The 487,587-nt window shown below is 32.3% G+C and overlaps 1 protein-coding gene across 5 annotated transcripts; it reads right to left on the bottom strand.

Moving 5' to 3' along the window:
- Positions 1-3,453: 3,453 nt before the first annotated feature.
- On the bottom strand, positions 3,454-258,822 carry LOC147069231 (uncharacterized). Of its 5 annotated transcripts, none has more exons than XM_085951658.1 (13): positions 258,689-258,822; positions 228,566-229,063; positions 218,208-218,399; positions 70,470-70,631; positions 63,886-64,074; positions 57,989-58,139; positions 55,731-55,862; positions 35,262-35,429; positions 33,230-33,419; positions 21,686-21,837; positions 8,623-8,738; positions 8,127-8,294; positions 3,454-6,470 (listed from the first exon to the last, which is right to left on the bottom strand). In XM_085951658.1, exons 2-13 carry the CDS (start codon positions 228,894-228,896, stop codon positions 3,583-3,585), a joined length of 4,839 nt encoding a protein of 1,612 aa, XP_085807784.1. In that variant the 5' UTR covers positions 228,897-229,063; positions 258,689-258,822; the 3' UTR covers positions 3,454-3,582. The 5 variants fall into 5 exon arrangements, with proteins under 5 accessions (XP_085807784.1, XP_085807782.1, XP_085807781.1 ...); XM_085951656.1 differs by lacking the exon at positions 258,689-258,822 and adding an exon at positions 235,433-235,500 and having other exon boundaries at positions 228,566-229,513; XM_085951655.1 differs by lacking the exon at positions 258,689-258,822 and adding an exon at positions 235,433-235,500 and having other exon boundaries at positions 228,566-229,430.
- Positions 258,823-487,587: the final 228,765 nt, after the last annotated feature.

The raw sequence follows: 487,587 nt of genomic DNA, 5'->3' as shown, positions 1-487,587 counted from the left end.
TGAATAACAGTTATTTCATACATTCTTTATTAGGTATTAAAATAGTATTTTAGGCCTGTAAAATTAAATTATCATCAATCAAGATACTTTACAAGTCTTGTCTTTCTTCAGGTTACAGTCTGGAAGTTCCAGTGTCTAAACTTTCCAATGCTCTTATTTCAGCACCTATATACATCTTCTGTACTGCATTCCAGTCTTAACATCCAACATCTAGGTCTTTTTTTACTCCCAAGAAATGAAATGGGACAATTCAGCACAGCATATTGAATGCTAGGATAATTGCTTAACGAGAGGAAGGAACTTTCCGTCTACATTTTGATTCAAGTCATAATTAATCAATGTTTGTAGTGGCAAACATTTCGTCATCCAGTTGTACCAGTGTTCATTTGGCGCCATTCATTCGACGGTTCTGAATCTTTTTAGAATCTACAATTCTAGACCATTTAGAGAATGTGTATTATATTATAGCCCGCCGAAATGGTAACTATTCCGGAAGTCTATATAATAGTGCAGTACATACATTATTTTTTTAATATGCCATAATATTAATTACCTGATAATAATGAAACGCAATAGGTTAAAAGTAATGTCCTTTATTAGAGTTTGCATAATATCAATTAGCACCGTACAAAAGCTTAGATTCTACAACTTATTTTCTAATATTATACTAAAATTGACATGCAATTTAGCTCGTTTTCTATAATAATTATCAATTGTACGAAAATGTTCGATTACTATAGGTAACCGAAATTGATCATTCTATTGTGAAATAAAAAAATATATTGTTTGTTATATAGTAACGTGTCCGGAAACTTGTACACATGCAGTTCGTCGTATCACATTTCACCGTGAAATGTTGCATCGGAAATATATGGCCGTATATTAAAGACCGTCCAACCTCTTTGGGTCGTATATTGTACTGACATAAAATTCTCTTAACGGTTTACACTTTATAGAAAGCCAGCAGCAAACCAATTTTGAAAATAGTCGATATACTGGATTATTTTTGTAAGGTTTTCATTCTTGAATTATTCATGAATTTTGCTACAATCAGCTATGAAAATTGAATTAATATTCATATTGAATCTAATAAAATTGGAGACCGTATAGTATTACGTTCATTTCTTTCCGATGGAAATCTCATGGCGAACTGTGCCACGGTGAAACATTGTACATACAATTTACATGTAACAATATAATAATATTTATATACTATATCCATACTAGTATTTCGTTAATTTCGAAAACATGTTGAAAATATGATATTGATGGGTAGGCTTGAAAAGAATGCCTTTTTAATTAGATATAATATTTTGGCGTCAAAGGTGCAAAAAAGATTTATAATTCACATTTTTTTCAAATAAATTACAGTTGTTATAAAAATCAGATTAAAAAGAAGATTCAGGCTCTTTTTATAATAATTATATACTGTGGTCTTTTAAAAGCAGTTTTAGCTAATATTTTGTAAGATTTTTTTTTGGATTAAAAATAAATAAATGAACCTTAAATATTATAATATAAAACTTATTTTGGGCCACCTGGTAGTTTTCGGATTATTTGTGATTACCTGATACCTACTGAATTAGTCGAAATAGGCTTTAATATAATTTATGCATCCGTGTTAATGACAAGTTTCAGTAGCTTGTCGTATATATAATATTTTAGTTAATACACCTGAAAGTATACAACCTAACTGTTGCTATAACTCTCTTAGTCGTAGAAAATATATAATTTAAAAAAAAAACAAAGGATTTGTAAAAAAAATATTATTGATTACAAAGGCGATCGCCATCCGGTTAGCAGAATTTTATTGAAATTACTCAGTTAAACGAAGTTGTTAGAAATAATTCACATACATTATAAATGATACTAATACGATATGAAATAATAACAAGATAAAAAGAACTTTTTTAAATTTTCTGTTGAATCATATAAACTTGGCAATTATATGTATTAATAATTTAAGTCAAATAAGGCAATTGTCAATATATCATTTATTTCCATAGTAACGCACGTATATATTAATAATTAAGTTGCTAGGACGATCCCCTTAGCAACCAATAATAGTGGATTGGATTACGGATTTCTTCCGATTTAACTTTTTATACAAAACAGAATTAACTGAAAATGAATTAAATTCTACTTAAAGATGGCTAAAAGTATTAAAAGAATGCATTGGCATCGTGTTCTGATATATTCTAAAAGTTTTGAATGTCTAGCTAGTCGGGAAGTTAGTTAAAAATCTATTACAAGATTTGTACTGGATAAACAATCACCGGACAAACAAGAATACGAGCTAAGAAAAAACGTGGTAAAAAGACAGAGTACTGAGCCAGAAAAATTGAATTTATACAGATAAGAATGTTTCTGGGGTTTTCAAAATTATATATTTCCTATAATTATGAAGGATTAGTGTTTAGCAAACATGTTAAAATACGCGTTTTATATTATCATGTATATCTGAAAACGACATATTAATTGCTATATTACATTTCCGTCCTAATTATTATAAAATCTTACAATACATTTTTTTCCAATTCTCATTTTAAATTAACAAAATGTTGATTAATTGATAACTTACAGTACCTACGTGAGTTTGCGTATATTGTCACAATATGTATGTGCCTAAGTGTGCATTTATATATTATTAGAACCAATAATCTCTTATTGCAACCCATCAGTGACTAATCTTGTAAGAAGTTGAAATGCATAAAAAAATAAAATATTAAAATAATAAATGATAAGTTAATTACATTTTTTTGCTTGTAAAATTAAAAAAAATAACATTAGATGATCTTAAAATAAGAACGGCAATATTTTGTCATATAAAAATCAGGAGTACATGCAACGCGGGGAAGGTTTGGTTGTGGAACTAGCAGAGCCAGCTGTCTCGCAAGGTCTTGCAGATAGCCTAGCGTCCTAATGACATGGTAATATCCTTCCCACATAGTTTTATATACCCCTTTCCCACAACATTTTTCTGTGTGCACGCCTGGTGGAAATAATATTATTAACTTTGGTAATAGATAAATTTAAATGCCAACTACATATTATATTTAAGTTCCTTATTAATAACAAATTAAAATAACTCACACAGTGTAATGTTTATTCACCACAATCTAGTAAGAAATCATACCACCATTTGCGTAATATTGCATTATTTAAGGACGAATTTCACAATTATTCGACAATTGATATTTCTCTATATGAAATAGAATTCTTAGATTATTTAGAGGTAAGTTACCATGACGTCATACAAGACAAACTTGAAGATATAATCAATTTCATGATTTTTCTTGTTATCATTATAATATAACTTTATTATAATATGTCGGCAATGCATTAACAAATTCACTTAGTCAATTAATTGATGATGGAATCTTGAAAATTAAATCAATATACAATAGCAAGCACCTGCTATCATAAAGACAAGTCTTGTAGTACAGTCCCCAACATTCAATAAAATACAACACTGTATATGGATAACCATCCTGTGTGTACTTTATATAAAAAATGTCGTTTTTCAACAGTTAAAAATCACAAACAGTAATTCATGTCACATATTATTATCACTTATCCATTTTACTTCACCTTTTTTACAGTTCCCGTGCTGCTTTCTGTATCATTTGAAGATTCAGAAGTAGACAGATCTTTGTCTGATGAGTTATTCCCATATTTTTGACTGGGCATCAATTGTGGAATAGCACTGCTTTTTGTTGCAGTATTTTTAGTTTGAAGCTTATTCCCCTTTGTCTTTGGATTAATCGGATGAACTTTTGGTTGTTCTTTTTTAGAGCTTTTAGAGGACATTGTTGGAGTCTTTGGAATTTTTGAACTACTTCCACTTTTATTCATACTTGTATTAGACTTTTCTGATTTTGTTATCTTAGAAGGATCTATTGTCATTAAATCAGCAGATGTTTTTGCAGTTAAGTTTGAATTGCTGACATTTCTTGGCAAAGAGCTTGCTGCAACTTTAGAATTCTGTAAGCTCACATTTGCTTTTTCTAAATTCATTTTTATTCTCTTTAATTCATCTTCGGTTGGAGGTCCTTTTGTATCGGGTTTATACACTGGAATTTCGATTTTTAAATCTGTGGATCTCATTAAATTTGCAATAATTCCATCAGAAGGATTTGGTTTCAAAGGAGAGTTAGGTGGAATTTGCGTATCATTTTTATCAAAACTATTATCTCTGGCCAAAACCCTTGGAATATTTGTAGGCCTATTGGCGCTTGGTTTTCTGTTGATAATTGGTTTAATTATAATTTTTCCATCAGTTGTCTTTACTGGCGTAACTGAATTTGCAGATATAATAACTTTAGGCAGAGGTCTGATATGCTCACATGAAGACATGCTGCTATCCGTTTCATTACCTTGTTCACTATCTGTTGCATCGTGTATTGACTGTTCACTAATTCCTAAGTCAAGAATATTGACTTTATTTTTTGGCTTAGCAGCTATTTTGGCATAATAAGGAAATGAATCCTTGCAATAGTTTAATCTTGCACTGGGAAAAGTATGTGCTGCCATCTCAACATAAGTATCTGAAGGATTACGACTGTGATATTTGGAGTGTTTTCCAGAGTCAAACGATGACGACTCTGTTAAAGAAGGTTTTCTACCAAGAGTCGATGAACTTCTTGGAGGCGGTAAGGGTGGACCTCTCATATTTTTTCTTTGATCTGTTGGACTATTGGTTTCAGAGTTGGTAACAGAACTTTCTTCAGACGTCGGTAGAAAGAGTAGATGATTTTGAGGTGGCAATGATAGGCGCTTTTGTGCCATAATTGCCATGAAATCATCTGGTTTTGGATAATCCGGCAAAACTTTTGGATAATTTCGTCTTTTGATTGTCATCAAAGCTTCAGCCGGAGTCATTGTTTTCTTAGTCATTTCATCTCTCGAGGTTACATTAATATCATTTCTAAAAGCAACCGGAGGTTGTATTCCACTAAATGTATGAAATGAACCAGGTTGTTTTGGTGGAAGACCATAAGGAAGCATTTCACCGTAATTCATATCTTTTACAGGATCAGATGCTGAATGTTTATGAAAAATTTTAACAACTTCTGACGGTTTTCCTATAGGTTCAGCAACAGTAACCTTCAAATTTACAGTGCTCTTGAAAACGTTTTCTCTAAAATCTTCCAAAGATTCTTGCGATGTTCTCTTTATAAAGTCTTCCACAGTTTGAGACCTTCTCATTGGAGAATAACATTGTTCAATTCCATCATCATAAAAACAGTAGTCCAAAGATTTTGACAACTCTATAGGCTGTTGTTTTAAAACCGAACTACTTCTAGTTCCTGGGGTCGCATCAATGGCAACTGATACTTTCTGTGGCTTACTTTTTTTAGTCAAACTACCATCAGATCCACTCTTTTGTTGGCTCTGTTTACTTTTTGAAGATTTATTTGAAATACTTTTATTGCTTGGCTTTGAACTTTTTGCAGAATTGGTACCGTGCTTTGATAATTTTCTATCATCTGCTGGCGTGGTTGGTTTAACATTAAGTATTCTTATTTTATTTTCTTTTGCACCTACTGATACAGTAGAGTCTGTTGTTGCTCGCAATGAACCAGTCAATGAACCAATTTTACAGTTGGGTTTTGGTACATTTAGAGTATCTTCTTCAGTATGCATGAGCAAATGAACAACAGCTCCGTTACCTCTAGTTTCTTGTTTTACTTCTTCATTGTTTTTTCTTAAAAACATTGGAGAGCATTTTTGAACAATTTCATGAGCAATCCAGTCCCTGACTTTAGTATGAGCATCCAAAGTGCTACTACTCATTTGTCGTCTCAATTTAAATCTTTGTCCGAAACCTCCAGAGTCATCAGACTTTGGAGTTTTGGTTCCATCATAAGCATGATTTTTAACGGGTTCATAAACATCATCAGTCTTATTACTGGAAGTATTAAAAACACTAAACAGATTACAACCTTTACTAGGCTGCTGTCCGTCATATTTTCCAGTCTTCTCATACAAATTAACATCTTGATCTGGTAATTCACCATTGGCAAATCCATCACCCCGTTTAATCTCTCGTTCTCTAGCATTAAACTTATTTTTTTTACGATACCAAATAAACAACCCAATAGCGTTAAGTAATAATAACAGGACACCAATAGCTATTGCCAAATTCATGGTGAGAGTAGACTTTTCCGTGACCGGTTTTTCCATTGGTTGTTGAACGTCTGGAGTTGAAGCCACAACTGGAGTTGATTTTGATATAATATTCCACTTCTTCAATGGGCCATCCATGAGTCCTGGAATCATCGGCCTGATAGGTCTTTCCATCTTCTTTAACGCATTATACGGATCTTCTTGAGTAGGCTTAGGTTGAATCGGTGGTCTGGAATACGGATTATATCTGCCGTATTTATCAGAGTCTGGTACACTAGGAGGTCTATACTCAGGATATACTGGCGGTTTAGGTATTGATGGATTAGCCCAGGCTGGAGGAGCTGAAATATATCATATAAATATAATATAAACAACAGTTAAATTCATAATATTGTTTTTGTTTATTAACAAGAAATTTATTTAAAGTATTTCAGAGTAAAAATAAATCACCGGCTTGATCAACTAATTTTATATGGCGATATAGACTAAAAAATGAAAATCAATTGTCCCCAGGTTTTTTAGATTTTTTTTACATAAATATATTGTTAACAATAACAATATAACTATAACAACGAATCTTTTTTAATGATAAAATCCAGCTACCTTCACTAAATTTTATTATAATTCATTTTAAGCAAAGGATTCGGATATTAAAGATACTGATTAGTTATTTATTATTAATATTAGTTTTAAATTGTGCTTAAGTTAAGAAATCCAAAATTTTCTTTATCCATGTCTTGAAGTTCTTTCATGTAAATTTAGAATTATTATTTTGAATATTACGCTTACACTCAATATCAGAATCCCAATATTCGTGGGGTTACTACCAAAAGTTGGTAAGTCGATGATTTAGGTATTGTGTCGATATATTATTAGGATAATAATGTATGTTAGAAAAAATCAAGGTCATCTGATAATATATAGAACATGAACATAAAGCACAAAGAAATTAGCATTATGCCTGATTTTAGAGACCACTGGGTCTATTCTATACTTATCGAACACTAAATTGATAAATAGTATCAAACTTAGGGTAGGTTTGTATCAAAATGTTAGCACTTATTGTAACAATTACACGAAGCCGGTTTTTATTGTTGCAATAAGTGCGATATTTTAACAGCAGCAAGATAGGTGCTGTTAAAATATAGCACTTATTGCAACAATAAAAACCGGCTTCGTGTAATTGTTACAATAAGTGCTAATATTTTGATACAAACCTACCCTAAGTTTGATAATATTTTTCACTTTATCACTTTAGCGGTCGATAAGCATAGAATAGACCCACTGGTCAAGCTTTCAATTTTAAATTACTCCATAACATGACTTCGAGACTTAACAATATTTGGCAGTAACCTCATGAATCTTGCTTGCTGATTTTTTGTTAGATTCATGTATCAAATATTTGGTATTTTTCTAAATCAGTGTGCATGGTGGTACTCTAACCTTAAATTACATTTCAACTCCACGTATCCGGATTTTTTTTTTTTTTTTTTAGAATTATTAATAACCATGTCCTTGCTTTTTCGTACAAGGTGGTTGTTAGTAATTTTGAACAATCACAAACACCAAGGCTTTGAGAAAAATACATAAATGTTTTTTTTGTAATGACCGGGAATCGAACCCAGGAACTCTCGGGTGGAAGGCGAGCGCCTCACCAACTGCACCACGAGAGCCGCCTATCCAAGATCCAACGCTAAAAAGATAACAACACCCGTTAGATGCAGTTTGTAGGTATTTCAATTATGAAGTCATCATGATTGGGAGAGCAAAGTAATAAGATAACTTAGTATTTGGGTTGATGTAGATTTTCTATTTTATATGTTATTTGCTATATTTTATTCAGAGAACTTCAAACACTTCTTTTTTTCTATCGGGAACAAATGTAAAAGCGGTGCTCCTGGATACACGCGAGATTCTTGACAAAATACATATTAAGCAACAGCCAGTGCATATTGTGATAAATAACAGAAATTGTTGGAAAGAATTAGCAGTTTTACCTCCATAGTTCCTGTATGGCCTTGGTGTACTTTTAGTAGTCCTCGTCATGGGTCTGTCATATGTGACCATCGGGCTGACAGTAAAATTTTTCAACATTTGAGGAAGCTCTTCATTCCAATAGTTCATGTAGCGGTTCCGGTAATGATGACCAGTATAAGGTGGTATACCTGAAATTAAAATACCACGATGAGATTAGAAAAATATATTCATTTTTAACCACACCTTAAGAAAATGTCTTATATTATTACGTTATCTGTGCAAAGCTCCTAGAGTATGTCACTCTTTTTCCAGTAATGGGCAGTCGTTAATGACCTGCCACACTATTTGAAACGTGTTTCCCTTATATAGACAACAGTCATCGTCCCCCAGTTTTAATCTGTTTAAATTGGCTATCAGGGCTCCGTGGTTTGTTAAAATTGGTGAGTCAAAAAATAGCTAATGAAACTTTTAAAAATATAAAAAAGAGTTTCTTCAATATTGTTGCTTATGACTTACCCAAATGGAGAAATGATTGATTTTGCGTATTATAGTGTGGCCACTCGATGTCATACTTGTCCCAGTCTTTTGGTCCAAGATTGAGAAAAGCATTTTTTCTTGGTTTATTAGGATTTCTGTAAAGAAAAGGTACAATAATTATATCAACCATCATATAATAATTACAAGATAAAAAGAACTTTTTATACACAACGTTTTTAAATTTTCTGTTGAATCATATAAACTTGAATTGACTAGCTTAAACGATCAAAAAAAATTGTATTTGATAGAAATAATACTGAAATGTCATTTTGACACTCATATTGATTTCCATAGTAACGCACGTATATATTAATAATTTAGTTGTTAGGACCCTAGCAACCAATAATAGTGGATTAGATTACGGATTTCTTCCGAAATAACTTTTCATACAAAACAGAATTAACTGAAAATAAATTTAATTCTACTTAAAAATGGCTAAACGTATTTAAAAAAAAATGCATTGGCATCGTGTTTTGATATATTTTAAAAGTTTCAAATGTCTAGCTAGTCGGAAAGTTAGTTAAAAATCGATTGCTAGATTTTTACCGGACAAATAAGAATACGACCTAATAAAAACGTTGTAAAATAGGTTATGACTAGAAATATTATTGCATGCGACATAGTTCAAAATACACAGCATGAATGTCACTTGTGTTTAGTTCAAAAAGTCGCAGAGAGTCCATACTATTTTACAGCGCGCAAATCGCCTTACAAGCTAGTACTGCAGTACACATGTCATGATTGCCGCACGACTGCAGAGGGCCTGTCAGTATCAGATTACGATATACCAAAAACGACAATTAATGGCGATGATTAGAATGAAATGACATTACATGTTAAAAAAAAAGTCCTTACGTCCGCTAATATAAATAATTTTGTCAGATGAACAATAAATTGCGTTTCTTCGTTTTGACAGGAAGTCGCATCGAATCACTGTCGGGCTGTGTGCGCGAGTAAAACTTTTTACATTGTTATGAGGTTTGATTTATGGCTGTGTCGTAGTTGAGAAGACTTTATGTATGCGAAGCACCTTCTGAGTAAATTCAATATTTATTATTGCATGAGAATTTTTAGTCGACTATTCTGACGATGGGTTTATGGTTCGACACAGCTGACAAACAGTAATACTGTACTATATTATTTCTGTTTACATTGTTAAAAAATAGACAATAATATTTCATAATAGTCTAGGTGTCAAAGTTTTCATGAAAATTAAATTATTTTACTTTACACAAAACGTCCGCCTACATCATATCGTCACTGTTCTGGCAAAAGACACTAATTCGAAAAAATGACATATTGAGCTATTTATACCAAAATGTTATTTCAAACTTTACCGTCTTGAAACCTTCTTAATAAATAAACAGTCTTTATTTTAAAGTCATCCTTTTTACGATTACTTAATAAACTCACATGATAGACCATTTCAAAAATTTTAACAACTTCAAAGTCAATTTACTCAAAACTAGTATTCTCCAGTTAGTGTATTCTGCCAGAACAGAGACGATATAATAAATATACATATGTGAAAAAAATATTGGATATCCATGTGGCTAATTGAAAATATATTTCTTATGCAAATACTTGATATTTTCATTTATTTTAATTTAGTTAGGAATTTATTTCTTTAAAATATGCAATTTTTAGAATATTTGTATATTATCTAATCCGTCGAAATATAGAAAAATATTAAAAAAAACATATGAATATTAAATCAAATCGCATAAATACTATTTTTCATATTTCTACCAATATAGCTAGTAATAGGCTCTCGTGGTGCAGTGGGTAAGGCGCTGTCCTTCCACCCGAGAGTTCTCGGTTCGATTCCTGGTCATGACAAAAACATTTATGTGTTTTTCTCAAAGTCTGGGTGTTTGTGATTGTTCAAAATTACTAACAACCACCTTGTACGAAAAAGCAAGGACATGGTTATTAATAATTCTAAAAAAAAAAAAAAGCTAGTATTCGCAAGTCACTATGTATATCTGCAAGATATCTCATTCTATAACATCTTGTAGTATGTGTGCGCCTGCCTTTAATTCCGTTATGAAAAAAAAAAGATTTATTTTTATGAAAAACTTTCACTAATGTGTTTCGATATTTTATTATATTATATTCTTTTTAAAGTCAAGCTTCTAAGCGTAATGTGGCAAGCCATCAAACACACTCTCATAATAAAGCACCGACAATAAAACCACTCCGCCAAACGACAAAACCGAGATTTATTTTTTCCAATCAAAAGCCTACATCGGCGTCTCTTTATTTTGATTGCGAATCATTATCATTTATCATTCTCTCGGTTTGCAATGCATCACAACGCTCACTCATCCAATAACACCTACCCATCCAGGAACACTCAACATTATTGGTATTTGAACCAATATTTTAATATTAATAATTATGAATTTTATACTAGCAGAAATTCACAACTTTTAAAAATATTTCTGCTGGTCGTATATGCTCATATAAAACCCTTGCAAAGATAGACAAAAAAAGTAAAATATACAACTAAAACAGTATATCACAATTTATTAACATAATATTATTATAACTACTTATTTTAATTTATACTAGCTGACTATACTGTAGATGAGTGCAATATAATATACATTTGCCTTTATATTTGTGGAGTTACTGCCACAAGTTGGTAAGTATGGAAATCACATTATGGTGTATTTGCAATTTAAAGTTTAATATTCCCCCTAAAATAAGTCACAATGCTAATTTATGTTTAGTTTACATATGCATGCTCTATGGTCAATACTCTATAATATGATATTGGATGACTTTGTTTTTTTTTTTTTGGGCGGGAATTAATCGCACAATGCAATAATCAAAATTCACAAAAAAAAAATAACTTTAACATTTGGAAAATAGTTTTCACGTATATTAAATGATTTCAGAAATAAATAGATGAAATCACATAAAATAGTTTGTTTCACAAAACAAAAATCATAAATCACTCATTGTAAATATAAATCCACTCAATTTTGACAACTGCACACATTTGTAAAATTGTTTTCACCGATAAATAATATATCGCACAAAGAAAAGGTAGAAATTCACAAATGTCAAACTAATAGTTATTATAGCAATACAATTTTACTAGAAGGCAATCGCAAAAATGATGCTTAGGTGTCAATATAATTAATGTTTAACGCAGTAATATAAATATGTATATATATTATTTGATGTAAATCTACGACCAAATAACACCACCTAGGTATTTATACTTATCTTTTTCGGTTCATCGATATAAATTTTGGTAAATGTGGCGCAGATGCCGTCATGAGATTGTATAAGTATCTTTTTTGAACTAAACCTAATCTAACCTAACCTATTCTAACGTAACCTAACCTAATATAACTTAACTTAACCTAACCTAACCTAACCTGACCTGACCTAACCTAACCCAACCTAACCTAACCTAATGAAGGCCTCCGACTTCCTGACTAGCTCAGGCACTTGGAAGTGGAGGTTCATTAATGTGGAGGAACAGGCAGGAACCTCATGGACGTGGAGTAACCAAGAAGTCACGGGGCACAAAGTCAATTAAACACCAGATGAAATCTTCAGAACTCGTATTTTATTGTTATTAGAATATGTTTGGCCTTATGGCATTCCTTCATCAAGGATTATAGTCCAAAGGTATCATTCACATTGGTATCGAAAGTCCCAAAGTTTATAATAATTAAAAGAAACTCGATTTATTGTTATTATCCAAACACCACAATTAGTAAAAAAAAAAAAAAAGTCAAATCAATTAATATTCGAAGTTCACAGTTCGAAGTCTCAATAAACAAGAGTCAACTAATATCCGAAGTCACAAAAATAACCACTTTTATTACTGATTAATTAAAAATTAATTCGAATATTATTATTTAATTATTTTAAAATTAACTTGATTATTATTAACTAATTATTTAACATTAACTTAATTATTTCTAATTAGTTATGCAGACGAGATCGTGAGGGTCCCGGGGCAACAAGCCGTCGCTGAAGCGACTCCCGGAACCCGCAAAACAGACTGATTTTGGATTTAATAATCTTGCCTTTTTATCCGTTAGGGGTGGTAGTATTTCTTACCAATTCACCGATCACCGATACCGCCATATGCTACACATTTATATAAGGTTGACGGATGTCAATCTATCAACCAAACATATAGCGATATCGATGTACGTAATATGATTAATATTAATATTACTTTAATTACATTAATTCCTTAATTACTATATACCACTAACGCCCGTCTATACATCTTTATCCGACTAATCCATTGCCTATCTATATTACATTTACCCACTATATTACAATTTATATTACATATTAGCATTACAAACAAATCATATTTTACATTTAGTTTAATTTAATTATCCCCTTACCTAAGCATATATTTAATTATTATTTAATCTTATAACCTTATTACCTTATATTTACATGATCTGCGACCGACTTATCTACTCCACAGCTCACCTTGCGGAGTGCTAACACTCGACAAGGCAAACTGTGGGACTTCTACATACATTGAATATTGTTATGCTTTGTCGAGGGTCGTAATCATCTAACCGGTGGCACATTGACTACCAGGATCAGACCGAGCGGCTGGGAGGTAGGGGAAGCTGTTGTACCTTGGACAGGGTTGTACCTCGAACACATGCATGTTTTTGTATGTTGGCGCCATTTTATCTTAAAATTTACAATAGTAGTTTGAACACCTTCATCTTAGTGGATAATTAACGCTAGTTTCAGATGGCAAGCGGCACGCGTGTTTATGTGAAGTGAGTTTGAAAATTTTCGTTCGTAAAAGTAAGTTTTTTTCATTTTTTTTTTTTGTAAATATATGCCATACTATGTTTCTTGTGTGAATAAGTAATAGTGTAATTGAATTAAATTTCATATGTCCATAAGATTGGGTTATTATAGATTTTGTATTTCTTACCTAAAAAAACTATTAATTGTTTTTGTCATTTTGGCGTGGTGTTGTACCTTGGACATAAAAAATGCGTTGTACCTCGAACATGTCCAAGGTACAACGCGTTTGCCACCCATATTGTGTATGACTATGATTAGTATTGTTCATTCATTTAAACATTCAATTTAATTCAAACTATTGTTTAAACTTGTTCCAGGTGTTTACTTAATATGCCTCGTACGTATCAAGACAGGAATCAAGAGGGTTCGCCCGGATAACGAAAAAATACACAGTGCGATCCGTTTAATAAAATAACATAAATATACGCTGAACAGAGCTCCGAAACTAAACGGGTTACTCAGAAGCACAATAAGAAAGTATATTCATCATTTTGAAAATACTGAAAAGCCTGCACCCTTTATGAAAATCTTGCTTTAAAGAAAATTTTCAGTGAAGAAGAAGAACATAATATGTTGCTGCAATACATTACAGAAGCTGCATCTTTGCAGTATGCCTTCTATGATAAGACCTCACCCCAAAGCTGCCCCGCGGAAAAATAATCGCCAGGGGCGAGAAAAGGGTCGATCTCGTAGTCTGACTGATACACCGGAGAAATTAAGAATCGAGCATAAGAAGAAAACCAAGCTGGCGAATACTTAAAATATTATTCCATCGAAAAAAACTAATTATGTTCTTAAAAAAGTTTCTGCTGTTAAGAAAAGGCTATTAGTTAGTTTCGAATCTTCATCAGCAGAGTCATCGGCTGATAATTTTGCACTTCAAGACTCCAGCGATTCAGAAGGACCTCAAGAATTTCCAGATTAATTTTAATCTACACTGAATTTAGGATATCAAGTGGGGGATTTTGTAATTTTTCTTTATGAAAGAGAATAATTATTTTCTAGGAAAGATCCTAGAAATATGCAAGGATGGAGCCAAGATTAGCTCAATGCAAAAATCGCTAAAGGGTTGGAAATGGTCGGAGAACATCGACTCGAAGAATTATCCTTGAGGTGACGTAATCCAGAAAATTCTACTACCTGAAAAATGCCAATCTAAATTTACTTAATTTACTAAATTTTAAATCTACATTTATCAAGTTAAGGAAATGGTCAAGTATTAGGGTGATAAGGAAGAGATAATTGAGGTTTTAATATTAAATACGATTCATTTTATGTGTTATAATATCTACCCAATTCTAATTAAGATAATTATGGTGTATAATTAAGTATAACTGTTATGAAAAAATGTTCTTCTGTTCCATAAAATATATTTGTAAAAAGCTTATTTTCTTTTGTCGTAATAAACAAGCGAATACGAATTTAATAAACCTGTGTTTTTATTTAGCATAGGTACCTAAATGTCCCCTTATTAAGATTTTTAAATGTATGTCCAAGGTACAACCTTCATATGTTCGAGGTACAACACCCCTGTTGTACCTTGGACCTAAATCCACATTTTTTTATATGGCCTAAAATCACCATAAATATCAAGATATTTAATTTGATACATGTATCAAAGCATGCGCAACAGATGCTAAAATCAAACCAACTAAAGTTGGCAATTTTACCTATAACCAGTAATTTATGAAAAATCAAAAACAGAAAATAGGTCCGAGGTACAACAGGTTCCCCTACTACTCCTTATGAGAGCGCCCCCCACAGGGGCGGAAAATCATGTGTGTGTCACTAACCTAACCTAAGCTACCCCAACCTAATATTACCTAATATAATCTTAGTTTGTGATAATGAAGTAAGTATCTAAATCTATGAGCATTTTAAATTATTAACAATTATTGGATCGAAAAGCCTATGCGCCGACAGAAAAAGGTATTTATTATAATTGTCTACATGGAATAAACTGTTTTCTCATAAAAGCTCATGACGGCATCTGCGGCACAATTACCTAAGTTTTAATTAACGTCACTTTTTAAATAGGTATTTATAGTATTATTTGAATATGAAAGTAGGTACCTAATACATACTTATGTTTTGCCAAAATATTCTTTAAAATCATTAAACCTAATTTTCATTGTGTTTATATTCTTTTACGATTAATTGGGTTACAATAGTATATTGATACGTGAAGACTACTTTTTCCTTAGTGCAAATCGATCATTTGATTGTTGTAGTTGATTTGTGAATATCATCCATTTCTGATGTGACGAACATCTTTTTAAATGTTGTCAGCGCTTTGTGAAAACAGTCTATTCAATTGTGCGAATATATATTCCCCTTTTTTTCTAGCATACATTTTATAATAATTATATCTATGCATATGATAATCCGTTGTTGATTCTAAATAATTAAATTATTGACTTACCAACCTTTTCCGTAATTGCCTTGATTATCAAAGCAAATACGGGAATCAAAGTCTTTAATATAATTCTATAAATTAGAGATAATATATTTGTTGACATAATAACTATTTGAAAAGGTGCTATAACCATGGACATCCGATGTGCCAAAGATGGCTTTATTATCAATTTGAACATGAAGACGTTTATAAAAATACTCTCTTATGGTATTAATATAATTTTTATGTAGTCATAAATGTTGATTTGTAAGATAAGAAAAGGCAAGCCATTATAATGTCACATAATTATGATTTTCCTACAAGGCGTACAGATTATCTAGGCATTTTCGACATTCACACAGCACTCTGGAACACAACGTCATCTTACTATTAAAACCTCGTAAGTCTGTTTGAGAAGAATGTTAGGGGAACAAAAAACGTAATAAATACAATATTTCAAATATCTCTAATCGGTAAATCTGCTAACACTGGTTGTGAAATACGAGGTTTTAATTCTATGCTTGAAACCACAAGATCTACGAATTTTTAAAATTTGTCAATAGATGAACAGTATAAATACTAGTCTAGAGAACCGAGGTTTTGATATGATTTAAAAGGTTTTCTGATTTAAATTTTGTCGAAAAACTTAATTTTTCTATAATATTGGACTTACGAGGTCTTAATAGTAAGGTGAAAGTTAAATAATATTATTAATTATAAATGCGTCGTCGTCATAATATATTAGAATTTTTATTTAAAAATAAATTGTGGGGCCAATAATATCTCATTTACTTACATTATTTATCAAACCTCTCTAGTATATAATTATTATTATTTAGAAATAGATTAGGATAAAATAAATTGACGACTCCTGAATCAGTTTATGATGAACGTATGGCCAATACACAACTAGTTGCAAGCTATAAATCAACTATGTGAGCTATATACAATTGCAGATAGCTTCTATATAGCTAACATTTAACTCACCCCATCAATCCTTTGTCTGTTCAGCTGCGTCAGTAATATTTCAAAATAGCAATTGCATTTCTCTTACCAACTAATTCTGTTTTGTATAGATATCAATAAATGCCAGTCATTTTAATTACCTACTATGTACTGGTATTACAATCAAATTTAACTTCCTAGCAATAATTATAGTATGGTAATACAATAATGATAGTAGATGGAATATTAAATTTTGGCTGTGATACCTGGCATGAAATTTGAATAATAATTAGATCTTTTAATTGTCAATAAAACCACATATAATCATCATCTATACTTGTGGGTCTATTCTATACTTATCGAACACTAAATTGATAAATAGTATCAAACTTAGGGTAGGTTTGTATCAAAATATTAGCACTTATTGTAACAATTACACGAAGCCGGTTTTTATTGTTGCAATAAGTGCGATATTTTAACAGCAGCAAGATAGGTGCTGTTAAAATATAGCACTTATTGCAACAATAAAAACCGGCTTCGTGTAATTGTTACAATAAGTGCTAATATTTTGATACAAACCTACCCTAAGTTTGATAATATTTTTCACTTTATCACTTTAGCGGTCGATAAGCATAGAATAGACCCATTGATCAATATAATATTTATGTTTGTGGTAACATTATAATAATAATTAGAAATAAATTTATTTCAAATTTGGAATGCAATATTATATTAAACTACTGTAAGTTGACCTATTTCTAAGGTTATTCTAAATTTAAAATTGATATACAACATATCGTATCTGTTCTGGCAGAACACACTAACTGGAGAATACTAGTTTTGAGTAATTTGACTTTGAAGCTTTTCAAATGTTTGAAATGGTCCATCATGTGAGTTTATTAAGTAATCGTAAAAAGAATGACTTTAAAATAAAGACTGTTTATGTATTAAGAAGGTTTCCAGACGGTAAAGTTTGAAATAAGGAACATTTTGGTATAACTAACTCAATATGTATTTTTTTTCGAATTAGTGTCTTCTACCAGAACAGTGATGATATTATAGTACTGCATATATCAAAAGTTTTATGTTTTAAAATACTGTAATAAAAGTATAGCTCAGAAATCTGGTGCATGACGAAAACTATGCAAAGAACATTAGGCTTTTTTGGGTAGAGCGTGTAGCTCGGTATTTTCGGACACATCGTTGTACAGTAATCCACACATAATAGTACAGTTCATCAAATTGAGCTGCCTCAGATGGCTACGTAACATAAACAGGGTGGACAAATAAAATGAGATTCGGAAAGCCAGAAGGCAAAGGAAGATATGGCTGAGTTCATATAAGTTGGAGACATAGATTCGAGTTAAATTTAAAGATCTTTTGTATTGTTAACTGAAAGAAAACATCTTTGGATAGACCTGGAGGATAGAGTCAAAAAGGAAAAGAAAAAATAAGAAATAAATGTGTAACGTCATTTTTGTACGATCCCTAATAAAAAAAATATTATACTTATTTTACACTATCATAAACCAACTAACGACCATTCAACTGATTCTGTAATAGCTTTTGTATTCAGTTTCAATAAAGTGTTTGTGTAATTCTACTGTTTCATTTTGCAAGCCTTCTTAGATTATAACTTTAGAAACGTGAAACATTTTCATATTTTGTAAATTAAATCATACAATAACCTAAAAAATCGCTGTGTGTAATTATGTCCGCGCATTAGAAGTTATACTTCTTTGGAGTAACAAAACAAAAACAAAACTTGTGTTAACCTAGATTCTTCGACTAGCTCTTAATTATCTTGTTAAATTACAATTAAATTTCAATGAAAAGGGCCACTTATTGGAGTACCGTTGGTTTAATTCTATACAATTTAACTAATATTATTAAATTATATAATTATTTATCATTGTTTTTATTTTTAAAGTGACAACTGCCACTATGACGTTTAATCGATTGTTTACATAGGTAATTGCAAATGGCCGACAATAATAAATTTATTGCCTAAGGAACGGAACAATTCTACTATCAAACTTGCGCTTGTAAACAGTTGACTGATACGGAGCTAACTTCATACTGTTGCGCACTTTAGCAACGATTTGCGCACGCAGCTCTCAATTTCACTCTCTACCAAATTCCCCAAAAAAAGTAAGTATAACTTTTTGCGTTGATCTTTAAACCGCCCAAAAAATCTACAGTAAAAATTTAAATTCCTTACTTACATCTTGCCGTTTTGAATCCTTTGCTTCTACTATAATATAATATGTATGTAAGTATCAATGATACTAGTCAGAATTACAAGGGTGACATACTTTAATATATATGTTTCGTTGTCAAAACAAAACAATGAAGCGGAAGCAATTGTTAGCATGTCCTTAATCATAACTAGATCAGTGGGGTATATTATGATTTGTTTAATTGCGAAAATGTTTCTTGTAATGTATTAACTGTATTTGTATAAATAACATGGACAATCCATAAATCCTCACTTATCTCGAGTCCAGACACTCGACACAGTCAACTGTCATTCCACGGGTCCTGTCTCTCGGTTATAATAACATCTCGGTACATTGCCCGTCAGTTCTATAATATAGTCAATCTCATCAATACATCCGTATACGCGATTGTAACTCATTACTCTGTCATCTTTATCATTGTATTTATTTATTCTTGTATCGAAAAATAAACTCTCTCCTAGAAACCTTCAAGTAATTACGACTTTATCTTCATACTGCATTATCCCCAAATACATAATATAATATTACATTATTATGTATAAGTATTTAAAATTATTTTTAAGCTCTGACTCAGAATATTAGAACTAGAATATTCGTTATAATATTATTATGAAATACTATATTAATTACAAACAATTATATTGTGAGAAATAATAACGTGTTTTGGATATTAATTTCTATTAATAAAGCCCCTGCTGTTATTCCCACCAAAATAATTAATGTTGCACAATGAAATTTAATGCGTACTTTTAATTAACAAATGGAAAATATTTCCAGATGTTAAAATATAATATTATTTCCAAGAAGCAAGAATAGTAAATACGATATTATTTTTACCTACAATAATTTTAATTAAATATATTATATTATTGGTAGGTACATTAAAATTTATTCAGTTTTAAAGATGTCTGTCATAATAATATAATATATTAAAAATATTAAAGTCAAACTATATTTGCCTGATTTTTTTACTACTTGGCCACAACCAACTTTCCCTTTGTTTGTATTATAACATAATAAGTAATATTTTTTTTATTTGTAAGACATAGTTCTAGAAGTTCAAAATAAATATGTCTTTCAATTTGATATTTGAAAATACTTATTTTTGCTAACTTACTAACAACTCTAAAAATAAATTGATGAACCTGACATAATATAACGCTAGCAAGAATCGGATATGGTAACACTTTTACTCTATTACGTAAAGCTCTGTGTCTTTATCTGGAACTCCTGTGGGTCTATTCTATACTTATTGATCGATAAAGTGATAAATATTATCAAACTTAGGGTAGGTTTGTATCAAAGTATTAGCACTTATTGTAACAATTACAATAAGATGTTTGTAATTGTTACAATAAATGCTTAATTTTAACAGCACATCTCTTGCTGCTGTTAAAATTTAGCACTTATTGTAATTGTTACAATAAATGCTAATATTTTGATACAAACTCACCTTAAGTTTGATAATATTTATCACTTTATTACTTTAGAGGTCGATAAGTATATAATAGGCTCACTGGATGATTCTATTGTACGACAAAATCTTTTTGGCTACGTGTGAAAACTGTGAACTAACATGCTCCGCTCATTTTTACCAGGAATTCCATTATAAACTAACAAGCTCCTCCCATTTAGTAGACAGCAGCGCCTAGAAGCGTAGCCAAGAAGATGTTGTCGTACAATAGCTGAGTTCACAAATTCACAATACTTCTATGTGATTCTTTCATTTTATTTCTTGTGATTCATTTAGAGTTTTCACCACTAGCATAGAATAAGCTATTAGACTGGAAAGAGGGTTTTATCTGGCTATTATGCTATATATTAATATAAACATGAGCTACAACAGTAGAACCTCCATTATTCGGAATAATAATTATAACGAATATACTCCAAATAATGATAAATCCAGACAAACGAAAATACAATAATAAACCCATTTTGCCTCCTGAATATTTCCATTACATTAAAAAAAACATAGAGAATCTTTGATCTGGATAATCATGGTCTGCATAGTTGGTATGTTGTATTAAATCAATAAAAACTATTGTTTTTATCAAGTCAATTACTGATTTTATATTAGTTAATATATTATATTATTACAGCTAACTTATATAATATTTATTTAATTTTTAGCTAAAAAATGTTTAATCAAAATACAACGAAATATTTTAATGATCCCCGATCTGCTAAATACCGATAAAATGGTTTCACGGCAATGAAACTTATGTTTACGTAACAGTTTATTCTATCTCACTCCGACTCAATTCTTTATCGCTAAGAGCATATCCAGATAACGCGTGCCTCGCCGCGATACATCGCGTGTGTATGTGGACAGCTCAATGAGGTCACCTGTACCTCGACCGTGCGCGAAAAGTGACTCACTGCGATTACATGTGGACGGCTCAATGAGGTCACATGCACCTGGAATGCGCGCGAGTTTTTACGCGCGAGTCAAAACGCGCCATCTGCACAGGGTCTAAGCCGGTTTTTTCAGACTTCGCACTACTTTACCACTGTCATGGCTTGTTAAAGTGTTAAGAATAATAAATAAAAAACACATTTACAATTAAGCAACTCGGCTTATTACCTACATGTATGTTACATCGGATAATTAACTATGGATTTATAATAAAATAAATATAATTACCCAGTCCTCGCGAAGTTGGTAAAGAAGGTCATCATCACTTCGCTGAAGAGCTTCTCTTGGGGACTGTACTCTTCACGAAAATGGTTTTTGCTGGCTCCCAATGGTACGCCAAACATGTATGCCAATTCCTCGCCATGGACGCTTTTGCTGAGCTGAAACAATTAAAATAATATAATATTACTAGCTGATCCGGCAAACGTTGTTCTGCCATATAAATTATTTCTAGTGAATATTTTGGTTATTAAATAAAAAAATAACGAATGTATCGTAAGTGTGTGGGGATGGGATCTATGACAGAATGAGAAATAGAACGCTGTAGACGATGACCGCCGATAAAAACAAAAAAACATCAACCATTCATTTTCTCAATTCAAAATGAGTAATGATGTTCATAATGAATGAATTACCTGTGACAGAATCTCGTTGTTTAATGTTTATGCAATATCCGCCTTGTCCCTTCCAGAAAATTAGCGGATATTGGAGAGCGTCTTATGAATGGTGTGTGTCAGCGATGAACTCCAGATTATTGTTTCTTCTTTGAATCACGATTTCTCGCGTCGATGTGCGGTCGCCAACCATGATTCCAGCAATGTCGTCAACAACATGCGCATTGAATCGACACACGTGCTCTCCAGCTGGTGTTTTATCAGGATTGATGACAATAGCGTGATTGTCACTTTGCAATTTGTGCATGTGTGCTTTGAAGAATTTCAATAATTCATTGTGCTCATTCAACAGGGCGTGTAGTTCGCCAACGATGCGCCTGGCATTAGGCAAATTGAGGCTATTGTAGCCACAACGTGCATCCACATGATTGATGTCCTCACCGCCCATGAAGTAGATTTGTAAAAATTGATGTGGTTCGTTTGGCATTGGCAGCAATGAGCCTACTTTGTGGTATACTTGGCCGTTGATTTTGAACGTAGAATGGAATTGTTGACCATTTGCCGCAATATTGTGAACTATTTCTGTTACTCCGAACGAAGTCATTTGGAAGCATGGATTGAAAGTGCGAATGGACTTCAGGAACAGGTTTGAATCTGGAACCGTGCCGATGAGCAAGCCGTTCAATGGTTCTGGTGGTATCTCAATTTCTGGTAGTTGCACTTTTCCTGATGCGCAACACATCCCGGCTGACTCATGTTTGAATTTGAGCGCATGACAATGGGGACATTCTTTATCCATAGCACCAATCAGCACTTTCGGATGAGCGGAATATTCAATATCTGGCTCGTACTTGAATGCGTAACGAAGGAACAAAGCGGATGTAAATGTTCGATGTACTTGTTGGCGTTGTCGCTCATTTGCTCTGCGTGTGTTAACTACGAACCGGCGCGCTTGGCTCCGTTCCAATTGTCGTTGTTGATTTCGTTCAGCTCATGCCTCTTGTGATTGGGGTGCACGCAATTGCGACATGCTTACACGCACGTTTTTGTTATCTTGTTGGATTTGTTCGTCTGTTCTTTCTGCTCTACTATTTCGCATGTTTGTTGCTTTACACTTTTTGTTTGTTTGTTTGTAAAACACGCACATAAAAATAGATAAATTAAAATAAATCGTACAAAATTTTGCACGCACTGCGTTGTGATATGCCGAATGAAATGTCAAAATGACGCGACGCTTCTCTTGAATTCTTCTCGGACGTAGTACCATCTGTCATTCAACAACATAAATAATTTCGTTCTGTTTGAAATACAGACGACGATTAAATTTGTTCATACAAAAATAATAAAATCGCGATTAAAAAATGGGAGAGTGGGGGTAGGAGGGTGAAAATTTGGGGTTTCAGGTATTTTTTTATGCCAAATAATTAAAAAAATACAAAAAAAAATTGTCAAAAAAATAAAAGAAAATTTTTCTGGATAGAGATACCCTAATCACCTAGCGGTATGAAATATACTTGTTGACCTATTCTCATACCTAACAAATATATATAAAAAAATCATAAAAATCGGTCGAGCCATTTCGGAGGAGTTCGACCACAAACATCGTGACACGAGATTTTTATATATAAAGAGATTAAGGGGGGACACGCTCAGCGTAGGTCAAAATGGAGCTTTTATTCTTTTTTCAAAGCATGATCTTGGACATACCTTAAACGTTGTAGATAATCTATTTATATAATTTTGAAGCATTAATATCTTTTATATTTATTTTAAAAATTTGATGACTGCATAAAGTATTTTTATTACATAAAACAGTATTCTTTTAAACCTCTCGCTCTAATGTTTTAGAATATAGTCATATTTCAGTACATAACTGTGCACTGGTGTTAAGACTTTTTACATTTATTAATTTTTAATCGCATTTATGAACCATCAGTATAATTTATATCGACATTATTATAGTGAAATATTTACGATAAAAAATTATATTGATAATCTCTGTGATCCCAAATTTGACAAGAATTAGGCATTTTATTATTCAAAAAATAGGCAAGATTAACACATTTGAAGATAATTCTAAAGATATTCTGTATAAGCTACGTTTTTGACCATTTAAGTGTGATAAATATCCTACGAATAATGATTGCTTTATAATAATTATTGATCTAAGAATAAGGTAGTGTTTTTTTGAAATGCGCCATTTCTTTTGGTATTCCCCAGTAGTTAAGCTACAACATACGGCCGTAGCCATAAATTGACAAACTATAATTGAAGTAGGGAGTAAAATAATGTTAACGCGTGTGTTTGAGCTGAGCACGTTCACCCTTAAAATCTATTACAGTAAAAGTATTTCTTTTACCACATACAATGTCTACATACCGATTTGGATGCAGGTGGTATATATTGAATAAATTATTAAGCGATAAGCACTCTTCAAAATTGTACTAGGAGCTTCTCAAGAAGAACTTTTCGAAACCGTGGTGTTTTCAGCGCGCATCTTTAGTACTGTCAGACAACAAGATCTCGTCGATAACAGCAAGTCTTTTTAGTCGCATAGACGACTTCTCAGTGCTGTGCCTGTCATGGCGGCAACGCATGGTTTAAATAATGTATCAGCTCCTTTTTTAGATACGACTCCTTTTCTTCTTTGCAATAAAACAACAGTTTACTAATAATAATTCTTACATCCCTCTTAATCGTTAAAGACATATTTTTATTATAAAAAAATCGGTGTGTGTACTTATGTACGCGTGTTAGAAGTTATACTTCTTTGGCGAAACAAAGCAAAAAACTCATATTCTTATGTCCATTATGAATTAATAAAAAAATAATATTGGCGTGTTATTATGACTATATTCATTTTGGTCTCAATGGTATTTTATCGATAAAGGTACCGTCAGCAATTAGTATACGAATAAATAATATTATTGCAGAATGTACCTACTTTGGAAGAAAAAAATCTCAAAACCTGTGTTTGAAAAATTTAGCAAACCGCTATTTCGATCATTTTTACTTAAACAGATGACTGTAAAACTATTTTCGTCAACAATAATAATAATTTATTACAAATCAAAAGTAAAACATAAAATACTTAAGTCTTCAATTATTATAAACCGCTAATAAATAATTTGACATGGGATATGCTACAAATATTATCCTTAACTGTAAAAATATGTATTTTTGTATATGAACTGTCTAAACATTGTAAATTTACAACTTACCATTGTTTGAATTATTTACCAACTCAACATTCACAAAATTTGTTTATTTATTGATGTTTAATTTTACTCATAAATAATACTTACATAAATATACCCTCAAATCTTAATGAATAATCATAATAAAGATTGCAACATTATTTGGAACACCCGAACGTCACCGCGAAAAATAAATTAAGCTGCATCGCCGGGCAAAACTTTCGTCCCACGCCAAATTAATGCATTACATTTGCGCGCGTCATACACCAAAAATACACTTTGATCTGTTTTTCCAAAAGCCTTACCTTTACTTAGGCCTAAAGAAGTATAACTTCAAAAAAATCAAATTACGTTAATTGGTAGATCCGTACACCACGGAAAACGGATCACAATAGTGTGACCACTTGAAAAAGTACCTTCCCTTGGACGGATTAAATCCAAATTTAATTGTTTTTAGTCAAAGTCATTCACCGAAATACACAATATAATTGACCATAAACTCTAAAATGTCGACTTACCAACTTTTAGCAGTAACTTCACGATTAATACATACAATGTAGGTATAGTGTAAGATAAATCTTTGCTGTGAAAATATATCAACTATATTTTCATTACATTTTCTATCGGATAAATTTATTACGACTACCGTAACAAGATATTATCTGATTAATTTAGTAATCAAATAAATTTTGTTTGTTCAGTCGGGTCTCATAATATAAACTTGTTTATCCACTTTTGGTGTCTGCCTAACAATGTTTATTTATTTGGCGACTTGTCCTCCCTCTCATCTTTCTGTTTCAGACATTCATGATGGTTTGATTTCTGTTTACTGAACATATACAATCGATTCTCATTAAATGATATTTAGTACACATTTGTTATATTGTAATTTATGTACAATAGATTTCGAAATAAATTCTCACGACTAGCTATAAATAATTATTTCGTTGCCCTCTTCTCCCCTTTTTTGAAACATTTTTAATGTTTACCACTTAGAATCCACGTGGAATTTTTAGCATGGATACATGCTTTTGCTTTGACCTCCCGGGCAGATTCGTTACGAAAAATCGCACAGGCGTAACGGTCACAATTGTAGCGCGGCCGCTAGATACTACAAACGGCCGTGAGCCGCGCGACCCGAAATTTATTTTATGATAAATGTAGAGTTGTCACTTTATAACGTTGCGCTCCGTATCATATTTTATTAAATATATTGCCAATTTATTTATTACTACATATTGTAATACAAGTGAATATCATTTGATCTAATTTAATGCGAGGTAATCAGTCGAAGAGGCGTATCAGTTGTAACGTAATTTATTCCCGAACTTTGGAATAAAACGTTATTGAACACTGGCAATCTTTCGCTGGAGATTTTTTACATCGTTGACGTGGCAGTCTACGCGGAACAATTCTTAAGTTGGTATTTCCTGCGCGTGGCTCGCAATTTACGTGCGCGTCGCCGCAAACTTCAGTCTTTATCTGGATCTAGGCAAGTGCAGTCAAGTTTTTGTACGAGCGAGACGGTCTTCGGGCGACCGGCTACGAATGGCGGATGTTTTACCCGGTATTTATTGTATCACTTTTCTAGAAGATGAGATTCCTGTTTTTAACCTTTAATAACTCCCCACAGAAACTCTTGTGTTGTTGTGTTAGGCATGGCATTTGTTCGATTTCAATTTGTATTTCTCGTTGCTTTTGCTTCTTGTTTTAATTAAAGTCATAGTGTCCAATCTTGGAACGTACCTTAAACAATTTTATTATTTCATTATTTGCCCTGTTATGTCCCCCGTGTTTTGGTACACACAGTTGGAGGAATCAAGGCGAAGTGGCGCCCTTTCTAATTTACACTATAATTAATTGAACATTCTAAGGTGAAGTACTGGGAGCTTGAGGAACTATTTTGAATGGTATCCACGACCTTCAGATAAGTAGGTTTTATTTCTCACAGGGATGGGGATTCATATGCTATACCGCTGTTTGTTATATTTTTGAGCTAGTCCGGATGTGATAATGATACAGGTTGTACGCACTTTTAGTTGGTATAACCCGAATCGTTTACACAGTGCAGTAAAAAAGTGAAAAAAGGAAACCAACATTTCATCAATTTCATGGAGAAAACGTTCAGACTTCTGCTGATAACGAATTCAGCTCAACTATTCGTGGTGGGTGGTGCATCATATTGATCTTTGCTCGCCACATCGACAAAATTCATTCTAAAAATTACATAACTTATTTCAGCTATCATTAACCCATATTTACCATAACTTCTAACGATTATGTATAGCAAATACTTACGCATCAACAATACTTTTTGAGTTCATAAATTTTATACTCAGAAAAGTGCAATTGTTTGAATCCTTTGGGTTTGGTTACTTTGACAAATAAAATTTCTTTAAAATCTTGACAACCAGCATTCAGAGATTCAGTAGGCAAAGCATGTATCCATGTTTAATAATTTAAGCTGTCAGGTTTTAAGTAACCATCATCTCGACTGCTCCATGTAAGACGGAAGTAACTCCCTTTTTTTGGGTTTTTGAGTTAGGTGCACTTTCTTATGCAGAATTTTTTTCTCTATCTCCCTGTAAGACAGTGGTAACTCTAACGTAAATAGATTGTCTTTAAATTTAATTTAAAAATAGTCGTATGTCAAATACTAATATTATTTCCATGTGTTACAGATGTAAGTTGAATTACTGCCGTTTTCATGGGATATTATTTTTATGTACCGGCCGTAAGTCAGACATACGTCTATTTTCACCGGAAGCATTATGTCTATGGCGCAAAACTTGTTGATTGACATTTCTTGAAGTGCGTACGTATCACTGCAATAATCAAGTGAATATAATATTATACTATACGATATGACATCAAAATTATATCTAACAGAACAAAAATAATAATGGAAATGGTAAGCGGAGGATCTTTGCCCATAGTAGATACTAGTAAGTAGATTAGTAAATTAGTTATATATATAATAAATAAATATATATATATAATAGTTAGTTATTATGATTAGTTTTAATTTTGAAAGACAAGATACACCGTCGCCTATGATGCACCTTGATGAGAAGACAGGGATATTCTATGATGCTTCGGATGCTACTAATTTGGAAGAATTAGTACCAAACTCTGTATGAAAATACATACTTTTATAATTTGAAATATCCGATGGGATTCATGTACAAATACCTGACAGGTAATATAATAACTGTATATTACGTTTTACAGTGACCGGAAAATTTGCTTGATATCGAAAATGAAATGCATCCAGTAATACAATCATCTGGTATTCATAAAAGACAGGTGACACCTTGAGGAAAGATTGTTAGAAAAACGCATAAGAAATCCTGATAGTGGGCTGTCAATAAATCCAAAAAGAATCATAAGCGAGGTTTAGAAATATAAAACTTGAAAAGGTGAAGTTGCCAAGTTCATGGGAGCAGGTTGTAGGTTGAACTGTCGCCTTAAATGCATGACAGATGTATGTGATAAAGCACGAAAAACATATTTGAAGCTTTCTGGAAATTACCAGATCATGAAAAACAGTGGAATGTTATCACTCATACGTAAAATTTGTTGCGAAGTAGTAAATAAGAGCTTCCGGTGCCAATGATTCTAGACAAACCGTCTCACGATAATGTTTCCTAAAAATTATGAATGATGATTGTAATATTGCTGACATGCGTGTTTGTCAAAAGATGTTTATAGATACATTGGGAATCTCTGACAAAATGGTATCTACTGCGTGTAAAAAACTTGATGAAGGAGGTGCAATGTTAGCAGATATGCGAGAAAAACAATATTTAAAAGGGTAAATAAAATTTCTTCAGAGATCATAGAAACGGTTCGAGACCACGTACTACGTTTTTCAGTAGTCGAGTTTCATTATACCAGAAAATCGTCTAAAAAACTATACTTGGATAGCGACTTTTCCATTGCTAGAATGCATAGGCTCTATATAGAATGGCTGAAAGATGACAACATAAAACACCTGCCACTTTGCGTCAGTAATCAGGTGTTTTTATAAGTGAGTTCAACAATGAAACAACAGAAACCGAAGAAGGACCAGAGTGAGATATACGAGTATAAAGTTACAACAAAAAATGAAAAGGTAATTTAAAAAAATGCGTATGAAACTCATTTAACCAACAAAATGGAATTAAGAGCATTAAAAGGTGGTGACAAAGAGAAATTTGTAACCGACCAACATCTTTGTGTGGCTGTATTCAACCTGCAAAAAGTTCTGCAGACCCCGCAGTCAGATGTTAATAGTTTTTACTATAAGAGAAAATATGCAACATACAACTTTACTGTGTATGATATTGGGAAGAAGCAGGGCCATTGTTTTATTTGTGCATCAGTCAGAGGCAAAAAGGGGAGCAAATGAAATTGCAACATGCTTCTTAAAATTTATACGTGCCGCACATGAAACAGGCATAAAAACAATTATTTTATATTCTGATAACTGCGGGGGGCAAAATCGAAACCGCATTGTATTCGCTATGTTAGAATATGCAGCAAACACTCTAAAGATTGACATTACCCATCGCTTTTTAGAGAAAGGACATGAGGGGGACTCAACGCATGCAACAATAGAAAATGCAAGAAAACACAAAATTATATATGTCTTATTATATAAGAACGAAAACGCATTTATTTATTAGTTTAGGAGTTTGAAATCTTGTGTAAGCATAGAAAACATGCGTTATAACAAAATGCTATCAAAATCTCACTTTGTTAAAAGTGCAGTTAGCTGGTTTTGAGATTAAACAGTCGATATATCATTTTCAAAATCGTGTTTCCTATTATAAGACACCATACTTTTTTATACCTTGCCTTAAATCTGTCACAAATAAATTATAATTTCATATAATACTTATTTATAGGTACTGTATGTAAATGAACAAATTAAAATTTTTAATCTAACAATTATCCTTTAATAGAGTCATTGCAATCTAAATTTTATCCCTTGTATCGTTAGCAAGCGTTATTTTTCTGTGTATACAGTGGATAGGAGTGGAGTGGATAACGTGCCTTTTAGAAAATTGCATAATAATTAAATAAAAATTCACCCCGGAGATGAATAATTAATGCGTCAAAGAGTTACGAAAAAAAAATAACGCAACAACCCCCACACGATATTTTTATTATTAAAATTTATTAATTCTGTGGGGTAGGGGGCGCGTGAAACAATTTCCAGTTTACGCATAAAATAACACGAATTAGGGGTGCCACAGAAATTATGCGAAACACATGTTTCCACTTCCCTTTGATTAATATTCGCACATACAAGAACTCGTTTCACCTTTCGCATGAGAATTAGCATAATATTCACGATAACCATATATTACGGTTGAGTAAGGACATTTTTTTCATTTAAGGGTTGGTCGCATTATGTTTTGATTTCACGTGAGATTTTTTGAGAAGCTGTAAACCAAAGCAGAGAAAAAATCACCTTAAAATTAAATTCTTATATTATCCTAAAAACAAGGTTGTAATTAAGATTTTTTTCATTTAAATCCATTCAAATTTTTACCAGCAGGGTTGCCAACTTAAAGTTTTTCCTAAATATTTCAGATTAAATACCGTAAAATTGATCAAATGTGCCGTATTATTACAAAGCACTGTTATTCCATTTCTACGCAGTCCGGTATAAGGGCTTCTTTTATTTTGAAAAACGACTTGATTCTGAACAATTTCTAAAAACTAACCAGCACCATCTGCAAATTGTATTGTAACGTCAATGAAAAGAAATAAGTATGACTGACAAAGTTTATCTGGCTCTCACATCTAAGCCCGCCTTGTGCAAAAATCAAACCTTCTAGGAACATCGCTTTGGCGTTGCATATGAAGACCGTACACATATACCTAGCGACAGTCGCACGTAACCTCTCAAAACTAATATACATTTGGATGCGGCGACCGGCAAGCCGGTATAGGAATGATCAATTCGTTGATGTGTGTATGCGTTCTGGAGTCTTCTACTCGCAGCCCGGAACGCATGCGATTTGGTGATAGCAGCACTAGATTTTTTTTCAAACTAAAATGTCACATTCGACCAATCTGCGGAGCTCCATTTAGCAACGTGTGTTTTATGAATAACAATGACGTCACATCGACGTATTTGACACGTTGCAGACAAAACAAGTTTTGATGTACGAGTCGGTATAATGAGCACTATTTATGTCGGATATTAACAACCTACTTCTATCCTTCGTCACAGGTATACCCTCACTATACCTACATTTTGTGAATAACGATGACGTCACATCCACGTATTCGACATGTTGCAGACGAGACAAGTTTTGATGTACGAGCCGGCTTAGTGAGCACTATTTATGTTGGATTTTAACAGCCAACCTCTATCCTTCGTCACTGGTATACCCTCACTATACCTACACATAAAATGTCCGATATAATGTGAGTGAAAACAAATAAATCAACCGATTCTGTTTGCATGTCATAATTCACACAACTCTACTTCAAGAGGAAATGATATTCGCATTTTATTTATGAGAAAACTCAAAACTTTTGCATACTCCAATACATTTAGTTTTCAAATACTTGCCTGTTGGTAAAAAAGCTTCTTGCGCACCGGACGCCTCGGTTTTCTGAAAAGTTCATTTCTTAGCAACTCGAAAGTTTACAGCCTGTGTGTATAAGACAGAACTACATGCTACGTTCGATACGGACTCAAGTTTGCAATACCATCAAAAACAATAAATATATGCAGACATATTAAAATAAAGCTCACCCTACTTTTTACAATTAGTAAATAATATTATTTATTGATAAGTCATTCTTTATTTTAAAAATATACAATGTAATTCTTCAGATAAGTATTCAGTAGAAAATATTGATATGAGCCAGTAGCTAAATTGGTAAAAGTCTTATGATGCAGATAGTGATTGTTTTTAAAACATGTATACTAGTAAATAATTATAAAAAAAACGAATAGCAAAATTATACTATCCCTGTCGTCATTGATATTAAAAAATGTTTTATGCCTTCAGTAAGATTTCCTGATCGATAGGCCTCAAATACAAATTTCGCGAGTTATCTCGTCCGACTTAAAACTCAAATTATTAACCACTGTCGATTGATTTACATAATCTAAAAAATTAAACACGCAGTGACATCTGTTTGAATAATTAAATTTGTTATACTAAGCCACAAATTATCGATATTACAGCGATTTTAGTAGGTGAGAGCTTCGCTCTGCATTCAACGTGTGTCAATAAAAATCTGCGGCCTGTCAGATACTGCCATATCGTAAAGCATAGAAAATGTTAAAGCTAGTCGTCAATTTTAAAAATGGCTAATGGTGTACATAAACGAATTTTCGATCAATATTTGGATTAATTCTAGATTAAGTAACAAACGGAGCAGAATGTTATATTTTATGAATACAAGTCATGGTCCCCACATTCTGAAGCGAGCCCCTCTACATTTATTATCACTAAGGTTAAAAAATCCAGTATGACGTTCAACAGTAGCGTTTTCCAAATAGTGTTCAATGTAAAATTAATGTTATTCAGTGTATTTTTAGTAGTTTTGAATAAGTATGACATAGTACATGAATTATGAAGTTGTCGAGTATCAACACACAATAATCCAAAAATTTCATCACATAACCATAATATATCCAAAAATGTTAATAATGTTGAATTAAGCAAAATTTTATTTCTATTGAAGTAAATTTGTGATGTGCGTTCATCTCATTTATCCGGTCGACCCGCTACGCCGGGCCCCAAGGCTAGAGCCCTGTTAGTCCCCCCCTTGTAGGCCCAATGATTTAATCACGATAAAAAAGTACTTATATAGTCAAGATCATTAAAAAAATAATAAAAGGACAAATTGAGATAAGCGACTTGAAAACTAAGTTAAGTAAAGAAACCTTAAGTAAAGAAAAATAAATTTAAAAACATAATATTATTATGTAAATTAAACATATTTACCGCTGCATATTCCCCCGATTGCGAGTTGTGTCCGAATACGTAGAAAAAAGACTGGGGATTCGCCTTAGAGTGGAAGTTTGCTGTTTGGACGATTGGGGCTACGACTCTTGCGTCGCTCAGGATGTCCAGGATAGAGTCCCGATGAGAATCTGCCGCTGACCGTCCGAGATCTATCTCGAATGAGCTGTACCTGGGGAAAATAATTAATGTTAAGCTTCCAATTCTATTTTTTAGTAGTTATATCATATTCAGCATTCGCAGAAGATAAGTATTAGTTGTTCGTGATGATGGAGGAGGCGAAAAATTTATTTACTGTTTCAAATAACTACAAGGTTACAATCGAAGCAATATAATAAAAATAACGATATTTTGGTGCGATGTGTTTTTAACAGAAACTTGCAATCGAGTGAGATGTCCAATCGTTTTTGACCCTCTATTTATTGACCGGAGCACTATGAATTAGTATGTTAAAATTATTATGAAATCATAATATTAATTCGTAATGTTATGAAATTGCAGATCCGCTATCTCATAAAATTACGAAATCATATTATATTAAATATAGGTACTGACTGGATTGTACGGTAAAAAATGAATATTTAATAAATAATATTATAATTGAGATCAGAGTTACAGTAATCCAATGACAGCTACAGTTATAATATAATATTTCTTAAGGGTAGGTTTTCAAATTATTTATGTTCAATATATTCTTAAATCTTGTGAATTTTATTATGGATCGTTGAATTAAAGAATAGTTAATTAAATTATTAGCATTGCAAGTACGTTATATCTAAAACTTAGCGAGATCCCGACACCAGTAAGTAATAATTAAGGTAATAAATACTTTGAAATAGAATAGTCGACTGGTAAAATTAAAGCAATTTGTGAAACGCTTCAAAAATGCAAAAATTAATAATTAATTTCGTCCTCTTTGGAGAGGAAGCAATATAGCTTAGTTGGCAGCGCACATACGCGCAAATCCAGTGAACGCGCATTCGAGTCCCGCTGGGTGGTGCTTAATTTTTATTGAAAATGATTTTTTCTTGTAGTTATACATTTCTCTGAGGTATTTAAAAAAAATATTTGTTGGATAAAAAAATAGTTTACTATAATTTATGGCACCCCTAGAAAAATATCGCTACAATCCCAAATGTTATATTAGTAGAGTAAATCGTATTTGAAGTTTTCAACTTTCTTTATTTCTTTGTCTCAGCATCAATGAACACTTAACTGAACCAAACCACATGGATAGTAAATACAATATTAAGCTTTTTGAATATAATGATTTTACATTTTCAAACTAATATGGCAGTGTTGTTAATTTTTTTTTATATTTGAGATTCGTATAAATTATAATTCGTATAAATTTCACAATATTATACTAGCTAGAGATATGGCAGTCTTACATAATCATAAATACTGACCAGTGGGTTTATTCTATACTTATCGACCACTAAAGTGATAAAGTGATAAATATTAACACTTTATCATACCATGTATGATTGAGGTATTATAATTGTTACAATAAGTTAGCCGTCTAAAAAGTCCAAACTGTCTATCTCGCTCTAAAGTTAACAAAACCGAGAGAGATGCTGTTAAAACATAACACTATTTTACAGTATAGACCGTTTATTTACGGTGTATTGTAAAAATTACAACTAATTTATTGTAATTGTTACAATAAGTGGGTAATATTTTGATACGAACCTACCCTAGATAGCTGCCGTAGAGGCCGAAAAGCAGCTTGTGTATATAATAGACGCGCAGGTAGTTGATTTGGCATTCACAGCTATAAACCGGCATTTTTCGGTTTGTGGCGGTGTGGTTCTAGGGGTGCAATATAATGAACATAAAAATCGATGATCCCTTTATTTTTTGGATCCCTTTTAAAGTTAATTATTTAGTTAATGGGGCAAATCGTATTAAGTGAATTATGAAAATTATTGGAATAGCAGTGTTATTTATGAAAATGGAGAATCTATGTGTATTTAATTTGTATGAATGAATGTATATTCATAGTAAAACTTACTCCTTTAGAGTAGCAGCCAAAGCTAGGTCGGGCCGGTATTCAAATCTAGTCTGCGTGTAATGCCTCAGAAGAGAATCCCGTTCGCTTTCCAGCATTCCATGAGCCAGCGCCACAGCTCCGAGTAAATGGTAGCTCTCCAGCTCCGAGCATCCGTAGAGCAGCTCGTACCTGTAATCAATTGGCAATTAGATGATGCGGACCATTGGCTTAAGTGCATTGTGATAATTGGTTTGCGCCGACCAAGAGTCAGGTGTGATAATTAACGCTGCAGCACAGAACACAATATGTAATTGGATTATGTGAGGGAAACTAGTGAACTATTTTACTACTGATATGACTATATTACATAACTAGAATAAAATACCAGGTGGTAGTGCTACCTGTCGATATTCTTTATATTATAATACACTAATTTCTTAGGGAAATGTCAATTGTTGATATTTTAACACTTTCGCTGTGATTTATGAACTTTACTTCCATTTTTTTTTTATTTTGAAACAAGTATCTTCAATAGAAATTGACATTTTCAGATATATCATTTTCAAAATCGTGTTTCGTATATTTATTTATTTATTTAAAAAATAGACGTTGAGCACATAATAAATTATTAATTCAAAACTTTCACAACATGTTATTTAGAATAAAAAGTACAAGTAAATAAACTAGAGAGAAAACAAGGTAGAGAAAATAAATATTTTATAGCAAAAACTATAAAAGCAATAAAATAAAAACACAACAATAAATCAAAAAAAATATTCAAATTAAACAATAAAATAGAAGTAAAAAAACAGAATGCATAAAGCATCGCTAAAAATGTCTACATATCTAGGGAGTGCATTGACCAGCCGCACATCTCTCGCTATATTGGTGTCCGGTGAGCCTGACATGAGAAAACAGCTTTCACCAAAAATAGATCATGGCTGCGACCATGCATAATTGACGGGTACATAAAAATTCAAATTTTCCAGAATATCGGGATTGCAAACTTTACTATACCACGTGAGAGCATGGAAAAATGCTTTAAGAGCAGAAGATACAATACTACTTTATACCTTTTTATCAATCTGTCACAAAATTAATCATAATATCATTTTAATACTTTATATAATATACTTTTTTTTTAATTTTACCGAGGCTTTGACTGCGACTTGCTATCATATTGCCTCTTCTCATCTAAACGAGAATCCGCCGATCAGGTCCTCACTCCAATCTTGTTAAAGAACTACTTTACAATTTTGCTAAGCTCTTCCGTCTCACCCACCGCCAGTCCACCTTTCAATTCGTCGACATTCTCAAAGATATCCGCAATTTGCAGCTGTACTCTGTGTCGTTCATGTTTACGGCATTGTACTGCTATATGTACAGTGTCCTTCAAAACATCACATTCATCGCAGAGCTGCGAATCGCTTCTTCCCATGAGGACATTAAATCTTTCACCCATTCATTGTGTGACCTGTTCTTAGCCTCAAAAGAGACTCTGCAAACCAGGGTACCAAACGTGGGGATGGTATAATGGATTTAGTCCATTTTATAATATACTTAAAGAAGCCAATTAAATTTTTCTTCAATCACCGAGTATGACCACCTCTTATTATAATATAATCTTAACATAATATTAAAGTAGTGAACAAACTGTGGAAAATGTACGATATTATAATATTAAACAACTTGGTAGCTACATATTTTTGGTACTGCAATCCATAACAGCACACTATATAAACTAAGGGTAGGTTTTACGCTTTCCAATGTTACATATTATTTTATTTTCACTATCGCAGCAGGCCGCCGTATGTTTGGAAAATACGTAAACTTGTCTGAAATACGGACTTACGAATATGTTGAAAATTTATGACGTGGTGTTATTATATCCAGCACCAACAAATAAAGCATATTTCCATCCTGGAAAATCTGTAGTATTTTATATCGAGGAAAATATATGAATTTGCGTAGTTTTAGTGAAAAATAACATTAAGATATAATAAAAGACCTATACATTAAATAAAGTAAAAATAAAAAAGCTTTTTTATTTCTTACAAACAAAAAAGTAAATGACAGTGAATTGACTATATCGAATCTATAATAATATGTGTCGCTGAGTTTCAAAACCCGCTATAACATTTTTTCATTATGTTGAGAAAATCTACAAAAATTTTTTGAACTAAAAAGGTTTTTGAATGTTTCAGTAGTGTTATAGCGGAATTTGATAGACACATTGATTTTATTTCATAAATGACAATTAATCATAGCGGCTTTTAAAAGAGGCAAAATTTTCATGTAGAGATTTTAATAACGATTCCAACGATATATATATATATCTTAATTATTTCAAAAAAGTGTTATAACTGATTTAAAACTCAGCGACACATATAACCTATGATTATATCTATTATGTATATATATATCTATCTTTATATGATAACATGTATGTTCGGCTAACAAGGTGAGGGGGACTGCTGCCGGCCACGGTGCACGATTCACACCGACTTCACACAAATTTAAGTTTTTTATTGTATAAAACAGTGTATTCAGTTCTTGTAAATGCGCAAAAAGTGAATAAAACTAAGTGAACCAATACAAACATTGGAGACTTGAACCAAAATTAACTAAAAATCATAAAACGATGAAATAATGTAGTGAATAACAACACCAGAGTCTACCAGTATTCAATATTTTTTTAGCAGACTTGATTGTACATCGACGGACTAAAAAAGAAACCATACCTAAGAAATCAGTGCAAAAGTGAAATACACATATCAACAGTGAAATGTAGTAGAACATTAAAAACACAACATAAAAAGTGCTACATTAACAGTTTATAAATCAACATGGTATAAATAGGAAATATTAATTCAATAGAAAACCTCATAGTTAACTTTTAAAAAAGTGAAACTTTCACAGGCATGTTACAATGTACTCTGTTTCAACTGCGTTATGAAAAATAACACGTTTTCCGTTTCCGTTTATTAGGCTGTAACTAAAAAACTGCTAAACCAAGATTTATTAACTTTTTACAGATAATAATATTATAATAGATAGCTGCGTTGTTGGTTTTATTAAGTAGAATCCATGTAGTATCCCAAGAATGTAGAATATTCTCTTTAATGGCGATATCGAAGTAATTTCGATCAGAATAGAAACAACACAGCTATATGGTGGTGCCAATTGGGAGGGCAATACTTCTATTCAACAAAATTCCTTCAGATGTCAATATATCTACCTACGTGAGGATTAAGTATTATAGGTGTGTATTGTTTTATAAATTCTTAAAATATTGTCTATACTTAGCTCATTTGGTGTAATTCTATAATAATTATTTTATCTACTTTATAATTTTTGTATTTACTCTTTATACTCTTTTTCTAGTATTAAGGATATACTTCAGCTGGGGAACGGTCTAAAACGATCGTGACTACACGACGCGAAGATTCTGCAAATAGCGCGTCTAGAACAACACATAATTTGTCATAAAAAGTCAACATGCGTCGATTTAATAATGTTATGTTTATTGTTCTATTACTAATAATAATAATATATTCATTGAAATGTCTTCTTTTTCAAATAAATGGGTAACGTTTTTTAGTTATCTTAACACGATTTAAGAATTAATTCTCCCGTCACCATCACAAAACGAATTGACGTGTTCACAGCTCGACTTTCGCTTTCCGATTGCCAGCCAGTCCGAAATTTCGTCGCACCTATAGTTGAAAATTATTTGCCGTTTCACTGAAGTACCGTCTTAATACTATCAACTGAAGGTACTTGATGGCATTTGAATTTAAATTCCAATGAATTTATGTTTTGTACTGTTTCATTTCATTTACTCAAATGAAATAGTACAAAACTTAAATCCATTCTTTCTCTAGTGTTGCATATTTCTTTATTTTTAAATGTCATGTTATGAACGTTGTATATTTATATTTTTGTTATATTCACTAGGTATAAATAAATACATTTGGATTTTAATCTGAAAAGATGCCGAATGACGAATCCCGCGTCACAAAAATTTACTGTATTTTAATGTATAAAACTTAAGTCAATCAGAATTTAAATTCAAATTTCATGAAATCAGTCGAAAGACAACCAATGGACAGATGCCGTCATGAAGTCGTACCCAGGATGAACTAAACAACCACAAGGAAGCCGTAAAACTTCCGGATAAACGAACTCATATAGTTTAGTGGATGCTCGTGATAGCGAAGAACTAGGAACCAAGACGAGTGGAAAAAGCTAATGGACGCCTTTATTTAGCAGTTGATCGACCCTGGCCGATGATAATAACGATATTTTTAATGATAGTAAATAAAAATATATATCTATATTTCAAAATAATCATATTTGGTTAACTTGAAAGCTCTTTGTTATGAAAATACCTGTCTGAAAACATTGCTATTTTTTATGTTTCATTCGTGTATCGTGGAGCAAAAGGCACTAAAGGTGATTTTATATTAGAATCTAAATTCTATTATATTTTTGATAAATCTTTTCGCACTATTCTTTATCACTATTATTTATCAAAAGAAAAAAGATAAGCCTTAGGCCAAGGTTAATCTTAAAATGGTTCCACTTTAACGCGTAGCAAAAAATAAATAAATAAATAACCTGCGTAATGCTACGCCCACACGTTTTGTATTAGTTTGTCTATGCTGGTAATAATAATATCACCTATTTCTCCTTCATATATTATCATCTACCCTCTCTCTCATATATGTGTGAAAAGCGAATCTCGTTTCACACTTGAATAAACTTAAAGCAGCGTACAGAATGATACAAAGTTTTAATTCTGTTAATGTGAAATATAACGTGAAAGTTTTATTATGATTCAGTATGGTATTCTTTAATGTGTTTAATAACCTAACCCGATGTTTGTTTAAACCACTAACGTACAAAATAACATAATAACCTAATAATTATCGTATTTATTGATTTTCATCATCTGTACTCTTTTTCCTCAACGTTTCGGGCTCGCTGCAGAATTCTTCTTCTTTTCTTCTTTCGACCATGTCCGATCCTAATATCGTCACTGTTCTGGCAGAAGACACTTATTCAAAAAAATGACATGTTGAGTTAGTTATACCAAAATGTTCCTTATTTCAAACTTTACCGTCTGAAAACCTTTTTAATAAATAAACAGTCTTTATTTTAAAGTCATCCTTTTTACGATAACTTAATAAACTCACATGATAGACCATTTCAAACATTCTAACAATTTCAAAGTCAAATTACTCAAAACTAGCATTCTCCAGTTAGTGTGTTTTGCCAGAACAGAGACGATATGATCATATGGGCCTCCACAGAGACATATTTTTTTTTTTTTTCGAGAAATGGATGTCAGCTACTTGCTCAACCTATTAGGTCCATACCCTGACACACACAAATTGAAAAACAATATATGTACTTGCCAGACTCAGGATTCGAACCTGGGACCCACAGGGTTATAGTCCAACGCTTAAGCCGCGCGGCCACCGTGAGCGTTAAAGAATTCTACGAAGATAATAATTCGGTAGTCAGATGGCAGAAGGGCCCATCTGTATATTTCGAGAATGTTGAGGAGAGAAATAATAAGTTTTCAATTAAGTCTAACGAACAAAATATTTGAGTGATATATACACAATTTTACTATTATTAACCTGTTTGACTGTTGTTTGTTTAGTCTGAGAGAGAAAAAAAATGCATAATATTATCGTTTAAACTAATATATTCGATATTACAAGGCAAATGGGTTCTTTTGCTATCAAAATGTTTTTGAAAAATTACAAATGCCTCAATTTTTTAGTAGTAAATATAACAATTTTACCATTTTTATTATTATGGAAATGATTATTTAAATAAGATTTTTTTAAGATATAGTTTTTACAAAATTGTACCAATCTCATAGTATAAACATGGTCATGTCTTTTGACTTTGCCTTGTTTATCTGTACGTTGGTGTGAATCACACTCAAAATTCATGTATCTGGCTCAAAAAACTTGTGGCATTTGGTTTGTAATCCACTGACAGATGTACCCTTTTGCCACTTCAACAACGTTTGTATAAGAAATTAGAAAATTAATGCAGATGAGCCATTCTGCCATCTGACACCCAATTAATTATTTGTTGAATAAAAGAAATGGTTTATTATGTTTGTTAATTTAGTATTAAGTATATATTAATATTTTTTTAATATCTCAAACATTTTCAAACATCATGTACTGGTTATCGTATTCCATGTCAACGTGTGAATAGGATGAACCGAATTGTAAACAAACAAATAAATACATACACAGGAGAAAATAATGTGACTCAAATCACGCGTGTCAAGAGTAAGTTTGGCAAGATTTTAGTTTGATTACAAAAATATTTGTTTTTGTAGGAAAAAAAATAAGTCTCTATATTTATGTCACTATCTTTTCATGACTAAGCTTCTATCTTTAAAATAAACATAGATAATAATATATTATAATATATTTAATTCAGTATACAAAAAAGGTTGTCTCAGTAATTTCGAGATAAATTATTAATGTATTGTTGTTTTTATTTAATAAAACGCATTTTTTGTAGTACTTATTCCACTTTTAATCAATAGATTAGGACGGGTTTCGTCCGCCTCAGTGGGACATTTTCAATTTTCAAAGTTGAAAATGTCCCACTGAGGCGGACGAAACCTGTTCTAATCTATTGATTAAAACTGGAATAAGTACTACAAAAATACTTGCGTTTTATTAAATAAAAACAACAATACAATGCAGTTCCACCATGAATTGACAGAATTGAAAAGAAAATATTAATGTAATAAGGTAATATGACAATATTATTCAATACGGTTGATACCTACTTATATTTTGTAAATGTTCTATCGTTCAGTCAACAAACGCAATTAGACAGTTGAAGCCTCCCCCTCAGTTATGATCTATGTTACATTTTGGCATTTTTTAACTAAATAATATGCAACAATGATCCTCTTCACATTGTCTGTTTGTTTTGGCATATTGGTATTTGGCACAAACAACAAACTCAAGCATTCATCCTACACTAAACACTGCGACAGTGAGTACGTAAAGCTCTGTTCATATCCCTTCTTAGGTGATACTGCCTCCTAATATTAAATCTTATTATTTATAAGAATAATTACAAGATAAAAATAACTTTTTATATACAACGTTTTTAAATTATCTGTTGAACTATATAAACTTAACTTGACTAGCTTAAACGATTAAAAAAATTGTACTTGACATGTCATATTGATTTTCATAGTAACGCATGTATATATTAATAATTTAGTTGCTAGGACCCCAGACCCCTAGCAACCAATAATGGTGTCGAAATAACTTTTCATACAAAACAGAATTAACTGAAAATGAATTCAATTCTACTTAAAGATGGCTAAACGTATTTAAAAAAACGCATTGGCATCGTGTTCTGATATATTCTAAAAGTTTCAAATGTCTAGCTAGTCGGGAAGTTAGTTAAAAATCGATTGCAAAATTTGTACCGGACAAAGAACCACCGGACAAATAATAATACAAGCTAAGAAAAACGCTGTAATAATGAAAAGTGCGTACATTAAAATAAAATCAGATTAATCCATTTATTTTTTGTGCATATCTACTCTTTCAAACATATCGTCATTATTCTGGCAGAAGACACTAATTCGAAAAAATGACATATTGAATTAGTTATACCAAAATGTTCCTTATTTCAAACTTTACCTTCAGGAAACCTTCTTAATAAATAAACAATCTTTATTGTAAAGTCATATACCATTTCAAACATTTTAACAACTTCTAAGTCAAATTACTCAAAACTAGTATTATCCAGTAAGTATGTTCTGCCAGAACAGAGACGATAAATATTATAAAATGTGTTTTTTATTTTTTATTATTTCCATGTATTTTATTCAACGAATAATTCACAAAATTTTGAGAATGTAACATTCCATATATTAAACATACATAACTTGAAAACACCTCATATATACCCACTAGAACAGTGGTTCCCAAAGTTGACTGGGCTCCGACCCATCTAACAAAAATTTCCAATCTTGGGACCCACCTCTTAGCTGTCTTAGAGAAAAGAGGGCATACATATTGGTAATGCTCAGATTCACTAGTGGCGAGTCGTGGAACTACTTAATGGTGTCTTATTTGTTCTAATTGAACCTTAAGTGTTATCAATATGAATGAAAGACTGTTGAATTAATAAGAAACAACGTAAATGAAAAAAAAAATATTACTTAAACACCTACACCTGCAAGGTTTTTTTACAAAGTTATTTCAATGGGAAGGATGTATTTGTTTCTTATTTTTCTTCATTACAGTTTTAGCATCAACTTCAACTTTAGTTACTTTTAATCGCAGTGAGTTTGATATATCCAATTTATTTCGGTATTTAGTTTTAATGTTAACCATAGCCGAAAATCCGACCTCACATAGATATGAGGTAGTAAAGAGGATGAGGACTTTCATAGCTTCATCGAACATTCATTATTTTATTACAATATTTTCCGTAACTAAAGTTTATTTCAATTTTTAGGAATTATAAATAGCTGAATGAAATATCAAATTTATCACTTCCTATTTTTTTTAAATTTATGTATACAGTGGCGAGGGCCCACTCAATATTTGCTCGCGACCCACTGGTGGGTCGGGACCCATAGTTTGGGAAACCATGCACTAGAAAAATAAGCATTTCATATATTATGACCTAGGTATTAGTTTATTGTCGCAATTAGATAGGAGGCTCGTAGCATAATTTGTTAATGCACAGTGGCGCGATACCAGTGGTTATTGGTTCAAATTCCGTCAAGTATACTTCTACATACGGGTACGTATCTGAGGTGTTTTCAAGTTATGTATGTAAAATGTGTTTAATGTTAACGTGTAGATAATTAAATTAGCGTATTCAAAATTCGTGTAGTCACATCAAAATAAAGACAAAATAATGTAATACATCCATTGTACAATTAAATCTCTATGCTAAGTAAGTGAACACGTTACGTTTTTCTTTATTTATATAAGCACTCTCGCATATTGTTCTATTTGAATTCTCACAGAATAAAGGTAGACATGTACACAAAGCAGAGCTCATTACCTGAGCTTTTGTAGAACAAAGGCTCTATCTGGCAGTAGGTACTATACGATATCCCCAATGCATTAGCATAAACCTTTTCGCACATCCATCCCTGGAGGCCAGTCTTCGGCAACTAGTTGCTTGCGAAATGATATTATTACATTACAAATGCGCAATATCAGGGTTTCAATTTAAATTCCAGTTGATATCGAAACATATTCTATGTCAGTAACTATTTCTTTTATTCAACGAATAATTCAAAAGATTTAAGAATGTCCCATTCTTGATGAAACACATCACATACATGAAAGACACCACAAAAACTTTGAGATTTTATAAAATTACATAAAATATGAACATACATAATTTTGAAGACACTTTTTTTTTCTCCAATATTTCCACCAAATGAAAAGAGGAACTCTTCAGAATTTCTAAAGATATCATGGTTACTGTGGCAGAAGGTATAAATTATATTAACATAAACATTGATTAATATCAATATATAATTAACTATTTCCTTTATTCAACGAATAATTCACAAGATTTAAGAATGTACCATTCTGATTATTGAAAAAAAAATTTGAAAAGCACTTTCTGAGAAAATATATTATAACCAATAGAAAAAATCTTATTGAAAAAGGTAAGATACCCGGCAGGAATCGAACCTGCATCTCTTAGGTTTACGCCCCGTCTGCGCATTATCATCTAAGCTACGAGGTGACATACTAATTACGACAAATTGTGTCACCTAGTAGCATAGTGGACAATGCACATGGTTAAGTGTTTTTCAAAATTATGTATGTTCACATTCTATGTAATTTTATAAAATCTAAAAGTTTCTGTAATGTGTTTCATTAGGTTAGAGTTTAGAGGTTTTTTTTTTTAGAATTATTAATAACCATGTCTTTGCTTTTTCGTACAAGGTGGTTGTTAGTAATTTTAAACAATCACAAACACCCAGGCTTTGAGAAAAACAAATAAATGTTTTTGTCATGACCGGGATCAAACCCAGAACTTTCGGGTGGAAGGCCAGCGCCTTACCCACTGCACCACAAGAGCCGCCTAGAGCTTAGAGGTTAGACCAATGAGGGTCCTTCCAATGTGCCACCAAAACGCATTTAAAATATGGCGACAATAATAATTATTAGTGGCTGCTTATCAAAAAAATAAGGCAATCATTAGCCAACTCTAGATTCAAGACAACCTCTCTCTATATGTGAAATTATTTAACTAATTTAAATCCAATTACTTATTATATTTGCGTTTTGGCAGTATATAATAAAATTGATATGTTATATTATTTAATAAACAATATATTTAGTAGTAAGTAATAACAAAATAACATTAAATTCATTTTCAAAAAACATAAACGAGTATGATTTCTTAATACTGAATAATTACAAGATAAAAAGAACTTTTTTATATACAACGTTGAATCATGTAAACTTGACTTGACTAGCTTGTTATGTGCCATTCAAATTTGTACCGTTAGTTTGTCAACCAGCGGGTTCGACTGACTCAAACATGTTGCATCTTGTTAGTTTCTTAAGTTTTTTTGCATCATATTTATTGTTTCCTTCCTAGAAGTATTCCAGAATAAAAAACACTCTTCAGTCGGACGTCTCACAAGAAAGACGCATTGTGTACCTTGTAATATTCAACTTTGTATTAAAACTTCAGTAATAATAATTGTATGTGATTTTGTGTTATAAATCGGAATAAAAGAAAACGTTAAATATAATTAATAATATCTTTTAATAAAACCAACCCATAACATAAAATTGGTGTCAGGAAGTGTGGATAAAGCTAAATAACGTGAAATAAATTAACGGTGAATTCAAATTCTTTAAAAATAGCAAGAATCCTAAAAATAAAACACATAATAATATTACGTATAAACTAATTGTTTTTTTAAAGTACATCGTTGTGAAAAACGAACGGAAATTAAAAATCTAATTAATAATATAAAGTTGTATATTCTCCTAAATCTTCAAAATCATTAAATCAAGAGTCTTCAAATATCTTCAAATTCCTGAATTCGACGAATAATCTCCAATTCTTCAAACTCCAATCTCGAATTCGTCAAACTCAAATCTCGAATTCTTCAAGCTCCAACTCCAATTCTTCAAACTCCAATCTCGAATTCGTCAAACTCAAATCTCGAATTCTTCAAGCACCAACTCCAATTCTACAAGCTCCAACTTCAAATCTTCAAGCTCCAGCTTCATATTCTCAAGCTACAGCTTCATAATCTTCAAGCTACAGCTTCATATTCTTCAAGCGTCCATCAGATCTTCAAGTCTCCAAATCTTCAAATCTCCAATATCATCAAGACATAATCTCCGAGTGTCAAGTGCTTAGTGTATATAACAGTGACAGTGTAAAGTGTAGGTATTTATTCTCCACAACAGAACGGTAAATTAATTATTCATTCATTTATATGAAAATTATCAATAACTACAATAATACTATGTCTTCACTAAGCTTAGATACCCTGATGAAATTTATTTCAACCTTCGATGGAGAAAGGAAAAATCTATACCCATTTCTTAATGACTGTGATACGGCTTTTGAAATATGTCCGAATGAATTAAAACCCGTCCTGTTAAAATACATGATTCACTGCGTAGTAGGTAATGCCAAATATACAATTTCAAATTATAAATTTGAATCTTATGAAAATTTCAAATCTTTCCTAAACACTACTTACGGTGAAAATAAACATACGTCTCAATTAGAATTAGAACTCAGAAATTGCAAACAGAATTATAAAGAACCCATTATCAAATTTATTCAGCGTGTAGAGAATTGCAGAAATAACCTCATCAACGCAATTAGACTATTACATAAGGATGACGACGAGTTAAAAGGTCGCATTAAACAAATTGAGGATAGCGCTCTAAATACCTTCATGCTAGGAATCCATCCTCAAACGTCTATGGTAGTTCGATTGTCTAAGCCAACAACATTAACAGAAGCAGCAAACGTGGCTATAGACGAGGATAAGATTTTAAATGATTTCAAAGGTATGCACATAAACTATAAAAATAATAATCATAATCAGTCACATCATTTCAATTACAACAATCAAAATATAAATCAGTTCAAAACTTCAGTAAATAAAGTGTGCAGATATTGCAAAAAATCAGGACACTTAATCGAAGAGTGCAGAAAACGACAGTACAATAATCGTTTTAAAAATAATTCGAATCCTTCTCAGCTTCAAGCTAATCAAACAAATCAAAATGTTTCTTTCCATCAATCTCCGCAAAATTCGCAATATTCACAAAATTCTCAAAATTATCAACTCCCAGCACTCCAGGAGACCTGCCTCCTTCCGGTACGTGCGAAGCATTCAGGCAGAATATTTTCATTAGAACCAAATACATCGTATGTTGAATTTCCATATACAGAAAAAAAAAATCTAAAATTATTGATTGATACTGGCGCCGACATCTCATTAGTAAAAATAAGTTCCCTAGATGGAAACGAACTTGTTAATGAAACTGAACTCGTCACGCTCAAAGGTATTGATAACTCTCCGAATCCAGTAAAAACTATCGGAACAGTTAATTTAACATTTCCTTTAAAATATATGCAAATTCGTCATACTATTCACATTATTCCAAACCATGTCACTAATGTTCCTTTAGACGGATTACTAGGTCATGACTTTTTCGTCAATAATAATGCAAAGATTGACTACGAAACAAATACATTACATATTCACGATGAAATTATTCCTATATTCAATAAAATCATTTCTTGGTCTCGTAGGATATTACAGAAAATTTATTCCAGAGTTTTCAAAAATTTCTCAAAATCTTACTTGTTTATTAAAAAAGGATGTAATTTTCAAATGGACTAAGGTTCAAGATGATGCTTTCGAAACATTAAAAAATAAATTACTTACTGAACCAGTCTTACAATTTCCAGACTTCACGCAACCGTTTAACCTTACAACGGATGCTTCAAACTTTGCTATAGGGGCCGTATTATCACAAGGACCTATATCCAGAGATCTTCCTATAGCATATGCATCTCGTACACTAAATAGGGCTGAAACAAATTACTCTACGACTGAACGGGAGTTACTCGGGATCGTTTGGTCTTGTAAACACTTCAGACCCTATCTCTATGGCCGAAAATTTAAAATAATCACGGATCATCGTCCTCTCACATGGCTTTTTAATATTAAGGATCCCGGTTCTAGACTCATTAGATGGCGATTAAAATTAGAGGAATACGATTACGAAATCATTTATAAACCAGGTAAATTAAACTCTAATGCTGACGCTTTGTCCCGAATCGAAAATCAAAATACTGTTCTTGTAAATAACCCATCTACCAATAATCCTTCATATTCATACAATGACTTTCTCGAGAAACAAAATGAACATTTCAATGTCAACTTAAATGAAATCGACGAATCCCTTCTAAATCAAAAACAATCAATTGCGCACTGTATTTCAAATGATAAATCAATGTCCAAAGGGATAGCTTTAGAAATAAGTACAATCATTACCAATCATGATGAATTAGTTAGTACACATTCGAGAATAGGAGATGTACTCGAATCAAAATTTCGTAAAAATAATATTTACCACTTAATCACAAAACAAAATTTTTGGGAAAAACCAAACTATAATTCCGTTTTTCTGGCATTATCAAATTTAAAAAATATTCTTAAAAATAACAAAGAACTAAATATTTCATTTCCACGACTCGGTTGTGGTTTGGATAACCTCAATTGGGAAAAAATTAAAAAGATTATTCAATATGTTTTCAATAACTCAAATATAAATATCACTATTTGTCATAATACAATAATTAACCCTAATCACAATGAAATTCCACAAATACTTAAGGAATACCATGATTCTCCTTTAAGCGGACATTCAGGATATCACAGGACCTTGAACCGTATACGACTTAAATATCGATGGACTAATATGCAAAAGGATATTAAAATGTATATTAAACAATGTGAATCATGCCAAAAAAATAAAATATCCCGAAAAAACTTAAAACAGCCCATAGAAATTACTACCACCAGTCTAAAACCATTTGAACGTATTGCTTTAGATATAGTAGGTCCTCTACCTTTAACGGAAAGTGGAAACAAATATATATTAACCCTCCAAGACGATTTAACAAAATACTCTCAATGTTACCCAATCCCGAATCATGAAGCAGTAACCATTGCCAAGGAACTAACTTCAAAATTTATTTGTCAATATGGAATTCCAGATAAAATACTTACCGATCAAGGAAAGGATTTTACTTCAAATATTCTCAAGGAAGTAGCCAAACTTTTTAAAATCGAACAGATACAAACTAGCGCATATACGCCTACCAGTAATGGATCCCTAGAACGAAGTCACGCTACTTTAGCTGATTATCTAAAACATTATATCTCTCCGAATCAAACCGATTGGGATGAATGGCTTCCATTCTCCATGTTTAGTTATAACACTACTCCGCATACCGCCACAAAATTTACACCATTCGAATTAGTTTTTGGAAATCTACCAAGTTTGCCGACAGCTCTAAAAACATCTGAATTCAAGTACACATACGATTCATTTATCGATAATCTTAAACTTAAATTAACAAAATCACATGAAATAGCTAGAAACAATCTGATAAAAGGAAAAGAAAAAACTCAGATAAGGTATAACAAGGACAAAACATTAAGAACATTTGAAATCGGTGATAAAATATATTTAACCAATAACGCCTCTAAAATAAATAAATCAAAAAAATTATCTCCTAATTTCCAAGGACCTTACGAAATTGTCAAGATTAACAGTCCGTTAAATGTTACAATTAAGGTTCAGAATAAGTTAGTTAAGGTTCACACAAATAGAATTAAGCAAGCTAATTTAGATCCCTCACAATAAATAATCTCATTCAAAGGATTATGTTATTATTTACTTTATTATAATATGTACTAATATTAAGAATTTTATTGTTTTTCTAAATGTAAAAAAAAATATATATATACCTGTATGTAATATGACTTCAATTGTTCTAAATCTATTTGTCACACATCACAATCTATTGTTCACAACAAAATCTATTTTCGAAAACCAATGTATTAATATGATTATAATTTCTTTTAACCAAACTCATGGTAAAAATTGTGTACCATAAGTTTATTCTTTTGAAGGGAGGTGTTATGTGCCATTCAAATTTGTACCGTTAGTTTGTCAACCAGCGGGTTCGACTGACTCAAACATGTTGCATCTTGTTAGTTTCTTAAGTTTTTTTGCATCATATTTATTGTTTCCTTCCTAGAAGTATTCCAGAATAAAAAACACTCTTCAGTCGGACGTCTCACAAGAAAGACGCATTGTGTACCTTGTAATATTCAACTTTGTATTAAAACTTCAGTAATAATAATTGTATGTGACTTTGTGTTATAAATCGGAATAAAAGAAAACGTTAAATATAATTAATAATATCTTTTAATAAAACCAACCCATAACAAGCTTAAACGATCAAAAAAATTGTACTTACTGTCAAAATGACATTTCATATTGATTTCCTTAGTAACGCACGTATATATTAGTAATTTAGTTGCTAGGACCCCAGACCCCTAGCAACCAATAATAGTGGATTGGACTACGGATTTCTTCCGAAATAACTTTTCATATAAAACAGAAGTAACTGAAAATGAATTCAATTCTGCTTAAAGATGGTTAAAAGTATTAAAAGAATGCATTGGCATCGTGTTCTGATATATCCTAAAAGTTTCAAACGTCTAGCCAGTCGAGAAGTTAGTTAAAAATCGATTCCAAGATTTATACTGGACAAACAACCATCGGACAAACAAGAATGCGAGCTAATAAAAACGTTGTAAAATACCAGTGTTTTGGATTTTTGAAACCGGTATTTTAATATCAATAACTAATGGAATACCGGTATTGCATTCCCTAATTAAATGCATCCTCGTAATATGGTTGCATTGTGACGACGACAATCAAAAAATTTAAATGCTCTCTCAAAAAGCCAATCTTTGCAATTCAAAACTAGTTTCTGTTTTAAAAACTTTTATATACCTACCTGCAACTCGGTATAGCTATAACTTCTCACGTCAAATTAATTTATCAATGATCATAGAGTTAGTAAGCAATATTAAAATATATTATTTATAAAAGGTTGATGGCCAATGTCTGAGCAAAGCCAGACAAAACAAAGTAGTCCCACATATAGATGACACATTTTTCCGAAGACGAATTGGCCGATGTCACAGTCTAGACTTCGAAGCATTTGCAGTTTGATTGCATTTTTTTTTTCATTTTACTGTATTATTTGCATTCTTTACGAAAATAATAAATTATTCAGAGTAAACAAAAATACATGGTGTATTTATATTATTTTACATAATATGTGTGTTTAATAATAAAAAAATCGGTGTGCGTACTTATGTACGCGCGTTAGAAGTTATACTTCTTTAGCGTAACAAAACAAAAACAAAACTTGTGATAAACTAGATTCTTTGACTAGCACTTAATTATATTATTAAATTACACACTCAAGAAAAAGGACCACTTATTGGAACGCCGTTGGTATATTTCTATACACTTTAACTATTTCTTTTATTCAACGAATAATTCACAAGGTTTTAAGAATGTACCATTCTGATTATTGAACATACATAATTTTGAAAAATACTTTCTGAGAAAATATATTATAACCAATAGAAAAAATTCTTTTGAAAAAAGTAAGCCACCCCGGCAGGGAATCGAACCGTGCATCACCTGGGTATACGCCCCGTCCGTTGCATTTACCTCTATGCTACAAGGCAACGTACTAATTGTGACAAATTTTAACTATTGGCTAAAACTTAAAGACTGATTAGTCTTGATAATGGTGTTACAACCGAAATAGCTATCGATAAACCTTTTTAAAAACCTGTAGAATTTAATATTAAATATATTTTCATTTCTTGTATATTAGAGACGTATTTAGAGGTCAAAATTATTAAAACACCGAAATAACCATACAACTAAATTCAACAAGTATGTAAGGCTCTATGTTCTAAATTAGATTTAGCTTGATATAGTTCAAGCTGTCACAATGTATTATATATATTAAGCACTATGAATAAATAAAACACTAATCTGATAATACTAAAAGGTATTAAGTACTTATGTAACTCTCAAAGAAAATTATCAAGAGACTACCAAATAATAATAACATCAAAAGTTCCCCGCCGACAGCTTCAAAGAACGGCCTGTATGTAGAAATCGACTAAAATAACCAGAATTCAAAACGATGGGTTCAGTGGCGTACTTAGCATGTTTATAAACCATTACGGTATTAAAATAGGCACTTTTATTGTCCCTTTTACGAACGATTACGGTACGGAATAAAGCAATTGAGAAAACGTAAAAGTTAAACGACATTCAGAACAAAACAACAGACTGCAAATGCGAAATCTCATTAGGCATTGTAATTTTTACGACACAATAGATACAAAACAATTATATTAAAAAGTATAACTTTTTAGAGGGTTAATTTTATAAAGGTCCATCTTTACAATGTAGCAATCAATTTTATCGGATTGTAACACATTTTTTTTTTATATTTAAAAAATATAAAGAGCATACCCGGTGTTTTGTAAAAAGGGCGAATCAACCATTTTGGCAAAATCGAGATTTTAATGAAAATACAATATGTACCTACCCCACAGCTTTGTTGTGTAAAAACGGCGAATTTGTATCTCCACAGAAAAGTACTTAAAAACGATAATCGTAAGAGCGAATATCCATTTAGTATTACGAATAAAAAGCGAATGTGACATAATATTAGGCCTTTTAAAATATTATATAATAATGCCTATTATATTGACAGTATTTTTTCTAAACTTTATTATAAACTTGTTAGATATTTATAACCATCCACAGGTAATAAACAAATAAATGTCAAAAGTTAAAAATCCTCCTCCTGTAAAATAGCATTTTAGTTAATTCGCCCTTTTTTCAAAACACCGACGATACGTAAGTGAAACCGCAAATAATTTTCAACAATAGGTGGGATGAAATTCTGATCGCCGAGCGGCATTCGAGGTGGGAGCACGACGATTTTTTTTGTGATGGCGTCGTAAGAATTTATTCTTATATCGTGTAAAGATGACTAAAAAACGTTATGCCTGTACTCGTAATAGAAAACATGTCAATCAATACATTATTATTATTACTAATATAACAATAAACATAACACTAAATGGGCGCATGTTGGATTTTTATGACAAATTATGTTCCGTTCGGCACGCGTCATTAGCACAATCCGCGCGTAGCATAGTTACGATCTTCTTTTTAGACCATGCCTTAGCTGAGGTATAGCCTTAAGGGCCCAGGAGTCGCATAACAGTTGAAAATTAAGAATTTTGCGTATTAATGTGAGCTAAGTACCTATGAACACTTTTTTTTTTAAATTACTACGAATTGCATTTCGTATAATGATATAATTACTCGTATTTACATATTCCCATTCGTAGTTAAGATATTTTATTATAACGGTATAAGATGAGGTTATGTTCCTATATTTATTTCTGTACTTGACTGTCTTTTTTAGTGGCCAAGATTTTATATTTTGTGTAGCGTTGTTGTGTTATTATGTTGTTTACTATTTTGTGAGGGGTTTTCAAGACAATTTTGGGAATTGCAAAAAATATGTTACACCTGTAATAAAAACGGGCATTTTATTTATTTTTGATTAAAGTAATATTTACTAAGTATTATTCCTTGTATCTAAGACTATGCAATATATAATATCTAACACTCGATATTCACGATTTAATAAATGGTTTTGCGACACATTTTTATGATTGATTTATATACATAATATAAATAAAAACATTAATAGCAATCACAAATTATAAACATTAACCATTTTTTGTAAATTAAAAAATAGTCAGCCGTCGTTTTCCCAAATGATATCGTGAGGATGCCATCAAGTCTTAAAAACATGTTGTGGGGTATGGCCATTTTAAAGTTTGACTTCCTCTGTAAAATCAGCCTTAAGGGCCCACATGCACCCGTAGGTCAAAATGGAGCTTTTATGGTTTTTTCAGAGTATAATCCTTGATATTCCTTAAACATTGTAGATAATCTATTTCTATAATTTTGAAACCTTATTATCCTTTATATTTATTTTAAACATTTAATGACTGCATAAAGTATATTTATTACATAAAATAGTATTCTTTCAAACCTCTCGATCTAATGTTTTAGAATATAGTCATATTTCAGTACATCCATGTGCAGTGTTAAGATTTTTTAGATGTATTAATTTTTAAGGAATGTCCAGGATTATGCTCTGAAATTAGCATAAAATCTCCATTTTGACCTACGTGGCGCACGTGGGCCGTTAACTTAAGTCTAATTCAGTCCACATTATCTACGAATTATATACAAAAGTTATTTATTAAGAAAGACTATACTTACCAATTTTTGGCAGACAAGGTTTAACATAAGTACATATTTTTATAATTTACTGTGCCTTCCTATTGGAATCGAGGATAACAATTGTCGAATGTCATAAATCGCTGTAATCTTATTGTTTATGTATTTATTTTGGTAAAAGTTGGGTCACCTATGAATGTTATAATTATACAATTTACCCACTGTAATGGATCTAGTAATGTATGTATTCCATAGATGACAAAATACATTCAAAAATAGCATGTATTACATAATTATAATAATATAGTTACAAACTTTTGGTTTAACATTTTTTAATGAGAATGCTATATTATATTGACACTGAATTTCATATAAGTAATACTCAATTTTACAAACCTCTTGCTGTACAAATATTTGATAAAGATTCAAGAATTGAATATTTTAGTATCTAAGTGTTGACTTACAAACTTTTCCCTGATGAAAATCAGATAATATTACAAACTTTAATCGTAATAACGAAAAAGTACCTTCCCGTAGATGGACCAGGTCCAATTTTTTTTAAACATAGATATTTACCTGAATAGATCATTAACTCAATATACCTAAAATGTCATCTTATCAACTTTTGGCACCAATCCTACAATAGACATACTGTGAATATTGACAGTAAAACTTTAATTCTACAAACGTACAACTTTGGTACTAATGCTTTGAAAGATCATAATTTGTGTCATCAATAAAATAAACCTCTAAACGTAAAATTAAATATTTTATTCGGTATAATTTTGAAAGTTAATGGTATTTTTTTTTAATTATGTCACAGTACTGACAAACTGCGTATTAATTCTATCTGTCAGTGTTTACTTCATTTATTATACAAATTTATAAACTACTGGCAATTAACGAAGCGCCAGACTGAATGCTTAATCGTGTTTTGATATATTGTTAAATATTTACTCTACGCTAAAGTGAGGTAATTATGTTTAGATTATGTAAATAATGTACTTACTTGCTAAACAGATCTTTGTAAACTCCCATTACTTGGGCTGGCTCATTCGGAATCACAGATCCGTCTATTATGGGGCCGAAAGACGTCATGTATTCTGGAGCCGAGACTCGTACAGCCATTATCTCAGATAACCTGAAAAACATAAATCATGATAAAAATAGATATTCACTTTAAACTATATGTTAAAATATCCAAAGCAAATTAGGCTTATAGTCAGGTCGTCAGAAGGAGAGATGAGAAGTCGAGATTTGGTGGTTGCTCCGATGGATGGAGGAGCGAGTTTTATTTGCAGCGTAAACAGTCGGTATAAGAGTATGTTACAATACTTATGATACTGTTCCGAGGTCCGTTAGAACGAGATGTTGTGCGGAGCGATTCTTAGACTGAGATACTAACAGACCGGGTACTTATATTCGAGTAACATGTCCGATGAATTATGATCCACTTTTTATTAACGTACTCACTATCAAAATAATACTTTGAAAAGAATATTTAGGAAATAATTAATATAATTGAGTCAGCTACTATATGAAGTTTGCGTCATTGGATATAGTTGACTATGTGGAAAAAAGGATATCGCGGAAATAATCTGCAGTAAGCTAGTTACTGATTTTACAATAATTGGACACTCCGGGAAATGGATATTATTAGGGAATTTGTAATTTTGGCAATACATTTAATATCGCCGATCAATATGCTGACACAGATTGAGTTTTTTATCACCATATAGATTACTAATTGGCAATAATTGATGCCTTTGAGATGTGGTGTTGGCGCCGAATGCTTCGCATTTATTGGACGGAGCACAGGACAAACCAGTCAATCATCCAGAGACTGAAGATAAAAGAACGGCTCTCGACGATATGTCTGAGAAGAATTCTGCAGTTTTTTGGACATATTGTCAGGCGCGGAGGGACAACATGGAGAGACTGGTAGTTTTGGGTAGCCTCCAGGGAAGGCGAAGCAGAGGAAGAGCGTCTGCGCAATGGAGCGACCAAGTGAAAGAGCTGACTGGGGGCACCATCCATTCTGCTCTGAGAGAAGCGGAAGATCGAGAAGGATAGAAAGTCTTGGTCGCTCAAAGGATGGCGAAATTTAAATGTGGTCACGATCCTCAGCCATGAGTGCACGACCAAGAAGAGAAGATTACTAAATATTTTTTGAGCCTATCCATATGATGCTGTGTGCATAGTACCCGTGCCTTTATTCAACTAACTTTATCTTAGGAATGCTTGTAGTCTAAAATTTTGAAGAGATCTATATAATATAATATTTAGATGCATATCATTATTATCAAAAAATTAAGTAGAAAATATTAATAACTGAAGCGACTTTTTTAAACATAGTAGACATTATTTGAAAACACTGATAGAACCACAGAAAAAACCGTTTTGAAAAAACACGACACCCAGTAGGTTTCGAATCTGCGTCCCTCGGGATTTGCACCCATGTGAAACTTACTACTAAGCTATACGTGTCCGCGGTGGCCGCGCGGCTAAAGCGTTGGACTATCACGCCGTGGGTCTCAGGTTCGAATCCTGGGTATGGCAAGTACACATATTGTTTTTCAATTTGTGTGTGAGTCAGGGTATGGACCTAATAGGTTGAGCAAGTGGCTGAGATCCATTTCTCGTAAAAAACAAAATGTTAATACAAACCTCTACTCTGTGGAGGCCCATATGATCCTATTAGGATCGTATATGGTCGGAAAAAAAATACGTGTCCTATCTAATTGCGACGAAATTAACTAATGATTTATGCAATACTCGCTGAAGCGATTTCTAAATTGATTTATTCTACTGGTTATAATATATTTTTGTGTGTTAAATTAGGTGTTTTAAATTACGGGAGTATATTCTATAAAACAATGTTACATTCTTTCATCTTATGAATTATTTGTTGAATAAAGTTATTACCATAACAATTGGTATTAGTAATAGCAGGTTGGTCACGCACTTTGGGAGAACAAAACAATTCTCTCAATTGTTAAGATAATTATCAGGGGGGAGCATTGTAGTTGCACCGGGCTTATATAAGTCAGTAGGTATTTTTAGATGGTATTTGGGTCCAATTATTATCTTTGGAAACCTGTCTACTTGATTTAAATTAAACCCCTGACTCACAGCTCTTAGGGGATCTGACACTTCTCCAAAAAGGCAGTTAGATTAAAACCCAATAATTTAATTAAGAATACAAAGATTATATTTCTTAAAGATATTATATTTGCTTATCTTGAGAAAAAAGGTTTATCTTTTTACCGTTTTTTCCTCAAGCATTCCCCCAAGTCATCGGCGATTAGGGGGCAGTTTAAACTTTGAGCCGCTTGTATGGTGAACTGGATCGGATTAGAAGTTAACGACCAATCAGATAAGGCGCTACCTGACATCAAGATGGCTCTGTGGAAAAGTCCTGGAAATAAAAAGACCCTCATTATAATTCAAAAAATATATAATATTATGCACCAATGAAAGACAGTTGATTTTGTCAAAAGTATTTTTAACGCTAACTTTTGCGTAGGTAAGAGAATTAATTTTATTTCTTAAAAGTGTGAAAATAAAATTGATCTACTCGTTGAACGGTACTACCTAGTAGTTCCCTCTAAACCACACCTACCCCACACCATACTCGGTCACAATCAAGCGTATCACAAAGCTCTACATTTGGATTTCAATTTAATTTCAATTTATTTATTTTTTAACATATTATGGACATTACAAATTATAAGTTTAAGACGTTTACAACATGACATTTAGAAACAAAGAAATATAAAACAGTATTACATAAAAAAAGAGATAGATAGTATGTTATTAAACAGTAGAAATGTGTAAATACAAAACATGTATATTAGATAGATACAAGGAAGTACACCAGATAAGTTAAGCAGACCCTATTTTAAAACTTCATAAAACAACGTCGTCTACCTATGCTCATTCTCACGTAGGTGGAATATATCATCACCCGAAGCAATTTCGTTGAACATAGTTATCGCCCTCCCAATTGGCATTACCAGTGGCAGGTTGGTTCTGCACCTTGGGAGAATAAACAACTGATGGTCTATATTTGAATCATTACCGGTTGTTTACGCCTGGGATAGTCTCAGGAGCAGATGCTCAAGACTGAAGTCGCCACGCACTCAACTGTGTTAGGAAGGAACAAATATGTGTGTTTGCAATTGATAAAACCATCTCACAGTTAATCAGGAACCAGGGGCGGCAGGTTATATGAAAGTATGGTGAAGCAAACAAGTATGGAGAAAAAGTATGGTGAGGCGGGCTGGTAATCAAGTTGCGGCAAAATTTCCACGTTAACATTATATTATATGGGTGCGTTATAATGACCAAAGTGAATCTTTCGTGATGCCCTGATTTTTTTTTATCGCGTCACTATTTCTCGTAAGTTGTCGGATATTGTTGACCTGCTTCATTAAGTTGTATGAGAAAGCCAATTCCTTGCTCCTCTTTTTATTTAATACCTCTATGATCAGGACTAATAAAATTAGACTACTGGACAACGATAGAGGGAGACAAATATTCTATCTACGTCGCGCACTTCATCACAGAACTCAAACAGAGTTACCAAGGCGAAGCCTCAACAGAAGCCAACAGCAGCACACCAGATTCTACACCCGCCACGACCAAGCTCAGGAACCCACCATCTTCAACATATCACGACAGCCAACTCACCATCATCAACTACAAATCTTACATAAGGCGGAAAAAAACACCACAATCACCCAGCGACCTACCAGATAAACAACAGATACAACTCAGACCCGAACCACGCACAGACAATGAAACTCAAACAGAAGAGCCACTACTTGAAACCACAGACAACGAACACAGCACTGCCGACGCCACCGTTGCAGCGCCACTCACACAGATTCAGCCCAACGAGGAACACAGCAGTGACAATGAAACACAAACAGAAGAGATACCACCTGAAACCACAGAAAACGATCACAGCACTGCAGACGCCACCGCCGCAGCGCCCCTCACACAGATTCAGCCTAACGAGGACCAGAGCAGTGATGACGATGATAACTTATTTACACCAATAGGCTCACCAATCGTTTCACCGACCAGATCTCCACAAACCGAAGAGAAACCAGATAATGATGATACAGACAACCTAACATCCGAACCAGAAAAAACCAAGACCGAGCTAGAGATAAATATCGATCGACAATTACAAGAACTTTGCTAAGAAAAGTTCATAAGCGGATTCTCACGACAAATTATATCCAAAATAAAAGCAACCATGGAACTCCTGACAATAGCAAAGGATACCGGTGAAACAATGGCAACAAGATACCTCGAAGAATTCAAAGCAATCTATAAAAGCCACGACACCGTCACGAAAAGCCAAGACACTGACACGCCGACAGAACCGGACCCCAAAAAAGACGCCTCGACCAAACCGGACTCCGATGAGGGAACTACAGTACAAAAGAAGAAGAGGCCGAGACGAAAGAATCGACGCTAAGCGGAAGAAGAAAGAAGAATATGCCGAACTTATAACTTAAAATCTAAATTCAATTACAATGGAATTGTTGAGAATAATGGATCGTTTAGAGGATGTTAAATTATCAACATAGTTTTATATATGATTAACTTTATTATTATCAACTTCATGAATAATAATATACAGAGTAATAGATTACATTTTGTTATGCGACCGTTACAATAGACCTTCGAGTACACACTGTTGTCACGCCGGACACCCAAGTGAACATAGAATTCTAATTAGTATTAATTAGTATTTAGCATTGGCGGACAGCCAGTGCCATAGTTAAACGTATTAATAATATTCTTAAATTATTACTTATAATATTTAGTTATGTTATTATATTAGACGGCTATATATCAACAGGAATAACAACACTTGGAACCTTAAAGCAGCAACCACTCCCGGTCCTCATCAAGAACTGGGAAAAACAAAATAAAGTCACCACGTATAATCATCTCAACCTACAATCCAGATCACCTACTACAGATGGAGGGGATGACGCGTATGCCGATGAGCCCCACAACCAAATAGGAATACCCCAAGTCAAGGACTAATAATTTATATAATATCTCTCTAAGGCGGACGAAATCGGTCCAGATATAATTAATAAAAGTAGAAAGAGCACGATAAAAATTAGCGTTTTCTTAAATTAAATTAATAATATAATATGTAATATAATATGTATTTTTTTCGCTATCCAAGTAACATAATATTCATACAAATTTGTAAAATATCACCTTATATTATTATGTGGTGTCGACAAAGTTAATAGAAAGTCTAGTAAAACCCTTTATATCTCATTACTATCCGGAGACTTTCCACCACAAAATAAATAAAATAAATCAATCATTGTAAGAAGAAAACAATCTTTCTGGACGTTTGTTCCTTGAAAACCTTTTACGCGATAAAAAAATTCTTCTGCGGACATTGATCCCTTTTGTAATATCCTAACCTTCTGAATGTTTTATTCGAAACTTTCCGAGATTTTCCAAACGGGAAGATGTTATAAGTTAAATTGACATTTATTTTTCGGCCTTTGTGCGAAGTGACAACTTTACTTTCGGCTAAAAACTAAAGTTTTGCAAGCAGGTCCGTCGCTAGGAACAAAGACGCCCGTATGTGCTGACTAATTTATACACATGATATACGACTACAAAACCAGTGAAAAGGGTGATTGGGGAAACTTTAAAGTCCAAAATGCAATTATAAATTTTACATGACTGTTATAAATACAATCTTTTCTACATTTCCACAAAAAAACTACTACAGTATGATTACTTGTTAAATTGGTATATTATTATACATAAGATGTTTCTAAATTATGTATGTTCAATATAATTATAAAATATTACATTCTGAAATCCTGTAAAGTATTCATTGGATAAAAAAAAATAGTTCAATTAATTATTAGCAAGTTCAAGTAGTCAAGTACGTTATAAAAACAAAATATTTTGAGTGATCCGTGACGTCGGTTATATTAGGTTAGGTTGATTTAATATACATAATACAATAGCGAACATTATGAATGTAATTTGACAAGTATTTCATGTAAGAACTACTAGTTAAAATCGTCGTAATTAAGTAGAATGCCGGTTGCTTAATTGAAAAAGTACAAGCGGTTACAAATTCAAGTCCCTTCATGTATCGTATTTTTTTCTAAAAAAATGTTTATATAGTGGGTATATGCATGAGATGTTGATTTTAAGTACCTACATTTTATTGCGCTAAATATATAGCAAACAGATTTTGAAACTGTCATATTTTTTTGCAATATTTTTTCAAAATATTCTGCGATGTCTCGAGAAATAAATTCTCGAGAAATTGAAAAAATATCGTTAAGCTAAGTTTTTTTAAGAAAATTTTATATCTCAGATATATTGGCCAAAAGAGCAAAAGAGAAAAAGTTCTTGTTTTTGATTTGAATAGAATTTTCCCGGTAAAATAAAATCTTGTTCGGAAGAGCTAAATAAAACAAGGTATAGATTTTAATTGTGAATGCAGTTTTATTAGGAGAAATCGAGAAATTGAAAAACCAATCATGAATTCTTGAGACAACTAATAATCTTGATTTGGAGAAATGAATAAGTCAACAAATCACAACCTCTAGTGATTTACTCAAATTGGTCAGTGGTGCATTTTTATTCGTGCGATAATTCTCAGTTCGTCTATAATTATTATTATCCTGGCAGGTTTTGTTGCTAAATACTCTGGCCGAATCTCATTTTGGACGCTTTTTGTAATTGACGCTTATTGCACTCACTACTGAAGCGGCCCTGCATACGAATCTCACGACGCCTTTGAGAGAGAAAAAAATACATTTCTAAATTTTATAACTGACGGTCGATGTGACAAAGCAAGTCATTGAGCTGTTTGAGGAAGAAAAAAATCTTTCAAAGAATACGACATTTTATGTTCGGCGGACCGGTTAAAAACTTTTTAGAATTTGTTATTGGGTACTTTTGAAAAAAACAGTTTCATGTTTAAGAACATTTCAAAATCACTTTTCGAAATATTGGAATATAGTGAATTGTTAATTTAATTTACGTGGACATAAAATCAATAATTTAAGCCTCCCCCTCAGTAATGACCTACGTTACATTTTGGCAGTTTTGAACTAAATATGCAACAATGATAATATTGCCTCTGTTTTGGCATATTAATTTTTTGATCAAGCATCATTAAGTCACTTGTTTTTGATCCGTTATGTTGGCCTCCCTACAATAATGATATATTTATCTTAAAATGGAGGATAACACGAGAGTTTTTGTTAACCTGTGGATGCAAAAAGACTTCACAGAGAAAAAATCACATGGACAACAATTGGAAGAGGAATAAGAATAGGTGATCAAAGAATTCAGGAAAGGCCTTTTAATTATAAATAATTTCTTCTCAACAAAATAGTTTTATTCGATTATGTCAAAATGCTCAAATGTAACAAAGATTATTATTGAAGGAGAGGCTTGAATTATATAAGAAATACATACACACGCCTTATGCAACACACGTGGATTAGATAGTGTGTATTGTGGCGATTAGGAGATGGCTTTGAATTCCGTTACCTAGACACAATTTTAGATATTTTTTTAACAATTTGTATATAATTAATGTAATTAGCATTTAAATGAAATTGTAATCCTCCACAAATGAATTTAAAAACTTAAATTATTTAATATATTTCATAGATAATAATTGTGGTTTTAAATAATCAATATGAATGCTATCAAGAAGATTTTTAATTCTTTTAATTATTGTAAAAATAAACAAAAACGACAGTTTCCATTTTTGTAAAATGTTGGTAAGTTAATAAAAACGTCTTATTTCTCTCTTGTTAAATATAATTTTAAAAAAAGTGTTTAAACAAACAACATTTTAAAATACTTTTTCAGAAATTTCATCCACATTATATTATGAAAAATGAATTTTTTAATGTCTAGCTACAATTTTACTAAAATGGAAACTACCGTTTTGGCTTTAGAGCTCCTCAAATTGTATACAATGTATCAGTCTTACAAAGACTGAAAACTAACACGTATTTTTAAGAGCACTAAAATCAACCCCTAGCCATACTTACCATCTACGCCACCTTATTATAGTAATAATTATTATATTATATTTTAAAAAAAAATCAAAATATTATGTCCATTCTCACCATTCGCCACTGGAGAGACCATCAAGAAGTTGACGCAAGCAGCTCCAGTTCCATGACCAGCCAAGGTCACAGCACCGGGGTCTCCGTGGAATGTCGCGATGTTGTCTTTCACCCATTGCAGAGCTGCTATCTGGTCTAGAAGACCAAAGTTTCCGATTGTATGTTCGGATATACTGGGTTTCATAAAACCTATTGAAAGAAGAAACAAAATATTTCATTGTCTTAAAATCACAACAATAAATAAACACATTGTATTTTATGACATCGCACCAGGGCGAGTTGGATATTATTGCCTAAAAAACTAGTTATTAAATATACTTTTTTTATAAATCAGAGTAGGTATTCAAAGTTATCGTTATGACCAATACAGAGGTGTACCGCAGGATGTACGAAAAATCTAGATAATTTTAATTAAATATTCCTTTTATTCAACGAATAATTCACAAGATTTAAGAATTTACCATTCTAATTATTGAACATACATAATTTTGAAAAACACTTTTGAGAAAATATATTATAACCAATGACATTATTAATGGACGACGCACTCAATACAGTAGCTAGCAAGCAAATTTGAGCATTCGCATGTATAGGTAGACGTCACGCAATTTCATTATGCGATATCACGCATCGGGAATTTATAGCAATATGACCTTTATTGTAATGGCGTTAGAGCAGTGTTTCTAATGTCAATGTTCATTTGAGCGAACCCTTTCGAACCGAACCATTCAGCAGACCCAACAAAAAGCATCAGGAATTTAAAGCAATATCACCTTTATTGTAATGGCGTTAGAACATATTATGCCATTCGGCAGACCCGACAATAAAGTGAGTGTCATTTTCTTTTCCAGATGATTCGTCCATATTAATGTCATTGATTATAACCAATAGAAAAAATCTTTTCGAAAAAAGTAAGCTGCCCGTCTGGAATCGAAACAGCATATCTTGGGTTTACGCCCCGTCCGCGTATTATCCTATATGCTACGATGCGACATACTAATTGCGACAAATGGAAGAGCGCTGATGAGTAGGTATTAAAAGGCCAATAGTTAAAATTTGTCGCAATTAGTATGTCGCCTCGTAGCATAGAGGATAATGCGCGAACGGGGCGTAAGCCGAAGAGATACTTGTTCGATTTCAACTGGGTGGCTTACTTATTTCAAAAAGATTTTTACTATTGGTTATAATATATTTTCTCAGAAGTGTTTTTCAAAATTATGTATGTTAGATAATTTTAATTTCCCTTTCTTTTACAATACTAATAAATTTGGTCTATTCCAGTCATGCTACGAGTACCTTTGGCAACCGTATGAAATTGTCAATATTACAGTACATAAAATGGTGATAGGTATTTTGGCAACATAGATAAGTCATATAATTTTATCATAATTATTTTATTCATAATAATAATGATCGTGAGGCATGAAAATTGAATTATAATCGTTCGAGTATTTTTATACATTCTTAGAGCCTACACATCTACAAGAAGACTAATTTCACTGCTTATTTTCAAATCTTTTTTTATAATTAAGTATTTCTCTTTATCACATAATATATGTACTTTTAGATAATTTTTTTTCTTATTGAAATACGATGTTCTGTTTGCAATTTGCATTTATAATTTACAACAGATTAAGACGGTACTTCAGTGAAACGGCAAATAATTTTCAACTACAGGTGCGAAGAAATTTTGGACTCGCTGGCAATCGGAGAGCAAACGCGAGCTGTGAACACGTCAATTTGTTTTGTGATGGCGACGGGGGTATTAATTCATAAATCGTGTAAAGATGACTAAAAAACGTTACCCATTTACTTGAAAAAGAAAACATGTCAATGAATATGTTATTATTGTTACTAATAGAACAATGAACAAAACATTAAATGGACGCATGTTGGATTTATATGACACATTATATTTCGTTCGCCACGCGTCATTTGCACAATCCGCGCATCGCCTAGCCACGATATTTTTAGACCATGCCTCAACTGAGGTATAGCCTTAATGAAATCTGATGGATATATTTATCAATTGTTGGTGATTACTATTTACTGGATAATACTATCGATTTTAAAATAATATAATTTTATTTAGACGTAATATTGAAATATGAAGATGGCGAAATTCACATGAACTAAAATATTTGCAGTTTAATAGGTTGGTTAACATAAAGTAACAATATAGTTACGGGAGTGTTAAATGCATTGATGCACAGATGCACTTATACATTCGCATTCTTCCCTGGCTATTTTTTTCGTGTAATAATACATTTGAGATCCAAAATTACAAATTACAAGACGATGAAAATATGACCTTCCGTATAAGCTTTGTCGCACATTGAAAATCGTCACGTCTAAGATATTGTCATAAATTTAATTTGGGCTCAATATTGCAACTGTTTTCCATGCGCATAGGCGAGGCTTTTTTGGGACATCGCTCCTGTCTCCAGGCGTTCACAAAAGACGATGACTGAATGGAAACGTGATAATATGTCATCTGAATGATGCATGCTCATAAAATCAGGTGTACCACTTACGACTGTTTCACGGGAAGCCTCTGACTAACATGTTACAAGTCAGTTGTATTTCAACAACGTATATCTACCCACTGATGATGAGATTATAAGATATTTAGGGTGAATACCCTACCATCCAGCATGACTTGGCAGGAAACCATTAATTTATAACTACAATGTATCTTGCAACATAATATTGTTAAAATTACAAAACAAGCGATTTATGTGAGTCAATCAAATTTCAACAGAAAGCTAATTTAGCAAAATAATATAACAGTTCAATTTATCAATAATATCGCAAATTATTAAATAATGCTAGTAAGTTTACCATGATATGCACAAAAGTTCTATGTATGAAAATCAATCTTACACAATTATTAAAACTGCATAATTGTTCAAATTAAAATCAATTATTTATAATTTACGTAACGAATCATGCATTGCACGATAAACCTCACAAGCATGGTTATCAAAAATATTCAAGTATTTTATATTGTATCGAATCAATATAAAACACTCAGTAGAAGAAAGCAACATTTGATGGCTTAATTTGCAAATTTGCTAACTCCACTTTTGAAAACTTTTCAGGAGAGAGTAAAAACATGTTATTTTGTTACTTTTTAACATATTAAGAAAATTTAAAATGACAGATTGTTTATTTTATCAACACGGACATTACTGTCTCATAAAATTAAAAATATAACCATTCGTTTATTTTATATGGACGAATTTAGGAGTTACCAAAATTGCAGGTTAAAATTTTTTAAAAATAATTATGTTCAATGGAGTTATCAACTTTTATTCTTAAATTGTATTGTAATTTAAACAACATAATGTGTATTTTGAATAATATGTACTTAATTAATTACAAATAATAACTTAAAATAACCTATAGGTAAGTAACACATTAAAATCTTAAATTTTTTAAAGTTATTCATGGGATATTTTGAATACGCAATCTGTTACAAATTTAACAATATAACTTACAATTAACACAACATTAAAAATAATTAAATTAAACATTAATTATTTATTACAAGGGGTAATTTCACAAGTTATTCATGTGAAAGATTATCATAGAACTCGTGATTGTCCCCATGAATCGTCATTTTTAAGTCGTGTTACATGTCATTGAATTTTCTATTTTTAATTTTCAATTGTGTCATGTGTAAACAGGCCAAAGTATCAATAGGTTTTGATAGTATGTTGGTATTCCTCCTTTGGGGTAAAATTTTCCAGTTTATAGTATAATATCACCGCTGGATTTATATTGAAGGCCACGTATGTCAGTAACTTTAAATGATACAGAAAATTATTAGAAATAAAATAATGGTAATATCATTACAATATGACGTAATATTGAACACGTAAAGTATGATGGAAATATAACAATTCTAATGCACTATGTACCTTTGGATCACCTTTCTTTCCTGGTCTTATGGTTGTGTGATACTGTACTTCATCGAAAGTTTTGAAAAATGTGTGATTGTGATGACATGTTGGATGTTTTTTGCTGCTTTACAGATGTTGTAATATTCTGCAGGAAAAGATATATCTTTCTTTTTTAGTTGTCTTTCAATGCATGCGTGCATTGAATCGGCTTCCATTTGGGTGTGGACTACCTCTAGGTATTTCTGCTCTATGGTGATTCCATGCACCATCGCAATATTTAACAGAGCATTAGCCAGCACAGAATTCCGGTTTTGGTAGGTGCATCCAACCTCTATTTGGCATAAAATATTATCTACAATAAAACTTGATATGCTACTGGTGAACTCCTCTGCGTTGAGGCCACTTTTAGCCTCACTCCATAAATAGCAGTATCCTTCTTTGGATTTTAAATTGAAGAAACAAAAATTGTCTATGCATAATTTAGTTTTGTAATATAAACTTGAGACATTAGATTTAGAAGCAAAGAGAACGGACCGAAGGTCCATTGTAAGACATATTGTTTTGTTTCTTTTTCTTTATTTTTACCATTTCTTTTGTCTTATTTCTTCGCCGAGTGTAGCTGATGCTTATTATCCAACACATGGCCGACTTTGAAAGCTGCGCATTTTTCACAGATATCTTTCATAGGCTAGAATAGTTATAATGTTCTCTAAGTATTTATGGAAAGAACCGGTTGAAAACGCTTTTAAATTTTTTGTAACACACCAATCAATCTTATACAAATTAAAAAGTGCAGTTTTTGATGTCCTTTTGAATTTTATTTGAACGCAACGGAAAAAGAGTAACTCCTTTAGTTGATTTAGCAAGGATATTATCTAACACATATCTATAAAAAGCGTGTACATATTTATGGAAAACATGGTTTGTACTCAAAATTACAAGTTGAGAATGTTTTGTTTGTATTATCGACAAAAATAAACCACCTTTTAGATGATTTATTTGTAGAGTTGCTTACCAATGACACGCTTCTGATAGATCTGGATACAAAATGGCGGAGTTATACATTTTGCAGTATAGGTTTTGGAGCCCGATGGAGTTGACAAATTTTCTTGTAACGTTTTTTCTTTATATTTAAATAACTTGGAGTTGTCAAACTTATACAGGCGCAAATACAACAAAATGGCATCATTAAGTCATTTTCAGCAAAAAGTGGAGTTAGCAAATTTGCGAATTAAGCCATCGCATTGTCTTTCGGTCATCAAAGGTTAAGCCGTAAGGTTATCGTTTTGCTTCGCCCGATCAACTCGTAATTCGTCAGAACGCATACTCGTTATTTCACTAGTTAAATTATAATCTGTAAACTTACCTGTAATAATTAAATTGTTATTTATTTGGAAGGAGATAATAAAACCAAGGTTCATTTCATTCACGCACCAAATTCTGAGTTATTCATTTGAAAGTCCAACCAACCAATCCTGCCTATTCCCTATTCCATCTCACTTTTAAAGATATACCAATAACCCAAAAATTTATTTTCTTTATACATAGTTTTCATAATGATAAGTATGATTTATGCATAACGTAGGAGAAGTGGATAATAGAAAATAATTACAAGATAAAAAGAAATTTTTATACACATTGTTTTTAAATTTTCTGTTGAACCATATAAACTTGACTTGACTAGCTTAAACGATCAAACAAATTTGTACTTGATAGAAATAATACTGAAATGTCATTTTGAAATTTAATATTAATAATTTTGTTGTTAGGACTCTAGCAACCAATAATAGTGGATTGGATTACGGATTTCTTCCGAAATAACTTTTCATACAAAACAGAATTAATTGAAAATGAATTCAATTCTACTTAAAGATGGCTAAAAGTATTAAAAAATGCATTGGCGTCGTGTTCTGATATATTCTCAAAGTTTCAAATGTCTAGCTAGTCGGGAAGTTAGTTAAAAATCGATTGCAGATTTGTACTGGGTAAACAACTACCGGACAAATAAGAATTCGACCCAATAAAAACGTTGTAATAAACGTAAGCAAAAAAAATCTTTCAGCTACACAACATAAATCAAACCTCAGTCGACCCAATACCCAATAGTTGGTGATTTTATATAGTGTCCCATGATCTTAGAGTATAATATAATATAAAGAGAGTGGCTGATTTTCAGTAAAAATAATACGTGTTTTTCGCGTATAACGCACAGTACAACCTCAATTTTATTAATATTAACTTAACTATGAAACGTCATACTATCATGTTCCTTCTCAGTACGGCTACTAAATTTAAATAAAACAAAGTTAAACATATTTTCTACTAAAGTGACCAATGATAATTACCACTAACTTTTTATTTAACCCAAAAATAATAAATTTCAGCAACAGGTGCTCGCAGTTTTTAAATGAATGTAGTCAATCTTATCAATATTTACCGGCGACGTTTCAAAAAATATTTAATTCAGCCGTTACGTACATTGTGGATGTATTAATAAGCGTGCCAAATGCTTTCTCATTCGCACTTATGATTCGTTTTTATAAAGGCCTTTCCTAGGATAGTAAAAGATATTGCAATTTATTCTCCAATATTCGATAGCAGACGATAACAAAAGAAGAAGAATTATTAATTTATAAACAGGCTGAAATATAACATATATAGTTAAAACATATCACTTACCAAGTATTCCTAATCTGAAGTTCAGGGTCACAACGATGATTTTTCCATAAGCTGCCAAGACAGTCCCATCATATGGATTGCCTGAATTCCATTCAAATGATTCTCCATGTATGAAAATCATCACAGGATATTTCTTAACGCTCCCATGCGGTGAGTAACCATCTGTAACAATTAAAAACAAAAATTAATTTAAATTATTCCGCTAAAAACCATAAATATTAAAATCTAATCTAAATGCCTGCGCGAATGAAAAAATATAAAGATAAATATAAAAAAAAAAATTGATAATAATTTATAGAATACAGTGAGTATCCTTTGTAAAATATAATTCCTGGAAAACATTACCCAATTAAAACTTTTCAAACTTTTGTAATAATAAATTCATTATGCGGATTCGTTTAATCAGAGTAATAATTAAAACACACACAATAAATTTATTTATAGAACATCCTCGGCAGTATATCTGAATTATAAATATTTGATTTGACCTTTTTGTTAGACATTCTTTACTTAATAAATTGTATGTATGCGCCAGTGGTGGAACTATATATTACGCAAGAGGTACCTAGCCAGCAATAGTACAACGCAGATGTGCGCTTATGCTGACGACATAGTAATTACAAGCAGATCCAAACAGAGGATGATCGACCATGGTGGCACTATGAAAATAAAAGCAGAAAACGCTGGGTTGCAAATAAACCAGTCAAAAACTAAGTATATGGTCAGCACACGCGATCAGGTATCGCTGCAGAATATAGACATGGGATAGCATGCATATGAAGGGGTAGACAAGTTCACGTATCTCAGATCCAGCCTATATACCCAAAATAAGACAGCAGAGGAAATAAAAATCCGCCTTATCTCCGGGAATAAATGCTGGCATGCCTGCAAGCGACTGGTGGGGTCAAAATTCTAGGCCAAAGAAGTAAACTACTAATATATAAAACAATTATAAGACCAGTGGTCACTTATGGCTGTGAGAGTTGGTGTTTAACTCAAAACGAGGAAAATAAATTAGCTGTCTTCGAGCGGCGAACATATACATGGCGGGTGGAGATGGGGTAATTCAATTCAGGCCAAAGTGGATTCGCTGCCATGCTCTACGAGCTTGGACTTATTACCAAGCCAACATGTCCATGTGGCGGAGAACTACAGGATGCAAACCACTTCCTCTGGGAATGTCTGAGAGTGTGACCCAAAAAAAGGGATACTCAAGTCTATTAAACCAACTGTTGGGCCCATCGGGCCGTCCAACCTGGTCGCCACAAAGGCCAATTATATTGCTTTTACAAAAATTGCAGCGTCTTATTGCGGACGTGAAAATCTCTTCACATAGTTTTTTTATGTCCGTATTATTTAGATAGGTTTTTTCGTTTTCTTTTGTTAGTTCTCCAGCCCTTTCTCTCCTATGGTACTTTTTATTAACTTAAGTCAACCCAGTTAACTCAGTCAAAACTCATTTGGGAGCGTGGCAACCTCAGTTTTTGGTATCTATACCTTAGACATTACTAGGTGTAAAAAAATGCTGATACTTTAAAACCAGATGTAGGGCTCGTGATACGCTCAATTACGATCGAGTGTGGTGCAGGGTGGGTTGATTTGGAAGTGTCATTATTAATGTATTGTTTGTTTCTTGAAAAATTTTATTATTATCACAGATTAAGATAAAGTTTACATATTTTGTATTGGACTTTAATTTGGTAGAATATCATGGAAGTGATCTCGGACGAAGCGGATTTTTCAGCTTGTCATATTTTAAAACTTGCATTACCGGTGACCCAAATTAAATATTCTATTGATTTATGATAATAATTTTATGGAATAACGTATTATATTATGCAATTCTCGCTTCATAGTTAACTAAAACTAACTCTCGGAGGAAACTAAAAAGTAACCGAATGACCATCAAAGTTAACTTGATTAATATTTTTTGAAAAGTAATACTTATTTTATAGTTTGCAGAGAATTTAATCGGTTGTTAGCATTTCAATAATTAAGGTATCTATGTATAATAATATATAAACCTAACTGCAGTATTTATATAATGCGGTGGTCGCCATTACCATGGGAAAAATGAATATTCATTTCATTCTTAATAATATGTTTTAAAAAAATCGGTACAGTTCGGTTATGAGAAATACAGCGGAAAGCACATATTGAAAATACCCGATATACTGGATTATTTGTTAGGTTAACCTAACCAAACCTAACATAACCTAAACTTTTCCAAACTAACAATAACCTAACCAAACCTAACCTAACCTAACCTTACCTAACACAACCTAACCTAAACTAACCCAAACTAACAAATAATCCAGTATATCGGGTATTTTCAATATGTGTTTTCCGCTGTATTCCTCATAACCAACCTGTACCAAGAATTCTTTTCTTACAAATTTATTTATTGTAGCTAGCTAATTAAGTTATTAATTCGCCTGCGGCGCAATTTCTTTAAGCAATTAACATAGAAAAAATACACTAAAATGTAAAATAACACTATTACTCTAGAGTCTAGATCAAGACTATAATATGCACAAATAAAGTTAGGTAGCTATCAACTTTAGTTTTTATGGTACCTAGGTATAAGTGGGTTAGACTTTTATGCCAATGAGTATCAGAATTTTAAGTTACGCTACTATAATGTAGTATACAATATGTATAAGTATATAGTATGTGTTTTAATTAATATAGACTTTGTTGAACATCTAAGCTAAGTGATAAATTTTGCTGTTTGCAAATGGCATTTATATATTGTCGAACATAAAACTACAACCATCGATTTGCGGAATCGCTTCATTAAATGGCTAAGTATAGATTTAACGAGTCATTAGAAGGTAATCGCACCTGTAAAATGCTAGTGTACATCTTATACAATTTACAAATTATTCCATTGTATTAAAATTTTGTTAATACTAACTAAAATAAATAAGTTAAATATATCACATTTAAAATTTAACAATTGAAGGGTTGAGAGTCTATAGGATCTAAGTGCTAAAAAATTCTGTAACAAGGTTTTTACTTCAATAAAATCTATATGCCAAGCCTCATGTTATTCTGAATGGTCTAAGTTTTTAATTCTATTATTTTTGTCACACAAATATAAATAATATGGGCCGGTTCTATGTGCCCCTACATACCCCTCTACATAGAACGTTTCATTATTGTTCATATTGAAATATTTTATTCTTCCATTGTTTATTTTATCTTCAGAATTAAGTACCTATACAAACTTATTATATTATACTGATGTTATTCTATACCTTTGTAAAAATAAAAATGTAAGTTTTCATGTATGTATGGTTTTATTCTTTTATTTGTTATATTATCTCAGTTTCATATTTTTGGCACTTAGAGCCTATAGACTTTCAATCCTTCGATTATAAAAATACAAAGGAATTTCTATTTTTACAACATTTTTATTAGGTCGTATTCTAATTTGTCCGGTGGTTGTTTGTCCGGTACAAATCTTGCAATCGATTTTTAACTAACTTTCCGACTAGCTAGACATTTTAAACTTTTAGAATATATCATAACACGATGCCAATGCATTTTTAAACACTTTTAGCCATTTTAAGTAGAATTAAATTCATTTTCAGTTAATTCTGTTTTGTATGAAAAGTTATTTCAGAAGAAATCCGTAATCCAATGCACTATTATTGGTTGCTAGGGTCCTAACAACTAAATTATTAATATAAACGTGCGTTACTATGGAAATCTATATGCGTGTCAAAATGATATTTCAGTATTATTTTTATCAAATACATTTTTTTTATCGTTTAAGCTAGTTAAGTCAAGTTTATATGATTCAACAGAAAATTTAGTTCCTACTATAAAGTTATTTTTATCTTGTAATTATTATTATGGTTTAATTTTAATATTCATATCATAAAGATAACACAGTTGTTCTAGGAATCATGAATAACTTTCGTTTAAAAATTAATGTATAATTCATTTTATTACGTGAATTATTGTAATAATATTAACTTCTTAACTCACTTGGGTATAATAAAAATATGATCCTAAATGTCAATGCAGAGGCGACAAAGAAAATAAGAATCATATTGATTGACAATGTCCGTATTATGATGGGTAAAGACAAAGGCTCTTAGAAAATGTATAAGTCAAAATCATTAATTACTACGATATCTTGAAATGTTTATAGTTCATAATTAACTATTTCTTTTATTGAAACGAATAATTCACAAGATTTAAGAATATATCATTCTGATTATTGAACATTATATAATTTAGAAAAACACTTTCTGAGAGAGAATATTATATCCAATAGAAAAAATCTTTTTTTGAAAAAAGTAAGCCACCCGGCCGGGAATCGAACCCTGCATCTCCACGGGTAAACGCCCCAATCGTCGCATTTATCCAATATGCTACGGTGTGACATATTTCAAAAAAAGATTTTTTCTATTGGTATAATATACTCTCTCAGAAAGTGTTTTTCTAAATTATATAATGTTCAATAATCAGAATGATATATTCTTAAATCTTGTGAATTATCCGTTTGAATAAAAGAAATAGTTAATTATAAATTATTAGCAAGTGCAAGTAATTACTTCTAAAAAATATTAGAGAAATTCCACGACGTCGGTTAGTAATCAAAAGTATTAGTAAATAGTTACATACCTACTTTGATTTAATAAACAAAAATCGATTGCCAAAGTAGCTTAATTTCGAAGAGCGCCAATGAATAGGTATTAAAATGACCAATAGCTAAAATTTGTCGCTATAAGTATGTCACACCGTAGCATATTGGATAAATGCAACGATTGGGGCGTTTACCCGTGGAGATGCAGGGTTCGATTCCCGGCCGGGTGGTTTACTTTTTTCAAAAAAAGATTTTTTCTATTGGTTATAATATACTCTCTCAGAAAGTGTTTTTCTAAATTATATAATGTTTATAGTTCAGCCAAACAACATAGCATTATTACGTATCTTAACGTTTCTGAGACAATATAACCTGCAAGTACTAATTATTATAATAACAAATGTTCAAGTTAAGAGCGTACATAAGTGAAACGGCAAATAATTTTCAACTGTATGTGGAATGAAATTACGGCCGCGTTGCCATTCGGAGAGCGATAGTCGAGGTGACTGCACGTCGATTCGTTTTGTCATGGCGTCGGATGAAAATATTCTTAAATCGTGTAAAGATGACTAAAAAACTTTACGTATGTACTTAAAAAAGAAAACATATCAATGAATATACTATTATTATTATGAATATAATAATAAACATAACATAAAAAGGACGCATATTGAACTTTTATGACAAATTATACGAGTATTTCGTCCGGTTTGCGTAATTTGCACCCGCGACCCGCAATCCGCGCATCGCCTAGTCACAATCTTTTTAGACCATGCCTTAGCTAAGCTATAGCCTTAACATGTAATATCGTGGGGTAGCTACAAAAAGTTGATAAGTCGATAGTATAGGTACTTAGAGTTAACAACGGATCATGCTTCTTTTATTTTGTTTACTGTCAATTCATGGTGGAACTGCATTGTAATGTTGTTTTTATTTAATAAAACGCAATTTTTTTGTAGTACTTATTCCACTTTTAATCGATAGATTAGGACCGGTTTCGTCCGCCTCAGAGGGTCATTTTCAACTGAATACATTTTTTTAAAACAATATTTATCAAACAAAATCCAAAGCGATAGAAATAATATAACGGATAACGGACGGATAATTATTTATGTAACTATTGTTGTTGATCTTACTCCCTACTGCAGTTATCGTTTGTCAATTTATGGCTACGGCCGTATGTTGTAGCCCAACCACTGGGAAATGCCAATAGAAATTGCGTATTTTAAAAAAATACTACCTTATTCTTAGGTCAATAATTATTTTAAAACAATCATTATTCGTAAGATGTTTTATGAAATTTGAATGGTAAAAGAAATAGGTTATAATCAATATTTTTAAAATTATCTTGAAATGTGTTAATCGTGCCCATTTTTTGAATAATGCAATGCCCAATTCTTGTCAAATTTGGGATCACAGAGATTATCGATATAATTTTTATCGTAAATATTTCACTATAATATTGTCGACATAAGTTATACTGATAGTTTTATAAATGAATTTAAAAATTAATAAATGTAAAAAATATTAACACCACTGCACATTTATGTACTGAAATATGACTATATTACAAAATATTAGAGCAAGAGGTTTAAAATAATATTATTTTATGTAATAAAAATACTTTATGCAGTCATCAAATGTTTAAAATAAATATGAAGGAAAATAAGGCTTCCAAATAATATACATATTATATCTACAACGTTTAAAGAATGTCCAGGCTTATGCTCTGAAAATACCATAAAACCTCCATTTTGACCTATGTGGCACATGTGGGCCCTTAAGTAAAATACTCTAGAATGTAGATGAACCAAATTCAAATTTTGTAAAAATGGCTATCCGAGGATTTTTTTTCAATAACCTACTCTCAATGGGCATCCGTCGCCACTGCAATATAGATCAATATTAATACATTGTATTAAGATTGAAGAACCTTTTAGGTTAGAAAAATACAATAAATGAATATTATATTAGGTACACGATTGCTAAATTTGATATTATTATTACATAGCATAATATTTTGGTCAAGCCAAAATGGTATCTATAAAATGTTATTAAGTGGTTGCTCTTTTGGCTGGTATTAAACGAGGTATTACTCCCGGGTACTTACACTAGGAAATAAAATAAAACATTGAAACATTGTTTTTGTGGTAGATTTTATCAGGCAGAGAAAAATAAAATCCAGCAAACGGCATGTTTTACGTTTAGGCAGAGCCGGAATTGGTTTATATTCTAGCCCACTACAAAATGCACATTGTATAAGCCTGTGTTAATCAAATTAACATTATGTTAATTTTATTAGGTACTTATTTATTTTATTCGGTAATTTTAAAGCTCTTTTTTGTTTGAATATTTGTAATTAATTAATAAATGACTTAAAAATAATATTTTGAGAAGACTTTATTAGTTTCCAGTATTGTGACATGAAAATTATATCTATTAATTTAATTAGCTCCACAATAATCTGATGTATATCTAGGCCGCCTTAGAAAGAGGTTTCTTAATATATTTTTATTTATTACAAGAAATGGGTGTTTGTCACTTTGTTCGATCTATTAGGACCATACTCTGAACATACATTTTTTTTTAAATCGAATAATCATATTATCGCATTCTACAGATTTAATTGACACGAGAAAAAACACTTCAAGACATAGCTTATAATTAGTGTCTTTAAAATTATCTTCAAATGTGTTAATCTTTCCAATTTTTCGAATAATAAAATGCCTAATTCTTGTCAAATTTGGGATCACAGAGATTATCAATATAATTTTTTATCGTGAATATTTTACTAAAATTATCTCGTCATAAATTATACTAATGGTTTTATAAATGCGTTTAAAAATTAATAAATGTAAAAAATCTTAACACCACTGCACATGGATGTACTGAAATATGACTATATTCTAAAACATTAGAGCGAGAGGTGTAAAAGAATACTATTTTGTGTAATAAAAATACATTATGCAGCCAGCAAATGTTTAAAATAAATATAAAGGATAATAAGGCTTAAAAATTATGTAAATAGATTATCTACAACGTTTAAAGAATGTCCAGGATCATGGTTTGAAAATGCAATAAAAGCTCCATTTTGACCTACGCCGAGCATGTCCCCTCTTAAAATTTGTACTTGATAGAAATACTGAATAAATATACTAAAATGTCATATTGATTTCCATAGTAACGCACGAATATATTAATATTAGTAATTAAGTTGCTAGGACCCATTTAGCAACCACTAATAGTTTTACTTTTTACGGATTTCTTCCGAAATAACTTTTCATACAAAACAGAATTAACTAAAAATGAATTCAATTCTATTTAAAGATGGCTAAAAATATTAAAACAATGCATTGCCATCGTTTTCTTATATATTCTAAGAGTTTCACATGTCTAGCTAATCGGGAAGTTAGTTAAAAATCAATTGCAAGATTTGTACAGGATAAACAACCACCGGACAAATAAGAATACGAGCTAATAAAAACGTTGTAATTATTGTGTTCTGCCTTCTAAATTTAAAATCAACAGAATCAACAATCAATCATCAAGAACAAAATTAACAGAAATGAACCAGTGATTCGTTTTGAAAAATGGTTAGTAAATGTATTATTAGTCTTGGCCGTTGAGGAAGATTTTGTTTATTTTGGATAAAAAATTGTTTTAGTATTAAAATGAGTAAACTATTGAGCGCAATAAATCCTTAATTCTACTCTGTGCACGTGCACTAAAAGTGTACAAATACGTTGCAACGTTAAAAAAGGTAAATAAAAAGTAGGTACAGATTAACAACATGGCCATAAATAAAATATTTATTTATCTTCCGCAGTCTTTTGTAATAAAATTGTGATTTACCGTCCATTTAGGGTGTTATGGATATATCGGCGTGCTAAGCTAAATGTTATTTTTATATCGTGTGGATATTGGATATTCTTTTCTTGGAGCGACAATAATAGAATCTATGATACCTAGATCAATAAAGGTTATAGACATATTAATATTCTTCTACTTGTAATATATTAACGGAATAATTAAAGGAGAGTGTAGATAGATTCCTTTATGATTAAACTTAAGCTGGATTAAATAAAAAAGATTTTAATATTCATTTATAATTTATGATATCAAAAGCAGAAATTTTGATTCTTAAGAATATAAAAGAGGCTAAATTGTATATAAATGAAAAATTTATTAATTTAAATAATTTAGAAAATTTATACTATTCACCAAAGGTATTTGATGGAATTTGAATTATAATTTGAATTGATTTAAGTTTTGTACTTTATTATTTGGATGATTTTTGGGACACTTGAACATAGTGCCTGAAGATGCCGAATTACGAAACCTTAAAATAGAATAGCACAAAACATTAATTGATTAGAATTTAAATAAATTCACGCAAATCATACAATATTAAAATATTATATTAAATTTTAATAGAAAATGGTTTTTAAATAATGTTGATGATATTAATATGGTTTCCAAAAATAATCATTAAAACTAAGGTAATATTTGTATTATATAATTATTGCTGTAGTGAGTGAGAGGAAGGATCTAAGCTCTTTTTATAAGTACCTACTTAAGTACAGAATATAACAGTCTATATACTGAATATATAGAATGTCACATTATCAAATCTTATGTCTTATTCGTTGAATAAAAAACAATAGTTTACTATATTATTAGCAAGTCTAAGTACGTTATAAAAACTAAATAAGGGAGTGATCCGCGACTTCGAGTAGTAATCAGGAATTAATAAAATTGATATCTACTTTAATTTAATATACTAAAAGCGATAGCAAACATTATGACGCAATTCATGTAACAACTACTAGTTAAAATCGTCGTAATTAACTAAGATGCCGGTAGCTTAATTGGAAAAGCGTACTAGCGCGAATCTAGGAGATACCAGTTCAATTCCCGTCAGATGTCGTAATTTTTTCTAAAAAATGATTTTTTGTTGTGTGTATCCATGTTTTTAAATTATGTATATAATTTATGTCATTTAGATTTTAAAATATATAGGATTGTTTAAAAAAAGTATAAAAAACATATATTTAAACAAATTATTTTATTACAACGTTTTTATTAGCTCGTATTCTTATTTGTCCGGTGGTTGTTTATCCAGTACAAATTTTGCAATCGATTTTTAACTAACTTCCCGACTAGCTACACATTTGAAACTTTTAGAATATATCAGAACATGATGCCAATGCAGTATATTAATACTTTTAGCTATCTTTAAGTAGAATTGAATTCATTTTCGGTTAATTCTGTGTTGTATGAAAAGTTATTTCGGAAGAAATCCGTAATCCAATCCACTGTCATTGGTTGCTAAGTGGGTGGTTTTAGCAACTAAATTATTAATATATATTTGCGTTACTATGGAAATCAAAATGACATTTTAGTATTCTATATTTGTTTGCTTGTTTTTTATTAACTTCATTATCAAGTACAAATTTGAGCAAAACGTTGTATATAAAAAGTTCTTTTTATTTTGTTATTATTTTTATGTTTAGATAATAATATAAAAATTTATTGTAAATTAGCTACCTATTCATATGTATTATCTTCTCAATGAATTAATGAAACGAAATGAAAAACAAATCCATGCAAGTACGGTGTACGCAAAAGACACTGGTAAGTGTAACACCATTATAAAATGCACGGGCGATGCTGGAACGTTTATCGTTAATTTACCCCATCTCATCATTTCCTACCACCCTATACCTACTTCTGACACCAACTTTCCCGAAAAGGGTTGGCCATTATGTTATAACTTTACTGTTTAATAAAATTACTTTAAAAGTTTAAAGTTCATGATAATTTTAAACTTTAAACCTAAGACTGATCATTTGGCTGCAGGGATTTCATTGGAAACCACAAACAAATAGAAAATAAAGAACATAATAATTATTGCCTTTCTTGCGTATCTATTCTATTCACAAGACTGCTATTGGCAGCGTTCGTGGGTGGTTTTGTATTGAAGTATTAGCACGTATTGTAATAATTACAATAAGTGCTATGTTTTACGGTTATAACTCAGTTGAGACATGGTTTAAAAAGATCGTGGCTAGGCGATGCACCGATTGCGGGTCGCGGGTGCAAATGACGCATGCCAAACGAAATATAATTTGTCATATAAATCCAACATGCGTCCATTTAATGTTCCGTTTATTGCTCTATTAGTAACAATAATAATATATTCATTGACATGTTTTCTTTTTCAAGTAAATCGGTAATGTTTTTAGTCATCTTTACACGATTTAAGAATGAATACCTCCGTTGCCATCACGAAACAAATTGATGTAATCATACCTCAACGTTTGCTCTCCAAATGCCAGCGAGTCCAAAATTTCGTCGCGCCCATAGTTGAAAAATATTTGCCGTTTCACTGATGTATCGTCTTAACAGCACCTATCGTGTGTGTGCTAAATTTTAGAGCAAGATAGACAGTTTTGACTGTTTAGACGGTTGTAACACTTATTATAATACTTCGATACAAACATATCAAAAACTACCCTCGATAGCTGCCTATTTTACGTACAACTGTAGACAGCTGACGGGGTGCGTAATACACTTTTAACCTAAGACATAAAAACGATACTCGAGGTCTAAAGGGAAGCAACTAAAAAAAATTGAGTTAATAATACCATTCCATGTAGAAAGGCCTAAGCTTTATAAAACAATATATTTTTTTTTAAATCTTTTCAAAGGGTCAAAAAATCGAATAACTCTTTCTGGAACTAATCAATTATAAACGGGAAGGTGTGAGTTAATTATTTGTTAAGCTGTAAATTTTCATGTTGCATTGCCAAGTTCATTTTTAACTAAAAAAACACATTTACTTCAAAAACCAAGGTCTTTACATTGAAATGAGAGTTTGTTGTTGTTGAGAAAGTCGAAGTGAACTGGAACATGAAATGATCAAATGTAGACATAGTCATTTGAGTAAACTGGTAGCCCAGGTAAGTTGCCTATAGTAACCAAGATGATAACAACCCGCATTGGCAGTCAAACTAGTTGCGATTTGTATGTGATTACAAAATAGTTACTTGTCACACAGTATTTTCTTAATTAAGTATGGCGTCTTCATTCAAAAAAGTTTTAAAGTAAGAGAAAGGTCGTAAATAAACTTGAAAAATTTGGGTATATTATCATCAATAACCAATCTACATTAAATAAACTCTTTTTTTAGATTTAAAATATAAATTAAAATTTGAAGATTTAAGAATGCAGCATTCTAATTATTGAGCATACATAATTTTGAAAAAACTTCTGAGAAAAAGTTTTTAATTTAAAAGCCATTAGTTAAAATTAGGTATGGCTCCCTTAGCATAGTGGTCCATGCGCGTGGGCGCTGTACCCGTGAGATGCAGGCTCGATTCCTGCGGAGTGTCTTACTTTTTTCAAAAAGATTTTTTCTATTGGTGATACAATATTTTCTCAGAAATGTTTTCAAAATTATGTATACTTACGCGCAATTTTCATGGGAATTGCCGGTTACGCCTCCAGCATTTGGCATTCCCGAGTAAACTCCTTAACTCTCGTGAGACGCGCACTATTAAGCGGGCAGCGACTTGCGCTGATCTCGCTTACCAAAGCCTACCGCACAACTTCTACTGACGCGCTTGCCGTACTCGCGGGGGTGCTAACCCTCGATCTGCACATCCAAGTCAGGGGATCGATCACCCTCCTCTTGAGGGGGATCAGCACAATACTCGCCGGTGTCCATCTGACACCACCGCAGAGATCCGAGGACGTTCCTTACAGGAATACTGTAAGTGACATTGTGTACAAGACCGCATTTGCGGCATGGCAGGCGAGGTGGACCGCCTCCCCCAAGGGGCGGCACACTTACCGTTTTTTTCCAGACGTATTCTGCAGGCACCAAACTAGAAGACTCCAATCTTCGCACTGGATTAGCCAGTTCCTCACCGGCCATGGCAACTTCGCCTCCAGACTCCACGAGTTTGGCTTGATAGTAGATGAGCCGGGTTGTACCTGCGGGCATGACCACCAAGATGTTGAACACATCCTCTGGGATTGCCCGCTTATGGAATTCGAACGAGCGGAGCTGTTTGCCAGGGTCCGTCCTCACACGGGCCCAATTGGTCATGGAGATCTGGTAGCAACCGAGGCCAACTTTGCGGTATTTGAGAAATTTGCAGCGTCGTATGGGGAGCGGGATAGTCCCGACTCTTCCGTAGACTCATCCATTTCAATTCGTGACACTCAGTATGCGGGTACACAAAGCGCTTAACGTCAGCGAACAGCAGAGCCAGTCCAAAAACAAACATTTTCTTTCTTAACTTTCTTCTTTAAGCACTACGGTGCATGGTTGCAGCATCAGTCCCGTGCGGCTCCGTCTCGGGACGGAATGAGCACTTAAAATCATTTCTTTCAGATACGTTTAAAGCGTCATAGAAAGCGGCCGTGCATATCCACGGTTGTGCATATATGACGGGTGGTGGTGGGCACTTATATTTATCTTGGACCCCACATCTTAAAGCGGGTCCCCAGGCTAGGATCTTTGGCGGGCCCCCCTACTTATCGCTAAAGACAATGGCACTGTAACGTTCTGCAGTAGCGTTTTCCAAATGGAGTACGCGGTAAAATTAGTGTATATATTTAGTGTTTATTTTGTATATTTTAATACATTCATTTGATTTATGGAGTTGTCAAGTATCGATACACAATTATACAGTGTATCGTACAACCACATAATTTAAAGTATTAACATCGATGAAGGAAAATAGCGCCGCAGACGATTTCTTTTACTGTTAGCGAGAATTTGAGATACGTGTATCTGGTCGACTCGACACGCCGGGCCCTTCCTAAGCCCGGGCCCCCAGGCTAGAGCCCTGTCAGCCCCCCCTTTGTGGGTGCCATGTTTACTATAATTTATTAAATTTAGCAACAAAAATCGCCACAAATGAGAACCCGGCATTAGAATCTAACAGCTCTCACGATCCTTTCATCACTACCACATTAATTAAAGAAATATTATTTTAAATATAGTTGAGTTGGTGATATTCTTTGTGGTCAATTGACCGCAAAACATGCATACGTAATCGTTGATATTGCTATGAATCAAACTGAACATTTTCCGCGTACAAATGTATCCATGGGTTACTTAACAAGCTACACATGACAATTTCTTTCAACTCGACTTCATTAAGTCAGTGATTCAAATGTAAAACTGGTGGCCTGTTTGGGTACAGTCAGCCCTAGCAACCCATCCGCCCCGTATCCATACCTACTCTTCAGAAATTTTTGTCACGACCGGTCGCTCTGTATACAAACGTGACTGGAATGCTTAGGAGCAAGTTTGAATCAATCGCTTATCCGAGGCAAGAGATTTAGTACTGAAATTTGTTTTTTTCTGCCTTTATTTCGCTTTTTTCGCATCGGCGAGGAGTAGGTACGGTTTCGCCCGCCACGCCGTAGGAAGAGGCACCGTGATTTACGCTCCGAAATGTCGTTTAACGTTGCGATACATTTAAGTACGGACTATTACGCCATATCGGTTAAATTGGCAGCCATTTTGGGATGAACTCATAAAAATTGAGCTGTCCATAAGACAATTTTTTTATTATTAAAACGTTTTTATTAGCTCATATTCTTATTTTTCCGGTACAAATCTTGCAATCGATTTTTAACTAACTTCTCGACTAGCTAGACATTTTAAACTTTTAGAATATATCAAAACACGATGCCAATGCATTCTTTTAATACTTTTAGCCATCTTTAAGTAGAATTGAATTCATTTTCAGTTAATTCTGTTTTGTATAAAAAGTGATTTCGGAAGAAATCCGTAATCCAATCCACTATTATTGGTTGCTAAGTGGGTGGTCCTAGCAACGAAATTATTAATATATACCTACGTGCATTACTATGGAAATCAAAATAACATTTCAGTATTCAGTATTTCTATATTTGTTTGTTTTTTTATTTACGTCATAATTATCAAGTACACGTTTCAGCATATTGACCATAATAATTCAACAGAAAGTTTAAAAACGTTGTATATAAAAAGTTCTTTTTATCTTGTAATATTATTTTTATTAAATATTTGATACTTTCGCGGTTATTTGTTATCTGAATATTTTTTTAGACTTCAACCGCGTGTTCTTACTTCTTTCTCAACGTTTTGGACTTGTTGTAGAGATTTACTCAGATTCATCTGCAACGAAAAAACACGCATTGGTAGCCTATAATTCTATTACGATATTATCAATCATTGATTAAAATATAATTTAATAATAGAAATGTTAGCAAGCAAAAGTACCCACATATCATATTTTTTATACCTATACCTAGACTTGGGGAATTTTTGGGAAATTTCCCATTATCAAAGGTGTCCGACAAGGTGATACCATTTCACCTAAACTATTCACCGCTACTCTTGAAGACTTATTCAGGAAACTTGATTGGGAGAGAAAAGTTGTTCCAATTAATGGGGAGGACCTCAGTTACCTGCGCTTTGCAGATGATATTGTTATACTCTCACAAAACCCAAAAAACCTCCAAGGTAGAGTGCAAGAACTCGCGGATGTCAGTCAAACGGTCGGCCTAAAGATAAATGTCTCAAAGACAAAAGTGATGAGGAGCTATTTTTCGGACCCTGCGATTATCTGTATTAATGGCACCCAATTCGAGTAAGTCAGCAACTACGTCTATCTTGGACAGCAGGTGCTCATAGACGGAAGCATGAACGATGAAATTGCTCGAAGAACAAAGCTGGGATGGAGTCCTTTCGGACGTTTGAATCGTATCTTCAAGAGTGACCTACCATTATGTCTTAAGCGTAGGGTGTTCAACCAATGTGTGCTACCCGTGCTCACGTATGGCTGCAAGACGTGGATTCTCTACAAGAGAGATGTCCAAAGGCTAAGGATCGCACAGCGAGGCATGGAGAGGTGTATGTTGGGCATCACGCGAAAGGACCGTAAGAGAAACGAATAGGTTAGGAAGCAGACAGGAGTATGCGATGTAATAGACGTTGCCAAACACCTGAAATGGAGATGGGCGGGGTACAGTGCTCACCAAAAGGACGGCCGCTGGACAAATGTTGTCCAAAGGGGCACGAGACGGACATACTAAAAGCCGCTGAGTTGACGAGCTGGTAAAGTTTGGCGGAAATACGTGGCAGCGAAAGACACAGCACCGAGATAGTTGGAAGAAGCTTTGGGAGGCCTTCATCCAGCAGTGGATTGACCCCGGTTAATGATGATGATACCTAGACTTACCATAATTATGAAACTCTAAACCGGGACAAGAACGAGAGATTGGTCAAAGAAATAAATTTAACCACCAAAAATTGTTTTATTAAAGTATATACAGAAAGTGTGCTGCAGCATAAATTAAAATTATTTTATTTATTTATTGTACCAGTCGGCACTTTTCATGCATCATTTTTTTTAAATTTTCTCATAAAAAAGTTGCACGTGATGCCGAAGTGGCCAATTGAGTTATTCAAACTGTATATATGAACATATTTACAGTAATATAATAATAGTATATCACTGCCAATTTTGATACTGGATAGAGTAGGATAGGAGTAGGATAGAGAGGAGCAGTAGAGAAAGAAGATGTATAACATCTAAGTTATACGTATGCAGTTCATCGTGGGATACTTATTCGTGCGCCACAGTACGTGAAACATGAGTTCGTATAACATTTTATCAAATGGCGAGTTCTTCGTTGAACATTTTACCGTGGAATAAAATTGTACGTATATTACAAAATGCGGCAATAGTTTGCAAATAGTACTGTTCCAATTAGATTAACCTTAACTTAACCTAACCTAGTTCATCAGAATTACCACCGCCTTGCGCTACAAAGAATTTTCCACGGTTTTGCAAGGCGGTTTCATAGGTCCTGTCTAGGGATTCCAATCCCGGGATCCCGAGCTATTTTCGATACCTATGAATCCCGGGATTGATAAACATTATCCCGGGATTTCGGGATTGATTTCTTTATCAATATTTATGGAAAATAAAATAAAAGCGAAAATATAACAGAAAAAATACTTTTAATAAAAAATAACTACATTAGAAATAAACTGAGTTTGAATGAAGTTTGATTTATACCCATGTGTAGGTTGCCTACACATGTGTGTTTAAATCTCGCTAATCCATTCATTGAGTCTTTACTATCAGAAACAGCAATCTCCTATTAAATTCAGATTATTATTTATACTCGTATTACAATATTATTTACTCCATTAAACTTGTGTATTTCCAAGATTGAACGTATACAATATTAACAATAAATTTCTTAAATAGTATAAATTATACTAGATTTATTTTTGACCGATTTTATCAATGTTATTTGTAAATATAAAAATTTTATATTAACAATGGAAAAAATGCCAATCCCGGGACCAGTCCCGGGATCCCGGGATTGTCAAATTGTAATCCCGAAATCCCAAGATCAGAATTTTGGCTCGGGATTGGATTCCCTAGTCCTGTCCGAATTCAAATTAGCAATACCCGATGCGGGTAGAAGAATAGTTTTCAATAAGGCATATTCTCTCAGCCGGCACAATTTTCATTTGACTACCATCAAGTAGAGTAGTTTGCGTGCCAAAGTCCTTAAAGAAACCTCGATAGTAAATGCGAAGTATCCATAAAGGCATCTAGAAAAAAAACTAACCTAGTAAAGACATCTCCATATATTGTAGCATACGTACAAATAATAAACTCCACGGTGAAATGTTCAACGAAGAACTCGTCATTTGATTAAATGTTACACGAACTCATGTTTCACGTACTGCGGCGCACGAATAAGTATCCCACGATGAACTGCATACGTATAACTTACATGTTACCCTATTTATGGCCGAACTGTTTACGTTAAAATTTCCGGGTACGCATAAATAGTGCATATTCAACTTTCACGTAGGTATTCGTTTTTATTGAACTAAAACTACAATTTACAGATGGTGTTGGCTAGTTTTTAAAAATTTGTTAAACCCTGCCTTAACCAAACCATAATTGTCTTGGTATCTTTTGGGCGATACGACAAAAGTGTGCACACTTTTTCATTCATTCGTTGGATTAAGAAGACATATTACACATAATATATTGTTGGTTCATTTTTTACAACGTTTTTATTAGCTCGTATTCTTGTTTGTCCGGTAGTTGTTTGTCCAGTATAAATCTTGCAATCGATTTTTAACTGACTTCCAGACTAGCTAGATATTTGAAACTTTTAGAATATATCAGAACACGATGCCAATGCATTCTTTAAATACTTTTAGCCATGCTTAAGCAGAATAGAATTCATTTTCAGTTAATTCTGTTTTGTATGAAAAGTTATTTCAGAAAAATCCGTAAAAAGTAAAAGACCATTATTGGTTGCTAAGGGGGTGATCCTAGCAACTAAATTATTAATATATACGTGCGTTACTATGGAAATCAAAATGAAATGTCAAGATGACATTTCAGTATTCTATATTTTTTTTTTATCTTGTAATTTTAAATTCAGTAAGTCCTGCCCAAACGAAACTATAAAGATAAAAAATATTATTCTATCCATAAAATATCTAAAGTATTTTTTGACTATTTTCTGTTATGGCTTAGTTTTCACAGGGTTTAATTGAATCTTTAAAACTAACCTACACCATCTGTAAATAATTGTAGTATTATTTCAATGAAAACAAATAAGTATAACTGACAAGTCTAGTGTGCACTATTTATGTGCGGACCTTAACAGCGTATCTCCACCCTTCGCCACTGTTGGATAGTTATGGCTATACTTCTGCTGGGGCAAGTAACGCGCAAAACATAATTTGTCATAAAAAGTCAATATGCGTCAATTTAATGTTATGTTTATTGTTCTATTACTAATAATAATAATATATTCATGGACATGTTTTCTTTTTCAAGTAAATGGGTAACGTTTTTCATTGTCGTTTAACGTTGTCATCTTTACGCGATTTGGACATGCTTGAAAGAAGGTTAAGCAGGTAACATAATATTTCACAATACCTATACATAAATGAATATAGCTCACCCTTATAGGAATATATTACAGCCTAACAGTATATTGATAATGTAACGAGTAGGTCCTATATAATATTATTATTACATGTCTCTCAACATATTTACATCATGTTATATTAACCAATGAATAAATATTATTATTACTTACCCTAGTTTTGTCTATGGCAAAGACACATTATTATACGCTTTGACAGTAATTAATAAGGACAGTAAATATTCCTATATATTATTATAGTTACATACAATGAATAAATTATTATACTATTATGATTTAAACAAACGAAGTTGAGTAACTTTAATAGAAGTGGCATGAAAATTCTAATAGATTTAAAATTCAAAATCAAATTTAGAAACAAACAATAAATATTATTAAAATAGTACCTACTATATGAAAAATAAATAGATAAGTTATTAAACAGTAGAAAAGTGTAAATATAAAAAAAATAATTACAACATAAAAAGATCTTTTTATATTTATAACGTTTTTAATTTTTTTGTTGAATCATTATGCTCAAACATGTACTTGATATGAAGTAAATAAAAATTAATCAAACAAACAAAATAATACAGAATACTGAAATGTCATTTTCATATTTCATTTTGATTTCCATAGCAACGCACGTATATATTAATAATTTAGTTGCTAAGACCATCCCCTTAGCAACCAATAATAGTTTTTTACTTTTTACGGATTTTTCTGAAATAACTTTTCATACAAAATAGAATTAATTGTGGCTGAATTTAATTCTGCTTAAATATGGCCAAACGTATTAAAAGAATGTATTTCATGTTCTGATATATTCTAAAAGTTTCAAATTTCTAGCTAGTCGGGAAGTTTGTTAAAAATCGATTGCAAGATTTGTACCGGACAAAGAACCACCGGACATATAAGAATACGAGCTAATAAAAACGTTGCAATATAAATGAGATGCAACGAAGTACGCCGAATGAGCTGAACAGACCCTATTTTAAGAATTTATAAAATAACTTTCACCTATACTCGTCCTCCCTCACGTTGGTGGAATATATCACCATCCGAAGCGATTAGGTTGAACTGAGTTATTAGATTTAAGTTTTGTACTATTACATTTGAGTCGTTTTTGCAACCCGGGTTTCGCCTTTTGGCATCTTCAGACACTGTGCACTCACACCAAAAGATAAATACATACTGGCAAGGAACACAGTTTCTTCTAACTTATATAATAAATTAATACCTACAATAACGTAGGTAAATATTTTATCACCTACCTATCGAGTTAAGGATTACAAAAAAAAAATAAAAAACAAATTATGAATAGTTGAAGTGTTTGTAAAAAAACCCCATCATAATACAATCAATAGACGTATAGATAGTCAAAACCTTAATAATAGATTATTAGATAATAATGAATATAATGCTACAAAAATTCAAGAGGTGTAAAATCGTCAATACTAGGAAAACAATGGCAATGTATTGGGAATTTAATGGGGTTAACTACCGCCATCATTAGATTAATAAAGCCTGAGCATAACTTTTTGCACAAGCAACGAGTGGTCCACTTTTCAGCTGTCAAAATCAGATATCTGATTGCTTGACATATTGATTCGCCCTTTCTCGTTTCAAATTGAAATATAAAAATATTCTCAAATCAAATATATTAATAAATTATAAATAATATACATTCCAGTTATTCATCAGTTGACAAAGTCAGACTAGTCCTTCATACAAAAACTGGTGGTAATATCGATTTCCAAAAAATATGTAACATTTATTTTTGGATTACATTTGTAAAAGGTGTGTTAATGCTAGTGTATTATTTATCATGTAACGTATCTATTTAAATCAAACCATTCCCTGTGTGAACACGGCAGATGCGTCAGTATGAGCACTCTATTAAACAATGACAGGCAATGACAGTTCATACATAGACAACAACGGGAGGGGCGGAAAAAGTAGGAGCAGTCGTTGTGAATGTATCGGCTTTCTACTTGAGTCGGCAATGGGTTAACTCTAATGAGATATATTATCAATAATATCAGTCTTTAAAAAGTTGTATTGGTTCAACAAAAAATATTCTTACAAGTTACGAGGGTGGGTCAATAAGTCCTTAGAAAAGCCGACAGGTGGCGCGACTAGTACTGTAAGCGGTTTGTTTTCATGCAGCGGCACTACCGATTCAGTATGCTGCGAAGTTTCAATCAGATTGGTCGGGTTGTTGTGTGTTTCTCGTACATTAAAAAAAAAATTTGCTTGTGGAAAATGGAAAAATGGAAAATGGAGAAAATTGAGTTTAGAGCTGTTATTAAACATTTTAATATAAAAGGGTTAACAGCAAAGGAAATAAAAAATGAGTTGGATTTAGTTCACGGCATATCTGCTCCTTCACTTGCAACTATTTATAACTGGTTAAATGAATTTAAACGTGGTCGTACATCAACAAAGGATGAACCACGCTCAGGACGTCCTGTAGAGGTGACTACACCAGAAATGATCAATAAAATCCACGATATGGTGTTAAGTGACCAAAGATTAAAGTTGAGTGAGATAATTGAGGTTACAGGGATCTCAAAAGGTAGCGTCATTTCTATTTTACATGACAAATTGGGCATGAAAAATATTTCTGCAAGATGGGTGCCGCGTTTGCTCACAGTCGACAATAAACGCAATAGGGTGGTGGCCTCTAAAGCCCTGTTGTCGCTCATGCAACGCAATCCGGATGATTTTTTTCGTCGCTTTGTGACTGTAGATGAAACATGGATACACCACTATACTCCCGAGACGAAAGAACAGTCAAAGCAGTGGATTGCGAAGGCAAACCATGTCCAAAGAAGGCGAAAACCGTAAAATCAGCTAGTAAGGTTATGGCTACTGTATTTTGGGATGCACGTGAAATTATTTTCGTTGACTATTTGGAAAAAGGAAAAACAATAACAGGGGATTATTATGCATCTTTATTGGACCAGCTAAAAAACAAAATTGAAGAAAAACGGCCTCATTTAAACAGGAAAAAAATCCTCTTTCATCAGGACAATGCCCGTGTTCACACATGTTTACGATCAATGGCTAAAATTGATAAATTGAAGTTCGAATTGGTCGACCACCCACCGTATTCGCCAGATTTAGCCCCCAGTGACTTTTTCCTTTTCCCAAACTTAAAAAAATGGCTAAGTGGACAACGTTTTTTTTTCAAATGAAGAAGTCATCGATCGGACAAATGCTTATTTTGAGGACCTTCCGAAAACTTATTTTTCTGACGGTTTAAAAAAAATTGAGAAACGTCTAACCAAGTGTATTGAGCTCCAAGGAGATTATGTTGAGAAATAAAAAAAAAATACAAAAATAAAAACTGTTTTAATGCTTTTTTCTAAGGAATTATTGACCCACCCTCGTAGATGTATTCGTTGTCAGTGTGTATTTACCTTTTAGTGACTGCACATGGTGCATGAAGATACCAAAAAGCGAAACCCGGGTCGCAAAAAATTACTCAAATGAAATAGTACAAAACTTAAATCCATTAGAGTTTAAATTCAAATTCCACCAAGTACCCTCGATCGATAGTATTGATATTAGAAGTGACAAGAAAAATTTTATGTGTTATAGTAATTGAAAGCGATTTTAGAACCATGTTATGAATGAAATCAGTAACTACCTACATTAATAATATATTATTTTACTAGTAAATGGCTATTAATACCAATTATTATATTGAATGCATTAATCCTGTATCAAAACCTTGTAAACACCAGAATTAAGGATAAACATATAAGTATTATGAATATTATATTTATTTTGCAATCATATTTGTCACTTTGACACAAAATGATCGAAGTGACAGCGACACTTAACAGATGTCCTTCCTCATCCATAATATTTTTTTTTGTTAATTATTGATTGTGTTTATTACCTATGGTTACAATAGGTTACAGCATGGCCCCAACAGCCCCCCCCCCCCCTCCTCTCTCTATGGGGGCCGTGCGTTACAGCGCCCTCTACGTATCATAATTTTTTTGGATAACACACTAATTTCTCGGTACTCTAATCACTCAATATGCTATTACCAAACTGTCAAAGCATCTGTCAAACTATTATGAGAATATTAATTGTTTTCTTTCACGACCCGATTAAAATAAACGATTTCTGCGATTTTTCTTATTTAGAATTCGCGCTTATAGCTTATGTATGTTTGATTTCGTCTTTTTTCTGTCTCGTTCTCTGACGGATTAAAATATTATGTTTTCTCTCAATATGCGTTACAGATAATTCTAAACAATAATATATTATATAAGAGAATCTATATTATTATTATTAGTTTTGATGCTGATAAACTCTTGGTAAACTAAATATGAGAGACGCAATTTGTTTATGATTCGTCTACTTGTGAAGATAGTATAAAAGAAAAGTCATCTTGCCAGACCGGAAGTCTCACTTCACGCATAAAATTCGTATATTATTCAAAATCCTAAGTATCACCTACGATGGCCGCGTGGCTTGAGCGTCGGCCTATAGTATCGTGGATCCCAGGTTCGAATCCTAGGTCTGGCAAGTATACATATTGTATTTCAATTCGTGTTTCAGTCAGAGTATGGACCTAATAGGTTGAGCAAGTGGCTGACATCCATATCTCGTAAAAACAAAATCTGTTGATACAAATCTCCACTCTGTGGAGGCCCATAATATGATATTATTGGGATCGGACATGGTCGGAAAGTGTCGTAATAATAAAAATTATTTTCTGCTTATACCACCAAACTTCACCTACTGCATAGATTAAGTAAATATTGTGGTGCTTGTGATAGCATTATAAATGTCTTTTATCGCATTTTAGTGCAATTTTAAATGACAGGGCGTCACCTTGCCTAAAGCCATTCAGCGCTTTCAATAGTTCAGGTATATCCGACGAAAGTTAACGGGAAATTCGCTGGCGTTATTTTCATTTTTACAAGTTTAAAGCTAGACACCAGTTGCAAAATGATAATCAATAGCGGCTTCCAGAAAACAACAAATGATTATATATACCTAATATTAATTGTCTAATTCATAATTTATTATTAAGTATAAAATATTCATGCATTGATGTGCAATGCTTAAATTGAAAAGGTAAGTTATTATGAGACACATAAATACATAAAATACAAACTACAGAAAGCAAAGATATCATTTCAATATGCATTCCACTATGAGGGGGGTCCTGTAGCGGTTACATAGTCCTACACATAAGTCAAAATTAAGATCTTTATGATATAACTCTAATAAATTTAATATCAAAAGTGCCCTTATGTGATTCTTTAGTAACATACTACATCAATCCCACAAATCTACCGTTAGATGTACGATACAATTAGAGTTTCTTGAATCTTAATCTATGTTTATGTACCTATGGTTATTTTAATGATGAAAAAAATGTAAATTTGAATATTTTATAACATAGAGCTTTTAAATATATTTAATTTTTATTCGTTACGATTTTTGAATCCTATGAGTATATCTACACACAGGTATAGGCTATGTAGCTACATCGGATTAAACACGTATTATCGGCGTGCTTTAGTGTTAAAAGCTGATGATTTTAAGCTATTACTTTACCAACAGCTGCAACGGATTAAGTCTCAAATTACATTGATTATCGTAAATATGTAAATTTCTATCGATACGCAATTCGAAAAACCAAAAAAGCTCTTGTTTTATATATATACGCACCCCTAATTTTAAACTATTACAAGTCAAAAAACTGACATTTTGAGTTAATAATGCAGAAAGGTTGAAAATATCATTATTTATCTGGTCAAAGACTATCACAAGTCTAAATAAATTCTACGGAAATACAGGACAGAAAGAATAGTCTATCATTTTTATAAATAGTATTGTGTGATATTTAAAGACTATGCTATTTTGAGTTGTTATGGTCTTAAATTAGGATTCAAAATTTTAGCGAGTTTAAGACTATGACATCTTGAATTATCATAGGTCAGGAATGGACAAAGTAAATAAAACTTGTGTTGTGGTCACACTGTTGACTAGCCATTCTGACAATTGAACAGTAGTTTGTTGATAAATACAATAATAAATAAAACAAACAGTGATGGAATCATGGAAAAGGATCTCAGAGGAACACATGAAAACCATAAGAAAATTGATACCGAATTAAAACAATATTTTAGAGATCACATCAATTGCATTCCTAGGGTAGAATCCCACTTCCTGAGAGCTCAAACTTTCAACCATGTCCGATCTAATAAGATTATAATATGGGCCTCCACGGTGTGGTTTGTATTAACAGATTTTTGTTTTTTTTTTCGAGATATGGATGTCAGCCACTTGCTCAACCTATTAGGTCCATAATCTGACTCATACACAAATTGAAAAACCATATGTGTACTTGCCAGACCCAGGATTTGAACCTATGACCCACGACGCTTACACCAGACTAACTACCAGACAATTTATTGATGGCTCTTTAAATTTAGCAACACTATAGGCTATACAAAGGAAAGTGTCAACAAAATGATCGACATTTCGTGAAGTTATCTCAGTATTCTACGATCTTTAATACAGAATTTAATATTGGGCGCTTTCAGTCATAAAAAGATCAATGGTCAGCACAGCATAATATACAAATTTAAATGATACACAAAAAGCAAAACAATTAATTTCGTTCAATATCATATCCCAAATAAAGATAAAGTACGAGAGGAGAAAAAAATGACGTGATAAATGGAGCTATCCCTGATCCAGATAATATTATGATAGTTTCATGTTTCGATTTGCAAGCAGTTCTCTCATAACCCTGTGGTGAAGTCTCAAACTTCTATTACACCAGAAAACTTGCAACATATTTCACCATCTTTGATATTGCTGAGAAAAAGGGTTTTGTTGTATCTGGAACGAAATGACTGCTAAAAGAGGTTCTAATGAAATTGGTAGTTGTATTTACATACCATTACTTGAAAAAAAATCTAAATAAGAATGTGCATTTTTGGTCCTATAACTGTGCTAGACAGAATAAGAATAAATATTTAGTTGCGTTGTATTTATCATTGGAAACAGAAAATGTAAAGTCTATAAAGCAAAAATATTTGATGGGTCACACCCAAGATCAGTGGATTGCGATGCACTCACTCATTGAAAAAGAAAAAAAGAGAACGCTAAAAGTGCTCCAGTATTCATACCAGCTCAATATAGATACCCATTATCGCCATGGCTGAAAAGAATGGTGAACCTTATAGAGTTAATGCAATGGCAACTGATGATATATTTGACCTGAAATTGCTGTCCGATGAGCTGGAACAAAAGTATGTTATAACTACCGTAGGTACGAAGGTAACATGGCAAGCAATCAAAGTCATGCATTTGAAAAAAAAATCACCGTATAGTTTTTTCATTAAAACCAATTTTATTGATTCTTCCTACGAGGAAATTAATATAAGGCATCGCATGACGGGTCGTCCGGTTCACATGAATATGATAATTTTACAGAAAGCTTATAATGAGCCACCAGGAATAACCATGCAGAAAAGGCAAGATCTTTTAACTATATGCAAAAAAATTAATACCGATGACGTACCACAATTTTTACAATAATTTGAAAGTCGCTAGAAGTACTCAAGTGGCAAGAAATGACTTGGTTCACGAAGAGAGTGATGGAAATTACTCTGATTAATTCTAAATTATATAATAATTTTCATTACGTAATGTGCAAGAATCTTGAATAGGTAATCATAATCTTATACAATTATATATTTTAAAAATTCGGTAGGTATGTGATGGTTTACCTGTTCCAGTTATTTTATTTTGAAATAAAAATTTCAAATAACCATTTCGTTTATTATTTTACTTGATATGCATAATATATTGAAGAGATTTTATGTTGTTTCATATTAGTTTGTATTGTGTGCATGATGGGTTATTTCAAAATTTATCAAAATAGTCCAATTTTAGACTATGACATTTCAAAAAAACTACCAAAAATATGTGTTCTGTATAATTTTTCAATATAATAATAATTTCATACAAAAATATAAGCCCTGATACACATCGAGCAAGAAAATCAGTTTGGTACATACATTTTTAGATTTAGTTGAGAGGGTTTGAATCTTTGAATCCAATTATCTCAGAATGCTGTTTTTTGACTTGTCATACTTTAAAACTAGGGGTGCGATATATTAATTTTTTTGCGGGCGGTTTCGACGAGCATTGCTATGGGCGCATTTGGTTTGACGGTAATGTCTGGGCGGTTTTGTCCGGGTACCTTCGTGACCCTTTACCCGTAGTTTACGATATATATCTATAACTAACCATAACAATAAGTGAATTACCGATGTCTAAAAAAAGTAAACAATGAATTCAAAATATGTCATTCTCGGATTCTGCCCCCATTAGCAAAAAAGCAGCTATTTTCCATTTTATATAAAGTCACATTTTGAGATAATGAGACATTAACGTTTTTTCAACTTTTCTTAATAAATTTTTAAATAATGTGGATGGATCATTTGATATAATATGGTATAAGCAAAAACCAGTATATTTTCAATCGATGCTGTGTTTTTGATTATGAAACTCGTTATAATGTCTTTATGTTTAGAATAACTACCGTTATATAATGTTTGAGGCTTTCACGGTTGTTTTTTATCGTACTAGATTTTTGGGTTTCCACCGTGTGTCCTTCTTCCTTCTTTCATTTCTTAGTAATGGCCTCTACAACGAGCCCAAAACGTCGAGTAAAGAAGGAAAAAGGAAACACGGTGGAAACTCAAAAATCTACTACGATAATAACAACCGTTTTCGTGAAAAAAAAACGAAAAACAATATTATGTCGATTATTACACTGAAATAAATTTTATACCGCTTTCTACTGTATGTCAAATAGTTCATAATTTCACGTAGAGCATTATCTGTACACTAACTCAATTTGTGAATTTGTCGAAAACCTGCCTTTTTCCTTATGAGGGCAGTATTATTATAATAAGTACACACATTTTGCTATTACTTTTAGAAGTTTTACTAATACTTGAAAGAAAGTTATTGCTTACACTGAAATATTTGACTTAATCTTTATAAAACTCCGGTCAAAGCAAATCGTAGTCAATCTCTTTAAACAGTCTGTAAAATCACACCGTATGGCGTCGTAGAAAAACCGTAGAGGCATTTACATTTTTATAAAGCGTAGCACTTTGAACCGTAGCAGTCGTGACCACTACGACGGGTCACATGTGCCAGTTCTTTGCAAATACACGAGCCACCCCGCATACCTACACACAGCCTTCTATTCGTGTACATAAAAGGTATTCGGGATCTATTTTGAGATAAAATTTATCGACAGCTTAAAAGGTAGCACCTCATTTCTGAATATGATATTATGTATTCAAAATAACGATGTGAATAATAAATGGTGGTGTAAGGCGTTTTATAATACTGACCGCCAGAGGCTAGCCTTCTGAGTTTCATAAAGCGTATCTGGACTAAAATCCCTACATTCAGATCAAAGGTTTTCAATATTTTTCATTTTATTTACTATTTTAGATCCTAAGAAAACCATATAAGCCTCCACATAGTGGATGTTGTATTATGGCTATACTTAAGCTGAGGCATGGTCTAAAAAGATCGTGACTAGGTAATGCGCGGATTGTGCAAATGACGCGAGCCGAACGAAATATAATTTGTGAAAAAAATTGAACATGCGTCCTTTTAATGTTATGTTTATTAATATATTCGGAATAATAATAGTATATTCTTTGACATGTTTTCTTTTTTAAGTACATGCGGAACGTTTTTAGTCATCTTTACATGATTTAAGAATATATTCTTCCGACGCCATCACAAAACAAATTGACGTGCGAACAAGTCGACCCTCGCTCTCCGGCTGGCGACGACTGCCAAATTTGAAAACTATTGAAAATTATTTGCCGTTTCACTTACATATGTACGCTCTTAACACATTTTTGTCTTTATTGGCTCAATTTATTAGATCCACACTTTTGAATCCCAACACACACCGAAAAACAGCATGTAATTTTCCAGAAGACCCAGGATAAGTTTTTTTTTATTCAACTTATATGATTCACAAGATTAAAAATTAACCATTCTATATTATTGAATATAGGTAATTTTGAATTACCTCAGAAAGAATCTTGGATATTTTGTCTAATATGTATAGGTATAACATACATAATTTTGAAAACACGTTCTGAGAAAATATATTATAACCAATAGAAAAAATATTTTTGAAAAAAATAAGCCACCCCGGCAGGGAATCGAACCCTGCATCTCCCGGGTTTACGTCCCATCCGCGCATTACCTCTATGCTACGCAGCAACATACTAATTGCGACAAATTTTAACCATTGGCCACTTTTAGTACCCACTCATCAGCGCTCTTCTAAATCAAGCTACTTTGGCGATCGATTTTTGTTTATTAAATCAAAGTAGATACCTATTACTTCAATTACGTCGTGGACTAGTACTTTTTATGATGTAACTTACTTGAACTTACTAATAATTTTATAATGAACTATTTCTTTTATTCAACGAATAATTCACAAGATTTAAGGATGTACCGTTCTATTATTGAACATACATAATTTTGAAAAACACTGACTTACACAAGAAATAGTTAATTATAATAATATGTATATTTCTGGAGAATTTTTGAATTATATATGTTCAATAAGGAATGTTATATTCTTAAATCTTGTGAATTATTTGCTGAATAAAAATTGTCAAATAGCTCGTTAAAACGACAATTCAATTCAGTTTTGGAATAACTTCCAATGAAGTCTGATAGCTTTTTTGATCATGATAATATATGAAATTCATAACATGACCTGGTCGAGTGTAAGTTAATATTAACTAATATAAGACATTAATTAAGAACTAACTGGAGTCATTATGAAGGTTTCTATCAGCTTTTTTAGAGCGTTTCAGAAGAAATTGCTTCGACATTTTTATTTTAATGTACATAATTATTATCGTTTTGACAGTTTCTCAAACGAGTATTTTTCAACTAACTTTCTTCAAGGCATGCTCACCATTCATTCTGTTGAAGCTCGTATGTCATTTCTGCTCTTAAAGCATTTTTTCCTGCTATCACGTGGTATTTATAGTTTCCAATCCCGATATTCTGGAAAATTTTAATTTTTATGCACCCGTCAATTACATGCGTGGTCGCAGTCATGACCTATTTTGGGTGAAAGCTATTTCCTATGTCAGGCTCACCAGGCAACAATAGCCAGGGCTGTGCGGCTGGTCAATGCACTCCCTAGATATGTAGACATTTTTAGCGATGCATTATGTATTTTAATTTAAAATTTCTATTTCATTGTTTAATTTGTATTTTTTGTAAATTATTGTTGTTTTTTTATTTTATTTCTTTTCTATAAAATTATTTTTTGCTGTGTCTTTTTTCTCTACTAAGTTGATTTACCTGTACTTTTTATTCTAAATGTCATCTTGTGAAAGTCTTAAATTAATGAGTTGTTATGTGCTCAATGTGTCTTTTTTTAAATAAATAAATAAAAGTAAATAAAGTTTTTAGATGTTGGTATTTGCTTATGCTCATATTTTCACTATGTGATAAATTGACATTACTATTTTCATATTAATTGTTCGGGTCTATCAAACTGCTATTGATATAAAAATATTTGACTGAATTCATACAGTTTTTCATTAGTTTTTTTCGTTAATCGTGAGACTGCCATACGTGTTAACTGTAGACATTCCGACACCTTGCTGAACACACCATAGAAAACATGAATTTATTATCAGATACCATACATTACGATTTCTAAAAACGCAGGTTAACGTATATAATAAAATTTTGACTCAATGGAAGTCAACATCGGATAACATAACTTACACGAAATAAGTGAGTTTTATAAAGAGTTGTACTTAACATCGCTTACACCCAAGCAGCTCATATAATGTTATAATATAAATAACAATGTTTAGTTACATACATACATTTTTTACCACGTTTTTCTTAGCTCATATTCTTGTTTGTCCGGAGGTTGTTTATCCAGTATAAATCTTGTAATCGATTTTTAACTAACTTCCCGACTAGCTAGACATTTGAAACTTTTATAATATATCAGAACACGATTCCAATGGATTCTTTTAATACTTTTAGCCATCTTTAAGAAGAATTGAATTCATTTTCAGTTAATTCAGTTTTGTATGAAAAGTTATTTCGGAACAAATCCGTAATCCAATCCACCATTATTGGTTGCTAAGGCGGTGGTCCTAGTAACTAAATTATTAATATATACGTGCGTTACTATGGAAATCAAAATGACATTTCAGTATTCTATATTATTGTTTATTTGTTGCAAAATAGCAAACAAATGATTTGTTGACAATTGCCTTATTTGTCCTAAATTATTAATACATAGAATTGTCAAGTTTATGATTTAACATAACATTTAAAAACGTGGTATATAAAAAGTTCTTTTTATCTTGTTATTATTGTTATGTGTCCTTTCGTTTTGAAAACATGATAACTGCATTATATGCTACATTATATATTATGAAGAAAAATGATGCTGTAAGCTTCTCTCTCAAATTAGAAATACTTCAAGCACATCACGGATCAGCATTGATTATACATAACAAAATATATAAGCACTATTAATAACTGCTCGTTTTCTTTATATATGGTCATCAATTTTGTTGAGTGATGTCAATACTTGATTGTTGAAAATACTTTACGCTATTTATATAAGTAATATGCCAATTGATGAAGTATCGGGTTCTGTGACAGAACTGCATTTAAGTAGAAAAAAAATAATATTAAATTGATTTAAATATTTTTTTTAAATGTAGGTACATTTTTCCGACCATGTCCGATCCTTATAATATCATTTGGGCATAAGGTTTGTATTAACAGATCTTGTTTTTACAAGAAATTGATTTCAGCCACTTGCTCAGTCTATTAGTTTATCTGATACCTAATAGATACTCTGATATTAGATAACCTATTAGATAATCTATTAGATAATCTGAATTAGACACAAATTAAAAAACAATATGTGTACTTGCCAGACCCAGGATTCGTACCTGGGACCCACGACGCTATAGGCCACTTCTTAAGCCACGCGGCCATCGTGAGTGCACTGTACGTACGTCTGTATGTATGAACAGACAGAAAATGTCCAAAGATTTTGACGGATGAAAATATTTTATAATACAGGTACGATTATAACCACAGGATCAACAAAATTATTACTTAGGCCTTGTCCACATGGCGCGTGTCTCACTGTGAGTGCAAGTGGAGAACTCATTGAGGTCACCTGTACCCGTGACCCGTGTCACCCGTGACAGTTGTCACGGCGCGATTGTATGTGGACGGCTCAATGAAGTCACATGTACCTGTATTGCGCGCGAGTCAAAACGCGCAACATGGGCAAGAGCTTAGCTATTATTGGAAACACGTCAGAAACATATACGTGATGGTTTGAATACTAATATGTTATATCGGTAAATATATATTTCGATAAACCCGGTGTATTTGCGTCCAAAGTGAAAATAGCATAAGGGAGCTTTCGCGGGAAATTCTTTTGAATCGTAGTGCAAGCAACTACTCTGGGGCAGAGAGAGTGTGTGTGGTGCCTCGTTACATTCAGACGCATTAGCAACCTATAATAGTCATTTATTTTTTACGGATTTTTCTGAAATAACTTTCCATACAAAACAGAATTAACCGAAAATGAATTCAATTTTGCTTAAAGTTAGCTAAACATATTAAAAGAATACATTGGCATCGTGTTCTGACATATTCTAAAAGTTTTAAATATTTAGCTAGTCGGAAAGATTTTGTAATGGACAAACAACCACCGGACAAACAAAAATACGAGCTAATAAAAACGTTCTAAAATATTGATGCTGGGTGGATTTATTGCTCACATTTATTCATTAAGATTCCGGTCAATATGCTGTACCAATTCAGCCACCTACATCATGCCTTATTATCACGAAATTATTAAATAACCGTTTTAAAATAATATAATAATTTTATAATATAAAGGGCGGAGTTGCTTCATTTATGATATTGCACCTGCAGTTAGCTGTTTTGTGTAAGGAACGATAACACATTTATTTATAGGTTTTGGAATTTGAAAATGTGTGTGAGTATAGAAAACATGTTTGATAACAAAATGCCACAAAAATCTCATTTTTTGTCATAAGTACAGTTAGCTGGTTTGTAGATTAAGCAGTCGTAATGCTATTTTTTTTTAAATAATATTTTATGTAGTGTAATATTTTTATATCGAAGTACCTACGTAGTGTGTACCACTGAATGAGTAAATGCTTAAGTGAGAATTTATCTTTATTTTGAATTGACAAGTTTGAAACCATTATGCATCTTAATCCATCCCTGTTTGAGCCGAAACATCCGAAGTCTAAACATGATTCATCGATGTCGAATGAAAATGCAATAATTCAAAATACTGGCAGCCGTGAAACATAATAAATTCCATACAAAGGAAGCGAGAGCTTTTTCGAAATGTTTCTTCTAAACTCTGAGCAAAAAAGCTCGCAAGTGTACAGAGTGACAAACTCAAAAGCGCTCGAACGGGGACGATGACATTTTTTTTTGTAATTCGAGTGTCATTGTTTTAGTTATTTATTGTCATCAAATAAAAAGCGTAAGTGTATCATGAAAATCATGTCCCTTATATTATATTTTAAATAAGAATTGCCCTTATGGTCGAGAGGATTCAGAAGAAATTCTTGAGACTCCTTTACTTGAGGTTTTATGGATACTATCCATGGCTTTATCCAAATGACTTTCTCTTAGGTATGCCTACATACTGCAGTCTGTAATTTAAAAGAAATCTTTATTTGACTACGTATTTTTTTCTCTCTTATACAAGGTATAAATGAGAACTCTGCCATTCTGGGCAGTGTTGGCCTGTGTGTCCCTGATAACTGTCACTGTGTGTCCCTGGTAACTGTCTGGGCATCAGTTGCGTATACTCCCAAGGTGCACAACCAACCTGCCACTGGTAATACCAATAATTGGGTAGGCGATCACTATGTTCAATCAAATTACTTCTGGTTTTGATATATTCCACTTGCGTGAGGTGAGTTTATGTAGACGCTATTTTTTTAATTTTTAAAATAGGGTCTGCTTAGTAAACTCGGTGTACTTCTCTGAACCTCGATAGATGTATAATTGTATTTTCACTGCTTTTGTGTGTTTGTATTATGTTCTCTTTTTATATATTCATTGTTATCCCTTTTACTACTTTTCTTTTTCTTTTTTCTTTATAATAATGTTTCATGTCATGTTGTGAACGTCTTTAACTTATAATTTGTAATGTCCACAATATGTTGAAAAAAAATGATTGAGATTCTCTTGGAAATCTAATCCATATGAGTGGCTCTATGGCTCTATATAAGGTATTGGTGATCTTATGCGATTGAAAAAGAAGATATTATGCTAAAATTTTGTTGCAAACATATTTTGATACGAGAAAGCACTAAGATACGAAGAACCTTAAAGAAGAATGACTGTGGTATTGTCATTTCGTATTTTGCTTACAATATTCATTTATTGGATAAATAAATACCATTCAAATAACTTTATCATGCCTATTAAATGTCTGCCTGCTTCCAACTTGTAATAGATATGAATGAACATTGAATATGTATTGATAATAATCAATGTTTATGTTAATGTAATTTATACCTTCTGCCACAGTAGCTATGATATCTTTAGAAATTCTGAAGAGTTCCGCTTTTCATTTGGTGGAAATATCGGAAAATGATTATTGCAAATGGGCGCGATATCAATGAGATGTTTTTTGCGTGTGAATAAAAGCTCTTGTACACAGTGCAGTAGCGTAGAATTCATGGCTTATTCAATACTTAAATATTTATTTAATATATTTTTTCTGATAAAATACGGAAGCTATTATTACTAATATTAAGAATATTATTATTTTATCATAATTAAATAACACAAAAGATATTTTGATAATATAACATTTTTGCCTGAATGTCGCTTTCTATTGAAGGTTGGCAACTATCTTACAAATTTCCAACTGCAAGGACGTTGATTCACTTACGGAGGTTCCTAAAAGAATATTTTCTTCTACCTATGCTTCTGCTGCCCTCTACTTTACCCTATATTATGATACTGAATTATGATTCTCACTGAATACACAAAGTCATAGAGATACCCATTAAAAGAATCCTTTGTTTGTTTTATCTGAACACGACTGGAAACTACACATATTGAAATGATGGTAAGGTTGCTTCCTCATAACTTTACATTCCCTGCTCTGGGATGAAAATGATGTACGAGGGTGGGTCAATAATTCCTTAGAAAAAAGCATTAAAACAGTTTTTATTTTTGTATTTTTTTTTTAATTCTTAACATAATCTCCTTGGAGCTCAATACACTTGGTTAGACATTTCTCAATTTTTTTTAAACCGTCAGAAAAATAAGTTTTCGGAAGGTCCTCAAAATAAGCATTTGTCCGATCGATGACTTCTTCATTTGAAAAAAAACGTTGTCCACTTAGCCATTTTTTTAAGTTTGGGAAAAGGAAAAAGTCACTGGGGGTTAAATCTGGCGAATACGGTGGGTGGTCGATCAATTCGAACTTCAATTCTACAATTTTAGCCATTGATCGTAAACATGTGTGAACACGGGCATTGTCCTGATGAAAGAGGATTTTTTTCCTGTTTAAATGAGGCCGTTTTTCTTCAATTTCGTTTTTTAGCCAGTCCAATAAAGATGCATAATAATCCCCTGTTATTGTGTTTCCTTTTTCCAAATAGTCAACGAAAATAATTCCACGTGCATCCCAAAATACAGTAGCCATAACCTTACCAGCTGATTTCACGGTTTTCGCCTTCTTTGGACATGGTTCGCCTTTCGCAATCCACTGCTTTGACTGTTCTTTCGTCTCGGGAGTATAGTGGTGTATCCATGTTTCATCTACAGTCACAAAGCGACGAAAAAATTCATCCGGATTGCGTTGCATGAGCGACAACAGGGCTTTAGAGGCCACCACCCTATTGCGTTTATTGTCGACTGTGAGCAAACGCGGCACCCATCTTGCAAAAACTTTTTTCATGCCCAATTTGTCATGTAAAATAGAAATGACGCTACCTTCTGAGATCCCTGTAACCTCAATTATCTCACTCAACTTTAATCTTCGGTCACTTAACACCATATCGTGGATTTTATTGATCATTTCTGGTGTAGTCACCTCTACAGGACGTCCTGAGCGTGGTTCATCCTTTGTTGATGTACGACCACGTTTAAATTCATTTAACCAGTTATAAATAGTTGCAAGTGAAGGAGCAGATATGCCGTGAACTAAATCCAACTCATTTTTTATTTCCTTTGCTGTTAACCCTTTTATATTAAAATGTTTAATAACAGCTCTAAACTCAATTTTCTCCATTTTTGTAACCAAGCAATTTTTTTTTAAATGTACGAAAATAAAAAAACAACAACCCGACCAATCTGATTGAAACTTCGCAGCATACTGAATCGGTAGTGCCGCTGCATGAAAACAAACCGCTTACAGTACTAGTCGCGCCACCTGTCGGCTTTTCTAAGAACTTATTGACCCACCCTCGTATCTACCTGATAATTATATTCTAAAAATATATTTTTTTACATAAATGTTATCTATTTATTTTCTTAATAGGTAAATCTATTAAAAGGTACTAGTGAATATCATTTTATCTAATTTTATGCGAGGTAATTAGACAAAAGTTTAATGTTATAAAACGTCCTGTTGAGAGATAAAAGATAAAATTATGTAAGTACCGTTTATAATAATAATATTATTATTTAACGTTTTATTTATAGGCATAATAATAGATTTCTAGAATGAGAAAAGACAGAGCATCAATATGACATATTATTATAATATAATATGTATTTATTATCATGGTTACATGGGCTATATATTACAAAGACTACTGATTAAACCAGCTTCTATTATCATAAAATTAGGAACATGAGAGCATGTTGACAGTTTCAATTGTTAACTGTCTAGAATATTTTCGATAATAGAAAACATAGATTTCTGGAATGAGAAAAGGCAGAGTATCAATATGACATATTATTATAATATAATATATATAATGGCTCTCGTGGTGCAGTGGGTAATGCGCTGGTGTTTATCCCGAGAGTTCTGGGTTCGATTCCCGGTGAGGATACAATATTTATGTGTTTTTATCAAAGCCTGGGTGTTTGTGATTGTTAAAAATTACTAACAACTACCTTTTACGAAAAAGCAAGGACATGGTTATTAACAATTCTAAAAAAAATGAATATATATATAATATCATGGTTACATGGGCTATAGATTACAAAGACTACTGATAAAGCCGGCCTCTATTATCATGGAATTAGGAAAATGAACATGTTTATATTGTTAACTGTCTAAAATTTTCGATAATTAAAAACAGTAATTTACTATGCTATAATGCATTTCTGCAGAATTTAACTGTATGTAACTACCTACTTATTGTTTTATTTTAGAATGTATTATTCTTAAGACGATTTATAGTATAATATAAAGAAAAATATTCACTGTTTAATTTTATATGTAATTTGGTTAATGGTAGATTATTATTATTATTAAACTGGCGCTAGGGGCCGTTCAGGTCCATGGCCGACTGCACAACGTTTCTCCAGGCATCTCTGTCCAGCGCTCTCTCTTCCCAGTTGACTATCCCCAGCCTTTCCGCATCCCTTTGAATGTTGTCCGCCCATCTCCGTCGAGGGCGGCCAAGAGGTCGAGTGCCAGCTCTGCTGGTGTGCCTTTGTAAATCCTATAGAGAGTTCTGGATCTTTCAGATCGTACAACGTGGCCCGCCCATCTGAGCCTTCTTAACCTCAGAATATTAGTGATTCTAGGTTGGTATCGGTCGAAGAGCTCAGCGTTTGTGCGGATGCGCCACCGGTGGTTCTCATTGACGGGTCCAAGTATTCTCCGGAGGATTCTGTTTTCAAACACTTGGAGCGCCTTTTCTTGTTTTTCTGTTAAACCCCACGTTTCACATCCATACATGACGATTGGTTTGATGACCACGTTATACACCCGGAATTTTGTTTTGATGGACAGCATTTTGGACCTGAACAGACGACTCAGCGCGAAGTACGCTGCATTTCCACTTCTCAGTCGGTCAGAGAGCTCTAGGGACATTTCATTTTTAGAAGTAATGTTGGAGCCTAAGTACTTGAAGAGAGAGGTTCTCTCGAACGAGGAGCTTCTTATTCCAATGTTTCCAGTGGGTTCAATGCCTCTTGTCATTTTCAAATACTTGGTCTTTCCCACATTTACTCGTAGGTTCAACCTTTTCGCTGTGTCCTCCAGAGGAGTGAAAATATCTCTGACTTCTTCTTCAGATTCTCCGAGCACCACCAAATCATCTGCGTAGCCCAATATTTTATGGGACCCATTCAGGGTAACTCCACCTTCTGCTTTCAGAGCTTCTCTAACGGCTTTCTCTAAAGCTAAGTTGAACAGCATGGGTGATAAGGAGTCGCCTTGTTTTAGTCCTGCTGTCACCTCAAAAGATTCTGATATACTACCTTGCATATGAATTCTACTTCTGGATCCGTCCATGCATACTTTTATTATATTTATAAGTTTTGACGGTATTTCGAATTCTTTCAATATATTCCAGAGAGCTTCTCTATCAATAGAGTCATATGCGGTTTTAAAATCTACAAAGAGACAGTGTACATCTTGGGCGTATTCCCATTTCTTTTCAAAGATTTGGCGCAGTGTAAAGATTTGATCGGTAGTACTGCGGTTTCGTCTAAAGCCGCATTGGTAGTCACCAAGAATGTTTTCGGCATATGGCAGAATTCTTTCGAGAATAATGTTCGACAGAACTTTGTATGTAGTAGGAAGAAGAGAGATGCCACGGTAGTTTGCACAGTTGAGTTTGTCCCCTTTCTTGAAGATAGGACAGACCAGTGATTCTTTCCATTCTTCAGGAATCTTTTCTTCCTCCCATATTTGTTGCAGTAGCTCAAGCATGGCACTAAGAAAGGTTTCTCCTCCATGCTTGAGAAGCTCCGATGGAATATTATCGTTTCCTGCCGATTTGTTATTCTTTAAATAACTCAGTGCTCCCATCAACTCTGCCTTTTTTGGTGGCGGTATAAGAGGTTCTGCTGTCGCGATTTCTGGCGATTCCAAAGGTTCATCTGGTACAGAGCGTTGAAGTAAGTTTTCAAAATGGGACTTCCATATGTTTAGCTCTTGCTCTTTGTTTGCCACTATCTGACCCTGTTGATCTTTGATTTGTAGCGTGCTAGGTTGAAAGCCTCTTTTTTCAAAGCTCACTTTCGAGAAGAATGATCGAGTTTTATTTCGTTTTGCTTCTTCTTCCATCTGCTCAAAATTACTTTTGATGAAGCTTCGTTTGCACTTTCTCAGATGCTTTCGGACATTTTTGCACGTCTCGCTATATCGTTTCTGTGCTTCTTCGCTCTGCGTATTTTGCAGATAGAGCGCTCTTTCTGCTCTTCTCTCCTCCACCATTTGTCGGCAAGTATCGTCGTACCAAGGGCACTTTACTTTCTTGGGTGCCAGTCCTATCGAGACTTCAGCAGCTTTTACCATTCCTTCTTTTAGTCTCTTCCACCTCTCATCGATACTCCAGGCTTCTCCTTCGGTGAGTTTTCCGATTTGGTTTTGTAACTCTTTTCTGTAGCTATCTCTTCCGTTTGGAGTTGTCAGCTTTTCTATATGGTACTTCACTCTCGTCTTCGCATTTGCGTGGGCTGTCTTTTTAAGTTTTTCCCTAAAGGTTGCTATCGATAAGTTGTGGTCCGTATCACAGTCAGCGCCTCTGTAGCTTCGAATGTTTTCAATAGCTTTATGGTGTCGTTTATCAATTAGAAAATGGTCAATCTGGTTAAAGGTCTTCCTGTCCCTTGAATTCCAAGTCACTTTATGTATATTTTTACGAGGGAAAGTGGTACTTCGGGCGATTAAGTTTTTGGCGCTGCAGAAGAGAGCCACTTTTTTACCATTTTCGTTAGAATGATCATGTAGGCTCTCTTTTCCAATAAAGGGTCTGAATACAGCTTTCTTCCCTATTTTCGCATTGAAGTCACCTAGCACACATTTGATATCATGTCCCGGTAGCCTGTCAAAAGTCGCTTCAAGGAGATCATAGAAATTATCCTTTTCGGCCTCTTCTGAAGTCTCTGTCGGGGCATGTACATTCACAAGTGATATATTAAACCATCTTCCTTTGATTCTGAGCACACATATGCGCTCGTTTACGGGTTCAAAAGAAAGTATAGCATCTGCTACTTCTCTGGCGACCACAAAACCTGTTCCGAAAACATGTTTCCCCTCTGTGTTTCCGCTATAGTAGATAACATGCTGTCCGACTATAAGTTCTCCGCTATCCGGCCAACGGATTTCCTGGATAGCGGTAATTTGGACCTTATATTTTGACAGTTCTTCCACTAGGTTTTGAGCTGCGCCAGCTCGGTATAGGCTAAGTACGTTCCAAAATCCTATTTGTAGTCCATTTTTCGGTCCGGGTCGTCTTTAAGCGGTTGCCATATGTCCGAGGCATTGTGTAGTATTAGTAACCTTTGGTGATTTCACGGGAGAGAGTGGTTAACTCTCTGCCCAACCCCCAACCTGGAGGGCCAGGTCTGTTGGTCCGCGGGAGATATTTTATTTTTCTCCTACCCTTGATTAGGGCATTCTCCTATCCGCCACCTGGAGACGCGCTCTGTATTTAAAAAATTGAATTTATGTATGGTTGCTACGCTACTGTGTTGGCGGTCTATTCACTGTGCTTTTAATATCGATATTATATTTAAAAGTAAGCTTTTTCCAATTTTTGGCGGGGAATTTAAAAAGCGAAAAGCGTTATATATTTTTTCAATAAAAGAAATTTCGCCAGTAAAAACAATAATATTTACTTTAATAGATTTCTACGGTGGTCGAGTTTATTTTGTAAACGTGCGTATTTTTTTTAAGGATAGTACGGCCATTATCGCCGCTCGTGATTTCATTTCCGTCACAATACTCAATGACGCTTGAAGATAATTTTGTACACTTTTTTGCACAGCAGAAATGTCAATTGGTACTAAAATAGATTGTTTGGAAATGTATATTATCAGGTGGGTAGAAAAAAAATACAAAAAGAAAGTATACTTGAAATTTTAAATTTCATTTAATTGTTAAATTGCAAATTGAATTTTTCAAGTGAATCCATTTCACGCCTGTTAGGTACAGCAAATCGCAACAGCAAAAAATACTTCCTAGTGAACCAGTATTGAGGATTTAGGTTGTAACCCGATCATGTTCGATCCTAAAAGGATTATATGGACCTCCACAGAGTAGAGGTTTGTATTAACAGATTTTGTTTTTTTTTTACGAGAAATGGATGTCAGCCACTTGCTCAACCTATTAGACCCATACCCCGACACACACACAAATTAAAAAACAATGTGTGCTTGCCAGACCCAGGATTCGCACCTGAGACCCACAGCATTATAGTCCAACGCTTTAACCCGCGCGGCCACCTTGTTAGATTACATGTAAATTGTACATATTACATCTCACTGTATCACAATTCGCCGTAAGCTTTTTTTATAGAACCACGATGAAAAAATTCACATACCTAGTTCGTGGAGCATTGCAGAGAATAATGTTCAAATTTTATTAGATCCTAACATTACCTTACCTAACTTAACCTAACCTAACCTAACAAATTCAATTTCAATTTCAATTTTAATTTATTTTACATATTGTGGACATTACAAATTATAAGTTTAAGACGTTCACAACATGACATTTAGAAACAAATAAATATTATTAAAAAAGTATTATGTAATATTATAATTATGCAATATTAAGTTATTCTATAGTATAAATGTGTAAATACAAAAAATATGAAGTATATAGGTACAAGGAAGTACACCGGATGAGTTAAGCAGACCCTATTTTAAGAATTTATAAAATAACGTCCACCTATACTCATTCTCACGTAGATGGAATATATCAACATCCGAAGCAATTTGGTTGAACAGAGTTATTGCTCTACCAATTGGCATCACCAATGGCAGGTTAGTTCTGCTCCTCGGGAGAACAAACAACTGATGCTCCCGATTTCTAAGATAGCTATCAGGGACACACAAGTCAATATTACCAAGAATGGCAGAGTTCTCATTCACACCACGTATTAGTCGAAAAAAATACGTGGCCAAATATTGATATCTTCTAGCACTTAAACTACAGTATGTTAGCATACCTAAGAGAAAGTCAGTTGGATAAAGCCACGGATAGTATCCATATAACCTCAAATAAAGGAGTCTCAAAAATTTCTTTTGAACTCGCTCCACCATAAGGTCATATTTCAACTGATGCGGGGCCCAAACAATCGACCCACTCTCAAGCCGGCTTCTCACTAAGGAATTACAAAGAATTTTTAATACAGTAACATCCGAAAAGACCCGGGAAGCACGCAAGATGAAGCCCAACATTTGTAGCGCCTTTTTACAAATGATAGCTATATGACCACTAAATGACAGCTTACTGTCAAACGTAATGCCAAGATCCCTTACAGATGGTATTCGCGAAAGAACTCTGCCATTCATCGAATATTGGAAAAATAATACTCGCGAGGCTCTGGTAAATGATAAAATATTGCATTTTTCAATATTGAAGTCCAGTTTGTTACGCCTGCCCCAATCTAATATATTGTCTATATCAAGTTAGAGTTGACGACAATCGTCCAAGGTGACAACTTCCATGAAAAGTTTCAGGTCATCAGCGAACAACAAAAACAAAGCATTTTTAATGACCATTGCTATGTCATTTATAAAAATCGTAAACAGCAATGGCCCCAAGTTTGAGCCCTGAGGGACACCAGAAAATTTATTGAACATCTGTGACTGATAGACGCCATACGATTCCTAAAATAGCTCCCGAATAACTTCAGAAAACGATCGGACAATCCAATTAGTTGGAGTTTTTCCAACAGGATGTCGTGATCGACTCTGTCAAACGCTTTTGAGAAGTCATTGTAGGAACAGTCAACCTGATGGCCTCTATCTAGTGCTGACGACACATAATCTACAAATACCATCAGGTTAGTTTCCGTTGATCGGCCAACTCTAAATCCATGCTGCTCATTCATTATAAATGACTCAATTTTTGGATAAATCATGTTATGCATGATCATCTCAAGAACTTTTGCGGGTGCCGAGAGAACAGCCACCGGCCTGTAGTTCTCCGCTGATGACTCAGCACCACTCTTATGGATTGGAGTAACCTTTGACATCTTCCACAATTCGGAAAAGATACCCGTCTCCATCACAAGATTAAATATATATGAAAGCGGGCCTTTGACAAAGTCAATACACCCCTTTAAAAAAAATGTTGGGAGATTATCCGGCCCTAAAGATCGTGTGTTCTTTAGCTTTTTAATGAACCTAAACACAATAGCAACATCAATCGGAAGGATATCAATAGATTGGGCACCGCGTGATGGTTTTTTTGACGTTGAGGCAACATCCAGATTCGGACTACTACTTGCGTAGACAGACCTAAAGTGACCGGCAAATGCCTCTGCCACTCCAGATCCGGTCACCTCTTCGCCTTTCCAACTCATTGAATTGGCAAACCCACCATCCCTTCTTAAAGATTTAACATAGTCCCAAAACGATTTAGAATTTTCGCGGATGCAATTTTCTACCGTTTCTATATGCGCTCGATAGGCCAGTCGAACAGCTTGCCGCACTCTTGAGCGATAAAGACTAAACATTTCATAGTCTTGCTGAATATGCTTAGTCTTCCAAGTTCTATGAAAATAATGTTTGACCCTAATGTCCCCGACAATTTCCCGAGAAAACCACCTCGGGTATCGCCTTCCACCACGACATGGCAACTTTCTTGTAAAACACTGGTCAAAAATATTATAAATAATGTTGTAAAAGTGCTGTACCGCGTCATTTACGTCACAAATTTCATACAACTCACTCCAATCTACCTCACCCATTAATGAGTAAAGTAAATCGAAGTTTCCCCCTTCAAACTTCCACCCCCTCTGCAGATTTATTCTGTGTGAGGGAATGTTAGTCCTCTGAATGAGAGTTGGACGAAAATCGTGTAAAAAAGATAAAGTAGGGTGATATGCATCTTCTCGTACGATCGGTGATATACATCGCGAAATCGATATTTTAACGTTGCTAAAAATCCTGTCTAGAAACCCATTAGCAGAGTTAGGAACATCATTGTACTGGGAAAATCCAAAAACAGCACACAGAAATTCGAGTTCGCTCTTGACCCTTTCACTGCTGCGCGCTGAATTCAGGTTAAAATCTCCCATTACAATAATCCTTCTATCCCTAATTAAGATGTCGCTAGACAACATTTCCCCAACAAATAGTTTAAACATCTCCAATTCACTCGCTGGAGGAAAATACACGACACAAACATACGTGGTCACTCCGTTACAGGTTAGTTTTACCCAAAGGTCCTCATTAAGAGTCTCCAAAACATGAAAACGTTCGGCCCGTAACCCTTCCATATTTCTAATTCCCAAAAGACAGCCTCCACCCTGCCGGTGGCCTGTTCCAGAGTCTCGATCCCTTCTGAAGACCGTATACTCACTACCAAAATATTCATGACTGAAAACACTGTTATTGAGCCACGTTTCTGTTAATGCTATGACATCATAATCATCAACCAAAACGCCACTCGAAAACTCCACAGTTTTAGTTCTCAAGCCACGGACATTTTGGTAGTAGAAAAACAGATCATTAGAGCGGTTACTATTCCGAAGTCAGCTACTTGGTAACCTCGGGGTTTCCACATTTGCCACCCATTCCTTTATAAATGAGTGACGTGGCCAATTTTCAGCCTTCAGAACAGTATCAGTAACGTCAGAAGGGATACCCACCTTGAATGATGCGTAGTCCCCTCTTGATTTAATCCGTACTACTGTAAATTCAGCGGTACATAACTTTTTTAAATATGTCAGGAGATCATTGCTAGTAGTGTCTCGGTGAAACGGGTGAAAATCATAGTGTTTCATCACTGGCTTAACCCGTCCTTCGAGACTTCCACGTACGGTGACTCGGCGTTTCCGTGAAATGGTAGTTCATCCGTCGTCTGTTTTTGTTTTTGCTTCCATTGTATCGGCTATTTTCAACATTTATTTGCCGCTGGTTTCCTGTAAAGCCGGCAAGAACCGTGTTTTATTTAGATGTGAATTGAGATACAATTCACATCTTAATACTATATTACTATACATACTATATGACCCAAAGAGGTTGGAAGGTCTTTAATATACTACCATATATTTCCGATACAATATTTCACGGTGAAGTGTGATACGGCGAACTGCATACGTACAAAATTCCGGAGTCAGCTACCCGCTATATAAATTATGTTCATACATGTTGCGTACAATAATAATTATTATTTAAAATAAAAATAAAAAATTGTGCTTGTCTTATTGGGAACAATTAAATAATAATCAATTGTATGAAAAATTATTGGTGATAAATATTATTTTATTTATTTAATGCATTTATGGTTTTAAATTTATCTAATATTTTCAAACACAAAATTAATACGGTTCCCATTAACTTCTGACTTACTTATCTAGTTTTATCATTTTGTAGAGAAGGAAATGTTGAATCAATCTAAAAAACAGTGAAAATCAAGTTATCTAGTAGTAGTATGAGGTAACGATAATATATCATTGGTGAGGTACTTGAATTATGTGATTTATAAGGCTTCGTCTTAAAAATTCTTTGTAATTTCTTAGTTTGCTTTCTCAGCCAGCTACTCAGCTTCTCAGTTTGAGAGTTGATCGATTATTTGGGCCCCGTATCAGTTGAAATACGACCAGATGGTGAAGTGAATTCAAAAGAAAATTTTGAGACTCCTTTACTCATGCTGTACGGATACCAGTTGCGAAGGGTAGAGGTATACTGTTAAGATCCGACATAAATAGTGCACACTAAACTTTGTCAGTTTGTTTTCATTGAACTTACTAAGATTACAAATTGCAGATAGTATTGGTTAATTAAAAAAAAATTAAGTCATTATATTTAACATTATTCATAACAGTATTATGTACTGCTAAAATAAATATTATGCATACAGGCATATTTTCTTACTAACCCAGCTGGATTCGATGAGGTTTATTGCACACTGTTTACATTTCGCAAAACTGCGTATACACGCTGTTCTCTGACCGCTTAGTTTATCGAAACGACCTTTTGCCATTGTAGCGCCTTTATTTATAGCCCTGGGGTGCTATCTGTCAGTCTTTGGCCACATAAAGCTTGCAACTTGGTTGTTTTATCCAACTGAAAGACGTATTCTAAGGTATTCTTACAAGAGTGAAAGTGAGTCATTTGATTCGATTCGGACAAGTTCAATCGATATCCTAAAAGAACGTGAACATTTGATTTTTTTCTCCACCATACCTAGGGTTCCCATATGGTATCCTACACGAGGACATCTTGTTTTCCTTTTTCAATTTACATATTATTGTATTATCGTCCTATTGGCATACAATGCCATAAAATTGCATACAATATTTGAACAGAAAAAATGATTCTCTTTCCCGAAAATATTATAAATAACTTTAAAGAAAATACTATAAAATCACCCTTATGACAAAGTAGGGACAATTACAGTTTATGTATTAATATAATGAACATCTACGGTGGCCGCGGCTTAAGCGTTGGACTATAACGCCGTGGGTTTCAGGTTCGAATCCTGGGTCTAGTAAGTACACATATTGTTTTACAATTTGTGTCTGGCAGGGTATGGACCTAATAGGTTGAGCAAGTGGCTGACATCCATTTATTGTAAAAACAAACCTCTACTCAGTGGAGGCCCATATGATTCTATAAGGATTGTACATGGTTGAAAGAAAGAATAATAAACATCTTGCTTTGAGATACAGACCCATTTGAGAGAGAAAAAAACCATAATGACGCAGGTATACAAATTAACATAGTTTGTAAATAATTGACAATGACTCAATGCAGGGTAAGTTAATTTTTCAGTCACTCACGTGCAGTTATCCATTTATTACGAAAATATTTTTTTTGACGATTCTGGCAGACTTACCTTAAGGTCAGAATAAATTTTTGATGTCATATTATTATTCATGTGCTTCTGCCATTTAATAATATGTCCTATTATAATTATATTCTTCTTCTTATTGTGCCATCCCCTATCGGAAGTCGGCCACCATCAAGGCGATCTTATCTTTGTCGTCTGCTACCCGAAACAGTTCGGTGGAGCTGCACTCGTACCAATCACGGAGGTTCTTAAGCCACGAAATGCGGCGCCGTCCTCTGCTACGCTTCCCATTGATCTTTCCTTGAATAACGAGTTGGGGAATGCTGTATTTTTGTCCTCTCATAATGTAGACGAGGTATTGTAGTTTCCTGGTTTTGATACTACGTAGAACTTTCTCGGTCCTTCCCCATTCGATTGAGAAATTCAACATTTATCACCCGGTCAGTCCAAGGAATTTTGAGGATGCGTCTATACAGCCACATCTCGAAAGCTTCAAGTCTAATTATATAAATTATATAATTGTATAATTATATAAATATGATAAAACTAGGAACTATAATCATAAAAAAATAACAACGTCATGAATACTTTTTAAAGAAACTCTTTCCATAATTCATCGCAGAGGAAAAGGTAGATTGTCGTTTTTCATGTTTTCATCTGGTAACGTTAACCATAGGCAACGTTTGCGCCCATCATGCAGACGAATATTGTGATTTAATTGCTCCAATCAAAATTACTCTTCAACCTCTCAAGACTTTAGAGTGTGCATAATACGTGATTGTCTATCTAATTGTCAACTACATTTTGGTATCCCTGAGACTGGTTTTTATCTACAATATTGCCTGAAGATGCCAACCCGGGTCACTAAAAACGATACGATCAATACGAATAGTAATACTATGTAATTAGATAAAACATAATTTCATTTATTTTGTTTTTCCACAAGAACCTAAGGTGTGTTATGTTTTCAAATGTCCAGATACACGGACCAGCACAGGTCGACGAACAAAATGTTAATGGAATCAATTCATGTTTTATTTATCAATTGGCCGGCGAGGATTTTCTGCGACTAGTGTTTAACAATGTAAATATTACTATCGTCGGTGTTTTGTAAAAAGGGCGAATCAACCATTTTGGCGAAATCGAGATTTTAATGAAAATACTACATGTACCCCACTAGCTTTTTTGTGTAAAAACGGCAAATTTTTATCTTCACAGGAAAGTACTTAAAACGATAATCGACTAAAATTAAATTAATTAAAATTACGAAATAAAAAGCAAATGTGACATATTAGGCCTTTGTGACATAATAATACCTATTATAATGACAGTATTCTTTCTAAGCTTTATTATAAACTTGTTAGATATTTATAATCATCTACAGGTGAAAAACAAATAAATGTCAAAAGTTAAAAACCCTCCTCCTGTAAAGTAGCATTTTGGTTAATTCGCCCTTTTTACAAAACACCGACGATATATAGGACACCGCAGTGGCGAAGACTCCATACTAGGCGATTATTTGAAGCCTACCTTCTTAAGAAAAATATTTTTTGATTGCATATTGACTTATTTATATAATCACTTGATTATAAAAATATTCTATAAAATATTTTTTTTTGCCAACGAGAGATGCCGTATGTGTAGGAATGTATTACACAGACAATCTGCAAGGTTTTAAAAAATATACCACAGCGCGCCATCTGTCATGACGTAAGTAAAGGTCGGATTATGTTTCAAATAATTCTCAATTTTTTTCATTATATATGGACTTTCCGTCACGTAGCCATGCCCAGTCTATCGAATTGAATGAACTAAGGTAAGCTCCGATTGCAGAGCCTAAAACCGAAAAAAAATATTTTCTATGGTATCGAACACAGAACAGATAATAAATAGAATACCAATAGGCTATATTCAATACGCCGCATGGTGAAGCAGGCTTTTGAATGTGTGAGTGTCCTACGAAAATGAAGCACGCATTATGCACGTGCAATAGTGTGTGTAATACACCAACATTAAAGGAGCGTAAATGCATAAACCGAAAGCAGTTTTTAGTATTCGACGTTAAACGTATTCTAGACACATGAGTCGGTTACCTGCTATCGCCTTACCCATTGTGTATATTTTCAGTTCCCATTATTTCTGAGTTCCCTGATATCGAATATTAATAAATATAGACTGTTTTTAAAAATAAAAAGAACTTTTATATAATGATTTTTGATGTGTATAAATATGTTTTGAAAAAATACGTAAGTTAAACTGATCGCTTAATTTTATGTCGTCAGCGAGTTTTTGAAGTTTCATTAAATTAGCATGTCGTTGTCAATGGTGTGTGTTATTCATTAGTAGTAATAACGTAGTATCTTATTTCTCGTAAGTATATACCTGACAAGTGTGTTCTTTTTATCAGATCTCCACAGCCAAGCTCTTTATACAACGCATAAAACACCTTGTATTGTTTCTATAAAACGTATTGTATTGTAAACAATGCAATATTGCTTCAACTATAAATATATATGATGAAATAATTTTGAATTTGGACATAAGCTTTTACTATAATACCGTCATTAGAATCCAACACTAAACCTATTTTTTTATATAATATATTATATAATATTTAAATCTATAAAGTCATGAAATACGACAGCCAAAAAATAACTGATCATTTATTATTATTCTATAGCGGCCATTTTGGATATCTCATCCTATGGACTTCCAATAATAACCGAGATCCACCATTAATATTGTAAAGCCGATGGTGATGAATGAAGTTTTAATACATATATAAAAGTATTCCAATGCATAAGGCACTAGTATCTATACTATTTATAGTTATATTATAATATGTAATTTTCTGCGGGATTTTTCTGTGATTGTTTCATTGTTACTATAACACTACGTCTCTATAGTTCTTAACTATTGTATTTGGCCCTCCTAGCCTATTGCAAGGCTAAAACAAAAATAAACTAATAAGACTAACTACGTTGTGATTATGTGACTACTAAAATACGTCACATGATTTGAAAACCATTCCCATTGCATGCTGGGTGCATTTGTTATCACTTCTCTCTTCCCACTACGCTCAGCAGAGAAAGCATAAGCTCCAATAATGGTCCCAGTGCGGCCCTGTCTGTAACTCACTTCTGTTGCACGGTGCTGCTACGTTCTACAATCACATTATTCCGGTCCTCTTTAAATCTGCGCTGTAAATTTGAAAATACAAATAATGTACTGCATGTAGATGTAGCATTGTTATGTATTACTAATATTATATTATAATTCTGAAGAGGGTGCTACGCGCCACGTGGTTTTATGACGTCATTGTTGCACTGTATAATAATAATATAAAAAAAATACACGTAACGCTCAGTTTTAATTTCAAAAGGGTGTTCTGCAAGGCAACACTATTTCACCCAGACTATTAATTGCTGCTCTATCGACGATATCGGTCAATTCAGGGTACTTAACTGGAATAATAAAAAAATATTCTCATGAATGGGGAATAACTTTCACCTACACTCTGGATAATATGCAGTAGCTTGCAAATGAATATCGCGAAATATATTAATAAACGATTTTCTTATTTACCTCTAGGATGAAAATAATAATAGACTGCCATAGGTACTGACGAAAACGTGACCCACTGTCACGCCACAGTATATAGACATAGGGCAAGGTCGGCTTTCATCAGCGCGTAAATTGCTTTTGTAGCACCGCTGCAAGATATGGACCTTTGAGGTTTTGCCAAAAGGGTTCGGAGTATAGTACTCTCTGGAGACATCCGGAACACATTTCCCAGTCACATGAAGCGTTTCTTCGTGATTAAGCCACCGAGGGCTGTCGTGTCCTCTCACAAACTGGAGTGTTAGTAGCAGTTGAATCAGTGTACCAATAAACCGGCTTGCCTTGTCTACCGCACAGCTATAAATAAAACCTTGTAAGACCGCGCACATCTACCTGTCGCGCGTAACCACTAAAAACATATTATTATTTATTATATTTGGATGCGGCGACCGGCGAGCCGATATAGGAATGACCAATTCGTAGATATACGTATGCGTTCTAGTTGCGTCAACTCACTGCCTGAGATGCATGCAATTTGTCGATTCCAACAGTAGATGTGTTTTTCAAAATAAAAAGTCGCATTCGACACAATGTGCAGAGCTCCATTTGGCAACGTGTGTTTTGTGAATAATGATGACGTCACATCGACTTTGACACGTTGCAGACAAGATGAGATTTGATGCGCGAGCCGGCTAAGATTCGACATCAAGTCTCAATGCTCAAAACTCGAGACCTAACGGCATTAAGGTATAGACATCGTATTCCCCTTATACAACTTTCCCATCTAGAATAATGAGTGTGGATCCTCTACACGTCATGTATTTGTATAAAATTTGCATGTTGTTCCCTGTGACTTGTGGCAATGTATATATGTTGCAGTGGCGAATGGTGGAGGTAGGATGTTAAGGCCCGCCATACACAGTACACTGCAGACTTCAACATCCGTACGAATTTGTTTTCATTGAAATTAGTTGAAATTGGTTAGTTTTTAAAATTCAATTAAACCCTGCATAAAAACCATAATAGATAATAGTAAAAAAATACTCATCTATCCATAAAATATCAAAAACTGTGCAATTTAAACATAGTACATAACTTTGAATATTTTAAAGATAGAATAATATTTTTTTATCTATTAAAGTTTGGGTTAGACAGGGCTTAAAAATGAACCAATAATACATTATGTAACATGTATTTTTAATACAACGAAAACAAAATGAATGAAAAAGTGTGCACAATTTTGTCGTATCGCTAAAACTATTATGGTTTGGTTAGACATGGTTGAATTGATTTAAAAAAAATTACCAATACCATCTGTAAATTGTAGTCTAGTTCAATAAAAAGAAATACGTATGACGAACAAAGTTTAATGCGCACTATTTATGGCGGACTTTAACATCCTGATAACTCCTGATACATTTTATGAGTATAAATTATTTCATTATTATACGTCGGGAAATTTAAGCACAGTGATCATATCAAGGCCCCACCGCATTTCAAAGTTGCCTATTAAATTTAACGAGCGAAAATTTGATTTGACGTCTCTAGGTGGGTGGTGGAAGTAAATACGTTTGCAGAATTTGTTTAATTACTAGAATAATTTAAATTATCAAAATTATACAATATATTATATTAATAGGTTGACATAATAATAATCATCATCTGCCTCATTACTGAGGACGGTGCTAACTGAAATGACAAACAATAGAAATAATCTTCCTTCACCTGGAGCGATCCTACACTGATCTTGTTGATTCAGTCGCTTTCCTTATGACATTGCTTTGTGTGGATGGTATACGCCTTAGCGACTTCTTTCTGTTTTTGACACCAGTCCCTAGGTTTCTCGGGCTCTAGGCAGTTAGGGTATCTACGTTTTCCAATTGGGCAATTTTCTTATACAAATCCTATAGATGTATATTAAGTTGAATTCCGATAATACTGCCGACGGACTTTTCCTATTTTTAATCAAGGAATTTTAGCTTGATTACCTATATAATATTAGGATCTATTACAATTTTTGTTGAAATAACGTACCTGCACTTACTAATAATTTTTTGTTCAGTTTTTTAGTCAGTGAATAATTTTACAGGATTTAAAAATGCAGTAAGTATCGTTATTATACATAATTTTAAACAACTCAGAGACAACAATATAATAAAAAAAAAATATAATGTGTACTGAGTAGGACTCGAATCAGCATGCATCTGATTCTAGTCAACGAACTTTACTAATTAAACCATATGATACTGATCAATAATAATTACAAGATAAAAAGATTTTTTTATATACAACGTTTTTAAATTTCTGTTCAATTATTATGCTCAATATGTTCAAACTTGTACTTGATAACAATATGTATTAATTAAGGCGCTAAGTACCAAAAAAATAAAAACTGATATTTTTATAGAAAAATGTTCGACATACCAACGCCAATAACTTCAACTATAGTCTAAGTGCCTCAAGCAAGTCAAAAAAATACAGCAAAATAAATAAACCTGTCGACGTTGTAAGTCCGTTGGCGTGTTTTATTTATAATGGTGTAAGTAGCACTGCAGTGGTCAACGGCATTCAATATAAAATAGCTGACGATGGTGTGTTGACACTTTCGAGTTCTTAATACCTAAAATTATAGAAGCTGCTGTGATTGCTTCACACTGTAAAACTACATTTTTCAAAAGGTCTGCTTCATGAAATTTTATTGCACTGACTCGGTATTTTGTAACTACAGGCAATACTACTTTTTGGTACTCAGAGCCTTATTTAATACACGTATTCAAATATAGAATACTGTAATATCATTTTGATTGCCATAGTAACGCACGTATATATTAATAATTTAGTTGCTAGGACCATGTTATATCCCGGGACCTGGTGGCTAGCTCGGGATGTTGGTAGGACCCGGGATTCACAAAAAATTAAAACTAAATTGGTATTTTTCTCGAATTTTATTTGTGTGTGTCACTCTCCGAGTCATGAGTGCTGGATGTTCACCTCTTTAGCTCGCGGCCCAGACTGACTATATTTTTTTTATCGAGCAGTATTGCCATACTTCCCTCACATACCCCTTATTATTAATTAAATACAATAATTCTTACGTGCTAAGTACAAGTTGAATATTTTGACAGTTAATCAAGGAATAATGAACGTACGTACGCCCATTGTTGACTAGGAGGTCATGTGACATGGTTATACCTAATAATTAATTGTATCTATCGGGAGAGGCTCAATAATCATGGAATGACAACCACCCAATGACATATTAAATGGACAACTCACTTCATACCCGGCGCGCACGAAAAATTGTGCATGAAAGTCATTCACAGATGTATAGGTAGATGTCACGTGACCATATGACGTATCCGTTTCTATTATGCGATACAAGCTTCGAGAATTTATAGTAATATAACCTTTATTGTAATGGCGTATTAGTGGCATGACTCATTGCGTTAGAAACAGATTCTCGGTTACTTACGACTTCTCGGAGAGTAGACGCAAGTGAGCCCAGCACATCACAGGCGACTCTCCAATGGTTTCTGTCATTCAATTGCATTCATTAAAATGGCATTTTATAAATAATAAATAATACTAACACATGAAAAGTGATATCCCATCTTTCTTGGAGTGTTTAGTAGATTTTTTTTACAATTTTTAACTAGGCACATTGGCATTTTGTAACACAATAATAACGGTGGAGTCGAAACCTGACAGTCAGAAATTTTGTATGGGCAGACCCAGCGGTGTCGCCAGACCGCTTGCAAGCAGAATGTTCATTTGAGCGTAGGATACCGATATTAAAATATGAATTTCGCCATCCGGCAGACCCGACACAAAGTGAGTGTCATTTTATTTTCTAGATGATTTGTCCATATTAATGTCATTGCAACCACCCACTTAGCAACCAATAATAGTGGATTGGATTACGGATTTCTTCCGAAATAACTTTTCATACAAAATAGAATTAACTGAAAATGAATTCAATTCTACTTAAAGATGGCCAAAAGTATTAAAAGAATGCATTGCCATCGTGTTCTGATATATTCTAAAAGTTTCAAATATATAGCTAGTTGGGAAGTTAGTAAAAAATCGATCGCAAGATTTGTTCTGGATAAACAACTACTGGACAAATAAGAATACGAGCTAATAAAAACGTTGTAAAATTATCACTAAACATCACTTAGTTAGAGTAACGTTATATAATATTAAATAGGGAGTTGTTTTATTTCTTTAGATAAACCCTGAATTATAATATTATTGTACCTCTAAATTTACTTAATAATATCCTTTTATTATTACGTTCAACTGTGTAAAAACAATCACTATTTTTTTTACTTTGACGGTACCCAAATAATTTAAAGCCAAAGTGAAAAACAAAAAGGGTCTTATTGATGGGAAAATAAATTATATTCTCAGCGCACATTTTCCCGATTTTCCACGGTAAAAGGTATTCGATTGCAATTATTCAAAAACAATATTTTGATCAAAGTCATATCCGGCACGGGGCGCGTCTTTCAGGATATTGAAATTTAAAATGAATTTTCCGAAGTGAAAATAATATGTCATCCGGTATGATTTTTTTTGATCTTGGAACACGCACACTTGTCAGTGTTGAGTATATCGATGTTATGTTACCACATTATTAGCCATAACACATATTTAGTATAATAAATATGTCATTGTTTACATAATACGTTGACAGATCTCGCAAGCTGACATGACGCATACACCGACCTACCACCACCACGAAACATTTAACTTCTAATCTAAATACCAATGTTAAAATTTTGTCGTCTACACCCACAATGGCCGCGCGGCTGAAGCATCGACTTATATCATCGTGGGTCCCACGTTCAAATCCTGGGTCTGGCAAGTACACATATTGTTTTTCAATTTGTGTATGAGTCCGAGTATGGAACTAATAGGTTGAGCAAGTGGTTGAAACGTCTCGTAAACACAAAATCTGTTAATACAAACCTCCACCCTGTGGAGGCCCATATGATCTTATTAGGATCGAATATGGTCGAAGAAGAAAAAAAAAGAAATCAAAGAATAGTATTTGTTTGACTTAAAAAAATACCTCTGCAGACAGTCTCTATAGGTTGACAGGTGTACAAAACAATCATTTTGACATTTTGAGGGTGCGAAAAGTCACTGCGTCTCAAAGGTGAGCATGCCAATAGTACTTAATATATAATACAGCAACACTGCTCATCGCTATAATCAAAGCGCAAAATATCTAGGTATGGGTTATGTACCTGGGAAATAATATGTGTCAGTGGCGGGAGTGGTGAAGTGTGGTAAGGTTACTGGCGAAGGGTGGAGGTAGGCTATTAAGAACCGACATAAATAGTGCACACTAAACTTTGTCAGCCGTGCGTAATTGTTTTCACTGAACTTATACTTACAATTTATTATGTTTTATAGCTTTTAGTGTTGGTTAGTTTAAAAAAATATATTAAATTTAGCATTAACCAAGCCATACCAAATAGATAATAGTAAAAAATAGTTGTTTTGTTTAGAAAATATTTATAATTATGCCATTGAATCATACATAGTTTAAAATGTTTTGTAGATAAATAAGAATATTTTTTAACTCTTATAGTTTGGTTAGGCAGGGCTTACTGAATTAAAAAAAACTAATCAACACCATGTGTATTATAAATATTCCTAATTAAACAAAAACAAATAGATATGACTGAAAAAGTATGCACTATTTCTATCGGATCGCATATGGCATTCTCAAACTTTTATGGTTTGGTTAGGCAGGGTTTAATTGATTTTTAAAAACTAACCAGAACTATCTGTAAATAATTGTAGTTTTAGTTCAATAAAAACAACTACGTATGACTGACCAAGTTTAGTGTACACTATATTATATTATGTCGAATCTTAACTGCCTACCTCCACCCTTCGCCACTGGATAAGGTAGTAGATAGTTTGGGTACGAGTAGCAAACTCCGTAGTGAAATCTATCCGACCATCGCACTTAACGAAACATTGTTCAAATACCAAAATGTTCGTCGTTCCAGCCATGTAATATATTTCAACGTATCCGTAAATTTGTACGTAAACAGTTCACCGCAGGACACTTATTCGTGCACCGCAGTACGTATAACATGAGTTCGTGTAACATTTAATCAAATGACGAGTTCTTCGTTGAACATTCCACCGAGGAGTATATTTGTACGTATGCTACAACATGTGGAGATGTCTTTACTAGGTTAGGTTAGGTTAAGGTTAATCTAATTTGAACAGTACTATTTGCAAACTATCACCGCATTTTGTAAGATACGTACAAATGTATTCCACGGTGAAATGTTCAACGTAGAACTCGTCATTTGATAAAATATTATACGAACTCATGTTTCACCTACTGCGGCGCACGAATAAGTGTCCCACGATGAACTGCATACGTACAACTTACATGTAACCATATTTCAATGGCATTACTAGCATTTAAAATACCCACATGTATTTGTAATTGTGCAATTTTATATATTTTAAATTACGGCGAAAACAACGACAATTTTATTATATTAACAATTCCACAAAACGTCCAAAGAAATTTAAAAAAAATATATAATTTATTTTTAAATAAAATCCAAAATTTTGTCACACTACATCAGTTGCTCTTGTAAGCATTATTAGGCAGATAGCCATCTATCAAATTAATTTAACAAGTACCAATTTTAAGTTGTATTTGGTTTCAAAAGCTCTGAACCGCCTGAATGAATCGACGCAATGTATTGTGAGCTCTTACAAGTCTGTTTTGTACCCTTTTCTTATCCCCGAAGTTTTCTTTACGATAAAAAACCAAAACATCTGATCAACAATACACTACTTGCATGAAGGGATACAATGCGAGATAAGTCCCTTTGCGTCACAAAAGTCCAAAATAAATCGTTGAGTAGGTATCATCGACGAGTCCTTTCTATATTTTTTCTTCAAAGTGATTGATCCAAAACGATTTTATTTGAATGTAGTGAAATCTTGGCGAGGTATCTGCAATAGGTCTTAATATATCAATAGATAATAAATAAATGCTATGTCATCAAATGGTCTAAATTGTAAGTATATTTTGTTTGATTATCATGCGTATAACACATGACGTATATGACATGACTTCATATTAGGGAATAAATGTATCCTACGCAGGTAACCGAAAAGATAAGCAATTGATTGGCCAATGCGCCATAATACAAATAAATTATTAAAATGACTTAATTACAAATAACAATCATTATAACAAGAAAGTAGAAGAGAAAGTATGTGCTTATTTAGATGTTAAAGTAAAATTAATTTAATCTATTTAATACATCCGAACATGTGATATTGGCGGGAACATGAAAATTATTTTTTCTCAGTATATACGGATTGTAAATGAACCCACAAAGAAGTAAAAAGAAATGCTTTAAAAGAGCAATCACTCTTCGGGCGGACAAGGATTGCATTGGTTGCATACCCAGAAGAAAACTAGTCGGAAAATTCATTTTATTATCATAAGGAAAGAATCCATATGTCCTTAAGTAGAGAAATTTAAGAAATCTATTGTGGACTCGATCAAACTTAATTGCGTGAACGGACCTGTTAGGACTCCAAATAATGCTGGCATACTCAAGAATACTCAGCAAAAATGATACATATAATAATAGATAATGTACCTAGCACTTACGTTACTTTAACATTACCTCCGTTACCCAGCCTATTGAACTAGAAATATTTCAGTTAATTTGTACTTCGTCATCTTAGAAATTCGGTTATTTGTAGATTCATCAATAGTGTTATTATAAATAATCTGTATATTCATCATATATATCGATAATCTAATAAAAATGATATTATTTTCAAAACTGATGGCATTATCCAGTAAATACATATAATTGATAGATATCCGTCAGATTGCATTTACCTGTCATACGTTATAAATGCACATTTCAAACATAGCGTCGTATTCCATTACGAACAAAAGACATATATCTAAAAGTATATTATTATACAACAAAGGGAGACATATAATATATATGAAAGTAAGGGATGAGATCAGGGTAGTATTATCATTTGTACACTATAAAAATGTAATGAATGATCATTTTATAAATAAAACAAAAGAAATAAATAATAATGTTGCCAAAATAGGGATTTCTCTTTAACCTACCATAATATTGTCAATCTCATATGGTAACCTAAGATGTCATCATCGGAATGGAAAGAATTTATTAGCTTCGTAAAGGGAAGGTTAGGTCAAATGAATACGTGTATTAATTAAGGCTCTAAGTACCAAAAAGTAGTATTGCCTGTAGATACAAAATACCGAGTCATTGCAGTAAAATTTCATGAAGCAGACCTTTTGAAAAATGTGGTTTTACAGTGTGAAGCAATCACGGCAGCTTCTATAATTTTGGGTATTAGGAAGTCGCAAGTGTCAACAAATCATCGTCAGCCATTTTATATTGAATGAAGTTGACCACTGTAGTGCTATTTACACCATTATAAATAAAACTGGCCAACGGACTTACAACGTCAACAGGTTTAAATATTTTGCTGTATTTTTTTGACTTGCTTGAGGCACTTAGACCATAGCTGAAGTTATTGGCGTTAGTATGTAGAACACTTTTCTATAAAAATGTCAGTTTTTTTGTTTTTGGTACTTAGAGCCTTAATTAATACACGTATTCAAATTACAATCTTAGTTATAAAACGTTTAGATTGTTAAATATATAAATTGATGGTTGCCGGATATATCTGATAAGTTGAGGACAAAGTAAACTGTTCGTTATAACCAAAGACAAAGAAGGATTTGATGAATGCAACAGTTGTGTGATGCTTGTGTCAGTTTGGCGTTGCTATTATTTACTTTCAAGATGCTTGTGTATAATTTATTTATTCCGAAACTTGCCATAGTATTAACTTAATATAGAATAATTAAATGTCCTAACTCATTTCTGCATTAGTATATTATTTAGATTGAACACCAATTATCTTCACCAATACGAAAAACTAGCGATATTAGCAATGTTTTATTATAGTATTAAAACTTTTAAACCAGTTGAAGTTAATGTGTCTCTATGATCTGGAATAGATCCTTAAATCGCTTTACTCTGGTTTCATGTACTATATTAATTACACCCTTAAAATATATCCATAGAAAACTCAAATATCTTAGAATTAACAAAAAAAACATGGTTTTTAATAGTTCATTCCGAAAAGCACTATTATCACTAAATCGACGTAGATAGATGCACATAGATAATAGTATACTTTATTCTTTGTTCTTGGAACTAGCCATCCATTTGGTTACATGTAAATTGTACATAAAACAGTTCACCGTGGCACAGTTTGCCATGAGCTTTCTTATCGGAAAGAGATGACCGTAATTACTTAACAGTCTCCAATTTTATTATATTCAATATGAACATTAATTCAATTTTCATAGCTGGTTTTGGCAAAATTCATGAATTCAAGACTGAAAACCTAACCTAACCTAACAAATAATCTAGTATATAGGTTATTTAAAAATTTTGTTTGCGGCTGGCTTCCTGTAAAGTGTAAAAACCGACACGAACCGTGTTTTATTTAGACATGAATTTTATGTCAGTACTATACGACCCAATGAGGCTGGACGGTCTCTTATATTATTATAGGCGTCCATATATTTCCGATAAAATATTTCACGGTGAAATAATGTGATTCGGCGAACTGCATACGTACAAGTTTCCGGGCACGATCCATTTACCTTCAATTTGGCAGATAAATTTCCACATCTATAAATTTTATTCACACACCTAATTTATATGATTTAAATGGTGTAATAATTGTTAATAATATAAATAAAAGATAAGCTCTGTTTTAATATTATAATTCCAATATTTTATTATTTTTATCTGATGACCCCGACATCTTCTACCACATAAATGTCAGTTCAATTAATAAATCCCAATCCCTAAGTCACAAAACCACTAGAGTCATGAAAAATATTATATTATACACATAATATAAAATTGAAATGGGTAAAACAAAGATAATCTGTTCCTTGAGCGTGTTAAAGACACTTATGATGTGACCCTCGTTTTTAAACATGACATTTTCCTTTTACAATCAAAAGAAAGTTCTTATTTTGTAAACTGTATAACCCACTAAAAGGTATAGAAAGAATTAAATAATAAAGGAAAATAGAATATATTCCACACAGTAAAACTACCTACACGTAATAATTATTTTCAAAACACATTTTCATTTTGTATTTTTTTTAAATTTAATTAAAATACAAAGCATATTATTTGTTTATTCCTTCCAATTTTGAATATTTCTTCTTCTTATTGTGCCATGCTCTAGCGGAGGTCGGCCACCAACAAAGCAGAACAGTTCAGTGGAGCTCCACTCGTACCAATCACGGAGGTTCTTAAGCCACGAAATGCGGCGCCGTCCTCTGCTACGCTTACCATTGATCTTTACTTGAATGACAAGTTGGAGAATTTATCCTCTCATAATGTGGCCGAGGTACCGTAGTTTCCTGGTTTTAATACTACGTAGAACTTCTCGGTCCTTCCCAATTCGATTGAGAACTTCAACATTTGTCACCCGGTCAGTCTAAGTAATTTTGAGGGTGCGTCTATACAGTTACATCTCGAAAGCTTCAAGTTTCCGTGACATCTCTTGGTTTAGCGTCCATACTTCTATACCATAGGAAAGAATTGAGAGAAACATAATAATGTACCATACGCAGTCTCAGACCTTAGCTAAAAGGTCTCGATTGCTAAGGAGGCATCTCATTTTGAAAAAGGCACTCCTTGCGATCTTAATTCCATATTTAAAAAAGCTTAAAATAAAATTTTGAATGTTTTGAATTCTTTTTTTTTAAATTTGGTATTCTTTTGTTTGAATTTTACTAGTGTCAGAATTACTTTCATTTTGACATTTTGTATACATCGATAAAATTGTTTTCATATTGAAAAATGTAATTTAATGTATCTATATCAATTAATGAAGTAATCTCGTGTGATGCTGGATACATCAGCTAGTTTTCCTATAAAGTAACAGGTGTTTTGACTAATTTAAAGACATATTTACTATGTTTGTGCTATGTGGTAGAAAACATACGTTTTACCAGAACGCTAAAATGAGTTTTAGTTTTGACAATCCACAATAAAGTGTTGTGTTTTAAAATAAGGTTAGTACGTCATTTATTCTAGTACCTATAATATGAAATTATTGATATGTATATTATATTATTATACATCAGTGCCGAGGTGTGGAGGTCGGCTGTTTAGATTCGACATAAATAGTGCACACTAAACTTTACTCATGTAATACTTAAACGTTTTCATTGAACTAAGTATACAATTTGCAGATGGTGCTGATTAATTTAAAAAAATCAATTAAACCCTGCATAAACTAAACCATAATAGCTTAGGTATGCTATGGACGATCCGACAAAATAGTAGGTACACACTTTTTCAGTTTTATTTTTGTTTTAGTTGAATTAAGAGTGTCATAATTTATTAAAATACATTCCGTGATGTTTAGTTGTTTTAAATTCATTAAGCCCTGCTTTAACCAATCTATAATCAATAAAAAATATTCCTTTATCTATAAAATATTTCAAATTATGTATGGTTTAATTGCATAATTTTAGATTATTCATAGATAAACGAATATACTTTTACTATTATCGAATATGGCTTGGATTAGGCAGGGTTTAATTGAATTTTTAAAACTAACAAATAATCTAAACATTGTAAAATTGTGTCAATGAAAACAAATACGTTTGACTGACAAAGTTTAATGTGCACTAAGTATGTCAGATCTTAACAGCTTACCTCCATCCTTCACCACTGATATACCTATATACATAAATATAATATATTATTATATTATCATATTTTATATTAACAGATTTTTGTTTTTACGAGAAATATATGTTAGTCAAATGCTTTTCTTTTCCTTTTTCATGTCAATATTAGAGGTCTAAACACACATTGAAAAACAACATGTGAATTTTTGCCAGACCCGGGATTCGAACTCGGGACCGCGCCGCCAATCTTTCATATTAGGTAGTGTTAAATATTATGTAAATTTTTCTTCCAGTCTTCTGTGATTTCCATCTCAGTTTTGGATGCAAAAAAGTCAACCCTGATTGTCTTTGGAGATTATATTATGATAATCAGTTACCCTAATGGCCCGTTTTGCTTTCGTTTTCATACGTTTAAAGGCACAATATCCATGCAAAAAGCTTATTTCAACATCTTTGGTATGACTTTTTTTTATTTTTAGTGATGTAGTAGGTATGTATAATCTTTTATGTAGGTCTCGTCTCAGACTTAAGTAATTAATTATATGTAGGAGGCGAGTGCCTATTCATTTTATAATAAACTATCTTAATTTCGATAATATTTGACTATTAAAACAATTTTTCTCACCTAAAATGAGAAAAAAAAAATTTTAGCTCATCTATCGATTACCTACTCCACAAGATTTTCCCACTCACAAGACACCAGTGGCGAATGATGGAGGTAGGCTGTTAAGATCCGCCATAAAAAGTGCACACTAAAATTAGCCAGTCATACGTGTTCATTGAAATAAGAGTACAATAATAAAAATTCTTTACATATGGTGTTGATTTAAGCCCTCCGAAACCAAACCATAATAGATAATGGTCAAAAAATACTCACCTATCTATAAAATATCTAAAATAATTACTTATGCAAAGAAATCATACATAACTAATAATTATGAATGTATGCATATTTTGTAGATAGAATAATATTTTTCTCTATTATAGTTTAGTTTAGACAGGGCTTACCGAATTTAAAAAAATGAACCAACAATATGTGTAAATATTCTTAGTCCAAAGAAAACAAATAAGTATGAATAAAAAAGGGTCCACAATTTTTTCATATCGCCAAAAATATACTAAAACTAATATGGGTTTGGTTTAGGTAGGGTTTATTTGATTTTTAAAAACTAACCAATACCTTCTGTAAATGGTAGTCTATTTCAATGAGGACAAATATCTATAACTAACAAAGATTAATGTGCACTATTTATGACGGATCTTAACAGCCTACCTTCACCCTTCGCTACTGCAAGACACCCATTTTCAACAAGATTTATTATAGATAATCGTATAAATGAATTTTCGAAAACATGACATAAGAACTCTCTATGCTTGAAAAATAAATAATTTAAATGGAAAAGTTAACTCAAGAAAAAAATATTAAGTATAAATGTAAGTACTATTCTACTGAGAATGGGACAACTGGACGATGTACTGTCATAGCCACGTATACAGAACGTAGACGAGGAATTTTAATCAGTTTCTATCTACAACTTAGTAGTTTTTAAGAATTACACCTAAGGCTTTATATAAAATAAAAAACTCTTTTTTCGATGGAACTTAAACATATGCACGATTAAATAGTTATTTACGTGTGCATATTTAAATTCTCACTAATTATTCAATCATAAAATAAAAATTTTAATATAAATAATAATAATAATATTAAATATATTTTTTTATAGTACCTATAAGTACCTAAGGTATATGTAATTTCGAATTGCGTGGCGTCCAATTGTCCCGGCGCCAAATCATCCTAGACCCATTCTACTATACTAAGTTTTATTATGCATTTTTCGATGGACCAGTATTATAACATTAATCTAATAAACTGACGGTCACCCTGTTTTTCATATTAATCGCTTTTTGTAGGATGAAAATGCAAGTTTTTCCTTTATCACAAGCCGTAAAAACTTGAGATAGAAAATCCAATAAGCATCAATCATGAAATGTAATCTTTCCAAGGAAATTCTTAACAAAAGATATTTCGCAATTACGCTCGGTTTTCGTCTTATGTACGTACCCACTTACTAACTTTAAATTTGTTCCTCGAAAGCAGAAAAAACGAAAGCGCTTCTCTGAGTATTAAAAAAAGAAACTCTTGATAATGACCTTGTTAAACCAGGGCATTATTTGATTGATGTTTCAAACTATTTTATCCTCTGAAAGAATGAACAAAATAAATTAAGCCTTCTCCGGTTTGGCTCTAAAAAGTGTAAAATAAAACTTTTTTATTTTAAAACCAAGACTTAGGAAGTCTTTTGTATTGTTGAATTTATTTCAATGACTCTCCTTTGTAGTGCAAATTCTTTGAATCGTAAAAAAACGTACATTTTTTTTTTTAAAACAAAACCAGCACTTGATTTTAATAAAATAATTATTTTCCCTAGATTTACTAATTTAGTATAGGATTATGGACAGTGTCATCTATGAGAAAATACTTTAAACTTTATAGCAGAGAAGTCTACCAAAAAAGAATGTTTATTGAATAAAACACAATAAGCTTTAATTAAATTTTAATAGATGTCACTGCTCTTTAAAAAAAAAATGACATGAAAAATGGGCGTGAGACACGAAAAAATTACACAATATTTTTATACCTAACAAAATTATTAATAAATAAACAGACATCTTCACAAGGTTTTAATGCTTTTAATGCTAAATTACTTTTAATGCTAAAATTTAAGTATTTTTAGAAATCATTGTAATATTTCGTTGTAAATGTAAATTTTCATTACCTAGGTACCTATATTAAATATTTTACATTCATGATTTTTTACGGCATTGTGTGGGATGACTTCTTTGAAATAATGTAAAATTCGTATAAATCATTCTAATCTTCCATGCTCTCTCACTGTATTCTTTTTCAGAAAGAAGGAATAATGTACCTACATATTATTATTATGTGTCATTGTATATTTTAGATTCAAGATCTCGGTTATAGTGGGCGGTGGGTGGGTATCTTTGGTAGTATAAAAAAGTATATAGATTTTTTTATGTATTATTCCTAATGATTATACGATATTAATTATAATGTAAAGGATTTTATCGAAATGTAATACAGGCGACTTTCTTTTACGAAGACTATGCAATCAATCTGTTAGAAGATTTATAAGGGGGCCTCGAAACAGTTCACACCAGTCGCAACTAAGATCGAAATTGAGCCCATAATATTATAATCATTCATGCAGATACCTTTGGAATTCTACACACAAAAAAATAAACCATTATTTTATGATATCGTGATTATTATCGACACCACTGTCATTTTAAATATTAATTACTTTGCTTAAAGGTGTTTCATAAATTTTATTTATTATTTTGTCATCTCAAACATACATATATTCAGCGCTCGAAATGGAAAAGTTTACGAACCGGAGCTCACGACATTTTTCTGAAGAACAATACATAGTTGGCATAGTTAGAAGACATAGTTATCAATTTTTTTGTGTATTTCATAAAAATAAGTATGTTAAATTTTCTATTATATGGCCTATCCAGCTCAGACGGTCAAATTATTTTTTCCACGAGACGGAGCGATAATTTTACCGATTTCAGTAACAGGAACGGCGCTCCGGTGCGCTCCGGTCCATTTCGAGCCCTGTTTATAATATTATATTATTATAGTAAACTCACGTGAGGTATTTTCCGATATTTATAATATTTGTATGTAACCATTTCCATGTAGGTACCATATTATTTTAAAATAATTTTGTAATCATTAATGCTATAGCCCAAAAGCTAGGAAGTCATAATATACTAATAAGGGTTTTGAGTAAAGTTTATAGTTTGAAAAAAAATAATTGATTATACTCGTATTATTATTATTTATATTGATTTCGAAAAAAACGAGAAAACGCTTTGGCTGGCATGCAATCAACAGACTAAGTATTTGCATTCTAATAATTGTTTTAAGTTCTGCGTTATTTCATTTGAGAAATTTTTGCGACCCGGGTTCCGCCTTTCGGCATCTTCAGGCACTGTGCGCACTTACCAATGGTAAACATACACTCACGAAAATCCACATAAAATGTAAGTGTGCATTTACCATTGGTGAGTCACAAAAAAAGACTCAAATTAATGAAATAGGTAGTACAAAACTTAATTCAATTAGAATTTTATTTCAAATTCCACCAAGAACCGTCCATAGTATAAAGTAGATACATATTAATTATTATTGCACTTGAAAATTTGATCTTTGAAAACGATCTAAAATATAAAAATGTTTTATTTACAATATTGAAAAACTTTAAAGTTAGGAAAATTTTACACTAACTCTTGCATAAGTAAACCTACTAAAGATATTAATTGTGTATGCATTTACTTGGTAGAATTCCATTTTACAAGAAATGAAAATATAACCTACTATTAAATTCTACAGGTTTTTCCAAAAAAGGTTTGTCGAAAGCTATTTCGGTTTTAACACCATTATCAAGACTACTCAGATAGGCCGTTTGCCTTTGCTTAAATACTATACGTATAGATAGAGACAGAAAACATTTTCTTATTCGTTCAAACAATATTATGACTGTAAATGTATATGAAAATGTATTCTGTCTCTATTTATACGTATAGTATTTAAGCAAAGGCAAGCGGTCTATCTGAATAGTCTTGATAATGGTGTTACAACCGAAATAGCTATCGACAAACCTTTTTAAAAAACCTGTAGAATTTAGGATTAATTACATTTTCATTTATTGTCTACTAAAGATACTTAGAACACTTAACAAAGGACATAATTTCTTGTGAGTGTAATTGATTAGAGTGGAGTTAGCACGATATGTTTTAAATTCGGAGGCGGAGTTAACAATGTTTTGATTCAAATGGATTTAAATTTTACAAAACTTACATTAGAATTTTAATTCAAATTCCATGAAGTACCTTCGGTCGATAGTATTAATGTTTTAATTGTCGACCCCGACGATTTTTTATATATAGTTTTCTTATATTATACCTAATAGTTATAAAATATGTACAAACTGGCATTGCTAACTCAATTGAATCATAATATTATGTACCTACTATAGCCAGAAATTGTAATTTTCTAGCCTTACCAAAGGACATTATTATTATGTAGTTGTTTGTTGCCAGGCAACGAGATTCCACGCTAGGGAAACTGCACTATCTTTTACAAGCAATTTTCCATTGTAACGTTGTAAAGCCGTCTCGTTGCGTGTACCGGAAGCCTTCTTTACGAGATCCACTTCCTTTTTCACTTCACTTCCGGTGGCGTAGACCGTAGATCGCGGGGGCTGCGTAGACAACCGTTTGGGAAATCACAGCCTTTATCATTGTGTCATTTCCCCACATCACTTTTTACATTTACATTTTTAAAGAGACGCCGGAAATGTGACTTGATTCACCTTTTGATGCTGGGATAATCACTGCATTTTTTATTCGTGGGATAATGTATATATTATATAAACTACTCGTTTGAGGCACCCAATGTGTTTATAATATCTTCTCTGTTCTGGCAGAACATACTAACTGGAGAATACTAGTTTTGAGTAATTTGACTTTGAAGTTGTTAAAATGTTTGACATGGTCTATCATGTGAGTTTATTAAGTAATCGTAAAAAGGATGACTTTAAAATAAAGACTGTTTATTTATTAAGAAGGTTTCCAGACGGTAAAGTTTGAAATAAGGAACATTTTGGTATATCTAACTCAATTTGTAATTTTTTCGAATTAGTGTCTTCTGCCAGAACAGTGACGATATATTGTTTAGGTATTTCGAGTACATTGATAGGTACCTCGCCTTACGGGATAGTTTTCAAGGTGGAGGGGGATGATGGGCATGAGACAGATAGAAAGACACATGTTATTATTGAATTTATATTATACAAAGTGACTGCAAAGCACACGTTTATTGGGGCTTCAATTATTAGATTATATTATATATTACACATTTATAAACATCATTAGCATGAAATTTGATGGGAAAAAATATTTTTTTTCCAGTTAGGTACATGTTCAAATACGCGCGTTAACATGATCTTATACCTTACTTCATTTACCGTTTGTCAATTTATGTGCTACGGCCGTATGTTGAAGCTTAACCACTGGGGAATGCCAATAAAATGGCGTATTTCAAAAAAATACTACCTTATACTTAGGTTAATAATAATTATAAAGCAAACATTATTCGTAGAATGTTTATCACATTTGAATGGTCAAAGACATAGCTTATAATCAGTATCTTTAGAATTATCTTTAAATGTGTAAATCTTGCCTATTTTTTAAATAATAAAATGCCTAATTCTTGTCAAATTTGGGGTCACAGAGATTATCAATATAATTTTTTTATAGTAAATATTTCACTATAATAATGTCGACATAAATTTTACTAATGATTTTAAAAATTAATAAATATAAAAAATCTTGACACCACTGCACACGGATGTACTGAAATATGACTATATTCTAAAACATTAGAGCGAGAGGTTTAAAAGAATACTATTTTATGTAATAAAAAGTCATCAAATGTTTCAAATAATATATATAAAGGATAATAAGGCTTCACATTTGTAAAAATAGATTATCTACAAGGTTTAAGGAATGTCCAGGGTTATGCTCTGAAAATAGCATAAAACCTCTATTTTGACCTACGCTGAGCGTGTGGCCCGTTAATTGAAAATATTACGTAGGCCTACGCTGAGTGAGATAAAACGTTACAATAGGCGTAATATAAGAGCAGTCTGAAATAATTAAATTTGTTATAAATAATTCATGAGCAGGTACTACAAGGCATTTTGACGGAAGAAATGCTCAAGCTATTTGAATTGGTCACCAAAAAGACTAATTGTATCGCTCACGAGAAGATGTCTTCACATAGTTTATTCGTCAGTATAGTATAATTTTAGCTCTGTTTTGTATAAAAAAAATATGTTATTAATTAGACTCATTTATTTTTAATTAGTTCACCATGCTTCCATCTTCCACCAGTCTTAGTTATTTGCTCCTGAGACATTTTCATGCATTTAAAACGCCTGACGCTCCACATATAAATGTAGGACCTTGTGATTAGGGATTCCAATCCCGGGATCCTGAGCTATTTTCAATATCTATGAATCCCGGGATTGATAAACATGATTCCAAAACTTTCGGGATTGATTTTTTTTCAATTTTTATGGAAAATAAAATAAAAACGAAAATATTTTTAAATACAAATAACTACATTAGAAATAAACTGAGTTTGAATGAGGTTTGATTTATTATACCCATGTGTAAGTTTCCGATTAATTTTATTTTTTTTACATAAATTAATAAAAATGAGAAAGATTGGAAAAAAACAATGCTATTACACTATTAACAAACTAATTCCACCATGATCTCATACGTTTTACGGTAGTTTCATATTTGGCTGACTAATTAGATTTATTAAGTTTAAAGGCCATAAGTACTTTACTATTTTAAACAGCAATTTCATATTAAATTCACATTATTATTTATATTACAATAATATTTACTCCATTAAATTTATGTATTTCCAAGATTGAACGTATACAATATTAACAATAAATGTCTTAAAATAGTATAAATTATACTAGATTTATTTTTGACCGATTTCATCAATGTTATTTGTAAATATAAAAATTTTATATTAACAATGGAAAAAAAATGCCAATCCCGGGACCAGTCCCGGTATCTCGGGATTGTCAAATTGTAATCCCGAAATCCCGTGATCAGAATTTTGGCTCGGGATTGGATTCCCTAAATTAGACTCATTTGTTTTTTATTAGTTCACCGTGCTTCCATCTTCCACCAGTCTTAGGTATTTGCTCCTGAGACATTTCCATGCATTTAAAACGCCTAACGCTTCACATATAAATGTAGAACCTTGTGATACGCTCGATCGAGATCAAGTATGGTGTGGGGCAGATTGGTTACGTGGTTTCTGTTTGTGTTACCGGCATATTATTTTGAAGAACCAACTGGAAAGCTTCTATTATAGATAACAGTGGCGAAGGGTAGAGGTACGCTGTTACGATCGGCCATAAATAGTGCACGCTAAACGTTGTCAGTCATACGTATTGGTATTCATTGAACTAAGACTACAATTATTTTCAGATGATGTTGACTAGTTTTAAAATTCAATTAAACCGTGTCATAATAGATAATAGTCAAAAAATACTCGTTTATAAATAAAATATCTAAAATTTTGCCATTAAATCATACATGATTTTGAATATTTTATTGATAGAATATTTTTTTTATCTATTATAGTATGGTTTGGACAGGGCTTAATAAAAAAAACAGCCAACAACATAATATGTAGGTAGTTATGTATTTCTATTTCAACGAAAACCATTAAGTACGATTAAAAAAATGTGCACAATTTTATCGGATCGCCCAAAGTATATCAAAACTATTATTATTTGATTTAAGTAGTGTTTAATTGATTTTTAAAAACTAACCAACTCATCTGTAAATAATTGTAGTCTTACTTCAATAATAATTACAAGATAAAAAGAACTGTTCATATACAACGTTTTTAAATTTTCTGTTGAATCATATAAAAACTTGACTTGACTAGCTTAAACGATCAAAAAAATTTGTACTTGATAGAAATAATACTGAAATGTCATATTGATTTCCATAGTAACGCACGTATATATTAATAATTTAGTTGCTAGGATCCCAGACCCCTAGCAACCAATAATGGCGTCGAAATAACTTTTCATAGAAAACAGAATTAACTGAAAATGAATTCATTTCCACTTTAAGATGGCTAAAAGTATTGCACTGCGATGCATTGGCATCGTGTTCATTCTATCATTCTAATCATTCTAAAAGTTTCAAATGTCTAGCTAATCGGGAAGTTAGTTGAAAATCGATTGCAAGATTTGTATTGGACAAAGAACCACCGGACAAATAAGAATACGAGCTAAGAAAAATGTTGTAAAAACAAATACGTATGACTAACAAAGTTTAATGCGCAATATTTATGTCGGATCTTAACAGCTTACCTCAGCCCTTGGCCACTGATAGATAACGACATTATTATGATGATAATTAGTGAACGTTTTCAAAAAAAAAGAGAAAAATGACGAGGTGTTATCATTACCTACATGATTTATTTTTCGTAGTCCAATATTCTTATTTTATTTCAACTTGTATCGCCTTTAGAATGTGATATGTTATAATGTAGATACACGAAAGTACGTAAAAAGGAAACGGAAATAAGTCCATAAAACACCACTCTAAGATCAATGGATGTTATTATTAATACCGTATATTGGGCTTGTCGATTGCACCAAAATCAAAGCATACGAATTGATTACATTGACGCGGCGGCAGTACGACGTTGATTAGTACGTCCTCTTCTGATTGGTCATATACTAATAGGATATCCATGTAATTTTCGAGAAAGGGAGAGGAAACTTTTCCAAAAAGCAATCTGCCTCCTTCTCGCAAACCGGGCAGTTTCCGACCTTTTTAAGAAAGATGTATACATGTGTGCCCATAAAATTCTGATTGTATAGGACAGTGTTTCTCAGACGTTTGATAAATTTGACTGATTTTTTAAGCTGTAATAAAACATAGTCAATATTTTAATATATCATACGGTATATTGAACTATTCCAATTGTTTTTAATTACGTGAACGTAAAGTCGGGTGTAATCCCACGTCCGCTTTAAAATCATAATATCTTTTTTTTGTTACTTACTTATGTCGTTGTATTCAGTTAGTTACCTTAATCGTTAAACGCTCGGTAATGATATTAAAAGTAAGTAGGGGAAGGTTGCTGAAGGCGTACCTCCTAAGCTAAGGGAAACTCGCTATAATTTTGATCGTTTGGGAATAAAAACGCAATTCTTCACATTATTTCGTACTTTATTGTGTTTCTTATTCATTTCAGTTATAATATAAAAATAAAAATTGTTTACACACTTTTAATTGATTCTTAAAAAAGGTTCGTTCGGTATGACTTAGAAACCCGTAGCCTATACTGTACCGCATATAGCCTGAGTCGTTAAAAATAAACGTAAAAAAATCTCACTTACAATAAATAGTAATTTATATAGTTGTTTAATTTAATTAAACGTATAGGGTAAAAATACCCTACCATCTGCATGACTTGGCAGGAAACCATTAATTTATACCTATAATGTATCTTGCAACATAATATTGTTAAAATTGCAAATCATGCGATGTATGTGAATCAATCAAATTTCAACAAAGCTAATTTAGCAAAAATAATTCAATAATTATATTAATCAATTATTTATAATTTACAAAACGATTTATACTGATATACACAAAAATTGTTTATATGAAAATCAATCTTGCCTAATTATTAAAAACTGCTTAATTGTTCATATTAAAATCAATTATTTATAAACGAGCCATGCATTACACAACAAAGCATGATTATCAAAATATTCAAGTAGTGATAGCAGCATTTTCTATTGTATCGAATCGCTATAAAAATACTGATTACATGAAATCAATATGTCAGTCAGTTATCAAAGATTTAACCGTAAGGTTATCGTTCACTCGCCCGATCGATTTCGTAAATTCATCAGAACGCATACTCGTGATTTCACCCAGCTAAATTATAATCTGTGAACATATCTGTAATAATTAAATTGATATTTATTTGGAACGAGATAATAAAACCAGGGTTCATTTCATTCACGCACCAAATTCTGAGTTATTCATTCCGGAGTCAACCTACCATGCCTGTTCCTTATTCCATCTCACTTCCAATAAACGCATTTTTTGTAGTACTTATTCCACTTTTAATCAATACATCAGGACCGGTTTCGTCCGCCTCAGAGGGACATTTTTAACTGAATACATTTTTTTTAAAAACAATATTTATCAAACAAAATCCAAAGCGACAGAAATTATATAACAATAGGTACATATAAATTATCCGTCCAATAATACCTTTCCAATAACAAATTAATTAAAATTTAATGAGATTGCACATTATATTATATAATGTAATAAAAAACATAATGTAATTGAGAAATAATGTTTATTAATTGGATGTAGAAAAACACACCTTACACAGCCAGGTTTTTAATAATTCTTCTTCTTCGACCATGTCCGATCCTGATAGGATCATATGGGCCTCCACAAAGTGGAGGTTTGTATTGACAGATTTTTGTTTTTTACGAGAAATGGATGTCAGCCACATGCTCAACCTATTAGGTCCATACCCTGACACACACAAATTGAAAAACAATATGTGTACTTGCCAGACCCAGGATTCGAACCTGGGACCCACGGCTTTATGGTCCAACGCTTAAGCCGCGCGGCCACCGTGGGATAATATTATCATGTGGTTGCTTTATGCAGATCGAGAATGGCATATTCTTAAAATGCATTTATATGACATTTTTGTGTGACAGCAGCTTGGTTGCTTTATGCAAATCGAGAAAGTCATATTCTGCGATTTGTAAAATCTTTAAAACGCATTTATATGAGATTTTTGGATGACAACAGCTTGGCTGATTGTGCAGAACGTAAAACAAACGTTTGAGATTATGGAAATCACAATAACTCATATTTTTTCAAAATTGTGGCCTGGCTACTTTGTGTATAATTACGTTCAAATAATCATCAAAATAAACTCTTATCAATCTTGCAAACGATATACTCACACAGTTTTGTCGCATTTTCAACTCACACTTTGAAAGCTTAATTTCGAAGGTTTTTAATTGTTAAACCATAGAAAGACGATTCCAAAGCAATTACGTGCTCTACCAGCTCTTTCTCCATATTGTCAGTCAATTCCTTTGGCCTCCCAAACTTCGCCTATTTGTTTATGCCTAATTGATGATGCTGCAAAGCTGGTTTCGGGATTTTAAAATCTCTACCCGCCTTATTAAAGCACATTAAACCACTCCATATGTTCTAAAATTAGCGTCATATCATCTTTTTTTTCAGGATATCTATGCCTTCAATGGATCTCATCGCACATAGGCATTGAGGGCAATGAAAGGGCGAATGATCTGGCAAAGAAAGCTGGCCATTTAGGGGTACCATACCAGAAAACCTGGACTGGAATGAGGCTATAAAGAAAATGGGCCAAAGTATGTGGATAGATTTTCACTATAGGGCATCATTAGAAAAGGGGAAATGGAATAAGTCTATTCTACCATCACCACGAGAGGTGCCCTGGTTTGTAGTCTTCTTTGACAAGGAATGAGCTTAAGTTAATACTGAGGCTAATAACAGGGCACACCATGGGCAAAAGATTTGATGTCCTCATGGGAAGAAGCGAATCGCAACTCTGCGATGAATGTCATACTTTAGAGGACATTATACATATAGCACTACAATACCCTAAATATGAATTTCACAGAGTACAGCTGCGAATTGCGGATATCTATGAGAATGTCGACGAATTGAAGGGTGTCCTGGCGGTGGGTAAGATGGAAGGTCTAGGCAAAATTGTAAAGTTATTTAACAGAATAGGAGTGAGGACCTGATCGACGGATCCCCTTCTTGAAGAAAAGAGGCGATATGACAGCGAGTCGCAATCAAAGCCTCGGTAAAATCACAAAAAAAAAATCATTCTTTCACGTGTTGTAATAATTGACACTTATTTATATATTACGAGTACAACACTTATAAAACTATTATAAGCTCACGAATCAATCAAAAATATAACACTAAGAGAGGAAAAACACTTACCAAATGAATATATCTTTGAGAAACGTTTTAGTTGCGTATTTCTGGATTCAATTCAACATGAATAAATGTTTTGAAAAAACGTTTTTGAAACTCATTGTTCAAATTTTTTGTGTCGTCAGTGAGTTTTTGAAAATTCATTAAATTGGTGTTTCGTTGTGATTAGTGTGTACCTATTCATTCGTAGTAATATTGTATTAAGTATATCTGACAAGTGTGCTTTTTTTCTCAGATCTCCACAGCCTATCTCTTTCCAAAAGTTACCCTTTACCACTGCCCGGTATTTGTAAAAATTATCAATTTTAATTATTATGATTAATTGATTAATTGATGATTTTTTACCCATGAATGATGGTGGGGAGTGAAGAATTAGGTACAACACGGAACTAAACCGATTATACCAAGATTCAAAACTCTCAACCTTCACGGATACCGAAGAAGATCCTCGAAGGAAACCCAGGGGGGAAAAGGCCAGTGGGAAAGCCACGCACACGATGGGGTGATAACATTACAAAATATGCCAACCAGCTGCTAAAAATCAAGAACTGGAAAAGACGTGCGGAGGACCGTTCCGGCTAGAGGACGGCGGTGGAGGAGGCCAAGGCTCGACTTGAGCTGTAGCGCCATCGAAAAAGAAGAAAATATTTACAAAGGTCAACATAATAATTGTAAGTAGGTACCTACTTTAGGTTTCTATAAAACAATGTTATAAATAGAATTTAATAGTCATATTTATTGATAGGTACTACTTTTTTTCTATAATATGTTTTGACTAGGGATTCCAATCCCGGGATCCTGAGCCATTTTCGATACCTATGAGTCCCGGTATTGATAAACATAATCCCGAAACCTAAAAACGATAATAAAAAAAAAACGAAATTATAACAGAAAAAATACTTTTAATAACAAATAACTACATTAGAAATAAACTAAGTTTGAATAAAGTTTGATTTATACGCATGTGTAAGTTGCCGATTCAATTTATTTTTTCACATAAATTAATAAAAATTAAAAATATTGGAAAAAACAATGCTTCGCACTATTGACAAAGTAATTCCACCATGATCTCATACGTTTTACGGCAGTTTCATATTTGGCTGACTAATTAGATTTATGAAGCGGAAAGGGACCATAAGTACACCATGATATGCAGAGATTTGCAGAAACAGCAACCTCATATTAAATTCACATTATTATTTATTACAATATTATTTACTCCATTAAACTTATGTATTTCCAAGATTGAACGTATACAATATTAACAATAAATGTCTTAAATAGTATAAATTATACTAGATTTATTTTTGACCGATTTTATCAATATTATTTGCAAATAATATAAAAAAATTATACAATGGAAAAAATGCCAATCCCGGGATTGTCAAATTGTAATCCCGAAACCCCGGGATCAGAATTTTGGCTTGGGATTGGATTCCCTAGTTTTGACGAATACCCGTATTAATACCGATATTCAATAAGAAATACCGAAATACCAGTATTGATATATTCATTCGGTATTTTAATCCCTAATACCTAATACTATTATATGTGTTTTATTTATTTCTATGATACCAAATTTGAGAAAACAAGATGAGAACCGCTGGTCTAGGATAAGAGAAGTGGTCAAGCAAAGAGTAACACGAATAAATGGTTCGGAAAATTGATAAAAAGAAAGTCACCGACTTCTTTGTGACGCTTCTGTCATTTTTTCTCTATAGAAAAAAATGATAAAACTGTATCGTGTTACGAAAAGGGATATCTTCATTATGGTAAGTATTGCTGTTTATAGGAAAATCTCTTTGGTTTCCAGCACAATGGCCCATAAAAATAGCGGCTTCACCGGATACCATACAAAATTACCTACCTATCATATTATAATTTACGAAATATACAAAATTGAGTTTTAAATAAATTATGCTATTTTTCATCGCGTATTTTGTCGAGAAGATGTATATAATATTTTCTATTTTACAACGTTTTTATTAGCTCGTATTATTGTTTGTCCGGTGGTTGTTTGTCCAGTACAAATCTTTCAATCAATTTTTAACTAACTTCCCGACTAGCTAGACATTTGAAACTTTTAGAATATATCAGAACACGGTGCCAATGCATTTTTTAAATACTTTTAGCCATCTTTAAGTAGAATTGATTTAATTTTCAGTTAATTCTGTTTTGTATGAAAAGTTATTTTGGAAGAAATCCGTAAAAAGTAAAACTATTATTGGTTGCTAAGAGGGTCCTAGCAACCAAATTATTAATATTAATATATACGTGCGTTACTATGGAAATCAATATGATATTTCAGTATTATTTCCATCAAGTACACATTTTTTTGATCGTTTAGGTAAGCTAGTCAAGTCAAGTTTATATAGTTCAACAGAAAATTTAAAAACGTTGTGTATAAAAAGTTCTTTTTATCTTGTAATTATTTATTATTACAACGCTTTTCTTAGCTCGTATTCTTATTTATCCGGTGGTTGTTTGTCCGGCACAAATCTTGCAATCGATTTTTAACTAACTTCCCGACTAGCTAGACATTTTAAACTTTTAGAATATATCAGAACACAATGCTAATGAACTTTTTAATACTTTTAGCCATCTTTCAGTAGAATTGGATTCATTTTCAGTTAATTCTGTTTTGTATGAAAAGTTATTTCGACACCATTATTGGTTGCTAGGGGTCTAGGGTCTTAGCAACTAAATTAATAATTTGTGTGTGTGCGTTACTATGGAAATCAATATGAGACGTCAAGTACAAATTTTTTTGATCGATTAAGCTAGGCAAGTCAAGTCAACTTTATATGGTTCTACAGAAAATAAAAAACGTTGTACTTAGGTATATAAAAAGTTCTTTTTATCATGTAATTATTTCGTCACGTGTTTTGTCAAGAAACTGGATATCATATATTATTGTCTCTTCTTGGTAATTCTCTCATAACTGAGGATCGCGACTACCTTAAAATTTCGTCATCTTTTGAGCGACCAAGAGATCGTCTGCTTCTCTCAGGGCAGATCGAAGGCTGCCCACACTTGTTATCAGCTGGTACACGCTAAACAATATGTCAAAAAAATGCGTCTCAAAAATACTGTAGAGAGCCGTTTCTTTATCTGTAGTCGCTGGATGATTTACTGATTCGTCCTATGCTCTGTCCAAGAATAGTCCATAATTTTCGTGGTAATTGAAATTCCCCGATCGTTTCGTATTCGCAATCTGTGTGCAGCTTCCTATCTTTTCTTCACATCTTTCTTTACCACTGATGGTCGATGCCGTCATCGAAAAGTATGTAAATAATTAAATAAAACGCCTACTGTGGCCGAGCAGTCAGGCGTTAGGTACCGGGTTTGAATATCGAGTCTGGCAATAATTATTTGCATGTTGTATATTTGGATTCACAGTATGTAATAGGTTGAGCAAATGACTATAATCCATTTTCCATAAAACAAAAATCTCTTCGTGAGGTGGCCCAGATCCACATAGGACTGAAAAGCCAATTATTAAAAAAGTAGTTTAATATAGGTAATATGCAATATTATTTTCATCATACGTATCAAAAACTTACCCTTACTTTTTCTGAGAAAAAAATGTCAAAGTATTTTATTAAAACAAAATAAAACATTGCTTTATACGTATAACTTTAACATTATTATTTGTGATTTGTATCGACTTTGATGCCTTAGTTTCACAAAAGCAAGATCAAATGCCCCATTAGTTCTATGTCATCCTTCTTTTTTTAACTTTTAAATATTTAAAAAAAAATAATGAAGTTTATAAATTAAGCATAATTATTCATTAATTATTGTATTATATATTTTCATGTGCAGCTCAAGGCATAGTCTTTTTCAACCAATGTCGACTGACAGGATTTGTATTCTATAGAGAATATGATAATTAAGATAGAATACGAACATCATAGTCCGTTATGTGCATAAAATGGCTGCTCGAACTCAGTTATCGAGACCTGTTTTCTCCCAGACTTTTCATCAATCTTGAGGATCCATGCAGCTTAACCCGTCATAGGATTCATTTATCTATCCAGTGATATAATTTTTGTTTTGCTATACTTATTTTTTCAATGTAATAAGCATTTTGATGCAACACTTTTTCGGAATCATTATCGAGTAGTTGGTAATCAAAAATGCAATTTTACGCAAAAAGTATTCTCAAACAGTCTTAAGTAGGTATTCCAAATTCAGAGGCTATTGATAGAATAATTTGGTTCTGGCGAAGTCTGTGACAATCCAAGGGTCATGGAGCTGGTAACTTGGAGAGGCCAACTTCCAGCACTGGATTTATCCATTGATGTATATATTAATGAACATAACGTTAGCTAAATTTAGCGATTGCAATACCGGTATTTCAAAGCCGGTATCCCAGTATTTTTTGATACCGAAATACAGGTTTTAAAATCCGAAAATACCGATTACATCGGTATTGAAAGTGGAACCAATATGACTTTTTAATGAATATAAAAAGTATAACAGGACTCTATTTTTTGTCGGGTTACGCAATCTTTGGTTTACTTCCGTGGCTCTTCATTGTCCTTGGCGACCAGCAATGATACGTGCTATAAAATATTGATATTTTAATGAGATTTTTACAAATGTATATAATATGTATTAGATATTTTGTATAGGTTTTGTATACAACCCTACAACTTTCATGTTGTTGTCTATGGTCTTTACTAGACCGCAGACAATCACGCAACGAAAACTAGTTGTCTCTCGGCTTTCTTATGATGTAGTCGACACGTGCCACTGTTCCGTGTCTCTCATCATATCTAAATCTCTAAATCGCAAAACATAATGTAGAACTTTCAACTCAAACTAACATCAATATTATGATCGTCATATCTCAGTGCCGTGTTATCCGAACTTTATTGTCATAAAATAAGACCAAAATAATTACAAGATGAAAAGAACTTTTTATATACAACGTTTTTAAATTTTCTGTTGAATCATATAAACTTGACTTGACTAGCTTAAACGATCAAAAAAATTTGTACTTGATAGAAATAATACTGAAATGTCATTTTGACATGTCATATTTATTTTCATAGTAACGCACGCATATATTAATAATTTAGTTGCCAGGACCCCCTAGCAACCAATAATGGTATCGAAATAACTTTTCACACTAAACAGAATTAACTGAAAATGAATTAAATTCTACTTAAAGATGGCTAAAAGTAATAAAAAAATGCATTGGCATCGTGTTCTGATATATTCTCAAAGTTTCAAATGTCTAGCTAGTCGGGAAGTTAGTTAAAACGGATTGCAAGCAGGGAACTCAGAAATAATGGGAACTGAAATACATAACGGGTAAGGCGATAAGCACGTAACCGACTCGTGTAAGGAAGAATACGGGTTAAACTTACACACGTGTCAAGAATATGTTTTACGTCGAATACTGAAAACTGCTCTCAGTTTATGCATTTACGCTCATTTAATGTTGGTGTATTACACACACTATTGCACGTGCATGATGCGTGCTTCATTTTCGTAGGACACTCACACATTCAAAACCCTGCATCAAGATGCGGCGTATTGAATATAGCCTATCGGTATTCTATTAATTATCTGTTCTGTGATTGCAAGATTTGTACCGGACAAAGAACCACCGGACAAATAAGAATACGAGCTAAGAAAAACGTTGTAAAATACCGTGTATTATTCAACTGCCCAAACATAATATTATATCACAGACACTCAAGCAACCTTCAGAACTTACACTTATCATCGGGGGTAAGAATAACATAACAATTATCACCCCAATAGTATATGTTTTTTACAATTATTTTACGAATACCGGTATTCAATAGTAAATACCAAAATACCGGTATTGGCATTTTCATTCGGTATTGCAATCCCTAGCTTAATTACCTTGTTTTGTTTTCTTACGGCGAGAGTTTTAAAAATATTTCATTATTATTTTTTTAGTAAAAATGCTCTCATAAAGTTTAATATACTTTCGTTAATAAGGAAGCCCTTATCAAACCCGTTGCAAAACCGACGAGAATCAAGGAGATGGACTATAAAGCAGCCTCCCGACTAAGCCTCGCATTTTAATACGGGAAAATGTGTTTAAAAAGCTCCTGGAAATGCAATTCAAAGCCTTGCTAAGATTGAGCAAACTTCGCGCATAAAAGAAAGTCAAATTACTAGAGTACTTTCTTTAAAATTTCATTTTATCTTACGCCCCGCTAAAAACAAACAAATAAGGTATCTTGTAACACCATCCTACTTAAGTCTTACAAGGAAATCTTAGTAGTCACCTGGAAAAGTTTTTCCGGTCTTTCGAAAGCTCTTAATCAAAATCCACGGCGTATTCTTACATATAAATGAAGCGACAATGCGGCAATAATTATTCACCGTCTCCCGGAATAAATGTCTTAGTCAATAATGTAATATTATTCATTTAAAATTACAGTGTAATATGTAATATAATATAATAATATTTACATGCATCATATAAAAGAAAACTAACCATTGTTTATATTGCGTAAACACTACTTATGTAAAAATGTATAACTTAATATCCACAACTTAAATACCTGCAAAGCTTCGAAAGCTTTATTTCAATATATTGACTATATTTTTATTTCTGAATTAATGTACTTTTCTTGAATTGTAGATGGCATGGATCTCTTAAAATTTTCATTTTATTTACTTGCAACCTGGTTATTAGTAGATTAAACACAAACGTCTGATCCCAGCCTCCTTCAAGAACTTATTACATCTCCCCCTATCATCGACCGTTTCCGGAAATTTGTACGTATGCAGTTCGCCGTGTTGTACTTCACCGTGAAATGTTGTATCGGAAATGTATGGTCGTATAAACCCATTCACTGCGGACCTATTAATTAATATTTAATTACTCCATTTAAATAACATGCTAATTATATATAATGGCCACCTGATAGGCAACGCACCAGTTGCGTTGGTTGGACGCAGTGAATATACAATCTCTTTGAGTCGTATAGTACTGAGGTAAAATTCATGTCTAAATAAAACACGGATCTAGTCGCTTTACAGGAAGCCAACGGCAAATTTTTTTTGAAAATAGCCGCTATACTGGATTATTTGTTAGGTTAGGTTAGATTAGGCTAGATTAGTTTTTCATTCTTGAAAGAACATTATTGTGTGCAATGCTCTACGAACAACGCGTATTTTTTTCATCTCGGTGCTATATATTATGTACGGTCATCTCTTTCCGATAAGAAAGCTCACGGCAAACTGTGCTACGGTGAAATGTAATACACACAATTTACATGTTACCATCATCTGCAGGTATTTTTGCTATATGGCCCACCTATACAAGTCTACAAATTCTAACAAATGGAAATTGTAAAGTTCCCGGTTGCCAATATTAATTGATGGCAGGTACCTAAACTTTAAAATATTCATTGAAAAAAAAAGTTTTAAGTATACATTTAATATGATTGATACCTGAGTCTAAAGTGTAATCAATGGTCGATTATTCTTGAGTATCTTTGGTTTTTAATGTATTTACGAAACGTTTCTTACTTAAGAAGCGGTAAAGGAATTAAAAACTCTTGAAAAATTCCTAAACTTTGACACTTTGATTTTCTAATGATGATTGATTTGAATTAATTAATTAATTTGAATTAATAAATTAATTTACGTAAAATAACAGAAATATTCTGAACGTCATATTGCTTCTATAATATTATTAGCAAATAGTTTTAAATTATTATTTTAAAACTGACATAAAGTGATGTTTAATTAAATTCCATATTTACTGGAGATTATTCATGACTTTTTCTTATTAAAACGAAATAGAAATATAATATATACATACAAAGAAGAAAAGGACTGATCTATTTTTACAACGTTTTTATTGGCTCGTATTCTTATTGGTCCGGTGGTTGTTTGTCCAGTACAAATCTTGCAATCGATTTTTAACTATCTTCCCGACTAGCTAGACATTTGAAACTTTTAGAATATACCAAAACACGACGGGAATGCATTTTTTAATACTTTTAGCCATCTTTAAGCAGAATTTTGAATTCATTGTTAATGTTTCGGGAAAAAAATCGTTAAAAGTAATATTTACTAATGATTATTATTGGTTGCTAAGTGGGTCCTAGCAACTAAATTATTAATATATACGTGCTTTACTATGGAAATCAATATGAAATGTCAAAATGACAATTCAGTATTCTATATTTATTAATACATAGCATTGTCAAGTTTATTGTCAAGTTGACTGGTAGTTTTGGGTGGCCTCCAGGGAAGGCGAAGCAGAGGAAGAGCGACTGCGAGCTAGGGCGACCAAGTGAAAGAGCTGACTGGGGGGGGGGGGGAACCATCCATTCTGCCCTGAGAGAAGCGGAAGATCGAGAAGGATGGAAAGTCTTGGTCGCTCAAAGGATGGCGAAATTCAAATGTGGTCACGATCCTCAGCCATGAGTGCACGACCAAGAAGATATGATTCAACAGAAAATTTAAAAATTTGGTTTATAAAAAGTTCTTTTTATCTTATAATTATTTATAATATTAAAATTGTCAGATTTTTATGCACTCGCTTCTCTACATGCCAATCATCTCGTACTACTGATAAGCATCGGGTGTGAGCAAAGATATTGATAAAACCTTCTTCTATGGAGATGGAGCCAAAATGTATAAAATTGACGCAAAAAAGGTCCTATGGTTAACTGATTAATATGGTTACAGGTAATTTTGCATTGTAAGTTCATACACTACCGATGTGACATTTATATTCTAATTTGGAAAGCATAACGCCCGCTTAGTCCATGTATATATTGTTCCTACAAAGGGACTGAAATACCTAATGAGTGTGGAGAAACAGGCAAGCGATCTCAAGTATGGAAGAATATGGGATAAACTTGAACATGTTTTTATTCTGACAACTTACTGCTCTCGTTTTATGCACAGACGTTCATTAAATATTGGTGTATTTGAAGGTTACAACGCACACTATTAATTGCACGTCTATAAATAATGTGTGGTTCATTTTCATAATTTAATAGTATGTGACTAGTTTGGACTGTTTCGAGGCCCCCTTTTAAATCTTCTGACGAATCGATTGCGTCATCAGTACCAAAGAAACGCGCCGTTGGTCCGAGAAGACGGCAATTGAGATCAATGTATAACGAGGGACTATACACATACGGGAGCAAAATGACCACGTAGCATATGAAAATGCAAAGGCTGCGCAGGATCGGCCACGAGCATAGAATGACAGAGGAGATGGCAAGAGAATACTGGACTTCACCACAGAAGATTTAGGAATGCTTGGCCAAAGCAACTGGAGAGTGCCGGCCCTGGATTTTCAAAGATGGAGGAAGTTTTTGAAGGAAGCCATGACCCGCTAAGGGTTGTAGTGTCATAAATGATGATGGTGAGTATTTAGCAATCTTTATATTATAAAAAATAATGTTTGTTTGTCTGTCTGGTGAATTGTTGTGTGCACACCCGCGGAGGTTTCTGAATTAGAAAAATCATTTTCTTCTTCAATCTATCTTTTTTATTCGTTTGGTTCTGATACCGTTTATCCGATTGCAATGAAACTTTTGTCAGTTGTTGTGCGTACACCCGCAAAGATTTTTGAAATAGTACAATCATCTTCTTCTTCTATTCGTATACGTTCCTATACAAAATTTGGAAAATCCTTGCTTCTCACATGGACAGCTGTATGTGGCCTGCTCACTCGTTGGAAAATCTTCTGATTTATTCGTGTACGCACCAGACGGAAAAAGAAAAAATATTGTGAATCCAAAAGCACTTCCATAAACAGAACTAAAACACAAACACTTTCGTTCTTTGAGTGGCATTGCAACGCATGCCGGGTGCTCGCTAGCATTTAATAAATCATTCAATAGAACAATTCCCTAAATTGCAATATTATTCAGTAAATCAATAATAATCCTCTCCATATCTTATATCTTTATATTATCTTATATACTACGGAAAACGGTAGGAAATATTTTATTTTCTCAGTGCCTAATTTTAACGTGCGAAATTTTTCCACACGACCATAATAGGAAAGCGTGTTTTTCCTTTAGCGCAAGCCACACTTAGAAGGAAATCGCTTGTTTATTACTTAACCTGCTTGTAGCGCCTGATGGGAAATCTTGAGGCTTCGTTTGGGAACCGGAAATCTACTTTGTTTTTTTCCCCACCACGTGGGTTGGTTCCCATGGGGATTAAAAGGTGCGTTTTATGGGGTGCCGGCGAATTTTTCGCTAGCAGCAAAAGCCTAGTCTAGTTTTCCGTCCCCTTTTGTCGTTTTCTGTCGAGTTGATAATTTTGCGGCTTTTTTGTGGGTTGATTTTTCCCGTTGTTCGGTCTTGAAACATACCGTGTTTTATTAAACTTGTAATAATATAATAATCGCCATTTAATCACTCAGATATGTGCCTACTATGGTCAAGTGGATAATTTTTTGCTTTTTAATAAATATATTCATAATTTGAAAACATCTCAAGCATATACTCAATAGAAAAAATCATTTTGTAGAAAAAAATGCGACACCCGACGGGACTTGAACTTGAATCTACTGGATTCGCGCCAGTATGCTTTTCCAATTAAGCAACGGGAATATTATTGAATCACGACAATATTACAACTTACAACGGATCGAATTCTTTTGATTATAGGATTTTTAGTTATCTATTACGTTAGTACATCAGATCAGTACCTACCTAAAATTATGCGGGTTAAATTTATACGATTTATTTTAGTTTATATTGTGTCAAAATTAGACTGGTATATAAAGATAGTTTCAAATTGATAAAACTTATTTATAGAAAACACATATTTTATTTGTGTTCATTTTTCTGGCTACCTTTATTAAAATTTCTGAAATCATATTTCTTTTCCTCTAAATACAACACACTTCGGAAAAGCGGCTGTCAATTATTTTCGGTCACAACGTGTTCAATAACAGGAATGCCGGTTTTTCATTTGTGAAACGTAAAAAGCGTAAGATTTTCTTTTTGTCAGCAATTTTCCCCTGAATCGTTGCGTCATATACGCCAGCCTGCTAGCATTTGTACTCTCCTGAGAAATCACTGAGTTGTGCCGTTGCCTCATAGAAAATATTGTACTGAGTACCACCTACTCTCTAGCCACACTGTATCGACTGAAAAATATATAGACATCTTGTTTTATTTTCTAACAGTATATTCATGATACATTTATATACATATACACACACACACACATATATATTATAGATATATATCATCATCATTAGCCGAAGTCAATCCACTGCTGCAAGAAGGCCATCCCTAGCTCTCTCCACTCTTCTTTATCCACAGAACTTTATGAGTTCGTCAATCAAGTAGGTTTTAAGGCGTAACTGTGCGCGTTGTCCAATTATGCCCGTGCGGCTTATATGCCTACCTGTAGCGTCGTGGGTCCCAGGTTCTAATCCTCGGTCTGACACGTACACATTTTGTTTTTAAATTTGTGTATTAGTCAGAGTATGCACCTAACAATGACGAAAATCATGTTCAACCGCTTTGCGGGCCAAAAAGGGTAACCGGACAAAACAGAACAGTGACCAAACAGAACGTGACAAAATAGAACATGACTAAAAAGAACAGTGACAAAACAAAACAGCGAGGGAAAAAATGAAACAATAATTTTTGTGGAATCTATTTAGGTTGGGTTAGGTTAGGTCATTATTTCGTTTTACCTAGTCACCCAATCATTTTGAACATAATATTATATTGAAAATGAGATATCCTAACCTTGCCGGTAAAGTCCCGCTTATTTGGGGATTTCTAGCGATTAGGAATGCAGAAATTAGGTATATAATTTGATTTATTATGGCTTATTAAAAATCTATCAACATAATAGATATAGGACAATTTCAATATTAATTTAATATTTTTCCTGAAAAGTCATAGTTATATTTATCGTTGTTCTGTTTTGTCATTTTCTGTTTTGTCACTGTACTGTTTGTCATGGAACCAATATATTATAATAGTATGGAGGATTAATGCCTTAAGCTTTAAGCAATAATATAATATACCCATTTGAAACGACAGTGATTATCTAAATACATTTTTAAGTTATCTGGAATAACAGATGCAAGACGAAAGACGGGCAGAACGACAGAGTTTTAATTCGTAAAAAAGTTTCATGGGAACATAATAATTATTTGAGTCTAGCAAAACGATTGAATTTCCTGAAATTGAGAACTGAACTTTGCTCACTGCAGGAGGTAGGAGAGAACCAACGAATTGATAAAGTTTCAACAGTAAAGAAGGAAAAGCTCAAAGCTCCATATTATACTATGTTTCAATATAACTTATTCAACTCTACAATGTTCCACTTTTAAGATAAGGATAAGAAATTAAAGTGTTTAAATAATATAAGTACATTATGATGACGTGTTCTGAGAAAAATAATTATAAAATAAAATGAACTTTTAAATACCACGTTTTTAAATTTTCTGTTGAATCATATTATAAACTTGACAATTATATGTATTAATAATTTAGTACAAATAAGGCAATTGTCACCAAATCATTTTTTTGCTGTTTTGCAACAAAAAAATATAAAATACTGAAATGTCATTTTGATTTTCATAGTAACGCACGTATATATTAATAATTTATTTGCTAGGACCATCCCCTTAGCAACCAATAATAGCGGATTGGATTACGGATTTCTTCCGAAATAACTTTTCATTCAAAACAGAATTAACTGAAAATGAATTCAATTCTACTTAAAGATGACCAAAAGTATTAAAAGAATGCATTGGCATCATCGGCATTCTGATATATTCTAAAAGTTTAAAATGTCTAGCTAGTCGGGAAGTTAGTTAAAAGTCTATTCCAAGATTTGTACTGGATAAACAACCACCGGACAAACAAGCATACGAGCTAAGAAAAACGTGGTAAAAAGGTCGATACTTACATTATAATATATTATATTTGTATTGATTTATCTGTTTATCTTTAACGCACACACACATACATGCACACTATCTCTCTCTGATCCAGAGATATCGCATTGCACTGCATAGTAATAATGATGGTATTATGGCAAAATAAGCCCCGCATGGTAGTTTTCACGTACAACTGTACAACGGTGAAAAATACGTAAATATACCGGCTTTATCGAAATAAATACTTAACTACCTAATTATATAATTTATTGTTGGCTAAATACTACAAGAATGTGACGGATTATACTCCCACCTTTTCTAGTAATATTTTATTTATGTATCTCTAGTCTAGTGATTTCCAGTCTGCGTTCCGCATTACCTTGGGGCAAGATCTGTCAAGGGCCTCACGATAATTCGGAAAAGCTCACACAAAAGGTACAACACAAATACTTCATTGTAGTTATTAATATGCTAGAGTGAATTCTACTTGGGGATAGCTGTTATATACCTAGGTACTTATAAATTATTGTTTACCGACCCCAATGTCAATAACATACCGTGCCACGATACTTAAACTCTTCAACAGGGGAGTTGACCCGAAAGTTTTTACCTTCTATTTTGCAGCATGAGACGTTAAGGTACACAAGGGGTGCAAAATGTTTTGAGATGACTCAGGTAATTACAGGTCACGGAGTCAAAAGAGCATACCTGCACCGGTTTAAAACAACATCTGACGGCAAGAGTTCCCATGCGACGACGGAAGCGTTCAGGACATCCTACATTTACTCCTCGATTGTCCATTTTTTAGCAAGGAGCGGTACAACCTGAACTTTTTATTACAGAAGGCAGATGCGGACATTCGGGTACCTACCAGAGCGAACGAAGCTGGAAGAGATGTACTTTTTAATTTCTGTATTGATGTAATAAAAAGAATCAAAATAATAAATGATGACTATAATAATATGTAAAATGATAATCCATTCCTTTCAGATCCAGTGATTGCAGTCATATAAGTATATGCTCAGAATATTAGTGCTATGCGACATTTCTTTTACCACGGGCTATAAAATAGCAGTTCTCAGTTTCCAATGAATACGACAAAATATTCATCAGAATCACCACCATCTTGCGGTTCAAAGAATTTTCCAGGCTTATAGAATTTTTAATTAGGCATATTTCTCAGCCGGCACAATTTTCATTTGACTAGCATCAGTAGTTGCCAAAGTTCTAAAAAAACTCGAAAGTAAATGCGAGGTATCCATAAAGGCATCTAGGAAAAAACATACCGTTCCAGTAGGCAGTCTGTGCGTTGCGTAGGAGAGACATTCTACGAAAGTGGCAGATTGAGGAATCAATACAAATAATACAAGAGATTTTGCCTGTGGCGCTAATATACAGTCGATGTTTTGTCCTTTTTATTGTGCTATCCTCCAGCGGATATCGGCGACTAAAGGCTTCGGCAGAGCTGCACTTGTAACAATCATGGAGGTTCTTAAGCCACAAAATGCGGCATCACAGCATTTGTAGTAGGTAATGTATTAATTAGATAATATTTGAGATACTAAAAAGGTAAATAGAGGCATTTTGAGTCTCTTTTCTCTTTCCTCTCTTCTTTGGCATATTACCGCCAAATTTACAATAATTTTTCAACCTATCTATACCATAATAATTATGTGTCAGTCAAGTAGAAGTTCTGTGATATTTTTAAAAATATCACAATGGTTCCGCCAAGCAAAAAATATTTTGATTTACTGATCTAGTCAGTATGTTAGAGTTATAGTAGGTATACAAAAATATTTTATAAGTATTGATACAAAATGATATTTTTTTTTATCTAATCTTTTTTGAATAACTAGTTTCGTTATATTTAATCCATGTGACATAATTAACAGATATGTTGTTTATTGGAAGCGCTGGTAAGGGTGGTACTTTATTATTTAAGAAATTGAAAATTTCAGATAGACGTAAGTGTGAGAGAAGACAAAGTTCCTGCGAAATATTCTGAAAGAGGTATTGGTATTATCAAAAATACTTTGTTCTTGTTGGAAATAGCAAACATAATATGAAAATTATTCCTGGGAACATTGGATATTAATATAGCAATCGTAGAAGGAACAAATAATTATAATCAATAGACCAACTAAAATAAATTGACAGATTATCACAACAGATATCATCAGAATGACCCAAGTAATAACTATTATTAACTTCAAATTAAAATAATTTTAGCTACCTACGTAATATTGCAACAAATTAAAAATGAAAGCGTATGAAGTTGTGATTATATTGAGATGCACGTCTTGTACTGTCACGGCGTCAAATTTTTTAGTCTATGGTTTCGTCATTTTGCAGAACATTTTCATAAGTTCTAATACTTTAATACAAATAATTAATTACATGATAAAAAGAACTTTTTATATTATACCACTTTTTTAAATTTTCTGTTGAATCATATAAACTTGACAATTCTATGTATTAATAAATATAGAATACTGAAATGTCATTTTGACATTTCATATTGCTTTCCATAGTAACGCACGTATATATTAATAATTTAGTAGCTAGGACCCTCGTAGCAACCAATAATAGTGAGTATTAAAATAAATATTACTTTTAACGAATTTTTTCCGAAACATACTAAACAAAATTAACTGCAAATTAATTCAATTCTGCTTAATGATGGTCAAAAGTATTAAATAAATGCATTTTCGTCGTGTTCTGATATATTCTAAAAGTTTCAAATGTCTAGCTAGTCGGGAAGTTAGTTAAAAATCGTGGACATACAAGAAAAAATTTGTACGGGACAAACAAGAATACGAGCTAATAAAAACATGATAAAAATGAAAATCTACCCTCAATAGCTGACGACAGCGGCCGATACCAGTCTTGGGTATAGCATAGATGCGCCGGTCAATATAATAAATTGATAACATATAGATTAAACTAGACATTTTAAAATACTTCTATATTTCAAACACTGACTTACTTAGGTACTATATTAGATATATAAATTGTCTAATGAGTGAACTAATAGATAAATAAAAATCACGAGATAAATTATTTTATATTTTTAACAACAATCAATACATATTTATGCGATTGAATCCCATATAAATTATTTTTTAAATTATCTTCTTATTAAGTATTTTGAATAAATGTGCTCTAACGATGTAAGCACTAACAAAATAACTTGTAGATTTGTATGCGAGACGCCAGAAATTTTGAAATTACGAGAAAAAAAACTTTATATTGAAAAACCCGACGATTCACGCCAAAATAATCCTATACAACATGTGAAGCAAAACGCGGTGTGTTTTATTTTTTTAAACTTTCGAGAGATGCCATACTTATTATGGGAAATTATCCTAAAATTATGACAATTATACTATAAATGTCTTTGGGCATATTGAATATAATATTATTATTTGTGCTTATATAAATGATACTGTGTTGATAGTTTAAAGAGTTTACATCAACTGGTAGAAAAGGTTAATGAGGTCAGTAATTCTTATGGTTTAAAAATGAACCTCAAGAAAACAAAACTATTACTAGTATCAAAAATAGCGACACCAGACACCAACACAAATTTTGTCCTTTACAGTGAACCAATCGAACGTGTGACCCATTATAAATATTTAGGTACATGGGTCAATGAGAAATGGGACCAGTCTCAGGAAATAAAAACTAGAATTGAGATCGCAAGGAGCGCTTTTCTCAAAATGAGACCCCTCCTTAGCAATCGAGATCTTAACCTAGGTCTGAGACTGCGTATGGTACGTTGTTATGTTCTCTCAATTCTTTTCTATAGTATGGAAGTATGGACGCTAAACCAAGAGATGTCACGGAGACTTGAAGCTTTCAAGATGTGGCTGTATAGACGCATCCTCAAAATTCCTTGGACTGACCGGGTGACAAATGTTAAAGTTCTCAATCGAATGGGGAAGGACCGAGAAATTCTACGTAGTATCAAAACCAGAAAACTACAGTACCTCGGCCACATTATGAGAGGACAAAAATACGGCATTCCGCAACTTGTCATTCAAGGAAAGATCAATGGGAAGAGTAGCAGAGGACGGCGCCGCATTTCGTGGCTTAAGAACCTCCGTGATTGGTACGAGTGCAGCCCTGTTCCGGGTAGCAGACGACAAAGATAAGATCGCTTTGATGGTGGCACAATAAGAAGAAGATATAAATAAACGTCAATATGAAAATAAAAATTATTTTTCTTAAGAAGGTAGGCTTTAAATAATCGCCTAGTATGGAGTCTTCGCCACTGTAAATATATATTATATTTACCAGTGGCGAAGGGTGACATTTGGAAACGGGTTGGGTGTGGAGATCTGATAAAAAGAGCACACTTGTCAGGTATACTTACGAGAATATTACGATATTTACTACTAATGAATAGGTACATACTAGTAAATGACAACGACACACTAATTCAATGAAACTTCAAAAACTCATTGACGACATAAAAATGAGCGATGTGTTTAAATTACGTATTTTTCAAAACATGTATACTCATCAAAAATCATTAGATAACATTTATTTTTATTTATAAAAACAATCTATACTTACTTATTTATTAATATTCGAATAATCGCCGTTGAAATTATTTTTTTAATTATCTAATTATTAATGATTTTGGACAAAGTGCGGAGTCGTGACAACATTATTATGCGCGAATGTTTTAGGCTCTGCGATAGGAGCTTACCTTATTTCATACAAATCAGCAGACTTGCTGAGGTTACGTGACGTAAAGTCCATACGAAAAAAATTCAGAATTATTTCACACATCGGAGATTTATTAACGTCAAGACGTCGCGGCGTTTATTATTTATTTACGGCGCGCTGTGGTATATTTTTTAATACCTTTGCAGTTGTTTTATAAACTGTGTAATACTGTAATACATTCTTATATATACGACATCTCTCGTTGTCAAAATAAATTATTTTTATATCACATAAAATAATTATGTGATTAAGTATATAAATAATATGTCAATATGCAATTAAAAAATATTTTTCTTAAGAAGGTAGGCTTTAAATAATAGCCTAGAATGGAGTTTTCGCCACTGATATATACCTACTGTATTGTTATTTCTATTCAGTATTCGATGATAAACATCACGTCGCTATTTGAATTTCAAACACGAGTATCGACACTTCACCGCGTTTCAGTTTATTTCCTGTAATTATCCGTGAATTAACGACCCATCGTTACGGACTTGCAAAGTGTGACGGGGTACTCAGTCAAAATGTTGCCTATATAAATTAACGTACTCTGCTTATTTCTGCCCGAATCTGTTTTCTTAATTGGTTTTGGCGGCAGGCCAATAATCTTGCTTCAGTGGATATTTTGCCTCGGAGATGCTCCCAGCGTTGCGTTGTCAACAGAGATAGGTATTACCCCTGTACACATTACATGCATTGGCATAGTTAGAATGCTCCTTTCTTACTTTCAATCCGTATATTATAATAGGCACTGAATCGAATTCTATTCTATAGAGACAGTCTTTAAATATAATAATAATATTACTGCCGAAGGTTGGTGAGTCTCTAAATCATGTTATGGAGTAATTGTAATTTGGACATAGTTATGCAGAAAGTAGCCAGTCCACAAAAATTAAAAAAAAAATGATATGATATAGATCAGATGCGAGAAGGTTTTCTCTACGTTCTGCTGAAAATAGCCAAGCCGCAAAAAATAATCTTGAAATAAAATACTATTTAGAATTTTACATTTTACATACATTTTTAATATCATGTTGTTGCTAAATTGCCATTATCTCAGCTCGACATTATTGCTGATATATACTGCATAACTACATTATTTGAAGTTTGACATGCCATCTAAAATCAGGCGTAATGCTAATTTCCATGTGCTTTATGTGCATGTTATCGGATGACATTGATTTTTTTGTCTAGCATACATATTTTACAACGTTTTTATTAACACGTATTCTTGTTTGTCCGGTAGTTGTTTGTCCAGTACAAATCTTGCAATCGATTTTTAACTAACTTCCCGACTAACTAGATATTTGAAACTTATAGAATATATCAGAACACGATGCCAATGCATTCTTTAATACTTTTAGCCGTCTTTAATCAGAATTGAATTCATTTTCAGTTAATTCTGTTTTGTATGGAAAGTTATTTCAGAAAAATCCGTATAAAGTAAAAGACTATTATTGGTTGCTAAGGGGGTGGTCCTATTAACTTAATTATTAATATATACGTGCGTTACTATGGAAATCAAAATGAAATGTCAAAATGACATTTCAGTATTCTATACCTAATATTTGTTTGTTTGTTTGTTTCTTTTTATTTACTTCATATCAAGTACAAGTTTGAGCATATTGAGCATAATAATACAATAGAAAATTTAAAAACGTCGTATAATTATTATAAAAAGTTCTTTTTATCTTGTAGTTATTTTTATATGTGCACATAATCCGTTTTTAACTCTGAATACCTAAAATATCGACTTACCCACTTTGACAGCAACCCCACGTTACTTATACATAATGTAACTAACGCTAGTGATTAAATTAGTTATATTGCAGGTTCATAATAGGAAATAACACACGAGATAAATGAACTGAGATAAAAAAAACTACCGGATGAAGGTTTAGCTTACAGTAGTAGGACTATGTAGAAATAAATTATTACCTGTTTAATAGAGTAGATGGCAAATTAAAACAGCAGAGGGTAGTCTAGCAGGATTACCCCAAGTATTTATCAAATCTGAAGAACAAAATCTGTTAATACAAACCTCTACTCTGTGGAGGCCCATATGATCATATGAGGATCGGACATGGTCGAGGGATTTTTCAGAAACTTGCCCCCAGTATGTCAAAACAAATTATTATTGTTTTACTTCCGTTAACTACGATATATTTATGCGAAGCAGGATTTTCTTATCATGCTGCAACGAAGTCAAAGTCCAGGAATAGACTCGACGTCACAACAGATAATAAGAATCCAACTTTATATTATTCTAATATAACGACCCTAAATCATCGAAGGCATTAAGAACTTCATTAAGCAAGCAGCCTCGCCATAAATTAATATACGTAAAAGCCTCGCGAGGCAAATGCTAATTCAATCAGTACGCCTCCTCGCCCAAGCGTTGGCGCGACCGATCCAATCATTGTCGGTTTGTCGATGCTCAAAAGTGCTGCGCGCGGCTGCCTCACGTAACGTTAATTTTGTTGCGAGCTGCCTCGCGAGACTAGTACGCGACTATTCACTAATTATTTTTATTGTTTTTTTCTATTTTTTTTTACCACGTTTTTCTTAGCTCGTATTCTTGTTTGTCCGGTGGTTGTTTATGCAGTTCAAATCTTGGAATCGATTTTTAACTAACATACTGACTGCCTAGACATTTGCAACTTTTAGAATGTATCAGAACACGATGCCAATGCAATTTTTTAATACATTTAGCCATCTTTAAGTAGAATTGAATTCATTTTCAGTTAATTCTGTTTTTGATGAAAACTTATTTTGGAAGAAATTCGTAATCCAATGCACTATTATTGGTTGCTAAGGGGGTGGTCGCAGCAACTAAATTATTAATATATACGTGCGTTACTAAGGAAATCAAAATGAAATTTCAGTATTCTATATTTATTTGTTGCAAAATAGCAAAAAATGATTTGTTGACAATTGCCTTATTTGTCCTAAATTATTAATACAGAGAATTGTCAAGTTTATAATATGATTCAACTGAAAATTTAAAAACGTGGTATGTAAAAAGTTCTTTTTATCTTGTAATTATTAAAATTTAGTATAGATCATGCATTATTTACCTACCCTACAAAATAAACAAGGTGTTTTGTTAAAATTTCAGGATTTGTTCTGTCGCAGGAAAAATTTGGAAAACCAAGATAGTAGACGTTTCTTAGAAGCATTGATTGAAAAGCCATATTGGATTATAATGCCATTGAAACCATTATCAACTTAGCATTTTTATTGCCAGACTTTTTACTAATTATATACCTACTCATCAGTAAAGCGTTTTCCAATAGATAAATAAATTTAAATACTTACATGATATGTTATATTACACCTTCTGACATTATTTATCTCGGTGCATTTGTGTCGGTGATGAATGAATATGTCAAAAATAAAAATTTCTCATAATACAAGTAAATGTCATCGTTATATTTAAGTATATTACTTACAGTACTTACAGTAGGTACAGAATCCTCAAAGCAAATAACACACCCAAACAAATCACCGTGAACAGGCGTCGTTCTCGGCAATTTGTCCAGCCTTACTGTCTTACTCCGAACCAGTCTTGCAACAAGCTCACTGCTCTCTCGGGAGGAATCACCTTGTCAGTAACACCATGGTGTATTTACCCAGAAACAGTGTTTTCTTAAGCTATTGTTCTTGTCGGTATTCAAGAAAACTGTTTCGCTAAATGGAGCGTTATGAATATTAAATGATTTTTATTCGAGTTTGAAAAAAGGATCTAACACAAATCTTTTAGATATTATGCACATGAGAAGCAGTCTAATAGAATTCGTCTATTAGATAAACATAATAAAAGAGTTTTTAGTTATTTAATTGTTATGGACTTATGGCTATATTATAGCTTTAGGAATTTCATGCTTCTTTTATGAATACACTCAATAAAACTATTTTACAACGTTTTTCTTATCTCGTATTCTTATTTGTCCGGTGGTTCTTTGTCTGGTACAATTCTTGCAATCGATTTTTAACTAACTTCCCGACTAGCTATACATTTGAAACTTTTATAATATATCAGATCACAATGCCAATGCATTTTTTTCATACTTTTAGCAATCTTTAAGTAGAATTGAATTCATTTTCAGTTAATTCTGTTTCGTATGAAAAGTTATTTCGACACCATTATTCGTTGCTAGGGGTTTGGGGTCCTAGCAACTAAATTATTAATGTATACGTGCGTTACTATGAAAATCAATATGACATGTCAAAATCACATTTCAGTATTATTTCTATCAACTACAAATTTTTTGATCGTTTAAGCTAGTCAAGTCAAGTTTATATGATTCAACAGAAAATTTAAAAACGTTGTATATAAAAAGTTCTTTTTATCTTGTAATTATTTTACTTTGAACTTACCTTCATCAGAATCTGACTTACCTACTTTGACGTACATGTGAATATTAAGGTGACGCATCAGTGAAACGCCAAATAATTTCCAACTGTACGCGCGACGAAATTTTGTACTCGCTTCGCATTCATGGAGGGAACGTCGAGTCAGACATACGTCACTTTGCTGCGTGACAGCGACGGGCCAATTAATTCTAAAATCGTGTAAAGATGACTAAAAACGTTACCCATTTACTTTAAAAAGAAAACATGTCAATGAATATATTATTATTGTTACTAATAGAATAATAAACAGAACATAAAATGGACGTATGTTGGATTTATATGAGAAATAATATTTCGTTTGACAGGCGTCTTTTGCACCCGCGACCCGCAATCCGCACATCGCCTGGCAACGATCTTTTTAGACCGTGCCTCAACTAATGCATGGCCTTAATGAAATGAAGGATAATAATATATAACGTAGTAGTTATTTCATAATATATTATAAATAATTGCCAACCTCTGGTAGGGAATTGCAAAATAAGAAGTAAACGTATTCATGTCTTTAACAAATGTATTTTTTCCTAAGTTTTGATGATATAAACAGATACTACATTTATATTTTATAGAAAAGGTCTTTTATTTTAAATAAGAATACACTGAATACGATAAAAAGGATGATGACGTGAGATTATAATCGCGAGGTAATGATGAGATAGATATGATCAAGAGATTAAAAGTATAAGAATGCACTGAGAGACCTAATTCGAGTGGAATAACGAATGTACTGTGTCGAGTGAAGAGATCGTGACAATAGCAGTAACTACGTCTCGTAACGGACTCGATGAGTGGAGTGTGTATTCATAGATTGTTCTTCTTATTTATATTAATGCAGTACATATTATATTACTGTAATATATTATTATGGTAACTGTCAATCAAAACAAACACTACTGATCTAATTATGATTGAGGAGACGCTGATAATTTATTATTGCTAATGTTTTGTTTAATAACAAAACTTAGATATTAAATTTAAGTGTATCACTAAATTAATGCTGAGTAGCTGATTGCTACAAATAATATATAAAATCACAGTTCTGTGTAAGATGGCAATACCCAATATGTCCGTTTTTTGGCAAATTCAGTTATGTGATTTGACCATTATTTGAATTTCTTAAGATGGAAAACTATGATATGTCATGACGTGACTTATTTTGGCTTCCTACAGTTTTACACTTTTATCCCAGATAAAAATGCAATTTATGACATGTATGATAATATATCATATTTGGTCACCATTTTTGTAATTCTCAATTTGACAGAATACGATATGTCTCTAAGCCTGTACTCACTACCCTGTAAAGCTACCCAGAACGGAAGAGGCTCCAGAGATTAACGAGTTAGAAGATTTAGATCCAACCAGTGGTGATGTTTAATATAAAACAATTGTAAACTTCGTGTCTTACAATGTTCGCGTGATATACAATTTGATTTTGTTATTACAATAAAATTATATGTTTGTGAGAACATGCAGTTTGCTTTCTTTAAAAAACAAAACCTTAAAAAACAACTTTAAAATACAATAAACAACTATGTAATTTGATCAATTGCCATGACATATCATGTTTTGCCACCTATATTAGATGGTAAACTATGATGTTTCATGAAAGCCTGGAGATATTTGGAAAATTTCAGCATTTTTTTTATAGATACCTCAATAATTTAAAAACTATCCCTCTGTAAAAAACTATTACTATATACAGATTTAACAATAAAGTAAGGCTTTCAAAATTAAAACTCTGATTTTTCCGAGCCCGTTAAAGCTTAAAATTGCTCTCCTGAACAATTTAGAAAAAGGGACATATTGGAGATTGCCATCTTACTACAGAGTTATCAAGGAAACAATAGTCACCTTTAAGGGTAGATAAATAAATTATTATTACATATTCGCAAAAACCCTATACGTTCATTAGACAAATAAATAGTGAATAAAAAGAGGAAAGTTTATTGAGACATTTTTATTACACTGGCGTTATGTCTCTCAAACAATATTTTTCTTATATTTTAATGCCGAGATAAACATTTAATATCTTAAACCAAATATTTATAGTACAGCTACTCAAAATCTATTAAAATATAATATTGTTTACATGATCTATTCACGTTATATACACAGTGCTTAGTAGTTAAAGCTTTAAAACGTTTAAGAAAATATTTTTTTATGAATCGATACTTGAATGTAAGAAAGATATAATAAAATAACATATTAACGGTGTAATGAATGGTAGATAACTTAAGAACACTTTGCGGGGCAGGGGTCGAATGGTCAGTTTTGTTTCATAATATGTTGTAAGCTTAAATTCCATGGCTTGTTCAAATTAACTTTTCTTCAATTTTACCACGTTTTTCTTAGCTCGTATTCTTGTGTGTCCGGTGGTTGTCCAGTATAAATATTGCAATCGATTTTTAACTTACTTCCCGATAAGCTAGACATTTGAAACTTTTAGAATATATCAGAACATGATGCCAATACATTCTTTTAATACTTTTAGCCATCTTTAAGGAGAATTGAATTCATTTTCAGTTAATTTTGTTTTGTATGGAAATTTATTTCAGAAAAATCCGTAAAAAGTATAAGACTATAATTGATTGCTAAAGCGGTGGTCCTAGCAACGAAACTATTAAAATATACGTGCATTAATATGGAAATCAAAATGAAATGTCAAAATGACATTTCAGTATTCTATATTTTTGTTTGTTTGTTTTTGATTAACTTCATATCAAGTACAAGTTTGAACATATTGAGCATAATAATTCAACAGAAAATTTAAAAACGTTGTATATAAAAAGTTCTTTTTATTTTGTAATTATTTTTTATGTAAATTGATTAGGTGCCTTTAACATTATATTATTTCTCCTGTCTTCAACGGATACGGATACGTGTACAGGAAATAACTTTTAAAAAATCTAAAATACACATTCTCAATCACGACAGTATCTCAGCACAGCAATCAAAAACTTTGTCGCCTTGACGAAATCTACACTCAAAAGGTGATGTAGTTTAAATTTTCATTTATATAATGTTTGTGATATTATTTATGTTTTGTAAAATTCGTTGTAACCTCTTGCATACCTACTAGAGGTTGTGAACGAAAATTTCTCAGTAAATCATAATTTTTATTTTTATTTCGAGATTCTCATTCTTGAGAAATCGCACTTTAGATAGGTAAATAACCAACAGTGTAATGAATAAATTACTAAAAACCAAACCTAAAATTATAACTATGCATGCCTCAGGACAGTTTGACAGCTTAGTTACTACATATTTGATTGTCTCAAGACTTGATCTCGAAAAATCAACATGTAACCTCAAATTTATAAGAATAAAAATAGTCCAAAATTTTCGCATTTTTGATTAAAACCTATTAACGTGAAAATTTCCATAATATTTTTTTGATAAACTATAGACACACTAGTCCGACTGTGATCACGAAGCTGTTAACTTCAATGGTAGTTCTATTTATTGCTCATACTGCGAATTTTAATGAATGGCAACAATTTAAACGAAATATGCAATCGACGACCTTCATAATATTCAATTGCAAACAAGTTCCCGCATTGCATTCGAAAATAATCCATAATTAGCACTACAATCGTAATTCGCAACCGACGTAGAATAATAGGAATACATTATATATACACCTGTCAATTACTTACGTGATCGCAGCCATGACATATTCTGGATCAAAATTGTTTCATCGAGTCAAGCCTATCAGATACCATTAGCAAGGCGTGCAATAATAGTAAATGCACTCCCTAAAGACAGACGATGTACTTTGCATTTTGTTTTTGAAACTTTATTTTATTGTATAAAATTGTTTAGTTAAAATAGTAAATAGTAAAATTCCTGATAACCGAATAACCCAAAGTCATAACTCACATTTTTCAATTTTGTCATTTTTCAATTAAATATAGGTACCAAGTGATTCTAAAGGCATTGATCTATATAAAGAAATAATTACAGGATAAAAAGAACTTTTTTATATAAATTTTTTTTAAATTTTGTTAAACCATTTACAAACTTGACTTGACTAGCTTAAACGATCAAAAAAATTTGTACTTGACATGTCATATTGATTTCTATAGTAATGCACGTATATATTAATAATTAAGTCTAGCAACCAATAATGGCGTCGAAATATCTTTTCATAGAAAACAGAATTAACTAAAATGAATTCAATTCTACTTAAAGATGGCTAAAAGTATTAAAAGAATGCATTGGCATTGTGTTCTGATATATTCTAAAAATTTCAAATGTCTGCTAGTTGGGAAGTTAGTTACTACGAGCTAAGAAAAACGTTGTAAAATAGTTGGCTGTCAAAAGTCACTTGAAACCATGTGAAAATCTTTGATAAAGTTGACTGTTGGTGTCATAACTTTTCAATTTTAATGAATACTGTGAGGCATATAGGCCTTTCTAACCAATCGGGGTGTTCTATATCTTATATAGTGTGCTACGTGTCTGCTACGTTACTCAGGAGTATTCTTTTATTTAAAAAATAATGTCAATCGAATCAATCACTCATTAATATATCATGTCAATACTATTCTTCAAATGACATAAAACAGTCCAAATTAGTAAGTAAATAGTAAATAAAATTGACCAATAGTTAAAATTTTTCGCTAATAGTATGTCACGCCGTAGCATAATGGATAAATGCGATGGATGAGGCATAAACTCGGGAGATACAGGGTTTGATTCCCCGTCGGGGTGACTTACTTTTTTTCAAAAAGATTTTTTCTATTGGTTATAATATACTCTCTCAGAAAGTGTTCTTCAAAATTACATATTTTCAATAATCAGAATGATAATATTATATTCTTAAATCTTGTGAATTATTCGTTGAATAAAAGAAATAGTTAATTACATAAAACAGTGTTCTGGTGGTTTTTTGCGATTATGTCGAAACTCGATTTTTGAAATATGTGAGTAATGACTTTAGGCAACTCATTTTTAATAATGTAAATGTCATGTTTTGAACGTCCTAAAGTTTGATTTGTTATGTACACAATGTTTTCTTCAATTAAATTAATAAATATGGTTGTAATTTTCTTGATAATAATTACGAGATAAAAAGAACGTTTTATATACAACGTTTTTAAATTCTGTTGAACCATAATATATAAACTTGACTTGACTAGTTTAAACTATCAAAAAAATTTGTATTTGACATGTCATATTGATTTCCATAACAACGCACGTAATATATTAATAATTTTGTTGCTAGGACCCCAGACCCCTAGCAACCAATAATGGTGTCGAAATAACTTTTCATACAAAACAGAATTAACTGAAAATGAATTCAATTCTACTTAAAGATGGCTATTAGTATTAAAAAATGCATTGGCATCGTGTTCTGATATATTCTAAAAGTTTCCAATGTCTAGCTAGTCGGGAAGTTAGTTAAAAATTGATTGCAAGATTTGTACCGGACAAAGAATCACCGGACAAATAAGAATAAAGGCTAAGAAAAACGTGGTAAAAATCGGGGTGTTATTAATAAATATAAAGGCCAAGTGAGGGTAAAAATTCAAAACAGTTTTCTTATGCGGACTTCGGTATTCAAAACACGGTATAAAGATTAATATAATTCTAACTTTTGAGCCTGGTGTATGTAACGCTATATAGCGGCTGTTATTCGATTTAACTTTTCCCCAGCCCATACTTCTGGCTGGGGATTTCCCTTTGATCGTATGTTCTTTTTCATGCGAAGAATTTGCGGAAAAATACTTTTCATATGGGAATGCAAATGAAATGTGTATGAATTTGACATAAAAAAAACATACGTGAATTTTATTTTATTATTATTTATCACATTCCTAATAATATATTATTTAAAAGGGTGTTGACTTGTGTAGTATTTTTATGCTTTGCGGCAAATTTAATAAGTATTTAATTTGAATAAAATAAAATATGTTATAATAGAAAAGCAAAAATTAGTAATTTAGTATTTACACGTTTAAGTAGAACATCAACGTCTACAATGGCCGAGTAGCTAACGCTTCGACTTATAACACTGTAGGTTACAGGTGTTATTGAACGGCGGTATCAACTTTATATAAACACCTTTTATATTTAAACTGTCTTTATTACAAAGTAATATATATATAATAGATTATGTTTTGGACAATAACTTGTTAACAGTTTGGATTGATACAACACACATTAATATTACGCATTGCATTTTCAGACATTTAGTTTTATAAGGAAATTAGTTACCTATAAAACAATATCCATTAGAAAGAAGTTTGAAATAATGAGCGATAAAGATGTATTGTAATCCAGACGAATGTATTGATAAGAGCAATGGTGCGATAAAGCAAATATTTATCAAAAATGCATTCTCGGCTATCAGTGACGTCCCTAGATAAAATGCCGCCCCTGGGTAGCGCCAAACTGCCGCCTTATTTTTTTATAAGTACATTATTATTTTATATATATAAGCTCAAGGTGGCCGCGCGGCTTAAGCGTTGGACTATCACGCCGTGGGTCCCAGGCTCGAATCTTGGGTCTGGCAAGTACACATATTGTTTTTCAATTTGTGTGTGAGTCAGGGTATGGACCTAATAGGTTGAGCAAGTGGCTGACATCCATTTCTCGTAAAAAACAAAATCTGTTAATACAAACCTCTAATCTGTGGAGGCCCATATGATCCGATCATCGGACATGGTCGGAAGAAAAAAAATAAAAAAATATTGTATCACCTTTCATGAGTCCAATACCTATCTAAGAAATGTGTTGTATGACTTGTATGGTTACATTATTAACAAAATATCAGACTAATTATTTGCAAATCTGCACGTGTCGTTTTTGGTCACCAAGGATGTAGAAGGGCAACGGAAGTAAACTAGATATCGCGAATCCAACTAAACCAGTGAGTTAAATTTTTTAATGTAAAGATATTTTCGTTATTACATACTAAGTTTAGGTAGGTATTTCTATATATTCCAAATGATTTTTATCGAATTGCCGCCCTTCGAGTAACTGTCATCCACAAGCGACGCTCGATCTGCCTACCCCCACGGGACGTCACTGTTGGCCATTCGTTATGCATGCTTATAAATACTTAATAGAAATACAATATATGGTCAAAGATGCGGGGCTATAACACGGGTTCGAGTCTTGGGTCTGGAAAATTTAAATAATATTGTCTTTCAATTTGTGTATGGAGTCATAGCTTAGACCTAATAGGTTGAGCAAGTGGCTAACATCCATTCTTACAAAAAAAAAATCTTGTTAGTATCGGATATGGTAAAAAAAGCAGAACATCATCATTCCAAGGTCTCGCGTTGCTCTTTCCACTCTTATCAGTCCTTAGTTTTCTGTTGCCATGCACTTCCATTAATTAATTAAAAAGCTTTTGGTCACGGTTGCCTGGTAGATGTTAGTCACCTTTTAAGTTTTTTTTAACCTCATGTAATTGGAAAATCATAAAGGTGTGAATCAAGCGATTACAGGTTCAAGTCCCGTCAGGTGTCGTATTTTTTTCTTTCAAAGATTTTTTCTCGTGGGTATATACATGAGATGTTTTCAAATTATGTAAGTTTATTGTATTATATTTATTAACTAGAAGGGAATTTTTACGTGTTTTTTACTTGACCAAATTTAATGTTTATGTTAAAAAATTATAATTTATATAACGATAGTAACAGTGCAATTCCTAATATGTGTTTAATTAATTTATTACTACCATATTTATTTTCTTTACTGGGTTTACCAGCGACACAACAAACATATCTCTCTGATCACTATCATAATGTATGTCATTCAGCAAGATGGCGTCAGCCTTTGTGTTGACATGTATTTGACCCTGTTAAAAATAGAACTAACCAAATTAGTCTTGTACTAATTTTGGGTTACATGTAATTTGTACGTATGCAGTTCATCGTGGGACACTTATTCGTGTGCCGCAGTACGTGAAATATTAGTTCGTACCTATAACATTTTATCAAATAATGACAAAATGCGGCAATAATTTACAAATAGTACTGTTCCAATTAGATTAATCCTATACTAACCTAACCTAGTAAAGACATCTCATAAAATTTGCCACATGTTGTAGCATACGTACAGATATACTCCACGGTGAAATGTTCAACGAAGAACTTGTCATTTGATTAAATGTTACACGAAATCATGTTTCACTAAGTGTCCTGCGGTGAACTGTTTACGTACAAATTTCCGGATACGCTAATTTTGTACATAAATTCTATATTAATTTAATATAAGTACACATATTTTTAAACGATTTCTAGTCAAATGAGGTGAGCATTGCCACTAAATAAAATAAATGAAGTTAACCATTTTTTGAAAATTACCTCTAGATATACAATTTTCAATATTATAATATAGTTAATATTATCATATTTTAAGGGTAAACGTGGAAAAGTTTGTAACGTTTTATGTAGCATAAAAAACCGTTCAATTCCCCTAAGTCAGAGCATCAGTTGTATTATTATTTTTATCTAGCAGTACAAAACCGTCATTTATTATCAACATTGCTTACACAAAAGGTAACCCACTTGAGAAATTTAGCAAAAGTTCATAAAAGGAAGCCTGCGTCGAGCTTTTTCCCGCCTATCCCCTTGACTTTCTTTACATAACATCACTTGTGTTAATATTTCTCGTTTTCTATCTTAGTATGTCGCTTTAAAGGAGCTATGCAATGATTTTCTTTCACATTAGATCTGTGGCAATCATACCACTCAGCATTACAATTATGTGAACAAATTAAAATAAATAAAATTGTGTTTATTCGATAAAAATAAAATGTTAATAAATTAACTTGGAACATAATAATACTAATACTTCGAACTTTTAGTGACAATTAGACTTTTAGTGACTTTAGTGACAATTACATTAAATTCATTACATTTTTTTTAAAGATGAATGAAGGAATTGTAAACTGTATCATTATTTATTTGTATTTCCTCTCAATGGTGACCCCGACGTTTCTTCACAGTTTTACCATAGCGCTGTGAAACTATTTGACTTTAGATAGGTTTTTTAATGTAGATTTTTTAAATTCTCCAAAATACATAATAATTTACTTAGATGTTTGTACTTAGTGGTTACTTTGGGAAACCGCGATGGCTGAATGGTAACGTGGTGACATATTATTATAATATCATTGTGTGTTTCAGGTTCGAATTCAGGGTCTGGTAAATAAATAACATGTTTTCTTTAATGTGTCTTTGAGTATGAGTATTTGTACCCACAATATATAGATCCAATATGTTATTAAACTGGCCAACACTTATTAATTGTAAATACATACAATTTGTGAATAAAACCTTCACCCTACGGAGGCTCATATAATTTTCTTAGATAAAACATGGTAAAATTGAATACTTTTGTACCATTTTTAATAGTATGTATTTCATAAAATAGGTAATCAAATACGCTATATTAGATAATATACTATCGACCAAATGTACTTGATGGAATTTGAATTCTAATAGATTCAAGTTTTGTACTATTATTCCATTTGAGTTATTTTTTGCGACCCAGGTTTCGCCTTTTGGCATCTTCAGGCACTATGTGCACTGACCAAAAGGCAAATATACCCTGACAACGTATACAATTAATTCTAACTTATATAATAAACTAATACAATAAAGTAGGTAAAAATTTTATCACCCACCTATTATGTCAACAAATGTATTTAATTGAAGTGTTTCTAAAAAACCCCTATCATTAATAACACAATCAATAGACATCGTAAAACCCTAATAATAGATGATTAAATAATAATCAATAATACTACATTCAAGAGGTCTAAAATAGTCAATACTAGTATTTTAGTGAAGTTAACTATTCAGATATATTATATTATCAATGATATCAGTCTTTAAAAAGTTATATTGTGTTATTAAACAAAATAAACTTGGAATTTAATGCAGCTAACTAATGAGATATATCGATATTATCTATCTGTCTTTAAAAAATTATATTAGACCAATATTCTTACATGCTGCTTTTTTATAAGCTTCTTTTCAAAAATCAAGAAGAAAGAAACACGATTATGTATAAAAAGACACGTTATTTCTAAGTAAAAAAATATTATTTGCTGTAGACAAAAGGAAGTTGAAAAGTTTCGTGAATTTTTAAATGATGTCACGAGCTTGTGCGGATATGATGAAAATGCCAAGTAATATCTCAACCCCTTGCAGATACCGTTTCCAAAAAATGTCCCAAAATTGTGCGAACCTTCGTTCATTTGATTAAGCTCGTCCACCGGGAAATCTTTGTTTCGATTTTCTTTTCGCGGGGAGAAAACATCCTGTCTTAACTTTGGATAAACTTTGAGGAAAACTTTCAGAGCCTTTTTATTGCGTTCGATTTTACAACTGAATATTGTCACTACTTAGCTAATGGAATCTTAATGATATACCTATACATAGGACAGTTTTATTGATATCATGGTGCTATTGCAAAGATTTAAATGCATTTTTACTCAACGAACTTCATACTTGTGTTAATATTAATTCTGTTAAATGTATATCCCTATTGAAATGAACATTTTTATCAAATAAACTTTGTATTTATTTTATAAGTTCTAATTATTGTACATGAAATTTTATTTGAAATATGAGGCGTCTAATTACAAAAAGCGATAAGTCCACAATTCGATATTTGCGGGAAACAACGCTTTTATGTTTCAAGCTTCAATTATTTGTTTTAACGTAAGATTAGTTTTTCCGTTGTATTTTATGTAAAAATTAGAGCCAAATGGCAATTTGTTTCAGCCGATAAACTCTTAAATGTAATAAATATAGGCAAAATAAAATTATACCTAGCGCTACTTGTACCTCACTTTTTAATTTATTCCACATAACGCACATATTTCCATGAGACTGTCATGAGTTTACCGGATACTACAGCATGGAAGACGCCATTTCCAATATTGAACGTTCCCTCATTGGTTGACTTAAATACGCGCGAAATCAACCAAGCTTTAAATAATATGAAACACGGACTTGGCGCTTTTTGTAATAAATCGAGACTTAAAATATTTTTTTTCGTAGGGTTATGTCGCGTTTTGGAATTTATAGATCAATACATATTGTGTAAACCTATATAAAGAATACGTGCGTATTTTTTCTCGATTTTGACCAAATGTAGACTTATTAGACGCCTCATATTATGTATTATAAGTATTATCCGAGAACCATTTTAAACATCTCTACAGGTACGGTCTGTTATTCTAGCAAATCACTTAACCCCAAAATCAATTAAAGAAGTGATTATACGCTGGATCGTATACAGAGAGTTAATAATCCCGGGATGGGAGCTATATGGCGTGATGTTTTTTTTAATATGACCGTGAATGACCGCGTTAACTATTTTAGAGCGAGATGCAACAATTACCAGATTGAGAATTGGAATGCAGCTACTTTGAAAATTTACCAATAGATGTCAAAAAATATTGTTTAGTGGTATCGTAATATATTTTTTTGAATACGTCATACTTGATTCCATTTGGAATCAGGTAATACGCAGTGACGTGTTTTAAGCGTCAATTACATTGAGCTTCTTTACGAGCTGTTTGTTGGCGAATTTATAATCTGCCTGTAAAGTCGCCCTGTGTAATCATCGAAATGTTAGCTTATTCGATGATTACACTGGGCGACTTTACAGGCAGATTATAAATTCGCCAACAAACAGCTCGTAAAGAAGCTCAGTGTAATTGACGCATTACCAATAATTATTGTAGATAACTGCCTTGCATACGGAATTTCCCGGAGTGTTATCCGTGTTAGTTTGGATTAGGGAAAAAAACTGAAACCTGTTTCCGTATTGGTTGGGTCTAATGTGGTGGCCGTCATTCCTTAGTTTCCTACCTATCTCGTATCCTTATTTACTATTGTCTGAGATATTATAGTCTGATATAGTATGAGACGACCGTGATTGCTAATAACATTTAGTCACTCGAGTGACATCAAGAAAGCGGACGCGTGTGGGGTTTTTATAGCTTAGCCATCGTTAACCACAGAGTAACAAAAAACGCATATGTTTGACCTTCGTTGCGCTAAATCTGATACGGTTTGAGCAAACATCGCGTCTATCATCCAACCTGAACTTGGCAGTGCGTGAGTGCGTGAATCCCAAACCGGCTCCAGCGCACGCCAGCCCTTTCAACATAAAAGTTCAGTGTCTGGCATCCTGTGTAGACCCCCATTAGTTCCGTAATTCACCAACATTACCTTTAAATTACAGTCCACTGCTATAAGCGCCACCATATTATATAGCCCTGCTATAGCATTTTTTGTAATGCATCTGAATCAAATTCACTTCTTATCGCACCTAAAGAAAAAATAAAAGTAAATAACATTATAATATAATTATTTACTCACAAACTAACTTCTTCATTTTAAAGTGTTTTTTACCAGTCACTTTAACAAACCAGTAGGAAAACTGCACCATGTTCGGAGAATGTATAATATTTCTTTTTTAATACCATGCGTAAATATCCAGTTGTTATTTGTAACAATAATTTAAAATCACATAAACCTATCTCTCTGCTGTATGTGGGTTACCCACCGTGCACTGAATAAGCTATCTATTGTGCAGTCTAATCTATCGAACGTTCAATAGATAAGGTCACTTTATTTATAATTTTAAATCAATTATAATATCCATTTTGTGTCATTTTTTGAAGAGAATCTTGGAAAATTGTACATGAAAAGTACGATAATAACTACAAGATAAAAAGACCTTTTTATATACCTACCTACAACGTTTTTAAATTTTCTGTTGAATCATATAAACTTGACTTGATTAGATAAACGATCAAATTCCAAAGTAACGCACGTATATATAAATAATTTAGTTGCTAGGACTCCAGACCCCTAGCAACCAATAATAGTGTCGAAATAACTTTTCATACAAAGCAGAATTAACTGAAAATGAATTCAATTCTACTTAAATATGGCTAAAAGTATTAAAAAAATGCATTGGCATCGTGTTCTGATGTATTCTAAAAGTTTCAAATGTCTAACTATTTGGAAACTGAGTTAAAAATCGATTGAAAGACTTGTACCGGACAAAGAACCACCAGACAAATAAGAATACGAGCTAAGAAAAACGATGTAAAATGCATTAAATATAACATAATTCTTAGATCTTAGGTACCAAAAAAAGAAGTTATTTATTAAATAGATGTGATAGGGTCTCATATCCCCTCTGTACTTTGCTGAACTTACCGGTAGAAGGTTGCATGGAACGTTTGGCTTACCACTGTGGGAGTCATGGTGTGGTGTATGAAGAGGTAGCTACGATGGATAGCTTCGGTACAATTAATAGTATGTTACCTTAGTTATGTTACAATACTTATGATACTGTTCCGAGGTCCGAGTCTCAATAAATGAGATGTTGTGCGGAGCGATACAGGGACTGAGATACTAACAGAGCGTGAATTTGTATTCGAGTGACATTTCCAATGAATTATGATTCGCTATTATTCATTGACGTAGTTACAATCAAAATAATATCTTGAAAAGAATATTTATGATACAATTATTATAATTGAGTCAGCTACTCTATAAAGCCAAGTCTACACTCGGGACTTTCCGTATGTCTCACGAATTGAACACAGAGCATGCGTTGTCAGCCCTCAAATTGGTTTGAAAATGGCCGATATTTTGTGATGAAAGTACTAGCGCACTGCTATCCGACCGGCTTGGATCTCTGTTCAACACCCCAGCAGCTTCGTATTTTTTCGGTAAGATTCGGGTGGTTCGTGCAGATGCTTGTCAATAAATATATTGATTTTAGTCTATTGGTAGTCGATGTTAACCCATCGCGGCCTATTGGCGCCAATTTGGCGACGGTGTTACAGGATGCAGATATGATGAAAATCAAAAAATTTTAATCATATTGTTACAAGTTGAAATTACTTAATAATATATGTAGCTATCATTTTATGATGTTAGTTATATACAGTCCAAAATATTTTTCAACAAATAGGTATTTGATTTATAAAATTTATTTTTATTTAAATTTGTCAAAACAATGACCAATTCACTAGGTATGAGGTATTTGAGACAGTAAAAAACATAAAATGGCCCTCCATCTTCTAAATATCTTGAAGAGTATTATATTTAGCTCCAGTTTTAGTATATTTTCCTTTTATTATTTACTTCTATCATGGACTTTTTATCTATGTAATTTTGTATAAAAAAAGGCTAAAAAACCCAAAAAACTATATTTGACATGTTTTTTTCATTCCACTTATACACAAAGTTTACTTAAAATATATAAATACTAATAGAAAAATTCAAAACCTGTAAATATTTTAAAGATTTATTTGAATTGAATGAATAATACATGAGTTATATCAATTTTAGTAATCAGTGTACCTTTTTAAGTGATCCTGAAAAATTAATTCTGTCTGGAATGGGTGATCATATTGGATGCATATTAGTATTGAAATATTACGATTTTTTTGCAAAATGTTGACTGAAATGATGACAATGAATTTTATTGAGGAGTTTACGGCACATTGCGCATTATGGGATATAACCCATAAAGACTATACAAACAAACTGAAGCGCAGGTATATTATCTATGACTTTACGAAGTGAAAGCTGTGATGAACCTGTGTAAAACTAGAATTTGAAAGTTGAAGAGGAAGTGGGTGATGAAGTGACTAAATGTGGACTTAGCTTATTATGGAGGATATGGCTGAATTTTTGGAAAAATAGATATTGCGGAATTTATAATTGCAGTAAGCTATTTACTGAGTTTTCATTATTTGGACACTACGGGACATGGATATTAAGGAATTTATAATTGCGGTAAGTTATTTAATGTTTCCGAGCTATGTACTGACACGGATTGAGTTGTAGATATATTATAATGTACATAGATATATTATAAGAAAATATTATTACGAATCTTGAGTTTTTTGCAATTCAGTAATTATTTGAATACGTGTATTAATTAAAGCTCTAAGTACCAAAAAGTAGTATTGCCTGTGGTTACAAAATACTGAGTCATTGCAGTAAAATTGCATGAAGCAGACCTTTTGAAAAATGTGTTTTCACAGTGTGAAGCAATCTCGGCAGCTTCCATAATTTTAGGAATTAAGAACTCGCGAGTGTCAACACACTTTTGTCAGCCATTTTATATTGAATGCCGTTGATCACTGCAGTGATACTTACATCATTATAAATAAAACACGCCAACGGACTTACAACGTTGCCAGATTTAAATATTTTCCTGTATTTTTTTGACTTGCTTGAGGCACTTAGGCCATAGTTGACGTTATTGGCGTTGGTATGTAGAACATTTTTCTATAAAAATGTCAGTTTTTATTTTTTTGGTACTTAGCGCCTTAATTAATACACGTATTCACAACAAATTTTGTTGTGTGTATATAATTTTAATATATCAATAGAAAGTTAAGCATTCTTATGTGGCGCATTTCTGACTGAAACAACAACTTTAACAATATTTTTAACATCAATCTGCCGATATTATATCCGTGTTGGTTTTTCATCAATATAATGGAGTTCTTTTAGACACATAGACATCAGTCTAATCTATCTAATGTTATACTGTAGTACTAACTTTAAAAAAAGTTTACATATATAAAGTATGTATGAAGCAGTGTTGTAAAATTTTGATGACAGTTTGTTTTTTGACGAAGACTTTTATTTTTACTGAACACTCATTTTCAATTTATGTTCATTTTGATAAATTTAGATATTATAAATAAACATCGAAAATTTATATTATTTTTAATCGAAACTATGAAATGGTAAAAAAGGCGTCAATAATTATGACGGTGATGTATTTACGATTTTTTTTATTAGTGTGTACTTTTTCTGAGATCATAATTGATTCATTGCAAGGATTTATCTCTTAATATAGATCCTTTCAATATAATTCCTTAAAGGATTATAAATGGGCCTCTACAGAGTGGAGGTTTGTATTAACAAAATTTTGTTTTTACGAGAAATGGATTTTTGGCAATGCATTTTTTAAATACTTTTAGCCATCTTTAAGTAGAATTGAATTCATTTTCAGTTAATTCTGTTTTGTATGAAAAATTATTTCGACACCATTATTAGTTGCTAAGCGGATGGTCATAGCAACTAAATTATGAATATATACGTGCGTTACTATGGAAATCAATATGAATGTCAAAATGAGATTTCAGTATTATTTCTATCAAGTATAAATTTTTATGTTCGTTTAACCTAGTCAAGTCATGTTTATATGAATACGTGTATTAATTAAGGCACTAAGTACCAAAAACAAAAAAACTGACATTTTTATAGAAAAGTGTTCTACATACTAACGCCAATAACTTCAACTATGGTCTAAGTGCCTCAAGCAAGTCAAAAAAATACAGCAAAATATTTAAACTTGTCGATGTTGTAAGTTCGTTGGCCTGTTTTATTTATAATGGTGTAAATAGCACTACAGTGGTCAACCCCATTCAATATAAAATGGCTGACAATGGTGTGTTGATACTTGCGAGTTCTTAATACCTAAAATTATAGAAGCTGCCGTGATTGCTTCACACTGTAAAACCACATTTTTCAGAAGGTCTGCTTCATGAAATTTTACTGCAATGACTCGGTATTTTGTAACTACAGGCAATACTACTCTTTGGTACTTAGAGCCTTAATTAATACACGTATTCATATGATGATTATCTTGTAATTATTTGTTATGAGCGTGTTGCCAACAGTGTTTATATTGTACGTGTATCTTTCTTCGTTAGATAAAAATAATTGCATACGTATTATAAAAATAAAACCTTAATTCAGTTTATTATATTTTTTTTAGTATTTTCTTTTCTGATCCACCCTTTTTGTTCAGTCATAGATTTATTTAGTAAAATTTATAGGTGTACATTTTATAGCCGTTCCAGCAATGATATTTATTCGAAGTCGTAATACCGATGGTTAAATAATAATATATGCTCATAAAGTCATGCAAGGTAAAACATATTATGCTTGATCATAATCAGAAGGTACAGAATTGTCGTACACGCTACAGATTAATTCAAATGAAGTTAATATATTAAATTTATGCGAATTTAATTTTACGCACAGGGGAATAAATTGTGTTTAAATTTAAATATAAATCATATTTTATCGATTTAGCTTACGCTATCACTGTATAATATTTAGATTGAAGTGGAGTAATATTTTTACTTAGGAAATTATTGATCTAATTCAGTGGTTCTTAACCTGGGTTTGATCGAACCCCGTGGGTTCAGTGAGTCAGTCTCAGTGGTTCGGCGGAGGTCAAGACATACACCCGACGCATATGATTCGTGATCACGCAACATCGCTTGGCCTATCTGTGCTGAATACCTCGATGACATCATTGAAATTCAGCAGAGCAAGGTTCAACAGTAACTCTTCAGAACAACAACGCTCTCAATGTTTTGGTGTCAACAGATGGTAATGTACCTTGTTATTGCTAAGAAAGCTCTGGAGATTTTCATTCTGTTTGTTACAACATATCTTTGCAAGAAATCCTTTTCGAGGATGCTGGACATAAAAACGAAGAAAAGGAGCAGACTTTGTTGCAAATGACATGAGAGTGGCACTTGTCAAGGCGAAGCCGCGCATTGCTCAACTGGTCTCTGAAAAGCAACAGCAGAAGTCACACTGATTTGTAGTAAATATACATTATTATTTTTTTGTTTTTGTGTGAAAATCATATTTTAATGGCTTTGTTCTTTGAACACAGTGATGTTGATGCACTGTTCATTTTGTGCACTAGTAAAATATATACCTATGTTTTGAATTTGCAAAAAATCATATTTTATTATTTCAATTAAGAAGGGTTCGCTGAATGCGCATATGAAACTGGTGGGGATCAGTACCTCCAACAAGGTTACGAACCACTGATCTAATTGTATAATAAGTTTAGTCTTACAACGCAGTTTGATTTTACTTGATACAAAACAGGCAGCATGATTTTAATTTAAGAGCGTACATATAAGTGAAATGGCAAGTAATTTTCAACAGTACGTGGAACGAAATTTCGCAGTCGTCGCCAATCGGAGACTGAAAGTGGAGGTGTGAGCACGTCAATTTGTTTTATGATGGTGTCGGAGGAATATATTCTTAAATCGTGTAAAGTTGATTAAAAAACATTTCGCATGTATTTGAAAAAGAAAACATGTCAATGAATATACTATTATTATTACGAATATTATAATAAACATAACATTAAAAAGACGCATGTTGAATTATTATGACAAATTATATTTCGTTCAGCTCGCGTCATTTGCACAATCCGCCCACCGTTTAGTCACGATCTTTTTAGACCATGCTTCAGCTGAAGTATAGCTATTTTGCGCAGTTTTGAAACAATGTACGACAAAAAATCAACAGATACCACCCAGGTCACAGACAGTCAAAGATTAGGATGAGGTTTCCTATTAGCTTGTTTAAGAGCGTGTTCAGAAAAAAAATCTCCGACATCTTTATTTTAATGTAAAGTATATAATTATTTTCCTTTTGACAGTTTCTCAAACGAGTATTTTCCGACTAACTTTCTTCAAGGCATGCTCGCCTTCCATTATTTTGAAGCTCGTTAGTCACTTCTGCTCTTAAAGCATTTTCCCTTACTCTCACGTGGTATAGTTTCCAATCCCGATATTCTGGAAAATTTGAATTTTTATGCACCCGTCAATTACTTGCATGGTCTCAGCCATGATCTATTTTGGGTGAAAGCTGTTTCCTCTTGTCAGGCTCACCAGGTACCAATAGCGAGGGCTGTGCGGCTGGTCAATGCACTTCTTAGAGATGTAGACATTTTAGCGATGCATTGTGTATTCTTTTTTTATTGTGAAATTTGTATTTTTTTTGAATGATTGTTGTTTTTTATTTTATTTCTTTTCCATAAAATTATTTCTTGTTTTGTTTTTTTTCTCTACCTAGTTTTTCCTCTCGTTTATTTACTTGTATTTTTTATTCTAAATGTCACGTGAACGTGTTAAATTAATAATTTGTTATGTGCTTAAATAAATACAAAATAAATAATGTAAACTATGAGATTGTTATCGTTTGTAGTAAGATAATCAAACTCTTAGTCACCCTTATAAAGATTTAACTTAGGTAATAACTATGAATTTTTAAAATGCAATTAATTTGTTTGCTAAAAACGCCCAAGATAGCCGAGCGGTATAAGGGTCGGCTTATAGTGTCGTGGGTCCCAGGTTCGAATCCTGGCTCTGGAAAAAATACACATATTGTTTTTAATTTTTGTTTGAGTCAGAGTATGAATCTATTAATTGGGTATAGCAAGCTTAGTGGCTAACATCCATGCAAGGAGGCCCATATGATATTATTATGATCGATCAGATATGGGAAAAAATTCACCGTCTATGAATTCGTCGTATATTATGTGGATGAGCTTTTTCACTGGACTGTAATTATTTTTAAGGGAAGATGAGAAGGTCGGATCTAGGGATGAGGGCGATGGAACAGGATACCAGTAACTGACCTTTGTGATGATGTATGATTCCTCCGTGGTCTGGTTTCAACTTTCACTCGAGTATCGGTATTGTTATTTTAGGTCACCCGGTTCGTACATGCACGCACTTTGTGCCACAGTTTTATGGATTATATGTGAGGGTGTATGAATGATGATGATAGATTCTGAATGAGTCTGTATCTATCGAGTCAATCACTTAAGCGACGGAAATCTATTAGAAACCCGCACACGCCCGCTGTCGAGATGCAACTGAATGTTTTTTGTAACACCATCTCTCATCACCCGTCATTGCTTATTGATTGTCTGGTAACAATAACACTGGGGATTAGGAGGTGGGTGCGGAGATAAGGAGAGGAATGGAAACATAAATGCAATACGTTGATTCACTCTATTTTCTTGAATTGTAATCACAATTTATAGTTCTTCATCGCCCATTATAAAATAATCCTTAATTAAAAAATTACCATATGTAACGTAATAGCATATTCATCTGTATAGAAAAATCCATCAACGGATGAAAGCTTCTCTGAACTTACTCATAATCAAAGCTCCGTTAGAGTAATTACAAAGTAGGGGATTTAATTTCAACTCTCGTTTTACTTTGAATCGTCAAACAGTACGTACAACCCAGTAATTCAGGCTTATTTAACCATCAATGCTTAATCATATATATACTTTATATTACAATATTTTATTTTAAGGGGTATTTTGAGATATATGTGAGAAATATTAATAAATGTCAGGTCGGAAATTCCAATTTTGATATTTATCATTTACTACTGGCTACTTACCCACGATAGCAGAGTAGCTAACGCGTCGGTTTGTAATATTTTAGATCCCAGGTTCAAATCCTGGGTCTGGAATATACAGTTTTTTCTATTTTTTCAATTTATATATGAGTTGTTTCGAATTGCGACGAAGTTAACTAATGTTTTCACAATTCTTTCTGAAATTATTTATAAATTGACTAGTGGTTATATTTTATAATATCCCAGAAGTGTTTTAAAATTATGTTCACTCCCGTTGCCACGATGGTCTCGGAGTTTAGAAATGACCTTAAATCATAGATACCTCACTTATTATTATGTATATAAACGTCTACTTTTAGCTATCTGTAGATAAAATATTTAGGCATAAAAAGAAAAATATGTCGGTAGTTGAATTGAATGTCTTATATGTAAAATTAATCATTTTTCGAAAGTCTAATCAATATTTTGATAAGACAGTGACAGGGCTATCTAGAAAGATATATGTTAGAGAAACGCGCATAATAGTAATGTAAACATGAGACACTATTTTAAAATGTCATTTGTTAGTCAGAGATAGAAATTTATGTCTTTGTTCAACATAATTCTGTGAAGGATGCATTCAGCCGTAGCCTCTTACAATATATCGAACCTTGAATTATAAATGTTTCAAATGCATCTGACGATAAACGCCAAAGCAACCCTTAATGTAATGTTATAAGTGTTCATTTTAGCAAGTCAACTTCGCTTTATATGCCGTTTATTCCAAAATACTGACCGGAAAGGCTCAGTTTTATTGCGCCCGTAATAAAAATAAATTTACCCGGATTTTGAATACAAACCCTTATTGCCAGGTATGTAAGAATTACATCGGTTTGTGGGCCATTTGTATTTGAAAACTTCGAGCGACCTAAAAAAAACATACTATTATTTGGGTGCACAGCAGGCAGTCGAACGGTTAGATTTGTGCGTACTCCCATCATCTACACGTCGATTATCAAATTGACAAATATTTTTGAAAATATTTAATCATGCCGAGAAGATATTTAACAGAGGAAGAAATCAGGGTGGCTGCAGAGGAGTTTTGTGATGACTCTGATATTGAGTTTGAAGTGAACGACAATAATATTTCGGATAATGAAAATTTAATAGAAGTTTATAATATATAAGTATTAAATTGCGGTACCTATCATATTATACATATGTATAAAAGTAGATTTTTCTGGGGATACAATATTACATTAAATATATGTTTATGTATTTTATTATTGACTATAAAACCTCTTGTTATGAAATTATCTAAAAGTCGATGTGATATATCTATAGTCTAAGAGGTATAGACTTAATACGTGCATATAGGTTCAAGTAACGTAGTGATTTAATTTTTTTAATGTGTATTATTTCAACATAATAAACATAATATTAAAATATATTTAGTGGAAACTATACGATCGGAGTATTTTTGTTGTTTACTTATTCTTATGTAAGTATATTTTTAATGTGTTTTAAAATCCGATTTTTAATAAAACCTATTAACATGATACAATAAGATCACAATTTTTAAAATTATGTATACAGGGAATCGATATTGCAAAATTATAACTATTATTTTATGTGGTAAACGTGATAACGCAAGTCCATGCAGATGTTATGCTACCTAAAAACATCCCTCGTTCGCTTCGGATGAATTAGCCACCCCCACTCTCCGTGAAATGACAGCGTGTGTTGGTTGTTCCATTTAAAACAGATCGAGACATGCCGTGGTTTGGTTATGACGTACATTTATCGATGTTCGATTATTATACACGATTATAAGACAATTGCATGTGATATACACAGAATAACATGTTAAACGATGACTAAATAGTATTTAAAAACATACTTTACCTTTTGAAGCAATCAATTAGCTTTTAAAATGCCTTAAAATGCCAAATTTCCATCGGGACACTGAGTGGACGGCATGGGATCGGGCGTAATTTTTTTACCATGGTAAGGGAAAGGTTATGATCGATCAGATATGGGAAAAAATTCACCGTCTATGAATTCGTCGTATATTATGTGGATGAGCTTTTTCACTGGACTGTAATTATTTTTAAGGGAAGATGAGAAGGTCGGATCTAGGGATGAGGGCGATGGAACAGGATACCAGTAACTGACCTTTGTGATGATGTATGATTCCTCCGTGGTCTGGTTTCAACTTTCACTCGAGTATCGGTATTGTTATTTTAGGTCACCCGGTTCGTACATGCACGCACTTTGTGCCACAGTTTTATGGATTATATGTGAGGGTGTATGAATGATGATGATAGATTCTGAATGAGTCTGTATCTATCGAGTCAATCACTTAAGCGACGGAAATCTATTAGAAACCCGCACACGCCCGCTGTCGAGATGCAACTGAATGTTTTTTGTAACACCATCTCTCATCACCCGTCATTGCTTATTGATTGTCTGGTAACAATAACACTGGGGATTAGGAGGTGGGTGCGGAGATAAGGAGAGGAATGGAAACATAAATGCAATACGTTGATTCACTCTATTTTCTTGAATTGTAATCACAATTTATAGTTCTTCATCGCCCATTATAAAATAATCCTTAATTAAAAAATTACCATATGTAACGTAATAGCATATTCATCTGTATAGAAAAATCCATCAACGGATGAAAGCTTCTCTGAACTTACTCATAATCAAAGCTCCGTTAGAGTAATTACAAAGTAGGGGATTTAATTTCAACTCTCGTTTTACTTTGAATCGTCAAACAGTACGTACAACCCAGTAATTCAGGCTTATTTAACCATCAATGCTTAATCATATATATACTTTATATTACAATATTTTATTTTAAGGGGTATTTTGAGATATATGTGAGAAATATTAATAAATGTCAGGTCGGAAATTCCAATTTTGATATTTATCATTTACTACTGGCTACTTACCCACGATAGCAGAGTAGCTAACGCGTCGGTTTGTAATATTTTAGATCCCAGGTTCAAATCCTGGGTCTGGAATATACAGTTTTTTCTATTTTTTCAATTTATATATGAGTTGTTTCGAATTGCGACGAAGTTAACTAATGTTTTCACAATTCTTTCTGAAATTATTTATAAATTGACTAGTGGTTATATTTTATAATATCCCAGAAGTGTTTTAAAATTATGTATGTTCAATAAAAAAATGTTATATTCAAAAATCTTGTGAATTGTTCGCTGAATAAAAAAATAGTTTTAGTTATTACTTTAACAACAAATTGGCATTACTTATGACAGGGACGCTCACAATGGCCGAGCGGCTTACGCGTCCGCTTATAATGTCGTGGGTCCCAGATTCGAATTCTGGATCTGACAAAATAATACACATTGTGTTTCAATTAATGTTTGGAGTCAGAATATGAACCTCACAAGTGGTAAAAAAAATTGTACTTGATAGAAATAATATTGAAATGTCATATTGATTTCCATAGTAACGCACGTATATATTAATAATTTAGTTGGTAGGACCCCAGAAGTAACCAATAATGGTGTCGAAATAACTTTTCATACAAAACAGAAATAACTGAAAAAAAGTATTAAAAAAATGCATTGGCATCGTGTTATGATATATTCTAACATTTTAAAATGTCTAGCTAGTCGGGAAGTTAGTTAAAAATCGATTGCAAGATTTGTACTTGACAAATAAGAATACGACCTAAGAAAAACGTTGTAAAAAATACATGAGAAGTATAATATTTATGACAGCTACTTCTAGTCAGTTATTGATATCTCTCGTGGTGGAAATACTTTTACAATGCAATAATATTATAGGAAACATCAAATATTATACAGTATTATTTTCAGATATATATATATATTATACTTATAAACCATAAAAGTGAGGGTAGTATCACACGGAAACTATCACTAGAAGTATAATGTATATATAATTTATAATATATTATGTAGATTAACGCATCGAGTTGCCAAGCAGTCCGCGATATAAATCATACCCACGGACCGCTGTGCCTGTGCCAAGTTTTGTGACGACGGAAGTATCGTCACACTTTACTTGCACTATTGCAGATACAGCACTGAAAACTTTAGAGCATGTGAAACGTGCCTTATGGCTGTATGAAAGTTACGTTTTCTACTATGTAAGGCTAATGAATTTTAATGTTTTAATATAGTCTTTTGGCATCTAACTCCATTCCCTTCTTATTTAATGAAGATGCCCTAGTTTTCTAGTGCTAAAGACCATAGTTGTTTATAAATACATAATTATTATGTATTATAAAAAGTTGACAGCAATAAAAAAAATATTGTGCAGTTTTTAACAAATACTGGTATTAAATAATATGAAATAATAGTTTTGATGTTATTATCAGTGCTCGAAATAGAAAATCTTATGAACCGGAGCGCTGAATAATCATTCAAAAATATCAAATTATGTTAAATATTTTTCGGATATCATAAGGGCGATATGCGCAATAATCAGGGTTTCATTTATACTTGAAAGGACTCTGCGATAATACACATTACTCCCCCCCCCCAATACAACATTAAAATGTAGTTTTTTTTTTAATGGGTACCTACTTATTTTTGCAAAATCACTTATTTTTCGTCAATTTACCTTAGAATTGGGCTCTTATCTTCAAAATTCTAGAAGCTCGTACATTTGTGTATTCCTTCGCTGCAAGGTTCTTTTATGATTTCAAATTAATTTTCGGGTTCCGGAGACCTACTAATTTAAGGTCCTGGACCTGTAGCCTTTTTATCCCTTTTTTGTAAACACATTTGAAGTCCGAACAGCCTATATTATATTATTGACCTTGTAGGACTAACCATTAATAAATAATATATACATTTTTTCCCACGAATCAGTTCTTACAGCTTTAAAAACTACATACCTACATGCAATATTATCCTAATAACATGAAACGGAACACAATTTTCAAAGAAGTCACGAGCCGATAAGGCCCCCATAGACGGACAGTTCTCGTAGCAGTTTGAACATGGCACAGACAATAACTGTTCAATAACTGTACGTTAGTGGACACACCACAGATCAGTTTAACTACCCCATTTAAAATCTGTCGAACTGTCAACAGACGTGCCCATATACGTACAGTTATTGTCTGTGGCAGATCAAGTGTCAAAAACTATGGAGGTTATGTTCGCCGAGATCATACACAGGGGTACCATGTGTTAAATTAGTTTTAAGTAGGGTATACTTGAACGAACGATTGATCTACGAATATTTTTACTTTGTTAGATTTATTATGATTACAATTTATTGTTTGTGTAAATATATGTCCAGATTCTTTTATTTTGAATAAATTATTCATAGTATACTTATTGTTGTTTTAATAAAATTTAATTAAGATAAAATACATACGTATTGTTTTATTTAAATCAGGGTTATATACATTAAATTTGTGTAATATGTTTTATTCAATCACCAAAACAATTTACTTATTGGTTTTGAATAATATCTATTAATTTGGTACATATTATAACATTAACTTAATACTAAATTTACGTAAGTACATATTTCTTTTGTCTAGATTTATTTTACATCAAGTTTACATTTTATTTTTTTATTTACATTTAAGTAGTGGAAAATATTGTTTGCGGTACCTAGTTGACACCACAATATTCGTAATTATATAATATGAGTATCTCGCAAAAGAACTAACACGCAACAAAAATAATATACTTCTTACGAACGAACTATGACAGAACTGTCAAAATTTGCCGCCAAATCGCGCCAGCTACTCCTACTTTACGTTACCAGCATCTAACGTCAAACGAGAACTTTCGGCTAGTTGAAATTCCAACAGTTTTACAAAAACACGGGAGTGGGGGGTCGCTGGCAGTTTGAACATGGCACATATCTGAAAGGTCGAAAAGTGTCCGTCTATGGGCGCCGCAGATTATCTACCAAAGATAACTGTATAGTTATTAACTGGCATGTTCAACCTGTTACGAGAACTGTCCGTCTGTGGCCGGCAATACGGTATCTTTTAGAATTTCACGAACAGGAACGGCGCTCCGGTACGTTCCGGTCTATTTCGAGCCCTGGTTATTATTCGGTATCAAAATGTCTAGTGGAAGCCCATTATGATAATCTTAGAATCAAACATGGTGTAATGTGAAAAAAGATATATTTCTGAGGTGTTTTCGAATTAATATACGATTTCATACAATTATTCAAATTGTTGTAATACTGACGTGTGTACCTATTTGTTAAGTACAAACTAAATATTTTCTATAAGAACATACTGGAATAAGTTAGTTGTATAAATTACTTGGCCTTTTTCAAAACAAAGTATTTATGCAACGTTCCAAAGAGAACAAAAACAAATTGCCGAGAAAACATAAACATCATTTTTTATTGGAAAAGTGCTCACAGTGGGTACGTAAGTATTGCCCGGAATCGATTGGCTGAAAATCAACGGAGTACATTATTTGTTGGGCACATTTATAAACAACCCTCCAATTTAGAGGGTAGCTGCGCTAGAGGTAGCCGCCATATAGGAAGCATCCATAGATTGATGGTTTCAGGAAACGGATACTCAAAGTGTACATAAATACACGTTTTTTAAAAAATATTTTGTTTTAAGGGTGTTATATTTTTACGTTAAGGCCATGCATTAGTTGAGGCACGGTCTAAAAAGATTGTTGCTAGGCGATGTGCGGATTGCGGGTCGCGGGTGAAAATGACGCCTGTCAAACGAAATATTATTTCTCATATAAATCCAACATACGTCCATTTTATGTTCTGTTTATTATTCTATTAGTAACAATAATAATATATTCATTGACATGTTTTCTTTTTAAAGTAAATGGGTAACGTTTTTAGTCATCTTTACACGATTTTAGAATTAATTGGCCCGTCGCCATCACGCAGCAAAGTGACGTGTGTCTGACTCGCCGTTCTCTCAATGAATGAGAAGCGAGTACAACATTTCGTCGCGCGTACAGTTGAAAATTATTTGGCGTTTCACTGATGCGTCACCTTAATAATGTTTTTGAAATGACATAAATATAAACCTCTTTCAAACCTTACATTTATTGTAACGCATTATCAATTATGTATGCCAGTAAATATCTGAGGATCAGTTACTCAAGACTGAGGTCACCACGCACTGTGTGCTTTGACTGAGATTACATTACTTTAAGTTAACAGTAATTTAGTAATCATGAAAGAGAACAGCATGGAGAATAGATTAAAATTAGTAGTTACACATAAATAAACCGCAAATATAAAACTGCCAAGTCATTCAAGTGAAAAGTTCTTCACGTTTTCAGTATAAGACTGCATTTATGCCCATCAAAATATGGTCCAGTGGGTCCAAAAGCTGATTGGTCCGAATCAAACAGTTCTTCCGCAGATGTGGTTTGAATCCAGAGGTATTAAATAAAAGAGGGGCAAGGAATCAGCTTTATCATACAACAGAATGAAGCAGGCCAATTAATAGCCGACAACTTACAAGAAATAGCGACGCGATAAAAAAATGCTGGGCATCACAGAGGATTTACTTTGGCCTTTTCACCGTCATTATAGCGTACCCATATACGTGGAAGTTTTACCGCAACTTGACTACCAGCCTGCCTCTCGATACTTTTATAGGAACATGCCTGCTTCAGCATACTATCGTATAACCTGCCGCCCCTAGTTTGAATCGTATACTTCTCCGCCACATGAAGATGTTGATTAAGTAAATCCAAACTCATCTTACTAGGTTTCCATAATGTTCAGTCAAAAATTGAATGGTTTTGTTTTTAGAGTCAGTGCGGTTATCTCCAATTGCTTTTGTAAATTAGAAACAAATAAATGCCACACGTGACACAGTGCCATTTTATTCAATAGTTGTTGTTTATATTTGGGTGGTTCAAAATAATTATGGAACAAGTTCATCAAAATGGATCCTGAGATATTTGGACCTAAAGATAAAACTTCTTTTGTAAAATTCAGGAATGTTTTCACTATATATACTTACCATATTTGACAGTACATAGATCAAATAAAATAAATAGTCGAAATATAAAATATATTCAGGGTTATATTAGCGAATATCTTTTTATACAGCTGAAAAAACTGTCAAAATGTACATGATTCACATTTAATTTGATGTCTTATAAATACAAGTATTGCCATTTATGTGAAAAATAAATTGTTGAGCTACGATTGTGATATTAACAAAAAATATTAAAATCTGTTTTATCAAGCCACTGAAATAAAAAAAATCGATTTTTATGAAAATTGGACTTGATCCATAATTATTGTGAAACACCCATTTGTATGGTGTAGGTGACATTTCATTTATATTTATATTACTACTAAGAAATTCTAATGGATTTAAGTTTTGTACTATTCCATTTGAGGCATTTTTTACAATTAGGGTTTCGCCTTTCGGCATCTTCAGGCGTCGTGTACACTCACCAAAGGTAAACACACACTGACAATGAACACTCTTAACTCTAGCTTATATAATAAACCAATACAATAAAGTAGGTAAAAACTCCATTACCTACCTATCAAGTGAAAAGTCACAAAAATTCAACAAAAGTTAAGTAAAAGACCTAATTAGTAAAAACCCTATCTTATTAATAATAATACACTTGATAGCATATTATAATAAATCGTCAAAGCCTATTTATAAATCATTATTCTTTAAACAATAAAAATACTACACTCAAGAGGTGTAAATCTTCAATTCTAGGAACAATGGTCATATATTGGAAAATAATTAATGGAGTTAACTAATGAGATATTAGTCTTTAAAGTCATTAGTTAAACAACTAATACTCAATAATACTCTTACGCGGTATCTATTTTACAACGCATTTCTTAGTTCGTATTCTTATTTGTCCGGTACAAATCTTGCAATCGATTTTTAACTAACTTCCCGACCAGCTAGACATTTGAAACTTTTAGAATATATCAAAACACGATGCCAATGCATTCTTTTAATACTTTTAGCCATCTTTAAGTAGAATTGAATTCATTTTCAGTTAATTCTGTTTTGTATGAAAAGTTATTTCGACACCATTATTGGTTGCTAAGCGGATGGTCCTAGCAACAAAATTATTAATATATTGTGCGTTTCTCTGGAAATCAATATGAATGTTAAAATGACATTTGAGTATTAGTACAATTTTTTTGATCGTTTAAGCTAGTCAAGTCAGGTTTATATGTATCAACAGAAAATTTAAAAACGTTGTAGGTATATAAAAAGTTCTTTTTATCTTGTAATTATTTTTATAACGTTTTTTTTTTAATATACCTACAATATATTATAAACTCACCTAATAATTACTACTAAGACTTCTGCATTGGCTCTCATTGTCGGTTGAGTGTTGAAAAATAATATATTACAATATTATGTAGTTAGGTACCTATATTAAAAAAAATTAAAAGAAAAATTGTAAAAATAATCAGTGATTTTATGAGAATTTCTCATTCATAACTACATGTGTGCGTTTTTTTTCCAACTAAAAAAAACAAGGTGACCGTCGTACACAGTATACGATATTACTCATTCCACAAAAATATAACCAATTAAAAAAAAAGTGAAAATCGCCGTAAAGTTGAAGCACTCCCGAACGGCCATCCAGACATATAAGGACGCGAGACCATTTCCCGGCATGCGTCATTGGCGTCGCGAAATTACGACGTTCTATCCGGGAAATCACTTCCGCTTTCCCGGCGTCGAAACGAACGGAAAGCTCGCTTGATTGTCAGCGATACGATTTTCGAATTTGCGGCAAAACAATTCAGCCTTTGATGACTCGTTATTGTCCATCATTTTTTATTTTATTTATAAACCTGCATGACACTGAATTTTACGCCGATTTTTGTTTTCATAATATTTTTTCATGTTACGAAAAATATGACAGAATATATGTTTACCTACATAATTTAAATACTCAATCAAATTAAGGCGGTAAACAACTCATTAGGTACCTGTGTCAGTAGATTAATCGACGATATTAAATACTGTATCACAATGACAAAGTATTTTAATATCCATTTCCATAGTATCAAATTATATATGCCGTCAATAATAAATTCCCAGCTACTCGTATGTCCATTGACGCAAATGCCATTTAGTCGCTGACTCGATAAATATAATTATTTACTAAATTATATTGTTTAGATATTATTTTGATGTATAAATAACGAATAATAATTCATCGAAAATGTCACGCGAATCTAAGTACCTGCTCCATTACTATTTCAATATCCGTATCATCCCGCACAACATCTGATTGTACCGAGATTCGGACCTCGGAACATTATTTTAAATATTGTAACATTCTATTGTGCGCTACAAATAAAACTCGCTCCTGTATCCATCTTCGACTTCTTCATCATCATCCAAAACACCATGGCTACTACATTGGTAACTCACATCGAACCCCACAAAATTAAGATGCTTTAGCTATTATAATAATATTTTTATTAATTATTCAAGCCACGAAAATTAAACCTATCTAAAGCATGTCTTTTCGTTATTTTTGTGGAACTACATTGTATGTATCAGAATGAAAGACAATTTATAATATCACTTTCCCCTAATAATGGTATGAGTTGCGACCAAAGATGTTAAAAAAACCTTTTTAAAGAGATGGAGCCTAAATATATTAAACTGAAACTGGAAGAAAACTTTTAACTGGGACCTTACATATTTATAAACGGCAATATTACTGATTTAATTAAAAAAAAAAGGACATATTAAGTAACTACATAAGTAATGATATCGAATTGAACAAGATGCAGGAGTTTGCAAATGAAAGCGGCAATGTAGATATTGAAAAATAATGTTTTACAAAAAGCGATCCTCATCATTGGCTCTCAAATCGAGCAGGTCAAAAACTACGTCTATCTCAGACAACAAATGTCAATTAGTGGTATGTATGACAAGATTGCTTGCAAAACCAAACTGTCATGAAGTGAGTTCGGGTACTTGAATAAATTCTTTAAAAATGCTCTCCCTTGTGTCTTAAGCGTAAAGTTTTTCAACCAATGTGTGCTACCAGCACATGCATGAATTCTTATAAGGTATAAGAGAAATACATAAAATGTTGCTAGGTAACGTGACATAAAAGGTGCATGTTGGGTATAATATGGAAAGATCAAAAAATAAATCAATGAATAAGGAAGCAGACAATTATTAATCGTACGCGGAAGATAAACAGATGAACTGGCAATGGACCGGTCGACTGCTGGACAATTTTCGTCACAGAGTAGAACTCAAAGGGACACTAAACAGGGACCTACTAAAACTTGCTGGATAGCTAATGAACAAATACGTTTCAGTGGATGTGCATAGTAACGAAGAACTAAGGTCCGAGAAGAGTGGAAAAGTCTAGGAGAGGCCTAAATCCATCAGTGCATCTACCCCGACTGATGATTATATTGAATTGACAAACAAAAAAGCTAACCACTAAACCAAAACTATTTTTGAAGAAGTTTGATGTACTTGAAGAGCTTCCTTTTGACATTCTTAGAGCAACGTTTACATTCATTTATACTTACACTACATTTTCATTATATTATCATCTTCTGATAATGGCCTCTGCAACGAGCCCGAAACGTAAAAAAGGAAGAGGGACACACTGTGGAAACCCAAAAATCTACTACGATAAAAAAACAACCGTGAAAGCCTCAAACATTGTATACTTGAGGAGCCGTTAAGAGCGAACATAAGTGAAACGGCATATAATTTCCAACTGTTTGTGGAACGAAATTACGGCCGCGTTGCCATTCGGAGAGCGATAGTCGAGGTGTCTGCACGTCGATTTGTTTTGTCTTGGCGCCGGATGAAAATATTCTTAAATCGTGTAAAGATGGCTAAAAAACTTTACGTATGTACTTAAAAAAGAAAACATGTCAATGAATATACTATTATTATTACAAATATAATAGGTAATAAACATAACATAAAAAGGACGCATGTTGAATTTTTATGACAAATTATAATTCGTTCGGCTTGCGTCATTTGCATCCGCGACCCGCAATCCGCGCATCGCCTAGTCACGATCTTTTTAGACCATGCATCAGCTGAGGTATAGCCTTAACATAAGAAGTCCAGTTGAACACATTGGATTACGAGTGATACTGAAGATTAAGTACATCGGCAAAAATACACGGCTAAAGGTTTGAATCTTTTCTTACTCAGAGATATGTATGATTTGCTTCTAGGTATTACTAAAATTTTCATTAAATTATTTATTATTATTTTACTAATAATCATTGTAAAGTGTAATCATCCCAAATAAATGCTATTAATATTTTAAACAATTTAAACTTATTTAATATCCGGGAAGCTATTTCATTATTGTTAAAATCATGATTATCACGATCTTTGTACGCCTACTTATAAAGTTTATCGTACAATAAAATGACGATGATCCAAAGAATTATCGCTCCATTGTAAGTTGCCCCAAGGATTAAAATGCTCTTTTTCTTATTCCATTCAAGAAAAACAATTAGTCAAAGCCTCTCCGTTGTTTCAATGAACCGTGAACAATTAGGATTGATTTATTTTTAGTGAGATTTAATTTATTTCGAGAACTCCTTAACATTGACAAACAAATTAATTTCGCTTTATTTGTTTTCAATTTTAAACGAATTAAAATATCCTCTTTGTGATTAGGCAGGTACGTAATTTTATTATTTTTCATAATAAAATACCTCAAATATTTTCATAAGATACTCGAACAAGAGTATTCTTTTTCTCACAGTTAATAATTTCTTGAAGGAAATAAAAAATATTAATCAGAATACGACACCCTTCATATAGACAACCTCAATAACAAACATATTATTAGAAAATAACTTTCCTTTCCTTATTTTTCTTTTTTTATAAAATCAAGTTTTCGCTCGCTTTTTTAAAATAGTTTCACAACTCTGATATATTTAATATTATTTATTAGAATTTAACAAAAACAATTATTTATTCAAATTTTATTTAGCTTTAAATTTTTTTTAACACATAGTGAAAATTACAAATTATCAATTTAAGACGTTCACAACATGACATTCTGAAGAAAAGAAATAATAATAAAACAATATTATATATAAAAAAATAAATAGATCAGCATTAAACAGTAGAAAAGTGTAAATACAAAAAATGAAGGCATCCACCGAAAAGGGGTCTATAATATATGCAAAAACAAAATTGTTCAGGAGAGGAGAAAAACGTTTTATTCGATCGTGCGGACTTTTGGAGTATATCTGTGTTAATAATTATGTTCATGAAAATACTCTTTATCATTGGAATTTTTTTTTATTTTGGATAATAAAAATAATCATAATATAGAAGCCTCTTCTACGGTAAGAATTTTAGTGTTGCTAATATCTCAAAAAGTGTGGCAGTTAAAATAAAAAAACTATCCAATATCGTGAGCAATGCTATATAGTATATAGAACCATTTTAGTCAATAAAGTCACTTTTTCACATGATGTATTATATAGACCCCTTTTCGGGGGACGCCTTCAAATATAAAAATAGATAACAAATATATTCAAGAAAGTACACCGAATGATCAGCTCAGTCAGACCCCATTTTAAGAATTTATAAAACAATGCCCACCTATAATACTCATCTCACGCAGGTGGAATATGTCAATATCCGAAGTGATTTAGTTTGGGAGCTATTACCCTCTCAATTGGCATTACCAATGGCAGTTTAGTTCTGCATCTTGGGAGCACAAACAACAAATGCCCTCTATTCAGAGACACACAAGCCAATACCATCAAGAATGGCCGAGTTTCCATTTCTGTATACGTCAGAAAAATATGTAACCAACTAAAGTTCCCCTATCATATTAATTATCTTTATATGGATCATAAAATAGTTTTTTTTCAATCAAAAAAAGTATTACAAGATTTAGCAAAAGCTCTTTCAATTTTTATTATTGAAAAAAAATGCTTCAAATTTTTTACTTATTTTCTTTTTTCATGCACTGTTGACAGCCAGCTGCCTCACTAGACCTTGTTGGTCGCTTGGTCTATTTTATTATCTAATCTAATCTATTAGTCGTAAAACTACAAAGATTACAGAATAAATCATAACATAATTAATTTAGTATTTAACCAACCACCACTTTGATAGATAAGTACCAATGTAGCGTTTTCAGATAATATGGGAAAGATGCATTTATTTCTTTTTAAAATCACATGAACACCAATGCGCCGACTTTAATTTAAATAGTTTTTTTTAATAATAATAATCACAATAATTAATACGGTGTTGTGATTATCACTTATATAGATAGTAAATACATTATAATAAATTAATCTTCAAGCTGCTTCCACTTCTCTCGATCCTGTGCGTTGCGATGCCACGTACTTCCGCAGAACATTATCATTTCATCAATCCAGGTCTACATTGCGTACATTTTGAACCTCTTGGATACCACTGGATGACTAAATTTGTCCAACAATTGTATCTTCTTCAAGCTATGTGTCCAGCCCATCTTCATTTGAGGCTTGAACTCTATTACATCGCAAACCCTTGTCTGCTTCCGTATACACTCATTCCTCTTTGTGTCCTTTCGCGTTATGCCCAGCATGCACCTCTCCATACCACGTTGTGCTACTCTATGTTTCTGGATCTATCTTTTACTTTGGGTCCATGTTTCATACGCATATATGAATACGGGAAGCACGCACTGTTTGAACACTTTGCACTTTAGGCAGAGTGGAAGGTCACTTTTGAAGACATTATTCAGGTGGCCAAAAGCACTCCAGCCCTAGCTTTACTCTGCGAACAATTTCATCAAATATACATCCATCTATAGACACTTGTTGAAACCCAAGATATTTTAGAATAATTATCTAAGAGATAATATTATTAAGGTTTTAAATTACGAAACCGTTGAAATTACCAAATAAAAGTCTTTATACTTATAGTTATATAACACTATTTAAACAAATATTATGTGGTTCAGAAGAAAAATGAAGTTTGAGTCGATAACAACGTTGATAGCTTGATACCCTACAAAAAAAACTTGCGAGCGCTGTGAGGAAACTTCTGAAGAAAGAAAAACGGCGGAAAACCGGGAAGACTAGAGATGAATATAATATTTTCAATAATAAAGTCGTATTTTTTTTTTTTATTATTACCTAAATTTCGTTCATAAGTTATATTAAAACAAAGTTTTAAAAAGACTTTTGCTGTACTCTGTATATTACAGATACAAGATAACTTTAATAAGCATCTATTATTGTGGTCGACCCTAGGACTTGTCCAAGAAAAACTTTTCATAGCATAATATCTCATATTATGTACGTGAAGTTTTCTCAAAACTTTCGTCCAGATGCGGAGAAGAAATCTTTTAGCTTATAAGTCCTCGCGACTTGTAACCGAGATGAGTATCTTTTCTCTCTCGTATAGTTGTGTTAGGAAAGAAAACTTGATTATAGAGACAATTTTAAAATTTCTCGTGTAGACGTCTCTTTTACGCGAGCGCGATATGTGAACTATAATACTCTTACAAGAAATGTAATATTTCCTTCAAAGTAAGAATTCTGTTTAAAGAATAGAAAGTTTTTATTTTGAAATATAAATACTACGTTAGGTTCTCTTTATTTTATTAAACAAGCAGCCTCTTATTACGATCTGAGAATGGCTCGAGAGAACCTGGCTCGGCTACGTGCTGTGGAGACCTGAAGAGAAATTCAACCTGGCTTAACTATTCTTCAAGCATTCTTCTTCATTTTGGCATCCAAGAAGGCTGTTAATTACTATCTACAGAGTGTATAAGGCACTGAATGGTATGTACATGCTCTAAGGGGCGGAAATGGATAAATAAGAAAAAGAAGACAACTCTATGTTGGTTTTGGCTTACTCTAGTACTGCGGTTCTCAAACTGGGGTCCACGGTCTCCGTCCGTATTTCAAAAAAATACTACCTAATTCTTAGGTCAATATTTATTATAAAAAAACCATTATTCGTAGAATGTTTTATCAGATTTCAATGGTCAAAGACATAGCTTATAATCAGTATCTTTAAAATTATCTTTTAATGTGATAATCGTGACCATTTTTTCAATAATAAAATGCTTAATTCTTGTCAAATTTGGGATCACAGAGATTATAAATACAATTTTTTATCATAAATATTTCACTATATAATGTTAACATTAATTTTACTAATAGTTTTATAAATGCATTTAAAATTTAATAAATCTAAAAAATCTTAACGCCACTGCACATGGATGTACTAAAATATGACTATATTCTAAAACATTAGATCGAGAAGTTTAAAAAAATACTATTTTACGTAATAAAAATACTTTATGCAGTCATCAAATGTTTTAAAATAAATATAAAGGATAATAAGACTTCATAATTATTTAAATAGATTATCTACAACGTTTAAGGAATTTCCAGGCTTATGCTCTGAAAATACCACAAAAGCTCCATTTTTACCTACGTGGGGCATGATGGCCCTTAAAGCTGTAAGGTATTAACAAAACACCAATGTGCTCAATACAAATAATGCGCTTGTAGACATTAAACAATGAAAAATATATCTTTAAAGTGATGCATATGATGAAAATGACATAATAAATATAATTAACTATTTCTTTTATTCAACGAATAATTCACAAGATTTAAGAATGTACCATTCTGATTATTGAACATACATAATTTTGAAAAACACTTTTTGAGAAAATATATTATAATCTTTTTGAAAAAAGTCAGCCACCCCGGCAGGGAATCTTCTGGGTTTACACCCCGTCCGTCGCATTTACGTCTATGCTACGCAGTGACATACTAATTGCGACAAATTTCAACTATTGGCTTTTTTAATACCTACTCATCGGTAAGAGCCACCCCGGCAGGGAATTGTACCCTGCCGGGGTGGCTCACTTTTTTCGAAAAGATTTTTTCTATTGGTCATAATATATTTTCTCAGAAAGTGTTTTTCAAAATTATGTATGTTCATAATAAATATGTTGCGATTTTTAATATAGGACGCAACAAGATTATTTAAATTATTCTTAAGGGAATATTATAGGCATTATTTTAAAACCCTCAAAACAATAGAGCTTTTTCAATAAAATTTACATATTTTTTGTCATAATAATAATAATAATAATATGTAACTTAATATTTCCGAAGCTAATCAAAAAGACTACCCACCTAAATAAATAATTAGCTTATTTTGATATAAACATATTCAAACATGAAAAGTTATTTTTATACTCTATGGTACGAGTAGGTAATGATTTCATTCAAATATTATTTTCGTCTATACTTTGAAATTAATTAAGATAAGAATTAAGAAATTTCTTGGTATTTTCTTGTTAAGTCTAATTCTAGTTAAAAAGAAAAAAATATATATCCAGACAGGAAAGATTTCTTTTTAACTGAAGATAGTACTTATAAAAGTTGATTAAACCTGTAGGATTAATAGATTATGATTGGTTTTTAATGTTCTCTTAAGAAGGGGAGGATTTAAGTCTTAACAAGTGACAGCTTTACTGTTTTTTAATATTAAATTAATACAAATTTGGAACGAAATTAAACACAGAGCTTTCACTGCCAAATCGAATATCATTTAGCATTTCTACGAAGGAATGGCGAAACATCTAGAAATAGAAAGGTGTGAATATTATTTTAATGCTTGAGTTTTCGATGTTTTAGTAATGTAGAAATAATTTTGTTCTGCGAGACAACTAATAAAATGTGATTGACATCGTTAATAACGGGAAGATCACTGAACTGAAGTGTCTGAACAGAAAAAGACTCTTCTGTCTAGTTGTCACGTTTTTATAATTATTTGTAGGGATACATTCCTGCTAATCTAGGATCTGAGTGGTGTAGCAAAGAAAAAAAGAATTTATCTAACGCTAATAAAATTTCTTTTATTTTGTTAACTGTCAATTCATGGTGGAACTGCACTGTATTGTTATTTTAATTTAATAAAATGCAATTTGTTTGTAGTACTTATTCCACTTTTAATCAATAGGTTAGGACCGGTTTCGTCCGCCCCAGAGGGACATTTTCAACTGAATACATTTTTTTTAAAAACAATATTTATCAAACAAAATACAAGGCGACAGAAATAATATAACAGTAGGTACATAAATTATCCGTCTAATAATACCTTTCTAATAACAAATTAATTTAAAATTAATGAGGTTGGACATTAATATTTCATACTACATCAGGGGCGTTAAACAAATTATTTTAAAATATTAACAAAACACAAAATGTGAAACAATCAACTCTTACAATAAAATTAGTATCAACAGCTAATAAAATTGATCGATCAAGTGGAAGAAAGCTGTGAAGGCTCTCTAGTATCCCTTACCTAAAGGCAGAAAAGATAGACTGCTTCGAGGTATTTTGGAGTGGTAAATATCTTTATTAGTTGAGCCAATTATGATGGCCGTCATTCCTTATTTTCCCACCTACCTTAAATTCTTATTTATTATTGTCGAAACACAAGGCGACCACCATTCACGGTTAATCAGTCGACCGTAAGGGAGTTGCATTCAGTTACATCTAGACAGCCGTCGTTAATTACAGAGTGATTCAGTCAAAACGCATTCGATCTTCGTTGCGCTAAATCTGATACGGTTTTAGCAAACGTGGCGTCTATTATCCGTCCTGAACTTTTCAAGTGAAACCGTAATAATGACATTCCAAACCGTCAGTTTACCAGTGCGTGAGTGCGCCGCCAGCACGCGCCAGCCGTCTCAACATAAAAGGTCAGTATCTGGTATCCTGTCAAACACCACCCCCTAGATCCGTAATCCACCAACCATCATCTTTAATTTACAGTCCACTGCAAAAAACCCAACCATAAACCCTTTCAAACCGAATAAGTACCTATAAATTTTTAATTTGATGAATACAAGATGTAATTAGTTAGAATTTGAAACTGACAGCTAAATAAAAAAACGTTATTAAAGTGGGAAGATGAAGTAAATATTATTTTAAAAAAGCGACATCTCTATTGTTTTTTTTTATGTTCTATATTACATTTGTTTGCCAGAAATATATCTCCGAATTATTTATAATAGTCTTAGATCGCGTTACGTAAGCCACTTGTATCTTAGAATTTAATGTAGCTACCCACTTAAAAGTGTTAAGTTGATGTGTACTATGTATATGACCGTAATTTATTCTGAATTGCCAGATGGAATATTCAATGCCAGAATTTTATTCTGCATTAGGTCAGTCAGAAATATCTTACATTCCCTACGTGAAATTGCGTCAGCTAGTATTGGAATCATGGACAAGTAATTTTGGAAAATGGATAGATACTATAATACAACTAAGCGATAAGCGTGACACCTTGCGTGTGAATTAGAAAATACGTATTTACTTTAACATTATAAACCGGGATAAATGTCAATCAGGTCATTTCTTATGGATCCATAGTCAAATCGGGATGTATGTTAACACTTTCAGCCCGGCAGGTTTTTATAAATCTAGCCCTATTCCCGGACAAATTTGAGTGAAATTGATTTTTTATAGTATATGATGTAATCTTAGTTTATTGGGTTATTTATGAGAATATTTAAAAGAAACTTTCAAGAATAGTAGAAAATAGTTTAGTAATTTCGAAAAGTGTAATATTTTTGCCAACAACGTACTTTATGCAGAGAAACACCACACTCTTTACACGTGTACCGAGTTTCGCATCTCTTCTTCATCTTGGCACATTCCTAACATATCCTTGACGGGTATGCCTTCTTCTGTGTTGCTGGAATCGTCTGTAAGGAATGTCTAGATATATTTCCAGATAATCTGATAGGCGAATCCAGCATCACATTACGCCTCGGAGTTGGAAAATACAAGACATCGTTACCAGTGGACAGTAATAAAGTAACAACAGATTCGGGTCTCGTTAAACACTTATTTCTCTAATTGAGGCCCAAATTTATCATGTCGCTGGAATGAATAGATGATATTATCATCCTCACTATGTGCTTATTATAAAAGGAACCACTCCCTGAAGAATGGAAGATGGGTATTATAGTACCTATACTTAAAAAGGGGGATAAGACTAAATGTGAGAACTACAGAGGTATCACCCTCCTTAACACAGCGTACAAAGTTTTTTCCAGTATTCTATATGCAAGATTACTAAGGTATACTGAGAGTATCTTGGGAAAATACCAGTGCGGCTTTCACCCCAATCGATCCACCATTGATCATATTCACCTGATGTAGCAAACTATGGAAAAGGCGTATGAGTATAATATGATTTTGTATCATGTCTTCATCGACTTCAAACAAGCTTTTGACAGTATCAACAGAGAAAAAATGTTGCATGCACTAAAATTACTACGAATCACCTCAAAACTTGGAAGACTGATACATGTCTCCCTAACTGAGTCGAAGGCCGTCATAAACATACAAAATGAGCTAACGGACCATATTGTGATTGAGTCTCGTGTACGGCAGGGTGACGCACTCTCCACCATGATGTTCAACCTGGTTCTCGAGGCCATATCCCGTAAGGTTGACATAAGGGGTTGTGTTAACTCTAACATATCCCAGATGTGCGCCTATGCTGACGACATAGTCATAACTAGCCGATCCAAACAAAGACTGATCGACCATGCCACAACATTGAAAAGGGAAGCGGAAAAGCTTGGATTAGAAATAAATGCCTGCAAAACATAATACATGGTATCCACGAGAGAGCAGGGTCCACCTCGAAATATCTGTGTGGAGCAGCAGGTATGGGAAGAGGTTCAGAACCTAAACATACTCAATAAAACAACAGAAGAGGTGAACATACGACTCATAGCTGCTAATAAGTGCTTCTACGCCTGTAAGGGTCTACTGAGTTCGAAAATCCTAAGCAAGAATAGCAAACTGCTTATCTACAAAACAGTTATTCGACCAGTAGCTACCTATGGCTGTAAGACATGGTGTCTCATTTAAAAGGAAGAACATAAACTGGCCACATTCGAAAGAAAGATCCTCAGGAGAATTTTCGGGCCTACATTGGAAAATGGAAGTTACAAGATAAAAATGAACCACGAGTTAGAAGAGTTAATAAAACATGAAACGGTGGTGAAATTCTGTCGATCCCAAAGACTAAGGTGGGCTGGACACGTTGAGAGAATGCCTGAGCACAGGACGCCAAAAATCATGACCAAGTGGATCCCACAGTGGAAACGGTCTAGGGGCAGACCAAAGAAAAGGTGGGCTGACTGTATCGAAGAGGACTGGAGAAAGATGGGGAGGGCTGGAGACTGGAGAGGAGCAGCCAGGGAAAGGAGCGTGTGGAGGACAATTGTAAAGGAGGCCAAATCCCGCCCCGGGATGTAGTGCCGAGAAAGAAGAAGAAGAAGACTATGTGCTTATCTCTCCAAGAATGTAATGCCTAATAATTAGTCATTATGTACTGAATTGATACTTACGTGGTAGATTTCATTATAATAGTAATTTTAATACATTGTTTTTTATTTACTCTACAATGTAGATGTAAACTTATTAGTTCTCTATTAAAACTGTATTAACACCAAAATGATTACAGTGACGTCCCGTAGAAGTAGGTAGATTGAGCGTTGCTTGGGGGCGGGAGTTACTCGAAGGGTGGCAAATCGAGGAGAATTATTTTGGTGTATAATATAAAAATAGCTAAAAAAAAATTTTACGCGTTGTAGTTACAAAATAGCATAGTAAAAATGCTGTAAAAATAATAAATCTGTGTATTGCTGAATGGTACAAACCAAATTTGTCTGAAATATCAACCAAAATAAGACCTTAGCTATGGTGATTTGGGTAAATGTCTAACTTGTGTTATATTTTTTGGTTAAATTTAATTTTGTATGTTTTAGTGGTACCTACTTATATTTTTTGTTAGTAATGTATCCATACAACATATTTCTTAGATATTGGAATCATGAAAGGATGACAAAAAATACTGTATGAAAAATAGAGTAACATTTTAGCGCTGCTTAGGGGCGGTATTTTGTCTAGGGACGTCACTGAAAATGAATGCTGTAGGTATTCCGAAAACGTTACATGTTACATAATATTATTAAAAAAGAGTGACATATGTTGCAAAAATCTTCATTTTATCTAAATACACTTAATAAATAATACTGATATAATAAATTAATTCAATAATGTAGGTAACAACTTCACCACCTACCTATTAAGTCATAGATAACAATAAAACATTAAAACAATCAAATTATAAATAGTTACGTGTTTGTAAAAAATAAACCCGTACCTTATCACTAACAAAACACTCGATAAACGTATATAAATCGTCTAAACCTAATAATAGATCTAATGCAATTATGAACAATCGAGTTAATTGTATTCGTAGTTGTCAGCAGTGTTGCCATGTCTACTGAAATTTCAGTAGATCTACTGATATTTTTTGACAATATACTGAATTTTTGATTTTTTTTCGAAATTCAATAAATCTACTGATATTTGTGTTTCTCCGTAATTGTAAGTTTACTGATGATTATTTTATTACACACGACCTTTTTTGATGTGTTACACTTCTAAATTGACGAAGAAAGCATTGTAACTCTACCCAAGAATGCCATTTTACCTATTAATATCATCATTGTTAACAATAAATTAATATTATTAGTTATTTTTATTCTTATTAGTCTTAAATCATATCTAATATGCTACATTTTCCAAAATCTACTGATATTTTATGAAATCTACTAAATTTTTTTACACATTCTACTGAAATTAAAAATTTTGACTTGGCAACACTGGTTGTCAGTGTGTATTTGCCTTTTGGTGAGTGTACATAGTGACTGAAGATACTGACGAAACCCGTTTCGCAAATAACTAATCAAAGGGAATTGTACAAAACTTAAATACATTAGAATTTAACTTCAACTTCCATCAAGTACCTTCGGTCGATAGTATTAATATTATAGTATAAACACTCTTACATATAGGTATTTTACAACGTTTTTATTAGCTCGTATTCTAGTTTGTCCGGTGGTTGTTTGTCCAGTACAAATCTTGCAATCGATTTTTAACTAACTTCCCGACTAGCTAAACATTCGAAACTTTTAGAATATATCAGAACACGATGCCAATGCATTCTTTTAATACTTTTAGCCATCTTTAAGCAGAATTGAATTCATTTTCAGTTAATTATGTTTTGTATGGAAAGTTATTTCAGAAAAATCCGTAAAAAGTAAAAGATTATTATTGGTTGCTGTAATATATACGTGCGTTACTATGGAAATAAAACTGAAATGTCAAAATGATATTTCATTATTCTATATTAGTTTGTTTTTTATTTACTTTATATATAGTTCCAATTTGAGCATATTGAGCATAATAATTCAACAGAAACTTTAAAAACATTGTATACAAAAAGTTCTTTTTATCTTGTAATTATTATATACTAAAGAGTATATTATTATTCAATTCATATTAAAACTACGTCTTTTAATATAACATTATATAGATACAGCTACAAAATAAGCATCACACTTTGGTTTAATCTCAGCAACCAATAAAATTCTCTCATCTCACAATATTACCCTTTGACCTGAAATACAGAATCCCCGTTGAAAAGCGCACGTTCACGGGACTACTTGCTTCAACTTTCTCAATTACCGCTGTAATTTTCTATGTGTGGAAAATGCATTTTACGTTGCGGCACTGCACTTTTACAATACTGCAACAGCCCAAATAATATATTATTATAGCATGCTACTAACACTAAAGCACTTAAATATGGCACTAGAAGTGCTATAAAAATAAAAAAATAGTTATTACATATTCTAAGAAATCAACGCTGAGCCAAGTCGTTCGAAGAAATTCTTGAAAATTAACATTGATAATTATATATTATATAATATATTACAAAGTCCAAGTACCTACTCGTTATTGATCTGTAAAATATAAACCGTTGGTTGTGCCAATTATGGTGCCCCTCATTTCTATATTTCCCTCTTACCTCAAATCCCCAGTATCGTCGCAAAACCAGGCGCAACGCAGTTACGAATCAGTTAGTAGTCGACCGATTATTAATATAAAAACTTCAGCCATTAAGCACAATCACTGCTGATCTTTCAATTACATTTTAATTGCCACATTTAATTATTGAAATAACACGTTAATTATATCTAATGGCCAAGTACTCCAAACGCGCCAGTCGTGGTGTTAGCAGTAAATGAGTAATTAAGCGACCGTACGCTAACAAACACAACCTAAACCACCTTTGAACATCAAGTGCATTCTCGTATCTTATCACAACGAAAATTTTAGACCTTTCTGAAGCGCTTTACAAATTGCGTTAATTTTGGCAATCAGGTTTTTTCTTTTTCTTCTTTCCACCATGTCCCATCCTAATAGGATTGTATGGACCTCCACAGAGTGAAGATTTGTATTAACAGCTGATTTTCTTTTTACAAGAAATGGATGTCAGCCACTTGCTCAACCTATTAGGTCCATGCTCTGACTCATACACAAATTGAAAAACAATATGTATACTTGCCAGACCTAGGAATCGAACTTGAGACCCACGATGCTATAGGCCGACGCTTAGGCTACGCAGCCATCGTGGGTGTTTAAGTATTTAAAATCAAAGTATAAATTACCATAATTTCTAATCAGTGTCAGAATCTCTCCAAAATGTTGAATAAAACAATATAGTTTATGAAAGCTTTTTCGTTGCTTTGAGCTTTGTGACATGACTCGACTACCAATGCAATATCGTTTGTGTGATGAAATTTCGAAAACAGTCTACATTGAGCACCTATATTGTGGACTGTAAATTGTTTGGAAACAATGAAACTAGTATGTATAAGGTGAAATTTTAAGCCAGCTATTTAGATATAGTTATGTCACTGTAGTGTAATATTTATAGACCATCTACCTTGTACCGGTATTATGGCGAATAGTATCTACGTTTTTGCAAAAAAATACTATTTTACTGAGAGGAGACATACAAATATTGTAAGAAAAATTAATAAATCATATTACTTAAATTTTTAAAGGGTATTTTCCGATATATTATGTTTATAATATGTAACCATTCCAAATTCAAAACGCATTATTACAACGTTTTTATTAGGTTTTCCAGTACAAATCTTGCAATCGATTTTTAACCAACTTTCCGACTAGCTAGATATTTGAAACTTATAGAATATATCAGAACAAAATGCCAATGCATTCTTTTTATACGTTAAGCCATCTTCAAGCAGATTTAATTCATTTTCAGTTACTTTATTTAGTTTTGTATGGAAAGATATTTCGGAAAAAATTCGTAAAACGTAAAACACTATTTTTGGTTACTAAGGGGTCCTAGCAACTAAATTATTAATATATACGTGCGTTACTATGGAAATTAATATGAAATGTCAAAATGATATTTCAGAATTATATATTTATTCAGTATTTCTATCAAGTACAAAAAAGTATGTATTAATACATAGAATTGTCAAGTTTATATGATTCAACAGAAAATTTAAAAACGTGGTATATAAAAAACTCTTTTCATCTTGTAATTATTAACTACTCATTTTAAACAAGATAAAAAAACGAATACCGATTTCATCTTCTGTCACTAAACTTGCATACAAACTAAGTTAATATGACAACAATTAATTAATGTCTAATATCAGAAAATGACATTTTTTAACGTATTTTTGTTTGTTGATGACTTGGGTACACTGAGATTTTTTTAAATGCATTTTCTCTGTCTACTTATGATAATTTTTCATTCAATGATTATGATGTAAGAATTATTGCTTATTACTTTGGACGCGGAAGACGCACACGGCGCGTAATGACCAGGCGGCCGATCGATGTAATTAACGTGCATTTTAAAGAGGGCAATTAAAATCTCATTATATCGTCAGCAGCGAAGGGAATGGGACGAATTGGCACCGCGAACTGGCCTCCGCCGATTGGCCTCCGGTAATTGGCCGCCGGTACAATCGGACGCCGGCCCAATTGGACGCCGACCCAATTGGCCTCCGGGAGGATTGGACGCCGCACGGTTGAATTAAATGCGCAAAGGAATAGACGTACGTTACGATTTGTTGGAGTAAATAAGCAAGTCAGTTTAATATGCTTCTATCTTCTCAGTAGTTGTACCTCATACATTTTGCGCTTGACACATTTTTAATATAGATTGAGAATAATTATTATGCCTTATGATGTTTATTAAAAGAAAATAATTCTTCCCACGTTAAAACTTAAAGATGTGCATAATCAATTAATTTATTGTCTATACATGGGTACTTATTTATATTTACAACAAATATTTAAAATAATGTTATATGTTAGAATGAAAATAACATTATATTTCAGCGTTTTATCGATTTAATATTATAATCAAGCTTTAAAATGTATATTATTGTGCATAAATGCGTATTTTAAGATAGTATTAAACAATGACATTGGTATGAAATTACAAACAAAATATTAAGTAAGTTATCTGCTAAGTATAAATGTTTCAGTAGTTTGATTGATAAACTACTTAGGTACTGGGTGCCGGACGAAATCCCGAATGCTGAAATCCCGAAAGCCGAAATCCCGAACGCTGAAATCCCGAATGGCCGGAATCGCGAAGGCCGAAATCCCAAAAAATACAAACATCAATAATTGCGCAATTTTTGCGCCAAATTCCAAATCGTCCTAGACCCAGCAGCGAAAGCGTTATCTAACAAAATTGCATGTGGAGTGGGCAAAGTAAACAACATGCTTCACAGAAATTAAAATGCACTACATAAAGCAGCATAATATGCTATTATATCAATGTGATTAGATATATCTTCAGGTGTTAGTATTGTTAAGCAGAATTACTTGGGAGCCCTCAGAATATTCAGAATATTGATAATTTTTTACAACGTTTTTCATAGCTCGTATTCTTGTATGTCCGGTAGTTTTTTGTCCAGTAAAAATCTTGCAATCGATTTTTAACTAACTTTCCGACTAGCTAGACATGTGAAACTTTTAGAATATATTATCAAAACACGATGCCAATGCATTCCCTAAATACTTTTAGCCATATTTAAGCAGAATTGAATTCATTTTCAGTTAAATCTGTTTTGTATGGAAAGTTATTTCAGAAAAATCCGTAAAAAGTAAAAGACTATTATTGGTTGCTAAGGGGGTGGTTCTTGCAACTAAATTATTATTATATACATATGTTACTATGGAAATCAAAATGAAATGTCAAAATGACATTTCTGTATTCTATATTTTTGTTTGTTTTTTATTTATTTCATATCAAATGTAAGTTTGAGCAAATTGAACATAGTTATTCAACAGAAAATTTTAAAACGTTGTATATAAAAAGTTCTCTTTATCTTATAATTATTATTCAGTTTTTTGATCAGAATAGATTTAAGAATCTCCATCCAAAATAATGCGTATAAGTGGGCAAGTTAAACGTTATTAACTAACTAAAAAAATATTTTTAACAGACACCTACCCATGTAAATTATTTTTATATAATATTAAAAACAAACTTTAAATTTCCACTATAACATTTTTTATTTTTTATTAGCAAATAGCAAATGTCATATCACACCAAATTTATTTTGTTCCCATAGGGAGTTGTTCCGGACAACTTTTATATTAATAAATATTGTAGGCAACACTAAATATTTTTATAGCAATACTTTTAAGTTATGCTTGTTGGGTCACTACTGTGGTGTTCGTTGTGTGGGTTGAGGATGATGATAATGAAGTATACGATGTAGCAGGGTGAGATTTATTAGCAGCGTATCGGTACAATAGTATATTATACAATGATAGTACATATAATCTACTGATATAGTCACGAGCTAGGTACTTGGATTCGAGTGACATTTAGATAAATTATTCTTCGTTATTTATACAATAAAAAGTAATACATTAACATTAAATTCTGTTACATAATCATATTGGACTAATTATAGAGTCAGCGTTTTAACTCGAGAAACGAAATGAAATATCATTTATTTTTACAGTCGTAAGAAAATATGATACCATGAAAAATGATTATTCGGCTAATACACCGTAATGATATAATGTGCTGTGATATGATGTAATAATAAACCGTATTTAATATTGCCAACCAACTTGCTGATCTAGCTAAGATTTGTTTACTGAAAATTGATTCGCTGGGAATATATTAATGCAGAATAATTTGATACATTTAACAATAGATATCTGATCGCTATTATTCTGCAGCTACATTATGTTTGAATTAAAATTGAAAATTTTATTTTCCCAATCATAAATCAATAAACTTTACTATAAGTACGTTCGTTTTTCAATATAATTTAATTTCAAGCGCACTAATATCATCCTTAACCGAGTTAATCCTATCTTTTCTATGCTAAATTAAATTGGCCAATCTTGGACATCAGGAAATCCAGTATTTTTTTCATGCCAAAATAGCATCGTATCTAACTCCGCCTGGCATATTTTTGTCGACGAGATTTGGCGAAACTGATATCCAACCATCACTTAATGACGTATTTTAGTAGGGTGCCGGACAAAATTCCGAAGGCCAAAATCCCGAAGACCAAAATTCCGAATGCTGAAATCCCGAATGGCCGACTTAACACTTAACACTAAACTTTAAAAGATTGCGCAATTATTACTGTTTTTATTTAGGGATTCTGGCCATTCGGGATTTTGGTCATTCAGGATTTTAGAGTTCGGGATTTCGGCCTTCGGGACTTCGACCCAAACCCATTTTAGTACTATAAAAAATATTTATTCAATTATGAGTTGATACAAACTAAATCCTCTGAGAATGTACGAGAATTTTTTTAAAAAAGAAAAACGTACTCAAGTCAGACCAACCAGGTCGCCACAAAGATCATTTGTATTATTTAAAATGTTGACACTTTTTATTAGATGAAGTTTTTATAAACTTAGTTAAAGCACATGTGAGTGCGTGGCGACCAAAGTATGTGGTATCTGATCCTGAAATATTCCCAGGCCGAAACAACTACCGATGTTTCACACCAAACGTAGGGCCTCGTGTTATGCTCGATTAAGACCGAGTATGGTGCGAAGTGGCTTGGTTTCGTCCAATTAATTATACATATTATTGGTGACCGTGGTATTAAAACTGTGCGCGGCGGCGATAATCTAAATAGAACGTGTTGATCCACTACCACGATGATAGGTCCCATTGTACCCTTCAATGCTTCTTACATTTTTGTTTTGATAACCACTTGTCTTATCTCGCCGTATCAAGTGGTTTTAAGAGCATACTTCAAAGAAACGGCAAATAATTTTCAACTATTTGTGCGACAAAATTTCAGACTGGCTGCCATTTGGAGAGCGAAAGTCGAACTGTGAACACGTCAATTTATTTTGTGATGGCATCGGGGGAATTAATTCTTAAATCGTGTAAAAATGACAAAAAACGTTATCCATTCACTTGAAAAAGAAAACATGTCAATAAATATATTGTTATTATTACAAATAGAACAATAAACATAGCACTAAATGGACGCATATTGAACTTTTATGACAAAATATGTTTTGTTCTGCACGCGTCGTTTGCACATTCTTTGCGTCGCACAGTCACGATCGTTTTAGACCGTGTCCCAGCTGAAGTATAGCCAAAATAGGAAATATATAATTTTTAAAACCCCAGAAACATTCTTATCTGTATAAATTCAATTTCTCTGGCTCAGTAGGTACTCTATCGTTTTTAAGCTGATGGTGTTTATAATTTATGAGAATTATTCCTAATAACTACATTTATCTGAGTAATTTCAATAAAATTCTGCTGACCAAATGGCGATCGTTTTTGTGACCAATTAATTTTTTTTTCCAGATCCTTTAGTTTGTTTTAAAATTATATATTTTCTACGACTAAGAGAATTATAGCGTCAATTAGGTTAGATACTTTCAGGTGTATTAACCAAAATATTATGTAACGTTCCAAATGGTTTCGTATTATGAGCTTAATAATTAATGATGGAACTTTTTTTTAGATATTTCACTGGGTAATTCAAACATTTGTGTCAAGGAAAGATCAACTTTACTGTGAAACAAAACTACTGAAACACGTTCTAAAACAACGTGTTGAATTTGCGATATTCGGGATTCAAACCAGTGACCCACGTCACGGGACGATTATTACTGCCGACAACTTACTATCGTTGATTTAAAATCTCTCGAGTTGGATTCTGACTGGAATTTATTAAATTTCTCAGTTACATATTTTTTGGCCGACAGCTTAAAAGCCCCAGATATCAATTAACCTATCTCAAATTCTTGAGAAAACACAAGTTTATTTTATGACTTATGTTTTAGTATAAAATAAATAAATTTACCTTTAGTCCCAAACGCTGTAATATAACCAACCATCAATGTTTTTCAGAACCCTGAATCTACCATAAAATCTGAGAGTGATTTTCATCTTGGTGACTGCAATGATGAGTTTGGAAATGAGACTACAAGCTCACTCAATTATGAAGAGTCTCAACCCAGTTGCTCGTATTCGGAATGCATGCCGGTAAGACAAACTCTCACATGTAATTTTAATAAATTTATTTAAAACAGTTTTATTCGATTGATTCGATCTTGTATTTACTTATTTAAGCAAATGAATACCGGTCAGTAGAAAGGTGCTATATTGTGCCAAAAATCAAAATTGTTGTAAATTAACAAAAACAATTTCGAATTCACAAATTCAATAATTTGTATTTTTCAGGGTAGGTACATACAGTCAGAAAATTTTTAGACACAAGTGCGCGCGAGAGTAAAATGGTTGAAAACCACTACCCTATGGATCACTCTTTAAGGGATGATGTCATTGTTGACACGTAGAAAAAGCATGTATCATATTAGAACAAAGTATGAGAACAAAATAAAACAAGAACTCACCACTGTACGGAACGTAGACGTTTAAGTAGAGGCAATCTTCTGATTGGTTTCTTAAAAAAGGCATCAATCTTTTCAGGTAGTTATATCTGCCAGCGGAAATCGAAGCCTCTTTCTTGAGGTCTGGCAGCATTTGCGGGCATACTGGAGCGAAGTTGGTTGCGAATTGAAGTTTCGTCCAATGGGTGGCACTTCCTGTGAATAAAGCACACAATAATATTAAAAATACATATTTACTTACATTTATAAACCATATTCATAAAAAATACGACAATACTCGTAAAAAAGCCGTCGTTAAATATATATTTTTAAATCAGACATAACCTGTCAATGAGTATATTATAATATTTTTTATATAAAAGTGAAGCTAGAGTCAAATTTAACCAATCTGGGGTGAAAACTGCAATTAAATCAATTTTAGAAAGAATTTGATTTAATTTAAAAATAATAATTAGAATATAAAAAGAACTTTTTATATACAACGTTTTTAAATTTTCTGTTGAATCATATAAACTTGACTTGACTTGCTTAAACGATCAAAAAAATTTGTACTTGATAGAAATACTGATTAAACATAAAATATTGAAATGTCATTTTTACATTTCATATAAATTTCCATAGTAACGCATATATTATATATTAATAATAACGTATATATTAATAATTTAGTTACTAGGACCCCAGACCCCTAGTAACTAGTAATACTGTTTTACTTATTACGGATTTCTTCCGGAATAACTTTTCATACAAAACAGAATTTACTGAAAATCAACTCAATTCTACTTAAAGATGGCTAAAAGTATTAAAAAAATGCATTGTCATCGTGTTCTGATATATTATAAAAGTTTCAAATGTCTAACTAGTCGGGAAATTAGTTAAAATTCGATTGCAAGATTTGTACCGGATAAACAACCACCGAACAAACAAGAAGACGACATAATAAAAACGTTTAAAAATACTTATTCTACGATATAATAATAATGTGTGATAATTTAAAATCCGATTTATATTATTACATCGTATTTTATGAATATGTATATCCATTTATATTTATATACTGATTCATATCCCGTCGAGTTTTGTATTTTTTTTCAAATATGATTTTTTCAATGAAAATGAAAAATTGTTAACAAGTTCAAGTGGACGTTATAATTAAAATATTTGGCGAGAGCCGGGCGTCGGTTAGTAATTAAGGTAATTAATATTCTTTGTTTTTTTTCGACCATGTCCGATCGTATTAGGATCATATGGACCTCCACAGAGTAGAGGTTTGTATTAACAGATTTTGTTTTTTACGAGAAATGGATATCAGCCACTTGCTCAACCTATTAGGTCTATAGCCTGACTCACGCACAAATTGAAAAACAATATGTGTACTTGCCAGACCCAGGATTTGAACCTGGGACCCACCGCGCGATAGTCCAACGCTTAAACCGCGCTGCCACCGTGGATAATTCCTTGATTTAATACACAAAACCGATAGTCAATAATAACGCAATTTGATAAGCATTTTATGTTCGACCTATTAGTTTAAATGTCGTAATTAGATATGAGGCTCGTAGCATAATTGGTGAATGCACAGATTAGCGCGGCACTAATGGTTATACAGGTTCAAATCCCGTCGAATTTCGTATTTGTTTTTTAAATATATATTTTTCTAGTGGACATAATATTATAATATCTGAGGTGTTTTCAAATTATGTAGATAGGTATGTTGAATATTTAAATAATTATTATTTTATAAATTTTAAGGTATGATGAGGTGGTGGTAGACGAAGTATCATTGTTACTTGATTGTTGAGATGAGAGTTTATTGGTTGATACAAGAATACATTGAATACAATATAATAAGGATGATGACGTGAGATTATAATTGCGAAGTAATGATGTATTGATAATATCGATATGATCAAATCAAGAGATTAAAATTATAAGAATGCACTGAGAGACTTGATTCGAGTAGAATAATGGATGTACTATGTCGAGTGAAGAACTCGTGACAATAGCAGAACGTCACGCAATGGACTCGATGAGTTGAGTGTAGATTCATAAATTGTTCTTCTTATTTGTATTAATGCAGTACATTACATTATTACCTACTATATACCATACATATTATTTATTATTACCTACCATATTATCTTATTTGTATTAATGCAGTACATATTACATTATTACCTACTATATACCATACATATTATATTATTACCTACCATATTATCTTATTTGTATTAATGCAGTACATACTATATATAGTTATTGTCGTAATTCTCAATAAAGTACTGGTCTAGTTATGATTGAAGAAATGCTGATAATTGTTATTATTATTGCTAATGTTTTGTTTTAATAAAAACCTACATATAAAAGCGTGTCACTAATTTAATGCAGAGTAAAAATATAAACATTGGTTTTTATAGAAATAATATTTTGTATAACCTAATATTTGTTTTGAATCAGTAGGCACCTATATTATAGCCGGGATAAATTGATGAATGTTGTATTCAATAGTTTAAAACTTTTCGCTTATTGTTATTATTATACATGTGAATTGGATTCATCCTTTACGTGTCTAAAAAGTATCTTTTGACCATGCCCACCGCTTAGTTAGAGGATATGGACACCACATGATGCCTCTAAACACCCTCTTGCATCTTCACAAGTCATGCCAGAATCCTGTAGCTTTTCACGCCATTTGGCGGACTTTTAGAATGCCAGATTAAAGAATAGGCAAGCAAGGCTGAAATTATTCTCAGGAAAATGAGTAGTCAAGTAAAATGTCGTTTTTTCACTTTATGCCTGATGAGAGACTGCTTGGATCGCTCTCTTATCTCTTCGTTAATACTAACGTTTTACTACCACACACCCAGTAGCCGCCACAAATACCTGGTATTAAAGCTCAGTATTATACGGTGCTTTGAGCTTTCGTAAAGTGCCAAGACTCGTTACCGTAAAGCAATACCGTTATAATGCGAGCATTGAAATGAAAGTTTTAGGTATTCACTTAGAAACTGTCTCACATGCTTTGAGAAATTAATAGTCAAAAAGATGATCAAAATACAAAGCCACAGACATACAATTCAATTATTAGTATATATACATAGCAGTGGCAAAGGATGGAAGTAGGCTATTAATATCAGCCATAAATAGTGCACACTAAAGTTTGTCAGTCATAAGTATTTGTTTTCATTGAAATAAAGCTACAATTTTGTATGTTTTAATTGGTTAAATTTCAAAATTAATTTAACCCTCCGAAACCAAGGCATAATAAAAAAATTAATTTGAAGAGTCGCAAGGGGAGTCGAGAGTGTCCCGCTCCCCGTACGCTCTGGCGAATTTAGTAAAGGCCGCAAAATTGGCCTCGGTTGCCACCATGTCCGCTTGTCCTATTGGGCCCGAATGGAGTCGGACCCGGGCAAACAACTCTGCTCGTTCGGGGCCCATAAGTGAACAGCCCTACAGGACGTGCTCTGCGTCCTGCTAGTCGTATCCACATGAGCAACCCAACCCATGTCTTGCCAAACCAAACCCCTGCAGTTTGGCCGCAAAGTTTCCATGGCCATAGTTGTATTGACCCTTGTAGCCTTAGTTCAATAAAAGCCAATACGTATATGACTAACAAGGTTTAATGTCAATTATTTATGGAGGATCTTAGCAACTTAACTCTACCCATTGCTACTAGGGAATCCAATCCCGAGCCAAAATTCTGATCCCGAAATTGGCATTTTTTTCCATTGTTAATATAGAATTTTTATATTTACACATAGCATTGATAAAATCGGTCAAAAATAAATCTAGTATAATTTATAATATTTAAGACATTTATTGTTAATATTGTATATCTACGTTCAATCTTGGAAATACATAAGTTTAATGGAGTAAATAATATTAGATATGTATATATATATATAAATAATAATGTAAATTTAATACGAGATTGCTGTTTCTGATAGTAAAGACTTGACGAATGGATTAGCGAGATTTAAAATAGTAAAGCAAATAATCATGGCGTACTTATGGCCTTTCCGATTCATAAATCTAATTAGTCAGCCAAATATGAAACTGCCGTAAAACGTATGAGATCACGGTGGAATTACTTTGTTAAAAGTGCGAAGCATTGTTTTTTTCCAATCTTTCTAATTTTATTAATTTATGTGACAAAATAAAATGAATCGGCAACTTACATATGGGTATAAATCAAACTTCATTTAAACTCAGTTTATTTATAGTTTAGTTATTTGTTTCTGAAAGTATTTTTTCTGTTAGGTATATTTTCGTTTTTATTTTATTTTCCATAAAAATTGATAAAAAAGTCAATCCCAAAATCGTCGGGATTATGTTTACCAATCCCGGGATTCATAGGTAACGAAAATAGCTCGGGATCTCGTGATTGGAATCCCTAGTCCAAAGTATACCACAATTATTATGATATGGTTTAAGCACGGCTTAATTGATTTTTAAAAACTAACTAACACCATCTGTAAATAATTAATTGTAGGCTTAGTTCAATAAAAACCAATACGTATATGACTAACAAAGTTTAATATCCATTATTTATGGCGGATCTTAGCAGCTTAACTCTACCCATTCCTACTGATACAAAGACAGCCTTTATTTTTTTCGAAATCGTTTCGTAAGTTATAATTTATAATACAACTGCATAGTGCGATTTGATTTACGTACACTAATTAACATGAACGTAAACTATTGGAAGTATAATTAGAATATGTATGTAGATACGAAGTACATTGTCCCGTGCACTGTTGGCATACCTGCTGTGTACTCAACAAGAAAATTCCGGCGGCATGACGGTTATCGCGTTGTAAAATTCCAATAAATCCCATGTTTGCACGTTTCCCGCTGCGTTATTTTACGCAAATGAAAATAGTTGTCGGTTTTTGATAATCGAACTATTGTCGTTACTGAAATTGGCCTTTGTTTATTCTATCAACTAACGGTGAATGTGAAACCATTTGGTACTAGTGTATTGTTACGATATTCATTTAAGGGAGCATTGCATTTTACTGCAAAAAACAAAATAATTGAAACATTAAATCGAGAAAAACAAAATTTAAGGCGAACAAGAAGTGTTACAAAAGCGTCAATTACATTGAGCTACTTTACAAGCTGTTTGTTGGCGAATTTAAAATCGGGCCATTCAGCTACTGCGATTGTGATGATGACATACAAAACTTTCCATTCGCTGAGAAGTCAACAAGCTAGCGACTATTTTGACAGAACGTAGCTCGTTTTTTACCGGAAGGTCACTACTACGCTTTACTGCGCAGACGTAGTAGGCCCACACGCCGGCGTGTAGCGTGTAAAGTTGATCGGCTTTGAACTTTTCTCGGTAGATTGTTTACAATCTGGTTATTAGCTTGTTTGATGATGACACTAGGCAAATTTACAGGCAGATTGTAAATTCGCCAACAAGCAGCTCGTAAAGTAGCTCAATGTCATTGACGCTTTAGTCAATTAAACAAAAGCACTAATTTTTTCACCGTTTCCGGTGGCCATATTTGTTTTTATAGTGGCCATCTTGAAATATATCTAAACTACCAATATCTCGTTATAAGATTATTAAGAGCGTACATAAGTGAAACGGCAAATAATTTCCTACAGTATGTGGGACGTAATTTCGGCCGCGTTGCCAGTCGGAAAGCGATTGTCGACCTGATCGCACATCAATTTGTTTTGTGATGGCGTCAGAGGAATATATTCTTAAATCATGTAAAGATGACTAAAAATGTTCCGCATGTACTTGAAAAAGAAAACATGTCAATGAATATACTATTAGGTATTATTAGTAATATAACAATAAACATAACATTAAATGGATGCATTTTAGATTTTTATGACAAATTATATATCGTTCGGCACGCGTCATTTGCACAATCCGTGCATCGCTTAGTCACGATCTTTTTAGACCATGCCCCAACTGAAGTTGTGTAAATATTAATATTATTCTCTTGGTCAGGAAAAATAAAAAAGTTAATAATTAGTTTTGAAAATATTACATAGATAGGTATAATATATTAAATAAGTACATAATAGACTTTATTCATAATATTTATTCAACGAATAATTATTCACAAGATTTAAGAATGTAACATTCTAATTATTGAACATACGTAATATTGAAAAGAGTTTAGGTACACGCTATTTTATAAATTCATCAAATAGGATCTCCTTAGCAAACTCTGTGTGCTTTTTCATCTATATATGTACCTATATTTGTTTTTTTCACTACTTTAGTATGTTTATTCTTTTACTTTACTCTTTTTAAATTTTCGTTTTTATCCCTTTTATTACTTTTCTTTTTCTTTCTTCTATATAATAATCTTTCATGTCATGTTGTGAACGTTTTAAACTTATAATTTGTATTGTCCACAATATGTTAAAAAATAAATAAATTGAAATTAAATTGAAATACTTCTCTGTTAACTCAAGCTACACTAAACAATAAGACGTGTAAAAATGTAAACATTGATTGCAAGCTATTTTCAAAAACTATTCTACGTCTCCTACCATAAAAAGCTTCAAAATAAATGCCCAATAAAACTTTATAAAATTGATACCGAAATAAAATACACTCAGATGTTAAACATACCCCGTGTTTTCTGTATCATTTTGATTATAAAACATGAACACTTCTACTATCTTCACGAGTTCGTTCAAATTAATTACAGCGTCTAGTGTTTAATGATTTTTTTTATTACATATCTAAAGTGAATAGTAAATATTTATTTAATACGATTTTTTTTCATTTAACATGTGGTTTTTCGCTGATTTGGTAACTGCCTTTTTATTTTTGCAAATTTATCCTTCTATCTTTTCAATACATTTAGCATTTATTTGATGGTAATTTGTGATAGTTTATAATAATTACAAGATAAAAAGAACTTTCTATTTACAACGTTTTTAAATAATTTTCTGTTGAATTATTATGCTCAATATGCTCAAACTTGTACTTGATATGAAGTAAATAAAAAACAAACAAATATAGAATACTGAAATGTCATGTTGACATTTCATTTTAATTTCCATAGTAACGAACGTATATATTAATAATTTAGTTGCTAGGACCCACTTAGCAACCAATAATAGTCTTTTACTTTTTACGTATTTTCTGAAATAACTTTCCATACAAAACAGAATTAACTGAAAATGAATTCAATTCTGCTTAAAGATGGCTAAAAGTATTAAAAAAATGCATTGGCATCGTGGTCTGATATATTTTAAAAGTTTCAAATGTCTAGCTAGTCGGAAAGTTAATTAAAAATCGATTTCAAGATTTGTACTGGACAAACAACCACCGGACAAACAAGAATACAAGCTAATAAAAACGTTGTAAAATAATTTATGACTTTGTGTTCATCAAACGTCAGTGGCGAAGGGTTGAGGTAGGCTGTTAAGAGTCCGACATAAATCGTGCACACTAAAGTTTAGTAAAAGACTATTCATCTAATGACGCTTAATGCGGCGTTAAAAATCTGGTACTTATATTTTTTTTCACGTCATATCAAATGGCGAATGGAGATAATCGTGTTTGACTCCAGATCATTTCACCAGTCAATTCTTGACTGGACATGATGGCCTCGCTGGCAGGCTCTTTGAGCTTGGTCTTGTTCCCCGTTACATGTCCATGTAGCGGAGAAACACAGAATGCAAGCCACATATTCCGGGAATGTCCTAAAATGTGTACGGAAAGAGAAAAGCTGCCCAAGTCAGTTCAACCAGCTGTTTGACCCATCGGACCGTCCAGCTTGGTCGCAACGAAGGCCAATTTTATTGCATTTAGAAAATTTGAGGCGTCATACTGCCAATGTGAAGATCTCTTCACATAGAATGTTCGGCAGTTTTGCATTACCGAGCTTTTGTTATTTTAATATTGTCTCTACATGCTCATCTCTTCCATAGGTACTCTTATCTTAAAGTCATGTAAATTCAGTCAAAGTACATTTGAGTGCATGGCGAACTTAGTCTTGGGTAACTGCTCTGGAGACATTCGCAGTCATAAAAAATGATGCTTCACATCAAAACGTAGGGTCTCGTGATACGCCCGATTAAGACCAGGTGTGGTGCGGGGTGACCTTGGTTTCGTGATGCCATTAACTTCAATATAATATGACTACAATCTGTAGACTGTCTTTTTTTTAATTCAATTAAATCCTGCCTTATCCAAGCCATAGTAGATAACAGTCAAAACGTATGGTGAGGTGTTGGTGATGGAATATCGTTGTTGCTTGGTTGTTGAGATGAGAGTTTATTGGTTGATATAAGTATACACTAAGTACAATATTAATGATGATAACGTGAGATAATTCATTTTGTAGAGTAGGAAAGTATCGAAATATTAACAATAAACGTATTGTAAAAATTACAATAAGTTAGCCGTATGAACTGTCAATACTGTCTATATCACTCAAAAATTTATCACAGCCAAGGAAGGTGCTGATAAAACATAGCACTTATTGTGACAATTGCAACTAACTTATTGTAATTGTTACAATAAGTGTTAATACTTTTACACTCTAGATAGTGGCCGAAAGCAGTCTTGTGTATTATAGAATAGATGCGCTGATCTAGTTATGACTGAGGAAACGTTGACAATTATTATTACTAAGGTTTTGGTTTGAAAACAAAACCTACATGACGTATTAAAGTGTGTCACTAATTTAATGCAGAGTAGCATGATTGCTACAGATAGAAGAATAGTTTTATAGGTTATGGATTGGCATAGGCAGAGCTTAATGAATTTAAAAAAAACTAAACAACTATGTATGCTAAAATTTAATTTATCAGTAAATGAAATAATACACTACCAATAACGGGGCACATCAATTCCGTGCATGTTTATATACTGTGTTCGTCTGAAATTTCAAACACATTAATTGGTTCCGTACATACACTGTTTGTCATACATACACACACTGTCCGCTCGTCGAAATGAGCAAACGTCAATCATCTTGTATTGGCTTGACAAGCAATCCCGCCGATCGCTCATTCCGTTGCGTCACAAATTTATTCCTCGACGAGCTTTTTGCCAAAAATTTCCACGCTCGCATTAAAAATATATATTTATTTTGGAACACCTTGTAGATGTTAAGTTTCGTTGGGTCTATATGAAAATTGATAAAAGTGCATTGATAAAGTTTTCATAAAAATATTTTTGAAAATTAACATCTGTAGGTAATATTCAAACGTAGACAACTCCAAAAAAAGTTTTTTTTAACTGACAATGCTAGATCATTATCAAAGCTGCAGTGGTTTTCAAACCTCATGTTACTATGCCTTATATTTAGGTGATAAATCTTGGCCCTATTTTATATGTACAGAAATGTTGTAGTAATGAAGTATCAAACGTTAAACATTTCGCGCCCCCCTTTGAACTAGTACACGTTTAGAAACCGCTGCTTTTTAATGTAAAGAGTGATTAACATTATGTGATTTTCAGAATTTGCCAATTTTAAAATCAAATCGCTTAAAAACCATACTACATGTGGGACTAATTTTCAGTAGTAGATAAATCCAGCAGTTTTATTTTCAAACAACGTCAAATCCATTTTAACCAATCACCTCTCAGCAAAGGCAGAAGTCGTTTAGCTAAATGCCATACATTAATAATGCGATCAAAGAGACGATGTGTTGGTTTGGTTTTGTTGCTAGTAAACAAACTTTTTAGAAAGAAGTGATAACATAACATTTTCTCACTTTGTCAAAAACTGGACTAGACCAAGTTTGAAAATTACCTTCTGAATTAGCCCAGAAATGGTTTAGCAACTTACTCCTTATTCTCTAATTTGGAATTATAACAGAATCTTGAGCTTCAATATTATGTATACGGCATGTGAGCAATTTTTTTTTTAGAAATAAGTACTATGGAAAATGCAATCCACAGCGTAAGGTTAATCGTATCGGCAAGTAGTGTAAACTTAGAAGCATCTCACTCGATATCGACTAGACGCTGTAATATTTATTTATTGGCGGCTCTCGTGATGAATTGCGTAAGGCGCTGGCCTTCTATCCGAGAGTTCTGGGTTCGATTCCCGGTAAAGGTGAGCACAATATTTATGTGATTTTTTCAAAATCTGGGTGTTTATGATTGTTCAAAATTACTAACAATTACCTTGTACGAAAAAGAAAGGACATGGTTATTAATTCTAAAAAAAAATATTTATTTGTTTTCGTTTATTCATTTAATAACAACCTTCTACCATACTTATAAATAAATATTTTCTGTTAAACTATTACCTACCTAAAAATATATTTTTTGCATTTATTTTGAATATACTTATACTAAATATCGTATTAAACGCCAAATCATGACCAGAAGAAAACTATGAAAAAAAAAATATTCTTACCAGGTGGCATGAACCGGAATCCCCCAACCGGTGCTGATGCATATGGAATACCCAGAAATACTTCAACTCCACCAATTCCTCGTCCATCCCTTGGCTCCAGGATCAGACCTTTAACAGGGCCCTGCTTAAGCATGTACTCCCTTGTAAGTCTTCGACCGTTTTCGGCATCACTCGGATGCGCGGGAAACGACTCGTCGTGCAACTGCGCACTGCACTGGCTCGACACCAAAATAATACACAAGAGGGCCAAAAATACGCCTGCATCTCTTTTGACGTTTGACAGCGGGAACGACGCCATCTTGTTCGCGTGGAATGTGACATGTGCGGCCATTTTAAAATGCAACGTTCGAATTTAGAACCGATTTGTTTTTTCTAATGAAAAAGAACAGAAAGTATTCGATTTTTGAATTGATTTAAAAGAAGATCTTATATCGTTCTAAATTTGAATTTATACTGATTGTTTTTGAATTTATTAAACACATTTTATTTAGTATATTCCTAAGTAAAAGAAAAGATTTTTTAATTGTATAGAGTGTGCTATTATTATTTTTAATTGCATATTAATTTTATTTAAAAGCACTGTTTTCTTAAATTTGTATGCTTTATTTATTCGATAAATTTGCTCACACTCACGGCGCACATATTGAAAACATTTTTCATTTGAAATAAATGAAAAGTCGGTGAACGTTTATTTTACACTTGTTTCAAATTAATAAACAGTTCTTAGAAATATTTCCGCTTCGCAGAACAATTGTTTCATCACTCTCCATAGCTTTTTTTTAGAATTTGACATTCCGGACACACATTTTTATTCGCGGCGCGTTAAATATTTTATATCGTTGGCACTATTTTTAAACACTTCCATCTGGCGTTGAAAGAAACACTATTATATTAGTAAGCTTTTAATGAATCAATATTATTTTGTATAATGATATTCTTTGAATTATTCTACAATTTCAAAACTCACATTAAGCAAAAAATATTATAATTTATTTTAATTTTTCCTAGTTCTATAAACATTGAAGTTAATGGATCCACCAAACGACACGACACGACAATAATATATTTGGATGTAATTTTTTTATATCTGGGAATGTCTCAGGAGCAGTTACCCAAGACTAAATTTACATGACTTTAAGTTAACAGTACCCATATGAAAGAGATTGTTTGAGGTAAAATTTAAAATTGTAGTTAGTAACATAATAAGCTAATACAAAATTAAGAGTTTTTCACGTCGGCAATATTACGAAGCGAATTGTTTAAATGGAACAAAATTGGACGAAACGTTGGGTCCAACAGCTAGTTGAACTGTCTTGAGTAGGTAACTCTTTGTCTTCCATACACATTTTAGGATATTCCCAGAAAATGTGGTTTGCATCCTATATTTTTCCGCCACATGGACATTTTGATCGGGTAGCAAGATCACACTCATAGAGCTTTCCAGCAAATGCACGTATTCAGACAAGAATTAACTGGTGTAATTATCTGTATTCAAAGCGGTTATCTCCATTTGCCGTTTGATACTTGGAAAAAATATAGACGTGTGTGAAATATCTGGTTTTTTCTACCAATTCTTTAAGCTGCACTCAGTAGAACTAGACGGATATTCCGCATCTTCATGAAGAGCTTTTCACTATCAAAGCTCATTAAAAAGTTTCAAAAAGGCAAAGTTCAATACACAATACTGACGATTCTAGAATGCAGTACCTCTCATTTATGAGGAATATAATATAATATGTCCACAATAAATAATACCTTTTTCATTAAGCGACGACAACATTGAAAAAGATCAAAATCACATCGTAAATGGATGGTTTTAACAAATCGGCGACAACTGTCGAATTAATAATTTTTACAATGGAAAGAAATAGTCATTACTTGTCATTAGATTATTGTAACTAATTACTCGTAACACTCCTAAATAATGGTCAAAAAAAGTATGTAGTCTTGCAATAACGTCTGAAAAATATTATGAAGGTGACAAATTATGTTAGGTCCAGTGACAAAGGGTGGAAATAGGCTGTTGAGATCTGCCATAAATAGTACCTACACATTAAATTTTGTTAGTTATACGTATTTGTTTTCATCGAAATAATACTACAATTTATTTACAGATGTTGTTGGTTAGTTTTCAAAATTCAATTAAGTAAATCCTGCGAAAACCAAGCCATAATAAATAATAGTAAAAATACACATACTCGTCTATCTTTAACATATATAAAATTATGCAATTCAACCGTACATTACTTTGGATATTTTATAAATAGAATAAAATGTTTTACTTATTATAGATTGGCTTAGACTGGGCCTAATGAATCTGAATGATGAATAGGTACCTAAGTATGAATGAAAAAGTAAGCAAAATTTTGTCGTATCCCCCAAAATATACTAAAACGATAATGATTTAATTTAGGCAGGGTGTAATTGATTTTTAAAAAACTAACCAACACCATCTGTTAATTATTGTGGTCGTAGTTTAATAAAAACAAATATGTATGACTAACAAAGTTTAATGTGTACTGTATTTATGGCGGATCTTAGCAGCCTAACTCCAACTTTCACTACTGGCAGTGACGTCCCGTGGGGGTAGGTAGATTGAGCGTCGCTTGGGGGCGGCAGTTACACAAAGGGCAGCAAATCGAGGAGAATCATTGGGTATATATATAAACAACTGTACCTAAGCATAGTAATAACGAAAAAATTTCATTAACAAATTCAACTCACTGGTTGGACAATTACTATAAAAGTATTAATATGACTATAATTTTTGTCGAGTTTGCGATGTCTAGTTTACTTCCGTTGTCTTTGGACGTCACGTCCATAGTAAACAGCAATGACACGTGCAGATTTGCGAATTATATTTGAATTTGGTATATTATGTAGATAGTAAGTACATACTTACTTAGTTTTGTGTAAAATGTTTGCCAGTCACTCGCGAGTTTTGGAAGTTGTGTATTTTTAAATGTATTTGAAACCGTGGACTCGCAAAATTGTCTATTGAACCATAGATTGCATTTAAATTAAATTTAGCGGTATACCTATATCTTGTTAGTGGTGTATCCATACAATACATTTCTTAGATATTGTGTAAAAAAATGTGGCGACATTTTGGCGCTGCTTAGAGGCGACATTTTGTCTAGGGACGTCACTGACTACTGGTTAAGTATTGGGCATAAATATAACCTTAAAAAGGATGTTAACAGGGGAGGAAGAATTGCTTATCAGTGTGAACAATAAATTATTTTGGTAAAACAAAACCCTATTATTCGTTTAATAAGATTGTTTTATGCTGCATATTTTGCAATCCAGATCTTTTTTCATGTAATGTAGGTATAGTATTATTAGTTTTTGTACGTAATAATATTATGCAGTAAGAATATTTTTTTTAAAAATCTATTGTTCATAATATGTATATTTCTTTGTGACCTTAACAAAAGATCAATGGGATCAAAAATTCATATTATATTCGCTGTAAAAGCAAATCAAAGAAACTTTTGATTGACAGAAAAGATAATAAACATAAAATCGATGTATCTAGCAGTCTAAAACAGTTATTTAAATACTGCCAAACAATACGTCCATATTATATTATTGTACCCCATTTTAAAGTTGTTTATACTACGTAAACCGGTAGTCAAAGTTTATATTATTTAACATATCTATTGGTAAGCATTCATATGCAACAGAATTGAAACATGAAAAAATTCTTTAGCCTCAATTTAAATTCACATTACGAAACTGAGCCAATTGGTTGATCTAACAGAAAGATAATACATTTTAATGGATTAATATACCATTTGAGTCATTTTTGCGACCTGAGTTTCGCCTTTCGGCATCTTCAGTCACTATGTGCACTCATCAAAAGGCATGAATAGTTGAAGTGTTTGTAAAAAAACCCTAACTTATCACTAATAATACACTCGATAAATGTATAAATCGTCAACACCTAATAATAGATCAATAGTAATTTATTATAAACAATAAAAATACTACACTCAAGAGGTGCAAAATCGTCCATTCTGGGAACAATGGTAACGTATTGGGAATTGAATAAAGTTAACTAATTAGATATATCTATGAAATCAGTCTTTAAATAGTTATTAGTTAAACAATTAATATTATTCAATAATATTCTTTTCAAACACTTAACTATTCATAATATGTTTGTTATATTTTTTTATTGTGATCCTTTACTAAATAGGTAGGTACTTAGGTGATAAAGTTTTTACTTACTTCATTGTATTAATTTGTTATATAACTTAGATTTAACTGTGTGACTGTGTGACTGTAACTACAAGGTGTATTTGTCTTTTGGTGAGTGCACATAGTGCCTGAAGATGCCGAAAGGCGAAACCCGGGTCGCAAAAAACGACTCAAATAAAATAGTACACAACTGGTACAGTTCAATCATGAAGAAATCAGTATATCGGCTATTTTCAAAATGTGTTTTTCGCTGTATTCCTCATAACCGAACTGTACCAATTTATCATAATAATATGGCAATATTTCAGATTAAAATTCTCGAGAAAAAATAGGGTAGATTTATTGTCATTTTTGCACCTGCTCTGAGCACATAATATAAACATACTTTTAAACGATTGTCACCTGTTATTTGTTATCCAACGCACTAGACCGTTATATTGAATCAAATAAATATAAAAAATAACATCTGATTTTTGACAGGTATATAATTAGACTCATGAACACGATACGGTATCTACACCGCCGTGAGGCTAAAAAAACTGATCTATTTTCCGGGAATAAATTTATTATTCTAAGGCTGAAAATATAATAATATAATGAATACAATATCATTGTAGTTGAATCTTTGTTACCATGCTGAAGCTACAAGAGTAATTTTCACGCAGCACTGTTATTAGATAAAGACTTGAGACAGTTAAAGTAAAAATGTACAATCATGATGTGCAGGTCCACTGATTTGAAGATTTGACAGACATACACTATTATGATGAGGTTTCGTAGTTTTGCAACGAAACTAGATAATATACGGGACTATAACCAGCAGATTAGACCTTCATAATTTCTGTAAACTATAAAACATTGTAACTATCTAAAATTGTTTCTCTATAGCAGGCAGTGGCAAAGACTCCATACTAGACTCGAGATCTCGTGATTTTTATTTATCTATTAGTTCACTCATTAGACAATTTATATATCTGATATTGTACCTACCTAAGTCTCTGTTTTAAATATAGAAGTATTTTAAAATGTTTAGTTTTACGGGTTATATTATAAATTGTTATGGAACATAATATATACACAACAACGGATATTTTCAATATATACTTATAATAATATATTTTGAGCGTATGTTACGTTTATAAATGTTAAGAAAATACGTAATTAATTCAAACCAATTGCTTATTTTTATAAACTAATTATAACAAACCATTTAGGTTTTTGAAATTTCATCGATTTAGCGTACCTATTCATCAGTAATATTGGGTTATCTTTTTATTTCCCGTAAATATATCTGACAAGCGTGGTTACTCCCACAGCCTATATCTTTCAAAAAATTACCCTTCGCCACTGATAGCAGGCATTCTCTAACTTTAAATAGGCTATAATATACTATCCTGTATCAAAACTGAAAGCTATCTATAATACTACTCTACTATTATCATTCTTCAACTTGAATAAACTTTTATATTTAGTTGAGAACACCGATGAACACACAAAAATAAACAAGAACAAGCCAATTTCCCATCATCCTGAAAATTACATGTTTTTATATTATTATTTTGAACTTTTTTTTCACTGTCACTATGCCTTAATAATTATTTAAAGTCCTGAGATTCACATATTATTCTCTTTTTCTCACTCTTTATGCTGGCCGTGAGTCATACAATTTTAATAAACTGATACGAGGTCACGTGGTTTTTCTTGTGGTTCATTTTTGATAACGACTATCAGGTAAGCTGGTGAATGAATTAAGATTATTAATTGGTAATCCTTCCCTTTAAAAATATTAATGAAATCATGTTATAATACAAGAACTAAATGTTTGTTTAACATTTTTAGGACTCGATTTCTATACCGCGATCGACGTGTTAGAAATGAATAGTTGTAAGCAAATAATTCTAAACGATTCCAAATAAACATTATTCAAAGTAGAATCAATTGAAGATGTTATTTAAAGTAACTTTCACATTGTAAAGATTATACGTATCCGGAAATTTGTACGAAAACAGTTCACCTCAGGACACTTATTCGTGCGCCGCAGTACGTGAAACACGAGTTCGTGTAACATTATCAAATGACAAGTTCTTCGTTGAACATTTCACCATGGAGTATATTTGTACGTATGCTACAATATGTGGCAAATTTTATGAGATATCTTTACTAGGTAAGGTTAGGTTAGGGTTAATCAAATTGGAACAGTACTATTTGCAAACTATCGCGGCATTTTGTAAGATACGTACAAATGTATTCCACGTTGAAATGTTCAACGAAGATCTCGTCATTTGATAAAATGTTATACAAACTCATGTTTCGCGTACTGCGGCGCACGAATAAGTGTCCCACGATGAACTGCATACGTACAACTTACATTTAATCAAGATTATATACATCTCAACAAGAGAGCAGCTAGTAGCCTGTTACAAATCCAAGCAGTAAACAAAGATGACGTTGTATTTTTCAATTATAGCTATATTGTATGGGCTAACAACGTTATAAAAAATCTACAGATTTACGTCTTTGGCATTTTAAAGTCAATAAACTCCGTAAAAATAGGTGAACCTAAGTTGGTATTTACATAACAGAGGAATATTAAAAATAACTTCGATACAAGTAGTTTGCACTTTGATTATTCACAGATGTTCACTATAATACACTTGGACATACTTTTTTTTTAAAATTTCCACTGCGATTTTACCGAACTCTGTTGATTTTCGAACACTCCGCACAACACTGCGTGTAGAGTTTGACTTCTTTAAAAAAATGTCATCGTTCCCCATGCTAACTAACAGGCGCCGGTCGGGATTTATTAATAGAAGACGATCTGGACGCGTTCGGCTTCTCGCATTAAAATATCAAAAGAATTTAAAAAACTAACTGAGAAAAAGTCTTTTGCGGAGGAACACGTTTCCGTTAGGGATTCCAATCCCGGGAAAACTTTTGAATTCCGAATTATAATTTTTTTTTCTTGAATCAAATAACGTTTTTAAACACGAAATTTAACGTGAAGAGTGAATATATCCTTGATCTGTATGAAAGACAGTCATAATTTTTACTTAACAAACGGAATAAAAATCAAAAACAGCTGGTGGAATCAATTTAAAGACCGCGTACGATGCTGATTGCGCTCATCCTGTAATCGGATTAGTATTGTTTTTATTAAATTATCGATTTTTACAACTTTTTTCTTAGCTTGTATTCTTATTTGTATACGGTACAAATTTTTAACTAACTTCCTGACTAGCTAGACATTTGAAACTTTTAGAATATATATGAACACGTTGCCAATGCATTTTTTAAATACTTTTAGCCATCTTTCAGTAGAATTTAATTCATTTTCAGTTAATTCTGTTTTGTATAAAAAGTTATTTTGATACCATTATTGGTTGCTAGGGGGTCCTAGCAACAAAATTATTAATATATACGTGCGTTACTATGGAAATCAATATGAAATGACATTTCATTATTCAGTATTTCTATCAAGTACAATTTTTTTTGATCGTTTAAGCTAGTCAAGTCAAGTTTATATGATTTAACAGAAAATTTAAAAACGTTTTATATAAAAAGTTCTTTTTATCTTGTAATTATTTAATACAAAGAATAAGTAACCATTAGTATTAATAGAAGGCAATAATTATATTATTGTTATTTTAATTTAAGAAAATGTTTTTTATGAAGGAAGAAATTTGTATTCGATTTACGCTTTTTGAAAACTCAGTAAAATCTTGGTGAATTGTTTATAATATTATTATAATATATACTATCGGTGAACATAGTATTATATATTTTTAATTACTGTTAAAAACGATTATATTCTACCAATTTGTGTTGATGTACTTTTATAAATTTTAAATTTTTGAAAAATCATGTATTTTAAATTACAGACTGTACCTTATATTTATATAGTATAACTATATTGCCGGCTCACTAATTTGTGTTTTTTTTACATTTTAAACTCGTTATAAAGCCCATTCTCAAGAATATTGAAGTATACTGAACTCTAAGTGTATTAAAAAGATTTCCATTTAGTTGACAGCAAGGGTTTATGAGAGAAATACAAAGAATATAATAATTTACTGTCTCAGTAAAGTTATGACTAGGGAATCCAATCCCGAGCCAAAATCTTGATCCCGGGATTTTGGGATTACAATTTGACAATCCCGAGATTGGCATTTTTTCCCATAGTTAATATTATTTTTTTATATAATATACAAATAACATTGATATAATCGATCAAAAATAAATCTAGTATAGGTAATTATTTCTACTATTTATTTATTGTTAATATTGTGTACATTCAATCTTGTAAATACTTTCAATGGAGTCAATAATAATGTGAAAATAAAACAGTTTTATTTATTTATGAAAGAATAACAAATAAAATACAATTTCAATTAAAATAAAAAACATATTTAACAAGATTTAAGGGGGGACATGCTCGTCGAAGGTCAAAATAGAGTTTTTTATTTTTTATTTCTATATTCTATATTTCTATATTCTAAAACATTAGAGCGAGAGGTTTAAAAGAATACTATTTTATGTAACAAAAATACTTTATGCAGTCATCAAATGTTTAAAATAACTATAAAGGATAATAAGGCTTCAAAATTATATAAATAAATTATCTACAACGTTTAAAGAGTGTCCAGGATCATGGTTTGAAAATACGATAAAAACTCAATTTTGACCGACGACGAGCACGTGGGCCGTTAAGTAATTAAAACATTATTCTGAATAATATGCCCGAAGTAATCTCCAGAATAGCATTTTATGGTAGTGCGCAATGGTTTACTTTTTATTAAAAGAATACAGCTTAGGTGTAAATGGATGAAACGTCTAACTAAATGTTTCTTGATTCATTTATTCTATTTCTCAAATTCACTAAATGGATGTAACCTGCATCGTACATATTATGTGGAATTTTCATTTATGTTAAACTATTTAGGTATAAATCTAAACTATGTTCATTTATAAAATTTTGTTGAATCAATATTGTGTTTAGTGTTTACATAAATATTATATGAGATTGCTGTTTCTGATAGTAAAGCCTTAATGAATGGGTTACCGAGATTTAAAATAGTAAAACAAATCATGGCGTATGGCCTTTCCGCTTCATACATCTAATTAGTCAGCCAAATATGAAACTGCTCTAAAACGTATGAGATCATGGTGGAATTACTTTGTTAAAAGTGCGAAGCATTGTTTTTTTCCACTCTTTCTCATTTTTATTAATTTATATGAAAAAATAAAATTAATTGGCAACTTACACCGTATCCGGAAATTTGTACGTAAACAGTTCAACGTAGAACACTTATTCGTGTGCCGCAGTACGTGAAACATGAGTTCGTGCAACATTTAATCAAATGACGAGTTCTTCGTTGAACATTTCACCGTAGAATACATTTCACCGTGGAATACGTATTCTACAACATGTGGCGCTGGTTTGCTGTTCCAATTAGATTCAATACGAATTTTATGAGATGTCTTTATTGGTTTTAAATAATTTAATGTTGAAACTACATAAATATAATTACAATATGAAAGTATTTATAATTTAGTTACCTACTTATTTTCTTCCGTCTTTCCCATATACTCCGATGGTTTAAGTGTTATAATTTTACATGAATATTATATGTTACCGAAATAGCATTATTTACTTCAAAATTGTAAATAAAAAATATTATATTTCTTTACATTCGTAAAAGAAGTGGTTATGTCGGTATATCATTTTTTCCAGTACAAACGATGCTTTAATGCCTTTCAAAGTCATTAATTGATAATTTAAATAATAATATGCACTATAGTTTTTTTATGTTGTTTTTAATACAAGTAAAGTAGTAGTAGTATAGTCAATAACCACGTGATAAAGAATATGTTATTTACATTATGTAAGTATCATGATAGGTTTTATTTTGTTAACTTAACTGTCAATTCATGGTGGAACTGCATTGTTGTTGTTATATTATTTCTGTCGCTTTGGAATTTGCTTGATAAATATTGTTTTAAAAAAATGTATTCAGTTGAAAATGTCCCTCTGAGGCGGACGAAACCTGTCTTAATTAAAAGTGGAATAAGTACTACAAAAAATACGTTTTATTAAATTAAAACAACACTATCATAATATGCATTAAAGTTTCTAACATAAACGAAACGCGCATTCAATATTGGCAATATTTGAAGACACTAAACGGGCTTAGTATTTCTTGCGATGCTGGCTTCAAATTCTTGATCGATGGTGACTGGCTTTCGCATTTCTATCTTATTAATCTGTTCTGTGGTATGAACTATAGATATTTAAAATGGGCACTGTTCGGTTATACGGAATACAGAGGAAAACACATTTTTAAAATAGCCGATAAACTGGATTATTTGTTAGGTTAACCTAACCTAACCTGACCCAACCTAACCTAACCTAAACTAACCCAAATTAACAAATAATCCAGTATTTTCAAAATCTGTTTTCCGCTGTATTTCGTATAACCGAACAGTGCCAAAAAAATATATTAAGTAAGTACTTATATGAAAAATATTCTCTTAGGTATAAGTATAAATAAAACAAATCAAATGTTTCTCCTACACATAATTTTACGTGCGGACAGTGGACTAATTGAATTAAAACATATTGTAAGTAGGTATTATTGAAAATACAATACCTACTTTGATTTTAAAATGTTTTTACCTAAGTATATAGATAAATGCTGTTATTTAATTCATTTAGGATAATATCGATCTTTATATATGTAAAGTATGCAGTACCTACCATGTCCTAAATATAATTAAAAAATCAATAACTCATGTAGTGTTTTGAAATAAATCAATAATTACAAATCCATTGTATTTTGGTGGAATCTTCTGAGACTGCATTTCATAAAAATGACAAAAGACGACGTATCCAGATGGAATGATTTTGTATACAAATTAAGGTCAGTTTATTGTGTAGGTATGTCCTTTAACTTTCACGTGCTTCTATTATTGTGTGCACAAAAAATATTTGGCCACTGTAACATACCTAATATCCGGAGTTAGGGTTTATAAATAAATGTACCTACAGATATTTCACGGGCCCCCTACCTATCGCTAAAGATAAAGACAGTGTGATGCTCTTTTCCAAATAGTGTACGCGGTAAAATTAATGTGTATATTTAGTGTTTTTGTATATTTGAATTCATCTATTTGTCTTTTTTTACTATTCGAGAGAATTTGTGATGTGTTTAAATCACTTATCTGGTCGATTCGCCACGCCGGGCCCTTCCTGAGCCCGGGCCCCCAAGCTAGAGCCCTATCAGCCCTCCCTTTGTGGGAGCCATGTCCAGTGGTATCCAAGAAGTACAAAACGTCCGCAAGGTAGACCTAGAGGCCGCTGGATCGATGAAATGATCAAGTTCAGCAGGAGCAGCTTGAAGAGGCTTTCATCCAGCATTGGATAGATTCAGGCTTAGGGTTTAGGGTAGGTTTGTATGCTATATTTTAACAGCACCTATCTTGCTGCTGTTAAAATATAGCATTTATTGCAACAATTACAAACATCCTATTGTAATAATTGTTACAATAAGTGTTGGTCTCACGTTGGATTAAAACACACATTAAAAAAACAACATGTATTTTTTATCCAGTCACGGGATTGAACCCACTTTTTATATGGAACCGCTCTGCCAAGTCGGATACCATACCTGTATTATCAGGATATGCTAAAGTTACCTATGTAGTAGTACCTATCTATAAAGTTGCAAATATCAATCATATCCAAAATGAATTCAATAAATGCAGTCATCTATATAAGTAGGTATATTTATTTTTAAGTTCGTATTTTCAATAATATCCATTTATAAAAAGTTTCAAACCAACATTGTCCATAATATTATTTTAAATAATAATCAAGAAAAATAATAAGAACACACATTTTTTATAATACTTTAATAAAATTTCAACATATTTGGTAGTAAATTAAAATAAAACGCAATAAGCCACATTAGACACATTTTAAAAAACAACGTGTATTTTGGTACATCCGAGGGATCGAACCCACTCTTCATAAACGACCGCTCCCCCACCTCGGGCACAAATATTTAAAATTAAAGTTGGTACTACGTACTTATCTATAAAAATCAATAATATCCTAAATGAATCAAATAACAGCATTTATCTACATACCTATGTACCTATATACATTATTTTTTTTTAATTAAAGTAGGTAGGTATTGCCATCTTTGTATTTTCAATAATGCCTACTTAAAAAAGGTTTCAAATCGACGTGTGCACACGCAAAATTTATATGTATAAGAAACATTTGATCTGTTTTTACATACACATATAAATATACATATTAATACAATAAGAGAACATATTTCACGTATTTTTTTTATTTAAATGTTTTGGTAAGATTATAGGATTTTGAATAAAACATTTGAAACCATAATATTCTAATAATAAAGATAATCTCCTAATATAATATTTTACCAATTACCACCAATAAATATTTGTTGATAATTTATACCATTAAAGTGCAATATTACTTACTAATATACTAATACTAGCTAATACTAATATATTACACAGGGAATTATAAATATAATATTATTTATTAATCATATTTAAAAAAATATATCTATTTCGGTAACGGACAATACTAATGTCTAAATAAAACACTTAAAACAAAACCATCATAATACAAGGAACACACATTAGAAAATAGGTAGGTAAGTAGATTATGAATACAATCATATCATATAGGTATACTATTTATGTACCAATACCAATAAAGACATCTCATAAAATTCGTATTGAATCTAATTTGAACAGAAAACTAGCGCCACATGTTGTAGAATACGTATTCCATGGTGAAATGTATTCCACGGTGAAATGTTCAACGAAGAACTCGTCATTTGATAAAATGTTATACGAACTCATGTTTCACGTACTGCGGCGCACGAATAAGTGTCCCACGAAGAACTGCATACGTACAACTTACATGTAACCAACTTACACATGGGTAATAAATAAACTTCATTCACTCAGTTTATTTCTCCTGTAGTTATTTGTTATTAAAAGTATTTTTTCTGTTATACTCGTATTTTTGTTTATATTTTATTTTCCATAAAAATTGATAAAGAAATCAATCCCGAAAATTTCAGGATTATGTTTACCAATCCCGGGATTCATAGGCATCGAAAATAGTTCGGGATCCCGGGATTAGAATCCCTAGTTGTGACCAGAGATACAAAGAAAATTTTATAATAATTTATGTAGTATACCATGACGTGAAAATGATTATTAATCACTATTATTGTAACGCTAAAGATATTAAAAATATTTTTTAGTTTATTTAAAAAAACGTTATGTTTAATCCCGGATTTTTTGATCGACAGGATCGAAACGAAATCCCGGTATCCCGGAATTAGAAACCCTAGCATCATTATTATCATGCGCATCTTTCTTTGAAAGAATTCACGGTTGATGTGAGAGTAAATGATACATAGTTCCAATTCATCGAATGCTTTTTGCTCTGTGATCTAAAAAATGTTATTTTGAGTCATAATTCAGAAACGAGTGGCGGTGTCAAGCACCTATATTATTGCCTATTTTATTTTAAGACATAATTATACCCACTATTCGGCTTATTATAATATTATAATTATTATAGATATAAAATGTGCCTTATTTTTACAACGTTTTTATTAGCTCGCATTCTTGTTTGTCGAATACAAATCTTGCAATTGATTTTTAACTAACTTTCCGACTAGCTAGACATTTGAAACTTTTAGAATATATCAGAACAAGATGACAATGCATTCTTTTAATACTTTTAGCCATCTTTAAGCAGAATTGAATTCATTTTCAGTTAATTCTATTTTGTATGGAAAGTTATTTCAGTAAAATCCGTAAAAAGTAAAAGGCTATTATTGGTTGCTAAGTGGATCCTAGCAACTAAATAATTAATATATACGTGCGATAGTATGGAAATCAAAATGAAATGTCAAAATGACATTTCAGTATTCTATGTTTTTGTTTGTTTGTTTGTTTTTTATTTACTTCATATTATCAACTACAAGTTTGAGCATATTGAGTATAATACGAGTAGAAAAGGACGTCAATTGATTACAATTTTATGTCGGCGAGAGTCAAACAACTTTGATGGTTTTAAAACAAAGTGGTTTTTGTTAATAATAAATTTTATTCTACTTGAAAATGATTTCAATTCTGCTTAAAGATGGCTAAAAGTATTAAAAGAATGCATTTTCATCGTGTTTGATATATTCTAAAAGTTTTAAATGTCTAGTTAGTCAGGAAGTTAGTTAAAAATCGATTGCAAGATATGTACTGGACAAAAAACCACCGGACAAATAAGAATACAAGATAATAAAACGTTGTAATAAAAAATACAAACTCACTATTAATAATAGTTTATAACGAAAAATTCATGAAACTACAGCTTATCCAATTAACTATACTAAGTGTTGTACATGAACAAAGAAAATGCTTACGAGACGGCAAATCTCCTAATCTTAGTGTCGGGTCAAAACCGGGTAAAAAAAAAGACATTACGGCCATTTTGCGCTTCTTTGAATACCATTTCAGCTATTTTAGACCTTAGTAAGTACACATTAACAGATTAAGTTCAGTATTCTATGCCTTTATCTTTTACACACAGTTAGTACGTGCTATAGTGGAATTATTTGATACACATGGAATCGGCTAATAAAATGATAAAAAGAGATAATAATACTAATAAACTTCTTAACATAATAATTGAATACGTGTATTAATTAAAGCGCTAAGTACCAAAAAAATAAAAACTGACATTTTTATAGAAAAATGTTCTACATACCAACGCCAATAACTTCAACTATAGTCTAAGTGCCTCAAACAAGTCAAAAAATTACAGCAAAATAATTAAACCTGTCGACGTTGTAAGTCCGTTGGCGTGTTTTATTTATAATGGTGTAAGTAGCACTGTAGTGGTCAACGGCATTCAATATAAAATGGCTGACGATGGTGTGTTGACACTTGCGAATTCTTAATACCTAAAATTATAGAAGCTGCCGTGATTGCTTCACACTGTAAAACTACATTTTTCAAAAGGTCTGCTTCATGAAATTTTACTGCAATGACTCGGTATTTTGTAACTACAGGCAATACTACTTTTTGGTACTTAGAGCCTTATTTAATACACGTATTCAATGTTTTTGGTAGATAATTAATTATTTACTAAGATTATCATAATGATTCCTTGGATTCCTTAATGTTTTTGGATGCCACTGTGGTGGATACGGTTACATGTAAATTGTACGTAAAGCATTCCACCGTGGCACAGTTTGCCGTGAGCTTTCTCATTGTCTTACTGTCTCCAATTTTATTAGATTCAATATATGAACATTAATTCAATATTCATAGCCGATTTTGGTATCATTCATGAATAGTTCAAGAATGAAAACCTAACCTAACCTAACAAATAATAATCCAGTATATAGTATATGCTGCTAGCTGCCTGTAAAGTGTAAACCCTACACATAGTGCCTGAAGAAGCCAAAAGGCGAAACCTGGGTCGCAATAAACGACTCAAATAGAATAGAACAAAACATAAATCCATTAGAATTTAAATTAAAATTCCATCGAGTACCTTCGATCTTTTAATTAAGTATAACACTATTTCTGATATTTTTCCCCGTATTTTTATGATGTTTGCTATACTTGAGTCAATCAATACAAAAATATAGCCCGTGTTTCATTCGCATAGTGAGCTTTATCAAGGAAAATAATTATTTCATTTATTTAATGAACCAGCAGAACTCAATAGGTTAACCGTTATCCAGATGGTAATCTGAACGCGTGCTGTGTAAGAAGAAATATTTATTATTTTTTTCTGTACTTCCTTTTGTGAGCAAGGCAGACGAAGTGTTTCAAGCAAACTGCTTTAAACACATCAAGATTTTGATGTTTCAGAAGATTAATGACTTTCAACTCTGTCTTTGATTTTTTTTTGTACAAAATGAGGTAATGCAAACATCATTTATATTCTATTACTAAAATATTTTTTTATTATGATTTTACCGAGGCTTTGACTGCGACTTACTGTCATCGTCTTTTCTCTACACGAAGGGGATCCGCCGATCAGATCCTCAGGCACCCTTTCAATTCGTCGACATTCTCAAAGATATCTGCAATTCGCAGTTGTACTCTGTGTCGTTCATATTTAGGGCATTGTATCGCTATATGTACAATGTCCTCCAGATCATCACATTCTTCGTACCTAGAGCTGCGTTATCGCTATCGCTGCGACGATCGCTACTTTCCTTTAGGAAATAACATCTTTTACCTATTGTGTGTCAGAAGTCAGAAGTTAATGGAAAGTGTACTAATTTTGTGTTTGAAAATATTAGATTACCTACTTTAAAACCATAAATGTATTAAATAACTAAAATACTATATCTACAATATTTTTTCATACAATTGAACATTATTTAATTGTTTCCAGTCAGACAAGCAATATTTTCCGCTCTTATTTTAAATAATGATTAAAGCCTAGATTTATATTAATCGAGTAAAGTTTAAGCCTCATTTTCCCAATAATTACCAAATCAAAAGTATCTAGTTGTGGTATTGAGGTAACGATTTGTAAATTAGTAAAATATTTTTTTATAATATTAATACTATTGAACTAGGGCAGATACTTCTTGGTGGAATTTGAATTTAAATTCTAAATGATTTAAGTTTTGTACTATATTTTTTTTTATTTTGTGTGACCCTTGTTTCACCTTTCGGCATCTTCATGCACAATACGTACTTACCAATGGTAAATAAACACTGGTAATTTATACGGTTGATTCTCGCTTATATATTATGTAATAATAATTATTTGTATAATATAAGCAAGAATTAAACAGTATTTTATATTTAATATGTATTTACCATTTGTGAGTACGCATATTGCATAAAGAGATCGAAAGACGAAACTCAGGTCGCTAAAATGATAACCTATTATTAAAATAACTCGATAGTTTGTCTTTATTTTGTATACAATTTTTGTTGTGTTCAAAGAATCAAGGATTCTTGAGTTAATTTGCATAGGGTTTTTAAAACTAGGGATAATTTTATTATCTAAAGGGTGTAAGCGAGAGTTACAGGGGGTTAATGTCATATTAACATCCCATTAAACTATTTCTTTAGTCAGTGACGTCCCTAGACAAAATGCCGCCTCATTTTTTATGCAGTATTTTTATCATCCTTTCATGACCCCATTATTTAAGAAATGTGTTGTACCAACAAAATATATCACTAAATCCAATTCAAATGCCATCTCTACTTCAATAAATAATATTGCGAGTCCACGGTTACAGATACATTTAAAAATACACTTGACAAATGTCAAAATTTGCTAGTGACTTGCAAAAATATTTGGATCAATTAACGATTAGGTATGTTCCTATGTACCTATCTATAATCTAGTGCAAATCTGCACGGGTTATTGCTGGTCATCAAGGACGTGGCGTCCAAAGACAACGGAAGTGAACTAGACATCGCGTACCCGACAAAAAATACAGTCGTGTTAAACCTTTTATGTTAATTAATACATTTTGTTTCCAAAGAGTGAGTTGAATTTTTTAATGGAATGATATTTTCGTTATTAGGTACTAAGTTTAGGTACATATTTATATATAATATTCCTAAAGATTCTCCTCGATTTGCCGCCCTCCGAGTAAATGCCGCCCATAAGCAATGCTCAATCTGCCTACCCTCACGGGACGTCACTGCCTTTAGTGAATTTTTATAATCTATTTCGCCTAAAATTTGATACGAGTACCCATGTATTCAGCTCAATAACTATTGATTATGATGTATAATGTATTTTAAATTAATTTTCGGTCACTAATAATAGCAAAAAAACATAATATTTTATCAGTTTATAACAAATAATGTTCAATAATATCAGTTCGAAATAAAATGTTCGAGACTGTTTTTCATAATTAAAATTTTTCGATTAAATTCAGTCCACACGAGTAAGTGAACATTATACGCTGACAACGAAATAAATTCGGAAAAGTGTGAATTTCATATTATTAATATCAATTTATTGCTTGATAGTAATTATTATATCGTTAATTATTTTCGAATACAAAATCCATGTATATTAACTTTCAATTAAAATCAGTTGAATAATTTGAATAAACATTCATTTAAATACGTAATATATTTTTTATTTTAAAAAGCATTTTGATACCTCTCAGTTTCAAAGTACAAGTTAAAAATGTGCAGTTGTGAGTTAAGTATTTAAGTAAATAAGAGCCCGAATAACCGCTGCAAATAAATCGTACTTCTCACTGCTACCCATATTTAAATCCAGAAATTTCCACAGAAAAACTACGACCCGGCTCTATAAAACCATCATACGCACAGTCGTTGCATACAGGTGCAAGTTATGGATGCTAAATATAAAAGCAGTTGAAATGGTGGACTGCTTTGAGAAAAAGATCATGAGGCGGATATGCGGACCCATGAATGATGGTGGGGAGTGGAGAATTAGGTACAACACTGAACTATACCGCTTATACCAAGATTCAAAACTCTCCACCTTCATAAAACTCCAGAAGCTAAACTGGGCAGGCCATATCCAACGTATGCCTGAGTCACAGATACCGAAAAAGATCCTCAAAGGAAACCCAGGCTAGTGGGAAAGCCACGCACACGATGGGGTGATAACGTTACAAAAGATGCCAACCAGCTGCTAAATATCAGGTACTGGAAAAGACGTGCGAAGGACCGTACCGGCTGAAGGACGGCGGTGGATGAGGCCAGGGCTTGATTTGAGCTGTAGCACCATCGAAGAAGAAGAAGAGTTAAGTATTAGTAATTGCTTAGAAAATGTGAAAACCTCTGACAACTCTTATTATATTGGAAAAACATAAAATTATGTGTATATAAAATTAAACATAATATATTTTTAGACGATTCTACAATTTCATTAAAATCCACAAACATATATGTACATTAGAACAGCGATTTTCAAACTGAGAGGCGCTCCTTCCTGGGGAGCAGTAGGTCAGTGCTGAAGGAGGCGCGATCAAGATGATGAATTTGAATTGACAACTATTGAAATGAAAAAAAAATGTGATTTTTCACTGAAACAAAAATTTCAGAGTGAAACCTTAATATTTCAATTTTAATTGAATCGAAGTGAAGAATATAATACTTTGTCAAACAAAGCAATGCAAGTGACATCATATTTTTATGAATTGGATTTTTTGAATTAACTTCTTCTTCTTTGCCCATATCCGCCCCTTAACTGGAGCATATGGACACCACGCGGCGCCTCCAAGAATCCCTGTCGCTCGCCAGTCTTCTTGCTTCGTTCCAGGTCAAACCAGCATCCCGTAGCTCCGCCGTATACACTCTGTAGATTGTATTTAGCGGCCTTCCAGGACGCCGGAATCCGGTCGGCTTGAAGAACAGGCAAGCCAGGTTAAAGTTCTCTTCTGGCATCCGCAGCACGTGGCCGAGCCAGGTCCAACGTCGCCTCTTCACTTTCAGCGTGATGAGAGGCTGCTTGGTACGTTCTCTTATCTCCTCGTTGCTCCTAAAGTCATACCACCGCACACCCAGTATTCGTCGCAAACATCTGTTTTCGAAGCTCAGTATACGGTTGCTCTGAGCCTTCGTAAGGTGCCATGATTCGCTACCGTAAAGCAGCACCGTCAGAATGCAAGCGTCGAATAGGCGGCATTTGGTTTTGACCGAGTACAATCGTGAGTCCCAGACATTTCGCATCGAGTTGAATGTTGCTCCAGCCATTCCCATTCGGATAGCGAGCTCTTTCTGCAAAATGCCATCTCCCGTGATGTGTACCCCCAGGTACTTGAAGCTGTCGACGCTCTCGATGCTCTGTCCATCGCTAATCAGAGGGAAATCTGGATCAGGACAGGTGCTATTGCACAAGACGTTGGTTTTCTTCGCGTTGATTTTCAAACCAACGCGAGAGGAGTTGTTATGCAACCTGTCGATTGTCTCTTGAATGCCCTCGATTGACTTGTCGAATAGGACAGCATCATCGGCGTATTCCAGGTCGCATAGCTTCACCGTGGGGGTAACAGGTATGCCTCGGTCGGGTGGTATTGACTTCCGTAGTATGAAGTCAAAGAGAATGATAAAGAGAAACGGTGCAAGGACACAACCCTGTCTGACTCCGGTCGTGACCCCGAACCATTCCGTGACAGTGTCTCCAATTCTGACACAGCATTCGCTATTCTCGTGCAGGCTTTTGATTATGGCAATGATCTTGGGAGGGATCCCGTATGCTCCCAGTATCATCCAGAGGGAGGGGCGGTGCGGACTGTCGAAAGCCTTCTCATAATCCACAAAACAGCAGGCCATCGGACTGTTCAACTCATGGCTCTGCTGGAGAAGATATCGAAGGTTGTGGATTTGGTCTGCACACGCTCGACCAGGTAGAAACCCGGCTTGGTTTTTCCTGAGGACGTGCATTATTGGGTCCCTTATTTTCATCAAAATGATGTTTGCCAAAATCTTTCCCGGAACACTGAGTAGCGTAATGCCTCGGTAATTGTCGCAGCTTAGAGGGTCACCTTTTTTAAGAAGTGTGATGATTTCACCGTTCACCCAGTCCCTTGGGCAGCGCTCTTCTTCCCACACCTTTGTCATCAGATGAAACATAGGGTGCAGGATTGCGCTCAAGCTGTACTTGAGGAATTCAGGATGAATCCCGTCTCCCCCCGGTGCCTTTCCGTTCTTGAGCCTTTTCACAGCCGATTTTATCTCGGTGTGCGTGGGCGGGCAATCGGAAATGTCGGTCGCTCGGGGAATGTCCAAAAGTAAAGCTTCCGCAGATATGTCAAAGGGATCCAAGAGGGGTGGGCGGTTCAGCACTCCGCAGAAATGATTCTTCCAAATCTTCTTGACGCATTCTGCGTCAGACTCTATTGCTCCACTGGGACCACGAATGGCTCCGGGAGTCGGTGGTCGCCTGCCGCAGACTTCACGGGTGATTCGGAAGAGTTTCCTGGTGTCATTTCTGCTTGCTGCTTCCTCTGCCGCTTCAATTTGCCGGTTCATAAAATTGCGCTTGTCCAACCGCACGGATCGTTTGACTACCCTGTCTTGGGTCTGGTAGTCAGTCCGGCGGTCCTCGGTTCGGTCGAGGTCTCTCTCCTCGTCTCTCAGGGCTTTCAGCCTGGCTCGTTCACCAATTTCAACCCACGTTTCGTCAGACATCCACTTTGGCTGCTCACTCCTTCTGGTACCAAGGACGGTACGAGCCGACGACACAATCGCACTCTTTATGAGGCTCCAGTCCGCCTCAATGAGGTCGGATTCAGATTTGTGCCGCTCGTAGATACGATCTACACTATCTCGTACAGCAGTTTCGAAGTCGGTCCGAATTCTTCGGCGTCGGAGCTTCTCAACGTCAATTCGTTCGCACTTTGGAGGCCTCGCCTGGCGACTGAGTTTTACTCGGGTGTTTCCAATAAGTAACTCATGATCGCTATGGATATCGGCGCCTCTGTAAGTACGCACGTCGAGAAGTTCCTTTCCGTGCTTCAAGCTGTATAAGAAGTGGTCAATCTGCGTCCTCGTGCGTCCATCAGGAGACGTCCACGTATATTTGTGAATGTCTTTGTGGGGAAAAAACAGTGCCTCCGATTGCAAGCTCGTTCAGAGTGGCGAATTCTACGAGCCGCTCACCATTATCGTTGGGGTCACCGAGGCCGTGTCGTCCCATCGTCCCATCACCGTGGGGCCAAGCACCGGGTCTGCTCCTACTCTCGCATTATAATCCCCCATTACAATCACGCGGTCTCTTCGGGGGATGGCGGAGACTGCCGCGTGGAGAGAATCGTAAAAAGCATCCTTTGTCTGCGCGTCGGCATCCTCAGTGGGGGCGTAGCACTGAAAGACGGTCAAGGAGCTACCAGGCGTCTTGAAGGAGGCACGTATCAGTCTCTCCGAGATTGGTTCCCATTTCACGAGGCAACGGGCCGCTCTCTTTGACATCAACACTGCCACTCCCTGGCGATGGTATTGCTCCTGACCTGAGTAGACAATAGAGTAACCCTCAATCAACTTTCTCCCGGCTCCTTTCCAGCGCACTTCGCTCAGCCCTAGGATGTCCACACCATAGGTGTGCATGATGCGTGTGGCGTGCAGGTCCTTTCCGGGGGTACGCAGGGTGCGAACATTATATGTCCCAATGCGCATACTCGAGTTGTTAGAGAGGATTATTCTACCTGTTTCATTGTCCATTTCCATGCAAGGTCGTCGTTTTACAGAGCCGGTTGTCGTCCGAGGCTGCTGTGTAGGTGTTTTGTTAATCTGTTTCGTTTAAGGAGGCAAGGTGATTAGCCCAGCGCTCCCGAGGCCTGAGCCACGAGGGCCCTGAAGGTCGGCTCGACCAGGTTTTTCTGTCGGGGATTTCCTTCCCTTAGCCAGAAGGCCAGTTTTATGGCGCCGGTCACTCGCCCTTCGCCCCCTGCTGTTAGCTACAGTGTACGCTGCATTGCCCGGAGGTCGCCACGGGGAGGCCAGCAGATGGGACTTGCTGGCAGTTTGGCATTTCCCAACTTTTGCTATGAACACATCTACTGGCGTCAATGTGTCCACTTGGGGCCGACCAGCCGTGGACGTGTTAATACCTATCATTGTTTTAGGTATCACTTATGCAGTCACCATTCCGGATTAATGATTATTTATTTGGATTAACTGCAATTGATAAATGTTGTGCTAATAAACAAGAAAATCCGTTGCATTAAAAATTAATTTATTTAAAAATATATGCTGACTAGATAATGATTTTTTATTTACCACCTTTAAAATTCACGTTAATTACATCGATCGGCCGCCTGGTCATTACGCGCCAGGTGCGTATTAAGTATATTGTGTTATTATTATATTATAAGTATTATAGTAAAACCTTGTTATTATTCTGTAAATTACGTTTTTTTTTTCATTTTTCGTATTAATATATTTTTACCATTTAAAAATGTTTCTACTATTTTTTGAAAGAAAGGGGAGGCGCCAAGATTATTTTTTAAAGGGGGCGTAGTAACATGACGTTTAGAAACCACTGCATTAGAAGAATAAACCTGCCAAAAATCTTGTTTCTTAATTATCTCAGAACTATGCTTTTTAACTTGTTATTCTTTGTAACAGAGGTATTGATTTGATAATTTATTAGAATATTTAAAAAAATTAATTGAGTTTTATGGCTTTGCCAAAAATATTAATGTGTATTGGCACTGGGCGAACATTGGAGGGGCATTTGTAAACAATAATGTGAATATTAAAATAAATGTATGCTGCACAGTCATTTTTCATGTTTTTACTTTACAATAATCCATATGATACCAATGTCTTTGCCAGATGTATGTGTACTCTTCGCCAGTTCTCTACCCTCTTTTAGAGTACGAGGGAAGGTGAGCAAATACTATCATACAAATTTATATTAATTTTGGACATTAAGATAGGTTTCAATAGGAAATAGACTTAACGAATGATAAAAGATCTTCTTATTAACTTGTTGTTCATGGTTTAAGTACTGCTCCATATGAGAGCAATGAGCAATTGTGGTATGTGTTGGAACTTGCTATTTGGTAGTGAATTCTATATCATATAAAAAGTGGAATATCACAAAAATTATGACTAATTTGTAAATATAGTAGGTATGTAATAGTAGATACCTTTTCCATTTCGTTATGTAGGTACTTTATTCAATTGTTTTAAAAATCTTGTATAAAAAAGTTCATTAAAGCGCCAATCTGAGGCGAAAGATCTTGGTATAATTTTTGACTCTTCATTATATTTTCACTCGCATATAACTTCTATAGCTCGACGTGTAAGTAAACTTCTAAGATTCATCATGCGACAAGCCAAATCATGCATGTATCAAAATGTCATAAGATTCATAAGTTTAGTATACTCTACGTCTCGTTAGTGCATATTATTCTTGAATACGGGTTTAATATCTAAGTCCTAATGAAGTTTCTTACAAGGTTATTTTAGAGCGCGTCCTTTCGACTGCCTTTCTGCAAAGCATGCTTACTTTACACTCTCTTGAATCTCGTATGTAACTTCTGCTATTGAAACATTTTTGCCTGCTATCACGAGGGACGGCTTCTAATCCAGGTGACCTAAAGAATTTAAATTTATATGCGCCTGTCAATTATCTACGTCGTCGCAGCCATGACCTATTCTGGGTCAGAACTGTTTCCTCGAGTCAAGCCTATCAGACACCATTAGCGAGGTGTGCAAGATTAGTAAGTGCGCTCCCTAAAGACATATAAATTTTCAATGATGTACCTACTTTGCGCTTTGTTTTTGAAACTTTATTTTACCGTATAAAATTATTTATGTTTGTTTTATTATTTTCATCTTCTCTCTTGTGAGAGTAATAATTGTTATAATGTAAATCTCATATTGTGAACGTCTTGAATGTTCATTTGTTTTAAAAACCTTGTATATTATCGTCACTGTACAGGCTAATTGCCGTTACCCTCACTTTTCACCTAAGTGACATTTTGATGGTAATAGAATTATTGCATACTCTTACACGAATTGGCAAAGTATCATAAATCCCAAAAAAATATTTAATATCAAAATAATTCAAAACTATTTTTTAGCCATTAATTTTTGTAACTTGACAAAAAATATTCTAGCCAAATGTTGTAACCCTCTCTAAACGTAAGCCACAGTGTAGGTACAGAGTAAGCCACTCAATTTGTAATAAAATAATATATTATATTAAAAAATAAGTAAATCCAATGCCCACAGTTTTTTACACTTCCAGAACAAATGTAACATTTGAGGGTTATGACAATAATTGGCCTGTACAGTGACAATATAATGAATTTCAAATTTAGAATATAATTTTAAAAATAAAAACAAAAGTGTTCCATTATTATTCCATTATTCCAAAATATCCATTATTATTTTAGTTTTTTAAATTATAAAATCGATGTTGGACATTAAATAAAATATTCCGGATGTACATACTACTTAGTTTATACGAAAGACTTCTACATGTATTCATTAGTCACTTTCTGTATTAATAGAAGTCAATGTACGAAATAGATTTGTATTTCCAACAGTAGGAAACAAAACCCAATAAATTCTCAGTAGAAATTCTACTGTAGTTGTTATGTATTCGAATTGACAGTTCCTCTTGAGTGACAAAGCCAGGTGCGGATGATGTTTATAATAGAACAGTAAAGTACTGTTCGAAAGTGAAGGTCCGGGGACAAATACTGGCACATATTTATATTTTTATAATAATAATTTTATATCAGAAATGGAGTTTTCCTGTAGACTAAATAAATTATTATAAAAACCAGTTGCGAAAAGTGCCCGGTAGAAAGAAATTAGTGATACCTTATTAAAATTATTGAAATAAGTATAATAATAATTTAATTTTAATTTATTTAAGTAAGTTATTATTATTTTTAGTAATACCTACATCTCAAACTTCTCAAACCAAAGGTTGAAATATTTAAAAAGATAGCACTAGTGTTGATATCCGTATCAGATTGTAGTTATTTTTCTGGTATAGGTACCATAAGCTCGTCTATAATAGCCTCGTTCGCCTATACATTTTTTAATATTATTTATCGTATGAGCGTACTTTTTTAAATTTTAAAGACGTCAAGTAGGCTTTATTTTTCAGTGTAGATTTACAAATATGTATTATTTAGTTTTTTCCAACCATTTAATTAATAAATATTTAGACTAAGTACTTAAAAATTAAAACACATCATACTATTTATAATAAATAACATTATAAAAATTCTAATGGATTCAAGTTTTATTCTATTCCATTTTAGTCGATTTTCGCGGACCGAGTTTCGCCTTTCGGCATCTTCAAGCATTATTGGCCTCACCAAAAGGTACATCCAACACTGACAGCGAATATAGTTAATTCTAACTTATATATAAATTTATACAATAAAGTGGGTAAAAACTTTATCACCTACCTATTAGGTCAAGGATCATAATAAAAAATGTAACAAACAAGTTATGAAACCTTAGTTGAAGTGATTGTAAAAAAACCCCTCATCGATAAAATTCAACGAAAAGGATTGTGGAATTACTATTATATTATATTAATTATTCAAGATGTTCACATTTTCTCCCCATAATGGTATCAAACAATATTGTTATTGCGCTATTTAAATATTGTCTTCATAATGACGTGTTAATCTAGATAAAATACATACATTATTGAATGTATCCAATATACGAAACACTACTAATACACCGTACCAAATAATTTAGTTACCACTGATATACGCATTCAAACAGAAATACACTATAGGGTAACTTTGAAAGCTTTCAAAGTTCTTAATAAAAGCTTTCGCTTTCTTTTAAAACCGTATATTTTTTATTGAGCTTAAATACGTATTTTGGTCCGTTTTTATTATCGAGATCTTGTTTACACAAAAACAACGCATCGCAGACGGTATTTTATGCGGATTTAAAGTGTTATTGTTTTTCGGTTATTTTTTAATCATTATCTGTCAAAAAAAACGTACGATGAATTATTTCTACAAGTGCGTTGCCCTTATTGTTGTCATTTATTTATTGTATATTGTTTTTCGTGCGATGAATGTTTTTATTTATTAGCAGAATCAATTTTAATAGTAGTCAATCCAAATGCATTATCGTTCATTGACAAATGGATTCCATCATAGGGCTCACATCCTAAAGCGGGCCCCCAGGCCAGGATCATTGGCGGGCCCACCTACATATCGCTGAGGTTAAAGCCAGTATGGTGCTCTAATGTTAGCGAGAGTTATGATTTAAGTATATCAATCATCATATATGTGTCACATCAAATTGCAACGCACAATAGTAATAGTATTGAAATAGAGTAGCGCCGCGGGCGACTTATTTTCTATTAATAAAATAATGTGAAAAGTGCATTATTAAACTTAGCAAAAACTCAGTAAATAGATTTTTGTTTGCTTCAATATATCTGGTGCAGAAATCATTAAAAAGTAGAAACATGGCAAACTTATTTTTTTTTTTTGTAATTTTGATTTCCGAAGCTCTATTTTTTACGAATGCCTTCACTTGCCTTTTTAAATCAGTGAATACATTAGTATAATACAGCTGAATAATAGAACAGATTTAAGAATATACCACATTTAAACAAAAATACATAACTATAGAATATCAATAAAATCATTGTTACTCTAATATAGAATTCATCTAAAATATTTGACTAAGTAGAAAAAAATCTAATCTAATTATTGCTATAATACCAATCACATATAATTCACCCAGTAGGTAGCTATAAAAAAACAATTTATTCTTTACACGCTTAATACTTTGGACGCGGAAGACGCACACGGTGCGTAATGACCAGGCGGCCGATCGATGTAATTAACGTGCATTTTAAAGGGGGCAATTAAAATCTCATTATCTATTCAGCAGCGAAAGCGTTAAGTGAAAGTAGCTATTAGGACAGACGACGTTTAGCGTGCACTACTTATGTCAGATCTTAACAGCTCACCTCCACCCTTTGTCACTGGTATATTCTTAGATCGATGGAAATAAAAAACATGCAATTTAACCTCATCAAAAGATTTAAAAAAAAAATCTTTATTGAAAGATGACAAAATATTCATTTAAAGATTTATAATCTTTACTTACCTATTGTTTATCTTTAGTGTTAAATTTCTCGTCAAATGGGGTTTAATAAACTATCTTAAATCTATGGAAAAAAAATAATTCCTTTTTTTTATTTAAAAACAGATAATTTTATTAAAAATAGAACACCATTTTACTCTGAATCGTAGGTGGGTACCTTTATAATATTATTATGTATTTTTACTAAATTTAGACTTCTTTAGAGTTGTTTATGAAAATGTACATAATAATATAACAACATTTCTTATGTATAATTATTGTCTGGTGTAGATAATTAATAATACGCCTTCGGATGTAAGAAGTATAATATTATGGTTTAATAAACAAATTTATACGATTTCTTCATATAATTATATAACAAAAATAGATGTGTGGGTAGTTGTCTTTTGTTCTATTGTCTCGTAATTCCGTTATTTAAGGGTGAGATGTAATAATTTTCATTGTAAATATGTAATCAATATATTCTATCTAAAACCGTTAAAAAATATTCATTGAGAATCAAATTTTATTCATAAATCGTATTTTATAGGTATTCCACGTATTTCATTACTAGAAATTGTGGTTCGATAGGTATTGCATAATGAATCATAAAGATGTTTGAAAATGTTCGACGGTTTTTCGTATTTTACAACGTTTAATTAGCTCGTATTCTTGTTTGTCCAGTACAAATCTTGCAGTCGATTTTTAACTAACTTCCCGACTAACTAGACATTTAAAAAATTTAGAATATATCAGAACACCATGCCAATGCATTTTTTATTACTTTTAACTAAATTATTAATATATACGTGCGTTACTATGGGAATCAAAATGACATTTCAGTATTCTATATTTTGTTTCTTTGTTTGTTTTTTATTTACTTCATAATATCAAGTACAAGTTTGAGCACATTATGCTCAAACTTGTATTGAGCATACTAATTCAACAGAAAATTTAAAAACGTATATAAAAAGTTCTTTTTATCTTGTAATTATTTTAATTTATTTCTTGTATCTACTTAATAACATTTTTTTTAACCTTTAATGATAAAACGATCATACTAATAAAAATTGGATTTTCGATGAACGTAGATTATACGTAGTTTCTCTTCAATAATAATTGTAATTCAAAAAACATTTTAATATTTTTAGATACATATGAGTGTTGACTAAGTGTGCAAATATTAAATTACCCGTAAATATACAGTGTTACAGTTTAAAAATTTACACGTAGAGGCAATACTATCACTAGTGGTTACAAAACTATACAATAATAATAAGACGACTTTCTTTGTATTTCTATATTTATCAATGTTTTTATATTATAATTTTTAAATGAATAACTAATTGCTGATTTTTTGTAATTTTTATGTTATTATTTTAAATTAGGTACAGTATTGCCAAGGATTGCAATACCGAATGAAAATACTAATATCGGTATTCGTGAAATATATGGAAAAAACAGAAGTATCGACCAAATTACAGATATAAAAATCTCTTTGAAATATCAATATTTTATTGCAAAAATATATGGCATAATAAACCATTAAAACTGTTGAAGGTAGACTGTTAAGATCCAACATAAATAATGAATACTAAACTTTGTTAGTCAAACGTATTTGTTATAATTTTACTGCCTACAATTTTCAGATAGTTTTCGTTAGTTTTTAAAATTCAATTAAACCCTACGTATATCATGCCATCATAGATAATAGGCAAAAATATTCGTCTATCTATAAAATATCTAAAATTATGACATTCAAATTTTACATCATCAAAAATAGAAGAATAGTTTTTTATATATTGCGGTTTGATTTATACATAATATTATTGTATATTATTATACAAATAATTTCAATACCGAATATATCGGTATTGTTTGATTTTTAAAACCGGTATTTCTGTATTGAAAAATACTGTGATACTGGTTTTGAAGCACTTTTTGAGTATTGCCAACCATACTAAAATTATTAAAGAACAATAATTATACTGTTATTATTTTGATTCCAATAAAAATACTATAATTTTAAGTAAATAAAAAAACTACAATTTTGTGAGATTCAAGGCAAAAAATGTTTCTGTACTATATCTTATTCAGAAATACTATATTGTTTACGCTTTAGTAATATATTATTATAATATAGTCAGCGTGAAAAAAGATGTCAACACTGAATTTAGGTAGGTACCTAAATTATACACATTCACTTAAATTTAATGAAAACTACAGTATTATCACTTGCACAATATTTACAAAACTGAAATCCGGTAAGTAACGGAAGAGTCCACAACCAAAATATACTTTTGTTACTCCAAAAAAAGCCATCAAAGTCCGTTTGGAGAAATAAATAAAAAAATAAGATTAGTTTCAGAAATGTCCGCCAAAGTCGAGAGGGCGCTGCGCGACATAATTAGAGATGCGCGCCAAAAGAGACTGAACACAAAACTTTGGCTTCAAAACAAATATATGAGGAACACAACCTAGTTAGAGGAGAAAATTCAACGGGGAGTCTGAGTTGGAAACAGTTTTGTGACATTTTGTATTATTTAATTTAATAAAATCGTCGGAAAATTTGTGCATATTCTACAATTAGCCATATTATCACAGTTCACTGTTAATAATAATAATATTTCTTTATCATAAAAATTTAATACATGAGGATGTATTGGATGGCAATTAATTATTGTCATTAACAATGAAAACACTTATTGTTACAAAAATGGGTACTGTTCGGTTATCAGCAATACAGCGGAAAACAGATTTTGAAAATAGCCGATAAATTGGATTATTTGTTAGGTTAACCTAACCAAACCTAACCTAACTCAACCTAATCTAACCCAAACTAACCCAACCTAACAAATTTAATAATCCAGTATATCGGGTGTTTTCAAAATGTGTTTTCCGCTGTATTCCTGATAACCGAACAGTACCAAAAATGTAATTAATAAATTATCAATAGGTTTTCATTTTTAGTCTCATCTTTAATAAGTAGGTTGGTATCTAAATGTGATTAAAAAGTTGTTTTTTGATACGCTATGTAAATAATAATTGTGCCTTTTAAAATTAGTTAAGTAGTATAAAATATCTATATTATTATCTAATCTTTCCCAGGTGATAATGCTCTTTTAAAGCAGACGAAACCAGTACTGACCAATATTAAAAAGAGTACCCACTACATATTATGTTTTATTGCATGAGTATCCTTTATAGTTTTTATATAAAAGGTATGTAACAACAACGGAGTAGGTATATAATATTATAGTATTTTACTACGTGTGAATGTATGCTAGGCATTTAAAAAAATCTATGGAAATCACCAACTTAAGCCATGTTAGCATATAGATCGATGAGATTAAATAATTGACTCAATTATAATAGATAGGTATTACCTAAATATTCTTTTCAAGATATTGTTTGTGTCAAGATAGTGATTTTGTTTGTGAGTTCATTGATAAATAGTTGATCACAATTGATTGGAAATGCCACTCTATCAAAACTTCATGGTAAAAACTCATCTCAACGGATTGTTTTTCTATGTATTATATTATTCCCTCTCCTCTATCGTCACGAACAACTACTACCGTTTTTCATCTGCAACACCTATCCACTGCTTTGTGTCATCATCATCATCATCATCTTGAATCTATCGACTGCTTGATGAAGGCCTCTTCAAGCTGCTTCTACTGCTCTCAGTTCTGTGCATTGCGTTGCCACGTACTTCCGCAGAACTTTATCATGTCATCGATCCAGCGGCGTCTAGGTCTACCTTGCGGACGTTTTGTACTTCTTGGATACCACTGGATTACTTGATTTGTCCAACGATCGTCTTTTCTTTGAGCTATGTATCCAGCCAATCTCCATTTAAGGCTTTTAATAAACTCTATTACATCGCAATGTCTGCTTCCTTATACACACATTCCTCTCTGCTCCATAAGATTCAATGTTGCCTTCGAAAGCTTGATGGGAGGAGTGACTTCCAAACTTTTTACGCTTGTTTTTTTCTACACATTGTAGAATGATATTCGATATATCCTCCGCGTTGGATAGGGAAACAGTTTGTTCTCATAAAAGAAAGCCGATAGTGCATTTTTGAGAACATCTTGGAATTCAGTATTGTTCTGCAAGTATATGCGAACATTTGACTTCTTCTGCAGTTTGGATCTTTCTAATTTGACGTTTAATCTTATCTTACACTTCACTATCCGGTGATGGCTGCCGGTGTTAAACTGATTAATCACTTTACAGTTTAAAAATGTGTATTTTCTGTCAGTGAGGATGCAGTCCATTTTGCTGGTTCTTCCTGACGAGTTTCTCGTAGTATTAAAGAACTATTTCATATATTTAAATAACTTCTAGTAGTATTAAATTTAAAAAAAAATAGTTATTCAGGTATATAATTATATTTTCATAGTTAGTTGTGGAGAAACGCGCCGTCATAAAAACCGAAAACTAAATCTTAGCGTAGCGTAGACAGATTATAGGAGCACAACATACTTCGCCCGGGCAAAAATCAGACGTCGCTACATCTAACTATAACTTTCTACTTCAAACAAGATATATATTTTTTAATGAGACGTAAGTCGTATGTCAATATTATTTATGTTTAGCGTCTCCCAAAATAAATACTTACATACATGCTGTTGAGAGTGACAATACTGATCGATTTGTTGATAAAGAGCGTTTGAGTAAATTTAATATATTTAATTTCAATTTTTCCGATTGTGTGATTAGCCCTTCGCCTGGATCTGGTAGTGCATGGGGAAAAAGACACAGATATACGCAACATTTTTTTACTCTGGGGGATGCGGCGAAACGAATAAATCTGAAGATTAACATTGAGAATATATGAATATAGCAATACCGGTATTACGGTATTTCTTATAGACTACCGGTATTAAGACCGATATTTGTCAAAAAATATATTTTAACATTATTTTTGTGAGTGCTATTTTAATACCAAAAATACCGTTATTTTCGATTTTTGAAACCGGTATTTTGGTATCGATAAATAATTGAATACCAATTTTGAAATACCGGTAATGCAATCCCCAATTTGAAAAGACCAAGTAATTACAGGTGGCTAGGAAGAATAGACACATAAAACATTTTAGTGAGTAAATCGACATTTATTTTATTTTTGAAGCCGTCGCTTTTTTGAGTATCTACTTCAGAACGAACATCTTCTAAAAGAACTAAGTGAATCGAAAACTTGCAAGCAGACTGAAGAATGGAAATGTAGTGATATTATATGCACCGAAGAGTCTATTCAGGTCAAAGCTATCAAAAAATACAAAATTTTGAGTAAACCACGTGACTTCAAAACAAATGAAACCAAGAGCCTAACGAAGAAGCAAGCTATTGGAAAACAAATTTCTTCCATTTTTTAGCCGCGGAAATGATCCCATGACTCACTGTTTTATAGACGATTGCTCTACTAAGTCGCTATTTTAAGAGGAACTAGGCTCTTTATATTTTTAGCACATTGTATAATGTAAATTTAAAATGTTCATTTTTCTTTTTCTTTTGACCATTTTGAGTTTTGACTACTAAAATCATATGGGCATCCACAGATTAGAGTTTTGTTGTAATAGATTTTTGTTTTAACGAGAAATGGATGTTAGCTCTTTGCTCAACCTAGTAGGTCGATACTCTGACATCAAACACAATTTAAAAAACAATGTGTATTTATCAGACCCAGAATTTGAACCGGGGACCCATCTTGGGCGGTTATTAGGAAATTATAATTATTATTTATAATGATCACATTTTTTTTAATTTCGTAAAACTATCTTAATAAACCATTTAATTAAAATTAGAATTTATATTTAAATTTTCAAGTTTTTACTACTGCTTCTGGAAAAGTTAATATTCACAAGTACCTAAAATATTATAGTGGTATACCTAACGTGATTTCCGGTTTTAAATGAACCAATTATATTTTTAAGCTGTAAAGATTTCCTAAGATTTTAATATCTTTTTTATGCCATGAAAGTTTTAAATACGCATGTGTTACATCCGGTCACTGGATGAAATAATAAAACATCATTTTTCTTACAGGATAAAATAAGAAGAATTGAATATATTATGTTATTATATAATGATATTTTATGAATCTTTTTATTTATGAATATAATTACGATGTATCCTGATTAAAATTATATTACTTTTAAGTACTTAGGTATGTAAATATATTTTTTTAACTTAAGACCTTTTGTTTCTCTACGAGCTAAGAATAAAGAATCTTTCGATTTTGTTCCTCAAATAGATCTGCAGTTTTTGTTTGATATTTTTTTTTATGAAATCAATATTAATTTTAGATTACACTTTCCCAACCTTTTTCGAGTCATGACCCCTTTATAAAATTATAAATTGCAAACCAGTTTATTATGTTATATTGTTCAAATAAGTCACCAAAGATGTCACTTATAAACAAGAGTGTATCTATATTCGCCGTATTTCTATTCGACGTACTTCTATACGCTGATGTACAAAATATTATCGATTTAGGAATATAAAATTTACGTACCTACTCTAAACATTTAAGAAAACTACCATTCGTTTATAAACTCTCTTTGTAAATGAAAAATTTTTATAAGACGAAAATGCGTCTGAATGAGTGATACTTAGTATTCTTCAGTGTTTATTTTTGAAGTTATACTTCTTTTTGTGAGTTTAGGAAATCAGATCAGAGTGTATTTTTGGAGTGTGACATGTAACACATAGTTTACACCAAAAAAAACGCACTCGATTGGATTCGAACCACCGATTGTTCGGTTATCAGCCGAACGCACTACCTTTACGCCACAGTATGATACTGCAATCGTGACGATTATACAGTATAATAGTATAGTTAAGAATTGTTCCGTTGCTCAGGCAGCGAATTTATTATTGTCGGCTATTTGCAATTCCTTACGTAAACAAACGATTAAACGTCAGAGGACAGTTGGTACTTTAAAAATATAAAACAACGAGAAACCATTATATAATTTAGTAATATAAGTTAAAATGTATAGAAATAAACCAACGGCGTTTCAATAAGCGGTCCCTTTTCTTGTGTGTAATTTAAAAAAGATAATCAAGAGCTAGTTATAGAATCTAGTTTATCACAAGTTTTGTTTTTGTTTTGTTACGTCAAAAAAGTATAACTTCTAACGAGCGTACATAAGAACACACACAGATTTTTTCCATGTGCCAAGAAAGGTTGAGAAACACATGTCTATAATTTTTCCTGTAATAATCCTTAGAAAAAAATACACTTTGGTGTTTCATGTTACTAAGGAAAAATCATAGTTAACATTCTTATTCAAACGTAAGATATAAGAAAACGTGTTTATGAAAAGTGTCATCTACAGCTGGTGATGAAAAATAAAATCGTGTAGCAGGAATCCTCTCGAGTGATATGACGTACTTGGTTAGTTGTAAACATTGATAACGTGCCAAAAGTTTTAACTAAGTAGTTACAAGGAAGAAACTTAGCGTCACACTTGGATGTAGTATTGCAGCCATTTATATTTATGCAGTGGCTAGTAATTTAACCTACTTAATTAAAACTATGCATACGGTTAAATAAAAACATTTAATGTCTGTATTAGGTATAACGAACAAAAAAAAATACACTCTATTAGTCTATTATGTGGCTGAGAAAAAAATATTTGAACAGGCTTCTCTAACTCAGATATTATCAAATTTATTTTAACCCTCTGTCCCTTTTTATAAAAAAAATATATGCTCAACGCCCCCAGGAAAACTACCTTTTTAAACGAACAAAAATAAATATTCCTTGACAAATTTTCGCTCGTTTATATAAGTATCTATATTATTTTCCACATACTTAATCATTATATTATTAAAGAAAAAATATATCATCTTTGTTCTGGCAGAACACACTAACTGGAGAATACTAGTTTTGAGTAATTTGACTTTGAAGTTGTTAAAATGTTTGAAATAATGGTCTATCATGTGAGTTTATTAAGTAATTGTAAAAAGGATGACTTTAAAATAAAGACTGTTTATTTATTAAGTAGGTTACCAGTTGGTAGAGTTTGAAATAAGGAAAATTTTGGTGCTAACTCAATATGTCATTTTTGCGAATTAGTGTCTTCTGCCAGAACAGTGACGATATTATAAATTAAATACCAAATTGCTTAACTTTTAAAATTATTTATTGAAATAAACCATAAAATAATTTGTTATAAACACAGAATATTAAACGAATGCAACATGATTAAAATAAAAAATTACAAGATAAAAAGAACTTTTTATATACTTACCGCGTTGTACTTATTAATAAATACTTTTTTTGCACTCGATAGAAATACTGAATAAAATAAATATAGAATACTGAAATGTCGTTTTGACATTTCATATTGATTTCCATAGTTAACGCACGTATATATTAATAATTTATTTGCTAGGACTGGGCACACAAGAAAAAATGTGTACTGGAAAAACAAGAATACGAGCTAATAAAAACGTGGTAAAATTACAAATAACATTAAAAATAATCCCAAAGAGATTTTTTTTTATTCAACATTTGTCAATATTCGGCTATATTTAGCAGCACATATTCCTGCCGACACAATCGGCTTCGAGTATTGGTGTCACTTGCACTTATTTTGCATTGGAAAATATGTTAATTATTACGAAATTGACGTTATAAGTCCGTAACCTCCATCTTGAATTTTTTTTAAATATTTTTATTAATTTTGATTCTATAATGTGCATAGTTTTCCATTGAAAATATTTTATTAAAATATTAAATTCAGATTCGTTTATTAGTTAAATATAAATAAACCTAAGGTTGATTGCAATTTGCAAAGTCTTTTACATAATAGTCAACCGCCACCATTTTTTATAATAATTATGTGGGGTTGTTGCCAAAAGTTGGTAAGTCGATAATTTATATATTTAGACTTACACAACTTAAACAACGGATTATGTGTCCATATAAATATGTATCCTAGAAAAAAAAGCAAGGTCATCCGATATATAGAATATACATATAAAGCACAAATAAATTAGCATTTTGCCTGATTTTAGAGAGCATGTCAAACTTCGTATTATTGTCTATAATCTCCATAAATGATATCGAGACTTACCAATTTTTGGCAGTAACCGCACAATTATCTTACAACTAACTTAAAACTACGTTGATGAAATGTTATTTCTCTATTTGATTTTTTTAAATTACTTACTAATCTACTCGTAACTGTAAAATGAAAATATTTTATTGGCGGTTTTTTGTGTTTATTTCAAAATAGTGTAATATAGAGGTTACCGAAATTTCTACTACTTCTTTGAAACATTGCTCATAAAAAACCCTATTACTAGTGGGTCTACGATATATTGGGTTTTGCCTTCTTATAGATCTCAACGAGAGGAATCTGAATATGGTGATTACCCGATTTCGTCAAAAAGTCGAGTTATCAGGTTTTGTCATCAGTGAATACGTGTATTGAATAAAGCTCTAAGTACCAAAAAGTAGTATTGCCTGTAGTTACAAAATACCGAGTCATTGCAGTAAAATTTCATGAAGCAGACCTTTTGAAAAATGTAGTTTTAAAGTGTGAAGCAATCATGGCAGCTTCTATAATTTTAGGTATTAAGAACTCGCAAATGTCAACACACCATCGTCAGGTAATTTATATTGAATGCCGTTGACCACTGCAGTGCTACTTACACCATTATAAATAAAACACGCCAACGGACTTACAACGTCGACAAGTTTAATTATTTTGCTGTATTTTTTTGAGTTGCTTGAGGCACTTAGACTATAGTTGAAGTTATTGGCGTTGGTATGTAGAACATTTTTCTATAAAAATGACAGTTTTTTTTTTGGTACTCAGCGCCTTAATTAATACACGTATTCATTCTGAACACTGATATAATATTGTGAATTATTTTAAATTAAGAACCAAATTTAACGTAATTCCTGTATAAATTGACAGTTAATACTATACCTACTAGGGTTGATAAGATAGGTAAGCTCAGAATTTCCGTTTTATACCTATAGGCATAGTAGACTGTATTGTCATCATTCTGAGAATAGATTTGAATGATAGTAGACGGGTATTTACGAATAAATCTAAAAATAAATAGCCGATACTCAAACATCTCGTCACCGACGAATAATTTCCAGTGGCTATCGAGTGCATTTCCTGTATGGGTATCGCATTCAATAGAAATACTAGAGAAAACTTTCTTTAAAATTAAAATAAATATTATTAATATATATTATTTTAGATACTATAAAAGGCCATGGGCCCAATGACAGAAGTGTAGTAGTAGGTATATTAAATATTCAATGAAACGGTCACAAAAACACCCAGACCTCACGCGGGAATCAAACTCGGAGCCAGTGCGTTACGTACTGGACATGAGAGAAACTAATACACTACTTACTTAGTAATGGTTTATGTAGTTTTTATAACATTATTTTATGGAAAGAGTACCTACTTAACTATATAATTAGTACTTAACTGTTATTTCCTAATAAAATAATATAGCATTTTACAAGTATCCAATAACAAAATGGCATTTAAGAATAAAATATATGTAATATTTGTAGATGCCGTGTACAGTCAAGGAATCACCAGGCCTTATAAAATCAATACAGTGCTGCAACAACCAGCGTAAAGCTTTAAAAGCAGTATTGATGGTTTCCTATTAGCAAAGGTGACCGACAAGGCGACATAATCTTACCCAATTCAGGTGATCTGATTTGGAGAACAGGATGCAGGAGCTTGCAATTGAAAACCCCAGAGTAGATTAAAAGATAAATTAATGTCTCGAAGACAAAATTAATTGTAAAATGCTTTGCTGAACCAAAATTATTCATCCTCACCAATGCACTCAAATCAAGTGAGCAAACAATTCGTCAATAACTAACTAACTTGACAATAATGTCAATTAACGGTTTTATGTATGCCGTGATTGCTCGTTGAACCAAACTGGCATGGAGTAAATTTGGGCGCTTAAACAGTACCTTCAAAAGTGACCTGCTACGTCATATTGTGTCACGTAAAGTGTTCAGCTAATATGTGCTACCAGTGCTCACGTATGCGTGTGGAGCATGGTTTCTTAATGTAAGAGAAATCAAAAAAATGCTTGACATAAATGAATGAATAAAGAAGCAAAATAGAGTAGGCGGTGTGATAGAAGTCGCTAAACAGATGAAATAGTGGCAATGAGCTAAAATATCGCTGCGCGAGTGGATAACTACTGGACAAGTTCTGTCATACAGATACAGTGGTATTCGAGGGGCACTAAGCAAATCATCAGCTGAATACAAACTATCCTAAATCACATTTTTTTTAATATTTCACGTGTTATTTTAAGTGTTATTTGAAACAGTTTACTTACACTATTTATTACTTATATAAACAAATTTATACATACTTTTTTTCAACAGTTCTACTCATAATATTATGATGCATATATATGTTATATATAGAGTTGTGGGGTTCGATTTGAGTTACCACTGTGGAAGTCATTGACGTATCGTAGGTCATGGTGTTGAGGATGATGATGAAGAAGTCGAAGATGGATGCAGAAGCGTGTTTTATTTGCAGCGTAATGGTCGATACAATAGTATGTTCAATACTAAACTTAAGATACGGATCCGAAGTCCGCATCTTGTTACAATGAGATGTTGTGCGGGACAATACAGAGATTGAGATAGTAACAGACCGGAAACGTGTATTTGAGTGACATCTCCGATGAATTATTATTCGCTATTTATACAATCAACATAATATTCTTTTAATTGAAATAATCGAGTCAGCTATTATCTGGCGTTTGCGTAAATGGATGACTGACTAAGTGAAAAACGAATATGCGGAATTTATTATTGCGGTCAGCTCCTTACCGAGTTTGCTATAATTTGACACTACGAAAAATACATAATTAATTTGTCATTCTATATCTCTATACATTAAAATAAATATTGAAAGTAGGTACGTTGTTTGAATGAACTCCATTCTAAAATCGTTCATATGTGAGTTAGAATAGTTCAGCGTTCAGCTGACGAGTTATTATCGCGATAGTTTAAAAAAAACACTATTGCTGTAAGTAAATCCTGTTATTACAATGATACAGGGACTCTCTAGAACCCGCTGGATAGACGTACCCATAAAGTCCGGTGGACGTACGTGGCAGCGAAGAGCTAGGGATCAATAATAATGGAGGGAGTCAGGGGAGGTCTTCATTCAGAAATGGATCGACCTCGGATTATAACGGATTAAAAAAAGCTATATTTTGTACCTATAGTATCATGAGGCAAATAAAAAATTATTTCGGAATCTCAGACACACATTATTACAATAATGTATTATAAAATGAGTCGATAGCCAGAAATTCTAAAATAATGCCAGACAGAGACAAAACGCAGACTTGATTTTAATCCTTGGTAATATTCTATAGGTTCTGCTTACTAACTCGACACATGGGCGATCTATTCTTAGATTTAACTTATCTAACTAAGTATGCCGGTGTGTAGGAACTTAGGTGGAGAGTTTCAGATATATTTACATTACTGCAACCGCCAAGCATTCTCAAACTGAATTTAATTCATTTAACAATTTAAAGAAATAGAGTTATTAAACCTAATTCATCTATAACTGCTTTTATTTTGATTTATGGTCAATTATGGTGGAGGAAATAAAACTGTTAATTATTAAATTAATAAATTTCATTCACGTTAGGTACCTAGATATTGAATTTAATTTTAATTCAATGTTGTGATTATTTCAGAATGATCGAGGTTTTACTATCTGCCTTTAATACTGTAATAAAGTAGGTATTTTTTATTTAACAATATTAAATATTGTTTCTCAAATTTTGTGAATGTAGCATGCACATTATTGAACATACATAATTTGAAAATACTTTTAGAGACATAAATAAATACTTACTAGAAAAAAACTACTGGGAAAAAATCCGCGTTCACAGGATTCGCCCTAATATTCTCTGTCAACGAAGTTATGTATGTCCAATCTAATAACGACGAAATTAACTAGTAGTTTTTACGTTAAGCGCTTCACAAATTTCGTTAATTTTTCAGTCGGGTTTTATGTTTTTAAATCAATATATCAATTACCTTAAGTTACTAACAGGTGTCAGAATCTATCAAAAATTTTGTTGAACCGTACTTTTTTTTACTTTATAGTAATTTAATAATCATTTTGTATTCAACGAATTATTCTACAAGTACATTATAACTGAAATCTGGAAAGAAAGAAGAAGAGAGGCCCATCATAAGCATAGCGTGTCATGATGAGTATAATGCGAAGAATAAAAAACTGGAACAATTTATTGAATAATGGAACAAAGAATGTAGGTACTCGACAATTAATAATAAAACATAACCTAAAGAAGAGACGATTTATAGACACATTTAGCCATCTGAAGTAATGGTACCCTCGAAGTAGGAAACGTTCGGATAGTAGAGCTAGGTCTCGTTGAATCTACTACATAGTTTAGTTATGCGGAAGTACGTATTAGCGTAACAGACATGACAAAGAGGAGTGGTGAAATCAGCTTGGAGAGCCTTTCATCAGGCAGTGGATAGAGTCTAGCCACTTGCCAGCAGTGTCGAAAAAATCATTCTATGCAATTATTTAGAGCCTATCTTCTCAATTGCATATTAACTTAAATAATAATATATTGATTATCTTACATTCTAAAAAAAAATATATATTTGCCAACGATACCTGTCGTAGGTACATATTATATTAATTTAATATAATAAATTAACTGCTGAATAAACTGACATATTATATTCAACTCCTACTGACCCAATAATATTGGTACTAATACGTAGACATAATAAGACAAAGGCTTCAAGTAATTTGGTACATTTCACGCACACAACACATACAAACAATTACACACGTAAAGTAAAAATACACAAAACATACAAATACAAAAAAACACTCAATGTTAAAATCAGCGTCATTCTATCACTTGACCTGAGGCTTTTTCTTATTAAACTAACAGGCCTTTTTATAGTATATAACCATTCATTTCGGCGCACTGGATTCATCCCTTGGTCCCGACGACTAACCGGAGCGCCGTTCCGGTTCATGAAATACCTAATATTATCGCTCCGTCTTGCGGAAAAAAATCATTTGGCCATTTGAGCTAGATAGACCATATAACAAAAAATCTAACACAATTATTTTTATAAAAAAAAAATTAATAAATAAATAAGTTATATAACTACCTACATTAGTATTTTCAATTATAGAGCGCTCCGGTTCGTAAAATTTTCCATTTCAACCGCTGGTTCGAATGGCGGTTAAGGCGATTGGGCTTTACTTTTTTAATAAGTAGGTAGGTACCTATCTATTTTAGTGCATGTTGATTTTTTTGTATAATAAGTACTTACCTACCAATTATAAAAAGATAACATATAATATTTTTTTTATTCTTAAAAACTGCTTTCGTAATTCTTAAGAACTGTTTTCAGTTATCTACCACAGCCCTCCTACCACCTACCAGAATGGGAAGAACGGGTTGGGTATGATATTTAAAAAAAAAATGTTTTGCAATAATTTTCTGCGTGGCTAAAAAGCTTTCACTTGAAAAATTAGCAGAACTAAGAAACACTCTTATATATTTATTATGATGTCCGATATTATATGTTTTGTGGAATGTTTTGGTGACCACTGGTTACGTTACCTATCGGCCAAAGTTGACATACCACGCTGTTTACGCGTTCAATTTCTTTTAATTGAATTAGTTTGTTATTTCTGGCTCCAGCAACTAACCAAATCGCGCTGGCCGTTGAGGGCTATGTTTATGTACAGAGAATCACAGTTTATGTTAGTTGATGTAATATATTAAACCAACTGCACAATTATTCTTAATATTTCAATTATTAGTAGGTATTGTGAATAAATAATCACTGACAAATATTACCAGGTGACAGTACCACAAATGTCAATGTTTTTTCTGGACCCAATTATTTGTTGAATTAGCCTGTAAAGTTCTCTGACTTGACAAAGCATGCCATTGGTGAACACGTTCATTTATCAAACGGCGACGCGTAGCTGATTCTCCTTTTCTCTAACATAATGCTTCTATTTTTTTATTGATTGTGCATTATATTATTTAAGGTTATAGTAGGTTACAGTAGGTTACAGCACCCTTACTATATTATAATTACCCTTAAATCCCTTGAATAAAATACAAGTATACCTTCATGCTACTGTAAGCAATATATAGGACTGTTTTTTTGTGTCATTTATAACTAGCGGCCGTTTTATAAACTGTGCATTAGCAAACTGAAAACCTGTGGCTTCATTAAGGGGGATAGGCATGCTAGGAGAGAACCTAGCGGAAAAATATGAAGCTTGCAATTTGAGATTTTTTTGATATTTTACAATTTTAATTATATTAATTAATAAATATGTATATTATCTTATATAAGATTTTATATTTATTTTTTAATTTATAGATAAACTTACAATTGTGAAAAAATGTAATAAAATGTGAATTTTTTGCAGGGTCACATCTTATTATTACATTATATTTTATGGTCATATTTATTATTAAAATTTAGATTATTAAGTTTTCAATTTTTCGTCGTTTAGATTTTTTACTAATTCATCGTTTTAATATTTTTTATATTTATTTTAAGAAGTATCGATTTTTATAAAAATGTAAATGTGTATAACTTGAAATCCTTTTTATTTATATCAAATCGAGATTTAGTAATCGAGGCCTAGTTTGGAAATCGCTGCTGTAAGCTGTAAGCATCTATTAAACTATTGTGAGAGTAATATTTGTTTAATTTCACGATACGATTAAGATAAACTAATCACCCGATTTTTTCAAATTTAGAATTTGCATTTATACGTATATCTTAACATCTCGCTCTCTCTTACACATTTTAATATTATGTATTCTGTCATGCGTCACAGATATTTTAAGATATAGGTAAGTACATTTAATTTTGTATAAGGTAATAAGTACTAAAAATCATATTATTGTAGTTGAATGTGATTAGGTTTTTAAAACTTTTGTATAATAGCGACGACCTCAGAATTTATCTATGAACTATGCATTTTATTTAAACAACTTATAATATTTTAAAAATAACTTCATAAGTATGGCTGACAAAGATTAGTGTTCACTATTTATATCGAACCTTAACAGCCCATCTCCATCCCTCACTACTGATATTATGTTTGTTATTTACATGTAATAGGTATATAATGAGCTATAGATGTAATAGGTATATAATGAGCTAGACAGATAAAATTAGTCTGTTTTAAGTCATACACAAGTTAGTAGGTAACTACTGTTTTATTATGTACAATATTTATTGCCTCTATCTATTTTTGACACCATTATTATTGAAATTTCTTCGAAGTGATAGAATGTTAATGCGCGCATGCGCTCCATATGACACCTGTCAGGGCGAATTATCCCTCCCACATTATCCTATTTAGACATTCTATTGAAGATTAGTGCGTTATACTATACAGAAGTTTTCCATAGAAATCATAGACTGAACGAGATTAACTGAGCGATATCATGTACCTAGAACATTAAATATGGTTAAGCCTTCAGTAAATATAATAATAATACCACGCCCGACATAAAATGAGTCGCCTAGAGTCATAACTCACATTTTGCGATTTTGTCATTTTTGAGTTATAAAATAAAATAAAATATAAAAGCCTTTTTATTTCTTACAAACAAAAAAAGTAAATGACAAAGAATTGACTAGGTATAATCATTATGTATATATAACCTATGGTTATATCTATTATGATTGTATTATCTACTATCCATGATTGTATTATCTACTTATTATCTAGTTTATATAATATTACTTATTTTCTTTTTATATATTTTTGTAAATATATATTATATATTTATTAAAAAAAATATTTTGTATATAATACTAATAAATAATGTTTATATATTAAACAGTGCTATGTAACGTTTATATTAGCATATATTTTTGTATTTGTAACTTAAATAATATTTTTAATGCTAAGATACTAGTTTGTTTGGTTTATAAGAACCCCTCTTCGGGTGAAGGCCTCCTCCAAAGATATAAATCCCACTGGACTCTGTCATTGGCTACTTGTAGCCAAATTGGGCCCGCTGTTTTTGTGATGTCGTCTTGCCATCTCACATGGGGTCTTCCTCTGTAGCGTTTCCCTTTTGTTATATTGTAGGTAAATATTTAAAGCTTGGTTAGTGGGATAGATGCAAGGTTTGTTAGCGTGGTTGTATTTTTCTTTGGAGGGTTATGGTCGTGATCTTTTTTGAGTTATATATATATATAATATAGTGATTCTAAAGGCATTAATATTATTTATTATAAAGAAAAAATAGTTGGCTATCAAAAGTGACTTTAAGCCATGTACAAATCGTTGACAAAGTTGACTGCTGGTGTCATAACTCACATTATTATTTCAATAAATAATGTGAGATCTGTTATCATGACTTTTATAACCAATCAGGGAGCTCTATTTCTCATAGTGTGCTGTGTATCTGCAGCCTTATGAGTAATATATATTATATTTAAAATATATATATATAAATCGACTCACTGACTCTATAATATTCAAGGGGGTTCAATACTTTTCTTCTAATTACAAAAAACAGTGCTCTTGTAGTTTTTACTTTTTTTTTTTTATTGTAGCGATTATCTCAAAACTCGATTTTTTAAATAAGTGTTTGAGTTATGGCTCTAAGCGACTCAAGTATAACACATGCACCCTTATAACACTGTGACCATCACTGTTGGAATATACTGTGACAGGATTATTGAATTGTTATTACCTTGGTTACGATAGACAATTTAGTAAAATAAAATAAAAAAAACCCAAGAAAATCAATAATCCCAGCTTAACACATTCTACTCGTGGTGGGTGAATAGAAACGTGTCCGGAAACTTGCACGTATGCAGTTCGCCGTAACACACTTCACCGTGAAATGTTGTATCGAAAATATATGACCATAATATTATAGTCGTGTGTGAAATTAGACATTCAAGAAAACCTGCGTTCATGCTTAGATAGTCACAATAGAGCAAGAGGATAATTAATCTCTAGAATAACCTGTGCAAGGGTAAAAAATATAATTAAAAAAAAATGACGGGATTACTTTTATGGTGTTAACTGTCAAATCATTGAAGATGACGAAACTGGTACAAAAACTTAATTAAAAAGTGGGAAAAAAAATATTTAATTGCAAATAATTAATCAAATATTAACCGGATTAATGACTTATTATATAACTACTGTGACCAATTCTATGTCGAAATTACTTAAATCAATATTTGCGTCAATAATTACTACATTCCTAATTTAAAAACCATCTTATCTAAGAACGAGTATAACTTCATTTAGAAAGTAAAATTAAAAAACAAACCTCTATTGCACGAATAATATTAAAGTTAATGACTCCACCAAAGAACCACACCCGGTTTTAAACGAGCATATCACGGGTCCCTAGCAATGTTTACCAAAATGTGCGCGCACACATTTTTTCATCGCCCGCACAGTTCTCACACAAAAATATTGTAAAATTGTAAATTTACCCCCCCCCCCCCCCCGGGTGACACCAACCGTAGTTATGTAACTTCTCAGATGCGTTGATGATCCGCACACACAATAGAAAAATTAGAGGGAACGTTTGTCCTTACGTTTTGGTATTAAGCATGAATATTTTTTTATAATTTGGAATGTCTCAGGGGGTCTCTCTAAGCCGACCGGATTCCGGAATCCTGGAAGGCCGCTAAATACTATCTACAGAGTGTATACGGTGAAGCTACAGGATGCTGGTTTGATCTGGAATGAAGCAAGAAGACTGGCGAGCAACAGGGATTCTTGGAGGCGCCGCGTGGTGTCCATATGCCCCAATTAAGGGGCGGATATGGCCAAAGAAAGATGCATGACTATCAAAATCAAGCAGATAAATTGAGGTTTCTACGCCAAATAGCCAACATGCAGTGATTATAAGATTAAATATTTATATAATATATTATAGCTTTTATAAACTTAAGTTTTATAAGTAAGTATTTAATTAATACATAGATATGACAAACAGGATTGTTTTATTTTTCCACTGGCTGTTCTATTTCTTCATGTTCTATTTTCTCTGGTACCGTTTTCAAACTATACATCATCTTCATTAAAATGGTTTTTTACTTGAAAATACTTAAGGGGGGACATGCTCAGCGTACGTAAAAATGGAGCTTTTATGCTATTTTATGCTAAACACTCGCGTTAACATGATCTTACTCCCTACTTCATTTATCGTTTATTAATTTATGGCTACGGCCGTATGTTGTAGCTTAGCCACTGGTAAATGCCAATAGAAATGGCGTATTTCAAAAAAATACTACCTTATTCTTAGGTCAATAATTATTATAAAGCAAAAATTACTCGTAGAATGTTTATCACATTTGAATGGTCAAAGACATAGCTTATAATCAGTAGTATCTTTGAATGTGTTAATCTTGCCCATTTTTTGAATAATAAAATGCCTAATTCTTGTCAAATTCGGGATCACAGAGATTATTAATATAATTTTATATTGTAAATATTTCACAATAATAATGTCGACATAAATTTTACTAATGGTTTTATAAATGCTTTTAAAAATTAATAAATATAAAAAATCTTAACACCACTTTACATGAACGTACTGAAATATGACTATATTCTAAAACATTAGAGCGAGAGGTTTAAAAGAATACTATTCTATGTAATAAAAATACTTTTTAAAATAAATATAAAGGATAATAAGGCTTCAAAATTATGTAAATAGATTATCTACAACGTTTAAGGAATGTCCAGGATCATACTTTGAAAATAGCATAAAAACTCCATTTTGACGTACGCTGAGCATGTGGGCCGTTAAGTAATTACATCTCTGTTAACTTGATGTTTGTTAACCTAACATACACAGAGTTTCATCACTTATTTTTGGCGAACTGTGCTATGTTATACTATAGTATAAATACAATGTTATTTAATCAGATTATTGTTTGAAAATAAAGGGATAGGAAAGCTTACGCTAAATTTTGCTTTGCTGACATATACGTTTCTATCGATTCCCATTTACCCTACCTTTAGTAATGTGTACAATATTATATCGTCACTTAATTGGCATTATGTCTTTTGTAAAGAGATAATATAAGTGGTATTAATACGTATTATTAGAACAATATGAGAAGCAAATTGGAAACAATATTTATTCAAGATATAAGATCGCATTCTGAGATATTATTTACTTAAGTAGGTAATATTATTTTCAAACAAGCTTACATGGCGTATCCAAATGCTAATAAGATTATTAAAACTTAGCACAGATTGTGTTTTAATTCTCACATTGAATCTTATTTTTCTTTAAACAAATATATGTGATTGAGGTCACCATTTTGGCAGTTAAGTAGGTGAAGTTGATGACCGATGGAGGAGTGAAGAACTGAAGTCTTATATTGATTTTATAGATTGCGTGTTTATTTACAAGTTTGACAGTAGTGCAGTTCTATAGTGATACAATGGTACAATATTAACAGATATGTAAGTATTATTAATTGTAGATACAATGTGGCGTGAGCTTAAGAAGGGAAAAGATTGAGTGAGCTATTTGTTCGATTGTTCTAGCCTTTTTATTTAATCCAACACGGTTAAAATAAAAGTGCAAGTATCCTAAGCTTTTGGTAAGAAAAACATTTTTATACGCAAAAGTTATGGACAACATATTTTTGCCTTTATCACCAAGTCAGCATTATACAAAATTGCTGACGGCATGTGAATCAATAAATAAATAAATTATATTAATTTCAGAACTTTGTACATACGAATCTGTTAAGCCACATACTTCAAATTAAGACTATTATTTTCAAAGTTGGTAGTCTACATTTAAATAATTTTAATAATTAAATGAAATTAAACCAGAGGTTGATTACAAAGTCGTATATATTTCTCAGCCGCCATTTTTATACAAGTATTAGATACTTTAGCTTAATTTTATTAATTTATTAATTAATTTTTATCTAAATGTGATTGACAATTGCGAAATATTGAGGTTGCCAATGCCAACATTGAAAGGAACAGCATCACTTTTAAGTCATACTTGTTAAATTGTATTATACTCGTATTTTTTTGCACGTTTCACTCATCTTAAGATGACCATTAATAATTAATGTTCTCTTCTGAAGCCATGGATTGCTGTTTAGAATGGCGAATTTCCATGTTGATTTATTTAATGAGTGTTAGGATAAAATAAATTATCGGAATCATTATAAACTAATTGTCAAAAGAAATCAAAACTATATGGTTCAAGCGATGACATAAATATGGACGAAGCATCTAGAAAAAAAAGACACTCACTTTTTTGTCGGGTCTGCCGAATGGCATAATCTGTTCTAACGCCATTACAATAAAGATGATATTGCTATAAATTCCCGATGCTTTTTGTCGGGTCTGCCGAATGGTTCGGTTCAAACGGGTTCGCTCGAATGAAAATTGACACTAGAAACACTTGTCTAACGCCATTACAATAACGGTGATATTGCTATAAATTCCCAATGCGTGATATCGCATAATGGAAATTGCGTGACGTCTACCTATACATGTGTAAATGTCGCTATGCGCGAATTTACTTGCTAGCTACTGTATTGAGTGCGTTGTCCGTTAATAATGTCATTGGGTTCAAGCTAAGAATAAATCTAAAGTTTTAAGTTTTTGCCGGTATTATACATAATAATTAAGCTGCGTGAATGAGTGAAGAGAAAGAAACCAAGAAGTAGACTATGGTAGCTGTTTTTTTTTGTTGCTTTGGTTACATCGAGTTTTCTACGTCTCCTCCCTATCCACTTCACATTGTATCATACCAATGGTAGTAATATCGAAAGAAAAGTATCGATACTTTTCTGACGTCGCTAATCATACACCTTCCCCTCAGTATTGTCATGTAGCCATGACCTATTTAGTGTGAAAGCTGTTTCCTCATGTCAGGCTCACCAGGCACTAATAAATAAAGAGGGCTGTGCAGCTGGTCAATGCACTCCCTAGAGATGTAGACATTTTTAGCGATGCATTATGTATGTATTTTGTTTTTAGAATCCTATTTTATTGTTTAATTTGCATTTTTCTTCAATAATTGTTGTTTTTTTTTTACCATGAAGTTATTTTCTGCTTTGTTTTTTTCTTTACCAAGTTGATTTTTTTTCGACCATGCCCGATCCTAATAAGATCATATGGGCCTCCACAGAGTGGAGGTTTGTATAAACAGATTTTGTTTTTACGAGAAATGAATGTCAGCCACTTGCTCAACCTATTAGGTCCATATCCTGACTCACACACAAATTGGAAAACAATACGTGTACTCGCCAGACCCAAGATTCGAACCTGGGACCCACGGCGTTAAAGTCCAATGCCTAAGCCGCGCGGCCACCGAGGGTGTAGTAAGAGTGTAAGGTGAAACTAAGTGAAGTAAGGTTGTAAGTTGATTTACCTGTTCTTTTTATTATGAATGTCATGTTGTGAACGTTTTTAATTAATAATTTGTTATGTGCTCAATGTGTCTTTTTAAATAAATAAATAAATTTGGACGATTCCCAACAGCTCTTGTTAGAAATATTTTCAATATCTCAAAATATTAGTGAGGTATTTAAAATATTATAAAATATGTTTTAATATCAAAGTTCGTAGTGTAATAATGGCACACAGTATCCTATCCGATCATGTCACGTGAAAATTAGGCTCCCGAATAAATGATAATTAACAATACGCTACATTCGATTATAATTAAATCAAAGGTGTTAGATGTAATCTCCGCGGAGTAATGTTTCATCATTATTTACACTAGATGTCAATTTACTAATCCAATAAATACAACTTCGCGCATTTTCGTAATAATAATGAATGGGAATATTTTCAGCTTTTCATTGAATAATAATATATTGATACATTCGATCGAATATATGTACTATTCTATTTGAGTAGTTTTCTGCGACCCGGGTTTCGCCTTTCACATATTATTGAATATTATTATTTAACCAATAACTTTTAAAGACTGATGTCATAGATAGGTATAATATCTCATAAGTAGGGAGCGGATTTATATGCAACAAAAAACATGATTATATGCATGCACATATGTACTTAAAATCGTTAAAATATGCACTAAAACCAAAGAAATATGCAGTTAAGAATTTACATTTTTATGGAAAAAAATTGTAAATATCCACTTCATCCAATATTATTGATAAAAATCGAATAACAAATTAATAATCTCAATCAATATAATACAATAACAAAAAAAAACGCAAATAATCAATCACAATATTCAAAATAGTTTGTTTACAAGTACTTAATAATTGAATAAGAAATGCAATGTAAACTATACACAACTTTAAAAAAAAGAAAAACGATGTACCTACTTAACTATTCCTAAATACTATTATTTAAGTGCTGTTTTTTTGTCCGAAAAAAAGTTACAATATTTTTTTCAATATTGTGCTTCGGCACTATTTCCGCATATCTGTCAGTATTTTGTTTATATGCGGAAAACGACCTCTCAACGTCCACAGAGGTGATTGCGCAAAATTTAAATAAATGTGCCCGAGTTGACTTCACTTTTTCTGATAAATCCACAGCAAGTGCATCTAAACTGTCTACCTACCTATTTTAGTAATATTTAGATAAAATAATAAAAAAAAAACTAAAATTATGAATGCAAAAGCCCTAAAATATGCATTTATTTATGACATATGCACTAATGTCTCAAATATGCTCTAACGTCTCAAATATGCATTTATATGCACAATAAAATTTTATTTTTGGATTCTGCGTCTTTCACAACGGATTTCAGTGCAACATTCATAGCTCTGCATACACCCTAACAAAACATGCACTAGCATATAAATCCGGGCCCTACTCATAAGTTAACTCCATTAAGGCCCGTTTCAGACGGGACACCGGTGTCGCGCTCGATATAATATAGGAGGCCTTTGTATTATGTTTATGAACGCCCCAGAGCTAATGAGTCAACGCATAATTTCGCGTTATAAATTAGAACATAAAACTGGCTGCGGTAATAAAAACAAGTGTATCGGCGGCTTGAGAATGTAGCGGCCGACGGAAAAGTGTACCACACACGCGTTGACTCATTAGCTCCGGGGCGATCATAAACATAATACAAAGGCCCTTTTATTCGAATACAAAGGCCTCTTATATTATATCGAGCGCGACACCGGTGTCCCGTCTGAAACGGGCCTGATTCCCAATACGTTACCATTTATCCAGCATGGACGATTTTATACCCCTTGAGTATTTTTATTGTTTATTATTAGGTACTTATGATCTATTATTAGGTTTTGACGATGTATTATAATAATATTCATATCGAGTGTATTATTATTGATTAGGTACGGGGGTTGTTTACAAACACTTCAATTATTCATAATTTTATTTATTTATTATAATTTTTTATTGTGATCCTTTTACCTACTTTATTGTAAATTGATTTGTTATAATAATATAAGTTAGAGTAAATAGTATTCGTTGTCGAAAGGCGAAACCTGGGTCACAAAAAATTACTTAAATGGGATAGTACAAAACTTAAATCCATAAGAATAAATAATATGTATATTTACTTACTAATTTTTAGAATATTCTATAGTTTATGCATTGTCTCAGAGTCCGTGTAAATAATTACTGTAGTCATATAAATATGATCGTAATGTTAATACAATAATATCTAACAAGGGTGTGTATTTGATGGAATTTGAATTTAAATTATAATCGATTTAAGTTTTGTTCTACATATTTCATTTGAGTCGTTTTTTTGTGACCCGTCCATTGGAAATACATTGGATGCTTTAAAACAAAAAATCTAATAAGTATATTTCTGGGAGTTCCAATAATTAGTTAATTATTTTTAATTAACTATTTCTTTTATTCAACGAATAATTCACAAGATTTAAGAATATATCATTCTGATTATTGAACATATATAATTTGGAAAACACTTTCTGAGAGAGTATATTATAACCAATAGAAAAAATCTTTTTTTAAAAAAAGTAAGTCACCCCGACGGGGAATCGAACACCGTATCTCCCGGGTTTGTACCCCACCCGTCGCATTTAACCAATATGCTACGGCGTGATACGATACGGGGTTCGATTCCTCGTCGGGGTGACTTACTTTTTTCAAAAAAGATTTTTTCTATTCGTTATAAAATACTCTCTCAGAAAGTGTTTTTCTAAATTATATATGTTAATTATTTTTAGTTGTTATGATTGGTAAAACATTATAATACATATTATTCAGAATAATCTGATTGATCAAATTACATTATAATTTGACGATCAATAGGTAGGTACCTACCTTCATGGTCCCCACAAAGGGGGGGCTGGCAGGGCTCTAGCCTGGAGGTCCGGGCTCCGGAAGGGCCCGGCGTGGCGAGTTGACCAGATAAGTGAGATAAACACACATCACAAATCCTCTCTAATAGTAAAAAAAGTTTTCTCAAGCCAAAAAAAGTCAAGCGCTATTGTTCTTCAATATTGTTTTATTTAAAAATAAGCGGTTGTACGATTTAATTTTTAATTGTGTATCGATACTCGACAACTCCATAATTCAAATGAATGTATTAAAATACACAAAAAACACACTCAATATACACATTAATTTTATCGCGTAAGTACACCATTTATATTTAGCGATAGGTAGGAAGGCCCGCCAAAGATCCTATCCTGGGGGCCCGTTTCAGGATGTGGGGCCATGCCTTCCTTATATACTCATCCGAACGACACTCAATATTTTTTTCCGCTAATCGATGTCAAATGTCTGCTTCTGAAAATAAATTCTAACCTAGGGGCGGCAGGTTATATGTATATAATATATAAGTATGGTGAAGCAGGCAGGCTATATAAAAAAAAGTATGGTGAGGAAGGCTGGTAATCGTTTATTCGAAAATTAACGTTAACATTATTAATTATATGGGTACGTTATAATGACCAAACTAAATCCTCCGTGATGCCCTGCATTTTACAACGTTTTTCTTAGCTCGTATTCTTATTTGTCCGGTGGTTCTTCGTCCAAAACAAATCTTGCAATCGATCTTTAACTAACTTCCCGACTAGCTAGACATTTGAAACTTTTAGAATATATTATCAGAACAAGATGCCAATGCATTTTTTATACTTTTAGCCATCTTTAAATAGAATTGAATTCATTTTCAGTTAATTCTGTAAGAAATAAGACTTCCGTAATCCAATCCACTACTATTGGTTGCTAGGGGTCTGGGGTCCTAGCAACTAAATTATTAATATATACGTGCATTACTTTGGAAATCAATATGACATTTCAGTATTATTTCTATCAAGTACAATTTTTTTTTGATCGTTTAAGCTAGTCAAGTCAAGTTTATATGATTAAACAGAAAATTTAAAAACGTTGTAAATAAAAAGTTCTTTTTTATCTTGTAATTATTATTAATCGCGTCGCTATTTCTCGTAAGTTAAAGGCTATTGTTGGCCTGCTTCATTCAGTTGTATGAGAAAGCCGATTCTTTGCCCCTCTTTTTATTTAATACCTCTATGCTTCTAACCTTAATTTACCTTTGTCAATTTGACAACATGTACTTATCATAATGTACAAATAACACATCAATAATAATTACATAATATTAGTAACTCACTAGGCACTAGTATCTTGATACATTGACAGTAAGCATTGTTGATTATTATTATTCAGTAGATCTAATGTATTTATAGATATGTTACCTACAGATAATGATGACATGCATTTGTGGATATTAATTATTAGTGACTCTGACACTAACCAACAGTTGCATCTGAGAAGCATTGTTTATTGCAAGTCAACTGTCTGATGCAGCCCGCGCCTTGAATTAGGCAATCCGTTTGACTTGCGTGCAAGCCGAATCAATGAATTGTCAATTTAGGAGTAAGAAGGAGAAATTATCATGTTTATTAGATACTAAGCCATCTATGTTTTATTTAGAAAATTAATTATTAACACTAAATAAAAAAAAATATATTGTTACATTATATTGTAATATTGTTGTAATAGTATGAAATTATGCTGTCCATTGGAGAGCAGATTTTAAATTATTTCAGTTCAAAAATGAATGTAGGTATTTGACGTATAATAATATTATTAGGTATACATTTAAAGTGACAGTCAATTAGAACATTTCAAAATAATAATCACATCTGTACGATTTTATCTTTACGTTACCTACCTAAATTATTTAGACAATACATAAATTTTATGTCAATTTCAATAGAATTAATCGTATTGAAGTGACAATAATTTATTAAGAATTCGAAATTTAAATTTTCAGAATAAAACAAAACAAAATCATGCATAAAAATTAATGTCTTTGACAGTAGTTGACAGATATAATATAATACAAGTCGTTATTAGATTATTTACTAATATTATAAATTTGATTTAATTAATAGGGAAATGTAGATTATTCGGGTAAAACATATTGCTTGCTTGAAAATATATAGTAAGTACCTAGATAATACTATCTAAAAAGTTTTAAATCTCTGAAAAGGTAAAAGATTTATTTGCTCTGAAAGTCATATTATAAGATGCAATACTATTATCTATTGATAAACTTCTATTAATATAACAAAAAGATTGTCATCATCTATTAATTGAAGTGAAAGTTAACAAAATTCGTGTTTACGTGTGAATTACGTGCATTCTTCAAGATCGTTACTTACTTTAAGTAAGCTGGCGTTACCATTCAAGTCTATGACCGAAAGCACAACCGTTATACAGGTATCTATATCCCGAGCACTCCCCCTTTCTCCAGTAGGTCACACAGCCTCTCTATGCCCCTCTTGACGTTACCTGCTCATCTTCTCCAAGAGTAGCCCACTGGCCTAGTGCATACAGAGGATCCTTGATAAACTGTATGAAGAGCTCTAAATCCATTACATCTAACAACGTGACTGGCCCATCTTTTACCCACTGGGAGTCCTCGTGCCTTCAAAAAATTGACTACCTATATTGGAAGAGGCTTCGGTTGACAAGAATGTTACCATAATATGCTGGAGGAATTTATTACCTATATACGGTTTTAGCTTGAGAAAGAAGAATAGGTACTTTATTGATTAAATTATTAATTTTACGCCTACGATGATCGAGCAGTTACGCGTCTGGATTGTAATTAAATGGGTCCTGTGGGTCTATTCTATACTTATCGAACACTAAATTGATAAATAGTATCAAACTTAGGGTAGGTTTGTATCAAAATATTAGCACTTATTGTAACAATTACACGAAGCCGGTTTTTATTGTTGCAATAAGTGCGATATTTTAACAGCAGCAAGATAGGTGCTGTTAAAATATAGCACTTATTGCAACAATAAAAACCGGCTTCGTGTAATTGTTACAATAAGTGCTAATATTTTGATACAAACCTACCCTAAGTTTGATAATATTTTTCACTTTATCACTTTAGCGGTCGATAAGCATAGAATAGCTGGGTTCAAATCCCGAGTCTGGCAAATTCACATGTTTCGACCCAGAGTATGAATGAAACTAATAGGTTGAGCAAAACTGGCTTACATTAATTTCTCGTTAAAACAAAAATCTGTTAATTTTTTTTTTTTTTTTTAATTTAACTTTTTATTTTTATATAATAACTTTACAAATTATTAATTTAAGACGTTCACAACGAAATAGTATAAAGAGTAAAAAGGTACAAAAATTGAATGAAAATGAATGAAAAAACCGAATGAGCTAAGTAGATCCTATTTTAAGAATCCATAAAACATCACCCACCTGTACTCATCTTCACGTAGGTGAAATATATCAACATCCGAAGTCATTTAATTGAACATAGTTATTGGCATCACCAATGGCAGGTTAGTTCTTCATCTTGAGAGAACAAACAACTGATGCTCCCGATTTCTAGATAGTTTATCAGGGACACACAAATCAATACTACAAAGTATGACAAAACTGAGGCGGCTCTTGTGGTGTAGTGCGTTAAGGCGTTAGCCTTCCACGTGAGAGTTCTAGGTTCGATTCCCGGTGAGGGCACGATGTATGTGTTTTTCTCAAAGCCTGGCTGTTTGTGATTGTTTAAAATTACTAAGAAGCACCTTGCATGAATAAGCAACGACATGATTATTAATTTATAATTCTAAAAAAAATGGCAGCATTATCATTATCAATTATGTAGCCAAATACAGATATTATATTTTCTGCTATTTAGAGGCCATCCATAGACTAAAACCGTATGCGGCTTAGAACCGTGTGCCATACTGAACTTATGATTTCTCTTCATTAAAATATATTCTCACTAAGTGTATTGTATAAACGGACACGATCAGATGCTTATAATATATTTTGTGAAAATATATTTCCATGAACGGAAATCATAAGTTTTAGTATGGCACACGGTTCTAAGCCGCATACGGTTTCAGTCTATGAATGGCCTTTTAAACTACAACGCTTACTCTGTGATCTACTCAGGATCGAACATGGTAAAAAAAATACCTTTTCTTTTTTACAATAATAAAACTTTTTTCTGTTGGTATTTATAATTTCAGAAAACCTCGAATAAATTTATATTAAATCAGTAATTAAGTTAAGAGACTTACTAATAATTAAGCTTACCAATTAAGACTTAGGACATATTCTTTGAGTTTTTAAAATAAAAGAATATTCTTTCTAAAATATAACAATTTTTGTAGCCGTTGATAAGTTTGCATATTATTATGTCCAATATAAAAAAATTGAAGTTTAAAACTACAGAATAATTTGCGTTTTCAATTATATCGGAGGCAGGTATTATATCTTTGAACCCGAACAAAGTAGAAATTGGTACGAAAAAACGATAAAAATTTAACTGTTATACAGCGTCTATGAAAGTTATGACTGAATGGAATATATTATTAAACTTTTTCATATTAATAACGTCATAAGTACTAATTCCAAATAACTACTTACTATTCAACAGTAATGATATAATAGTTAAGTAGCTGCTAGGAACAACTATCTAATGCAAAACAAAATAGGTATGTGAGATTCTCTTTTTGCTAATGAAAAATAAAAATGCTAAAGTGGAAATTTTAATATTACTTACTGGCTGGGCCATTTATGTTCCCATTCCGCTCCTTATCTCGTCACCCACCTCCTAATCCCCAGTGTTATTGTCACCAGACAATCAATAAGCTATCACGGGTCATGAGAGACGGTGTTACAAAGAACATTCAGTTGCATCTCGATAGCGGGCGTGAGCGGGCTTCTAATAGCTTTTTGTCGCTTAAGTGATTGACTCAATAGATACAGACTCATTTAGAATCTATCATCATTCATACACCCTCACATATAATCCATAAAACTTTGTCACAAAGTGCGTAATTGTAACAACCGGGTGACCCAAAACATCAATACCGCGCAAGCAAAAGTTAAAACCAGACCACGGAGCCATCATACATCATTACAAAGGTCAGTGTCTGGCATTCTTTTCCATCGCCCCCACCCCTTGATCCGACCTCCTCATCTTCCCTCAAAATAATTACAGTCCACTTAAAAAGCTCGACCACTTACAACATACACAAGTGGAATAATAATATATAGTTAATTGTTAACAATTAATTTGTAAATAAATTAATACTATTACGCTTGCCAACTTCGCACGCATTTCTTTTACTTTGTTGGCAATTTCTATATCTATACTGGTAAAAAAACTGAATAAAAATATATTAAAAGTCGACAGAGAAAGTACATTTTAAAAATTATTCTGAGGGCATCCAAGTTATTTTGCAGAACCAATAATACCATCAGATGCCTGCAGGCAGGCCCAATCACTTTGATGTAATTGCATATTAAGCTGCTACAGTGCATTTGAATTTATTTGAGGTAGCTTGTTTCCTTCTCCACTACACATGCAATTTTATTAGATAAGCAATAATTCTTAGATCTAGCTAAACTTGGGAAAATATGAATAAAAATTTGACATTTTAGTAAAATATACTTACATTTTAAAAATTCTGAAGACACAAGCTATTTCGATAGGTTTTAACAGAAGTACGTTTTAAAAATGTCACTTTCTGACATTAGAGAGAACATTGTCATAATAAAAACATAATTTATATGCAAGTGATAGAATATGGCTCCTATATAGACAATCATTTTTTTAATCCTCTATAAAATGAGGAGTTAGTATGCAAGTAACCGTATTTGCGACCTTTTTTTATCTCTTTAAAGTCTTGTATAAAATTAGTGGACATCAAAATATAGCGTTTTGAATTTGGAATAGTTACAGATAAAAAAGAAACATTTTTTTTATTTAAGTATCGGGAAAACCTCTTTTAATAAAATACTAAGTATATTATTTGAAACATTTAATGATATGCTAGTACATAATATTGATTTATATCTCGTGCATGATCAACACTTCACATTAGGTATATACCTACATTTTTTTTTAAAAAACGTCATCTTCTTCTTCGATGGCGCTACAGCTCAAGTCGAGCCCTGGCCTCCTCCACCGCTGTCCTCCAGCCGGAACGGTCCTCCGCACGTCTTTTCCAGTTCATGATTTTTAGCAGCTGGTTGGCATCTTTTGTAATGATGTCACTCCATCGTGTGCGTTTTTAAAAACGTCATCTACATCTACATCTATATAAATAAACCATGAACTCACATGCTTCATTGTCTGAGTCACTACTCTTATATGTTGAGTTACCGTACAATATAAGCAACATATATTAGGTTATCTCAGTCAAATTATGCCAGCGAAAAGGTAACAAACTTTGTAATTAATCAACATAATTATATTCCTAACAAGATTACAGATGGCACCAGGTGTTAAACACCTTTGTTAATGATCCCTATGCACTTACTTGCGTGTAATTAGTATGTACCGAATATACATAATTTTGACTAACAAGATTTAGTTATGATTAATTTCTATTTATGCAAATGCATAGGTATTATAATAGTACATTCAATATTTAATATAATGATTATAATAGACAGTGATATCCCTAGGCAAAGTGTTGCCTACGAGCAGACTTAAAATACCGTCGCCTTCATTAATTTACTCTCAAGTTCTATAAGAAATTAGTATTAAGTGCCTTACCTGGATATCCTATGATTTTTTTCTACTAACATATCGGTACTTTCTAGCAAAGGGACCATATTAATATTATCAGCTTCATAAAAAACTGCTACTGCTTCCAAAATGTATAATAATCGTATTTGTTCTTTCATTATCCGCTTTTTGCAATTTTTGCCGCTAAGCAAGGAATGCCCTGCCTACCCCTACGGGATATCACTGATGATAGTTAAATGACTTCGTAATCAAGGAGTACAATGATGTATGATAGGTCAGAGCAACCGTATACTGAGTTTAGTAAACAGATGTTTGTTTGCGACGGATACTGGGTGTGTGGTGGGGTATGACTTTAGGAGTAACGAGGAGATAAGAGAATGCACCAAGCAGTCTCTCTTCACGCTGAGAGTGAAGAGGCGATATTGGACCTAGCTCGGCCACATGCTGCGGATGCCCGAAGAGAACCCCAATCTGGCTTACCTGTTCTTCAAGGAAGGCCACTAAATTTATCTATAGAGTGTATATATAATATTTAACGACGAAGCTACGGGATGCTGGTTTGATCTGGAACGATGCAAGAAAACTGGCGAGTGACAGGGATTGTTAGAGGCGACGCGTGGTGTCCATATGCTCAATCTAAGGTGTGGATATGGCCGAAGAAGACAATGCATATTTATATTATGGGTGCAGGTATTTAAAAATATATTATTTAAAACAAAACTCAATATATTTATGAAGACGGTACTTATTCATATTATTTTAAAATCATTAAGAACGGTTTTCTCTACTTAAAATGACATTGCCAACAGCACTTTATACATATAGATTGTTAAGTAATAATATTGAAATCCTGACCGTTATATTGTCAACAGGCAGTAACAATTGTAAAAATAAATAAAACGATTATGTCCACACGTATTATCCTTAATTCAATTTTAAAGAGCTAAAGCAATTCATAGTATTAGATCACAATGATAAGATTTGTACCACAAGCAAAATAAATAATCATACTAATTTATATTTTAACTGGTATGCTTTTATATTATACATACTAAGGAATGGAATGACTCGGCGCCGAACACCGTCGATTGGACGCCGCTGAGTGGGCGCCGCTGAGTAGACACAACTGAGTGGACGTCGCCAACTAGACGTCACCTGATTTGATAACTGGGAGACGGGATAACCAAAAGAGTTGGGTAGAAAAATACACATATTATTTACGTATGTTAAAATTATAATTATAGAGCCATCATTAACAGTTGGAGTCGATCCGCTGCTGTGTAAATGCCACCCCTAGCTCCCTACATTCTTATCGCTTCTTAGTTTTTCACTGCTATGTTCGTTCATCCATCGAAATTTATGACTTCGTATATCCAGCGTGATTTAGGGCGTCCTCGTGTATCTCCATCACATCGCGTACTCTTATCTGGTTTATTTTGTGATCTTTCCACTTTATGCTCGGCATGCACATTTTCTTACCACGTTTCGCTACTCGTAATATTTGGAATTCTCTCTCATTTACCATATCTAAGATTCAATCGCATACGTCAGCGTTGGTACCACACATTGGTTGAACAGTTTTTTTTTTTTTTTTAGAATTATTAATAACCATGTCCTTGCTTTTTCGTACAAGGTGGTTTGTTAGTAATTTTGAACAATCACAAACACCCAGGCTTTGAGAAAAACACATAAATGTTTTTGTCATGACCGGGAATCGAACCCAGAACTCTCGGGTGGAAGGCCAGCGCCTTACCCACTGCACCACGAGAGCCGCCTTAGGAACGCCTTGAACAGTTTACGCTTACGTCACAATTGGAGGTCACCTTTGAAGATACTATTCATAGTATTTACCTGTAATAAAGCGAAATATATTGTTCTTGCGAATACCCGCATCGGTCTGCTTTCACATTAAAATTTTACAGTGAAATTTAGTTATTTCGTATAATAATGTTTAATGTTGGTCGATATATTTAAAAAATCCTTAAAGTGACACAATATATTTCATAAATCTCATTATATCGACGGAAGAATCATTGCTCTCATGCATTTTTCCAAGTTATTTATGATTATATTAAATAAATACCACTGTAATAAAATATTAATGAAATGAATATTTATTTAGTGGCCTTCATTGGTTAATTCTCACGTTTTTCTTAGCTCGTATTCTTGTTTGTCCGGTGGTTGTTTATCCAGTACAAATCTTGCAATCGATTTTTAACTAACTTCCCGACTAGCTAGACATTTAAACTTTTAGAATATATCAGAACACGATGCCAATGCATTCTTTTAATACTTTTAGCCATCTTTAAGTAGAATTGAATTCATTTTCAGTTAATTCTGTTTTGTATGAAAAGTTATTTCGGAAGAAATCCGTTATCCAATCCACTATTATTGGTTGCTAAGGGGGTGGTCCTAGCAACTAAATATTAATATACATGTGCGTTACTATGGAAATCAAAATGACATTTCAGTATTCTATATTTGTTTGTTTGTTGTAAAATAGCAAAAAAATGATTTGTTGACAATTGCCTTATCTGTCCTAAATTATTAATACCTATATAATATAATTGTCAAGTTTATATGATTCAACAGAAAATTTAAAAACGTGGTATATAAAAAGTTCTTTTTATCTTGTAATTATTTTTAATTAATTTCATCTATTTAACTGAAATTTATTTATTAAATGATTCACATGTCGTCAGCAGTTTTGTATTATGCTGACTTGGTGAGAAGGAAAAAGACAAGTTGGTAATTACGTATAATTCTTTTGCATATAAAATTTACACATCAATCTACTTCTTACAAGTAAGCACTTCTTTCATCTCAGTAACATTATTAAAGTTTAATTATATTAACATATTTTTCCTACCAAAAGAATGGAATTTTCGTATAAGCATTTATTTTAACCATGTTGGGTTAAATACAAATCTAGAATGTCGCACTTCGTAAACTCACTCATCCATCGCTCAGCTACCTCAAATACACCGACAATTCTGTTGATAATACATACTCATGTTTAATTAATTAACTGCCAATTGAAAATGACTTACGATGAGTTAAATAAAACCTTAAATAGTAGCTTTAAGACTTAAGGTATAAGGAGTTTTATATATTATAATGTATCTTTTTAGGTTTCACGCCATTTCCGTGAGAGTTTCACACGGTCAGGCCTCTTTTACTTTACTTAAATTGTTTATTTTAAACTTAAATAGTTCTATAAAAGGGTCGCAGTGCTTCGGCCCTACCCTTTTCAATTGGACCGACGGTTAGAATTGCAAACATTGGTATCAGCATTTATTGAGAAAACACAGCGCTTCTGATTGCAAAAAACTATCTCGATATCACTTTATTTCGAAACCTTTTTTTTCCTCTATACTTTTTTCAATAGTTTATTTTATTTTTTAGATTTTTCAAACGTACAGATTAGCGAGCGAGTGGGGCGAGTTTTTAAATTAAAGCTCTGATTGAAAAATTATTCAATTTCGCAACCTTTTTCATAGATAACTTTTAAGGTATTAATATTATTCTAACATACTATTTCTAGAAACTAATGCAGACTAGTTTAGCGTGTTATGGAAAGATGGATGATGCGTTTTAGACAATTATAAAGTAGATAAAGTACGTTATAATATAGTATGAGAAATATTAACCCACAGTAAAAAAGCACAAATATTATATCGTGGTATGAAAAGGTATATGCTGGGCAGTGGCGAAGGGTGAACGTAGGTTGCTTAGATCTGACATAAATAGTGCACAATAAACTTTCTTAGTCATATGTATTAGTTTTTATTGAACTAAGACTACAATTTAATTTGGTTAGATTTTAAAAATCTATTAAATCCTACCTCAACGAAATCATAATATTTTTGGTATATTTTGGGCTATCCGACAAAATTGTGCACACTTTTTCATTCATACTTATTTGTTTTCATTGAATTAGAAAAACATATTACAAAATATTTTGTTGGTTATTTTTTTAAATTAATTAAGCCTAACCTGAACCAAACTACAAAAGATAAAAATAAATATATTATTATATCTATAAAATATCCAAATTTATGTATGGTTTAATGACATAATTAAAAATTATCAATCAATAAAATTTATGATTTAGTTTTCGCAGGGTTTAGTTGAATTTTAAATACTAACCAACACCATCTGTAAATGTATTGTATTCTTAGTTCAATAAAAACAAATATTATGTATGACTGAAAAAGTTTAATGTGCAATATTTATGGTGAACCTTAATAGCCTACCTCCACCCTTTGCCACTGATGCTGGGCAAAATGCGTAATGATAATAAACTGAATAATATCTCTATATATATAAAAATCTCGTGTCACGATGTTTGTGGTCGAACTCCTCCGAAATGGCTTGACCGATTTTTATGAATTTTTTTATGTATATTTGTTAGGTATGAGAATAGGTCAACAAGTATATTTCATACCGCTAGGTGATTAGGGTATCTCTATCCAGAAAATTTTTCTTTTATTTTTTTGACAATTTTTTTTTGTATTTTTTTATTATTTGGCATAAAAAATACCAATAACCTCAAATTTTTATTTTCCTACCCCCATCCTCCCATTTTTTAATCGCGATTTTATTATTTTTGTATGAACAAATTAACCGTCGTTCGTATTTCAAACATAACGAAATTATTTATGTTGTTGAATGACAGATGGCACTACGTCCGAGAAGAATTCAAGAGAAGCGTCGCGTCATTTTGACATTTCATTCGGCAAATCACAACGCAGTGCATGCAAAATTTTGTACGATTTATTTTAATTTATCTATTTTTATGTGCGTGTATTACAGTGCACAATGCCAGCAAGACGCAAGGGGGGCCATTTGGGCCGTGGAACGAATAAAGCAACAAACATGCAAAATAGTAGAGTAGAAAGAACAGACGAAAAAATCCAACAATATAACAAAAACGTGCGTGTAAGCATGTCGCAATTGCGTGCATCTTAATCACAAGAGGCACGAGCTGAACGAAATCAACAACGACAATTGGAACGGAGCCAAGCGCGCCGGTTCGTAGTTAACACGCAGAGCAAATGACCGACAACGCCAACTAGTACATCGAACATTTACATCCGCTTCGTTCCTTCGTCTCGCATTCGAGTACGAGCCAGATATTGAATATTCCGCTCATCCAAAAGTGCTGATTGGTGCTATGGACAAAGAATGTCCCGATTGTCATGCGCTCAAATTCAAACATGAGTCAGCCGGGATGTGTTGCGCATCAGGAAAAGTGCAACTACCAGAAATTGAGATACCACCAGAACCATTGAACAGCTTGCTCATTGTCACGGGTTCGGATTCAAACCTGTTCCTGAAGTCCATTCGCACATTCAATTCATGCTTCCAAATGACTTCGTCCGGAGCAACAGAAATAGTTCACAATACTGCGGCAAATGGTCAACAATTCCATTCTACGTTCAAAATCAAAGGTCAAGTATACCACAAAGTAGACTCATTGCTGCTAATGCCAAACGAACCACATACATTTTTACAAATCTACTTCATGGGCGCGGCGGTGAGGACATCAATCATGTGGATGCACGTTGCGGCTTCAATAGCCTCAATTCGCCTAATGCCAGGCGCATCGTCGGTGAACTGGACGCCCTGTTGAATGAGCACAATGAATTATTGAAATTCTTCAAAGCACACATGCACGAATTGCAAAGTGACAATCACGCTATTGTCATCAATCCTGATAAAACACCAGCTGGAGAGCACGTACGTCGATTCAATGCGACTGTTGTTGACGACATTGCTGGAATCATGGTTAGCGACCGCACATCGACGCGAGAAATCGTGATTCGAAGAAGAAACAATAATCTGGAGTTCATCACTGACACACACCGTTTATACGACGCTCTCCAATATCCGCTAATTTTCTGGAAGGGACAAGATGGATATTGCATAAACATTAAACAACGAGATCCTGTCACAGGTAATTCATTCATTATGAACATCATTACTCATTTTGAATTGAGAAAATGAATGGTTGATGTTTTTTTGTTTTTATCGGCGGTCATCGTCTACAGTGCTCTATTCCTCTTTCTGTCATAGATCCCATCCCCACACACTTACGATACATTCGTTACTTTTTATTTAACAACCAAAATATTCACTAGAAATAATTTATATGGCAGAACAACGTTTGCCTGGTCAGCTAGTATTATATATTATATGGATAACCGAACAGACATGGGTATGTGATCGAATAGTGTGCTAAAATTTTGAAATGGAAATAGATAGGACACAATATAAGATCACGTGCCATCTAAAAGTCAAGATTAATAATTGATTTCTTGGCTGAGGATTGTGACTATAATGAAGTTCAGTTTTGAAGCAGTGAAGAACTAAGGCCTCAAAACGATTCTAGGTTTTGGTTACGCGCGATTAAAACTTTGAATACATGCACTTTGAATTATTTTATTACTTATATAAAAATTGCTTTGTTTCTAGCTTACAGACTTGCTTTGGTAAGCAAGTAGAAGTATATTTAAATTAACTGTTCGCTCGCAGTTAATTTACAAATTGCTATTTGCGACATTTTATCTATGGATCGTAGTAATTAGTCATTTTAATTAGTCATTTTAATTTGTCATTTTGTGCATCAGATGTTTACCCCAATTACATTCTTTCAATGGGATAGTTATTTCTCAAAAATATTATATTATATATTTCATGATCTCGTAAACGGGATTAAAAACGAGTAAATAAAACCTTCAGTGAAGCGTTGCTTTGGCTGCCATGATATTTTTCAAAATCCGAGCGAGAGATGATAATATATTAAATATTAATAATATTATTGTTGATAATGTGGTACTATTTTTAAATACCCAACCATTATTATTATTTGATATTACACTGAGCGTTCGGGAGATTAATAACAACAATTTGAATTGAATAGATGTTAGGCTGAATAAACGATTTTTTGTTCACTCCTCTCAGTTACTTAGAAGAGTGGAATGAAATAGGGGAGGCATGTATCCATCAGTGAATCTACAGTAGATCTATAGTGGGCCCAATAACAATATGTCGTGTGGTACCAGGGAAAAATGTCCAGGCTTTCAAAAAAACCATATTATATTATGACATTCACAAAAAATCGATGATGGATCTTTTGGACTAGAAGCTAATAGCCTAGCTACCAATTTGGCTACAATATCAGCATTTTATATATTAGGGTACCAGTAGTGAAAGGTGACTTTTAAAAACAGGTAGGCTGTAGAGGAAGCACACTTGTTAGATGTATTTACGGGAAATAAGGAGATAATCCGACATAACTAGTGATGAATAGGTAGGTACACAAAAACCGATGAAATTTCAAAAGCTCACTGATGGCATAAAATTAAGCAATTGATTTGAATTATGTATTTTCTTAAATATAAACGCAAGATACGCTCAAAATATATTGAAAATATCCGTTGTTGTTAACCCGTAAACTAGACATTTTAAAATACTTCTATATTTAAAACACAACATAGATACAATATCAGATTTTAACTTACATAATTGGCTGAATAAATTGTCTTAGTCTATGAATAAATTAACTGACAAATACTAATCACGAGATAAATTATTTATTATTTTTAACAACAGTCAATATTTATATGTGATTATTTTTAGAAACTATTTTTTTAAATTATCTTATAAATTATTTTCAATAAATTTGCACTACGTAATATGTAAGCGTAAGCGCTCCTTAAATAGCTTACCAATTTATATGGGCCGCCGCAGACGTCTTGAAATTATGAGAAACAAACTTCATATAAAAAAAGTTTTCGATTCATGCGAACGTAATCCATACAATATGTAAAGCGAAACGAGATGTCGCTTATTTTTTTTAAACCTTCGAGACATGCCATAAATGGTGCTTATTGAAATAGTGGAAAGATCGTAAAATTAATATGACAATTATACGATAGATGTCGTTGGGCATATTGAATATATTATTATGTGATTATATTATTTAATATGTCAATATAAATATTTTTCTTAAGAAGATAGGCTTTAAATAATTGCCTAGTATGGAGTCTTCGCCAGTGTAGTGTACAGATTCCTTACTTTCATCTTTTATACGACACGTGGACCTTAAAGTATACCATACCTAACAAGGCTCCCACCACCACCAGCCTAAACTCCGATTAGAAGGCTTCCACTTATGGTCGGATTTGATGGTAAACTAGCCCTTGCCAAATTTACATTATAAATATTTTTAAAGCTCCATCATCTCAACAAATATATCAATAACATACATTTATATCAAGAAACCGTCCACGAAATATCTATTACCGTGTTATAATCGCTTATAACTTCTACAGCACTACGTGCAAGTAAGCTTCTAAGATTCATCATGTGACAAGCCAAACCATTCAAGAATCCAAATGTTATACGTACACTACATCGTTGCGTTCGTGCATAGTATTCTTGAATATGACTCGAATATCTGGTGTCCTTATGAGGTTTCCTACAAGATAATTTTAAAAATCGTCCAGAAGAAATTTCTTCTATGTAAGACATATATAACTATTTTCCTTCGATAATATTTTATCAAATGACTATTTTCCTATTGCTTTTCTACAATGCATACCTACTTTTTACTCTCTTGAATCTCGCAGGTCATTTCTGCTCTTGAGAAATTTTTGCCTGCTATCACGAGGGATGGTTTCCAATCCTGGCGTATGAAAAAATTCGCAATAGGTCGCAGCCATGACCTATTCTAGGATGTAATAAAAAGAATAAAAATAATAAATGGTGACACAGATTCAGTGACTGCAGTCATATAAGATAGGATAAGTATATGCTCAGAATATCAGTCCTATGCGACATTTCTTTTACCACGGGAAAAACTCGGCTACAAATCGCAGTCCTCAGTTCCCAATGAATACGACAAAATATTCATCAGAATCACCACTGCCTTGCGGCACAAAGAATTTTCCAGGGTTTTTGCAAGGCGGTTTCATAGGCCCTGGCCCAATTCAAATTAGCAATACCCGATGCGGGTGGAAGAATAGTTTTCAATAAGGCATATTCTCTCAGCCGGCACAATTTTCATTTGACTAGCATCAAGTAGAGTAATTTGCGTGCCGAAGTCCCGAAGCGAGGTATCCATAAATGCATCTAGAAAAAAAACTGTTTCCTCGAGTCAACCCTATCAGACATCATTAATGAGGGGTGAAAGACTACTAAATGCGCTCCATAATGTCAAAGACACTTTCAATGATGTACTTGGCATTCTATTTTTGAAACTTTATTTTATTGTATAAAATTGTCTTCTGTTTTCTTGTGAGAGTAATATTTGATATAACGTAAATCTCATGTTGTGAACGTCTTAAATTTTGATTTATTGTGTCCACAATGTTTTTTTTTCTTGAATAAATAAAGAAATAAGTAATTATTATACTCGTACTTACGGGAAATATCTGAAACAACTTTTTAAGCGGGAATGAAAAACGTTAGTAATTTTAGTTTATTTATATAATACTAGCTGAAGTACCCGGCTTCGCACAGGGTCGCTTCGTGGTTATATTTACCTTATATATTTAAAAAATAATAAGAGGTAATTATTTTTTTAATATTAAAATATCTGTGTAATACAATATGGCAATATGAAAATAATTCTAATAGGAGTAAAGGTCAAACATAAGGACACTAAATTAAAATCGAATCCAAAATATGAAAACGTTATTAATGTTATTAATATGTAGTAAAAAAAAAATCAAAATTGGATGGAACAAACAAACAACAAACTTTGTATTTTATATAATAATAATTTAGAAACCTTCGCGGGTGTGCGAACAACAACTGACAAAAGTTTCATCGCAATCGGATGAATGGTATAGGAACGCATACGAATAGTAGAAGAAGATGATTTTCTAAATCAGAAATCTTCATGGGCATGCGCATGACAACTCACCAAAGTTTCATTGCAATCGGATTAATGGTATAGGAACGCATACGAATAGAAGAAGAAGAAGATGGTTGTACTAATTCAAAAACCTTTGCGGGCGTGCGCACAACAACTGGTCAAAATTTCATCACAATCGGATGAATGGCATAAGAACGCATACAAATAGAAGAAGAAAAAGATGATTGTTCTAATTCAGAAACCTTTGCGAGCAAGGGAACAAAACTTAATCAAAATGTCATTGCAATCGGATGAATGGTATAGGAACGCATTCGAATAGAAGAAGAAGATGATGGTTTTACTAATTCAGAAACCTTTGCAGGCGTGCGCACGACAACTCACCAAAGTTTCATTGCAATCGGATGAATGGTATAGGAACGCATACGAATAGAAGAAGATGATTGTACTAATTCAGAAACCTTCGCGGGCTTGCGCACAACAACTGGTCAAATTTTCATCGCAATTGGATGAATGGTATAAGAACGCATACGAATAGAAGAAGATAGAATGAAGAAGAAGAAGAAGATGATGATTTTTCTAATTTAGAAACCTTCATGGATGTGCATACAACCACTTACCAAAATTTCATTGCAATTGGATGAATGGTATAGGAACCATACGAATAAAAGAAAATAGAATGAAGAAGAAGAAAAAGATGATGATTTTTCTAATTCAGAAACCTTCATGGGTGTGCATACAACCACTTACCAAAATTTCATTGCAATCGGATGAATGGTATAGGAACGCATACGGGACAGACAGACATTCATTCTTATATATTAGTATAGCCTATACTCTTCCCGCAAGTGCAAGCAATAAGTTTACAAAGTTTTATCGCAATCGGATGAACGGTATGGCTGCGCATTAAATACGAACAAACAAACACACAAATATTAATTTTTATATATTAGATTATATAAAATCACTACGACTTGATAGCTTATTAACAATCATTACATCTAACGACACTATGCTAAAAAGAACATAAGTAATTTCCTTATATTTTCCTTCTGAAACCGATAAACTTTCCCTGTCTTTGTTAATGATTGCCGCCGAGTGCTTTATTTGCCAAGCTTGGAAAGGCATTTATTTATTCCTAAACGCTTTTTACACCGCTAGTTTTACAGGGACTTAGTGTTTTTATACAACCCTTATGCCATTCAAGTTGAATTTATAACAGGGATTTGATTCGCAATTAATGGGAAGAATTATGTTCGTAGAAGGAAGGGTGTTTTATTGGCATGGCTTTCTGATACAGCCAGCTGGATTTTGGCAAATCAATGCTTAATTTGGACATTTACATAAAAAAACGTTTTTACTATAAATTAAGTACGTACCTACATGTAGACGAAATAAAACGTGTAATATAAAAAAATAGAACTTTTTATCCTACTGTAGACTATTTAATGGTGATTGATTAAATCATAGTTTCTCAAATATTTTTGAGCGTTTTTTAAAATGAAATATGAAAAAAAATATTATATATTATGTTTAATTTCCCAAACTATATTATATGTAGCTCTAAACAATTTTTTTCTTTTTTAAATTTTTATCAATATTTTGCTCATTTTCAACACAGCTCTCATAGTCCAGTGCGTAAGGCGCTTGTTTTTAATCCGCGGGCTCGAAGTTTGATTTTCATTGAGGTTACACTGTATTTTATGTGATTTTATCAAAGCCTGGGTTTTTAATTATTTCTCGTCTATTGCTTATTACAACGACTTCACTACACTATTGTGGTATTAAAACAGTAAATAATTATGTCCAGTTCATTCTTTCAAACTTTGCAGTCAAAAACTGTATAGTGACCTCAGTCTTGGATAACTGCTCCCATTCATGGTAGTAATTTGCGTAGTAACGAATGCATATGACTTAATTCACCTATTTGCACTACTCGATATGTCCGACTAATGTGTGTGCAGTGATAATTTATTCATCGTTTCGGAAGTAGTACCATTTCGTCGCTATAGGATTTGTTTCCCGAATAGACCAAATGTCAATTTTTCAGGAGACGAAAAACAAATTTCATTGTCGTATATTGAAATATCAGTAGATGTATCAATCATTCTTTCTACACTGTATGATTGCAACATTATCTAAGAATAGATTCCAAGAATAATATACTGGTATAAATCAGTAAATGCACAGAAAATGCGTTTTATTTACACGTACTCGTTGTGGATATTCGGGAAATTTTTAGCGCTCTCTCAGAATAATGGATATTCGGGACAAAACAAGGACGTTCGGGACTTAAGACCGTAGCGTATTGCTGCACGGCCCACGGATTACTGAGTGGTCAAAAAGTACGCACCTCAAGTGTTATATTTATTTACACGATAATTGATAATGATTACTTTTACTATTTAAATACCTAATGATCGTAATAACCCAAGTTCGTAGGTAATAATAACATACGGCATTCGCTTTTTTCGGTTTTTTTCGTAATAAGTAATAAAATAGTTTTTAATAATCTTTTTTTTTATTCAACGAATAATTCACAAGATTTAAGAATGTACCATTCTAATAATTGAACATACATAATTTTGAAAATCACTTCAGAAAAAATATATTATAACCAATAGAAAAAATCTTTTTGAAAAAAGTAAGACACAGGGCTCGAAATGGAACGGAACGCACCGGAGCGCCGTTCCGGCCCGTGAAATTTGTAAAAATATCGCTCCGTCTCGTGGAAAAAATATGTTGACCATCTGAGCTGGATAGGCCATAGAATAGAAAATCTAACACACTTATTTTTATAAAATACACATACGATTTGATGACTAAAATATCTTCAGCAAATTTGTCGAGCGCTCCGGTTCGTAAACTTTTCCATTTCGAGCGCTGGTAAGACACCCGGCAGGAATCGTCCCTGCATCTCCTGGGTTTACGACCCAGTCCACGAATTATCCACTATGCTACGAGGTGACATACTTATGACGACAAACTTTAACTATTGACCTTTTAATACCTGCTTACCAGTATTCTTCAAAATCAAGCGACTATCGGCGATCGGTTTTTGTTTATTAAATAAAAGTAGGTATCTACTACTTTAATTACTAACCGATGTCACGGATTTCTCCAATATTTTATGATGGTACTTACTCGTACTTGCTAACAATTTTATATTAATACTTTTTCTCCAAAAAAAAAAAAAAAAATCTATGTATATATATCTGTATATTATTATATCTATACATTTCTATAATTAACAATTAAACTTATTACAAACCACCAAATAAATATTATATATTTACTATTGGAATGACAACACAAAATAATAGCATCTATAAATTAGTTACCATTAGCTGCTAATATTAGGTAGGTACCAATATCCTAAGTATATAATATTCACCAAATAAATAGTTACTACATACATATTAAATTAAATTAACTATCAGCGCATTCAAAACTGAATAATAGCATCGCCTTTATTTTCATAGAAATACGTAGATTAAAAGTAAAATAAAGACAAACAATGTTTGATTAATAATAATTTGAAATAATAATTATTTTTCACGTCATAGTAGTTGCCGGGTCATACTGTAGAATTCATATAAACGTTGGGATTTTGTGTCATTTATCAAAACAAAATGCAGTTATTTAGGTTAAAATGCTCACTTCCATAACTTTACTATAAGTTCAGGGCGAACTGGTGATGTATCAGCTATAAATGATCTCTTCAAATTTGATGAATTCACTATTAAAACAATAGTAACTTTAAAAACAATATCAATAAGACGAAATTTGAAAGAGCACTCCGAACGGCCGAAAAATATGAAAGTGGGCGTGATTGTTTTAGAGCTGGACAGCGTGAATGTAGGAGCGAGATGCACGGCGTCAGCGCGGTTTGATTGGCTAAAAGTCATATTCGGGAAATAAAAACTCAGCCAGAGATTTATTTTGACCGAAATTAACTTGGATATTCAGGTACGAATAGTTGGACATTCGGGAGAACAACACGGAGTAATTGTAACTTAACATGGCGTATTCGGGTTTTTCAAAAAAATATCTCTGTTCCTAGATAAAAATATATTGTTTTTATAAATGATTTCGGTAGAGTTCGATAAAAGAAATTTAACTGCATTAAAATGTCGATTTCGACAAAAAGGGATATTCGGGAAATAAATCCTATAGCGACGATTTGACATGCATCCCCAAAACTAAGTCATATAATTTAAATTACCATAATGTATATTATTTAATATAATTTTATAATATAGTTAAGTCCCACAACTTATCTGTATCGCGGACAAAAATTGAATTACAATGACGCCATGATATTGAATGCGTCGTTCCACTGTCAGATTCTGTTCAGTTGCCAGTCTTGATTGGGTAGTTTTCGACTGTGGCTCCCCTATCAAGTCTACAAATAAATTTCTTTATTTAAAAAGACACGTTGAGCACATAAAAAAATTATTAATTCAAGACTTTCACAACAAGATATTTAGAATGAAAAGTACAGGTAAATTAACTTAGTAAATAGAAAAACAAAGCAAAAAATAATTTCATGGCGAAAGAAATGATATAAAAAAAAACAACAATAATTCAAGAAAAATACAATTTAAACAATAAAATAGAATTTTAAAAACCAAATACGAAATGCTTTTCTAAAAATGTCTACATCTCTAGGGAGTATCTGTATCATTTTTTCACTCTTTAGGGATATTGGATAAAAAAAATCTTACAATTTTCTTTTTCTTTAGTGGTTCAAGTATCAGCACGGTGTAATAAAAATATACTTATATAATTTGTCAAAAATACATCAAGCTTAATGGTGCTATCAAAGATGGGTTTTCGATAATCGGTTTATTCGATTTGGTTATTCAACGTGTCAATAGTGGTACATCCTGGAATCAGCCGAAAGGAAATTTTCAGGCTGTCACGCATAACGCGGGGGTGTAATTTAATGTAGGCTGGGGGTGTGGATGGGGTGGTGTATTGTCAACAAGAGGAAGAGGAAATGGACGCATATCCTGCATCCTGTCGGTCGTTTTGGATGTTTTTCGGCATCGGGATTATAGCCACCTTGAGCGAATGGCAAGTAGATAATGTTATAATCTCGAAACAAAACAAAATATTGTTTTTTTTTCAATAAATATATACCTTTGTATCACCTATTAATTGGACAACAATTTACTTTTTCATATGCGATATCGGTGTAGAATAGTAAACGGATGAAATAGTATATTATATTGTTTTTATTTGAATTATGTTTTATTCGAGACTTTATAATATACAATATATGAAAACGTAACAATATAGACCAATTGAAATAAAGCAGCCTTAGAATACGATCCTAAGGCTGCTCTAGCACACGTTGAATAAGGAATTTGAAAAACATCCCAGTTTTATTTTTAGAAAAATATCAGCACGAATAACTACTTGGATTAGTAGGTCAAACAAGTAGGATTTTCATTCTTTGTATTTAGCTGTCATGTTACAACGTTTTTATTTTGGTCGTATTCTTATTTGTCCGGTGGTTGTTTGTCCATTACAAATCTTGCAATCGATTTTAAACTAACTTCTCGACTATCTGGACATTTGAAACTTTGATAATATATCAGAACACGGTGCCAATGCAATTTTGAAATACTTTTAGCTAATTTTAAGTAGAATTAAATTCATTTTCAGTTAATTCCGTTTTGCATGAAAAGTTATTTCGGAAGAAATCCGTAATCCAATCCACTATTATTGGTTGCTAGGGTCCTAACAACTAAATATTAATATATACGTGCGTTACTATGGAAATCAATATGGGTGTCAAAATGACATTTCAGTATTATTTCTATCAAATACATTCTTTTTGATCGTTTAAGCTAGTCAAGTAAAGTTTATATGATTCAACAGAAAATTTTAAAACGTTGTATATAAAAAGTTCTTTATACGCTGTAATTATTACCAACTTAGCTCTACCGCATACACTATTTAAATAAAGTATTTAGCCGCTTTCCAGGACGCCGTAATTTGGTTGACTTGAAGAAAAGGCAAGTCAGGTTGAGGTTCTCATCTAGCATCCGCAGAAGGTAGCCGAGCTAGGTACAACGTCGTTTTTCACTCTCAGCGTGATGAGAGGCTGCTTGGTTCATTATATTATTTCCTCGTTTTGCAGAAAGTAATCAGTATCCGTCGAATACATCAGCTGTTTTAGAAGCTCAGTATGTGGATGGTTTGAACCTTCATAAGGTGCTATAATTCGCTACCGTAAAGTTGCACCGTCAGAATGCAAGCGGTAAATAGCATTTGGTTTTGACCGAGTAGGATCGTGGGTCCCAGATACTCTACATCGAGTTGAATGTTGCTTAAGCAATTTCCATTCTGATAGCGAGCTCACTCTGCAAAATGCCATCTCCCGTGATGCGTACCTACAGATATTTGTGCTATTGCACAAAACGTTGGTTTTCTTCGCGTTCATTTTTAAACTAACGCGAGGCGAGTTGTCATGCAACCTGAGTTGGACATCATCATCATTCTACAACGATGTTCACTTTTCACTCTCTTGAATTTCGTAGGTCACTTCTGCTCTTTAGACATTTGTGTCTTTTTCGTCGTCGATAGAATTTTTTTTTAATTTATATGCGCCTGTCAATTACTTACGTGGTCGCAGCAATAAATTATTCTGAGTCAGAAGTGTTTCCTCGAATCAAGCCTATCAGTACATCTATTCTATATACAAGACTACTTTTGGCCGCTACGGCAGCTATCTAGGGTAGGTATCGAAGTATTAGCACTTATTGTAACAATTGCAACTAACTTATTCTAATTGTTACAATCAGTGCTAATACTTCGATAGAAACATAGCCTAGATAGTTGCCGTAGCGGCTGAAAGCAATTTTGCGTGTAGAATAGATGCGCTGGCACCATTAGCGATAGGAACAAGACTAGGTAATGTGCTCCCTCAAGACATTGACTTTTTCAATGATGTACTTCTTCTCTATTGTGAGAGTAGTATTTATTATAATGTAAATCTCATGTTGTGAACGTCCTGAATTTTGATTTGTTATGTCCACAATGTTTTGTTTTCTAAATAAATAAATAGGTAAATTATAAAAAAAATTACACAAATATTAGTAAAATTAAAATAGTGGCTATGAAAGTGCAAAATAACTGTTTCAGGCAGGCTCAAATTGTGAAAAAAATCGTAATTAGTTTTGTATTAAATGTTTTATGAACGAATTTTCTGAAAATAAATACTATTGAAAGTATAGATGTTGAGCCTAAATAGCTATACCTTTCAGAGCCAATTCTCCTTATGAGTGTGCTCAATGTTTCTTTGTAACTTTATGATATTAATTATATTTGACTTTTGTTCTTATATTCCATCCCTTTAGGCGATTATACCTTAAAAAAAAAAACTAATACTATCCAATAATAATAATATTCGTAGACCAAAAGCTTCAAATAATAACAATAAGAACCAACAACCAGACGAAAGGCGGAAACTTTGATGAAAAAGCTTATCAAATGGTCTTTGTATTGCAGTGTAGGGGGCTAATAAATTTCCGGGAAAATCACACAAAACAAAATGATGGAAAATGTTGCGCCATAAACAGTTACGGATGGCTGTAGGTTGTTACTCGTCCCATTTTATTATATGTGTAATATGCTTTTTCGAAAAAGTTTAGCGCCCCTTTCCGAATTCATTTTTATTTACGACTAACGGTGCAGAAATGCTCTAATCAAAAACACACATAAAAAGTTTCGCGATCCCTTCTATTTCTACGTTTTTATTGTTTATACACGCATGTAATATGCATGTTACAACCGCCATTAAGACAGTAATTATTTATTACAGTTGCCTAGAGTCATAGATCACATTTTGCAATTTTGTCATTTTTTAGTTAAATATACCAAGTGATTCTAAAGGTATTAATATATATAAAGAAATAATTACAAGATAAAAAGAACTTCTTATATACAACGTTTTTAAATTTTCTGTTGAATTATTATGCTCAATATGCTCAAACTTGTACTTGATATGAATTAAATCAAAAACAAACAAATATAGAATACTGAAATCTCATTTTGACATTTGATTTTCATAGTAACGCACGTAGGTATATATTAATAATTTAGTTGCTAGGACCACCTCTTTAGCAACCAATAATAGTCTTTTACTTTTTACGGATTTTTCTGAAATAACTTTTCATACAAAACAGTATTAACTGAAAATAAATTCAATTCTTCTTAAAAAGATGGCTAAAAGTATTAAAAGAATGCATTGTTATCGTGTTCTGATATATTCTAAAAGTTTTAAATATCTAGCTAGTCGGGAAGTTAGTTGAAAATCGATTGCAAGATTTGTACTGGACAAACAATCACCGGACAAATAAGAATACGAGCTAATAAAAATGTTGTGAAATAGTCTATAAAAAGTCACTTTAAATAAATAAAAAATGAAAAAAAAATGTGAGTTCTGTCACCAAGGCCTTTCGAACCAATCAGGGAGTTATATTTCTCATAGTGTGCTGTGTCTGCAGCCTTAGGAGTATTATATATATTCAAAAAATATATAAAATTCACTAATTTATTAATATTCAATGGAGTTCAATACTTTTCTTCTAATTACAAAAAAACAGTGCTCTTTTTTGCGATTATCTCAAAACTCGGCTTTTGTAATAATATGTGAGTTATGACTCTAGGCAACTCATATATTATGCTTGACATGTAAAATGTACCTACTAATACATTTTTCCCGTATAAAATCCCGTATATTTTTTTACAATTTAGTTGTATCTATACATAAAAGCTCGTCATACATGTATGACGAGATTGTTCACAGAATCAAACTGGCATAGAGTGCATTCGGGCACTTGAATAGTATCTTCAAAAGTGACCTCCCATTGTGTCTTAAGCGTAAAGTGTGCAATCAATGTGTGCTACGAGTACCTGAAACATGGACTCTTAACGCATTGGAGATAATCGGCGCCAATTTGACGCCACTGTTGATCGAGCGATTCTGAACAATCGACACCGCTTGTTCTTGGTAAAAATATTTTATTTTTTTGTTTTAGATTTTCCTTAAACTCTATAAATTTACCTACATATTTAAAAAAGATGAGTTCAAATTGAAATTTTTCATTACATACAGAAGTTTTGAATAAAAATATTTAAATTAATCATATAATATAAAAGTAGTTGCACCGAATTTAAGCCGGCTGTTTGTCGTTGTTTTACTTTTTTGTCTATCTCCAATAATAGGTTAATGTGAGAGAAATCCAAACTCTCTATCGCACATCTAAGTATCTACGCAATTTTGAAAGCGCTTCAGAGAGTGTTGTAAAAACATTAGTTAACTTCGTCGCTGTTAGATAGGATACAATATATTATTAATATATTAATATAATATAGCTTAGTGGTCAGGGCACATGAGGGCGAATCCCGGGGGCGCAGGTTCAAATCCTGCTTGGTGTTTTTTTTAAATTTAATTTTAATGTATATTTCTCAGATGTGTTTTCAATAAATTATGCAAATTTTCCATACAATTTAGTTTTATTTTATAGGATGAGAAAATACTAGGAATAAACTAAATTAATAAATAATTAATTAACCTGCCACTGTTAATATCAATATTGGGATGGCGATAACTATGCTCAACCAAATTGCTTTGGGTGTTTATATATTCCACTTGCGTGAGGGTGAGTTTAAGTGGACGCTATTTTATAAATTATTCTTAAAATAGGGTCTCCTTAGCAAACTTGGTGTACTTATTTGAACTACTATAAATGTATTAATTATTAACAAGTTCGAGTAAGTTACAACATAAAATATTGGAGAGATCCTTTGTGTCGGTTAGTAATTAAAGTAGTAGGAACCCACTTTGATTTAATAAACAAAAACCGATTGGCAATAGTAGCTTGATTTGGAAGAGCTCTGATGAGCAGGTATTAACAGCCAATAGTTAAAATTTGTCGTAATTAGTATGTCACCTTGTAGTATAGTGGACAATGCTCACGGGGTGTAAGCCCAATAGATGCAGGTACGATTACTGCCGCGGAGCTTACTTTTTGAAAAATATTTTTTCTATTGGTTATATTTTCTCATAAGTCTTTTAATTCTTGTGACATATTTGTTGGATAAAAGAAATGTTTAATTGTATTTCCACTGATTTTGTATGTTTATATTATTATGTTTTCTTTTTATATTCATTTTATCGTTTTTATTACTTTTTTCTTCTTTATAATAATGTTTCATGTCGTGTTGTGAACGTTTTAAACTTATAATTTGTAAGTAATGTCTATAATATATAAAAAAAAAAAGAATTGAATTGAACATAAATTCTTAAATTTTTTCGATGTTTATACGGGACGTGGAACTTTAATGCTTACTGTTTAAAATATAACTACATTGATCACATAATAAATTAATTATATTGTAGCATATATTATCTCTGTTGTCGCAACTTCTTCTACCCCTTCCACGACCTCGATATTATTCTGTATTTATTTTATATAATACGAAAAAAATTCTCTCAGAGAGTTGAAGATAGTAGCGACTTGTTTCCTGTTGAAATGATAACATCACTTCGCCGTTCTGGATATAAAATAAATTCATCTGACTAATAAAGCTGGAAATATCGCCCGAAGTGAAACGACTGTTTTCGGTTCATATAACAAGATGGCCGGAACCTGTGCTTTATAGGGTGGCGATCCGTTTTTTTGTGTTTGGTGTGGTTGTAGTATTATTTTTATTTTGAAAGCTTTGCGGTCTTTTTTCATTATTACCATCTACGAAAAATGTGTCAAGATCTTTACTTACGTAAAAGGATACTATTTTCTCTTTTATTCACTCAGATAATTTAATATTTCAGAAAAAATACTCTACCACTTCAATAATTTATATAACAAACTGAGTCAAAAAAAAACTTAGTCCATGTCTGGTCTTAAGTTGGTGCAATATGGATTATATTATACGGTGCCTCTAAAGTTGTGATTGTATTATGCTGCACGTCGCGTACTATCACGTGACGTCACAATAGGCTGCCGCTACTGGAAAAAAGTGTGTAATGTCAGTTTTATTGGTGTTTATAATGTTATCAGACTGACGCTCTCATCCCGTAGTACATTTTGAACCTTTAAACGAACATTGTCAGTTAGTAAAATGAGAACAATGAGAATACCTCACGTTGTACCGCTCTGCATTGACACCTGCATGACTCAATAAACATTTTCTACATGCCTACTCATTTTTGCCTTGTCAAAATCGCGTTTTATTGTTTTTAGCGGTTAGCACTATTATATTTTCTATAATAATGTTATCTATTATCTATGGTCTGCAGGTTGCGTTCTGTTCAAAATAGTATATACCTAATGATGTTATATATTTGTAATAGGAATAGGAAACTAAAAATAGTAATAATTCATAGTGCAGCTTATTTGTAAAAAATAAAATATTTTTGAATTTGTTAAATTTCGCTCGAAAGTTAAATTATTAAGTTTTTTCTCCTTCCTTGCACAAATGGAGTTAGCCGGTTTGCAGATTAAGCAGTCGATATATCTGAAAATGTCAATTTCTATTGAATATACTTGTTTCAAATTAAAAAGATTAAAAAAATCGTAGTGAAAGTGTTAAAATATGACGTTTTGAATATAAATAATTAGTGTGTTATCTAAAATCTATAAAATTACATTTAAGAATGTTGACAGGTAGCACTATCACCTGGTGTTTTTATCTACCTCTTTATATAAATTTTCTTTATAATAATATAAGTATAAAAAGGAAACTAAAAAGAGTAATAATTCATAATGCAGTTTATTTGTGAAAAGGGGTATTTTAGGAATTATTAAATTCCGCTCGATAGTTACATAATTATAAAATTTTTAATTTGCCCAAATGGAGTTAGCTGGTTTGTAGATTAAGTAGTTGATTTAATTAATTATAAAAACTAATATAATTGCTGGTGGCGCTTTTCGCAGTGGACTGTATAATTTGAAGGATGATGAGTCCGGATCTAGGGGTGGGGGAGATTTAACTAAATACCAGAGACTGACCTTTGATGATTTTGATTATGGCTCCATTGTTTGGTTTCACTGTCACTTGCGCGATATTGTTTGTTTTGGGTCACCCTTTTCATGGCACTTAGCACATAGTTTTATGGATGATGTGTGAGGGTGGATAAATGATGAAGATCTGTATGATTGAAGAGGATGAGAGGTTCACCAAAGCCGTAACAGACTTAGTGCAACGAAAGTCTAACAGAATATTTTGAATAATTCGATAGTTTACGCAGCGCGGCAACACGCACTAAATTGTATCCTTGAGCTGACTCGAGCCGGTATCACGGCTTGGCAGGTATTCAGAAGTATCCGACGGTCACACTTATCAAGCTGACGAACTACTTCTGAATCAGTCTGTGTTTTTAATTGAATTACTAGCGACCGTTAGCTATCAGAAGCCCGCTCACGTCCGCTATGTGGATGTAACTGAATGTTCTTTGCAACACGGTCTTTCATGACCCGTAATAATTGCTAATTGATTGTCTGGTGACAATAGCACTGGGATTTGAGAGGCGTGGGAAGTAAAGATGGAATGCGAATATAAATGGCCCAACCAATTGTTAAGAAATATTTGAAAAAGATAATTTATAATATAGGTAATAAGTTAATAATGCATTATTTAAGAACACGGGTAAAAATAAAATTGGAATTTATATGCACCTATCCTGGATGGCAGATTTGATGCGGAGACGATACGGTGAACGGATCTTTCGAATGATATAGTAAGGTGGTATGGATCGGGTTAACCGTCCCAATATAGTGCGACCCTTTCGTAGAAAGTGATTGCAATCTCCGATACAGGAAAAAGCACTCAAACTCAACTGCACACCTATATTAAGCGTGCTCTATTTTCTGATCGATCTGATGAAGTCATTGAATTTTAAATTATTTCTTACGTGACCTTATTAAGGGCCCACATGCCGTATTAAAGTTGACATTTAGAAATTTTGGGTAGCTAAACACTAACCTAAACCTAAAACCTAAACAATATTATATTGATTTGCAAGATAGATGTATAATTGTGTTTATTATACCATGCTATCTTTCATCACATAAATACACAATTATTTATGATCACATAAATTATTTGTTAAGAAAGCTTTATATTTTTGTTGTCGTATTTTCTGGTGAAACACCCGTTTTGTAGTGCGTAAGACGCTGGTTTTTCATCCAGTAGCTCCGTGTTTGATTCCCAGTTTCGGACACAATATATTTATATGATTATCTTAAAGTCTGGGTGTTCTTCTGTTAAGGGGGGACATGCTCGTCGTAGGTCAAAATTGAGTTTTTATTGTATTTTCAAACCATGATCCTAGACACTCCTTAAACGTTGTAGATAATCTATTTATATAATTTTGAAGCCTTATTATCCTTTATAGTTATTTTAAACATTTGATGACTGCATAAAGTATTTTTGTTACATAAAATAGTATTCTTTTAAACCTCTCGCTCTAATGTTTTAGAATATAGTCATATTTCGGTACATAACAACTGTGCAGTGGTGTTAAGATTTTTTACATTTATTAATTTTTAAACGCATTTTTAAAACTATTAGTATAATTTATGACGAGATAATTTTTGTAAAATATTCACGATAAAAAATTATATTGATAATCTCTGTGATCCCAAATTTGACAAGAATTAGGCATTTTATTATTCAAAAAATCGGCAAGATTAACACATTTAAGGATAATTCTAAAGATACTTATTATAAGCTATGTCTTTGACCATTTAATTGTGATAAACATCTTATGAATAATGATTGCTTTATAATAATTATTGACCTAAGAATAAGGTAGTGTTTTTTTGAAATACGCCATTTCTTTTGGCATTCCCCCGTGGTTAAGCTACAACATACGGCCGTAGCCATAAATTGACAAACTATAATTAAAGTAAGGATTTATTGTTCTGTATTTTCTGAAATATTATTTTTAATAATATTATCTTAATCTCAATATCCATTCTTTCCCATTTAATAAAATATGTTTTTTTTTCCATTATACCATGAGAATAACTTCTGTGATGTGATAAAGAAAGAATATACGGTGACAGCCCAAAAATGAAATACAAGAGAAATAGATCATCTTCTTTTTCGATGGAACTACTATCCAAACCGAAACCTTGTTCCTTCAATTCTCAGACTTCATGACACGATTCTTCATCTACGACTATAGAAAAGAAATCAAAATATACGTAACGTGAAACCAATATTTTTATAATACTATTATTGTATTTATTTCAGAAAACAAAACATTATGGACATAACAAATCTAAATTCAGGACGTTCACAACATGAAATTTATATTATAACAAATATTACCCTCACAAGAGGGAGGAAATAAAAATAAAAAACATAAACACTTTTATACATTTTCAAAAAACAAAATGCACGGGACATATCTTTAGGGGGCGCATTTACTAGTCTTGTACTCCTCGCTAATGGTGCCTGATAGCTTTAACTCGAGGAAACAGTTCTGACCCGGAACAGGTCATGGCTGCGACAGAGTTGTTTAGTTTTTCTTATGAGTGAATTGTTTCTTTGGAGACCAAAATAGCATCTGTTGGCGAGTTTTATTCCGGCGATCTATTTGTGTTATTCGTATTTGTGATAAATGACCCAATATAAACAAAACATCCCACAGTTTCAAAATCATCGCCGCCAACTATAAGGCTGCTATTATCATTAATTTGTTGATGCACTTGTGTCCAACTGATATGATGTACTTTTTGTTAGATCCAGTACTAGTGCTATAGTCTGATTAGATCAGAGTGTGCTAGTATTTTAGTCGATTGCGAGTAATTTTGTCGTCATTAAAATTTTCTAAAATTACTCGGTCAACCCTCACTACCCGTTAAAATAAGCCACGAGACAAGTCTAAACATATTGTATTTAGTTAAAACTCGCAAAATGTCGCTAAATTACTGTCATTTCGTTGGAGCGAAGATACAACTTTAAATTTAGTGTCAGAATATTATTCAAATCTTGAGTTCTTTTCAATTTTAAAATTTCCACTTCATAAAAATAAACAAGCTCTTATTGCATCTCTCATATTGTTTCATTTTCTTTTCTCTAGCTAATTTCTTCCTCCGCTTTTTCTAATGTAGCCATTACACATAAATTTATCTCGTACTCGGTTCATCTCTGCCACTCACTAATAAAATAAATAATATACCATGTACGCAGTGACGGCTCGACGACTTTCTAGGTGGTGGGGTTTAAGCCATTAATTATTACATATACATACCTACCTAATTTTTCATTATACGTCATTATGTACTAAACTACGCATAATAATATGATTATAATAATGAGGAAATTAAAATTGAGGAAATAAGTATTTTTTCCAATAAATAATATGATTATCTGAGTCATTACGTCTTAATCACATCTAAAAAGCGTGCTTAAAAATAGTAACTTAATTAATAATAATTACTATTAATTATAAACTTACCATTATAAGTTCTGAACAACGGCATACAGCGAGCGTTTTTACTCACCAGGGGTCATTTCATTCGCTCCCCAGTATGCGTATACTAACGCTAATGCGGACGAGATGGGACTGAGTAACCCTAGGTCAGCGAAAAATAGACGCCATAGCTTTCTTAATTTGTACATAGGTGTCACCGTAAAATAGGGCGTATTAAACCTTATTATTTTTTTTAATACCGCGTAATCATCATTATGTTATTACATAATTTACAATCATTGCTTTATTTATTTGTATAATAATATTTCTATAAAATTGCAACGGTATTGATGGATAAAATAAATTAAATGAGTAGTTCATTAAATAATGTACCAATTTAGTAAGTATATTATGATAATAATAAAAATATCGGACATGATAACGATGTGGGGATGGTCTTCACGAAACCTGAAAGTAGAGCCTCTGTATATACGGACACTTTCAATTACCAAAACTTAAGTAAATCGCTCTAAAATACTAGTCTAATCTAAGCCAGTCCACGTTGTTAAGTAGTGGTAGTAATATGATTCTACGCCCACGGTGGCCGCGCGGCTTAAACGTTGGCCTATAGTGTCGTAGTATGGTCCCAGGTTCGAATCCTGAGTCTGGCAATTACACATATTGTTTTTATATTTATATATATTATTTATTGTATATGAGTCAGAGTATGGACCTAATAGGTTGAGCAAGTCCAAGTCAAGTGAAATCCATTTCTCGTAAAAACAAAAATATGTTAATACAAACCTCCACCCTGTGGAGGCCCATATGCTCCTATTAGGATCGGACATGGTTTAAAAAAATATGATTAATGGAAAAGTAGTTCTTTGAAAAAAAAAACTATATAAATACGAATTGGACTATTCAAAGATTTATGGACCCTAACTTAGGGTATATGACAGGAAAGAGCTTTATTGACCATATTATAAAGAAAGCGTCATTCAGCTTGATCTATAAAGTATACCAGTATAGTATCCCACTTGAAACTGCAAATTGTCTTAATATTTGAAATAGGTTAACTTATCGTTCCCTCTCATAGTCCCTCTTGACTTCTGAGGGACACTTTTATGATGGAATGACCCTCTTTCGGAGCCTTAAACCTGAGTGACTGCAAACTATGTAGGGTTATTGATTGTCTAAAATGTACCTAATTCGAGATTGATTCCAGATTTATAGATTCGTTATACTGACCTATTTTTTCACGAAAGAATTATAACCTTGTGTTATATTATAGATTCGATTATATTCAATATAAAAAAATAATATTTATAAAATATAAATATTGTCTTGATACGAATGGATGAAAACTTAAATTGTTGTATTTTAATGTCTGATTATATCTATTTTTGATGTGTTATGTATTTAATTGACAGAGATTAAATATTATTAGAAGTTGTAGTATTTACTAAAGTCATTGAACTGTTAAAACCTTCAATGTGACATAATAGAAAATTTTAAATAGGATGCAAATAAAATTTCTCTTAAGAAAAAAGGTAGACTATTTTTTATTCAATAGATCATCATCAGCCTGAATCTATCCACTGCTGGATGAAGGGCTCGTCAAGCTGCTTCGACTTCTCTCAGTCCTGTGCGTTGCGTTGCCACGTACTTCCGCAGAATTTCATTGATCTAGTGGCCTCTAGGTCTACCTTGCGGACGTTTTGTACTTCTTGGATACCATTAGATGACTAATTTTGTCCAACGATTCAATGGATAATTCAGAAAATTAATAATAATAAAATTGATGCCTTGATTTAAAACACAAAAACCGATCACCAAATATTAAAGCAATGTAGTAATAATTTCAATACCAAAACAGTACAAAGTTAATTTCATCATAATTAAATAGCACGCCTGTAGCTTAATTGGTAGAGCATAATTGCAAAAATCTAGTCAATACAGGTTAAAATTAGAGGTGGGAAAACTGGTCGATTTTGAAGACTAACTATACTTACTACCAGTATAAAAAAATACTTGGTACTCGTATCTAAACTTGTTCCAAAATACTTACTAGTATTTGAAATATCAGCTTTAATAGAATCGTTAAAAATACGTCGGCTTTTTGAAATGTCCCATTTTCGAGACAGGTACAGCTGGAACTGTGGCGCTAGTCACTCATCTTTCAGTAGTTATCCATTTATACAATCACGCATATAATTTGAATTCAGTTTATGTTTACAAATTACAATTATAACACTAAAAAATCGAGAAACTTGACGTGACGAAACCAGATAAACGCGTAGTCAGTTAGCGTTATCAGAACTCCGTTATTCCGGCTTGCGACTGACGTCAATTCGATGTAAATGTCTTACTCAACTAAAACTAAAATTAAAACCCGTCGCATACTAAACATACGCGAGTCGCGACGCCAAAGCGATGATTTCATACGTGGCAAGACTACGAACTAGCTAGCGGTCGGCGAGATCTCATACCATGCGTCGAACTCCTGGACTCGATAAAGTTTCATACTCAACTGAAACCAAAAACTCTGAAACCTAAAACCCTAAGGCGAACTCAAAAGTATCCTATAAAACGAACACGTGACCATTTCTGTCCTTCACTATACCAACTTTACAACAGAAGAGAAAGGGAGAACAATGACAGTTGAGTATAATATCACGGCTAGACATACGTGTATCATGATATCTCGCTCGCGCGCATTTAATATCAATAGCGCTGAATAGCGAGTCACGGCGCAGATATTATCGAATGCGTTCGAATTCGAACATCTAATACGTTTCAAGTTTCTTGAAACAAGTTTATTGGGCAACAAATACTTAGTATGGGTAGTTTCATCCGAAACTTAAGTACACAAACTTGTGACAGTATTGCCAACTCACCTCTAGTTCAAATGCCGTTGGGTTTTTTCAAAAAGATTTTGTAGGTAAGTATATACAACTGAGGTATTTTCAATTAAAAAGTATGCATTATTCTTCAACGCGTTGTTGTATTTAATGGATAGGTAATAGGAAGACCGTCATCATCGAGTATTTATAATAACCCCAATGTGATGACTACGTACATACTTTACTATGGTCTTAGTAATTGAGACATGTTACATTACATGTTTTAATATTTAATTATAGTTACATTTTAGCGGTATAGAAAATATTGAAGGTTTTAAAAATGGTCAGAAAATATTAAAAAAAACTGTGCTACCAAAATTGTGACACCATTATAAAGGGTATCATTTCTAAATCACTATAAATAATTTATAAAAATACTATAAAGTACAGCCTAAGTAATTTCCACATTGATGTTAGAAAATCCGACTTATAAAAGAATTTCGTGAAATATAATATTAATGTTTAGGTACCATTCTTTGGATGGTTTTAGTTGTTTTATAATAGCAGCCGAAAGAAATTATTGTTATAACTAATTGCGTTGTATGACATGGTATTATTTTAAATAACTTTTTTAGCCTTAACCTAATATTATGAAATTCGATATAATTTAATTTAAATTAGTTAATGACAGTTACTAGTTCAATATAAAAACGCTTTATTAAAATATGTTGGTTGTGCCATTTATATTCCCATTCCATTCCCTATCTCCTCACCCACCTCTTTATCCCCAGTGTTATTGTCACCAGACAATGTATGAGCAATTATGCGTCATGAGAGACCATGTGGCAAAGAGACATTCAATTGTATCTCGATAGCGAGCGTGAGCGGGCTTCTTATAGCTTTACGTCGCTTAAGTGATTGACTCAATAGCTACAGACTAATTTAAAATCTATCATCAATCATACACCCTCACAAATAATCCATAAAACTGTGTCATAACGTGCGTGAGTGTACGAACCGGGTGACCCAAAACAACAAAACCGCGCGAGCGAAAGTTGAAACCTGACCACGGAGCCATCAAACATCATCACAAAGGTCAGTGTCTGGCATTCTGTTCCATCGCCCCCACCCCTATATCCGACCTCCTCATCTTCCTTAATAATAATTACAGTCCACCATAATAACCAACCATTTATGTTTTATATCGTTAAATGAAAATAATTTTAAATTTACTGCGTTTAGTATCAGTTGATTTAACAATAAAAATATTAGATGTGAGTATCAATTAGATGCAATTGCAGTTACCACTCTTTTTTATTTTAATAAATTCTGTTTGTAAATACATTTCTATTACCCAAAAATCTAGTTTATTTTTCTTGTAAATTAGGGCAAAATATGAAAATAGTTGGAATGTTGTTAAATTTCATCGGCAGATATTATGTTATTTGAACAATAATTCACAAAGTGTAGTTATCTAATATTTATAATCATAATGGTAAATTTTATACAATATGTACCAAAAATATACAAGATATATGAATGTTAGATTCTCTTTTATAAAAATATTTAATTTTGAAAAACCTCAAACTCATTCTTACATAATCAACAAAAAACACAGTTGTCATTTTGATCTAGTGTATTATTGAACTTACTCACTTCTTTCACTCTGTGGCTGAGTGTTCATCTCTTAGATACTGATCCGTCTATGTATTATATAAATTCATTTTGATAACGTTATCCGATATGTTTCAAACTTCCGCCATTGTAGCAAGGTAGCGTGATTTGTAATAGTTTATTATCAAGGTAGGTTATTATTTAATTTATTTGACTTTGAATAAGAAATTAATAATTCATATATTTTTTTATTTTCAACAACTAGGTACTTTCCTTTCTTGACAGCGTGACATCATGTTATATTGACGAGTTTTTATATACCTAAAGTAGTTATAATATTTATGTATACCTCACTCTAAACTACAGTTTTATACTAACCATAGAACAGATAACAAATAGAATTCCGATAGGCTATATTCAGTACGCTACATTTTGATACAGAATTTTGAATATGTGAGTGTCCTACAAAAATGAATGCGTGTGTAATACACCATCATGTTGTCATGTTGTGAACGTCTTATACTTATAATTTGTAATGTCCACAATATGTAAAATAAATAAATTTAATTGAATTGAATTGAATCATTAAATGAGCTTCAATGGATAAACCGAGAGTAATTATCAATATTCGACGTATGACGTATTCTTGACACGTGTTTAAGTTTATCCCGGATTCTTCCTTACCCGCTACTCCTTACCTGTTAGGTATTTCAGCTCCTATTATTTCTGAGTTCTCTGGTTCTAATCAACTTTCTAAGTAAATATTCAATACTTTGCAGTTTATAGTATGAATCAATTTTTTGTGAATATTTTGTAGTAAAAATTCATGGAGATAGATGATGTAGTAACTAGTATTCTTGGATCATAAATGTTGGTAGGTACCAGACAATGTGACACAGAACATACCAGCAAAGCGCAATTCAACTCATGCAATAAAGTTTGATTTCAAATTATTGAAAACGATGTCTGGAAAATTTCACGATTCTATATTACACGATCGTACAAATAATGTGGCTAGACTTCAAATAGATGTCTGCAGATTTCTGTTCTAAAACAGAAGTTACATTGAAAATATGGTGACTTTTAGTACAAATTTTCAGCAATGATATTACGTTAACTATCTGGTTCTTCGAGTGCCTAATAAAAACGGAATATTTCAATGGTGATATAAAATTTTATTATTTTATCCTCTGGGAAATCCTATATTATGAATTACCTAAACGGAAGTGAATAGATTTTTCAAAATCAATATTTTATTATCTGAATAAAATGATACAAAAAACCATTATTTCCATTGATAAGCAGTATATAATGATTTGAGTTACTCCACCTCCATAAGTCGCTTATATACAGCTGCAATTCGTACACGGCCGCCTTCCATAACACTATACACGTGTCGGAATAAAAAGACTTTAGTGCCACACTTCCATGTCCCAAAACGGGACTGATGTAGCAATCAGTGACATGAATAATAATTATTACCCTCTGTGATACAGTGGGGCCTAGTCATATCGGGTCAGTGACCAAGGACTTTTTCGAGACCAAATCTACATTTTTCAAACAAATTGTTCACAGTAATGTAGTCCCTCAACATCCATATATCAGGGCCAGACTTAGCTGTAACTTTCTGTTCTGTATTATTATAGACTTTTACAATACTTCACTTGGGATTAGGGATTCCAATCCCGGGATCCCGAGCTATTTTCGGTACCTATGAATCCCGGGATTGATAAACATAATCCTGAAACTTTCGGGATTAATTGTTTATCATTTTTTGTGAAAAATAAAATAAAAACGAAAATATTACAGAAAAAAAACTTTTAATAACAGATAACCACATTAGAAATAAACTTAGTTTGATTTATATCCATGTGTAAGTTACCGATTCATTTTATTTTCTTCACATAAATTAATAAAAATGAGTAAGATTGGAAAAAACAGTGCTTAGCACTATTAACAAAGTAATTCTACCATGATCTCATACATTTTACGGCAGTTTCATATTTAGCTGACTAATTAGATTTATAAAGCGGAAAGGCCATACGTACACAATGATTTGCTTTACTATTTTAAATCTCGCTAACCCATTCATTAATTCTTTACTATCAGAAATAGTAATCTCATATTAAACTCACATTACATATTTATATTACAATATTATGTACTCCATTAAAGTTATGTATTTTCAAGATTGAACGTATACAATATTAACAATAATTAATGTCTTAAATAGTATAAATTATACTAGATTTATTTTTGACCGATTTTATCAATGTTATTTGTAAATATAAAATTTTTATATTAACAATGGAAAAAAATGCCAATCTCGGGACCAGTCCCGGGATTGTCAAATTGTAATCCCGAAATCCCGGGATCAGAATTTTGGCTCAGGATTGGATTTCCTACTTGGGATACATTTAATTAATTATTTGGCTTTTTAAAATGCTGCTTATTTCTCTCATGTTCATTACAACTCAACCAAATTTAGAGAACAAGTAGATTTAACTTTTTTCAAGTTCAGTGTTGCACATTGGGCATTAGCTGTACAAATAGAATGTTTCAATTTCCTAATATAATATGTTTGACACATTTGAGATAGCTTAAAAAGATCCATTCAAATAATCCCGTACTTGTTGGTCAATCACAGATTATTTAGCTGGAACTTAAAAAATACTACGTTTGAATATTATTTGACTCTAGCCACTTGTGGTCTCTTAGGACGTCAGCGTCCATCTGGTTTTATTGACTTTAAACTCTTTGATGCTGATGTGTTAATTCTTTCAATGTATCTCACCCAGCGAGGCCTACAGATCTGTAAGTATAAATTTCATAATTATTCTACCTCATCAAATACATTGCGCAGTATTTGTAAAGTCTTCTTCTTCTTGTGCTATCCACTGGCGAAGGTCAGCCACCATCAAGGCAATCTTATCTTTGTAGTCTGCTACCCGGAACAGTTCAGTGGACCTGCACTCGTACCAATCACGGAGGTTCTTAAGCCATAAAATGCAGCACCGTCCTCTGCTACGCTTCCCATTGATCTTTTCTTGAATGACAAGTTGGGGAATGCTGTATTTCTGTCCTTTCATAATGTGGCCGAGGTACTGTAGTTTCCTGGTTTTGATACTACGTAGAACTTCTCGGTCCTTCCCCATTTGATTGAGAATTTCAACATTAATTTGCCACCCGGTCAGTCCAAGGAATTTTGAGAATGCGTCTATACAGCCACATCTCGAAAGCTTCAAGTCTCCGTCACACCTCTTGTTTTAGCGTCCATACTTCCATACCATAGAAAACAATTGAGAGCATATAACAACGTATCATACACAGTCTCAGACCTAGGTGAAGATCTCGTTTGCTAAGGAGGCGTCTCATTTTGGGAAAGGCGCTCCTTGCGATCTCAATTCTAGTTTTTATTTCCTGAGACTGGTCCCATTTCTCATTGACCCATGTAGGTACCTAAATATTTATAATGGGTCACACGTTCAATTGGTTCGCTGTTAATGACAAAATTTGTGTTGGTTGTAAAGTAAATAATGTAAAATTGAGGTCCAAAATTATTGTGCTTTACGAATTTTGACATGTCCCACACATTCAATACTAGCTATTTATTATAATACAGCGTGTACCTCATCTGTGTATTGTTTCAAAGTTTACTTCTACACACACAACATTTCTTATGTTTACATATATCGATCAATAATATCGACAAAGCATATTAATGACACACAGCGCTGATTCCCTATTTGCTTAGGACTGTGTTGACAAGAAATACCAGTTGGTATATTCGTCGACAATATTGAAGAACAAATAACCCTCAGAAATAATATATTACACATATTATACGCGTACTGTTTTTATATGAACAATAATACTATAAAGACTGCCACATCATTTAACGTGTATTTATTTAATGAATATTCTTGCTACCTGAAACTAGTCCTAACGGGAGTAAATGTGGTGTGGAATGAGATCTGCTATTTGGTAGTGAAAAATAAAATCGGTACAATGGAAATTTAAAATTTGGTTTTAATATTAATATTAACATAAAAATGAAACAACATAATATTATGAGTACCAATCAATACCGGCAAGTTTTCCAGTCGATAGTAGTAGTATCTACTAACAAACGATGCAAAAGAGTGGTTTGAATCTTTGGTTACTTGACTGCATCAAAAGTTTTTCGTAAAAGACAATAGATGGCTGAAAATATTAGATTTATGACGGCCCAGAAAAAAACCGTAAATTTCCGGGTCCGGTATTAAAATGAATAAACATTATTCACGGAAATTTCCGGGTCCGGTATGATAAGGGAAATAAGTTTTAAAAATCGTAATAAGTCATTAATAAACAAATAATTACAAGATAAAAATAACTTTTCATATATCACGTTTATAAATTTTCTGTTGAATCATATAAACTTGACAATTATGTATTAATAATTTAGGACAAATAAGGCAATCGTCAACAAATCAGTTTTTTACTATTTTGCAACAAACAAACAAAATGATATAGAATACTGAAATGTCATTTTGATTTCCATAGTAACGCACTTATATATTAACAATTAAGTTGCTAGGACCACCCTCTTAGCAACCAATAATAGTGAATTGGTTTACGGATTTCTTCCAAAATAACTTTTCATACAAAACAGAATTAACTGAAAATGAATTCAATTCTACTTAAAGGTGGCTAAAAGTATTAAAAAAATACATTGGCATCGTATTCTGATATATTCTAAAAGTTTAAAATGTCTAGCTAGTCGGAAAGTTAGTTAAAAATCGATTGCAAGATTTGTACTGGATAAACAATCACCAGACAAACAAGAATACGAGTTAAGACAAACGTGGTAATAATAAAATACGTTTTAAAAATGACACAGTTTGTATGCAAGTAATAGAAGATTGAATAGGTATTCGTTTATTTTTTTAATCTGTCATTAAAATTAGTGGATAGTATGCAAGTGACAGTATTTTCAACCTTCTTTTGTCTTTTAAAATCTTGTATTAAATGAGTGGATATTGAAATAATGCATTTTGAATTTGGAACGGTTACATAAATTTTACTGTAAACATAATCGGAAAATACCCCTTACAAATTGAATAGATACGATGGGTGACAGAGTCGCAAAAGTCGCTCTGGAGAATCGAAATACTATTATCATTTTACTTACAGTTTCATTCATGAGTTACGTGGATTAATCTTAATCATTCCGCTTCAATCAAGCAATTCCGTATTTTCATGGATACGAATCTAACATAATTTAAAATGTGTTAAATTCAGTATTATTGAATGATATTATGTCATTAATATTTTTTGTTATTTGATTTCATTTTTTCATAAATATTTGCCTTTAATAGTTAAAAAAAACAGTCGTCATTGGCGGGATTCGAAATATGTTAGTTTACATCGATTGCAGTTGGAATTAATTCACATGATGTGTCATACATAGATCAACAGAGATGATTTATAAGATAGAATCGAAGGTCAGCGCAATAGACGAAAGATTTAAAGCCAAATTTGATAAAACGTATTGACAGTCTGGCCATAAAGGCATATTCTGCTCTTGAAACACTTTTGCCTGTTATCGCGAGGGATGGTTTCCAATCCTGGTGTCCTAATGAATTTGAATTTACAAGCGCCTGTCAATTACCTACGTGGTGGCAGCCGTGATTTATTCTGGATTGGAACCGTTTCCTCATGTCAAGCCTATCAGGCACCATTAGCGAGGGGTGCAAGACTATCGTATTGTATTCGAAATTTTATTTTTCCGTATAAAATTGTACTTAAGTACTATGTTTTTATTTTATTTATTATTATTATTATTTTAAATATTCTCTTCTTCTCCCTTGTGAGGGTGATATTTGTTATAATGTAAATCTCACGTTGTGTACGTCTTGAATTTAGATTAAATCTTATGTCCACAATGTTTTGTTTTCTAAAATAAAATAAATAAATTGAAACGTCTCTGAGCTTCCTCAAATATTACCAATTTTTAATGCGCGTTTCGTTTAAGTAACAAAAATAATTGATACAATAACACGCGTTTAAGTGCATCTTATATTTCTTTACAGTCGAAAATCATACATTCTTACAGCCTTACACAAAAAGAAACTCATTTCTCCCTGTTTTTGAATTTCTACGTTAGATTAAAAGATATTATAAGTAATCACACAAACAGTAAAATAAGTTGTTTCGAATCTTAGTTTTCTAATTATTCACGTACATACACATTTAAAATTAAATTAATATTGATTTAATTGCAGTAGGGTGTTGAAATTAATATTAATTACATATGTGGCTATCGGTTAGCAGTTGTATAATTGCGTAAAGTATTAATATTCTGTATTAAGTCTCTGGGGTTGTACTGTAAACTGAAATCCATATGTATGTATGTATCCTCACCCAACATGTTAAGACGACATTGGGCTAGACCACAAATACGGAAACTGCCTATAGCTAATTTCATTGCGATAAATGAAGCTTCTAAAACTGTATACTTTGTAATTAAATTATTACCCAATTAAAATACTTGAGAACTCATCCGTCAGCCCGTTTATATCGTATCGCAACGATAAAAAATACTTATTATCAAGAGATTTGGTCGCAATTCATAATACTTATTATAAAATGTGTTTATTATTCAGAATATATAATATATTTTTTGATTTGTTTTCGTGTATTACAAATGTGTATAGTTTCGGTCCCATTGTGCTCCTATTGCCGTATACTAAGCTTCCAAAACAGATGTTGGGTGTGCCTTTAGTGGTATGACTTTAGGAGCAACGAGGAGATAAGGGAACGCATCAAGCAGCCTTTAATTTTGCTAAGAGTGAAGAGACAACGTTGGACCTGGTTTGGCCACGTGCTGCGGATGCTAGAAGAGAACCTCAACCTAACTTGCCTGTTTTTCAAGCCGACCGGATTTCGGCGTCCTGGAAGGCCGCTAAATTAAGGGGTTGATATGGCAGAAGAAGAAGTGTTCCTATGTGTTACTATTGAAACCAGGGACGAAAAATCCATAATAGGCCATTATTTAAAGCCTACCACATAAAAAATATACTATAAATAGTCTAAATACATACTGTATGTATCTAATAGGTAAAAAAATACCAACCACGAACTGATATATATTTATTTACTAATAATTTTCTATTGGATTCACATGCACATAGATATAGTTATAGTGATAATAAACATGCAAACAAAAGCTTGCTATAATCCAAAGTGTGTTGATGGTGTTTGACCTTGAGACCTGGCTCACTGTCTTCTTTGATATATGAAATGGGTAAGGCTCATATGGTAAAGCCTATTTATGTTTACTCTTTGTTTATGTTATTTTACGCATACCAGGCAAACTCTCACTGGCTTAGCGGACAGAACATGCTGCTGGCGTAGCCGCAAGTTTCATTCCTAGTTTGACGTCACTTTTTTATTTTATAAAATATCTATTTTAGTGCACGTTACTTTTTAGGTATAATATATTTTATAAAACAGCAAAATATAATATTTTATGTTTAGTAAATTGTAAAATAAAATACGTCAGCTGAAATAAAATACCTGTATATATATATGGCTGTTCATACTTACGATGGCCGAGTGGTTACCACGTCGGCTTTTCATGTAGTCGGCTCCTGATTAGAATCCCGATATTTCATTTTCACATATTCACATATACTTGGACCCAGAGCATGGTCCTCAAATTATGTTGAGCAGGTAACTAATATCCATTGCTCGTAAAAAAATCTGTTAATATAACCTTCATTTTATGGAGTCCAATAATATGATCTTCTTAGTATCAAACAAAGTAAAAAAACAGTTTTTTGGTAATTCTTGTTACAGCCTACCGACATACCTTCAACAGGCATTTTTGCTACTGATTAAGCTCGTGTTATTCCTCGTAAAAATAGCGCTGTTTTGAAATTTTCATAATATCAAGATAAGAGCAAATCACGCCAAAATATATAAAATACAATGACCGTCAATAGTCTGGGTAGAAACTGTGAATTTAAAACACAGTGCTAGTTGATGTTTTTCCTCCAAATGTAATATGGTAAACTATTTTGTAGACATACATAATTTTGATAAACCCCTTCTAAGAAAATATATTAAAACCAATAGAAAAAATCTTTTTGAAAAAAGTAAGCCACCCTGGCAGGGAATCGAACCCTTCATCTCCTGGGTTTACGTCCCATCCGCGCATTACCTCTATGCTACGCAGTGACAATACTAATTGAGACAAATTTTAACTATTGGCCACTTGTAATACCCAATCATCAGCGCTCTACTAAATCAAGCTACTTTGGCGATCGATTTTTGTTTATTAAATCAAAGTAGATACTTATTACTTCAATTACTAACCGACGTCGTAAATTTCTCCAATATTTTTTATGATTCAACTTACTTGAACTTGCTAATAATTTATAATTAACTATTCCTTTTATTCAACGGATAATTCACAAGATTTAAGAATGTCCTATTCTAATTATTGAACATACATAATTTTGAAAAACACTTTATGAGAAAATATATGATAACCAATAGAAAAAATCTTTTTGAAAAAATATTTTGTATTATTGTTATTTAATTAGTTAATTATAATTGTTTCAGCTTCTCATTTCATTGAGAGTGAAAAGGTAATGTTGCAACGTGAATGCATCAGAAAAATAGCTTGCTATTCTTGTGCGTCCAAGAATGTGCACCGAGAGAAAAAATAAGTCGGTGGTCCAACCAGGTCTTCACTTAGTTTTTATATAAATATTGTCCGTATTTTTGTATATCGATTAACTAGACGCATTCTTTATGGTGGTTCACCATGGTTCTTTATATCATGAGCATTTTATTAGAAAGTCTCTGAAAAAACATTTAAAGCACACTTTAGTTTGTGTTGACGTCAGTCTTGTGTCTATATTCCTAGGCGTAAAAATTGTTAATTCACTACAAAACGAAGGATCTAATGATACGCTCGTTTAAGATCGAGTGTGATGCAGGACGGTTGGTTTTGAGGGGGTCTACGTTTGTGTTGCTTTTTCTTCGAGCCAACTGAATTCCGGTGCTCTGAAAACTAGATATGTACTATCTGAATAATATAATATGTGGAGAAGTTATGGGACGCCCACGAGCAAAAAGGATGTTTAAATAATTTTGATATTAATTTCGATAATAAGACGGCTATAATTGTTCTAAAAAAATGAGTCTTCACAGTTGCCTGTTTGCTGTACTAAAATAAGGGATAAGCTACCCCCTATGTGAAATCTTGCGGCATCCCCAAGAGGATATGTCCTATCTGACTGCGGTCGAGAATTTCCAAATTCAGTTAGACTCCAAACCTTACAGCAGTGATTTTTTCGAAGTATGCTTGATTTGATAGTGCGGTATATGACATTGTAAATAATATTGATTGCAGTTCGTATCACATTATGATACAAGCTTTTATTGATATGAGCTGATTTATTGGATACACAAATCGAAAAAATATTTTAATCATCATCTTTCTGGGCTGTGCCATATGTGCTATTTTTCGATCATATTGAATGTTGTACCAATTTTGAGGTAGCGAAAAAAATCCTCTACCTCAATAGAAATTGGTATATACCCCAAATATAATATTATATTGTTCATTAACTTTTTTTTATTTAACGAATAATTCATGAGATTTAATATTGTAACATTCTAATAATTATTGAACATACATAATTTTGAAAACCATTCTGGGAAAATATTATATTATAACCAATAGAATTTTTTTTTTGAAAAAGTAAGACACCCAGCAGGAATAGAACCTGCATCTCTTTGCACATAGACCACTATGCTATAAGCACCATACTTAATTACGACACACTTTAACTAATAGCTCTGAATACTCTCTGAAATGCTTTTCAAATTAAGTTACTATTGGCGATCGGCTTTTGTATTTTAAATCATAGTATGACGTATTACTTTAATCACTAACCGACGTCACAGATCACTCCAAGATTTTTTGTTGTTTGCTTATAATTTGTAAAAAAACTTTTTTTTAATTCATAAACAAAGAATTCACAAGATTTAAGAATTATTTATTTATGTATAGTAATTAGAATGATACATTCTTAAATCTTGTGAATTATTCTTCTTCTTCTTCTTCTTTGGCCGTATCCGCCCCTAAGCTGGAGCATATGGACACCACGCGGCGCCTCTAAGAATCCCTGTCGCTCGCCAGTCTTCTTGCTTCGTTCCAGGTCAAACCAGCATCCCGTAGCTCCGCCGTATACACTCTGCAGATTGTATTTAGCGGCCTTCCAGGTCGCCAGAATCCGGTCGGCTTGAAGAACAGGCAAGCCAAGTTAAAGTTCTCTTCTGGCATCCGCAGCACGTGGTCGAGGCAGGTCCAACGTCGCCTCTTCACTTTCAGCGTGATGAGAGGCTGCTTGGTACGTTCTCTTATCTCCTCGTTGCTCCTAAAGTCATACCACCGCACACCCAGTATTCGTCGCAAACATCTGTTTTCGAAGCTCAGTATACGGTTGCTCTGAGCCTTCGTAAGGTGCCATGATTCGCTACCGTAAAGCAGCACTGTCAGAATGCAAGCGTCGAATATGCAGCATTTGGTTTTGACCGAATTTTTCATTGAATAAAAAAAATATTAGCAAGTTCAAGTGAGTTACAACAAAAAATCTTGGAGTGACTCCTGCTGCGTGTCTTACTTTTTCAAAAACATTTTTTTCTATTGGATACATAATTTTGAAAACACTTCTGAGAAAATATATTATAACCGTTATAATATATTTTCTCAGAAGTGTTTTCAAAATTATGTATGTTCAATAATTAGAATATTACATTCTTAAATCTCGTGAATTTTTCGTTAAATAAAAAATAGTTAATTATAATATATTGGTTCATTATTGCACAAAGTTTAAAGTAATTACTGTTGACAAAAAAAGACACTTACGTTTAGCATCATCGCGTTGCAATATTTCGAGGTAATTTCTGCTAACGATTGTATTCTGCGTTGATATTGTACTAATCAGATGGATAGTCCACGTGAATTAATTTACTTGCTTGAAACCGAATGTATGAATGTACTTGCAAACAATATAATATATTGGAATATATTATATTATAATTAAATGGTAAATAGAATAAATAAATACTTTGTTTGCAACTAAATGATTGTGTAGAAACATTAGTAATATTTTGCACCTTTATTGTAATATGTCAAAAATTATCATTTTGTAGTTAGTAATGCAGTTTTATTCAAATTTTTTAATTATTTATTACATTACCGTGGTAACTCAAACAAAGTGTGAAATGTGATGTATATTTTGGTGCATTAGTGTATTATTCTAATTTGATATACTAAAGTGTTAAGCTTATACGAATTTCGTAAACTTTCCGCAATATTACAGATAGGTATAAATGATTCGTACCTTTAATACTTTGGACGCGGAAGACGCACCCAGCGCGTAATGGCCAGGCGGCCGATCGATGTAATTAACGTGCATTTTAAAGGTGCTAATTAAAAAATCATTATCTACTCAGCAGCGAATGAGTTAAGCGTTGATGTCTCAAAACTTTACTTTTTGAGTTAATACACTAAAGTACTTAAGGGGCGATTTATATTATATAGTCTAGTCTAGTATTTATAGTTGATTTTATCTGTTTGACGTCTTTTTTATATTGTGCTGTTTAGTTGCGGGGGTGCATAATATCATGTAAATATATAAAGTATTGTAAAATTTTATTATATTTCTCGCTCAATTAAAAGTTTATAAATAGGTAACTTCTAGAATATGAAAAATATATATTGTGTAACTTAAGTCTACTACCTACATACTGTTACCATTGTAATAATAAATCGATGACACGTGTGAATCGAAGTATTGTTGTAGTTGTGATCGATTGACCAAAGCAGATTCGTTTTGATTTTATTTAAAATTCTCGCGTTTTTACCAAGACGCAATTTCCTACATTGTTGACTATTACTATTGCAAACACGAACAGCTGGTATTATATTCACAATGTAACTTTTCCACGCTTGCTTTTTTCTCGGAGCGAAAGAATTTATTATCTCGACCCTCTTTAAATCATAAAAATATGCCTTTTCAAATATTAAATTAATTAATACGGAAATTAATGTGAGTTTGTTTGAAATCAAAGTGCCGGTTGTGTTAGTAAGTCCAACAGAATGTTAAGTCATTGGACGCTAAAGACGCACCTAGCGCGTAACGATCAGGTGGCCATTCAATATAATTGGTATTCTATTTAAATGTAGTAATTAAAAAGTAATTATCTAGTCAGTAGTCAATGTGTCAAGGCAGAGCAATTTGAAAAATTACAATCATCACAGAAGAGTGCGACATCAATTTTTAAGAGATGTCTTTTGGCTATTGATATATTGTGTTATTCTAATGCAGAATAATAATCGAGGGCACCACTAATGTCGTTAAATACTTGAAATTAGAATTTAAAAATTCTCAAAACATTATTTTATTAAATTATTTGTCATGTCTGAAGATATGACGCAAGATTCTATAAATTAGTATACATTTTAATTGTTAATAAGTTAGTATTACACCTGAAGAATATAATAATATACAATATATTGGTGGCGCTTTTTGCAGTGGACTGTATAATTTTAAGGGTATGGTGGATCAGGATGCCAGACACTGACCTTTAATGATGTTGATGATGGCTCCATGATCTGGTTGCACTGTCACTCGCGCGCTATTGTTTGTTTGGGTTACCCGGTGCGCGGCACTTGACAGTACACTGCTTATGGATGATAATATGTGAGGTTGGTGAATGATGATGATAGGTTGTATAATTGAAGGACCGTAAGGAAACCGTAACAGGCTTAGTGCAATGATGGTCAAACAGATATGTTTTGAGTTAACTTTTGAATCACTATGTATAACGCTGTGCGGCAACACGCGCCAGTTCGTTGTCTCTCTCTCTGACTGGCGGTTTTGAAGTAACTAAATGTTATTTGCATCACGATCTATCATGACCCGTGACTGCCGGTCACTTGCTCTTGTGACAATAATACTGGGGTTTGAGGGAGGTAGGAAGTAAGGATTAATGCATTTATAAATGGCCCAACCACATATTATTACTATAAATAATAACATAACAAACACACAATCTGAATATTATTATTGTCCCATCTTCTATGGACAAACCATGTGAGAAATATATCTTAATCTTGTAATCTCCTATTCAGCGGCACAAATAGTCGAAAACATCCGTATAGTTTCGATGTGAACACTGAAAAAGAATAAATTATTATTAAACTTCCGTCACGTGAACAAGGAAGATTTATTCTGGTTCATAGAACATGACAGTATTTCCTGCTATATTTATTTGTTTCCACAAGAATGTATACTTCCTAACGAACGTACTTCATAACAGTTGTCAATTTTTCAACACTTTTATCTTTTCAATTCGAGATTGTGTTCAGTTCCTGTCATTCCACAGAAAGTACTTTAAACCAAAGAATCATACTATATATTATAATATTGTATAAAAACCCACCATACAATCATCTAAAAAATGATATACCTTCAATAACGTTGTATCAAAGGAAAACTTAGTTAAATCTCCTCTTTTTTCTACTTTACCAAATAAAGGTTCAGTATTGTATCAAAGCTCTCAATATCTCTGTGTAACAGTATTATCTCTCTACATAAAACGTATTATCTATAAAAGATACCAATTATAGTATGTTTTTTATTTATAAATAAAAATGGAAACACTTCCGGTTTTGGTATTTATTCAGAGTTCAATAGATTTATTCAAACAGTACACGAAAACAGATTAACAAAATAAGATGACTCGCTCGACCAAATAACCAGATGAATTTGCCAAAGAAATAGTTCAGTTCAGGTAGGTATCATATTTGACAACTAGAAACCACACTTATATTACTAGAAACAAATTTCGATAGTGTAAGGCTCTTAGTTTCAAAATAAACTACCAGCTGTATAATCAAAAGGTCAGAACTGATCAGACTGAGCTGATTGGTTGTAAGAATGTGAGAGATACAAATTATGGAGTCAACATAGAGTTAGATCGTAATCAATTTATTATTAATTAATTGAGTTAGCATTTACTTGGTAGAATTCCATTTTTAAAGAAATGAAATATAATTTATATTAAATTCTACAGATTTTTTAGAAGGTTTCTCGATAGCTATTTCGGTTGTAACTAGTCTTCAAGACAAGACAAGTCTTGATAATGGTGTTACAACAGAAATAGCTATCGACAAACCTTTTAAAAAACCAGTAGAATTTAATATTAATTATATTTTCATTTATTTTTTTGTAATCAATTTACATAGCGCTTGCGGTGTCCAGTCAATGAGCAGCGTCATCTATGGGCCTCTTTTCGAAGTCGCGCTGCTACAAAATATAATAATATGTGAGTCGTTTAATATAAAGTAGGTAGCCGATGATTTAAAATATTGTCTTGTTTTGATTCCAACTTCACGATATATATACTTATATATATAAACAACATATTATTATTATATCCATAATACAATGTGCTTTTACCAGAGTAAACGATCGCTCACCTTATACGTGCGTATATTTAGAAGGAATAATATTGTTTGTTGTCCGGGATTAACGTTACCCGCGATTTCCGGAATTTAGCGGATCATGTCAAAACTTTCAGACAAACTAACAAAGTGAAATTTCTGATATGATGACGAGTGACGTCACTCAGTTTAAATTTGGCACGTAAAATTTGCGATGAAATCTTTCAAGAGATATCCCTCATTTTATAAGTCACTAATTTTAATGAATAATCGCCAGAAACTCATTTTCATGACGACACGACTGACAAATTGATATGTAGGTACTCCTAAATAATTCCCTTTTAACTTAAATACTACGCTACCAATTAATATGCATAAGAGTTTATTGTTAGTACCAATAAGTATTAATTATTGTGTTTATTTCTCTTTAGATGCTCCATGCATGGGATCTCCATAAAACCGTCGTCCGATATGACTGCTATCTACGTGACTATGACATGCCAACTAATATGGCATGTCCAGCGCTCGAAATGAATTTTTTTACGAATCGGACCGCTCAATAATTTTACGAAAATGTTAACATGGTCTAATTTCCTGTGTATTTTGATTGATTTGTATTGTTTTTTTTTTGTTATTTGACCTATCTAGGTTCGACGGTCAAATTATTTTTTTCACCAGACGGAGCAAACATTTTGAGACTTTATTGACTGGAACGGCGTTCCGGTGCGCTTTGGTCCTTTTCAAGCCCTGGTCGTTTATAATTTTACGTGTGTTAGATTTGATGTTATTTGCCCTATCTAGCTTAGACGATCAAATTATTTTTTTCACGAGACGGAGTAAACATTTTGAAGATTTTATTAACTGGAACAGCGTTCCGGTGTGCTCCAGTCCATTTCGAGCCCTGAGTCGCATGTTTTAACTAATATTATAAAAATGACGATGGGCTGTTGGATCTTTGGGTAGAAATATAATAACAATATTGACTTTACAAAATACTAAACAACAAAATATCACACGAATACTATACAAACTATGTAATTCTGATCAGTAAAAAAATTGGAGAAAAAGATGGAGGAACATAATTATCTAAATCTGTGATGTATCTAGCAATTATTTTAATACTACAAATTCGAATAATAAATTATTTTTTTGAAATACCTTATGAGGATAAGGAAGGGCATGGCTTGTAATAATAAAAAAAAGGTTGGCGGCTCTTGTGGTGCAGTGCGTAAGGCACTTGCCTTCCACCCGAGAGTTTTGGGTTCGATTCCCGGTCAGAATACAATATTACAAATTTTTGTGTTTTTCTCAAAGCCTGGGTGTTTGTGATTGTTCAAAATTACTAAAAACCTCCTTGTACGCAAAAGCAAGGACATGATTATTAATAATTCTAAAAAAAAGGTTGCGCAATGTTTAAGTTCCATTATTTCAAAAACTAAATTGAGGACATCCATTTTTATTATTACCATGACAAGTTGTAATCATGACTATAAAGAATATGGATATTTATGCGTCTATACGAGTGTGATAAAAAACTAAACATAGAAATCTTGAAGAAAATATTTTTATATTGTAGGGAAGATACATAATATTGTATTATAGAACACACGTGAAGTTAATGTAAAATATGTGTAGGTACTTATATAAAAATAATTACAAGATAAAAAGAACTTTTTATATACCACGTTTTTAAATTTTCTGTTGAATCATAATTTATAAACTTGACAATTCTATGTATTAATAAAAACTTTTTATTGTAATAGAAATACTGAATAAATATTATAGAATATTGAAATGTCATTTTGACATTTCATATTGGTTTCCATAGTAACGCACGAATATATTAATAATTAAGTTACAAGGACCCCCTTAGCAACCAATAATAGAGTTTTACTTTTTACGAATTTCTTCCGAAATAACTTTCCATACAAAACAGAATTAACTGAAAATGAATTCAATTCTGCTTAAAAATGGCTAAAAGTATTAAAAGAATGCATTGTCGTCGTGTTCTGGTTTATATTCTAAAAGTTTCAAATGTCTAGCTAGTCGGGAAGTTAGTTAAAAATCTTCAATCGTCCAATACAAATCTTGGACAAACAAAAAAAAAATGTACTGGACACACAAAAAAAAATCTGTACCGGAAAAACAAGAATACGAACTAATAAAAACGTGATAATAATATGTACACTTCGACACAATACAAAGTCATATTATATTTTTGTATTTGGTGTTTGGCCAAGTAAGTACAGTATAAACAGGCGTAAGGAAACTCCGAAGTTGTTTTAGATTATTGTAAAATCTTCAATTTAGAAGCTTTTTTTCTTCCTTAGTTTTCTCAGTTGAACTTTTGCATTCATTAAAAGTTTAAATTTTTCATCATACAAACTTTCAAGAAAGATTATTATGAACTCTCACGTCCTGATACGTGGTAGAATAAAAATATCACGATGCGAGCTTTTTCTTGCGTGTATATGGAGAGATTTTAAAACTATTCACACATTTATATATAAATACTAGGTACTGTTATATTACTTGTTTAATTATTTTACTCGCATAATATGTCAACCAAGAACTCAGGCTGAAGATGATCGCTAATTTTTTTGATGATTTTCACTCTAAAGCAGGGGTAGTCAACCTGGTCCCAACCGCCCACTAGTGGGCGTTCCAGGTTTCATGGTGGGCGGTAGGGATTTTAAGAAGATATTCATTATGATTATTTTCTTTATATATCACCATTACTGTAGAACCGGTGGACGGTTAGAATATTTTACTACTAACAGAGATACAAAAGTGGGCGGTAGGTATAAAAAGGTTGACTACCCCTGCTCTAAAGCGTAGCATTTAGACCTACACATATTATTTGAAGTCATAATAACAGGCTTGAAAAAGATAGCCGCTAGCCATTATATTATTATACAAAGTTATAATAAAAATTGAAATTTATCGTTTGACATTAAACGATATTGAATCTACTGCCACGGCTTAAGAGATAGATGCTTTACCTAGTGCACTAATTACGGAATAGATTAATAAATATAAATGTAAAAGCTATCACCATGGACTATACTTTAAAAGCAGGGTACGTTTATGGCGTCCAAGCCATAGAACTCAAATATAACAAGGTATGCCGACAACCCTGCATGAAATAAATTTACGTGACAAATTTTAATGCATATTATTATCATACATAGGTAATTATTTAAAATAACATATTATTTAAGACGTGTTTAAGTTTATCCTATATTTTCCAAACTCAACAGCGGTAGCCTGTTATTCGACACCCAGTAGGGTAAATTAGTTTCCATTATTTTTTTATTCCCTGGCTCTAATAAACTACAAAGTTTTAAAAAAATTTTTAACCTACTAATTTTCAATTCATATCGTTTTCATTATTGGCAAAAAATTAAATATGGAAAATTTGGATTAATTACTGAAAATAAGATTTTTTTTTATTTCAACACTTTTTAAATAATAAATATTCACTAAGATACTAAAAATGGTAGATTAAAAAGAATTATTCCCTGAAAAAAACTAAAAAGCCATTTTTTGTGAATATACATAACAGTGAGTAGGTATAATATTATAATATCGATAATTTTGTAATTTTGGATTTACTGCATTATTTTACATAGTGAAGGTTGTGTAAATATCTTTTCAATACACATTGTTTTCAAACCAGTCTATAGATTTATTTGAACTCAAATTAAATACATACTACACAATATATTAATTTACCTAACATAATATTATAAGTTATACCAAAATAAAATATAAAATATGTTATATATTTCTGACAAAGTAAAGATTTTTTTAAGTTTTGTGTATCGCTCAATTCAATCCTACTTCAATAATACCCGCTAAAACGCTGATATTTTTAATATTCTTATACGGTATTTAAATATTGTGGATTTTTCAAGAATCTAATATAAATATAATTTACTCATTTGGGGTGTGGTATTAGTAAATGATACACCACACTCCATGGACAGCCAGGCGTACAAAATGTCTGTAAACTGCAAGAGACGGGTTTTTCAATTGTTCAATCATATAGTAAGAATAGAACCGAGAAGATTGATTACTGCTTTTGTCAAATAAGGGAGCTCACGAGCACATCTACCATCTAGATGGAGCAGCATCACCATGGAAGCGAATGAATTCACAATGGCTGAAGAAATAAGATTAACACAGGTAAGAGATTATTCGAAACGTAATGTATGTAATTCGGTACTAACAGTGATGCCTATACTCGAACAACATCTTCTTGGCTACGTGTTAAAACTGTGAAATAAGAAGTTCCTCCCATTTAGTCGACAACAGCGCCTTCAGGCTTTTGCCTAAATCTTCTTGTTGGAAAGTCCTCCTCAGTTATCCTCAGTAATAAGACAGACGACATGTATAGAGATAGCAATACACAGAGTACTTTAAAGTTGGTAGATACACAAGAGTGCTAATGTGTCAATAAAATCTACTTATATTTAACGTAGTCTAACCATAACTAGGTTTGTCATGGACAGTGTTTAGTTAGACATTTAAAAATGCAGATGATTTCACCATTTATTTTAAAAATAATGAGAGTAATATAATAATAGACATTTATTAGTTGGTGGGTACTGTCATTTTGTGCAGATAGTAAAAATACAGCAGGGGCTCTAGGAGGTATGGGAAACTATTTTACATGAGGTTTGTAGAGTCCACATAGTTACAATATAGTGAGATTGTTGCCAAGAGTCTCAAAATCATGTTATGGAGTAATTACAATTTGAAGTTTAATGTGGCCTCTAAAATCAGGCACAAAGATAATTTCCTTGTGCTTTATGTGCATGTTCAATATATCGGATAACTATATTATTTTTCTAGCATAGGTACATTACGTTTCTATTTAAAGACACATTATCCGTTGTTAACTCTAAATAACTACATTATCGACTTACCAACTTTTGGCAGCAACCCCACGAATACAATAATTGAACTTTTATTCACTAATAATATTTTTCTGTATCAGATAAACGTCACTTTAGAAAACTTGAGTGACTACTATCACATGTTGTGTTAGTAAATTTATTAGATAGACACACTATAGTGACACCCTCCACAGGGGACAAAACAAATCTCCCCCGATCAACAATTAATGGGGGTCAATTGTCCCGGTCAAGTGTCTCCATGGACGCCCAAACAATGAATAATTTACTTTATAGTCCGAGCTTACCGTGCATAACAGCATTCGTTAATTCTTGACTGGTTATAGTGGTCAAATTTGCATTTCATAATAAAATAATAATAATAATGTGACTTCGTATTATTTGTTTTCAATCCCACTCTGTATAATCCATTCTATTATCTTGTTTGCTGGTTATATAGTTTATTTATTTAACCCTCACCGAGGTGTCATAATAATATTTTTAACTAAAATCGCCGTTAAGCTGTTAAAATCACAAATGTGATAAAAATGTAATTGTATAGTAGAAATAAAAACTTAGCCGGGTCTCACATTTAAACTCGCCTTCCAAGAACGTCAATCCGGTATCTATCTAGCGACAGTCGCACGTAACCTTTGAAACGTATAGATATTTGGTTGCGGCGATCGGCGAGCCGGTATAGGAATAGTTTTGTATGCATCCTGGCGTCTTCGACTCGCAGTCCGAAAAGCGTGCAACTTGTCGATTGCAACAGTAGATGTTTTTTCAAACTCAAAGTCGCGTTCGACGAATCTGCGGAGCTTCATTTGGCAACGTGTGTTTTGTCAATAACGATGACGTCACATCAACGTATTCGACACGTTGCAGTTGGGATGAGTTTTGATGTGAGAGCCGGTTAAAACAAATAGGATGTTAAGCCTATCATTTTTTCACGTCACAACAGTTGGTGGAAAGTCATCACCATGTAGCAGTATCTCCAAAATATGCCATTATTAAAAGACTACCTTCTTTTGAAAATAGTTTTTAATTCTTCATCCCATCATTACCCATCATTTCCCTTCTTCTTATTGTGCCATCCCCTAGCGGAGACCGGCCACCATCAAGGCAATCTTATCTTTGTCGTCTGCTATCCGGAACAGTTCAGTGGAACTGCACTCGTACCAATCACGGAGGTTCTTAAGCCACGAAATGCGGCGCCGTCCTCTGCTACGCTTACCATTGATATTTCCTTGAATGACAAGTTGGGGAACGCTGTACTTTTGTCTTCTCATAATGTGGCCAAGGTAATGTAATTTCCTGGTTTTGATACTACGTAGAACTTCTCGGTTCTTCCTCATTCGATTGAGAACTTCAACATTTGTCACCCGGTCAGTCCAAGGAATTTTGAGGATGCGTCTATACAGCCACATCTCGAAAGCTTCAAGTCTCCGTGACATCTCTTGGCTTAGCGTCCATACTTTCATACCACAGAAAAGAATTGAGAGAACATAACAACGTACCATATGCAGTCTCAGGCCTAGGTTAAGGTCTCGAATTTCCCATTAAGGTGATTAAATAATGACGTTAGTATTTTACATTCTATAAAAATAATATAATAATTTTCCAACGAAATCTGTCTGTTGATATGGTTATAAATTAATTACCCGCTTAGTTTATATACTTGGTACCAATATATACTTGGTACTAATACATAACCAGCTATGGCACTATATAAAATACTTATACAATCAAAAAAAGGCTTAAAATATTTTCAAACATTTCACGCAGACGATGCACGTTTTCAAAAAAACACACACAAGTGTCATACTATCAAAATATGACCTGAAGCTGTAGGTATTTAAGCCTAACGAGACATCCGGTGCTTGCAGTGGTATAGTTTAAGTAAATGTGTACCCAAATAGTCTCGCGGTTAAAACGCCCAACACAGTTTAACAGTGTAATTTTTCTAGTCCGAGTTGAAATCGTGCTCGGGGAATACTTTTTTTAATATCTTTGTTAGTGCGTGTTGCCTTTTTTTTAGTATTAATACCTTGAGCGAGGGGCTAACGTAAAAAAATTCTCATAAAACAACGATTGGGATCTGACATGGTAAAAAACAATAGTACCTACCTAGTTGTTGCCAATATTTCGGACACACTTATTATTTAATTAGATTTTAATATTATACAATAATTGTTACGGTTTTTATTTTACTACCAAAAAATTTTCAAGTCATACTTATTGGTAATCCCCTAAAAAAAATCTCGTGGTATCCTTGACACGGATTTCGGAACCTCCTACGGGGTTGTAGAATATCATTAAAAACGCAAGAAGACTGTCAAACGACAAGTAATTCTTAGAGATGTAATAAAAAGAATCAAAATAACAAATGGTTACATTTTAATGATGATTCACGTCTTCCAGATTCAGTGATTGCAGTTATATAAGTTCGGATAAGTATATGCTCAGAATATCAGTCCTATGCGACATTTCTTTTACCACGGGAAAAACTCGGCTATAAATCGCAGTTCTCAGTTCCCAATGAATAAATATGACAAAATATTCATCAGAATCACCACCGCCTTGCGCTACAAAGAATTTTGTAGCTACCTAACCTAACCTAACCGACTTTTTTTTCTAAACGGTACATGTTCAAACACGCGCGTTAACATCATTTTACTCCCTACTCCAATTATAGTTTTTTAATTTAGGCTACGACCGTATATTATAGCTTAACCACTGGGGAATGCCAAAAGAAATGGCGTATTTCAAAAAAACACTACCTTATTCTTAGGTCAATAATTATTATAAAGCAATCATTATTCGTAGGATGTTTATCACACTTGAATGGTCAAAAACATAACTTATAATCAGTATCTTTAGAATTATCTTCAAATGTGTTAATCTTGCCCATTTTTTGAATAATAAAATGCCTAATTCTTGTCAAATTTGGGATCTCAGAGATTATCAATATAATTTTTTACCGTAAATATTTCACTATAATAATGTCAATATAAATTATACTGATAGTTTTATTAATGCGTTTCAAAATTAATAAATGTAAAAAATCGTAACACCGCTGCACATTTATGTACTGAAATATGACCTCGTATATTATAAAACATTAGAGCGAGAGGTTTAAAAGAATACTATTTTATGTAATAAAAATACTTTATGCAGTCTTCAAATGTTTAAAATAAATATAAAGGATAATAAGGCTTCAAAATTATATAAATAGATTATCTACAACGTTTAAGGTATGTCCAGGATCATGCTTTGAATATAGAAAAAAAGCTTCATTTTGACTTACGCTGAGTACGTCCGCCCTTAAAGAAACCTTGATAGTAAATGTGAGGTATCCATAAAGACATCTAGAAAAAAACAAAAAACTGCGGATATAGACAATAAGAAGAATAAAATACGTTATTCATTTATTTTAATCACCCTTACATGTTTCATACAATATATTTTATTTCACAATATTATGTTCATTACACCTTTAAGCCGTGATATTTATAGCCACTAAAATAATGCGTACGTAACATTAAAACTGTCTCAAACAACTTGTTTCTACTGAAAGTCTGGCAATAAATCACTCAAACTTCATATATATTTTAATAAAATTAATACCTAGTAGCTACGTATAATATAAGAAAAGCTCTTGTTAGGTATCTAACAACCAGAAGCTTAATTATACTATGAAAACTTTATCCAGAGTAACTTGTATATTATACCTATCATCATTGTTATCAAATATATTCTTCAATTAACACTTTTAGGGTAAAGTATGTGTGTCGTAGTTGATACTGTTAGGGAACGTCTTCACCGGGAAGCCTTAACTCAACACGGCAACGTAAAGGTTGAGGGGGCGCCGCATTCCAACTATAATGGCAATAATAAACTCACAATCGCATACTGTTTTACACTGTTTTTAATCTGAGTTATTGAAACATTGTTAACATCGGCAGTTTATTAAAAATTTAAATGATACGGTATTATAGAGATCGACTATTATTATGGGAGCTCCGACAGACGGTCCACCCTTCGCCTCCCGGATATAAAGTCCCAAGCAAAGGGCTCAGAACATCTTATAAGAAATATTCTTAACATACATTTTGTTACTGCCTTCACTGGCTAGTTTTGATGCTCATATGAAGGTAGTTATAATAACTGATAAAATGGTTTGGCGCAGGTTTTATTAATACATTGATAAGTTAAAAAGATTAATTACTTGGCATTATAATATTCCATAACAATACGTTTAAAATTTAAATAGTATTCAGTGAACAAATGGAAATACTTCAAATGGTGGCTCGATAATTCAAACTATCTTGACCAATGTACAAATAGTAATACAATAATATAGATTAAGATAAAAGTTATAGTCTCTTTTTCATAGAAGTATGTTTGTTGTTGCAGTGGATACATTGTAGGATGGCAAGTTATTCTGGTAGAAGAGACGGTTATTTTCTCCAAATATTAGCTGTTTTCTAGGACGTTTTTCAGGCAATCCATTATGTGGTATTATGGTCACGTTTAAAATAAGTTTTCCAAAAATATATAATCTTGAACGCTAATTCAGCTTTGATAATTAATATACAAAATGATCGTTACATTTATCAAACAAACACGTTTTATGATGGTAAGTATTTAACATTTTGTTTTCATTGCTGCAGAAAATGCCAAAGTGTATGATTCAAAACAAAACTACGTACCGAATCTCACTTTATTACTACATAATTACAATTCAATATACTAAATTACTCTTACACATCCATTATATTATATTTTTCTTTTATTCAGCGAATAAATCACACGATTTAAGTATGTAACATTCTAAATATTGAACATATATAATTTAAAACTAGTGCATATAACCACTAGAAAAAATACGACACCGGACGGGACTTAAACCTTTAGATTCGTGCCAGTGTGCTTTACCAATTAAGCTACAATATATACAGTAATTCTCTTTCACGGTTTTAATATTATATTTAATGCTGTCATTGGATATTAATTTATAAAATGAGAAAAGATAAAGTGTTTTAATGACATCTTTATTTAGTCTACAGGTAGTATAAAGTCTTCTTCTTCTTTCACCTAGTCACGACCCAGCATTGGAGCATAAGGCGAGTACAAGCTCGCGCCATTTCCCTCGATCCATCGCCAACTCTTGCGCCTCCCGCCATTCCAGACCTTCAGCGCGTAGATCGTTTTATAGCACCGCTGTAGGCTGAGGAAAGGCCGCCCACGACGACGGAACTCTTGACGCTGTGCCACAAGGGTATGAAGTGTCGCACTCTTTGGCGGCATCCGGCACACATTTCCCAGCCATGTAAAACGTCTATTTGTGATTACCCCAATCACCGAAGGCTGCTGTGTCTGCTCTTCGAACTCGGGTGTTTGTAACGCGGTCGTACCAGTATACCCCTAAGATTCGGCGGAAACATCAATTCTCAATACTTAAAAGCCAAGACCTTTGAAGCTTAGTAAGATGCCATGTCTTACAGCCATACAGGAGCACAGGCAGCTTGCACGCGTTGAACAGGCGGCATTTGGTCTACAGGTTAAGGCTATATTTCAATGAAACGGCAAATAATTTTCAACTATAGGCGCGACGAAATTTTGCACTCGCTAGCAGTCTGAGAACGAACGTCGAGATGTCAATACGTCAATTTGTTTCGTGATGGCGACGGGGGTATTAATTCTTAAATCGTGTAAAGATGACTAAAAACGTTACCCATTTACATTAAAAAGAAAACATGACAATAAATATATTATTATTGTTACTAATAGAATAATAAACAGAACATTAAATGGATGCATGTTGGATTTATATGACAAATTAAATTCCGTTCGGCATGCGTCATTTGCACCCGCGATCCACAATCGGCGCATCGCCTAGCCACGATCTTTTTAGACCATGCCTCAACTGAGGTATAGCCTTAACCCATTTACTGAGTACCTTTTAATTAATATTTAATTACCACATTTAAATAACATGCTAATATTATCTAATGGTCACCTGATGGACAACGCACCAATTGCGTTGTACAGAGTGAATGTGTTTTAAGAGTAGGATATATACAATTTTATTTATCCACAATAGAAAAAGATCTAAAATAGTAAGGTTATAATGGGAACTAAAGTTTTATATGATGTTATGACGTTTATTACTGTAATATATATTTTTTGGCTTGTCCGTATCGTTGTACAAAACATAAGTTAAGCGTACATACTTACTCCCACAGGGATGTTTAGTTTAATTACAGACCGAGCTTAGCAAGCAAGCTCTAGCGGGAAGAGGTATGATGATAAATATAGGAAGATTAAGAACAATAAAATGGCTTGGAGAGACGACCGTAAAACGTTAACGTTACCACTGTGCAACGGGATCTAGTACCTCTCCCGGCATAATTAAGTGAAATTTGTACGTGAACAGATTGTTGCTGTTAGTATAATTTAGTAATACTTTGAGGTTTAGATTGCCTGCTCTAATGTTAAAAATAATATCTAATAAAATGACCAGATAGTTTAATATTAATACTTTCGACCGAAGGTACTTGATGGAATTTGAATTTAAATTATAACGGATTCAAGCTCTGTACTATTCCATTTAAGTCGTTTTTTGCGACCCGGGTTTCGCCTTTCGGCATCTTCAGGCGTCGTGTACACTCACCAAAGGCAAACACACACTGACAACGAGCACCCTCAACTCTACCTTATATAGTAAATCGATACAATAAAGTAGGTAAAAACTCCATTACCTACCTATTTAGTCAGAAAACAAAAAATACAATAAATCTTATTAATAACAATACTACGGGTGATTATAAATTATTCTACCAAGAAATATTAGAAATAAATAGAGCACAGTTGCAAAGCTTACCTATACTGAACGATCAACTTAGCTTTCCTAGTAGCCCTTTGTTATATCCTATATGGTGTATTACATATGAGACTATATATGGTCAATTGTATTGACACAAAATTTATATATGTTTGTATGAGAGTCTATGGATGAGAATTTAGGTATGTATATTTGTATAATGTATGTACGTGTATGTATATATATGTATATGTATATATATATATATATATATATATATATATATGTATGTATGTATATATATTATATTAGGTGAGTTATATATTATATTAAGCGAGTTTATATGTATAATTTTGTTTTCGTTAAAAAATAATGTTTTAAAAGTAGCTACCTTGTAAGAGTATTATTAAAAACTAATATCTCATAGTTAACTCGATTAATTATTTTTTCTTAGAATTGACGATTTACACCTCTTGAATGTAGTATTTTTATTGTTCATAAAGAATTTTGACCTATTATTAGGTTTGACGATTTATTATAATAATAAATGCTGTCCAGTGTATTGTTATTAATAAGAGAGGGTTTTTACTAATTAGGTTTTTTACTTCAGCTATTCATAATTTGTTTATTGTATTTTTTGTTGTAATTTCTGACTAAATAGGTAGGTAATGGAGTTTTTACCTACTTTATTGTATTGATTTATTATATAAGGTAGAGTTAAGGGTGTTTGTTGTCAGTGTGTGTTTGCCTTTGGTGAGTGTACACGACGCCTGAAGATGCCGAAAGGCAAAACCCGGGTCGCAAAAAACGACTTAAATGGAATAGTACAGAACTTGAATCCATTAGAATTTAAATTACTTATCAAATACTAATTCTTCTCGTGTCAAATTCATTACCGGGAGTCAGTTTTGAGTTTCTACTATTTTCTACCAGTCCATTGTTTATCTAAATAATGAAGAGTGGAGGTAGGCTGTTATGGTCCGTCGTAAATAGTGCACATTAAACTTTTTTAGTCATACGTATTTGTTTTTATTGAACTAAGAATACAAATTACAGATGGTGTTTGTTAGTTTTTAAAAATCAATTAAACCCTGCCTAACCAAACCAAAATAGTTTTGGTATATTTTGGGTGATATGACAAAATGGTGGACACTATTTTAGGCATAATTATTTGTTTTCGTTGGATTAAAAATACAAATATTACAAATATTGTTGGTTAATTTTATCTATTCGTTGATCCTTGCTTAAACCAAACTATAATAGATAAAAAATATATGCTATCTATAAAATATCCAAAGTTTTTCGTAAGGTTTAATTGAATTTTAAAAACCATCTGTAAATTGTAGTCTTATTTCAATGAAAACAAATAAGTATGATTGACAAAGTTTAGTGTGCGCTATTTATGGCTGATCTTAATAGCCTACCTCCACCCTTCGCCACTGAAATAGATAACTTGTATGTTTTTTATTTATAAAATATAAACACTTCTGGTTTTATTATTTATTCAGAGTTCACAGAGATTAATCAACAATAACAGAGAATACTTCAAACCGTACACGAAAACAGATTAACAAGATTAGATGACTCGATCGACCAAATTTAATAACCAAATGAACTAGCCAAAGGATTAGTTTAGGTAGGAATCACATTTGACAACTTAAAATCTCACTTATCACTAGAAACGAATCTCGATAGTGTAAGGTGCTTAGTTTGAAAATAGAAAACCTGTATGATCAAAGGGTCAGAGCTAATCAGACTCAGCTGACTGGCTGTAAGACTGTGAGAGATAAAAATTATGGAGTTAAATCCTAATCCGTCTACATAGCGTTTGCGGCATCAAGTCAATGGACAGCGCTATTTATGGTTCTCTTTTCGAAGTCACTCCACTACAAATAGAAATTACGTGCTGAGTTAAAACCAGTGTATGGGGTTATTGATCCACGAAGTTCTTCTTCTACCAAAGCCTCGCTCACCCGAGATCTTCCCTTCAATGAATCAATGATAAGATGCAGGAGTAAAATTGATATCTTTTCAGATGCCGTATGATGAGGCAAGATGAGGTTGAGCAAGATCCAACATTACTTATTCACTATCAGATGAAAGGCTATATGCTACGCTCAATCATCTTCTAGTTACTCCTAAAGATATACCACTGTACACCCAGTAGCCCCCGCAAACATCGTTGGTAAGTGACAGGGATTCTTGAAGGTGCCGAATTCCATGGAATCTTTTAGAGTTTATTTCGATATTGGTATCGGATTTTAACATAATACGACCTCACCTTTTTCCTTAATCTATGATAATCTATTTAGTTAGATCCAATACCATCATTTTATATTCATAGTTAATTAATAAGGTTAAAAGTGTTCAGAAGAAATTTTTGAGACTCCTTTACTTTTGGCTGTCTGGATATTATCGGTGGCTCTATCTGACTGAATTTATTTTAGGTATATTTACATACTGTAGTTTAAAGTTTAGAAGGGATGATTATTGTGATAATTATATATTTTTTTCGACTAATTTCCTGTGTATATCGAAATTAATAATAATCTTAATAAAAACAAGATAAAAAGAACTTTTCATATCCAACGTTTTTAAATTTTCTGTTCAATTATTATGCTCAATATGCTCAAACTTGTACTTGATATGAAGTAAATAAAAAACAAACAAATAATTAATATAGAATACTGAAATATCATTTTGGTTTCCATAGTAACGCACGTATATATTAATAATTTAGTTGCTAGGACCATCAAGGAACCTTGACAACCAATATTAGTGGATCGGATTACGGATTTCTTCCGAAATAACTTTTCATACAAAACAGAATTAACTGTAAATAAAATCAATTCTACTTAAATATGGCTAAAAGTATTTAAAGAATGCATTGGCATCGTGTTCTTATATATTATAAAAGTTTCGAATGTTTAGCTAGTCGGGAAGTTAGTTAAAAATCGATTGCAAGATTTGTACTGGATAAACAACCAACGGATAAATAAGAATACGAGCTAATAAAAACGTTGTAAAAATCGAGAGAATCCGTTGTTTGTTCTCCCAGGTTGCAGAATTAACCTGTCATTACCATTATTAATGCCGATTGGGAGTGAAATAACTATGTTAAATCAAATCGCTTCGCATATTGATATATTCCACTTACGTTAGAGTGAGTTTGGGTGAATGTTATTGATACGTGTGCTTCCAATACATGTACTTTTATTTTTATTAGTTACTCATATTGCCCTGTTTTATTGTTTCAATATTGTTAAAACTTATTTTTATATCATGTCGTAAAAACTTTAAATTATTTATAATCTGTCATGTTTACTATATTATATAAAATAAATGTTTTTAATTTGAATATTATAACCGAAGATAGGCGAGATACCAATTAGTCGTGAGAGGTACTTCATATTCAATTTCTCTATTATTCCACAAGACTACGCGCTGTTAATTATGATGAGACAGTAATAAAAACCTGAAACGTGATCAGTGCATTTTTACATATTTTTTACCCGCAGAAAAAAATAAAAATTATTTTAGTTGACATTATTATAATAATATGTCGGCCTGGACTAGGATCACTGTACTGAAAAAAATAACGATTAATAAAAAATAAAGTGAAAACAAGACCGTTTACTATTGTACAACTTTTAACAGAGTGCTGTCAGTTTCCGCTAACAGCATGTTCGTGTACCTATTGTTTATTTTTAAGTCCTTCGGATTATAGCACCAGTGTTTTTAGACAGGTGCGCCGAGCTTATTTGCTAGAACAAGGTACCAGGAGTTATCGCAATTAGTTGTACAAAGTAGAGGGCTGTCGTTGAAGACCTAACTACTTGTAACTTGCCACACTGCGTTCAAAATGTGAAAGTAACTTCAAGAATTGCTCTGTTATTTCATACAACTTTCAAGATTATTTAATAGTATGTAAACCAGAGTTTACTAAATTACTAAATTATTTGAGTTGTCTAGCAGGGTTTCTCAAACTTTTTCTGCAATGGAACACTCAGCTTATTTTTTAGGTTGGGTAATTTATAGAAGTAAGTACTCATGTTGTTTGTTATGAGGATACAACATCTATTATATTATGCAAAAGGTTGCTTTTGGCGCGTGTGTGTGATATGATTTGTTCAGGACACAATTGAATAATACACAGTAAGTATTATCTTGGGTTTATATTCTAGTCATTCATTTTTGACTATACCGTTGAAGGCCGAAATTGCAACTGATTTGTTGTCTATCATTTCCGCTTAGTATCATTATCTATACTCTATGCTATACAAATGAACATATACAATAATACGTCGGTTGTAGAGGTTGTATTGGGTAAACCTCTACAAATTTCTACTAGTAAAAATTTTAGTAATTATTTTTAAATATTATAAAACTAGAATGTAAAAATTGGTGTGTGTACTTATGTACGCGCGTTAGAAGTTATACTTCTTTGGCGTAACAAAACAAAAACAAAACTTGTGATAAACTAGATTCTTTGACTAGCTAATTATCTTGTTAAATTACACACTCAAGAAAAAGGACCGCTTATTAAAACGCCGTTGGTTTATTTCTATACACTTTAACTTATATTACTAAATTATTGAATGGTTTCTCGTTGTTTTTATTTTTAAAGTATCAACTGTCACTCTGACGCTTAATTTTTTGTTTACGTAATGAATTGCAAATGGCCGACAATAATAAATTCGCTGCCTAGGCAACGAAACAATTCTAGACTTTAATATTATTCTGTATAATCGTCACGATTACAGTACCATACCGTGGCGTAAAGGTAGTGCGTTCGGCTGATAACCGAACAATCGGTGGTTTGAATCCAATCGAGTTTTTTTTTCGTGTGAAAAAATAAATTATGTGTTACATGTCACACGCCAAAAATACACTCTGATATGATTTCCCAAACGCGCCAAAAGAAGTATTACTTAAATATAAACATAAAAATATGAATAATTAATAAAGCCCTTAATGACATTGATGATTTTGAGTCCTTGAATTGCATATCTGCTCGACATAAATGAGGCACAATATTGTTTTAGTTATTTTACTTGTAGGTACTTAGTAAAAGATCTTTAAATGTGTTGCAGTATATAAAACCTTTCCAAATTGTCGCGGAACACTATCATAACTCACATATTCGAGTTTTGAGATAATCGCAAAAAACCACCAGAGCACTGTTTTTGTAATTAGAAGAAAAGTATTGAACTCCATTGAGTATTAATGAGTGAGTGACTCGATTTGAGGAAGTGAGATGGGATAAGGAACAGGCAGGGGAGGTTGGTTTGACTCCAATAATAAGAAGAGTGATGCGTGAATGAAATGAACCCTGGTTTTATTATCTCCTTCCAAATAAATATCAATTTAATTATTACAGGTAAGTTTACAGATTTATAATTTAGCTGAGTGAAATCACGTGTATGAGTTCTGGTGAATTGCGAAGTCAACCGGGCGAAGTTGAACAATAACCTTACGGTTAAATCTTTGATAACTGACTGAAAATATTGTTTTCATGTACTGGGTGTTTTTATAGTGATTCGATACAATAGAAAATGCTGTTATGACTACTTGAATATTTTGATAATCAATGCTTATTAGGTTTATTGTGTAATTCATGGTTCGTTTATAAAGAATTGATTTTAATTTGAACGATTAAGCTGTTTTTAATAATTAGGCAAAATTGATTTTCATATAAACAATTTTGTGCATATCATGATAAATTGTTTTGTAAATTATAAAAAAAATTATTAAATTATTTTTGTTAAATTAGCTTTCTGTTAAAAATTGATTGATTCACATAAATCGCTTATTTTGCTATTTCAACATTATTATGTTGCAAGATACATTGTAATTATAAATTATTGGTTTCCTGCCAAGTCATGTAGGTGGTGTGGTATTGACCTCACCACAGATTTACATTATTTTTTAAATATATAAATATAATACTCGTTAGGCTGCAGACATACAGCAAATTATTAGAAATAGAGCTCCTTTATTGGTTAGAAAGACCTTGATGACAGAGTTCACACTATTCATTGAAAATTGTAAGTTATGATACCAACAGTCAACTTTGCCAACGATTTTCACATAGTATAAAGTGAATTTTGATAGCCAACTATTTTTCTTTATAATAAAATATTAATAGCTTTAAAATCACTCGGTATATTTAACTAACAAATGACAAAATTGTAAGATGTGAGTGATAACTCTAGACGACTCATTATTGTATTAATAAAACGTGGAAAAATCCCATTGAAGAGACCCCTAAGACACAATATTATCAATGTAGGTACGAGTATCTAAGTTTGATTAAAATTTATATATTGCTCATTAAAGAATATTAAATATAATAATAATATATTGTAGGAAAAATTATAGAAGTATATTACTAGTTCTATTTTACAACGTTTTCCTTAGGTCGTATTCTTATTTGTCTGGAACAAATCTTGCAATCGATTTTTAACTAACTTCCCAACTAGATAGACATTTGAAACTTTTAGAATATATCAGAACACGATGCCAATGTATTTTTTTTAATACTTTTAGCCATCTTCAAGTAGAATTGAATTCATTTTCAGTTTATTCTGTTTTGTATGAAAAGTTATTTCGATACCGTTATTGATTGCTAGGGGGCCCTAGCAACTAAATTATTAAATAATATATTCGTGCATTACTATGGAAATCAATATGAAATGACATTTCATTATTCAGTATTTCTATCAAGTACATTTTTTTTCATCGTTTAAGCTAGTCAAGTCAAGTTTATATTCAACAGAAAATTTAAAAAAGTCGTATATAAAAAGTTCTTCTTATCTTGTAATTATTTATATATAATACAACTTGTAGTTATTTAAAAAAAAATTACTTGTATATTTTTTTTTCTTAAATTTGGTTCGAAAAAAGCACCTTATTCGCTTATGTCTGTAAAAACAACGTTCCAAAACAATAGACGGTCAGTGATTTTTCTTTCTTCAGTATTATATGAACGTAAAAGTTGGCGACGAACCCTTTATATTTTTATTCTACATCTTTTCCTCATTTTTTTAAAATGATGCTTGCCTTTGTCTTTTATAAAAAATAATATTTAGATGGTTATAATGGCCAATGGGCTTAAATATGTTTTCAGCATTTTGATGAAGACTTTGAGCAATATTTTCGTAATAAACGAGAAATAAAACATACAATGTTTTGGACTCATTATAACGATTCGCATTATTTTAAAGGCATTTTCAGTATTTATATTCATACAAAAATATACAATATTATTTATTATTATTATGTAACCTTATTATGATATCGTCACCTCAATTTAATTCAATTTAATATTTTTGAAAATTTTTTGAATATGATTCTACATTATTCCTTCTTTACAAAATGATACATCTAAGTAAGTCAGAAGTTAATGGGAAATTACTGTATTATTTTTGTGTTTGAAAATTAATATTAGATACTTAACTTTGAAAACCATAAATGCATTAAATAAATAAATAAATAATATATATACAATATTTTTTCCGACAATTGAACATTATTTAATTGTTCCCAATTAGGCAAGCACAATTTTCCATTTTTATTTTAAATAACAATTATAGCCTGGATTTATATTAATCAAGTTTTTCAAAGCTTAAATTTAATATTTCTAATAATGGAAAAATCAGAGCTACTTATCTAGTTGTAGTATTGAGGTGACGATATAATTAACGCCGATTTTAACTGTATTTACTTATATGTAAATAGTCGTTTATAAAAAAATGTTCAATTTTGTTCCTGAAAGTATAATCAATCTGAGAATGAATATCACTTAGCATTGTAACATTTTGTCATGTGATTTATGTAGCACGTAGATCGCTTTTGTAGCAAGGCTACGGAGTGGGAAAGTGTCTGCTACGGTGACGGAATCCACTTTAAAACATGGGACTAGAGTATCGCACTCTCAAGTGGTATCCACAATAATGCCCCTGCCTCGCTACGCTTCTTTTCATAACTCAAAGGATTGATATTGTACACGTCATGAATTCAAGTATTTCAACGTGGCCGTACCAGTGTAACCAAAAGCTTCAGCGGAGACAGCGATTTCTAAAACTTAAGAAACTATATGAGTTTTGGTGTCACGTCACGTCTTACAATCATACATTAATAAGGTTAGCATTCTGTGTGAATAAACGGCATTAGTTCTACACAAAATATAGCATTGATCGTCACCAGTTACTTAAATGCATATTATACATCCCACCAATGCACTTTTTGCAATAAAGTTGTGATTAAATTGAGATACATGTCACGTCACTATCACAAATTAAGACAATGGTTTCGTTATTTTGTAGAACATTTTGAACGATCACCACTTCTCTTAATTTAATTATCGAGAGTGCCATCTCCTATTTAAATTATTATTAATTACTAATGCGAATTAAAATTAATTTTAACAGTTTATACGTGGGCGTACGTTAAAATTATATATCCATAGATAATATTTTGAACAGAACCCAACCTGCAGACCATAAATAATAGACAATATTCTTATAGAAAATACATAGTGCCAAACAATAAACATACAAACACAACAAAAAACGTGATTTTGACATAATTTTTAAAGTGTATAATATAAACTCTAAAAAATGATAAAAATGTTCAAAACGTCATGCAGGTTGCGATGCACTTCAGTTCAGCGTGAGGTGACCTCATTGTTGTTTCGGTGATTTCGGCAGATTTTTCCAACTGACAATGTTCGTTAAAAGGTGCAAAATGTGCTACGGGATGGGAGTATCAGTCTGATAACATTTTAAACACCAACAAAACGACATTACACACTTCTTTTCCATAGCGGCAGCTTACTGTGATGTCACGTGATAGTCCGCGACATGCACCTCAATGTGGTTCCCGCTTAAATCACAAGCGTGACAGGCAGCCCGGAAATCCACAGGCGAGTCTCGACATAAATTTATATAGGATTGCATATAGGTTTAACCACAACTTCAAAATAAGTTTATGATATTATATTGATAGTTAACATAGGTATTGAGTTAACCATTCAGTTGTCGTAGACGATCTCATAATCTAATTCGTATGGTAATGGCTTTTCACCTGGACTTTCAGGGCTTGACTCATAGTGAGATCTCAATACGTTTATGTGAAGTCTGGATATATATCTGTGATTATTTCACATACACAATAATATAATACTAGCTGAGCCAGCTGGCTCTCGCCAGTCTGTCTCGCTAGGTCTTGCAGACAGCTTTTCGTCATAGTGACTTGGTGTTGGATTTTAATATAATGATATTGGAAATATAAATAGATATAATATTATATCACCGATTTTGATAAATACAGCAATTCAAATGACAGAAAGAAGTATAATCAGGCATGGGAGGCCTTTATCCAGCAGTAGATAGGTTCAGGTCAATGATGATAAGGACGATAGAAATAGGTATAATAGAGTAGGAGAATCAGGTTGCGGAACCCTTCATCCAGCAGTGAATTGACCCTGGTTGATGATGATGACGATATGAATATGTAGATAAATGTAATATCACCGATTTTGATAAATACAGAAATTCATATCACAGAAAGGAATAGAATCAGACTAAGGAGGTCTTTATTAAGCAGTGGATTGGTTCAGGTCAATGATGATGATGATGACAATATGAATATGTAAATAAATATAATATCACCGATTTTGATAAATACAGAAATTCATATGACAGAAAGGAGTAGAATCAGGCTAGCGAGGTCTTTATTGAGCAGTAGATTGGTTCAGGTCGATAATGATGATGATGATAATGATGATAATGATAATAATAACGATATGAATATGTAGATAAATATAATATCACCGATTTTGATAAATACAGCAATACATATGACATAAAGGAGTAAAATCAAGCTAGGGAGGTCTTTATTAGGCAGTGGATTGGTTCAGGTCGATGATAATGATGATGACGATATGAATATGTAGATAAATATAATATCACCGATTTTGATAAATACAGCAATTCATATGACAGAAAGGAGTAGAATCAGGCTAGGGAGGTCTTTATTAAGCAGTGGATTGGTTCAGGTCGATGATGATGATAATGAAATGACGATATGAATATGTAGATATATATAATATCACCCATTTTGAAAAATACAGAAATACATATGACAGAAAGGAGTAGAACCAGGCTAGGGAGGTCTTTATTAAGCAGTGGATTAATCCTGGTTGATGATGATGATGATGCTGATGATGATATGAATATGCAGATAAATATAATATTACCGATTTTTATAAATACAGGGATTCATATGACAGAACGGAGTAAAATCAGGCTAGGGAGGTCTTTATTAAGCAGTGTATTGGTTCAGGTCGGTGTGATGATGATGATGATGATGACGATATGAATATGTAGATAAATATAATATAACCGATTTTGATAAATACAGAAATTCATATGACAAAAAGGAGGAGAATCAGTCTATGGAGGTCTTTATTAAGCAGAGGATTGATCCTGGTTGATGATGATGATGATAACAATATGAATTTGTAGATAAATATAGTATCACTGATTTTGATAAATACAGCAATTCATATGACAGAAATGAGTAGATTCGGGCTAGGGAGGCCATTATCCAGCAGTGGATTGGTTCAAGTCGATGATGATAAGATGGATAGAAATATGTATAATACGAGTATCACAAATTCGTTAAACCAATAGTAGTAGAATCAGGTTGCGGATTTCTTCATCCAGCAGTGGATTGATTCTGGTTGATGATGATGATGATTATGATGACGATATGAATATGAATATGTAGATAAATAGCATTAGAAATTCAATACTGTCAAGAATACAATCAACGTAGAGAGGCCTTCATCCAGCAGTGGATTTAATTAGGCTTGTGATAATAATGGCATTATATAATTTAAAATGTGGTAATTAAAGAGTAATTAAATGTTCTCAAGTGAATTGGTTAAAGCTTCACTATAAATAGAAGAAGGTTTTCATCAAAATCAATGGTAATTCGGTTAATTAATAATCGGTATTCCGAAAAAAATTGTCTAGTTTATTACAATTTTTAATTAATATCTATATACCTAATCTGGAAAAAATATTACACAACTTGATTTAATAGATAGTATGTGAAATAAAATGTCAATTAGTTTCTTTTTAATTGAGCCGTTAAATACAAAGACCATTGTTCAAAATGCCATGTTATTTTCGCATGAAATGCGATTATGTTTACACAATACGGTTTTAAATAAAAGAAAGGCTCTATTCTTGTATTAAAATAGAAAATTACTTGAACTTTGCGAGCAGAAATTTAAAAGAAGATTTTAATGTCACCGTTTTTTTTCGATTTTTTTTTAATTATTTTTAAAAGCTGATAATAAAATTTCCTTTATAGGGTTTATAATTTTTCTGAACAATATTATAATATGGAAATCGACTCGGAGTATTAAAGTAATTTAATTTTTTTTCATTAATATTACCTATACAAATTGTAATAATACATTTATCTTCTACAAGCTCGACCAGGTCTTCGCTTACCTTCCAGTTTCCAGAATATCAGTCTCTTTGCCATGCATGACTCGTCCATCTGGTGTACATGAACGATTCACCTAAGGCGGTACCTTGCACTTACCAATATTTTTTAATTCAACTATTTACATATTTAAGCCATTTATACACAATACAAAATTATGTATTATTCTTTATTAAATATAGTAAAATATGTATGTATATTATTAATATAATAATTTATAAAGGTTACTATATAATAATATAATGTTCTGGCTTCATAACATCGTCTTTTGATGGCACCACTAAGAAATACATAGTTATTATTTCTTATTTGCAGTATATTAAGAAATATAACATCACAGACTCAAACCAATTCTCTTTCATAGTGTTGAAACGACATCTAGGAAAGCGGTTTTCTGACTTTTACAAGGCCACTGGAAGTGTTCTTACCATAAAAGTCAAAAGGCTATTAACACTTTGGGAACCTTTTACATTTATGGTCAATTTTATCAAGTTCTTTATGTTCATTGTGTTTTATCATGAATAGGAATAATCAGTTTATACCTATATTTTATGATATATTTGTCAATAATTTACGTTTTATATTGTATATTTAGGCATAAAAACAAGTTATCAAACACTATACAGCCCTTCCAAGGAAGAAGGCAGTAACTCGCAAAATTTGTGAAATTGAGGTATGAATGCCATCCGTTAGGTAATTTTGAAAGCTATATATTCTGTTCACTTTAAAATAAGAATTATCACTAAAATACCGTTAAAATCCTTAGTGAAAAAATGGACATCTGCTAAAATAATTTCAAATTTCTTAGCAAAAAGCCAGTAATTACACCCATTTGTGCAGTTACTGCTTATTTATTATTACTTTTCTTGTATTTTAACATCCTACTAATAAAAATTATCACCGTTTTTTATTAATTACCAGTACTAAAGATGTAAAAAAACTGTATTTTTTAACTTTTAATTTTTAATTTTAATTTTAACTTTATCTCAAAAGTGTGCGAGTGTCAGTTACTGCCTTCTTCCTTAGAAAGGCAGTATATTATAATATCCCTAGTATCTACAGTCTAAGATATCAGAATATTATAACTCGTTAAATGACCTTTAGTGAGAAAAGTGGATGTGAAGCTGACATAATTAGGTGCACATAGAATGCAATAACTACAAGATAAAAATAACTTTTTATGTACAACGTTTTTAAATTTTCTGTTGAATCATATTATAAACTTGACTTGACTAGCTTAAACGATCAAAAAAAATGTACTTGATAGAAATAATAATGAAATGTCATATTGATTTCCATAGTAACGCATATATATATTCATAATTTAGTTGCTAGGACCCCAGATCCCTAGCAACTAATAATGGTGTCGAAATAACTTTTCATACAAAACAGAATTAACTGAAAATGAATTCAATTCTACTTGGCTTGATGGCTAATAAGATGGCTAAAAGTATTAAAAAATTTGCATTGTGTTCAGATATATTCTAAAAGTTTCAAATGTCTAGCTAGTCGGGAAGTTAGTTAAAAATCGATTGCAAGATTTGTACTGGACAAAGAACCACCGGACAAATAAGAATACGAGCTAAGAAAATCGTTGTAAAAAATACGATGACACGTCTGTTATGGAATGATCGGGATATTTCAATTGAGTCGAATGCTTCGTATTTCTTGAACAAGGCACAAGACAAATCAGTCAATCATCCAAAGACCACAGATAAAGGAATGACTCTCGACAATTTTTTTGAGATGGGTACATTCTGCAGTTTTTTATATATTGCTCGGCGCGGTTATCTATAACCTGGAGAAATTGGTGGTTTTGGATAGCCTTCAGGAAAGACGAAGGGCATTGGTGGGCTAGAATGACTAATGAAAAAAGCTTACTGGGGGCAGCCTTCATTCTGCCCTAAGCCCTAGGAGTGGAAAGTTTTGGTCGCTAAAAATATGACGGAGTTTCAAGGTGGTCACGATCTTCAACTATGACAGAATGACTGAGAAGAAGAAGTTTAATCATTTTTAGAATAAATTTTAAATAAAAAAAAAAATCATACATTGTAAATACGTTATAGTCATATATATGAGTGTTTTTTCGTTTCTCATTAGATCAGAGTACCTACTCGTATACCAAATTTTATGTGAAATAAAAATTTGGCATTTTTGATAAATTAAGAATGAATCATTATGAATTTTAGAAGAGCAAACCCAGTGAAATCCTATCGTCTTTACGCTATTCTACATTTTAACTTGCCATATGATTGCAATAATAATTATACCCCTAATCTATATTATGGGGAGTAGGTACATATTGTGAACAAGGTATGTTGTCACAAAATTTTTCAAACCGAGATTTGAATGCTACAAGTATCTAGTAGAAAATTTTGGTTGTATTTAACATCTCGAAATTACTATAGAGCAAAAAAAGTTTGCCATAAGATATTCCAGTTTGAAATTTTATCAAAAAATTTGCTTTTTTGCATTATTGTCGGAATTTTTTATTGTTTTTAAAAGAAAAATATTTAAAAATCAATAGGTATATTTTAATCAATAATTTTTGACACTTTGTCTTTAATTTTTTTCCGACCTTGTCCGATCCTAATAAGATCATATGGGAATTAGCAGAGTAGAGGTTTTATATTAACAGATTTTGTTTTTAACGAGAAATGGATGTCAGCCACCTACTCAACCTATTAGGTCCATACCCTGACTCACAAACAAATTGAAAAACAATATGTGTACATGCCAGACCCAGGATTCGAACCTGGGACCCACGGCGTTATAGTCCAACGTTTAAGCCGTGCGGCCACCATGGTCAATAATTTGACACCAATACGGGGTCAATAATATGGGTGTTGCAATCTTAAATTTCGTCTGAACATTTTAAGAAAATTGACATACCTACCTCTTTCTTTATCTGCCCCGTTCATATAATTATTATAGTTCATGTAATTATAATATAACTTATTGCGATCACTTATAATGTAACTATACGGCTACTATTGTTTTCGATTCATAGTATATAATAATATTACTCGTTTAGTCTTATTGGTCTATGTAATTATGAAGTAGGTAACACTTCACACATCTGGAATGTACTTTGAATGCCACACGTGAGTGTGATACTTCTTACTCTTGTTGCATAGCCGCATGTATTCATTTCATAGTGGTGGTAAACCCTTCCTTATTCTGTATGCGATGCAATAACTACTGTGGTTTTCACGCTGCGTTTTTGAAATTGCAAGAAACGTACCGCTGAACCGGAAAATATAGTATAACAACCTTATACTCCAACGCTGGAAGCATGGTTTTTAAAACTAAATAAACAATTCAATAAAGTTCATAAATATTTTACTAATATCCTATTGCTAGTTTCTTTTTAAAACATGACGAGAATTTAATAATAATACTTATAACTGATCTTTGCTGAAACATTCTATTAAGTTTATTCAAAAAAAGGACAAAATATAATTATTATATCTTTACCTTACTAATAAGACCTCGTAAGTCCGATATTACAAAAAAATTAAGTTTGTTCGACAAAATTTAAACAAAACTTTAAATCATCGGGACTTTGAATTTAATTATTTTTTATTTCATATTTACCTAATAATTTTAGTACTCATATTGACCTTGTTCAATGAGCGACTATATATACAAAAATATAATTATGTGGGTCACCGTTGCAAGCCTGTGGATGCTAAAAATAATCTATATTATTTTTTAAATGCATATTTGATCAAATGGGTTGGGAAAATGGCTAACAAATATTTCCCATACATCATTCTATTAATACAACTTTAACCCCATGGAGACCCATATGTTTTGCTCAAGATCAAACTTACTTATTCTGTAGTAAGATGGCAATACCCACTATGTCTGTTTTTTTGCAAATTGAGTTATGTATACTTCCTGACTCGTCTAGGTGAGATCTACAAGCTGTCAAAATATGTTATGTCTAGGTCTTATATGTTCGGAGAAATAGGCTGTGTCAATATGTGATTTGTCCATTATTTGAATTTCTTAAGATGGAAATCTATGATATGTCATGACGTGAGTTATTTTGGCTTCCTACATTCTTACACTTTTATCCCAGATAAAAAGGCAATTTATGACATGTATGATAATATATCATATCGTCACCGTTCAGGCAAAAGTCACCAACCCTAAAAACATAGTTTTGAGATATCGCAATTTGAAAGTTTGAAAATGCAGGAAAAATCAGATTTTAATGTTTTTAAGGTTTTATCTACATTAAATTATTTTCTCATGTCTTCTTAATAATTTCTTTAAGGTACTTTTACTTTTTGATGCTAATTAAAACATCTGGAAGGTTTTAAAGGAGGCAAGGTAGCTCAAATTATGGTTTGGTGACTTTTGCTTGTTAAGAGTCAATAATGTCTATTCATCTATAATGACTTTTGCTTGTTAAGATTTTATCGAAAGTCATTTAGTGAAAAACAAATAATTCGGATTTAAGCAAAATTTTACTAACTAATGCACCGAGGTGAGTTTTGCATCTTAAAGAACATAATTTTACGCTTCGGGTGACATACTCAACTCAAAACTGCCATTTTCAGGGTTGGTGACTTTTGCCTGAACGGTGACGATATTTGGTCACCATTTTTGTAATTCTCAATTTAGCAGAATACGATATGTCTATAAGCCTGCACTCACTACTCTGTAAAGATACCCACCACAACGGAAGAGGCTGCAGAGTTTAACGAGTTAGAAGATTTAGATTCAACCAATGGAGATGTTTAATGTAAAACAATTATAGACTTTGTGTCTTTTGCGTTATATAATGTGATTTTTTTATTACAATAAAATAATTTTATTGTTAAATATATATTATTATATGTTTGTCAGAATATGCAGTCTTCTTTCTTTAAAAAAAAACATTGAAAAACAACTTAAAAATACAATAAAAACTATGTAATTTCATCAATTGCCATGACATATCGTGTTTTGTCACCTGGATTAGATGGTAACATATGATATGTCATGAAAACCTGGAGATATTTGGAAAATTTCAGCATTTTTTCTATAGATACCTTAATTTAAAAAATATTCCTCTGTAAACAACTATATTATACAAATTTAACAATAAAGTAAGGCTTTCAAAATTAAAACTCTGATTTTTCCGAGCCCGTCAAAGTTTAAAATTGCTCTCCTGAACAATTTAGTAAAAAGGACATATTGGGGATTGCCATCTTACTACAGAAATTATTTATTTACTTTACTTACTAAAATATGTACACTCGATTTTAAAAACTTACAATAAACAATATAATTCTTTATATTGAAAAAACATTATATAAAACAACCCTTAAAACATGCTTACTTGAAAAATTCTTTTAAAAAATTAGACTTCAATGAGTCTTGTGAATTTTGATTAATAACTACGCTGGCGAATTTCACTAGATCCAAATTTTTATCAATGATTTTCCTCAAATATGTACGATTCTGACTATTTTCAAAATTATATATTTATATGCGTATTAAAAAAGCTTTCAAATCCGTCATTTTCAACGTAGCTTTGAAGAAAATAAATATTTTTATTAGAAGGTTTGAAAACCTAGAAAGGAGCTTTTATATCGTACAATATTTTATTGGCAGAACAACTGACAATGCTTTTAGAGCAGTAACGTATGTCAAATCAGAGTTTGAGACGATGTTATGGGAAATGTTGCATAGGTATGTACTAATATCAAATAATATTATTATATTTTTTTCATTAGCTCCACAATCTGGTTTCCTAATAATATATTATTTTTACGATAAATGGATGTAAGCCATTTTCTCAAACTACGAGGTCAAAATTTTTATAAAACAATATTTATAATTAACTATTTCTTTTATTCAACGAATAATTCACAAGATTTAAGAATATATCATAATCAGAATGATATATTCTTGAATCTTGTGAATTATTTGTTGAATACAAGAAATAGTTAATTATAAATCATTAGCAAGTGCAAGTAGTTACATCTAACAAATATTGGAGAAATTCCACGACCTTCGTTAGTAATCAAAGTAATAAGTAAATAGTTACCTACTTTGATTTAAGAAACAAAAATTGATTGCCAAAGTAGCTTGATTTGGAAGAGCACTGATGAGTAGGTATTAAAATTGACCAATAGTTAAAATTTGTCGCAATTAGTATGTCACCTCCTAGCATAGTGGTAATGCATGGATCAGGGCGTAAACCTGGGAGATACGGCGTTTGATTCCCCGTCGCGTTGGCTTACTTTTTTTTAAAAAAGATTTTTTCTATTGGTTATAAAATATTCTCTCAGAAAGTGTTTTTCTAAAATACATATGTTCAAAACAATATTTGTCAATTAATCAATTAATCAGACCGAGAATTTGAAACTGAAGCCCTTGACTTACTAAGCGGATACGTAACCACTCGACCATCACGGGAAATATAATAAGTTTCAATACCTAATATTATGGAAAATTTAAATTGTCACGAAAATGATGCTTGTGCAAACATTAGTGTTTTCTATATTTTTGTACGGTGTCGAATCTAAGACTCTGAGGATAAAGAAGTAGAAAGCAATAATTATGTATGCCTTCGAAATATGGTATTGGCTCCAAACGCTTCGTGTTTCTTGGGCAGAGTACAGAAAAAACAAGTCAATCATTATGGTACCATCTTTGGAAAGTCGACGTTCCATATCTGATCAATATTTTCTTTTTAAAATTATCAGTGGTTGTGTTGACTCGCCAAACCTACTCGAAAGGGTGGGTTTCCATTGTCCATCAAGACTTACGCGAAACCAAACTTTGTACCATATTAGTCGTAGCGGTTCTAATTATGCACAAAACTCTTTTATTCGGCGCTCTTGTTTAAAATATAATATGTATTTCTCCACCGTTGATCCTTTTAATAACTTACCTGTTTAATTTAAACGCGCTATCTCCAAAATTTTGTATAAATAGATATATATATATACTTATATATTATATATATTTTTTATTGTCCTTTTTTTTGTATATAATTTAATTATTCTTCCTCATTTTTCTCTTCTTACTCTCTTTTTTGTTAGGCTTAACTATATTATAATGTATACATGGAAACTCTGTTGGTTACAATAACTTTTCATTATTATATTTATAATTTTTGTAATCAATATGTAACTGTTTGTTCCTTAATAAATAAAATAAAATCAAACCATCCAGAGACCTCAGATAAGGGAACAGCTTTTGACAATTTATGTCTGAGATGTACTGAGCAGTTTATTGGATATATTGTTCAGCGCAGACTGGATAACCTGGAGAGACTGGTGTTTTTGGTTAGTCTCCAGGAAAACCAAAGCAAGAGAAGATCTTCAACGTGCTGAGAGTAACCAAGAGAAGGAGTTGACTGAGGGCAGTTTACGCTATGGCCTGAGAGGAGCAGGGGACCCAAAGGGGTAGAGATACTAATTAATTGAGAGACATCAAGAGCATCAGTTGTTTATTCTCCTAAGGTGCAGAACCAACCTGCCACTGGCAATGCCAATTGGGAGAGCGAAAACTATGTTCAACCAAATTGCTACGGGTATTGATATATTTCACTTGCGTGAGGGTGAGTTTAGGTGGACGCTATTTTATAAATTCTTAAAATGGGGTCTTCTTAGCAAACTTGGTGTACTTCTTTGAACTCATATATACGTATAATTGTATTCTGACCGCTTGTGTATGTTTATATTATGTTCTCTTTTTATATCTTCATTTTTATCGCCTTTATTTCTTTTTTCTTCTTCTTTATAAGAATGTTTCATGTCATGTTGTGAGCGTCTTAAACCTATAATTTATGTCCACAATATGTTCAAAAATAAATTAAATTGAAATTGAAATAATAGCTTAATTGAATTTCAGGGTTATCACGATTCTCAGCTATGAAGGAACAACCGATAAGAAAATATTAGTTTTTGAAAAACATTTTTATATACCTAATTGAAGATGCTATAAATTTTCAAATTGCCTAAATTTACCTAAATACCGGTAAGATGAAAACATACAAACTGTTCAATAATAAATCATTTTCAAAGGCAGTTAATTTTTTTGACGTCTCGGTATTCTCCCTTGCTGATAGCCTTTAGCATTGTGAAGTAACCTTCTCGAACGCCTCCTTCTTTGTGCAATTTCAATAATCGATAAAGGGAAAGCTCTTATTGCCAAAGCATTGCCGTCAGAAGCATTCTGTGGAATTACTGTAGCCATATTATATTCTCAATCAATTTGTATATTTCAATTAAATTCATTCAATTCACAATTAAACTACTTTTATCGAATAAATAAAATGAACACAATATTTGGAAATGTAGCATTTGTTATCAAACAAAGGTTCAGAATTTGAAACACCTCATAAGAATATCTTCTGTGATTTTTGAATAAAGGTATATGACACATTTTACTTTAAACACAATTATCAATTTATAATACACTATATTTTTTATTCAATGAATATACGTCATGATTTAAAAATCCAGCATTTGTTATTAAACATACATAATCTGGTACACCTCAAAAAAGGAAATACCTACATATTAAATATTTTTTACCTAAATATATATTTCCGAGGTGTTTCAAATTATTTATATTCAATAAATATTTATCTAAATGCGTGAACATTATAAATTACACGTAAGAATAAAGAAAAAATAAGTAAAACAATTAAAATACTAAATAGATACATATTATGAGAAAAGATAGAGCATTATAATGACAAATAATTAATTACTGTAATACTTAGCTTAGTTAATGTACTCTTAATTCTTTATTTTCGATCGTTATATAAGCTTCAGGCTATTTATTTTACTCATTGTCTTGGTGAAAACCAGTATCTTACAAGCACGATTAAAATGGCATGTTAAAAATATCTTTTTTGTAATTTCAATTGGTGTTGTATTTTCAAATATTCAAAAATATGTGTCTCGAATTTCACAAATGTATAGCGATCAATGACCTTATACCGAGTATAAATTCCGACAACGTAAAATTAACAAATCGTTTAACTGTCAATTGGTTCATCTAGCATCAGTATTTTTATTACAGGCAATGACATAACAATCAGCTATCTTATGTTTGCTCATTAAATCACCTCGTAATCGTTAGGCATAAAGCCCACCAAAAAGCGTTCGGTGCGCTCACTACTGAGTAGGCCCCCTCCCACCCGCGCACTCTCCCACCTATGTAATAAGGGGCTCAAGGAGCACAAAATAATTATTATTATCAGCGTCTCTCATAACAAAGCAATAAAAATATTATTAAATTTCTCGGGGCTTGTAATTAATATCGGACACGCAATAACGAAACAAAGAGTTCACTGTTCTTAAATTATGGCTTCTTGCCCGTCTTATTGACGACGCTTCGAGAAGCGTGATTTTGCTTGCCGTATTCAATGAATGGACTACGTTGTATTTTCGTTAATTCGTATCGCCGAGAAGCCAAAAAACGATGACTCATGGGGCAGGCGGGTACAATGCATCGTCAAGTCCAGTGTGCGCTGGCGTATTTGATTACGTTGTATTTTCGATGATTCACATTGTGCGTGCTTTAGTGAACTTTATGCCTTAGACATTGGAGTCAACTGTTTTTTTTTTTCAATATTAAAGTAGATAAACGGTGGATCGTGTAATATATTGATTTCATTTATTTAAATAGCGAAAGGCAATTGATAACAGTCACTTTCACTTCTAACTTGACCACTGTCACTCAGTTGTTCCCAGTCTCTCTGTTATAATAACATCTCTTTATATCGCCAGTCAGTTCAATAATATAGTGCATCTTATCAGTAGATCCATACCCGCAATTATATCATTACTCTGTCATCTTTATCATTGTATTTATTTATTGACAAATAAACTCTCTCTTTGAGTCATACGAGCAACCACGACTTTATCTCTACACATCTCATCATCCCTATGACAGTATGTTAATGTAAATAAATAAATTGGCTTAAAATTTTCCATTAACAGACTTTTTTACGTAGAATAGTTGAAAGCTATTATCACAACCTCTTCAGTCCTTCCACTGGACCAACCGACTTACGTGTTAGGCCAACGTAGATACAACTAAAATTAAAAAATACTAATAAAATATCACTATCACCTTACGACCAAAATCATTTAATAAAACGCATTTTTTTGTAGTAATTATTCTACTTTTGATCAATAAATTAGGACCGGTTTCGTCCGCCTCAGAGGGACATTTTCAACATAATTTAGTTGGAAATTTCCCTCTGAGGCGGACGAAACCGGTCCTAATTTATTGATTAAAAGTGGAATATGTACTACAAAAAATTGCGTTTTATTAAATTAAAACAACAATACAATGCACTTCCACCATGAATTGACAGTTAAAAAAATAAAAGAAACCAAAATCATTCACAAAACGGCTGATTAAGAACCTAATACAAAAAAAACTTATATAGGTACTACTAGTCATCTTAGGTTTATAGTTTTGTCATAAAATACTAATTTTAAACTAACTTGAAAACCTGTGACAGTGCTATGTAGTTTCACAAAGCAACACCGAAAGAAAATGCAAGATACCATCAATATTTCAATTGCGTCTGTGTACTCAAATAGTATTATAACAATCAATATTGAGTTATAATAACAAAATAATTTTCATTACGACGTATTTATTAATTTACACCACTCAATAATAAGCCAGAATATTTTGTTGTATTTAAATTTCAAAAAATATATCAATTGCTGTTAGGTATCTATTCTTCAATCAATATTATTCATTTACACTGTATTACAAAGTACACAATTTCGGTATTCGAAGATTAAAATTTTATTGAAAATTCATAAAAGTTAATATTCAACAATTTTCCGGAAACGCTGTAAAATTTTCTCGAAATTTTCTGGAAAGGTGTCGATATATAATAATATTAACACTGTGGCGTTTAATATTAATGATAAAAAATAAGGGTCATCATTTTTTTCAGTGATTTCAATAATTAAATATTTTAAATATAAAAATATTATGTCTAACCTTACATCTCTTCTAAATTTATCTATATTATATCTCTTGGGCATGTATAATCAATGCTACATCAGCTACTGCTTCAAAACTAACTTTCAGCAATTTAATTCAATTACAAATCAAATTAATACTGAGGTGATCCGCTTGCAAGTAAATAGTAACAAACTTATAACTTTACTAGGCAGTGTGTCTATGTGACCAAGGATTAGCGGCGAGTGTCCGGAGTGCTCCAATAAAATTTACCCTACCCATCCAAACTCTAGTATTTTTTTTCTGCATTCTGGCCGTGTGCAATGTTTTAGTTTTAATAATTATTATCACACTTGGAGACTGCATTACACACCTGGAAAAAAGCAGTTAATTTTATCATGATTGCATTATTGAATATCAAATACCTCCACTGGGATGTTTTGCAGTTTTTAGACGAGTGTTACCCATCAAGTTTAGTGTATAGCGAAGATAACTTTAGAATATGTTTCGATACATTTCAAAATCAGCCAAGTCCACTTTTAGGTATTTTTTACTTTTTTGTGAATTGCTAAAGAACTACTGTTTTCTAACATTTCTGCATTATCAAAACGTGGAATTTATTATATGTAAATATTCTATACTCGAAATAACATAAACTTTCACCCTTGTGACTGTGTATTTGAGAAAACAAAAAGCTGTTTTTCTCCTATTCATCTATTATGGACTTGGCTGATTTTGAAATCTAGCGACACATATAACTAAAATAATTATAAGTACGTCTAAACTAATACATATTTCTATTTGAGAAATCCTGCAATACATTAATACCTAAAGCACTGTTATAAAACATTGGCATAAATTAGATGGATGGGATTTATACCATATTTGGTTTGATATATACTTATATTTCTAAGTTGTTTCAAAATTTCATTGTTCAAAAACAAATGATATACTCTTAAATTTTATGTATTGTTACTTGCATCAAAAATTGTTTAATTATAAAAAAATAACAAGTTATTGTACTTTAGATACATACTGATACCACCTAAATATCATGATAAGTAAATACAAATTGTTAATAACAGTGGCAAGGCGTGGAAGTAGACTGTTATGATTCGACATAAATAGTACACACTAAACTTTGTCAGCCATACTCTTTGTTTTCATTGAACTAATAATACAATATGCAGATAGTGTTGGTTAGTTTTTAAAATTCAATTAAACCTTGCCTAAAATAAACCATAATAGTTTAGTGATATGTTATGAGAAATCCGACAAATATAGTCAATATTTTTTCAGTCAGACTTGGTTGTAGTCGTTGAATTAAAAATATATGAAGAGATTGTACTAATTGTTTTTTTAAATTTCATTAAGCCCTGCATTATATCAAACAATGATTGAATAAAAATATTCTTCCATATATAAAATATCTAAAATTATGTATATGGTTTAAGAGTATAATTTAAAATAATTAAAAAATAAACACATATTTTTTGACTATTATTATTAGGGCACGGATTTATATGCTAGTGCATGTTTTGTTAGGGTGTATGCAGAGCTATGAGAGTTGCACAGAAATCCGTTTTGAAAGACGCAGAATCCAAAAATAAATTTTTATTGTGCATATAAATGCATATTTGAGACGTAAGAGCATATTTGAGACATTAGTGCATATTTCATAAATAAATGCATATTTTAGAGCTTTTGAATGTATAATTTTAGTTTTTTTTTTTAAATATTATATCGAAATATAACTAAGTTAGGAAGGAAGATAGTTTAGATGCACTTGCATTTTTAATGCCATCTCCTAGCTGTGGATTTATCAGTGGAAAAGCGAAGTCAACTCGGGCACTATTATTTAAAGTTTGCCCAAGTAGAGGTTAAGAGACAGTTTTCCGCATATAAACAAAATACTGACAGATACCTATGCGGAAAAATGTAATGCCAGAGCATAATATTGAAAAAAATAATGTAATTTTTTTCGGGAAAAAAACAGAAAATAGTATTTAGGAATAGTTAAGTGTGTCGTTTTTGTTTTTTAAGTTATGTTAGGTTTACATTGCATTTATTATTCAATTATTTGTAGGTACTTGTGAAAAAACTATTTTGAAAATAGTAATTGATTAACTTTATATTCTTTGTTAGTGTTTTTTGTTCTGATATCGTATTATGTTGAAAAATTATTAACTAGTTATTCGATTTTTTGTCAGTAATATTGGGTAAAGTGGGTATGTACAATTTTTTCCCACAAAAAATGTAAATTTTTAACTGCATATTTCTTCGGTTTTAGTGGATATTTTATTGATTTTATGTGCATACGTGCAATGCATATAACCATGTTTTTTGTTGCATACAAATCCGGGCCCTAATTATTATCTACCATGGCTTGAATTATGAAACATTATTTACATAATATTTTAGTCTTATTTCAATGAAAAGAAATACGTTTGACTGACAAAGTTTAGTGTGCACTATTTATGTCGAAACTTAACAGCCTACCTTCTCCCTTCACTACTAGTAATTAATACCATGTTTTGAAAGCACACAAAATAAATTAATGAAATATCAGAATACAAATCAGACGTTTTAGTGAATTGGACATTAGCCAAAATCTGATAGATGCAGATTAGAGTTCTACTAGATACTAATATTTAAAATATTTTTTATTAGGAAAATTATGTGTATTTGATGAATACTAACTTGACTAGTATTCATGTAATCATCGCTTTGTTTTTGATAGCCCTGCGCATAAGAGTACATTAAGGTAACGTAAACATAAAAGCTCGTTTTTTTATCACTGTAGCTTGAAGCTTTCACGACATCTTTGGGGTCCCGTTACAATATTTTTAATGTCGAAGTTAAATTAAGTGTCCCCTTAATCTCGCTTCAAGATTAACAAGCCATGAGTTTTGTATAGGTTTCTGAAAGTATGGCTGGCTAGAGATTAAGTTTAATGTGCTTTCTTACAGGTATTGTATCGTTTTTGTAATGTGATAATACTTTTAAAAGCGTGCTTTACCTTAAGCGTGGACGATAAGTTTGTTTCAGATGATATTACGTCGTACCAAGCTTTTTTTAGATTAACACTGCATAGTTTGGCATACTCATTGAGCTTTTTTTCATTTCAATGAAAATATTAATTAAATTGATTAGCGTTTTTACTATTCTAATTAAGTCATTTCTACGACCCGGGTTTTGGTTGTCGGCATCTTCAGACACATGAGTATATAATAACAACCAAAAGAGTAATGAAGCAAGTATAAAAAAATACTGTTTACTATTAAGGTTAATGCAAGCCTTTATCTTTGTATTACAAATTTATAATGGAAATAAATAAATTGGTACCTAATGTGAAAATACACTCACAATTATTATTAAATAAAACCAAATAAATATGTTTATGGTATAAGCCATAATAAGTATACTACGGTACAAAATGTTAGCGTTCTGTTAGTACTGGGGCATGACAGGGTAAAGAAAGAGGTTTGCGCCACTTCCTTCGGTCCATTGCCAACTCTCGTGCCTCCAAATGCTAAAAGTTGGTATGACTTCAATGGGGTATGCCTGATGACAGATCAGGTATGCTTTCATTTTATTATTCAAATCCCATCTCTAACCTCTTCTCGGTGGTTTTTTCCAATATAGTATGCCGTAGCAGATAGAGGGGAGTGCTAGGCAAATCATCAGCGTCTAAAAACTGGTACATTGTACAGGAAGTACTGCTACAGGAAGAAAAACCTTTGCAGAAAAACAGGGCATGTTCACGGACCCTAAGGTGGTAGTCTCAGCAGTAAATTTGGGGGCTATATAATAGGACGATGTACACTCTTAAATCCAACAGATCGACTCAAGCACAGAAAAGTTTCAGACCCTTGTTTCTATCTCAAAGAAAAAACCTGAATTCAGTAAACTATTTTGTTTTGGAACCCACAATATCCGTTAACATACATAAATAACCAAATATTTTTTAGAGGGATTAGAAGTAGGGAAGAGGGGTAATAAAATCAATTTTATTGCTATTAGTATGTAAAACACAATTTTATAGAAACTAGACATAATAATATTCTAAAGTGGTGATTTTCTTATGTATTCATCACCGAAGCGAAAACATCACTGCGATCATCAATAATTAAGTAAACACGTTTCACACTTCAATGTGAAATGTTGTATCGGAAATATATGGTCGTATATTAAAGACCGTCCTACCTCTTTGGGTCGTATAGTGCTGAGATAAAATTCATGTCTAAATAAAACACGGTTGTTATCGGTTTACAGGAAATCAGCTAAATAAATTTTGAAAATATTCGATATACTGGATTATTTGTTAGGTTAAGTTGGGTTGATTTAGGTTAGATTAGGCTAAGTTACGTTAAGTAAGGTATTCATTTTTGAATTAATACTTTTTGTCAAAATCGGTTATGAAAATTTGCATCCTACAGAAAGTCATTAATCCAACTATATTTTATATTATTTATAGTTAGTTACTTTTCATTGGGACATACATTCACAAGCTTATTATTATTTTAAGTTTGACATTTAGTAAAAATGCCCTGACGATGCTGAAAAATACATCTCGGATTACTAAAAATTATATACCGCCAAGTATTATAGACTAATTTTTTAATGCTTTTGAGTTGGTTCTTTTAATATTTTAATTTAATTAAAAAAATAGATTTATATAATATTATTATTGATAACTGATTAAGCAATAATATTTTTTATAAAAAAATTACCTATCCAATTGAAAAATAAGTGTATATTTATGGATCCCGTTCGTTTGTTATTTCACAAAACACTCTTCTGTCTTTAGATTTAATAGAATATTCGCTACATAAACACGATAATATAGCCAACAACAGAATCCATTCCGAGGCATTTGCCTTCCATATAACAATAATATCATTTAGATAGGGTTGGCGCTAGAAACAATCCCGATGGACCCCGAAAACATATTTATCGTATTGTTTGTCTGACTAAATTATGTATATTATTAAGAGGTTCCGTTTTTGTTTTCCCACAATCACAAACCTTTACCGTTGTATAAACCGTGTAGTTGGCAGTAGCGAAGTGTGACTTTAAGAAAGAGGTAGGCTGTGGATATCAGAAAAAATAACATACTTGTCAGGATACTTACGGGAAATAAGAAGATAATACGATATTACTACTATGGCAATAAACAACTTATTACCTGTGTCAGCAGATTAATCGGTGATATTAAATACTCACAACGAAAAATTATTTTAATATCCATTCCCATAGTATCAAATTATATGACCGCAATAATAAATTCCTAGCTACCCTTATGCCCATTGACGCAAATGTCATTTAGTCGCTGACTCCATTAATTTAATTATTGACTAAATTATTATGTTTAGATATTATTTTGATTCTATAAATAGCAAATAATAATTCATCAAAAAAGTAACTCGAATCTAAGTATCTGGCCCGTTACTATCTCAGTATATGTACTGTCAGTTTATTTATATAATGGTACCGATTGTACCCTTGTACTTATGTAACCATAAATAAACTCTCACTTCTCCATCATCACGTATAACCACGATCGTATTTCATCCACAACACCATCGACCTTCACATATACCACTACTATACTACTAATGGATAAGTATACACTAATGAAAACGACACACTAATTCGATGAAATTTCAATAGCTCACTCACAACATAAAATTGAGCGATGAGTTTAAATTATGTATTTTACCATCTACCTGTGATTGATTGCCATAATATATATATATATTTTTTTTTTTTTTTAAATATCTTATTATTAATCATGTCAGACAAAGCTGCAGTCACAGTTAATAATATTATGTGAGAACGGTTTAGGCTTAGTCATCCCAGCCTATCATATTGCATACATTGCGATAGAGATGCTTAAGTCATGTAACATAAAGTCTATACAATAAACATCAACATTCCTCAGTGAATAATCCGATACATACAAATAATTGAAAAGAGATGGCGCGTGGGCTGTGGTATATTTTTTAAGGCTTTGACAGATTGTGCTGTAGTCTATATATTGTCATGTTACATTTCACGTGACATGTCTACATTTCAAACGCAGACTTAAATAAATAATGTTAATTAATTAACAACAAAAGTTGGCACAACCTTGTTAACAGTGTGTGTCAACCTTGTTTCTAAAACAATGACCGTTAAAAAATGAACCAATTAGGATTCTTCCCGCTTTTTTGAAAGCATGATGCAAACAAATAACTCATTTCCGCCCACAAGATCTCACTCCGGGATTAGATTTAGTGCAGTTTGGACGTCACCGGTTAACATGTAGAAACAGTTTCAACGCCATTTGTGCTTCCCTTTTGGACAGGGAGATATACAGTTCCAGCCATCATTTAAAATATAAAAGCTAAGTAATCAAAACCATTTAAAAAATACTGTATGACCCATACCAAACGAACGCATTTCGAATTTGTATTAAAATTTCTATTTGTTTTTTTGTATCAATTTTAAATTTCAATGTAGTACGCTTGTCATACGAAATTGATTTTGTGTAATTAAATAACACTTTTAACGATTAAGCTGTGTTATTATTTTTATATTGTTATATTTAATTTGTAAATACACACAATAATATGTTCAAGGCGCCCAAAAATTATAATTTAATATTTCAAACGAGTTTACAAATGACATTGTATTCGAGGTAGATAAAGGTATAAAACATTCTTTGCAGAAGGTTTAAGTTAACAGAAAGCCGAACTTATATGCTTGAGATTAATAGTACTTAATATTTCATGTTTTATCGATTGAATTAGTTGGCACTCCAAGTTTAACAATTGTGCATTACAATTGTTAAACTCATTTCTATTATCATTCTAACGATAACTACATTTTACACTTTTTTCTTTTTTTTAAATATAACAATATGTTTAGAATAAATTCTTACATTGGTATACGATAGATATCGTTGGCAAACTAAATTATTTTTATATAATATACTAGTAAGTGCTTATTTAAAACGTCAATATGCAAATAAAAAAACGACGCTAAATGTAAAAGCAGCTGAAAAGGTTGATTGCTTTTAGAAAAAGATCCTGAGGCGGATATACGGACCCATGAATGATGGTGGGGAGTGGAGAATTAGGTACATCACGGAACTATACCGCTTATATCAAGATTCAAAACTCACCACCTTCATAAAACTCCAGAGGCTGAACTGGGCAGGCCATGTCCAGCGCATGCCTGAGGCACGGATACCGAAGAAGATCCTCGAAGGAAACCCAGGGAGGAAAAGGCCAGTGGGAAAGCCACGCACACGATGGGGTGATAACATTACAAAAGATGCCAACCAGTTGCTAAAAATGATGAACTAGAAAAGACGTGCGGAGGACCGTTCCGGCTGGAAAACGGCGACGGAGGAGGAGCTTGAGCTGTAGCGCCATCAAAAAAGAAGAAGCAATTAAAAAAATGGTTTTCTTAGGAATAATTAAGGAATAATCGCCTAGTATGGAGTCTTTGCCACTGGTAGGCGGTATTAATTAGTAGTCAAGATTCCCGAAAAGCAGGTGAAGAAAGAAAACTCTTCTACGACATTACTTTCTAATAGACAAGCAAAACAGGTCGTATATGTTATTTTCCCTACAGATTTATGTAAGTATGTACTGTATGATATATCTTACGGTTTTGTCAAGTATACCCCTTTTTATTAACCTGTCTTGTATTAAAACTTTACTTTTTGATATGAAAAATCATTCAGTTTTTTCTTCCTGAGAAAGTGTCGTGAGCCATTGTATATTTACCGCTATAATTTGCCGAATTTCAGAAATCAATTACTTTGAGTCTTTATTGAGTACCCGGATTTACTATCTTAAAATAATACCATTCAGAGTGGAATTATTGGGGAGACTTTTGATTGTCTCACCTATCGCTGATCAATTGGAAGTTTTCATTGACACTGGTAGTTACGATTATACTTTAAAAAAATTAATGACTATCTTTATTTTAATATAATACGACATTATTTTCTATATTATATAAACCCCTAAGCGTTTCAATTACATTTTATTTTTTACATTAGACTTTGAGCAATGGCGTTGATGTAGTCAGATAGTTGTGTTATTAATAATATAAGAGAACCAATCATAAATACTTAGACTTTGAGTAAAGCACATAAAAAAATACATTGTGACCTCACCGGAAATCGAATCAACGCCCACGGATGAACGGACAGCGCTTTACGCACTGAACTACGAGGGCTGCCAGATTTCACATAATTTATACGTATTCCTTATTCAGGTAAGCGTGCCATACTGTTCGCCTTTATGCTATAGCATAATAATAATTCAAATTTTGCCATATTATACACATTATGTTTTGTAATCACTCGTTAAAAATTACCGGCATAGTACATATCTGAAAGGTAGAGATGCACCCCTGAATTTATGAAACAGTATGTTTGTTCGGCCACTCATAATGCTGGCCGGAAACCAGAGAGATGTTGCCTCTGAACGCACCGTTTGAGCTGGACTCCAGCCAAGATCTGAGTCCTTTACCTCTCTCTTGCGTTGTTACGTAACGCAGTAATTCTTATGAAAGAAAACTAATTTAATATAATATATCATTGAAAAAATTTGAAAAAGTAAATTGAGGAAATATTCTGAAATATCTTTTGCGAAAAAATAGACAACGGTGAATATCTAAGAAACAAAATTAAATAGTCCTGAATATAAAACGTTATATGGGGTAATTTAGAAACCAAGTTTTTGATGAATTAGTCATCGAAAATTATATTTACTTCATGGATTCGTAATTTGTCACTTCATATAGGAAAAATTAGTTTTTCAAATAAACTTTTGATATTAATAAAGGCTACGAAACTTAAGAAAAATAGTGTACTGGTAGAAGTAAATGCATAATATTATTACATTATATTATTAAAGCACTCAGGTTTTGAAAAAGTAACATACAATATGTTGGTATTATGACCCTCTTGAATGAGAGACTACAAAAATACTAGAGAATTTAATAGTTACATATTATATAAATTGTACGTAAAACATTTCACCATAGCACAGTTTGCCGTGAGCTTTTTATCAGAAAGAGATGGCCGTTTACTATACGGTCTCCAATTTTATTGGATTCAATATGAACATTAATTCAATTTTCATACCTAATTTGGCAAAATTTATAAATTCAAGAATGAAAACCTATCATGACCTAACATAACAAATAATGAAGTATATCGGCTATTTTCAAAATTGGTATGCTGCTGGCTTCCTGTAAAGTGTAAACTGATAAGAACCGTGTTTTGTTTATACATGAATTGTATGTCAGCACTATACGACCCAAACAGGTTGGACGGTTTTTAATATACGGCCATATATTTCCGATACAACATTCCACGGTGAAGTGTGATACGGCGAACTGCATACGTACAAGTTTCCGATACGGAATTGAATATCAATAATCCTATCCAAATAGATATCCTCATGGGTGTGACATTATAGACAGCTTTGACTCTAGATCATTACACCAGTCAATTCTTAACATAGTGGCTTCGCTGATAGGGTCTTTGAGCTTGGTCTTGTTACCCGTTCAACATGTCCATGTGGCGGAGAAATACAGTATGCAAACCACAGTCTCTGGGAATGTCCTGTACGGAAACGGAAGAGCTGCTCAAGTCGGTTCAAGCAGCTGTTGGGCCCATCGGACCGTCCAACCTGGTCGCCACAAATGCAAATTTTATTGCATTTAGAAAATCTGCGGCGTCATACTGCCAACGTAATGATCTCTTTACTTATAATGTTCGGCAGTTTTGTATTAGCTTTAATTTGTTACTTACTACAATTTTTAATATTGCCTCTACGTGCTCATGTATTCCATGAGTACCTTAACTTAAAGTCATGTAAATTCAGTCAAAGCACATTTGAGTTCATAGTAACCTTAGTCTTGGGTACTTAACTGCTCCTGAGACATTCCCAGTCATAAAAATTAAAATGGTGATTCACACCCAAACGTAGGGTTCCGTGATACCCCCGATTAAAACCGGGTGTACTGTGGGGCGAGTGTAGTTTGGTAGTGCCATTAACTTTAATAAACAGATACAGAGTGTAAACAAAGTGAATGAACTATGGGAAGTGGGGTTGAAACATGATTAAAAAACCTAGGAATTATTGGCGGGGTACAGGAGTTAGTGAAAGACACGTGATGAGAAAAATGTATGGAAACATCAAAGAATCAAATATTTTTGAAATTATTTACAAACGTTATTTAGTTTAAAAATAACCTGATAGAAATGAAAACATTCAAACACACACATTTCCCATCGTCAAATGAATTTATCTGGAACTGACAAAAATATAATACAATCTTTTTGTGTAATATTTGAATCGAAAATGTATTTTTTTTTGCAACGGATACATGTTTTAGCCGCAAAACGTGCGTAAAAACACACCCTTATTTACAACAAAAGCCCCCCATGAAAAGCGAACAACATTTTTTTATATTCGTCCCTTTTTAGCACATTAAGTTAGACATCTATGTTTCATTTGCTCGTCGTTAAAAGCCCTGTACAGCAGGAGTTGTCAATACCTAATTTGATAGATCATATTATCAATATTATGTACTCATCGAACGAATTGGATTATACATTATCGTTTTCCATTCACGCTTTTTTGAAACGTAAAAAATAATAGGCTTTCACTTTGTTAAAATGAAAATTTGTTACTGTAGTAGAAATTTTCAATTATACCTACTTTTTACTTATGTGAAATAATTTACGAAAAAATTAAAACTTCAGCTTATTTTGCCTGTATATAAATAATACCTACACAATATACCAAACCGACATGGAGTGCATTTAGGGACCTGAATAGTATCTTCAAAGGTGACCTCCCATTGTATCTTAAGAGCATACTTCAGTGAAACGGCAAATAATTTTCAACTATTATAGGTGCGAAGAAATTTTGGACTCGCTGGCAATCGGAGAGCGATAGTCGAGCTGTAAACACGTCAATTTGTTTCGTGATGGCGACGGGGGTATTAATTCTTAAATCGTGTAAAGATGACTAAAAAACGTTACACATTTACTTGAAAAAGAAAACGTGTCAATGAATATAGTATTATTGTTACTTATAGAACAATAAACAGAACATTAAATGGATGCATGTTGGATTTACATGACAAATTATATTTCGTTAGGCACGCATCGTTTGCACAATCTGCGCATCGCCTAGCCACGATCTTTTTAGACCATGCCTCAACTGAGGTATAGCCAAACATAAAATGTTCAATCAAGCTACCATCGCTCACATATGCATGTAAAACATAGACTCTTAATTCAAGAGATGTAAAAAAATGACGAGTAGCACAACGTGGCATGGAAAGAAGCATGTTGGGCATAATGCGTAAAAATCACAAAATAAACGAATGCATAAAGAAGCAGACGCGAGTACGCGATGTGATAGAGGTCACTAAGCAGATGGTTTTGACATGTTGCTCAGTGAGTGGACAACCGCTGGACGATAATGCCGTCATGCAATAATGGTACCCAAGAGTCGCTGAATACTTACAAGGATGCCCTAATACTCGCTGAATAGACGAACTCATAATATTTGGTGGATTTCCATGGCAACGAATAACTAGGGACCGAGAAGAGTAGAGGAAGCTAAGGGAGACCACCTTCCAGCAGTGGATCGACCCTGACTGGTGATAATGATGGCATACATTGGTAAATTGATACCACGAAGTAAACTGAAAATAAAATCTTATAGTATTAATTTAGTCTCACGTTAATTATTAATAAATGTTGATTTTCTCCCACCAGGGCCGTACTAAGTTTGACTGCCTACATAATTTTAGATATTTTATAGATAAACTAACATTTTTTGACTATTTTCTTCTATGGATTGGATTAGGCAGGGTTTAATAAAAATTTAAAAACTAACAGACAATATCTACACACTATTGTCTTAGTTCAATGAAAACAAAATAAATACGTATGACTGACAAAGTTTAGTGTCTAATATTTATATTGGATCTTAACAACCTACCTTCACCCTTCACCACTGGTATATTATGACGGTCAGGCCTACAGAACAGATAACAAATAGAATTCCGATTGGCTATATTCCGATACAGTACATTTTGATGCAGGGTTTATAGCCATTATTAAATACTAATATTAAATGAGCGTCAGTGCATAAACCGAGAGCAGTTGTCCGTATTTGACGTATGACGTATTCATGACACGTGCTTAAATTTATCCCATATGCTTCCTTACTCGAGATCGGTTGCCTGCTTCTCCTTACCCGTTAGGTATTTCAGTTTCCATTATTTCTGAGTTCCCTGGTCAGGCCGTAAAACCCAAGTATAACAAAGCGTGTCGACATCCCTTAATATTGAATGCACGTTATAATTACGTGACACACTCTGTATAGCATATTATTATTATAGTACATATTACGTAACTATTTAATCTCATTTTTATTTTACCACGTTTTTATTAGCTCGTATTCTTGTTTGTCCGGTACAGATTTTTTCTTGTGCTGCACAATTTTTTTCTTGTTTGTCCAAGATTTTTAAGTAACTTCCCGACTAGCTAGACATTTTAAACGTTTAGGGCCGTTTTGGATGGGACACCGGTGTCGCGCTCGTGTATAATAAGGAGGCCTTTGTATTCGAATAAAGGGGCCTTTGTATTATGTTTATGAATGCCCCAGAGCTAATGAGTCAACGCGTGTCCGGTACACTTTTCCGTCGGCCGCTACATTCTCAAGCCGCTGATACACTTGTTTTTATTACCGCAGCCAGTTTTATTGTCTAATTTATAACGCGAAATTATGCGTTGACTCATTAACTTTGAGGCGTTCATAAACGTATTAATACAAAGCCCTCCTATATTATATCGAGCGCGACACCAGTGTTCCGTCTGAAACGGGCCTTAGAATATATCAGAACACGATGACAATGCACTCTTTTTATACGTTTGGCCATCTTTAAGCAGAATTGAATTCATTTTCAGTTAATTCTCTTTTGTATGTTTCGGAAAAAATTCGTTAAAAGTAATATTTACTACTCACTATTATTGGTTGCTAAGTCGGTTCTAGCAACTAAATTATTAATATATACGTGCATTACTATGGAAATCAATATGAAATGTCAAAATTACATTTGTGTATTCTATAATATTTATTCAGTCTTTCTATCAAGTGCAATAAAAAGTTTTTATTAATACATAGAATTGTCAAGTTTATATGATTCAACAGAAAATTTAAAAACGTAGTATATAAAAGTTCTTTTTATCTTGTAATTATTAAAATTTTATTTAACGATTTATTTTGATTTATAATTATTAAATTTTGTGCATATAAATAATATTAATGTGACATGATGGCTTAAAAGCACATGTTAGTTAAACTGACCAGCCCTGATACCTAGGGTAACCATGCAATTAAACATTTGTCATATCGTTATCGCGGGCATGCAGGTTATTTGCTATGGCACGGGTGAGGTTTTTTGTGCCGCGTAAATTATGGTCGTAATCCCAAAAGAGTGAACTGTTTTGGCCCTAAGCCTGTAACAGGACTTGTCGATAAAACAATTTGAGACGACTATTTTGCGACCTCACTGACAGAAAAGGTTTACGTTTAATAAAGACCCAGCAATAACTGTTACACAATATTGAGGATAAGAGTAATAATGTGACTTTTTTATATTATTTATTTGTACGTTTATACTGCGGTTGTTAATTTATTTTTCCAAGTAATAAATTACAAGATACCGTTTGCGTAGGCGAATTTGCTTTTCAGCCACATTGGTACGATTGCTAAAAGGAAGCTAGTAAATATTTAAATTTATTTATTTACAACATTTTAGTTTAGTTTACGATATTTGTTGATTTATTGATCAATAAAAATTCTTGATGTGAAAAAAATTATATTTATATAAATAACAGGTTATCGAAAAGTCAATAGAATGCCATAAAAATAGAGTCTGAAAATTTCTACATTTATGCAGTTCACCGTATCACACTTCACCGTGAAATGTTGCATCGGAAATATATTATGGTCAAATATGAAAGACCGTCCAACCACTATGGGTCGTATAGTACTAAGATGAAATTAATTTCTAAATAAAATACGGTTTTTGTCGAGTTACAGGAAGCCAGCGGCAAACAATTTTTTTTTTAAAATAGCCGATATACGCACTGGATTATTTGTTAGGTTAGGTTAGGTAAGGTTTACATTGGAACATTATTGTGTGCAATACTCCACGACCAACGCGTATTTTTTAATTTCGGTGACATAGAGATGACCGTAAAGCATACATTTTTTGATAATGTACTATTAAAAGTATTTTAATTAAAAATTACGTATATAAAACATTAAAAAGTTTTTTTATATTGAAAATCAAAGCTAAATCCATAGCTATTTTTTAATGAAATGTGAAATCGTTAAGGTGAATACTCTAACTAACACAGGCACGTAGCGGAAAAGTACGAAGCTTGAATTTTGAGATATTTTAAATAAACAACGTATCTAAAACATTAAATATAAACATATATTTTATTTGAAGTAAAAAAACTTATAATTAAAAATGATGTTACTTGCATCGTACATATTAAGTGGAATTTTTAATAATGATAAACTATGTACAAATCTAAACGATTTTCATTTATAAAATTTCGTAAAATCAATATAGTGTTTAGTGTTTACATATTATGCTATATATGAGATTGCTGTTGCTTATAGTAAAGACTTAATGAATGGGTTAGCGAGATTTAAAATAGTAAAGCAAATCATGGTGTATGGCCTTTCCGCTTTATAACTTTAATTAGTCAGCCAAATAAGAAACTGCCGTAAAACGTATAAGATAATTGTGGAATTACTTTGTTAAAAGTGCGAAGCATTGTTTTTTTCCAATCTTTCTCATTTTTGTTAATTTATATGAAAAAACAAAATTAATTGGCAACAGTTATTGAAGTTAAGTTATGAAGTTTGACTTATTACCCATGTGTTAGATACTTACACATGGGAAATAAGTCAAACTTCATTCAAATTCAGTTTGTTTTTATTTCTTATTAAAAGTATTTTTTCTGTTATATTTTCGTTTTTATTTTATTTTTCATAAAAAATAATAAAAATCCATACCAAAAGCTTAGGGATTATATTTACCAATCCCGGGATTCATATGTATCAAAAACAGTTTGGGATCCCGGGATTGGAATCCCTAGTTACAATATTGATGCCATTTCTTGGTATAATATAATAATAATTGTATTCCTATTGTTTGATGTTTTATGAAAAAAGCAAGAAAAAACCATTTTATTTTTGTCTGTAATGGTTTTAAAATGCCGTAATTATGTTGTCATTATTGTTAAATTATTATTAAATATATGCTTTGATATTCAATGTAAAATTATTGTTTGATAGCTTAATATATTACACAATTATTCATGTACAAGATACGCTATCGTATTTTTCGATCAAAATCGACATTTTTCGTGACGCCTAAATGTCAAATATAAAATTCAAACATCAAGAGTGTTTGTGTGAGTGACTTTAAATTTTCAAATTAAGAATCGATTAATTCCGTCAAACGAGCTTTGAGGCTTCGCAGGCACGTCACGCGTCGGGCATTATAAAATTATAATGATAATTCTATTCAGATTTTTTTGCCAAAGCTCTAAGCTCTGCAGTGCTGATTTGAGATAGAACAGATACTGAACATGGTTTATCTTTATCGTTCGAGACAAAGACTTTAATGGTTTTTAGAGACTCTTTTTTTAAAAAGCTTCTTTATAGTCTAAACAGATGATGTATTACAATCTACGTAGAGTAACAGGAATGATATTCCTTCTCTACAAAAAATTATGGCTAAGATCGTCATGTTTTTTTGCATGTCGTTTTCATTTCATTTTACCTTATTATAAAGCAGTGGCGAAGGGTGGAGGTAGGCTATATGATCCGACATAAATAGTTCACACGAAATTTTGTCAGTCAAACGTATTTATTTTCATTAAACGAAGACTTAGCTTAGTCTTACACTCCCACATACGAGATTGGTAAATAGAAATAGACAGGTCATAAAACCTAAATACTTATATGAAAGCATGCCGACTACATTCTGTATTGAATGCAGATTACAAAAGAGATTATTATAAAAGAGTTTATGCGATGAAACTACAAAACACTGGTATCAAATCAAATTTATTTATTTTACATGTAATGAACATAACAAATTACAAATTCAAAGCGTTCACGACATGTTATAAAATAAGTGTTAACAATTTTTAAAATAAAAATATAGAGAGATGTGACTTAATAATACACTCAGTATTAAAATAAGAAACAAAATAAGAAAAAAAAGAAAATAAAGCAACAAAAATAATAGTAGATGGAAGCACACAGGGTGAACTATCGATAGACACTATCTTAAAAACTTATAAAACAAAGTCCACTGAAATTCACCCTCACGTAGGTGGAATATATCAATATCCGAAGTGATTTCATTAAACATGGTTATTGCCTTCCCAATTGGTATTACTAATGGCAGGTTAGTTCTGCACCTTGGGAGAACAAACAACGGATGCCCTCGATTCCTACGGTAATTATCAGAGACGCACAAGCCAACACCACCAAGAATAGCAGAGTTCACATTTACGCTAAGTTTAAGTCTGAAAAATTATGTAGCTAAATAAAGATCTCTTCTAAATTTTAAGCTACAGTATATAAGCATACCTAAGAGAAAGTCAGTCGGATAGAGCCACGGATAATATCCATACAGCCGAAAGTAAACGAGTCTAAAAAAAATCTTTTGGACTCTCTCCACCATAAGGCCGTACTTCAACTGATGCGGGGCACAAACGATAGACCCACTCTCAAGTATGCTTCGAACTAAGGCGTTATTGAGAATTTTTAGTATCGTAACATCCGAAAAGACCCGGGAAGTATACAGGACAAAGCCCAACATTTTTAGCGCTTTTTTAAAAAAGGTATATATATGTCCACTAAACGTCAGTTTACTGTCAAACGTAATCCCAAGATACCTTACAGATGATATTCGCGAGAGAACTCTGTCATGCATCGAGTACTGGAAAAACAATACTCGTTATGCTTTAGTAAACGATAAAACACGTGCATATTTATCAATATTGAAGTCCAGTTTGTTACGCCTGCTCCAATCTAATATATTATCTATATCAAGTTGGAGTTGACGACTATGTCCAAGATGACAACTTCCATGAAAGTCATTAGCAAACAACAAAAACATAGCATTTTTATTACCAATGCTATGTCATTTATAAAAATCGTGAACCAAGAATGATACAAGAAGACTGGAGAACGACAGATATTCTAAGATATTATAATATTATAAGATATTATAAGAGCGGAAATGACCGAAGAAGAAGATTATTTTTGGATATCCCTTCTATAATAATTGAATAACTATTAATATAATATTCGAAGTCGTCACGTCTAACAGAAAATATTTTTAAGTTATGGTATCAGTGTTTATTCATACTAAGAGAACGCTTATAATAGGAATATGTGGCTTAATAATCTACATTCCGTTTATTACTAAGTCAATTGATATCAATATGTTATTATGCAATATTGAAATTTCATGCATGTTAATTATTGCGCCTGGTATATCCACTGACTGGAGGAAATTTAATGCAGTTGTTATACCGACTATGAGGACGTGTTTCGATATTAGATATAAATATTATATTTAATCACTAATATTACATTAATTAATACGCCCAATTACAATACTTTCTAAAAAAAATACTGTGTAATTTATTTTCTAAGAGAAGCATCCATAGAATGTGAATTAAATCATATTAAATAAAAACTACGCCGATATTACAAATTACGATATAAGTTGTTTAACTTTAAATTATAATGGTTTTAAGTTTTGTACTTGAAACCCGAGAGATGCAGGTTCGATTCCTAATTTTTTCAAGAAGATTTTTACTATTGGTTATAATATATTTTAAATTAAAATTAAATTATGTTGGTTCCATAATTATAATGTTACGTTCTTAAATCTTGTGAATATTAATAAATTGTTCGTTAAATAAAAAAAGTAATAATTAAAAATAACTATATTTCTATGATGTACGCGTACAGGTTTATATTGATACTTTTTACTTGATATTTAGCAACGAACGAATGCTGGAATTGATGCCAATGATATTATTAATGGACAACGCACTCAATACAGTAGCTATGGATTTCTTAGACATTCGCACATGTATAAGTAGACGTCACGCAATTTCCATTATGCGATATCACGCATCGGGAATTTATAGCAATATCACCTTTATTGTAATGGAGTTAGAACAGTGTTTCTAGTGTCAATGTTTATTTGAGCGAACCCGTTTGAACCAAACCATTCGGCAGACCCGACAAAAAGCATCGGGAATTTATAGCAATATCACCTTTATTGTAATGGCGTTAAAACAGATTAAGCCATTCGGCAGACCCGACAAAAAAGTGGGTGTCATTTTTTTTCCAGATGTCATTGATTGATGCTCTCTAGACAACTGACGTTTCCGTCTCGTTATTGTCTATGCTCTAAAAATGAGCAAAGACAATAAATGTCAGTTGTAGAGTTGAGCAAAACCTCTACAGACTAACTTCCAATTTTACAATGCAAAAAGGGAGAATGTTTGACAACCCTATTTTTTCACTGTTTATTATCATAATATTAGGTAAATAAAAAATATTGAAAATTTTTTATAGATTATTTTTTAATTTAAGTACCAATATGAAATACATACAAAGAATGGTAAGTTCAGTTACTGCTAAGAAAAAGTCGACAATCACCCTTTTTAGCCTGTGTCAAAATGAAATATCTTATTTGTCGAAACATTTTTGTTCTATATTGTTTTTAGTTGTAAAATTTAAAGTACGTACACAACATTTGCCACTAGGTGGCATTCAAATCTCCATTTTGCAAATTTACAGACATCATGTCTTTTTCCCATGTATCTTTCAAATATATATATATATTATAATATAATGAAATTAAAACATCCAGTCAATCTAAATAATTATTTATATATTATGAATATTATGTGTATTATTAGTAGTTATGATACTAAGATAATATAATATTATACAATGTTTTGATATGAGAACAAAACAAAAGCATTAGTGCATTCACTTGGAGAGGTGCAATTATAACATAATGCATCCCTGACTAAATAGCGATACATTTCGCGTGAACCAAAGTGAATTAACAATATAGGAGTATTATAAACGGATTTCAATGACTTTAATTTGCATAATGAATTACTATACTGGTATTTTATAATATTAATATTTGTGTATGTTATGTCATTTGGTTTTGACCGAGTACAATCGTGAGTCCCAGACATTTCGCGTCGAGTTGAATGTTGCTCCAGCCATTCCCATTCGGATAGCGAGCTCTTTATGCAAAATGCCATCTCCCGTGATGTGTACCCCCAGGTACTTGAAGCTTTCGACGCTCTCGATGTTTTGTCCATCGCTAATCAGAGGGAAATCTGGATCAGGACAGGTACTATTGCACAAGACGTTGGTTTTCTTTGCGTTGATTTTAAAACCAACGCGAGAGGTGTTGTTATGCAACCTGTTGATTGTCTCTCGAATGCCCTCGATTGAGTTGTCGAATAGGACAGCATCATCGGTGTATTCCAGGTCGCATAGCTTCACCGTGGGGGTAACAGGTATGCCTCGGTCGGGTGGTATTGACTTCCGTAGTAAACCAAATGCCGCCTATTCGACGCTTGCATTGTGACGGTGCTGCTTTACGGTAGCAAATCATGGCACCTTACGAAGGCTCAGAGCAACCGTATACTGAGTTTCGAAAACAGATGTTTACGACGAATACTGGGTGTGCGGTGGTATGACTTTAGGAGCCACGAGGAGCTAAGAAAACGCACCGAGCAACCTCTCATCACGCTGAAAGTGAAGAGGCGACGTTGGACCTGGCTCGGCTACGTGCTGCGGATGCCAGAAGAGAACTTTTACTTGGCTTGCCTGTTCTTCAAGCCGACCGGATTCTGGCGACGTGGAAGGCCGCTAAATACAACCTACAGAGTGTATACGGCGGAGCTACGGGATGCTGGTTTGACCTGGAACGAAGCAAGAAGACTGGCGAGCGACAAGGATTCTTGGAGGCGCCGCGTGGTGTCCATATGCTCCAGTTAAGGGGCGGATATGGCCAAAGAAGAAGAAGATTTTATCCCAAATACCTCCTTTTAAAATCATCAAATAACTAAAACAATAATTAATTTATTACCTACCTATACATAATAAAAATAATACCATTAAAATATCTTTAATTTTTACAGACAGTTTCGTTTAAGGCACATCCGATTCATTTGCATATTCATTATTCGGAATTAAATCAACGTAAAATTAATAAAGAGAAAAGGGCCGGACCCCTCCCTGGGGAGGGCTTAAATCTCTCAGCCCTTTATAACAAATAAAGGGGGCACAGAGGGGGTCTTGATGAATGCTCGCGATCAGTCACCTGCTTTGTTCAGTTTGTAAGACACTGCCCATTTTAATTCTGGGATAAACTTTCCCAATTGTTATTAGTCATCCGGATTAGTCAATAATCATCAGGCACTTGTTATTATTGGGTTGGTACCTAGTCAATTTGTGTAAACATAAAAATAAATATGTCTACCTATTATTGTATACTATTATAATTGCCTAATATGAATTATGCTTACATACTGCAGACTGCAATTTAGAAGTGATATTTATTTAGCTACGTATTTTTTTCGACTTATATGAGGTATAAATGGGATCTCTGCCTATATACTCTGTATAATAACTATCTTAGAAATAGAGAGCATCGGTTGTTTATTCTTCCAAAATGCAGAACCAACCTGGCATTGGCAATGCTAATTGGAAGGGCGATATCTATATTCAACCAAATTTCTTCAGGTGTTGATATATTCCACGTACGTGAGTGTGAGTTTAGGTGGAAGCTATTTTATAAATTCTCCGCTCCGCCCCCTTGGGCCCATCAGATGATGGTTACTAAAACCCTGACGGCTGAAATTATTAACCATGGAACATGCTTTGCCTACTGGTTCTCTGAATGCTGGTTGTCCAAATTCGAAAGAAAATTTATTTGTCAAAATAACCGAATCCAAAAGATTCAAACAATTTTACTTTTCTGAAATTTATGTAATTACAATATTAAAACTAAAGAAGTAATAATGACAGATGAACAATACGTCGTACAGAATGTAGGCTACGGCTACTGAACGTAAAATGAAAATAATCGGCACGCGGAAGTAATCGTGGCGGGGCGCTGGCCGCGGGCGGGCTGCGTGTCTATAGTTATTCTACGTCTATTTTTCGTAACGCTGTTGCGTCAGAGATCATGAGTAAAAACATGTTCTATGTTAAAAAAAAGAGGCGTCACCTCTAAATGAAATTTCTTAAATTTCCGGGAAAAGATTTTTATCCAAAGTTTAAAAAAATAGAAAAGCCATTGAATTTCATCCGGAACAAAATTTTGGCTGGAAGTTCAATAAATTGGCAAGGAAGGGTAATTTTGTAACAATGACGATTTTTTGAGAAATCACTAATCCATACTTGAATTCTGATTTCGAGAAATGAAAATTGTCGAGAAATAACATGCTTTACCTATAATAACATGACGTATATTATGTAATGTAAACTTTTTGGTGTACTACCATTTTTGATTATGAGTGCAAAAATCAATGAGTGAAGTTTATTTTGACAGAATTTAGTTAATAAGCGATGGTTATTAAAATTGAAAAAATTGTACCCGAAACTTTACAAATAGGTAATTAATCACTGCTACTACTGTTTTGGGTAGCATGGTAGTCATACTTGGTGTAATTTTAATGTTAAGTTACACACACCTGTATAAACATTTTTTTTTTAAAATAAAACCCCTTTATCTCGGGAATTATGACAATGCATTGTAACAATATTCATACTAGTATCAAAATGGAAGATTTAACACATTGTACTTCTCGCCACGCAGGATTAAAATGCACAGAAAAAACTTTATTTTCCATAATATAGGATGTCTCAGTTTAAAAAAAAATATTTTCTTTTTTATTCTCATATTATAAGGCCTATATATATTCACGTGCGAGCACCTAATACACACTTAACATGATAGACGCAGTTTATTTTATGATTCGTTATGACCAAAATTAATCTTTCCATAACTCGTTGCGCAACTCGTAATTGTAGCATTACTACATTTTGTTAATTTTTCAGAAATATACGTGACCACTAATTAATAGTACCTACACATTGGTTAATACTTTACGCCTTAAGGCCTTGTCCAGATGACGTGATTTTCATTACAACTCGCGCGCATTACAGGTAGCAGTGACCTCATTGAGCGTCCACTCTCGCGTGAAAAGTGTGAGCCATCGCCAGACTCTCGAGTACGCGCGTATTGCGCCTCGAGCAGCCTGTGATGTCGACCGCCTCACCGCTTGAAGCAACATTGCTTATACCCATTCAAAAAAATGTATTAATCACCTAGCTTGTACGTCCGTTATATGGGCGCAGTACATTTTTGGTATTCGCGCGTAATGCGCGATGAGACACGCATCATCTAAGGCACAATCATTGGAGGTGCACCTCATGCCAGTTTGGAAACGTAAGCAATGTCGTATGTTAGAATGCAGATAAAATAATTTACAGTACCTATATTTTGAATAGCTAAGAACGGATATAATATTCCTTATAATAATTTTGTAGATTAGGATATACTACATCGAGACCCATATTTTTAAACATATTATATATACAGTCTTTGCTTTAAACCCATTCGGTAAGCTCCACTTTGTACAAGTGCCTACGATAGTTACCTACACATCTGAATTATAATCTCGTTGCTTCCGGGTTCAAATCTCGTATTGTTTTCAATCTGTATTTACATCTAGAGTATGTATTTAATATATTTGACGAGTAGTTAACGTTCATCTCTCGTAAAAAATCTATCAATGCAACCACCATGAAGACCGACAAGGTCTTCTGTAGATCAAACACAATTTAAAAATATATATTAATTTTCTTATTGGAATCACCTTAAAATAATAATGTGCAATATCAATTATTTGATAAAAAAATACTAATGAAAAATATCGAAAACAAAAGAGAAAAACAAAATGCTGCCTGTATATCGCGAAACTTGTTGTTGCATTTCTACAGTGTTAATATGCTTGCTGTGGTCTGAAATACATTTTTAACAGCATTATCCGGATGAAAGTCTCTGAGAGCTGTTTAAAAAGTCCCACAAGTTCATGATGTACTAATTTATTTTTCTTATTGTGTAGCCACACAGCGTACTTATTATTATTTGTAAGTTATAGCTTTCAAGTTTTCTTCGGCTTTAAAAATTTTAATGCATAAAGAAATTTATGATATCATCGTTTTATTTACTATTGTGTGTCATCGTAATTCTTGTGTATATTTAAAAATAAAATAAAATACTTTGTCATTTATTATTCTTCCTGAGAAACACAATTATCTTGTTGTATATTATAGTATATTATGTTCTTACATATTATTATAGTATCGCACTGTATTCACAAAAGTTTATAAAACGACATTAGTAAAATGAAATAATGCAGGTATTAGACACATTTTATCACATAAGACTTTCCGAATCGAGAAGGGAGCTCGTCAGGGATGTGTTTTATCTTCCCAGTTATTCAATATATATGTAGAGCATATAATGCGAAGAGCCCTAGATCATTGGCAAGGCGGAATAACAATTGGTAGCCAGAAAATAAACAACTTAAGATTCGCAGATGATACCACACTTATCGCTGTTGATGAAAAAGAACTCACAGAGTACTCCAGGAAGAGGAAGAGATTCGCAAATATGGCCTCCTTATTAATAGGAATAAGACCAAGTTAATGGTTGTTGATTGGGCCAACCTTCTACCAAAATCTCGAAACAGTCAACGAGTTTGCATACCTGGGATCGACCATCAGTGGAAAGTGCGGATGCAAAGCGGTAATAAAAAGGCGCAAACAGATTACAAAAAATGCGATGACACGCCTTGCCACTATATGGAAGGATCGGAGAATTTCAACTGCCACAAAAATGATGCTTGTGCAAACATTAGTGTCCTCGATATTTCTATACGGAGTCGAGTCGTGGACCCTGAAGGCAAGGGAACGGAAGGGAATTGATGTCTTTGAGATGTGGTGTTAGCTGATGCTTCGCATTTCTTGGACGGAGCACGGGACGAGCCAGTCAATCATCCAGAGACTGAAGATAAAGGAACGGCTCTCGACGATATGTCTAAGAAGAATTCTGCAGTTTTTTGGACATATTGTCAGGCGTGGACCGGACAACCTAGAGAGACTGGTAGTTTTGGGTAGTCTCCGGGAAGACGGAGCAGAGGAAGAGCGTCTGCTCGATGGAGCGACCAAGTGAAAGAGCTGACTGAGGACACCATCCATTCTGTCCTGAGAGAAGCGGAAAATCGAGAAGGATGGAAAGTCTTGGTCGCTCAAAAGATGGCGAAATTTAAATGTGATCACGATCCTCAGCAATGAGTGCACGACCGAGAAGAGATGAAGATTACATAAAAAAACGTTTTATTAATAAATAATAATATAATTTTACGTTTAACAGAATGATGTTTGTTGGATGGTGGTCATACATTTCCTTATACTTCCCTCCTACCTCAAATCCCCAGTTATTGTCCTCAATCCCCAGTTATTTATATTTTTCTAAAAATCGATGTTTTATAAAATAAATATAAAAAATATTAAAACTGTGAATTAGTCAAAAATCTTTATGTCAACACAACTTAATAAACTAAATTTAAATGATAAATATAACCATAAAATATAAATGTTTTAATAACGTAACAGTGGACATAAAGATGTAACAAATTCAGAGTTTTTTTTCAATTTATTGTAAGTTTATCTTTGATTTTTTTTTATTTTTAATGTTTTCAGATTCATATTTATTAATTATTAATACAGTTGAAATTGTCTCAAATTGTAATCTTCGTATTTTCAAGTCTCCCCCTTAAGAGCGTACATAATTAAAATGGCAAATAATTTTCAACACCATGAGGGACGTAATTTCGGTCGCGTTGCCATTCGAAGAGCGATAGTAGACTTGTGAGCACGCCAATTTGTTTTGTGATGGCGTCGGAGGAATATATTCTTAAATCGTGTAAAGATGACTAAAAAACGTTCCGCATGTACTTGAAAAAGAAAACATGTCAATGAATATACTATTATTATTGGTAGTATAACAATAAACATAACATTAAATGGACGCATGTTGGATTTTTATGACAAATTATATTTCGTTAAGGTCGCGTCATTTGCATTATCCGCGCATCGCCTAGTCACAATCTTTTTAGTCACGACCATGCCTAAGTTGATGTATAGTCCTAAAGCTTATGGAGTTAACTTTCGATTCTCGCCGGTAGGAAGCAGTTGAAATTAGTCTGTTCATGTTATGACACTATCAACTCTGCCCCGATGGAAGTGATTGAGATTATTCAAATATTTTGCAAAAATTCTTATCAGAAGCAGACAAGTAAAGCTGGCCAAACTTCTTAATCTTGTATTATTATACATTTTACCGTATCCGGAAATTTGTACGTAAATAATTCACCGCATGACACTTTCGTGCGCCGCAGTACGTGAAACATGAGTTTGTGTAACATTTAATCAAATGACCAGTTCTTCGTTGAATATTTCACCGTGGAGTATATTTGTACGTATGCTACAACATGTGGCAAATTTTGTGAGATGTCTTTACTAGGTTAGATTAGTTTTTTAGTTTTCTTAGTTTTTCCTTAGTTTTTTAGTAATCTAATTGTAACAGTACTATTTGCAAACTATCGCCGCATTTTGTAAGATACGTACAAATGTATTCCACGGTGAAATGTTCAACGAAGAATTTGTCATTTGATAAACTGTTATACGAACTCATGTTTCACGTACTGCGGCACACGAATAAGTATCCCACAATGAACTGCATACGTACAGCTTACATGTAACCACATTTTATAACATTGCACTTTTTCTACACTGATACGCCTCTTTGCTTGATTACCTCGCATAAAATTAGAACAAATTTAATAATGATATTCAATTATATTAATATAGTAATAAATAAACAAAAAGATAATGGTTGAGCTTTTTAAGTAGACTGTAATTATTTTAAGGGAAGATGATGAGGTCGGCTCTAGGGGTGGAGGCGATGGAACAGAATGCCAGACACTGACCTTTTTGATGATGTATGATGGCTCAGTGTTCTGGTTTCAACTTTCGCTCGCGCAGTATGGTTGTTTTGGTTCACCCGGTTTGTACACTCACGCACTTTGTGACACAGTTTTATCGATTATATGTAAGGGTGTATCAATGATTATGATAGATTCTGAATGAGTCTGTATCTATTGAGTCAATCACTTAAGTGACGGAAAGCTATAAGAAGCCCGCTCGCGTCCGCTATTGAGATTCAACTGAATGCTCTTTGTAACACCGTCTCTTATGATCCGTAATTGCTTATTGATTATCTGGTAACAATAACACTGGGAATTAGGAGGTGGGTGAGGAGATAAGGAGTGGAATGGGAATATAAATGGCCCAACCAGATAATATAATATATAAAACAAATACCTCTACCAATTGTTATATTGTGTTCGTAATTATTCTAATTTTTTAGGTTTTTACTTATGAAAACTTATATGAATTTTATTATTGTTATTTTGATATCGTTTTTAATATCCGAAAATTATATACAGTCTACGATATAATATTATTCCATTATATCGTACACCCGAGGCTCGGTACTCAGTACCAACGATCTTTATTCTACTAAAGAGTGAGGAGTCGAGGAAGTATTATTTTTTGAAAATTTAAGTGCAGAACTCTACGTCTTTCATAAAACAAGGACGCATCGCTCAGATCAGGAATAAAAATGTAAAACTACAGAGAAATATAAATAATTACAAGATAAAAAGAACTTTTTATATACAACGTTCTTAAATTTTCTGTTGAATAAACTTGACTTGACTAGCTTAAATGTTCAAAAAAATTTGTGCTTGATAGAAGTAATACTGAAATGTCATTTTGACATTTCATATTGATTTCCATGGTAACGCAGGTATATATTAATAATTTAGTTGCTAAGAGCCCAAACCCCTAGCAACCAATAAAAGTGTTTTACTTTTAACGGATTTCTTCCGATTTTTTTTTATACAAAACAGAATTAACTGAAAATGAATTCAATTCTACTTAAAGATGGCTAAACGCACTAAAAGAATGCATTGACATCGTGTTTTGATATATTCTAAAAGTTTCAAATGTCTAGCTAGTCGGGAAGTTAGTTAAAAATCGATTGCAAGATTTGTACTGGATGAACAACCACCGGACAAACAAGAATATGCTCAACTATAACCTAAGTAGGTAACTAAAATAAAAGATTGTAAGAGTAAATTACTAATTATTGTTAAACTTGGTTGGTACAATACAGATAAGGCTTTTGGACGTGGTAGATGAAGTCTATATTAATATCTGACTGTTGTTTATATGAACTTTATTCTCCTCTCGTAAATCGTCTCTAATCATTCCATTTTCAAATATTATTTGTAAACAATCCAGTTTTTTTTTGCGCCGCTGGAACATATTTGATTTAAACTCGTAAGTTTCCTCCTACATAATTTATGAACGGCACGTTTGCTTATGAAAAGCAACTTTAAGCTCGCTCATGTTTTCCCGCTGAAATACGGCAGTTTGATTTAAATTTCGAATACAGTTTCTTTATTTCGCGCAAAAACGGAAGTTGAATTGTTGGATTTTTATTTTATTTTGTTTTTATTTTATTTATTTTTGCTGCTCTCGAGTGCGATTTATAATAATATCTATTTCGGTTGATACTTACAAACATAAACAAACGTAAAAATATCATATATTCAAGATTGTAAGGCTACGTATATACCTATCGACATTATTGAATACTTACCTGAAATTACGTTAGAGAAAAATATGCAATGCTTGATTGATGATTTTAGAGTATAGTAGACCGAGATGGAGTATGACAATTGGAAATTGAAAATTGAGATGCGGCGATAAATACTAATATTATGACACTAACGATACGCTCACTATTGCAATTCAACATTATATTATTATTAAGCATGCACGAAGCTTATACGAGTTCACACGAAGTTGGCCGAGATCCGCAAAAAAAAGAAATGCTTCACACGACACGCGTAGTACCAACTTAAATATTCGAATATACTGTGTTACCAATAATTGTTGTAGATAATTACCGTGTGTACGGAACAATACCGAGTGATATCCGTGTTATTTTGGATCAAAAATTAGAAACGTGTTACTGTGTTAATTAGTTAGAATAACGCTGTTTACCGGTAAATTATAATAACTCTGGGATGTGGTTTTGTGGATTAGGGTATGATGATGGTAGGAGATCTTCTCTCTTGATGTTTAGTAATTAGCCATAAATTAACCAACATAATTATTGGGGAACTTTCCTAGAGGATCTGCATACCGTCACCTTACTATTAAAACCTCGTACGTATGTTTAAGAAGAATGTTGAGGGGAAGAAAAAAAACGTAATAAAAACAATATTTTAAACACCTCTCTAATCGATGAATCTGCTAACACTGTTTGTGAAATACGAGGTTTTAATTACATGTTTGAAACTACGAGACCTACGAGTTTTTTTTTAAATTTGTCGATAGATGGACAGCATACTAGTCTAGACTCTAGAAAACCGGGTTTTGATATGATTTTAAATGTTTTTCTGTTTAAATTTTGTCGAACAAATTTAATTTTTCCATAATATTGGACTTGCGACATTTTAATAGTAAGGTGATGATACAGTATTTCTATTTTCGCCTATGCGTATTATTTTAGAATTTTTTTAGGCAAAACTGACGTAACTAGTTATCATAGCTAACGACTCTGGCGTAAAATGGAAACCCTGATGGACTCCTGGGGGATATGAAGACTGCAAGATCGATGAGAACTAAGTAATCTACAAGAAACTTTCAAAATGTACATGGAAAACCCCATACTAGATAAATTGGAGACACTTTTAAGAGCCAGCTGATAGACTCGGATGCACTGAGCGCAGTTGAAAGACATGAGGAGGTATATATTTCCAGCTGTAGATGTTTGTAGGGTAAAAAGAGGAATATGTACATCATGGCTATGAATGAATCCTCGTAAAAAATGTCCGTAAAAATACTTACCACTTTGTGGATGAAAATATCTTGTGTACGTAGTATATTTTATGTATGTCATTACTCTACGCCAATGATGCACAATTTTGTAATCAGTAAGGATATATATCCGTTATATCCATTCCTACGATGGCCCAGTGCCGAAAGTGGCCGGTTTTATAAAATTATAATTCCGGGCAAAGCGGATTCAAACACGCCACTAACAATAAATGCATGTTATTATTTCAATGCATTTTAAACCAGTGAAAAATTCCTATGGGAGAAGCAAACAGCTAATCACTATTCTTCATAAAAAATCTGTTAATATAACCTCTTTTTCGTGGAGGCCCATCATAATATTATGCTCTACTTCAAAAAGGCTCCATAGTAGGCGGTTACTTGAAGCCTACATTCTAACAAAAATAGATGGAAAGTATTTAAATTTGAATAAATAAAAAACGTGGAGGATCCAATTTATCGTAAGAATAATTAATAAATATTTAAAAAATAAAATAAGAACCATCTATCCTCAGAAATAAAAACGAATAAAAAATAAAAGTCAAGTAGGTATTACACGTGTTTTCTAGCTAGTATTGAAATATCGATTCATTTGAGATGATTTTGGCATGCTTTTTGTATGAACTGCGTGTCACGTGACGTCGGGGTAGTCTGGATTTTTGGCGGTTGTGTGAAGCATCAGAAGATATTAACGCCTGAGAATGTCTCAGGAGTAGATGTCCAAGACTGAGGTCACCACGCTCTTAACTGAGCCTTGACTGAGTTTACTGAGCACACTTAATTTAATAAAACGTTCCATGGGGGAGTAAAACACGGATAACAAACAAAAAAGAAAAAGAATTCAATTAAAAATATAAAAAAATGCAAAGCTAAACAATACCACTATACAAAAACTATGTGAAGAGAAGATAATCACGTCAGCAGTAAGACACCGCAAAAGAAAAAAACGCTAAATTCAGCTGATCAATAACTATGTCTATCTTGGACGATAAACGTTGTATGATTAAGATACGTTTATATAACGCATTCAGGCATTTGGACGATGATTGAGTGACTTACGCGTCAGTTCAAGTAGGTCATATATGTTGAGCAAAATAAACAAAAATCGATTGCCAAAGTAGCTTGATTTAGAAGAGCGCTGATGAGTGGGTATTAAAAGTGGTGAATGGTAACAATTTGTCGCAATTAGTGTGTTACCGCATAGCATAGAGGTAATGCGCGGATGGGGCGTAAACCCGGGAGATGCAGGGTTTGATTCCCTGCCGGGGTGGCTTACTTTTTTCAAAAAAGATTTTTTCTATTGGTTTTAATATATTTTCTCAGAAAGTGTTTTTCAAAATTATGTATGTTCAATATATAAACATTTACATAGCACAAAATTCAAAGTTATATTTTTATAACATCCAAATCGTTGCTTTCTTTCATCGTATTGTGACTGATTTCAGTGCAATCTTCATGCATGAGTGCACAATGCATCGCCCCCGTCGCATAATAAATGCAGTTATTTGCATCTTTTCCACGGCAGGCAGACGAGCGCCAAGCCTTTACCTGGCCTCCCGGGACCACTCCAATTTGCATCGCTGCATTTTAAGACGGTTTGAGCATCTTGAAAATATCACAAGGCGCCCCCACAAAACGGTGCGGAAAACTAACAACAGAAATACTCGTTAGATCACGTAATAGACAATGTGAAGAAATATTTCTTATTTTAAACAGGCACTTAATTGTACATATAAAATTTGTTTTCAAGTAGCAAAATTTTACAAGTGAATAACGAAAAACGAACATTAGAGCGAAAGGTTTAAAAGAATACTATTTTATGTAATAAAAATACTTTATGCAGAGATCAAATGTTTAAAATAAATATAAAGGATAATTAGGCTTCAAAATTATATAAATAGATTATCTACAACGTTTAAGGAATTTCCAGGATCATGCTTTGAAAATATAATAAAAGCTCCGTTTTGACTCACGCTGAGCACGTCCGCCCTTAAATTACTAATTTCATAGTAAGCATAGTGAGACAGTATAAACCAGTGGATTTCAAACTTTTTTGTAGATTTGCGACTCCTTTATATGAAAAGTAAATGTTCCACGATGACAACCACGATGACCACGCGGCCTATAACGTCATTAGTCTCAGGCTTGAATCCTGGGTCTGGCTAGTACACGTCATATTGTTTTTCAATTTGTGGATGATTTGAGTATAGACCTAATAGCTTGAGCAAGTGGCTGACATCCATTTCTCGTAAAAACAAAATTTGTTAATACAAACCTCCACTATGTGGAGGCCCATTTATGATCTTATTAGGATCGGACATGGTCGATAAAAAATGTTTCACGATAGGGAAAAGCATCATTTCAGATTTTCTTGTACTTTGTACATTCTTAAATATTTGTGGCGTAGAAATTAAAAATATATTATTTCGTCGGTATAAATAGTGAGGTCAAATTTACTGCAACCTCATACCCCCCTTTTATAAATCATCATAATGTTATATCAGACCTCCGCTTGCGCATTACGTAATTTATATGGATGACCCTTAAATTTCTACCTTACACTTTTTTCATACAATTTAAATAATGCTCACGATAGCCGAACGGTTATACGGCAGGTTTATAATGTCATGGGTATCGGGTACAAATCCCAGGTCTGGCAAACTCACATGTTACTTTTTAATGTGTGTTTGGACACGGAATATGGACCTTATTTGAGCATATATGGCTAATATTTAATTCTCGTAAAAAATCTGTTAATACATTCTACACTCTGTGGAGGCACAAAAGATGTTCTTAGTATTGTTGGGTCACTAGTGTGGTGTTCGATGTGTAGGTAGAGGATGATGAGAATGAAGTCTACGATGTAGCAGGGTGAGATTTATTAGCAGCGTATCGGTACAATAGTATAATATTATACATGATAGTTACGAGCTAAGTACTTGGATTCGAGTGACATTGAGATAAATTATTCTTCGTTATTTATACAATAAAAGTAACACATTATTATAAAATTCTAGTACATAATCATATTAGACTACCTATAGAATCAGCGTTTTAAATTGAATAGCGAAATGAAATATTATTTGTTATTACAGTTGTACGAAAATATGATACTATAAAAAATGATTATTCAGCTAATACACCGTAATGATTAATAATGTGCTGTGATATGTAATAATATACCGTATTTAATGTCGCCAAAAAACTTGCTGATTTAGCTAAGATTGTTTGCTGGAAATGGATTTGCTGGGAATATATTACTGCGGAGCAATTTGATATAATAGATATTTGATCGCTTATTATTCTGCAGCTACGGTATCAAACATGGTAAAAAAAACATTTTTTTTGTTGTTTAACGAATAGTTTATCAAATTATTAGCAAGTGCAAGTACGCTATAACAAAAATTTGGAGAGATCCCAATACCGTTTAGCATTTAGAGTAATTAATTGATATTTATTAAAATACAAGAGGCGACCTACCAAAATTAACGCAATTTGTGAAACGCTTAAAACTATAAAAAAAAAAATTAATTTGTAATGAAATAATACACACAAAGCTTGGTTGGTAGAGTATATTGGCGCAAATCCAGTGAGCCTTGCCTCCAAAAAGTTTACTTTTAATATTTCACTGGGATGTTTTCAAATTATGTAGAAAATTATAAAATACTTTGAAAATAGGTAGCTACCAATTCATTTAATAAATTAGACGCTAAAGGTGCCCCCAACGCGTAACGATTAAGGTGACCATTCGATTTAATTAGCACGCTATTTAAATGTGGTAATTTAAAAGTAATTATCTAGTCAGCAGTCAATGTGTTTTAATTGTTATTATATTCAACCAATATGAAATCAATTTTACATAACTTATAAATATTAATATGTATAAAGAAACAATACGAAAGCTCATTTATTATTCGTTGTCTTTTCATTACATAGAGATAACTAGAAGTAATATACCCATTTGTATGTTACCATTGGTTTATCGCCTAGGCTTATGTAGATTCGCCCATTTTCTTTTTCACATACGTACATTATTTAACGAGAAATAAATTGGCCTGCACTAATAAAAACATCAAATTATGTAGATTCACGTTTCGAATACGGGTTGTCTAAATTCAAAAACTGCCATGTCATGATATATGCATGAGATCAACGTTTATATTATATATTAGGTTTTATGATCGATTTCATTTTTATTAAAAACTACCCCTCGACGCATTTCATACTACATCGTGTTTCGGGAGGATATAATAATATATGAGGTCTACAGAAAATTTCGCATACCAATATGCTTCCCCTCATCGTAATATAAGGGTGGGTAATTTAACTTGAAAGTGAATACCTTATAATATGGAGAATTTTTGTGTTACTATACATTTATTTATTAATGGTAAAGAATCTTTTTTTTTTTTTAAGTTACACCTCTTTTGGGTTATAAACAACATACTATTACAATTATTATTGGTTTGTGATCAATTCAATTTATTTAAATTATTTTTTTTAACATATTGTGAACATTACAAATTATAAATTTAAGACGTTCACAACATGACATTTAGAAACAAAGATATATTATAAATATAACAGTTTTACATAAAAAAAAGAGATATGTCAGTAGATAAATTAGATAGGTACAAGGAAGTACACCGGATGAGTTAAGCAAACCCTATTTTAAGGATTTATAAAACAACATCTACCTAAACTCATTCTCAGGTAGGTGGAATATATCAACACCCCAAGCAATTTCGTTGAACATAGTTATCGCTCTCCCAATTGGCATTACCAGTGGCAGGTTGGTTTTGCACCTTGGGAGAATAAACAACTGATGGTCTATATTTTTAAGGTAGTTATCAGGGACACACAGGTCAACACTGCCCAGAATAGCAGAATTCTCATTTATACCTCGTATAAGTCGAAAAAAATACGTAGCTAAATAAATATTTCTTCTAAGTTGCAGATTGCAGTATGTAAGCATGCCTAAGAGAAAGTCAGTTGGATAAAGCCACGGATACTATCCATACAACCTCAAGTAAAGGAGACTCAAGAATTTCTTCTGTACCCTCTCTACCATAAGGCCATACTTCAACTGATGCTGTGCCCAAAAAATAGACCCACTCTCAAGTCTGCTTCGAACGAAAGAGCCTCAAGGCAACTCAAGGCCTTATGTGCCATATAATTAATAATTGAAAATAGGGAATGTGAAGTATTTTAAGGTGTTAAATCTGAAAAATTTATCAACTATGAACGAAATTATTATTAATATAAGAGGCAGATTTTTGTCATTATTATGTTGATATCATTTTGAAATGTAAAAAAATAGCATTTAATGATAGAATCTATTTAAGATCTAATAACGTCCATATAATTATTATTATCTAATAGCAAGTTCAAGTACGTTACAACAAAAAATCTTGGAGTAAACCGTGACGTTGGTTAGTAAAGTAATACCTACTTTGATTTAAGATAAAAAGCCGATCGCCAATGGTAGTTCAATTTGGAAAACGTTTTAGAGAATATTAAAAGCCATTAGTTAAAATTTGTTGCAATTAATTATGACACCTTTAGACGAGTGCGATACCCGAGAGATGCAGGTTCGATTCCTGCGGGGTATCTTACTTTTTGCAAAAAGATTTGTTTCTCTTGGTTATAATATATTTTCTCAGAACTGTTTTCAAAATTATGTATGTTCAATAATTAGAATGTCACATTTCTAAATCATGTGAATTATTCTTTGAATAAAAAAATGGTTAATTAAAATATGTTATATTATTAATTCCATCGTCTTTTTGGTCATTACCTCGTGGCTAAGGATTGTCATCACCTTGAAACACGGTTATCTTCTGAGCGACCAAAACTTTCTACTCCTCTCAGTCCTCTGCTTCTCGCATGGCAGTGAAGGCTACCCCCAATGCTACTTAACTTCACCAGTGTACCGGCGATTGTCTTCCGCTTTACCTAATTTAAAGGTTATCCAAAACCATTAAAGCTCACTCAGGTTATCCAGTCCATGCTAAAAAATACGTCGAAAAAACTGCAGAATGCATTTTAAACATAATATTGTCCTTTATCCAGAGTCTCTTGATTATTATTGATCTGTCCTAGACATGTAAATCATTCAGCGCCAACACCACGTTTTGAAGGCGTTAATTGCTTACTGCTTCCTCGACGTCAGCGTTTATGATTCAATACCATAAAAATATGGAGATCACTAATATTTGTACAAACATAATTTGCTTGACAATTAAATTCCTTGATCCTTCCATATAATAGTGGTAAGACAACGTGATACATTTTTTTTAAATTTGTGTACGCCTTTTTATTTCTGCTTTACATCCGCCTTTTCCACAAATAGTCATTCCCAGATATATAAACTCATCTATTTTTCTACATTTTCTAGTATCCTTTGCTACTGATATAAGGCTAGCCCGATTGATAACCAATAACTTGGTATTGTTTCTATTAATAAGCATACCGTTTTTCCATAAAATCCAAAAAGGGGAACTATTGTGAACGTCGTTATTTTAAATTTGGAATATTGGCATATTTTACCTTCAATACTATTTATGAATACTAAATTGAAATCGAAATTGAAAAATAAATTTCTATTAGAGTTTGCAATTATTTATTCGTAATTTTAAAAATTTGCAATATTTTACACGTATTTGCCATGATAATAATATAATATATTACAATGATGTTTTATTGTTAACATTATAATCACACGAATGATTTTTTTTCGACTGGTGTAGGAGCTTAGGTCTGAGACTGCGTATGGTACGCTGTTATGTTCTCTCAATTCTTTTCTATGGTATGGAAGTATGGACGCTAAACCAAGAGATGTAACGGAGACTTGAAGCTTTCGAGATGTGGCTGTATAGGCGCATCCTAAAAATTCCTTGGACTGACCGGGTGACAAATATTGAAGTTCTCAATGGAATGGGGAAGGACCGAGAAGTTCTACGTAGTATCAAAACTAGGAAACTACAGTATCTAGGCTACATTATGAGAGGACAAAAATACAGCATTCCCCAATTTGTCATTCAAAGAAAGATCAATGGAAAGCGTAGCAGAGGACGGCGCCGCATTTCGTGGCTTAAGAACCTCCGTGATTGGTACGAGTGCAGCTCCACTGAACTGTTCTGGGTAGCAAACGACAAAGATAAGATCGCCTTGATGGTCGGTGGCCGACCTCCGCTAGGGGATGGCACAATAAGAAGAAGTAGGTACCATATTATCTTTTTATTCTAAAATTCACAAATTGTCGTTTAAAATAATACCTATATATAAATACATGTATGTATATTATCATTCCTATATTACCCACAGCTGATTCAGGCTTACCTCCCAAAATACCTTAAACTCTTCACTTCCTACCATTGACCAAGTGACCAACAGTTACGGGTCATGAATCAACCGGAATTTGGAAGAACATTCAGTCATCTAAAGAGAAAGAATGGGTGCGTGTTGGCGTACCGCGTTATGCAGAGTGATTTAAAACATATCTGTTCGAACTTTGTTGCACTAAGTCTGTTACGGATTGAATGAATGTCGTGTCCATCAATCATAAACTCTATCATCATCATTCATCAACCTGATATATCATCCATCAAAGTATATCGTCCGTTTACCAGTGGGTGATTGCGTGAACACCAATGTGTCTGGCACTGTGTAACCCCCCTCCCTTAGATCCGTAATATACCAATCAAGCATTCCTTCAAATTACAGTCCACTGCTAAAAGCGCCACCAGTTCTGGTGATAGATCGTTATATAAGCTGTTTTGTTGACATTTCACATAATATGTTAACGAAAATATGTTCCCGCCATCTTTATTATTTTCATTAGATAAGCATTCAACCGGACATTAAAAACGACTTAAAATCTCGTTTGGACAATTTTATATATCTCTTAGGTAAATTAAATAAAATTGTATGTACATACATTCAGTATTAAATAAAAAAAAATACTTTTATTGTATTAAGGTATAATATATAATTAGTTTTTCATTTACTTTTGAAACTAAGCGCCCGATATAAATATATAGGTATATATATGTGTGTCGTATAAATAAGTACAACTATGTACATATAGCCCGGAAAACGTTAGAGGGTAACAAACGTGTAAGCGCCCATAGCCATCTCCTACATACTCTATGGGGCAAATGGTATATGGGCATGTAGATAAAGATACTGTACAGGCGGTTGCTGTGTTCGTTCCCTTGTGGTAAGAAGCTTTGAAAGCGGTCCTTAAAGCTTCATTTTTATACTAAAGTGTGAAACCGAATTTGGTAAATAATTATGTAGGTTCACCAAATTATCACGTATTTTAGAATAGATTTTTGCGTTTTCATTAATAAGTTGGTACTTCTTCCTTCGTTCCCATTCTATAATAATTATCAAGAGATATGTAATGAATTTAATTTCTGAAGAAGAAAAAAAACTGGGAAAAATAAGGGTTATACAGTGGTTTTCCCTTCCAATTGAGTTAGCAGTACAAATGTATCGCTAGATTTCAAAATCAGCCAAGTCCATAATAGATGAATAGGAGAAAAACAGCTTTTTGTTTTCTCAAATACACAGTCACAAGGGTGAAAGTCTATATTATTTCGAGTATAGAATATTTAAAATTAATAAATTCCATATTTTGAGAATGGAAAAATGTTAGAAAGCAGTAGTCCTTCAGCAATTCACAAAAGGTCAAAAATACCTAAAGGTGGACATGGCTGATTTTGAAATGTAGCGACACAAATATTTTATTTTTTTATATCTATACAGATAGAGAGGGAACCAAAAATGGCCTCTTGTTTTTATCTATTATGTATATACTCTGAGTGCAAAAACAAATTGAAAAACAACAAGTGAATTTTACCTGACCCGAAATTCAAACTCGGGACCCTTGAAAATATAACCCGATGTGCTAAATTCTCTGCTATCGTTATAGTAGAGACTATATTAAATTATAGTCTAAACCTTAGAAGAGGTCAATATTTTACGACTTATGCACTCCGTAAATGATATTTTGCTATTCTTGGTAGTATTGACAAATTGGTAGTATCAGTTTTCACCAGGTGATCTGCTAACCTATTATTAGTAATGCCATTTGACCGAGCGGCTAACACGTTTCCTTATAAAGTCGTGGGTCCCAGGTTCAAATGCTGGGTCTGAAAAATACACATATTATTTTTTAACGTGTGATTGGAGTCAGAGTATGGAGTTAATTTGATGAACAAGTGGTTAACATCTATTTATCGTAAACATAAAAATCTGTTATAACAAACCTTCACTCTTTGGAGGCTCATACTATAATGTTTTTAGGATCGGACATGGTCATGATCAATGCCAATTATTATGAGAAAAATAACTGTGTTTACGTAAATGGCTTCGGATATATTATAATATGTGACGATCGGTTTTGTTGAATGTTATTTTATAGGTTTTTAAGATTCCTAGGAAAGTATTCTACGTAAACTATGTTGTTACGTAGAATACTTTCATTTATAGTTTTTTTTTAAATTTTGTTTTGATATTTTATAAGTATATTAATAACTAAGTATTAGGTTTGAATTTAAATTTGATTATAAGTGCACTACATCTTGAACACATCAACTCTCATCCTATCAGTTTCTCTGAAAGTCCAGATTTCAACACCAAAAGTTGGTAAGTCTCGTCATCATTTTATGGAATATTTCTTACTTCAAAGTTTGCCATGCCATCTAAAATCAGGCATAATCCTAATTTATTTGTGATTTACATTGATTTACATGTTGTATAACCTAGATTTTTTTCTAGCATACGTATTTATAATATACATACACATAATCTGTTGTTAATTCTAATACCTAAATTATCGACTTAACAACTTTTGGCAGCAACCCCACTATAATATACAATAGTAATATAATATATCATAATCAGTTATTATGACCGTTCGTTCATTGAATAGTAAAGTTTTTATAATCAGTTTTATTGATAGTTTTATAACTGTAGCTACTATTAAACTTAAATCTTTTTATTAGCTTAAGAACTTCTAAAAATAGACATACCTACATTTAGTTTAATATCGATTAAATTTTTTTATATATTTTTGTATTATAGGTAAATAACAGTTCTAGAAGCTTTAAATAATCGAGTTTGTTTTATATCATGGTTTGGGAACAGCTGGAAAAGTAGATAAGACAACACTTCTCTCGATATGGGAGCAATGTCGCAAGCAAATGCTTCCAATTTCCCTCTATAACTACGAATAAAGCAAATGGTGCTATAGACGAAGTGCGTACATCCGGAACATAAAGAATATAATATTATTTTATTTTTATAACACATTTTCTTCTAAATTACAATTATTAGCAGTCAGCTTACTATGTCAATTTTAAATAATATTGTGATACTAGTATGTATGAGATTACCAAATTCTTTATAAGCTATTTAACCGATGTTCCACCATATAGCGTATAGCACTGCTTGTGACGTAAGCAATCTGACGTCACACGTCATTCAAAATGGCTGCTTTATCTGTCACTTTTAAATGTCATTTTAATAATTCATTCATTACAAAAAACGTTTGCTTGAGGCCCTCGTTCATTTTGTAGACTCTGTAAAACGTTTGCGAACTTTAAAGACAATTCATACTCGTGTTGTTTACAAAATACGTATAATTTTGATCCATATTCTATAATCTAGATAGTAGGTAACTGATACACTGCGTCGTATTTCGCTTACAAAATGCAGTATTATTACACTGGTAACATCAATGGTGTCATACGGTGATTTATATAAATGATAATATTATACAGAGATCATTACATATTATTATCTAAATTCATTTGCATTTCTGTCATTTATTCTTATTATGTTTTGACATCTCTTAATATAAGCGATTAAAGTGAAGTTGGTCATAATCTGTATGTATTGCCACCAAGTGGAAATGTTTACTGGCAATCCTCTATCCTTTCGTACAGTAGAATTATAAAATAAATGTGATTGGTGTGAATAAATGTGATTGGTGGGAATGAAATTTTATAAGTTTGCCATTATTTGGACGCTCTGACACATTTATGACGTCACGTCGTGACGTCGCTAAACAACGAATTACATTTGCACTCATGCATACAAATGAGCAGTATATAGCCTATAAAGTATATGGGAATCTCATGCATAACACGCGCATTAACATAATTTTACTCCCTATTTCAATTATAGTTTGTCAATTTATGGCTACGGCCGTATGTTGTAGCTTAACCACTGGGGAATGCCAAAAGAAATGGCGTATTTCAAAAAAACACTACCTTATTCTTAGGTCAATAATTATTATAAAGCAATCATTATTCGTAGGATGTTTATCAAACTTGAATGGTCAAAAACATAGCTTATAATGAGTATCTTTAGAATTATCTTTAAATGTGTTAAAATTGCCAATTTTTTGAATAATAAAATGCCTAATTCTTGTCAAATTTGGGATCACAGAGATTATCAATATAATTTTTTATCGTGAATATTTTACTAAAATTATCTCGTCATAAATTATACTAATGGTTTTATGAATGCGTTTAAAAATTAATAAATGTAAAAAGTCTTAACATCACTGCACATTCATGTACTGAAATATGACTATATTCTAAAACATTAGACCGAGAGGTTTAAAATAATACTATTTTATGTAACAAAAATACTTTATGCAGTCTTCAAATGTTTAAAATAAATATAAAGGATAATAAGGCTTCAAATTTTATAAATAAATTATCTACAACGTTTAAGGAGTGTCCATGATCATGGTTTGAAAATACAATAAAAACTCAATTTTGACCTACGACGAGCATGTCCCCTCTTGAATTTGCAGTTGTGATGACGGATTCGCCACACTAAATCTTCAATATAAATAATATAAGTTATAAAATGTCAAATTTTTTTATTGATCTTATTTATAATACAAGATGAAGACCTGAACAAAAACGATGCGTAAGTGCGAGTGAGAAATTATTCGGCACCCTTATAATCTCTGCGACACTCGCTAGAGTAAAAAATAATAAAAAGTAATAAACAAAAAGTAATAAAAATAATAATAAAGAGTAATAAAAGGTTTCCAGATGGTTGAGATGATTTGTTGTCGGCGTAACCGCCAAATCTTAGTTTTTTGCTTAACTAAGCGTCGATAACCCGCGAGCGCGTGTTGCTAAAATTGATATTTTTTGTGTTAAACATAAAGTCAGTGGTAAATATTTTTAGTTAATTAAGTAGAAAATACGGTTATGTGTGTTGTAATAAAATGTGGTAAACGTATTGATTAGCAAGAAGATGGTATTATGTTTCATAGGTACGTTGATACATGTTCGAATTAATTTATTTGTATATTATTATATATTTTAATATCAGTGACCTAGTGTTTCTTTAAAATAACTTAAATTATGGATATCTTTACCTAATGGTTGCATTTTGACCGCTTAAAAATACTATATGAAGTAAAAAAATAGAAAATTATATTTTAATTCTGAGCGTCTAGTGCGAGCACTTTGGACGAGCACTAGCGAAATGGTCTATGGTCTCAAACATTTGTGTACGAATGTGTTCGCTCACAAACAAACCAAACGCACGGCACGCAGCTTCATTTAGCAATGCAATGGGTGGCGTCTAAATGTATCTATAGTCTAAATACAAGATGAAAGACACTTATATTTCAATGGTGGAACTTTATATTCTAAAATAATCATAATATTAATAATATTTTTTTTACCATGTCTGATACTAATAAGATCTATATGGCCCCCCACAGAATAGAGGTATATGTTAACAGATTTCGTTGTTACGATAAATGGATGTCAGCCACCTGCTCAACCTATTATGTCCATACTTTGACTCATATACAAATTGAAAAAAATATATGTGTATTTGCCTGACCCAGGATTTGAACCTGGGACTCACGACAATTTAGTCCGATGCTTAAGCCGTGCGGCTATCGTGAGTAAAGGTTAAATTACACAAATTATAATAATATTAAAAAACTATCTATACATTTAATTATTATTGTTTGTAAACACCCTGTCACAAAATATACGTCGCATTTGGTCAATATGATATTGCAAATATGGTGACTATCCACTGGATAAATTCTGATACGCACTGTACAATTTCAGTATTTAGCATTTCTATGACCAGATTATTTTGTTTGCTGTATACTTTTATGGCTTTTTGAGATAATTTTATGTAAGCTCTGAATTATGGAGTACGTTGGGGGAAATTTTCAAACAACTCTTTCAGTTTTTATGATGAAATGTTATAAACACTGAGGGAACGCTGATGGGTTACAATATAAATTTAAATCATAAACTCGCAGGCACGTGGATTTATGGAGAGGAAGACTGGCTTGATTTATTAACATATTATGTGAAAAACATATTTTTAAGTATCCAATAAACTTTTTAATAATTTATTATTATTTAGTATTAGGTGTATTGTAGTGTTCGATGTGTGGATTATGGTGTTGAGGATGATGATGGAGAAGTCGAAGATGTATGCAGTAGCGAGTTTTATTTGCAGCGTAATGGTCGGTACGATGGTATAAATACAATGACAGTACATATTACGTACTGAGATAGTTACGAGCCAGGTACTAAGATTCGAGTGACAGTATTCGTAATTTATACAGTCTAAGGTATTACCTAAACATTATATTCCAGTTCATAATTATATTGAATGAGTCAGCGGTTTAAATACGAGTAGCTGTGAATTTTATTTATTATTACAGTCATAATATAATATGATACTATGGGAATTAATATAGGATTAATTTTCCATTTCGATACCGTATTTAACATCGCCAATCAATCTGCTGATACAGGTAAACAGTTGTTTACCGGTATATGAGTCCCTGGGAATTCACTATTGCGGTCGAAAAAATTGATACATTAAAAATAGATATTTGATCAGTAATATACTGACAGATACAGGTGTAATACCGAAACAAACCAAGAAAGAATTTCACCAGGGATGTGTTTTATCTTCCCAGCTATTCAATATTTATTATCAAAGTCGAAGTCAAAAATCTCCACTACTTTTATTTATATGGAGTTGCATAATATAAAAGTACACGTACCTTCTTCATTGGCCATATCCGCCCCTTAGTTGGAGCATATGGATACCACGCGGCGCCTCCAAGAATCTCTGTCACTTGCCAGTCTTCTTGCTTCGTTCCAGGTCAACCAGCATCCCGTAGCTCCGCTATACACACTTAGAGATAGTGTTTCGAAATCCGGTCGGCTTGAAGACCTGGCAAACTAGGTTAAGAATCTGTTCTGGCATCCACAGCACGTGACTGAGCCAGGTTGAATATCGCCTCTCCACTCTTAATGTAATGAGAGGCTGTTTGATGCGTTTTCTTAACTCATCGCTTCTCCTCAAGTCATACCACACACACAGTATCCGTCGCAAACATCTGTTTTCAAATCTCAGTATACGGTTGCTCTGAGCCTTCGTAAAGTGCCATCATTCGCTTCTTTATTCGACAACTCAATCGAGGGCATTCAAAAGACCATCTACATGTTGCATAACAACTCATCTCACGTTGTTTTGAAAATTAACGCGCAGAAAATCAACGTTTTGTGTAATAGCATCTATCCTGATCCAGATTTCCCTCCGATTAGCGATGGAAAAAAACATCAAGAGCGTCGACAGCTTCAAGTACCTGGAGTATCACGGGAGATGGCATTTTGCAGAAAGAGCTCACTTTCCGAATGGGAATGAATAGAGCAACGATGCGGAGTGTTTGGGACTCACGATTGTACTCGGTAAAAACCAAACGCCGCATATTTGATGCTTGCATTCGTACGGTGCTGCCCATAGATGTATTAAAAGTAGAGATTGGCAACGATTTAGCTTCCTCATGGAACTGAATGAAGCATGCCGACAACAGCCGATAACTCACGAGAAATGGCGACGCGATAAAATAAAATGCAGGGCATCACGGAGGATTAACTTTTGTCATTACAACGTACCCATATAATATAATATTAACGTAGAAATTTTTCCGCAAATTGATTACCAACCTGTTTCACCATACTTTTTCGCCATACTTGCTGGCTTCACCATACTTTCATCTACCATGCTGCCCCTAGGTGCTGCCTTACACGTACTATTACTCATACAAAACTGATTTTTTAGTAAACTGAAACTTTATTTTATAGTACAGCGTGTTTTAAAAATTGGCCTTCAGTGCGAACGTGTGCGTGTAAAATACCTTTTAATGTCAAATAAATTCAAAGACTACGTATTATAGCGTAGCTGGCATATTACGATAGATGTTAATGGAAAACAATCAGAAAAGCAATCAATTGATAAGGAGTTTGACAAAATTATGCGATGTTACAACAATGGGTAGCTTGTATCGCTCGGAAAATTTATATCTGCTAGACAAAATCTAGTCATTTGGTGGTAACTAAACGGCATTAAACAACCACAGGCCCATCGCAAAACCTACTAGTTCAGGGTTGGCGAAACTTTTTACGCACGTGTGCTAAATTTTTGACTAACGTTCGGAGCAGTTGTTCAAAAATAGCTGTAATTTAGTATTACTGTATTACTTAGTTTAGTTCTTTATACACAAATTGACGTGAATTGGTCCGATCAAAATGATGTATTATCTTGCTAGAGTAGTCTCACGCATTGTAAATCTATCAAAATCAGAGGTTCGCGGCGCGGCTTTCCCCGCCGCCCGATGAGGTCAGTGCGATAATATTATATGTGACGAATAAAACCTAAAGACCAACATATGCAATTTAAATTATAGTATTCAAGGAGTGTTTTATCTGCCTGCTATTTTTTGATACGATGCGATCTGTCATTAAATTTATGCATGAATTTCGTGGATTCCGTTTGCGCATCGATTGGTAAATTTTATTGTTAAAAATAATTTTAAAAAAATAAGAAAATACGTATGGCTGTCATTATTTTTTAAAATTATATAACATATTTATTTGTAAGACTTTTTGTATTTTTTTTAAATTCTTCTTATTCTGCCATCCCCTAGCGGAGGTCGGCCACCATCAAGGCGATCTTATCTTTGTCGTTTGCTACCCGGAACAGTTCAGTGGAGCTGCACTCGTACCAATCACGGAGGTTCTTAAGCCACAAAATGCGGCGCCGTCCTCTGCTACGCTTCCCATTGATCTTTCCTTCAATGACAAGTTGCGGAATGCTGTATTTTTGTCCTCTCATAATGTGGCCGAGGTACTGTAGCTTCCTGGTTTTGATACTTTTTTTAAATTACTGTCAGTAATTTTTCTCTTCAAAATAAAACATTCACGTGCCATGAAAAATCATCTCGCGTGCTATAGGTTTTCAATTACTGCACTGGTTTGACGAAATGAGCTAAGGCAGTTTTCATACAGTAGTGGATCAACCTCGGTTGGATACATTATTATACTTTTATGAGCATTAGTACCGAGTTTTGAATTTAAACAGTTTGATATAATATCATTACATACAATCAAAATTTACAATATTAAAAAGGTAATGAACGTTAAATTTTTATTTCGATTTTCCTTTTTGTAGTAATTTAAATTAATGACTTAAAAGTATGTACGTATAAGAGAGAGAGAGTAACTTCATTTCGTAAAAGAATCGTTTGAATCTATAAATTTAGGTAAGCACCTATGTGCTTTTTGGTTGGTAAATTACACGTTCAAAAAAACCTTTTTCACATTACCGGTACGTTTGCTACTATCGTTACTGGTAATATCCAAGGTTAAAATCAATTTTTTATACTTTTATACACATAAAAAAATATTACCTCGGATAGAGGTGTTATTCACGGATTATCTACGGGCTCGCCAGAGCCGGTAAGATAAACGCCTTTACTTTAAACTTAAAATGACTGTTATTTTTTTTAAATAACCTACTTTCTTAGATATTTGGATGAGCTTTTTAAGTGGACTGTAATTATTTGATGGGTGATGCTGAGAATTCCGGATATAGGGGAAGGGGGTGATGAACCAGTATACAAGGCACTGACTTTTATGATGACTTGAGGGCTGGCGCGTACTGGCACTGTCACGAGTTATACATACACGCACTGGTTGTTTTGGGTCACCCTGTTTACGCACTTGTTTCACAGATTTATGGATTATATGTGAGGGTGTATGAATGATGATGATAGATTCTGAATGAGTCAATCACTTATGCGACGGAAAGCTATTCGAAGCCCGCTAACGTCCGCTATTGAGATGCAACTGAATGTTTTTCTTTGTAAAACCGTATCTCATGACCCGTAATTGCTTTAATTGATTGTCTGGTGACAATACCACTGGGGATTATGAGGTGAGTGAGGAAACAAGGAATGGAATGGGAATATAAATGGCCCAACCAATATTAATTTCTCGTAGTAACTGCTATAGGCATAATAACATAATATGATTGTGATCACTGCAAATTTATATTTTGACATTTTGGATCAGTTTTCTATTATTTCAGCAAGCCTTATCGTAGATATGGTCAGTTTAAAAAAAATCCTTTATTTAATTAGGTACTGCACCTCGTTATTGTTTGCCATTTGCCTCTTTTTCCAGGTAAATGACTTAGTTAGACTAATCAATACTCTTTTATGATATTCTGGGCCACAATAAACAGAATGACCAAACAATAATTATTGAAACAAGATGCAAGCGATTACACAGAAGACAGTCTTTCGTAGCATAGCTCGTGCCGTATTAAAGCATTGATTCTGTATTATATCGAGACACTTTAGCAGTCGTCACCAGCCTCACATTTCGAAAAGATTTCACACTATACAGGAATATGGATATTTGAGTAAATTATTATGGAATTAAAATAAATATATAAATGATAGTTAGTCGTGTTTCTTTTTCATTTTCACAATCATTATAATATGTACTACCAATACCCTAAAAAATATTTCCTTAAAAAAGAAGAGGTTAAGTAGCCGCGACAATAATGTTAAACTATTAAAGAACACCATTTAACAAAGTGAAAATGTCGACTGCTTTGAGCTCAAGTCAGTCAATCAACCGCTTAAATTACTCAAAAACACTAGAAAAAATCATATTTGAAAACAATACGATACTCGACGGGATTTTGACCCGTATAACCACTGGTATCGCGCCTACTGTGAATTAACCAATTATGCTACGATCCTCCTATCTAATTACGACAACTTAAACTAGTAGGTCATACATGTTTTTGTAAATTAAATCAAGGAATATTAATGATCTTGATTACTAACTGACGCCCGGCTCTCGCCAAATATTTTAATTATATTTAATATGTTTGGTTAATGCACAGGTGACGCGACACCAGTGGTTATACGGGTTCGAATCCCATCGAGCATCTTATGATCATATTAAATATGATCATTTCTAGTGGGTATATATCTGAGATGCTTTGAAGTTATGTAGGTATGTTCAATATATGGAATGTTACATTCTCAAAATCCTTGTGAATTATTAGTTGAATAAAAGAAACGGTCTGCATAAATAAATTATTCTTTGATACAAATATTTAATATATCATGCATTTGAAGTATCAATAACCCATTAATACTAATTATTACACAGTTAGGCTATATCGTATTTTATGTACCTGTAACATTTATATTATGTATATGAAGAATTATTTTATGATAGAGTAGAAAACCATGCATTTGTGCATTGAAAAATTACCATAAATTGTTGAATATTATATATATTCACTTCTGTGACGTGTGTTTTACACATACATGACTTATAATGCCATGTTATTTAGTAGTAAAGGACACGAATATGACGTATAAAAGTAATAAGCATTTTGTAGCTGAAGATCCAGTTATTACTGAGGCTAATGAACATCACTATATCGGAGTAAAATGAAAAAAAATGCTCCGACTCTAAACTTGCTAGCATACATACTGAATACGAGATGAGCTTTCAACACATACCTCATTCGAATACATCAATGCCAAGACTAGCTTTAAAGATTTTTGTTTTTAGATTTATTACACGTCGATGATTTGTTTCCATGATCAATAAATATATCAAAAGTGTGATACCATTGTGTTTGTTATAAATACAATGTCATTTAGGTGAGTTTGAACAATGTGACCTTTAAGTTTGATAATATAAATGCCTTTTCAATGAATACCAATTTGTATATTATACGCCACTCAGTAATACCACATAGAAAGGCTTGTCATCCCAGTAATGATAATAATAATAATATGGTAAACCATGTGTGACAGTTATAGCAAAGGGTGCCTTTTGAGGGTAGGTAGGCTGTGGTAGATAACTAAAAAAAGGCCTAGGACAACTATATTTACAGGATTTTATTTTGAACTGTGTTCACAAAAACAAAATATATTATATTTTTATAATATTATGTATCACACGTAAAAAAGACAACACTTACAAAAATAGATATTAAAAAAGAATGCCCAACCGTGATTCAAACTCGAAGTTCACTGTCTAAATTCTAAATCAATAAAAATTTATTTACAACAATTATTACATCGATGTTCGTACCGAACAGATCGTTAGGCTTAAATACCTACATCCTCAGATCACGTGGTAATATGACACTGGTGTTAACATGATGTGTGTACTTTTTTACAATACAATACGTGTAATCGTATGTATATGTTGTATGCGTGAAATGTTCAAAATTACTTTGTTAAAGCTTAAAGTATTGTTTATTGTGTTAGTATTACGTACATGTTTCCCTTGTAAGGTAAGTGCGTAATTATTTTATGAAAAAAAACCAATAGACAGATCTCGTTGGTCAATTATATTATTTTTGTGTAGGTAATATAAAATAGCCAAGTTATTATTTAGGCAAATAAATTTCATGAAAAGGTACGTTTTAAATAATAGCTTATTATTTAAAAGCAAGTTCAAGTAAGTTACAATAGAAAAATATTGGAGTGATCCGTGACGTCGGTAAGTAATTAAAATAATAAATACTTTAATTTAAAATACAAAAAACGATCGTCTACCGTAACTTAATTTGGAAAGCGCTTATGAGCAGGTATTAAACAAGCCAATAGTTAAAATTTGTCGCAATTAAGCATTGCAGTCGTAGCATAGTGGTAATGCACACGGCGCGATACTCAAGAGACGCATGTTCGATTCCTGCCGGGTGTCATACTTTTTTCAAAAACGATTTTTTCTGTTGGCTATATTTTCTTGTGTTTTAATAATTATGTAGGTATGTTCAATAATTAGAATGGTACATTCTTAAAATCTTGTGAATTATTCGTTGAATAAAAGAAATAGTTAATTAAAAATAGCCTATATTTTCTTTCACTTCGTGGCTGTGAACTTCCACACAAACATAATACATAATATAATAACGACGTCTGAACCGAACCTAGGTAAAGTATTCCAGAAGTGGTTATATGATACATAAACGCGGATTAAAAGAGTTTTAATTTTTCTAGGGAAGTTAAGTTCAAACCCCAGATCACATCGTGGAGATCTGCATCTTTTATACGTTCCTCGTATGAGTTTTAGCTATAAATTTTGCCTGACCGAGAGCTGTTGGGTAGATTGGCGCCGTGTATATAAAGAATATTATATACCCTATCCAGTGACGTCCCGTGGGGGTAGGCAGATTGAGCGTCGCTTGGGGGCGGCAGTTACTCAAAGGGTGGCAAATGGAGGACAATTATTAGGAATATTTATATAAATAGCTGCCTAAACTTAGTAACAACGGAAATATTTTTAAAAAATCAGCTCACTGGTTGGAAACAAAATATATTAAGTAATTAACATACCTACAAGGTTTAACAGGACTGTATTTTTGTCGGGTTTGCGATGTCTAGTTTACTTCCGTTATACTTGAAAGTCACCTCCTTGATGACCAGCAATGATACGTGCAGATTTCTTAATTATAGATAGGTACATGCGTGCATAATTTAAAAATTTTCAAATATTTTTGCCAGTCATGAATTTTGGAAGTTGCCAGGCGTATTTTTAAATGTATATGATACCTAGGACTCACAATATTTCTATTGAAGCAGGGATAGCATTTAAATTAGATTTAGTAGTAAGGATATATTATTTTGTCGTTAATGTATATAACAACACAATTTAGTCATGAAAGGATAATGAAAAATACTGTATAAAAATAGGGCGGCCTTTTTTCGCTGCCTAGGGGCGGCATTTTGTCTGGGGATGTCACTGATTCTATCGCAATATTATATAATATACTAGCTGAAGTACCCGGCTTCGCACAGGGTCGCTTCGTGGTTATATTTATCTTAGATTTTTTTTTTTTTAGAATTATTAATAACCATGTCCTTGCTTTTTCGTACAAGGTGGTTGTTAGTAATTTTGAACAATCACAAACACCCAGGCTTTGAGAAAAAACACATAAATGTTTTTGTCATGACCGGGAATCGAACCCAGGAACTCTCGGGTGGAAGGCGAGCGCCTTACCAACTGCACCACGAGAGCCGCCTATCTTAGATGTTTGAAAAATAATAAGAGATAATTATTTTTTTAATATTAAAATATCTGTGTAATACAATATGGCAATATGAAAATAATTCTAATAAGAGTAAAGGTCAAACATAAGAACACTAAATTAAAATCGAATCCAAAATATGAAAACGTTATTAATATTATTAATATGTAGTAAAAAAAATCAAAATTGGATGGAACAAACAAACAACAAACTTTGTATGTTATATAATAATAATTTGCGCGCACACAACTGACAAAAGTTTCATCGCAATCGGATGAATGGTATAGGAACGCATACGAATAGAAGAAGAAGAAGATGGTTGTACTAATTCAGAACTCTTTGCGGGCGTGCTCACAACAACTGGTCAAAATTTCATCGCAATCGGATGAATGGTATAAGAACGCATACAAATAGAAGAAGATAGAATAGAAGAAAAAGAAAATAGTTGTAACAATTTAGAAACCTTTGCGGCGTGAGCACAACACTTGATCAAAATTTCATTGCAATCGGATGAATGGTATAGGAACGCATACGAATAGAAGATAGAATAGAAGAAGAAGATGGTTGTACTAATTCAGAAACCTTCGCGGGTGTTGGCACAATTACCGACGAAAATTTTATTGCAATCGGATGAATGGAATAGGAACGCATACGAATAGAAGAATATAGAATAGAAGAAGAAGAAGAAGAAGATGGTTGTACTAATTCAAAAACCATTGCGGATGTTACCACAACAACTGACGAAGGTTTCATTGCAATCGGATGAATGGTATAGGGACCATACGAATAAAAGAAGATAGAATGAAGAAGAAAAAAAAGATGATGATTTTTCTAATTCAGAAACCTTCATGGGTGTGCATACAACCACTTACCAAAATTTCATTGCAATCGGATGAATGGTATAGGAACCATACGAATAAAAGAAAATATAATGAAGAAGAAGAAGAAGATGATGATTTTTCTAATTCAGAAACCTTCATGGGTGTGCATACGACCACTTACCAAAATTTCATCGCAATCGGATTAATGGTATAGGAACGCATACGGGACAGACACACAGACAGACAGACAGACATTCATTTTTATATATTAGTATAGCCTATACTCTTTGCGCAAGTGCAAGCAATAAGTTTACAAAGTTTTATTGCAATCGGATGAACGGTATGGCTGCGCATTCAATACGAACAAACAAACACACAAATATTAATTTTTATATGTTAGATTAGTAGTAGGTATTACTTTAATTACTAGCCGACGTCACTGATTACTTTAAGATTATTTTATTGTAACTTAGTTGAACTTGCTAATAATTTTTAATTAACCTTACTATTTTTTTTATTCAATGAATAATTATTCACAAAATTTAAAAATGTAACATTCTAATTATTGAACATACGTAATTTTGAAAACACTTCTGAGAAAATAATTTAGTATAACCAATAGAAAAAATCTAAGTCAAGTCAAATCAATAGAAAAGACACCCAGCAGGAATCGAACTTGCATCTCTCGGGTATCACGCCCATGCACATAGACCACCATGCTAAAGGCGTTGTACTTAATTGCAAAAAAAAGGTTTTCAAAATAATATTTGTATAATAATTAGAATGTCACATTCTGAAATCTTGTGAATTATTTATTGAATAAAAAAATAGTTAATTAAAAATATGACGTTTTGTTTATTATATTACATGTATCTTTGTGTATTTTCATGCAGACATTTGTTTTAAATACAGTATAAAATATTCTTTGTGTCACGTACTATAAGGATCACTAAGCAGTGATTCATTTCCACGTAGACATTGTGGCGTAGAGTGTAGACCAGGGTTTCCCAAACCTTTTCTGCAATGGAACACTTCACAAACCCGGAAATTTTAACGGAACACATAGTTTATTTTGTAGGTTATTTATTAGCGCAGCTAACCGTTCTGCTAATTTTGGCAACTGTCGTTAAACTGATACAAGACTTGTTAGCCAGTCAGTTAAAAACAATATACCCCATCTTTTTCATGCGCACGGTGTGAGAAAAGATGGTCCTCCGTATGTACCTAGATAATGGCCCCCACATCCCGAAGCGGGCCCCCAGGCTATCTTTGGCGGCCCCACTACTTATCGCTAAGGTTAAAGGCAATGTGGCGATCTACAACTGCATATTCCAAATGGTGTTCGAGGTAAAATTAAGGGTATTTTTAGCGATTTTTTGTATTTTTAATACACCCACTTTCGACAATAATCAAAAATTGTAAGTATGGCAAAACCACATATTATTAAATGTTAGTATGCTTGAAACGAAACAGCGCCGCAGGCGACATATTTTTACTATTAGTGCATGTTTTTTATATGTGTTTATCTCACTTGGCTGGTCGATCTCTCACGCCGGGCCCCCGTAAGCCAAGGTCCCCAGGCTAGAGGCCTGTCAGCCCCCCCCTTGTGGGAGCCATTACTTATCTAGATACTTGACGTCATAAACATCAGTGGAGATTGATTATCACTCGCCTTTCAATATGAAGTAGATTCTTTAATTATTTTAGTTTTACTTATTTTACTTCTACTTAGTAGAAGATCTTTAAATGTGTTGCAGTGTATAAAACCTTTCCAAATGGTCACGGAACACCTATTCAGGTTCGGCGGAACATAGTTTGGTAAACCCTGGTGTAAACCATCGCGTGTGTCAACAACACTATCGCAAAGCGTCGTAGCAAATGCATCCAATATAAAATTCATTACTTCGACTGACGTAGACCTTTTGGCAATGAAAGCAACCCCTATTCACTGAAGCCTCTGCAGTCGAGATCTTTTGTCACCTTTCAGCGGTAAAGCCTTCTTATAGCATAGCGGTAAAGTGAGGATTCACGGCATGCTTATAGTGAATACCAGATAACGCCTTTAAATTGCTTATGAACTAGACTCATGAAACTGGAGTTAGTAGGTATTCAATTAGATATTAATTACTTGTTTTTAATTTAATACTGAATAAACATTAGATTTGAAAATGATAAATAATTATCAATTTTTAAAATACCCTTTGTTTTCACTATCTCTTGCAGTGACGTCCCTAGATAAAATGCCGCCAAATTTTTTTATACCTAAAATACTTTTTATCATCCTTTCGTGAATCCAATATCTAAGAAATGTGTTGTATGGATACATTACTAATAAGATATACCTATACCCTAAATCTAATTTAAATACTATCTCTGCTTTAATAGACAATAATGCGAGTCTACGGTTGCAGATAGGTACATTTAAAAATACACCTGACAACTTCCAAAACTCGCGAGTGATTGGCAAATATATTTGGATAAATTTTAAATTAGGTACCTATGCACGTGTCATTGCTGTTCACCAAGAACGTGATGTTCAAGGACAACGGAAGTAAACTAGACATCGCGAACCCGACAAAAAAAGTCCTGTTATAACTTTTATAATAGGTAGGTACCTAATAAATACATTTTGTTTCCAACCAGTAAGCTGATTTTCTAAATGGAAAGATATTTCCGTTATTACTAAGATTAGGTAGGTAGCTATTTATATATACCTATAACTAATGATTCTGTTCGATTTGCCGCCCTTTGGTTAACTGATGCCCTCAAGCGACGCTCAATCTGCCTACCCCCACGGGACGTCACTGATCTCTTGGGGCGAACCGATAGCTCAAGGGACAAGAGCAATCACCTAGGTATCTATATGGCGGCCTCCGTTGTCCAGTGCATATGGCACACACGGCGGGTTCCCGATTCAGTGAGATCTTTAGAATGAATAGTTATGTTATATCATTATGCAAGTACCTATTTCAAATTAATACTGCGAAGACACTTACAACAAATCGATTCAAAAAATAAATGAAAAACCTTGCTATGTAGCTAAGTTAGTACTTATTAGTTTAACGGTTTTACAAAATATTCTCACTGCTTTATATTAATATTAAATAATAAAATACTGTTTTTAATTAAGTATTTTTTTATTCAACAAATAATTTACAAGATTTAAGGGCCCACATACTCAGCGTAGGTCAAAATGGAGCGTTTATGGTATTTTCAGGGCATAACCCTGGACATTCCTTAAACGTTGTAGATAATCTATTTATATAATTTTGAATCATTTATCGTTTGTCAATTTACGGCTACGGATGTATGTTGTAGTTTAGCCACTGGGAAATGCCAATAGAAATGGCGTATTTCAAAAAGATACTACCTTATTCATAGGTCAATAATTATTATAAAGCGAACATTATTCGTAGGATGTTTATCACATTTGAATAATCAAAGACATAGCTTATAATCAGTACTTTTAGAATTACCTATCTTCAAATGTGTTAATCGTGGCCATTTTTGAATAATAAAATGCCAAATTCTTGTCAAAATTGTGATCAAAAAGATTATAAAATATAATTTTTTATCGTAAATATGTCATTATAAATAATGTTGACATTAATTTTACTAATTATCTAATTTTTGTAATTGCGTTGAACACCTCTGCACATGGATGTACTGAAATATGACTATATTCTAAAACATTAGAGCGAGAGGTTTAAAAGAATACCATTTTATGTAATAAAAATACTTTATGCAGTCATCAAATGTTTAAAATAAATATAAAGGATAATGAGGCTTCAAAATTAGATAAATAGATTATCTACAACATTTAAGGAATGTCCAGGGTTATGCTCTGAAAATACCATAAAAGCTCCATTATGACCTACGCTGAGCATGTGGGCCGTTAAGAATGTACATTACATTCTAACTATTGAACATACTTACATACTTTTGAAAACACTTTTCAGAAAATATGTTATAACCAATAAAAAAATGAGATCCAGGTTTGATTCCTGCTGAATGTCTTACTTTTTTCAAAAAAGATTTTTTCTATTTGTTATAATACGTATATTTTCTTGGAAGTGTTTTCAAAATTAGGTATGTTCAATACTTATAATGTTACATTCTTAAATCTTACGAATTATTCGTTGATTAAAAAAAATAGTTAATTAAAAATTGTAAGCAAGTTCAAGTAAGTTACAATAAAAAATCTTGGAGTGATCTGTGACGTTGGTTAGTAATTAAAGCATTACCTACTATGATTTAAAATACGAAAGCCAATAGTAACTCAATTTAGAAAGCGCTTCAGAGAGTATCAAGAGCCACTAGTTAAATTTTTCGCAATTAAGTATGGCGCCTATAGCATAGTGGTCTATGTCAGTGGTTCCCAACCTGTGGTACGCGTACCACTGGTGGTACGCGAGTGGATAGTTGGTGGTACTCGAAAAATAATCAGTAATGGCGGATATAATAAGTAAAAAAAAAATCAGTCATAAAAATAACATTTAAACTATTGTATTTTTTCGATAATTCATAATTTTAGTTAATAATATACAATCGGTAGTTTTTGGAAAAAAATTGCCTGCGGCGCATTTTATTATTTTATACAAATAATTTAATTTAATTCTATGTAATTTTTTTTTAATAAAAATTAGCTGTAAAAAAAAAACTTCTTTAAATGTCCTGGTTTTGAATTTCGACAAGAAATGAGCTTCGACACCTTCTAATAAAAAAAATCATTGTGATATGTAAAGTTCAAAAATTGTTATGTTCAAAATGACCATAACCAACATTCATACTCTGGCAACCCCGTCGAATATTTATGGTCAAGTCATGGAGCGTTCGCGATTCCACAGATGTCGCTGAGAGAATTTCCGGCCGCAGCGGACGTCGCGAGGTGTGAAAGTAGCAACATGGCTTTTTGATTCTGACTGTCGCCCAGTGAAGTCGTGCTCCGCTTTAGTTTTCCCAACATTTATAATGGACGTTACTTAACGGAGCACGTTGCAGCCACAGTGCTTGAAGCCTTTGTATCGTTCCAAGTTTGGTATTGTAAAACTATTATTATTTGATTCACTTATCTTCCAATGTTTCTTTTAAAACTTAGCTGCTTGCCGTTATTATAGTATTTCCTTTATAACCTTTTAATGTAATATTCTTGTTTTCGCTATAATATAGTTCGGTCAAGTACATAAATTGCTCTTTCATTTATTATTTCCCCTTTATTCCACACTGCTATATAATTGTAATCTTTCACGGTATCAAGACCGTGTGGCGTCCAGGATTTTAATAACTATATCTTTTAATCATAGATTGCACGTGCCTTCAGCCGTGCAATTCCTGTTTTGTATTCGAATTTAATTTTTACAGTTGTCAGTTGCGAGGTTACGGAAGTAATTATTGTTCAGCTTGAAAATGATGCACGCAACCCATGCCTTTGTCTCAGTTCTTTAACTTTATACTCTATTTTCCATCCTACCTGGCAAGACATTCATTCTTTTTCTTTTATTTTGTAGTTGTGACGATAAGGATCACAACTACAAAAATATTAATATATCAAAATGTATCTCATTTTTATCAGAAAAAATAAAAACTTTGGTATTTTTTTTAAACTTAAATAAATTGAGTTCTGGGAAATATTATAGTCGCCCTATAAAATTGATAAAAGAAATAGAATTACAAATTTATCGAAATACAATCATTTTTACGAAGTGGTACAATTAAGCGTGATGTACTACCAAGTGGTACGCGAGCCAAAAAAGGTTGGGAAACGCTGGTCTATGTGCATGGGCGCAAAACCCAAAAGATGCAGGTTCGATTTCTGCTGAGCCTCTTACTCTTTTGAAAAGATTTTTTATTATTGGTTATAATATATATTCTCAGAAGTGTTTTCAAAATGATGTGAGATCATTAAAATAGTGGTTTTGCATTAAAATTTACAATGAAGCATACAAGCATAGTATTTTTAATTATATTTTTTTTTATCAAGTGTATATAACGTGTTGAATGAAGACCTTAATAATGTATTTCACCCTTTTCGGTCTTGGGCTTTTTTATTTTTTTGAGCACATAATCACATACCCAATCTCGTATAACGTTACTTTTGTAATAACAATATTCTGTGGTATGTTTTACTCAGACACACAAAATTCATGTATTCCTCGCACTTGGGACTTGCAAAATAGACGTTTTTGTTTTCTATTACGTTGCTTTTGCGAATGCCAAATAGAAAATTGTTCTATGTTTATATAAATAATATAAAATTTATTTGTCGGTGGAGGAAAGTGTAATGAACCATTCCTACATATTTCATTATATTATGTCATGTGGGTAATTTAATTATAGAAAATAATTCATTGGTAGAATTCGTAAAGAAAGCATTAAGACTATTTTGATTAGTGTCTAGATCATTATTGCCTGGACAGTGAAATAGGATTATTGTAAAGTGATGGTAGAAATGGGAGATTCAAATTCATTTTTTTTACATATAGTAGTGAACATTACAAATTATTAATTTAAGATGTTCATAACATGAAATTTAGAAGAATTTTATATAAATAAAACGGTATCATATACAAACATTACAAAATAAAAAGATCTTTTTATATACAACGTTTTAAAATTTTCTCTTGAATCATTATATGATAATTATTATTATAAACTTGACTTGACTAGCTTGAACGATCAAAAAATTTGTTTTTGATAGAAATACTGAAATAAATATAGAATACTAAATATAGAATACTGAAATATCATTTTGACATTGAGATAATACACATGAGATAATACACAATAATACAGAATGATACACCTTGAGATAATACACAATGGATGCCCTCGATTCCTAAAATAATTATCAGAGACACACAAGCCAATACCACCAAGAATGGTAGAGTTTCCATTTTACGCGGCATATAAGTCGGAAAAATATTTAGCTAAATAAAGATCCGTTCTAAACTTTAAGCTACAGTATGTTAGCATACCTAAAAGAAAATCTGTCGGATAGAGCCATGGATAATACATATATAGCCGAAAGATGAGAGAAAGGAATGGGGGAGATTTTTTGGTATTTTTTTATTAAATTATAATTAAATTTATTTATTTTTTAGAAGTTCTTAGCATGACATAAAATAAAATAAACTTAAAATGTTGGCGTTATTTATATAATTTATAAAACGACGTTCAACTAAATGCAACCTCCTCTCGTAAGGGGAATATTTCAATGTCCGATTTTGTTGAACACATCCTTAGTCCTTCCATTTGATATAAATTGCCTAGGAAGAACAAGATTGAAGCGCCTAGTTTCAAAAGCCTCTAAAACGATTTTAGATAGTTCTGAGAAAAATGAGAAAAACGATTTTGGGTAGTTTTGAGAAAAATGAGAAAAAATCATATCTATTAAATCTGTGAATTTTATGTATTTATTTTTAAATTTGTTACATTCTAAAGAGTACTTTAGCTTTCCATTTTAGGGGTATTTGAAAAACACACCCAACCATTTTAGCGGATTTTGAAATTTATCCTAACTTTTGATCATACGTATTGACGGTTTTTGGCGTTTTAAAAATTTCAATCTTTGGCTTTTGTATAGGTAAAAAATATATCCATCTAAATACATATCTAACTAACTTAAAAACCGTTTTAGGGGCGTTTGAAACTAGGCGCTTCAAATATCTGATGCTTCCAATTTTTAAGATAGTCATTGGGGGACACGTGTTAGGTTAGGTTAGGTTAGGTTAGTTTAAACAATATTTCTATGAGAGCAACTTTACTGTAGTGATCTAATTAATTATTTTAATAAATTAATAAAGAACCGTGTATGGAGTTAAATCGAATAGAGAGAAAACAGACGTTAAGCAGTAATAAAAGATCTAAAACTTAGGTAAAATTTCCAATGGCCCACTTTTGATTGTAAACGGCGTCTGAAATATTGTCTCTCTTTTTTACCGTGCAAATTGTATCCGCTACATAAAATCCATTATTATTCTACGAAAAGGTGTTATCGTTCACGAAACGTACCGAAAGCATTGAAAATTTGTATTCAGATTCCCCATAAAAAGATTATCAATACTTTACGACTTGCGTTTTCGAGAAAAATCTGACAGTAACGTCTTTCCAATTGGCTATTTATGACGCCATTATTATTTTTATAGAACAATCTTAAACTGATAAATTTATTCATATTTTGTTATACACGAAGGTAAACTTTGAGAAACATATGTCCAACTATTGAATCAAGTGAAGGTGTAATTAATTAAACCGTAATAAAAATATGTACGTACAAAGATATTATTTAGTTGCGCTTTTCATAGTGGACTGTAGTTGATTGGTGGAATGATTGTAAATTGTGGATGTGGATGCTTGAGGGGGGGGAGGTTACACAGGAGTTAGTCCAGGCACTGAGCTTTTATGATAAGAGAGATAGAGTGAGAGTGAATACTGTGCCAGTAACACGGACACAGGTGGTTTGATTAACGGAATTTGCACGGAGAAAGCTTTAACAAGTCTATACGCGCCCCTTGTCTTGAGGTAACTGAATGTTATTCAATTACGGTCGAGTGATGACCTGTAACTGGTGGTGGCCTGGACTTGCGACAATAACTGGGGATTTGAGTTAGGAGGGATGAAAGTGACCATAATTGGCCCAAAAAAATATAATGAATATGATTTAAGAGTAATATTTTCAAACAAAAAAAAAAACATCAAAAACATAATATATTATGTTAGAAAAAATCCTAGAGAAAATTTTGAAGGATTTAAACTCATTGAGTTAGTACTCTTTTCCTTAAAGTCAGTACTTCCCAAATGATTCCTGGCCCCCTGCGTCGATAAACTATTTTTTTTAATTATCAAAAGGTTTACTTATTTGTCATTCATTATTACTATACACTTAAAAAAAAAAACAAAAAAAAATACTATAAGTGAAACGTACAAAAATAATTTTATGAGAGTAATGTGATTGCATGTTTTTACATAATATTATTTAAAATTTAAATGGATTTAAGTTTTATACTATTCGATTTGACTCTACTCCAACCTATTTACTCAAATGGAATAGTACAAAACTTAAATCCATCAGAATTTTAATTCAAATTTCATCAAGTACCTTCGGTCGATAGTATTTTTTTTTGACCATGTCCGATCCTAATAGGATCATATGGGCTGCCATAATATGGTAGACGTTTTGTAAAGGTTTTTTTTTTACGAGAAATGGATTTCAGCCACTTGCTCAACCTATTAGGTCCATACCCTGACTCACAAACAAATTGAAAAACAATATGTGTACTTGCCAGGCCCAGGATTCGAACCTGAGACCCACGGCGTGATAGTCCAACGCTTATGCCGCGCGGCCACCGTGGGTACCTAGTATTAATAATATAATAATTCAATATTAAGTTCAATGTTCAACGGTTCTAAAATGGCAATTCACAAAGAATCTTCCAAACTGCGTGAAGTAGAAAAAATGGTCAGGAATTTTAATTTGAATTTGAACTTGAATAAATGATTAAAGGATAAGTATTGGGTATTCACACAATAATTAACAATCCAATATAATTTACTTTACCATAAGTAAATATTCCAAAGTGGATAAATAGATTCTAGATAATAAATTATTAATATTATTATAATATTATCCACATTATACTTTGATTCGTCTTTCTGTATTTAATGTAAAAAAGACAGATTTCGTACCTACTACAGTTAAATAATTATACTTATAATCAGTGTTTTAGGATCACAGGGGCTTAACTACGAAAACGCATGTTATGAGTTGGCCCTGGTTTCGATAATGCGGTAATCATATTTATTGGTGGTACAAAGCTCAATGTCGTATATATATCCATGTACAAGATATAGTATATATATAGTAAAGTGTGTTATTTTATTTAATAAATCTAATAAACCATTTCTTTTATTCAATAAATCATTCATAAGATTTTGAAAATGTAACATATCATATTATATTGAACATACATAACTTGAAAATATCTACTAGGAAAAATCATGTTTGAAAAAAAAATGGTCGATGGTTTATTGGTTGATGATGAATGGTGTATTAAAAATTGTCAGCAAGTTCAAGTAGACGTTATAACTTAAATATTTAGCGAGAGCCGGGCGTCGGTTAAGGTGATACATCAGTGAAACGCAAATAATTTTCAACTATAGGCGCGACGAAACTTTGGACTCGCTGCCATTCGGAGAGAGAACGATGAGCTGAAAACACGTCAATTTGTTTCGTGATGGCGACGGCCGTATTAATTCTTAAATCGTGTAAAGATGACTAAAAACGTTACCCATTTACTTTAAAAAGAAAACATGTCAATGAATATATTATTATTGTTACTGATAGAACATACGTTAAAGTTCCCACCACCACCCGTCATATATGCACAGCCGTGGATATGCACGGCCGCTTTCTATGACGCTTTAAACGTGTCTGAAAGAAGTTATTTTAAGTGCTCATTTTGTTCCGAGACGGAGCCGCACGGGACTGATGCTGAAACCATGCACCGTAGTGCTTAAAGAAGAAAAAACAGAACATTAAATGGACACATGTTGGATTTATATGACAAATTATATTTCGTTTGGCTTGCGTCATTTGCACCCGCGACCCGCAATCCGCGCATCGCCTAGCCACGATCTTTTTAGACCGTGCCTCAACTGAGTTATAGCCTTAATATTAAATGTAATTAATATTCCTTGATTTAATACACAAAAACCGATAGTCAAAAATAACGCGATTTGACAAGCATTTCATGTAAGACATACTAGTTTAAATTGTCGTTAATTAGATGGGAGGCTCGTAGCATAATTGGTTAATGCACAGTTGGCGCGATACCAATAGTTATACTGGTTCAAAACCCATCGAGCATCGTAGTTTTTTTTCAAATATGATTTTTCCTAGTGGTATTTATATCTGAGGTGTTTTCAAGTTATGTACGTTTAATAAATTTCATTGTAGCAAAATTTTTATTTGCGTTCTCAAAGCCTCAGAAAAATATTGTGCATTTCTCTATGTGGGTACAAAAAAAATATAATTTATTTGTTTGTCTTCTAAATAAATTATTCTTCCTAAAGTACCTATACTTTTTACTATAGCAATAAGATTAAAAACACGTTGAAGCATAAAAGCTTCTTATAAGAAGTGTCTAGACATAAAACTGTACAAAAAAGCTTTGATTCTACTTTACTAATTTCAATTTAATATTTTTTGATTATTTAAAAAGTTTAAATCATTATCGGTAGTAATAATGATCAACTCAGTTTGGAAAGTCGAATAAATTTTAAGTCTTAACGGCCCACGTGCTCGTCGTAGGTCAAAATTGAGTTTTTATTGTACTTTCAAACCATGATCCTGGACACTCCTTAAGCGTTGTAGATAATCTATTTATATAATTTTGAAGCCTTATTATCCTTTATAGTTATTTTAAACATTTGATGACTGCATAAAGTATTTTTGTTACATAAAATAGTATTCTTTTAAACCTCTCGCTCTAATGTTTTAGAATATAGTCATATTTCGGTACATAACTGTGCAGTGGTGTTAAAATTTTTTACATTTATTAATTTTTAAACGCATTTATAAAACCATTAGTATAATTTATTACGAGATAATTTTTGTAAAATATTAACGATAAAAAATTATATTGATAATCTCTGTGATCCCAAATTTGACAAGAATTAGGCATTTTATTATTCAAAAAATCGGCAAGGTTAACACATTTGAAGATGATTCTAAAGATACTTATTATAAGCTATGTCTTTGACCATTCAAGTGTGATAAACATCTTATGAATAATGATTGCTTTGTAATAATTATTGACCTAAGAATAAGGTAGTGTTTTTTTGAAATACGCCATTTATTTTGTCATTCCTCAGTGGTTAAGCTACAACATACGGCCGTAACCATAAATTGACAAACCATAATTGAAGTAGGAAGTAAAATGATATTGACGCGCGTGTTTGAACATGTACCGTTTAAAAAAAAATAAAAAAAAATTCGGTTAGGTACATGTTCAAACACGCGCGTTAACATAATTTTACTCCCTATTTTAATTATAGTTTGTCAATTTATGGCTACGGCCGTATGTTGTAGCTTAACTACTAGGGAATGACAAAAGAAATGGCGTATTTCAAAAAAACACTACCTTATCCTTAGGTCAATAATTATTATAAAGCAATCATTATTCATAAGATGTTTATCACACTTGAATGGTCAAAGACATAGCTTTTAATAAGTAACTTTAAAATCATCTTCAAATGTGTTAATCTTGCCGATTTTTTGAATAATAAAATGCCTAATTCTTGTCAAATTTGGGATCACAGAGATTATCAATATAATTTTTTATTGTGAATATTTTACAAAAATTATCTCGTAATAAATTATACTAATGGTTTCATAAATGCGTTTAAAAATTAATAAACGTAAAAAATCTTAACACCACTGCACAGTTATGTACCGAAATATGACTATATTCTAAAACATTAGAGCGAGAGGTTTAAAAGAATACTATTTTATGTAACAAAAATACTGTATGCAGTCATCAAATGTTTAAAATAACTATAAAGGATAATAAGGCTTCAAAATTTTATAAATAGATTATCTACAACGTTTAAGGAGTGTCCAGGATCATGGTTTGAAAATACAATAAAAACTCAATTTTGACCTTCGACGAGCATGTCCCCCCTTAAGGCGGCTATTGAATTTAATATTATTTAACATGTTTGAGTTAATTATCGATAAAAAACGACTTTGAAATAAAGTTTAGACATACTAAAAGGCCGTAGGAAATATATTATGCCAATATTTAACATAAATCTTTTATCAAAAATGATACAAAAATACCAACTTTACAATCAACTGAAATTATTGATCGACTATTTTTCCCCTTTCTTTTTAATCTACAGAGTCCTTGGTTATTTGCTCCTGAAAAAATACGACATTTGTGCTCTAACAACTAAACTATGTATGTCATATCCAATAACGACGAAGTTAACTAGCAGTTTTTACAATTCCTAGAGTATACGTTTTATAACATTTTTACACTCTTTACTATACTGATACGCCTCTTTCCCTAATAACTTTTCCCTAATTTCCCTAATACATCAAAAGATATTAAATTTTATTAATATATTATTGTAATAGAGTAGTAAATAATTAGACATTATATATTATGTCAAAATAATATTTTTCATCCTAGAGCCGGAGTGCAAAGTTATGAAGCATATACCCACTCTTCTAAAGCACTTCTAGCTAGTGTTTATGTTTCTTAGCTTTATTATTTATAATTTACCTTTATTAGTAATAGGTGTCAGAATCCCTCCATATTTTTGATATAACGTACTTGTGATCATCATCATCAGGGGTACCACAACCCGGTGTGGGTCCTGGCCTCCTCCAACAGCTCCCTCCACCTGTCCCTATCCAGTGTGGCCACTTTCCAATTTGGTACCCCCAGAATACGGCAGTCACTGGCAGCTCCATCCAACCAGCGAATCTTTGGCCTCCCTCTTCTTCTACGTCCTATTGGATTGCTGGATATCACTCTATTTCCCGGTTCATTGTCATTCATACGGTGCAAATGACCTAGCCATTGCAGTCTCCAAATCTTAATTGATTAAACTGCGCTGCAATCATCGTACAGTCCGTAGAGCTCAGCATTATATCTTCTCCTCCAATTGGTGCCATCCCTGATCGGTCCATATATACGGCGGTGAATTTTTCTTTCAAAGATGTTCAGGGCTCGTTCATTTCGCAGAGTTAATGTCCAGGTTTCCGATGCGTAGGTGAGCACTGGCTTAACAAGTATCTTGTAAGGAGTGCTTTTAGTTCGGCGAGATAGTATGCGGGACTTAAAATGTCTTAACAGGCCAAAGTAGCATTTATTTGCAGACATGATTCTCTTGTTGATTTCTTCTGTAATATCATTATGTCGAGTTACAAGAGATCCAAGGTATATGAAACTGTCGACCGTATCAAACTTGTATGCACCAATATCTAATTTTGGTGCGATTTCTCGTGGTGTGACATATACAGGCATGTATTTAGTTATTGCCTCGTTTATTTGTAAACCCATTCTTTTGGCAGAGGCTTCTAGTGCTGTATAACGTACTTGTACTTGCTAATAATTCAATTGACTATTTTCTTTATTCGATGAATAATTCAGTAGATTTAACAATGTAACATTATTTACTGAACATACATAATTTAAAGACAGTCGTATTTTTTCGAAATATTTTTTCGAGTGGTTATCTAATATTTCTCTGGTGAGTTTTAAAATTATGCATTTTCAACAGAATATGTTGCATTCTTAAAGCTTGTGTATTATACAAAACTGTATGAGTGAAAAAAGTATATTAATATCATAATATTATGCTTTATTCTAAAAGTGTGAAAAAATTAGAAGTATCATAGCGTTGGATGTAAAGGTTTATGTTAGGTATAATGCACAGTAAAAAATAAGTAATGTAACAAACAAACGGGTTGGATATAAAACATAGTGTTAACACTTTGAGGTGGAGATAAGTATATCACATCGTAGAAAAGGCAGATTATTACTGGACAAATTTCATCATATTATAGTGATATACAAAAGACCTAAAGGGCAACCGAGAACTTACTGAATGGATGAGATAATCATGTTTAGAAAAAGTAAATAACAAATAAAGCTCGAGGAGATTGGAGATGGCCAGGTGAAGTTTTGCTCTAGTAGAGGATTGATAGTGGCTGAGATGATGATACAGATATTAGATTGCTTATGGAGTATCCACTTACGGCCAAATTTGAGAAGCAGAAATATACAGGTACTCTTTCCCGTGTAGGCGTCAGTTGACATAGTCTGTGGCTTGGTAGTCTTCGGAGGATGATGGTTTGAAGAAAAAGGGGAAGTTTATTGCTGAATTCAATAATTACGGTTGTTACAGTTTGAATAAGAGTATAATAATATGAAAAAATGAACGGCCGGGGGGGGGGGGGAGTATCTGACAAGATACTTCAAATAATCTCTTCTCGAAAAATTGAACAGCATCTGGCTGGCACGTGTGATCAAACTTAAAATATGAATATTAGAAAAATGTCTATTAGAGTATTAATTGATCTACTAACAATATCTGCCGGTAAAGGATATCTAGCATTTTCTTCCTAAGATCGGCGTAGAAACATTTACTCATTATTAGTAGCCTTAAATATTGAGTAAGAATGACTATTATTAATTAAAAATGATAAGTACTGATTAAGTTGTCAAAGAGTGGATATAAAATGAGCGTAGTTATACACAAAGCAGTCAGTCCACAATTTTAAAAAGAATGTGTTATTGTGATTTCCATAATCTCACACGTTTGTTTAATATTTTGCACACATTAACCAAGCTGCTGTCATACAAAAATCTCATATAAATGTGTTTTAAAGATTTTGCAAATCGCAGAATATGACATTTTCGATTTGCATAAAGCAACCAAGCTACTGTCATAGAAAAATGTCATATAAAAGCGTTCTAAAAATGTGCCATATTCGATCTGCAAAACGCTGCCACATGATAATATTATGTACTTACCTAATTATTAAAATCCTGACTGTAATGTGTGTTTTTCTATATTCAATTAATAAAGATTATTTTCTCAATTACATTATATGTTTTTCATTTTATTATATATTATTATGATATATTAATAATTATAATAATAATAATTAGTGCCAGGCAGCTAAATAATATGAATGTGTAATTTACAAGTTTTTCAAATTATTTTCAGAACTTTGAAATTCCCATAATACTTGAATAACTTAGAAGGTTTTTTTTAATAAAATAGATGCAAAAATAACGATTTTTCTTAGAAAAATAAGAGTTATTAAAAAACCTGTTTTGCAAAAATTAGCCTGGACTGCTAAAACACCAAAATTTCATAGATTTTATGCTTTTATCTCTTTATAAGTTACACAAAATCATATATATATTATATAATATCTATCATTCAAAATGTATAAACAGTATACAGAAACTTTGTGGATTTAAAGAAACACACTTTACATAAAAGTGCATCTATTTCTGTTTGAGGTTTGTGTGGACTGGCTGCTTTGCGTATAACTACGCTCAAATCTTTTTACGTGCTAGAAATTGATCCGTTCATAACCGACCCTGTTTATACCACTATGAGTCAGCTTAAAAATGGTTCCGGCCTCTATAGGTATTCAGAGGAGATCTTCCCAAATGCTTGAATTTGGTGGGAGGGAGGGGTGACGGGAGATATTTTGAAAAAAAAAACATGTTGATGATTTTATATTTATTTGTACCTATAATTACTTGCGACAAGGTATATCAGTCTGACGTCAACTTTGTCACGTGTAAAAACACCCATTACTTGTTCTCAAAGGCATTGCTTCCCCAGTTGTTTGTTTGATACTAAATTATTCAAGTCTTCAAGCTAGGAAGAAAACTGCTTGCGAGAGGGATTTCCCCGCAGGCCTGCATCTCTCTAGAAGAGTTATTGTAATGCAAGTCCGGGGATGACCCCTTCTGCATTTTTTGTTCAGCGTACGTAGCACTAGCAAGGGAGATTATACCATCGGATGTGTTTATGTAGTGAAATTTTGTATAGGGTTCACCGAAACTATTGTATTAAAGATCGCACCTCTAGAGTGGAATTGTATACCACAATAACTTCAAATAATTATTTGATTAATTATTTGTTTAATTAAATAAAACACAATTTTATAGTTGTACTTATTCGACTTTATTAAATAAATTTTAGACCAGTCCCTTTGAGGAGGACGAAACCGGTTTAATGATGGATTCGTGGTCTGGTTTCAATTTTCACTCGCGCGGTATTGCTTATTTTGGGTCACCCTGTTCGCGGCACTTGGTACACAGTTTTATGGATTATAATATGTGAGGGTGGATGAATGATGATGACCTGTATGATTAAATAGGATGAGAGGATCACTTAAGTCGTAACAGGCTTAGTGCAACGAAAATCTTACAGAATGTTTTGAATCACTCGATAGTTTACGCAGCGTGGCAACACGCACTAGATTGTATCCTTGAGATGACTCGAGCCGGTATCACGGCTTGGCATATTATTCAGAAGTATCCGACGGTCACACTATTATCAAGCTGACGAAGTACTTTTGAATCAGTTTGTCTTATTGAGTCAATCACTAAGCGACGGAAAGCTATTAGAAACCCGCACGCGTACGCTGTCTCGATCTAACTGAATGTCTCTTGCATCTACGCTCGAATTATCACTGTAAGTCCGCACTTGTCTGGTCTTGTGCCAATACCAAGGAACTATGAGGTTGGTGAAGAAATGCGAATATTTATGGCTCAACCAATATAGTTTGAAAATAATTATAAAATTTTATATAAAAAAAATTGAGGAAATAAAATAAAAACTTATAACTAAAATATATTTTTTGTTCACAGGGTAGATTTTGAAAGTATCACAATGTGTACTTTACGAAGTTTGCATACGAAAGAGGATAATCTTTCTTTTGCAAGACACTGTAATTCTGGCGTCATCATTTTTGCTCTATTTAATGTAAAACTCATATTTTTTTTCATCATTTTTTTACAATGCTTTTTTATGTTGAGTTTCTGTTGAGTTTCTGTTCTGAAACTTGATACTTAGCCAGCTCTCGTGAGCTCAATAACATGTTTTACATACCAATTAAATGTGAGATAATTAACTTGGTATTTAAACAAAAATAAATCGTTTATTGACATAAATAAGATAATATGATAAATAATAAACAAATATTTATATTGATTTAATAATCAACATTTTTAAACATAAAAATTTTGAAAAACACTTCTGATAATAGAAAAACCAATAGAAAACATCTTTTTCAAAAAAGTAAGCCATCCGGCAGGAATCAAACCTGCATCTCTCGAGTAACGCGCCCATGGACATAGACTACTATGCGACAGGCGTCATACTTAATTGTGATAATTTTAAGTAATGGCTTTTTAGTATTCTCTGAAGCGCTTTCCAAATTGAGTTACTATTGGCGATCGGCTTTTGCATTTTAAATCAAAGTAGGTATTACTTTAATAATTGGGTACTAACCGACGTCACGGATCAGTCCGAGATTTTTTAAGATTACGATAAAAGCAACCGTGAAAGTCTCAAACATTATATTATTAAGATAAAGGGATTTAATTCTGAAAACCAAACATTGTGGATATAAAATCAAGACTTTCACAATATAATATTTATTTAGCCTCATAAGAGAGAAGAACAGAATATTATATACTTAATAATAAAAAAAAAGTTTAATTTTAAATATAAGTTCGACAACAAAATACATAGTACGTCACCAAAATGTGTATGTCTTTGGGGAGCGTATTGATTAGTCTTGCACCCCATATTAATGATTCCTGATACGCTTGACATGAGAAAATGGTTCCGATCCAGAATAGATCATGGCTGCGACCACGCAGGTAATTGACAGGCTCGTGTAAATTAAAACTCTTTAGGACACCGCGATTGGAAACAATCCTCGCAATAAAAAATCGCAAATGATGAGTTCTTCGTTGAACATTTCACCGTGGAGTATAATTGTACGTATGCTACAACATGTGGGGATGTCTTTACTAGGTAAGGTTAGGTTTTTTTCGACCATATCCGATCCTAATAGGATCATATGGGCCTCCACAGAGTAGGTTTAATTAGGTTAGGTTAGGGTTAATCTAATTAGAACAGTACTATTTGAAAACTATCGCCGCATTTTGTAAAATACGTACAAATGTATTCTACGGTGAAATATTCAACGAAGAACTCGTCATTTGATAAAATGTTACACGAAGTCATGTTTCACGTAGTGCGGCGCACGAATAAGTGTCCCACAATGAACTGCATACGTACAACTTACATGTAACCCGCAATAACAAGCAAAAATATTTCAAGAGCAGAAGTGACCTACGAGATTCAAGAAACTGAAAAGTAAGCATAGCTTTTAGAAAGAAAGTCGGAAAATAATCATTTGACGAATTATTATCGAAAGTAAAATAGTTCCATATCTTAAAATAAAAACGTTCTATAATAAGCTTATAGAAAACTTCGTGTATGAAGGCATCATAAATTAAATTAAAAATATATATTTCTTAATATATTTAATTGAAGTATAGAATAAGAAGTATTGCATGAATATTTATAGATAATATTTATAGATAATAAACAGAGAATGGTATATTTTTATCAATAACTCGGTAAAAAGAATAAAATAGATATTTTTTTAAAATTATTTACAATAAATATCTCAGGAGCTATAAAATGATCCACAATTTTATTCTCTACCAAGAATGAATACCAATTTTTACTTTGAAAAAATACTCTTCTTAGATATTATATTTTTGCAAAGGCTCGCTAAAATAATAATAATACTATGCTAATATGTGTTTTTTTTTTTATTTTGAAAAAGGAGGTGAAAGTGTGAAAGCTTTTTAGATAGAGCTTTCATTTTTAATAAAGCAAAATTTTCTTATGCTGTATTCAAGACACGGAGAGGAATATCATAGTATAAACAGTTTATTTTACTACTTATATATTATAGAAAGTGAAAGTATTAGTATCTTATTTAAAAATAGTTAATTATTTCTTGCTTATAATATTGTATATTGTGCGAAACGCTATCAGAAAATCAATTATTCTTGTCAATTTTTTATTCCGTTGAATTATTATGAAAATATACATATTTTTAAAAACCTCAAAAAACAAACAAACCATACCAAAAAGGCAGACCAAGCGAGTCTTGACATTCACCTCTTTTTATTGTCAGCGTGAGGGCTTTTCAAATTAAGCTATCGACCTACGTATTACTCGTATATGCAAATTACATCCAATATTTACGACAAAAAAATACGTATTAATAATTATAAATGACTATTTGCCCAGGTAAATAACCAGTCATTTTTACCACGATTTTCTTAGCTCGTATTCTTGTTTGTCCGGTAGTTGTTTATCCAGTATAAATCTTGCAATCGATTTTTAACTAGCTTCCCGACTAGCTAGACTTTTGAAACTTTTAGAATATATCAGAACACGATGCCAATGCATTCTTTTAATACTTTTAGCCATCTTTAAGTAGGATTGAATTCATTTTCAGTTAATTCTGTTTTGTGTGAAAAGTTATTTCGGAAGAAATCCGTAATCCAATCCACTATTATTGGTCGCTAAGAAGGTGGTCCTAGCAACTTAATTATTAATATATACGTGCGTTATTATGGAAAGGAAAATGACATTTCAGTATTCTATATTTGTTTGTTTGTTGCAAAATAGCAAAAAAATGATTTGTTGACAATTGCCTTATTTGTCTTAAATTATTAATACATAGAATTATCAAGTTTATATGATTCAACAGAAAATTTAAAAACGTTGTATGTAAAAAGTTTTTTTTATCTTATAATTAGTTTTAGATGTGGTTTAGTTCTGCAACAAAATAGGGTTTAGATTAAAATTACATTTAGAATTTTATCATCATCATCAGCCTGAATCTATCCACTGCTAGATGAAGGTCTCTTCAAGTTGCTTCCACTTCTCTTGGTCCTGTGCATTGCGTTGCCACGTACTTCCGCAGAACTTTATAATTTCATCGATCTAGCGGCCTCTAGGTCTACCTTGCAAACGTTTTGTACTTCTTGGATACCACTGGATGACTAGATTTTTCCAATGATTGTCTCTTCTTCGAGCTATATATCCAGCTAATCTCCATTTACGGGATTACATTTATTATTATAACATTTATTACGGGAAAAGCTCTGAACACGTCATATTGTAACTAATTAGTAAATTGGCACCTGTTGGTCATTTAGAGTTATAATATATTTATGCATCTTGTCATTGTTTGGATTGCAAAACCGTGATAGTGTCAAATACAGTTGACTATGACGTGAAAAAATTGCTGTCAGAAAAATGAATATGTAAATACATAGTCAAATGGCTTCCATTGTGATTTGTTGGTAATTATTCTATAAGTAGGAATAACACTGGAATTAAATATTATCGGCATACAATGGATACGTATACTTGCCCTTATCTCTCTCTCTCTCGTAGACATTTATATAATAATATGTTTTATCTCAACTTTCTCATTTTAAAACGTCTTCTCCCTGTAATCCTCTCTTTCATACGTTAACGTTCTGTCTTACCTAATAAATATTAATAATTATACTATTTCTTCCTCTCACATACACGTTAAAGTGATGCGCCTAGTTTCAAAAGCCCCTAAAACGATTTTAGGTAGTACTGAGAAAAAAGAGAAAAAATCATTAATTTTTTAATTCGTTACATTCCAAAGAGTATTTTGGCTTTCCATTTTAGCTGTATTTGAAAAGCACACCCAAATATTTTAGCGGGTTTTGAAATTTCCCCTAATTTTTGATCATACATATTGACGAATTTTGGCGTTTTTTAAAGTTCAATCTTTGGCCATCATATAGGTCATGAGCACTTAAAATCACTTCTTTCAGACACGTTTAAAGCGTCATAGAAAGCGGCCGTGCATATCCACGGCTATGCATATATGACGGGTGGTGGTGGGAACTTTAACGTAGGTCGCAAATATATCCAAATAACTACATATTATTATCTAACTCAAAAATTTTCAAAAACCGATTTAGGGGCTTTTGATACTAGACGCTTCAAGTATGCCTTCTCTCATCGTACCCGTTTAAATATTTTTTCTCTCACTCCGGCTCTCTTTCTCTGCGTTACAGATAGACAGACAGATATAATATTATAACAAAAAAAATGTTCAAAAAGGTTAACATATTATTATAAAAATGATATTGTACTGTATATTGATTTATTTATTTCTTAATTTTTTTCTTGGGTTTACAAAATAATACATCAGGCAGTAAGATAATTTAATAACCTTCAACTCCGCCACAGATTAAATCATGTTTGCATGATAGTTTCTTTTTTTACCATGTCTAATCCTAAGAAAACCATATTATGTGAGGTTATATTAATAGATTCCTATATTTTTACGAGAAATAGATGTTAGGGTACAAGTCGGTTATCCTGGATACAGCGGCAAACACATTTTAAAAATAGCCGATATACCAGATTATGTGTTAGGATAATCTAACCTAACTTTACTTAAACTAACCTTACCTAACTTAACCTAACCTAAACTAACCCAAACTAACAAATAATCCAGTATATCGGCAATTTTCAAAATGTGTTTGCCGCTGTATCCAGGATAAACGTATAGAACCGATGTTAGTCATTTGCTCAACATATAAGGTCAAAACACATATTGAAAAACAAGATTTGAATTTTTCTATGTCTACGGTGGTAAAGTGGGTAACATGCCGTAAATTCTAAGTTCCAAACTCAGGTCTGAAAAATAACTTCACCTCAAAAAAAAACATAAATAAGAGAGAACATAATGAATAACTGTATTAAAGAGCCCCAAACAATAACATGAAAGAAAACAAATAAAACATTATTTATCTGCAGATATATAAAATAGTAAGTTAATTTAATTGCCACTGACTCATGCTGGAAAACTCAGTTTATTTTTTAAATATTCATATTGATAGAAATCTATATTGGAATATCTTTCACAATTATTATGCATATATTTATCTCAAACGTAAACTTTTCCAAAAAAAAAAACAGAATAGTTCCATATTATCTACACAATCAAATATATTGTACATGCCTCATACAGTGTGGATCGGCATGAATGTGTATTTTTGCTTAGGACAGCCTTTATTTTGCCACAATATTTATGGCAGAATCTATTATCAACAAAACCACTGAATATTTCGCATGTGTGTTCAACTGTATACCAACTCTATGAGCATGTTAGTTTACATGTGGTTCCAAGCAAATATACAGGGTGATAGTGTATTTACACTTAGACATTGCAACTCTATTTTGTTGTAAAAGAGATTTATCAGCTATGAATAAAATGAGTTTGCAGATTCAATATAAATATATCCACTGTAGGAAAGCAAAAAAAAATTCAACCCTTAGTTTTTTTTCAAAATATTGTAGTTCTAATGTCAATACCCCGTATCTGTCGTATATGATGAAAATTACTTTTTGGTGTACTAAAAACAACAAATATACTGCCCATTGACTACGAAATTCTCAGTAGTTATTTTAACAAAGATGATACAGCCATTTTAGTAATTTCCCGTATCTGAACATTGCAGGAATAAACCTGGAATATAGCCCATATGTAGCCTCTAACGACGTGTCAAGCGTGTTGCATGGGGTCTAGGATGATTTGGCACCGAGACAACTGGACGCCACGGAATTCGAAAATAAATAGACGCATAGGTACTTTAAAAAAATATTTTTAAGATTATTATTTATATTTAAATGATTATATTATGATTTAATAATTGGTGAGAATGTAAATATGCAGACGTAAATAATGATTTAATCGTGCATATGTTTAAATTCCGACGAAAAAAGAGTTTTTTATTTTATATAAAGCCTTAGGCATGGTAATTCTGTATCCGCGATAAAGAATACATTATGTTAAGAGTAAAATTAATTAAAACTACTAAGTTGTAGATAGAAACTGATTAAAATACCTCGTCTACGTTCTGTATATGTGTCTACGACAGTGCGGCGTCCAATTGTCCGGAGTCCAGTCGTTCTATTCCCTGTTGCATGACGTGTGTTGAATTTAGTGTCAAAATGTCACTTTCGAATTATTTACAAGGTAAAACAATTAGTAATATAACAAATTTTGATATTTTTTTTATCTTTATATAATATAATATGTCAAATTTATTGAATGTTATCATTTATTATATTAGGAGTTATTGCTTTACCAATTTTTACGTTACGGGTTATTAGCATGATATGTAATTACAGCATGTTTGTGCTATTAACAGTCAGATACGGGTTTTTTTTTTAGCTTCTTGCACAATTTGTAAAAAGTCACTTACGGGATATTGACATTAGGCCAACGATATGTTTTATTCAATTCATTGTATATGACACGTATTACCAAAGAACGTAAACTGCAAGTACCAAACTATTATCTAAACAAATTTAGCTTGAATTTTTAATATAAATATAAAAAGTGTGGAAAAGTCTTTAATTATTTTTTCATTAATAATCTTGAGATTGTGATTGGGAAAATAAAATACCTAATTTTTAATAATTTTGCCCTTCAAGTTTGTGTGTATTTTATAAACGATGACTTTGACCAAAAACCTTAACAAGAACGTTTTTGTGCCTTGTATAAAATTTAATTTATGTTGGATTAGCCATTATTTGGCCTTTAACAGTCGATTGAAGTGTATTTTAATAAAATTACCCCAAACCGCTGTATTTAGTAAATTCGTTTTATAGTATGTGTAAGAATTAATATACACCTTAAATTATTAATAATATAAATAAAATGCGGTATGCATGTTTGGCATAATATGCAAGGGTTGAAAAATTAAGTAAGGTGACAAATAAGAGTATAATACAATTTTTATTAGATATCAAGAGTAAACATTTTAAATAAAATATTAGTTGACTGTAACATCACTCAAAGAACCCATAAGAATAATTGCATGATTCAATCGTACCTACTTAAAAAAATATTGAAATACCCAAAAAGCAACCATCAAATTTAAAGTAAATTACTATTTTTACATAATATGCCATTAAATTTGAGATTTCAACAACTATTTATTATATTTACTTATTATTATTTTTGTCTTATTAATTATAAAGTATTATATTTGGAATTGGTATTTGAATAATAATAATATGGACATACTGTATGCAAAATATAAAACGCAGGGGGCAAAGACGAACAAATCCTGAATTCTAATACATTCGAAAGGACCACCGCAATATGTAACCTTTTATATATTTGGTTCAGATCAAAACCTATTGTATTATAATAATGTTTGTTGCAATGATATTATACTATTTTTAAGTAATCACTATATTATTATTTATTAAACAGGAATCACTGTTGATCGATGCAAAAGTAATAACAAAATAAAAGTAGGTAATATAATTGGTAATTGTGCCGCAGAGGTGGACACGAGATTTTATATTTTTTTTTTACGAATATAGTTTATTCCATGTAGACAATTATAATAAATACCTTTCTCTGTCGGCGCATAGGCTTTTCGATTCAATATTCGTTAATTGAAAAATTGAAATTTTCACACATTTTCATACACTATTATCACAAACTAAGATTATATGAGGTAATATTAGGTTGGGGTAGGTTTGATTAGGTTAAGTTAGGTTTGGTCTAAAAAGAAAGTTGTAAAATCTCACGTCCACCTCTGTGGCACATTTACCATATAATTTTGCAATAAACTGAAAAAAAAAATACATTAATTTTGTTACGTGTTGAAAAAAATTAATCTACTTAGTTTACTCTTCTTGGCCTCTCTGCTCTTATTATGTAAACTTTGTAGATTACTATCAAATAATCTAATAGTACGTGAGTGATTCCTAAAATGTGACTTATGTGAAAATAAGTAGTGCGAGACAAAAAAAATATATATTTAAAGTCGATTGCGATATAACCAATTCATTTCCCACTCACCCATGATGTACGATAATTACCAGTAATTCTTTTTTTTGTTTAATTTTTTGAGCTCTACTTTTTCCGTTGGATTGGTTTAGGACAGCGATGACATATAGTGGGGTCTGACTTCATCTAACAACTCTGTTCACAATGTCTCTATCCTTAATGACCGCATTGCGGTTTGCTCTTCGGCAGTTATCAAAAAGTCCATCAAGCCAGCAAATTTCTGGTATACATATTTTTAAATAAAATATTTCCTATATGTTTGAGATTTAGAAAGGATTGGAAACATCATAAAATAGGACAGTTGTGGACAATAATACATTTTATAAGAAATAAATGCAGATTTTCTCACTAAATAATTACGAAAATATGATTTGATTTACACTACACTACTAATTAACAGTCAAATTATAATAATATGTAAGAATAATGTATGTGATTTCAATTGTTTCTTTTAATGACAAGATAAACAAAACAATAGTTTGCTACATTTCAGCATTTTCAAAAATGGAATAATTCCAAGTATATTATAGCAAACTGGAGTGACATTATTTTTTTTATTATTATTATTGAAATCTTATAATGGTTAACAGGTAATCAATTAAAATAATATACATATTACACAGAGGTATTTTTTCAGTATATTAATTTTATCTACCTCCATAATATAAAATGTATATTTGTGTCGCTACATTTCAAAATCTGCCAAGCCCACCTTTAACTTTTTTATGAATTGCTGAAAAAGCTTTCTAACATTTCTTCATTATTAAAATGTGAACTTTATTAATTAAAAATATTCTATACTCAAAATAATACAAACTTTCACCCTTGTGTTTGTGTATTTGAGAAAACAAAAAGCAGTTTTCCTCCTATTCATCTATTATGGACTTGGATGATTTTGAAATCTAGCGACACATTTATTAGAAAAACAATATTGTAAATTTAATAGTGATACGATAATAAGATAATAAATTAATAACGATTAAAACGACACAATTAAAACGCTGAAAAAAAGCAAATATTCCAATATTACAAACAGACTTTAAAATTGTATGAATAGTAGACGTTAAATAAATATTTTTTTTGAAAAAATAAAGTTAATTTGTTCTTCCTTGAGTTTTATAAGAAATACTGAGATTTTCATGGGAACTGGGAGCGTTATGGCGATCCGGCCCTCTGGGCAAAATAAAGGAAAGTTATAAGGAGCCTTTATTTTGGGTCTGTTTTTAGTACAAGTTCGGTAAATAATATAAATTGAAATTTTACGCATTCTGAAATATTTAATAATATTGATTGAAAAAATATTTAACCACCACCAGAAAGCGAAGTCGCGTTATTGACATAATTTTTGGTGGTTGACCTTTTTTGTACAATACAAATAATATAAAATTGAAAAAAAAGATATTCTGCTATGACCATATATATAAAGACCTATGAGTAAGTAAATTTATGACAATTTTAGATATTTTTTTTATAAAAGTATCAAATTATTTACATGCTGTAAACTAAAATTTCTGGGAATTGAATTTTGCTGATCTAGTATGACAAAAAATCGTCGCACAAAATAAAAACCAAAGACAGCGAAAGAGATTGATCTATACATACATTTTGTTTAACAAATGCGTACGCTGCCAATTGCGCTATTCCGGCCACTGGACGAGTAACATTTTGTTTTACACAATATTATAGTAGAAAACTATAAATAATATTAAAATAAATAATAATATATGTAACAATGCATTTTTGATTTGAAAAAGTATTAATATTAACAAATACCGATATAAAATTGTAAAATTGTATATTCTAATGAAAACATGTTTTATTGGAAATAACTAAATTTGATACAGAATTTTGATAAATATGACATTTAATTTAAGTATCATATTTTTTAAATTAAAATATCAATTACTAAACACTGAAAACAGAGAAAAACTAAATATTTCACTACAATGTGCGAGCCTCATTTAAAAAAAAATTAAAATGTAGAAAAAATGATGCTTTATTGTTTATAATATTTCTTTTAAGGCTGTTATATATGATTTGCATATTATATTTTTTCAAACATGGGTTTTTTTGATAACATCACTACACTACAAATCCAAACAAATACAAAACCATCGAGACTTACTCTTAATCTATTCTATATTATGATTAATTCATATTGTGGAGGGGACGGCAATCTCAACTAAATGACAATTTAATTTTAAATTCGAGTATGGGGCTTAAAGCCCAAAAGTTGGATGCAAAGTGTTCCCTATATTACTAATAATTTTAAATTAATTAAAAAAACACTAAGAATACAAGTTTGATAATTTCACGTGGAGATTTTTACTTTTCAGTACTTTTCAATATTATGTTTTTTAAGAAAAATGCTTTTTTGTCAGTACTTTTTTTTATAACAATAACCTTAAATGGTTAATTGTTTATTTATATAAAAAAAATAACAAAACAATTAAAAATAATTTAGGAAAATTTTTACTTAAAAACTAAATAATTATTATGTGTGCTTCCGCTTAGAGCTTAACCAGATCAAAGTGTCTCGCTCTGATATACCGCGAGTGGATTTGGACAACTCAATGAGATCACCTGTACTACGACCACGCGCGAGAAGTGACACGTGGCGATTACATGTGGACGGCTCAATGAGGTCACATGTACCTGAAATGGGTGCGAGTTAAATCACGCTATCTGAACAAGGACTTATTAGCAATTAGATCGAAACGTTGGATCCGTGCTCTGGAACTCATTTAAAAAATATCATGTTATTTTAAATTGTCTGAACAAAGCATAATAATTAATTATTGTGATTATGTTTATTATAATATGTTTATTATTTTATATTAGTGTTTTTGATCTAAGCTTACAAAAAAATATTGCTTTACTGTTTTTAACATAATATTATAAATATAGGAATTAACTATTGGTTTGCCATTTATGTTCTCTGTCCACTCCTTATCTCCTCATCCACAGTGTTATTGTCACCAGACAATCAATAAGCAATTACGGGCCATGAGAGACGGTGTTACAAAGAACCTTGAGTTACATCTCGATAGCGGGCGTGTGCGGGCTTCTAATAGCTTTCCGTCGCTTAAGTGATTAACTCAATAGATACAGACTCATTCAGAATCTATTATCATCATTCATACACCCTCACATATAATTCATAAAATTGTGTCACAAAGTGTGTGAGTGTACGAATCGGGTGACCCAAAACAACAATATCGCGCGAGAGAAAGTTGAAACCAGATCACGGAGCCATCATGCATCGTCACAAAGGTCAGTTTTTGGAATTCTGTTCCATCGCCCCCACCCTTAGATCCGAATTCTTCATCTTCCCTCAAAATAAATACAGTCCACTTAAAAAGCTCAACCAACTATTTTTTTCATCAAAAAATACATTAATTTAAAAAAATTCAAATTCGGGAGGTTGCGTTAAAATTTTCGCTTATTACACTGAGTACAAACGCGAGAAAAAATCGAGAGGGAAACGAACGCCGGAAAAATGAAATAAAACAAAGACGCGATAATTTCCTTTTAAGCGATTTCCCGCACGCCCCTGGGGCGGTTTTCTTTTACAGCCTGCGGCCCATGTTTAAAGTAAAATAAATCACCCGCACACCTATCGGCAGTCGCTTGCACCGAGACTGCCTATATTTATATTTCACTGTCTTGGGGCTATAGAGAACGAATATATATTATACGCTCACCGCATCAGAGGATTTAAAAAAAATCTTTTGAGATAAGGGGTGATGGCTCCCCACATCCACCCAATAATTCTATTTTAAAACTTTACTTTCGAATCTAAATTTGAAATGATACAAACATTTTTTTTACAATCAATTTATAAGCTTTAATGTTCCAATTTTATTAGATCTTAACCTAACTTAACCTAAAAAATAATCTGGTATGTTATTTTCAAAATTTATTTGCCGCTGGCTTCCGCTAAACCAACAAGAACCGTGTTTTATTTAGACATGAATTTTATCTCAGTACAATATTTTTTATTTATTTATTTATAAAAAGAGTATTACGGCATTACAGCTATTGGCCAATGCGCTATGATACTTAATAAATACAAATGTATAAAATATCTTAATTACAAATAATAATAAAAAGACAGCATGTTTAAATATTAATGAAATATGATAATTTATACAATTATAAATTTAGCCTATTTAATACGTTCACAAACATTATATAGTTAATAAAAAACAAATCAACCTTTATGGTGCCATCAAATAAGCTAATTGCACGATACACAGCATCATGAAACATAACATCTGTCCTGCGACGAGGTATCTTGAAGACCGTGGAGCTACGAGTGATATTAGTGGGAACATTAGAATTAATATTTGCCAGTATATACGGATTGTACCTAAATGAACCCACGAAGAAGTAAAAAGAAATGCTTTAAAAGAACAATCACTCTTCGGGTAGACAAGGATTGCATTGATAGCATACCTAGAAGAAAACGAGTCGGGAAATTCATATTATTGTCATTATCATAAGGAAATAACCCGTATGTTCTTAAGTAGAGAAATCTAAGAAATCTATTGTGGACTCGATCCAACTTAATTGTGTGGATGAACCTATTAGGACTCCAAATAATGCTGGCATATTCAAGAATACTCAACACAAATGATACGTATAATTTACGTAGCACTCGGACGTTTTCGAATAATTTTGAAACCCTCATCAAGTATTTTGCTAGATATAGTACTGATGTCAAGAATATGCTGATTGAAAGTTGAATATGACCCAAAGAGGTTGGATGGTCTTTAATATGCGACCATATATTTTCGATACAATATTTCATGGTGAAGTGAGATACGGTGAACTGGATACGTACAAATTGCCGGACTTGACAAACGTTGAATTTGAGAGCGATTTTTCTGTACATGGACTTAGTATTTGTAAAAATTAGTACTCGTACTTCTAAAAAATTATGATCTATACATATTTATAACGGTCAACAAGATAAATATTGGTAAGTTATCTGCTTAAAATAGTATTTCAAATAGATTTTAATATGAATAATTTTGAAATACACATTCTGAGAAAATATATTATAACCAATAGAAAAAATCTTTTTGAAAAAAGTAAGCCACCCCGGCAGGGGATTGAACCCTGTATCTCCTCGGTTTACGCCCCGTCCGTTGCAATAACCTCTATACTATAAGCCGACGTACTAATTGCGACAAATTTTAACTCTTGGCCTTTTTAATACTTACTCATCAGTGTTCTTCTAAATCAAGCTACTGTGGCTTTCGTGAGTAGTTCTTAAAAAGGCCAATAGTTAAATTTTGTCGCAATTAATACGTCATCTTGTAGCATAGAGGTAAATGCAACGGAATGGGTGTAAATCCATGAGATGCAGGGTTCCATTTCCTGCCGGGGTGGCTTACTTTTTTCAAAAAGATTTTTTCTATTGGTTATAAAATATTTTCTCAGAAAGTGTTTTTCAAAATTATATATGTTCAATAATCAGAATGGTACATTCTTAAATCTTGTGAATTATTCGTTGAATAAAATAAATAGTTAATTATAGATTTTAATAGTTATATTTATTGATATACTGATATTATGTTTTTACGAATACCGGTAATGAATAAGAAATACCGGTATTGATATTATATTCAATCAGTATTCCAATCTCTAGGTAAAACGTATAAAGTTTCACTAACAAAGTAAAGATTTTCTCTTTTGAATGTGCCTATATTGCATCGGCTAACGATTTCAAACGGTTGAATATTCCAGATATAATTACTATGGCGTCGCAAAAGTGCCGTCATCCTCGAACAAGAGATAAACATATCGCTGCGACGGAAGTGCTTAATTAATGAGCGTTTTGAAACGTGGAAATTGCGCGCAAGCCTTCCATTTTCACTTTGCAGTTTTCATCGGAAAATTAACTAGGTTTGTAGAGAAGCATCTACTGTGAAACTTACTTGTAGAGATGAGCTTTAAATCGATGTCACGAAGTGTTACTGCATATTGGTAGAGCAATGTACTTGCTTTTCCCTCTACCACCCGCCACGTCTCCACATCCATTATGCAGGTGTATACCGTGGCGTAACGAATGTTAGACGCTCTTCAAATCTGTGCTGAAAGTATCCCAGGATCAACTTCCCAAGACCTTGGTTGGCGTGCACTATAGTGTGCGTGATTCCTACTTCGATATAATGTATTACGGTCAATTCTCGATGAAAAAAGACCTTCTCGCTCGCCGTAAAATGCGGGTTGAAAGGGGAGAGCTTCTCAAGCCGGACCGACCCTCAGTTAGACCAGTCGGTCATTGCAACTTGGTATATACGAGCTTAGCTTTTAGAATAACTTATATTCACACAAAATCATAAAAAAATCATCCACCGTTGATCCTTTTAATAATTCACCTGTTTCATTTAAACGCGCTATCTCCAAAATTTTGTGTAAATAGGTATATATATACATATATATATATATTTTTAAATGTTACTTTTATGTGTTTAATTTAATTATTCATTATTTTTCCTCATTTTTCTCAAGTAATTTTCTTATGTACCTAATTTCTTTATAATATTAACGTTAATCTTACTCTCTATATTGTTAGGCTTAACTATAATATTATAATGTATACATGGAAACTTTGCTGGTTGCAATAACTTTTCATTATAATATTTTAAATATTTGTAATCAATATGTAACTGTTTGTTTCCTTAATAAATAAAATAAATAAATATAATATATATATATATATATATATAACCGTTTTTAATTTAAACTCATGTAGAATAATAAAAAAAATCATAACCGATTTAAAAAACTAAAAACAAAAAATGCTCACTATACACCATGGTTAACTTTAAACTATAAATCTTTCATAGACCATTTCTTTTATTCAACGAATAATTCACAAGATTTGAGAATTTCATTCTCCATACCATTCCATAATATATTGAACATACATAACTTGAAAACATCCACTAGGAAAAATCACATTTGAAAAATACACGATTCTCGACGGGACTTGAATCCGTATATCCACTGGTATCGTAGCAATATGCTTTAACTAATTAAGCTACAAACCTCATACTTAATAAAACCGATAGTCAATAATAACGCAATTTAATAAGCATTTCATGCAGGACGTACTAGTTTAAATAATCGCAATAAAGGCTCGTAGTTTAATTAGTTAAAGCATATTGGCGCGTCACCAGTAGATATATAATGGGTTAAAATCCCGTCAACCATCGTATTTTATAAAATGTGATTTTTTTTAGTCGGTAAATATGAGGTGTTTTCAAGTTATCTATAAATCATTCAATCGATTGCCGACCGAGCCACACTTTTAGGGAATATTTGATGCATACAAATATTTTTTGTTTATTTAACTTTATTATTTATTGAAATAATCATATTTTCTAACAAATGCTGACCTTTCCGAAAAATGCGATGTATCTCTGTAAAGTTTATGAAGAAACTGTTGTATGTACTCGGCTTTTGGGTCGCTCCCTTAGTAGATGGGTGGATAACGTCAATACACACGCAGAGAGGTTGAGTACAACCGACTGGATAGAGAGAGCTCGGAATAGTGATTCATGAAGGAAGTTTGTGCAGTCGACTATGTTCCTGAATCGTCTATAGCGCCATCATCATCTATCAATTGTGGAGATAATAAATTTCTAAGACACGACATTCACAGATTATTGTTTATAATGTCGCTATTTGGCGTAGTAGTTACTACAGGATGAGAACGACATCTTCTAAGAATATCTCAGAATGTGCTCCAAAAGGAAAGAGAGGTTCAAATTAATCCAACAAGCTGTTAAGCCTATCAAATTGTCCAACCTGGTCGCCACAAATGGCATTAATCTTATTGCGAACGTGAAGATGTGCGTATTAATTTGAATCATTTATTTGTGTTAATTCGCAGTGTTTCTCTCTTTCATTGGCACTTTTATTACAACGTTTTTACTAGCTCGTATGCTTGTTTGTCCGGTGGTTGTTTGTCCAGTACAAATCTTGCAATCGATTTTTAACTAACTTCCCGACTAGCTAGATATTTGAAACTTTTAGAATATATCAGAACACGTTGCCAATGCATTATTTTAATACTTTTAGCCATCTTTAAGAAGAATTGAATTCATTTTCAGTTAATTCTGTTTTGTATAGAAAGTTATTTCAGAAAAATCTGTAAAAAGTAAAAGACTATTATTGGGTGCTAAGGGGGTGGTCCTAGCAACTAAATTATTAATATATACGTGCGTTACTATGAAAATCAAAATGAAATGTCAAAATGACATTTCAGTATTCTATATTTTGTTTGTTTGTTTGTTTTTTATTTACTTCATATCAAGCACAAGTTTGAGCATATTGAGCATAATAATTCAACAGAAAATTTAAAAACGTTGTTTATAAAAAATTCTTTTTATCTTGTAATTATTAGTAACATTGGTTAATAACACAAATCAGAAGAATAAAAAAAAGTTAAGCCATAAAAATAAATATTATTTAAAAAAAAAAAACAATGGATATACAGCACATCACTGAAAATATGTTATATTGGAATATAATACAAGAATGGATAGAGTGGAAAGAATACAGTTGGCACCTACCCTTAGTATCGGTGCTTGATAGATGTGTCGCAGAATAAAATACTGGAAGGTGTTCTGAGGAATTGGATTACCTTAGTTTCAAGTTGGCTAGCCAGCCACGTAATTTGTTAGTAGAAATTTCAGTAATAACAAAAGCAAATTATACCAGTCCATACTTAAATAATTAAGTGCACTGTTCGAAGCATCTAAGACATGCTGTAATACAAAATATGGCCCACTTTGGCTATTTTGTATTTTACGTATACAAATATGTCACGTAAACTATATTGTAACTGATGGGAAACTTTGTGTGTACGTGGTAAATTGTATTAGAAATGAAGACTGTATTCCGTACACAGTTGCTGGAAACACCGATGATAAAGATACTTAAAATGTAAAATAACACAAAGGGCTTTACTTTAGTCACGTGTAAAAGCAAGATATACTATTTATCTTTCTTGGACATAAAGATTAGTGTCGCTAGATTTCAAAATCAGCCAAGTCCATAATAGGTGAACAGGAGAAAAACAGCTTTTTGTTTTCTCAAATACACAGTCACGAGGGTGAAAGTTTATATTATTTCGACTATAGAATATTTAAAATTAATAAATTCCACATTTTGATAATGCAGAATTGTTAGAAAGCAGTATTTCTTCAGCAATTCACAAAAAGTCAAAATTACCTAATGGTGGAATTAGCTGATTTTGAAATGTAGCGACACAAAAATGAATACTTTGTTGGTAAACACAATACAAGTTTATTGATATTTTACGACATAATATTATTAGTTTTGCATATGTATTAATCATACCACTCAGTATTCCAAGAGTGATACAATACACTATGTATGTTTTTCTGTCAAAACAAAACAATGTAGCGTAAATATTTGTCAGCATTTCCTCAATCGTAACTAGATCAGCGGGGTCTATGCGACAATGTCTGATGTAATATATGCACTGCATTTGTATAAATAATAGTAAAGATAATCCATAAATCCCCACTCTACTCGAGTAGCATTACTCACATCGAGTCCATCACTCGGTGCATTACTCATCTTAAGTAAAGTCTTTCAGTTATATTAACATCTTGGTACATCGCTAGTCAATTCAATAATACAGCAAATCTTATCAGTAGATCCGTACCCACAATAATTATAACAACTCTGTCATCTTTATCATTGTATTTATTAGTTCATGTAACGATAAATGAACCATTTTCTTGCAACAACCAAACAACTACGACTTCTTCTTCTTCCAACGCATCATCTCCAAAAACATAATAAATACCTATTCATATTTTTTTTAATTTTAAACTTCTTTACTTACCTAAACTATATATGGAATTTCATAACATTAAAATTGATATTAAGAATTTTTGTAGTTACTACTCTGTGTGTACTCACAAGAATATTTTTAGACATGGTTTCCAATTGCTCACACACATATTGTTTAGAAACTAAACTGCAACGTTGATTAAATACTACACAAAGAAGACTTTCTGAGCCATATTTAATCAGCCGAAGCAACTATAAATGCAATAGAGCCATGAAAAATAATACAGGGAAAATAATACAAATGTCAGATGTAACTTACCAAATAATGTTCACATACTTTCCTACGAAACAATTAGGTACTATGTTATTGTCCAATGTAATATTATGTTTATCGTTAACCTTTTATAAAATGCCATAAAATTGTGTAATAATTATGTAGTGTATTAATTACCTACTAATTATTTTAACTGATAGTATTATATTTTATTGGTGGAATTTATGTACTAATAATGTCTTGCGATGCTTGATGCAAGTCATAACAATCATCTAATACATTTTATATTAACACAATGCTTACGGGCCCTTTTAACTATTTTTGTAATTAACGTGTTAATTTGCAATTGAAAAGCAATTAGCAAAAACACAATTTTGTGCGGCCCGTAAAAAAATTGGACGCTGAAGACGAACCTGGCGCGTAATGACCAGGCGGCCGATCGATGTAATTAACGTGCTTTTTAAAGGTGGTAATTAAAAAAATCATTATCTAGTCAGCAGCGAATGAGTTAAAATTGTAAATTATCAAAAGAATGTCTCAAATTGCAAGATTCGTATTTTTCCGCTAGGTGCCTCTGCTGGTATAAGTACCCCCTTTAAATGAACTAATATTTTTTAAACCTTTTTTCAAATTTTTAAGTTAATATTTGACTTATTTTTGGATAGTACATACTATTTACTAAAATTAATTATATACATTAATTGTTAAAAAATGTGTAAAATTACAAGTTAAGTATTTTTCCTCTAAGTACCTCTGATAAGCATAATATTAACCTTAAAACTATATAATTATTTAATTTAATAAAGCATATTTATATACCTACCTAATTTAAGTTAACTAAGGAATCTAACTGGTTTGATTAAGCGTAATAGACAATTTAATAACTTCGCACTTAACGATAAAGGTACCTAACGGATAATTGATTAATTTATTGAGAAATATGTATATCCGGTTAATCTACATACCTTTTGTATATAATACCCACCAATAATGTCCAAGTATATAACGTACATTATTCACATAATATAACCAATAGAGACCCACGTAATCACAATAAATCTAACAGCTTACTAATTTAATTACCTTTAATCTGGTTTGAATGCGTGTCCTATGAGAATCGCCCTCCGATAAATGAATAGGTCTCTTGATACTACGATTTCGACCTTACCAAAATCATTTTATTAGAATGATATCATACGTAAATGCCTATAATAATCAGATTTACGATGAAATTTATTGTTATTAACTTCTATCAATTTGGACTACACATAGAAGAGGTTTAATATTATGTTAATATAATATAATACTATTATGACATTTTACAACGTTTTTATTAGGTCGTATTCTTATTTGTCCGGTGGTTGTTTATCCAGTACAAATCTTGCAATTAATTTTTAACTAACTTTCCGACTAGCTAGACATATTTTGAAACATTTAGAATATATCAGAACACGATGCCAATGCATTATTTCAATACTTTTGGCCATCTTTAAGTAGAATTGAATTCATTTTCAGTTAATTCTGTTGTTTTATGAAAAGTTATTTCGGAAGAAACCCGTAATCCAATCCACTATTATTGGTTGCTAGGGGTCTGGGGTCCTAGCAATTAAATTATTAATATATACGTGCGTTACTATGAAAATCAATATGATGTGTCAAAATGACATTTCAGTATTACTTCTATCAAAAAAAAAATTTTTGATCGTTTAAATTAGTCAAGTCAAGTTTATATGCTTTAACAGAAAATTTAAAACGTTGTACATAAAAAGTTCTTTTTATCTTGTAATTATTTGAAATTATTTTGCAAGCGCACATGAAGTATGATTAATAACTTCTTGAACTTGTTGATTGAATATAACTTATATATTGTATATTATTTTATTTGTTATTAAATTTTAACTTATATTTTCGTTTATATTTGCTTGTCTATCAAGTGATAAAATTGTTTTTTTTTGTAAACTTTATAAATGAATTATTAGTCAAATGTTATTGTGTTATTATATATTGACTACTCATAAATGTTCTTTGTGATATAGGTATATTAAACTGTTATTAATTTTAAGTGCTTTTTGCTTATTTTTTTGTTTTGTGTTATGTTAATAATTTTAGAATATTTTGTGTAGTGTCCTAAATGTATAGTATAAAATATTAATAGCCAATCTCATTAATTTAAATTAAATTGTTAGTGAAAAAGTACTATTGGACGGATTATGCTATTGTGGATTAATTGCGCCGCCTTTTTGAATTTGGTTTGGTAAATAAGTACCTGTTTTATAAATATTATTCTGTTGAAAATGTCTCTCTGATGCAAATGAAATTGGTCCGGATTTATTAAATATAAAAAATTGAGTAAACAATATTAAAAAAAAAAAAAAAAATTAATAATGCAATGCAGTTCCACCATGAATGGACAGTGTTAACACAATAAAAGAAATATTTTTGAATCTTGTGAATTGGTATTCGTTGAATAAAAAAATAGTTTATACTATTAATAGAGGTTTTACCCAACCCTACAATAATTGACTCGTTATTGGCTATGGTCATTTTTAGAGCATAGACAATAACGAGACGGAAACGTCAATTATTGTATAGGTAGCTTCAATAGATAGATATTACAAGGCACTTGTCTTTTCCTAAAATAACAAGATAAAAGTATCATTATAAACTTGTACGTATACATCATATTAATATAGTTTTGTGTATCCTGCCATGTAAATATCGCCAGAAGTGTAATTGTGCTTTTTACTAAATACAGAACGATAAAAATGCACACGCGCTTTTCCATTTGTAAAGACCCATATACACATCAAACGCAACCTGTCTGAACATAATATCGACTTTTGAAAGGAAGAAGGGCATAATTCACACAAATCAAATTTTACAGGAAGCACACAAACGTTCATTTAATAATTTCATTTTTATATTCCTAATCTAATATTAATTATTGAGTTAATCAAAAAAAAAAAGAACAAAAATGGTTAAGTTGTTTTTCTCATGTCACTTCTTTCGTTTTTTTTAAATTATTATATAAGTTTAGATAATTTATCGGCATTAATTTGCAGCTAACATTCTTTGGACACAACGTGTATGTAGTCGTCTTCAATATTATAATACAATTAAACCTATTTTGAAAAAACTGAGGGTTACGCCCTTTTTCCTTTCTAAGGTAGATATATTAACGGGGGTAGTATACAAACACAAAAGCTATGCCCCCCAATAAAACATAACTAAAGAAAAAAGCTCATTTAAAATAAAATTATCTTTAGGACAATATGAGTGTAAAGAATTTAATTCATTCTAAATGTTTTATAGTGGTAAAACGTATTTCAAAACTCTGTTTTACATAATATATTTTACAAGCTGGGTAACAAAGCTATGTAAAACTTGAGCGAAGATTTTAGTCGAGTTGACAAAGAATCTCTTACGCAAGACGGAATACTTTAATTGAAAAGCTTCGGTTCAAATCTTGGATCAGCTCTCATAAATTGAATTTTCCGCATTTTCACTATTATGGTTCCAGAAGGACAATTTTCTATTCATTTTGTTGGAAAATTGCAATATTGTTATGGGGCTAAAGACCGCCAGCCTTTCAATATAAGAATAAACTGTTCATCTAATAATATAACTAAGTAAAACGCTATTATTTTTATAATTGTAGCAGTTAGTATTACATCACCAGCTAGAGTAAAAATAATTACGAGATAGAAAGAGCTTTTCATATACAACGTTTTTAAATTCTGTTGAACCATATAAACTTGACTTGACTAGCTTAAACGATCAAAAAAAATTGTACTCGACATGTCATATTGCTTTCCATAGTAACGCACGAATATATTAATAATTTAGTTGCTAGGACTCTAGACCCCTAGCAACCAATAATGGTGTCGAAATAACTTTTCATACAAAATAGAATTAACTGAAAATAAATTCAATTCTACTTAAAGATGGCTAAAAGTATTAAAAAAATTCATTGGCATCGTGTTCCGATATATTCATAAAATTTTAAATGTTTAGCGAGTCAAGAAGTTAGTTAAAAATCGATTGCAAGATTTGTACCGGACAAAGAACCACCGGACAAAATAAGAATACGAGCTAAGAAAAACGTTGTAATATGTCTTTAATGAAGGAAATAAAACATAGTATTTAATAAGCCATGTCTTTTATTCAACGAATAATTATTCAAAAGATTTGAGAATGTAACCTTCCATAATATTGAACATATATAACTTAAAAATACCTTAGATAACACTCACTAGAAAAAATCACATTTAAAAAAAAATTGGACGCCTGATGGGATTTGAATTTCCACTAGTATCGCGCTTATATTACCAATAATACTAGTAGGTCCTACATGAAGTGCTTATCAAATTGCGTCATTATTGTCTATAAGTTTCTATGTTTTAAATCAAGAAATATTAATTGCCTTCATTATATATTGGTTCATTGGAATATTAGCGCGATACCAGTGGGTTTACGGGTTCAAACCCGTCAGGCGTCGTATTTTTTCGAATGTAATTTTTTCTCGTACGTATAATAATATATTTGAGGTGTTTTCTAGATGTGTGGGTTCAATGTTGCGTTTAATTTCAATTATTTATGCCAAGAGAAAATAATATCAAAAGTAGAGAGGCCATCTGTTTAACAGCCAATTTAACCGGGTTTCGATCTTAAGTCGTAAGGTCGTAATATCCCATTCATTCAAGTAGGTTGTACTTCTTACGTTATTGTGGGAGAGGTTCAAATCTGAAAACCTCCCCTTGTGTACGCGCTTGCAATGTTTGTTTCACCTATAAATGTTCAGGCTCTAGTAAATGGTTGCACAGGATATTTATTTTCTCATTAAGATCATTTGTGTCGCTACATTTCAAAATCAGCCAAGTCCACCTTTAGGTATTTTTTACTTTTTTGTGAATTGCTGAACTACTGCTTTCTAACATTTCTGCATTATCAAAATGTGGAATTTATTAATTTTAAATATTCTATACTCGAAATAATATAAACTTTCACCACAGTATTGTGACAGTGTATTTGAGAATACCAAAAGATTTTTTTCTCCTATTCATATATTATGGACTTGGCTGATTTTGAAATCTAGCGACACATTTAATAAAATAATTGGTTTTAAAACTTTTTATTATTACTAAGATAGGTGATATTTCAAATAAATTTAGCAACATTTACAAAATCTTCAAAGTTGATATCAAAGTTCACAATATGACTTTAAATATAATAATATGCCTATTTAAGTATGATAGGTTAACACATACTAAAATCAAAGAAAACAACAATTATTGTCAAAGCATTGAATCACAGATGTATTCACAGTATGGGAGTTTGGTGTAGATTTTCAACAGCAAAGAGGCAACGATGCGATTGTACTTCTAAAACACCTCCAAACGCCATCTATGAAAGGGCTTTGAAAGGTCGGCTTGGCAAGTATAAGCTTTATTTTCCAACGATGATGTATTTATACTTATAGATATTTTCACACACGACATAATTATTTTTAATTGTTACACTGAACTATAAAATATAATATAATACCATATAGCGCAAAACTAACTTCCCGGAAAAGTGTGAGATTTGCTATTTTTTAATGAATAATAAAATTATTATAGTGCAAATTTCAAGAATGTTTTTAATATTACATAATAAAATACATGATAAAAAATAGATAATAAGACATTTTTTTATAAATGGCTATTCTGAGTTGAACTGGTCAAATAAGTGTATCATAAGTCGACAGAGAAAATGAATTTTAAAATTTCTCAGGGCACCCGACAAATAAATAATTACAAGATAAAAAGAATTTTTTATATACAACGTTTTTAAATTTTCTGTTGAATCATATAAAGTTGACTTGACTAGCTTAATCGATCAAAAAAAATTGTACTTGATAGAAATAATATTGAAATGTCATTTTGACATTTCACATTGATGTCCATAGTAACGCACGTATATATTAATAAATTAGTTGCTAGGACCCCAGACCCCTAGCAATCGATAATGGTGGATTGGATTACGGATTTCTTCCGAAATAACTTTTCACACAAAACAGAATTAACTGAAAATGAATTCAATTCTACTTAAAGATAGCTAAAAGTATTAAAAGAATGCATTGGCATCGTGTTTTGATATATTCTAATAGTTGCAAATGTCTATCTAGTCGGAAAGTTAGTTAAAAATCAATTGCAAGATTTTTGCCGGATAAACAACCACCGGACAAATAAGAATACGACATAATAAAAACGTTGTAAAATACGTTTTAAAATGACACTTTCTGATATTAGAGGATAAATTTTCATATTAACGTAGTTTGTATGCAAATGACAGAACATGAGATAGATATTCGTTTGTTTGTTTAATATTCTAGAAGTACCTTCTTTTGCCTTTTATTTTAATCTTGTATAAAATGAGTAAATGTCTAAGTTATGCGTTTTGGGATTACTAAATCAAAGCGATGAAGCTAGAATTATCAAACATACATCAGAGCTATTTGTAATAAGAATTGTAATCGTTTAATAAGGAATAAGTACGTTGTTCACAACCATGCCAAAAATAGTACTACTTTGTAACCCTGAAGATGGCATTCTAAACCAACTAACATTAGACCAATCAGAATGTATTTAGATGTATTTACGTAGATATTAAGAAATAAATAAAAACACGATAATAATACATAATATAAATTAAATTTTACGGCTTTTAAATCCATGTAGGCTCCTCAGATAGAGCATAGGGACCCAACCAGTCACCTCCAAGAATCGTTATCGCTCGCCATGATTTTTGCGTCTTTCAATATTGTGATACCAGCACCCTTATTTCTGTATTTTTTTAATTGAAAAATTACATATTTTGTGTTAAATTAATGTTTTTTTGGTTTAGGATTTTGGAAGTCAATATTATAATTATTTTTCTGCACAGTGTTCCAAAATCACATTGCTTGTTATTCTATTGGGAAGTTGTTAATGACATCTCAATAGGTGGTTCCATCACATGAACAATAGTCGTAGTCTCTTAGTTTGAATATTATTTGCTATCAATTAGTGTTGCTTTTCCGCAATAAACTATATTGTTCTTTATATTTTGTTGTGTGAATGAAATATTATTTGAAAACTTACAGTTCTCTGCAGTAGACAAAGTGTGCTAAGAAAATAGTTATAGTGTTTGTACACAGCTACCACTTTTGATTATTATTAATAATAATAATGTAGTTAATCGATTAGAAAAATAATACCTACCTACATCATGGATTTAAGTCTTAATTATAAATTGAAATGCACCCCCCCCAACAACGATAAACGGCACATATTTTGCATATTGAGTTAAGTATATAATAATGATAAGTAGATCCCTGCAAATATGTTGATGCAAAGAAAATGTTTCCTAGGCGCTACTGTAAGGTTTTGAAAACTGCTTAATCCAAGAACAACGATAAGCAGAATTTAGATGGCGGGTGTTAATGGTGTGAGCTTGTCACCTATTGGCATAAATCAATTAAATAAAGGCAGAAAAAGAAAAATTCTATAAGTCTAGAAGTATAGAATTATATATTTTCTCTATTAATAATATAATATCAATAAAAAATAAAAATATTTTCCTTAAATTTATTGATATGTGTTCCTTATCGTTGTTTGGGGGTGTGCCTTTAATTATGTACAGTCAGAATGAATAAGAAATGCTTCTTGTGGCGCTTTTCGCAAGTGGACTCTAGGATGATGTGGATTCCGGATCTAGGAGTGGGGGAGATTAAACAGAATGCCAGACACTGATCTTTAATGATGCTGCTTATAGATGATATATGAAGTTGATGAATGATGATGATTGGTGATATGAATGACGAGAGCCGGTATCACGGCTTGGCAGGTATTCAGAAGTATCGCTTGTACGACAGTCATACTATCGTCGCTATAGTACTTGTTTTCCGAATATCCATTTTTGTCAAAATCGACATTTTAATGCAGTTATATTTCTTTTGTCTAACTACACCGAAATCATTTATAAAAATTGTATATTTTCATGTAGAAACAGAGATATTTTTTTAAAAACTCCGAATACGCCATGTTTCGCAACGATTGATTTGTGCTTATTTTCCGAATGTCAAATAGAATAGCTCGGTCTCACTCTCGCATATCGCTTTCATATAGCGCTGTCTACTTCTAATGTCGCTCACTTCATATGTGACTGATGTCTGTTTTTCGTCTTTCAAAGCGCGCGATTTTGACTACTATTGTGTTATTTTAAGTTTCTATCGTTTAAATAGTGAATTTATCAAATTTAAAGTTATCAATCTTATCTAGTACATCACCAGTTTGCTCTGAACTTACAGCAGAGTTATGGAAGTAAGTATTTTAACCTAAATTACTGTATTTTGTACTGAGAAACAGAGATAATATCCCAATGGTCATACGAATTGTACAGTGTGACTCGGTAACTACTGTCTTAAAAAATAATTATTATTAATGTCTATAATCAAAAATTTTTCTGTTTTTAATTTACTTTATATCTATTCATGCTAAAATGTACGCGAATATTTAATCTCATTTATTAATAAGATGTATGTTTATACCTATTTTTTTTTTGGTAGATTTCCATTGAATAGTACATTTGATTGTATTTTCATTAAGTATAATTATAATACTATTGGCTATCCAATAGATATTTTAGTAAATGTACGATCTATTAAGATTAATTCTGGTTTCGTGAGTGAATATTTTATATAATAATATTATACTCAGGATAATATATTCGCAATCAATGGTTATTAAATAACACATGCCCCTATTTTTTGTTCCATGCCAATAAAACATAATACATAATATGCAATATATGGTTTGTAATAAGTTTTATTGTATCAAGTTCGATTAAAATCCATAATGAAGCATTATTTGTGACCAATAAAAATATCATTACCACCGTTTTAATATAGAAATTAGGAAAATTTTACTACCTACATTATTATTACGTAAATCTATGGATACAGATTTTTTATAACTATAATTAGGTATATAATTTTATGTTGATTCCCAATTTTGTAAACAGAAAATGGTGAATGGCATATTTTATAATTACCTATGAAATTAGGTAAAAACGATCATTGATACAACTTGTTCACCTATTTACAAACAATCATGTACCTATCAGTAAATTTATTAAAAATTACGTAAATAATTATTAAGTTTTTAAGTTTGTACTTTTTGACCACACGGTATACCGTGGTCCATGCAACGATACGCTACGGTCTTACATTCCGAATGTCCTTTTTTTGTTCCGAATATCCACTTTTCGGAGCCAGCGCTGAGAATGATCCGTATATCCACATTGCTTACTTGTAAATAAAACGTATTTTCTCTTAGTTTAATGAATTATACTAATATGTTATTCATCAAATCTCTTCTTGGATAATGTGGCAATCATAAAAAGGAGACAGAGTGCTTGATATATAAACTGATATATAAATATAAGACAGGGAACTTTGTTTTTCGTTTCCTGAACAATCGACATTTGGTCTATTCGGAAAACAAGTACTATAGCGACGCTATATCAAGATGACCCGGTTGGGGTCCACGAACTACTTTTGAATCGGTTTGTATAACGCAATGAAGCAACAAGTACTCGTTTGTTCGTTTGAGCTGATTACGCGCAACGGCTGTCTTGAAATCACTCCTTTTGAGTCACGTTTTAGGTAAGAAACGAAGGTAAAGTTTGACAAATTGCTCACGTCCGCTTACTGCCTATTTATTGAGCTAACTGAATGTATATTGCAGTCAATGACCCGTTATTGCTAATTATCTGGTCTTATGACAATAATACTGGGATTTGAGGGAGTTGCGAAGTAAGGATTACGGCCACCACAATTTCGCACAACCAGCTACGTTCACCAACTATTGTATTATTCATTGATTATAAAATATAGTTCATTAAATTATTAATTTATTATAATGCATAATAACCATTATTAAAATAATTCAATAGATGCATAGATCATCTTAATGAAACCATATTATATTTAGCTGAGCTTACCTCAGGCATTTCCCATACGTTCCAGAACTGCGTCACACTTGTTTTATGACTGAGTTAGGGTCGCCAAGTTGTTACGAACAGGTAACACAGTCAAGCTAAGGCGTTTATACTGACACTCTTGGCGTATTTTTATTTATTGGCATATAATTTATCGCAAAGGCGGCAAAGCACCGGGTGGGCCCTTTTCTATCTGTCACCAAGCCAAACAAGTCATATAGTAAGAATACGAGTTCAACATCGTTTTAAGTACTGGATATAAATTATCTTTATTATGTATTTATTACCTGGGAGAAAATATTGCAAATTGATCCAAGTTGCATGTATAAAAATCTTCAGTAATACCCTGAGAATCAAATTTATTGTTATAGTCATTATATTTTGTTTTTTATTCGTAATAACAAAAGCCTCAATGGCATTGTCGAGTGACCGATCACTAATTACGAAGGGATTTGCTTTAATAACGCGTGTTTGAACATGTACCAAACCGATTTTTTTTAAAACGGTACATGTTCAAACACGCGCGTTAACATGATCTTACTCCCTACTTCATTTATCGTTTGTCAATTTATGGCTACGGCCGTATGCTGTAGCTTAACCACTGGGAAATGGCAATAGAAATGGTGTATTTCAAAAAAATACTACATTATTCTGCTAGGTAGTTTGTATGTTACCAGAATCAATAAAACATATTAAATTCACACAAGTAGTACATGGTTTAACGCATTCGCTGCTGACTATATAATAAGATTTTAATTAGCACCTTTAAAATGCACGTTAATTACATCGATCGGCCGCCTGGTCATTACGCGCATGTGCGTCTTCAGCGTCCAAAGTATTAATATATTTCAGGTATGTGGGACGGGAAAAATAAGCTAACTTATCAGATGTATGGGCTGTATTTTAAAATATTATAACTAAATGTATATCATCGACGTTTTGAATATTGAATTTTAGATATAATAAATTACGTGTACATAGACGTTATTTACTACGTGGTTGGTTACTTTTATGTATTAACCCACGCCTTATATCTATATATATATGTTTTTTGCATTGTGGTTGTCTGTCAGCTTAGTATAAGGGATGAAAAATTTCAAAGGGAAAAATTCGGTACAGTGAACTAATGTAAAAATACATATTTTTCATAATCATACATGAAACTAGCCATAGGCGATATACAGGTGACGCAGAATCGCCGCGTTCCAGGTGTTTTATGGCTGTTTATAAAGCCTCCAATTCAAGCGGAGGCTCCGACGCGTGCCGGGAGATAATTGAAATCGCAAAAGCACGTTTGCAGCGCTCCGAGTCAAACGGAAAATGCGAAAAGTTTTGTTGTATGTCGCTCACGCTGATGTGTGGAAAACTTTACGAGCTTTTCGCAATGCCGTAGAGGAAAATGCTAAATCTGGCGTGTGAAATATTTGAAATGCTCTTTTGCATACGTTTTTCATATTTTGTGTGAGTACATGCCAAAACTAGTGACCTTATTTAATACTTACCCACTTTGTAAGCAGGTTCAAATCATATGTCTAAAAAAACACATGTGATTGGATCCAGCATGTACTTTGTAAGTTAAACAAAATGACTAAATACCATTTTTGTAGAATTTTTTTCCGGCCATGTCCGGTCCTAATAGGATCATATTATGGGCCTCAATAGAAAGAGGTTTGTATTAATTGGTTTGCTTTAACAAGAAATGGATATCAGCAACTTACTTAACCTATTAGGTCCATAATCTGACTCATGCACAAATTGATAAACAATATGTATAGTTGCCAGACTCGGGATTCGAACTTGGGACCCCCGACGCTATAAGCCAGAAGGAGGCAAACTGCGGCCCACCGGGTATTTTTTTGCGGCCCGCCATTATTAATTGTACTTCTGATTACGAATACTCTTTTTTATAATTTTTAAAAAAAATATTGACACAGATTAAAATTTGTTTAGCAATAGTACGCGATCCATTTTCAATAGATATTGGTAATATACCGACAGTGCTACAACTTGAGATTATTGATCTGCAGTATGACACTGATTTAAGAGAATTGCATAGTCGTGAAGAAATCTCCAAATTTTACAATGCCCTTAATTCAGACAAATTCGACCAACTTAAAGATTATGCAAGAAAAATGTTCGTTATTTTTGGATCAACATATGTGAACAAACATTTTCGATCATGAACCTATATAAAAATTCTTTACGATCAAATGTCTCCGATGCCCATTTACAAGCAGTTTTGAGAATATCTACAAAATTAACACCTGAATTTAAAAAAATGTGCAACAATTTCATTCTTCTCATTAATTTTTTGTAGTGTTTATTTTTCGTGATAATAAATAGTGTATATCGAAAAATGGTATTTTACTTGCGGCCCGCCGCTCATTTTGAATTCTTGAATTTGGCCCCCCATCCAAAAAGTTTGCCCCCCCCTGCTATAAGCCAACGCTTAAACCGCGCGACCATCGTGGGAAACTCTCTAAAAATAAACTCTTCAGAATTCTTGAGAGGCAACCAAAATATATATTAAATAGTACAAAAATCTCTTTCTCGCTCATTTTTTTTTCAGTGATCACCATCCTCAGTTAATGTGAAAAAATGATTCATGCCTTTCAGACCCAGTGATTTTTTTTTAATATTACTTGCTTTTTCGTCCAAGGTTGTTTAAGTAATTAAGTTATTAAGTAATTTTGAACAATCACAAACACCCAGGCTTTAAGAAAATCACATAAATATATTGAATCCTTACTGAGTATCGCACCCAGAGCTTCAAAATGAAAGGCTAGCGCCTTATGCACTGCAACACGAAAGCCGCCCAGACCCAGTGATTGCAGTCATATACTTATTTACGATAAGCATAATACCACGTTTAAACGTGCATGGATTTACTGTTAGTTGACAGTAAGTATTATCGCGGTCGTAACAAGAAAATGTATGAGTAAATATTTATTATCCTGCAAGGTCTCGATATCCGGAAGGTCTCGAATTTCCGCATCTGCTATCTGTAATAAAAAGTTGAGATAGATAGTAGATAAAAAGCAGGTTGTGCCTCTCCTTGCTAAAAAATGGAAAATGCGCTACAAAGAATTGTCCAGGATTTTTGGAAGTTGGTTTCATAGGCCCTAGTTGAATTCAAATTGGCAATACCCGATGCGGGTAGACGATTGTTTTCAATAAAGTATTTTTCTCACCGGGTATAAATTTCATTTGACTTAAGATCAAGTAGATTAGTTTGCGTACCAAAGTCTTTAAAGAAACCTCGATAATAAATACGAGGTATCCATGAAAGTATCCAGAAAAAAGTGTGTCAAAGAATGTGAAGAACAAAGCTTGAATGAATGAATCACTAAAATAAGTAAACTATTATTTGAGCATATCATAAGACCAACACTAACCAAAGATAGGGTTTTCTTATTCTCTGGTAACGTCTTTCCTTATATTCATTTCTCAGCATCACAAACTATCATGCAAATGTAATGGCGCATTCCGCGTCAAAATTAAGTGTTCTTTTATACTGTGGACCGAGGGAAAACTAAAAAACTCCCGTCCTCTTTATTAACCCTTTACATTTCGAATGGAAATTAAAGCAGAGAATAAAACTGAAAATTAAAAATAATTACCTAGTAAAAAGATAACTAATATTGGTACATTCACTTTTTAATAACATCCATTATATAGAATTTCTTTCAAAGATTAGGCCGGAATTGATTTCTGGAAGTCTGGTAACTGGAAGTTTTTAAATTTAATATGTAAAAGTATCAATATAATAATATAATAGTCGTAGATATATCATGTTCTCTCCAAATTTGATTAGCTGTAAGACTGTTGCATATATGTAACAAAGGTCTTAAATTAAATTTACTCGAACAATTGGAAATTAATCGCGAAATTATCCGAAAGTAATCACATAATTAATGAAAAATTGGTAATGCATTCTTTGCCACTATTAAATATAATTTAAGCACCTGGTTAACACAATTATACTAATAATATTTTAATTGATTAATAATGTCAAGAAATAACCAAAGCACTCGAACATTGTACTTTCGATAAATTTTGTAAATTTTGATATCCATTTAAAAAACCACTCAGGGTTTTCAAAGTATTGATGTTACACAGTCATAATATTGTTGGAACGAATAAGAAAAAGTATTCTGTCTCTAGCTGTACGTATAGTATTTAAGCAAAGGCAAACGGCCTATCTGAATAGTCTTGATAATGGTGTTACAACCGAAATAGCTATCGACAAACATTTTTTAAAAAACCTGTAAAATTTAATATTATTATTTATATTTTCATTTCTTGTACTATTACATGCTCAAATATAATACAAGTGAGCCATTTCCAAGAAATGTCACACGGACGTCAAGTAGCAACGATTTCAGTAAGAGAAGGTGATGATTATTGTCGTCACTTGCCGCTCACGTGAGATTGCAGGTAAAGAGGCCAGTTAGACCATGTTATTTTAGCAGGTCCGCGCACCATGCTCCATTTATATTATTATAAAAAATATTGTATACGCTGTTACCACATGTTATTTTCTTTAGTTAGTTACTATCATGATAATTTCAATTTATTTATTTTTAACATATTGTGGACATTAAAAATTATAAGTTTAAGACGTTCACAACATGACATTTAGAAACAAAGAAATATAAAACAGTATTACATAAAAAAGAGATAGATCAGTATGGAGATAGATAGTATGTTATTAAACAGTAGAAATATGTACATACAAAAGGTATAAATTAGATAGGTACAAAGAAGTACACCGGATGAGTTAAGCAGACCCTATTTTAAGAATTTATAAAACAACGTCCACCTATACTCATCCTCACGTAGGTGAATTATATCACCACCCGAAGCAATTTCGTTGAACAAAGTTATCGCCCTCCCAATTGGCATTACCAGTGGCAGGTTGGTTCTGCACCTTGGTAGAATAAAACAAGATCCTCTATTTAATTTACACACAAGTCAACACTGCCCAGAATGGCAGAATTCTCATTTATACCTCGTATAAGTTGAAAAAAATACGTAGCTAAATAAAAATTTCTTCTAAATTGCAAACTGCAGTATGTAAGCATGCCTAAGTGAAAGTCAGTTGGATAAAGCCACGGATAGTATCCGTACAACCTCAAATAAAAGAGTCTCAAGAATTTATTCAAAACCGTCTCCACCATAAGGCCATACTTCAACTAATGCTGTGCCCAAAGAATAGACCCACTCTCAAGTCTGCTTCAAACTAAAGAATTAAATAAAAGTTTCAATACCGTAACATCCGAAAAGACGGGAAGTACGCATGACGAAGCCCAAAATTTTAAGCGCCTTGTTACAAATGGTAACTATATGGCTAATAAATGTCAGTTTACTCTCAAACGTAATGCCAAGATCCCTTACAGATGATATTTGTGAAAGAACTCATCCATGCATCGAGTATTGGAAAAAACAACACTTTTGAGGCTCTGGTAAACGACAAAAGATTGCATTTATCAATATTGAATTCTAGTTTGTTACGCCTGCCCCAATCTAATATAATATTATCTATATCAAGTTGGAGTTGACGACAATCGTCCAAGGAACAACTTCCAAAAATAGTTTCAAGTCATCAGCGAACAACAAAAACATAGCATTTTTTATTACCAATGCTATGTCATGTATTCCGTATATACTGGCAAATACTAATTTTCATGTTCCCACCAATATCACTCGTAGCTCCACGGTCTTCAAGATACCTCGTCGCAGGATAGATGTTATGTTTCATGATGCTGTGTATCGTGCAATTAGCTAATTTGATGGCACCATAAAGGTTGATTGGTTTTTTATTAACCATATAATGTTTGTGGACGTATTAAATAGGCAAAATTTATAATTGAATAAATTATCATATTTCATTAATATTTACACATGCTGTATTTTTATTGTTATTTGTAAATAAGATAGTTTTATACATTTGTATTTATTATGTATTATGGCGCATTGGCCAATAGCTGTAATGCCGTAATACTCTTTTTATAAATAAATAAATAAATAAATTTATAAAATCGTGAACAGCAACGGCCCTAAGTTTAAGCCCTGGGGGCACCAGAAAATGTGTAAAAGGTATGTGATAATAATGCATCAAGTAGGGTTGTTGAACAAGACGTGACTAACAAAATATATTATTTGTCGTAAAACAAATAATATCGAGTAGTAAGGCATCTCCATTCCACCGAATTGCAATACTATTTTTTTTTTAAATCTTGAAATTTTTGATTTCGCTCGGTTATGTCACAGGTTTGAGAAAAGTATCAGATGTCACTTGATCTCTTCCAGTCAACTACATGGTTTAATTGTGACAATAGTTCAACAAATTCAGAGCAGACAAAATACATTTTTAATCAATTGATTTAGGTAGGTATGCAAATAATTTTATAATTTTAATGAAATGTAAGATTAAAGCTTAAATCTTTGAAAGATCACGTCGGGATCACCACTTTGGGGGTAGAATCATATAGTAGTGATGGCACGTCGGTACAAAAATGCAATAATACTTCATCAAAATGAATAGGTAAATATTATAATCGCGGATAATGATGTTCTGGTGAGATCGATGTGATCAGGAGATTACTATGTCAAGTAAAGGACTCGTGATAATAGTAGTACGTCTGGTGATGTACTCGATGAGTTGAGTGAGGATTTATAGATTGTCCTTCTTATTTATATTAATGCAGGACATATAATATTACAATCGATATTATCGTTGTTACCAATCAAAACAAACGATACTGATCTAGTTATGATTGAAGAAACGGTTATTGCTTTAAATTTTATTTTCACAACAAAACCTACATATTAAAATGTGTGATTCATTTAATGCTGAGTATTATGATTGCTACAAATCAATTAAAACTATAATTTACACTTAGCACAGTTACTTGATCTTGATAGTAATATCAATATACAACAAATTTATTTAATTTTTCGGTGTTGAAATGGTTAACAACCATTACTGGAAAAGCGAATCTTAAAATACTCGTAATCACGACACTGCACCATTTAAATACAATGTTCCCAGAATTGCACTTGGAGGGAATCCAAAATTTTAAATAATGGAATATTACTCGTCCTTTGTGAATGAAAATTACCTAGCGCTTAATAAAATTAGCTTTGAATTATTGTATGCCGTTGTGCAGTGAATAATTCAATTATCTATATGAAGGAAGATTTTCAAGTAAAATTGCTTTATTTTGCTAGTACTCAAAGGTACATCTAGAAGACTGACTTTCGTCGAAATATATATAATATCTTACTTACTTACGTAAACTGGCGCTATCGACTGCCCAATCATCCTCCAGGTATATCTAAACTGAGCCCTCTTTCAAATTCGACATACTCAGCGTTCCTCTTGACGCTATCCGCCCATCTTTTCAGACGGCAACCTAGAGGCTCTTTACTAGAAAAGGAGCAATGGACTCTCAGGACTCTACGTAGACAGCATAACTATGACATTGACCTCCAAAAACCTTTGGAAATACTAAACAACAAAACAACCCAAGAACATTACACTAAATATCGAGGTTATACTGACAGAACGCATTAACTCAGTTTTTGTTGTTTTAAATGCCAAAATGTTCCTGGTAAAATGCACAAAGGCATAGGATATAATGGTGACAAAATATAAACATTATTAAATCATATTGTTATTTTTTTATTCTGATAGAAAGCTTGATAATGACCTAATGCGTTCTGCGTATACAAAAAACAGGATTTGTAACATTTCGTATATTGTGTTTGCCATAAAGGTTAGTCTTTATAATGTAGAAAAAATGTTTTTAAATCATAAAAAAATCTACGTGGGAGGACGCTTTGAAAAAAAAATTAAAGTCCTTTTAGCGATTATCTCAGAACTTGTTTTAATGAGTTAATCCTTTCTGTCAGTATACCCTTGATATTTAATTCTGGCCATAAAGAAAATTAAAGATATAAATAGAGGAACATAATTAACTACACATCAATGCAACTAACCCTCCCAATAACCTTGTACGAAAAAGCAAGGGCAAGGCTATTTATTATGTATAAAAAACCTAGAGGCCGAGTGTCTACAGAAGTTCCCTCATGCACTTTTTGGAAAGCTCTTAATCTATCATATCTATTAGCATATATTATATTTTATTTTACTATTTTAAAAAAAACATCTTAATAATAAAAATATAACTAAAATTTTAACTAATGGCTCTTAATACCCTCTAAAACGCTTTCCAAATTGAGCTACTATTGGCGATAGGCCTTTGTATTTTAAATCAAAGTAAGTATTACTTTAATTACTAACCTCCAAGATTTTTTGTTGTAACTAACTTAAACTTGCTAATAATTTTTAATTAACTATTTTTTATTCAACGACTAATTCACAAGATTTAAGAATGTAACATTATCATTATTGAAAATACATAATTTTGAAAACACTTCTGAGAAAATATAAATATTATATAGGCATTCCTTGCGGGGGTGTTACTTGGGGGGGGGGGCATTTTTTTATTGGTTATAATATATTTTCTGAGAAATGTTTTCAAAATTACGTATCTTCAATAATTATAATGTTACATTCTTTCATCTTGTGAATCATTATTCGTTGAAAAAAAAATAGTTAAATATAATAATAAAATAAACGGTGCATTTTTAATATTTTTTTTATCGTTTTCCCTCGAACAACAACCTAGTATTAATTTAATAGTAATTCAATACAAAGTCCCACAACATATTAGATCTGCTCATCTATACAGCAGTACAGGGTAGTAAGTACGTTTACTATAATAATAATACGTGCATATTTTGAATGAAGCAGTAGTCATGTAATATTATGCTAAATTTGTTTCAAACAATGTTAACATAATGGCAAAATTATCAGTCCGCTGAAATACTAGAAGTATTAAACAAAATAAATTTAGTGTTTTTACACAGTGAACAGCGGTGTCAGAAATTCAGATAATAAAATGAGTCATAAACTTTATGTATTTTTCAACTGACATTCTATTGCAGCTTGCAAAATAATACTTTTTCGGGTATGATGTATATAGAAATATTGTATTATTTGCATAAATATTTTGTATATAATATGTAAGGGTTTTTAACAAAATTAGTTAACAAAACTTAATTATTATTGCAAACAGTGAGAATAGCTATAATCTTATTAGATTTATTGAGTGAAAATAATTAATGGTTATTCCGAATTCTGTGTATTAGTACTTGGTTGCACTTTTCATAGAAGACTGTAATTGATTGGTGGAATGATTGTGATGGTGGATGCGGGCGCTGGGAGGGGATTACACGTAGGATGCCAGACAATGACCTTTTATGATGTTCTGCGGTCTGGCTAAAGCTGGTCCCTGGTGCATGCCCTCACGTTCTAGTAGGAACTCGCACGATACATTTTACTACGTTTTTATTAGGTCGTATTCTTATTTGTCCGTTACAAATCTTGCAAGCGATTTTTAACTAACTTTCCGACTAGCTAAACATTTGAAACTTGTAGAATATATCAGAAAACGATGCCAATGCATTTTTTAATACTTTTAGCCATCTTTAAGTAGAATTGAATTTATTTTCAGTTAATTCTGATTTGTATGAAAAGTTATTTTGTAAGAAATCCGTAATCCAATCCACTATTATTGGTTGCTAGGGTCCTAACAACTAAATTATTAATATATACATGCGTTACTATGGAAATCAATATGAGTGTCAAATTGACATTTCAGTATTATTTTTATCAAATACAAACAGAAAATTTAAAAGCGTAGTATCTTTTTATCTTGTAATTATTTGTAATAAATTAAGAGACACCCTGCGCCGGTTACATGGATACATATGGTTTGATGAACGGAGTTTCTACGGTTTTTCAAGCCGATCGGATTCCGGCGTCCAGAAAGGTCGCTAATTACTATATGAGTATCTACCGCGGACCTACGGTATGTTGGTAAAACTTGGAGTAAGGAGAGAAAAAAGACTGATGAGCAATAGGGATCCTTGGAAGAGCCGTGTGGTGCTCAAAGTTCAACTTAAGAGTGGATATGGTCAAAGAAAAAAGTAGTAGTATGTAACATAAAAATAAGAGATGCAGGCTTGATGTTTGCGGGGCATCTTACTTTTTTCAAAAAGATATATTGGTAATATTTAATTTTTTTAGAATGGTTTTCAAAATTATCTATGTTCAATAATTACAATGTTACATTCTTAAATCTTATGAAATATTTGTTGAATACAAAAATAGTTGATTAAAAATGATAAGGAAGTTCAAGCAAGTTACACCAAAAAATCTTGGAGTGATCTGTGACGTCGGTTTGTAATTTTATTAAAGTACCTACAACCTTCTTTAATTTAAAATACAAAAACCGTTCACCAATAGTATCTCAATTTGGAAAGCGCTTCTGAGAGTATTATGAGCCATTAGTTAAAATTTGTCGCAATTAAGTATGACGCCCTCAGCATAGTGGTCAAGATGCAAGTTCGATCCTGCGAGGTATCTTCCTTTTTTAAAAAGATTTTTTCTATTGATTATCTATACCTAGTTAATATTATATTATCTCAGAAGTGTTTTCAAAATTCTGTATGTTTAATATAATTTAATATAAGTAAGCAACAAAGTAGGTTTGAAAATAAACGTTTCAATGACGAAAGTCATGTTTAACTGCTTTGCGGGCCAAAAAGAGATCCTCATCGATGGCACTCAGCTCGAACAAGTGAAAAACTACATCTATCTGGGACAACAAGTCTATATAGATGGATGTATACTTGATGAAATTGTTCGCAGAGTAAAGCTAGGCTGGAGTGCTTTTGGCCGTCTGAATAATGTCTTCAAAAGTGACCTTCCACAGTGCCTACAGCGCAAAATGTTCAACCAGTGTGTGATTCCCGTGATCACATATGCGTGTGAAACACGGACCCTAAGTAAAAAAGAGATCCAGAAACTTAAAGTAGCACAACGTGGTATCAAGAGGTGCATGCTAGGCATAACGCGAAAGGACAAACAAAGGAATGAGTGGATAAGGAAGCGGACAAGGGTTTGCGATATAATAGAGTTTAAAAAAAACCTTAAATGGAGATGGGCTAGACACATAGCACGAAGAAAAGACAATTATTGGACAAATCTAGTCATCCAGTGGTATGCAAGAAGTAGAAAACGTCCGCAAGGTAGAGCTAGAGGCTGCTGGATCGATGAAATGATAAATTTCTGCGGAAGTACGTGGCAACGCAGCGCACAGGACCGAGAGAAGTGGTAGCAGCTTGAAGAGGCCTTCATCCAATGCCAATTGGGAGGGCGATAACTATGTTCAACAAAATTGCTTCGGGTGTTGATATATTCTACCTACGTGAGAATGAGTTAAGGTGAACGTTGTTTTATAAATTCTTAAAATAGAGTCTGCTTAACTCGTCCGGTGTACTTCCTTGTACCTATCTAATTTATCTACTCATCGATCTCTTTTTTTATGTAATACTGTTATATTTATATATCTTTGTTTCTAAATGTCATGTTGTGAACGTCTTAAACTTATAATTTGTAATGTCCACAATATGTTAAAAAAAATTTGAAATATAAAAATATAAATAAATTGAAATCCAGCAGTGGATAGAATCAGGCTGATAATGACGATGATGAATATAAATTTTAATGAATTTGAATTGAATACTATCTACAATCATGACTTATTATTATAATAGTATTATTATTTCACAGATGTATGATTTAACTGATAGTCTGGCATATTAATATTCAATCTCAGTGATCAAGCAATGCTCATATTGCAATGATTTGTTAATGAACCAATCGTTGCCACCTGCTACTATAATGATTTATACGTATCAACATTGACTACAGTGTTGGCACAAATACATTCGGCAATGCAAGATTCATTCTGTAAATTTAATTAAAACTATTTGACTAGTCATAGTATAATCAACCCAATTAAGTAGGTATATATATCAGAAGGTGCGTGCGCAGAAATATTGTATGAGGGCTCATTTAAAAAATATCTAAAATAATTGATGTTTTACTTTTTGAAGGCAACTGGAGGGGTGTTTTTACTTTACTGCATAGTGTCGCAAATTTGCGACATTTCAAACTATTTAGATATAGCCAATGCAATCTGTGTAAATTATCAAATAATATCCTTTTTCGATGCCAAGAAAACTGTTTTACCATAAACATCCTACTTTACCGATTTTGATTTGGACAGTTCAAGAAATAAAGCATTTCTGCAATATAGTCTCTGAATTTATGCTTTGACAGTAAGTTGACGAATTCGTATGTATGCGAAAATCCACATTTGTAAATAAATAAAAAAAATGTACAGAAGATTGAAATTGGTTGAATAAAAATATCTACACATCAAATAAGATGTGTCCATTAGTTTTTTATAATTGTTATCATTTGGTTTTGCATTTTGTCATACTAAAATGTATGATTTCAAAATGTCGTAAATCTGCGACACCACTCAGTAACATGCAAAATTTAATGGAATTTTCGAAAAAAAAAAATATTATTTTTCCAGAAAAGATAAAAATTTTCAAAAAAATAAAATCATGCAGTGAAGGGTTAAACGGAATCAGCAGATGCCACTAACTTCCACAATAACCCCGCTTAATACTACTTGAGGTTTCTCGTTGTTTCAACTGCACATATTATATACCCAAAAAATCTGCACTCTTTGAGTAGCTATTATGATATTACCTGTTGCATCCGATCATAATTATTATTAGGATCGTTAGTGTCTTTTTGTATTATCCACGCTGTCTTGTTATAAAGACATGCCGCGAGTATTCGATGCCTCAAATGGTATACCAATTCTCAGTAGGAACGAGGAAAAAATTTTAATTTTTTTTTTGCGGCATTTTACGGTGAGCAAAAAGGCCTTTTCTCATAGAGAATTGACCGTAATACATTATATCGAAGTAGGATTCACGAACACTCTAGTGCACGCCAACCAAGGTCTTGGGAAGTTGCTCCTGGGACATTACATTTGAAGAGCGTCTAACGTTTTTTACGCCACAGTATATGCCTGCATAACGGATGTGTTGATGTAGCGGGTGGTAAAGGAAAAAGCAAGGTTATACCAATTCACGTGTGCCGCGAGGAGTTGACCCGACCTATTAAGAAAGCTATTCAGCAGCCAAATCGTCCGGGTAACGATATTCAGTTATGAGGTCCTGATGAAAAAGAAAAAAACGTATTAGTTGTATTTTTTTATTCTTGGAGGCAGTCCGTACTCGATTTTTTTTTACTAGTTATTTAAACTCGCGTATCTTATTTTAGAGACCACTACTCTATATAAATATGATCATAACGTCATTATCATTAGTCATTATCTATTCATTATTGAATGAATGCTTCTCAAAGCTCATTAGGTACATCCATTTTGAGACCGTGCATTTTGTTGCCATGTAATTCCCCAGAACTTACATATTTCTTCAATCAAAAAGCCTCTTTTGTAAAAATAAATATAATATTATATATTATTTATATGCCCACGATGGCCGAGAGGATTTCGCGTATACGTATAATGTCGTGGATCCCAAGTTTGAATCCGTATCCGGAAATTTGTATGTAAACAGTTCACCGCATGACACTTATTCGTGCGCCGCAGTAAGTGAAACATGAGTTCGTGTAAAATTTAATCAAATGACGAATTCTTCGTTGAACATTTCACCGTGGAGTATCTGTACGTATGGTACAACATGTGGCAAATTGTATAAGATGTCTTTATTAGGTTAGGTTACGATTAATCTAATTGGAACATTACTATTTGGAAACTATCGCCGCATTTTGCAAGATACGTACAAAAGTATTCCACGGTGAAATGTTCAACAAAGAACTCGTCATTTGATAAAATGTTATACGAACTCATTTTTCACGTATTGCGGCGCACGAATAAGTATCTCACGATGAACTGCATACGTAACCGTTCCAATCATGGATCTGACAAATACACGTATTATTTTTTTCAATGTGTGTTTGCAATCAGAGTATGGACCTAATAGGTTAGGCAAATAGCTAACACCAATTTCTCGTAAAAATAAAAATCTGTTAATACAAACCCTTCACTCAGACATTAATTATTTACCATGCATAATAGAAATCTTCTCAGTAATGTAAATTTAACTTTGTTGTTTTACATACATTAAAGGTACTGAACAAAATCGTCGATATAACTTTAGTATTTTGATAACAAAAAATCAGATTAATAATTGTATTGTTAACTCATTGGTATAATAATATGAAATAATCGGGATGACATTCATAAACTATTTGATTGTCCATTTATTTGTGTTTGTTTTTCTTAGCATAAGTTACGAGAATAATATTATTATATGCAATATAAATACATTTGCAGTGAACAAATAAAGTTTCATTCTCCTTGTAGTTTCATGCAATGCCAACATAGAGATTGCAATTCCAGTTCACACGTCAAATGCCGAGTATTTGATTGTGATATAAGCTTCCAACCGTTGCTATTTGCTGAGAAAGATGTGTTGCAAGACACGTAGATTTTCTCATAAGTAACAGATGTTTCTATTATAAGTTAGGATATCCATAGACAAAATATGGTTATAATATTTTCCTATACTATATTGCATCCATTTTCTAAACATTATCTATTTAAGTTTACTACTATAATAGTTGCACTATTTTTGTCGGATCGCCCATAAGCATACCCAAATTATAATGGTTTGGTTTAGGCAGGGTTCAATTGAATTTTTAAAACTAACCAGCACCATCTACAAACTATATTCTTAGTTCAATGAAAATAAATAAATACGACTGGGAAAATTAATTGTCTACCGTTTATGTCGAATCCTAACTGCCTACCTTTACCCCTCGTCCTTTTTGAAAGCATTATTTAGGCTGCCAATATAAAATGCCTAAGTGATGTATAACTTAATAAATTGCCATAAATCAAAATACAGAAAAGGTATGTACCTAATAGAAAAGTGACTGTATTGAAAATATTTTATAGGTTACATTATAAAATATATAATAAAATTGTAGTAGGCAAAACAAATTTCGCTTCAGTTTTTTCAACTTTGATAGTTATACATAAATTGTAATAAACTTTAATATATATTTTACATATTATATGATATGTAGCTCAGGTGAAATTAATATAATAAAGCATGTCGAAATTGCCTATTAATATAAATTCCTGTAACCCAAACCTTTTCCTTAAAAATATTTTTTTTGTGTTGAAAATACTGTAAATAATAATATGTACCTATTTGGTATGAAATTTTAATATGTTTCAATTTACAGAGAGAATAAAGAAAATGAAAAAAAAAATAACAATGTAATTTTGAATTAAAAAATAAAAAAAAAGCCTCAATTTTCTTCCCAGACGAAATTTAATTTAACAGGAAAGAGGAAAATCATACATTCATTACAGTTTTACTAACATAATAAAGGCGTGATATAAATTATTATTACCTAGGAAACAAAGTTTGAATTATTTATATCGCAATGTTTATTAAAAGCTCTAAAATATTACAATGTTAGGTAGGATAACTTTACTGTGCATTACAAACAAAGTGTTCGAATAGTCATCATGATTATTAAATAAATGAATTACGTATTCATTTACCATGAATTATCTAAAAACTATTTGTCATCGGTTGTAAGTCGATCACAAGGCAATCAATAAAAACAAATTTAAAGCTTTATCAAACCCTTTAGGACTAACAAAACAAAGACGTTATCACTAGTTGCAGAAATTTTTTAAAGTCAAATTGATTTATTTTACATAATATATTATTATTTGGTTGAGCCAAATATGGTGGCCGTCATTCTTTATTTCCCCACCTGCTTCACATCCTTATTTATTATTATACAATTACGGGTCATCAGACGACCGTGATTGCAAATAACATTCAGTTAGCTCCAGATATTGTGTGCGTGTTGGCCTGTTACCGCTAAACCACAGTTTATTGATTAATTTAATTATTATACAGATTGATTCAGAAGTTGTTAGTGGACCACAGCCGGGTCAGCTTGATATAGCGTGATTGTTGTCCAAGAGATACTTCTGAATACCTGGCAAGCCGTGATACTGGCTCTAATCATTCATACAACCTATCATCTCATCAACCCCATAAATCATCCATCAATATAGTCGTCAACCTAACAAACAACAAACAAACAAACAAACCATACTGCACGAGTGATAGTGCAACCAGACCATGGAGCCATCACCAACATCTTAAAAGGTCAGTGTCTGGCATCCTGTTTAACCTCCCCCCCCCTAGATGAAGTTAATATTATGACAAATTACAAATTAAAATCTTGAGAACGCAATACATAAAAAAAAACATATAAAATCATGTCAAAATATCGTTCATACAGATAAAGTACGATAATATGGAAATACATACATAGACTCGAATTAAGTGGACCCTGTTTTAAAGGCTTATAAAATAACGTCCACAAAAAATCACCATCGCATATTGGGAATAATACATCAACATCTTTAAAAAGTCGATTAACCACAGTTATTGCTCTCTCAACTGACATTCTCAATGGCAGGTGAGTGTTGCACATTGAGATAACAAGACAATGTATGATAAAAAATTATATCGTCACCTCAAAAGTACAACTAGATAACTTGACTTTCACTGTTTTTGAGATAGTTATTGAATATGATTCTACATTTCCTTCTCTACAAAATGATAAAACTACATAAGTCAGAAGTTAATGGGAACTGTATTAATTTTGTGTTTGAAAATATTAGATAACTTTAAAACCATAAAAATGCATTGAATAAATAAAATATTACATCTACAATATTTTTTCATACAGTTGAACATTATTTAATTGTTCCCAGTTAAACAACCACAGTTTTTCAATAATTAAAGCAGAGATTTATGTTAATCAAGTGAAGTTTAAATTTCATTTTCCCAGAAATGACCAAAATCAGAGTTATCTAGTTGTACTATTGATGTGATGATATTAAAATGATATTATGATATCAATTATAATAAAATATATGCTTTAAGAACATTTCAACAGCAGCACTTATTATCATCGTCATGCTGATGGGTTAATGATTCCCATTTTTTTTTGTATGGCGAAACCCTTGAGATATTTAATAAAATTTTACTAAAACCAAACCGGCAAATACATAACATTAAGGCCATTGGACCCGTTTTTTCCTGTCTTCTCGGAATCGCGGAAATGATAAGCATGTTTAAAACGAATTGATACACAATAAACTCTTTATTTATTTAAAATCTAATAAATAGTATTCAAATAAAACGTTCTGTGTCATTAAAATTTTTCGAATCGCTTTACTTTTTAAAATAAATGACAATTAGTCAGTCCTGTTTTCGAAATTGGTCAAAACGACTGTCACGCCACAATGAATGTTGAGCTTAATAATAGTTTTGCAGGTATATATTGTATGAGAGAAATGGGTAAAACAATACATTTCATTGATTAACTTACGTACTTTTTTTAATTTCGGAAAAATAAAGATTTTAAAGCCATTTTAGTTTGAGTATACATCAGCCAATTTTGAATGATTTTTTCTCACAAAATAATATATACTGCACAATAAAATTTTTTTTTTATTATAATATAACATTCACGTAATACTATAAATAATAATTAACAATGAAAAAATAAATAAAACCCCATACATTTGGTATAATTAGTGACGCTGTATTACTAAAACACGTCGTACATTTGCATGTATTTATCCTGTTTTCAGACGTTTTAGAAATATAATTATTTTGCAAAATTATTAAAAAAAGGCAATTTGATTGATTGATCCATACAGTTTTTTCATTCTTTCGATATTAATATAGTTAGTCGGCGACCAACTGGGACGCAGTGAGGACGTGTTTTTTTTCTTCCAGAATTTAGTTCATCGCGGAATATTATTTTGACAGACGTAATATTACAAAAAAAAAAAAAAAAAATATTTACATAACAACAGTGTTTAACAAAACTTAAGCCAGTCACAGGGTTGCCACATATTTTATAAGGTAGCTTGCGTGAATTTCTTGAAATCAAAAATATGTTTATTAGATTTTTGTGCAAGTTTATTCAAAAGATAATTTACTAAACATTCTTTGAAGGTGGCTTCGTATTATACATGGGAAAATCATGAGCGGTACATTAGCCAAACCATGCGCTGGTCGCCGTCGAAGTGGAAAAACATCTCAAATGATTGCCCAACGGTACAATATTATTTTGTATCTTCAGATAATCATGCCTTTCCGTTAGCAATTTATTTTATGATAATTATTATTTTTATAATTATTTTTATAACACACCCATGATAGCCACGCGGCGTAAGCGTTGGCTTATTGCGTCGTGGGTCCCAGGTTCGAATCCTGGGTCTAACCTGGGTCACCATATTGTTTTTCAATTTGTGTATGAGTCACAAGTATGGATCTAATAGGTTGAGCAAGTGGCTGACATACATTTATCGTAAAAACAAAAATCTGTCAATACAAACCTCCACTCTGTGGAGGCCCATATGATCCTATTAGGATCGGATACGGTCGAAAAGAATATTATTTTTTACTATCCTACAGTGGAGTAGTTGGCATAGCGCAGTGGGTGTGGGTTCGAATCCCACGTCTGGCAAAATTACATGTTTTTGCAATGTGTGTTTTATCCAGATTAACTACTATTCCTCATAAAAAGTCTGATAGTATAAGCCTCCATATGCTCCGCTGAGGAGATAATTGTATTTAATGTAACATAGTTCGTTGCCACCGGGGCATTTTAAATAATGTAATAATTAACGTGATATTTGCCATTAAAAAATTAATTGCGCATAATGCGCATTCCACTTCCCCGGTGCCAATGAGTTAGTTATCTAGCCGCAAACGCATTATTATTTTATATTAATTAAATGTTAGAAATCAAACATTTAAAAAAATCAGTGGACAACCCTCGTCCAATGTTGACATAATGAATTCTATTATTATCGGCCCATATTCATTATTATAGGCCGGCCAGGTGTTATCAATAATTATAATCATACACATTAAATAGTTTCTTAATTTGGATACCTATAAACAATTTTTGGATTGATTTAATTTTTAATACGTGTATTGTTTCAATGATATAAATAACACATATTTCACTTCCCGTTTTTATTTATTATCTATACTTACTATAATTTCGAAAATATATTTGGATGTTTGTATGTTTGTACCGTTGTGTCGGTTTTTGTTTATAAAAATCCACAGGCGCAGTCGGATTTCGACAACATTTGGAGGGTAGACGGCGGCTGACGAGCCGGAGTGCGTGGTGGAGGTCTCGAATTTCAGATTGAACCCGCCTCTTCTTCTTCGTTACATACATATTAATTACATATTAATACTATTTATAACGTTTGTATATTGTGGATTCGATTTTAATTTAGTGTTTTTTGTTTGACCTTTACTCCTATTAGAATTATTTTCATATTGGCATATTGTATTGCAGATATTTTAGATAAATGTATCCACGAAGCGATCCTGTGCGAAGCCGGGTACTTCAGCTAGTGTTATATAGTTTTATTAATTTTATACTTTCATTTATTTCCGAAATGTGCGTCTATTGGGAAACCGCTTCAAGATTTGGATGGACGCCGCATTGTAAATTTTAATTTATTTTTTAATCGCCTCATTGAAATATCAAGTCATTCAATTTTTTTTTCATGACTATGGCAAATTTATTTATATTTTCCGAAGTTAGAAGAGGATCTGTATCTGAATTTGTTATTAAGTGTAATATGTGTGACTTATCTTTTACTCTCAGTACGGATGAACCTAAAGCGAAGCAAAAAGGGTTAAACGTATAATTTGTAATGAGCTTATGAAAATTATTAAAATTATATTTGTTCACACTTTCGTTTTTTTTTGTATTCATACACACCAAATTTGCCGTGGAAAAATTATATACTACATAAGTATATATATTTCAAATACCTCAGAAACCTACATAAGTATTAGATTTTTTTTTGAAAAATATTTGCACTGAATTTGATCCTACAATATGATAGGTTCAAGAAAATGTATCACTTCACAAATTCAGCATATCAATAATATGACGTTCTTATTTGGAGGTCTACTATTTTTATTCTTATAATTTATTCTACCTACTACCTACAAAAATCTATATAATTTGTTAGGAAAAAAATATTATTTATTAAATAATACTTTCGAAACCCCTGATTTCGCTCAAACTTCGCTTAGGCGGCAGACAGCAGACAGCAGCATATTGCACGTGTACATTAAAATGTTATAATATAATACTTCTATATACCTATACAATAACATGTTTATTTTGTTCCAATGCTTGTCGCTTACGTCAAATTTGATTCTTGCAAATGAACCCATAAGCCTTAAGGTATATAATTAAAATGATAAGGGTACATACGTACCACTTTATATTGTTTTTCGTGAGTATTTAATGGAAAAGTGATATCAAATATAATATTTAAAATTGTGATACATCTATTTATAACCACGCATACTGTAACAGCACCACAGGTAAAACTTCTGATACACGAGTTATCTTAACATAGGTAGGTATATAGTATCTTCAAAGCCTCCTATTTTATCTTAAGCGTAACGTGTACAATTAATGTGACTTACCAGAGGTAATGCATGCATTTGAAACATGGAATCTTGATGTAAGATAAATCAAAAACTAGCGAGTAGCGTGACGTGGCATTTACAGGTGCGTGTTGGCCATAACGCGGAAACACCACAAAATAAATTAATAGATAAAAAAAATAGACAGGTGTGATAGAGCTCACTTAGTACATAAAATGGCTGAACATGTTGCTAGGTGAGTGGACAACCGCTGGAAAACTGCTGTCATATAATGGTACCCAAAAGAATCATAGGGATACCCTAAGATCTGATGCATTTACGATGTACGTGGCAATAATGAACTGATGAGTAGAAGAAGCTAAAGAAGGCTTTCATCTGGTAGTAGCTTGACACTGGTTGATAGTTGAGATGGTAAAGAAGCATTCTTTATATTCATTATATATTTTATATCACAACAATACCTTACACCCGCTGGATAAACGAACTCATATTATTGTTCAGTAGATAGATGTACGTAACAGCAAAGAACTAGAGAACAAAAATAATAGAGTAAGCTAACAGATGTCTTCATCCGGCAGTAGATTAACCCCGACTGATAATTATGATGATAGAGAAACATACACACCCTAAACCCGCTAAATAGACGAATTCGTAAAGTTCGGTGTTGCAAATAACTAAAGACCGAGACAAATAAAGAAAGCTAAGAGAGACCTTTATCCAGCAGTCGATTGAATAAACATACCAATATAACAAACTCATCAATAAAATGGTGTAGTAAATAAATATCTTAAAAAAAATACTTGTTTTTAGTGTCACTATTAAAATATTTTTTGACATGTCAGTACCGTTTCTGCACAAATCGATTTGATTGAAATGATTTGAAGCAGTGCGGTGCGATAACCCTTTATGGCCCGCGCAGTAAACTTTACTTCACGACTGTTGGTTACATGCAAAAATACTTTGTGTTGCTTTAGGACTAATTAATCACTCGAGATAAATAGTAACCTATAAAAGCATTTTATTGTTGGCAACCGGAATGGCCTTCCTTCCGCTTTCTTCGGGTGACAGCCGTTTTTTATTATTGAGAGAGAGAAAGGGATAGAGGCAGAAAGAATGAGATTGTTTTGTTACTTACAAATATAATTTACGACCATTTTGTAGAGATTTTATTTTAATATGGTTTTGAAATTATTTTCGTCTTTTCTCCATTATACTTTTACTTAGTAAATATTTTTTTTTCTAATTTGAGTATGTTATTTAAAAATAAACGATAACTAATACAAACGCATTTATACTTTATTGTTATAATATTGAAAATATAATATAGCAATAAATATGCACCAAACCAGCCCCATCTTTAGATTAATAAAGCCTGAGCATATCTTTTTGCACAAGCAACGAGTGGTCCACTGTTCAGCTGTCAAAATCAGATCCCAGATTGCTTGACATATTGATTTGCCTTTTCAACTCTCAGATGAACTCCAAGATACGTTAAAATAATCTTAAAGAAATCTGATACTAGGAATACTGTGACAAGTGAACATGACAGACGCGTCAGTATAAGCAATCTATAGAACAATGATAGATAATGACAGGTCATCCATAGACAACCAACGGGAGGGGTGGAAAAGGTACGACCAGTCGTTGCGAATGTATCGGCTTTCTACTTGAGTCGGCAATGACCAAACGCATTTTTGAGTTAATTTTAACAGATATTTAAAAGTTTCAAAATTATTTGGGTATTTACCAATTTTAAAAAAGAGTTAATATCTGTCGTACACGTGTATGGAAATGAAATTTTTTCTCTTCCTTCTTGGATACGTAAAATATTTGTTCTAGCCAAAGTAAATTGTATAAATATTATATTATTGAACAAATATAATATACAATTTTTTAATGCAATTGGTATTGTAATTGAAATATTACATGAAAAACAAGGTTAATAAGCAGTTTTAAAAAAAATTAAAAATGTACTATGGCAGTATTATAATATTCAATACATCTGTAAGTGATAACATGCAGGCATGCGATGGTTTTATTGGTTCAACAGAATGACTTGGGTGTTTTCGGATTAAAATTTTATCCAGTTTTTTGGCCTGTATAAATAAAATAATTAACATCTAACAATATTATGCATTTAAAGTGGGCAAACTAAAAACTATTAAATATTTATCATTCTTTTTAAACTAGTAGCTATATAATCACTTTTATGTAATATTAAAAACAAACTTGAAATTTCCATTATAGAAAAACACAATTAAATTCTTTATAAATAATTCTTTTCTGGCCAAAATTATTTATTAATCCAATTATAAATAAACCACTTATTTAGCCAAATTTCAAAAGCTTTTAAGTTGTTGTTACCTACAGTTTGTTTTTCGCAGGCAACAGAATTAATACAGGTAAGTTACTCATTAAAAGCTTCAATTTATTGAAATACCTTGGGACTATTTATCAAGAAAATAAAAGGTCATATTATAATATAATATATTATTTAACAAATTTGTAGGTCCCTTTATAAGTAATCCGATATACTGAATAATGGTTTAGGTATTTTTGTAATTAGACAATTATTGTCAATATTGCGTTCGAATATCGGAGTATTAAGCGGCTCTCGTGGTGCAGTGGGAAAGGCGCTGGCCTTCCACCCGAGAGTTCTGGGTTCGATTCCCGGTCATGACAAAAACATTTATGTGTTTTTCTCAAAGCCTGGGTGTTTGTGATTGTTCAAAATTACTAACAACCACCTTGTACGAAAAAGCAAGGACATGGTTATAAATATTTATAAAAAAAAAATATCGGAGCATTGAAAAAGCACAACATCATGCCTTCCGCCACGTAAAACATATAGGGATTAGATTGATTGTGTAGTACCGTTATAGGGTAATGAATCGCCAATCATCACCGTTATCATCATAAGTA

The sequence above is a fragment of the Rhyacophila brunnea genome, unplaced genomic scaffold, assembly GCF_057557595.1.
Source record: "Rhyacophila brunnea isolate RB1 unplaced genomic scaffold, BYU_Rbru_1.0 scaffold_24, whole genome shotgun sequence".
NCBI classification, from domain to species: Eukaryota; Metazoa; Arthropoda; class Insecta; order Trichoptera; family Rhyacophilidae; genus Rhyacophila; species Rhyacophila brunnea.
This window is presented reverse-complemented; position numbering and strand designations above follow the sequence as displayed.

Coding starts and splice junctions, on each gene's coding strand:
- LOC147069231 (XM_085951658.1), bottom strand. CDS start 228,896: ATGGCCGCACATGTCACATTCCACGCGAACAAGATGGCGTCGTTCCCG. Junction 218,400..228,565: donor ATTCCGGTTCATGCCACCTG/GTAAGAATATTT, acceptor CTTTATTCACAG/GAAGTGCCACCCATTGGACG. Junction 8,739..21,685: donor ACCAACTTCGCGAGGACTGG/GTAATTATATTT, acceptor TTTTCTTTACAG/AAATCCTAATAAACCAAGAA.